The sequence below is a fragment of the Falco rusticolus genome, chromosome 3, assembly GCF_015220075.1.
Source record: "Falco rusticolus isolate bFalRus1 chromosome 3, bFalRus1.pri, whole genome shotgun sequence".
NCBI classification, from domain to species: domain Eukaryota; kingdom Metazoa; phylum Chordata; class Aves; order Falconiformes; family Falconidae; genus Falco; species Falco rusticolus.
This window is the reverse complement of record NC_051189.1, coordinates 19,568,777-20,145,492: the sequence shown is the minus strand read 5'-3', so window position 1 is coordinate 20,145,492 and position 576,716 is coordinate 19,568,777. Positions and strand designations below refer to the sequence as shown.

At 43.1% G+C, this 576,716-nt stretch overlaps 3 protein-coding genes and 3 long non-coding RNA genes across 11 annotated transcripts; 2 read left to right on the top strand and 4 right to left on the bottom strand.

Moving 5' to 3' along the window:
- The first annotated feature begins 5,019 nt into the window (after positions 1-5,019).
- Positions 5,020-24,001, top strand: MED30 (mediator complex subunit 30). 2 transcript variants are annotated; one of them, XM_037380842.1, is made up of 5 exons: positions 5,020-5,113; positions 5,852-6,057; positions 7,078-7,236; positions 10,316-10,426; positions 20,054-24,001. In XM_037380842.1, exons 2-5 carry the CDS (start codon positions 5,884-5,886, stop codon positions 20,147-20,149), a joined length of 540 nt encoding a protein of 179 aa, XP_037236739.1. In that variant the 5' UTR covers positions 5,020-5,113; positions 5,852-5,883; the 3' UTR covers positions 20,150-24,001. The 2 variants fall into 2 exon arrangements, with proteins under 2 accessions (XP_037236739.1, XP_037236740.1); XM_037380843.1 differs by lacking the exon at positions 5,020-5,113 and adding an exon at positions 5,462-5,585.
- A 39,712-nt stretch (positions 24,002-63,713) lies between these two features.
- Positions 63,714-67,459, bottom strand: LOC119145001. The gene is made up of 2 exons (XR_005103270.1): positions 67,405-67,459; positions 63,714-64,389 (listed from the first exon to the last, which is right to left on the bottom strand). It is a non-coding gene; the product is annotated as an uncharacterized LOC119145001 (long non-coding RNA).
- Positions 67,460-109,881: 42,422 nt separating this feature from the next.
- EXT1 (exostosin glycosyltransferase 1) lies at positions 109,882-291,653 on the bottom strand. 2 transcript variants are annotated; one of them, XM_037379986.1, is made up of 11 exons: positions 290,386-291,649; positions 136,095-136,188; positions 131,839-131,946; positions 128,253-128,372; positions 123,113-123,245; positions 121,659-121,777; positions 120,854-120,949; positions 118,052-118,141; positions 114,167-114,327; positions 113,027-113,198; positions 109,882-110,482 (listed from the first exon to the last, which is right to left on the bottom strand). In XM_037379986.1, exons 1-11 carry the CDS (start codon positions 291,336-291,338, stop codon positions 110,297-110,299), a joined length of 2,232 nt encoding a protein of 743 aa, XP_037235883.1. In that variant the 5' UTR covers positions 291,339-291,649; the 3' UTR covers positions 109,882-110,296. The 2 variants fall into 2 exon arrangements, with proteins under 2 accessions (XP_037235883.1, XP_037235884.1); XM_037379987.1 differs by lacking the exon at positions 120,854-120,949 and having other exon boundaries at positions 110,075-110,482; positions 290,386-291,653.
- Positions 258,258-262,414, bottom strand: LOC119144502. Its single transcript, XR_005103153.1, has 2 exons — positions 260,502-262,414; positions 258,258-259,793 (listed from the first exon to the last, which is right to left on the bottom strand). It is a non-coding gene; the product is annotated as an uncharacterized LOC119144502 (long non-coding RNA).
- Positions 291,654-292,525: 872 nt separating the features above from the next.
- LOC119145528 lies at positions 292,526-306,487 on the top strand. The gene is made up of 3 exons (XR_005103442.1): positions 292,526-295,497; positions 300,907-301,213; positions 304,028-306,487. It is a non-coding gene; the product is annotated as an uncharacterized LOC119145528 (long non-coding RNA).
- Positions 306,488-315,394: 8,907 nt separating this feature from the next.
- Positions 315,395-495,881, bottom strand: SAMD12 (sterile alpha motif domain containing 12). 4 transcript variants are annotated; one of them, XM_037379505.1, is made up of 6 exons: positions 495,751-495,878; positions 475,874-476,049; positions 448,804-448,933; positions 409,817-409,957; positions 399,386-399,457; positions 315,395-324,715 (listed from the first exon to the last, which is right to left on the bottom strand). In XM_037379505.1, exons 1-6 carry the CDS (start codon positions 495,761-495,763, stop codon positions 324,693-324,695), a joined length of 555 nt encoding a protein of 184 aa, XP_037235402.1. In that variant the 5' UTR covers positions 495,764-495,878; the 3' UTR covers positions 315,395-324,692. The 4 variants fall into 4 exon arrangements, with proteins under 4 accessions (XP_037235402.1, XP_037235405.1, XP_037235403.1 ...); XM_037379504.1 differs by lacking the exon at positions 315,395-324,715 and adding an exon at positions 377,546-379,796 and having other exon boundaries at positions 495,751-495,881; XM_037379508.1 differs by lacking the exon at positions 399,386-399,457 and having other exon boundaries at positions 495,751-495,880.
- Positions 495,882-576,716: the final 80,835 nt, after the last annotated feature.

Below are 576,716 nucleotides of genomic sequence, written 5' to 3'. Positions count from 1 at the left end.
TTTGCAGTCAGCTGACAGCTGGCCAGTGCCCCTCCAATGAGAGCAGTGGGATTCTTCCTTTAAAGTCAAAATTTTCATCAGCTACTAGGGATTTATAGTTAGAGAGAGAAATAAAACATTAATAGAGGCAGATGAAGAGAGAAACCCCAGGCTGCTGTGCCTTTCAGGATCAGGATCTAGGACAAAACCCCACATACTACAGAGCACAGCATGGATCCCCTCACACAACTACGACATGTTTTGGAAAAGAGCACAGGACATCTCTCTCTCTCCCCTACTATAGAGTGAGTCACAGGAATATCATCTGTCAACACCTTAATGAGAACTGTGTCTCCAACTGTGGATCAACAGTGAGAAACTGCATACCAGCATTGACCCCTGAAGGGAAAACCCACCCTTGCACTCTTGCTTATAATGCTAATAGCACATAAGCAGGCAAACCACAGGGCAGACTAGCTTTTCTCCAGTATTAACTACTGTGCTGTCCACCATAAAGTCATTTATCACCAACATACTTCCAGCACCGGTATAACAGCTGCAAAAATATAATTAGTCCCTCCATCTCTGTCCCACCGGCTAGCAGTCGCTGCTTCGGTGGTCTCTTTGGATATGCTTCTGTCCTCTACTGGCCAGAGGTCAAGTTTTCCAGAAGCTAGTTGCCTGTATAAATTACAGTGCACATATTTTACATCTCATTGTAATGCTTTCTTTTGCCAGCATCCGCTTCCTTGCAAATGTTCCATTTCCAAGCCATTTTTGTGCAAGCCCCAGGAGAAGCCATCAGACAAGCACGCTGAAAATTTATCCACAGGCATCATTAACGCACATCTGTCTGATGAAGACGTATAGTTCATGTAAACTGCAGTGTGGAATGCCTCCTCTTCCAAAGAGCTAGTCCCACAAGATACCATTTGCTCAGGAAAAACAGGACCAGGGGAAATATCTGAATGTCCAGTACAACAAGTCACAGACTGCCCACAGCTATTTTGGGGTAAGAAGAAAAACTTGGTGCTGTTGTGTTTGAATAATTTTCAGTGTCAGCATTTGGAACACAGTACAGTGGGACGCTGCAGGAGAGGGACTGGATAGCGAGAGACCAAAAGGAAACACGATACCTCTGCTTGTGGGCTTGGGTCTAATGTCACAGTGTTGAGATTATGTTGGGACTCCCAGATGTCTCTTTGGAGACAAGAAACTGAATGACTGCAAAAGCAGAAAGATTATAAGGATAAGACTTCTGCATTTGGACACCCTAGTAGAAGTCTGGGGACTCGTTATTTCTTCCTTTTTCTTCTGTAACAGTTACAGTGAGAGCACCAACTGCTGGGCATAATGGCCCATCATGCAAAACGTGAGGAAGGACATTTCAAGCAATCTTTATGCCAGAAAGCAGTGAAACTAGTTCTTTGGCATTTAAAGGAACACAAAATGGGCCAAGTACAACATTTCTGAGCTGAAGGTCAAGAAGCAAACTTTAGAGAAGTAGAGAACTGATGATGTAAAAAAGCTGTCAAGATCAAGAAATGGGTACATAGAACCCACTTCAAAACAAGAAATGAAAAGCTACAACACGCTTTAAGCCCCCCAAATGTACACTGAACTACCTCCCTATCATCTGTTAATGCTTGTTTTCATATTATGGGAAATGGATGTGACTCAGCATGAATAACATGCCTCCACGTTAGGCAGGCAACGCAGGTCCCAACAGTACCTATACTGTAAGAAGACACTTGTTCCAGTGCCCTTTGAATCAGTCTATGGCAGGACTGTGCTTCCACATGCAGCCTTTGCTTTCTTTCATTAAACTGCTTTTATCTCAACCCATGAGTTTTCCATCATATTTTCTCCCCCTGTCCTGCTGAGGAGGGGGGGTGAGGGAGTGCCTTGGTGGGCACCTGGCAGCCACCCCACCAGATAAGGCCTTTCTGAAATTAGTTGTACAGATTATTTTTTCTGACTACTCTGTGAACATTCAGAGGCTGGGCTATGGTAAACCACTGCAGCTGGTTACTACCTGCTTAGCCTGCCCCTCTGTGCCCCAGCAGAAGCTGTCAGTAACACACAGCAAGTACAGACAAGTTTGCTTATGGGTATATAGAGGATGAAGGAGAAAAGCAGCAAGGTGGAAAGCTGAACCTCTTCTGTCTTGCTCTCTTGCTGTCCTTCTACCTGCAGCACCAAAGGGCTGTGCAAGACAATCATGTAATGACAGAGAGGTTATAATTGCTCAACCCCAGCTTCCTCTTGGTCCAGAAAACAGCTGTATCCATCCTTAGCCGAGCAAAGGCATGGAGTACTGCCCTCTGCTCTGATGCTTTGGGCTCCAATCCTATCTAACTTATAACATTTTATCTAGCATTACTATGGATGATCCTGCTTGCCTTTAAATGGCTGCCTTCATAGTTCATGAAAATACCTGTCCGGATGGGGAAAACACTCACAAAAAAACCACACCGCAGAAAAAAACCCAAACCCACAATCTGCCTCACCTAAACACAGTCATTAACTGTTTCCTCTGGCCTATAAATGTAATCTCTGCTGAATTAAACTCCACCCAGCTTAACTGTCTGTGTTGGCCACATACTAAAAAAGTTACCTGCTGTGCTGTTATCTATCACAGCTTGGTAACAGTAAAATTGTGCCTTGTCTGTTTATTGTTGGCAGAGGTTCCACCAAGTCCCATTATTTCTCCTTGAATCCACACATAAACACTGAATGGGACAGGACTGAGAATGAAAGTCCTTTCCTGGTTAACGCATTTCCCCTAAGCCCATCTGTTACCCTCCGAGCAGTATCAAAGCATCGCTGCTAAGGAATAGCCTGAGGAGGCTTGGGAGGGAGTACGTTCTTCTATTCAAGGAAAACAGAGGGCGATTCAGGAATTCCACCAGTTGTTTATTTTTAAATACAATGATTCATATTGCCTTGCAAGCATATCAACCGATTTACAGAAAATTGTTTAAACAAAAGTAACAATTATCCTCTTGCCTCACTTCTGAGGATTTTTGCTTTCCTGATAGAGGATAGCCATACCATCTTTGGAGCTGCTCAGCATATATGAGTGAGAACTTCTCGAAATACAAAATAAATCACATAAAAATCACAATAATCATTATTACTGTGAAAATTATAATCATTGAAGTAGCTACTCAGTCCCGATTTCCAATCTGGGTTACAGTTGATTGGACTAGAATACTACGTGTAGACACAGGCTTTGTTAGTTTTTTGGTAGCTTCTCTACAACCCAGCAACAAAGGCTGCAGCATCCTATCACACTGCTTGAACTGATGCCACAGAAATTGAAATGGATGTGAGAGATGAACTCTGATTTGGACACCTTCCAGATGAAAGCACTTGGCCCAAACTGAAGTCAGACAATGGCTGCTTAACGGATTGCTTTTAAAAAGCAAAACCTATATTCATCATTTTCCCATTCAACCAAGAAAACATTCCTTATCTAAAAAGAGGAGATTCCTTTGTCTAGGAGCAAAAAATCAGATTTAGATGGTTCCACAGATTGGCAATGAATAACATCAGGCCTCCTAGCAACATTCTTCAGCACCCTTCACATGCAGACTTGGCTCTGTATTTCAACTGCCTACTGTACGCGGCAGTCATACACTTCAGGATATGACTGTATATGGAGTCCGTGTCTGGCAGCCCTGAACAGTATGTGGTCTGAATCACTCATTACTCTCAAGTCATCAGATTTGGGGCAGCAAGTCAAGCAGTGTGAACACAGCTCATGGGCATGCAATCAGAAAAGGAAAACGTTATCCTTTGTGTTCAACTCTTGAACAGTTGCATCATTTCCTTAATGAACAGTGAACCAAGATGTAAGCCTTCAAAAAAGCCCTTAGAAAATCTTTGGGAGCTTTTATTCCCAAGCTTTCTCTAGCCAGACACCATGGGATGTTCTTTTATGGTCTGAAAATATCCCTCTCTTGCTTTCATAAACACTTTTTTCTATCTGTTTAAGTATAAAAGATACAAAAGTGGTTTCTAAGGTCTTTGTTAAAACGTAATTATTTACCCTGCGCCTTGGCAAAAGCAGCCTGCTAGAGAGAATTCAGCCAGTTAGCAAAAAGCTTCAATTTAGGTAAAGGGGTGGTTTCCCCTCATTAATCTCAAGTAAAAAATGTTTTCTACAGCATGATGCCTCTGACAGCAAGTTTGTATGGTTCTGAATGTTCCTTGACTGCTTTCTTCTTTAATAAAGGCTGTATACGATGTGTCAAACTTCTGATTTATTTTTACAGCATTACAAACGCGACGCATTTTGTACAAAAGATGAGTTTTAATACAGCACAACTACCTGAAGACCGTACTTCCTAAGAATGCGTAAGAAGCTGCAAGTATATAAATGTCCTCTTCTGTATTTTCAGGTACTTAATTGTCAAAATCACTCACAGTACACCACCAACTGGAAAAATTTTTTTTTTTAGTTTTTGCATATGAATATTTTTTTCTTTATACAGCCAGCCAGTAAGCACAAACTATCGTACAGTCTGTTATCTATCAGCCCTCACAGACGCTGTGTGGTTTCTTTCTGAGGATATTCCGTCTCCATCACACAGGAGGCCTTCTCTGTACTTCGGAACAGCACCAGCTGAATGGTGTTAGCACAAGCACTCGGGGTGGGGAACACCAAAGCGCTTCAAACCCACGCCAGTCCAGTGATATCGGAAGGCCAAAGCGGAAGGCTCGTCTATACTGGCAAAAATGCTTCTATGCAATCAGTAGCCGTAGTAGTAGTACACCTATAAAGCTATAAAATTAATATAGGCGTGCATGTGTGCACGCACACCCGAAAACAGATACTCAGCAATTTATCAGCATGATCTAAAAAAAAAAATAAATTACAAAACTGGTATGTCTCAATCCCCACCTTCATTACGGGGGGGTGTCACTTCGCAGACACCTGCTGCGACTCTGCCCTGACTGCTCAACCTACACATACCCATGCGGCCCGCGGCGCTAACCCCTACCGCCGCCGCCGCTCCCGGCGCCTCCCGTGACGTCCCTTCCGCCGCCGGGGCGCCCGCCTTCCGCCCGGGAAGCCCGAGCGCTTCCGCCTGCGCGTTTCCAGGGCGACGCGGCGCCCCGGTGCCCCGTGAGTACCGGCCGCCGCCCGCGGGGGAGGCCTGGGGGTGCTTCGCCCTCCCCCCGGGGGGTCTCGCTGCCTCCCGTGCTCCCGTTACCAGCCGGGCGTCCCCGGGGAGGGGCTGCGGAGCGCGGGGCGGCCCCCGGCAGGCGAAGGACGGGTCGCGCCCCGTCCCGGCAGCGCGGCGCGGCTCCTCGGGCGGCCGCGCTAAGTGGGGAGGTAGCGGGGGGCCTGCTCGTCTGGGGGCCCCGCAGCCCCGGAGCGGGCCGGCGGGGCCGTGGGGGCCGGCCTGCGGGGTCCCGGGACACCGCCTGTGCCCTGGCCCCTCCCGGCCTGCGGGGCGGGCGAGCGGCGCCTCGGGCCGTGCCCGGCAGCGGAGGGAGGAGCGCTGGGCAGGTGCTGGGCCCGGAGCTCGGGAGCGGGGATGCGATTTTCCGTGCTGGAGCCGGGCAAAAGAGCTTCTCGTGTCCCCTTACGACAGGTCGGGGCAGGGGCCCTCCTGGTGGGCGCTGTGAGGGGAGGGGTGCGAGAAGCACCCCCTGTTCAGCTGCCCAGCGAAGCTGCAGTGGTTACGGGACTGGTGTCCAAACCAAAGGGTGATGCGCTGAGCAATCTTCTCATCAGTCGAACAGTTTTATCTTGGATAGGGCCACGTAGGGGGAAAAGGGATGGTATAACCGCCGTATGGAAGTTGTTATGATACACGCAAACAAGTACTTAATCATTCATCTTAACTTCTTTGTGCAGCTTGACTCAGTGGGACCAGTTAATGTCAAGGGATGTCAACTCCCCCTCTCGCTGGGACAGGAATGCCGCCTGGTGCCTTCTCAGGGGCACAGGCTCAAGCAGCTCGGGAGGTAAATACAGCTTCACTCTGTCGTATTGGCCAAGAGACTGTGCAGGATATTGTGTTTCGAACGATGGAAATCTTCCAGTTACTGAGGAACATGCAGGTGAGAAATAACTTCTTTTTATGGTCCTCAACTTGCCATGTTTTTGCCAATATATATATGGGCACGGGAGATATAGGAGCTTAGGACATTTAAATACATAACTTGATCAAACGGCTTTGAAAAGAGGGATTGACTGGAGAAGTGAATACTACTCTTAATATGTTTGATTACTCCTGTATATTAAGTGAAGATGGGAAAAATTAAAGAATGCTGATTTGTTATTGCCCCCACAATAAATATACTCTAAATACACTTAGTATCTGTGTTTTCCTTTACGAATAGTGAGGTCTGTTTAAATGCTGGTTATGTTTCTCTGGTTTTGATAGCATCTGGGTCATAATTTCAGAGAAATTTTCATTGATCTTTTCCTTATATATTTTCAGTCTAGGACTTTTTGACATTTCTTTTTGTTAATAAAGCAGACATAATCCTTATTTGTGTCTACTTACTGAGAAAATGTACAAACTTTTGTTGTGTTTCTCTGTTGAGAGCAGAAAATAAATCATCACTTCCATTTCCTCTGTGTTTTCATGGCTCTGACAGTTTCCTTCTGTAGTTATCTTAGGTGTGTGTACATATACATATATATATATACACACATATATATATATGTAGTTAGAGTTTGCCAATTCACGCTGAGTGAATTCACTTTGTGTCTGAATTGTGACCTGCAGTTGAGACACAAAGTCTGGAAGTATAATACTCAGATAACAACAGAACCATGCTTAAGCACTTTGAAGACATTAACTGAAAAGAGTTACAGAAGGATTGAGAATGACTGAAGCGTTGAATACATGAAGCTGTTTGACAGAAGTGATTTGGCACATCAGATGAGCAGATAAAATACAGAATTTTGCTGATAAAAAAGATAGAAGTTTCAGTGATTTCTGTGGGGATAGTGTGATTGTCTTATTTTTAAATGTACACACACCCCCTCAGATTTATTTTAGTTAATTTATTTTGTGTGACAGAAACTTGAACATAATATTCTTAATGTTTTGGGGTTTTGGTTCTCTTAAGTTACCGAATGGTGTTACTTACCATACTGGAACGTATCAAGACAGACTGGGAAAGCTGCAGGAACATCTCCGTCAGCTATCAATACTCTTCAGAAAACTGAGATTAGTTTATGACAAATGCAATGAAAACTGTGCTGGGCTTGATCCTGTTCCCATAGAAGTAAGTATCTTTATTCATATATAAATTACAAATCAGAATAACTGAACTCTCCTTAGCATATCATCCACTCTCCTGAGTTGTCAGAGACTGATAACAAGTTTTAAATGAAACTAGAATTATTTGGTGGACTTCATTCTGTTTATTATGTGGAGCTGGTTGAAAGATTTTGAAATTTTCGCACTAATATCAACAATTCTTACCAGCTGGGAGGGATCCAGTTTTGAAATCAAACTTCATCTAAAATTTTAGCCTTTTTCCTGAGGCTTCTTGGCACATTCACCGATTTGTTTCCCCTAGGGAAAAAAGGGTCAGGGCAAGTTTTTTTAAAAAAGCAGTTACAGTGGGTAAAAGTCTGCTTTAAGCTCTCACCTTCCAGCCTGGCTCCCTGAGTAATAATGCTTTATTCTGTTGCTCTGGCCATCAGTCTGTGCCTCCATGGTTCCCTCAGTCAGCTACTCGTAACCTGCTTAGCCAGGATGAACCAAACCTGAACATGCAGTGGTGATGGAAAAGTTAGCGGTGTAGGACTTCCAGGAGGGAGGATCGTCCAAAGTTTTTGCCTAATAAAAATGCTATTCCTAGTAAAGTCAAAAGTTTATTTTCCCCCCACATAAGCTGTTTCTAATTCCTAGTAATACCCTTAAAGCCTGTTTTGTGTTATGGTTTGAGTTATTACTGTTCTATATTAACCAGAACTATGAAGTTCTTTAAATACTGCCTCTGAGGCAACTCCATTAATGAACTTCTGATTGTCCATTGAGTTTTAATAATATAAGCATTATCTTTTGTATTTGAGTCTCTTCACTGAGTAGTTGAAAATAAAGAAATTAAGAAGTCTTTTCTGTATAGTCCGTTCTAAACTACTAATCTACTTCTGACAGCAGTCACTGCCGTGTATTTCAGAGAAAGGTACCTGGAAACCTTACAGCAGGCAAGGGAGTAAGGGAACTTTCCCTTTAAAAAAAATAAAACTTTTTGCATGGTTTGTTGAGTTGTTTGCAGTAGTTGAATACTTGTGTCCCCTTTAAAAGCTTTTGATGTGTCTGGTTTTCCCATAGGGTTGGGATGAGGTAGCGTTGGTAGTTTTTTTTTTTTTTCTTTTTTCACTTTTCACAGTTTTTTTCTTGTTATCAGGATGAAAAAAGAATTTCCATAGAGAAAGGAGTAGTCACTTTAAGCTTTTTTTTTTTTTAACTCAGTGTCTCACTGATACCTAAAGGACAGCATAATTTTGTATCGATAGTTGGAATTCTTTTTCTTTCATTTACTTAGTCTTTTCTTCTCTGAAGTTAATAGAATGCCTGCCTTCTCATGTTTTATTGGTTAGAGTGAATGAGAGTGGCACACCATTCCTTTTGGATCAGTTATCTTAAATACTTATTTCAGCTTTTCAGGAATATTCTCAGACATTTAATGACTGAACATTCTAACCATATCTTTAAAGAATATCAATTATTATTTTTACACAGTCAAGAGAAGTCAGTATCTACTAAAATTCCCTAGCCTATCATTATTGATACAAATGTTTTCATATTTTTTCGTTAATGTGTACTAGCAATGTAATAGGTATTCTTACCAACTTTCTGTTAAGCAACGTATCAAGGCCTGAGATAATTGTGAAGCAGATCTGGCTACAGAGTTCTCTAACTGATTGAATTTCCTACTTCATTTATGTGTTAGGTTTAGTTCTTTGCTTTTTTTTTTTTTATTTTTCTACTAGCTTTTCTGAAAGATGGGAGGTTTCAAAAGGAAATGTTCTGCTTTGAGTGGTACTTGATTTTTCCATCAGAGAGGAGTTCTTTCCAAGAGTATTTAGCAGCCACACTACTGCGTCTTTATGGTATGCAAATGTAGTAAGTTGTTAACCTTTACTATGTTTTCATGGAAGAGTTTAGTGTGGTAGTTTTTGTCCATTTTGATAAGCTTAATAAGAATGACCTATGGAAGTTTTCGTATAGAAGGAAATTAAATTTTCAGGGGGTTAAACCGAAGTAAGTTTTCCATCAAAATGCTGAAGAATGCTGCTGCATGCTTCATAAGATCATACCCCAAGCTAAGTAACAAGTTAACATGCATTCGATGAACAACTTGCTCCAAGACTTTTAATGTCTTCTTGCTCAATTACATCAATTACTATATGCTCATTTGTCTGTAATGTGTATGTGAACAAGTATGTAATTTTGCTGTCAGCTTTAGCTTTTCTCAGTTCGGACAGAAAAATCTACAACAGACTATTGTAGACTTTCTGGATACACATGTATAAAATGCTACAGCTTATAATTATTTTTTAATAAGATGCTAGTAGCTTGGGAATATTCTGACACAGAAGCAAATATTTGTTTTGTATGTAGTATTACTGATGCTTTTTAATTTTTTTTTTTTTTTAGGAAGGGAACACGCATTAGTATTCGTTTAGAAATCAAAGATTTTTGGTTTTGTAGAAGCTTACAGGGAAGGAGTACCCTATGATCTTTTCCAACGAAAACAAATCTATGATTCTGTGTCCCTGAGGAGATCACAGTGGGAAATTTTTACGGAAGAACTCCTATTAGGTAACTGTGGGCCTGACTGTAAGAACAGCCAATCAGAGGCTCACTACCATAGTCATAATTAGGGTATTAACCAAGTAGCTATATAAAGCCAGTCATAATTGTGTTTCACATATCACTGAAATACTTTATAATAATAACTTCATGTTTGTGGTATTTCACAGTGTGGAATAGTAAATTTTAAAATCGCAATCTGCAGAATTCAAGAATAAAAGGATTATCTATGATAAACATCTTATAATGTAAAGACCGGGTTCTGCCCACAGTTGTGAAATTGCTTAGGTCTGGGCATGGTAATATGTGGGGTTGTGTCTTTTTGAAGCACACTGTTTTCCTGGAGAACTGACTGAGATCATTCCAAGGTCTTTGGGTTGAGGTGACAAAGTAATCTTGTCTCCACTTCCTCTTGGGAAGTTTGAACCTTCGGAGAAAATGGTAGCACCGTATGTATCTCCTGGTTTTGTTTTCTTTTTTTTTCTCCCCCCCCCCTTTTATTCCCCACCCCAAGCTAATGTTTCTTGTCTTCACAGCAACTTATTCCATATGTTGAAGAGGACAGCTCCAAGCATGATGATCGTGGTGCTGCAAGTCAGCTCCGTTTTGCTAGTGAAGAGAGAAGGGAAATCATGGAAGTAAATAAGGTAACAAAGTTGAAATTAATTTGCCTAAAACTGAGACTGTCACTTTGTCATTACAAAGCTTAAATTTCTAGATTGCTGTACTAAATGCAGTATGTGTGATGACTACCATCAAACCTGGTAATAAATACTTCTCGCATGTAACTATTTCAGAGTTTTAGTAAGCAGGGTCTTTTTAGCTGTACCTCTGGTACAGTAGAGTTTAGGTTTCCTGACAATTTAAACTTGTTCCTCTTTTTAAACCAACACATATTCTTCTGAATATGGTGTATTATGTTTATGCTTAACCCACTAGATATTGGCAGCACAGGTTGAGGTAAGGTGCCTGTTGGAACTTACTTCTCTTCAAAACTTACCTTCAGGGTGTTAAAAAAATGGATATTCAACATCAAATTTGTAAATATTATTGCAGTAATGTAGTTGGTAAGGGATTTCCAGAGCTACCTTCTGTATTTTGACAGTTTGAGGAAGACCGTTCCATTTGTTAAGTGTAGCATTTAGCGAATCTTGACACATTCAGAAAAAATATACTATGTATGATAAAGGTGCTGTTAAATTTTCAGTTTGAGTGGCAGTATGCAATTGAGTACAATTACTAAAGATGGATTCAAATTTTAAAATAAATGTGCTGTAGTAAATGCTAATATAATGAGATTAAAAATACGTAGTTTTACCAGACCACAGTTTTGAATATTGTTTCTTCAATCTGTAAAGTGCAAAGATAGGATTAATTAAATATTTCTGTTGCTGTAATTTCTGTAAATGCTTAGCAAAAAGGAGGCACGATCTACAAAAATAACTGAACAAAGGAAATAAATGAGTAAAATATTTCTTTATGGAGAGAATAATTGGTGGATTTTCAGCTTTTAAATACTTCCGATATTTTAGTTTGTCTTCAACAATCAGGTGTACTGAATTTTTCATAACCCATTTATTTAGAAAAATGCATGCATATTTTACAGGAGAAAATTAGGACTCTGTGAATTTAGAAAAAAGCACTTGCCAGCTTTCCTGTTATATCTTTCTGTTCAGTGCTGATGTGGCACGGTTGTATATATTATATTATATGTAATGCTATACTGTGAATTTATGCACATTTATTTCCAGTCTTTAAGTGTTAATAAGCTTAACTGTCCGTATTTGCTGTGTTTTTAATAGTTCTATGACATGTTTTTGCCCTTGTTGTTGTACTAGTATGCTAATATGTTTTTAAACATCCTTGGTGTGATCTTGTGAGAAGAATTTCATAAATGTTTATGATGAGTTCTGAACCTTAAAAAGGTTGATGGTGTTACAGGAACATTGGTAGCAAACTGGTAATTAAGAATGTGTTAAAACCTTCACTTAAATCTGGTCTGAAATCCTGTATTTACACTTAAATGCCTAGAGCAAATTTCCAGATTTTCCACAGTAAATCTTCACAAGGTAGTTGAACTTTCTCTAGTATTCTGTGGACAAATACTTAGTAACTGCTGCAAAAGAAATTTAAACTTCTTGTATCCGAAAAAATTCTGAAAAATTTTTTTTCTTTTGTTTCCCTCCAGCTGTATAAGCACACCCACTACCACTTTCAGAGTGCAAATTTTAATACATTGCAGAATAGGAAATGCTTTGGGTTTTATGACTAGAAATAAATAAATCCTTATTTTTGCAAAGAAAAAAACACAGATTAATTGGTCTAATTTCTGACAGTGGCTGCTGGGCTCAAATAGCCCTCTATGGTTCTACAGCTTTTCAATCCTCTGTAGTATGTAATGTCCGCCTCCCAACTCGGTTTTGCTTAATTTAGTTTAGCAAAATTTCAGTAATACAAAATGTTGACAAAAATGCTGTGACAGTGAAGCCAACATGACAGATTAAGATTCTTGACCCACTATCTTTTCTTCCTTCAGCTGATTGTCCTTCTCTCACCTAGTCCTTTTTGCTGTGATAGGCAGTATTTTTTCAGTCTTGCATGTTACTGGTGCCAAAAAAGCAGTATTGCGATAACCCAATACTTTGACGCTGTTGAGACATTTGGATTCTTAGACCTTTCATGGGTCTCTTAATTTCGCCCTTCTTGCTGTGATACCCAGCCAGTCTGACCTCTTCGGTGGCTCTGAATGTATGTGAAAAACACTAACTGCCCTGCCATGTGGAGCACAGCCGAAGCTAGTAGATCATATAAACCTTGTGGATCATATATTCTCAGAGAAAAGCACCCCTCCTTCCAGAAGCCGCTGATTTCAATACATAGCAACTCTGCTTTGCTACCACAGTTGTCTGGGAAGGGAGCATCCTCAGTGGAGGAGTGTCACATCACGTACTTCTGATACTCACCATGTCACTCATGGGGCAGGAGAACCTGTTGATGTAGCAGAGTTCCCAAATACCAGTAGGCTTTGATGTCAGTTTACACTACAGTGACGTCTTCTGGTCTTATTTATTTATTTATTCTGCTATATTAGACTTATCTTCTAGGTCAGAAAGTTTAATGTGCTCACCTTGGTTAAGAAGTACTTACCCATTAATTTAAAACACAGATCAGTTCATGAGGTAATGAATTTATGTTCTAGCAATTCAGTAATGTTTAGCAATTGTAAGTTTAAGTGAAACCTATTAAGCTTAAAAACAAAAGGGATTTTTGCCAGCACTAAGAAGAGTGCATTCTTACTATGACATAACCAAACAAACCATTTATTGAGCACTGACTACTTCTACCTTCCATACCAAACAATCCTCTCCTGCAGTTCCAAAAAATGTTGCTTATTGCTTTTATCTCTATTTGTTTTCTGCGGTGGTAAATTGTTGAAGTGGTAACTCTTTCTCTGGGATAAATAATTTACTGTTCCAGAATCAGTTTAGCATTTGCATTAGTCTACTAATACAAGTTCCGATACAGTTTCCACTGAACATAATTACTATTTGCAACACTTGGAAGCCATTACCAAAATTTACTCGCTTGTCTTCATGTTTTTTGAGTCTTTTAATATTCTGTCTACAGGCTTTTTACCTTCTAAATATAGCATCATCTGTAGTATTTTCAAGATGTCAGGCTCACCTTGGGCCCATGGTGACAGAACTTACAACAGAACATATAAAATCACAAACTGAGAACACTTTAATCTTGTGTTGCTGCCATATCAGCAGTTTTCTTTACCACTTGTTTTTAGAAATGGAGCAAGTACAGCTTTGGTTTTTCAGTTGCTGTAGGTCTCATTTCAAATGAGGCACTTAGGAAAATCATCACATAATTAGCCATCTCAGCTCATTTGGGTGAAAATGAAACTATGTGAAATAGCATTAGGACGTTCCAGGTGACTCTTTAGAAAACAATCATGTTTGATATTCTTAATTAATCTTTGCTAACTGGTTAACAGTAATCTTGCTAAGAGAGGAAAAGGCAATCTACATGACAGGCTTTTAAGTTAAGCTGTTTAGTTTTAAGAGTTTAGCTCTGGGCTTTTTTGATAGCAAAAGCATTGTGCACTGCAGCTGGTGTTGTTTAGTGAAGTAGTCCTTAAAATGACAGCAATTTGCAATTAGTCTTTCTCTTTAGGGAAATTCACCTGAAAACTACTTTTGACAATGCTGAAAACCTAAATTCCTTTTAAACTGTTTTTCAAACTATTTGCACGTATTTTTAATTTGTTTTCTATTTGTAGAGTCCTTTTTCACCTAAACTATGAATTTGCACCAAAGAACACTTTAACAAGAGGGGAGGAGTTTTTGATTTGGACACATTCTAAGCAAATTAATCTGCACTGGGAGCAGTTCTATCCTGTTTTGGGTACCAAAACTGGGTGTCTGCAATGATAGAATCATAGAGGAATTTAGGCTCAGTGGCAGGTCTGGAGATTATCTGATTCAACCCCCAGCTCAAAGCAGGGCCGATGAGCAAAGTTAGATCCAGTTGCTCAGGCTTATGTCCAGTAGCATTTTGAATTAACTGTAAGGATGGAAATGTCACCCTTTCTGAGCCCTTCTTAAATGTCAGCTTTCACTATGAAAGTTTTCCTTATGTTACATTGGAATTTTCTTTGTTGTAACTCACGTCAGCTGCCCCTCATCCTTTTGCTGTGTACATTCAAGGGAAGTCCAGCTTTGTCTTTTCTATGATCTTCATCAGGTAACTGAAGACAGCATCATGATCCTGCCTTAGCCTTCTCTGCCTGAGACCGAACAAATACAGCTTTAATCATCTTGGTGGCCTTCCACTAGACGTTCTCTAGTATGTTAGTGTTTTCTGTTGAGCCTCAAATTGGACAATCGTTCTCCAGAGCCAAATAGAGGAGAATAATAATTTCACTTGACCTGATAGGCATGCTCTTACTAATATAGCACAATGTGCAGTTTGTCTTCATTGTTGGAAAAAGGTCCACTGCTGACTCACATTCAACTTGTCAGAAAGTTTCAAAAAGGATCTCAGGTCCTTTTCTGCAAATCTACTTTCTGTTCAGTCAGCCCTCTGCTTGTGCTGTTGTGTGAGTTTATTCTGGTTTCAGTTGTAGGATGTTGCTTTAATTGAAGTTCCTGGGATAGGTTTTGGCCTGCCTTTCCCACCTGTTGAGGCCCCTCTGAGTTGGACATCCTACCACTGAGTATATCGACCACTTCCCCCCATTTGATAATGTCAACAAATTTGATACTTCGATACAGTGAATAGGTCATTAAGTATGGATAAGTCATTAATGAGGATATTAAGAATATTGACCTGAGAAACATCAAGAGTGACCAGCTGCCGCTTGGTCTTGATGCTGATGATCACAACATTTAGAATCCAATAGTCTGGTCAGCTTTCCATCAACCCTGCAACTGTGTCAAAAGCCTATGTCAAAAGCCTGACTAACATGAAAGTAAAGAAAATGCCCTGCTCTCCCCTTGGCCACAGAGCCAGTCATTTCTTGATAGAAGGCTGTCATGTTGGTCAAGCACAACACATCTTTGATAAATCAGAGATGACTGTTCCCAGTCACCTTATCATTCATGTGTCTGGACATGACTTGCAGAAGGATTTGGTATATAGTCTTTCTGGGGTCAGGGGTTAGGCTGACCAGCCTGTAATTTCTATATCTTTCTGGATCCCGCTCCTTGCCTTTCTTGAAGATGAGTTCAGATGTTTCTTTTTTCATCAGGAGCCTCTTCCCATCTTCAATAGAAAATTACGTAGAGTGGTCTTGTAATGTCATTAGCCAGCTCTCTCAGCACTCAGATGCATTTTATTCTATATAATGAAATAATTCCTTTCAGTTTCATATAACATGTTGCATGCAAAGTTTTCCTGTTGCTTCTTGTATCAAAACAGTATCATGGTTACAAAGTTGAGAAATGTTAGGGAGCACTGACTTAAAGCTGTCCATGCTACCCCAATTGTCCCCTTTTGTCCTTGTATAAATGCATATTATACAACCTTTATTACATTATCACATTCACATTTGGTTCCTCTTCCTCCCATCTCCTCCTCCTTTCTTTTCTGGAAGAGTCCTTGAGCTATTCTGCTTTTGTTGCAGATAAGCACTCTTTATGTTGAATCAGTATTACGATAAGTAAAATTATAAGAATCCTGGTTTATGTGTCGTGTAACTTGCATGAAGGTATTGAATAAGAACAGAATTTGGGAATGAGAAGGAGGGATTTAATGGGAGTAGGGAGAAAGTAACTGAAAGCTGCTCTTGAGAACTGGATTTTTATGCTTGTCTTTGCCACAAAATGTCTGTGGTGGTTGTTTATTCTTCCCCTTATGGCTTGTGATAGCTGTCCTTTCAGTATGTGGGCAGCTATTAATTTGCGAAGTTTAGGGGTGGGCTTGAATCTTAGATATCTCTGAACAAAGTTGGTAGGCATTCTGGTTTTATCCCTAGTGTTCCTGTGACTTAGTTTGCCATCTGTAACTGAGGATCATACATGTGTGATTTTCATGTTAAGAATGGGGATGTAACACTGAGGAGTCTGGTGGAGAAGCACCTTGGGGAACGGATAATGCCATTACAAGCTACATAGCATAGAGGATGCGCAGTAAATATGACCTCAGACTTCATTGTTGAATGGTATATAAGCGGTATGAAGCAAACATCCATCTATTTTAATGAACGTGCTTATTCTCTTTGAACAAAAGAGCAGTGGATACGTGCAATTGCTGTCTGGTTCAGTGTGTGAAAAGTATTGAGCGTGCAGTGGAGCACAGGCTGTCGCTGGTGTCTCTGCTTGTTTCAGGAACAAGCAGTTACGTACGCAGAAGGAGCAGGTTTTCTTTCAGCTGTCAGGTGAGGAGGGTGGCAGAAAACTCATAAAATCTCAGAGTAAGGGGTAGAACAGTTATGCATGTGAAGGACATCAGGAAAACCTATAGTTACTGAACAGTAAGTCTGTTAATGTTCAATTGCACAGCAGTTAATGTATTAGTGATGAATACTTTTTATCAATTTGAAAAAATATTATAAATAGATGGATGTGTGAATTTACTATGACAAAAGTTGTGCATTGGTATCAATTGAGTAGCCATAAGTTAGAACATCACCTGGCATTTTTCCTAAATTTTTTTTTCCTGCTGTGTGCATGTAATGTTGTAAGTCCTTTGACTGTAAAACTGAAGGAGGAAAAAGGGATTTTCTACCTTCTTACTTCAGAGATTTCATTATGAAGGACTTACTTTAAAAAAGAACAGTATAAATTGCCGGGGCAGGCTTGAATTTTTCTTGCCTATCACAAGCATTGTGTTTCTGTAGAAATGTCTTGAGTGTCGACATAGGCAAGTACTCTGGATGGTTTTACAGGCATCAGTTGGAATGTAATCTTACTCTTCCACAGGATTTACACTATTACCTTTGCCTGAAGAAGGGACTTTTAATAAATGGATTGAATGCAGGATAATGACTCATAGTCATGTTTTGATTTTAAAATGTGAAAGATAGATGGGCTTAAGATGAGGAGAGAGATGGGAGCAGCATGCAAAGTAAAGTTCTTACACGTTTCTGATAGAAAGTTGTGGATTGGTCTAGACAGCACTGACTTCAAATGAAATGAAAGTGAACCAAAAATGAGTTTAGGTAAAAAATTGCTTTCAGTCAAAGTTGAAGTTACTGTGTCCTACTGAACCCAAATCTGTATGAAACATGTCAAGTTCTTTATGGGACGTTCCTTGGAACACAGCTGTTTTCTGGATATATGTTATGGTTCTCCCACTCTGTTTCATTTATGCAGGTTTTGTACTTCTGTACATGTTTTTATAAATGTCCTACCTGACCTAAGCCTGCTAAGGTCTCTGTTACTGGAAGGTGCAGTCCTTGCTGACTCCATCATGCTGGTCATAGTACTTGCAGTGTCAGGCAAAATGGATAGTTAATCACATTGAAAATTAATATCACCAAAGACCCCTTGGGATTGGTCTTCAGTCAGAACATTTTTCTGACAAAGAGGGACTAACAGAAACATGCCTGTCACATCTAAGGTGAATTTAGGTCTCTTAAATTCATTATAAACTGCCTCATATAAGATAATTTTCCTGTGCTGTCATAGAACAGATAGTCAGAAACTGTAGCATATATGTAGGTTGAAGTACCTTTTCTTGTTTCACACAACTGTCAATCCTGAGAAGCAGTCCAGAGTTCAACCAAGTCATTTCAGTAAAAGGAGGAAAGAGTGGGAGACGACTTGCAAGCAATCTGTTCAAATGAAAATTTGTTGTTGCTGCAGAAGCTGCTTACAGAACTTGCCCGTTTCCCAAGAAGACCATTTCACTTACCTTTCCAAGGTTAGACCTGAGTTGAGATGTTCTTACTGGCTCAGCAAAGTCTTAAGGAGAGGCCAGCACTGCCAGTGATGCAGAACATATTAATTATGTAGTACTTTGTGGTGTGGACCACTGCCTGTCAAAGATTGGTAACAGAGATCACTATATGCATTTCAATTAGGAGACCATGCTCTCTGAAGTGGGTATTTTCCCCCTCTCTTTATTCTTTTTTCAGCCTAGCAATCCAGAGATAGTACTTAGATGTTTTTTCTGTCTCTAGAAAAAGTAGAATAGAAGAGCTAAGAAAATAGCTCTTCACTGAAGACAAGGATCTAAAATTATCTTCAGATAAAGTAACAATCGTATACTACTTGTCTTTACAGATGCATGTGAACTGTCCTACATCTGTTTTTCCATCCTTCTCAGGAGTCTGGAATTGAGTGTTGTCTCTGCTTCAGGGAATGTGTCCACCAAAGTCTGTGTTCAGGAGTATTTCCCTTACTCAAAATACTATGCTCCCATGTAATGTAAGCCTAATTACCATTTTACTTCAGACCATTTTTTCGGGTCTGAAGTGAACAGGCTTTCCTCTGGACTCCTTTCCCCGCTGACCAGCTAGACAAAAATGTTGGTGTGTTGTTGGCATCAAAACTCAGAAGACTGATTTTTAGGATATTGCTGCTTTTGTTGCTTGCTTTTATCACTGTTCCAGTTACTTTGGTCATGTTACTGATCTGAGTCACTTTTTAAATGTATTGCCATTTGTGTAGTGCAAATAACAAAGTTATGTCAAACCTGAAACATTTTGAATAATTTGTCCTCTTTTGATGGTAGTAAGTCTTCCCTGTGCTTTCACCTTACTTGGAACTCTGGACTTGCCTAACGAATAAGTAGTTTGATCTCTTAATGTGAGAAGATGGACATCTTATCAAATCGGAAGGACGTAGGTTGCTGCTAACAATACACAGTAACTTTAGTTTTTGACAGCTTTGATTTGAGCAGGAAAATGAATTAATTAGACAATAAGTACATGTATTATTCTGAAACATGGAAGATTAGGAAGATTGTGTAACGTCTTAACACAGGGGTCCTCAAACTTTTTAACCAGGGGGCCAGCGCGCGGATGCAGTGGCAAGCAGTCATCTGCGGCTGCTTGGTTTCTCCCCCCCAACCCCAGCCAGGTGTGTGTGTGTCTGTAAATACTGGGGGCCGGATTGAGGACCCTGGGGTGCCATATCCGGCCCACGGGCTGCAGTTTGAGGACCCCTGTCTTAACACGCTGAACTTTCTTCTCTAAAGACATAGTCTTCGTTTGGTTATGCACCCAAATGAAAGTGAGCTTGCTATTCTGTTCCTTCAAATGCTTCTGCAGTTCACAAAAACAAATACATAATTGCAAAGAATACAGCGTGCTTGGGATTATCTGTTTCAAGATGGGACCCCTTAGCCCATCAGGGTTGACCTGAAGGGCTGGATTGGCTTCACCTGTACCTTGTGCTTTGTTCAAATTTCTGCTGTTAATCCCTCATTTTTCTGTGCATCCAAGTTATACAACATATATTCACATAAATTTACCTGTTCCCTGAATTCTTTCTTCCTATTTAGAGTGCTATATTTTGGACTTGGGAAAGAGAGGACCAATCCTCACAAGCCTCTGTTTTTTGAGGGGATCACTTTTTTGATAGAAAGACTGCTGTGAAAAGAAACACACACACACAGAGCAATGATCCATAATTTTTGAGGCTTTCTTGTATTTTTAGAGTGTGCTTTAAAGAGGATGTATTATCCTACTAATACTGCTTACAGGTGACTGAGAAAAAGATTGATCTAGCATTTGATAACACTGTAACTTTAGTTGAATTTCTGAGTGCACTATTTGAACCAATTTTTTAAAAAAATCTTACAATAAACTCTTCCCACAGAAACTGAAACAGAAGAATCAGCAGCTGAAGCAGATCATGGATCAGTTACGGAATCTTATCTGGGACATAAATGCCATGTTGGCAATGCGGAACTGAACAAGGAAAATCAAACCTTGTAGCTGGAAAAGACACAAAATTGTTTGGATATACTTAATTTCTAAGAAATAACATGCTTTCCCACAACCCCATTGTAATAATGTTTTAAAACTCTTCAAGATTAAAATGTTAGGTTTTTTGTAATAATGTAAATGGTGTTGGCTGTGTTCTTATAGAAGATTCATCCTACAGGTTTTACCTGAGTGACTTGCTTAGCCTAAATATAATACAGGCTAAGTATCTTACAGTAATAATTGGCTTTGCTATGCAAATGGGGGTTTTTATAAGTGAAGTCTTTCTGGATTATGATTTTTTTTTATAATACAGTTAACACCATGTTAGAAATAAGTATTTTCATCTGATTCTGCAGTGCAAAACAGCTCTACAGGCTGGAAAAGTTGCAATAAGGAAAAGTCACTCTAGTAAGCTGCAGGACTGAAATAAGTGATCACGTATTACAATGCAGTGTTTGCCCATTGTGGGAATATATACTACAGGCTACTGTGCCATGTAAGTTCATCTTATTCCATATTGTACCTCTGGATATATGTTATATTAGATAAATTGGAGCAAAATTCAAAATGTGCATTAAATTACTCCTATATCCCTATGGACATAGTTAAGTATTTTTTAAGTGAAGACTGCATACATTTATCCTCAACATAACCTTGTCCTGTAACTATGCGTTATAATTTCTTGAGTACTGCTGCAGCTATTGTATGGTGTAGTATTGCTGTAGCATTGTGTGTGGTTGGAATACTTTGGTTTTGTTTGCCAGAATGCACTGAATAAATGCCTCATTAATTTTTTCCCTATGACTGTCAGTCCTAGAAAACTTCAGAGTATGCAAGCAGTTCATTATTTTGAGTTAATCATCGACCTTAATCTTTCTTTGTTCTACCTCTGGTATTCCTCGCAATTTTTATTAGCTCTGAAAGTAGTCTTAATAATTTTTGTTATCCACAGAAGCTGCCAGTTGACTATGTGTACCTTTTTCCAGATGAAAGAATATGTAAAATAACACTGTTTCAGTACAAATCCCTAGGGCACTCTACTGTCAATATTTGTCAAGTTGAAAACTGACCATGCTCACGATCTGCTTCTTGGGTATTACTTTTAACTTTCGTCCCATGCCCAGTCAGATTCCTTAATAGTTCTGTGTGAAAGATTTGCTCAGAACCTTCTGAAGAGTCCAGTTAAATGGTATCCTTTTAAAAGATACCTTTTTTACAATATAGGGGTTTGATACTGAATGCTTATGGATTTGAGATACGCGGTTTAAAAAATGTTACACTGGTTTTGTTGTTCTGTCAGTCTGTTTTATTTTGGTTTTTAATAATTTCAATCCATTTGTCTACTCCTTGAGGCAAAAATCACTGGTATGTAATAGATCTGATCACACCTGGTTAACAATATATGACTTTCCCCAGAGTTAGGTACAATATAATGGTCTTGTATTACTCCTTTTGAAGGTTTTAAACCTTAACAGATGAAGGGATGCCCAATCTTATAATTGCAAATAAACAGAGAACATTCATTTTTATTAGTTTACACAGTGTTGAAAGTCATATGGAACTATGACAATACCTCAATATGAGTAGATGTCAAAACACCTTACAAATGAAGTTGGACTCTTTTTCTGCCATGTTACAAATGGCTGGTTTACTCAGTGGTAAAGCTAGCAGCAGAACTGTTTGTTTCCCATTTAGATTGACCACTATGGCAGACTTGTTAGTCAGAAATAATGGTCTGTTTCTGCAGCTGTGAGAGAGATACCTTTTATTTACAAAGCTTTTGAAAAAGGAGATGAAGACTACAAGTAGGGTTTTTCTTTTGTTGTTTGTTTGAAATGCAGGTGCATTTTTGTATTTGCAAGGTGTAGTGGCAGCTTTCTGTTTAGTGTATGTATAAGCATGGATCTAACCAAGAAGTATTTTAAGTGGATTTTGAAATGGCACCAACATCTTAATTGTGAGCGTAAAATTCTCAGTACTTACTATTTTGTTTTATTTTTGGAACAATTATAGAACATGGAGATAAGTCTAGACTTTGCTTTACTGCCTGTATATTATCTATGTAATCTTACTAAATGTCTTCAAAGTTTTTTGACTTTTTAATTGCATATAAACAGTACAAAAGTAACCTGAAATGTGAATAAGAGTGCAAATATTGCAAGTAGATAACTGACTGATACAATATTCAGCTTACTCTGTGCAGCTGCTAGCAGTAGCCAAGGTTTATTCTACAATTTTTCATCTAGGAGAGCGGAGAAAACGCTTCAAACCACTACCAGAGTAGATGGCGCGGTAGCTAAATTGCAAAGTGCAGAAACTGACAGAATTGTAAATTATCACAGTAAATACCGTCAAAACAGGAACTTTGCAAGATGTTGGACCAAAACCATACACTTTGACTTACACAGATGAAAGCAGGGGTAGTGAACATAATTCATATGCTACCAGATCCATGAATAAGTATAGGATTTAGCCAAGAAGATGACAGTTTTAAGAAAAGCGGCAATTCCTCAGCTGTGAAACACTTTTAGAGGAATTACTGGGCATCAGCATGTGCTGAAATTTAGTATTTTAGTTAATGCTAACAGAACTTTAACTGCTGGTTAATGCAATGGCACCAAATTAAGTATTTACAAATATGCAAAGCAGTACCAACAGAGATGTTTAAATGTTTCGTTTATATATCATTGACTATTTCTGTATTTATTATTAGGCAGAAGCTGGATAAAAATACAGACATTCCCAGCAGCTGATACCAGAACCTAGGATGGTTCCATTTTTGGAATATAAAAATATTTGAGGGGTTTTGGGTTCTCGGGGCTCTATTTTGCCTGGAAAGGACTTGCGGCAGTGGAGCTGGGATACTGAATACTTTGTAGCATGCTTGTGGGGGCACCCCAAGTTAACACCCGTTCTCAAAATGAAACCATTAATCCAACACCTTTGTGGACAATGTAACAGATACTGAATGTTTGCAGTGTCACAACGCTGGAGATGCCTGCTAGTCAGTATGCAAAGGTCCAAGGTTTTTTATATTGACAAGAGCGGGGAGCAGATTCTAGGTCTTCTCTAAGTAAGGAGGAAAGACACAAGGAGTTTACCTTTCCTCGTCACCCATAGAGGCAGCAAGGCTACATCATGAGTGCTGTAATAAACCGTGACCGTTTTTGTTGTCCTGAAGAAAAAAACCTGCTCCAATTATAGTATTTCTTACTGTTGGAGAAACTGGAACTTGTGCACAAGTGCTACTTAAATTAATCACTGTAAAGAATGGATTTAGGTGCAGTCGGACAAGGATTCTGGTCTCATAGGAAGCAAGATTTCATCGGTGTGCAAGATGGCTGCACAAACCAAAAAGACCACAGCTGAAGAATGACTGACAACTGCTGTGGAAAACAGTAAACTGCAGATGTAGGTCTGAAGGTCTGAAATCAAAAACAAGATGCAATGACACCCAAGGACGCTGTGAGTCAACTGAGGTTTAGAGAGGATGGATTAGTTTAATTACTTCTTGCTAACAAAGGACATGGGGAATTATAAAGGAATTACAAATACATCAGTGCAGAAAAAAAATATTTGGGGAAGAAGATGAGTAGTTTGCTCACTTCCCTTATTTAATAGTAAAGAAGACTGATATGGTGGAGCATCAGGGCTTTAAAAGAGGACATTTTTTGCTGAGATGGAAGGTTACTGTATACCTAAAATAACAAGCTGGCTGATATGTATTGCAGGTTACTAATGAAAGTGACAAAAAATATGTACCAATGCCAGGTTTTGCGTAAGAAAATGTAAATGGGTAACTGGAACATAAGAGGTAAATAAATGCAATATAGTGAAACTTTTGGCTTGTTAAATCTAACTTCTGTGTATATTTTAAGGATTTTTCTTACTGGCATTGCACAAGGGATGCATTCTAGCATCTGTTACACTACACAACAAATAACACTACTAAAAGCCAGGAATAGTGTTTGTGTAGATGTGAATGTAGTCATAGAATCATAGGAGTTCTTTTCAAGTCATTTCAAGTTGGAAGGGACCCATAAGAACCATTGATTCCAACTCCCTGCTTCTCAGGAGAGCCTAAAATGAAATCATGTGACTAAGAGCATTGTCCAGACGGTCCTTGTACTCTGACAGGGTTGGTGCTGTGACCACTGCCCAGGGGAGCCTGTTCCAGTGACTGACCACCCTCTCAGCAAAGAGCCTTTTCCTAATGTCTAATGTGAACTTCCCCTCACACAACTTCGTTCCATTTCCACGTGTCCTATTGCTGGTCACCAGGCAGAGGAGATCAGCACCTCTGGCTCTGCTGCTCCCCTTGAAGAAGCTGTGGACTATCATGAGGGCACCTCTCAGCCTTCTGTTCTCCAGGCTGAACAAACTGAGTGACCTCAGCCCCTCCTCGTAAGTCTTGCCCTGGAGACCTTTCACCATCTTGGTTGCCCTCCTCTGGACACACTCGAATAAACGTAAATGAAAAATGTAGGTAAGTCATCTTTCAAGTTGCTACAGGGACTCAAAATAAGTGGTGTTTAATAGGAATAAACAAATGATTGAAGTAACGGCCATAGGCAGAAAAGCAGATATGAAGAAAAGCTGGAGATCTGGATTCTGATATTCAGACCACGTTTTAATATACAGCTGCAGAATACATGGTTTACAGCACTTCTTACTGGACTATGCCCAGTAAAGACCATAGGCGTATTTGAGGCAAATAAGCAGAGGCACATTTTCAAGCCTGCGCTTAATCTGGAAGCATCTTGGCTCGTATTTGTTCATGTTCAACTTGTAAGCTACCTAATTACTTAGAGTTCTGCTTCTGCACATGTTCCCAGCAGCTGATGGTATCTGATAATCACTGCTGAGGTATAAACTCTGTGATTTTTCTGTCCAAGTCCTATATAAGGCCTGAGCTGCTATGCCCTCTTTGGCCTCTCGTTTTCTCACTTTCCCTTCTTAGCTGACTGCCCCTGCTACAAAGCTGTGGAGCAATGTTCTGGAATAGAATTGAAAATGAGTGTCTGAAAGGAATTAACTAAATACACATCTGTGATAAAATCCTTTCCTAGGTCTGCATGTGCTTTCTCATGAAGTCTTGCTTGAAAAATAAATCCAGATTTGCCTAAATAGGAAGAAAGATATGTGATTTTAAAGTTGTCTGAGTAGCAATTGACAGCAATGCAGTTGTTTTTATAGCCATGTAGATATTTTAGTGGTATTTACAGTCCTGGAGAGGGAGGAAGACGGTCATGAAGACAGTCCATTACTGAAATACATTGTTGAAGTGGGAAGACTTTCAAACAGTAAGGGGAAAATACAAAGAAATACAACAGCAACAATCAAAACTTCATTGAGCATGAACTGGCCATAAGATAGAGGCAAGGAAAGACGATTTGGGAAAACACATTTTAAACATGCATTAAAGAGATAATTGGGATGCAGTGAAGGAAAAAAAGGCACTGCAGTTTTGGGGTGCACAACCAAATACTGCATAGTAGGGAGTACAAGTGTGAGAGCTCTTGCTCCAAGAGCAGTAATTCTGATACAGTAATTCTGCATGAAATACTGCATTAGTTTTGGCTTCAGCATGTTGCTAACACAGTGAAAGAGAAGAATACTGATGTGCTACCATATGAATAATCATTAGGATAACTTGTGAAAGCAAAGATGAGTCTTAAATGTAGAAATTCTTGGGCAGATGCACCAGGAAGGTAACTAGAGTGATTTGAAGTGGCTGTAGTACAGGACCGTGAAAGAAGGTAAGCAAGAACTTATTTCACAGAACAGCAATGAAGAGGGGTGTGGGCAGAGGAAACCTCTTAATGTTAAGATACGAAATGCTAACTTCCCTAGCGGTTTAGATGTCTCTTGGGTTACTTGGAAAATTTAAAACTAAACAGCATGAAAAGGCTAGGCGAATGCATTGGGAAAAGGCAAAAATTAATCCTATCTTGCATTAGTGGACCAAGAGGTGGACTAAACTGCCTTGACTGTTTTCCACCTTTAGATTTTATGGTTGTAAAGCATCTGTTTATCAGATGACTATTTGTCAGATAATGAGCTCCTGAGAGCACCTGGACTAGATGCCACCTGCAAGTATTAAGCAGGTTTCATGGTTTCTGATTATTTGCTGCTGAAATTCCTTTTCAGGTTAATATGCCTTCATGGAATTTCTATCAGAGGAATCGGAGCAGAAAAGGAAATGAAGCAGTTTGTTTTTTCTCCCTCCCTGCCTCCCCACTCCACAGTCCCCAGCCTCCTACCCTTAGTTTTGGTTCATTTCCTAGTGAAGAGCTGCTCTGTGATCTTGCTCTGTGATCTTGCTGCAAAGCTGAACTACTGGCTGATACCTGATTACTGTCTGTTGACTCAGTAGAATTTAGGAAGCCTTTTACTAATGGGAAACGTGATGCTATTTATCCATCCTTCCCCAGCTGATACTAAAACCAACCGCAGTGCTTGCATGCCTTGCAGCATGAGCTCATGTCACAGTCTGCACTGAGGGAGCATGTTTGTTCCAGCATAGACACAGAGGGATGATCTAAGTATGGAAAACTTGGTAGTATTTTGCCTCGGATATAAAGTAGCATTAAAAATTATTATGTAAACTCCACGCTACTTTTATTGCATTTGCATATATTACATATATTTTTGTTCAGTGTGGGAGTTTTTAATTACTTTCTAGGGAATGTGAACTTTTTTAAAGGTCTTGAATAGTCTGAGCAACCACATCTAAAATGCCCTCCAGCAATCACAGAAGGAAGGAATGGAAATAGAACATAGACATTGCATTTTCTCACAGAGAAGAAAATAGGTTTTTACGTGTGTTTAATTACTATCGCCACAGTCCCAATTTCTCATCATAATCATTTGGTAGCTTAGATTTTATAAAAACTATGAGCCTCCCTGTACCACTTTGAAAGTAATAAGCAGATTCACGGTAGTTAAGCCAAATACAATTAGATTTATTTATTTTACAGCTTTGTGAAGTTGCAGACCACTGTAATTTAAATTAGCTTTACAAAGCCAGGGTGGAGTTGGAATTAATTCATGCAAAGAGTATATGGCCTTCAGATTTGAGCTTTTGAACTCGAACAATTCAGCTAGTTTTCCTGCTGGACACAAAACCAAGCAGAGAAACAATAAATCCTTCAGTTGTGCAAACCCTTGTCACAGGCAGGAGTAAGGAAAACAGGTGGAAATGTCAGCCCGCTGATATTCTGCATTACAGTTATGGAGCAGATTATGGAATGTGCTACTACCATTTTGCTATACTTTAGTATGACACCTACCAAAAAAAGGTTGTTACAGGGGCAGCCCAAACTGATGGCACAAGGCCAGCAACATTCACCCTCACCCACATGCGCTGGCTGCGTTCAGCTTTGAGGCACAAGTGTTTATTTATTCCTGAAATTGATTACTTCTGTGTGCCATGTGTGTAATATTTCTGAAGCCCTTTGTGTTATGGCTTGTGTACTTTTAAAGGCCTTTCACTGACACATAGTGAAGTCGAGTCTCTGGTGATCAACCCTATATGGATACGCCAATAAAGATCTCTGTTTGTATGGGTGAAGATGTACAAAACCAATGGGGATCTCTGTGCCTGAAGTGCTGGCTAGATAAACAGGAGGGAGTAATGACAGAAATAGAAGAGCAAAGGGTTCCTTCCCCAAGGACTGAAAACTTTGTTTTCCCTTTGTTTCACATTTTTTTGTTTGTCAGTTTTTTATTGAATATGTGAAAAACTGTCTCCTTTCAGTGCATGCAGGTTTCCATTTCCAGCTCCAAGACCATTTGCATTTCAAGTTTGGGTTCAGGCTGTTGAAAGGCAGGAATTATCTGCAGTGTGCAAATGTGAATGTGGAGTGCAACTGCCCAGGAGACTGGTGATACATCATCTCCAGAGGTTTTGTCGAGGTCTTATATTTTAACAGTGTCAGCCTTCTCAGTCTGTTGCAAGCACAATTTACACCCCTTCTGTCTCCTAAGAGGGAAAGAAATAGAGGCAACAGAGATGTTCCCATAGGAGTGACTAATCTTTACCCTTCAGGAGTGTTCAAGGATAGCCACCTCTACTAATCATTAAATAGTTGTTTTTAAAACAAAAAAAAAATATTGCAAAGCAGTAAATCCCATTTCCCAAATGTTCTGCAATGTACATCATTATCTATTCAGCTTCTTATAGTCATTACCAGAGAGAAATTAGGTCTAGCAATGAATGGTCAGTATGATGCTGTCAGTGACACACACTTCAATTTTAAATTTAAAATGGAGTCTCTTGTCTGCCTATATCAGCTATTAACTTTACTGTCATTGTCACAAAGCCATCAATTCAGTCTGTCCCAAACCCATTTTCTGTGTAGAGTCAGCCCGTCTTCCTTATTTCCTACACGTGCAGATTTTAAATCATCTTGTAAACCTTGTACTGCACCAAAGGTTTAAGGCTGCAAGACTTGGCAAGCTGTTTTTTGTTGGTTTTTTTTGTCTTCCCTGCCCACTCCTCGCCACCCCACCCAACCCCCTTCAGTGTCTACTACCATATGACAGATTGCAGCTGCTCTCTGGACTGGATTATACCAGAAATGGGAAACCAGAAAAGAAACCCTAAAGCTGATAGGAAATGGGTGAAAGGCTGGTTCCACTGAAGCTGATGGAAAATGCAGTAGAACTTAATTACCAAATATTTACTATAAAGAATTGTTTCAGAGAGGCTGTGCAAAGTGGCCTTTGTAAGCTGAATCTTGTACATTTTAGACATGATCTGCTTGTGGCATCAAAGCACCTGAGAGCATCAGGAATGCCCTGGTTAGTTGCCTTCTAGTTTAATATGGGGGAGTTTGTTACTAGAACACTTTAAGTGTTTAATTGAAATAGTCTTCTGTTCCAGATTTTGCCTCCCTCCTGGGTCTAACAATGTCTAAGAACATCGACTTTTAAGGCCCATAAATTTCCTCAAAATTTCTAGAAGGGCACAGCTTAGGGAGCATATATATGATTTATAAAGGATAGCTGTGATAGGAAGAGTTCCTTGACTAGAGGGCATGTTCTGATCTTCATTTTACTCTATAAACATTAATCCTTCATGGAAGAGCCTTCTTTACTAGCTACAGAGAAGTCTCTGCCTCTTGGGTCCATGAAAGAAAGTTGCTTCATTAACCTGCATCTCACTGGAGAAACTGTAAAGGGACCAGTTTATTAAATACAGTAACTGTGATGTGATGTTGTGCTGCATCAGTACATAACACAGCAAGTAATGAAGCCTGGGTAATTCTGGCTATTTACACGTGCAGTTACTTAGTTGTTAAACTGTTGGGTACTTGGAACCCTGAGTACTCAAAGAGCTATTGCTGCTTTGAGTGCTGTGTCCTGTAACTAAGGTGACACTGGTACTTGTTGCAAATCTTGTGTTCAAATCCCATCTCAACCTGTAGAGGTCTGTATTACTGTAATGAAGCCTAGGTTTTGCTTACAGGAAATCACAGGCTTTTTAAGCCTTGATGCATCTCAGCTGCTGTGATCCCTAGATAGCATCTAAGTGTTGGCAAAACTCCCATACTGACCCTTTCATCACTTCTCACTCTTGAGGGCTGGGGCTAGTAGGCATTTTGTAAGTGAGGCACAAGGGACTACACAAGGAGATGCAACACCCATCCCACTGGTGATTAAAGCACTTCCTTCAAAGTCCCAAATTCAGGTCTTCAACCTTTGGTAGAACATCAGACTCAGCACCATGAGTCGGGCCTGAAAGGAGCCAACTTTATGTCTCTCTCGTATGCAACTCTTTGTTGCAACAAGGTGCTCTCTCGTATGCAAGTCTTTTGTTGCATACATAGAAGCCTCACTGCAGAAAGAGAAAGCAAACGTATTTCATGGAAACAGAGATGACACAGAGTACATACATAACTTACATTTGTTGGAAGATGGAGCTCCTGAGTACAAATCAAACAGCTGCGTTCAGAAAAGGGATGAGTGAAAAATATTACTGTATTGGGTTTGTGGCAAGATTTTGGTATCAGTGGGCAGTACAGGGGTGGTTTCTGTGAGAGGCTGCTAGAAGCGTCCCTGATTCCAACTAAGCCAATGCCAGCCGGCTCCAGGCCGGACCCACCACTGGCCAAGGCCAAGCCCGTCAGTGACGGTGGTGGCCAAGGCCAAGCCCGTCAGTGACGGTGGTAGCACCTTTGTGGTAACATATTTAAGAAGGGGGAAAAAGCCCTGCACAACTGCAGCTGGAGAGAGGAGTGAGGCTGTGTGAGAGGCACAGCCCTGCCGACCGCCGGGTCAGCGCAGGAGGCAGGAGGTGCCCCAGGCGCCGGAGCAGAGGTTCCCCCCCAGCCCGTGGTGCAGCCCCCGCTGAGGCAGGCTGTGCCCCTCAGCCCATGGAGGGTGGCGGGGGAGCAGATCCCCACCTGCAGCCCGTGCAGGGCCCCACGCCGGGGCAGTCTGTGAAGAACTGCAGCCCCTGGGCAGGGCTCCCGTTGGAGAAGCCCACGGGGGACCGTGTCCCGTGGGAGGGACCCCAGGCGGGAGCGGGGCAGGGTGTGAGGAGCCTCCCCCTGAGGGGCAGGGGCGGCAGAGGCAGCGTCAGGGACCGGCCCAGCCCCGTTCCTGTCCCCTGTGTCACTGGCGGGAGCGGGGAGAGAAAATGGGGAGTGACGTTGTGCGCGGGAAGAAGGGAGAGGTGGGGGGAAGGAGGTTGCAAGATTTAGCTTTATTTCTCATTATCCTACTCTGATTCGATCGGAAATAAATTAAACTGTTTTCCCCAAGCCAGGTCTGTTCTGCCCACGGCAGCAGCTGGTGAGTGATCTCTCCCTGCCCTCACCCCGACCCATGCGCCTCCCGTTATACATTCTCTCCCGCTGCCCAGCTGAGGAGGGCAGTGATGGAGCGGCCTTGGTGGGCGCCTGGCACCCAGCCGTGGTCAGCCCACAATGAGAACCAAGCACATACTCCCCTTAGCTACAGCAACAAAGGATGAAGGATGAAGAGCGTGGCAGTATTGTGTAAGGAGGCCCACTGAAGCAAGGTGCACGTGGTATTGTTGCCATCAGGTTATGTCTCCAGCTACAGCAAACTGCTTCCCTGGTCAAGGAATGGTTCAGATGTGTTGGCCCTTAAACATATGTTACAGCTCAAGCAGCAGCAGGGGCTTTTCCTGCAGTCTTTGGAAATCCATTAGCATTGCATTTAATCCTTTAATGCTGCTTCTGTGATAACAGTGTATTTGCAGTTATGGGCTTGAATGTGAGACACGGTTGCAATACCTTCTCACCAGATCTTTGCAAAATTGCAAGGTAATACTCCATTAGAGAAAATGCATAATACACCCTCTTCCTTATGCTCTCTTCACGCACTTGTAAATGGTACATAAGAAAGAGTCCCGTAATTCTTCTCACTACAAACACACCTGTAAACCACCAGCTGCACACATAAAATTGCAAACCTAAGCTCCCATTATTCCCATTTTTATGGAAATAAATTCCTTTTCTGATGGCAATAAGATTTCTTGGCTAAGCCACTAGATCTGAAAAGCTTCTCACCTGACGGCACTCCAGTAGCCAGGTGAGATCCCACACCACTCTTTGGAACGGTGAGCCTGCAGTGCTACTTCTAGGTCTTCTCTAAGTAAGGAGGATGATAGTTAGGACTGAATATGAGAAGGCACTTTATGGCAGGAGAACAGAAGTGTCCTGGGCTTAGCCTCAGCCAGCCAGTTAAGGATAGAGGAGTTCTCAGGAAACCCGGATCTTCACTCTGACTTTTTTTGTACCTGCGAAGGGGCTGTAATTTGAAAAATGTAACTCCTCTCTACCTGTAAAATGACTAGGGTAATAAAACTTAGTTGCAGGCCTCTTAGCTTTATTAGTTATTGATGTCTAGAAGAAGGTTGGCACTGTGCAAGGCATGACAAATGCTACTGCCTCCAGGGGCTTTTAACCAATGAGTTATAAACACAAGCCTGGAGCTCATCAGTGGCCAAAGTGTGATAACCTCCATAACATTGGCAATGCTTGGCCTTGTCTGAATGGCAATGTTGTATTGGAGCAGGGAGGGCTGTAGGAGCACTGATCATCAGAGGAAGGTGTGCCTTGAGAAATGATGTATGGAAACAGAGGTGCATTCCTATCTAAATTGCATAAAAGAAGCTTTCAGTTGTTGAGGGTGGTCTGGAGCATGGAGGAGATGAAAAAGGCATCACCAAGGTGTGATGTACTGGATGAGTGGGAACAGGAGCAGAAAATATTGCAGCTGATGCTGTAGGTGGGAGCAGTGTTCTGGGGAGCCTTGAAAGGAAGCACAAGTAGTTGAAATTTAATGCAGGAGGCCAAAGGAAAATGATGGAAGAATTCAGAGGTGCTGCTGTTGAGGCAGATGATTTACTGAAGCATTTGGAGTACATTGCAAAGGAAAAAGATGAAAATGAAGAGGAGGCTCTAGTAGTCTTGAGGAGAAATGATCAGGGCATGACCACAATTTTTGTTGCATGGCTGACAAGGGTGACCTTTAGAGAAGTTGCACATGGTGAAATGGGGTAATTTGGCAAATCTTTGGCTCTTGTGTCAGACTGGGAGAGATGAGTCTCAGGAGGTTTAATTAACATGCAGGACTCCCTGTAGGAAATTGCTAAGTGTTGCTATGCCCAGAAGTTTCTCAAGAAATAGAAAGCAAAATGAATGATGATCACGATTCCCTGATTTCAAAAAGAAATTCTGCAAGAGTGGTAATCTGTGCTTGCTGTCCAGGTGATGAATATTCAGATCTGTTGTCTCCCTATGGATAGAAAGCTCTAGAAAGATCAAGTCCTTGTTTCTTGGGCCTCCAGAGGGTTTGCTCTGAATGATGTCTGAAACATAGCTCAATAAACCTTTACGAAGAGATAAAATATAAATTCTATCTTGATTTCATATTGACTTGCTATAGACAACCAACTGTTCCAGAAATGTTTTCACATATTCATTATCTCCCTTTAGAGAATGCAGTGCGCCAGTTTCTGAAAGAGAACAAAATTATCGTGGATTATTTTTAGATGCAAGCAATTTGTGGTTAATGTTTCTCTGCCAAAACAGGGTACCAAACTCCCGGTTTCAGAACCAGGCAAGTTTATTGGATAGCTATAAAACTCAGTGTGAAGGAAAGAGGAGAAATTTTCACCTAACTCAAATAATCTGACATGTACTGCCAGCCTACAAATAAGACTGAAGCTGGAGTAGTTCAGCAAGAGAAGATGAAGAATATTAATGTACTGAAATGTCTATACATGGATGCAAGGAGCATGGAAAATAAGCAGCAGGCACTAGAAGAGATACTAAAGAATGAAGTTTATGAACTAGTGGGCACAGCTGAGGCAAGGTGGGCTGATTCCTGTTGATGCTTTGAATGTCAATAAAGAGGGAGGCAGTTTGCACAAACAGGCAGAGGCACAATGGCAGAATGCAGCTGTGTTTTCTCACTGGTGTGATGCATGCAATGGGCTCAAATGATGTTCTGTTTTCTTGAAGAAACTTAAAATCGGTGGATTAGAAGAAATAATGAACATGATAGATCCAATGCACCTTTTTTGGGGGGGTGGTGGTGGTTGTTGTTCACGAGCTCTTGAAAATCCACAAAGTCCTAAACCAACTGGATGTTTGTGATAAAAGACAGGTCAAGCATTTTTAGTTAAATTAACACTCAAAATTCCTTAGTAAAGCTACAAAACACTGGATGCTCTATTTGAATGTTGGATGTATTCTTATGAAGCTTCCTAATTGCAATAATTAGTACCAGCCTCATGACAGGCCACCCATTTCTCTTTCCCACTTAGATGTCAGCTGCTGAAAGAAAGAATGCACAGAAGCTGGACTGTAAACACAAACACTTACTGAAGGTCTTTGGCCTCAGTATCATAGCCCTGAGTCACTGTTGTAGGTTGAACAGCTCAAACATATAAGAAAAAACTATCCTATGAAATATGAAGCCATGAATAAGACACTGTAGCCAGCCCCCAGGCAGAGGTAGTTTGACCATTAGTTGGTTTGCCCTTTTCTTTCACACACGGGGTGTTGATCGCTGAAGTCCTGCATCCATGAGCTGAACTCCAGTGCTCAGAGCTGGCTGGCTTTAGGTGAAGCAGGCTCAGCTCTGGGGAAAGGGATATTCCTCACTGTATAATGCATGCCATGCTCAGGAATAACAGCTGGGTAGAGGAAGAAGACAGTGGAGTTTCAGCTTCCAAGGCGGCCATTGCTCAGCTGCTCTGCCTGTGGGAGAGTGTGAGTGATCTCCTTTGTCCCACTTGGTTTTTTCTCTCTTTCCCTCACCTGTTAAACTATCTTTATTTCAACTCATGAGTTTTCTCGCTTTTGTTCTACTTGTTTTCCCCTAGTGGAGCTGGAAAGTTCACGGAAAAGGGTAGTCTTGTGAGCATATCACTGTGAATACAGCATCATGGGCCATTATGCTAACTACAAGGTTAATGCCAGGGCTATTTCTGAAGCACAAAAATTGAGACTGACACCTTTAGCCTGCTTTGGGACCTGCTTTCCCAGTCCTGGAGGGATGAGATACCTCAAGAGCCTGTGTAAATTATGGAGTAAGAGGTTAGGTACCCAGGATGCACATTCTGCTGGAAGTGTGACCCGCAGGTCCCTTTCCAGTCAGCTTCCCACAGACGTATGTGCACTACTAAATAGCTATCTAAGGATAGTTCATTCAGAGACACTTTTCTGCAGGCAGTGTGGACAAGATTCCCTGAAGTTTAGATCTGTCCATCATCCATTCATTACCACTGTCCCAGAAAGCCTTGAAGCTTCCCTTCTCCTCAAGCCACAGACCACACCATACCAAAACAGCACTGTGAAAAACAGTCTCACATCAGTTCAAAATGTTTGGGATGAAAACCACCAAAAACCATTATGCATTAGATACTCCACGGGGAGCCTGGGGGAAACTGAGGCTGTATGCTAGACTTATGGATTGCCAGATGCCTGCAGGACAAGCCCTGAGCTGTTGGGCTGTAGTCCACACCATGCCACTGGCCAGGTTGTGTGTTCCCTGTTGCAAATGCCTGTAGGCAGGTAGGTGCAGCCTAAGCCTAGTTTAAAACATGATGGGGAAAGGCCGGTATCTACTGCAGAATAGCTGCAAGGGGAGGGCACACACCTCCAAACGGGCAGTTGCTGGGGTGCGAGGTCTGGATCTGAATGAGGTAGTGATGGGAGCTGAAACATTATCCTCTGATGCCTACTCTGATCAGCAACCTGACTCCCTAGTCTTCTTTCCTCCTCAAGATTTTGGTTTCATGGCTGGTTGCTGTCGGGGAAAAGAGGTTGTGAAACCATCATATTTCATGGTGGCTGGACAGTGTGCTAAAACACATGGAGGAAGATTTCTGGGCTGGCAGGGACAAGCAGAAAGAACCTCTCAGGCTACTTACCCAAAAGTAGCTTTACTGAAGGTCTTTGCAGCCAGCTTCCATCCCCAGGCAGGGCATCCTGGCTTTGGGGCAGCACTGCTGCTCACAGGTGGCAGGGCTCTTCATATCCAGGATGTTACTGTGGTCCTTTCCCAGCACTTTTTGTGGCATGCACACACAGCCCAAAGCTGACAGGATGTAACCACATGCACACTTGGTGCTTTAGACGTTTCAGACACACGTCCTGGTTTTTGCTCTGGTGGGGCTCACTGCTGCCCATGTGCAGCTGCTTCCTACTGCCTCCCCATCACTCCAAAAGCTGATGCCCCTGCTCCTCTCCCAGCAGCCCTGCACCTGTTAAGCCTCCCTCCCAGACTCCTTTAGATTAGCCTAAATGCTTTTGGGCAGTAGATGCTTCCTTGCTTAAATCAGTCGGAAGACGGGGAATGCTTGTTTCACTAAGCTACCCCTTAATCCTTTAACAGGAAGCTTTTATCTGGCATAACCGGGGAGTGAAACACACAGGACAAAGGCTTGTTAGCAGAAAATATTGCACCGTTGTGTTTTCTTTGGCAGCTCAGCGGCAGACTGCAACACTTTATAGACATGCGTATGTCAAAGCAAGCCATGCCGCGAGGCTGGATGCAGCCTGCTGGGAGTAGGGAAGGGAGGGAAACTGGAGATGGATCTGGGCTGAGATGTTGCAATCTGCAACTGCCCCACATGCATTATTAAATCTGCACTTTTAGATATAAAAACAGTGTGGGACTGTCAACACTGAAGATGTCAGTCACAGGTAGAAATTGCCTGGCGTCCTGCAGTTCTTATTTGCATGAAATCAAATACAGTAGGAGGAAATCTGCCTGCAGCAGACTTTCAATTTACGTCAGTCTGCCAAACTCTTCAGCAAAAGCAAGCCGCTGTGTGAACACTTAGTCATCGCCTTCATTTAACATCCAGTGGGTGTAATGTTTGGCAGCCTAGTCCTCTGAAAAGACAGCCCTGGCATCTCATTTTAGCACATTATGCCATTATATTGTGTGCTGTAGTTTCCCGGTGTAAGGAAAGCAAGGAAAACACATAACTGTATGTGCACAAGGGGCACACAGGCAAAGCTGGCTTGTCTGAGGCAAGCAGAGGGCCTCTGATTAAAAAGCTGGAGGGTGGGACATACAGCAGGTAAAGCCAGGGTAGAGCTGGGACTGCCTGAGCGGGCTCGGGCTCAGAGACTAACACCCCCTCCAGCTGAGGAGCCTGTTTCCAACCCTGATCCTGGAAGGAAGCAAAAAAGACTGTCCACATGGCTTGATCAGAGAAAGAAATACGAGCGGCATTGCTCTGCTGCACTCAGCACAACTTGGAAAGTTGTTCTTCATTCTTGCTTGTTTTGGTGCTCTGTGTCTTCTCTCCTTGGTGGTGTTCAGACCATTGGTGCTGCAGCTACAGGGAGCACGGCCAGTCCCTTGGGCTTTGCTGGCCCTCCCCAGGGGCGCTGGCTGAGCCACACCATGGCTCACAAACGGTCTGACTGGTGGAGACTGGAGGTTGCCCAGTGCCTGAGCTGGAGGATCTTGGGAATGTCCTCAGAATGGACTTAGATATCTTTTCAGACACCAAAACTCATTCCAAATCTGATCCTACTGGGAACCAAAGACGGGTTTTCAAGGATACCTGGGTAGATGTATGACACCAAGTGCAAGTTTAGAAAGTACCAAAGTGCGCAGCATTGATGTTTGCTAAATCTTCATCAGCAATTTTTCAATAAATGCTGTGATGTTGCATTTATATCTGCAAGTGCTAAATATCTGTTTAGGTCCTTAGGTGCTTAATATCTGTGCAATCTAAAATCCAAGGCCCAGATGGATCTTCAAGGGTGCCAAGCTTTCAGTGATATTCATGTATTTGCCAGTTAAGAGCAAGACTCATGCAACGACAACTGAGGCACCACAACACCTAGCTTTTAGACCTCCCTGGTGCAGAACCCAAAATAAGAGCGGGAATACAGAGATCACAGCCATCCTGGTAAATTAAACATACCCAGAAGCATGCTGGCACAAGGGCTGGCTGGCACTGAAGCTTTCGCAGAGGCAGGAAGCCACATGCAGACTGCCTCATCGGAGAGGCTCTGGACCATTCCTGCTCCCAGGTTGTGACTAGATGCACTTTGGCAGACCAAGAGGTGGCACGAGCCAAAAAAGTTTCCAGGAAACATTTGGATGATTTAAAAGTGCACACAACTGAATTACAGTTTCCCTAGAGGATCCCTGGCACTCCGTAGTCGACCAGCACAGAGAGAGTATTGGACCATCTTTACAGCCCTTGGCAGGGACCAACAGTGGTGGGAAGAAGAGACCTTTCATCCACCTTCACTAGGTGCCCTGACTGCTAGGCTGCAGCACAGCATACTTACTTGTGTTGCCTTCTCAAGGCCTCAGGAACCTCGTTTTTTTTTGTGCATGCAGCTGCTTTCTTGCTATTCTTTTCAACCTCAGGCAGCTCCCTGCTTTGCTGGCCAGCCACTGTCTGTCTTAGATGTTTATCTGCCTCTGGGCAGTTTATGTGGAACCTGAATAGCACAGAATATGAGGCGGAAAATCCTGTGAGATCTTCTCTGTTGTGTGCTCAGCTAAGAGACAGCAAAATCCCTCGCTTACGTTTTGGCCATTTAAAATGTTATCCCTAGAAAAACTGGATGAAGCTAATGTGATGTCTATGAAACCTTATAATGGCCTGTGATGACATGAGCATCCCTGAAATTTCACTAGTGCTGAGGGTGAGGAGGTGGCCGTTTTTATTTACAGCTAGCCGGTGACCTGATCCTGTGAAAGTATGCTTGTTAATAGGCTTGATATGAGTGGGATTATTCTCATTACTCCAGTAAAGAGAGCCCACCAACCGAATAAACATTGGCAGGATCAAGTAGCAGATGAGTCATCTTTTCCAAACACAAAAAGCCAGTGAGCCAGTAAATAAACATGTTAGTCAAATTAACTATCACACACAAATGCCGTATATATTTAAAACAAACTTGGGATAGCCACCACCGCATACTAAAATACTGTTTAGATCTCTGTCCTAACGCAAGTGTCTCCAGCTAACACCGTCCCAACGCACAGCAATCCCCCGTCCACAGCTGTCCCCAGCCAGGGGAACGCTCCTCCTAATCCAAACCATGTGCCATCTGAGCGCCAGCAGATAAACTAATGGAGTCCAGCAAGACAAACATCTGTGGGGTTAACTTCTGCTCTCCTTTGCATCCTCTACAACCTGTTTGAAGTCTGTGGGGCCATACTAAGTAAATTAGAGGGGAATCGTGTTCACAATGTCTCTGCTGTAAAAATAACACTACCATATTTCCCCATGGACATTTCAAATAACTTTCAAGAATCAGTAAATCATTAAATTAATAAAATAATGTTTAAGCCGGTAACTCTTCCCTGAGGGTTTAAAACCTTTTTGTTTTAAAAAATAAAACCTAAAATTAAGTAGGTGAACATCTCCTGAGTAACTTCCAGAGGACCAAACAGGAACTGTCTGATAAGGTCATGCCACAGTTAATTAGACCTCACCTATGGGAAAGTTTTACCAACATTCAGTCCACATTTTTCTTGCTAGATTTTACCCTACAGCTCCTTGCTGGCTCCATCGCTGGCATCCTTTACAGTAAGGAACTGATCACATCAAGAGTCTTTGAAGGCCTGATTCAGTGCCCACTGGAGCAGTGGGAGCACTCCCAGTTACTACAACATGGTTACTGGTCTGGGTATCCTGGCCCTGCCCTCTAGTCAAAGCAGAAAGATGTGTTGTCACAGGTAGGTACGAGGTCTAGTCCTCCAGCAGGAAGCTGGTGGACTTATGTCCAAGAACTTTGATTTAGGATCATTCTGGGCAACAGCTAGTGCCTGTTTTTCAGTGAGGCTGAGAAAGTCAATATGTGTAACGTGCTCATTGTCTGTAAAAGTCAGACACATGTAGGGATAAACACATGCTCAGCACTGGGGAAAACAGAGCTGTTTGGGCAGTTTTGATGAATATGCATACCATCACTCCATATGGATATCGTGCCTTCCAAAAGAGAGCGCTGTGTGGTTTGTATGGACTTCTGTCGCCAGAGCTTCTAAATCATAATGAATCGTCAACTTCTAAATCATAATGAATCAATTTTTTGGGGTTTTTTTTTCCTCTCATCACTGGCTTAATCCACTAAGACAAATTTTTCACATTGTATTTCATTCTTAGAAGAAAACTGCAGGTAACAATGATGCTTGTTGAGATTCCTTTATCTCAAACCTTATTTTGACAGCACTGTAAATTAATTACAGGACCGGGCTTGGCTGTACTGTTAGCCATTGGTCCCATTTTCATGGTGATTTTGACACTATCTCTAGTACCGTCTTCAAAGCTCCGTATGGGCTGGATGCCATGTGGTTTAACAGTGAGCTTTCTCATTGAAATCCATACAAGTCTAGCACATGGGCAATTTCACAGCATGGAAATGATGTTTCCAAAAATGTACAGTGTCGATATCTTTTCCTTGGGCATGGGGCCCACTCGCTGCCTTCTGAGCTGAAAAACACTCCAGTTGTAGCAGTGGCTTTGCGCAACTTATTTAAGGAGCAGTCTCAGCTGCTGCAGACTTAATAGATCCACTGATTTCTGTTTCCACCTGATAAAATTACAGCTCGTTTGTTTGCTTGTTGGTTTCATTTAAGGTTTGAATTGTGCTGATGATCCTCACAAGATCCATTTCCTTCTGCATCTTTCATTGAGACATCGGTGCTGAATTGGGTTGAGCTGCGATGCGGGAACTCTTCTTCTTAAAACAAACGTTGGGTGAAATTGTGATGCAGGCTCTGGCAAGGAGAGGAGGGTGATGGCCTTTGGTGGGGCTCCAGCTCTGAGACCTGGTCATTTGTCCCTCAGCCCTCTTACCTGTGCCACAGGAGAGCTGACAAGATAATGAAATTTTTTGATCTGGGAATAAAATCGCAGTATTGGAACCCAACACAGTCACAGCACTGAATTCTTCCTGATCATTTAGTAAGGCAAAACACACCAGAACAAAGCAAATGTAAAATGTTACTGTTCTTACTTTGTAGAGCTACTTCGTAGCTGTATAGAATTTTTCTCCACATGGTTTGATTTCAGCAGTCCAAGGGCACAGCATGCATGGCAATGGAGTATCAGACTGTGTCATTTTAATATGGAGTTTTAGCTGTGTTTCATTTCAGTAATATTTCACAGGAGGCTTCTATGACTGACAGGTACCATATAAATAAAATATATGATCATTTCAAAAGCATAACCCGTGGGTTGCTCTCTTGTGCTGACTACAACATTTGCTACTAACATTCTTCCTCAGCCATAAATACAATGAATCAATGAAGCTGCTGGACAAGGTGGGTTTTAAACCAGTCTATAAACTAAACATGTAAAAGAAGTATATAAACCATAAGGTAGAGTACATATATATATGCACCAGTTACTCACTCACTGTCACTTATTCACATGGTGCAAGATACCAAGTTCTTCCTTCTCAATCATATACTTTTAACAAATGTAAAAATAAATCACCAGTAAAAATAAATCAAGTGACTCAGTTGCCCACATACTGTGAACTGTGATATGCTCTACTTGTCAGTAGGTGTCATGCAACACCACAGTTTTTAAACCCCAGGCTTGCATAAATATGTTCCTTAAACTGGATATTCATCTCCAAATGGGTTTTGCTCTTTTTTTAAGGTCATAAATATTCTCATCTGGGTGATGAACAAGTGTAAAGTGAGTATCCAGTAATGACGAACTTCAATTAATTCCCCTCTTTTTGGTTATGCAGTTGGTTGTGTTTGGAAAGGCAGCAGTAGCCAACACAGCAGTGAGCTGTGTAGGCAGGGTAGCAGAGAAGAAGGGAGCCCTTGTTGGAGAGACTAAGCACGAAGGCACAAAGCCTAATACCTTCTCACCTTTGTATTACCTTTTCTTTCCCCTTTTCTTTCCATGCCCCCAATAGTCCAATAAAAAATTTTTCTCTCATAGCTGCAAACACAACTCAATAATGTCATCATACAGATTAGCCAGCTCAATTTTTCTCTAATCCAATCAATAAAATGACCATGCTGTCTCCCTGCTCCAATTTAAGATCGAGGGTGATAACCTGAAAGAAGTAAATCCCAGCCCACTGCTGATCAGACCTTAGGGTATCATTTTGTTTGGTTGCTGCTTCCACAGCTAGGTCGTATGCACATCAAACCTACAAACACAGCAATGAAGCTAAATGGGGGGTGGGAATAAAAGTTGATTTTTACAGATTTTAGGCTGATTGGAGCCCTCAAAAAGCTCATCAGATGCCCCATGGTTAGGAAGGAGGAGGGTTCAGTCACATGCCCAACATTACATGTGCAAGTGACATGACAGATCACAGTGATTTATGTTTCTGTGCCCCAAAACCTAGGTCAGTCCACAGCCCTGAGAGGTTCAGACTGCCCTGAGACAAGGCGTTAGATACAGCAGTTGAGATCAGTCTGGCATTTCCATTCCAGTTCCCTCTGGCTTATTCCTGATAACACTTTGAATGTCTATTGATCAAACAGAAGTTTTTCTATTTGCTCCTGCAATCGAAATCTCATTTGATTTGTTGGCATGAAGCCATCACCAGTCTTTATTATGAAGAAAAAATTTGTTTCCAACATCTATAAAGAAGAAAATTGTTGCAACTTTTTTTTTTTTTTTTTTTTTTTTTTTTTTAAAAAGCTTTAATGCCAAAGCAGCTGGGGGAAGCAAGTCTGAATTTGTCAGACAGATAGATAGCCCTCATTGTAGAGAAGTGTCTTGGAGTGTTCCGGTTAAAATTGGTTTTGATTTGCCAGAGTTAAGAGCTGTTGAGAATTGCACATGCAGTAAATGTTTTAACACTGATAATGCTGAGTTGGGAACTGGCAGAAGCTCGCTGCTGCCGTAGCTGCGGTCTGGCCAAGTTTGCTGAGGCATAGGATGTAGGAGGCCCCCAGAGGCTATAAACCAAAGGGGCCAGGTGGAGGGATCCTGACCACTAAATGAAGTGAACAGGAGCCAAAAAAGTGCCAAAGCCCCCAGGGGGATCTGACCTCTCAGACCTCTATTAAATCCAGCCCTAAGACAGGCTGATTTTTTTTTTTTTTTCTCCTGCATAGAGTCACACTCTCTAGGGAAGATGTCATGCTGGTGTCGCCAGTAAGGCAGCAAAGCACTCTGACAGCATATTGATTTTGTGCAATGTAAGATACTTCATGGAAAGAGAAAGATTTACCATGTGACTGATAGACAGAAAGGCAGGTAGCTGTGTAATCAGAGAAAATGGAGTCTACTAGAAGCATCTTATTTATGGTTGTTTATTGTGAAAACACAGAGCACCCAAGAAGGACTGTTATTTTGTCTTTAAAAGCTCTTGGAACAGCTTCCCAGCACCGCATGCAGTATTGCAGTTAGTGAACTATTGGACTAAGTAACTTGGACCAATGTTTTGTTAACAGATATGTATTACTAGTAGCATATTTATTGATCTATCACTTGAACTGTGGCCAAATCTTGATTCCAGTCAGAACATCTGGGGTAGCTATAAGCTGTACAATGTACAGCACCAGTACAGCATCACCCTCTTCCCCAAAGAGCACATCACCACCTATTTATGTCATTGTTTCTGCATCCTGTATATGGCTACAGGATACCCCTCTATAGGTCCAACACTGGTTGGACCTCCAACATGCTGGTGAGGAGAGAGAAGACATGGATGGTGGTAACATAGTTGTCTGTAAGTTTGTCAGTAAAATCTATAGATTGAGAAAAGGATGTAAAAGTGGAGCATTCAAACAACTGAAATATACAGAGATGCAGAAATATGGAGACTGAAAGACAGAACTTCATTCATGAGATGTATTCAAATGAATGTCTGCAGATACACAATTTCCAGACACATTACAAGGCAGCAGAAAGAGGAGGGTGGATATGCATTTGCAGAGATATCCAGTTCTCTAAGCATGAGAAATATGTAAATATAACAAATAGCTCAGAGCAGCAGAACTAATGCAGGCCGCTTTCTTATGGATTTGTGTCCTTGCTTGACTATACAGCATATAATAACGTGTGAGCTCCAAATGACTGTTGCCCATGTCTAGGAACCTGACAGTGTTTTCTAGCATCTGACAAAGGGTTAGACAAAGCTTGTGCTGCAACCTTTCCTTCAGTGGAGATGACAGCACAGCTCTTTCCTCTACTTGGATGCCAATTTACAATAAATCTGTAGGGATACAGTACCTCTGAGATTGTCAAATATGGTTGAAATTAGTCCAGAGGTTGAAAATTTATTAGTAACACATATACATATATACATACACACGTGCAGTGTGTGCTTGCAGAAGCATGGGCTCATAGGAAGACAAACTAAGAGGTCTCTGATCTCGAAGCTTCTCATTCCCAGTGTGAAGCAAAACAGCAGAATGTAGTTTACTAAAATATTCATCAGTGCCTTCTTAATTTTAAATCTGGTTCTTTCTATAGGAGAAAAAAAGAGGTGCCCCTCTCAAGAGCTGAACAAGAGTCAAATGTGCAACTGATCATAGATTTGAAAGCTGGAGGACAATTACACTCCTGTAGTCCCATGTCCTGTATCACTCATGACAAAGAGTGTACAGGTGAGGTAGTTCCCACATGCATAAAGCACAGTTAGTGCCGTAAGCTGAATAAGACTTTGGCAAGACTATATCTGGGAGTCCCACACCCAGTTCTACTGTCATGTGATAACGAAGAAGGATTCAACCTGGAACAGGGTAGAGCAGGCCTCATAGGATGCTCAGGGATTTTGACATTTATTTTTTGAGAGGAGACTTGTTCTTAGCAAAATAGAGGTTGAGAGACAATATGGTAATTCTCCATAAAAATATCAGAGAGGTAAGTGTGAGCACAGCAGAAGTACTGGTTAAATGTAGAGATTGTTGCTAGCGTTAGACGTCACAGTTGTAAGATAATCTTCCAAAATTAGACTAAAAGTGGAAAGAAGCTACTTAGTGAGCAGAAAAGTCAATTCCTGGATCTGCATTTTAACACAAGTAGAAGTAAACAACAAACTCAGGTTAAGATGTAGCTTAATAACAGATTTTCAGGAGGGTGTTTGACACAGTGATATATGACGAGTAAAACCTGCAACCCAAGATGTTCTCGATCATCATGAGGTTCTAAAGGACTTCATTCTCCAGTTCAGAGGATGGAAATTTGGAGTTGAGCTTTACATTATGTTGGAAAAACAATGTGACATAGGGTAGCTCTGCAGTGCAAAGTCACATTCAGCATTGAAGGAAGATTGGGATCTACCCAGGAATGAAGGGGAATTTAGGCCCCTTCCCCTACACACCACACCACACCAAGTGGCATACCACGCAAGCTTCCAAGTGATGTGGTTGCAGCCCTATCACTGCCCCCACTTAGCCTAGCACCATGTCAGCTCCTGTTAAAGGCTATCCCATTAGCAAGAAGCACAGTGCTCTAACCTGTTTCATTACTCTATCCTTGTGTTTGCTCATGCCCCTTTACTGGGTTTGTAAAATGTGTATAGGCTACGAGTGGCAGAAAGAGTTTGACTAAAAATATAATTAAGAGAATTCTGTACAAAGCAGATACGATTACCGTCGAAGGCCATAATGACAATGCTGTTGGACACGCATAATTGAATGTCACTAAGCCACCCAACAGCATTCCATGTTATGTGGGTTTGATTTCTTTTTCCTGGATACTGCTGAACAGATTGGTGGGAGTTTGAGGGGAAGAAAAGAGAAAGAATTATATTCTGACTTGCACCCTAGATGCTAAGCCCCACCTTTCAACAGCTTTCTACCCTGAGATTGTTTCTCCTGGTGTGTAGTTGTAGGAGAAACCTCATTCCTAGTGTGGCATATAGGCTGTATTTTGGTCTCTCTTTGTGTTTATCAGTAACATAAATCTCTCTTCTTACAGTGCAGAACATCTCTCGGAGGCAGGAACTCATTGACCACATGCTGCAGCAGTTGGAGAGGCATGCCTACTAATTACTGGCACTCTGCAGCACTTACATCAACATTTGCTGTTGCAAGTAATAATAATGAGCTACAGCATGGTTTGGATCACACAACCAATAGCCTCCTTCCTACTTCTTGGTTTTCACCCTAGTTTGTTCCTTTTACTTTCCACCCTGATCACCTCCCTCATCGCTGGGCCATGAACAGGCTCCAGGTCTGACAAAGCTTCCAAGTTGGAATGAAGGAAAATAAAGGCACTAACCCTGTCTGGAAATTTGTCTGAGATGGAGATTTCCCCTGAGCCACTATCGCTTATTTCAAAAAGTATGTTCAGGTTAATGTTTCTCCAAGGTATGGCAACCCTGGCTGTGACAGCATGGGCTGGTCTTACAGAACAGTTTTCCTATATCAAGTGAGCAGGAAGCCTTTGTAGATCATAGGCAGAGAAAACTTGTTTTATGTCCATCCAGTTCTGAGGTGTTTGCCATCTTCATTCAGACTAAAAAGGTGTCATGGGAGCTGATGGTGCACTGAGTTACCGGAGTGAATCAGCAAGGTCTGTTTAAATGAATGGAGATCTAATGCTTTAAAATACATGTGAATGTTAGGAGAATGGAGATTTTATATGGTTAGCTCTTCATGGTGGCCTTTTCATCTTGGCGGGTTCCTCATAAGCATGTAGTATTAGCAAAAGCTGAACGACTTACAGACAGCTGTGGTGGATACTTCAGGACACCGCAGCAGCCTTGACTGTCCTTGTAACAGACATTTACTTCCAGGTGCTTCATAGGTTATTTCACACAAACTGATGTCTGTAGTCTGAGAGCTACTGCTAATGTGCTGGACTCACTCGTGTGTTGCTCTGGTTTGTGACAACGCCACCCTGCCTGAAACAGGACACTGCACCAGCAAGAAGAGCAGAGCATGGTGGGTGCCTTCCTCCTTTTCTGTCCCTGGTCACCTTTCCACCCAAGTGATCTTGGAGAAGTCAGCTTTCTATGCATGCCAGTGGGAGCAATTGCCAATCCATCTGAGGCAAAGCCCAGCTAGCATCAGCTCAGGAACTCCCCACCTTTTCCTGCAGTACATCAAGAAATTAGATGTAACATCAGCAACTCCAGGTCACATTGTCTTCTCAGGCTGGGCTACACAAAGGATGACTCCCAAAAGATGCCTAAGCCCTCACCCCAGATCGCCCCTCACCAGAAAGTTACTTCCTTATTGCTTTTCTACCTGGTAGACCAAATCACCTTCTTCTTTCTATCCACAGGCCCCCTTAGTCCCTCTTTAGTCAAATTAAAGTACACTAGCAGTCTGGAGACTCACAGAGAGAATTTCAGCAACATGTGCTTGGCTCCTACGACAAGTCCATGCAGGGCACTCACATGCAGCTACACAAAGTGAAGCAAAGTATGTCCTATGCAGCATGTGAAGCCTAAAGTTTAGCACTTTATTTTCTATTCTCTTTTCTTTCTTATTTTGATTAATACTTAAAAAACCCACTTCCAGACTGAAATAATTGCCAGTATCTTGACTGGCAACTTATATTTTCAGGTTTAAGAAGCTAATGTTAATCATAACAGCAGTCCAAAGGGGCGTGTTGCCCAATATCCTATTTCTGAGAAAAAGCAAGGGAAGAGCACAGCCACATGTACTGGTACTGCCACAAAATAACCTCCCTGCCTCCAGCAGCTTGGGGACTACACAGGATGTGCAGGCAGGTTTTGTATGAATGATAATGTGATATATGCTCTTTATTTTTAGTCAGCCAGCACATATAAGAAGCTTCTAGGATTTTAGTTTACTCAAGTAGGAGGCAAAAAGATTTTCAGACATTATTTATTTCTATATATAAAGAGAAAAGTACTGTTTATTTCCCCCAATGAATTCCTATTTTCCTCTTATTCTTAAGGCTCTCCATGCTGGAAAAGCAAATATACCTGTAAGTTAAACACATGTCTTTAGTTGAAACTGATATGATAAAGACTTACTGGGAGGAAAGAAAAAAAAGAAGAGGTAAAATGCTGTCTCAGTTGAGCCTGATTTTTCCGAAATAAAAATCCGTACTGACAAATACTTGTTGAATCAGAAGATGAATGTTTAAACAGCCAGGTAAGCAGGGTTAGTTTGCTAGCTGTTTGCCCAAATCAGACCCAAGATTTTTAATTGTGCCAAAGGTGAGTGTTCATAGGTACGAAAGAACGTCTGTACAATGCATAACAGGAAATTTTAGTGGTCCTACCAAGTCTAGAAATTATGCCACATTCTCTGAGTGTCCTTTCTTGGCACTTGTATATTGATCTGCTACATACATATGTGCTATAACATAGTTAAGTTTCCTAATTTGAAATATTACTGAGTCTTCAGCTCCCACTGATCTCAGTGTTTAGGTTTCTGGGGAAAAAAAACAACAAAACAAAACAAGAAAAAGATTTGGCTGTCTTTTCAGGAGTCTAGATATGGAGACAGAAAAATGGATACTCAAATCCTGGCACCAGATGTCTGATGGCATGTTTGGAGAATTAGTAAGACTGGATAGACAGGAAAAATCGAGAGAAAGGCTTCACCCAGTATAATAGGAATGTATCTGCAAGCAATTATTATGTCATTATAATTTCACAAACAATACGTATTAACCAGTACGCAAATCTCAGTAAGTGCTAAATGAAATGTTAACCGTTATATTCCAAATGCTTTATCACATGAGACGTTTTGTGACATCAGAAACTAGTTTTCCTTCCACTCAATTATCTCTATTAACTGGTAATGTATACTGAATCCCTGCCATGCGTTTTGTAATGCTGATCCTCATTAACTGAGTAAACAGAAATACAGCCTCATTGGCAAGGCGACTCAAGTGACCAGAAAGCAGAGATCACTCTGGCCAGAGATCATCCATCATCCGTCCCTGTGCCAGGGTATGAAGTTAGCATGTAATTAATAGGCACTTAGGGAGAGCTGGACTACAGATGGAGTCCAGAGCAAGCACAACACTTCCACAAAAGCCCACAGCTATGGCAGGGTGCAAGACTTTGCTTTATAGGAAGCATTTGACAATATCAGGTGATTTCAATCCCCCCAAAATCTGAAGCAATTTGTAAAGCAAAATGACATAAAACCAAAAAGCACAGAGCACACAAACGCGTAACTCGCTTTTGTTTTCTCCTAGTCTCCCAGCAATACAAAATTGGACAATTATCCTTCTCTTGAGATATTTGAATTATAAATGACATTTCTAGATCTCTGTAAATGTGTAATTCTCACACTGTCATGTAGCAGGCCTGATGCTTATTAACTTTGACCTCATATATAAAATTCTATCAAACCAAGGACCTGCTTCAGCAAAACATTTAAACACGTGCTTAAGCTTAAGTGCTGCAATGAAGTTGGTGGGAGTAAAGCTCATATTTAAATACTTTGCAAAGTGGGGTGTCATTATGAGTTGAAAAGCAGTCCTGGACTGCAACTGCTCTGACTCCAGAGTGTCTGCGTCTGCTTTGTCTCACTCTGGAGTGTTTTGAATGACCAAGCAGGGAGCACAGCTGTGCAGAAACAGCCCCTGCCCCAAAATCCACCAACTTCAGTTCTGCTGGCCTCTCCCCTTCGTTCAGTATAATTGCATGAGCACAGCTTGATTCTCTTCTCACTTCTGTAAGTGTAAATCACAAGTAAATCCTCTGAGGAGAGGACTGCATAGTGGAAACAGGGAGAGACTGAGGCCAGCTCTTCTGTCTGTAGGTACTCAGTAAAATCTCACCAGCGCTGGAAAAACAATCCCTAGAAAAAAAAGAAAAAAGGAAAAAGGTTTCTGTAAAACTGTCACGCACAACAGCTCAAGATTTCCTACTGTGCTTCTGTCATCACCTTCTGATCACCCTTTAACTTTGTAGCTTATCTAATTCTTCCTGAGTTTGCTGAGCCTGCTTGTCCCCTGACAACACTTTAGTGTAAATCCACCGACTGCAGTTACACACAATTTACACCAGCAGGAGCGGGTGAGTGGAGAAACGGCCCTGGTGGCTCTTACCTTCCCACCACTGAGCATTTTTAACACACAAAGACTAAGGATCACACCCGGCAGCTTGTCCCTTGTGGGTTGGGTTGTACAGGCATGGAGTCCATTATGGGATTTATTAACGGAGAAGGTGGTGATGGCAGTGCTGTTCTTCCTGAAATTTGCATAAAATCTGTGCAGAAAGAGGGAGAAAAATTGTGAACATCTGGCTATACCCATAGCAGGTACAGAATTCCATTATCGTGTTGGCACAAGCCTGTGAGCATGGCACTGCTAAATAATTCATTAAATTAGCAGAAGTTGCACGCGGAAGATGTACACTAACGCAGAGGAACACTGTTCTCTATGGCAGAACAAGCTTTACAAGAATGAGGTATTTACCACCTGATGTCGAACCAAAGCCTAGAAGGATGTTGCTCTTCTTCCAGTGTATTTAGTAAGTGATAGAAGCTCGGAGGATACTCATTGCCCAGTCCTGTCGAGGTTCATTCTGCATCATGGGGAAGAAGGATGGCTGCTTTCCCTTCCCATGGCAGTTGTGTTACTGGGCTACAGAGAGACCCTGCCCAAGCACCAGCAAGACAGAAGGTGTGATACAGTCAGGACTGACACTGTGTCACTCACTTGGCATAGCAGCTCTCCCAGCATCACTCTCTAGATGAGGCTGATGAACAGCTCTCAGCTAGGCAAGACACGTGGCTTCTGCCCACCTTGAATTCTTCCATTGTGTGGGTGTTGCGCCTCCCAGTCTCTGGACAAGAACGACAAGGCCAGCATGGTGAAACTTGAGCATGAGGCTCAGTATGGAGCACAGAGTTCCCCAGGGCCAGATCCAGAACACAAGAGCGCAGGCTGAGGTTCTTCATGGTCACAGAAGAGCTGTGAGCAAGTTCCGGGGCCAGAACTTCTGCTGCAGTTCAATACATCTCCCCGCGCAGGAGAAGCCTTTCCTCTCTCTGTGTAATGAGATGTCTTGATGTCTTTGGTGTCTGCAAGCAGTTCAGGTACTCACAGGATTAAGCCGTAGAAGAATCTGCTTAAACAGCAACAAGAGCATAACCAGAAAACAGCATCAGCTGGAGAACCCAGACAGAAGCACAATGTTGGCCATTTATTCATGATTAATTCAACCATCTCTAATTTGCCTAACATACAGAATTTGCATTTACTCTGAATTTGCTATATTAGCTTTCATGCAGCATGATGTCTGCTCCATGCAAAACCCATTTCTCATCTCTTCATAATCTAAGTATTTCCAGCCTTTTTCTTTCCTTTTTTTTTCTGTCTCTCTTTATTTTTAAGGCAATGAAATCAAGTACAGTTCCTCTCTATTGTTTCGCAAACAACTGTTGAGTAAAAGAGCAAAACCGTGTCAGATCTCCATATCACCTGAATGAATGCCATTCTCAGAAAGGACAGCGCTTTCATCTTAATTGCTAGCTAGCAACAAAAGTGTTGGAGTTCAGCACTTCAATATAAATCAATGATGGAAAAAAATCATAACCATTTACTAGAAAAGAGAGTATCTTTTATTGTGGGTATTTTATAATGCTGCAAAGAAGGGAGAATTACACAGCCTACTTGCTCTGCTAACACAGTATTTATAAATCCCTATTATGCCAGTTTCCAGAATTTAAAATTTTTTTTCTATTCTTGAGCAATTTTCAAAGTGGTATGTGTTCTGATAAACACTTGAAATGCAGATACCTTGCAATACCCAGCACTTGTGAGTTTACAAATGAGCTGTACAAAGCACTTGTAATTTAAATCTTATTTTTTAAAAAACATACGCAGCTCTGAGACTGCAGAGCTATAAAATAGCAGTCTGAATAGGCATGTGACTCACTGAAATGCATTTAATGTCAGGGCTTTCATTATTTAACATGAAACCTGGCCAGCATGGCTGGCCCAACTCCAGTGGGCACTACAATTCCCAAAATGAACCCCCCATAATCATGTAGCCTGATCTAGTGGTTGCTTAGCCTGGTGTAGTGGTTGCAACGCTAAAAAGGGGACTAGTGATCTGAAATATCCTGCCTTACCTGAGAGCTTCACCTCAGAGATGGGGGAAGCAACTAAAAGTCTATTGAGTATCCAGAAGCAGAGGTGCCTAAGACCACGGACACCAGTGGGTATCACCCTTCCCAAGAGAGAACTTTCTATCAGAGAACATTAAACTGACATTTGCTTTTAAAAAGACCAGTCTCTAATTAAATAGGATTAGTATATCTTGTGATTCAAGATTAATCTTTCTGGCTAAAATGCCAAGACTTTATTATAAACAAAACCAGGCTTTTCCATATGTCTGTGGTGATCTTCACTATGAGGGTGTTGAAGCAGTGGCACAGGCTGCCCAGAGAAGCTGTGGATGCCCCATCCCTAGAAGTGTTCAGAGCCAGGCTGGATGGGGCTTTGAGCAACCTGGTCTGGTGGAAGGTGTCCCTGCCCATGGCAGGGGGGTTGGAACTAGGTGATCTTTAAGGTCCCCTCCAACCCAAACCATTCTATGATTCTATGTATGTTTTATATACATATATACACCTATAAAAGTGTTTTAAATGTGTACCCACAAGCCAGTGTGAACCACTTTCCTTAGTATTTGAAGTTGATATCCAAACTTCTCCAGCAGCTGGTCTCTGTATCCAATTAGTTTTCTTGACAGGACCTGAATATTAAGTTGTTGTGGGTTTTAATTAAATATTGAAGAATTATGGTGACATGGCATGACAGCCTACTGCAAAATAATTTACAATATCCTGTTACATTGTTATTTTAAAACAATTTTCCTAGCATGTTTAATCTTCTTAAAACCTGCTGCTAAATGAAATTACTGTATTTTGCTATATATCAAATAATGATAAATGGCATCTTGCATTTACTTGTGCCTTCCATATCTAAGAAGCAGAGTACTCACTCCTTACCTGCCTCCCTCCTTCTCTTAAAAAGAAAAACATTGCTTTCAGATCAGTACAGATCCTCAAGGGTGTCACTTATATTTTAAAAACCAGGCTTACACTGAATATGTGCTATTACTGTCAAAGGCAGAGAGGTCAAAATGGATATTACAAATCTGTACAAACGTTCTTTTGTCTAGCAGGTCGGGCCAAAAAGTGCCCATTCATGTGTCTGACATTTTGATGCAGTTTGTGCATTGGCTGATAAATGAATCACAAAATCCACCATTCAACAACAATTAGGTGTGTAATAAAATGGGTTGGATCCTGTCCTCCCTTTCAGCTGCAAACCCCACAGAGCATGATGAAATTCCTTGGGTAAGTGCAACCCAGAGAAGGATTTACCTGGTGAGTACCAGTATCTGCAGTTACTGTGTCAACCTAGTTGGAAATATATAGAGAGCTGGGCTGATGTTTCTTTTCAGGTTTTTTTGCAGTGTGCATCCCCTCATTAGCCAAGCAGTGATCCACTGTGCTTATCCTTCCACACATCCTGAGATCCTGTGTTTAAAATAGACCTTCATGATACCAGTATTTGAGTATCACTGGCCACCTGAATGATGCTAGAATTGAATTTTTTGATCAGCTTTGTTTGAACTAAACCAGAAGAGGAACATTAGATCTCTGAGCACACAGCATATTTTTCAAAGGTTAGAATGATCTTTTTTCCTGCACAAGCAGGAAAAAAATGCAGAGTTAATTTTGACAGCGCAGACACTGCTGCCATTGTGCAGGCAGAAACTCGAACTTCCCAGCTGTCTTGCTGGCTCAACACTCCATTAGATGTTTGAAAGGGAAGAATACATGCTGGAAATTTTGTTGGGAGGAATAGCTCAAGGGCAGAATGTTAGACTGCTTTCACAAACAGCATTCTGGAAGCCACATTACTACTACTACTACTACTACTACGACGACTACTAAGATGACGACGACGACAATGACGACAACTACTACCGTTATTATTATTATTGTTACTGTTATTGTCATAATTTCTGTTTGCCCCTTTATAATCTCCAGCTTCCAGGGACATGATGACACACTGCTATTTCTCAAAACCATAACCGTAAGCATGGCAAATGAAACTTGTGCCAGCATCATCAACAGAAGCAGCTAAAAGCATGCAGCACTGGTGTCGTTTTTTAGCTTTATGAGGGCTATAGCATACGGATGGTTCGGCTCGCTCCCTCCTCCTCAGACCACAAGGAGCAGGGACTGCCCAGGCAATGTCAGCCTGCTCCACCTCTGGAGGAAAAACATCTCAGCAACAAATGCAGGGCGGGCAGGAACTATTTGTGGGCACTGTGATCTTCTCTTCCCCACCTGCAACCCCCCATTCAATCTCTACAGTGATATTTTGTGCCTGCCTCGGTAGATGATTTCCACAGCTCATGTGCTGCCCACAGAGCTGGGGACGCACGAATCCATATCTAGTGCCTGGCTGACACCCTCCTCCCAGCTGGTGTCGTCTCAGGCATGGACTTGAGCAGAGCTCTGGTACTTCTAAGGAGATCCCCATAGAGTGCCATACCTTTGTGCAACCCTACCATCACACAGTGTTTGGCCAGGCTGTCCATAGACAAGTCCAAAAGTTTCCTCTCCAGAAGGTACCCCCAGCTCAGTTTTTGGGACTAAGTAGTGATGTGGATAATATGAAGGCAAGCTATCTGCAGGTTTTAATAGCTTTGCTGAGCACACAGGTCATGAAGAGTGTCAGAATTCAATTTACTGTATAATTTTGGATTATCAAGACAGATGTTGCTTGCTACAGCAAGAAATGCCAAACCGAGCGATGCCATGCTAACCTGCAGCTGGAAAACAGGCAAGGTAGAGGTGCCTGTGAGCCAGCCTGCACGTCACTGCAGAAATCCTGCTCAGTGTCAGTCTTATCTGGTACGATGTAAGGGGCATCTGTCTTCTAAAGCCAAAATAGTCAGCAAACTGAATTATTTCAATCCAGCTGCAAACACAGCAACAGAGAGAAGGATCAGGAAACAACGGCATGGATTAAACATCTTCCCACAACGGGGCTGTTTCTCCATGGCACTGCATGGCCCTGCAGAGAGGCGATCCATGCTAATGGCAGCCCTGCGCACAGCACAGGTGACATCTTCGTGCTGGAACAGAGGAAAGAAGTTTTACTCTCCCTACTTTCCCCTTAATGTATACTCATCTTTCAAACTAAGTGACTCGGATTGGTGCCATGGAAGTGCTTTGGGGAGCCCATGTGACGAAAGCTTTAAAAGCATAAAGGGAACTATTAGTTTTTATGAATCCCAAAAGGCTATTCTGAGAGTTGCCCAAAGGGAACACATGAGTAATACTTGAGAAGAAGAAATATTATTTTTCAATAAGGTAAAAAATATTTACTATCTGCCAGTGATGGGCACTGAATGATTTGTGGATATCGCTTTGACAGCACAGTATTTAAGGATGCATTTCACCCTACGTAGGCAATCATCAGAGCAGTATATCAAAACCTAAAAATCTCCTGCTGGTATAGATATTGACTGCATCTGAAAACAAATACATGTATAACTCACCATATATAACTTACCTTAAATCTGTGTGATTTTTAAGTATGTGCATACATATTGTTGGACAAAACTCACAGCTGATATGTTTTGTTTCTCAAGAAAGAAAAATCAAGGCTCTACTTCACATCAGATGCGGAAAATTTAGATGCCTTTCTCATTATTTACTTAGGTAGGGTGGCTGTACTCTATCCTGCCAACCGATGAATAAAAGCTTCCTCCATAGTCAGAGCAGAGCAAAAGGTAGCCCTAGGGATAATTCATCTTTTCTATCTTAGATCTTGTTTTCGGATGGGAGGGGTTGCTCTCTGGAGGTGCCTACCTCTCACCACTTGATGCTGATGAGTTGCTTAGCCCAGAGACCACAGAAGGGAAGTAAAAATAATGTCTACTGGTAAAACAGATGTATTAATATTTTGCATTTATTTAAAAAATATTTTCTCAATGTTCTGGAGCAGCATCCTTATAGCTTGTAGATCTGTGCAAAACGCCCATGAACAGTTTTTTCCTCCACTGGTTTTAATCCACTTACACCCCAGCCCAGTGGACTGCATTTCTAATTCTGGCTTCCACTGAACTCAAACTGATCAGGAAGGCTGTGGCTATCACTTTTCAGTATACAAGAGTATTCAAAGCCCCAAGTTTTTAATGGTTCCACAGCAAGCAACTTAAATCCCTTCAGTTCCTCACTTTTTTTCCCCCAAATGTTACGTTTCTTTTCAAATTGGTTTGAAATAGCAAATTTAAACAAAGACTTCACATTTGCAGCAAAGATGTTGTGTAGATGTGCATGTAAAACTCTAGGCCACTTGAGCGATGTTATTCTTCTGAGTGCATTGCCCGGTAGTAGCACTGGACCTCTGGAAACCTAATTACACACTTCTGGATTATTCACAGGAGTGAAGCCTAGAAGATCAGTCTCCCCTAATGAGAGATTGCTTCACCCAAACCTGACATGTAGCCACTTCTGATATGGATTGTGGTAGCATTTAATAGTGCACAGGAAGATAACCCAACTAAATTAGGACAAGAAGTGGAAAAAGAATAATGCTGCCAACAGGAACTCCAGGGAGACTGTAAGGCAGATTGCAGCTACCCAAGCTGTAATGGGGCCAAGGGGCCAGGGGGACTGCTGTCGGTAGCACAATAGTGGCTGCACTGTTACAGTGACCTGAAGGTACTAAAACCTGGTTTATCTCTTACACCTTGTATGAAACTGCACCCCCCCTTTATAACTGGCACAGGTGGGAGTCAAGAGCAATACCTCTGAGTCAGTTCTCTAGTTTGCAAAAGGGCCAGTGTATGCTGCTGCCTGGGTGCATCCTATGCAGCAGGTGACCCAGCTGACCTTGTCTGGCTGTGTGCTCAGAAGGGAGGACTTCAAGCTCTAGGAAGTAATCTGCAGCTATTACATTTGCTATTACTTTTCCAGTGCTTGCTTGCTTTATGGAGCTGTCTGGGGCCATTAGGAAGTTTCTGGATTGTACGAGACTTTTAAACTCTTTGGGTACCTATGAATAAACTGAGCCACATGAAATCATAGCCTAAAGGAAATTAAGAGTCAGAGTCTAATACTGCATGCATGCCTGAAAAAATCTGTGAGTACACCAGCAAGCTTAGATGCCCTCTCTTCATACCAAATTCCTAGTGAGCCCTTGGTTGCTTTTATCATTTTCTGTTGCTCAGCTTCAACCTGAGAGTATTTAAAATGACCACAGCACAGGCACCTGAGCTGGCAGGGCTAGAAAGCATCAGTTTCAGCCTCTTAAATATGAAAAGACTTCAAGCTCTTCTGAAATAAGCCTTTTGTTGGCTGCTCAGAGCAACACAGAAAGTGCTAGCAGGAACATGAAGTTGGCTCCTTAACACCAGGAATGCAATTGTTCAGGCATCCCATGACACACCAGAATACAAATTAATATTAATGAGAAAGCTCCCTCTGCTGAACTTCTCTTCAGCATTAATTTCTCAGCCATGTTCTGTGAGCCTGAAACCACAAGTGGAGTCCATGCAAAGAGAAAGTCTGGCATCTCACAGGGGTGAGAAGCTTGGAGCCCAAATCCGCCCCCGCTGGGAGGGTCCCCTTGCTCTTTGTTGATGGAACAGTTATTCCCTGTCAATGCTAACTTGTTGCATGAGGACTTGCATATGGTTTCTGCAGTTGTCTGAGATGTGCTGCATGCCTAGCAGTGACCCACTTCACTTATTTACTCCTTCACCAGTAGTGTGATACATCTGGTTTAAGGCATTTGAATTGTAGCCCAGAGGTTCATACAGTGCTTCAAATAATAGAGCTGACCGTGAGAAAACAGATTTTTTTCTCCAGGTCTGGGGCTGGCTTCCCAAAGACTACCAAACAAAGTTCACAATGTGATGGATCATTCAAATGATTCACATCTTTGGCCCAAAAATATCTTAATAACTGCTTAAAGCCCTCAATAAAATATGTACTCAGTAACTGTGCTCTTCTGCTGGAACTGGACCTCTCTAAAACTAGGGCAAAGCTTATCTGTGGAGGAGACAGAGCTGGTCAGTCTGCGACTGTGGAATGAGCTCCCTCAAGACTTAAGGTCCCCATTTCTCTAACCTTGCCTTCTCTAAAATAAATACAGAGCAATGTGTGCATTTTTCAAAGAAAACAAAGCCAAACAAAACCAAACCAATTAAGCTGTACCTAAATAAGACATTCCAGGGCACACACTTCCCTCCAGAGGAGGGGAGAAGAGTGAACATCACATGAAAGATATTAATCTCATCACTTAAGGCACCAGTGCAAGGCATTCAGATACTGTCAAGATGAACATATGCATATTCAAAATCTGAGCTATTCAGCCAATTTTTTGAATGGTCAGCTGTGATACTTTAACTTCTCCCTTAAAACCACTTTGGAACTGGAAAACTGAAATGTCCTCGCTTTCGGTAGGGGAGATCAAGGGAGCTATTGACATCTAAAACTGACACAAATTAGTAGGAACTGCAGTAAAAATAGAAAAAGGTGATGCCTGAATACCTATGATGTATTTTTTGGAAGTCAGCACAGCTTTTATAAAGGTAAGTCCTGCCTTAGAATTCCATGATAGGCCTTTGAACAAGGTGGAAATAGGTGGGTGAAGGGGCTGCAGTCAATAAAAGCTTTTCCTTTGCCAAAGGGTTTTGTGCATGTAATTTTTCTGGACGGTTTCACTGAACACCCAAGAAGTTAACGGGAGGGAAAGTAATAATAATGTCTTGTACAGAAAACCTCTGAACTGAAAACAGTTGAAAGCTGTTCTCAGTATCGTGTATGTTTGTCTTATTCTTACATCTTCATTATACAAGCATCTTCGCTCTTTCTTACACATACAAGGGTACCAAACTACTTAAGCCTTTGATTTGACTGTTTGCCATTTTATTGGGCTATTGATCATTTCAGCACCTTTCATGAATTGGCAATAAAGGATCATCATCAGAGTAAGAAACGAAGTTGGGAATTAGGTTGTGAATGAGTTTGAATCTCTCTTTTCCCAATTTTCTTCCCACTGGACTTTAAATGGCAGTCACTCTACTTCCCTACTTCAATGATGTGATGTGAAAGACTGAGAGGTGCCTTGACTTTGCAGTAATGAGCAACAGTAGACACCCTATTTATAGAGAAGGCAGGAAAAAATGCATTGTAGGAATACAGACATGGTCTGTCCTTGGTTTTATGAAAGATAAAGAACAGAATTTACTTCAGCAGAGTGTTTTAATGACTCCCAGGTTGAAAGCAGGGTAAAGAAATGCTACCTGGAAGCATAGCAGTGCGCAATAACACAGTGACAATGAATCTCTTTCTTTTAATACGATCATCTGTGGTTCTGTTGACATAGCCCTGTAAGCCATGTTCCTGTGAAGTAATGGAAGAAAACCCTGGGTTACAATTTCCAGGCTCTCAGAGAAATCCAGTTATAGCTTGATATGACTTCTATCATGCCCCTACTAGCATTAGTAGCCTGCAAGAAAAAAAAACTAGAGCCCTTCAAAAAGCTATTTAAGAGAGATCTGCAGTGAAAACAAACCCATGTGAGCCGTAGTCTAGGTTAAGGACTATCTCTGTTAGCAGGGGTTAAACAATTTTCTTCAGAAGTATAAGGTAGACAAATCCTGCTGCAATTCCTTTAGCTGCAAATAGACATCTACTATCTTTGAGATGTTTTTGGGTACCCAGGACAACCACATGAGACTGCCAGATGAGACTCCAAGTTTCCAAGGGGCCCATCACTTTCGAAGGGTCGGCCACGGAGAAAGGTGTACCGAGGGCATCTGCAGTGGCTCAATGAACTTACTTTGTTTTTTACAGCCACAGAATGATTCAAGCTAGATTGAGCTGCTTTGGGTTTTGACTCCTGAGGACCAGAATGAGAGCAGAGGCCTGCCCCACCAGTCAGTATAGATAGGAGCTCTGGCCTTTGCAGTGATAGAAGAGAGCTGTTCTGCTAGCTGTGAATCACTGCCCACTGACAAGGCCCTTCAGCTTCACGAAGCTGATGATCTTTTCTTCTCAAAGCTGTGCTGTGAGCCACTCTTCTATGCAGTAAATCAGATGCCTTTTATCTCAAGCCCAGTGCCTGTGTGAAAAAGTAACAATATACATGGCTCTACTTTGGGCTACAGCAACCGTGAGATGCAGCCACATTGCAAGGAGCAGGTTCCAGAAACTAAGGCAGAATCAATGTCAAGCCTTCAGCGCTGATTCGATTTTCTTCTATTTTTACCTGATTTATTGTGGTTTTATGTAAAGGGCTCAGAAAATCACTAGTAGATAAGTGCCCTGGAAATACAAATATAAAAATATACTTATGTTCCTATTTTTCAAATCACTTCTTAGAAGCCAAGTCTTGTGGCCACAAGAAAGGTACATTGCACATGTTAGTAAGTGCGTACGGGAGACACTGAAGTGAAGCTGGGGTCTGCTAAGGAAAGCCCATGATAAAAAGAGAAAGGCTAAGAACCTCTGGGAAAGCTTTAAATATAATTAAAACATGGAAAGGAGAATGTCAAATGGATTAAGGTTAATGGTTCATGAACTGTCACAGCTTGTTCATGAAGAGCATTAATGGTTTTATCAGAAAAGAGTGGAAAAGGGGAGTGTGCAGCAATCTCTTCTGAGGCAATCTGCAGAGTGCTAGCTACTGACCTCAAAGGCATTTCTTGACCAGGTCAAGAATGGCCACCTAAAGACTACAGTATATTAAGATGAGGAGGAAAAAAGTCTTAGAAACATGGTTATGCATCCTGAAATCTGATTGAACCTCACTTGGCTTTCAGTTTGATCCAAAAGAAACTGTAGCTGGAAGCTTGGACAGACTTGAAATATTATCTCAGAGCATCTCTTTCAGCTCCCTCCTGCATTATTTGACACTGTCTTTTGATACCACTGTTCTTGTCTCAGTGATTTCAGACACAGCTGGTTTCCTCCAGGCAAATGCTGGCTGGGGAGCTGGGGGAGAGGCCACTGAGGCCTCTGAGGAAAAGCCCTTGTTGTACATTCTGTGCATGGAGAGGAAATCCTAACGGTGTCCACATCATGTGGAGGGGTGGGAAAGAGGGTGCAGGGGCCACACTGGGGAGCCAGATAAGAAATGGAAATCCCAAATCTGGCATAAAATGTGAAATAAAACCCCAAAACAGTAATATGTTAAGAAATTATTCAGAAACGTAAAGGTTCTGGTTTCTTCAGGGAATTAGTAACACAAAAGTCAGCCTGATTTTGCTTAGCAGAAGAGAAACAATACCTAGCTGACAAGATAGCTCCAAGTACAGGAGATGACTAGTTAGATTACTCTGAACAAAGGCGCTGTGGTGACAGCAAAGTTTCCTTTCCTGTGTCTCAGGGTCTTAACAGATGTTTACTGAGAGCACTTTTTTTCCACTTGGTCTTTTCAAAAATTTAGTTCAAAGGAGTCAGGAATTCACGACCATCAACATAACAAAAGAAGCAATAAACTTATGCATATCAAGGCTGATGTGTCAAAAGCTCCAAAGACCCAAGCAAGCAATACAGTGATGTGCTATGATACAAATAAGATGCTGTAATCCATCTCAATAAATAGTCAGTGTCTCCAAAAAACACACCTTCTGAAGTGAAAGCTTCTCTAATAGAGAAAGGTTTCCCTTATGAAAAGATGTATCTGTTTTACAGGTATTCCAAGTGCTCTTTGTTAATTGGACTTTTTTGCATTAGCAATACCATTCCTATCCTAGTTTCATTTGCCATGGTGTCATTTCTGTCATAATAATTAAGCAGACTGGGGTTTGTTTGTTTGTTTGTTTGTTTATTTATTTATTTATTTATTTATTTACTTATTAGCACTCAGATGTAGAACCACCCTGTAAATACAGGCAGGCCCTTTCATCTTGACTTTTCAGTTGTGGAAACAGAGACACCTTCACCTTCATGGAGATAAGACCAATATTTTCAAAGTGATCACTACTAGTCCACATCGCTCGCTGATAGGAATTCATTGAGCTTGTTTATTTCGGTTTCCACATTTTGGCCTAATTTAGCTGCTTTACTATCACAGACTAGCTTCACATTAAAGACAGCAGCAAAGCGTGTGCTTCCTGATGTGTTACCCTCCAAAAATGTTCTCTATTTTTAAAGAAGGAGTGGGATCAAGCAAAGACAGGAGTTACAGTAAGGGTAGGGTGAATATGTTTGAAGATGCATTGTGCTATAATGAGCCAGAGCTGCCACTGCACACTTTAAAACCTGAACAGCAATTAGTAAGAATGTCGTCCACGTGTGACAGCTGCAGAGCCTAGTGAGGGTCACAGATTTCCTCAGGTTTGGTATGAGAAATGAAATTATTTTTATAGATTTACTGTTGCACTGGGAGCTGTTTATGGCAGTCATTGGGTGAAACAGAAGACCCCATATTTTTGGTGAATTATTATAAAAAATGACAATTGTATTTCAAGAAAAGAAGTAATCCCTCTGGTACTGTCATCCAAGCTTTTGAATTCAGTCTACAAGCTCATGGGCAAGCAATGCAACTTTTGTCTGTGCTACAAGCGTAACAATTGCCATAGCCAGTAGTGTTCTGCATCATGGACTTGCTTCAACTTCTGAAACATCACAAGGCTAATGCCAAGGAACCACCTGAGAGGTACAGTTGTGAGGCAGCCAGAATATCATTAAAGCAAGGTCCACAATCATAAGAAAGAAGATGCTTCTCTCATCATATTTCACAGAAAAACATATTAGTTGGACAGCAGCCACTTATGTCCAGTAAGGGCCATCTGCCTCATTACCCAATATCACACACCAGCTGCTGTGCCTACAACTTGAGCAAAAAAGGGTAAAATCGGCCTCTCCCTCTTCAGTGCTCTGTAAAAGAGACATGATCGTGTCCGTTGGTATACCCTCATAGCAAGAGGCGAGGATGATTTGACCCAGCCTTCTTACATGGATTTTAGTGTTAAAGCAGTGAAGCTAATCTCCAGCAGAGTTCTTCCATCCATCCAGACACTAAGGTACTTAACTGACTCTAGTTGCCATGATTAGTTTAGCTGTGAACACTAAGGCATGCAGACAGAAATATGATACTACCGAGACTTTGGACTTAGGCCAGTCAGTCATAAAGGCAGGGGAGTTAGAAAGTATTTTCCAAGCGAGGAGGCACACATACATCTGGGTAAGTTAGTGCAAGCAGTAAAGGATGGGCAGATAGCCACAACTTCTGAGGCACACATGTATTATTTTAAAACAGTTTTCCTTCAGTATGTCTGTCACACCCAAATTTATTATCTTCACATAAAACTCATTCCTTTCACAGAACTGGCTTCTAGTCATCTCTTTCTAAATTATATGGGTTTCTCTAGCACAGTTTTGCTGTTTGGGAGAGGCACTGTAATCATCTGGAGTTACAAGGCCAATTCACACAGAAATAATTCTTGCAGAAGCTCAGTATTAGGGTGGTAATATGCCTTAGGCTCAGTATTCCTACGTCTGGAAGATTCTGAATTTCACTGGAGAGGCGTACTCTCAAGAGCTAAAGAAATGTCTGTCTCTATGGGAGGTTCACTTGCCACGAACTTGGTAAGTTATGGCCCGTCTGTGCTACTGGTCTTGTGCCATGCTGTTATCAGCAAACAGCGTTTATCCACCTTTGTGCCTGCTTTGAGATCTCAGGATACAAACCGGTGATCATAGAAGAAAATCAAAAAGGCAATTCAATATCATCGTGAACAGGGCTGTTAAATTCCTCTGGGCGGTGGCCTCTCTCGGCACAGACTAAGTTCTTGCACATTGTTTGAGTATGATCCATGTCTGTTTTGGTCCAAATGCCTGAAATATTACATGAGAAGGAGAAACAGGGGATAAAAGGCTAAAGGAAAAGCTCATGAGAATAGAAGATCTCTTTTAGTATTGCAGCTGCTTAGCTAGAGACCCTTCTCAGCTGGCCACCCTCTCCCAGGGTGCCACCAGACATGTCCTGTGGGTCCAGAGTCATAGTAGTGACCCACAGCCTGTCTGAAGAGGCACAGCCCAGGCTCAGCTTCTGGAATACTTGTCCTGTGTTGCCTTCACAGGCACACGGTGACCTGGTTCAGGAACGGCACGGCGGCCGACCCCTGGCCCCGCGGTCCATTAGCTCACAGACACCGATGTGGTGGATGGCAAATGGTGTTTATTGCTGAACGACGTGACACTATATAGCCTAGGTTTACAATGTCACTTCCGTCTGCTTACATCATAAACTAAAAGCTGTTGGCTACCTGGAGGGGGGCCCTATGTTTCCGTACAGCGCGAGATCTTCCGGGCGCCAGGCCCTACCTAGCAACATTCCCCCCCCCCCCCCCCCCCCCCCCCCCGCTTAACTAAACAAGCTAAAATAGTAAAAATATTTCTAAAAAAGAGTACAAAGATAAGGCACACTGAGCAATTGGCACTTGAGAAACGACTGGGGGTAATGGAGTGTAGCTTGGGATATTTGGGGAGAGCCAGGGAGAATCAGAGGAAATACTGATCAAGTACATTTTTAAAGCAGTTGCTGGTGTTCTACAAACATGATGTTGACCCTTTCTAGCCGGCTCTGGACCCCCCTGCGGGGGCTGTATCACCGTTGTCTGGACTCCGCCGGTGCAGAGCCCTCAGATGCGGACAGGCCGCTTGCCGACTCGTCGTCTTCTCTTGTCACCAGGGTATACGGGTTATGGGGGTGTCCGATGATCCGGTCCTGCAGATAAAACCTCACAGTTTTCATTAGTTTTATTCTGAAGGTCTGGCTCGATAGACTTAAGTGGACACCATTTGATTCTGTTATCTTTTCTGACCGCAGCAGTCCTGAGAGGAAGATAACAGTTTAATGTGACAAACTGGCTCTGGAGACCCCCGTTTCCCTCCTCTGCCTGTACATGAACCCCTTTCCCTCCAGCTCTCTTAAAGGTAACCCAAGCCAGTACTTCCAGCTTGCTTTTCCACTTACTTTTTGAGTTGCCCTTGACTGAACCAACTACAAATGTAGAGAAATGTCAGGTTTGATACTGCTGAACACTTCTTCATGGGTTATGGAAACCTGCTGAACCAACTAGAGGCCAAATTGTCCTGTTAACATATGGGCCTCTTGTGCTTCAGGCGGGTGAGTAATCACTTCGGGCATGTTTCTGTCACTTGGAAAGAGCAGCGTGCCCAGCAGCCGGGACCGTGCTGGGCCTGGCCTCCCACCCTGCCACCAGCACCTGGAAGAAGGCAGCTCTCCCAGTGCCTGCCACCCCGCCGCCGGCACCTGGAGGAAAGATTCTCTCCTGATGCCTCAGCGAGAGGCCCCAGCGCTGCCTCAGCCTGCGCTTGCAGGCGCACGAGGAGTGGGGCTGGCAGCGAGGCCGCGCTGGGCCACCACTAGCCCACAGAGCGGGCAGTGCCACTAGCCAGCCAGCCCGCTGGCTTCCCGGCTCCGACACGCTTCGGAGAGTACAGCTGGAAAGTAAGGACTAGCAGAACAACTGCCAACAGTTTTTAGCTTGTTGTGAGCATGCTGTGTTCTCCTCTGGTTTGGAAATCACGTCAAATCAAGCTATCTTTCATGAAGCTCGTATGTGTGCCAGAACGGTGTACCTGCAGATGCTCTCTGCAGCAGGTGCAGCCCCCGTATGGCATTTGAAATTGCGGAGTGAAATAATGGGAAGGCAAAGCTCCTGTTCTGATCTTTCCTAGCAAACCCAGAAGACAAAGGGATAACTAGCAATAAAATCCCAAGCTTCCCTCTGACGGTCTTAACAACAGAGGAAAATGCCTGTATTGAAACACCCGAGGAGAGCCGAAGGGAGGAGGAAAGTTGTGCTGGAACAGGCAGCAAAGAGTCCCAGAGCAGCTCCTAGCACCCGTCTGGGCTGCACTGGGCTCACCAGCCATGCTCAGAGCCTTCACCCCCAGCACAGCTATGCCACTGCATCCAGCTTCCTACTTTTTGTCCCTGGCAAATAAGTTGAGGAAGCATTGTATTCAGTCTCATCATGGGGCAAGCAAAAGGGTTAATCCATCACTGCCACGCAGTATCACCAGCTTTCTGATGTTGCCTTGTTTTAAAACAGGACTTTAAACATTTCTGACCCAGACCATCAATTATTACCATGTGCTGCTCAGTGGCCTTCCTCAAACATTTCTGCAGCACTGCAGCACCTGTAGATGGTTTCGATATACCGCAGCCACTACTTAGCCACAGGTTAACTCAGATGGTCTCCTTCCCTCTTTGCAGTCAGTTTGCTTGCTTTCCAAATGGTAGCTCAGCAATTGCATTTTTTCCCCTTTGACTTAACAACCCCTGTCCTTTCCCACCTAGTAGATCTGTGTGCTTGTCTGAGGGTTTCGGTAATAAGAATAGTAGGAATCCTAACCAGCCCTAAACATTCTCTCAAGCCATACAATTTGTAAAGCTCTCAGCTCCTTCACTGAGAAGCTTTCATGGTCAATTAAAGCAAGGATTGTCAAGACGTCTGCTTTCAAAGTCCAGAAAATTCTTTGGTTTGGCACTTTTTAAAGAATATGATTTTTAGAAAGACTACAGTTGCTGAACAGCCAAAAAAGTTGACTCTCTTCAGATTTACTCATAACGATAGGGAACTTGGTTTTCTGTCACATTGTTCTCTATTCAGACAATTGGTGGATATTTATGATAACTCCCAAGTTTCATACATTGTGGGAGGGATGGCTATCCATCTGAGAACACCCACTGAGTGTGTATTTTCTGCAGTTATTATTTGAATTGTCCAAGCTCCTTACAACCCCCAGTACGTCTATATAAACCAGATAGGGGCTGCCAGAGAAGGCTGCTTCTGATTTATCAGATGGCTATCTCTGCAATCTGGAAGACTACATAAACTCAGAGAATTGCAGTGATTTCCCAAGATCATTTATAGCATGTGTAGTAAAAGCTCCTTTTGACGCCCAGCCCAGTACCCTAATGAGAGAAATCAAAGCATTTCTTGGTTTAGGTGGTGGGGGAATGTTGGTTACTAATATTCAGTGTTCATCTTTTCAATCAACAGAAATAATATCTTGAGATAGAGATGACCAACAATTTTCAAAGTAATAGAGAAGTGTAGATATCATCAATAGATGAGATTAGAGAGATGTTGTCTGTATTGCATTTATAACTGGCCTGCATTACAATGAACATATGCAGTTTAATGCAGTTAAAGATAATCTGTATCGCTTGCTAAACACATTCCATCAGTTTTACATTTATGCAGCTAAAGGCAAATGTTTAAACATTTGGTTAATGCACCATATGTCTAAAATGTTTTAGTTCCATCTGACATTTAAAAAATATTTTTATTTCAGTGGTAGCTCACTGAGTAAATTCATTTTTTCTAAAGCCGAGTATCCCATACTCCCTTTTGCCACAGCATTCCTGGACCTGTCCGCCATGATGTCTTAATTTTTTGGCTCACTAATCTAATTCAATCTAATGTAATTGGTTTGGCAGCTCTATTAACTTTTTTTTTTTTTTTTTTTTTTTGCATGTAGGTGCTAAATGAGGCAGAATGTGTGCATGGTATGTGAAGCTGCCTTTTTCCACTTGCCCATTTTAAAGCATGATTGCAATTTTATGGACAGGGGCAAGAAAAGTGGGACAACACAGCCCCTCTGTGCAACCCACCTGGCAGCAAATGAAGCATCCTTCATGGTAGATTAGCAGTGAAGCCTGCTGGCAAGCAATGGCACAGTGCAGATCAGGATCAACTTGGTGCAGGCTGCTCAGGGTGACTAATGTGCATGAAAACTGGACCTCAATAAGACGACGTTATGCAGGCAAATATAGAGACAAGAGAGACAATGCAGAGCAAGAGACCATCTTACCTCATCCAAGGGAATTGAGATAATGGCTGGGAACCTTCATGACTGCAGGCTGTGCTTCGGACTCCTCATAAAAACATTAGGCAAAAATATCCAAGCAGGTATTATTAGTTCAGTGTTTTCATTTGATGACTGCTTTTTCGCACGTAACTAACATTCTACTTCCCAAAAAGCTGTAGCTCTCTGAGAAGTGCTATACTGAGGGCAACAGTGCAACGAGTTTTTCACTAGGACACCAAAGCCATTATAACAAATATCAAAACAGCAAGTCAGCCTAAACGTTTAATGAAGCGAGATTCAAACATAGCTTAATAGATTTTCTTCAAAACTTCACAGAAACATCCTTCTTGGTTCTGAAAGAAAATCTTCTAGTTTTCTGTCTGGATCAATTTTGTAAATTAAAATTTACTGCTGAAACCTCATCACGCAACATTGCAAGGAAGATTTATTAGTGTGGTACTAAAATCAGAGTTGGTGCTCTGACTGCAGCGATAGCAAAACAAACTCTCTGCTAATGTTACTTAGTTTAGATCCTGGGTGCCATGCAGAAAGGATACTTCACCTGACGCCACAATCAGGCTGCTCCAAGAGGTAGATTAATTTAGATTCAATGGATTTATGCCATGAGAGAATTTAGCCCAATATTCCTCACTCTGGCTTCTACCTAGGGAAATATTCTAAGATTAATTTTAAGTGGGTTTTGACTGATTTTATTTATTAAATTTCAATAGAAGACCTTGCTGGAGAAAGGAGGAGATCAGCTTTTCTCAGCACAATCCAATTTAGATGATTGTCAGAACAACAGCAGGTGGGTTTGAAAAAAAAAAAAAAAGGTAAATATTTTTCAGAACTTAGGGACAATTTCTTCTTCACAGATAGCAAGGCACCGCTTGGTCATGATGGAGTGCAATTTCCACAGGTATGTCTTTGCCTCTGTGGACATCAACATTGGTTTCCCCAACGTCAGTGGAAGGAGGCATTAAGCAAGAAGTTTGCACGGCTGCAGGTTCAAGCCACAAAGGATGAGCAGGACTTTAAGAACAATTTACACAAATGCTTGACAGAGAAGGCAAACGGTGGGTTTAATCAGATCTGCCTTGGACTCAGGGAGAGACTGGGCAACTTCTTGGTTTCAGCTCCCCTGCCGACCTCTGTGCAGCACAGGCTGCTTTGCTGTCACCTCCTCTCATACAGATCCTGCCCTCCTGGCAAAGGAGTAAAGTCCCTCTGCAAGACACTGCTTTATACAAATGCTGGCAAGTGAATCCTGATAAAGTAATCAATCAGTTTAACAGAATGAAAGCCCTGTGTACTAAAAGGTGATGTGAAATTATTGCCTAACCTATTAAAGGAATAAGCCTGCTGTAGCCCAATTACACCTTCACTATATACAATGAAATAGCTTTCAAGCAATTCCTCAACAAAGGAATAAACCTGTCATGAAAGAAAAATTTATTGTTCATCAAGGCTATGTATTCAGGAAGTAAGACTTCCCTCAGGGTCATGTTGGTAGTAACTCAGCATGAGATTAAAGGAAATTAGAGGGAGTCTTCATTGCATTTTACATTTTCCCTTTGTGAGCTATGAAATGTCTATCTGAATCCCTAAATTCCAACCAGCAAATGATTATTCAGTGGAAAACAAAAGTTTAAATTGATAAATACGAAGAAAAAAGTTTATATATGTACAATTTTTTACTTTGTAAGAACCTGCTTCCTAAAAATAATCTTCTTAATAGTTACAGCAGCTAAAAAACTGAAGTAACTACACTGACTTTTGAAAAAATATTTTCCTGATTTGCACTGGTGTAGCTGAGAGTTTAGTCTGTTCTGTTTTCAATATGAAGTTTTCAGACTCCAGGTTCCTGTAGCCATCTATAATTCTGTTTGTAGCCTAACAAAGAAATTGTGAGGTGAAATAGTTCTAATGATTTTCAGCATTAAGTATAATTCCTCTATCAATCTGTGCAAAAAAAGATATACTAAAATAGAAAGGGTCATATCACAGGCTCTTGGTTAGCTGAGCAGCATCTAAAAGTCACAGGTAGAAAAGGTTGTGAAATAGGCTTAAGTACTGATTGGATGCCTGGTCTCATTCCGAAAAGTTTAAACTGTATATTCCCCGTGAGCTTCAATCGCTAAAATCTTTTCTAACAGCTTTTCCAGTCTATGCAGGCAACTGTATCTCTCACTAACTGCTTATCTAATCAAGTTGTAATTAGCATGGTTTTCTTTAGAGAAAAATAAAAAATGACCCAATGCTATGTTATAGAAGATGCACATTTGGCGAAAGGAAGAAATGCAAGAGATTTGAGAACTGTCATTTACCAAATGAGTGATGCTTTTCCCATCATGGGTTTTTGTGAAGATCAGTGGAACAATTGCTCCAGATAAATATGATTCCTGAATCATTTAACAATCATTTTAAGGAGAGCAGGTTCTGCTTCTGAGCAATTAGAGGTATGATTAGAAATCACAGAGCTGCTGAGCAGGGAAAGTGAAGCTAGTTATAATTCTGCTCTTCCACAATGGGGTGAAGAATTGCCATATAATTAAGCTTCTTCGAGCTTTTATGGAAATATTTATGAAATTAGAACATCTTTTAAATAAATTACTGGCCTATTTATTATTCAAAAAATGTCGCATTGACAAAATATTCACCCTGGCTTGATTGTTAAACTTGTTCGTGAGTCAGGCTCAGCAAACAGTCAGAAGCTAAAATGCTGAACGTTACAACCACAGGACATTTTCAGTCTGTGCTGACTACATGACCCTATCAACTCAGGCAGAAGAGACAAAACATACTGGGATCACAGCAAGTGGAATGGGGAAAATGTGCCTCCCCAGCATTGTCTTCCCTTACCCTGACTACACAAAGGCTGTCAAACAAACACTATGTGAATTACGGGTCCCCTTAGTTCAGAGAGAATATTGCAGAGCTGCAGGGCTACAGGAAAGCAAGGCAGGTCAATAGACACAATAAAAGTACTTGAAACATTCTCCTAGGAGAAGATATTGCAATGATTGGAGTTATTTATCTGAAAGTCCCAGTTCATGAATAGGAACCAGTTAGCTTAGGATGGCTGAAGTGGTTCAGACCTCCAGACATTGGCTCTGCCTTCTTGGAAGACGTATTTGTGTAGCAGTACTATCAGAGAAGTTTGTAGAGCTACTGCTGAGCACCATGGTGCAGGTCAGCTGGAGTGGGGACCACTAGGGCCAGCTCCCTTCTGGGCTGTGACATAAAGACCTTAGAGAAGGCAGAAAGGACATTTGTGTTCTTTCTGTCTCAAGGCACAAGCTGTAGGCAGGATTGGAGGTGGTAGGAAGGCAAACACTGAAACAACTCAAATACAAGAGCAAATTTCTTCCTGACAAGTGCACGTGTGCTACAGAGCACCATTGAAAGTGAGAAGGTGAAAGAATTAGGTGTGAATACTGCTCTGTTAAAGATAGGGTCAGTGAAAATTACTACAGCTTTGACTTTCACTAAAACCAGTAATAATCTTTCTTATGCTTACTTTGCAGTCTTACTTCATTGCTGGAGCCAATCTGTAATGAATAGCAGGCAGACAACTCCTAAAGCAGTAGCTCTCATACATGGAAGTCTTCTGGCACCTTCCTTTAAAAGGAGGATGATGGGACACTTCCAGATGTCCTGTCAGAGCTGGCCGACTGTACTGCCCCTTGTGCCCATTGCCAGCCCCAGCAGGCTGCAGCCCCAGGATGGTCTGCAGAGCCCCTCTGCTCAGGGTCACAGTGAAAGGACGAGGCAATGGTCACAGGTTGCAGCAAGAGAAACTCCAACCCAGCACAAGGAAAGAAGATCTCGTAGCAGGAGCAGGGACCTAGAGGCACAGTGCCACCTCCCTCTTTGGAGGTATTCAAAACCAGCCTGGACAGGGCTTTGAGCAACCTGGAGTAAGTTAGTCCAGCTTTGAGCAGGAGACTAGAGCAGCTGGTTCCTCCTGTCACATACTCGCACATACTTTACCACAGATCCAGATTAAACATTGATACCTCAATATTAGCGAGACTTCTCCTGTGAGATGCTGGAAGGAAAGATGGAAGATTGACTCAACACAGGAATGACAGTGTGGACTAGTCCTGGACTCTACAAGGTTTTAGGTGTGGGAGAAGAGCTGACGCTGGACACCACCTGCTCTATAGACTGTGGATGGAGGGGAAGGAAAGCAATGTGTGACAGCACTGCAGGTGTCTATCATGATAGCTTGATTCTTGATTTGCTAATGGATCTACTTTAGAGAGAAGGGAGTTAAATAAAGATTAATCTTTGTATTCTTAGGGAACCGAGAAAGAAATGTAGAACAACCTTTTGCCAATTCACTGATACACTTTCCTCACTATGTCTGGTAAAAGGCAATAATAATCACCCTACAGAGACTCAAGGAAAGTCATCAGTGTGCATTGTTCCCATTTGATTTTTCATCATTTCTGTCTATCTCCTGCCACAAATCATCTGAAATTGTCTCCATTCATTAGAAAAGAATATAATTAGGGATCATATGAAAACATTTCTTTTTATAAAGAGCACTAACTCTGCAAATGTCTGGTAGATCAAGAACATTTTCCAGATTCCCAGGCCCCACTGGAATGAAACTGAACCTGAATTATTTTTCAGAGATCCACAAACCTCCAACATTTTCATTTTATTTCAGTATTTTTTTGCTGTCCCTACTGATCTCAGAAACTCATGCCCCCAAAGCATGGAACAATCAACTTTTCTGTTATTATTTGAAGAGAGATATATGTTCCATATTTTTAAATAGCAATGTGATAATAAGGCGGAGGTTTATTTGACTCACAGATAGCAGAAGCTGCAGTTCCCCTCAGCAGAATAACCACAGCTTCCCAGGCTGCAAAGTTTACATGACATCCTTGCACATCGTATGCAGATTTATGGGCAAGGCCATCTGCAAGACTATTTTAGAAAAATGATTGTGTAATTCTAGAAATCGGGGCTCCCAAAAAGCAATCTAGTATGTATTAGAAAAAAAAAAATACTGAAAGAGTTTATGCTCTGAAAAAAGATTAAAATTCATCTGATCACAAGGAGCTTGTCTTAACAGTGTCTGTGTGAGTACTCACATGGCTTGTGTAGTGCACAAGACATTACAATGGCTTCATGCACTGGTGCTAAACGCAGGCAGACTTGACTGTTGTTTATCACTCCACTGCTTTCATTCAAGTCTCCAAACATGCAGCAGTCATACTTGGATGCAGCATTTCTTTATATCTTTTTGGCCACTTACTCAGTCTCCTTTTAAAAACACCATCACATCCTCAGCAGATGCAGTTCTTTGCTCTTCCCTGTAGTTTCATGATATACTACCAAAGTGTAAGCCCTTGGCTTTTCAGACTATTAAAACTCCCCTTTATATTCTGTGGGCATCAGGCGTTCAGTGTGAATGAGATCAGGACACCTACACGTTACGCAAGCACAAATACAAAGTGCAGCACAGTTATTTTCTGACTTAAGAACTGTAGTGTAGCCACTGACTTTTTCTCCCTCCATTCCCATTACTGTTGTTAGCAGCATATGAAGGCACTAGTTCTGCATATACTCCAGTGAAGACAGCAGGATATCTTTTTCTCCTTTGACTTCAGTAAGGATGAGATTTCTTCCATGAAATCTAAATGATTTTGAGAAAAAAATATTAATTTTAAAGATAGCTGCATAAATCTGATCAACAGCAAATTTCAGATCAATCTATTTTAAAATGTCCCATTTCTGACTGAGTCTCATAGTCCAGAGCTGCTCATCCAGGGTTGTTTACCACTGTTGATGTCAGCAAAACTTGCCATTTTACACCAATTAAGGATCTGTGTCAATTTACAAAGCAAAATCATATAAAAGTGATTCTCATTTATTCTGTGACCTTCCCTTACAAAATTAGTCACCCAGTGTGAGTAATTTCCATTTAATACGTTTTCCCCATTATGATCAATAATAGAAGCAGAGAGCAGATGAGAAGATATTGTAGCTATACTGGCAAATTTTCCCAAGAGATTTGAACGACTGGTTTATTTCTCACAAATACTACATTTTTAAAGCAGTCTTACATGTTTTAACTGTGATGGGTAACGCAGCTCGCTAGACCATCACTGCAAAGCAGAGCCTGAAGCTCTAAAACTTTGAAACTAATGATCTAAAATTTCACAGAGAGAACCACAGGCTACATAGTGGGTCTGTGTTTCTGTTACAGTAAAATATTTTTATGTAAACCAAAATGACACATATAATTTCATGAATAGATCATAGACCACGGGAAAAGCGGTGTAGCCAGTATGTATTTATACAAAACATCTCTTGCAAGATGCAGTGTGACTGCTGGGAGTCTATCTTTCCCTGTCATGTCAGTCTAAGTGTATGCATCACATTGGATGGGCTAAATTCATTTTACTTATTTTCTCATCCCAGGAAATTCAGCCTGATGATGAAAAAAAAAATGTCCTTTTTGTTTTCATACCAATTCTTATAAACATTTGATAATTTTTTGTTATTGTTTTTAAATGTCTTCACTGACTTTTGACAGGCTAGAAAGGTCACCAAACAGTTTCAAAAGAGTTGTCTGATGATTTTCCTATTGTGTTGGTGAGCAACATCTTTATTTTGAATTCATGAACAGCAAAACATGTTTTATTTTTCTTTCCCCACAGGCAGCCTCAACACCATGAGTACTTGGGATTTCTGTTTCACATTGGAAACTTAAGTAAATCATTTCAAGCTCACTATTTACACCTTTTACTCTGCTTCAGAAATGAAATAGAAGTTTACTGAGCTGGTCACAATGTTCCTTCATATAAAAATAGTTAAGGGTTTTACGTTAAGGAAGTACAGGCTGGGATAACAGTTATGACACAGACCAGCAACAGCGTACAGCTGGTCATCCAAAGCTTCTGGCCAAAAGTCCACTGGGGCAACATTTCTAGTGGTAGAATAAGGATAAGTTCTGGGTTTGGTTCTGCATCTTGTAACATGCACGCTAGGGATGTGCAAGGGATGTCTCTGCCCAGTGTAGGCTGTGGCGGGATGGGATAACTCCCTCCCTGAAACTCACCAACACCCATTTACATTGCTTAGTGCAAAAGCAGACTCCATCCCAGACTAAACCAGTACACCTGGCTAGAGGCAGGAGACAGGCTACTCTCAAAAAATCTCACGTGAGCATGAATTTGGAAGCAAAAATGCTTGCAGCTGGAGTGAGGAAGGGGACATCTGTCCTGCTTACTGCATGCTGCTGAAGAGGCCACCCACCTGGGAGATTGAGCTCATCAGCCATGTGGCCCATGCACTAGTAGCTCTGCCAGCAGGTATCACCAGCACATGCTGTCCTTCAACCCCTGGCTGGACCCCAATACCTACAAAGTAGTTGTGTCACCTCGTACGGCCACCCAAATTACACTGCAAGCAATGCACAGTGAGGGAGCCAGAGTCACAGCATGGGCAGGCATGAGGCGTGCCAGGCTTGGGCATCTTCTCACAGCTGCCCATTGACTGCTGTGGAGCCACAGACAAAAATCTCCACTGTCTGAGTGGCAGACAATGTCCTTCACTGGAGGCTTTATTCTGTGATCTTCATGGGTGGTAAAGAGATGGAGAGGGAAATGCTTGTCACCCGCCAGGAATTATTAATGCTTTCCTTTATGAAATGAGAAAGGCATGTATGAGCAATCACTAAACACAAACTAGATGGCTAGATCAAGGGGCTGCTGGTCTGGCAAGGTGCCATTTCCTATTTTGCTATGAGTTTTCAAGGGGGGCCTCCAACAGTTCCATGAATCCTCAGATTTTCTTCCCCAGTTAGCACGGGCCATCTGGGTAAGGGCAGCAACTGCCCCTCTTACAAGCTATGAGCTCTTCCAAGCAGTGAAGAAGTAGCTACTGACACTTTGCTTTTCCAGAAATCATGTCAAGTACAGGGATATGGAGCTGAGGTTAAAGTCATCAGCCTGCTTTTAGAAAACTGGATCTCTGTAAATATTATATGTACATATTATACATATTACATGCATGTATCCATTTGCAAAAAGAATAAAGATGCACAATAAAGTAACAGTCTGGAATACTTAAAGCTGTTTTGCCTTATTTTTTAATCACTATTCTTCTCTAGAGAAAACCAAACTGGGAAGGGTGGGGGGAGCTCTTCAAAGAGAACAAGAGGCAAACTAGATATCCAAAGGCAGGATAGGTTTCTGATTAGACTGCGAGAAGGAGCAGGTTACAGCTGTGTCTTTAATTTATGACTAGGTACTTTTTTTTTTTTTTAACACTCTGTCCAATTATCCTGATATTTTTAAAAAAAACCTATAAATCCACAGGTATTCAGTAAAATATTCCATGAAATATGGGGGTGTTGGGGGGTTATAAAATGCTTTGAAATACTCCAACAGGGAAAATTTCTGTGCTGAAGCAAAGGAGCAGCCTTCTACACTGTAACCAGAACTTCTAAGAATGAAAGTCCTGACTGAAACAAACATCACACAGAGCTGAGACCCTAAATAACTTAAGTGCAAGTATTAAGGAAGTGAAAAGCATACCAGAAATTTCTTTAAAAAAACAACAAGCAAGAAACAAACGCAAGAGCAAATCTGTCTGTGATTCTTCTCTAGGAAAGGCATTGTACTTTATACTTGAAAATCCCATGTAAAATTCAAGGAAACAAGACTACTCCCACCCTTTAAAAAAATGTGCACCAGCTCTTCTGGACATCTATAACCCAGGAGTGACAACTGGCCTTTGTTTTGCCAGTTGTTCAATTCTGGCAAGTACTTCATTGTATATGATCTAAGATTTTGTTATGGGAAGAAACCAGTGGATTCAGGAACATTGTGCAACCCCCAAAAGAGCCAGTCAGTATGGTTCTATGATTCTGTGTCTCCCATGGCCTAGATATGTTATTTAGCCTTCTCTTCCTCAGACCCTTGCTTGTGAAATGGGTGAAAGGATGCTGTCCTCCTCAAAGAGCTTTTGTGTGAGAAAGACATTGAACAGATAGTACCACACCCATGCTTTTTGGTAACTCAGATACTACTATATGCATACAACATGAATAGCAAAGCTGCACAGCAGGGAAGTTGTGGATGCAGCCCGCGTGGCAGAAGGACTTCTGGGTTCCTCCATTGCTCCTATATTCCCCAAACAGATGAGAGGAGCAGGATTTAAAAGAAAATGGAGTCTTGGGTATTTGCAGGTTTCCTAGCATGGGTATCAGACTTCCAGTAGTCAGCATTTTAGAGAACAGTAATATTAGAAAGCAATTTAGGAAAGAAAAAAAGAAAAGGAGAATGTGATACTAGAAATAACAAAGAAGTCAAATGTTCTTGTGCTCCTGCTAGATGAAATGCAGCAAATTCAGATTTAACAAAAAGTAATCAAAGATAAGACTATAAGTCATAAAACCCAGCAGGTACTGTACTAAGACAGACACAAATCTTGCTGCATGGGGTGGCTGCTGTAACAAAAGAAAACCACACCAAAGAGGAAAAAGCCAAGGAAAGGGTGAAATTAAGAGTACACAAGAACTTGAGGTAAACAATAGAACTTTTTTCAAATATATAAAGAAGAGGACAGCAAAGGAATCATTAGGGCCTCCCAGAGACAGAAGAGCAGAGACCAGATGCCAGAAGAGGTAAGCATTACAGAAAAATTAAATGAACTTTCTGATTCCCTGTTCATGAGGGAGGAGAATGAACTGTTACCAAAGAGAGCAACGCACTTTCCCAAGTGAGAAAAATGAAACGCAAAAAAAAGAACTCAAGGTCAAAGAATAAAAAGTGATAAAGCAATTGATTCTGAGAATGTTTCTGAGACTCTGAGGCTGAACAGGTCCCATTCCACTCATTGGGAAGAGCACAGCAAGGAGTCCCTTAAACTGAGTTAGCCTGGATTTACGAAGGTATATAACTCCTGATCAAACTGATTGCTTTCTATGACAAAATAACTGGATTCGCGGACAAGGAGAGATCAGTGGACATCACTTATGTCAACATTATCAAGGCTTTTGGCAGTGTCTCCAACAATATTCTTGTAGGAGTTGGGAGCTATGGTCTGGGTGGGTGGACAACCAGATGGGTAAAAATTGTTGGGAGGGTTAGACTCAGAGGAGAGTGGTTAATGGGTTGTACTCTACTCAGAGTCACGCTGGGGCTCGCTGGCTTTACTGCAGAAGCTCTGGAGAGTCCTGGTGGACATCATGCTGCCCATGCATCAGGAGCGTGCCCTGGCAGCAAAGGCAGCTAATGGCATCCTGGGCTGTGCTACGGGGACCATAGCCAGGAACCTGAAGGAAGTTCCTGTTCAGCACCTGTTGGACCACATCTAGACACTGTGTTCTTTTGAGCCCCCTCAGTACAAGAAAGGCATTAAAAAACTGGAGAACAAATTCTCAGGAGCTGGAGCACTAGGTTTGTTCAGCCTGGAGAAGAGGTGGCTTCAGGTAGACCTGACAGGAGGACCTGTGAGAATATCATCAAGAAGATCAGCAAGCTCTTCACAGCAATGCATGGTGGGCAGATGGGAGACACCAGGCATAAATTAGAACAAGAAAGGTTGAAATTGGGTATTAGGAAAAACCTTTTCCCCATGAGGACAATCAGGTATTGGAGCAGGTTACCCAGAGAACTTGTGTAGTCTCCCTCCTGGCAAGTTTTCAAGCCTAAACCAGATAAAGCCCTGAGCAACCTGATCTGATCTTACATGTGGCCTTTCTTTGAGCTGAGTTTGAACCCGAGACCTCTTGAGGTCCCTTTCAGTCTGAATTACCCTGTCATCCTATGACCTGTGGGGTTCAAAGAGGAGCCAGCTGAGAAAAGAGCAATGGAAGGCCCCATTAGACCTTGGAAACTCAGACGTGAGAAATAGCATCAGTGCCAATTAAAGACAAGATTAGGAACAGAGATTAACCAGCAAGATAGGAAAAAAGGAGCATATAGGATCAAGGGTAGAGTCTACAGTTCAAGGCAGAAAAGTTGTTTCTATGAGACTGTCCTTGGCTTGTGGAGATATGGAGAAGTCTCAGCGAAAGTTCTCCCCTGTGGTTAAAACCATACTATTCCCTGCCCAGCTGCTGTAAAAACACGGACAACCAACAACCCAGCAACAAGGGTGCTTACCAAAGCAGGGGCAGCCTTCTAGGAGCTAAGGGCATGATGATGGCGACTGTGTTGAAGATATACAGATAAGTCCATGTGCATGTTCTCTCCAGCAAACACCTGTGGTCCAGGCCTGGACCTGTCTGAGACAAATTTTCTACCTCTGGCGAAACCACCCACCAGAGAAGCTCACCAGCTGGAGCAGCCACCACAGCAGGAACCACGCAGAAACCTTCCACCATTTTTACCAGTTTTCTTCATCGTGAGTTAAATGCCTACTTGCCATGGTGGGCTAGTAAACGCAAACACACTGATTCTGCCTGGAGAAATCCCTGGGAAACCCCAGCTGCTAAAGGCTGGAAAAGTATCCTAAAGTATTGCTGCTGTTCTGTCCTATTCCTATGAGGGACTGGGCTGGGTAGACCTTTTTCCTGTTATCTTTTGTAATCTTTTGTCCCAGGTGATTTTGATTTCTATCCATAATACCGGGGGGGCGCGGAAATTATTCCAGTAATGCAGGGACTTTGTCACACTATATTCACAGTAATAAGGGGCTGTTAGATCTTCAGAAAAATGCAGATCACAAAAAACCATGTGTTTTTAAGCTTGTAAATAATTACATTTTAAAATGCCATAAAGAGAAGTCAATAAACCCATTCCCAGGAGATCAGCAAAGAGCATTGTCCAAAGATTATAACCCAAGACTGGGGTCATTCTCAATAGATAGCTGTCTCATTTCCCTTTCAAAGAAGCAGACGTATATCACACTGCAACTCGTCGCAGAAGTGTAATAAACAATACACATTCATTAACCTGCAGAAAAGAAATGAGAAGGGATAAAGCATGCTGATGAAACAAAAATAAGTCAGCCTAGCCAAGACAGGAGGTTGTAAGGAGCTCCAAATGGACTAAACCAAACTAGGTAATTGAACAGTAGCATACTAGATGAAACTCAGCCTAGACATGTGGTTTGCGGGAAACAGTTTAAAACTACTTGTAAACATTTATGTTCTCTGAATTAGTTGTAACCTCCAAGGAAAAAGATAAACGCATTATTGTGGGCAGCTTAATGAAGACATGTATTCAATGTGCAGCAGCAGCAATCAAAAAAAAAAAAAAAAAAAGAGTAAAAAGCTAGGGGATATTGAGCTGGAACAGACAGAGAATAATACAGAGAACACTGGAATCAATGAGACATCCTCAGCCTTGCCAAGTCAATAGACATTTGTTTTGTATGCCACCTCTCCTGAAATCCACAGCCCAAAGCAACCTAATTGCAGAATTAAATAATAACAAGGGGAGATAAATTTGATTCTCTGTTCACAAATTGAGTAAAGAGCAAAGGGTTGAAGTGAAGTCTGGATGAGGGCTGCAGTCCTTCACAACTGATGGACAATTTCTGCCTAGAGATGATCAGAGACAGAGGAACAGATAAGCAAGGAAGCAAAGAAAAATACAGTCCTGCTCTGACTGTTGAGTGGGAAGCAGTGTGAGTAGATGGCTAGGTTGGTTTGTGGGTATGTATTCCCATACATAGTAAAAAAAAAATATATATATATAATGGATTATCAGAGGTGAACCCCAAGGGAATCATAGTCACTGGTTTAGTAGTTGCAGTGGTGGACCTCAAGCGAGGCAGCCAGGGTTGAAAGTCAGCTGTTTCAACTTTCTGTGCCCATTCATCATATCCCCTTTTTTGCCTGTTTTTTCCCCTTTGGCTATATATTTTGTAGGTTACAAACTACTTCTTTATGTTTTCTGTATGTTTGTGCAGAATGGGAAAAACACAGGGTATTAACCATGAAACAAATACACAGAACAATGCTGACAGGCTCAGAGCAAGACAGCTGAACATCTGATCTGTCAAGGCCACGTCATATATGTGCAGTTTTACAGTGGTAGTAATAAGGTAGATGTGCAGACTCAAAAGGAGGAAAAAAAAATGCAAGGATACTACCGAGTTAACAAACAGTAAAACTAATGGGAAGCCTGAGTTAAGGAGGCTTCATGAAACCTAGGTAATAGTAGGTAAACCTCAGATGAATGCAAAGTCGAAGGCAAAGTAATGATGCTGAATTCTACTCGAGTGGTTCACATTCACACTTTTAAAGGTGGAAAGGAATCGCTATCCTCATGGTACAGATGAGAAAAATAAGAAAGCAGTTAAAGATCATCCACAAAGTCATAGAGTCAGGCATTAGTACATAGGGGAATGAAACAGCTTTGCAGTGACCTACCAACAGACTACACTGCAGAAAAGTCACTGAAATGTTCTATTATGAGAAACACCATTAATGTGCTCAGAAAAATTCCAGTTAGAGGTGAGCTACAAAAAGTGAAAAGGTGAATAAGGGAAAAAAAAAAAAAAAAAAAAAGTGTCCTGAAAATGGCACTAACTTGGGTCACCTCATTTCAAGAGCGATGTAGCAGAAACAGAACTGATCAAGAAAGAATAAAGAGGCTGAATTGGCACTGCTCAGCTTTTGCGTTGTAACCCCAAGAAAGGGTACGAAAGTCAACGCAAGAGGGCAAGCTGAAGGAGGACTGGCAGCATAATACGCTGCGAGTTTAACTTCAGTCTAAGGCAATCTCACTCGCCCTTTGCCTACACATCCCACCTTTGGCGTCAACCTTGCACAGCACACACTTGGGTCCACTGTATAAGTTTGGCATTAGTATCACGGATATATATTTTATTCTTACATGCAGAGTAAATTTAAATGTTTCAGGAACTTTTATTTTTCTATTCTAAGTAAAGGAATTTAAATCTGAAAAGGCTGCATGGAATTAAATTAGAGAAAAGATCAGCACGGGCAGATATTTGGAAGGAAAAATAAATCAGATATTGAAGGTGGATCTATTTTGTACCTGTTTGTAACTGAAAATATACAGAAAAATAAAAAGGAAAATCTTACTAAGATAAAAAAATATTTTAAATTTGGAACTGGATCAAAAAAACCCCTACAGTTTTTATTTACTAAAATTCTCTTTTGAAAGAGTGGAAGAAGGGGGGGGGAAGGAGGAGAAGAAAGACGTTGGAAAGAAGAATGAACATTATTTCTTAAAGAAAGTTAAAGAAAGAAGCTCCAGTTTAAATTTGACTTTGTCTAATACAGAGATGATGACCTTCTCTCTTTTGAAGAGGTGAACAAGTTAAAAAGGAAAATTCAAAAGTGGTCCTCTTAAAGTAAACACTTAATATTGTTTGCTTCTATCTGCTTTCCTGTCAAAAGGGAGAAAAGGAAAAGGGTAGAAACTGAAGTAAGATTAATTCTTTTTCTTCTCACTTAAAAAAAGGCAACTTTACAATCTAATTTTGAAAATAAAAATGACAAAATAATTTGAGGAGATCCTATGTGATCAAAGAGAAAGTGTCACCTTGGTCACAGCCACGCAGGTCACTGTCTGGGGTAAGAGTTGAGGAAAGACACATAGGATCTTTTCCTACAGTCATAATCCCATTTGTACAATGAAGTGGTAAAGCATTATGTAGTAGAAATCCAGAAATTTCAGAAAACTGAAATGGAAACCATATCCCCTGTTGCAGCACTCTCCAAACTATCAAACTGCAACAAGGTCTTTTACCATCTCATACCAGCACACTCTTCATGCCAGTCCCTCTGCTGCCTTCTCCTCATCTCACCTCATCCAGGACACATATCCTGTCTTCTCTTGCTTGTTCCTCTCTCTCTTCTTCCTTGGCTGCCTAACATCGTAACAAAACAGCCACAGCTGCACCTTATCTACATCAGCCAACCCACCGCCCCTGAAGCCAGCCCACAGCTGTGTGTTATCAATATTAATTAACTCAGCTTCATTCCTCTACAGTTCTCCCTGCAGGACCTACTGCTTCCATGTTTAAACCTATTCCCTCCTTTCAGTGCTGTCTTGGCTTCCATCTCAGTGCTCCCTCCTCCTAGCACTTCTCAAAGTAAAACTGTTGATTAATTTAACCTGAAACTGTCATCCAACTATAAAATCTATATTATTCCCAAGGTGGTAAGTTCTTTTCATTCACTGTCCTAATGGTACTTGAGGACAAGAGTGAATCTGGATTGTAATAAACATAAAATATTCCCAAACCCTTTTTTCCATACACAGCTGTCCTGAATACACACCACATCCAGGTCTTACATGACAGAGAAGTGCTTGAGCAGTCATGGCCTCTGACCACCTGCACGTCAGTTTGACTTGCTGAGCAACTGAAAGACCTTTGCTTGTGCTGTTGATGTTGAATGGCTCTTTCTTGTTTGCTAAAAGATACTAAAGTCAAGAAGCTTCTGCAAAACTCCACCATCATCCTCTGTTGTCTGAAGGCACTATCCTCACTGCTGCTGGTACCGTTTAAATACAGTGGTTTTAGCTTTTTTTCCACTTTTCTTCCACATCACTGTCTGTGATCTCCTGTTATATCATATTGTTGGGACAAATTTGTTCATTGACTCCTCCTTGATGGTCTTACTTTTTCATCTAAAAAACCCTTTTTAGATGTGTTTCTCTAAAATATTGGGAGATTGAGGAAATTCCTTTCTGCCTTAGTCAGGTAAGTAAAAAAGCCACGGCTATGCTAACGGAAGGAAGACACAGCAGCTCTCCTCAAATTGACATTCACCTCCCACAATGAAGTGACCTTGCAAGAGGCTCCATCCATCTGGGCAGAGCAGAGTGCTGAGCCCTCCATGCAGACTGTCCACAGGGCAGAAATGGGGCAGTCAACAGCAGCAAAGGCAGGCAGGACACTTGGGACATACTGCACTTCTTTAGCAACGTGACTGCTGACTTCCTGATCCAGCAGTGCAAAGCTGTTGCAGGCTCCCAGGTCACTATATCCACCCTCTGGAGCACACCAGCCAGGTCCACCTTCCATACTGGTTGAACACCAGCAAGATCCACACCTCCTTCGAGTCCCATGCAATGCACCTTAGACCCTAAGACAGAATTAGTATTTTTGGTTTTGTCTCAGAGACACACAGTGGGGCCTGTGCTGCAGCCACCAAAGCTCCACTTCATAGTGTGAAAAAGAAGGCACGTGTTGCCTCTGCTGCACCATGGCACGAGAGCACCTGGTATGTTTTTGGGTGAAGACTCCATTATCCAGCTTAATATATGTCAGTAACTATCGTCATGGGTGACTTGCCATCTTCCACACTGAGAGAAGTGAGTCAGTCCCAGAAAGAGCACCCAGTTCCCCCACTTAGTTTTCAAAATAAGTTTCAGGCAACTGAACTCCTTTAGATGCTATGGACTGACAATATCTATCTTACCTTCATATTGAAAATGCCACATCTGGTCCCAAGCCTTCCCTAAACAGTTGCCTCATATTAGCTGTAACACATTTCTTGGTTAAAAAGAAGAAATAAAAGAATAGTTTTTTAGCCTTGTTAGTCAATTGAGCAAGGGATTTGGAGTCTGTAATACACTATTGCCCAAGAGTCTTTTCAGAAACTAGAAATATAAAACTGAAGCATAAACCAAACCCAACCCTTAGAACCATGTGTCCTAATGTTTCCTGGTGCTGTGTTTTCATAATGTCTGTGTATCGTAGCCAGGACAAACAATATGTCATCGCAGTTTCTTTCTCCCTCTCTGCCCTGTTGTTTTTCAGTGGAAGATGCCCTGCCCTACATTTACACTGCTCCAGCAGTTGTTCAGTTATAACTTGCTGCAGGAAGCATCCTGGCAAGATGCTCATCCCCAAGAGAAGGGGATGTTCCTTCTCTGAAGCACCTAGAAATTAATCGGCTGCTCTGAGTATGCCTGTGCAGGCAGGATGAGCAAATCAAGTCCCTTTTGCTCTTGTCTGGGCTTGTATTATATATTTTATCCCTCAGGGACTCATGTAAAGGATACAGACAATAAATGGATGACTTTTAAGCAGATTCCAGACCAGAGGGAGTTAATGCAACTGTACATAGCTGCCCCCAGTCAAGAAGACATCCTCCTGGGAGAGGAATGCACTCCTGGTACAGCAGCTTATCATTACTGTTCCTGGAATATATACACTCCTCTTGTATCAGTTCTTGGTAGCTTCCTTCTATTGTACTCCACACCCATTTCAGAAATGGAATAGCACTCCAAAGAACTGATTGCTTAGGATCATCATAGAAGTAAGAAATATTTCTGGAAATCAGTTTCCCCTGATTTTGATTTTGATGCAGAAGTCTGGGTTTGGTAAAGTCTTGCTGCTTCTCAATTATGCAGTAAAGCGGTACTAAACACAAGGAGGTTGAAAGAATGCCCAAGGTCACAACGGGAATCAGTATCTCAGGTTGAGTGAAGTGTACAAACATGTGAGCTCTGATTTTCGTCATCTAGCTATTGGACAACACTTTATTTCCAGCTACTATTGATTTACACCCTTCTACCCTCAGAATCCATCTGGCATTTTGTTAATTCAATACCCAATAGCTCATAATGATCCTGCTAAAGATAGACTGCTACGGGGCAGTCAAATTCCATGAAATGATTGTGTAGAAGTGTGATCAGGAAGTCATTTTTCTTACATAGTCTGATATATAATTCCTCAGCCCAAAGAAACTTTTTGCTCAGCTAAGTTTTATGTTGAGCTGGTAAAAAAAAAATTCAGTGGAAGAGCTTTCTGGCAGAAATAGCTGACTACATTCAAACAGAATGGTTTTCAGGAAAGATTTTTTTACTTTTTTTTTTTTTTAATTTTCAGTAGGATCCTGTTGAGATTTTCCATTTTGATAAGATGGATTTTTTTTTCCCTAAAATGGGAAAGAAAGAAGGAAAGAAGGAAGAAAAGAAAAAAAAAAAGAAAGAGAGAAAGAGAGAAAGAGAGAAAGGAAGAGAGAAAGAGAGAAAGAGAGAAAGAGAGAAAAAGAAAGAAAGAAAGAAAGAAGGAAAAAGAGAGAGGGAGAGACGGGGAGAGAGAGAAAGAAGGAAGGAAGGAAGGAAAGAAAGAAAGAAAGAAGGAAAGAAAGAAAGAAAGAAAAAGGGAGAGAAAGAAGGAAGGAAAGAAAGAAAAAGGAAGAAAGAGAGAGAACGAGAAAGAAGGAAAGAAAGAAAGAGAAAGAGAGAAAGAGAGAGAGGGAGAGACAGGGAGAGAGAAAGAAGGAAGGAAGGAAAGAAAGAAAGAAAGAAGGAAAGAAAGAAAGAAAAAGGGAGGGAAAGAAGGAAGGAAAGAAAGAAAAAGAAAGAAAGACAGAGAACGAGAAAGAAAGAAGGAAGGAAAGAAAGAAGGAAAGAAGCAAAGAAGGAAGGAAGAAAGGAAAAAAAGAAGGAAGGAAGCAAAGAAGCAAACAAACTGCTCAAGAGGCATGACTATTGGGAAGATATCCTTAAAAGAGATGCTGATCAAAAAAAAGATGGAATTTTATCACACTGTTCATTTTCCAGGTTCCTTGAATGACACAACATGTCAACCAGCACCACTCACATCATTTGCCACGACAGACCCAGCCTGACGCAGTGAATCACAGTCACCCAGGGCATGTGACTGGCAGTCATTAATATAGCGGGGCTGGTAAATCACTGGTTTTCATTTACACCGACATACCGTGCACAGGCAAAAGCTGGGGTTGCACACGCAGCCAGCTGCTCTTGGTTTGTTTGCAGATTCAGAGAGCGCAATAGCAAGGGACAGAGAGCCCCTTTCAGCACTCCTATTTCTTTCCAATTCTCCATGCAAAATGACTAGAGATTTCCATTAAAACATCAAAATATCTTTCTGGGTGTAAGACCAACTCTGCATAAGATAAAGAAATAAGAACTGTATAAACAGTCTTAGCATTCAAAAGCCTTTCCAAGCCAATTGCAGTATAATGAATTCAGTGCAAATTTGTGCTGACCTTGGATACAAAATGATCTCTTTCTGCCAATAATTTGCATAGTGGATATTGCTTTTGAGTCAGGAATACTGTAAATTGCAGTGTGAAGGTTTTAAAGGATGAAAAGAAAGCAGAGACTGAGTCTCAGCTCAGAGAGACCTACATGAGCAGGAGGGACACCAACAGAATCAGCAGAATTTTCTTCCTCAAGTGAGGAGAGAATTGCATTGTTTTTGAGGAGCAAATGCCTTTGTGTTTATTCATGTATGTTAATCCATCTGCATGATCTGGCTGGAAGATCATAAAGTAAATTGTACATAGCACAGAGAAGACAGAAAATGGCTGTTCTAGCTACACCTGCTGTGCTGACAGCCAAATGCTTTCTCATCAACCTGGGTGCACCTTTGTGCTTAGGGCAGGGGCTGGTGTGGATCTGGGCATCTCATTCCACACACTTGTGATCCAGCTGGATCCAGAACCAGCCTGCATGAAAGCAGAATGGAAAGGAGAAGGAGTATGTAGAGCATAAATTGTGGTTGCTATTTCTCTGTCTCTTTTAAACACATATAACTGTTCAGAGAGCTATTCACACTACATGATCTTAATCTAGTTCAGTCATAATAAACATCATCTCGTGTTTGTAGAACACCTTTGTCCCATAGGATCTGAAAGTACTTAACAGAATTGTACTGTTTTCCTGGATAGATTCATTTTTATTCAATAACATCATAATAAGCCTTGTACAGCCAGAGACTTTTTAAGTGAATCTTTAGATGTGTCAGCCCTTGCCCAAGAGAATTTCACTAAATATGCCTGGATCATTGATTCATGCAATTCTGGACCTCTTCCACTTTATTCTGAAAAGTCAATATTTTTGAAGGGTTTGGTATAGGAATGTTAGAACAGTATGTTGGTAAAGACAGCTCTTCTGAGGGGATATGAATGCTAGCACCAGCATAACACTGTAAATATTAGGAGGCTATTGCTCATGACAGAGGGGTAGATGACGTAAAATGAGGGCCTGACTAAGCACATGCATTGTTTAATGGGTGGGCACTTCTAACAGCAAGGAAGGGTTTCCTGCTACATGGCATGACACAAGAGATGTCAACAAACACAACGTGGTTTACAAACCATGCTTGACTGGCTGCCTGAAGGCATATTCCACCACCTTCCCCAAATCCTGAGTGACGAAAGCATGGGAGCACACAGCACTGTGGAGCACCACAGGGGAAAGGATTGGGTGAGGTTTCAGAGGAGACATGGCAATGGAGCCCCACCTCTGTCCATGGCATGTGGCACTGTGGATGTCACAGAGGCCAATGGGACCCCTCATACTTGATGGTGCTTTTGTCACCCTGTAGGCTCAGAAAGGAGCCACGTTCAGATGTCTAGCGCCTCTACTGCCAAGGGCTTTCCCTGTCATCCCTGTCCTCCTCATCTGCACAGTGGCGAAAAAACACCCTGCTTACTATGGTGACATGATGGGCTTTGAGATGATGCGGTGCAAAGCACTGGGTAAATGTAAATGACAGCCAGGTCACCAAGAGTAAAGAGCATTTGACCTTTCTTCCTCTGTTTGCACAGGGGAGGGAAGAGAAGGGGGCTGGCTTCAAAATAGAGATGAGCTATTTCTGTTTATATTATTGGTGCTGATGATTTTTCCAGATGAGCTGAGAACAAAGGACTCAGACATACACTTCTGCCCAAACTATAGCAATAGGTCACTTCACAATGTCTTTGCAGTCACAGAACAGTGGCCAAGTGACACCCTGCCTTCTGACGCCTTGGCCTTTAACTGATACTGGCAGTGTAGGCAGACTGCAGACACTTTGCCTTTGAATAGTCTAGGCAGTATAGACAGGCTGCCAACACCCTGCCCCTGCCTGACATCAGTAGTGTAGGCAGGATAGTGCCCACATGATTCACGTTAGGTACGCTTCTCTCAGGTTGCACTGCATCACTGGCTGCTGCTGACGCACAAGAGCCATGGCATTGCCTACAACCCTGTGTTTGATATCAGTGATTGGTTGAATCACTGTATTGGTGCGCTGTTGCTCATCTTTCCTACTACCTCAATAGAGCTTTGTTTTATAAAGTGTTGTCAGGCTCCAGTACTGTTTGGACCACACCAAGTTAGGTGGAAACAGTTAGCAATCTTAGAGCACAGCAAGGGTTTTGAATGAAGATGCAAAAACAAGGGTTAGAAGGTTTATGTGCAAGGAAGATTTAATAATTCCAAGCACCTAATCAATATTGCAAAATTATCTCAGCAACATGTGTTAGGCTCATGACAGGGTCAGAATGGTTCAGCTTCCTTCCATAGTTTAAAAACAAGCAAACAAACAAACAAAAGCCCCTTTCTCTAGTACCCCGCAGCCTCATTCTTCAAAATATCCCTGGAAAGTGGGACCCTAGAGCTGTCCCTAGACAGAATAAATCCTACAGTGCATCTCGCAACAGGGGACATTTATTGGGAAGTCCCTGGACCTGAACTTTCTAATCCTGCAGCATGTGATCCTCATAACTTGTTGGGCCTGAGAAAATGTTCTCTAAGTTAGTTGGATTTCCCTAATTGATTGCAGTGGAGTTTGCAGGTTGCTTTTACTGGGAACTCCTTGGAAATCCTTAGAGAACAAAAGGCTTTAAGCCCTCGGTGGTAGAAAGGAAGGATGACTTTTGGGGGTGCTTGTGAATGCCAAGCTCCAAAAGAAACAAGTTTTGAGGTAGGTCGTGGGGGAGACCAGACACAACCATTCAAACCCACATACTTTCTAACAGAAAACATCTTCATTTATTTCACCTAAGGACAGAACAAAAGAGAAAAGCAAAGGGAGATAGAGACTCACACAGATCTGCTACAGGACTGCCAAGTTCTTGAGCAAGACCAGTGAGCCCTCTGGCCTCTTTCTTGCATATTCTTTCTCCCAGTCATACAAGATGGATAACTACACATGCTGCAGGGTAGGTGCTGAAAGGAGAACTACACAAGTCTTTGTTCTGTGTTTTGGAGCCAAAATCTGTGCTACAAATGGCGGAGATTAATATTATTAATTCCAAGATAAAGTCCTGTATGGAGCTAATAGAACTATTTTTTATCAGGACACTCTTTCCTCTAACCCCAAGGTTACTGCTGAAAGCTTTCTATTTTTTTCATTTCTTGCTGGCGTACAGCAGTGGAGAAGGAAAATTACTGCTATACACATAGGTGGTCTGAAAGTTCAGAGAGCAGAGGTAGATGGTCAGGGATGTTAAATAAACATGGTATCTTGCAAGCAGATGGCCAAATTTGTAAGATAGAAGCAGTCACCGTAAGAGCCACACAGTCTTGGTCCAATGTCACTCGCAGCGTGCCTTCATCAATAGCTGAGAAAGGGCTGCTTGTCCAACACCCTGATGCCATCCCATCCGACACCACAGGCTGGTTAACTAACAGCACGTTGCAGTGGGTGATGTGGAGCAGCAAAAGGAAGCAGCTGCAATACGGGATGTGCAAACTAGGCCAGAACTTGCTGAGTATGAGGTTATTTGCTCCTAGCCTCCTAGAGAAAAAGTAATAGTTGCCCGATACAACCACATGGGTTGGATGAACTGGGACAGCTACCAGGAACCAGATGAAACTCCCATGCTGGGCAAGAAGCTGACCCAACCTGACAATTTTTGTGTTGCAACCACCATGCCAGGCTTGAAAGGGGTGATTTTTCAATCAGATTCATCTCTGAAGACCTTTCTAAGCTTAATTTTACTGCTTTTGCCTAAGGGAGGGTAACAAACATGACTGCTGAAATTTCTGCCTTCTGAAGGCTAAAAATATAGGTGAAAGAAAACTTCATTTCAAACACTTAAAGCTGCTCTGTTCTCAGAAAGGAATCCAAGTATTCATGTTCCTACCATGGTGTGCACGGAATAAATTAAGCACTCATGCTCACTTCTTGCTCTCAGTGCTTAGAGGAGAACTCAGGTACTAAACCTATTAGTAAATGGAGAGGAGGACAAAAGACAGTGAACCCACATTTGACAGTGCTAAAGCTGAAAGTACTGCTGCTAGTCATTGCAGCCAAAAATCACATTTTACGGATGAGTGTTACCAGACTCCTGTTCAGCAGTGCCCGGTGATTCGGCACACCGTGTCCATGCTGCTGGCTAGACCACTGCGCAGCACAAGTGGGACTTACAGTGAGGGTGAAAAGACCTGAAAGCTGCTTGCTTGAAACAGCCCCTGTGATGCCGACATTGCAGCTAGTTAATTGCTTACCTTCAACGTTACTATTGATGGCAGACTGACAAGAAGCCTGGGAACAGCCTAGGATGGAGTCTTCTCTTGTTAGCCCCCATGCCACCCACAAAAAGGGATGTTCTTCAGCTGCACAAGCATTCTGGTTTGCCTTCGTGGCCAGACAATTAGGAGGGCTGGCCATAAGCAACAGCGTGCCCAGGGCCAGAGATCAGCAGGGCTGCTTGAGGGAGAGGAATGCTGATGAAAAGAGATGTCACTTGGCCACTGAGTGATCTTTGTCAGCCTGAGCTTAGCAGGAAGGTTGTTGCTTCTCTTTAAGACCAGAGAGAGGGCTTGAATAGCTGAGAACTTGCCTGCTTTCTTCTAGATATATTGATTGGTCTGATAGAAAAACACCTCTCCCTATGACCTTCATCTCATGCAGAATGTAAACAACCCTTAACATAAACAGCAAACTCCATCTACATGATGATTATTTAGTATTAAGTGAAAATGGAATATGCTGCTTTATATTAGCTGCACAGGAAGGCAATGACAGCTATTAATGGTCTACACAGACTCAACACGGAACAATACCGGCAGACACAAAACCATGGTGGAGCTGGCCTTATGGACACGTGGCTTCAGTTCCCAGTCACGCGCAGGCAAATTCCTCACTCCTGGATGTAAAATAGGGGTAACATTGCTTCTCACATCCCAGGAGTTTCAAGGAGACCAATGGCCTGATGCTTGCAGAGTCTTCAGCAGCCACAGGCATAGAACTTTTGCTGCTGCTGGTCTGTATTTTTGAAAGCAGCAGACACAGGGACATTTCAGAGAACCTGTATTGAGCTGGTGCACATGTGTCACAGCACTCTCCAAACTATCAAGCTGCAACAAGGTCTTTTACCATCTCATACCAGCACACTCTTCATGCCAGTCCCTCTGCTGCCTTTGCCTCATCCAAGGCCCGCTCTCTCTTCTCTTGCTTCTTCCTCTCTCTCTTCTTCCTCAGCTGCTCTCTTCATTGACTGCCCAACCACTTCACAGAACAGCCACAGCTGCACCTTATCTACATCAGCCAACCCACCGCCCCTGAAGCCAGCCCACAGCTGTGTATTATCAATGTTAATTAACCCAGCTTCATTCCTCTACACACATGGAGTGGTTCTCTGTTCAGATGTCTGGAGACTGGGGCTTCAGATGGTCCATCTCACAGGAGTGAGCACCAGGGTGTCCCTTGCACTCACCATTGGGGAAGGCTACCAGGAGCGATGGGTCAAGGCACCAGCTTCTGTCATCCCCAGGCACTGGCTTTGAGGCAGGTCTGGAGTGGACCCACAGCTGCTGGCCACCTGCACCACATGCAATAGCAACCTGGAACTGCTGTCAGCACAAGCTGAACCCAAATTCAGCAAACATCTACTTATCTCAGTCCTTGCACGCCCTCTTTATCACAGTCTAGAGGTAAAGAAACTGTATACTTGAGATAAGGAGGGTATCCACCGCTGGGACCCAGGAGGTCAAGAGTTTCACTGTGGTAGGTGCCAACCAGGAATTCCCCTGCCTGATGAACTTCCTGACAGGGCAGCACCAAAGGAGAGCTGGCAGCTACTAAGGTCAGAGAGAGCACAAACCAAGTATTCCCAACCATAAATAATAACTTTATTCTTGTTCTTTGCACAACATCAATAAAATTGTATGAACCTACTCTTTGCACATAGCAATAGCTGATCAACAGTAAAAGCAACCTCTTACCACAAGCAGGCATTTTTATGGCACCAGTTAAAGTGCAAGATGAACTAAAAGGGGACACCCCCACAATAATTTCAGCATGTTTGTATGTTTAAAAGCTGAGTGGTACTCTTTGTTTCTAGTCTTGATCTTCAGAGCCACACCACAAGCACTGGAGCCTGAGAAGCCTCCTGCCACCCTGCATGCAGCACCAGGCTGCGTGGAAACATCCACCTATTCACCCTGGTGCCAGCCCTGCCTTCCCGAGCATGCTCCCTGTGTGGCTGCATCCGACGAGCAAGGAAGGGGTGATGCCAGGTAGGCAGAGCTGGCTGCTGGGATAAACAAGCCCCATGATGAACATGGCAAAGGAGCTCAGGAAACTATTTCAAAGCAGAGGCTTCATGGAGTAAGTGGTAAGGGACTTCATCCCCTCCTCAGGCCATCAGCAGCAGCTGAATTTGGGAGAACAATGCATCCAGAGCAAGGGCTTTGGCTCAGCACTCACTTTCCTTCTTGGCTGGAGAGAGCCCTTTTCCATCGACTGTCATGGATCCGGGCAGTCTTTACTCAGGTTTCCACAGATGGCAACAAGTCAAGGGGCCCAGGCAGAGAAAGTAATTAACTTTTCCATGCAAGCTGGATCTACCATTTATGGAGCCGACTGGTGCGCTCAATGTATATCACAGGCCTGGCCTTTGGAGGGATTTCAGGAAGGCAGAGGGACATATTTTATCCATCAGTCTTCTGATTTCTGTGCTGGTACAGCCAGAGTTGCAGCAGTAGATCTGCAGGCTTTAAGGCCAGTGGGATTGTTACGGTCGTCTCATCTGCCCGCCTGTGCAAGGGAGCCCATCAGTTTTCCCTGGCGATGCCCTCATCCAGCCCAACGCCGTGCAGTTTGGTGAGACTACACTCCTTGGAAAGACAGCCAGGCCTGATTTACAGGCTCTGAGTGATGGAGATTCCCTCCCATCCCTGGGTAACCTGTTCCAATAATGAATTATGAGAAGGAAGGGAGCCATTTAGTCGATGGTATTTGTGTACGATGATTTTACATGTTGCAACAGTGCCCACTGCAGTAAGTAAATTGCCCCCTGGCTTTCATAAACATCATCTGTACACAAACATTATCCAGAGCAACTGTATGGCAGAGAAATTCTCCAGTGTAAGATAATGTCATCTCCACAGCAATAAGAAAGGTAAAACAGTACATACCAGCTGGGAAAGAGGGAGAGGCGACAAACAGCAGCCAGCTGTAAAATGACCGTGTCAGGGCTACAGCTGCTTGGGTCTGCCTGATTTAAAGCACCAGCCCTGCAAAGGCATGCTGAGGAAACTAATTCTGTAAGAGAGTAAATTCATACCCAGAAAAATTACGAGGCACCCGGAGGTCAAGCTTGTTCTGTGGGGTGCCTTTATAAGACAGCCACCAGCAGAAAAAATGTCAGAAATTAAGTTCTACCTAATCAGATGGAATTGGCAATAAAGCCAGGACTGCTCCATTTATTTATTTATTACATTAGGTCCAAGGCAACAAGAGCCCTTTTTCTTTCTAAATTTGGATGTATTTATAGCCTGTTCTTCATTAGTGCTTTCTAACCTCCATCTTGGAGCGCTTTGCAGAGGAAGCTGATGGCATCGTTCCGGTTTTACTGGCGGAGAAACTGATGCTCAGAAATTGAGAAGTGATTTTGCCAAATTCTTGCAACATCCCAGTAATAGATCATAGAAGGGAACATGGCCCCACTGCATCATATCCCTTCCTTGTGTCCTCTCAAGCTGTGCCCAGCAGGAGAAAAGCCCTGTCATTTCAGCATAAATCTATCACTACAAACCAGGCACAGTCAGACTGAATGGTCCATTTTGACCATAGCCAACTCCTGCCTACATCTCTGAAGACTGCAACACCCTTCTCCACCAGACAATGAAGGGGATCAATATTTTTGCTCATGCAATGTAGACTGATCTAATCGTGCTGTAGGAAGTTATGCAGCGCTCAAGCGTCTCTAGGTTAGGTTATGTGATCTCAGTTGAGAGATGGGACAGAACTGCTTTAGGCCGTTTAGTCATTTCTCTAGTCATTGAATGTTACTTTCCAGGACAGAAAAACTTGTCATTTTGTGGCTGAGAGCAGGGCACCAGGTCGGACTGCTTCCAGACCTCAGCATCCACCCCACCACCCTACTCTGACCAAGGGAATACTGCTTCCAGCAGCCACACTTTTCCACTGAAAAGCAAAAAAGGGAAATAAATAAATCCTCAGTCTGCAAGCCAAGATTTCATAACCACTAGTAGTAAGGGCTTTTAAAACACCGAGTTGCTGAGGCACCATAGGCCCTTGCCCTCAGGTGCCCAGCTGTGAGCCTGTCCCTGGACAGGCAGGACATTAGCCAAAGCAGACCTCAAGGCAGAGCAGGCGGCAAGACTGCGGCAAGGCTGCCCTTCGCTTCCAGAGGTTTTTCCAGCTGCCCATTAGCCAGCCGAACTGGAACATCTGTTCTCAGCAGCCCAGCTCTTGGAACTTCTGCTTTTATTACCCTGACAGGAAACTGCCCAGGAGAAAATTTTAATCTGCCTTTAAAACATAAATGGGTCTGTCCTACGTGGACTTCTGACTTCTTCAGATATGTTTAAAAATTAACACTTCTTCCTCCAGCATACACCCATTAACACAGAGCAAAATGAGAATTTCATTTCTACCTGATGGTGTCAACAGAGCAAGCAGCCTCGTCATGCACCAGGAGAGAGCAGGAATCTGAAGCCTTTATCTTCCATCAGCATCTTCAGCTTCCAAAGAAAACACTAAGCAAATTGCTATCAGTTCCTCCAAGGTGGGGACTAAAGAGTTAATTTTAGATGAATCATCAGGGCATAAGCCCAACACCAATCCTTGTGGTACTAGGCAAAGCATAAAATAAACAACAGTTATTGCTCCCAAGGGCTTACAAATGGCTGGATCTTTCTGAACAGTTCAGCATGGCTTTTTTTTTTTTTTCCCTTTTTTAAAAAAAAAAATATCTATGATTAAGTGTCCCAGGGGAGGCAGCTGCCTGATGAGCACTTCAGGAAATTTGGCCCTTATCTGCAGGTGCTTAAATGGGAGCTGAGCCCTGGGGAAAAATCATGCCTCTGAATAGCCCAGTAAGTGGCAGTGAGGATGGCAGGGAGCTTATTCCCTTGCCAGGAGAGCATGGATGTGATTCAGTCTGGACCAAGGCAGGAGCAGGGAGAGCAGCCTAACCTCGTGGAGCACTCCCCAGCCCAGGAGCTGAGACGATACAGGCAGCCAGAAATGAGTGGGAGGAGAAGGAAGGGCAAGGATCCAACAGCCCCAGTACCACACCAGCACCCCTCTGCCTGCAGGCACGGACACGCTGCTTGATCTCGGCCAATGTCAACACACACACACAATGCAAAAGCAGGATCTACCAAATTAAAGCACTGCACTAAGCTGCCTGAAGGATGTGTGCTCTGTTTTGGTGGATCTTCTGGCTGTTTGAGCCTGTCAGGCAGCACCAAGCACTGGTTTTGTATTGTAGGTCCCCCTCCTGGGTCCATGAGCAGCTTGGTAGTATTTCTGCAAGTAAATACAGCGGGGCCAGGGCACCCAGCTGCCTGTGCTGTTCCCCATAAACACACCTCCTGGTGCAGTTTTGGCTTGTGCCACCTTCTTGTCTCCCAGACATCTCCCATGCACCATTTTGGGGATGGCACAGGCTGGGGACTGTCCCTACCAGTATCTGACCATATTCACATTGGATTTGAAGGCAGAAAGAGAGCGAAGGGAAAAACCCAAGGTGAGTGGATGCAAGTCAGGCCATGACACAGCTCCAGGGCTGCAGAACAGACCCTGTGCTGTTTTAGCTGCATAGTTGGAGCCACTTTCCAGCCTTTCCCCATTTCCAGTCCATGGGTGTCAGCAAGCTCTCCCCTGCTCTCTCCTGTACCCTCTGTCCCCTTTCTTTACACCAAAGTCACAGGTCTGGGTCTAGCACGCCTTACTGCAGCAGCAGGACTTGATGCCTTCATTAACATGTTACAGAACATTGACAGTGGAAGCCACACAAGCCAGTCAAATTTCTGTGCCTCAGAGACAGCTCTCATCTTCTGTTTCTGTTCTTTTTGCTAAACAATCATTTTCCAATACAACTCGGCTCAGGCTTCCAGCCAGCCATTTTTCTCCCACTCTTCAAATCCTCAGCTTGTTCCATCTCACTTTTGTCTCCAGGGATCGCTTGCAAAAGAAACTAGGGAAATAACATGTGAGCTTCTCCCTCTGCTCACTTCATTCTCACCTCCTTCTCCCTTGTACCAGCAGGTCACAGCTTTGTCTCCCTCTAGTTGCTGAAGTCCCCCAGGACAAAACACCCTCTGTTCTCTCACGGCTATACAAACACAATCTTGATGCTTTTGCTCTTTACAAAAAATCTGGCCCAGTCTTATCTTCCCCTTCCTTGTCAGTCTGGAAACCTTTGCCACTACCCCTGGTTGCTCTGGTATCTTTTTAATGGCTCCTCTGGGATTTTCTTCACCTTCTTTACAACTTTCAGGGAGAAATTATATGGATCTCTGCTCCCACTTGTTCTATCTTCCTTTTCCAAAGTTTATTCCCAGCCTATTCTGCTCATAAACTGACAGTTCCTGGATCTCGCTTCTCACTTCACATTTGCAGGGACCAAGCACATTGTATTCCTCCATATATTCTACCACATCTTTCTGTTTGCTTGCTCTCTAGCCAAACTAATTGTTAATTAGTCATAAAAAGTGAACATTTCCAAAGGAAGGAGGCAAAGAAATAGGCTCTGCAGCAGAGCAAGGAGGGTGGTCATGGGGGGCCAAACCCTGGAAAACTCCTTTCCCTTAGCTCTTACCTCTGGAAGCATCCAAGCTACTGACAGCTCCCTGGAAAGGGAACAGCCTTTGTCACTCCCCTTTTCCTCCTCCTCTGTGGAAATGGCTGCACAGAAATCTCCCCTGAAGATGCTGGGAAGCAGGTTTGGCTTCCCAAAATGCACAACACCTGTGAGCCTGCCAGTGCCCCGTCACACTCCATTGCCAAGGGGATGGTCCAGGTTGGCCTCGTCTTGCATCCCAGACTCCCTCCCCAGCCAGTGCCGGGGCATTCCTCACTCTTCTGCTGGTCAGTGGCAGGTTTATGTTTTTATTAGTACCTTCAGCATAATCTGGTTGTCCCCTTCTTTCCCTTAAGTATTTTTAAATATACTAGACACCTAGCGAGGAGCAGGCAAATCCCACTCCTGTCAATAGCAAAAGCAGCAGTGTATCGCTGCCCCTAATGGGTTGTTTCCAGATGCCTTCATTGAATATACGGTCACAACATCTATAGATGAAAGACTTGTGCTATACGTCTTGCAAGGGCAAGCTCTATACCCCAGACAGAGGACATATACTAGATATTAAACATTGAGGACCCCATTTTCTGCTATGCTGCAGCTGCTGAGAGCCACTCTCATGCAGCAGAGTAAACATAAACCCAGTTAAACTGGGTTTACAGCTGCTATGTGCCAGTTTACTGGCACAAGGCAGCTGGAGTTTGCCAGGAGAACCGGCCCCTACAATATTCTTGAGGCCATGTCAGACCTCATTTTATCAGCACACTTCAGATGGCATGGGTGGGAAGTGTAGATCATGAACGGAAATACAATTAAATCAGTTAAAGACAATGATGCACTCTCTCTGTAAAATTACACCATAGCAAGTATTTTGTAGGAAACCCTTCGAAGTCGGCTGCTTTGGAGCACAGAGGAGAGAACTGAGGCTCCCAGAAGCAGCAGTGCTTCAATGATCTTACCCAGCATCCTCTTCCTCACTCCTCAACCCATGTTTGAATGTTGAAATTAGTTGTGCTGGGGGGTGAAGAAAAGCTGATGCATTGCCTACTTCTAAGTATTCATATAGTAACTTTCTGCCATGGAGTCAAAGAGATTCTTTTAGCCTGGAGTTACGTGAGGAAAGGTCATTGTTCACACAAGGTTTGCAAAACCCCTTAATGTGATGTGATTTAAAATTGAAGTAGTATAAATTTGTAACCAGATAAAAAGGGGTAATTGCAAAAAAGGGCAAGGCAGAGCACACTTAAACCAGCGTTTTGGAAATTTGAAGTAAAAAAATGAAAGACTCAGCACTCTTTAGCAAAGAAGAAGGTTGTGTAAGCACTCGAGAGGAAAAATGGAAGAAAGAAAAAGCTTTTTTCTACATGGAGAATTAATCTGGGCACTGTCCTTCAACCTGCTCTGGCACTTACACAGTGGTACAAGGGGAAATGCGGACATAGTGCAAATGACATAAACAAATTCCTGCAGAGGAAACTCTTCTGATGAAAACATCCATTCTCCAGGCTCCAACCCACCATGCTAATACACTTGCTTCTTGCACTGCGCACAGCTCCTGCTCTGCTGATGGAAAACCTCCCGCACAAAGTGTAGCTTGCAAGTGAAAAAAAAATCAGTGCAGGCAGGTTTGAATTTCTCAAGAGCAAGAGCTGCCATGCTTTGGCAGTGAGAAAAGCCTTTGGCTTTGCAGGCTCACCTAGCCCACGCTGAGCCCGAGCGGGTTGCCAGCCTGGAACATCTACAGCCCCCTGATCTATTGCATTGCTTGAGGCAGGACTGATGACAGTGGGCTTGGGTTATCAGCTAGACTGAGTTACGCTGTCGGGTAAGAAAATGGATGCTATTGCCTGCTCGGCAGTAAAAAGAAAAGGGAAAAGGCAATAAGGGATAGAGACAGTTATAAGTTTGACTAGGGACAGAATTAAATTGATGCAGTAAATGGCACTTAATGCACTTTAGTGACCCAGTGCATTTACTTCATCATACTGTGCCGTGCGGCTGATCACATTTGATGCATAGCGTATGAAAAGCACTAGAGGCCATTGCTGGAAAATCTCAGGATGCAAAATGAATTGTCTGGGCACCTCAGGTTTTCAGCATTTCTGCGTGCACAGGCACAGTCTCTCTTGTGTGGCACAATGGATTTGATAGCACCTTTCAGAGGTCATCTTGGCACCGACTTCACACTGCCACTGAGTTTGCCTTGTTGGGATCAGCAGTCAGGGCTCCAGCCCTGCATAAATTCTGACAGTTTCCCTGGTTTTGTTTGATTGAAATAGCATAGCTGCATTTTTTTTGTTTGTTTGTTTTCAGACCAAAAATCCAAGAAAACTTGGTACAATCTTGGAAAATTAAATAAGCAGTCAAGTTTTCCAGCTGCAGAATACAGTGGAACTTCACTCATTCGCATGGCATTGGTCCATACACACAAACCAGGCAGGCTGTCCTCACAGAGTTCAGCTCTGAGGGCTACCTGAAAGCTCAGATTTCTTCATTTACATGACACCCTGGGGAATATCCGATGCCAGAGCAGTGGAGATGTAAGAAAAGCAACACAGTCCTAGGAAGATGCTGGATTCTTGTCTGGGCATTGATTTGCCTTTTTTTTTTTTTTTTTTCTTTTTCTTCTCTGTTGCCACCTTAGTCAGGGAAGTTGCTAAAGACTCTTTGAGACCCTCTGAATCTCCTTGAGACACAACACTGGGCACCCCAGCAGCTCCCCCCTGCCCAAATCTGCAAATTCCTGTACCATGAACCAGGCAGCGGGGAGGTTTCTCTGCTACTCTGCACCCAGCTCCAGAGCTGAAGTTGTGAGCGTCTCTAGCCTGGCTTGCTATCAGTGAATTGGGTTAGGAAGAACCCCCATGGGTGCTTTGGTCAGGAGGTCTGCACTGCAGGGTTCCACAAACTCTGTGCATGCATGCTGTGGACTTGCCCACTGCTACTTCCACCCCCATAGTCATTCTCCTTCGGGACAGCATGCTGAGAGTCTGCAAGCAGATGGAGAAATAGCACATGAAAGCCAGACATCTCCTAAATTGATGCTGAGGACACAGGTAACCTCCACAGCAGCTGGAGCTTCAGACAATGTATATCGATAATTGTGACGAACTGGGACTCAACAGGTTGAGGTAGCCATGCCTTACAAGACTGGACCTCAAAAGTCTGTCCCCCGGTTATACAAGGATAATGATTTTGAACCATTCTTGTAAGTGCTTGTGACTGTGGTATTGTTATTGCTGTGTGTCACCATAAATCATTATGGTTTTCCAAGCCTTCTCTTCATTTAGAAGTTAAATAGAATAAATGAGTGGAGACTGCAACCCATTACACATGCAACAAAATGAGGGGTTGGAAGCAGCCACCTCCAGCACTCCCACCTACTCGTATCAGTTCCAGAGCTTCTTCCACATGATGTAATAAAAATTTACTTTAAAACCCAGTGCTTCACCTGAGGACCAGAAAGCACTGGCATGAATCCCTAAAGCTCATATTCTTCCTTACAAAATGAGGGTGTTTATGAATATCCACTTGCTGTTTAGGAACAGTGAGGGGCAGAGAGGTTAAATGGGTTTTTACCTCAGAATAAATCATTAGAAGAATTTGGAACAGGACCAAGAATCCTATCGGCGAGTCCTCGGTCTCATTACAGGAAAGCTGTCTTCCTGGGCACTTTACTGAGTCCTGACATTATTCCTCTAAATGTATCTGGCTTGACTTCTGTTACTAGGGTCATAAAAAGCAATTCAGGGAGGCTAAGCCCCATCCCCGCCCTATCCAACACGTCCCACATTTGGACTTGTATTGCACAGCAGCGCAAAGCGCCGAGCAAAGCCACCGCTCCCCCTCAAGGGACTTGGAGGGGAAGAGTCAGTCCCAAGGTGACCTCAGGCCATGCTCACCCCCGGACCACACAGCTAAGGAAGCTCACTGATATCCCGTGGGACCACAGCTTGGGGCTCAGGGGAAGCGTGAGGAAGACTGCAATAACTCTGCATTTACTCCAGTGTTGTTGAGAGCAGAATTTGGCCCTGCTCTATGAGAGGGAGAGAAAAATATATATTGGATTTATTTGCCTTTGGAGTGAACTAGACAGATTTCAATACTTAAGGGGATTGCATTTAAATCATCTGTGGATTTTGAAAACAACATTATTGCTTGGTATCACAAGCAATTCCCAATTTTTAGATCTTCCTGAGCTAGATTCAGTTTTAGTCCTAATAGCAACAATTCTATTACTGCTGCAAGGGAAATGGAATTGCAATGAACTGGTATACATTTTCCTTAAAAATTATAAAGTGACAAATGTTTTATTTCAACTTCTTTTGAGGATTTGCTGGATATTAAAAATAATCTTAATGTAGTCACTGGTTGGCGTTAACACAGTACTCTAACTGTCTGTTTCAGGGAAAGCAGAGGATTGTGTGTTTTCTCAGCAGACTCTCACAAGGTGCTGCTCACATTATAAATGCGCTTTGTTATCTATCAGCATCAAGACATCAATGAATAAAATCGTATTGTAACTTCATGTTTTGAAAGTCTAATTCCACCCTTTTTCAGGCTCAGAACAATCCATTGTCTTTACCACAAACAAGAAGGAAAATCCATTTCCTCTTGCCGTATTGCCCTTCATTGCTGTGTTTTAAATTCTTGGTTTCCAAACCCAATTTCAGCTATTCTTAACTTGTCCATTTTCATATTGTCTTCCCAGCTCCCTGATGCCCCATCAGTGGTAGCAATAGCATGTACATGGCAATCAGGCCACTGGTACATTATCTACTGCATCACGCAACTCCACGGCAGGTGGTGAGATGGTAAGATGGGGCAGATTTTCAGAAAAAACCCTGGTATTCATATAGCAAATCATGGCAGAACTAAAAACCGAACATTTTTAATGTCTGACTAGTCCATTTCAGACTTATATTTTCTAAAGAACAGAGTTGCTGCAGATGCCTCTGTTTCTCCATCTCCCAGTCAAGATGCTATAAAAAGTCCTAAACTCTTCCTGAAAATGTAGGACCTTCTCAGTCTTCTAAGGGGCTACTGAATGAAAACCCCATTGGGGCTGCCACAGACCTCAGGGTGCTTAATACTAGCAGGAACTGAATGTGGATCCCTTTTAGAAAAAAACAAACCCCGAAATGTATCCCTGTTGCCACCAGGTGGTCTGCCTTCTGGCTGTTTTGTGACCCTGAATAGGAGCTGCTTCTAACCAGAGGGGAAGGGAGAAATTTGAGGAAAAATATTTTACAGACTCAAAATTCTTGTTTCTGCTGCAAGTTCAAGAGTGTTGTATTGCTTTTTTGGCAGTCACTGCCTCAGCAGTTATCATTAGTGTTACATCTTTCTTCTTGTGAAATCTCAGGGATGGCTTTATCTTATGTTTTCTGGAAAGAAAACCAGCTCTTTCTTCATTTGCTTCAGCACCACCAGCAAAACAATAGTTAATTACAGAAAGGAAACGGGGAGGAGCCCAAGCTGCACAGAGGAGCCACTGCAGCATGGAGCACCCATCCATCCTTAATGCGCAATAGAAATGCAGGTAATGTGCAAAACGAGCTACCCAGCGCCAGCAGTACCTGGAGCAGGCAGCTCATAAAATCCGCATACAGCCCTGAATGCCACGGAGAGGAACGCAAGTGTGGAAGAAAGCGTATGGTGCAGCTCCTAGACTGTCACCATCATACTGCTCAAAATCTTGAGCAGAATCTGTTTCTCCCTGATAACATTGTAGGTACAATTAGCAAACAGCTTTAGAAAGGGAAAGCAGAAGCTTGTTTCTTTTCTTTCTGCTAATCATGTAAAAGAGAAAATAAAATAAGAGTTGATCAGTGCCAACTCTTATCTATCTCCATTCAACTGATAGCACAATGAGTTTCAGTGAGATTTTCAGAAAAGTCCTCAAAAGGGCATTTAACATTGACCTGATTATTAAATATTTTGGGTCAGATCCTCTGTTCATGTAAGCAAGGTCCCAAGGACTTCACGGACCTGGCTTTGGTTTATTCCAGCTAAGAGCTGGTGTCTGTTCCCAGTGTGGCAGATGAGCAAGCAAAACTGACGCTCGGTGTGGGATTCCCCTGACCTAACAGCAGCACACAGAGATCTCCGATGGAGCTGGTTCCTCCTTTACAGACCGCTGTTCTATACAACAGAGGGGCAGCAGGCACAAGTCTCAGAGGACAACATCCATCTGATTTATTCTGGATTTGATCTCCACTGGCAACAGAGGCTGTGAGGGCTGCACAGCGACAGCAGTGGTTTGGTTCAGCCCAGCCCGGCACTTCTGAGGTGACCATCCCGACTTTCCCCACTTACCTCATTTTGATTCACACCATAGCACAGCGCTGGAGCACACAAACTGGATCTTTTCCAGATGAACTGAGCTGGCAGGTGCAGATGTAGATGTGGTGCACTACATCCCCACATCCAAGTCACCCCCTCCAAGATGTGTCTAGCACCAAAGGTCTCACGCTACAGCTCCACACCAGCTAGCCCACGCTAACTGCTAATGTCCACAACAGCCTTCTGGTACCTCCTGCAGGTGTAGCTATCTGCATTTAATCGAATGAATTCCACCTCAAGTTGTTTTGCACGAATAACATGGCAACAACCCAAGAATTCAGGTGTTGAAGGAGTAGGAACACTGTTCTCAGATAGTTTTCAGAGTAAAATTTTTTGTTCATTTTCTGGCAGAAAGAAGCCCGTAGCCAAGATCAAACACCAACAGCTGCTGGGATGCTCTCTTTTGGAGGAACCTGCAGCAAACCTCAGAAAACCATGAGCAGAGCAGGCTCGGCCACATCTGTCAGCCTCTTCCCAAGATACAGCAGTCTTCTATGACTGGCAGATCAGATGGGATGCTGATATAAGGACCTCTGAATCCCAGAAGGGATGAAGCCAGTCTGGACATCTCCAATGGGAACAAACCCGTGGCTAATCCCTCAAATTTACAGGCCATGACTCAAGCCCTTTGGTGTCATCAGGAACTTTCCCAGCGTGAGATACATCTGAGCAGATGTTGGTATCTATGCTGCAGGACCTGCAATCGGCGTGCTTGTACTGCCAGCAGGGAGAAACCAGCACACTTGAGGTGCAATTTACCTCGTGCTAAAGCCTATGTGTGAAACAGGAGAGGAGGATGATCCCCAGCAGAACTTTGCTCTGTCCATTGACAACGCAGGGAGACAGTGAGGTCTGGCTCTGACAGGAGTGCTTTGTAAGCACCTAGAGATAGGTGGGATGAACGTGACCCCCCATGACTGCGACAGGCTTCCGATAACCCCCTAACAATAATTATGGGTCAATAAATGACTATATTCTCAGCCTGCAGGGATGAGCCCTCACGGCTTTCCAGGCTGCTGAGCGATCATTTTGGCACACGCACATTTACAGCGACTCCTACAAGTCACCATTCCCTACCAATGACCACGTCACAACACAGGGACACTGTCCTGCCGCACACAAGTGACACAGACTGAATGTATTTTCTGCCCTCAGTAAGACAGTAAATACCTGTCAGTGTCGCTGGACTAGTCACCACTGTGCATAGATGCTATACCACATGTATTACCTATGTAACAGAGCCCGAGGATATATATCTAGCCATTGCTCAGGTCAAGCTGAGGAGAAAGCAGATAAAGAGCCATTCATTTAATGACCCTGAACTACCCATGGCAATCATGCTCCCAAGTTTGCGTTATTCTACCTTAAAAATAAAAAACACACTGCAACAGAAATGTATGTCCTTTATTAACAACTTTTCAAAATAAATCTGAAGAAAAAAAGTCTTTGGTGACACTATCTATAAAAACAACCTATCTTAGATGGTAAACCTATGATGTTATACAGGTTAATGAAGTAAACCAAATTATATGGCTTTTAAATTTCTCATTCTCTCTTTTTCTCTCACTCACACACTTGCTTTAGGTTTAATTGCACCATGTTGTCAATAGTCAAACAAAGAGGGAGAAACACTTTAAAAAAGATGTGGCAGCACTATGAAAACATTGGTAATGCATTAGAAAATTTTTCTCAAAAATGTACATTTTATACAAAATAAGATTGTATTTTTGTTTGCTTTTTTGCTTTACATTTGCCCACCTAAGAATTCCCATTTCAGGTTTCCATTCTCATCATCCAAACACTATACATATTTTCTCTCAAAATAAATATACAGAATTATGTACAAGGTTGCAAGGCCCGTTGGATCATCACTAATCCACTGTGAAATAGTCACTAAAAACATCATGGAAGAGTGGGAGGGAGCATCTCAAAGCATCTGATGAGTCCCATACCTCCCCCACCCCACCCCGCCCCCACAATTTAACTCCTCCTAATTTAACTCCCAACTTAAAAAACGTGTGTGAAGACAGTTAAAATGGTATAAAGGCCAGCTTGACTTAGTTTTAAACAAGGGTGAGATGTACAATATTTTGGAAGATGCAGTTTTATTTCCAGCAGACAACGGCTAAGACCCTGCGTGGGGCAGGTCCCTTCTTGGAAGACCAGAGGCCCATCCCCGTGGACTCCCGCTAAAGCCCAGGGAAATGGCTCTGTCAGGCTGACACCCTTGAAGGGCACATTTCTGCAACAGACAGCAGAGCCAGCCTGGAAAAAAAAAACAAAGGAGCAGACCACCAACCCACCCCTTGCTGCAAGAGGATGTTTAACTGGAGGAATTAATCAAGCTGTTGTCAATCAATACAGCGTTATGACAAACACTGAGTAGTCTAGTTTCAGTATGGGGGGAGTGAGAAAGAGGGGGACACAGCATTTTACACTGGGAATGTAACGATTTTAAAAAAAACCCTAGTCTATGTCTAGCTCTTTCATTGCTTCAGTGTCAAATGACGACTTCCATTCTCCAAATGACATCTTTTGGTAAATGAGCTTTTTTAAAAGGCGCTCATTGGTGAAAGATTAATTTCTTTGTCAAAGTTGGCTCTAAAAAATAAATTGCAATCTGAAATTGATCAACTCCATGATGTCTTCCAATGGAAAAGATCAAAGCGCTCAATAGCCATGCATTAGCACACCAGTGTGTTCACTATGGAGCTGTTAAAAAGCTTAAACATTCACATCTAGAAAAAGTTATGGTAACAATTAGTGTTTTCACAAAATAGGAAGAGGGCAAATAAAATCTTCTACAGGCCCAAGGGACTGCAAGGAGAGCCAGGCACTTTCTATCTTGGAAGTCTGCCCCTATTTTTGTGTCATGTTTTTCTCCTGAAACCCTCCTCCAGCAATAGATCTTATTCAAATTGTAACTGGGAAGGGTTTCTTTCCCTATTTTCCCCCCCCTTTAATAAATTCGATTAAAAATTCATCAGTTCTCCCAAACTCTAATCCCTACTTTTATTCTGTTTTAATGGCATGGATCTATTCACATTCATCCATCCATCTCACCCCTGATTAAATTAAGGTCAGTAACCTTTACAAAAGGCCACATGCGTAACACTCAGTCAAGTCATCAGGCATTCAAGTACCTGTAAAGTAAAGGCTAACATAGCCTGCTGTTAATGAAAAATAATAAAAAAAAATCAACCTACAAAAGGAGCAACAAGGAGTGAACCTTGTTTCAGCACCATCTGATTTAAGGAGGGGGGAGGGGAGAAAAAAAAAAAAAAGAAGAACCATTAACTCATACATAGGACACGACAAAAGGGTGATTTCATTCATTAAGGAAACAACACAGCTCTATCCAACAGGGATACACCCGGGAGGCTCGGAAGCATGCCTGCTGTCCTTAGGAGCACTGGCTGGTAACATCTGCATTGAGCGTAACACACCAAATGTCTAAGCTGGATCTGCATCCCGCTCTTCCCCTGGATCCCTGGCCGTGGACACGGAGACCGAGGGCCATTCTTGGGACTGGCTGCTAGGCACATTCTTTCCTAGAGAGACGGCTATGCCCCGGTAACTTGCTGCAAAGGGAAACGCTCCTACCTATCCACATCCCTTCTGGAGCTAAGCCTTTCATTGTTACTTGTTTAATTAGCGATCTGTAAACAGAAAGGGCCTCGAATCACATTGAGAGCGAGCTTCAGCACAGTCTCTTTCAGCCACCCCTAAAAGTGATGGCAACAGAATGTCAAACAGCTTAAAAGTTTGGCCTCGCTTGCTGTACTCCAAAAATGGTTAGCTACTCCCTATTTTACTAAAAACCCAACCCACGTGCCCCAAAATGGCATTAACTAAAATCTAAGCAGAATTTTAATTCTTGTTTTTGTAGGGTCCCCTCTTTCCCTCTCCCTGGCCCCTCTTCCTGGCTACGGACCATTAACTGCTTCCCAGAGCTGCAGATGCTCTTTGTGGACACATTCACACACATGCCTGCAAACCAGGACACGAGCAAAGTGTGAGCCCTGCCAACCTCATCCAGGGTTTCGACACATTGTCCAAAACCCGAGACCTAGGAGAAGGTCTATTCCAGTCCCTGAAAGAGCTGCCTGATCTCCCAGAGGCAAAAGTGGCACGAGAGCCCCTGAGGCATTCACTCTGAAAAATCAAACCACCAGACTTCACCTTCGCCTGCAGATCAGCAAGCGCAGACCCAAGAACACAAGGAAGTGAGGTTCAGGTTTTTATGGGATGTGGGGAGCTGAATTAGCAGCTCACCCTACAAAGGCAGGATCATATCCCGCTCCCCTTCCCTCCCTGGCCCTGCCTACCTACTCTTGCCTCTTTATACGTCTCTCCACATGCTGATTTAACTCTCTAAAATAGCATTTAAAAAATCCAATAAATCACCAGACACTCTTGTGCAATTTTAGAGCTGAACGGGCTCACAGAAGCATCTGGTGGGCACCAGCGTGGCAGAAGGTGACAGGCAAGGCTACGTGGCCAGGGGCTGGGAGACCAATGGGAGTGGAGGGAAAAGTGGCACCTCCTTCTCTCACCAACTCACTAGCTGCAGTCTCACACATGTTTTGGCAGATTCCTTTACAGATTTGGTTCAGATTTACAAGGGCGTGTAAATAGGGCAAGGGGTAATGGCTTTAAACTGAAAGAGCATCTATGTAGATTAGATGTAAGGAAGAAATTCTTCACTGTGAGAGTGGTGAGACACTGGTAGAGGTTGCCCAGAGAAGCTGTGGATGCCCCATCCCTGGCCGTGTTCAAGGCCAGGCTGGATGGGGCTTTGAGCAACCTGGTCTGGTGGGAGGTGTCCCTGCCCATGGCAGGGGGGTTGGAACTACATGAACTTTAAGGTCCCTTCCAACCCAAACCATTCTATGATTCCATGATTTTAACACAAAATGTCAGGAACCTGATGTTCCTGCCCTAACTCGCTGTGCTCTGTTCAAATATTGCAATACATACACAAAGCAAAGCATTCTTTGCAAGTCTTTACATGTCAGGTTGCACACAAACATTTAGCAATATGTACTTCGCACTTTTAAAGCAACTTTCCATTTAGGGATTCTGATCTTACCAGCATAAGAAATTATTTAGGCTTCACAGCATTCCCTCTACAACCAGTAACTATTACTTTTACAAATGAGGAAACTGAGGCATGCCTCAGTTGTGGGAGTTGCTTAAAGCTGCATAATAAATCAGTGCCTGAGCCTGAATTAAACTGGTGATAATGCTGGTCCACCCTTCCTAGCACTCCAGCTACTCTTCAAACCTGCTACCGGACCGCCTGTTTACAAAGGAATGAGGTATAGAAAGGCTTGCTGGTCTTCTGGGCATCGGCAGCAAACCCTCTCGCTGTGACCTTAACAGAGCTCTTGAGGGTGATGATTGTTACAGAGCACCCCAAATGCACCTCATCAAATGTGAGAGTTCAAAACAGTTTTAAAGTGCTTATTTTCTTAGCAAATTGGAACGGCATCTTCTGGCCCAAATCACTGCTTTTGTTTTCATTCTTCAATGTAAAGAAACACATAAATAAGCAAAGCACTACAGAGAAATAAACAACTTGAATATTTCAATTTAAAAATACTTCCATTTGAAATGCTAAAACCATTTTGGAGCAACACCAGTACTTCAGGGGAAGGTTTTTTTGTCCAAGTTATACTGCCTCAAGTATGCCTGGGAGCACCCACTGCCGCCAGTACCCGGTGTCTGACCACACACTTTACTTCAGGTGTCAGACCTCCAGGAGGGAATTTCTCCACCTATTTGCACTTCCAAAAAAAAAAAAAAAAAAAGAAAGAAAGAAAAGGAAAAAAAAAAGAGAAGCCCGTGCTTTGATTTCAAATAAACCAATTTGTTACAGGCCAAATTCCTGTGTTGCAAGCACTAACATGCTTTCTTTTTTTGCCAACACCCCTCCTGCCCTCAGGACAAAGTTGTTTCTAGAAATCTAGCTGCTGTGCGTGGCTAAGCAGCACCGCTGCCCCTGGGCAGCAGGGACTTACTCAGGCTTTGCTGGCCGTGCTGACTGCCCCTGTGGCGCTCACCCAGGGGCAGGGCCATTCGGGATGCACCTCTCCTACCAGAACACACAACTGGCACGGCATCCCTGCTGTGCATGGAGCCCTCCCTGTGCTCCACGTCACTGGTTTGCTCCTCTCTCCCTTCAAGGCAAGGCTGATGGCCTTTACAAATGGTTTCCCCAACAAGAAGGATCTACACTCCCGTCTGGCTTGTTGGGGGTTCTCCAGTTTTCCATTCGTCCCAAGGAGTTTTGCCACAGTGGCTGCTACTGGCGTGGGGAAAACAGGAAAAAAATATTAAAAAGTCAGCAGTAATTGAGAAACGTTAATACTTCGGTTCTGTCCTGTTTGTGCTCAGTTTGTTTCTGAACCTGCTGCATTTTCTCCCCATGAGATTCAAGTGTTTAACTTTGCATGGGAAAATGAATGAAAATTGCATTGACAATCAAATGCATGAAAGAAAGAAACGGCAGCTTTGAAATATTCACAACCAACACAATTTTGATTAAAGAAAGAACTCTGTTTTTAATAGGTTTTTTTTTTGATCATTAAAAAAGTTTAAACCTGCATAGCAATCATTTCAAAAATAATTATTTAATGTTCCATAATGAAACTGTACACGACCTAGTCTTGAGCGACAGAAGCCTGCCGGGTGGTGGGGCGCAGTCTGGGCCAGGGCAGCCCCGGCGCTGGGACGCTGCTCGCCGGGTCGGGCGCTTGCCGGTGGCGGCACAGTCTGGCTCCCCGTGCCGGTGGCCGCGCAGGGCCGGGGGCGGCTTGGCCCCCTGGGCAGCGCTCCTCAGAGTCGTTCAATGTCTCGGTACTTCTTCCTCAGGATGGAGACCTGGTCTTTAAAGAGGACAGGGTCGAGCCTCATCTGAGAGTGGATCAGCGGCATATAGCCAAACCAGCTGGCAAAAGTGTTCATGCAGCTCTGCCGCTGGGCGAAGTGGTCGGGGTCGGCCCAGCGCGAGGCCCGGGATGTCTGTGCGGAGAGGAGAGCAGAAATCAGACGTCAGTGTGGCACAGCAGAACGGCAGGACAGGGCCGGCGCCGCGGCTGGGCTGACGCCATGCTGCACAGCAGCCCCAGGGCTTGACAGCGGTGTGGCCCCCAGTAGCTGTGTGAGGGGTTTCAAACCCAGGGGAAGACGCCGGGCCCGCGGCAGGAGCTGGCGATGGCGAGCTGGCCACCCTGACTTTGCAAACAGTGCTGAGGGCAGTCTGGTGTGGTGACCCCGTGTGTGACCATAAGCCAGCCTGACCCTGAGCATGACACCTGTGAGCAGACCCCAAAAAGCTTCCCAGCAACTATTTCACCCCAGCTCACACTATTTTTTTTTTTCCTCCCCTGAAACCCTCAAGCTACTCCAGAGATAGAACAAATCCCTAAAAAAAGACCAGGAAAGACAAGGCCATGGCCTTCCCTTAGAGGTGCACATCCAAGCACGGGCCAGCTGCTGCCCATGGCCTTCAGCCATAGAAGGAAACCACGTTACAATTATTACAGTTTCACAGGTGAAAAATGCACTTTTGCAGTCCAGATCTGCAGAAATTTATACACAAGCAATTTCAGCTGGCTTGTAACTGAGCTCAGAAGTTCTTATGTGCTTGGCATTACTCATGCGTGTAGATGTCCTGCCGGGAAAAGCAGGGTGCTTCCAGGAATCCCATCAGCTGAGGCAAGTGCCTAAGACAATGCTGTCTTATGGATAGAGAAAATTAACGGAAGTTCCACATTAGATCACAATGCACGCTGACCCAAGGAAAAGACCATGGTCTTTGCATGCATACATGCAAAATACTGTGGCCCGATTTTCCAAAATTTTGGGCAGCTGTAATTTCTATGGAAGTCAGTATCTCTGGATAAGGCTCTAACAGCTCTGAATATATAATTACAAACTACCTTTATAAACATAATAAAACTATTCTTTAAGATAAAGTATGAATGCTGAGAACCTACAGGAATTTTTTGTGCCACTGCTCACGCAAATCTCTTCTTTCCTTATGTTTCCACTACACTTTAAAAACCAAATACAAATTCCTAAACTCCAAGTATGTTAATTAAAACATGAAGAAACTGATAAAGTCAGGGGCATGCCAAATGAATGTGGAATCAGACTTGATGTCTGTCCAAGGCCTGTCCAGTTTAGCTCAAGTGGTAGGTTATAATGTGCATTGATTACAGATCCTTGATTATTACTGAGCTGCTAAAGACCAAGCAAAAGCTTGTTGCTAGAGGATTATAGCAGACATTCTGACCATTAACAGTGAATTTCCATATGACTATTAATCTCTGTCACACACTGAGGTTATGTTAATTTTTTATTTGTCTTTCAAGGAATTATGAACATGGTCCATTACATTTCCCAAAGCTGCGGGAACAACTTGTCTTTTGAAGAGAGTTATAGTTCATGGCTGACTCTAGTCACCCGTGCTACAAGAAGAAAAATGAATGTTTAGACTTTGCCAAACAGCCAAAGCACAGCCCTGTGGAGAGGTGAAGTGCAAATTGGAAGCAATAGGTACTTTCTGGATGGCACCTTCTTGTCCCTGTGTCTTCTGGGTACCCAGATGAGTCAGAACTGCTGAATGCTACCCACACCTCAGGTGAAAGTGCAGTGGCGTACAGATAAAGGAGTCTACCAACTGGCATTGCCACTCCCCAGTCAAAGATCCAAGTGATGCTAATAGGAGAAAATGTGAGGGGAAAATAGAGGGCCCCTTCATTCTCCTGCCCCCTTGTAATCACGGCACTGTTTGTAGTGAGGATCACAGACACTGTGGCAGCACAGATGGGAGGTTATTTAGGACTTGCAGGTCTTGCAGGACTTGCTGTTCCTCCCATGGCTCTCTCACACAGGGCAGGAGGAAAAGTGCCCCCAGGCTACCATGTATCCCTGTTACTAGAAGGTATATCCATTTCTGCAATAACGAGTGCTTATCCAGTAGCTGGAAGGGGATCTAAGGCAAGTATTTCATGGCTGCTAGTGAGTGATGTCATCACTGTGGGACAAAATGTTCCTCACTGGGGAAAACGCTTGGACATCACAAATTACCTCTGTTGTGACAGTCCAATGTCAGTGCTCGAATCACACTATAGACTTCAAAATATCACAGGGATAGCCTGGTACATTATATTAATTAATAATAATTAAAAATAGAAAACCTTTCTAGAATTTACTTCTGTTTCTAGCATTCCACGACTAGGTCTTAGTTCTAGAATATTTAATTAGAAGACTAGAGTTTAACTGAAATTTGGTCACCACAATCATTAATTCCGTAAGTTTGGGATCACCGTGAGAGAAAACTAGGAAGAGAAGCTGTCATCCACAGTAAATGTTTGCCATTTCACCCTTTCCTTCATTAAAATAAGCATATCTAAATCTATTTACATTCCTGATAAACTAAAAACTGAAAAAAAAAAAAAAAGACAGACAGAAGTGTATCATTCTGTAAGCCTAACCTAGAAATAAAACTGCCATATTATCAGTACATCCAAACTGGTAAAACGTGCTGTGGATACATACCTGTCCCATCATGGTCTCCTTATACTGTTTTTTCTGTGTTACTTTGATTGGAGGCAATTTTGTCACAGCTGACACCAAAAAATTCATTAGAATGTCCTCACAATTAGCCAGTTGGTCCACCATATTCTTTAGGCTGGCAGGCAGGTAATGAGTGTACAGGTAGTGATAATATCTGGAAATCAACAGCAGCATTATTAATACAAGTCACTGGGCTTTCAGGGACTTCTGAGACTTCAGGAAATTTCTGCCTCAGCTGAGAAACAAGTTCTGTACTCAACTCTGGATATACCACTTCTTTTCTTTGGTCTCATCCTCCAAAAGGAAGGGAGAGCAAATGAGCATCTCATCAAGACAGTAAACAGCGCAAATGGAGAAACAAAACATACGTCTTTTTTGTAACTGCATTGAAAGAAATAATGCGGATCTAAGTATCAAGATAATGGAGTAGCAGGAAAGAGAGCACTACGCTGCTGTAATGTGATAGACAACACTGATGAATCCATCCTCCCCCTCTTCTTTCAAAACTGTTCAGCTGGAGAGAATTCTATTAAACTGGCCTACTCCTGTGCTTAGATTATCCTTACATATCCCTTTTTGGGGATGTGGATTAGATACTCCAGAATTTGCTGACCTTCTCCTAAGATCTAGAGAGGTCTTTGGTCTGCTGAAGTCCTAACAACAAGGGTTTTCTCCGACGTGCTGCAATATGTTGATCTGTGACATGTCCACTGTGCTACATTTCTAGAGTAGCAGGAAGACTGCAGTTTGCAGCTGTCAGCCAACACATACCCAGAGCTGGTCTGGAAGTAACCTCCTTTCTGCTATGCTACAGGCCATTCAGCCAAGCAGCTTAATGAATTCGGGAACTCTTTGAAGTGTGTAATTCCTGATGTTAAAAAGAGCAGTCCGACTGCCTCAAAATACAAGTGACTTCAAAGAGACCCAACAAGCGCAATAATGATTACCAGATCCCCAGAGCTAAACCAAGAACTTAAATTATTACCCCATAAAAATAAACCCATTTATTATCTTTCCATTTTTTCCCCTCCCCGGAAGAATGTTCTTCACACACACACCCCCACCCCCATTTACTATTTTGCTTCATACAGAAGGAGGACAACAGATGCTCTAGGTTCTTACTTGTGGTAAATAGCAGCTCCTGTCAATACCATGGAATAGTCATTAGTCCATTTGGAGGTATACCCCCACCTCTCCTTAGTGTTGTCCCAGAAGTGACTGCGAGCAGGGTACCCTACAATCCTCTCTGGAAAACTCTGCCAAACTGTAAAGGCAAAATCCACCTGCAGACAAAGGCACAGGCCAAATGAACACCGAAACTGTTTCAACAAATGTCAACAAAACAAAATATTACCTTGCCAGTAATTCGTAATTCAAAATCTTGGAACTGTTGCAAAACATTAATTCTATGTATTCATCAGTAAATTAAGCTGACTGCTTGACATTTTGCCCTATAATTATGCACATTTTAATGGTTCCTGTTAAAGGGAGTCTAGAGCATCACAGCATTACATTAACATTTTCAAGCTTGCCCTTTACATATCAGACCTCTTCCAGTTACAGAAAGAATGGGTGTAGGTGCACGTATTTATACTTAGATGCAACATAGAGTGGAAATAGCTTTGCAATAAACTGAAACGCTGGCACATCTTTGTGCATCTCACCTATGATTTCAGTACTCTTAAAACTTGGAAAATCAGGAGTCAAATGCCTGAAATTACAAGGGTGACTCAGCGAGATTAAAACAGGCAATCAGTGCAGAGTCCTTTTATATCTTCCATCCACTCTGTGCCTTTGAGGACCACGCAGGTCATATTTTTAAGACTGTCTATACATCCAAGAGGGTTAAACATATAGCTTAATAAAGAGGAAGGTAAGATTCCCATGTAGTTAAATGGCTTTAGGAGCCTATACTTTAAGAAAAAATGACTGATAGTGAATGAGCCACAAGAAGATGTCAAATGCTGCTGAGTGTTTTTTTATTTTACTGTCTTGCCATAACTATTTTAATAACTCAGATCTCTGAGAATTGAAAAGGTGACAGGACATTGCTTCCCCAGGATCCCACCAAATTCCTGGTGACACTAGTAAAGGGAAGATTGTGGTTGTCTGCAGAAGGCTTCTCAGCACTAGATTTGAAAGGAGTATGGTAAAAATATGTATGGAAAGATTTTTAGTGCTGTAAATTTCATTGGCAGTCCCTCCACTTCAACTTAGATTTTGGAGCTCAAGCTAGACCAACATTTTAGAAAGAGCTAAAGACAAGTGTAGTTGTCCTGGTCAGACCCAAAAAAAGGAGCACTTTGTTTCTGCACTACACACCAAGTTCCTTCCAGGACCAGAGGGACCTAAATATGTGTTCAAAAATGCTTGAAAAACCTTCCAAGCACCTACCCAAAGTCAAGGGTGTAGAGGTTAGATAAAGAATAGCTGCTCTGAGAACAGTCACATTTGGTGTGATTACTGTCAGACTTCTCGCATTTACAAGTGTTTTTATGAAACAGAAGAGTCGCACATGTACTGGAACACAAAGTTAGGGACTGGTTATTTTCTTTCAAGTTGTTTCAAGGAATCTGAGGCCAACTAGAAAGACAATATGCACAAGCCAGTTACCGTTGTGATAGTTCTGATCTCATCCAAATCAATACCACATGAAAGAACTAAAGGGTTTTTTCCCCCGTAAAGGCCTTTCCCATAAAACGTGACATCTGTTTTCTTTAGAGAAGTCTGAGAATCTCAAACTAAATAAATAATAAAGCAGCTGCACTCAGTGCCCTCACTTACGCTTTCAAGTATCTCCCCTTGCACCAGGGAGATACGCTAAAGCAACTACCCTAAAAGAAAACTCTCTTTATTACCCTCCCCCCCGCCCCTCCCCTGCCCCAGCCCTCATCCTGTATAAATTCCAGCAGCATTACCACTCAGCTGATCAGCAGGAAAAGCCAACCAGGCTGCCAGTCTCTTAAACCCCTGTATCACTTCTGACCCGAGCTGATTTCTAATTACTTCCCACGCAAACATCCCTCTGCGCATGTGAAACAGCTCCTCTCAAAAGAGCAATGATGTGCTGTTCTGTTGTGAACAGAAAATCTTTTACTACTTTAAGAGCCGGACAGTGCAGAGGATGTGCCTGGTGACTGCTCCTCTCAACAGGAACGTGATCGTGTTTGACCACATTTCTAAATTGCCTTTTCTGGGCCCTGAGGCTTTGCCACAACGACCACCCATGTGCAGCTAGTTTCAAGGGAAGCTTCACACCACACGCTCCATGTCAGTGTTTCAACACGCTGCTCCTTTGCGTAAGTTGTATGATGGGGGAAGTGAAGCAACAGAAAGGCCACAGTTCTTCACAGAGAGCCACCAAAGAGAGCTGCTGACTCTGGCACCCCAGCAGAGACATGCCGAAGCTGCGAGGCAGATGCTAGGAGGAGCTGGACAGCTGGTTCTCTCTGCAGCACTGGGGCCATGGGTCTCGTAGAGCTTATACCCACCACACAAACATGCAGTATCAGCTGCAAGCTGCTCACAGGAGGGAAGAAGCCAGAAAAAAATGTGTATGTTGTCTCACACAACAACAAATATTTGCATTTCAGAATCTTTGGGGTAAAACATGGCCAAGCTGAATGAGAAACACTTTATTTCATATGCGTTCCAGAGAAGCCTGAATGACTCCAAAGTTTGGATGATGACTAAATACCAGTCAAAACAAAACAAAGCCCCTAATCCTCATGGAATCCACAGGCTGGATTGCTGTAAATAGCACCTCAGTGCAATGAAGTCCCTGAGACATCTTACCATGGCCCCCAGGGCAGCTGAGACAGGACCCTTCATCCTGAGCCACAACCTGCTTAGGAACTCCAGCTCTAGGATAAATGCCTTTTATTGGTTTTGGGGCAGTCTGGCTATGCAGGGCTTTGCACACATGTGCTTTGGCAGCAGCTGTAATTCCTCCTCATCTAGCAGAAACTACCAAGGTATAATCTTTGGATCAAATAGGTTCAATGCCAACTACTTATTCCATCTGTGCAGGAAAAGAGGGCTATCGTGGCTCCTTCTGGAGCAGTCTGACTCCATACTGAGGAGAAGAGCAGTTGCAATCTCATCCATTTAGAAGAAATTCAGTGACGTCTTAGGGTATATAGCAGTGACTGGTGACTAATGTTAGGCATTTCTTCACTGACACATAAGCAGTGGTAGCATCAGTGAAAGATCCCCACCGCTGACAAAAAGACATTTTTATAAAGGTGAAGTGGGGAGAAGGGAATGGCCATGAACATGGGGAAAAAAAGGGAAAAAGAAAAGAAAAATCGAGTTTTTCAAGCTGTTCCCTGGACATCATTAATAATGTATTTCCCAAATATTGCACTCTATATAAACTGTCATCTGTTTCCCCTGTGATTCTCAGGAAGAGGTTCCAGAAATCAATACTCATCCCAGTTGTAAAAATTGGTTTTCTACAGTATTTTTCTTTTCTTAGAGCTATCTTGCTCTTGGCACAAACACTCCAACACCTAAACTAGCAAAGACCTCCAATTTTATGGGGCAACACAATGGTGAAAGAGCATTCCTCAGTGAAATCCTGCATTAGGGTGATAATGCTGTCTTTTGGAGCGACAGCAGTCCCCTGCTACTGACACCCCTCCCTTCCCCACCTACACCCTACTGATAATGTGGAGGGAAAAAACCTACCCCAATCAGAAAAGTGAGAACAGAGTATTAAAGCTGACTGCTCTTGGCTGCCTACACCCGCCTGCAGCTATGTTACTAAAATAATAAGGAATGGAAGAACCATATGCTAATGATGAGCCAATTAACCAGGGCGAAAAGCTCCTCTGATGGCAGGCAGTGGCAGGGTTGCTGAAACAAGTGCAACACATTAAATCTGAGGAGCATAGCAGAAAATCTTATAACATTTGCTCACTGGCAAAGCCATGAGAAGAGCCTGTCTGCTATGCTCAGGCTGAGCTGAGGAACCAAGCAAAGCCCCAGGCCGACAGGGACCCTTACCTCAGTGGTTGAAAGCACGGTGTCCTCATCCAGGCTTAGCACTGCATCTGTCACTATGTTGTCGTAGGGTAGGAAGCGACTGCTCATAACCTGTGGGTATCCAAGGCAGGAAAGGGAGGAAAAAAAATCACTTGAAGGACTCTTTCCAAGGGAAATACTTTATTTCATTCCTCACTCTTATTTCCTTTTGTCTGAGGTACACTGCATATCTCTGTCTGATGGAAAGGACACTTCAGCTCAAGAGTGAAAGACTGTCATTTTTGTCATCCCAGCAGTCAGCCTACAAGTTCTACCTGAGGAGTAATTTCTGAACAGACCTCCCTCTTTGGAGCAGGCTGCTTTCCTTTTGCAACAAACTGCAATGGTCTGTACTGAGAATTACATATACCTACAGCTTCTTCAGGGACGACACTTTCCTGGTAGCTAGGACTGTCCCTCTGCTCTCCTACAGAGTGTGAGGATCAAAGATAATGAATGCTGAGAAGGACTTTGCAGCATTCATAAGGGTACACAGCTGGGAAGCCAAGCAGTCCAGGCTGTGTGTGAAGGACGTTATGCTGCCAGGATGGTTCTCCTGTAAAGTGGTACAGCTCCATCTCTGTGCATTGCTGTTGTATCCATAGGGAGCTGCTGCCAAATGGTGCAACATTCTCTATCAGGAAAGGAGAATATGATAAAGAACATGTGTATCGGTTGAGCTTCACATGCATCAAGGATTATATTGGTATTGTAGCATTTTAGAATGTCACATTCTTAAGTGATATAGCTATATAAAAAAATCTGTATGGAGAATAAGCTTTTAAAAACTATGGCAGCACAGTTCTCAAAGTAAAAGGAAATAGATGGGAAAGCAGGATCAAAAAGATAACAACAGCAAGAAATGAGAATCCATATGGTTTCTTTAGCAGACTAATTAGCACCTCTTGAGAACTGATGAACAGTAACAAGGACACAACACAATTTGTTTCCCTCATTTTCTAGGAAAATAGCCTGGCTAGTTAATAGACTTATTTTCCAATTTATTATGGCAAGAAAACACTACAAAGATCAGGCCCAGTAGGAGGAAATCACTGTATGGAAACAGGGACATGGAGAAGTTTTACACATCCCTCATAATGGACATGGTCACTTTTGAGTCCCCTGAAATCAGTTTGGAAGCAACTCTTTGGAATCTACACCTTGATTCAGGGAAAGCTCTGCCTCCATAATCACGATGTTCACGGTGCCTGTCTGGAGAGCATCCCTTCATTGCTACGATGGCCTCGGTCCAGGGAGGCAGGGGCTGTGAGGAAGAGGTAATCTGGCAGCGGCTGATCGTTTTGCTTTGCTTACACTAAGGCAAAGCAGAGCAAGTCGTCAGCGGGAGACCCAAATTCTCACCCCAGCTCTTTTACAGACCGTGTGAAATTGTCAAATAGTACAACAGTCGGGAATACCCATGCATTTGTTTTCGTAGCTAAAGCTCCCTTTTGTAAAATGGGTGTGACAATGTATCGTGATTTCAGGGGAAGAGTGAAGGTTAGGTAAAGGCAGACCTCTGTGATCACCTGCACGGAGTAACTGCCTGCCAGTACGCTTCAGTTAAGTCTGAAGATGAAAAGGAGTCCCTCTGTGCAGCCTTTGAATTGCACTGCTCTGGCTCTGCAAGCTTTGTCCAAACAAACAGCTTTTCCGTGCAAGAAACCATTTGGCCTATGTTGGGATATTAGAGGTAAGAGACTGTCCACTATAAACACACCTTTGTGTACTCAGGAGACTCATTTGTAATCTAAACAGTGCCTGGGGCCAATTTCTACAAACACTGTAGAACTGGTCAGAGATTTTCTCCCCTATCTCACCTCTGAAAGTTTTCCAAAAAGAAAAAAAAACAACCCCCACAATGTTCAAAAGACTCAGAAATCACCACAGCCTTCCTTGGCCCTGCAGCAACTCTCCTGATACTGTTTACATGGCTAGCTAACGCAAGAACCGTTAGCTGCCAACTTCACAGGGCTCTCACCTTCCCCTTGTTAAGGTGACCGGGGGAAAAGACCAAAGACGGGACTATAAATGCAAAACAGCACTGTACAGCCAAAGCAACTAAAAGTTCCCTTTGCAAATGCAGAGCTTGGTCTAGAGCTCGATCAAATGCAAGGCCTGCGTTTGGAAAGGAATCATCTACTTCAGCATGGATTTTAAAAAAAAACCACCTCTTTTCTTATCTGGGTGGTGTCTGTTTCAGCTTTGTGGAAGTACAAACAAAGTGTTGCACAGCAAGAGATGACACAATGACTTTGTTCTCAGGCAAGTGTCCCTTGCCTCTTCTTTTTTTTTGGTGGTGGGATCCCATCACCAGCAGCAGTACCCTACAAGGCCATGAGAGAAGGTACTTTTCAAAGGGAAGTTAACACCATTAATTCTCATCTCTTCCTCTGCTTTTGAGTCCACAGCTGACCCCCAAGTCTTGCATCTGACTGCTCAGACTCAATGAATCCAGCTGCATCACTGCTTTCATGCACCTGCAGACAGAAATCTCCAAAGACGCGGTCAGCGCTACCTACTCTCGGGGCCACATTTCAAAACTAGGTCCCACCTGTGAATCTCAGATTCATGGCATTATTTGCCATGCTGATGATTTCTGAGAACATGGGCCTCATGCATGAAACACAGATCCGTGACCAAGCTGGTACAAAAGGCCAAGGAATAGAAAGGAGCTATCATACTGCTGGGAACTACAAAGCTTTCACCAAAGCGGCTAGAAAAATAAATTCTGGTCCCATTGGAGAATACAGGCAATCTTTCACCATGCTTCTCTCCACCTACCTTGCTCTCTCCTTCAATGACTATGACAGGCACAGAAGTGGCAGGCCAGCGGTGTTTGGCTGGGAGGGGTTTATCACAATTCCATAAAACAATAATCTGAAAGACAGTATCGGACCATGATCAGAGACCTTTGTGGCAATGCAGTTCAAACCCTAAGGATCTCCAGACAGAAATGTTAAATTCCAGTTAGGAATTTCAAAATCAACAGCTAAGAATAACACTTCCTACAGTAATTTCACCCATCCTGACTATTTACAATATACATCCTCACAGGCAAGTATAGGCTGGACAGGAACTCAGGAAGTCTATCTCAGCCAGGTCATACGGTTGTCACTGATTTACTTTGGCTCTCATTAAAGGCTAAACCACTTGTAACACTTCACTGCAAGAGGGTGCTCCTCCTGAACTCTCCAGGGTTTCTTTTAGACAAGCCAAAATTCTGGCACTGCTGAGACAAAGAGCCACCGGCAGCAGGAAGGAAGATCACATCGGGGCTCTTAAGGCACAGACATCCTTTTGCAATTTGCAGCGCACACAATCCTGATCTTTAAAGTGCATTCATTGTTCAACCTGCTTTGTGAAACAAAGGGGTTTAATTACTGTCTCTATTCCACTCCCACTACACTCAGAATTTTTGTTTGCCGTGCATGCAGGTCACAGACAGTAGAAATCTCAGAGAAAAGAAACATCAGAATTGAAAACAGGGTTAAAACAGGACTGAGAAGATTCGACATCAGTAGGCTCTTCACTCCTGGGTTAATAGTTTTGTCTCCCTTGTGACTGACAGTCAAACAGCGCTGCTTACCTGTGCACAGTACTGGGACTTGGCTACAGCAACCAGGAGTTTCAGCACAGGCTGAGACTGGGAAACCAGGGGAGTTACTGCGTGGATAACGGCAGTGAATGTGGAAAGAGGCTTCAAACCTGAAGTGAAGAGATATGTGTTCAGTAAAGACAAAATTGCCCCGGTTAGTACAGATTAAAGGACTCTGGAGATGGAAAAATAATCTGCGCTTAATGCAAACCTTGCCATGTTTTTTTAGACCACCTCCTTTCGTCTCAGATAGTAGGATACCAGATGCTTCAGAGGAGATCACACTTCCCTTTAACTCCCATGCCCTCTGAAATCCCTGACTCCAACACAATTACTGCCTTTTCTTACTCAGTATTTCCACAGATGTCCTGCAATCTCTTTCTTTCATTCAGTTTGTCCCACAGATCATATTGATATCTCGTTTGTTCAACTAAATGTGTTTCTTGACGCGGGCTCTGTTTTGCTGCCTGGCTCTGGATGCTTGATGTTTTCTACAGATTATCTCTACAGCTTCCAGAAGCTTGTTCGGTTTCTTCAGTTCCATTACAGACTCAGATTTTTGCTCTTTCTGGGTTGATCCCTGTCCACATGCGTCTTCAATTACCTCCTGAGCTGTTAATTCTGCTTGCATCCTCGCCTTCCATTCTGACGTTTTTGTCTCACTACGATTTCCTTTTCTGCCTGAAGTAACAGATCCTACTGCCATCTACCCTTCATTACTGCTCTCAATCTCATCTAAATTCATCTGTGTGGGGTCACAGTCATTTTTCATCAAAATTCCCACAAAAAACTTCTCCTCCCTTTTTAACATGGCAACTGTGCATTTTTAGCAGGTAAGCAGTACAGATCCACACAAGTGGGATGGCACAGGCTGAGCCAAAAGTAGCAGCAGTCTGGTAAGCAGGATCACTTCAGCATGCAGGCACACTCCCCTGCAGAAGTCATTGTTTAAGTTCCACTTCAGGAAAAAGCCACGGACCTAAGCCCTATTCATTCCTGCTAGTGGGATCCATATGAAGACACATAGTATGGAGAATAAATCCATACCAGCTATGCACTCCAATAACAAGTGTCATGGCTAAATTACCAGTTTTCCAATTTGCCAAGCACAAATAAACAAAGAAAGCAAAAAGCTATTCCTCTTATGTCCCCTTGGGCCATGAATGGGTCAGCAACTCAGACATTAATTACTGGCAACTGAAAAGTATGAAAAGACATAGATTTTTTTAAAACAATCTTTGCAAGTGAGAGGCACGTGATGCATGTTGATGAGTCAGAGACATTCCAGTCTACAGTGGGCAGGCAAGATTGAGACAGGATAAACAAAAGGCACCATTAACTAGAAATGAATGGTAAGTCACTTGGCCCAAGCTACTCAAATATCAAATTCCAAATTTCCGCTAGACATTCCAAATACCTCTAGATTATAGCAAGGATTCACTCACCAAGATTAGCATAGTAGTAAGGAAAATCTCCCAGATATGAGGAATACTGTGGCAGTACAAATAACCCTCCAGGATGTTTGTTCCATATTAAGCTGTTACGTGATATGTGCTTAAATATTCTGTCCTGAATAATCTGGAAAACAAGAGAGGTAATGATTTTTAAATAGACTGTAATAGTCACCGGTAGAAGCTTCAGGGACTCCAGCTGACTGGAATCATCACCCATTCTGCAAAAAGCTGAGGCACACAAATTACTAGACATTCCTGCTTAATCTCTCTTAAAATGACACCGAACTTGCACACTTTGACACCACTTCAGCACCTCAGGCTTTGTGCAATAGGTTTCAGAACACCTCGTTAGCCTCTCTGGACATGGGGACCTTGCAATTCATTGCATTTTGTATTTCAAGTCAAATATTTTGTCTATTAGAGTATCTTAGCAGTTGTAAGCCTGATTAGTTCAATGTCAGTTTTACTATCCAGAACTAACAGAAGATAATTATTTGAGGATAGCATTACAAAGCTAGGTATTATTTTGAGATAATGAGAGCATTCAAAACCACAAAGACTTTCAGCAAATCAGGCTGCACTAATTATTCATTTTTGCTTAATTATAAAGGGATATTAGCATTCAGATACATCATCTCAGTTCTATAACAGCTCCTTGTTGAATGAAACAGAAAAAGATCTTTTGGCAACTACTGTTTCTGTAGAGGGCTGCAAACGCAGATTTCTAGATTTCTAAAGGTCAAAACGGATTGCTAAGTCATCTACTTTACCACCTAGAATACCACAAGCCACAAAAAAAGTTAGAAAGCTATACAATTGATATGTGTTTTACAAACTAATGATGGTTAATTCACATCAGATGCCTGTACGCAAGAGCCATAGTGGTTCTTATACCAATGGGAGCTTTTTCAAACTTGCTGCAAAGACATAACAAGACTCAGTAACTGGACAAATTCAGCCTCCAAATAAGATGCAGCTTTCTAAGTGCAATACGCTGTTGGACATATGTTCTTATAGATTTGCCTTCCCTCAGAGCATCAGAGGTTGGCAGGTCTGGAGATGGGACATTGCAAAGGGCCAGAGGGTGGTGAGGAAAGAACTTTGCCTACGTCAGCTAAGCAGGATCACCTTGCCGCCTTCTGCAGCTCATGTTCTGTCATCAGCTAAGGAGATTTCACATAAATGGCGGTTCATGTATTGCACAGGGCTCAAGTGCCAAGAACACGTTGGCTCTCCTAACCTAATGTCTCTGGCCTTAACACAAGCATATCTGGGTGAAAATCTAAGGCTCTGAAGTTGGACTAAGTCTGATCCCTTGTCATTCATTCTGGCCTTAAAATCTATGCAACTAAAGAACGTATATACCCACAGCACAGGAAAACTAAAAGCAAGCAAAAAGACCCAACACAAGCTGAACAGAAGCAGCTGTTGGAGTCTAAACAAGCTAAAATCTCTGTAAGCAGCTGAGTTCAGGGACATTTGGTCAATACAGAACATGAATAAGTGTTGCCACAAGCAGTGGTTGTCCTGTAATTTTTGATTGCCATGACAAAAAAACATTATAACACCAGTTACATTGTGCTAGACAATCCACTGCTGGTGGCAACACATATACTGCTAAACAGGGGCAAATGTTAGGTGTTTGCATGCTTGTCTACAATTTAATTTTGCCTACAGCCAATTACCATAAATAATATGCAATAATTCACTCACAGGAGTAAGCAAATGTAACTTTTTTTTTTTTTTTCTGAGTGCATCTGAATTTTTCTGTTTGGAAAATTAGGTGCATCAGTTGTCAGATCTTGTGCATGGTGGTGGGGAGAGGAAAAAAAGATGCTGACTGCGGTTTCTCCACCTGCAATTTATGCCACTAAACAAAGACAGAACCTAGAAAGTATGTATTTTTGAGTGTTTACCACAACGCCTAAATATTACAGCTCCTTCATCCTGCTTTCTCAGAACTGGGGCATAATCAGATAAGGAGAAGTCTGCAAATTTACATGGTCAGGGGGTTTTCACAGATGATGGAGTTTTCCACCGTGCTGGTAGCCAGCAAGGCTGCAGGGGAAACACATGGCTCGCATTCAACGCTGCCTCGGTGCACCCAGAGCTAGCGCAGCTCTAACACAGAGCAGGCCCCGGGTGCCACACAGCCTTCAGTGCATGTCAGGCACACAGATCTCACCAGCACAGTTCCGCACCAGGCTGGGGAGCTGGCCTCGGTGATTTATCACAGTTAACAAACGGAAGATTAATTTATCACACTCCTGGTCTACATAAGAAATCTAGCTGTCCATCATGATAGAGAGGAGAAAAGACCACTTGGCAGAAAGAGAACAGAAAAGTACACAAAAAGATAACATGGAGGACCAATCAATTAAAATGCAGAGTGTATAGTGTTGCACATATTGCAGAGACAGACAGCAGCTACACGGCCTCTCCAATGATGAGGCATGAGAGGAAGTTTAATAAGAGAAGGAAGGGGTTAGGATCTCTGGCAAGATCTCCCTTTTCTTTTTGGAATTCATTACTAGTCCAATATTTTTGTCCACCTCATCCTCACACTTCAAGAAGTTCACATATTGCCTTAATCATTGATGCTTCTCAACATGCCTCAGCCAAGAAGCAAACATTTCTTGTCTGTACTTTATGCCGCCCCTCTCCCCTCCTCTTCCCAAGCAGTGGACTGAGCATGCTTCACAGAGATTTAGGGAAGTTTTAGGTTTGTTTTCAGAGAAGACCAAGCTAAAAAAGTGCAGATACACTGCAGCATGCATCTGGATGGTGTTTGCAGCAGTTCACTGCTGCGCTGCCAGCGTTCCCACTCACCAGCCTGCAGCAGACACTCGTGAACAGTTTCCTGACCCACACGATAGCCACGGCACAGGGCACTTCCTCTGTGCCTGCAGTAAGCGCTGATGGCCAAGTGATACAAACCTCTTATTTTGGCTATGAGCTGTCTGGCTTAGGCCACCAGATGCCGTGAGAAGATCGAGGACCTTAAAACGTGACTTGATGCTTTCAGAGGTGTGCAGGATAAAGGGCAGAGAGAGCTGTGATGTCCTTGCAGACATCTGAGTGGGTGAATACTTTTTCTATACCGATATCCTCATATGTGGACATGTACCAGCACTGCAGTCAGCAGGCAAGTGATTATCTTGATGATACCTAGCATCATCAGAGCATTCTGACACAACAGTGTCACAACAGAATACGGATAACATCCACCAGAAAAAAATAATCGTGCTAGGAATTTATTTGCAGGCATCAGATTTTAAGAAGAGATTATCTGCTTGTAGATTTCAGACACTAAAAATCACGCTCAACTGTTTTTTTTTATTTTCTGTCTATTTTTATTTCTGTAACTGTTTATTACTTTCCTAAGGAAAGTTAACTCAGGACTTTACTCAGGCAAGTTGAAACGTTCATAAATCTGTTCATAAAACCAGAATCCCTCTTAGCTGTCTCAAAAATTTCTGAGAGTCCTGTATTAAAAAATAAACAAAAAACACCTCAAACCAAAACCACCCCCGCAAACAAATGAAAAATCCCAGAACATAACTTCAACACCAGGCATGCATTACTCAGTTTCATTAAATTAAACCTTCTAGGAAGATTTTTGTTTTCACTTTAGTTTTTCCCCTCCAAGCAGAAACTCCAGATCGCTGGTTGCTCAGCTGCTTCAGCTTTATTAAGGGTTTTGCTGTCCCCTGTGCACCTGTGGCCACATGGGCCAACGTGTCCCAAAGCAGCACTGAAGACACATCTGTGAGCGCTGGAGCTTGATGTGATGGACACCAAGGCTGTGGGGACTGCAGGTTATGTCCCCTCAAGATCAGCCCCAGCACAGGCAGGAGAGGTGCAGTGAGGAGAGCCGTGCATCTCTCTCCTTTTAGCAATCCCTCGCAATAGCAGGGTGCATGCAGGGAAGGGGCAGATGGTCCAAGAGGCACCCTGACTGTCCCTGGGAATACGGGTAAATAAGGCTGTGAGCAATGGCACACGGTCTTCCAGCTTTGTGAGTTTGATCCTGGCATGGGCCGTGATAATTATAACCATCTCATCAGCACTTATGGGGAGTTTTGAGGATGCAGAGCAGTTCCCAACAGGCAGCACAGATGAAGACAAGCTCCTCCAAGGGCAAGGAGAGCATTGCGAGGATAGCTACGCCAGGAGCTCTGAGAATGTTCCCTGGTTGGTTTTCTTTACTGGCACAGAAAAGCCTAAGGGACTGTCCTGCAGCAGCTGGAGTTAGATCCGCCACAGGCAACCTGTACTGCAGGCAGCAGCACTCATTTGCAGTTTTCAGGGGAAAGCAGGCACAGCGAAGAATGTGGAGCCTTACTACTGTGCACAAGAAAGGATGCAATTGCAGAAGCATTAGCATAAAACAAATGCATTCGCACCTACAAAGTGAACCACTTCCAGTGGTAAAAGTGTGTCAAAAATTTATGTGCAAAATTGCAAAACAATTAGAAGAGAAATCTGCTTTTGAAACTGTAGCCTGGGCCCTACTTCTAAAGAGCCTTTCATCTCTCCTCTATCTCTGAATTCAGAAAGGATTCTCTCCACACTTGAGATCATCTGTCTCCCTGTTTAACAGCAGTCTAATTATGATTATTTATTAATATTTTATATGGATGATCAGGCCCATCCCTTATCCTGTGTGTGAAGATAGGACACAGTGATTTACAAGCCCCCGCTTTTCCTTGAGCCAGACCAACAACCCCATCACAAGGCATCAAAATGCTAAGGGATGGTCAAGGAAGAGCACTACTGTAGCGTTTTTACCAAAATGAATTCCAGCAAGGTTTCTTAAAGAAACACATTCACTACCAATGACAAGGATAGTGATTCATAAGCCACAAAGCTTTGCGAAGGCAAGATCACACATGACAGCTTTTTCACGTGTTGTAGCTCCCATTTTTCACTGTGTCAGTTTTCTCATGTGGATTCTGATAATGAAGAAAGTATTTCCTTAGGGGAGAAAATTTATCTAGATGACAAACTTTTTTCCCATTGACCAACTGTGCGTCATGAAAACCAAGGTCCGAAGCCAGCAAGGACAGGAGCAACTGGACAGGTATGGAAACCTCGCTGTTCAGCAAGGTCCCAGACAATTTTTACTTACCTCTAGTGTAGTCAATACAATCTTCTCAACTGAAGAAAAATAAGCCTCCCACAAGAACTGTGTCTGCTGTCTAAGTGCTAGGATTTTATCCTGATGGATAGACCTGATTGTAGAAGGAATCTGTAATACAAGATGTAATATAGTCAGAAGCTTCAGAAAACAACGGAGTCTCATCAAATTAATATGCTGCTGACAAGCCCTCTCCTCTATTAGCAAGCTGCGCAGCTTCAGCACTCCTGTCTGACAGAGATGCGTGTGTCAACAGTTAAAGCTTCGATGTAAAACGAATGAGACACAACCCTTTATAACCTTTGGTACTGAATATATGAATTTTCTTTTTTATCTGTTTTCTTTTAGGTTTTGGTTGTTTTATGGAAACAAAAGCTCCCTCTCCCCAGGCAGCACTGTGCCATGGCACAGCAAGGAGCTCCTTCTTACATCCCTCATGCACAAAGCTTTTCATGGATTAGTATTTTAACAAACTAGTACCTGCAGGTCTTGAGAGTCCAACAATAATCGCCACTTTCAAAGTGTATTAAAAGGATCTGGAACTGCATTTACCTCAGCATGGTAACACTAAGTGCCCTAAGGAAAACATAGCAATGTCTTAAGCAAGACTCCACTTTTTGGGAGCCTGTGGATCAAATTGCGTTTTACTAATTGCTGGGGGTCAAAAGAATAACGCCTCCCACAACACCTGTTATTCACAAGGGAAAACACTGCTTCTTTTTCCCTCCTTTTCATTAAATCAACACATTAATTCTGGTATAAGTTGCCTTGCAAATAAAACCCAAATTGCCCTGCTGCAATGCTTTCCCATCAAAAAATTTAACTGCACACTGGATCTGATGGGCAGGGTTCACTTCTACATCTTTCCCCATTCCCATGTCCCTCATCCAGACTGGAAGGAAACTAACATATGTACATGTCGTTAACTTAGGACATTGACCAAGGCCTCCAGTACACTGGTTTGACAATGTAAACTGACATTATCAAGGGAATGTAATTGCAGTTTTCTTCAATTACAAGGGCTACTCACAGCACCAGAAAGGCATCTATGATGTTGCTGATTTATGTTCATTTTTAGTACGAATGAAGAGTTGTGTTTTTGCACCTACCTTTTTGTGATTTCAAATTAGGCCACCTTGTTCTCAGACACTCGTTTCTCATAAATTTTTTACCTAAGTCGTTAGTTGTAAAGGCATATACCTGAGCAGTGTGTTGCTTTTTGCAGATCCCAGCTTATTCTGAGTTTGCTTGCATCCCACTACATCCTGCCCTTTCCTGACCAGAACACACGTTGCTTATTCCTAAAGTATTCTGAGAGGTTGCAGTGATCATTATTTGCTTTCACATGCTCCCAAAACAAGTTTTCCTGAAACATTTTCCTGAAGAAAATTAGAGATTTTAAGAATTGATACAAAAACAAATTTCCACGAGCATCATCAAATTCCCTGTAAAACTAGTAAGAAAGATAGAAGCTAAAAACATGTATTAATACATGTTTTTCTAATCAATTACATTACTATTCATGACATGAGGCAGTAAATAACTCCATCAGATTTCATCTTTTGGGGTGAACTTTCTTTGTTTTCATTACTTATCCAGTAAGTTCCAATAAGCAGAAGGATAATGAACATTATCTGTACTGGCTGTACATAAATGTGTATTAATCATCTTATCTTTATCAGCAGCAAATGAAAGATCAAAGTCACTTCACAGTGTTGATATTGCATTTTTTCTATAAACGTAAAAATTTCATTGCGTTATGTGCAACCTTGCGCCTGTGTGCGTACGTGTGTGAGCACCTAATAAAAGCAATACTCATTGCCAACTACACTTTTAGAAAGGGAAGGCTGCTCTGACTGTGAAGGTTTACTGAAAGAAGTTATGATTTTACAGCGCACACCATGCTTGTGAGTGCCTGCAAACACAGTGCCAAGGCTAAAAAGCAGCCTTGGCGCCTCCTCCGTTACAACAACCAGAAAGAAAAATCAGAGACTCCTTTTTAACTGCATTTGCCTTTTAGTTATTAATCGACCTGTCCAGAAAGACAGGTGGGAAAAATGATGTATTAATACTAATCTGACAGAATTACACTGGAATTATTAGAATGGGTGACGTCTTAATAAAAGGTCATTTCAGTAATAAGTAGGGGGAAGGGAAAAACCACCCTGCACAAATAAATGCAGGAAGGCTGGATTAAGCTCTCCTAGCACTGTGACGAGGAGAATATGCAAATAAAAACATCCAAGCTGCTCTCAAACAGGAAATGAAAAACTGTAACATAACAAAAACATTTCCCAGAGCAGACATTCAGGCCCTCTGCCAGCTCTTTAAAAACACTGTTAATAACGGTGCAGTAGCTGTTCAATATGGAAGCAGCTGTGAAGAGAACGAACAGCATGTTACCGGAAAGCACGAAGATCAGCACATTATTATTATTTAAAGAGAGAAATAATTTTGCTCAGAAAAATGTGCTGTCCACCGAAGCAAAAATCAAATGGCCCTTTTATATTTGCAGCTTATATCACATTAAGGAGAACAGGCAGCACTTTGCAAGGCTTGCTAGGCCAGCTCTTCACAAATATTTACATCTTCCAACATGTAAATAGGCATCTAACAAGATTTTCAAAGGTACTTCATTTTTGGGGTGCCAAGACACCTGTACTTTTGAAGGCTTCTCTCTGTGGATGACTATAGCTTGCCACTTTGGAAATTAGTTAAATTTAACCATAAAAAACCACCCGCTTAGTGGCTACTTAGTGCCTACGCCAGATCTCGTGGATCTCAGCTTCATGCTGGGCAATGGCATTTTATCAAATGCTGTTTTGGGGAAATGAATTTTTCAAGAGTTTTTCCTAACATCAACTTCTTCACATACTTTACAGAATGTTTTTATACTATAAAACCCACTAGGAAAACAGAAAAAAAAAATCTAGTGAATTTAAAACCAAGGTAGATGCTGAAGGTGGCATGGAATTTCTAACTTCTCAACTTGCTTTTGTTCCATGACCTCAAGGAGATTAACAATAAGTGACATGAACGCTGCTTCAGAAAGCCATGTGACACAGTCTAGACAACTGAAAAGGGACAGATGATGCTTCCCACAAAACTGTTAGGTGGTAACTCCTGCCTGAGAAAGTACCTGCTTTTCTGAGGAATCCCTTCAGTACCTGCCAGCCAGAGACACAACGCTGGTGGGACAGATGCCTGAGGATAAACTATTTCTGAAGGACTAGAGCAGACGCTGCCTTCAAGTGTTTTCTCTCATCAAAGCACACAGTCCAGGAGAGCTCTGCTTCAGAGAGGCATCCAGGTGCTCCACACCAGAAGAGATTTCATGCTTTTAGGAAAAATCAGAGTCTCATGCACTTAAGAATGTGGCCTGGTGGCTGCAATGACCTTCAGGTCAAAAAATGAATGATGTCATATTAAATGAGTTCATAGCCGATGTGACACAGACAATCCCTTCATGATAAAAATTCTTATACAGCCCTGACCTTTTGGATTCATCTTCCCCGTCCATTTAGATGGCAGCAGCAATAATCAACTGATCCGCTGAAGGCTGCGGTCTTTTCCTTACCTGTAATAACAATCTCTCATCGCCTATGACGGCAGCTTGGTTCCAATCAATCACTTCCGAGAATGGCAACTCCCATCCGTTGCTGAGCATAACCGGGACACAGGCAGCCTGCACGCACACAGAGGCATCACAGTTGTCAGCGGTACCCGATGGTTAGGGCAAGCTTTGAGGTTTGCACCAACACCATGATCACTGTTTTCTGTACAAGCTCAGGAAAGGCAACAGGGCAAAGAATAGCAGAAGCTAGAGGCCACAGGAGGGTAGCCCAAATGTTGATGGTTTTCCATTTTGTACTTATGCACGTTCACTGAAAGGTGGGGTTTGCATGGAAAGTGGCATTTGAAATCTGGTGCTTATGCTGCCAGATGAGGGCTGGACTGTTAAAATGCTGCAGATGTAACACCAGAGAATTTAATAAGAAATGATGGCCACGTCTGCTGCTTTGTGAACCATTCAGAAAGGAGGTAACTCCCTCAGTTTTTATACATTGCAAGACAACCCTACCGAAAATATAGATCATATTTAATTCCAGAGCACTTTTCCCACAGAGTGAATTCCCTATCCTGTTTGATATGAACTCTCCAAACACAGGTAAATGCACAAACACAACTCATCTGTCATCACCTGTCTACAAAAATAAGAATCGTTTTCTGTCTTAAAACAAACAAAAAGCATACACATTTAGTATCTCTTTCATACCAGTATGATCTGTCTACATTATTTAATCTTTTACGAGTTGCACATGTTCCTTTGCACAGCAGCAAGTTTGGGAATATTCAGTAAATAGGGCAGTATTTCTGTAAACAAATGATCACCACTACGTTCCAGTCAGCTGGATCACAACATAAGAACCAAACAAAAAAACCTCCTGATGTGATGAAAGAACCTATTACCAGAGAATATGCAATGAGCCTGTACTCTGGTTCAGTCTCCTTTGCATCAAGTCAAGCTTAAGTGCTCTGAATTTGGTTCCGACTAGAGTTTGGATCTCCCCACACCTCCAAAACGATGGTATAAAGGGGATCCTTTCAGACTGCTGTACCTTCCTTGGTAACATGTATGACACACAGGATCTTAGACTGGTCAAGTCTCTGCATTATAGCAGTGCTTATAATGTCTAAAGAACTGTGATCTTTCATAAGGAAATTACATTAGTGCATGAAAAAAGCCAACCAGAAAACACTTAGCAATGTGTTTTATGTTTAAAATATTCCACTAATGTGGATTATGTCTTTCAACATACCCTGGAGCCAGGCAGAAATTGGGAATTCATCATAATTGGTGAATTCTACTACCAGGCTGCTAAGAAAAAACTCAGTGCCTGTATTTTATCATCATCAGCCTGGAGCCTCCAAGTTCTGTACAGTGAGGTACACTCCCTGCTTTCTTTTTCTGAGATGATGTATCTAACAGAAGCTGCGTGACTTGTGTCCCAGATAAGAGAATAGCTAAGCAGTGTTCTTCAGAAGGATCTGAAGTGACTCCTCATCCTAAATAAGCCAGTCTCACTTCTTCCTCTGAAGAGGCTGGAGAGGGAACAGCACTTTGCAGGCTATCAATCTGAGTAGGAGCACAGAGGTAAGCGACTGTCCAGAACCTGGATCTCAAATCTGACAGCAGGTGTGGGGTTCAGTTGTTAAACCTAAGTGTCCAGCACATTTGGGATTCTCTAGGCTATCCAAGAAACCCATCAAAGGCTGGTGGACATGACACAGGATCTCCTGGAGGCCTTCTGGAAAAGCAGCAGGAAGCCAGAAAGGCACCCCTGGGCTTCTAAAATGACATTTATTATACACCTGCACTTATGTACCTGAATTCTGTTCTGCGCAAAACAATACTCTTTAATAGTGGCTGGGACATTTTACGGTTGATGAAGAAAAGTGATGCAATGATATTCATTAACAGCTTTACTGCCAGTGCTGGAATGCTTCCCAAATGGCAAAAGGACAGCAGGAGGCAGGACTCAGTGAGGTGTTCTCATTTGCCATCTTACTGACACTAAGAAGCACCTCAGCCTCCCCTTCACTCCAGCCCCCACGGAAATCCAGATGCCAGTCCTAGAGAGGAGCTGCAGCCTCTCTCAGGATGCTCTGTACACCTGACTGAACATCCAGGACCCCAGGGCTGAGCTGATGCTTGCCAAAAAACAAAGTCATGTTGGCTGCAGCCAGAGTAGGTCAGTGTCAGGCTCCATCACTGCGCTGCCAAACCCTGCTGCCACAGTGACTCAGGAGCCCCTCTGCGTTGCCCTCTGCTGCTGGCCAACAGCCCTGGCTAACCAGGGAGGTCCCAGAGACAAGAGGTTAGCCGATGCGATGCCCATCTACAAGAAGGGCAGGAAGGAGGATCTGGGGAACTACAGGCCTGTCAGCCTGACCTCGGTGCTGGGGAAGGTTACGGAGCAGGTCATCCTCAGTGCCATCACAGGGCATGTGCAGGAAAGCTGGGGATCAGGCCCAGCCAGCGTGGGTTTATGAAAGAGAGGTCCTGCTTGATGAACCTGATCTCCTATGACAAGGTGATCTGCTTAGTGGATGAGGGAAAGGCTGTTGTCTGCCTAGACTTTAGTATAGCATTTGACACCATTTCCCACAGCATTCTCCTGGAGAAACTGGCTGCTCATGGCTTGGACAGGTCTACTCTTCACTGGGTAAAAAACTGGCTGGATGATCAAGCCCAAAGAGTTGTGGCGACTGGAGTTAGATCCAGCTGGTGGCTGGTCACAAGTGGTGTTCCCCAGAGTGTGGTACCGGGGCCAGTCCTTTTTCATACCTTTATTGATGATCTGGATGAGGGGATCTAATGCACCTTTAGTAAGTTTGCAGATGACACCAAGTTGGGCAGGAATGTTGATCTGCTTGAGGGTAGGAGGCTCTGCAGAGGGATCTGGGCAGGTTGGGACCGATGGGCCGAGGCCAATTGTGTGAGGTTCAACAAGGAGAAGTGCCGGGTCCTGCCCTTGGGTCACACCAGCCCCACACAGCGCTACAGGCTTGGGCAGAGCGGCTGGAAAGCTGCCTGGGGGGAAAGGGCCTGGGGGTGCTGGTTGACAGCCGGCTGGGCATGAGCCAGCAGTGTGCCCAGGTGGCCCAGAAGGCCAACAGCATCCTGGCCTGTATCAGCAATCGTGTGGCCAGCAGGACAAGGGCAGTGACCATCCCCCTGCACTGGGCACTGGTGAGGCGGCACCTGGAACCCTGTGTTCAGTGTCGGGCCCCTCACTGCAGGGGGGACACGGAGGGGCTGGAGCGTGTCCAGAGACGGGCAACGGGGCTGGGGAAGGGGCTGGGGCACAAGTCTGATGGGGAGCGGCTGAGGGAGCTGGGGGTGTTCAGCCTGGAGGAAAGGAGGCTGAGGGGGGACCTTGTCGCTCTCTGCAGCTCCCTGACAGGGGGCTGTAGGCAGGGGGGGGTCGGTCTCTTCTCCCAAATAACAAGCAACAAGACAAGAGGAAATAGCCTCAAGTTGTGCCAGGGGAGGTTTAGATTGGATATCAGGAAAAATTTCTTCACTGATGGGGTGGTCAAGCATTGAAACAGGCTGCCTGGGGAAGTGGTGGAACCACCATTCCTGGAAGTGTTTAAAACACGTGTAGATATGCTGCTCAGGGATGTGCTTTATTGGTGAACTTGGCAGTCCTGGGTTAATGGTTGGACTTGATGATCTTAAAGGTCTTTTCCAACCTAAATGTTTCTATGATTCTATGAAAAAAGGGAGATCATTAACCAAAGTTTAAGGGGATTCAGGTGCTGTCCCAAACACACTGTGAGCTCCCTGAGATTAGCCTATATCCACCTTCATGTGAAGCTTCCATCTGGGGCTTTACAGCCTCCAGGCCACCTTCTGCATGTTCAGCAAGCACCACCTCAAGATAGGCAAGGCATAAGCAGGTCTGTTTTGGCTAAATAAAAATAAAAAACTATTTTTACTGCCCCGGGACTTACTTGTAGTAGAGGCCAGTGTCTCATGGAAAGTCTTGCAGCTTGATAAAATACTGCTCTAAACCGGTCCAAGCCTCACCTCACCCAGGGAGACCCTCTTCCTGGAGGTAATGCAATTCAACCTTCCAATGAGCTCAGTGCTCAACCCCTCCTGGGAAGAAGCTGCCAATTGCTCCAGAAGTATGAATAGAGGCTTTCGCAAAGTGGATTACTGTCCACTAGGGAAATGAAACACATTTCCCTCCTCCCCACCTCCTTGCTATTGCATGCTGAATTGCAGCCAGCATAGCCAATGCTTTAAACTGCAGCTCTTACCTGCAAGGCTTCCAGAAACCTGAAAGAGCCAAGCCTGCGGCCACGGGGAACCAGACAGAAAGTGGCATTGTGCAGCATTTCACGGTAATCATACCTAACAAGAACAGGGGAGAAAAGAGAAAATTCAATTAGCGGTGAGTCCTAGAGTAACTGGGCGTGAAAATGCAAACAGCTGCTGAGACACATCTGGATAAAATCACCCCCAACCAAGACTGCTCACCACCAGGTTAACTAGCTCCCTCCCTGCACACGTGTGCTAGCCATCTCCCTGGCTCCTTTTTGTTCATCCTTAGGAGCAACCACCATGGGAGAGAGCTGGGGAGGGTGGCAATGAAACTGAGAAGGAAATAATTTTGCCTTTGCAATCATCGGCCATTTCTAAATAAACAGGTATGCATGAGTTCTAACAACTGTGGTTGTTAGAAGTGGTACTTCTGTGACCCTCATTTCCATTCAGATTTAGTCAAAGTCATGCACAACTGTGTTCATTTCTGTGCAAGAGGTTTGTACAAAGAAAAAAAGCATTCAAGCTATGCCAAAGAAACCTTCCCTTATCAAGCAGGCACTCAAAAAGGGACAGAGGGGTTACAATGACTCACTTGGTGGTTATTGTCAAGTGTGGCGAGAGGGATAACTGCCAAATTTTGGCAATTAACTACATAGCTGCAATGGCCCCTGCTACTCCGAATTAAAATTTTAAGCACCTACAGACACTCCTGAGCTTTATTCTGATTCCATCAATCACCTCAAAAACACACATGCAAAAATCCTCACAGTTTCCAGCCTCTTATTAGCTAATTGTACTTCTGGCAAACCCATGAACTGTGAATGGCATCAACCTTGACTGAGACAAAAGGATCCAGATTAAACACCCTCTGTTCTCCAGAGTGTCCTGGACTCTGCAGACAATTGTTATTTTCACAGTAACTTGTGGCATTTACATTTTCTAGAAATAATAATCAAATTTAACTGTAACCTGCAGGCAGAGCAATTTTTTTGTATGTGTGTTTACATGTATGTATATACATACATATATGATTATATTTTATATACAAAAAAGTCCGGATCTACGTTTTTATTCTCAAACAGGCCAGACAGATGGGAGTAAGCCAATTTTCAATTATAAGCTCTGTCTTTAGGAAGAGACATCTTGCAAAGGCCCATTTGCTTAAACAAGCGTGTACAGCTAATTTGCACAAGAAAAGGTCACTGTGAATGGATTAAGATTATCTCCACAGAGAGTAAAATAAAAAGCCTCGTTGCATTAATTAAAACTACAAAACAGACTTCAAAGTACTTTTTTTTTTTTAAACCGTATCTCAACTTTGGTTGAAATACATATATACATATTCCATTTAAGTGGCAGCCATTTCTTTTTCTCCATGTGGGATATTGATTGGCAGCCATGTCCCAGCTCACCAGCCAGCAGTGACACAACACACAGGGGAAAACGTCAGGAAACTGGAATACAAAAAAATAATAATAAAAAAAATCTGCCATTTTTAAGCATTCCGTTTTTTACATATTGAGAGGTCTGAGGCTCACCACTTCTGCTGTATATGACAGAAAATGTTAATAAATACCAAAAATAGAATACCCCGTAGGGCTAGAATACGCCAGTCAGAAGTCCCCCATCATTAGCTAGCTAAAAATGTAAAATCCTGTTAATACCCCAGAATGTAACAATATCCACAAAACACCGGTGGCAGAACCAGAACACAAAGACAATCAGAGAACAAGGCCAGCACAAGTGACTTCTCCATATGCCAGTGATATCTCACACTGGGCACCTTTTCTTTTGTAACTGATTTGTTGATATTAGGATAGATGTACAAAGGAATAAAAAAAAGGATTTTGTTGACCATTTCCCACCTGGAAACCACTTAGCGTCTTCCTCCCATTTGTGTGTTTTAAAGCCTAACGTGTGATTTATTGCTGAGCTCTGGAATAGCATGGTTCATGGTCATCAAGCAATTTATCTACATAATACAGACACAGAAACCTCACCCTAACCTTGATGTATGGCCACAAAATTTCCACTCACTTCAGGGAGAACGTGCAAATACAACAGGAGCAGATCCAGAGTAAAGTAATATCCATTGAGAGCTGCTGCAGAGAATGACATGCAGCAGAGATTCTTCTCATGAACAAATTTCTTTACGATTTCAACCCAAGTGTTTTCAGGTGACTCAACAAGATCTTTGAGCTCAGTGCTAAGGGGCTGATTTCCAGTTTAATACCCCTCAGCGACCACTCTAGGATCCAGCATTTATTTGAAATCCTTAAATACAAGGTGCTAATTTTACTCCTACTGGTTCGTGGGTAGCATGCAAAGCAACAGAGGCACCCTGCCTTAGCTGAAAGACAGAAGATAGCCCAGTATGTTTAAATACAAAATTGGAAACGCTTTTCACACAACACATGTAGCCAGCCACAAATACATAAACATCTCTGTCAAACTGCAAGCATAGCTTTGTAATTTGAAGCATCACTTATGGAGGAAATTGTTTACATGTACTTCAGTCAGCCTGCAGCAGAGGCCGTTTCACTTTTTTTTTCAGGCTGCCAGGCAGCATTTGGAGGAGATCTTGGCCACAAAACATCACCTGGTGAATGAAGCTCCAGTCCACAGGCCATGGTGGGGGACAGAAGGTGTCAGAGCAAGCCCCAGTTTCAGATTCCTTCCCATTCAGCCGTGTAGGAATCACACATGCAGTAGGAGGTTTGAGCTTTGCCAGTGTTTTGTCAGGGCAAGAAAATAACTTCTGTATCATTGGCATTTTTTTCCACATAGAAAGCATACACACATCTCACCTGAAAGCATCTCTGCATTTCCCTTAACTCTGACTTGAAATACTTCCAGTGAAGTCAGTGAGATAACCTCTATGATTAAAGGTAGGTATCTGAGTTAAATCTTTGCTGTACTTGAAATTTCTCCTTCACTTTTTCAGGAGAGAAACCGAAGCTGGCACAGACATCCAGGAACACTCTCTCAGCCAGAGCAGGACACTTGTACATTAAGTACTGATCTGGCACCTACTGCAAATACCAGTATAGCATCAATGACGGGCTTGATTTCCCCACCACCTTCACTGACTAATCTCAACAAGACCTCAGGGAGGCAATGAAGTATTATAATCCCGCTCACAACTGGCAGAGGGGCCTTAAGTTACAGAGAAGCAAGTCAAGTGCTTAGAAGAGGTTCTTCCAGAGCCTCCTCTTCTTCTCCCCTGGCAATGGGGGTTATATCTGTTTTCAGAACTACTTATTGCCATTAGGCGGTAATGGCTGAAGATGGCAGGGAGATTTGTTACGGTCTTCCATCGCTGTGGTTTCTGCAAACCTGGAACTGCCGGCTTGTGGGGACAGCTCTGCATTACCTGCCTATCCGGATGCACTGGTTTTACCCGGCTGCAGAGGTTTTTCAGGCTTCACTTGCAGCTGAGGAATTGGAGCTCAGACCAGCGTCGTGGGGCACCACGCAGGCGGCTGGCCAGGCACTTCTTCCTTACTTGTGCTGCTTCGGTGTCGCACTCCTTCTGGTGCTTTCCTTTACTGCTGGCAGTTAATCTTTCCGAGTATTTACTGTAAGAAAGCTTTAAGAGGAGTCCTCTGCTTTGCTTGGAGGGTATTTATTTCCAGAATAATCCTGGTTTCTGTGTTAGAAGACTGCTGGGAGAGGGGGCACATGCTTATTGCTCATATTCCCATACTCCTTCATTCTGCACGCTTGCATGGAGGTAACATTTTACTGCCAATTTTAGGGTCGGCTTGGCCTGGGCCTCAGCTGCATCATTCAAAGATGTTAAAATCCAAAATGCATATGCTTTTAAAATGACAGTTGGGGCTTTAGAACTAAAATAGCTACAGATTTAACCCAAAGCTGGCATCCCTCTGTAAGGATCAGCAGTGTGTTTTATTAACTTTCATGCTTCCTTCTGTAATGATTAAGTGCACCTTGTTCACAGCTAATACCTTTTTAGGCAGCATAAACAAATAGCTCTATTTGTAATCAATTCTAATTTATTCACACTTTAATTGAAATATCCCCTCCCTGCTACCACCCATAGCTGAGAAAACATGTTCGGCCCCATCTATCACGCAGGTGTAAACACTGCAACGCCATGCGGGCAATTATATGAAGGAGAAACGCTGCTCAGCCAAATGCTCTTACCATCTTAACTTCTTGATCCAACACATTGCTTCTGTCTTTCTCCACCACCCTCCCCCCCACCTTTTTTTTCCTTCTGATGTGCCGACCTTGTCAATCAGCAAACGGATTAGAGGGCTGCTTGGGATTCCTGGTTCACCATTATCCCAAGGAGCCCAGGCAGGCTGCAGAGGCTCTGCAGTAACTAATCAGCCATGCCATACATTCCTTCTTGCAGCTTAAGCATTTCCCCATGTCACTACACTTAAGAGATTATAAACTAGCCTGGGAAACATTTTCACTACCAATTTTAACATAAACTATTTTTTGCCCAAGCCACATTGTCATCACTATTGATTGAAGAGAGGTCTAAAAAGACGTTGGCTGTTTAGATCAGCAGATATGTCCAGCTACCCAGATGTGATGATATCATACTTTATCCAGCTATATGTCACCTGTCACGCAGGACATCATAAAGCAGTGTACATATTTTCTTATCTAATCCTTTCAACACTGATATGGGACACCATCACCATTCCCATTTCGTAGACAGAAAACCTGAGATACAGATGACTGGTGGCTTCTACCGCAGCTAGACAGACCTTGGGAATGCTAACCCCGGCGTCCTCATCTGCCTCCTTCCTCTCTGGTGATAACAGCACTCACCGAAAAGCAGCTGTATGTTATGGCTATCAAAATTCAGATGGAGATACAGGAGCAGAAACCAAACCAAATACGATGGGTTTAACCCAGGAGTACATATTTTAATAGCGCCACATATAATCCATCTTTTGGAAGATGCTGGAGCTCATCTTTGGCAGGAAGTATCAGCACGTAATGCCATAGATATCAGATGGGACTAGAGCTGTTTTTTTCCTTTCCCAAGCCAAAAATTGCGATGGCACTTAATCAACTATGTCCAGGGCTCCCTCCCTGAATCTACACACTACATCTACCAGAAATCTCTGCATCAGTTCAAGTGCTACAACAAAGACAGATATAAGACATGTGTAACACAAGGCTAAGCGGTGGAGTGTTTCCCAGTTTTCCAGTATATTCAGTTTCAGCTACTAACCGGCCAGTTTTCTATGCATGAATGCTTAATGCAGATGGCTCTGAACTAGTGGCTGGAGAGCCTGAAAAGAAACCCACTCTGTCACACAGAGCATCTTGTTGCTTGGCTTCCATTAAGGTATGTTGGCTTTTAAATAAACTGTCAAGTAAAACTTGGCATTGAAAACACCAAGTGAGTAACTGTCTTTGTAGAAAAGCGGACGGCTCAGCTGTGCATCAAATAGATAGCTGCCCAAGACTGAGCTCGAAAGACTAACGCATCCTACTTGGAAGGGTGCCGTCGCTGCAAACTGCTTGCTTTTGGATTTACGGCTGCACAATGCTTTGGGGTGATCTTAATGCCGGTTAACAGGCTACTGGCTGGCAGTTCATCTCCCTCTCTGCAAGCACTGGTTCTGGAATTAGAAAGTTTGGAGGTGCAAAAACATAATTGGAAAACTTTTTTTTTTCCTGCTTAAAGGGCTAATTGATTTCACAGGTGTTTAATTATCATTTGCTGTGAGATAATACCTTGTAGTGCCATAAAAAATGGATTTAATTTTCGAGTGCTTGCAAAACCACTGCCAAAGCCAAGTTAGAGCTAAAGCTAGATAATTGTTCTATAAATCAAACACACTGCCTCCTTTCTTTGAAATTTTTAATACTTGGCTATAATGATATCTGACGACCTTGAAACTAACATAAAAAGGATTTTCTTGCCAAGTGCTGAAAGGCAGCCATTGGAGTATTTCTTTCAGCCTGGTTCATTACTGCAGCCGCCACAGACATGTGCCCTGGCTGCAGGACTCCAAGGGATGCTATGGTGTAAGTACAGCAGCAGCATGCGTGAAAAGTGATTTCAGCACAAGGTAACAGCGAAGTACAGGTATGAGCATGAGCACAATCTGAAAATACTCCTAAATTAATGAAAATACTGCAGTTCTAGATATGGCAATGGAAATTAAACTCAGCAAACATTCAGCAAATAATGTCAAGGTACAACTGTTTCCTCCTTTCCATGCCAGCATCTTCTTCTAGTTCAGAAGGTTGGAATAATAAAGAAAACCTGGGAAGCAGAGTTTTCACTTTAATGTACTGCTAAAGCAACTTTGTCACAGTTAAGATGGACAGTAAGCATTGAGATTTAAATAATATTTAAAATCTTCAGTGACATCACAGTTGGATTCAGTTCGCTTTGGTATTACACACAGAAACATTTCGATACGCAAGTCATTAAAGTCAATATACATTCTAACAAATAAAAAGGCTCTAATGACTTTTGTCTAACTATTTACACAGAATGCCCTGTAAACCTATATGGTGCATATAAAGCACACAGAATATCTGCACTGCCAAATACTATCCAGCTGGCTCCCAGCATGGCGGTTACACCATCTATAATAAGTAGTCTTATACAGTAGCAGATGTGGTCCCACCAACCCAATTTGATATTTAAAGATAACCGCTTATTTAACAAATGCACCACAGAGGGTTCCTAAGCAGTGTGTCAGAGCTAAGCCTTGCTGAGGTGCCTCTCTAGGCAGTGTTAAGCCCCAGCTACCAGCAACCTGCTAATAGCATGGTGTAGCTTTTCTTCTAAAACCAAATGCCATCTCCTAGGCTTTGAAGTCCTCTAAGAGTGCCTGTTTCACAACAGCACCTTGCTGTGCTGGCAGAAAGAAAACTCAAAACATGCCTGAATAAGAAAAGTCCATGAGGAAGCAAATGTTCTGCTTGCTTGTATCTTCCAAGGAATGTAAATGCAGCACCACATATTGTGAATTCAATACCCCCTAGGTCGGTGGAAAAGCAGTGAAGATGCTGATGCTTACATGCGTGGATGCATGCACAGGAACACACACAGAGCCACAGCGTAAGACTATGGACCCACCTCCCCTGTCAGCCCCTCTCAAGTGACATGGATGTGTATGAATCCTCTTTGCCTGAAACACGCCCATCTAGCAATTACTGCCTGTCAAGCTGCTGAACCCTTACAAGGTAAAGACAAGACCAACCTGTTAAGATGATCCAGTGGTGCAAGCAGGCTCTTTCTGACAGGATTCTTCTAACAATAAATTATGCCAACACTTTGCATCATTATGGTACCTCTACCTTGCCATTATCTGGAGATCACAGACTCCTTTTTGAATATTTTAATATAAAGAACCCCAGCCTGCCAGCAGGAGAACAAAGCAGCATCTCCATTTCACTGATGGGGAAACCACCACACAGCCTGAACTTGGGCTTGATCTACTCAGCCTTGTTCCCCAGTACTCTGTACAGAAAAATATGAGTAAGTTGAAAGTAGCATCTAACTCTTGACAGTATGCTTTGGCATTTCGACAGAGAACTAATATCCTGGGCTGCATCAAAAGAAGCCTGGCCAGCAGGCTGAGGGAGGTGATGCTCCCTTTCAGCTCCGCTCTTGCGAGACGCCACCTGCAGTGCTGCATCCAGCTCTATAGCCCCCAACACAAGAAAGACAGGGACCTGTTGGAGTGAGTCCAGAGGAGGGCTATGAGAATGCTCAGAAGGCAGGAGTACCTTTCTGATGAAGAAAGGCTGAGAGAGTTGGATACAAGGCTCCAGGCAGACCTTATAGCAGCCTTCCAATATATAAAGGGGGCTTATAAGAAAGATGGAAAGAGACTTTTTATCAAGGCCTGTAATGACAGGACAAGAGTAATGGTTTTAAAACTAAAAAAGGGTAGATTTAGATTAGACATAAGGAAGAATTTTTTTACAATGAGAATGGTGAGGCACTGGCACAGGTTGCCTAGAGAAGCTGTGGATGTCCCATCACTGGAAGTGTTCAAGGCCAGGCTGGATGAGGCTTTGAGCAACCTGGTCTATTGGAAGATGACCCTGCCCGTGGCAGGGGGGTTGGAACCAGACGATCTTTAAGGGTCTCTCCCAATCCAAATCATTCTATGACTCTGTGTGTCTAGTTTTTAAAATTGGGGATATTATATTGTGTCCTTCACAGAGTGACTTTGTTTGGATTTTAGCCTTTTCCTAGCAGTGAGGCAGTGTCAAACACTTGTCCTAAATAGCCCAATCTGGTCCCATTAACCAGCCTCGTATGCTGTGATGGTCCAGCTGTGAACATCTTTGGGGCAATTTCCCACTGCAAAGCCCGTTTCCTTATTCATAGAACCATAGAATCAGAATGGTTCGGGTTAGAAGGGTCCTTAAAGATCATCTAGTTCCAACCCCCCTGCCATGGGCAGGGACACATTCTACCAAACCAGGTTGCTCAAAGCCCCATCCAGCCTGGCCTTGAATACCTGCAGGGACGGGGAATCCACAGCTTCTTTGGGTAACCTGTGCCAGTATATCACCACTCTCACAGTAAAGAATTTCTTCCCTCTATCTAATCTAAATCTACCCCTGTTTAGTTTAAAACCATCACTCCTATTGCTACAGACCCTACTAAAAAGTCTGTACCCATCTTTCTTATAAGCCCCCTTTAAGGACTGAAAGGCTGCTATAAGGTCTCCCCGGAACTTCTTGAGGCTGAACAACCCCGACTCTCCCAGCCTGTCACAGGAGAGGTGCTCCAGCCCTCTGATCATCTTCACAACCCTCCTCTGGACCCGCTCCAACAGGTCCGCGTCTTTCTTATGTTGGGGGCCGCAGAGCTGGACACAGCATTCCAGGTGGGGTCTCACCAGAGCCGAGTACAGGGGCAGAATCACCTCCCTTGACCTGCTGGCCATCCTTTTTTTCAGAGAATAGATCTATTAATTTATTCTCTAACTTTAAAGAAGTAAAAAAAAAAAAAAAAAAAAAAAAAAAGCCTACTATTGGAATTTCAGTTATTAAAGCATCAGTTTGAATTAAAGACCCAAACAAAGAAAAATCCATACTGCATTTTCTGAACAAAGAAACAAATTCTAGCTCATCTGCCACACACTCTAATTCTGAGATTACAGGGCATACCTGAAAGCCTCAGAGTGCAGAGAAATAAAAGACTTATTGTGAGATCTCTCACCTGTCAGCACCTGCTGGCTCTGAATCTGGCGATTCCCTCTTGAGGGTCAAAAAAAAAAAAAAAAAGGGCTCCAAATTTTTCCTAATAGCTCTTTATTGAAAACCTGAGGTTAAAAAATGCTGAAGAGGAAAAGTTTTCTAGGGTTTCATGCTTCAGTATCTTGGCCTACTGAATGTTTTAACTAACCTAGAAAGAGAAGTGGTTGATTACAAGCCCTGGATAGTAAAACATGAATAAAGCATCTGTTTATGCTACAGTCCAGTAACTGGACCCAGCAGAGTCCAGAGGACGCTGGTGTAAAGAACACTGGCCTCTCCATTAAGCTGCCCGTAGGACTGGGACTTCAGCAGGACAGTAGAGAAAGCACAAACCCCTGCAGATTGAATTAGAAGGGGTTATCATTTCTATTCTTGCTTTGAATGTCTGGCTGAGCTCTTTACCAAACGATTTAGAATAGTCATTATGAAGCTTATCATTTTCTATTCAGCTCCACAGATTTTCCCATTACGGCTATCGAGCTCCTAAGTGGCTTGTTGGCATCTTTAAAAGTTATAGTCCTCCAGACGCAACATCTAAAAATGGAAAGCAAAGATGATGTGCAATACTGGCTCTAATTATGCAGGAGTTCATTTCTATGAATGACTGGATTTGTTTCCAAGGAAAAAAGAGGGACTTTACACAGGAACTGCTGGCAGAGCCCCATGTTGTCTAGGCACGCTGACCCAAAATGTGACCATTCTTGGAGGAAAAATTAGTTCAGCAAATGCATGGAACAACTTTGAATGAAATAGAGAAGTGATTTATTTTTACTCATAAGAAGTCAGCTGCAGCTTAGTCCCCAGGAGGCGTAACACCACAAGATACCTAGATACTTCAATATTTTGATTCTTTATTAGTTCTCATATTTGCTTTCATCTGTGGATCTCAAAGTATTTTCTTTCTGCCTTCTATAAATGAGATAAAGCTACCTCAAAAATAGGAGTAGGACACAAAGCAGGGGAAAAATAAAAAGAACCCTAATTCAGTGTATTTTGATCTTGTAGCACTGAACTTTAGGGTGAAACCCCAGCGCTGTCAGTCCAGGGCAGGCTTCCACTGACAGCGGGTGCTGATATTCTGGACCTAATGAGGACTAACTAACTTCTGCAACAAAGCAGTGCAGGAGCATGAACTGTGGAAGGGCAGGAAACCGCAGATTTTTTCCCTATTGCAGTGAACAGTGAGCATTCAATTAATTTTCATCTAAGCGAGAAAAGAGGAGACAGCAGGAAGAAATATAAAAATGCACTGATAATTGTTTTTCAGTGACACCTCCCATTCCTGTCCTCAGTTTTGTTAACAGAAAGCTAAATCAGGCCACTTCATGTAAGACTGTGCTTCAGAGTGGCCTGATAAAAAGGGATCTGTCACTCAAAGATCTGCTCCTTCTCTGTGCTTGCTCACTTCTGCTGACTACAGTAAAATAAAAGTTTTCTATTATTTGCTTTTCTCAGAAAAAAAGGCAGCTAGAAAAAAAGTATGACTCTTCTGCATCTCTGCATCACCAAGTCCCCTTCGGAACTGGACTCTCTTCTCCTCTTGAGCCAGAGGAAAACATGAGCTGCACACCGTTAAGTGCAAGCTTAGAATTGTAGCTTGCTTTTTTTTAGCCAGTTTGTACCTTTTCTAGGGTTGTTTAGGCAACTCCAGCGGTCTTCAGCTGACATTACACCAGAACAGGGTGACTGAGCTGGAGAGTGTCTTATCTTACACACTTTCAACAGGACAAGAGGTAATGGTTTCAAACCAAGAGGGTAAGTTTAGATTGGATACTAGGAAGAAATATTTTATGTTGAGGGTGGTGAGACACTGGAAGAGGTTGCCCAGAGACGTTCTGGATGGCCCATCATTGGAAGCATTCAAGGTCAGGTTGGTTTGGGCTCAGAGTGACCTTATATATTGAAAGATGTCCCTGCCCATAGCAGGGGGGGGGTTGGACTAGATGATATTTGAAGGCCCCTTCCAATCCAAAACTTTCTATGGTTCTACGATTGCCCATGGTGGCACATGGGACTTTTAGGTCCCAGCTTGAGCCATGCAAAACTGCTGTCTAAAAAACCCCACAAGCACGTCTGCATCCATGCATACTTAGACATACACACTTCCACACTATTTAAAAAGGACTTCCATCTGGAAACCACTGATGCATGCGCATATCCTTCTTCTCTTGGCTGACCCTGCCCTGACACACAAAGAATGTCACACATGATTTTTGCAAAATTACTTTTTTGAAAATTCAAGGCCCATTTTGAGAACAAAGTTAGAGGAATAGCCAACCAAAGCAAACTGAAACCTCGTTTTGAAGGAGACGTCTTCTCAAGCATTCAAAGCAAGTCTTTTGAAAACCAGTCTGCAAACATGAGTGCCAAACACTATCTAAACCAGACCATATCGTAATTCTGAGAGCTGCTTATCGTTCTGCTCCTAAGAGTCCCAGGGAAACCACATACCTGCTGATGGTGAATGCCTGACTGCTCGCATCTGTAGCCCTAATGCATCACTGCAGTGTCAGGCACCTGAGCTACGTTGGGACCAATCCTAAGAGATGCAGACAGTGTTTCTCGGTCCCTATTGATGCCCACTCTCACTCATGGTGTTCAGCACCACATAGAATCGTCTGTTTCACTTTTTTTAGCATTCCTGCCCTGCTGGGCAGTGTCTGCCTGGAACATGCTATGTCTGTTTGTGAGCTAATACATTATTTACACAAACTATTCAGGCATAGAAGCAAGGATATAAAACATTTATCAACAAAGGGACCTGTTTGTCATTTTAAAATAATTATGTTTCTTTAAAGAAACCAACAAATTCAGTTGTCTCAGAATTATTTATTAGGTTGCACAGGCTTGAAAGGACTCTCTCCTTCGGGGGGAGGAGCCTCCACTCCACATAAAGCTTTAACCATAAGAAATTTTATACCTCAGCAATGAAATCTCAAGCTTGCAAGTTTTGTAAGTCAGAACTCTAATGAGAAGCACAGGTCAGGTTAGGTGTATAGCGGCACCTTCTCCTGTAACCTGCCAGACACTGAAACACCTGAAATGAACTGTGGGGTTGCAGGGCAAGGAATTCCCGAGGGTATTTACAATTCTGCTCTACTGTCAGTAGCTGGAACACACCTACACTACACTTATACCTAGAAGCAGCTCTATCAGCCCCAGCCCTAGTGGGATACAGCCAGGCATCTCCTCCAGCCCCGCTGAGAAGTGTGTGGGGCCACCCTGGCACTGCCTGGCAAAAAAGCCCTTTGCTCTCTACCTGCTCCAGGCCCTGCCCTGCCTTTTTATACCTCCTCCAGCAATTCAGGCGCAAGGACAAATGGAAAGGGAAAGGCATAGTCATGTAAGTGTTCAGATCTGAGAGGGATCTGTGATCTGGTGTGCTTTGCAGATTGCTAAGGAAAACATGACTGTCCATACAAAAGGGCTTATGAGGGGATGCCAGCAGTGATCACATTGGTTGGAGGAACAACAGCTCTTTGACCAAGAGCTAACAGCCAACAGATGGAGGGGAATGATGTTCACTGTAAGAGAGGCCATGTGATGACACACTGCAACATGCAACTGGACTGTTTTTTTATACAGGTGTGTTAATTTTGATACTAATTTTAAAGTACTTAATGTTATTTTTTAACCTTCCAGTGATAAGCACACAGCAGGTACAAAGACATCCCTAAAGGAGTTTTCTGCATCAGAGTAACTTCAGCTTCCTACCTCTTATAAACTATAACCGCAGCACCCTGCGCTGGCAGGAGAACAGGCTGCACCGTTTCCAGCTGAGTCTGGGTTTTGTGTGCTGTGTCCCCACGGGGCATACATGAGACCATGAGCTCTCCCTGCAAACTTCCAAGCAGCTTTTCTCCCTGAGTTCCTCCCCTCAGATTCCAGATGGGCTGCAATACAGGCATTTTCATACAGCAGCGCCTCAAATCATGTGTTAGACATGTCAGCAGTTTTTGCCAACATTGGAGGCTAAAAAGGTGCAGACCTCGAGCAGGTTTTCTGGAGCATCCTCATGCAGCACAGACATCTTTTACATACTGTTTAAGAGACTATAAAATGCAAACCAAAATCCTCTGTAATGCTTGGTATCTGAAACAAGACTTTTTACCTCTGAAAGGAGCAACTCTGTAAAGGATTAGAGGGTCACTGTGGACAAGCAGCTCAAGGCTGTTACGAGGCAAATGAATCCTTTGACACATCAACCACACTGTACACACAAAGAGGAAACAGCCCCTAGGTACCCAGAGCTGGTGTGGCAGACACCAGAAAATATCCAGTGCTAATACCTCCACATTTTAGAAAGATGCTGAATAACTCAAGACAGAGAAAAGGGACAGGAAAGTTATTTAAGGGACTGTAGTAAATACCCTTCTGATAGAGGTTTAAAGAGCTCAGTGTATTCAGCTTATCAGAGAGAAGAGGAAGAAGTGGCTTGATTACGGCACGTAAGTGGCTCCACAGGGACAAAAAGAAAAGGAACTGAGAGTTCTTTAAGCTGCTGAAAAAGGACACAACAAGAATCAAGAGGTGGAAGTTAAAAGTGAAACAAACATCAATAGAAATCTGTACTAACGCCCCGGCACCAAAGGTATTTTAACCACTGAACCAAACTGTCATGAAGGATGGTCGCTCCTCCATTAAGCCATCTCTGGAAATCAGAAGCAAGTGCTTTGCTGGAGGATACGCTTTAACTCATCATGGTTCACTGCAGCACAGGGGTAAAGCCGGTGACACAGAATGGGCTGCAGCGTGCAGGAGATCAGACGGAGTAATCTCCTGGTCCATCTGGCCTTCCGTTTTCTGAAAAACCTACTAGTTCTGGTGCTTTCTGATAGTCCTGAGCATAAAACCTCTATCTCCAATACGCTGTCATGCAAACTTCATCCAATTAGATTTGTATTGAAATGCAGGGGGACATGAAAAGGGATGGTATCTTCCGATAAGCAACCCATAGCACTACTTAGATCACTTTACGATACAATAAATTCTGTAAGACTGAACAATAACAGACTACACTTAATAACAAATAACCTTCAGGATTTTTGCTACTTCAGACCAACATATTCAACTTACTCGAGAATCATTTATTTGATGAATGGGGCAGTTTAAAAAGTACCTATCGTTGTACAGAGATCAGTATTGTATTTCTGTAGATCTCAATTGGTTTCATTCCTATAAAACTCTTAAGACTTTTCCATAAGGATGATCATTCCAATCAAAGCACCAAGTGAAAAGGTTCACTCTTTGATTATCATTCGGGTAAACTTAATAGAGGCATCCATAAATTAGTAGGGAAGAAGGAAGGGAAAAAACCCAAATCAACAAATGATTATGCCTGGGTGGAAATTTTTAAATCTTTTTCAATGGATTACTGAAACCCTCCCGAGTTCATCTGCAGATACTGGAAACATGAATGGATAAAACTGGAAGCCTAGGGATTAGCAAAGTCATTACCATAATCACATTTTCCTTATGTGAAATATTTTGCTTTCTCCTCCCTCCACCTTTCAAAGGTTTATGATCTCTGTCTAGTAATGCAGTCAGTTTTTCCATGAAATGTACCAAGTCCTCTGTAATTTAGCTGGGAACATCGGTGTTTACTATCTTTTGCAGTGAGCAGTCCTGTTTAAAACCAGTTTCTCGTCACACATTAATATTCTGGTGTGGGAGGTTTGCAGACATGGAGAAGGAACAATAAATAAGTTTGAAGGCAGCTCCTTGCCTGTTTTATCGTCTCACAGGTTAGTCTGCGTTCAGAGGGGAGGAAGGTCTGCGTACTGCAGTCACACCTCACAAATACAGTTTTCTTGGTTTATACCATCCTCTGCTTTGAGTTTTCTCGCTCTGCTGAGTAAATACATCTTTGGCAGAAGCCCAATGAGGCGAGGAGACATGTGGTTTGTGCCTTGCCCACACCTCAGCATCTCGAGATGGCTGTGGTTTCCACAGGTGTCTCCCAGCTCCGCTCAGCTGCTCAGCTGGCACCAAGAGCAGCATCGGACCTCGCCTTGCTCACAGCGTCTCTCACCCCCTTCTCCCTTTTCAGCCTGACAGGTTCAGTGTGGTTCTGCAGCGACCTTTTCCATGGAGTTTTGAAGGATAACGTAATTGCTGCCTCAGCATATTCCCCAAGAAATTCATGAGAGAGCTTTCAGCTCCAGTTTTGTGAAGAATTTGGAAAAAAATTAAGCCTTTAAAGTGACACACGACCTTACTGTCTGTCCCAGCGCTGCCACAAATGTCAAAAGCCTCAGCAAACACTGCTTGAATGAGAGATCTGACAAAAGCCCCATAGAGAAGTTATGGCAGATAATGTTAACCCGTTACTCTGTGAATTTTATTATAGGCGCTGATTTTTGGGCTTCTCCTCAACCCCCAAACTCCTGATGAATGTGTAAATTAGTTTTGCCTAAGGACACCAGCACACAGTTACTGAATCGCTGTGTGTTTAGACGAATGCTGCAGGGAAATGTCCATGTACATCCTGTAGCTGTTTATATTCATCACAGCTGCGAACTAGCAGTCTCTTGGCCTTGGGTCCTAATGCACCTACAGTCTCACTCATTTGCAGGAACGTAACTCATCTGCATGTGCTGCACGTGGAGGGAAGGGCGGCTTTAGCTGGACTGCAGGTTATGGTGCTCCACAGCATCCCAGGTGCAGTGGTGCAGTGCTGCTTCTCCAGTAATACAAACCAGATTCCACTAAAAGCCGGTACCCGTCTCATCCAATTTAATTTCCAAGCAGCAGAGAACTCAGTAACCCCTGCTGCACAGACCAGGTCAGAAGGGAGCAGGCTCAGGAGACAGTCAAATGCTGCGTGGGAGCAGGAGCCGCCTGCCTGCAAAAGGAGAGCTGGGATCTGGGGTTAACCAGGACTGAAAGGCCAAGCACCCAGCAGAGACATCCCCGCAGGCTGGCTGGGACCCAGCAGTGGCTGGGTCCCCAAAGGAGAGGACAGAGCCTGCAGGCATGATTCTACTGCAAAAGGCTCTTACCCACGTACTGCCAAGACATGCTGCCCGCAGGGGACAGCCCAGACGCTCTCATAAATTAGTGCATCGAGGTCACCACAGCCAGGTTTTCACACGTCCTGGGCTGCAACAGCCCCACTAAAAGCTGTGCTCCTTTCCCAAAGTCACGAGGCTGCTGACAGCAGTCCTGGGCCAAGGACAGATGGTGCCTGTGCCCACGTGGCCCCATGGGCTGCTTCAGTGCCATCTGCCTGGGGACACGGTGCAGCAGTAGGCATCCTCTGTAACCTCATCCCCTGAACTTCAGCCTCTGGAGTTTGAAAATCTGGCTGTAGTTCTCATACATTGACAGCAACACAGCCTTTACTTTGCTCTGTCCGCTGCTTAGAAAAACACACCAAGGTCAAAGAAAGAACATGACTTGAAGGCTCCTCCCAGCAGCATCAGGGTCTTGGTGCCTAACAGAGGTTACACCATCAGGAAAAATGCTTCTGCCTCTGACGTCTGTATTGTGACCCCGAACAGCCAGTACCGGGTGATTTTTATGCTTAGCCCGAGGAATGTTTGCAAAATGATCAATGACGCACACAAATGGGCTCTTGTTTGCCTTACTGTACACTGCAAATACTGTTGTTGATGAGGAGGTTTTTGCCAAATGGTTCTGAACACACCCAAAATGGGATCCCAGAGATAAAACTGCAAAAGCAAAGTAATGTGATCACCAGCTGTCTTCTAAAAGGGACGGACTAGTGTCTTCTGATTTGGGCTTAGCCTGCAGGACTGTTTCAGCAGAAGTGAAAACAGACGCAAGTAATGTCACCTACTCACCTCTGCTGCTCTTAGGACCAGCCTGGATTGCAGGGAGCTGTTGTACTGCTTTTAAGCTGAAAATCCTTTCCCACTCAGCTTCTGGAGCAACTCTACTCTTTAAAATTTGAATTCCCTCAATTTCCAAGCAACACTTAATCGGAACTTGTTTCTGAAGGGGTCTAAACTGGGGGCTGGAACGAGATGATCTTTAAGGTGCCTTCCAACCCAAACCATTCTTTGATTCTAAGTTAATAACAACTATACAAGTGCAGGTTTTGGTAGCAGAATCTCTAATTACTTTTACCAATCATTAAAAGTAAATAGGTGGTTACTGTATGATTGCACCATGTCCCCAAACCAAGTAAAATTGAATTCACACCTCTCTGAAAATCAGATGTGAAAGGCTTGTAAGAGGAAGGTAAGCAAGCTATTCCCCATCCGAGCCCTCTCCTGAGGTCAGGTGGATGATGTTGGTCAGATTCTGCTCTCAGTTACTCTGGTGTGAATCTCAGTGGAGTTGCTCTGGATTTACACCGATGTAGCTGAGAAAAAAACCTGCCCTGTCAGTTTTCCTTCTTCGGTGACCATTCTTCTAAATCTTGGGCTCCATCTTAGATCTGCTTCTTCTTACGAGTTGCCTGACTTCACCATGATGCCAGCTGGCATCGCTCTGCTGATCTGCCTGTATTTAGTTCAGAGGATTTCCAGACGGCTTCACGGATACTTTTAGTTGTTAGAAAAACCCCAGCAGCTCAAGAGGTACCTCTCCTATTCTGAGTGCAGTCATTCGGCTAACAGGTCCAAATGGCTCTGCCCGTGCCCCAGAAAAAAAATAAGCAGCACCACAGAAACTGGAGTTTAATGTTCTGCATTTAAAGCTGAGGGTTTTTTAATCTTTGGCACCCATGAAAGGCTGTTTTTCACAAAACTGAGTGATAAAACCCTACAAGAAACACTCATCCTCAAACTATCTGTGTGGCTTTAGCACACATCTGTTTCTCTCCTGTCCTCAAGAGATGTCTAAAATCTAATTAACCAATTAATTTGCAAATATATTCTAATTTATTCAAGGCAGATTTTCTTAGTGTTAAATTATCTGACAGTGAACCATACGCTGTACACAGGAACAGGACTTCATTAAAATACCAAAGGTTACACAAATGGAATAAAAATTATATTCGTACTACAGTCAGCACATACTTATATCCCCTAATGAGAAAATGTGTTTGTATTTCCCTATTTCTAATTTGTTTTTTCATGTTTGGTGTAAACCTGCAGTTAATACATTTGCAACACCAAACTACTACACCTAGTATGGAAACACAAATACCCTGAGAGGTTTCCACCTCCATCTAACTTGCAACAGAATTTAAATACACCAATAATCCACCATCAGCACTGGTAAAACTCTTCTCTAAGCCCAAGCAATGCCACAGCTCATTTGTTATTGAGAATTAGATCCAAGTCCCCAGCCAGCCCCACTCCTCCTGCCTCCCTCTGCAGGTAGCACTGTTGGCTGGGAAATCTCAAGTTCTAATTGACGGCACTTGTGCAAAGCCAATCTAAAGGGAAAAGCTGATGCCTTGTTCTTGATTGTTGCATTGAACTGCTTGCTTCCCTCCCACCACCACCCCCGCCCTCCCAGCTCAATAGCTGTGTGGGTACAAAATATGACAGCTGGTTTCAATTCTGCCAGCTACTGGAGAGATTTTATCATTCACCATCATGTAGCATCAGTCACAGCTCCGCTCGACTTTCTCGAAAGCACAGGAGGTGCACTGTTGTGCTCAGTAAAAACCACCCAACAACATCAACAAACACCCCCCACCCCCACCCCAGTTACTAACTCTCCAAGTGTGTTATTATACAGTGTTAGCACAAACAAAAATACTTTGTCTGTATACACTGGGCACAGAATTATTTCTTGAAGACATTAATACCGAACAGTTGTTTTCTTTGCTTCACAAGCAACTTAGTATTTTTATTATAGTTCATCACATTCCACTTGCGCCACGGTCAATTAAGACAAGTTACAGTTCTAGGTGCATGTAGGCTCCTATACTGAAAGGCAGTCTATCATTAATGCATTAAAAAATAAGGGACTTCCCCCACATCACACACCAGATCAGTGGCTCAGCTAGGAACGGCAGCCAGACCTCTCTGCGCTGCAAACCCCGGGCTGTCGAGATGCACCCAAGCCTGTTTTCGTGCCACCAGGGCTACGTGCTCACAGCAGGCTCCCTAAATCAAGCGCTGCTCCTGGCCGCGGGTGCCGGAGCTGCAGGAATCCATCAGTGGCAGTGCCGAGCCCCCACGAAAAGGGCCGGGGGCTGTGGGGGGCACAGCAGCTCCCGCGGGGTTTGACAGCCCAGTGGGATGGTCTCAGCAGCAACTGAAAGCGCTGGCAGCACTTCTCTTGATTAAAGAAAAGGTGTAGGACCAGCTAGCTATTCTGGGGGTGGGTGAATTAGGTTGGAAGACCGGTAAAGCTGGGGGGAGAGTGAAACTCCTACCTTCTGGGGCCCACTAGCGATTTTAAAATTACACTTCTCACATTTTTCTCCACTTACTTTTAGCAGCAATATTTAAGGCAAGTACATAAGAAGGAAGAAGTGCCCTACCTGCCCCTAACTCCTTATATTTAATTTTTAAAGTGTTTTCTTTGAGCAGGCACTGACCTGGAAGAGGAGATGACCTGCAAAGCAACTGACTCTGCAGGTGACTAGATGTATAGCTAGATGTATAGCAACTGTCAGAAGGGCAAGAAAAATATGAAAGCAATGGAATGAAGGAGGAGGAAAGGCCCATTAGAGCACAGTGGTAGGATATGAACGGCACTGCTCAGGCAGCCCTGAATGCTCCCACAAGAACATCTGGTCTGAGTCCAAAGATGGTTAATGAGAGAAAACAGAAACAGTTTCCTAAAAAGAAAGCAAGTGTTTAAGTTCAGGGAGGAGACCAGAGCCAGATCGACAGGGAATGCAAAACAACGAGCAATACAAAGCAGGGAGACTTGGCACTCCCATTTGTTTTTAGCTGTACAATAAGAACAGCCAATAAAAAGAAGATGGATTTAAAGCGCTACAACATCTTATTTTTTTTAAAGCCACAATTTATAATTAAGACGTGGAACTAATTGTCTCTAAATATAATTGAGGCCAGGAACTTCTGGGAGAGGAGAGAAAGGACGAGCAATAGATAACATGACTACCACGTCTGTGTTCTATTCCATGTCAAATGGGTGAGGGATGCTTAAACTCCACAGATCTGTGGTGCACCCTGGACCGGAGGTGAGGCAGACGCCAAACCTTGGGGGAGTTATTTTATAATTTTCCCTTAGGGACTGTAGCATCTTCCTCACACATCAGTACTGACCTCAGCCATAGGCTGGAGGACACTGCCCACAGATGCCAGCTGGCAAGGGAACAGCCCCATCAGGAGAACAGCTTCAGGAGAAGCAGGAGAGACTCCCTCCGATGCCCCCAGGAGAAGAAGGGATAAGGAGGAGAATGGATTGAAAACAAGTTCTGGATGACTGAGGAGCAGAGACAGGGTCTGAAACTAGTTTTAACTCCTTTTCATATGCTTCCTTTACAGCTGTAGGTGAAGTGTGGAGAACGCAAACACCCAGGTACAGGGCCAGGAGCACAAGGGGCAACTTTGGTAGTGAGGTGAACTGTTTTGAGTTTCTTATCGTGGCCCATGATGTCAGGAGGAGTTGTCCACATGGCTTGATGTGGATGATCGTTCCTCCAAAAACCTTTCAAATTCATTTATGTTTGCTCATATCCGAACTGAAGGATTAAGTAGCTATTTGCTTACTGCAGTGGTCGCTGACAGAGCTACCTAACAACCACTGAGGTCTGAAAACAAAGATCTTACAACTTCACAAATAAACCACAAAAATAATCTCATAGATGCTCTCAATTATTTCTAACCTTTGACTTGAAACCCCGCCCGTTCCAGCTCCTGCTGACTGAATCATGAAATGCAGACAGCCACACACCAGTGCCTCGGTAAGTGTGTGTGGGGGCACTGGGTTCATGTTGGTTGCCTTGTGGGTCAGTGTGGTTGTCAGTGTACATGGGTGCAATCTTGTTCCCTTATGGAAAATTGATCAAATTTAAGTATCTGAGAATCTTTCCCGCTTGTGCTGCTCCTGACCCTTTTTCTGCCCTCAGCCTTTGGTTGAAGACCTTCAAATCCTTGAGTAACAACAGGGTATTGCCTCCTTTCCCCCACTTTGAAGTCTTCTTGTCCTACAGGCTATACATCTTTACATACTTAGCTATAATGTACCACTTCGAAACTGTGCAATCAGACAACACTTTAGTTATTAAGACATTATATTATACATACATATGTACATTAATACAACTGCTTGTTATTAATAAAATGCAGATGCATCCACCACTGACCAAAGAAACGAAGGTTGTGAAACATGAGAAAGGTTGACCAAAACCCAGCTCCTGTTTTAGTGACAGCTTAAGCTATTAAAAAATACTCAGTATCATTTGCCTTAATGTCAACCATAGTAAATACTACTGTTCTGATACAGAGCATTGCTGGAGCAAGAGCACATTTTCTTCTACATTTCTCATATGAAGCAGATGACACTTTTTACCTTGCTCAAGCAAGGTCTGCTACCACTGACAATATATTTCGTATGCATACTGCTTTTGGCTTACATCTGAAATGGCAGTATATGCTCTCAGATCTTCCCAACAAGCTTCAGCTTATTTAAGACCCACTCAATATTTTCATTTCAGCTGTTGGGAGAGGAAAATAAGGTGGGGAAATGTCTGAAATTGTCACACCACCAAAGGGCATTGCCTATAATCACGCAGCTGTGATTTAAAGCTAAGTGACAGTCTATAATTGAATTGTCTGGGGCTGCCGATGGTTTACTTACTGAAATCAGATGTACTGCGGGGGGCCAGGGGGAGGGGGGGCCGGGGAAGAGCACAGCTCTTTACTTATTCCTAGTGAAAGCAAGAGGGGGGCCCTGGCGATCCAGGTACATCTGGTGTTGAGGAGCCTTCTACATGTGTTGTGGCTTTTACACCAGCTTCAGCAGAGCAGCAGCAAAACATTGCCATGTTGAGCAGAGGGGAAATGCACCCATCAGCATGGGACTTCTCACCCGAGGAGAGGATGCAATTCCTTGCAGAAAACTGCTTAAGTCTCTCTAGACAAGGGCTTCATCAGGCTGAGAGGACAGAGACATTTTTCAAGCTCTCACCTCCACACCCTCCTTTTCTCCTGGGTCTTTCTTGCATGGGTCTCAAGGTGGCCTTCTGGAAGCAGGCACAACTCCTTCTTTAGCATACTTAGAGGTATCACCAGGGTAAAACCAAACAGCTGTGATAAAGCATCCAGATGAACCCCTCCTGCTGTCCCAGCATGGGGCTGCACAAGGCTGCAGGATTCATGCTAGCCCAGGCTCCCAGCAGTACAGTCTTGTTTGCAACAGCCTCCAAACCCAAGTGGATGAATGAATGGACATGGTGGAAGTGAAAGACTGCTGATGCCTTCGCTGCAGGGAGCTGATGCTCCAGCCCTGACCCCAGCCTCTCCATCAGGGCTACCAAGAACAATGTGGACATCTGTCCGTGGAAAAATAGGAAAACAGGTTCTGAACCACCAACACATTTAACACCGAAGAGCTAGCACAGTCTGTTAATCTGCACCACCACGATGTGTTAACCATCAGCCCCTGCCAGCTAAGGTCTCTGCTTCTCAGGAATCACAGACTAAAAGAACCACAACAGGTACCGCACGTTTGTCCCAGCGAGCATGCACTGATACTTTGGATATCTCTGCAATACTTACACTCAAAACTACAGACATACAGAAACACTTCTGCAAATCTATGGGAATGGCTTTCGTATGCTTTGCCACGTGAGCTTTTAGGGACACCCTGTTGTGCGCCCTGTTTGCCCTACCAGTGAGTTAACAGCACGCAGGTGTAAGGAGGGACAAGAAGATCTCCCCTCATCCCAACTAAAGGAGTAGGTAAGGAGAATCAACATACATATACACGCACCCACAAACACACTCAGATCCAGCCTACTCCCTTCAACTTCAAACTGGCCTCGGGTCCACTTGTGGCTGAGAAGCCCCATCCCTTCCTGGCATGGCAGATGTACTGCGCTGTTTGCTAGGAAAGAAGATGGGAGTGACACTGTGGTTTAGGCTATTCTGCCTGGGTAAGTCCTTGCCACTAGCAAAAAGCTTTTCAGAGCCTTTGACAACACTGTCCTTACATTTCTGCGCACTTTAGCTAACTCTAAAACAATCTGATCACATACTGGACATTCCCCAATGCTGATCTAATGAGTGCTTTGAAACCCCGTATGTTAACTATAGCATTTCTCTTGCCACTTTTTCAGTTAAGGACACTTTACCTTTGCACAGTATAGATATTCAGACTCATTGTACTAACCTGGGGCCATCCAGCTGAACCAGCTGACATTTCCTGGTGAAATGAAGGGTGTAGAATTAATGGGGTGATCAACTCTGGGACTTTTGGGATGGCATTCTCTACTCTGATTCTCTGCTCTCTAAGCCCTAAGGAGTAGAAGGAGAACACCAGGTTGTAAGTGGATGAAGCCCAAGTGTTATGGATCTGCTGTTAACACTGTGGCAAAACTATGGCTGTGACTGAGAAAAAATAATTAGGTCCCAAATCTGCGTTAAAACATTTTTGCAGAATTTTGCTCTTCAAGTGGAAAACTGTATCCATGACGTCTATTTTTAGGTATTTTATATTAAAGAGATTGGAAAAAGTCTTCAAGTTTCAATTTCTCAGTGGGAAGTTTTAACAGCGAAGATACTTGGAACCAAGATAGTGGTGACAGAAGAGGGGAATGGGTGAAGACCGTTGCCTCTGAAAATAGAAACGAACGTCTGGAGCCAGTGCAGGGGTGGTGAGGGACACGCTCGTGTCAGTTGCTCTAGCAGCCAGTGTGCACCCTCATTAGCCACAGCTCATTCGCACCTTATGATTACTTGCAGAATAATTTCATGTATATTGCTATAATAAACCACCCAAAGTACTGCTTATCCATTTCATTCCCACAGCGTAAGACCCAGCACCAATTCCTTTGACCCAGCTTCATTGAGACAAGCATCATGCTTTCGAGCCAAAGTCCAGAGCAGGGTCGGGGATGTCCCCACACACTGAACAGGATGCGCCGGTCCCTCCAGCACTGCAAGGTGGGGAGAGCAGAGGGTGAGGAGAAAAGAAATACCAGGCTTCAGAGAGTGAGGAGGCTTGAACAGAGAAAGGGATGAGGGAGGGCTTTTTTTGCCTTTGAGATTGAAAACAAGGCAGGAGCTGCTCCAACCGCTTTGTGAAGCTAGCAGAAGGATTTTCTGCATCAGTCCCTTGGTAGCAGATGCTTGATTTTTTTTTTTTTTTTAAATTGCTTTTGAACAGACTGCAAGGTCACATTCCAGCAGAGCCTCAGCACCCTGGATACAGCTCTCGGGCCAATGCCCAAAACTCTGAGATTTTGGTTTCTTACAAGCATGTTTTGTGAATCCCCCTGAGTCCAGCATTGCACATCCACTGCACATCTCCCTGGGAGGAAATTATCTGTCAGTACAAGAAGCAGCTTCTGCAGTATCCACCGCATGTTTCCCCTTTCACACAGAAGGAAAATCTCATCCTAATTCTTTCCAACCCACCCAAAACCATGTCTTCAGCCCTGCAAATTCACATCCTGCATGTTCCCACACACCAACAGGCAGAAAATCCCCGCCTTTGAAAATGTGCTCTTCAGTGCCTAGCCGACTGCACTTTGCTTGCGACTTGATGGCTCTTTGGAGACACACGTGACATTTCGTCCAGCTTAGGGGGTGATGAGCTCCCATGGTAACTACTGAGACAAGATGCCTCCCAATGCCATGCAAATCTAGGCATGAGGGACTTGCTTCCATGCCGCTGGCTGGAAAACACCAGAATATCATCTGACATCCACCTATTTGCTTAACACAATGGGATTTAAAGGCCTAATCCTGAGAACCGCTTACCAAAACCAGTGTTTCCCATTACATTAAAGAACAGGGAGAGCCCAAGTGAGGTGGAAAGCTGTATGTTCACTTAATTCCTGTCAAAATAAATATGCAAATGGTGCCTATGCGCTCACGCATATCTAGCCTGGAGTGTCTGTTCAGCTGTGGGACATGGACACTGAGAGCACTGGAAAGGGGTTGCATCCCTCTAGATCCCCAGGGAGAACGAAGCCATTATGAGCATTTGCGGTACGGCCCTGAGCCGTCTCTTGCCTCGCTGCCGTCACTCACCTCTGTGCCATGTCTGCCTCAAACCTCAGAATTCAGGTATTTTACCACACAAAAGGTGTGGGAGGGAGGGTGTAAGCAAACATGGTGCTGAGAAATGAACCAAAGCAGCAACTTTTTTCATGTTGACACAGTCTGCTGCAAGTAATGGGAAAACTTTTTATTTATTTGGACTTTGGAAGGTAAGTAAATTGGACACAAAGGGTGCTATGGATGGTGTATCACATGTCCTGTTTCAGGCAGGAACCTCTGAATTAGCTCACCTGACAGCATCTGACAGCCACAAGCACTGCTATGGGGCAGTCTCGCATGCGCAGGAGTCTTGTGCCCCCAGCCATGGCCATTTCACATTGCTATGGGGGTAGATGGGACAGACAGCAGCCATAACAGTCACCTTGAGTCGGTCACCTTGAACTGGTCCAGGGAGACCTTTGGCACAAGTGTCCACCTGGGTGAGAGGAGATCCATTCATCTTCTGCAGCCCTCTGGTCCAGGGCAGTGCTGGACATGGACACGACACTAACCTGACCAGAGCTTCCACACAGCTCTCTCTTCTCAGAAAGGAAACACAAAGCCTGAAACCCGTTAAATAAGAACTTAACATCACCCCTTATAATAAAGAGATACAAACAATAAATTTCTGACATCATCCAGTTAGAGCATTGCATCTTGTCCAATTTTAGATTTAGTGCTCCTAATTATTTAGGCTCCAGAGCTTCCAGATTAACATCGGAGCATGCAGTCACTGCTGCACGCCAGCATCTCTCTCTGCAAGACCAGTCCCACTGCGATCCCAGGGAGCCGCTTCACAAGCGCACAGCCAACTGTCTGGCTCCAGGCTCCAGGCAATAACCAGCAGCAGACACGAGGCATGTCGTTGCATTCATGCAATGCTTATGGTTATTCTAGGAGTAAATAAGAGGCTCTGTCATGTCACCAATCACTTGAAGCAGCTCCTGATGATTTGAGCAGTTTTCTCTATAAAGATGAGGACATTGTGCAACTCAAGAGCAGAAGTAACAAATGCCTGAAGGACCAAAGCAAATCCTGGCCCAGGCTAATTTTTAAACCGGCCAATTTTTGAAAGGTTATTTGGCAGGGTTTGCTGTGTGTTCAGAGACCTGGGCTTTCTTCTATTGTGCTGATGAACTCCACTTTTGAATTTTCTGTGCTTTAAGCCATTGCCCATTACCACTCATTATGTTACAGATTTTCAAACACTGCCAGAAAATAAACCTGTATTTCAAGCAGGTTGCTGGAAAACAGAAAGCAAAGGGGAAGGAAGGTTGTGCGAATGGGAGCCGCACTCCTTGGCTAAGCCCTGTTACAGGCTGGATGATGATCTACCTGGTTTGGTACCCCGTTAGCCAACAACCCGTACTGCACAGCGATGTCCCCCTGTGAAACAGCTGACCCTCAACTGCTCATCCAAAGCACTGGGGCAACAGAGCTGGATTTTGTTTCTGCAGTGCAGGGAGCAGAAACCAAACACAAAGGAAGTATAATGACATGTCTCTTTAGGGACTATGAATCAACCAGAGACACGAGTCAACCAGAGACACAAGTCAACCACAGCCCCAAGCCAACCAAGAGCTTTTGATCAGCTTTAGGTGACAGGCTATAGTCCAGAAACATTCCCCAGGTTTCACATGGGCAGGTTTTGGTTTTCTGCCTAAATCGTTTTCCTTCCCGTCACTTCTGCCATGGAAGCACCTGAAGCACTCTGCTTGGGAGGGCAAAAATTTGCAGCAGGGAGTGGAGACTCCAAAGGAGTCATTTTTCTTTCAGAAATATGCTTCTCTCTCATTTTGTGTCAAGCTTGAAAACAGCATCTCAGTAGGCTTCTGCTTACTCGAATAGAGGTTAATAAATTACTCTGCTTGAAAAATGTCCATATGTTTCAGACAGTGAGCTTCTGCTCAGAAGTTTCTTTAAAATCTGTTTTCACGCTGACAGAATAAACCCAACTATTTTTCAACTTCCCCCCACCCCCACCCCCCCATGGCAACACCTCTCAGACACCAAATAAGCACCCAAACCCAAACATGGGTGCAGGTTCACTTTGGGTGAAGCCCTCAGGGCAGTGGGCATGTTTCCACCGCGGCACATGCCCAGCAAAAGGATGCAAGAGTGCTCGGAGCACCGTGTCCTGTGTCCCGCTCCTGCTACCTGCTCCTGGCATGGCCACCCACTGTCCCCTGCTGTGCTCTGGGTGTAGTTATGGAGATGAGCATCCCTGGGCTGATTAGAAGGAAATATGTCTTACATTCACTAAAAACGTGTTCCACAGCTGAAAGTAAAAGCAAGGAGAAAGTCTTCGTTAAAGATGATTATGAAAAAAATCACCCTTCATTGATTAATTCCTTTTCAGCAAGCAATGCCCACTCACGGAAATCAACATTTTTAGTTAAAACTTGATTTAACATTTTTTAATGCAAAATCAAATTATCATTATATTTGGTGTTGGTATTTTAAGTAGTGGAACAAGTCTCGATTTCTGTTTAAAAACACTTTTGATTTAAAAATGAAATGAAGTTTAAAAGAAAAGCAAGAGCTTAAAATCCGTATGAGGCCAATTCTCCTTTCATTTCCTGTTTTCTTCCATTTGAATTTTATCTCTGTCTCAGACTCTTCCCATATTTTCATGATTTCATAACCATATTTTCCCATTAAAAATAAGTTTCTTGTTACTGGAAGAACATCCTCAAAATCACAAGAGAGCAAATTACTGCCAAACGTTACTGGAAAAATAATTATCCTGACTACCCAAGGCACTGTCACACAGAGTCAAGGTGAAACTCCTTCCCATGAAGAGGTTCAACAGAAGATTTAGGGAATTCATCGACTTAATAAAATAGAAAAAATACTTTTGCTACTTTTCCTCCTAATCTTTCTCTTAACCTATGTGTCGGTTGTACCGCGCCTTTGTAAAATACTGTGAGGCTTCAACTGCATGTCCCTACAAGTTTTCGTTTCTGAAACTGAAGAGTCAGAGTCCTTTAAAAGAATTATATGCTGAAGATAATGCACAAAGCATGTGACTTATGTGCAAACCATCATGGACCAAAAAGGAGATACTGCTGCTAATAATCAGTAAATAAAGGGAAAGTGGCTTTTTCGATTTCCCAATTAAGCAAGATAATACTTTCATCAATTATATATTTGTGTGACATATTCCCAATATGGATATAATAAATGGTATTATGACTCTTGGTTAACAGCTCAAAGAAAATCCATTTAATTGTCCCTGCCCTTGCAGAAAGTAGCACCCGTTGCCTGTAAACCACTGTCTAACTCATACACACGACTGGTGCATTTCTGGAAGCCCAGCTCAGCTTTACATACCATTACTCACTAATTAGCAACTTCTAAATCCCAGTCTGACACCATTCCATTGCTCAGAGAATATTCTTCCCTCCAAAGCAAAGGCAGGATTATCCCAGTCCCATGGAAGTCCCCAGGGAAGACAGACCCTTTGCGGTCCCTGTGCCAGCAGCCCTGGGATTGCTGACTGACGTTCACGAGGCTGCCGTGAACGAGAGTCATCAGGTCTTGGCTGGTTTCCCCCTGGGAGAGCTCCAGTGCCACGTGGAGAAGCAGCAGGGAGAGGGTTGGTGAGGTTCACCCTTTGGGGACAGTTGATGGTGGTTTGGGTAAAACAGGGTAGAAAAGACAAAGTGCTGCTGCTGAAGGGCTGCAGTGGGATCCAAGCATCTCATGCACAGTAACTAAATAAATGTAGGTGATTTATGGGAAGGCCAGCACAAAACACTGCCCCAGCTCAACTGAAAACTTCAACTGCAGAGGAGAAAAGCAGAAATGAAGAAGATCCTGCCCTGCCAGCCCCTCTCAAGGGCGGAAGAGGAGAAAGGTCTGTCCACTTGTGGCTATAGCCTCAGCTGAGGCCTCCTCCTCATCCTTCACTCTGTTTCAGGGCATCACAGCAGAAACACATTCGTCACATATTTTTCCCAGAGCCGTTTGTCTTCCAGTCACTCATTCTGTTCTGTGTAAGCAACATGGTTTATGGACTCAGCGCTTAGCAGCTATTTGTAGAGCTTCCCCATATGTCATGAAACACTTTATCCCTAAATTTCATCCTGCATATACCTATTTCATTTAGGTTGCTGCTTTGCATCAAAGCATGTAGTAGTGGCAGGCAGCGAGCTGCAACCTCACCCATCTCCCCCACCTGTGCTCTGAGCACGTTGGCTGAACACGCTCGTGCGTTTGATGATTATACCTTTATTTTACTGCAGGATGAATGGACTGAATATCCCAGTTAGACTCCAAATCCTTGAGAAAATTCTGTTAAATTTTTCTGAAGCCAGGTGTTTATGTAGCCTGGCCAGGAGAGCTGCTGAGCTTTTGGATGCTCCACTGAATGGCTGCATGTCCAGCCAACAGCAGCAAGGCATCTCAGCACATACCCCACCACAGGCCAAGTGTCCCAAGGGAGCAGGTGGTCACCACCAGCCAGCTTGTAAGACCTGTAAAGCCCCTGCTAAAAGACTGTGGATGCTGCTGAGGATCCCACCGCCTGCTTTCAGACCTCACAGCTGTAATCTCATCAGTTAAAAACCCACGAAACATGATGAGATAAAATCTTGGTAGTTTCTTCATTCTTCTCCAACAGTGATGTCTGAAGACCAAATGTGATGGGAGCTGGGACTGCGCTAGAGGCTACACTGTTTGACTGCAGACACCTCCTCAAGAACACCACCACTGCCTGATGCTTTAAAGCCCAGCAGGCAACTATTTCCCCCCATGTGGAATATACTGTGCCAGGCTTATGGAAAATAAGCCAACGCTTACTTGTCTCTAGGTCTTAATTTCAATTGGGTGGGCGGTGAGATAATGGCTTAGAAACAGAGCCAAGCCACAGAGTCACCAACAACTTCTATTACTCAAAGCTTTGTGAAGGGGTAAAAAAAGAAAAAAAAATAATCTATTATTTCCAAGGCAGGTTGCTTCCCCTAATTAGTGAGTCAGCTCCACTAATAAAGATTACAACAGGGCATGAAAGCAGTGCTGAAGATGGGAGTATTTATGCAGGTCAGTGGGGGTTTTCCTAAACATTTTGATTACAACTTTAACTGCACTAAAACACATGCAAAAACCCTATCATTAAATTTAAACAGCCTGATGATATGCGGTACCAGACTATGAGAACTGCAAATAAATTGTTGTAATCTGCCATACTGTCACTTACTCCTGTTCCTCAGCAGCCATAACTGACTAATAGGATAATAAGGTGGCAGCTACGAATCTGAAGGCTCGACTCCGTTGTTTTAAATGCCCTTGAGGAGAAAATACTCCAAGTCAAGAAGACAAAGTGGCCTGATTACAATCATCTCCCTTGATTCAACATATTTAAATGTTCATCTGGACTCCTCAATTACTCGATGTAAAATGTGATGCCATCCTGGTCTGTTCTGCAGGGTGACAAATGTCCAAGCAATGCCCTTGTTCCACTGAGCCCCCAGCTTCCTCCCTGCCCTTCGCTGCACAAGCCTGTGAAGCAACAGCAAGAAGGATGCTCTTGGGCTGAGGAGCTCAGCAAGAGACCCCAAGCTTGTGCAGTCCTACTCTGCTGCAACCTGGAGAAAATGTCCTTTTACCCCCAGAGGCCAGCTTCATGTGCCTGTGGGACCAGAGTACCAGCAGCTATCCCATCCCATGCAAGGGCTACTGAGGAGCCACCTCATACCCTTTCAAGCAAGTGGACCATCACCATGTGAAAATGGTCCTGGTGAGCTAGGACATGGTGTATCAATGACTGGGGCAGATCAGAAGGATCTACTCTTCAGTGCTGTTTACACAATATTTAAGGGACTAAGATCAAACAAGGGATTTTCCAAGCAGAGCAGAGGCCAATCTGGGTTAAATGTTATCAGAGCACTCCAACCCATTCTGTAGCCATCCTATGGCTGGACTCAAAGCCCACACACAGACCTCCTACTATGTGTGTGTACACACACAGGAGAGCTGGACCACAGGAAACATCCTCACTAGCACTCAAATCCTTAGAGACTAAATCCTGGGGCAAGATAAGCCGATGTGATATGGCTACATGGGTACCAGAGCAACCCCTCACGCCAGCGAAGTCTTTCAGAGAGATGAACTGCTCCTTGGTATAAATGGAAAGTCAGCGATGAGAAATGAATAAGCAAACTGACCTCCAGGGTGGATCAGCATCTGTACTTCTGCAGTCATATGTGCTCCTCAATGCAGCTCAGCGAGGAGGGAAGGCTGGAATCGGTGCCAGCCCTCCAACTCCCACATCTTGCCTCCCCACTGCTGCAGCCTGCATCCCAGACAAATGCTTTATTGCTTTTTCCCCTGCCCTTTGCCTTTCTCAGACATCAACAACTCGTTCTTCCTCTTCCTTACTGGGAATAAAAAGGAACAGCAGGGCTGCTCTGCTGTGCTTTCCCACTGCCAGCCCGCACAGTGCTGTGGGGTGGCCGCTGCCACCACTTTGTTTCACCCTGAACCCATGTCACTTTGACCGTCCTCTGACTGGGTAAGAAAACCACAACAGAAAACTCTCCGATCTTCTCACAGTAATTTCTTTTAAAAATCTGAGGCACTGCTACCAGTTTTGGGAATCAGTCTCACAGACCCCCATTGCCTCCCACCCTTTGCCCTCAGCAGCTACAGGGCTCCTACTGCGACCCAGAGCATCACTTCTCCATGGAGAGCACCCAGCTTGCTCCAGCTCTTTCCGGCAGAGCAAGTTTTCCAGCAGTGCCAGAGGAGAGGAGAGCCCTGCTCCATCAGGGCATCCCCAGCCCATCAAAGAGAGGAAGTCACAGGGTCTGTGCAACAATGGATTTTCAGAAAAAGGCAAAAAGGCATGGCAAGCCTCAAAGCAGCAATGTGGGTCCATGATCAACAGGGATAGAGACAAACCCGCATGACAGAAATAAACAGCCAGAAATACGATTCCAGAATCGGGGACGGGATTGCTCTAGAAGCACTCAGGGCTAAAAATTTGGATTAAGAACTACTAAACGGGCTTTTTTTCTTTTAAGGACTTAGATTTAAGAATAAGGATTAACTCTTAATTTGAGCCAGGGCCTTTAACCCTACCTAAGGACAGAGCTGGAAAGACTGCTGTTTATCCCTGATTCAGTCTGTTTACAGCACAGAGTGTTAAAGCAATTAAGGGTCCTTAAAGATAAAATACTCCTGAACAGTACACCATTAAGTCCATTTGAGCATGCAGTGTCAGCAAGCAAAACAGTATCTTTGACTCAGTGCTCTAAGAAAGTTTGAGCCTGGGTAATAACTTTTCTTTAATAATGCAAATTACAGAAAATAATGAGAACATTTGCATGCTTCCTCGACAAAGAGGGGCATTTCAAAGTCTCGGGGAACAGCCTAGGCAATAAGAAATGTTCTTGTTCTCATGTGTCAAACTGCTTTGCTTTTCCTCTTTCCTGCTGACCGAAGGGTTTCATGCTGGAAATGCTAATCACGCTTGCATTTGCCATAGCTCACCCTCTTGTTCTTATTGTCTATAGAAACCTGCAATTCAACCAAATCACCGTCAACTGTGGTATTCACTACAGCACATCTATATGCCCACACATGCTTTACTCAGGAACCCCTCTGCACATCCACATGCATGAATCATCGCAGAATTCAAGGCGACAGGCAAAGGCTGAAACCTCCTAAGTGTTAAGCTAAAGAAGATGAATCCTCTCATTTTTCTCTCTGCTGCCAAGTTCCTAGCTTTATGCTCCCATCCAATCATAAGATTACAAAGCTTGGTTTCCACAAACTTTGAAATTGAGCTTATTTGAGAGTCAGAAGATTAGAAGCCAAGGGTGCCTTCTGCTGAGGCACAGGCACTGCTTGGACAAGCTAGACAGTCATTTAGAAAACTTGAAAACAAAGAAGCAAAATATTTTCCAAGGCCTCGACAGGAATGTAAAACAACTGGAATAATAATATGTAAGTAAGAGATTTAGGGGCCCCAAACCAGTCCAACAATACTGCTCTGGGCTAGCACAAGCCATTTGAAACAAAGCTTTTTCAACTAGCATATACAGGAAAATCAAGGTGCAAGACGCAAAGTTGTACTACAAAATAAAATCCGGCATAAGTTTTCCCAGTACCATAACCCACACTCCACGCCCATACACCATGAAGGTCCCACTCAGCGCACATTCAAATTTGCTCAAAAAATTTCTAATAGGCCAAGTTTGACTGGCATAGACCCCAGGAGAGCAACTCATACATCCAAATGCAGATGTCTGCTAGGTTTTCAGGTGTCCCAGGGTCTTCTGCCCAGCCTCCAGCTCCCGCTTCAATAGGGTGCAGATGTCCATTGTGTCCTGAACCACATCTGCCTGGGCAGATGCCTTTGATGCATCTCAGCTGCTTGGGATGCTTGGATCCCTCCCTGTCCTGGGGTCCTCACGGTGCTGATAAGGAAGCAAGACAGTGCAGGAACCTTCCAACCCAGCTGGTGCTGTGCTTTGGCTGTCCAGAGGGTAAGGGCTCAGCCGTGATTGACACATGATACCCTCACTAAAACAGCACAGGGCCTCTGAGATACCTTCCCTTTCAATTATATTTGTGGAAACCAGAATGATGTTGGGATGCTGAATGCCTGAAGAAAACAAATCTGGGATCATTTTCAAGTCCCAACACCCCACCACTGTCTCAGGTTTTACAAGCCAGGTAGTTCATTCACACTTACACTACTTACGTGCAACAAGACCTTTAAAAAATTACTGTTTGTTTTTCAGCCATCTCGCTGTACTTTTCCCTGTGACTCTTCTGACAAGGTTGGATGTGAGGCTTCTTGAAAGTGCTGTTGAAAAACTTAAAATTTCATTTGTAAACTGAAAAGAAGCAAACAAGTAAAAAATAAAGACTCCAGTTTTTCCATTTCACCTGTGCTATTTATTTCCAATAGAAAGCTCTGAATTACCTGCTAACTCTGGCTGTATCACAGGGAAGAAAAAATGAATGAATAGCAGTTTCTAGACCTAAGGTAATGACAGTGATCAGCTCAGAAGACAGTGTGGGAAATGACTTCTAGGCAAAGTCCTGATTTGCTTTGTTACATGGGGAAAAAAACCACTGAAAACCTAAAACTCTATTACATTTTCCCTAATCTACACAAAACTTTATGATGAATAATAGGGTCTTCAAAATGATCCTAAACCATCTTTTGAATGAAAGGTCACTTGTCTGTATACAGAGTTATCTGAATGCATTTATGCTGATGTAATATGCACTCTCCCACTACAGAGGGAAGGTTGCATTCAGGGAAAGCACTTATCAAGATTAAATTTACATTTTCTGAGATTGTCAAAAAGTGCTTTTCATGAAGAACAACTGCAGAAGCCATGCTCACATTTAGAAATGCTGCAAAAAGCACTTTCTGAAATAGGCTTTACTACTACAGAACCTGATGGACGGAGCTAGAAAACCCACAAAGGGGCTGATTTATTGTTTTTAAAGAAATGTGTGGATGTCTCAGAGATTAAAACCAATATCAAAATTAATTCCTAAATATAACTTAAATGAGAGCTTCATAGACTGAACTGCATGCTTAGCTACATCTCTGACTCAGGACCTTTATATGCACTTTTACATATATCAGCATGCACAAAACACCTTTATTGTATTTATGTAGGTATCAACCCAGTAAAAATATATTTCATGTATGTGAGCCTGCTCTTTCACATTAGAAATGTGTGCATTTTATACACTGGGGACACACATGCAAGAAATTCCTGAGACTGTGGGAAAAAGGGTTTCCAAGTTACATGAACAACAGTTTTCTCTTAGCACAAAGGACCAAAAAACAAACCAATTCCAGCAAGGCTCAGCACCCAATCTCTGCTGTTTCAAGAATCTGCACTTTGAACTAGAAGCAAACCCCATGAAGCCTGATAAACCGACAGCCCTGAACGATTTAACGCATCAACAGCTCTGCTCCTCTCTCCATCAGCACACACATCTGTGATGAGGGTTATGTTCTCATTTCTACTACTGGGGAAATCCATATCTACAGCAGCACTCATCAACAAAAAAAATACACTCTCAAGTTTAACAAGTGAAGCTGGATTTTGCAGACAACATTAGCAAAGTCATTTGCCAAATGGGTTGCTGCAGCTCAGAATTCCTGACCACATGAAAAGAGTTATTGGAGAAATTAATCCTTCCTGGTCTGTGCTCTGAAATATCAACAATTTTTCTGAGTTACTGTCTGCATTGAACCCTTTCCGGTGTCCTATGAGAAATGAGTCTGGTATGTTTAGTCCAGTTGCCAGAGAGCTAATATTTTTGCACCACAAAAATTATAACCTCAGTTATTGTTCCCCTCGCTGGCAATTCTCAACAGAAACCTCAAAGGCTGAATATGCCTCAAAACAGAAATGACTAAATGCTGGAAACAGCTTATTTTCAATCACAGGGAGCACTGCTGTTGCCATCAAAAGACCCAAGATTTTTTTTTATCCAAGAGGAGGAACCCCACGCTCAAGTCAAAAGACTGAAGAAGTTTGCTGTATTACTGCTACCTGTTCTGGGACTACTTCTGCTTCCTAGAAATGTCAATAATTACCTATTATTGAAAAGAAGAAGCTAAAATACGTGACTTAAAAACATTCTCATTTTGATTAATTTTTGCCACTTGTGGGCAGTTACTCGTTGAACACTCAGACTTGAAATCGGTAATTTGGGGAGATCAGTAACACATTTGCAGAGGCCCAACAAGCAAAGAGCTGCTTCATTTTTAGTAGATACTTTTCCTCTGATTTCTGAATGCATTGAAGATATTCTCCTGTGTCACTTCAAGAATTACATCACTTCAGTGCCAAAACCAACAGTAATAAACCAAGCTTGTGTATTTTTTTCTATGCATATGCATGTGTGTGTATATCTCTCTCTCTTTCAAGCAAGAATATAGCACAGCATTCTCATCAGATAGTTCCCTTTAGCTCTAAAAAAAATGAAACCCCAAACACTCTTTCTTGGCCAGATTTGATTTACCTTGATGTATATTGTATAATGGTGTTGGTTTCCCCCCCCTCCCCCTTTCCTCTCAAGGCAGAAAAGAATCAAAGTAATTAAAAAACAAGAATAGCCTCCTCCTGACTCACAGTAAAAGCTGATCATTCCCACAAGCTTTCCTACTCGCAAACAGCATGTTGCTCTTTCTAGCTCGTGTGAAACTCTACCTTCTTTTTCAGGAACCAACAGCGACCTCCAGTAACAGTTGGTGGATTGTAACACTTGAAAGCAATGGAAGAGGAAAGGAGAGCATTAGTAAGGAAGAAGATGAAACCTACTGCACTTGGTGGCCCAGGGCTGGAAGCATGTGTTGGAGTACGGATGCCGAGGCTGCTTTTATAGCCCTGGGACCATATCACTGCAGCATCACCTGGTAGCAAGGCTGCCTGTGAACTTGCAACAGCTACCTCCTGAGCACTTCTACTGCTCAGCTACTAACACAGCTAGAAGGTATTTAAGATCAACCATATTGTTGTGCAGCTATCAGCTATTTAATACCATTGCCTTGCTGAAATCTGGCAGGGGTATTCTGTGCAAAGGGTGATAACATCTGCTCCTTTCCATGGTGGTCTGACCTCTCCAGATGATAAATCTGACTCCTCGTCTTCCTTCTTCCTCGAAGAGCCAGCATGCCACAGAAATCAAGGCTGACCAGCTCAGGTTTATTCTGCTATTAATCAAATAAAACCTTTATCAGCGTCCAAAACGATAGTAAATTCAGGAAGGACAGAAGTGGTATTTTCTCAAAAGTTGCTCATCTGGTGAGCACATACAAAAACAAACGAGGAAAAAAACAGCGCTTGTGGGACAGTGCTGTATCCTTCCTCCAGGGTTACGACTACACACTGTGGAAGCAACTCAAACTCATACCCAGACGATGTTTGATGCCAAACTCATACCAAGATGATGTCTGGTGCCAAACACTGACTACTACAGACCCGCTCATCATCCAAAACTGCTTGCACACATGACCTTCTCAGAATATAGTCTATCTTGTATTAGTATCATCTTGCCTTTGCATAAACACAGAAAATAAAGGGTCCCAGCATACTGCACAAGCCTGAAAACAGTTAGTAATTCCAGGAAGAATTATCCTCATTAACATTCATAACTATGGAAGAGGAGAAATGTAAAGACTGAGCCTGACCAATTTAACTGCTCTGCAGGCTGCAACACTGCATGGAGCCAAGAAGTCAGACCCTAAACCTCTGCCACAAATTCAAAATAAAAATTCTTTCCCTGTTATGGAAATAATGATTGATCTATAGCAAGAGAAAATAAAGTTGGCAGGTTTAGCAACCCATCCACAGTTGCCAAGAATCAGTGGCTGGTCAGGAACTGGCTGGTGGAACCCAAACCTCTCCCTGCTCCGAGTCAACAATGAGTTCATCTACGCTGGTGAGCACACACAGGACTAGAAAGGCTGTTCTCCCAAAGCCAGCTAGTTATATCATTTTCCCCTCTAAGAAAAAAATAATATACACATTTTGGACAATTTCTGATGACAAACTCCTTCCCACAAGCTCAGTATGATAACTGCAAAAGAGCAAAAGCTGGGGGGAAAAAAACCCTCCCCAAAACCAGTGTTAAAGATGAAGGCTGGTACACTTAATCCCAGGATGTTTTAAAGCTTATATGTGTGGACCTACGACGATTTCCAAAAGAAATTTGGAAACACTCTTGGCAAAGGGCAATTCCCTTGTCTCTTATTTGTGCCCATCCAAAAGAACGAGACAGAAAATAATAGCTGCCTCCCTGCAAATAAGTGCTGCTGGAAGTGCTGGAAAGAGCCAGTGACCAGAGGTTAATTTTTTATTAATTACAGCACAAAGCATCCTGACTTGTCCCTCATTAGGGCATCTCCAGGCAGTTTGGCTTGGCTAAACAGAGAGCTGAGGGAGGCGGCAGGCACCCTGCGACAAGGCTGTTGTGGGGAAAGCTGATCGCTCCCGCTCCAGGAAAGGTTCTTCAACCGGGACATGGCAAGTCTGATCAACAACAGTTTCTCAGGCTGAATAAAGGCAATCCCAGGGCATTGCTGGCTCTGGTTGCCTGACAAGGATCCTGAAATCTGAGCCTGCAGCAACAAACCCCGTCCTTTTTAGCCAGGCTGGGTTTTTTAAATAGTTGGGGAGGGAGAGAGCGCGCCAGGGATGGCTGGCAGGGAAAATCATCAGAAAAGTAAGCAAAGGGAGAAGAAAAGAGAGTGAGAGTGGGTATTACAGATTCATATATTTAAATATAACCCTACTACATCTGATATGCCAGCACACAGGGTCTCAATATGAAGATTAAAAATAGCTCAGACCGAGGAAATTAACCTCATGGGGGAAGCATGTCTTGAAATACATAGCACCAGGAGTGACCAAACTTGATTATTTTTTTTTCTTGCTGCAAAACAGACTTCCAGCATTGAAAATTTAACTCCTGTAGATCATCCCCAAATCCTGGGAAGTCAGCTGAACATCTCCAGACGTGACTGAGAAGAGAAAGAACATACAGTGCCTGTAAAAACATCGCTATGTATTCTTTCCCTACATCAGTATGTATCCTTTCGCTGCAGATAAGGAAGGCTGCTTTCCCCAGGACAAGCTGTGAGGAGGTGTGTGTCCATCCCCACACGCACGCTCATGCGCCTGAATTTCCTCTTTTTTCATTTCTTCTTCTCATTTTTCATTTCTTGTTCTCCTGGGAAGACAGCTCAGACAGTGTCTGGCCTTACCCGGAGATAAACCTCCTTGTTCTTGTCAAAAGCGGTGCTGGAAGAATGGCAGCACAGGCAGCACAGTATTTTAACTCTTCCTTTTAAAAAAGGATTAAAGAATGGCAGCATAGCATTAGTCCTGGCACAGGTTACACATAACTCAGTGACAATATCCATGTCTTACCAAATCATCTGGTATTTCATTTAAGTGTCAGCTGAAACATTCTTATTTGCAGTTCCTAACAGGAGAATATCAAACAATAATTGCAACGTGGTAACACATTGCATCAAATTAAGGAAAGTTTAAAAATTAAAATTAATCACCAATTTTAAATTGACTCCTTGGTAAGCCCAATGCTGCTGCCTATTGCTGTTTCTGCCAGGCAAAGGCAGCTTCGTTCCTCAGCTGTCCCTTTTAAATACCATGTTTTAGATTCAGCTGCATTGCATCTGCCTGAAGATCAAAACATGCTTTTCAAAAAATTACAAAACCCTGAATTAAGTAAATAAATGCATCAGCTGAGGCTAGAAGTAGCTAGGAAATATACCCCAGAGTGAAGTTAACAAGCAGCAGAATTAGAAATAAAGCTGATCTCTAGATTCAGATTTCTTCTAAATTGGAAGTATTTTCAAAGTTGTGAAGACGCTGAGCCACTGGGATGCAAACCCAAGTATCTATTTCTTTAAATGACTTTAAAAGGTAACTTTATACATCAGAGCCCATGACTGTTCAAGTATTTTCAGAAAATTTGCTGAAAACTCATCAGTATGCTTTTTATACACTGTACTGTAGCCCAATACGGAGGCAATAGCCATAGGTACCACATTTGCATTTTTATGCAGACATTTACATGAATAAATGGAGTGTTTTGTACGTCTGGATTCCCATTTAGACACAAATCCCTGTTTCCGAGAGCACATTTTCAGGAGCATGCTGAAAACAGAGCCCTTAAACAATGTCTTGCTGCAGCAGCCTTCCCCCCATGTGGCAGTGAGCTTGCAATTTTAAACTCATTTTCCCTCTGTATCTCTGGAGCTGTGCAAGACCCTTTGGGTATTTTAAGCCCCTATGAGTGTGCCTGTTTACCCATGGCAACACTACAGCTTACAGCAAATTCATTCCTTGCAAATGATCCTCTTGGCACCATGTTTTAGAATTTGCTTCACCATCATTTCCAGAAAAGGTACAGAGAGACCTAAAGATGCATCTATGCACGTGCATCCTGTGCCTTTTTAGCTCACTGGCAACCCAAACAATGGAAATGGGGAAAAAGCACCCTGGACCATGGGGGGAAAAAAGTGATTAACCAAAATACTCAGATTCCCTGCAGGAAGGCTCACTTCAGCCGCAGCTTTTCCCAGATAGTTGGTGATGAAGAATTGCCAGGGACTTCACGCCCTAATCAGTCTCTGAGGAAGCCTGCTCCAACAGCGACAGACAAGGGCTCTGGTCCTGGGTCTGCTCTGAATTTCCTGTGGGACTGGGAGAGTTATTTAAAACTTGTAGTGCTTCAGCATTTCATTAATTCATCAGTGGGTCAAATCACAGTTTAACACCAGTTCCAGTTTCTAAAAGGAATGTATTCGGTTCAGAAGTCAGTTGTATGCGCTCTACTTGCTAAGAGACAAAAGAAAAAAGAAATCCCCCATGCCATTATCTAAAAAAAAAAAATATCCAAACTGTCCCTTGCTGCAGCACTGCCTTTTGCTAAATCCTGTGAAATGCTATGACGAGCTATTCGTTTCCATCCCCAAAGAATTCCCCTTAAAACCTCAACATCCCAGTTGCAAAGTCTTTATTTCAAGCCTTCAGAAAGCTGGATTTTCTGAAGGACACTGCAACCTTCGCTCCCCTTGAGTCCTGCAGTACACACGCACCTGGGAAGCATGGCAGGGGGAGCACGGGACTGGAACCCATGAAAGCCAAGCATGGCTTGGAAAGAACCCCCAAACTCCACAATTCCCTTAGCACGCATGTTTTTATCTTCAAGTCGAATTCCCTGCTTGCTGCCTCTGAGGCTAAAGCTAAAAAAAAACCTATAAAGTGTCTAAGTTATCCATTTTTTTTAAAGGCTCAGACATTAAACTATTTGGTGAACAACTGGTTTTAGGCATAAGAACAGCAAATGAATCATTATTTTTATCAAGTTCTGTATTTAAGGCAAAAATCCTCTATCAGAAAAGAAGACTGCAGAGAGCCTGGCTTTGCAAACACAGCAGTAGACAGTAATACTACTTCTCTGCCATGAAAATACACCAAAAAATACTTAAGACATATATCTTAAAATCCTTCTCTGTGATAGCTCCTTACCTGAAGACAGTGCTTGAGGTGTGCTGGACCACTCTGAATCTATGATAAACACCGTGCTGCCCTGATATCAGTTAAAAACTTGCTGGATCATCTGCCAGCCCCACCAACCCTCCTTTCTCCTTACAGCCACCACCACAGAGCACGTACCAAAAGGTCCTGCTCTACCACTGGAGCTTAGAGCCCCCCATAAAATAAGCCAAAGGTGAAGTTTCCCAAATTGTTCAATGTCTAAGGCCTTGTTTTTTCCCCCAAAGAGACTGGTAGGATGCTTCACCTCCAGCCTGGTCTGCTTGCAGCTCATTGTTAGCTTTTTCTTTTTTTCTTCCTCTCACTGTGCTCTGAGCTGGACAGAGGCTAATTGAAAAAACAGTCCACACATTGCTTGCATGGTACAACGCTATCATCAAAACATCACACCTCCTCTGTCAGGTATGGCAGAGCACACCTTCAAGCTCAGCCTCAGATGGTGCGATGAAGGACAAGCTGCCAATGGCCCCCAACAGGCTCCAGTGCTGTAACAGCAGAAACAGACAGGACCACGTCCCTGCAGCGATGAAGGGAGCATTTTCAGTCTAGTTAGTATGTTAAGCTCAATGAAAATGAAAAACATGCCTTTTGTCCATTCAGAGAAAGGCATCGGATCAGCCACTGTCTCATCTATTTTAGCTATTTTTCTTAGTACGTGTGTACATTAAGTCTGGACTCCTTTCTTTACACCCTCAGTGTCTACATCTGGTACCTGAAGCACCTTTCTTTTTGCTGTCTTTCAAGTGGGCAGGGGACCCTGCCCTCACTTTTCTGGGCCATGATGCAATTCAGCTGCTGTTTGCAACATGCGATGAATTTCTGGAGGAACGCAGTGCTTTCGTTAACTGCTCTGTAACTGAAAGCTGCCTGACTCGAAAGCTGTTTTCCTGCTTGGCTCTTCCATGGAGTGGAAATTTCTACAACAAAGGTAAAATCATCAAGCATACCAGGAGCTACTGTAACAGTGAGACTCATGCTCTGGCTTTTCAAGTCTGTAATTCCACTGGGCTTTGCGCAGGGTGCCAGGACAAAATCAGCGTGGCAGGGAGAGAGACCCAGAACGGCAGACAGGAGCCTGTGACCCTGCACCCACTGCCTTCCAGTCTGCTTCATGCCTGGTCTATGCAAAAAGGCTGAGACTCTTACTTCCCTGCAAAGTACCTGGAAGAAACATCAGAGTTGTGTGCACACCCACCCGAGGCAGCAGGGATGTGGGTTTCCCAGCCAGAGAAGTCCACGTGAGCAGCTCACATTTTTCCCCAAAGACTGGATGGAGTGTTTCACCTGGCTAAAGACTACGGTTGGTACAAGGTTGCGCAGCACTACACTGCTAACGCAAAAAATACTGCTGCTATTAAACATGCCAGTAGTGTGTCGATGTGCTGGAAAACAACTAAGGCTGCCAAAATGCTCCAACGGAGAAGGACGATGGGGTTTGCAGGTCCAGTAACGCCAAGCACTTTTAAGCTCTTGCTTAAAAAACACCTCCTCTCACACAGTCAAAAAAGAAAAAGTGCCTCCAGATATTTGGTGTTAGCCACCAGGAGGCAGGCAAATCTAAACAAGTTCACGTAGATGCAAAATCGAACCTGACAGCCGTACTGCTCCTTGGCAGGCAAACAATATGACCAAAGGGAAGCGGCAAAACGGTCCCTCGTTTGTAAGGCCAAGCTTAATTGTAAGCAAAAATCCTTCCCTAAAAAAGGTATTGAGAACTGATGGAAACCGATGACATGGCCTGTCACCCTGGGGGGCATCATGTGCTTTGCCTAATGCTTCTGCTCCTTGGGCAGTTTGTGGCTGGTGGCCCTTGGACCCTGCATGAACTTGCTGAGCAAAGCCCCAGCAGCTGAGGACACACCGGCTCCGCTGTCCCAGCCCAGCCTGGAAAGCAGAGGAGGAAGATGCCAGCCTGCCCCTTGTCCTCCAGGTCCTCCTGCAGAAAGGGGCTACCACTAAGGACTGACCTGCAAGCGTGAACACCCAAAAAATCCTTTAAAATGTCTGTATGTAATGAGGAAAATGCTGTGAACTACAGTGCATAACTCACAGGTATCTATAGACTGTGAGAAGGCATTTCAAGGTAGCTGAATTATCTTGACACAAAGGAGTTATTTATACATAAATTACAGTAACTTTAGCCATGCTAACAAGGCTGTCATCCCCCCCTGTGATTTACCATGATCTTGTAATGGAAAAGCTTCATTCCCTGACACAGAGTGGTAATGGGACCGGTAATTCCTGCACTGTAAGTGTTTCCCAGAGGCGGTGGCAAATCCCGGGTGCGTTTGCAGGTCAGGGGGGGTCCCGCTGGCTGTCCCCAGCCCGGGGGGGCCATCCCCACACGCCTGCATCGGGCCCCGACCCACGGGCTGCTGGGGCAGTCACAGCTGGAGGATGCCTGCCCTTGCCTAGCAACCGGCTCAGAGAAAATGGCATCAATATATGAGTAATTAAAATGAGAGAGACCAGGTTGAAAGCTGAAAGCTGAGCAGGAAAATTAAAATGAGGCTGAAGTGAAATCTTTCCCAATAAAGGCATGAAGAATTAGCCTCGTTAGGGCATTTGCTTTAATAAACAAGGTGCGTTTTTATCCACCCTCTAGATCAGTCATGACCCACAGGCTCTCCCACCAGGCTGGCTCTGGCTGCAAACTGGGGCTGCCCATGGCGGCAGCCCCCAAGCTAAGCAAGGGGAGGGTTGGCGAGAAGTCCCCATCACAGGGCACAGCTCAGCGATGATTCAGAGGTGCAACCACAGCTCCAGGCCTGAGAGGGGGTCTCCAGTAGGTACCCTTCCTTTCATCCCTGCAAAAACATTCAAGCTTTCCTTTCCAGACCAGCTCCTACTCAAGACATGAATGTGCACGAATGCGACCTTGGTCATTCTGCTTCCCGCCCCGCCGCCCCCCCCCCCCCCCCCCCCCCCCATTTATGAGGCAGTAAAAAGATATTTATCTCAATTCCAAAGCAGCAGTCATCCTGTGCGAGCCTAAAATTTCCAACGTGGCAATGTGCTGGCCCTTGGTGAAGGGTACACAGCCAAAATGACGGGAATCTGTGTGAAGTCTGCATTTATGCTAAACTGGAACTCAAACTTGCTTAATTAAAATACCTGATGGCAACGTACTGGGACCAAGTAACAGCAATTAGTCGAAGTACTGAGTTTTTTGCAGCTAGACTTTGACACAGAGCAAAACTTGGCCAAAGGATTGCAATAATCTAATTATGCACTTGCAGCTAAAGACCAGCCTCACACTTGCCCAGCCTGGGTCACCCCTCCGCCAACACTGTGACCCTATCTACCTCACTTAGCACTGACAGACACAGATCTGGGGGAGCCCGGATCCATCCCACAGTGCAGGATTGGCTCCAACAGCAGCAGCCCTTTTGGGAGAGAAGGCTACAGCATCTGTGGCCACCATGCTGCTCAGCCAGCAGCCCCCGCTGGGTGAAGGCCACCCATTCAGCAGCAAAACAAGGAGCAAACCCCCCCAGAATCAAAGACTTTTCTCGAATCTGTGGAAATAAAGCACACAGTGCCTCCCTAACCATCTATGTAAACTCTTCAGTTTCCAATCTTTCCCCATATTTAATACAAAAAATAGTTTGCTGCTATATTGGCAATTAAAAAGGTCCCTTAACTCTCTGTAAGAACAGAAAATGCTCCCTCATGCTCAGCAGGGCTGTCCTGCAGAAGAAGATAATCCGTTTAGTTATGACTGTAACTGTTCTTGGAAAGAAAACAGAAATCTCCTTCAGAGACTTCAACCTCATTCTCAGAACTCCTAAGTTTTAGCAACAAGGCTGCTACCCCTCCTCTTTGCAGCAGGACCCAGGAATCTTGCTTTACAATTAAGAAAAAGGAGAGGGAAATGCAAAGTGAAAAAACTGCCCCTCCTCCAGTTTGAAAAGAACTACTAATTTTGATTTTCTGTGAATGAGTGTAAGAAAAACCAGGAAAACTATTTTGCATTTTTTTATTTATTCGAACCATGACCAGGCAGTGGAAATGCTAAGGCCAGCTACTAGCAACAAATGTGGACGTGAAAAAGGAGTAATTTTCCCTAAGAAGGCTGGCTGGTTTTCTAGTGATACTTAGGAAGCCACTCTTGACCAGAAGCTCACCAGGGTATTTCTTGGCTGGCAAGGCTGCTGCAAAGTGAACTGGAATAATGCTAAATGAGGGGGAATCCCTTTGGTTGCATTGCTAACAGAAGCTAAAAGAAAATTGTCTATTTACACCTTCGCGAAACGTCCTCTCAAATCATCTGAGCACAAAGGTAATCAGCATTTGCCAGTGATTGCTGCGTTGCATGGCTCATGGCAACCTCACGTTGGCCTCATGGGTCATATCATACGCTTCAGAGAAAAAATAATTATCACCACAAGCCTAAACAAGCTGAATAAATAGGAGATCTGACCAAGTGGCTGCAGTGCTGTCCAGCAGGTTTATGAAAACGAGTAATTGCTACTGCCATACCTTGAAGACATAGAAGAAGAGGACAAAAACACAGAGGTAATTTGGTGCACGAGATTTCATACGCAAAGTTGAGTGACCATGAGTGACTCAAAAGCAAACTGCAAACCACACATTTTCCTATTTTGCTGATTTGCACCCTTTTTTGAGCTATTGTGACAAGAACTTCTCAGAGCTGGCTCTCCAAAGCAAAAAGTGTGGCAGGAAGCCTACATGAATCTGGGACTAACACTTATCTTTCTGATGGATGCATCATATCTACATGGCTGCAGAAACAAGAACTCCTATCCCACAGCACTAAAGCGCTTGAGAGACAAGAATTAATGGGGAAATAATGCAAAGAAGTGGGCCAGATAAGAGGCTAGAAGAGCACAGCACACATTTCATGCCACAGAGCAGGCACAGGATAGGGCAAGAGCACCGGACTGCTTGGCTCCTTTCCAGCTCTGCCCTTCCAGCTCACTTTGGGGTGGTGAAAAGCCCAGCAGCTAGCTTCCACAACCAGAAAATAGAAACAGGAGTACTCATCTCCTTTGTAAAACTCCTCAAACTTTATGTCTAAAAAGTATTCTGTAAGGTTTTACTACGCCATGCATATGCGCACTTTACAAAGGATTTTCTGAAATGAACTGTTCCTGTTGTTATTAATACACTCCATGTGGGATGGGGAGCGACTAATTAGATTACAGCTTTCAGAAAAGGACCTGGTGATTACAGTGAATCACAAATAGAGCATAAGCCAGGATATATCCTCCTGTTGAAAAAAAACAACAACCCAACAACAAAAAGAGAACCCTAAACGCTGCCCAGCCTGGAAAGCAGAGACAGAAGCACAGGCTGCAAGACACATGAAGTCATCTTTCCACTGCTGTCAACAGTCCATGCGGCCCCAGCTGACAAGAGCAGAGGTGACGTGCCTTCAGAAATATGTAGGGCAATTGAGTTTCTAGAGAAAGCCCAAGTGAGGCCACGCTGTACACCAGGGGAACAGGAAAAGTCCTTGAACCGGAGAGCCCTGCTGCTCCATGCTGCCAGGCTGGCTGCGGGTTTTACCACTGAGGTGGCCAAGAGGCTGCGGTTGGGATTAGCCAGTCCAGTGTACTGCTGCACAACTGACACGGAGGACGTTTAGCTGTCCCTGTGGTGCACAGCCAGGGAAACACCTGATGCTACAGATAGCAGCCCAAGACAGCCACCATAGGTCTGGAAATAAAGCTGTGTGCTGGGGATGGCACGCTCCTGCTGGGCACCACAGCAGCTGCGATAGCAAGAAGAAGGAACCGTGAAAGGCAAGGCCGTGAGCTCTCTCCTACCCCTTCACATCTCCTGCTTGGCCCTAGCACGGATCCCATTTCCAGCAAGTTAATAGAGCAGCCTTGAAGGCTCTGCAGGTAAAACACTCTGGGTCAAAACACTTCCCTCCCCTTCTAGGAGGCCTGCTGTATAATGCAGTGAAGAGAAGATCACAGAACCGCAGCATCATACAGGGACACCTTCCACTAGACCAGGCTGCTCAAAGCCCCATCCAGCCTGGCCTTGAGCACTGCCAGGGTTGGGGCATCCACAGCTGCTCTGGGCAACCTGTGCCAGTGCCTCACTGCTCTCATGGTGAATAATTTCTTCCTAGCACCTAATCTAAATCTACCCTCTTCCAGTTTAAGAATGTGGTTTGAGTTTAAGATGTGGTCCTCTCTCCTCCTTCCTTCTCTAACTTGGTCTGTGCTTCAGCCTCTTCCCTCCCCTGCTCCCAGCAGCATTTCCTTGGGCTCAGCTGGAAGGGTTGTAAACAGAAACGGGTCAGGATATGCAAGCTATCCAATATTTGCACCAAAAGAGGTCAGGTGCCTAGGGAACCAAAAAGCCCATTTTCTTCCCAGACAAGAAGCATTAGCACTTTCTTAACAGGACTGTACCCAGTTAAATTTAGCGACTCGGCACACACGTTGCACAAGGTCAAACTGGCTTTTCAGAAGCCTATCTAGCTTTGAGATCGTCGCACCTCATTTCTTTTTCGTATATTTGCGATAAACCAATTTGTCATTCATGCTTGAACATCTATCCTCTGAGTCATGTCTAGGCACAAGGGTTTTTTAAGACCAGCGTCTGGGGGCATGAACAAAAAGGCCATTAATGGCAGTGGAGGCTACAGACAGTCAGAGGTTTAATTCACCCAGTTTATGAAAGTAATTTGTATTCAGGTTATTGGTGATGATGGTAGATATCAGATTCACATTGCAAATATGAAGAAAGAAAAAAATCAGAGACTCAAGAACCAGGCTAAAAACAAAGCTGCAAATGAATAACTGAGGAAAACATTACTGGAAAATATTATATATTCTCTTTCCTAGAACAGATAAACCTGTGAAAAAGCGGCAAGATCTGGAGACTGGTTCCCCTACAGTCTCTTTTTCTCATTTCCCCATTGTTTCTTAATACTTCATATTCACCAAGTGCAATATTAGATTATGACTGGCATTTCTCTATGTGGCTTACATTAGAGAGGGGCCCAAGCAAGCGCCAGCTGGAAGGAAAAAGGGAAAACCTTTCCCAAAATTTTTCATTAAAGAAGTATCTGCTGTGAAATCCACATCTGGATTTTGCTGCTGAGACTTATCTCTACCTTACTTATTTCAATCTCTTTATAATTTTTGCATATCTGTTATTGAGTTTTCCCTATGCATATACCATTACGTATACTCGTGCATAATCTTGCAGCCAATAAAATCCTTTTCCATCTAAAATCAAATTACTGTCCCCAGTCACCTCCAGTCCCGCTCTGGGTATAATGCCTACCCAGTTTTCAAGTCATAATTAAGTTGGATACTGCATTACACTCTGCTTGGGTTTTCTAAGTTGAATGATGCCTTTCCATACATTGTTAAGCAGATAACCTGTTTCTTAGAGACTGTAATTTTACTAACAAGCAAAAAGATATAAAACATGTTTGTATACAAGTTTAATCTCTTCCCAAATTTCAAGGTCCTTTATATTAGGTTACATAACCTAACACTTGAGAATGGAAGGTACTGTATGAGCCATTACTCATACACACGAGAATAATATGTATACGTACACACTTATATATAAATATATTATTTATGCGGGCATAAATATCTCAAATGAAATTAATGACTTTCAGTACTATCACTTAAACAATATTACCAGTTATTTGTGCATTTTTTTCCTTTGAATTTTCCATGAGACTCACAGTGATTGAAAACAACTGCACTACCAAGGTCTCCTTGTTAATGGATGTGTCAAAATCCCAGAGGTAAAAGTAGTGACCGCAGCTCTGCACATTACACTGCATTTCTCATCCATTTCACAGCACAGACCTGAAGTTATTTTTTAAGCCATATGGTTTTGCTATACTTGCAACCTACAGCTAATACTATACTTTTAAGTGCATGAGTAGGCATTTACATACAGACAGAATACAAAACTCAAACCCCCAGTACTCATTTACATATATATCTTTGCACACACATGCAAGATTTATGTAAATGGATGCACTTAAGAAGCCCCTTCTGATCCTTAAGGTATTGCCACCTCCAGTAATATGCTCCATGTTTAAGTGGAGGCAGGTACCTCTCCATTCCCTACTCCTTCCACATACTACTGGAAGGCATAAACCGGTCTCTATAAGCATTATGTATTTATAATATATGGTATATTTATACCCAGAGAAGTACTCCCCATGTATCCATTTTGAGCAACCTGTGCACAGATTGCTGCATACATCACTGGTGCAATCTCATAAATCAGTCACCCCTAAATTGAATCTCCACTGCCACAAGCGTATCTTGTATGAAGATGCTATAACTCAGCAACAGTACAATAACCACCTCTCATGACCTACTAAAAATTGCATGCCCCCATTTGTGACCCTTCTGCCTTAAAAGTCAATGGTGCACAAAGTTGCTGTGCTCATTTGTATGCTTATGTTTGGAGATGAGCAGCAACCAAAACTAGCCTATGCTCAGACACAGTCAGCACCGGCATCTCCCTGGATGATCTTCCATTACATGAGGAACAAAACCCATGGAAATCTCCAGCCATCTTAGCCAGGGGGCTGAGCTGGGGGCTGCCCTCGCTACCCACTGATGTGGCTGCTGCCTCCATCCCCGTTCCTGCACGCTGCCTGACGCTTATGCTTGGCACTTGATGAAGAGGAAACAAGGCTTTGAAGCCACTGTGGATTCCATCAAGAGAAAGCCAAGCAAGGCTTCTCAGCTGCTCCACATCACACATTGCCCAGTGCACTTTTATTTGTTCCATACGAGCCAGGGACAAACAGAAAGATAAATAAATAATGAGAGCTAGTGAGATGCTACCTTTTATTCAGATTGTTCATTCGCAAGGATAAAATATCATTGCCTCTACAGACCAGTTCAGCTCTCCTGAGTTACAGCAATACAATCAGCAAGAAAAATTATGAGGGGACCCTTCCCAAGACTAAGTGCTATGCAGACAGGGCATGGACGATGGGTTTGAGTTTGGCTGGGCATTTGTCTTCAGCAGGCCAGGGAGTAGGGTCACGCCGCACTGATGTATACAGAGAATATAAACTGGGGAGGAGAATTTACAAGGCTGTAAAACACATTGTGGGGTCCAGCCAGCACCACATAAACTAGGATAACGGAGCTCAAAGGGTTTGCAATGCCAAAGGAATGCTGTGAAGTGTTTACCACCGCAGTCAATGTCACTGTCACTTCTCTTTTGTACAGTCCTGTTATTCAGATGCTGCAACATGGGCCATTTTTACATTTCACGGCTTTTGTGAGACTTATTCCTATTTCACCACCTTTTCCCTGAACTACATCAACATGAATTTCAGCATTAATTCCCACCCATTACCTGATCTACAGACATTTATGCACACAAATATTTGTGCATGCCAATCATGTTGATTCAAGAGAATTACTCAAATATATACAGATGAGCAGAAAGGTAACAGCAAACAGGATAATAGCAAATAACAAAAGATGTATCGCATTCAATGTTCTTTAAAAAAGAAATACATGTAAAAAGATAGTGTCAGAAACATTCTTGAGATTATTAACGAAGTATGATGCTGCATGATATTTTATTTCTTACTGTTACTTACCTGACTTAATTAAGGGAATAAGTTAATTAAATAAATGAGTGGCACACAAAAAAATTATTAAAAGCCTGAGGTACTGGTGTTCATATCTTGCCTCCAATGTCATCCATAAAACTACTTCCCTGCGAGTCCTCCTCGAACACCTTGAGGCTAATTTGCCTATAAAGCCAAGGAGACTTATTTTCCCCATGAGAAAGAGTAATTTCATTCTGGAAGCAATGTGCTACACAATCAAGCCCAGGACCAGACGATGGAGAGGCCGTACATGTATGTGGGGTGGGAGCACAGATGCTGCAGAGGTCAAGGAGATGAGGCAGCCACTGCTGCTTCCCTCCAAACACCGAAGTCTGAGCAAGATATAACTGGAGGCCTCTGTCAGCAGACAACTCGCATCATTTGACAGGCATGCCAGCACTTCAAACAATTATGCCCCAGCACCTAGAGCCCAAAAACAGAATCTGGGCCAGAAAACATATTTATTGTGTTTTTAAAACATGCATGGATGCAAGGAGGCACTGCAATGAAAGATAGGGGAGAGTTTTCCTTCTGCCACCCATCACTCCCAAAATAACGTGAAGAGCTGTAGAACTACAAAAAAGAGGGGGGAGAAAGTGGTGGTGTCAGTAAGGTCTACTGGCATGGCACAGGCAGGCAGTGTAAGGGCAGCACAGAGACAGCCATCCGCCTCAGCTGAGCACAGCCCTGTGTGGTAAAAGGCTCTGCACAGTCTGGGATATACTGGCCCAGGCAGGAGTGAGTGGGTAAAATCTGTTTAAGGATGCAACCTTTTCCATGCCTAGCATGCAGCTCAGAAATTAGGTTCCTTTTTTTTTTTTTTTTTTTTTAAGAGTAATTCTAGCTGACTCCATGGGAGTGATTCCTGTTGCAAATGAAAGGCTGAGGAAGGAGGGAAAAGGTTTAACATGTATATTAAATTTAAATACAGACATTTGACATTTGTAAAAAATTAATCTGCAGTATTTAACCGCAGAGCTGTACAAATTGGTGCTTTCTGGTTACATAGGAGGTTTATGCAGTCAATTCTCATAGTTCAGTGGATACTGTATTTTAGCTTTTAACTCTGTTAAGCTTATTTTTCTGTGACAGAGCAGAGGGGTCCAGGGTGCATGGTGTAGATTACACTCAGAGAAGATATCCTATGAACACATCTGGAATGGTTTAACAAACTCTTAAACTGACAGCCAGGACGTGATAGCTTTCACGGAGAAAGGGCTGGAATTAAAAAAAAAAAAAAGAAGAAGAAGGAAACAAAAAAGGTCATTTTAAGAACATTTTTGTGCCTCCCAGACGATAAGCTGTTGCAGAGCTGCTGGCTAAACTGGGGTTGCTTCACAAGCGAAGGACTCAGGAGCCACACACCCCCTCATCCCACCGGCTGGTTCCGACACCAGCAGGACCTCCAGAAGCAGCTTTGCGCCACCCAGCACAGAGCCCAGGCAGGGGACAGACAGATGCTGCCCCTGACCCACTGCCCTGTGCTGGCCCTGCAGGAGCCCAACCCAGTCCCACAGAAGGAGTGAGCAGAGTCTGTCTGCTCATTCAGATTTAAAACAAAAGAAAGAAGAGACGTAACTCTCAACAATCAAGAAACAAACCCTGATTTTGCCTTCCTTGCTCTGTAACCGAAGGCAGATTATCTATATGCTGGCGGAAACAGAAAGGCAGCTGCATGCCCCGTATCTCCCAAACAACAGCGCAGGGTGTCATTTATTGCCGGTCCTGCACGATGATCAATCAAGCCCTGTTTTGGCTGCTTATAAATTTACCTCTGTAGATAACGTACTGTGTAAGAGAGAGATGAAGGGAGGGAAGGAGAGGGAAAGAAAGCAAAACAACACTACCACCACTTATCCCCAAGGCAATCTTAACAGCTTTTGGCAATCTGATACAAATTGGATTTTAAAACCTCAACAAGCATCTCAAAAAAATTGAGATGGCAACATATAAAGGTATTAATGTGCTGAAGATTCATGTCCCTTCTCCTTTTCCTTAAATAAATAAAAGTTGGAATGCTAACATCTAAACCCCCCAAACTTGTCCTGTGAAACACTCGTTTCAAGGAGGTGCTCAATAATACCCTGCAAACAACCAGGCTTGCACAGTACTGATGTCAAGTTGTCAGATGCACAGATCTCCACCATCAGTCAGGCTGATTAATATTTGAATAAAGCCCCTATCTCTACGTACACACGAAAATATGTGCAAATGAGATACAGCAATGTAAGGGAGATTAAGAATCCAGTACAACATGAGATTAAAGATACTGCTTCTGCCTGGGGTCTGAGGTCAACATCATTTGCTCTTCCTGAGATGCGAAAGCATCTCTTTCAACAGTACACTAAGGGCCCTCCAAGGCTTTTTGGTCAACTTCAGTTGCAGGAGGAAGGTGACACAGGTCCCTTGGTCTGGTGGTGGGTGCATTTGGATTTCCTTTGGCTCTTATCCAATGCAAGCCAAATACCAGATGAAGATGAGATGCTTGAGTACCCTCCTGCTGGGAAATGCAAGGTCTGGAGAAAGGTGCCAAGGAGCCTGGGGCAGGGCTGCGCGTCCCAGCACCTGCATGGGGACTACACCAGTCAGCAGTGCTCAAGGGGCACTGGGACACACTCTTCAGATCCGATACCTCCATGATGTGGCTTCATGATCTCAATGTAGACGGGGTTCTCATCTCTAAGATTACACGTGGCGCTTGTTCACAGCTGCCTGTGAAACACTGAGAGGCTGCCAACGCATGTGCCAGCCCTGCTGTAGGTGGCGAAGGAGCGAGACAGCCCAAAATGGCCTGGAGCCATCCAGTAGCCAACAGCTGGCAGCAGCTCTGGGTCACTGTCAAGCCCCAGGACTGCCAGGGAAGTGCTTCTATTGATTGACCTTTCTAATCCTGCTGCATCTTATACACACTATGGTGGACTGAGCCAAAGTGCTAAAGTTAGGCTTGTGAGTCCCGTTCCTCGAAAGCCTTATCCCTCTGACACAGATCATCATCTAAAAAAGAGATTTTCTTAGTCAACTGGATCTGCTCTGAGTGCCTCTCTCTGAAAGAAGGCCAAGAGCAGGGATTCAGGGGAGATGAGGCCAAATACCCTGCCCTTCATGCCAAAACCCATCAGCTACTGGTATTAGGTGCTGGTGCCAGCTGTTCACAGGACAAGAGCTGAAGCTCATCAGCCCAGATGAGTGGATCTGGATGTGCAGCCACAGCAGTCAGAAGCAGTTTGGTGGCACAAAACCAGGCAGTGGCAGCCCTGCAGAGAGCCATGGCACTCCCCAAGGCGGGCAGCGTGGCTGAAGCTGGGGCACCGGGTGTGGGTCCGGCCAGGGGCAGCAGTGGTACGCCAGCACTGCTGCTTCCCTTTCCCTCCCTGCCTGTTCAGGCGAAGTGCTGGCATGCCTGCTTTGTAACAGAAAGGGTTTTAAAACAACAAAAAACCCCAGACAGCTCTGCTTTCTGCCGCTTTGTTAATGACACGCTGGCCTCTAGTCAATATGTCAATACAATAAGATCCAAAGGAGGATACAAAGGTCACGTTAGGAGAACACAAGTCCCCCAACTTCAAGAGAAATGCAAAACCACTGGCAGCAGATTATGCCTTAAGATTGCCTGTAGGTCTTCGGGTGACACTTAGCACTCACATCCCTGTATGGACCTGGCCCCTGCACACAAGTCAGCATTGCCACTCTGCTCTGCAGCTCCCTTCTGTCATTCTTCCAGTGCCTATCTATCCATAAAGATATTTTTTTTCTTTCTGTGTCTTGTTTTTGTTTTTGTTTTTTTTTTTTAATTTAATTGCTTTCATTTACTGGCATATGCTGTGCATCTGACATACAAGAACCTTTCCAGACCAAGAAGGAACCATCTTGCCTGTTTCCTGACATGAACAAGCTCATGGAAACATCCAAGGTCAGGCTGGACAGGGCTCTGAGCAGCCTGATCTAATTGAAGATTCCCTGCTTATTGCAGGGGGGGTGGACTAGATGATCATTAAAAGTCCCTTCCAATCCAACTATTCTGTGATTCTTTGATTTAAAACAAAATATACACTTGAGGCAGGGCAACCTGTGCTGAAGGGCTGAGGCACAGCAATCATTTCCTTCCTGAAGAAAGCAGCAAAGATTAAAACCACTCTGACATCAAACTGTCTGACAAGGACCCTGTTTGTTCCAACACATGAACAATCAGGCACACATGCATTCATGCCTACTGCAGCTGTAAACCATGTCACAGCCATGACTGGCAAATAAAAAGCAATCAAAACCAGGTCATTATCAGCACGGATAATGGCCTCATATAGCTAATCATACAGAAAAAGTCAATTTTCAATTATTTTGCATGCAAACTATTTATCACGCTCAATTCCAGTGAGTAATTGATGAGTAATGGATGCAAAACAAAATTCTGAAAGCACTGAAATGTCTGGCAAGCCACCTCAACCCCACTGACTTCAGTGAGACCTAAGCCAATTCCGTCACACCTAAATACACCTTAAAATACTTTTTACATAGTCTCAAAACTGTACTTTAAGTGGAAGCACAGTCCCATAGTTTGAACACTGGCTGTCAGTCCTGAACTGCCCCTGACAGCAACTCTACAGAAGGGCTTTAGCAATTCACTTTGCTTCTCTGCCTGTAAATTTTGCCTATGTGCAGAGGATAATAATAACAGGGTTTTACTGAGTATAAAGGGGTTCTGTTGGGATTAACATTTAAGAAGCACAGTGCGATCTAAGTGTTACGTTTGATTAGGAGCAAGGCTCAAACTCTGACACGGAGAATATCTAAGAAAATATAAAAATCACCATATGAAAAGCAGCTATGTAACACAGGAATCATTCTACCCTGCCCTGCAAGACCATCCCGACTGGAAACCTTTAAGCTATGATCTGGCATTTCTACATAAGATTTTCTCCTCTCTCTCTCTTCCCCCCCCACCCCCATGTGATTAACAGCTTTATTAATTTAACAGCTCCTTACTTAAGAGGATTCCACCAGCTTACTGGTAGGATCCTGGATAGACAACGCAGACTGCACTGTATACAGGAAGGCAATATAAGCTCATCCCAATGTAACAACTTCACATAATACTTCATATAATCAAAGACACACAAGAAAAGTATTCTTCCTAAACTACTCAAACCATTAAAATGTCAGCTTCAGCCCTGATGCATGATGTATTGTGTTCAACTGGTGGGGAGACAATTTGAACAGCATCTCTCTGAATCTCCCTGATTTATTGAGTCTGACCACCATGCTTCCCCTCCGTACCCCTCCTCGGCTTTCAGCGCTGCCTGTCCGTGTAAAGCCTGAGCAAGCAGATACCCTGGCGCACCGCCAGGCACCGAAGCACAAAGATGAGGCTTCTCAAACCCTTCCCCTGTGGGGCTCTCGCAAACACTAGTAACAATAGTTGCAAAGGAAAAATTAATAAAATAATCCACCTCAGGATGCAACATGCTTTGGTGTGCTTTGCTCCAAGCCACTGCTCATCAAACCAAACCATAAATAAATACAACGAAAAAACTAAAGAAAACAACCCATACATAACATGCGGCGAAGCGGGAATGGGCTGGGGTGTGCCAGCAAAGCAGCACATACCACAAGTCGGATACAGACTGATTACTCAGCAAGCAGGAAGCCGGTGTCATGATCTGACTCACATTTCTGAAGTCACTCTGTGATGACTACAGTATCCACAGCCAGAGATGGCTCAGATTGCTCCTAAAGAGGTAATGCCAAAACTATGAAAAGCTAGTTTACAAGTTCATGGGAATTGTGTGACTTTTTTTTTTTTTTTTACTTGAAAAACATTCAGTCTAACTCAGACAGCAACCTTCTTACCCCCTCTGAAAAATGCTCATCTCTCCCAGAGCCAGCTCCAAGGACACTGCACCCAATGTGACACAGAGGTTAGTTGCTACAGGCCCTGTGAATGCTTTTCTTGGTAATTGCATTCACACAATACAAAGTTTTTGTATTTTCTTCAAAGCAAGGTTTTCATATAACTTTCGTGCTTTTTTAAAGCATTAATGGTATTTCTAGTATCTGTTCCTCTTCCCTCCGTTCTGTTTTTTTCTGCAATGCTGTATTACCTTCTAGCACAAGCAGTGAACGTGGCACAAGACAAGGTATCCAAGAGCCCAGCTCGTGCCCCAGCCCCTACATCCCCAGCTCCTCCACACTCCTCAGGCAGGGCTGGTCTCACCCACTGCCTACGACAGTCCATTTTATCCATCCTCCCCTAACACACAATTAATTCACAGCTCTCCTCCAGCCCAGTTTCAACAGTACAGACACAGGGAGTACAACCGTTGAGCTTGCAAGAGCCTTCTCCCCACTTTTTAGAATTAAGAAGGAGCAAAGCTCAAGGGTAGGCTTCCCGGTGGCTCGGCTTTCCACCCCCTCATGCCAAAAGAGTTGGCTGACGTCCGCTCTGCTCTCCCTTAGGGCTGCAGCCCAATGTGCAATGTGCAATACTGCATCTGGCTGGGAGCACAGACACGCTCACACGGTCCAGGGAGGTCCCTCCTGGACCACAAAGGATGTCAGCCATCACGCCAAGAAGAAAACTCCCAAACTTCCCATTCCCTGGAGAAGCTGTGGGGAGGAAATGAATGCACTTCTCTTACCATAAAATACAGAGGAAACAGGGTAGAGTAACATCTTTTCAATGCATACTAGTGAGGGCAGCTCATACCAGAAGTCTCCCATGGTCTGTGCGTGTATCTCTGTTTTGTCCCTTTCTGGGGGTCTGGTCTATCAGGCTTCACCTTCCCTGTAAGTCTTTCTCTGTACTTTGCGTCTGAGTCTCAGCATCATGGTACTCCCCTCCAGGGTGTACATCCTCACCCAGACCCCCTTAGCCCTCCAGACACGCTAGCTGGTGTCACAGTTTAACCCCAGCTGGCAACTAAGTACCACTAAGAACCACTGATACATCCTGGACTGGCTCATTGTCCTGCTGCAGAAATTTTTTATTTCCCTGGTCCAATTTCCATAGCAATGCTCCTGCAGCCAGAGCTTCCAGCCTCAGTGCCACACATTTATTCTGGTGACAGTGATCCTTCCTGCACCCACCAGCCCCTGAATGCTCAGCCTTCTGCAGGAAGCTCTGAAATAGGCTCTCACATACAGCAGTCTCCTCCAGATTTTACTCTTTCCTTCTTGGGACAGCACTGGCCTGTAATGATCCTTCCTTTGTCCTTACAACTCTTCTAGCATTATTCACACGCAAGCTGAAGGACACCTACAACCTCTACCACATAAGCATCCTGCAGTCCTTGTGTAACAGTTTCCTCCTATCAATTTTAACCACAATGATTTCTTGCTCCTGAGGAAGTGTGAATTTATAAAGAACATACCAGAATGTCTCCCTGGGGTATAATTTTGCTTATTAACTAGCTAAGGGTTAGAAATAGCACCAATGAGGTTCAACTGAAATCTCCCTGTCCTGTAACGGGAAATCCTCCCCTGGCTGATGGCTGAAGCTATTGCTGAAGTCAGATAAGATGGTATCACTCTTTTCTGCTCCTCTTGGTAGGAACTGATATAAAGATGTGAGCAAAAGGATCCTTTTCCCATGTGCAGCAAGACAAATATGCTACATACTCTGAAGAAGTATTTGGTGAAGGTGTTTATGGAGTAAACTGTTCACCTACTTGCAAGCAGAAAGGACTCGAGGGATGTTCCCATTGCCCACCATATCCCCAGGGAAAATCTTCCTTTTCCACCCTATTCCTTATTTGAAAAGATACACAGAGTGGAAGTTGCCAGATGGGAAAACACAAGGGAAACACAAGGCATACAATAGCACGTAAGACTAATGAATAGGAGAAAGAAAACACATTTTTTCCATGGTATGGTGTGATCTTGGCCAAATAAACATAGCAGGATTTGTGCAGGTTCATAACCTGCTTCAATAAACAACATACTTTGCTCCAGAAGATAAAATGTCCCTAATAATTAACTTTCAAGTTGCTCTGTGGGATTTTCTGATGATCCCTTGCTGCCATTTGGCATCTCTGCATGGGACTTTCTGGGCCTGACTCACATCTCATTATACACTGTTTCCTTATGCCACTATAATTTAATCAACTCCAATAAACTTACTCATGATTTACATCACCCCCAGCAAGAAAAGAGTTGAACCCTCCATCAGTTCCTCATTCTTAAGCAAAGCTTATTTTTTAATTTGGCTAAATTGTGCTCAGCACAGTTTCTCTGTTAGAAACTTAGACATAAGGAAAGCTAACACAAAGTTGTTTGGTTTTTTTTATTATTTATTTTAGGGAAAGGAACAGGTTGACTCAAGACATTTATAGGATGTCCTCTGCAATATGAACACCTCCAACACTATACAAGAGAGACATGCACAAATCCAGGTCAGAAATTATCTACATACATGCACAAAAACCTGCATTTCCACACCTACAGAACCTTCCAAAGCCTTCTGTGCTTTTTATGGTACAATGTAACCTTAAATATCCTGTTCTCCTTTATTTTTAACCCAGGGTTCACATAAAACTGTTTTTCTCCTTCTTGTATTTAACACTTTTTTTAAAAGAAGCTAAAACCCAAAGAAGATAATTTAAAAGAAAGCCTTGACCTTTCTGCAGTGTAAGGGAGAACAGCAGGAATGCCGCAACAGCACTAGCAGGCAGAGATGCTCTGTCCGCTCCACAGCATGTCTGCACACCCTCACGGTAACAGTCTCTCCAGCTAGGCAGGACCCTTCCCTAAGTGTCATTCCCCATCCCAGATTTCCCTGGGAAGGGGCCAGCCAAGCTCGCACTGAGCTGGGGGGCTGCAGACCCAGCAGTGTGACCTATGCCTGAAGCTGGCCCAGCAGGGACTCCGCGCCTCCAGTCCCTCCGGAGCACAGCTCCTCCTGCCTCGGGAGGATTAAAATCCTAAAGACTGCCAAGTATTCAGAAAAACGTGCATTCAGTCTCCAGAAGACCAGGTGCTCATTTCTGCTACAAATTTGACCTGACCTCTGAGAAGACAGCTACTGAGCGGCGCTGCCACGTGGCCCCCAACGACAGCTTCCCTCAGGGGGCAGGCACCCTCCGCGAATTAGATTTAAACTTGTTCGGTTTTGCAGCAATCAGACTTGAATTTAAACCAAGAGACTGAGAACAAGCTCCCTGATTTTCTCCCTGGCTCAGTTGTTTATGCATTTTCTGCCTCGTGTCTCCAAAAAGAATAACCAACTTCAAGTGCACTTGCACAGGCATTATGAATAGGAATAACGCCTTAAGCAGCTGTTAGTCATTCAATTCTTCGAGGATTATGAGACTCGCTTCAGTGATCTCTGCTTTAACCTACCCATATAAACCAGCTGTGCGTTAGCCTTCCCCATTTATGGTCACTGACACTTCTCGGGTAGTGTTTAGATCTAAACCCAGGTTGTATAAACAGCACAAGGCAAGGCTGCATTGTGATTTCTTTCAGGCACACAAGCCCTGGCTTCTTTCTTTTTTTAATTAAAAAAAAGGCCCTCCATTATTTGGTCCTTATTTGCTTTTCAAATAAGAAGGCAAGGCGCTTTAAATAAGGAGATCTGCACTCGAAAAGATTAAGAGGGATAATTACAAAAGCACAAAGGCCACTTATGCACCCAAGGCCCACGGTAAGGGGACAACAGTGGGGAGAGGAAGAAACCAGGAAAATTCAGGAGCTGAATTTTCCTTAATTTTCAGGAGCTTAAAGCTGCTGCTGCTGGTCCTGCCTCCCTCCATCTCAGCTGCTGTTCCCCTTCACTGCATCTGCTGAAACAGCACTTGAGAGCCGTCTGATGCAAGTATTGCAGCCTGCATTCAAGCCCATTGTCCTCCCGCGGCAGAGCTCAATCCACTGCTGGGGACCTCCCAGAGTCTTCTTTTTAGCTTGAGAAATAGAAACCAGTAGTTTGCAGCTGAAAATTTTGGATTCTCTAGCTATTTTGGTTATGATGTTCCCAACAGTTTATCCTCTAGTGTACTTTGAAGCTCGACAATGTCCTCCAAAAGGCTCAGATAAACAAATGTTTAAGGGCATGACATGGTGCCATACTGGGATGGTGAACATTGCCATTTATTTTTGGGTCCTTAGTTTTGGCCTAAGATTCCCTCCTTCTGTCCTATTAGTTTAGAGTGCTCCAGCCCAGAAGCATCTGCTTCTCAGGAAGGTTGGATGTGAAGTGCTCTTAAGTCTTCTCTATTATAGTCTGACATACAAGTATTAAGCAATGACAAAAACGTAAAAAAAAACCAAAACAAAACATACCCAAAGAGAACAAAGCTCCGGAACACACAAAAAGCTCTATTAAAAAAAAACCAAAAAACCCAACAAAAAAACAAACACAACCAGCAAACTACAATCTGAAAAATGGTGTCAGGTGCATGTTTCTGAAAGCCACGTGGCTGAAGAGGCATGAAACCGCAAGCCTTACAAAGTGACTGCCAGGCTCTCACAGCTAACTTCAGGAAGGAATTCATGTCCTGCTCTGCTTGGACAGAAAGAGCCAGCAATAATTTTATACTAAAGAATGCAGCCTCATCTTACACTCCTCAGGAAAAAAAAAAACAACCACCAACTCTAAACCAAACCAAAACAGAACATGCCTAAAATGCTTCTGCTCCTGTCTAGACTTAGGCAGCAGAAGGGATTAATCAGCTCCTTTTGCCCAAGCTGTGAACCATCCCGGCCAGCCAAGCGATGCTGATGGTGGAGGGTGATGCAGAGCCCACAGACGTATGGTCCCCACAGGGGCAAGAGCCCTGTTCAGAGCAGCGAATGCTGCTGCATGGCTTTGTATCTGCTCTCTGAGGACATTCAGCAAGCCTTCCTTCCTCACTGCTATAATTCTTTCCTTGGCACGAAACTACAGCAGCGGTGCTTTGGTACAGAAAAAGTCAAAACTGGCACTAAGAGAAGCAAGCTGGCCATCCCTCCTGGCAGGGTCCACGCATCTCATTTGATCAGGGCAAATCCCCACCCCAATTCCACATAATCTTCAGAGCTGCTGGCTTCCTCTCCAGCTTAAGTGGCTCCCGCACTCTCAGGGGATGGCGAGGGGCAGGGAACCACTGGCCATTTCCATGCTGACCCCAAGAAGGTTCCCACTCAGGGCCTAAAGCATCTGAGCTGTTTAACACGCTTAACCACCTTTTCATTGAAACGTGTTTCGTTATAATTGCAAACTGGTCTCAGTAAAATAAGGCTATTGGGATTAGATTACCAAAGTGATCTTATCCATTTAACCAGCTATTAGCAACGGCTTTACGGAAGGCACTGCCAGGAACCAGACAGGCCAGCCCAGAGCACAGCAGCCTCTCCATCAGACCTCACCATCCACAGCGACAGCCCCAAAATGGCTATTCCTGCAGATGCTTGTCCCCTTCCAGCATGGCACACTGAGTGGTGAGAATTCATTGGGGCAGAAGGGGAAAGCACACATGTAAAGAAAAGCCCTTACTATAAAATCTTACCAGTAACTTTTTCAATAGGTATCGAGAGCTCTCAAGCTTGTTTTAAGATCTAGGAAGCAGTGGGCGAGGAGGGGGGTTGGGGAAGCTCAGCAGCATATTACAAAGCTTCTGTATGAAAGCCTCTTGGAGGGTGGCTGGGGATTTTTTATGATTTTACAAGAATCCCTTGTAAACAGGAAAACTCAGAATGATTCAGATACCTGACTTATGAAATTGTGTTAGCTTCAGCCCATAATGGAAATTTCTGTTCAGGAAAACATCTGTGTTGGTTTAGGTATCACTGAAACTGAACGTGTTCTCTAAGTAGTGGCACTCCAGTAACAAAAACCACAAAAAAGGGCAAAAAAAGCTCCTGTCACCTTGTACGGGATTCGGATCTCAGTTGCACAGACACAAATGTAGAGGAAACATTGTGACTTCAAGGGGAACACCACTCCAGATTTACACTGGGCTCACAGATTAGCACCTGCCCTTTTACCTCCAGCCCAATGTGCAAGCAAAACGTGAAAAAGAAAGCTCCAGTCCCAGAGGGTGCCCAGCTAGTTGTAAGCCAGTAGGGCAGCTGTAGATGGACAGGAGATGGAGTAGCACAGTTAGCAGAGCCAAGTGTGATGCGGAAATGGCCAAGCCTGCTGTCCTCACCAAAGCCTTTTCTCCTGATGCCTGTACTCTGCTGCACCTGAAATATCAGCTCCCATACTTGACAAATTTTAAGCATGGCACATCAAACATTTCAGATCCAGTCCAATCGTCCTCCCAGTCGGTAAATGTCCAACATGAAACTACACCGTTCAATTAATTAAATAACCTGAAGGAAGTTTCTAAGAGACTGTCATGCATATTCAGTCAAAGCAGCAGAGGAACTTGAAAGGCTAATATCCCTGATCATTTGATGCTTAGGTTAACATTCCCAACTTTTTGCTCATTAAAAATTGGCTGTTCCCAACAAAAAGATCTTTTATAGATGGGTACAATTCAAACACCACAAATGCCAGGCAGTAAAGGATACATTAGGAAGTTTCAGGAGCGTCGAGTATTGAAGACTCAAAGCTAAGTTTTAATATCAAGCATATCAAAAGGATAATACTCACTCCTTACACAATGCTAATGGGGAGGGAAACAAAGAGAAACCTCCACAGAAGGGACAGGGCTCCTCACTGGGCTCAGCAGAAGCCATCTCCAAGTTCACGTGCTGAGAAGCCTATCTCAGCACGGCTAAAACTGTGACTTGAATTTGAAATGAAAAAAATTTAATTAAAATGGTCTCTCTCAGCTGACAGCTGTAGACAGCCACCTTCCTGATGTGACAGCCTCTGTGACAGCAACAGTCCAGAAGCCAAGAGCAAGACGGAGAAGAGCAGTATATAAAAGTAACAGTAATTATATAACACTCTCTGGTGAAAAAAAAAAAAAAAAGCTTTTTGTGATCAATCATTAATCCTGGAAGAGAAGGGAGGGTTGTTGTATCTGTGTGCTAAACAAAGGGGTCAGATAGAGATCTGACTCTGATTAGAGATCTGACTCTGATCTCAGCTACTCTGAGGTAAACCGACATCACTTCTGGAGGTTTTGGCCAAGTCAAGCCCAAGTCACAGTAGAAATGTGGTAACACACCCAGAAGTCCATGCAGGGATGCACAGGGATTCTGAACTGGGAGTTTCTGGCCCTGATATTTAGTACATTAGCTCACGCTGCACCCCTGTGTCATGGAGCTGCACAGAGTCACTCTCCACTTCAGATGGCACATCTCTCATTGGGTACCTGGAGGTTAACCAGTGCAGGGATGGAAATATTTCCAGCTGCCCCCCATGAAGGATGCCAGCTTCCTCACGGGTGAGCCACCGCTGGACTCTGGCCACACACAACATTTCCCCAGGCAAGACCAGCAGCAGCAGCTCGGCAAACTGATGATGACCATGCTGATGGTGATCATGATGATGAGCAGCAGACTCCCCTAAGGGCCCAGACAATCAAATACAGAGGACGTCTGCTGTGTCATAAGACCTCTGAGTTGTGAACAAGCTCAGTCCTTTGCCCTCTTCCCCTTCTCCTCCTCACTTAGCAGTTACCAAGCATTTTCTACACGCTGCTTTCATCACTAAAGGTATCGTAGGGCGCTTTTTCCATGCGTTGCAGTTTACAACAGCAGCCAAAGTGACTTTGGACTATTTGCATACTAATTTATAATTAAAAATGGAAAAATATTCCCGACAGGGTAATTTTAGATTCCGGCAATCTTTTCCCCCCTGTAAATTTAACAGGTAATGCTATAAATCCTCATTTCCTTTTACACTGATGAGCAATGACAGAGCCTTGCTCTGCGTAACAGGAGTGTCTGGAAATCAGTTCATTTCCTGTCCGCATCCCCCCAGAATAAGCATGGGGGCTGGCAACACCTCTCTTCTGCATCAGCAATCCAGCAAAAAGTGTCCTTGAGCCCAGCAGCCACCGGCACACAACGGAGAGCACAAGGAGCTATGCATCATGTCTGGCTGGTTGTGGATCTCCAGCCAGGCTGACACTTTTACAGCTAGGTCAGCCCAGAAGGCAAAAGGGCAGGGGGAGAGGAGGCAGTGTTCAAAGCAAGCCCCCAGTGAGCCTCAAACTCCTGCCTCCAGATGCAAAGTTGCCTTCAAGATGTAAACAGAAGGAATTGCTGTCGTGTCTGGCTTGCCTGGTGATTTAGATGCATTATTTGACTTCAGAGCATTGCAACAGCATTGTCTGGCAACAGGTAAATCTTATTCACCATGGGAAAGTCTGAAAAACTGAAAAGGCGGGGGGTGGTGGTGGGGGGGGGAGTGTGTGTGTGGAGGGGGTGTGGGGGAGTGTTAACATTTGCTGCCGCTGTTAATAACACAAGGGTGCTTTAAAATTCCTGACTTAACTACTCTCTTCTTGTGTTTGCATCAGAAACTCTGCAAAGACAGACACTAATTAGCTTTGACTAATTAATGAAGAAAAAAGCTAATTAGCAATCCTCCAAACTTTGGATGACCTCCCTCCCTGACGCTTGCTGTTGCAGCCCATGAGTACTCACAAATTCTCTCCTCGCTGCAGAGCGAAAGGATGAAGGGTAAGAAAAGGGTAAATAGCAATGGCGGCTAAGGGTCAAAACTCAAGCTTTGTTTGGTAGCCCTCCACCACCAGCATAAAAAGGCAAAGACTGGTTGAAAACCCAGGAAGTAAGGTACCAGATTCCCGAACACTGGCTCCTGCTCCATCCCCTCCAACCTGAAGCCAGCCAGCCCTACGTGCCGTACTTACAAACCTTTTACACCACAGCCCACCTCCAGCAACGGCTCTGCCAAGCCCATGAAGGGCTACCAGCTGCCAATGGTTGTGGGTCACTGTGTGTCCTCTTACATCTTGCTAAACCTTGGGCTTAGCCCACTGCCTCGGGTGGGTAGATAAAAAGGAATTAAGACTAGGCAAGTAAAAGCTCACACTCAAGATGTCCTGCTCTCCTCCTGCCAGGGTGGGGAGAGGCGCTGGGTTCATTCTGCTTTGTAAAGCAGGATCCTTTCTGGTGGGACCTCAGAAAGACAAATGCTCCCAAACACAAGCACTCCACCCCACCTGATGGCCGTACAAGGTTTGCATTTTGAGAGGAGAGTTCAACAGTTTGATAGCAGCACCTATGAGCAGCACAAACATTCTCATTACAAATTTAGGATAAAGTGAAACATTTACCTTGGCCTGAAAGCCTGAGCTATTCTTTCCTAAAATTTTCCCAGTAAAAGGAATTTATTTGCATTACAGGACGTTTGAAGAGCTTACATTGGCCAATAACACTGACACTGCAGTATCAGACAGTGCAAACTGAGGGCTTACCATCCATTTGATGAATTCCAAACATTTGGACTGGAATCAGCTCATCCCACCCCAATTTTTCCCTTTCCAATAAAATATTAGCAATCCACTTTAACTCCCCATTTCCCAGCTGAATTAAAACCCCCTGAGAAATGCGTATGTTTACAAGGCTTCAGCTTCGTGATTCCCAGTTAAAATAAATTTGAAGACACGATTAACATTGAATGCATTGATCTATCTATTTATCCAGTAAGATGATGTTTTAATATACCCAGGACAAACGGTAATTCATGTGCAAACATATTTGAATTGAAAAATGAAAGTCAACCATGAATTATTCCACTATCCATCATATTTGCAAAAGCTGCTATGGTCATTTCTAGCTGGCTAAATCATAACATCATCCCTAGAAATACTAAGCAATCTATCTAATATTTCCTTCTATCTTTTTGTGGCTCATTTTTTACTTCTTTTTTAAAAATGTGTTCTCTCAATTTACCCTTCATTTCTTTAGAATTCTGTTTCCCCTGCCATTCCTGTGAATGTAGTTAGTTACCACCACTGAAAAAGAAAAATAATTTTCTCTTTTTTCACCTTGTTTATTTTGTATATTCTCAGCTTCTCCATTTCTTCTGAATATCTGGCAGTTTCTCTGTTTTTTGTGTGTTGTCTCTCACATAGCAACAGAAGAATGAGCAAGAATAAAGGGGGAAAATAAACCTTCACACGGGAAAATATGAGCTCCTTTATAATCCAAAGAACTTAGTACACTCAGAAGACCTAATTAACAAACTAAATAATATACTTTGGAAGCAAACACTGACGCACAAATGCAAAACAAGGAATGAGAATCTGAGGGTCATGGCAAATCACAACATAAACATGAGTCAACAAAGTAACGCTGTTACAAAAAAACACAAAATCTTGATTTTTAGGAAGAGGAGTGGCATACATAAGAAATGAGAGATAATTGCTCTGTTTGTTCAGCCCTTGTGAGACCTAAGCCACATTCCTGTGTCCAGGCTCAGACAATGCACTTTAAGACAGATAGAGCAGCAGACGAATTTAAAACAGCCCAGCCCTTGAATAGAGGAACACAAGTCAAAGAGGTTTAAGAAATGCAACCAATGACTAAAGGGTAATAGAACTAGATGTACAAAGTCTGAAATAAAAGAGGATTATAAAGTAAAAACTTGAACAGTGAAACTGGAAAAAAATTTGAATTTAAAATATAAAAGATACAGTTGAAGATGATTATGTCCAATGGCAGATGGATCAAAAAATCTCCAGTTGCAACAAAATACTTTTTAGTTGGGTACCAAATGAAAAAAAAAAAACAACAAATCAATATTAAGGATCGTTAAACACTGGAACAAAGGCTTCCTAAACCTGCTGTGATACTAACTTCATGGAAGTTTTCAACAGCAGCTTAGACACATGAGATCAGGGCAAAACTTCTTCTTGTCCCAGTGCCAGAAACTAGATCATTTCTTGCAAATGTGTCATTGCTTCAGGATTCTTATGGAGTCCTGATCCATTCCTGAGGCTGAGGATGGAAGGGTAATACAGGTAGTAACGACCTAGGTCAGGACAAACAAACAAACAGAAATTATTCACAACCATCCAGCACCTCTTCAGATCACAGGAAGGCTAATAGTTTGACAACAGACATTCACTGCCTCTGCATTTCACTGACATCAGTGCCAAGATCCTTGATGTTCATCTGTCCAGCACAGAAATGTATTCATATATTTAACTAAACATCCAACCCTGACAAATGAATGTTTCATCAGCAATATTGATTAGCGAGGATGGAAGAGTACAGATCTCCACTGCAGTTACATTCCTGTTCCCGAGAAGTTTCCCCCACCACACCCAGGCTTTCTTTATGGACCAGAAGCAAAGTCACAGGTTCCCACCCTGGCCGCACCGTGCTGCCAGCGAGCAGCACTGGACCCACAGGCACGGGCTCGGAGCGCTGCTTCACTGGTGCCTTATATCACTTCTGGCTACACCTGATTCCCCCATGCAGCCCATATGAAATACCCAATCCATTATGTCCACTCCATTCCCGGAGGTGACTGAAATAAAAAGCTGTTCTGGCAGAAAAGCTTAGGAAATGAAACACGAGAGAGATGGGGAAAGAGAAGGAGAAAAATAGAAATCAAGAATAGAAAAAAGCACTCAACCAGGTGGATGGAATGAGTCCAGAATTACTTACAGCTCTAGAGCTGAAAGAAAAAGAAGAAAATGAACACCTGGGCACACTGTGAGATTAAAAGTGTATTTAGTATGTGTGTCCCAAAAAGGGCAAGTCATAGATCTGAACCATGGGCTGAGAAAAGAAACTCTTTCCCACAAAGATGGAATCTCAGTATTTAAGTTCAGGAAAGAAGTATTTATTCAGAGATAGTTTTCTCCTTTCCTGCCAGAAGTAATGAAAATCATACACAAAATCTACCACCTGCACATGATTACCAGTTATTTAACCACAATCAAAATATTTTAAAAAATGTAAATGAAGTACGCTGATGGACAAGAATGCCAGTTGCAGCCAAACTTCCCCATGAAATTCCTTCCGTAAAGCTGGAATTGCCATGGGCTATAATTAAAAAAAAGGTCAATGTCTGAGGTCCCAAGTATTTTCTCACAGAAAATCCACAGAGAGATCCAAGATTTGTATGCTCTGTGGCAAACATTAGCATAGGCACCAGCACTGGGAAGGTACAACTTGGGAATAGCAAAATGGAGGCTGGTTCCTCGGTACTTCTTGTAGTATTTCAGCACCTCTCGTTCTTATTCTGTTTCTCCTTTGTCCTCTTTTGTTCATGAAGGAGAAGTATTCAAGACTACTGATCCTACGTGGTTAATTTGAACAGCAAAATAGCAAACTACACCTAAACTGAATTTACTAAATCGAGTCAAGTCTCTTCCTCTCCCTGTCTATTGGGAGACCTTCTGCTGCAACTCATGTTGACTTACTGTAACGCTTTAACCCTTACAGAATGCCTTCCGGTTTTCAAAGGGAAAAAACCCCACACAACCACAAGGCATTCATTCTGGTGCTCCACACAGGCAGGTAGAAAAGCCTAGCCACACCAAAACACCAGGGCACTGCCTCCCAAGGTCTCCAACCCAAAAGCTTTTCCACATGGCTGCGCTTCAGCTCTGCAGCCAGCACCCAGCAGGTGGGTTTGTGGGTCCTCCCGGGCTGCATGCACCAGCTCGCATGCAACCTGACATGGAGACCACTGAGCCACCCCAAGGAGCACGATACATGCTCTTCTGCACCACCTTTCACTGAGGAGGGATTTTGTGCCAGTTCGTGGCGGTTATGTTATAAAAGGAGTTTGGAGTGATTTGGTTTAGACAGTTAGATACGGGTGGTTGCAGAGGTAAATGGGCCACTCCCTCATCTAAGCCAGGAACTTGAAAACACCTCTTAAAAAGAGTATAATCTGTTATTAATAAATCTTCAAAGGCCTGCTGACATGCCCAAACACACACAGAAAATGAGGTTTTGCAAATGACACAGCATTCAAGGCTAGTGCCTGCTTACCATCCAGTCAAGAACCAATACAGAGAGCAACAGAGGATGGCTCTTGTACAAATACAGACACTGGAAACCTTAAAATCTCGCTAGTGTCCCCTGCCCACTCATTAGCTACCCTGCCTGGTTTTTTGCTGTTTTAACACCACATTTTCCTATTTTTACGAACCTGTTTCCTGTAGCTATAGGAAAGTGCCATGCAAACAACAAGGGGAAGCTGACGACACAGGGGAAAAGAGTGAAGTTGCCTAACAAATGTGAAATAAATCATCTGGAAAACCCCAATCTCTTTCCTCTAAACTCACGTAGTTACAACAAATTCCTGTAAAAGGAACAGAGAAAAACAGATTTCATGCAAAATAACACAAGGGCTTTTTTTTATTCCCCTCCTTTGTTAGGTTGGCAGGGCTCCTTGAAAAATGTATTCCTTCCATGACGGCAGCCTTAATCTCAGTCTTCAGAAAGGGTGCTGGCAAAGTTAAAACATGTTTCATTCAAAACCAAAACAAACTTCTCTTTCTGGCTTGCAAATATTACATCACTGAGGTAAGGGACTGGCAATACTATTAATCAACTAGTGCATTTAAGGTTCTTTAATCCTGGAGGCTGCTTGCATGTAAGCTTGGCGATGGTCCTCAAGGGACAACTCACCATGGTAGCTTATTCCAAGCTGATATTCCTCGGTATATCCTTTATGCCAACTATTACAAACCACACTTGTACCAGAGTCCAGGACTAGTACCAACTAGCGACAGTCATACTGGGGAGAGACAGTTTAGACTGCATGTGCTTTGGTGTTGGAACTGCTCTTTTGGAGAGGCTGCCCTCTGCCAGGACAAGGGACCAACTAATGGAGTTACTGTTTGACAGGAATTGGCTAGTCTGGCGGCCCCATGACAGCAAAGCCTGCTATCATCATGAAAATTATGAAAAATCAAGCTGGTCCCATTCACCGTGGGTGGTCCAGGGCAGGAGCTGGGCCATGGTCAAGGGAATCTATAGGTGCGACTTCACTGTTGGTAGACACCTTTAGGCACAGTGATGCTGTTTGAAACACTTCCTTTTTTCTCCCAGATCTCTCAGCAGGGTTCATGGAAGGATTATTTATAAAGCCCTCTCTGGTGCACTGTTTTAATCAGATATAGTTTGAATATCCCAAGATATATTAATTACCATTGCCGCACAAGTGCAACTGAAGAAGCAAAATGTTTTTCATTTGCACGGGCTGAGTATTTGTTTAAAATGCTCTTGGTATCATTAGGATCTAATCAAAACAGAGTGCATGATAGTTATGCAGGAAATACAAAAAAAAATTACCTGCTGCTTAAGTATCCAGTTTTCTAATAATATTGCAATAATGTCTTGACAGATAATTGGCTTCCCAGTTATAATGGAATTGCTTATCTAAGTTGGTAAAATTACCTATTGGTATTTTCAAAAGACAAGGGAAGGTTGGGAAGGAAATGATAATTCTCTCCAGTATGGAGAGATTTAATCAGAAAGATAAGTAAAGATATATCACCTGACTTCTTTTGAAAAATAAAAATAAAAATGATTGAAGTAAGTTTTACAAAGGCTCCAACCCTTTTGGAAAATTATGCAAGTGCAATTTTAAATTAAAATTTAGAATAAATTGTTTCATAACTGCTGGGTTGTTTTTAATGACCTGTTCGAAGGTCCCTGCAGGTAGAATACCTGATTTGAATTTTAAGAATAGACATAGGAAAAGTACAAAATATTTAAAATAGTTTTACTTCAAACTGTTACTAATTGTGACTTCTCCTTTCCTGTCTACCATAACAAATGGATAAAGGGCTACATTTTCACGTACTTTATGACTGCCTTTTTTATTTTTGGTTGTCACAATTCCAGGGAAGTTTAAAGTGACTCTTTTTCCCAAATCCTGCAAACACAACTTTAGAAAAGCAAAATCTTTTAAAACTTCCCAAAGTAGTCTTCCAAGAATCGTAATGCTGCTTTTGAATTCAAAGAAAAGGATTTTAGGAACTATCAAATGTTCTCAAACTGTGAAAAACACAAAAATCTGAAAGCTTTCATTCATTCAGCCCGCACTGCTGTGGACATCCTCTCATGCAAACCCACCTTTCCAGCCTTTGCAGCTTCAGTTCTGCAGCAACTCCTGCAGCCTTTGATTCCAGTTTGTCAGTTCACATGCAGAAGTGTATCACTGAAATCATGAGCTGGACTGCAAGTTATTTTCAAGAAGATCTTAGTCTTCATAGTGTGTCCTGTGAATTACAATTGCCTAGGAATACAGCTAAAAGATGTTGCCCCTAACTAACTGAATACCCTAAGCTAGATTTCCCCAGGCTTTTAAAAAAAGTTTTTTCAAAGCTTTGGGGGTTTAATAAACCAATATATCACTTTTTTTTGGTTTAGGCAAAGAACTTCTTTAAATGATAGCTCTTTTAATATTATGACATTAATACTTTAATACTAAAGCTAAGCCATGATTTTAACATCTATCATTAAAAGTGCATCAAATTCTGCACGCCTTTTTCCAAAAGTGTTCAGGCCTTCCTCTCCAATCTTTTCTTGACTGTTCTGCATTTTACCTTAGCTGGGACATTAACATCTCAGAAGCATGAGTATCTGTTGATAAAACGTCTTTCTGAGGAGGCATCCCTCAGTAAGGTCTTATTTTTCCTAACGGTTAGCAAAGTATGAGAAAGCATAGAGCAAACATAAAGCAGACACTTTAATGTGACCGTAAGAGGGGCTGGAGGTGTGGGGTGGGTAGACAACAAACCTACAGTGTTAGCATTTCTAGATAATACTCTCTGTACTACGAGTCAGCTAAAACCACTAGCTACTAGCAGTACAGATGGTATCAATAGAAAGTACATCATTTACTAGTTGTGAGAGTTGTGCCCTTTTGCAGAAAGAAAACTAAAAGAGACATGCAGAGATGGTAATTTCTAAGCAGTGGAATTTGTTTAACGCTCTTTATCATGCTTTGATAGTTCTTATGCTTTGACAGAAACAGGTTCTAGCCACAAAATCTCATGTCCTATCTGGGCTCTGATGTCAGGCTCCAAAATGAAGTTTTTTTAATCGCTGTGCAGCTGACAATAACATCCAAAATTCCACTTCAGATCTAAGTTTGGATAGAGAAAACAGCCACTCTTTGTCCCACAGGTGAATACTTGAGGGTTTGAATCCAAATGTCTCGTTCAGGTCTATTCTCCTCACAAAGAGGATAAACCAAGTATGTCTCAATAGAGTATGTATTTGCAAGGGATCTAAGAAAAAAACCCCACAACTTAGCTATTCAGTACTGTACAAACTTCTAACAACTCAGTATTTATTCTTCTGGAGGACTTCCTATCTGATGACTTCTGGGTACTTTATTAACACTCAAGTTTCAGAACATGTATGAGGCTTTATCTTCATTTTGCAGATAAGAAACAGAGATATTTATTCAGATAAGGCACAGAAAGGTGGAGTGACTTGCCTGAGGTCACATGAAGGTTTCTGGCAGAGGCATGATCTTTCCAAATCTTCTGAACTCTAGGCCTCTGCTTTAAATTACGAGACTTCATCAGGTTTATAGCATCTCACCCTCCCCTCCCACCAATCGTTTGCAGTGCTGAATTTGCTCTGAGCAAAATGCATTCATTGATGAACTCTATTACTTGTTCCTAAACATTACTTATGGACTGCAACTTCAAATGAAAATCTCTGCACCACAGTCATATTTTACCTACATGGTTATTCTAATCGAGTATTGAGCAAAGTGGCTAATTAGAAGTCTTCAAGGGATTGTTTGTTTAATTTTGTTTTGGAATGTGTGCTTGCAAAATGCCATACATGAAAAAGTCTGGAGGCCACAGTCATCTGCAATGTAAAAATATTTCAGTTTCTGTGAAGTTTTCCCTCCCCCAAGGGTTCTAATTCATCTCTACTAGTTGATAAATCAAGTCAGAAACACCCTCCCCCCCTCGCTTTGGTGTCTAGCAGAAATATGACCCTTTTCTTGTCCAGGCATGCAGACAAGTGATGAATCAGACTTTCCCCAAGAAAATGCTGCAGCTCTTTTCCTAAGGCACATTGCTGCCTGAATAACTCAGGTTTTCCTACAGTGGGCCTGCTTTAACAGCCTTTATTTACATGAACGAAGAGAACACAAGCAGTACGGTCTGGGTCTGGTCTGGAGAAGGTTATCAAGTGCCACCCAGACAATGCCTACAGAAAACCAAAAGGTCTTTCACAACACACTGCTTCAGTGCCTGCCCTGGTCCTGTGTGACTGCTGAGATAGTGCCAGAGGTTTCAGTTGCTCGCAGCAATCCCAGCTTATTCTCTACCATTAACGAAGGAGCATTTAGGCACTCTGGGCACACCAAAAATACCCATGAAGACTGTCAAACACAACCTACCACTACCTGCAACACATACAAATAACCCTACCTCCTTAAAGCATTAAAAGAAGTTTTAACTTGAAACATTAGTTGCATCATTATGATCTAAATCACAAGTATTTCAGACTATTTTCAACTCATTAGAGCCTACGGCAAGTGGATTTCCCCAGAAAAGTGTTTCTTCCCCTTCAAAGTGGAACAGGGCCAATTTCTTTTCTGCCCTATAGAGAAAAGATAGAAGCTGATCCAAAGAACAGAAGAGATGCAGGCTATTTAGAAATGTGAAAGTATGTCTACTATAACTTCAAGTATGCAGCTGCTCCCCTGATTATCCAGGCTTTCTATTTATCCACTGGCTTAGCCCATCCTCTTTCTTAGCATCACATTCAACATTGTGGTTAATGAAACTTTTGCTCACATTGTTAGGCACCAACATGACTGAATCAAGAAAATACAAGTTTGGTCAATGTTCAGGCAATAATGAATTAATTTGTCCTCACAGTACTCATGCAACATTTATGAACGCTCCTATTTTACAGAAGAAGGAAAAAAAAGACTGCTGTAGAAAGACAAAGGGTAGTGCCTCATTTGCTACAGGTCAAAAACAGACCAGGTCAGAATTTTGGGGTCTGCTAACTTTTATTTCTTGTACCCTGGAGCATACAACTAAGTGCAGTGATTCAGGTTTCCCTACCCATGTTCATCTCTGTAATCTTTAACTGCAGAGACAAACATGGCTCTACTGAAATCACCAGCAACTTTCACAGTATTATTTAATCAGGCCAGGATCTCACCTTATCTTATATGATGAGCCACTGGTCACAGGGAAAGAGAAGCACTTGCTCACAACAAACCCAACAGCCAGTATACGGCATGGCAAGGACTCAGTCCAGCTAGGAAGGAGCTGAAAGTCAAACACAGCTCAAGCAGTGTATTATTCTTCTTGCACTAAAAGCAGAGAGAACACTGGTGGTCATCTTTCATCTTCCAATTACTGTTAGTTAGGGGGTTCTTTTATTTTTTGTTTTACTTAGGAATAACCTACAAATTGGCAAATGTGCCAACTACTTGGAAGTGTAAGGAGAAAGCAAAGCATAGAGAACCCGTTCCTGTCCATACTGCCTTGCAAGTACTTTGCCCTTTGCCTGCAGCATATGGTTTGCTACAGTATACGCTCTATAGCATACTAAAACCAGAAGGGGAGCAAGAGGGTAAAAGTAAAAAAAAGTCTTCCCGAGGCAATAAGCTTGTGTATGTTGGACCCTCCTGTAAGTGCTTTCAATTGTTCCCAAATCTCTCCTTACCTGATCACATGTATTTGGATATGTGTGTTTTTACAAACAGCTTTAAAATACTGTCCTTTAAGAACAGGTAAAAGTAAAGTGCATCCCATGGCTTTACAGTTGGTAATTGCTAATCAGCTGTGTATGGGCACTAGTATTTAAGAAATTTTGTATCAAATTTGGCAAGCCACTGTAACATGAAACAGACTCCCAGTCTTGAATGTTTTTTCCACAGCCCTGCTCCCATTTCTTCCCTTTGAGTAGATACTAAACAGACTTTTTTCATCTCCCAGGAGCTGTGCAATAGAAAGAAAGTGCTGCAGGATGTACACATCCAAATGATTGTTTATTTGGATCACTATAAGCCAGACCGATTTACAGAAGAAGAAGGGTCCCTATTTAAGTGAGCTTGTTTCATTTCATTCCTACTGCACACTTACACAAGGACTCCCCAAGCCCCACGAGTTAACACAGATGTTTGAGAGATTAATCGGGAACAGAGACTTAATATAAAGTTTGCAGACACCAAGCAAAAAGAAGCACAGCTGTAATGCACAGACCCCCACTGTGCAAATGACTCCAGCTTCCTCTCTAAAATAGCTCCAAGTATTTTATTATTTCAGAGAAGGTCAGACTTACACATCAACATCCATTAGTTTCAAGATGGTCTATGTTGCATGTTGTGAGATCTCTGGGTACAGTAACTAGCTATTCAGATACCTGTTTGAGGAATGAATACCCTCCACATGGCCGAGACCAGAATTCAATTCCTCAAAAGATAAACTGAGCCTGCACAACACAATGAACTGAAAGCTTTTGGTAAAGGCAGGGAGCTCACATTTAGGATGCTCACTGGGAAAGATCAGCTTTAAACTAGGAAGTGTATGTGAGCAGTGCGTTACCTCACCTCTGTGAGTCTTCTGTCACCTCTATTCTCAAACTGCTGCTCCATAACCTTGGGAATCATATACTCCACACAATTTCAGGGAGATGACTGAACTTGTGCATTCACTGTGCCACTCTGAACACAGCACAGACAGTGTGACCAAAGCTGTGCTCTACAGACTCCCCCCCCCCCGCCAGCATCAGGGTGTAAAAACTCCATGACACTCATGGATTTGGGCATTCATGCTGCTTCTAAGTGCTATGCCCCACACATGATGGGACTGCGCCTCGCAGCTCAGGGATTTACACTGTCCTGTATTGTATGGGGTGAGTGCAAATGACTGGAAAGACCAAGATCCAAAGTGCTTATTAAAGTTGTTGAGTTAATGAAATAACACTGATTGTGCTGAGCTTCACCCTCTCTCTGCTAACTGAGCCAGGCTGACAGAGGAGGTCTAGGGGGATGTTAAACTTCCTACCTACTTAATACCAACTAACTTGCAAAATTAATCAAGGAAATTCACATTAATACAACTGACAGGCAAATGTAATTACAGTGTGCATAACATTTAATTCAATATGGTTACTGAGCCTAAAAAGCACATTACTTTCTTTATGAGATTGCTTTGCTATTTATTAGGGAAAAGGTCTTTGTAAAATGACTCTTTATCCAGCTGCTGGGAAGAAAGAGAGATCTGGGAGCTACTCCCATGGCATGGAAATTGCTTTATTCACTTCAGCTAGATTTGCTTTTTAAAAATGAGACACAAATCAAGGCCAGAATTGAATTGCTGGTCTTCCACTTCTTTAGAGCAACTTCTGGGTGACCACTGTGGAAATCCAGGTTGAGCTGCAGCCCTCCTATTCCTCTGACCCTTCACACAGCTCCTACAAATACACAGCTCCTACAAATGTTCCAATAAGACAACTTTTTTTTTTTTTTTTTTCTTGCCCAATAAATGTCCTGTTCAATTCTAGGTTTCAAAGCTGTATCAGATGGCAGTTTTATCAGTTTAGCTTTCTTGCTTCTTGGGAAAGGAATGAGTAGCAGTGGTGACAGAAGAGTCACCTACTTGTAGACCTCAGCAGAACACACTAATTCCTTTTAAATTAATTTGAAAGGCTGTCTTGGCAAAGAAAGGCCAGACCTTCCTCTTTTTAATTAAAACTTAAAATAAAAAAAAAGCAGGGTGAATTTATGCCTTAATCTCCCTCTCTGGTCAAACAACGCAGTTTCACTCACCGCTAGCAAGTGGACTCTTTTTTTTTTTTTCCCCCAAGCCCTGCCCTTCACTCATAAACAAAACCAGCCAGAGTTCCATCTCATTATAGCCTGCACAGACACATGGTCCTGCTGCGAGGGCAGCCCCATGCAGCGAGGCGCACAACGGCAGAAGGAGCAGTTGTCTGCTAGTTTCTTATTATAACAGAGCCGCCGTTCATGCAGCGCTGGGGCTGTTTAGAAATTCCATTTTAAGCCCTGTTCTAAGGGTTTGCAAACCTGGATGGGAAAATTCGTTACGGATTGAATCACCACACGCCAGCCCTGCTTGTGCTGCAACATGTGGTCCCCTGTCAAGGGATGCTTACGGATCCAGGGTGCTGGCTCCCTGAGCCCCATCCCCTCTGACCTCTCACCTCTGCTCTCATACAAACTGACTTTTGGTCACCAGCTGCAACAGCAAACTGTGGTGTTCATATTTATGTGTTACAAGAAATATGGCATGAGGAAACAGTGGAAGTGTAGATTTTCTCATTTGCTCTTCAATTTTGGGTTTGGGCAAAACGTGCCAAATTTGGCAAGCACTGTGAACAGAAAGAGATACATTGGTAAATAAATCCATTTCTTTTGCGAGCCCAAGCAGTGCTAGCCATAGCTACACTTTTACAGCTGTCTTAATGAAGTTTACAACTGTCTCAATACAACTAAAAGAAGCAGCATTTTTGAACCCTGCAGTAACAATTATAAAATTAATGTAATCCTGACAGATATGCCAAAACATGCACCAGGACAAGCATGATTTCTTGATCCACATATCAAATGTTACAGCAGGCTTGTCAGTCAGCTACCGATGAGCGCAACAGCCCTGAGGTTTGTACGGCAGTGAAGACAGATTAATAACTGGAATAAAATCATGGATTGCTAATACCTAGAACAAGGGAGGTGCTCAGCACATGTGCTGGTTTTGCTGATGGCCCCTGCGCTCCTGTGGCTGGGATGTAGGCAGGGATGGGGGCAGTGGCACGGGCAGGCAATCTGCCTGGGTGCAGGCAGCACCCCAGTGCCTCCAAATGTCAGCGCTTACGGTGAGGGGCCATCTGCCTGAACACCGCTCCACACGCCAGCTGCTGACCACCAGCAAAAGCCACATACGTTTTAAACCCAATCCCCTGGATTGCCCCAACCTTACCAGCTGGCGGCTCCTCCCATCTGATGGCTAGGAGAGAAACATGGGCTTCCTTCCTCTCTCCTTCCTTCAGATGCACATGCACGCACTGTCTGGCTTTGCCGCCGCCGCTCCGCCATGCCCGCTCCTCGCCCGCACCGCCTGGCTTTGCCGCCGCCGCTCCGCCATGCCCGCTCCTCGCCCGCCCCGGGCAGCGCTCAGCAGGCTGTGCCCCGGGGTGCGTGGCCGGGCCTGGCAGCCAGCTGCTCGCCCGCAGCCGGACCAGGCTCTCCACCCTGGCAACGGCGGGCTCCAGTGGCCCTCCGTGACAGATCTGTGTCATCGATTATCAACAAGAAGCTGTAAAAAACAAGAGCCAGGCGAAGGACGACCAAGACACCCCTTGTTTTCCAGGGCTGGGGGGTGTCGCCTGCCCACAGCAAGGGGCCTTCTGGCCTTCCCCTCGCCTGGAGGCCACACTCCTGCATTCATCCCATACGGCTCCATTGTAGCACCAGACTTCTCTTAGAATTGCCTTTGTCAGGCAGAGCAGCCCAGGGAATCATGGCAGCAGGAGGCGGCCACCAGCCCCGAGCGAGAGCAGGGAGGGAAGGCCGCTGGACACAGACACGGCACTGCCCGGCTGCTTGGCCACAGCCCGGCCGCCGCCAGGAGCCAAAGGCATGCGGTGGGCAGGCGCTGCTCACAACGTGATACTGATACACGAGTATTTGGTAACCTACAGATATAACCAGCAGGGTCTGTATTTGGGAAATACAAAGTGACCCAACTTTCAGAAAATAGAAAAAAACAAACAAACTAAAAATCTACTGTAAGTAGAAGCCTTTCGCTTCCACACTCCAGGCCATTTTTCAGATAGCTGTCACTTTTCACTTCAAAGGTTATTCCTTAAAGCTAAATAAAATATTTATGTTATCCAGTACCAGGCATGAAAAATTTCCGTTTTGCTCATTTCTGCACATGGATTTGAAACCTGCCTACAATTTCCTTTCTGTTGTTTGCAGGTTTAGCTGTGAATATTAAGTGCTCATCATTACTAAAACTGAAAAATCAACAACTAATCCCAAGGTCAAACCCGAATATTAAGTGCTGGGTCATTTCCTGCCTCACTGACAGACCTTCCCCAAAACGCTTGCTATCACATCAAATCAATTAGATTTTTTTCTCTCTGTATCAGAGGTTATCAAGAGCTTATTTAATCAGTTGGCACAAAGTGGACTTCAGCCCCGCAGGGAACCTTGCACAGGTTATAGACAGCCAGACCCCTACTTACACGCGTGCAGTAGATGTAAATACCATTGCTCAACTTATCAAACAGATTTGGTTTTATTTATTTATATCAATACATCAAACACAACCAATTTTATTTTCTTCAACCAACTTGGTTAACAGCTCACTGCATATACTGTGCAAATAAATCTCATAGTATTGCCACTGCATTTTCGTTTGTTTGTTTAAACCCCCAGCTTCAGAGCTAGCAGCTCGCAAATCACAAATAAAAGAACAGGTTTAGTCAACCCTGAACAAATTTAACTCCTGCTAGATTCAATGTTATTTTGTTACTAATTTCATTTAGGGTAAGAGAAAGTCCAAGTCTTTCTATGTACCAAGTTAAATACTAAAACTATAGTTTTCACCAAACATTGGAAGTGAAAAGCACCATAAAAATGATAGTTGTCCACCTACTCCCTGTACATTTGCTAGCAAAAACTAACCTTTGTAAAGGCCAACTTTTCCTGTTTTGCATGAGTAAATCTAATGCTGTTCTACTGACCTCACTCCTATTTTTATGTCGTAACTCAGCTTAGGCAGGTTTGAGTCGTGTGGACAAGAGCACGGTATCTTCAGAGACACAGGATTTACTTTTTGCAAACACTGGCCTTATCAGAGTAGGTGCTAGAATCCACCATTGAAGAGGTTTTACTAAAGCATTACAAATATTAAAAAAATAAAGATTAATGAAGCACTTCATTACCTTCAGTATAAAGGGCCACAACACACCTCCAATCTGTATTGGGTGAGAGGGAAATCCCTCCCTGTACACGGGAATTGTCATCCCTGCCAAAGCAAGCATGAAAGTAAGATGCTTATCAAAGCAGAAGAACCAATCTAACCTACAAAGGAAAATGAAACGTCCATTTTGAGGGAGCGTAATCAAATATACCTCAGATGCAACACACAACATTAGGAAGCCAACTTAAAGATGAAGGCTGCATTCACAGGAGCTATGGCCACAAGGTGTGCCTGTGTCTTCTCAGATCCTATGAACACAAATGAGTTTCACTGCAGGCACAGAGACCCATCCATCCAAACGCATCTGGGAGCATCCTCCGGAGCTGACATACACCATCATGTTAAAAATAACCCACTTGGTGTGATGATACATGTGTGTGGCCATCATTGCTTAACACTTGCCCAACAGGCAGAAGAATAGCCCCATCTAAAGAAAACTTTGAAAAGAGGGCCTGTTGTCACAAACCATGAAAAAAAGTTGTCCTCATCTTGACAGCATAAGAAACACAAATGAAGAATAATCCAGTAAGTAAACTGTTACCACTTGGGGGATTCATGTATTAGAAAGAAGCTACTTAAAGCCAATTGGGAGATCAAATATTAAATAATAATGTATTAGAACTAATAAATTAAAGATGAAACGTGCTTTACAATTTGAGTCAGAAGTACCACTGGCTTTAATCTGAAAAAATGCAACACAACTAAGAAGAACTGAGACAGCACTAATCTCTGAATTCAGCACTGTGACGGGGAAAAATAAAACGAAGGACTTTAATTCCACATGAGGTTTTATCTTGCACTGTTTTGATCTGGCAAACTTACTTTGAGGTTTGCTTGTTTTCACAGCACTTACTAGATAATGACGACAAGGGGCCAAGGTCCCCTCTTCAGCCAAAGCTTCCCAGTAGCCACCAGTCCTGCCATCCCTGCTCTGCAGATGAAGTGGTACAGTGTCCAAGCTCTGCTGGCTGCACCTCCATATTAGAAGATAAGCATGCCTGCAATCTGTTCCACTTCATGCTAATTACAGACAAATCCTGTTTAGACTACTCATGAAAGTAAATTGATTTGCATGGGATTATTTACAGGGGTAAACGGGATCTAGACTGGCCCTAAGGATTTGGGGCTTTTGGATGAGATATCAATGAAGTCTCCAGTTGGATGAATTTTGAGTGTCTTTTACATTGTGTTAATACAGGTCACCAAATGTGATAGAGAGATATCCTCCTTCCACCAGCCCTACACAATAAAACTATTTTTTTTTTAAATAACAGCGTTGGTTTACTATTGTAAATCTTAAGCATTGCTTTGAATAGCCAAAGGTCTGGTAATAGTAGATAAATCTAATTTTTTAAAAAAATTTTTTTAAGGTATTCCCAAAGGGACTACCTTCTTCGGACCAGTTTGCATTTTTGAAGGAGACAAATAAAGCAATACAAAACCTTGGCCCAAACCTTCGCTTTGCCCAGTTTACTCCAGTCCTCAGGGCCCTACGTATCCTTTTTAAACAAGGCATAGCTTATACGCCTCACACATTATTAGCACAGCATTTCTCCCCAGGCTTTCCAAGCTCTCAGCTCCCTGCACAATCACTGTTGACACTTCACATGCACCTGCTTTGTAGACCCTTTGACTTAAGACATGATAATCAGCAAGGCAGCTAACTATAACGTTCTTCCATGTAGTGCCTAGGGTGGCTTTAGCACAGAGTAGTCTACCTTCAACAGCAACAAGACTGAAGGTGACATCAGGAGAGACAGCTACAGACCTCCAATCTCTGAATTTCAACTTTCTGGAATTCCCCCATAACATGACAGCACCAGCACTGGCAGAGAGGGGAAGGGGGAAAGCCTCTCTCCTGTCATGCTGTGAAGCTCAAAACTTCACATCTACAGCAGCTTCATCTTTCAGCAACTGCTGCATTGGCTGGGGGTGAGCGCACCACAGCTTGTTGGATCCTTGCATACATACATACCTACATACGTAAGTGCACTTGCTGTCTTGACAGCAAAATCTTTCATGCCTGGGTGGGTCTTCCAGTGCCTGAGGTCTCCCAGGTCCAGCTCTAGGGCTCTTCCATCACAAAACAGGTGTCACGGATTAAACTGTTCCCCCAAAGACCACTGTGTTTCTGCACTGACTGTAGTAGATTCATGGATATTAACATGGATGTTTCTCTCTTGGATACCTAAACTGAGGCGAGATTAGCCTGGTCTTGCTGTGACCCACCATCTCCCTCAGGCCAGGCCAGGCCAGGCCAGGAGTACACCACTTTCTGGCCTTACTGCCAGACAGAACCAAGGTCACCTTACTGCATCCAACAGAATGGGTGGGATTTTTTTAAACCGTTTGCAGGTTGGCAACATTTTAAAATGTCCTAAATGTTGCACCAGGTCAAAAAAAACTTCTCTTTGCTCCAGCTCTCATAGCTGGGTGGCTCCATGAGTAGGCTGTTTTGGTTTTTTTTTTTTTCCAAGAGGCAGATAACCTTCCCCTTTAAAGCTCAGCAAATGTCAGGTATTCACAGTGTCATTGCTCCTCTCAGGTTTCTAAAGCCTCTCTGATACAGATACTCAACCATAATCAGGGCTTGTACACAAGAAGGTTGCTTTTTTTTTTTTCCTCCTAGTTTGCCTGCCCTAACAGCACTTCAAAGCTTTTTAAGCAGTAAATTCTAAGTCAGCTACAGGACAAGAGACAGAATTGCCTTAACCTAGCTCCTCTGCTCTCCCTGTGATCCTTGCTCACTCTTCCCATCAGCGACCTCATGTTAACATGACAGTTTGCCCGGTTTACTGCTTGTATCCACCGCAGCCACTCCTCTGCTGCTTAGGACAGCAGCATCTCTTTGGTTAACAATTGCAGGGAAGCAGAAGGGCAAACCCCAACTCCCTGCAAGACCCCAGGTCTGATAACACACAAAAGCAGCAGCTGCAGGGCAACATCCTACAGTCCAGATATGTGCACGGTTCCCACTCCTGGGAATCAGCTGGCACTATGAAGAATTATATATGACCCTACAATAAACCCAGCAGGCACCCCGGCCTTCAGCAGCTTAGGCATGGCAGGCGGTCAGTCACAGATCTCCCTGCGCATACCCGTGGGCAGTTTATCTGCAAACCAGCAAGCCTTCAGGTGATGAGCCAGACCCTCTGTCAGTCATGCAACATGTTCCTGACTCAACAGCAGCTCAGTTCATGACAGCTCGGGATTTGGCCCAGGAAACAAGCTCGGTCAGTCATTTCATCCAGCATCCCCCACTTTCAGAGAGGCTTATCTTCACTGGTTCAGTCTAGCTAAGAAATACCACAAGAGGTTTGGCTCTGTTTAATGGAGGGTGTATCTAGAACTGATATCACAGACAGCAATGACAATAAAAGCCTGCAACTCCCAAACTTAACTAATTAGAAGAATAAGGCAAATTCAGACTGGATAAGGAGATCTCCTCTGCTAACTCAGTTTATTGTCTTATTGACCGGCACAATCTGGCCAAATCCCCAGTGCAAACAAGCAGTTTTAGCCAATATCATCACAAAGCCAAAAAGTCTTAATTTGCTACAGGAAATGCTCATTTTACTGTATCTTGTACATCTGGCAATGGCTAAAATGCATCTAACTTAGTCAACAGTCAGATGTGATGAATCACAGCCAGCATTTTTCCACTGGTATAACGCAGAGCTCAGCAGACAAGCTGAATCCAAAATTTGAACACCACTGAACATCAGATGTTTCTACATTCATTTTCAATTAAATGTTTTTTTGCAGGGCTCAGAGAGAGAGGCTGTCTAGAAATACACTATATGACAGAACATACATAAAGGAAAAATAAATAGAAGCACCTACACGATGTGCAAGCCTGTGCCAGCAGCACGGCAGAGATCTCTTCGTCGTCTTGCACATAAGGTTTTCTCCCCATCTACTGAAAGCTGCTTTATTTTTTAAAGTTCACAGAGGGTTGGGGTGCTATTTTTTGACAGTTGCCCAATAGTAATAATTAAGTTCAACAGTTCATTCCCATCTGAAGCATACTTAAGCCTTCTGACCCACATTAGATCAAATTCCCAATATTTGTTTTGCATTTGGGCAACATTTTATAATGTTAATATATATTATATATAATAATATATATGTTATAACACAGTTTCCTTCTAGCCCTTTGGTCAGAAGGGAGCATCATCTCTCTAGATGTCAGTGCCCCCTATGAAAAGATGCAGCAGCGGATTCTCCCGTCCACCTTCTCCTGCTCCTCCCTCCAAACACACACACTCTCCACACTGATTTCACGTTTTCCAGGATGGAAAACTGCTCCACACAGTTGCATAGAGTCACGGGGAGCAGACTGGGAAAATTTTCCTCCACTGCTGGAAAACATGACTAACCAGCATCTGAGATAGCTCCAAAACTGACTTGTCCTCCCAGCAGAACACAGGCATTAGTTGCCAATGTGGAAAGCCCAAACTCCCAGCAATTATGCTTAATTTCTGACTCATTCCTGTTGGCATAACTTGTTTCTCCCTCTCCCCTTTGATTTGATCTTCCTGCAACCCCCACCTTTCGAAAAAGTAATGCCGTAGCAATTGCATTATATCTTACATTCACTTTTGAGAAATGGTCTGTATTTTCCTTATTGATCAAACGGAAAGAGGAGGTGATGATCTCCACACCTGAAAGTAACAGTTTGAGGATAATTCACTGATTACACCAGTTTAGAAATACTTAAAACTTTGATACCAATTGGCTGGGTGGACTTTGTTTATCTGAAGTAGCACTTCCCTTCTCTTCGACCTGTTTCTCCTAGAACAGCAGATAGAACAACAACCACAACAGAAACATCCCCCACTTAATTCTTTGTTATTTGTAGTTTTCCATTGCACTAAAGCCATGTTTAATACCAAAGCACTGCAGTTCATAAGAAGAAATATATTACTGCAAATGAGAGAAAGTACAGTCAAAAAATTAAGTCACTTGATCAACAGCACAGACATTCATGGCCAGAGCAGGGGCAAGAAACTGGGTCTCCAGTGAAAGCTGACATCTATTGCCCTCCAAGCAAGCTAAGCTTCATATGGAAGTCGGGGGATTTCTTGCTCGCTCCCTTCTTCATGCTATCACTCACTTTGGGAGTCTTTATTTTGGTCTGACACTTTTAACAGGGTTGGGATCAGCTCTGAGATTTGCCAGTTTTCTTGTGGGAGGGATCTGTTTGGTTTAAGAGGGAGTGGGAGAAGAAGTGTTAGATTTTGCAAAGAAAACCTGCACACAAAGATATTTTTATTCCCTTGCCTTCCTATCAAAAGGTCTAGGCTCAATACCACTAAGCAAAAGGTGGATTTAAAATAGTGAGATTAAACTGAAGGCTGCAGGTGGGAGGACCTTCAGTTTTCAGTGGGGGGTTTAATCCTACCACCCCCGATTGCTTTGCTACCAGCCAGGGAATCAGACAGACACCCTGGATGTAGTGCGTTTTAATCCTGCTACACTGCTGCTGGCATCCTAGGAGCTTGGTCTGATTTTTTCTGTCATTTTTACCTGTCAGGCAGCAGCTGGAGTTAAGAGACAAGCAGTGAGTGTGGAGAAGTCAGGGCGTCCCTTCCTAGGGCTTCCAGAGGGGATCCTCACGGTCCAGCCGCTCATCCCTCCAGAAGCCAGGCAGCTGAACAGGGATGGCCATCAGCTGGGACCAAGGTAGCTGGGGCTTGGTCCCAACTCTCGTCCTGCACTTGTCCAGCAGCACACAGCACAAAATAATCTTTCCAAATCATGTTTTTTCATCTCTAAAGGCACAGCCCGTCTAATGCTGAAAGCATCCCAACCTCCTCTCCCCCCTGCCTGGGGGAGGGAGCCGTAAGTCTCTTGCACTCAGTGACTGGAACGCAGGACCCCCTCCCAAAACCTCCAGGGAGAGACAAAACAAGCTTATCCCAGGGCTTAACAAAAGGAGGTTTCCTGTCAGCCTCCTCTAATGAGATGCATCACATGGGCATTTTGCATTAAATCAGAGCAAGTCTTTACTGCTGTTTCCCACCCCCTCACCAGCAGAACTCTTCGGCCCTGCAAAGCCCCGCACCTCTCATGGGCTCACTCAATGGCGCCAAACACCCTTTGGCTGCTCGCACGGCAGGAGCACCCCAAAGTAGCTGCCCAAATGAGCTTCAGCTGCCCAAGGTCTCCAAAACACCAGGCCACCTTTCTTTGGCCTCCACAAGTGCGTTGCAGAGCAGGGCTATTTGCTAAAATTATGCAAATAAGTCAAAAAACTCGAAAACCAGTGCTAAAGATGAAGTACAAATGGGATTAACTGCCAAACCTGCAGACCATTGGAGTGCTACTGAAGTCAGCAGCAGCATCTAAAAGTATTCATCACATTTGAAGAATCCATCAATAACCCGATGGATTTTTATTATTTTTTTCTGTGTGGAAATGTTACTTTAATGTGATTTCCCTAGTGTATTCAAAAAGACAGGATGTGTATCTTTCTTCTGATCCAAAGTAAAAATATTTTTTTATATCTCAGTCAGCTATAAATACCTATAACCTGTGAATGCAAAAAATCCCTAGGAAACAGATGTAAAATCTCCCTATCTCTATATTCACTTTTTTTCATGCAACAGATCAGGACGGACAGAGTGTTCTGGAGATGGAACAGGTTTTTGACTGTGGCAAAAAATGTGACAATTCTTCACCACACATAGGAGAATCCAAAACATCAAGCTTTTTTTTTGCCTGCTTCTAGTGCTCCACACATAGCGCTCTCCTTTCAAGCAGTCTTAGGAGTGAGCTGTGAAGGAGCATCTGTTGTTTCATGGTACAATAAAAGTTTCAGTTGTTTAATTAATGCCCCCCCACCAACTGAAAAAAAACCCACAAAAAAACCCACCAAAAACAAAGATGGAGGAGGGAGAATGGGACAGACCCACATTCGTATCTGGAGGGAAGAAAGCCAAAAGCATTCCTCATTAAATTCCAGTTAAACATTCCCTGTGTAAAATGGTTACATGCTGCAAGAAAGCAGCAAGATAAGCTTCATTTCCAGGGAAAAGAAATACCTGGTTTGAAAAAGTAGTTGAAATGAACTGGTGTAGATCATGTGAATGTAATCCTCAAAGCTATTTCCAGTTAGGCAACAGTAATGAGAAAAACTCTTCAGCTGAAGAAGTGGGTTATTTTCAAGCTGCATTCCTTTCCCTCTGGATTTACCCCCTTCTCCTCTTCCCCAAAATACACTATACTTACGGAGCAAAGTTGTAGAAGCTGGAGTTTTTTGTTTCATTTTGTGGGTTTTTTTGTTTCAGAGCAACCATTTCATAACCAAAATATTCACAAGCACTGTTTGCTTTTCAGACAGATGTTAAATTACAATTCTGTCCAAATGAGTTGGTTTGGGTTTTTTTGTTTGATTAGGGAGCAAAGCTGATAAGAGCAAAACCACTGGGGCTACACGAAATTTGTAGAGTTTCAATGAATTAACTTGAGAGATTGCCTGAAAGCAACAAGACTGACCACTTGCACTTCCAAGATAAATTCATCAACAGCTGCTTTCTATGTCCCTCCCTAGTATGTATCTCAAAAGAAGCCTCAGGCAGAACCTCTCTCCTAATCCATCAGAGGGCTGAAGTCTAACAAGCTCCTGGGGATGGAGGTGAGAAGAGAGGAGCAGGACACGGGGATGTGCACACGCACAGGCAGAAGGGCACTGCATAAGCCCTCTCCCCGCGAGCCCACACTCATCCAGATTGTGCAAAACCAGACCAAGGTGGCAGAACGTTGCAAAAGGACCTAAAAGCACAGCCTGAAATGAGGCTTGTTAAAGAAGAGATAAGGGAAAAAAACCCACCCACACATGCCAGCGGAAAATGATGGCCCCAGAAGGTCAAATACTGCACAAAGGAAAAAAAATGTTGGCTATTATGCAATATGAGATAAATTAATCAAGGCCAGAGAAACAGCAGCTGCTATGCAGATGGCACTTTCCACATCTTGACTGCCAAACCGGACAACTCAGGACTCTCTATTTCCGTTAATCTTCTTGGGCAATGACAGGCCAGAGCAAGCAATTTAAACAGTCACGTCCAAGCATCCTAAGAGTCTATGGAGAGCCTGTGGAAAACGATGGCTCTGGGGTTAACCAAGCCACGATTCTGATGAAAAGCAGATGCCATTTAATTATTAGGGGGGGCTTCCACTAATTATAACCCGTGGAAGTATATTTTATAGTACACCAAAGATCAGAATTAACAAGAGCCCAAGGCTACTGGTACACACAGTTCCTCCCATGCCATTAAAATTGTATGTGTGGGAAGAGCAATGGGCCACTGCAACAAAAAGAGCGATCTCTTCTGTTGTTACAGGGAGTCCTGCATCTAAAGAGCAGTACAGACTTAGTTCAGGCTCCTGTCCTACTTGTTTGAGAGACTTCCTTTGGCAAAAAGAAAATTATAAATTACATCTGTGTTAATTCAAAGGTTTCTTCCCTAGCCTTCACCTTCGCCAACAGAGTACCATTCATGACTAAACTACAATAGTCTTTGGCAGCTGACTATTTTTCTTTAACACACTGTTTTACATTTTCTGTATGTAGGAGCCCCGAATTATGCAACAGGATCTTGGTCAAAAACTAAGACACATTTTTTCTCGCCTGTCTGCATGGTGTGGTGATTGTAAAGGCATCTAAACCATGAGGTCTTTTAAGCTGTGAGTTCCCATTCTGCTATGTTTGGAAGAAAATGCTTTCTATGAAGAGTGAGGTAGGAGGCTGTGGCAAATATCCAGATAAATTCCTCGCTTTGGTGCATATGCAATCATTTCTCAGTACAAAGAAATCCTAATGACCTCAATTTTTGTGCCTAAGGTTCACTTTTCACAGTATTTTAAACACTCCACCACCCCAAATGCTCTTCAGATCTAATACATGCAACAATCCCAGGAAATTCCTTTTGGTTTACCCTTTACTTACAAAGAAAGCCTCACAGATGAAATTCATTTCTCTTAAATTCTTTAAACAATATGCAAGCAGCATGGGCTTTGAATACAGTGCTAATTATGGGTAGCAGACATTTTCTATTTAAATGGTCAGGTTAAAATTTATGGTGTGGTTTACAGACTACGAAAATTCCTGGTTTAGTAGGTAATGTTTGTAGTCCTTCCTCATGAGGATCCTATCTACAAGCAGGGGAACGTAACAGCATTAAAATGTACATCAAGACAAAAAGAGCAGTATTTTACATCATGTGTAGCAAAGACTAAGGTAATCTCACCTCTACGTTAAAAAATGCCATGGGCACAATTCTCCCAGTGTTTTTATTTTCACACAGAGGGTTTACTACATGAAAGCTATACATAGGTATCAAAGAGGAAGGAGGTACAGAAACAAGACGTTTGTGTAGAAAGGTGACTTGCCATCCTTCATTGGAAGAAAAGTCAGCCTGACTCCTTCAGCATCAGCCCATGGCAGAAACTCACAACTTCCCAGGTTAGTGGTGGCTTACACATCCCTTACAGTATTCAACACATCTTTCTAGTCAAGGGAAAAAAGCCTGGAGAATGCCTGTACAAGTCCCTTGCCACAAAGAACTCTCCCTTTGGGGTCAGGCAAGAAACGACACCATTTCACATTTACAGCTGAAACTACACTCCTTCATTGCCTCTGCACCTTTAACTTCGCCCAAGATGCTGCTTTTCTGCTATTCCATAAAGACATCAAGCCTTGCGTTTCCTTACATTTCAGCACTGCTCCTCTGGCAGGCAGGAGATGCCAGCAGACAGCAAGTGTAAGGCTGGAGGAGCAGACTGCGTGCCTGCTTTCCTGCAGACCCTCATCCCCAGCAGCAAGTAGCCTGGAGACCATCCCGTTAATTTTAAATCCCCCAGGAAAGACAAAATCGGATGTGCCAGGTTGCAAAGAAAGCTTTTTTTTTGTACCACAGCTTCCTCACTTTGCATGGTTAGGGCTTACTTAAAAGGACTGGAGGGCTGGTTTGAATTCTTAGACCACTTCTCCCCCTTCCTGAGGAAGCTCTGGCATTCTGACCAGATGCTGGGAGCAATTCCAGCTCCATCTGTTTGAGAGTTTTGAGTTGTGCAACATAAATTTTACTTTAATGTGTGGTAATAATGACCTCCAAAACCCCATCTTGCCTCATTCAAATGTGCTAGCTGAAAGCCAGTTTTCATATATGTTAACACATTAAGTATTGCAGGGTGCGTGTTAATGCTGTTTATGAAGATTAAGGCACACAAATTCCCATTAGTGCTAATGGCGGTTTCATGACCTAATCCCCGAGAAACACAAAAAACATTGTATCTTTGAGAAGCTCAAATCTCACCCCTATACTCCCTACCCGTGCTTGTCTGATCACTCCCACGTTTAAACATCCTATGTGCATCCATTCTCATTAGGTCTCACAAGCTCCACAGGTTCAGGATAGGTCAAGCCTTCAGACTGAAAAGGCTTTCACAGAAGTTACAAAGTGCTACAGGAAACTGCACCCCTGCTTCATTAAAGAGCATTTTCCCTCCTAAGGTAATATCAAATCAGTGCTAGGGTTTGTCAGAAAGTTTGAAAATCTTCAACTTTGCTGAGAGTTAGTCTTTTGGCATTCTTGCGCAGACATCTGCACAGGCTGTTTTAACAAACCAGAAACAAACGCTGGCTGTGCTCCGTTTCTGTAGTTCTGCTTTTTCACAGCCAACCTATCCCATTTCACCTACTTTTTCAACGGCAAAATGAAGACACAAAAGCTGATGAACCGAATGTTTTCAAATGTAAATCTCAAATCTCTTGTGAAATGGCAGAAGGCACTGTATTTTCCTCCCACAGGATGCTCCCCCTAATCTTTGTGTTGCTTCACTTTAATTCACGTCCTAGGAGATACAGAGAAGCACTGAAGTGTTGCTTTCTGGGTGATGTATTTTTATCATAATATATGTTATTTGTGTTCACCAGCACATACTTAGAGAGAGAGAAAAAAACTATCTGTTCTTTTCCAGGTGGCACATGTTATTCAACACTTTTGCAAGCAAGCAAACATCCAGCTTTGGCAAGAATCAGCATGATGGTTATTTCTTTTCATTCTGCAAAAATCTTTGCAGAGGTGAAGGTCACAGAAGAAGGAGCTGTGCAAGCAGCAACTTTTGTCAGAAACCAAGGAGGGGGCACAGTCAGGTTTTGAGGCAGGTTCACGCTCAAACAGCCTGAGTTGGGATTCCCAAAGGAGCAAGTCTCCTCTTCATGCTCTCTGACCTCCTCTGTCCCAAGACAGATATTGAAATCAGCCAGTTCCTTCCTCTCCCCACTTCAACCCCCCTTACTCTCACAGCACCCTTAAACCTGATGGCTGGATCTTCCACAGCTGTTTGCTCTGCACTGCCAGGCACAAAGCAGCTCGGGGCTCCATCTCAGTGGATGCAGGACTCTCACCTAGAGACTGAGATAACAACGTGTTCATACCATTCATTCTCTTTTCACAAACTAGGGTCAAGGCAGTAAGCTACACACCAGACAACAGAGTAAAGCAATGATAAGCATCATTTAGCAAAATTATTCAGCTCTTAAGATCGCAATAGTGTCTGTGTATCTTGTTACCACAGAAAAATGTTGTCCCAAGGCACACAGAATGAAGTCACACATTTGGCCTTTGAGCTAAAGGGATTTTTTGTGTGAACTGTCACTGGTAATAGATTAACAACAAAGTGGTCATTTACTCTTTGTTGATGATACTACATAACACTGGGTTATATGCACTGCACCAAAGCTTGCCTTTTAGTTTAATCTAAATGGCAGTGAAGAAGACTAATAGATAGAGAGACTTCAAATGCATGCTCTCCTGAAAAAGAATCAAAGGAACTGATGTTAAAAAAAAACTGTCGTAATTACGTGAAACACAATTCTGTGCATACTGAAACCTAAACAAATTTATCAATTAACTTGTCTTGCATTCAGCAAACAGGCACAAACATTTGTCTGCGCTGAAACCACTCTCAGCAGCGAGTGGTTTTTTGATGGACACAAAATCCTACATCTGCAGTGGACCCAAAAGATTACCATACTTCTGATTTCATGTTGTCTATAATTATTGTTCCTAGCATCTTACAATAACAACAAAGGAGGCAAAAATTCAAATGAAAAAATAGGAGATTCTTGCCTAAGTAACCTACAAAGACAGAAGTTCAAGAGGAACTAAGCAAGTAGGGAAATTGGATGAACTTTGATACAGAGCAGCAGATAATATACATTGAAATAAGCCCTAAGCCACGTTTGCAAAGCTCCAGTTGGATGCAGTGAAAGAGGAGAACCAACAGCCAGGACAGATTTGAATGCCTGCGATGAATAAAGGACAACAGAGATAAGGCCAAAACATGATGAAATCACAATTTATTTTGTTTAGGGCGAGGAGCCCAGCCTTTTCCCACTGGCCCTTTTCTAAAATAAATAGGAAAAACTAATAGTCACTAACTACAGAAAGTTCAACAAGCAAAAGGATTTAGCCATGGGTTCCAGACAACAAATTCTAATAGCTGGCACTGGCATCCTTCATCGTGTTCTGGCTTGCCTTTCACCAATATTTCAGTGCTCTAAACAGTCAAAGAGCATCATATTTGGGGCTGAAGAGTTTTGGAGCAGGGGAGAATCCCGACCCTCTCTTCCTTCCCACATAATGTAACAAAAAGACTTAATCTAGTTTCCTCAGTAGGGCTCACTGCCAAAATACTTAGTCACTTTTAGTCTGTTTGCTTTTGATACAGTTATACGTTTCTGGTTTGTCATACCCTTATCTGATTCAGTTTGATATTTGTTCAACAAGAGTGTTTGGGAATGGGGTACACAGTTTGTGTGCACATTCACATACACCTTTGACCATCATTCTCTGAAACACACACATGCAGGGACTGTCCCACGCTCCCACACACAAATATGGGCAGATTTAGTTAATTGCCATATGGAAAAACAAATATGCTCAAGACATCCCGTGAAAGAAAACAAGGAGATTGGTAAACTCCCAAGCAGTACATAAAGAGGGGTTTCAAGGCTTTCATTTGAGGAAGAGATCAGATCATCTAGCATTCTGTTTTGGCGAATTTGTGTCAAATTGACATTCCAATTTCGGCAGCATACATAACACTGCACAATTATTTAGCACTGTACAGATTTTACATAACTCTTGAAGTTACTGACTAGATTCATTTTCCTTCTGACTATAAGACAGATTAATCTGAAATGAATTAAGACAGGCAACCAGAAGTAATGTTACTATAGCTGGTAAACATTCTTTAAACTGCTATATCAGTAAGCCGCTTAAAAGCCTCACTATCACTGTATGCTACATCTGCTTGATAATTACTACCTCTCAGACCAAAGCTTATGACTACATACTGCATTATTGCAACACAACAGGCGAAGCAGTACAGGTAGCCAGCAATCCCAAAAGTAGAATTTGGTGAAGTACTTAATTATTCACACACAAAATGTTAGGCCCTGGAAAATCAGGCAGTGCAGTGCCCACTCCCTCATACAGGCAGATGCTCTAAGCCTTGAAATGAGAAATCCTGTCTCACCTTAAAAAAAAATCAAAATCAAGCCACCATGTGCTTCATTATACGAGGCAGAAATAATTCAGAGAAAGACATAAAACCTGCATTATTACGGGCAGGAGAGTATACTGTAATTATACCTTAGAAAGGTTAACAGAAAAAAAACCACCAAAACCCCAGCACCCAGACCAGGGTGAAGGAGGAAGGAAAGATTCCTCTCAATAAATAAAAGGCTTTAAATTTTGAGACTGAGACAAGTAGCACTTTGGGAAAAGATCTGTTAATTCCTATAGGACTGTGGTTCTGTGGTGGTTTAGTCCTTTACACCTAAAGGAAATGCAAGTGTTTAACAACTCCACAACTCCAGACAAGTCCAGGATAAAACATAACCTCCGCCCACAAGCACTTCCATATAGAAAAGGTTTCAGATTGCACACAAAATGTGGCAATTGTGCACTTAAAAGAGTTTGGGCTGGTAGAAAGGAAATCATCACCACTGAGTGTGAAGCACTTGCTAAATAAGGCCGGATTCTGGTTGTACGCAAAACTGGTATTACACAGCTGCAGTAGCTGCATGAACTGCAAAAATAAAAATACCCTCAAAACAAAAATCATGCTGTTCAAAAGACAGGCATAGACCACAGTGTGGAATAAGAATAAAGAGAAATATGTATAATGTTTCAGTTGTACGTTTAAAATTAATTTCTCTAAACTTGCCAAAGAAATATTTATCTCAGTGATCTTAATTCAGTGATGTCTCGGTCTACACAGTGAGACACAGAAAAGAATCAAAGGAAGAATTAATTGGCAATGCAACAGTTTCCAGTCTTGATTTGGTTTGTCTCCTCCAACAGTATCTTGCACATACATGTTCTAATACCTGACATTGGAGGCATCTGAATTTTGCTCTCAATCCCCAAGAATGCAAGAACACAAGAAAATAGCTGTCTTCCACCTGGGCACTTGTTTATGCTCTGCTTATCAGATTTTTTTCCTTTAAAAGTGAAAAAAAAATCAGTTTAGTTATTCACACAGAAATTTTAATTACTGCAGCTAACTCCTAGGCTACTGGGAAGTTTTCAATCTCTTGTCAGAACTGATTAAGCAAAATTCATCCAAATACCCAAAGATACTTAAGTTTAGAGGGAAACAGAGCTGTACTGTTAACTCTTTAGTTTCAGGATGTTCGGTAGCACATGGAGCCTCTCCTCACTGAAAGGCTTTTGAACACAAATGTCACGGAGTTAAAATTTAGGTAGAACCAGAAATGTGTTTAAACTGTAGTTCTGGAAGAAACTCAAAAGAAACACAGAGAACACAATCCTACAAGCTGCTTTCTTTCAAAGCCATCATGTACAATTTAATATCAAGTAACATTATGGCTGGCTAGCGCAGCTTTCCTGAACGGGTGTGCTTCATAGGACTTCAAATGTGCTATTTAACAAATCAAAAGCAATGGACCATGCAAATGTTTCAACAAAATAGGATCAATGCTTGATATAAAGTTACTTAGACAGTGCTGAAAGTAAAAGAAAATTACACTCTACAATGAGAATATTTAAGATTATGATAACTCCTATATAAAATAAGCCCTGTCTTACTCTTGCCCCTTCTTTCACATCAAGAATTAATTTGGGCTAGAGGACAAAACAATGCAAGGACTCCCATGTGTCATTACCCACTATAAAGGGTATCTATTAAATTCAAGCCTGGAAATAGTTCAGCCTCAAGCTTTTGATCAAGTCCTCTAGCATATTTACACCCTCACTTCTGCTACATGGCTTAAAAATTTTCAAAAAGAGGACCAGCATGGAAACGGAGGGATCAACTCAAAGGGCAGCTAAGGAAATTACCCAGTTACTATTTCCAGGCTGTTTTCTGTCCCAGTCGCGTGCCCCTGTGTAGTCAAAAGGGAAGACACCAAGTCCAGAGGGCCAAATTCTGCAGCATGCAGAGACAGTCCAACAGGATCTAAATTGTTCAGGGATCATGCAACCACCCTGGGGCCAGAGCTGGTCAGTGACCACCAGCTGGTCCGACATGCTCCTGCCAGCCGGCTGCTGCGTGCCCAAACTCTCCCGGGGACACAAACGAGGATTTAAGCATCTAAATGCTTAATTATCAAAACCACACAGGGGACCCACACGGGTGTCCGTGGGTGTTACACTCACTAGCAGTGCTGCAATACTGATGCTCTGAACAGAAACACCTGCACAGGCTCCCCAGCTACACACCCCTGCTCCATATTGTACAAAACACACAGGAAGCATTTGTAAAAGCTGAGAATAAGCACCCACTGGCAGTTCTAACAGCAGCTCCTCCTATACTGATAACCTTACCCATCTGCCCACGTCTGTTTTGGAAAAAATAATTACCCCTACCATCCCCAGAACCCGGCTTTGCAGGCGCATATCCTCCAACCCAGTAATCCGTTTTACGTATGTAAATGGAGTTTGCGTGGTCACTCCTGATGGCTTGCTATCTACTGGTCCAACAGTTAGGAGACTGGTGCTGGTTTTCTACCCGAGAGAGCACCGGCTGATTGCTCTACTGCATGCCAGCCTTATTATTTCAGGGTGACATATCTCTCTGTGACAAAAGGGATGAGGACTTCAAATGACCTGGTGGGGGGAAGCTTCTCCTTTATCTGTGTTTCATTAGGAAACACTATGGTTCCAAAATCCAGTAAGAAAATTTCAGTGTATTATCTGAGCAGGCAGAAAATGCGAACCTTTTTTTTTAAATCTATAACTGCAAAGCATTAGACAAAAGACAAGTAACTAATCTTTGTTTAAAATAGCTTGCTTTGTTTAAAATATAACATATGCCCCCTGGCATTAACTACTTCACATCTCAGGGGCTTGAGGTTATTTCAGGATTCAGTAACTAATGGAATAATTATATTACTAGGGGGTTAAGCAACAATGTCTACATAGTTTAAATATCTTCTTGTAACTGCTTGGTGATAAACTACATTACACATCCTCCAGAAGGCAATATATTCTGAATGCTCAGACAGTATTTATGAGTTTGTTTCAAAGGTTTCTGATTTTATTTAGAGTGTTCAAAGTGTGTAGGCATAGTCAAAGCAATACATTTTAAACCCTGCCATAAATCATTCACTGTGCAAAAGCAAACTTTCATTAAAAAGAAAGCCCTTAATTGGTGAGAACTTCCTGAATGTAAACCGTCACTCTGGATACCACCTCTTGAGCCTTTCTTGTAGCAGATGGTCATTAACTTGCGGCAGGATGGGCACACAGCCTGCCCAAATCATCCGGCCCTGCTGTCCCGCCTCGGCGATCCTTGACGGGCCAGAGCCCCCCAGCCGGCTCCCGATCCAGCAGCGCAGACCGCCTCACCACCCAGGGGACCCAGCCCGTGGCTGTAGCTCCCAGCCTGAAATTCAGCATTTCAGCACTTGAAGACATGGCCGTGAGCTGAACCACCAAATAAGCATCAGCAGAGAGACCCCAAGTCCTCTTTTGCCATTATTTAGATTTTTCTCTAGTGCAAGTTCTTCAGATCATACATTTAGCTTGGTGATGTTAATAGGCATTTATTAAGCTTATGGATGTTAACGATGGTCTGTTAAGATTTCAACTGTCTTCATGTTACACAAGATCCAAGAGAGATTTCTAAAAGGCACATGCAGACAATGCTACAAAATGTGAAACCAAATTACCATTTCCTTCCCTGCCAGTACTTCTAAAGGCCATTTCACACCAGGATGACACCATTCACATGTTTATGTGTGTGCTTTGACTTCACTGAGGGATGTTGATTTGCCTCTGCTTTCGAGGCTGCTCCACCTGGAGAAGTCCTAAGGCACACTGACACTGCCCAGCAAGGGACCCAGCAAGGATCCTTTCACATGCAAGGATCCCCGGGCCATATCCAGGTGACACCATCCGGTTAGCCAGGAGGAGTTCCCAAGTGAGAGTCAAAAGACGGAGGTGTTGAAAACCACATGGAAGGCCAGAATTCAGAACTTGTTCTGAAGACAAGACAATGTCACTTTAACAGACCTCATCAACATATGCAGGAATGAAAAAAAAAAAAACCAACAAAAAAACAAACCTTTAGTGAAAAAGAAATCCAAAAGATTCCTTCAAGCCAGGTGAACAAAAAACAGGAGAGCAAAATATTACTTTCTGAACCCAACAGTTGTTCAAAATATAGACACTGAGTTGTGTGCATCACAGCTTTTACATCAGCCCTCTACCCCTGCACACAGGTAACTCAGAGACCACAGAAGGTGAGGGAAGGAGAGGAACTATAATTATCGATAAAACCTTGATATCATTTACAAGCGTTCTTAGAAGAAGGTACCTCACCCCTTCAAGCTTGGCTCCCAGCAAAGAATGCAACAATGTCACACAGAAGAGCACAGCACCAGTCTCTTAGTCTCTTATCCTTCTTCACATCCCACCTCTGATCACATCCCTTAACTGGAGGTGTTGGTGCCATGGCCCAGTCACAGCTGCTCTAATTACCGGGAAAATGGAGCAAGTCTCCTATGCAATGCCGATTAATAGCATTTAGGAAGCTGATTTTGTAAGCATTAGAAAAATCAAATTAATTTCATTTACATGACAAAAATCTGATTTATTTCTTTCTAAGCACTAACTGGCTTTGCTCATCCAGATTTTCCAGCAACAAACCTTGCTCTTAAAAGCTGATCACTGACTTCTTTGTGATCGACATTCTTCTTGTACTGGCCTGAAATTTCACTTCACTTTAATCTCACTTTGTATCACATAATTGAGAAAAAGAACATTCTGTAACAGCCCTACCCTTCACAATGCTATCATCTTCACAAAATTTTACACAGTGTGTTAATGATGGGCAAAAAAAAAAAGCTGTGTGAGGGTTTTATCAGCCGCTGCGGTGGTCGTGACAGGCAAAACCATGCTCCAGGGCCAACTTCACCATTATAAATGTTCAGGGAAACTTCCAGCTTCCCGTATGGTCACGGCACATAATGCAACGCTTGCCAACGTAAAGCACATAGATATTTTAATACACACTGCAATTCACGTAATACAAAATCAAACTCAGTAAGGAATGGCAGTAGAACAGGGACAGCCTAGCGGAGTAACAGCTGTAGATTAAACACCATCCACAGCGCTTTGCTGAAGGGAGGACAATAAATAGACACAGAACTGCTGATCTCAGCTCAGCCCTTAAGGAGCTGTAAGGTCCAGGCCACAGAACAGGTACCAGCATAAAAATGCAAAAGCTACACAGACAAATTTGGTAATGTCTGTTCAAGACAGAAATCTAGGCTTGAGCACAGAAGGATCACAGATGTGTCACTGCTGAGAAGGAAAACCCAGTCAGGTAAAAAGATTTAGGTCACCTGCCTAGCAGGACTAGGAAAATCCACACTGTCTGTCTGCCCTGCATGTGACCCACCAGAGAAAAGGCTCCAATTTACCCTCCAGACAGACAGTTCTGTACAAAGGAAACTGGAGACTAAGACTCCACTGGAAATTACCACTTCGGTGATTTAATATGTGCACACACATACGTGCACACACACAAACGCATCGGAAAGGCACTGCCGGCAACACGGCTGAAGCAGGTGGAAATGCAGCACGGAGAGCAGAGCGGGCAGGCTGCTTCAGGCTGTGGGGTTTAATGCAGCCGTAAATATTACCAGTCTCAGCTATTCCAGCTCGACGCAAGCGTCGCTCGTCAATATTACTGTCAGCTCTGCGTTAGCAACAAGCCACATGACAGCCACGGGTCACCCGTTCCCCCCGGCCAGGAGAGAGCGGCTGCAGACAAGCTCAGCGTGCCCGCAGCCCTGGACACCTTCACGCAGGGGCAGAAAGAAGCAATGCAGATGGGAACCCAACACAGGGTGTCACTCAGGAATTCGCTTGAGAGCAGCTCTGTGATCAATTGCTCAGGGCAGTGGGCTTTTTAGGACTTACCCAGGAATGCAGAGGCAACCAGAAAGCTCCCTCTGAAGTTTCGCTGCAGCGAGTGACCTGCCTAAATGCCAAGGTGACAGATGCCTGTGTCAGGCAGCCTGTCCTTGCCTCCTGGCCTTGGGGGGGCTCACAGGCAGGGAAGAACAGAAAAGCTTTGATGCAGTGCATGGGTATGCATGTCAGTGGGTGTCTATTGATGGTTACAGAGCTGTCAGACCACTTCGTTAATGCAGCCAAGCCTTTAAATAGAAAAATGAGAAAATATCTTTAATTTTATTCTTTTAATTTTATTTCAAATTCTTCTCAAACCACTTCTGATGCTGAACTCACCTACAGGGAGGGGGCTTTGCTTCTTCCTTTGCTAAAATGACAGCTTTTAAAATGGCATCTGCAGTAAGGTGCATCAAAAGCAAGGTTCAGTCTATGGGTTTTTAGAAAACTTTTACTATTTGTTCATTAGTATTTGCTTTGCATTCCTTAAAAAACTCCCCATTCCTCTTCACTTTTACATTATGTCTCCTATAATGTCGTATCTACAACTGGGTCAGTTTTCAGAAGGAGCCAGCTCCGGCACAAAATCATCCCTGCTTAAACCGACAGTAAAAATATCAAAGCCTTTGATCAGCAGTCATCTAGTAACAGCAGTGCTGAGGAACTTCCACTATGAACATTAATTTTCAAATTTCACAGAATCACAGAATGGTCAGGGCTGGAAGGGACCTCTGGAGATCATCTAGTCCAAACCCAGGTTCACCTAGAACAGGTTGTAGAGAGACACATCCAGGCAGGTTCTGAATGTCTATAGAGGAGACCCCACAGCCTCTCTGGGCAGCTTGTTCCAGTGTTCTGTCACCCTCAGGGTAAAGAAGTTCTTCCTCATACTCTTGTGTTGCAGTTTGTGCCCGTTGTCCCTTGTCCTGTCGCTGGGCACTACTGAAAAGTGCCTGGCCCTATCCTTCATTCTAAGTATTGCATTCTGAGTATTCATTTTCAAAGTTTTAAAAACATTTTAGTGCCCCTTCTCCACAAAGCAAGCAACTTTGCCACAAGATTGATGGGCTTTGGTGGGTCTAGACTTCAAAGGTGCCAACATCCAGTGTTCTTTGGGGAAAAAGATGCTGAGAAGCAGGTTAAACTTTGCAGAGAGGGAGAACTAATGGAGACGCCCAGTAGAAGAAATATTTTCTCTCCTTCAGAAAAGGTTTTAATGTGTCTCACCATTGCAACCTTCCTGCAAATGGACTGGCATAATTACACACTGGCCTTTGCATGGGCCAGGGGGAAAGCCTGGAAGACTATACCACATCAGATATACTGAGCTGCGACACTTTGAAGAGACAAGAAAATGAGCTTTCTAGTTATTTATGTAAGCAATTCAGAAAGCACATCCACCGGTTTCTCATCTCAGAGAGATTTTATTTTTGTGGGGACTTCTCAAGGACAAAGGCTTCAATTCCAAAACTTTATTCAGGAAAAGAAAAAGCAGAAGAGATGAAAACCCCATAGCACTACTTGAGTGACAAGCAATGCTGCACCAATTGCTAACATCAGTAACGTCTTGGCATCCCTGGCACATACAAAGGCCCAGGTCAAACACGTTAGGACGGCAGCATTTACTGCTCGGTCTCACTTCCACAGCACTCCTGATGGATGCTGCACTGCCTGCGCTGCGTGGCATCCTCCCCCCAGCACCCAGAGCTGCTGCCTCCAGAAGATAAAACGCTCCTGCTGCAACAAGGAGTTAATAATGAGATACAAAAATAGTGGACTCTCATTTCCTTCAGGCAAATTAAAGGGAGGATTCAAGTTCACAGAAAGGTTTGAAATGGAAGGTAGGATGGAAAAAGACTGATAAAATACACCCCAGAGCATTACAGGGTGCAGTCTATGTATTCTCCCCTCAAACACAAGTCGTGTATCAAACAGGGATCTCTAAATATCTGCCCGTAGGAGCTCTGAGTGACAACCTGGTTAAGGCACAGCAGATGTCAGAGCCAGGCAGAGGGGCATGATGGCCCCTGCTCACTCAGCACCGGGGAGGGACACCCAGGGCTACCCGGCAGGCACGCCTGGACAGCCCTGGGGACAAAGCAGATAAACTGGATCCCTCTGCCTTTTGGGGGGTATTCCAGCATTCTCAGAAGGGGCTTAGCTTAAGAAATAGACATGGAGGTTTCTAGACCTCTGAGCAAAGGCGGGAGTGCGCCCTGCACTGCTGGCACCAGCCGGGGCTCTCCTCTCCCTGGAGCTGGCCAGGCCAACCCTGCTGTGCCCTCTCTGCACTGCCCCAGAGTGCGGGAGACCCAAAGCAGGGCCGCAAGGCTCCTTCGCATTTTCCCTTCTTTCCCGGTTTCCTGCGCTGCAATTACCGCTGGCCACAGCAGACATCTAAGTGGCAGGGGGGAGCGAGAGCAGCAGTGAGGTGCTGGCCCTGCTGCCTGTAATGGTGGGGTCCTTCCCTGGCTCCGTGCTGTGCGGGCAGAGGTTGGCCATTATGGGCCTCATCAGTCATGAAGCCAGAAATTACGGAATTGCAGATTTTAAAGAATAATAAAAGGCACCATAAACAACTCCATCTCTCTGGTGACAGGAAGGACGTACTTGACCAGTCTCTACAGCATCCACACTAATGATGGGGACAGCAAGGCAATGAGATGCACACTGACCCAGGAGGACAAGGGCATCTGAAAGGGTTGTGCGTAGGGGAAAGAAACCACTTTTATCCGCATTTCTCCAGAAAGCCCAAATGATAGAACACGGGATGGAAAATACCAGTGTGACATTCTCAGCAGCACAGTGTCTCACTACCAAAACCGTCCCGTTAAGTACAACTGGAGCATTCCTGCAATAAGGTATTACCGCCCCCAACTCAAGAACAGCACAGCTGTTCGCTAAAGAACAGGCAAACAATGCATGAATCTGGGATAGAATTAACCCAAGCAAAACGAGAGGTTTGCAAAAGGCTACTAGATGCAGTAAATCAAAGAGAACTGAAAAAATGAGTGGCTGTAGAGAAAAACTGGGAGGTAGAGCTGACTTCCCCTTCTCAATATTTCTAAGGAATACCAGTGCAAAGTTTTGACAATTACAAAGCACATTAGCTAATCATGAAAATTCATCAAATATGTCATAAGTGACAAGGCAAGAGTACTTGACTGCTAAAATTGGATGAGCCACAAAACCTCCTGACAATCACTTACATAAATCACAGGAACATATCCATCATTTGACACAGAAGGTGTTTCCAGAGAGTAATATTTTCATGCCAAGAACAAGAAAGTTTGTATACCTCATTTGGAATCACACCATATTTTGATCATTACCATATCAAAGCATTTCAGTGTACAAAATGGGGTTTGCTTTTGTGGTTTAAAACTGAAATATTTGCAACTGAAGCTGAGGACCTTCCCATCCACACCAAGGCAGCATGATCAAGGCAGAGCTGCATGCCAGCACCTCAGGACTGCCACTTCCATGTAAGTAATGGGGACTGAACAGTAAATGCACATGTACACTACGCCATGACACTTCGATTCGGAAGTAGCACCAGATTACAAATGTTAATCCTAAATGGTTTGTGACACCACTGGAACAAAAGAAACAAAGAAGAAGGTTTGTTCCATTTCGTTTCAAGTACTGTACACATGGCATTACAATGTATCAAAAGTTAAGAGCATTTAAGCGAGCGCAATTGTGATTCTTTTTTTTTCCAAATCTTAGGTTCTGGGTTTCCATCTGTAACTACAAGTGTCCTAGTTCATTTTGTTGTTGTTTTTTTAACTTGTTTCTTCCCCACCCTCCCATCCCAAGTATTCCAAATATGAATTTATAATGTCATTAATATGAAATTTCACTGCTACTTAGTACAAATACAAATCCAAGGAAATAACCTGCAATTGACTTGATGATAAAGTGTTCTTTGCTTTTTTTTTTTTTTAAAGGAAGCCCTGCTCACGCCCTGTACACTCTTCAGAGCTGATCTAGTCATCAGCCAGAACTGCTCTGCTCTTTAGACATTTGGTTGCATTCACCCCACACTGGGTACTCTCTGCATGCTTCCTATTACAGCAATGAATGCCTTCTTTTTCCATAAATCCCAAGTGTAGATCAGGAAACAGCACATGGACTTACATGGGTTAGCAGCTTACCGGCTTTAGCAACTGAGCTTCACAGAAGGCATGGGTTTCCCTTCAGGAAGGGGTAACAGACAAAATACAGTATGTAGTTCTGCATGCAAAGTAAGAAGAGGATGCAAAGAGCAGCAATGAAATATATATTTCTTGACACATTATTCCCAGAAGAAATAACCTGCCATCCACAACTTCTTACCTTCCTTCTGCAATTTTTTTTTTCTTATTCTGAGTCTCGATAGTAGCTCTCAATATCCAACCATGGAATTTTATATAATATTATGCATCGTCAACATCCTATAGACTTTGAAGATGTCAATGATAGCTTAAAAAATAGCACACTTGTTCTGTTCTCTACCATACTTGAAATGCTGTCAAGAGATATATTGATAATTAAATCTCTGTGTACATCAAAAGACACTGCTCAGCCAGGTAAAATGCATCCAATCCAGCAGTACAATTAGTCTGACAGGACATTCTAGATTTTCTAGCTAACAAGGTCAAAAGAGAAAAGATGGGAAATAACACCTATTCAACTGCAATCATTACTGGCATATGCCTGTGAATACATTTGCTGTACTCCTTTTTTAAATTTAAAACTTGTCTTGCTAGCAAAAGGAGAAAAAAGATCGATTTTATAGTCCATACACTAAAATACAGCATGCTGAAAAACAGATTTTAGAACAATGTTCCACACACCCCAGCAAGACCAGTAATTGTACAGAGGTGCTCAACTTCTTCATGTAAAAATTTCTGCACAGTTGCCACCTATTTGACAATGAAATAAAAAGTAGTTTGTCAATAAAAATAAGGCATCTCCATAAAATAGCATGGGCAAGATACCTTGGCTACCAGAATCACAGGCAGGTGGACAGTTGAAAAACAATTCATCTTCAATTACTTTAAAACAATATTTGCCACCAAATGTACTCAACTAAATTACTGACAGTATATCTGTGCTTGAGCATGCGGAAACATGGTAAGCAGCTATAACTCTCTGACAACCACAGCACTGGTTATGGCCACACAAAGGAAACAAAGAAGTCACTGATATTTGTACTTTACTCTGTTTATGTGACATTATTCCACAAAAGTGGATAAATCTGAAACCTCAGTTCTTTAGATGACCTGCAGGGTATGCAATATAATACAGCTCAGTAATTTTGCTCTTTACCTCTCCACGGAAAGAGAATTACATTTCTCTGCACATGCTGTGATTTATAGCGTTCTGTTTTGTTTGTGCTCATAAATTCCTATTAAGACCATTAAATCATATAGCCACTGATGGACCTCAATTAGCACTGAAAACACACAAGAAAAGCTTTGTTACAAATAGTTAGCTGACAAAAGACATCTTTGAATCCAAGTTTTCTCATACAACAAAACAAATAACCTGATGATACAAAATACAATAGGAAACTAGTTGCAACCTCAACTATGGAGAAACACCCCACCAGTCCATAATGAGCACGGAACTGTCATTTATCCTGAAGCTCAGAATAAGGCTTTGTTCATCCGCTCCACCAGTTCTTTGTTACTATCCCCATGATTGTTTGCAAGCATATTCCATCCAATTAACAGCTTTTAGGAACAAGTATCTGGCCCTTGCTAGGATCTGGCCCTTGCTAGGAAATGTAACAAACCCTTTGGAGAGAAATCGGAACCTCTCACTGAATTCCTTCCCATTGCACAAGGAGTCCAGGCTCCTTCCCACCCCCAGCCCCAGAGGATGGATTTTGTCACGGTCACTTCACTCAGGGCTGAACCCTCAGAAAGCCAGAAGACTCAAATGGATGGCCTACAAAAATTTATGTTCCAGAAGTTCATTTGAAACAAGGATATATGGCACAGTTTGAGTAATAAATTCAAATTCATCAAGGGCTAAGGGGTGACAAGAACGTTAAACTTCCATCAACTTTGGCATTTGGCACCACTGTAATCAGAAAACCAAACGAGCCACAGAGCAAAAAAAATTATCCAGTCCTATTTAACAGCCTATCTGCAATCTACTGCCAATACTATAAAATTGGGTGTTTTTTTAAAAATGTATCAAAATGGTACATTAAAATCCATTTAAACGTACCAACAGAAGATAAAGAATTAAGGTTAAATTAATGACCATGAAAACAAGTTAAAAGGTGGAGAAAACAAGTTAAAAGTCTCTGGTGGAAAACCCTCATTACCGTCTTTATTTTCTAGAAGATGTGGAACAAGAAAAATTCCTTTCCAGCATCTCCAAACAGATTATCTCACAGGTTAACATCTTCACTGGTCACACTTCTGGCTAATAATTACAATAGACTAATCTTTTGTAGCAAGACAAACCAAGATTTTTTTTCTTTAAAAAAAAAACAACTTGAGAATGTCCAGTGAAAATTATGAGAGGATGAAAAAAAACCAACAACAAAAGAACAGTTCCTTTTTACCCATTTTACTTCCTGAAAACAGCTGAAAATCATTTTTCAAAATATTCAATTTAAAAAAGCTTGCATCAGTTGGCTTGGTCTGAACCTGTGTAATATGTTCTTAATTAGCATAAGAGAAATTCTTCATGTGTTTTTAAGAATAATAGAGGGATTCAAATAGTAAAATATGAAGTGCAATAACGTACAAAAAGAACTGTCAAACCTTTGCACTGACAGCAAAGTACCAACCCTATAAACCCTAACCACTGAGCACAGCACTTTCACTCTTTGTGCAGCCCTGGAAGGAATGGCTACTTAATGTTTTAAGCAACGCATCCCAAATCAGACAATACTGGTCCTTAAGAGGTCATGGGAAATTTGTAACACAGCTAAGGACCATATAACATGAACACCTTTAATAGCAAGAACATCCTTAATAGCGGGCTACTTTCTGAACAGCAGGCAGTGGGAGGAAGGAACATTGCGGAATGCCAAGGAATTAAATTTGCCTGTTGGCAAGAATGCACCAATTTTTGCTTTAGACGTAGGGGTAAAAATAGAGTGAGAGAATGTAGCCAGACCACGGCCCCTGGTCCACAGCTTATAAAGAGCAAGCTAAAGACTGTAAGTTTTCTTTTCCCTTCTGATCTGATGAAGCCATGTCCAGTTTAGGCCTTGGGGGAAAAACGAAAACTCCAGTACAACGCAGATAAATTCTTAACTGCAGGAAGAGTCAATCCTGCAGTTATCCTGGTGATCCAGGGATTTATAATTAGTGGCAAAGAGCTATGAAGAAGGAAAAACTATAGATATATTTGCACTGAACTAGCCATGGGGAACTTTTACAGAAGAGGCTCTGCATTTTCTAATATAAAAGGAAAAGCAAAACAATAAGCATTCTAATTGGAATCATCTCTTATAAATTAAATATCCAGCCTCTCTCTGACTGAAAGCAATGATCCGCATTCCATTCACAAACACTTGCAAGCTTGTGAATCTTTTAATTTCCAATTTTCTCCACCTGACTTCTGGCATTCATCAAAAGTAACACAAGTTTCTACAAAGGGAACTGGCATGCATCACATCGCCTTGTAAAAATACAATCAGGAATCAGGAAAGAACAATACTTGACTCAGAACTGCCATCTTGTTGCAGGGAGATGGCCATGCCTTCTTTCATAAGTATGCACTTTAACAAATTTCTGTAGTTCAAATAAACCAACTGACCTAATTAGCAGACCACAAACCACAGGACAAACAAGGGAAAAGTCTCCTCGGCAAGTGTGTTTGCCTTTCCATCAGTGTCTAGGACCATACTAGGTTTATTCCTTCAAAAATATTCTACACAGACCATACTTCGACTTAGTGTCTAGAAATACAACTATTCCCTTTCTGGGGACTTTAACAACGTTTTAGGGGTGGTAATGAAAACGGTTCTGATGGCAGCTTTTTGAAGAGGAAAGGATCTGGGTGAGACACTGTCAGTGGCAGGTAGGCTCCCGCGCCTTCCTCCTACTTCTTTCCACCGATTTAGCACATCCACATTAGCAGATGGAAAGACGACAAAGATTTATTTGCTCATAAACACCTCTCAAGTCAGCAGCAGACAGCTGCCCTCTATCTCCGGGAGAAGACTGACAGGTACATCAAATGCATTTGTCAATATATATTTGGGCATATTGATACCCGCTGCCTCTCATCCCCAAGCATCACCTCTTCCCCACTCCATGCCATGTGACATGGAATTTGACTTCTCCTCAGGAGAAAATGAAGAACACGTACACTCACATACATACATGCGTTTGATCCATATAAGCTCAAGACACAATGGTTTCACCTGACATTTGACAGCTGCAGAAGACAGCCCAGCCACTCCAAAGTGAGATCAATCTCGAACAAGTCAACAACACTGGAGGAAAAAAGACAGACACGCTTTCAAATAAGCAAAACACCTTGATCAGATGTGTGCCCAGACTCATGTAATTTCAGAGGTGCAAGAGATCTGGTTCTGAATTTCGCAATTTGGAGCTCACGCCAGGCCACCTCTTCCATCTTCTTCCACCAGCTGTAGCCTTCAATCGAGGCTGACTACAGCTAACAAAGTCATACAATTTAGCTGATCCAATAAAATAATCCAGATGGGAAAGATCCTTCCTCAAATGCCTTGTTATCTTAATTAGATAATAGAGTTTTAAAAGTTCTTTTGTTCGGGCTGCTAGGAGGCAGACACATACACATGACTCATAGAAATTATCATCTGGGCAAAGTTCAGCTATCTCCTTGCACCTGCATCTGATTTAGCATGACTGTTTCTGGCTTCTTTGCTACCTGCTCCATCAGCTCCTTGAGATTCTGCAATTTCCCAAAGCGGGGCAAAACTGTCTCACACGATTTCTTCGTGAAACTGATCTTTGGAAAAGGTCTCCTTTGCCTTCTCTGGAATAAGCCTTTTCTTTCAGCCCCCATGCTTTTCACTCCAAATAAAAGAGGCTACACATACTAACCAAGCCAAGAAATGAAAAAAGGTCCAGATGGTTTAGTAAGGAGTCTGACATGATTACAAGAAGTTTCCAAAAACTAATAACTTTCATGGGCTAAGCTGTGTCCTACATTAGCAGAATGATTTGTTTTCCATGATCTCCTTTGGCCTTTTGAAACCTCCCAAAAGCTGCACATTTCAGATTGTAATTTGCTTTGGGTCCATTAATTTCTGCTACGTTCTTCACAGAAAATGCTTCTCCTCCCCTTCACAACAGACGTTTCAGGAATCTCCTTCTGTTTGTTTTCTGAGAAGCTCCACACGTTCTAGATGTGCTTCTCTAAGAAAAGCTCTGCTGAACAGGGCAACCACATGTAGACACAACTAGGCTGGGCAAGAGGAATGGTACTTAAAACTGCCTCAAAATAAAACACAGTAACAACCACAATATCCACAGCTTATACATGAAAATAATGTGATGAGAGAGAAATTTGTTAATTAAAGTTCTGGAACTTTATTAGGCATCCACTGATGGAATGAGAGGTTTAGGATGGGTCTCCTTTTTATCTGAAAGCCAGGCACTGTAGGTCAGCTATACAGGCTGAGTCAAGAGAAAGGGATGTGTTTCCCCAAAAGCCAGTTCATTCCATCTGTCCATGGCCACAGTGACATGGGTGTAAACCACGTGGATACCACCAACCTGAGCACAACCAGCCCCTGGCACTGCCCTCACTTTTCACTGCCTAGAACAGGACCCTGATTGCCCATCCTGGACAAGGTGTTCATGTTTCAGAAGACTAATTCAGAGCAATACAAACTCTCTTTAATAGCAGGTACTTTATACATCTCAGAGATGCTATGCACTTTCATGTACAGATCTCAGCAGGTGTTGTATACAGATACTGAAAGACATTACTGATGGAAGGAGCACACACCAGGGCAGCCTACTTTTGTGATGTGCCAGTGGCACACAACCAACACTCACCCAGGTCTGTCGGTCAGATGCAACAGCCTTAAGACTACTTTATGCACCAGAACAGGCACATATGGGCATGTTCTATAACATTCTGTACAGCTCACCCCTGCGCTGTTTGGCACATCTGAACACAGACTGTATAAGCAAAACAGGAGCTATCTAGTGATAGAAGTGTAGTAGCAGGAAACAGAAACACTGAAAGCCACTTCTTTAAGCACAGAAAGACACCTCCCAAAGCGAGTAATTCACTTTCTTCTTCACAGAGCAAAAATTATGTGGCAGTCATGTATGAGTAAAAGGGAGAGGAAATAACACCGAAAGAACTGAGCACAGCCTAAAGCCCATTGTGCAAACCATGGACTTTCAAGTTGAGTGCTGTCTTGAAGAACTACTGCCACTGGGCCAACTAAAGCTGAAACAACCTGTTGTTTCCAGTCCTCAAGGTGACATCTCACAATAAATGGCTCTAAAGTATTATGAAACAAGATTAGCCGCACACACCGTGCATGTAAAATCCAACATGCAACATCAGGTCTCCTCTTCTGCAAAGGAACAGCAGTAAGACAGAGTGCCTGAATTTACTCAGAATATAATCACTCATTTTATTCATCAATCTAGGGCATGCAAATCTTAAGGCACTATGCGAACAGCCTACAACAACAATTTATGACCCACAATGATATTTTAATACATGCTCAAAAGCTAGATATCCATGTCCTCCCAAGTGGAACTGAAATATATAAGGCCCTTATGCAAATACTGAAGCAGTGTTATTAATCTAGAGATCCCAGCACAACTACTGTAGGCACTCAAAAAAAACAAACCCAAAACCAGCCCTGGCATAAATCAGATCAAAACTAAAGTTTAGTAAGATAAACAATATCTGGATATAACCAAACAGGGAAAATACAGAAGGTTGCTTCAAAGTTAAGGCTGTCTGGATCTAGATAACACTGGGTCCATTCTGTGCTTCAAGATATTGTCATTATTATTTTAGCCTTTGAATTTTTTGTAGCTACAAATAAGGATCAAGCTCAAGCATGTCTTCCATCCAGTGACCCAAACACTTTCTGTCCTTGCTGCCTGCCATACTCCAGCTGCAGATCAAGTCCATACCCACCCATCACATTGCTTAGGAAGAGCTCAGTCCGATCACCTGAGCTGCTCAGAAAGGCTGCAGCTTGCTCCATCTTACTTCTGACCCCATGAAGACCTACAAGGCAGCTGGACCTCTTTTTCTAGGAGCTTCAGAGCTGAGCCAAACTCCATGCCTGAACACGTGAGCACTCCCAGCAGAAAGGAGGGCGTGCTATGCCTTAGCCTCTCCATCCTACTGTCTGGATTTGTGGGCAAACCTATTTTCACTGTCAGGTTACGCTAATATTTAGGGCAATAACCCAGAAGCTCAGCTGACATCCAGGTGCACACAAGGGGTTCACCAGCTCTACTACAAGCCAATCTTCCAGCAGAGCTATAAACAGCTGACAGCAGTAGCATCTTAAAAGGCTGCAACAAGATGCACGAAGTCTCAGTGGCACACAAAAGCCAAACGAGGGAGGAAATTCTAACCTCCAGCATGCCTTCAGCCAGACAGAACCAATGATAAACCACAAGAGAAGCCAGATTTTGCAGACATTAACCTGCCAGATCGCATTAAGGTTTGTGAACACAGGTGCCAACAGCTAGAAATTCAGCTCAATAGCCTGACTTCTGAAGGTCTGTAGATAAGGTGAACAGAACTGTCAGAGCAATGCAAGGAGCTAGAGGGAAAGGGTCACTGGTGGCCGTGACAGTGGATCATTGCTGCCTCTGTGTGGGACTCGGAACTGTTCCCAAATTTCCTCTTTGCAGGGGATGGGAAGGAAGGTAAGGGCTGCTGCTTTGGTTTGGATGGCCAAAAAGCTGTGCACTGAAAAGGATAAACCAATATAAAGATGCTGATTTTACAATGCTCAAGGATGCCTGTTAATCTGAGCACCCTCATTACAAAGGGGAGCACTCAAGGGAGAGCTGAAAAACAGAAGGCATCCATTGAGGCTGCCCACCTCTGCCAGAGCCTTTCTGAATGATGTCCTTACGCTTACTGTGGCTGTTCAGAAGCATTATGTGAAAGTGCAGTTACTGTAAAAGAGAAGTCAAGGCAAGAAGGGAAATCTCTCTTACCCACTGCTACATGGTTTTGACAACTTTCATATTCAAATTTCCACAGCGTAAAAGACTTCAGCTTAAAAGCTTCCCTTCACATCACCAGGGAGAATGAGCTTGCGCTTGCAAACACCCAAGTCAGAACTCAACCACAAAGCAAGACTAGAGCAAACCCATGCCCCGGGTGTCCCACCGACATCGTGTGGCTGCAGCCCTTTAAACCAACGCTTCCCTTCAGAGCTGTCCCCACCGCAGAGGCACCACGTCTTTGTAGGTGTGACCAGTCTTCCACGCCACTCCATGCTTTGCCTTTGCCCCTCTGAATGGTTTCTTGTCCACATAACCCATGCAGGTGACAACTGCTCTGGGACACTCCCAGGTAAAAATGATGCGTGCTTTTCTAAGCTGTCTTATGAGAGAGGTTGGTGGGAAGGGAGGAAGCATTATAGGGAATTTAATAAAAAGATGAACACACAGGGGCAAAGTTAATGCCATCTGAAATCGTTGGGTTTGCCTTTCAGGTAATAATCTTAAAAAAAAACAACCAATATACTAGAGATATCAAGACAAACAGACACAGAGAGTCAGAGGAAACGACAAAACAAACACATAAACAGAGCAATTTTGGAAAGGGAATTAGCTCTCATAAAACGTTAAGCATGCTAAACTTTAACATGTTGATTTTCTAATACAAATGTAAATTTTACTTAAAACTTAATTTTCTTTGCGTTTTTCCAACACACACATTACAAGCAAGTTGTTGCTGGTGGGCTTACTCAGCTATGAACACTACACTACTGCTATCACTAAGATCAATCATGCACTAAATTGCTACTGAAAATATACTCTCTCTTCTCGCTTTATTTCTCCACATGGTTAAGCTGCTATTTTCCGCTGTACATTTTTTATGCAGGGAGTAACTGCATTTTGAAGTTGCCTGCAACTTAACCACTAGTTTTGCACGAGGGTCAATATGAAATACTTTTTTCCTATACTCTGATGATACCAAAAGCCGTGGCCAATATAAACACAGGTTGTGGCCAGGTTTTGTTTGGGACTGTGCTGGTTAACCAAGGAGTTAGCAGGCTCTTAAAGGGACCTGCATCCACTTTCGTTGGTTTTCACTGGCAGATGAAACCACGGTATTTTCCCTCTTCTCTTCAGAACAGGCAGATTTCACCTACTTCTCTCATGAAGAAACTAATCAAACAACGATTACACTTAAAAAAAAAAAATCGGCAAAAACTATCAACCATCTAGCATCACCACTCAAAAATTAAAAGATGCTTAAACAGAAGGTTCACAAAGCCTCTGCTTGACTTTGATTTATCAACAGCGAAAACTCCAGGAGGAACCTGGGCACCCTTTAAAGGTTTCCAGCCTGTTAAGCAGATACGCATGAGTGAATGGGGGGCTGTAGGGTCAGGGGTAACCCTGTGTCAGGTGCTTCTGATGCTAAAAACACCGGTGGACCTAATGACCACCTTAAGGATATCTGGAAAGGAGGTTTATTTTTCTAACAATTGTTTGGTTGTTTGGTTTGGGGTTTTTCTTCCCAATAGATTGCTTATACTTCTCTGCTCTTTTAGGAGATTTAAAATAGGCCTGGAAGACTGAGGAGGTAGGGAAGCAGTGCTGGGTTTCTCAGTTAACTTTTACATTACTGTAGTGCTCTAAGACATACGAAATCTGGTTTTCCCCTGTGGGATACTGAAATGTGAGTTGTAAAGACACCTTCGTTTTAAGGTTTTGAAGGCTTTGAGGCGTTACATTTCTTCGGGCTCACTCCTTGTGAAAATTCATTAGATGCTGAATTTAAATCGGCTTCAAGAAAGCTTAGACACTCTCATTCAATTGTTTCTATCCTCCCACAGTTTACACTTGTGGTAACAAGTCTGGTCCACCGGTTTGTGCTTGGCCCATTGTAAACATGTTCTCCGCTGCATCTCCCAACATTGCCATGGACTTCAAGGACTTGTACCCATGACACTGTCAGCATGCAGATACCTGCCACTGCTGTGTCTTAACACCGTAGCTGTTCTGCTATACAGAAAACACTGCATAACAGAAAAAGAGGAAACAAAGACTGCAGCATTGTATTGAAAACTGAAGTACAAGCAAGGATGCTAGTCATCCCTTTGGGTTTGGTTCAGCACTGGGTTAGCAAGTCTAGGTTTTGTAACACACAGCACATAGGATTTTGTTCTCTGTGGTCTTGAAGACACCTGATTCAGAAAGTAAAGCCTCAGTACCTCTTCTAATTCTCCAGCTCTTTGAAAACACTTATTCTAATGCTGACCCAGCCCTTATGGGTTGGGTTTGGTAGTGTGAAATACATTAAACCTCACGCTCAGACAGAGTAAGGAATACCAAAGAGTGGGTTCGGGTTTGTAACTGGATATGCACATGGCTGTATCATCCTGAGCATGCCAGTCCACCTCCTCATGCTTCATTCGCCACCCGAAAAGCTGGGATAATGCTCCAAAAGTCTACTACGAGGCTTATAAATTAGCACCTGGGCCTTGGCTCAAACTTACTGAAATGACCAAAATAGTCGCTTGGTTCCTCTGAAGCTGGGGGTGAGAAGGGGAGGTCTTTTACACTGTACAGGCGTCTGAAAGCATTGACACTGATTGGTAACAACAGCTGCCTTAAGGGAGAGTTTTTTCTCCTTAAGAAAAACAAAGTGGTTATCTCAGCCAGGACATGAAAGCGAGCAGGACAACCTGTCATGCACAACTGCAACCCCAGATCCTGAGTATCTGCATAGGTGGGTACTAGCACTGTACCATACCAGGGGGGCACGCAAGCACCTCGTCTTTACTCTGAACAGTTCTCAGAGGACAGACTGTATTATCTTCTCTGTGTAAAAAGAAATTACAATGGCACAAACTGACAGGTCTAAGTTGACAAAAATTCTCCAGCAGAGCTGGGATTTGAACCCGCTTCCAGTCCAGGGCCTTATCTATTAGGCAAAGCTGCCCAAAAAGATAAACTCTGTTTCCACGTCCTTGCTAACGAAGATTTTCTGTGTGGTTTTTTCCCCCCAATGACGTAACTCATTCTCACTACTGTTTCCCTTGGAAACAAAAATGGTTTTTGCAGTTTCCTTTGCAGTGCCTTTTTTTGTTTTTTGAGAATAATAGCTCCTAAAATTAAGGAATTCTTTTTTGTTTACTCAGTTCTATATGGCTCTTTCTGATAAATGCAGAATGAAAGGCAAATGGAGTTCAACAACCATGTTACTGAACAAACTTGATTTATGGATCCCATCACCACTCTGTACAGACCTGACCCAGTAGCTGAGAAATCTTGGCTTTGTGCTTGGGCAAGGTGGCTCCTAGACCAGCAGCATGTTGGGGTGGTTTTCAGGCTTTCCGAGCTACACTTTTACTCTTTTTCCTCACACTAAGGAAATATTTCCAAAATATGGCAAGTAAAATGGACAGCATACTATCTCCTAGACATCAGTCAATAGCCCCATGTCTCTGCCAGTAAAGAGTGCATCTTTGTATTTGTGCTGATGTCCTTATTTTGGTGAGCAAATTATGATACATTATATCAGAAGAAAACACTTTTTTTTTTTTTTTAGAAAATATCCACAATAACTGTTTTGTCAACTGGCTTAAAGTCCCAGAGTCATCTAGTTTGGCAATGCAAAGGCCTGGCCACGCTGCATGAGACACCTTACCTGTATGACAGGACCAGATGTAAAATCTCAGGTAGTTTCCGACAAGGAAAACTTTTGATGAACACAGATACACAGAGCAGAGTATACGTTCTGTTTGTCTGAGAACAGCACACTTAACGCTTACCCACAAAGGGACCTTTTTTGTAGGGTGAGCTTCACCTCTGTCTGAAGGACCCTGTGACCTTATTAGTGCAAGGGTTCTCTGCTATCGCTTCTCTCATCAGAACTGTGGCTGGCCCTTGCATCTCCACTGTAAGGTCAAAAGTTATTCAGAGGTGAACATCAATAAAGAAAAAAGATTCAAAATTTAAGAATCAAATGTGCTACACAAGCATGTCTTCAATACTTGGTTACCAAATACAGCAAAAGAGGGCAGTGGAAAACCAACAATCAACTCTGCAAAACCAGCAGAGGTAAAAGGAGAAAATGAAAACCCAGCTGACTCTGAATATACAGCTCCTAAACTATAGCTTTAGGTTTACAGAGCAGGTAAGGTGGTGTTCCATGACCACCGAGCTTACCTGCTAAGTTCACAGTAGAAAATATTAATATTCTTGACTGTTCGCCTCTTCATAAGCAATTACAACACGAATACAGTATGGTCACAAGCAGATGAGGAATTAGGAATGGCCTATGGCAAAGTTTTGTTCAGACTGCAGCATCTGTGAAAAGTACATCTTGCAGTATTGCTTATCTTCTGCCAAAAGTCATAGAGCAGATCCTGTTATGCCTCACTCAAGTTTATTTCTTTTTGGAACCACTAACAGTTACAAAGCCATTTATAAAATTCAGTAAGAAACAGTCAATTATCTTCCTTTCTTTTTTAAAATTATATTAAAAATAGAATGTGATAAAAGTCTAATTTCACTATGTCAAGAGTGCTACTCAAAATCAAGTGCTAAATTATTATTCACTTTCAATTCATCACTTTTGCACAATTTACATACATCAAAATCTCAATAAAAACAACCTCACAAGGGTTGTAGACAAGGAGAGACATGAGACCTGGACAAGTCTGAAAAATAAAACATGACCATCCAAGCCAAGCTTCTACCTTTTTCAGGCTGTAAACCTGAGTCCTAGCACCTCAAACCAAAACTGAAAAGTGGAAAAGTAAATATAAAAAATTTCATCAGTTGCAATGAACTGCAGGAGCAAATGTTTTCCATTCTGTAAGCTTAAGTTCTTTTGAATTAATTTTTACTCATATGCCCCTAAATAGCTAGGAAGCCAAAATTTATTTCAGCATACATTACCCTGCTCTTCTTGGAGGTGAAGAAAAGAAAGAAGGGATTGGCAAGACACATTTAAACTCTAAAATAATCCTTTAAAATGACATTTTGCCAGGACATTCCTTTCAGTGTAACACAAAAGAATTAATGCAAATAGACCGTACTTGTAAAGAGAATTGAAACATTCCTATTTTCTCTCTGGTGCTAAAACCTTTTAGCAGAACCACTGTAAAATAGTTTCATTCAGGAACGTGACCACAATACACCAGACTCCTTCTTTTCTCATTTCAGAGATACTGAAGCCCTTATTGCTCTAATCCTCCCGCAAGCGTCGCACCACTCGTAGCCCACCCCATTCCAAACAGGGATGACACAGACACGCTGGCCTGCCTCCCTCTCCCACCCCACTCCCCTGTTCACAGCCCTCTCCTCTCCCACACCCAAACTTTCCCCAAAATGAAACTCCTGCAGCTGGTTTCAAATCACTTCTGCAGACCCTTTTCAAGCAGATGGGCACCTTGAGCCTGCTTCCTCAACAGAGAGCCAAGAGGAGACACATGCCCGGGGTTGCTGCGACGTGCCCACGTGCCAGCTATGCCACCCAGGCTCGGGAGAGCCATCCCGTCCCCGGCAGAGCACTCCCGTCCCTGGCAGAGCCGTCCTGTCCGCGGCAGAGCACTCCCGTCCCTGGCAGAGCCGTCCTGTCCGCGGCAGAGGTCTGTGCGTGCGGCCAGCTGCAGGCTCCACGCCATGCTTGCTGAGCAAACCCCGGCTCCATACCCAACTGCTCACACCTCGCGTCACCCCGCTGCCCCCCAGCTACTTTGGGCCATCCTGCCCAAGGGGGTTTAGCTCCTGTCACACAGAAAAGATGGAGAGTAATGGGTACAAGTTACTCCTGGGAAGGTTCTGATTGAATACAAGAGGGAAATTTTTCAGAATGAGAACAATCAGCCGTTGGAATAATCTCCCCAGGGAAGTGGTAGATTCCCCACCATGGGACACCTGGAAGATTCCAGCTGGACACGGTGCTGGGCTAGCTTGAGCAGACCATGCTTTTGCCAAGAAAGGTTGGACCAGATGATCCTTGAGGTCCCTTCCAACCTGGTATTCTATGACTCCATGATTCCTACACACACAGGCTCTACATGGGACCAGCCTGTGAGACACCAGCTGAAAACTGATTTTTTTTTTATTTTTTTTTTTTACCTGATCTATGGCAGAGACCTGGAAAAAAGATGCTACTGAAAGACAAGTGACTGATCAATTGAAATGAAGACCCTTAACATTTCTGCTCCCTCAGGTTTTCTTTGTGATGTTTCCAGGGAGCAAACCCTCCCTAGCACAGGGGGTCACCGCAAAGCCAAGATGCTACTTTGATCCACCTATGAAGTAATTTGGCAGATACATGGGATTTAAGTGACATCTAGGTCTCACACAACACGGGGGAAATCCAGCTTCCCACAGATTAAAACCTTTATTGGATGTTTCTCTGCATGGCCCAGAAGCATTGCTCTCCAAAATGAAGACCTGTATCTGTCTGACAAGACTTGGCTACTGAACAACACACCACAGTTCATCCTTAAGGCTCTGCAATATTACTCCCATTAAACGGCATTGTTTTCCAAGCAGCCTATACAGCCACAAGAAGCTACAATTTTCTCTGGGTCTGTCAGCAAGATACTTTCTAAAATCTGTAGCCCAATGCAGGAGGGCTGCACTGGGGACCACGATAAGGTTCCCATGTTCATCCTTTTCATCAGGTTTCAGAATCCAAAGGAACCTTGCAGAGAAGAAACATAGAAAAGAGCATGCTAATAACTGCCTCTTCCCATGCCCTCTTCAAGATTTTTTTCTTTAAGCTGTCCTGATTTTCTAAGCTTTAAGATTCCTCTTTAAGCTGCCCTGTTTTGGGGGGGTTTAATTATTGTTATTTACTTATATATTTAGATTTCGCAATCCCTGCTCTGTGTAGTTTGGAGCTGGCTCCCGGGCAGTCTATCAGCCATGGCCCAGAGCAATCAGCAAAATCAGTGTTCACCACTGCCTCGAGAAGAATAATGAGCGACACACTACAGAAACCAACAGTGAAAACCACCACTCTGTAGTAAAATCCTCAAAGACAAGAGTTTCACCCAATTTGTCTGCTTCTCTTTTTCTGTAAAAAAGAAACCTTGCTTGCCAACCAATCACTTGATAAAACCTCCCCCTTATTTTAGCTGTTCTATCTATTTGTAATATTTGAAGTGCTAGAGAGGTGAAGGAAAAGGGTAACAGATATTGCACTTCTTTAAAAAGTGAAAGAAAGACAGCCAAATTCTGTTTTCATAGTAAACTGGCATAAGTAGAATAATGTGGAATAAACCCCACTTTTGAATTTTGTGTATTCTGGTTTTACTGAAAACACAATCTGCACGTTTACATGGCAGTCATGTGCAATATCTATACTGTCTATAAGATTCAGAAGTTAGAGGCCCACTGGAAAAAATAAATAGATGGTGATTGTTTGATTCAGTGACAGCACTAACTATGCATTTACATTTTAACTCATTTCTGTCTGAAAGGTGAAAGAGGAGATCTGTGTTTGTATCAGTTCACAAAAAAAAAGGGGGACAAAAATGCTTCATTTCCTTCTTCCCACTTGACAGTGTTGGGAGTTTATGGACTTTTGAACTCCTCAGGTAAAAAGCTGCCAAAGTTTTCCAAAACCCTGCACGCAGCTGCAGCAGCCTCTGAACAGCTGGGTCAGCCCATCAGTCCCTCTCCAAACTGCGCATCTCTATGAGGAGCACATGGACACCCATAAAATATCAGCTTACAAAGTCAGGTATGTATGCAAAAGCTCATAGGCACTGCCTTGCACAGAAAAGGGGCTTTTAATAAGCACTTTCAGTATTAAAGCAGGGCAGTCACATTACAGTTATCCTAACTAACTCTGGTGCACACTTTGGTGGTACCTGAACCCATGTACAACAGCACAAAGCGCAATTCTTTCCTCTTCTTGGGAAGATAGAGGAGGGAAGTGGGACCAAAGGCTCTGCTCAGCAATCTGGATATTGGGGGCAAACGAGATTAAAAGAAGACCTGGCTTATGAAAAGATTTCCTCCTCCTATCTCCAGTTACCGTAGCATAGATCTTCCACACAGCATTCAAACCCTACTAAAAAAAGGCAGACTCATTTCATAAGCTGTAATTTCATGGGTCCTGTACTGTACTCCTCACTGTGGACCACAAGCACTGCTCGTAACAGTATGCAGTACACAACCACAGTGATCAGCAATTTTTAGAGATCAGCTCTGCAAATCAACATGCTCACAGAACCTGTGACTTACAACAGATTGATGGCCCCACTCTTATTCCTATAGACCATCTGCCACAAAACCAAGGGCACCAGGAAAATTCTAAGGGAGATGGGAAACAGGGGATCAGTTCTACATGCCAATGGGTATGCTTGCCTGCCTGCGAGGGTAGGACAAAGGCAAAAACACTGGGGGAAATTTCTGATGCCAAAAGAACACAGAATGGCACCTCTGAACTTTGTCCCTGTACAACATCCAAAAAAAGCAATGGGGAAAGCTGTTCATTTTCCAGATAAATTCAGCATGTAGCTTTTCCACAGGTATTGGAAATAGAAATATTTGTTCTGCCATGAAAGCACCACCTCTGCTTAGGCTGGGTTTAAGCACAAACCCAAACCCATATTCATCTAATCCAGGTACAAGTAACTACAACCTGAGCTAGCAGTCACCTAGTCTCTCTGCAGAGGTCATGGTCAAGCTTTAGGGCCTGAGTCATCTGACCTATTTTTTAATGCCACATCAGGACGAAAAGACTTGCACTCTGGAGTGCACTTTTCTCTCCAGCAACTATCACACAAATCCAGACAACCCACCTTGAACAAAACACATCCATATTTCATGTGTCCAGTTTATTTAGTCTGCAGAACTAATACTCAAAAGGCCATAATTCCAACCATGCTAAGCCTTAACACTGGTCACAGTAAATACCAACTTGGGGTATGACTGGTAGGGATATAACTGGCATCATCCCCTGCCTGGCATCAGTCCCTCAGACACACTAGTCCTGCACCCCCCTCTCAGTGCTCTGGGAAGGGGCTGGCAGGATAGCTGAGCTCTGATGGGCTGCAGACAGTGTGAATACGCCACACTCAATGCACAGCTGTCCCAGGGCTACCTCAAGGCATGCACACAGGATGGATTACCAAGAACATCATACTTTTGCATGTTTCCTCACTTGTAGACACTGAGAAGGGCTTCGTTGGGGCAGAAGATAACCCCTTTCCTCTGCCTCCACTTTGCTGGATTAGATAGATTCACTCGCACACCAGTTACATCTTCAAGTTCAAGAGAGATTTCCCTTTCTCTTGACTGTTTCTTGTTACAGGAGATTGAGGGAGCAGGACACCTGGGGATCAGATCTAATGGATTCCAGCACAGAATCAGAGCCTCAAAACCAAATCCCGCTGTCGCTGAAGTGTTGCTAGGTGTCTTTGTTATTCTTTCCACTATCTGTTTCCCTGTTTTGATGCTGTCAGAATGATCGAGTCCCTTAGCATGCGAATGCCCCAGGTGCCACTGTTACCACGCTCTGAGAGCTCATGTGGCATTTCCAGCGGCTAGGATGTAACAGGGATTACTGCAGCACGTGCTCCTGCCTAGAAACTTGCAGGGTACAAGGACTAAACAGCGAAATAAAGCAATAGGTAAATTGCGACAGTAATTAGATTATACAGTCATCATGAATATAAAAGTGTTTGGTTGCGGCCTGCATTCATTAAAAGAAGCATAACCAGACAACTGTTTAAGAAAGATTTTTTTATTAGCATGCACATATGTTTTGCTATTAGCAACAGCACAAAGATTACTGGTGATTGCACCTGCGCGTTCCAGGGACTCATTAGCTCTAGCTATTGATCCACAAACTAAATGTATTTTTCTGGGAACGTCTGGACAGAAATGTCCATACTGACCCAAACTACTACAAATTTAAGAGGTCGCTTGCAGGCTGTAACAACGCTCTCCGTGTTCATCAGGTTCATGCTTCCAAACACATTATTACCCACCAGTCTCTACCACTAAGCAGCAAACTGCTGGGATTTGATTCTCTCTTTGTTTGAGGGTACTGATTTGGAGGGGGTGATGGGCTACTAACATCAGGGTTTAACTCAAGTACACAAAAGCCAGGAAATTCACAGCTAGGGGTGAAAATGTGTGCTGACACAGCAGCATTATCTCCTGCCATTAAGCCTTTTCTGGATCTTTTGGCACAACTGCCTGGGTTAAAGCCTGCGTCTCAGCAGAGATCTTTCAGGCTTCGCCACAAATTTCTTTGCTTAAGTCAAGCTGCTAACATCACTCGGATATATTCTTCTTAACATTTTATGAACACCTCATGAAAATGAAGCACATGTGTGCACACACCCCCACACCCTGTGCCTTCCCAAGTGCGGTTTCACCTTCGCTCTCCCACGGCATGAACCAACTTGCAAAATCCCAGCTGTTGTTCCAAAGTGGACACAAAGGGGGATTAAGCAGCACTGAATAGTGCTGACAAACAGACCTGGCTAACCGTAGCAATTGGTATTTCAGAGCAGCCTCACATCCCAAGGATTCAGCTTTGGTCGTCGTCGCCCCCCCATTCCCACCCTGAACCCAGGAAGGTGGGTGGCAGGACAACCCTGGGGATTAGCCACGGTATAGCTCTCCTCGGGGGGGGGAGAGATGCCAAAAACGGAGCAAGGGGAACTGAGTCTTAGCTCTTTCAGCCTCCTCACTGAATTTAGTTGCTCTTTAAATAGGAGAGTGAGGATAGGAAGCTTTGAGGCAGTTTACTGGGAAGTGACTTCCCAGAAAGAGGAAAATCTCCATGCGGATGGCAGCTTTGGCTGCTGCCCTTCCCTCTCTCCCTTGCTGTCCCAGCCCCTTGAGGGACTTCTCTGACCTAAAAATACCACAGGGCAGGGGAAAAAAAAAAACCAGAGCAATAAAGAGTGAGGTTTTCACCCATTTCTGCTTGTGTGACTAGCAAATACACAATGACGGGTGGTTTAAATCGAGTTAAATAGTGAAACAGCCCTAGTAGGTGAGGCCACTTTTCTGCAGGATGGCTCACCTGGGCGCAGGCGTGACAGGCAGCACTAGGGCTCTTCCCCTCCCTGGCTTCGCTGCGTCTCCCACTGCAGAGAGCGTATGCCCAGCACTGGGAATTACAGCTCCGGTGTGTCCCCAGGGCCTGGCACACCAATCACACACACACACGGGCACCACGCATGCACAGCTTGCGCCAGGACCTGCTGTCTCGGAAGTGCTGAAGCAGGTGAACTCTGGTCATGCCAGCTGGAAAAGAGAAAAGGGGACCTGGGTGGAAGCGGGGAGCTGGAGGAGGCTGCCCAGGTTAAACAGGTGACAGCGTGGCAGCTCTGAACTAAAAGCTGCTTCTTTCCACACGACTTAAATGTCCTGTCAAGCAATGCCAGCTACAGCTGCCCTTGGGCCCGAGAGCCGGGAAGGGGTCTGGTACAGCCCACACCCGCACTTTCTCCATCCACTTTTAAAATCCAGACCAAGGCTCTTTGCAAATTTAAGAAATGACTTAAATGTCAGTGAATAAACAAGAGATCCTATCTCATCAGAAACAAAACTTGCTAACTTGGCTTTCTAAACAGGCACTTTAGAAATTACAAACTCATCTAATTAGAGACTTTATCTTATCAGTTAACAAGGCACTTGTTATAGATTTACCAATAAATTAGAAAAATGGGAGATTACTTACACTCGCCCCAAATTTACCAGCTTTATACAAAGGAGTTGTCAGAATGACTCAACATCAAATAAAAGGGCAGGGTTGGATTTTACAGTTTTAAAGACATGTAGTTAATATAATCTATAAATAACCGAAATTGTGTTTCTGAGTGAAAGGGCCATTGTTCATTTTTATCACAGGTATGAAGGGAAGTGCCATGGGGAATGCAAAGGAGGCTTTCCAAAGGAATGTTATAGATAGATTTTATTAAAAAAAACCAACCCAACAATACAGAACGATACCTTTGGGGCAGCAGTTTCAGGTGTGCTTCAGTACAGGGGCAGGAGCTTTGACAATATGGATGCCAAAGGGATGAACCTAACCAACACACACTGGAAAAAGAAAGGAGACACCGGTGACAGATAAATTTGCGTTTTATTGGGACTCTAAAAACCTACAGAATTAAAGTTACTGTTAATATAATATAGCTACTTAGGAGGATTTTTGCAGATGAATGTGAGCCATTTTGGACAACGGCACTTAAGCAGTTTCCTAGTCATGCAAAGCCTAAACCTAAACCAGTCCTTACTTTTAAACCAGACCAGTTCCCAGTTCTGGTTCACTGGGCAACCATAGAAACATTTGTCTTACCACAGGGGAGGCAGAGGTACAGTCAGAGGCAGATGCGCTCCTTCTGATGGCAGTGACATCATTTTGACGTTAAAGCAACAGTAAAAATTTGGCAGGTGATAAATTCCTCTCCGACAATGCCACTGCAACAGTAATAGCTGTCAGGAGCATGCCATGTCTTGGGCTGGAGAGTCTTAACCGAGCCTGCATCTTTGCCCATTAATCTGACTGGAAACCAGCAAGTCCCATCCTGCTTCCCATGGGGTCCATGCAGAATCCACAGCACTGTCAATTGTTGAGGAGAGCAGAGCTCCCCAGATTGATGGGGCTGGCAGGAGAGCAGGAGCCCGCCCAATTAGTCTGCCCCGCAAGGCTGGCCAGCTGATGTTAGCCCTGCAGGGGAACCAACCCCTGGCTCCAAACACACAAGGGATTAAAAACCTCAGGTCGAGAGCACTAAGTCTTCCTTGCAATTAACTGAAATAAAAAGATGAACATCAGGGTGGAGGGGGTTGCTTAAAGGAGGCAGCCTTAAAGCCGTGTAGTAAACAGGAAAACAAGCTACAAAAAAAAAAAAAAAAGCAAAGCCATGCTACATCACCCTTCCCCCCATACATATTTTATTCCATCAATGACAGAGGACTGAGTCAGTCAAGATCTGCAAATTGGTAGGCAGTACATTCTGTGCTGTCTGTCAGTATTACACATCCTAAAGGGCTGAATAAATAATTGAAGAATAAATAATTGTGCCAGGGCTTTGTCTCATGGGCCATTTTTATAGATTGCTGTCTAATGATAGCACCATCTGCGACACTCTGCATTAATACGGGATAAAATTACACAGTGCTTTGTTTGCTCTGACACTGTGATGTTATGATGTCTCTTAATATTATCTTGAATAAAAGGCTAGAGCAATGATGGAAGTGTCCCAGTTGCTTGTAAACTTTCGTTTAGGGAAAACCAAGTTGAAGCAGTCGGAGATGTTTTTCCGTCAGGGATAGGACAGGGAAAAGTGGGGAAGCCTCACTGTTTCCAGTGCATGTCATATCAAGGCAATTAAAAAGAGAGGAGCTTGTTAGTACATTTTTGTTATGCATGTCCAATTCAGAGACTGCAGGTTAAAACCCCAGTGCTGGCAAGGAGGCAGCCAGGCTCACCTCCAGCAAAACCACACCCCAGCTCCAACCCCTTCCTCAGCACCGAGGGAGACAGAGATCAATCGCAGATTCTCACTCCCTAAATCCAAAGGAAATAAAACAATAAAACGAGTTACACCAGTTTAATCTGGCACAGAAGCACACCATGGGTGATGGGGGCGTTCCTGCAAGGAGACAAAGGCTTTTTGCATGGGAAAGCCAGCAAGCTTTAGCTCTATGATACAACCACCGCTTGCTTTCCAGTAACGCTTAACACTTCTTAACAATTCTCCACACAAGAAACATTTTCTTCCTTATTCTTAGAAAAAAAAACACCTGAAGCGATGATTAAATATTCACCAACAATACAGCTTACACTCCTTCGTCTTCTGTGCGCTTCTCCATGCCTGCAGGACACCAGCAGCATTTCCCTTCCCTCCAAAAGCGTCTTGTGGACACTGTCCCTCCCTCCCTCCCCAGCCAAAGGTGCAGGGGGCACGCCAGGAGCCCGTTTCCTCACTCCTACCCGTCTGCAGCTGCTGCAATGAGCAGCTACTGGCCTGGTAGGTCTTGCACAGACAGGAGCTAATTTGGATCCCAGGGAGTTAGAACAAATGCATTTTCTGCCTCGTAGCTATTACCTACTTGTGGAGCAAATGGTGAAATTTTAAGAAGGTTTCGCAGAGACCTGTCTCGCTGCCATGATGATCCAGCATCACCCCAGGGAGGCTGCGATAAGACGAGCTTTGGCCTCTCAAGCCCCAGCCCTCTGCCCTCAACCCCCAACCACCACTTGACACCTGCATCCAGAACTGAAAATAACAATTTTCACATCCCAGAAAAGCAGCCCGGGAGAGACACTGGGCAGATGAGGCCCCCGCAGTTATAATACCCGTAATGCCATGACTGCAATTCGCAGGCTTCGGGAACCAATTTGCAAAGCAAGAGTTTTCAGACTCTCCATGGATCAGGTTGAGCTTGGCCTCAGAAGTACAAGGACCAAAGGAAGCGGGTTTGCAGAAGGCATTGGACAACAAAGCACCGCAGCTACTCCAGTCACGGGAATGATGGTGAAGGAAAAGCCTCTTGCCTCCAAATCTTCCTCCTACCATCAGATAAATATTCTTCACTCACCCGATCCCACCGTAACACTAACAGCTGACATACAAACCAGCCCAGCACATACGGTTATAACTTGGCTGACCAGAGGCCAAATTACACCTACATTAACAATTAGAAAGAGAGACCTGCTGATACAATCCCCACCAGGAAGATGCCTTCAACCAGCACAAGGCTTCTGCAGACAATGGGTGCAGCATCCTACTTGTGTTCTCACCAGCGTGGACCACGGCTGAGATAACTCCATGTACTCATTGGTTACAGTGTGCAGTCTGTTTTCTCTCAAACCTCAAAAACCCAAACACATGACAGGCTCCTAAAGCACACCAGCACAGCACCACAGTGGTGGGAACCGGCTTCTGCAAAAAGAGCTCGTGGAAGTTTTCAGACAGATTTGGCCACCTACACATTAACCAGCAGCAGCCCACACGCAGCCAGAAATCAATTAATCAGTGACCACGGTTCACATAAAATGAACTCAAGGGCTTCACCCCCAAAACTTGCATTAAAGGAAATATGCACCAGGGGCCAAAACCAACGGTGGCAGTTTTGCTTTTCGTCTGTAGCAGTACACAGCTTTGCTCTGTTTCCAGGGCTCTCTGTCACAGGCTGCTCGCACTCGAGGCACCACATATGCTCAACAATGAAGCTGCCTGATTTAGGGGAGGTGGTACCTCCGTCTACGAATCACTTAAGCTCAAACACAACAAGATACAACTGAGCTGTGTGTTCACCACAAATAATGCATTGATAAGTTTCCACTTTATTAGTTGTAGAGGTTCTGCCTAAAAAGCCCTCCTAAAACAGTTTTAACTCTGGGGGCATACTCTTCTTGATGGCTGATGGCAACTTAAAACCAGGAAAAACTCCATGAGTGGTATTAGAAGCAACTAAAAACCTGAAAGTGAAGCCATTTGGGGAAAACTAAAAGGGGAACAGACGATCAATGATCCCGCCACTGCAAAGGAAACATTCGTAACTTCGGGTAGAACAGGCATTGACTTCAATTGAGCTTACGTGTGTTTTGGTATGGTTTTGTTTTTCAGGTAGAAATGCCACCAAATAAGAACAAGTAGGTCTCCCACAAGCTGTACAGATCATTACTGCTCCTCTCTCCAGAGGAGGACACAGCAGTAGCTTTCTGAAGCAGTCAGCACAGACGTGGAAAACTGAAACCAACAGATGACTTTTTGGCATGACTGGGCGCAACACCAGCAGAAATCCCTGGTCTGCAGCTCATCCTGCCAGTGGTCACGAGCCCCATTCAAAGGCAACACCTGGGAAAAGCACATGTTGGATGGCCGCTGAGGAGCTCCACGTCCGGTCTTCAGCTCTGACACAGAGATGTCGTGCAGTTCGGACAAGTTCCATCATCTATCCTTCAACAACATCTGGCCAGCAGGGAATGTAAATCCCTACCCTACAGCAACGGCAGGCCTGCTCTGCATTAGTGATAAGGCATATTCAAGCATACCCACGCAAGCCTACAAACAATTTAGCAAAACTTATTCTAATGCTCAACCATCACCACCTTTGCCCCATGCAGCTGGTTATCCTGGGCATGCCTTCTTCTTCCTCCTGGAAGAAGTCAGAGTCTTCCTTAAAAGCAAAAGGTGGAACACAACCTGTGGGTGTGCGCAAGTAGGGGACAGGAGGCAACGCAGACACCAAAAAATGACAAGGGAAAAAATATTTATCAAATATATTACCAACAAAGAGCACTTGGGCTACAAATTGGAAAAACGGGTTTTCTACAGCAAAGAAATAAAATGCTCAGGGTGTGCCCCAGACATGGCACATCTGCATGCGCCCTCAGAACTGGCTCTGCCTTGCAGGCATTCCTCCATTTCTGCTGCAGGTAAAGAGGGGCCAGAGGCCCATGAAGCATGAGGAATTCATTCCACAGCACCCAGGCGCAGCACGGACAGCCACTGTGCTCCAGTGAAGCTCATCTGCACATCTTATCCGAAACGACACCACTCCCTGGGGGTTGCAGAGGAGGGCCAGGAGGAGGAGGAGGAGGAGACGTTTAGGCCCTTGCCAAACTGCAGATAAAAAGCTGGGGCGGGCGGAGGGGGCGGAAATAAAAAAAAGTATCAAGGCCACTGGCATTAGGGCAAACTTTCTCATAGCTACAGCTGAAAAAAGGGAGAGGGTGAAGAGGAAGGTGCAAGTAGGGTGTGCAGGGCATGCTGGCCACCGCCTGGTCTAGAGGGTGAACATCCACTTTTTTTGAAGCAGAGCAGCCAAAAAAAGAATAATAGTAATAAAAAGTACTGCGCTTGACATGAAATATTCATGGCAACAGCTACAGCGTGGCTAATGGAAAGTGTCCGTAAAACCTTTAAGAAGTTTGTTAATGCACAGAGACCGGCAGAGGTCACAGCACACTTGGCACAAATGGGGAGCAATCTAACAAAAATAGTTTGTCTCTTTTCAAACCAGCACTAAAAAGGTGTCCATTTATTGCACCAAAACCACTGAAGGCACCAGGAAGGATCATAAACACTCATTAAGACTGTTCCTGGTAGTTGGCCGCTCAGCTGCACAGCCATTAAAACCTCCCTCGCAAACCTGACAGCAGGTTTTGGTCACTGGCAGAGAGGAGGCTCCCAGACCCAAGGACAGTGCTGCACACCCAGTGCCACCTTCCCTTGTCCCATGCTAAGAAGTAAGGGCCAAAATCCACATAGTCCAATAGTCTCCACCCTGCAGTGAGGCTCAGATGTGGTTAGTGAGCAACACATGTCTACAGAAACACCATGCAGGCCACTTTGCTATCTCAATTCCGTAAAAAAACCACATACAGACTTCGACACCCCTGTGCTTTTAGGAGAGAGAACACAACATCTGATGCTCCAAGGCCAGATCAGCACAACTGCAATTTGCCAGAGCACCCAGTTCTGTTCTTTGCCCTCGTACTCCAATAAATCAGTTACCCCAAATCGATAGTCACAAACTCAGATTTTTGCAGTTTCCATCACTATTTTATTCTGAACAGCAAAGAAGTTCCCTTTCCCATCCCACCCCACCCGAGGCCATGCAGAGGGATATTTGGGCTTCCTGGGCAGAGCAGGAGCTGCAGCAGTGCCAGCGAAGCTCCAGCTTCTTCCATCACACACCCGACGCTCCGCCAGCAGCACAGGCGGAGGCAGCGGGTATTTCCAGACAACTGATCTTGGTAGTATGGTTCACTCCCTGTTGACGACCCAGGAGAGCACCATTTAAAACCACCTCGGGCTATTTTAATGGAGAGGTCCTGCAGGATTATGGCAGCCAGAATAAAGAGCACCAGTTTTAAACACCGCACATTGACTCTTGCCTCTCTTTTTTCCAAGCAGAACCACAGATGCAGGTGATGACAGCAGTTTTCTGCTAGGAGCCCCACCTTGTACCATCTATATACATCCACGAGCCCCAGCACAACAGCGTTTCAAGTTCTGATGCCAGTCTTCCAGCATTAATGCCATGCAAATAGGAAGTATGATAAATCACAGAGCCCTGTCACCAATTCAGACATAAAAGCAATTAAAAACCTGTAACATGTACGTGATGAATACTAACTGCATGGACAACTTCAAGGCTGCCAGGTAAGTGCTGCCTGCAGAAGGTCACCAGACACATAACCGCTTGCAGCCTAAAGATCACACAGACAAGCATGCCCAGCTGTTTTAAATGTTGGAAGACGTTAAAGTATAAAAAAAATGCCCAGATCTCTCTTGGTCCCTGTTTGCCTATAATTCTAATCCATATGCAGCTTTGCTACAATCAGCATTGCACTTCTAATACCACTCCTAATGGCAAAGATCAAGACACCAGTTGCTTTGTTTTATTCTGGACTTCAGAAAGCATAGTGCCCATGTAAAACTGATTACAATGCAAGAGTAGATTACATTAGGAAACCAACATATTAGTCGTATTAATACATTTTTGTCAAGGATCTGAAGGCACAAGTATCTGTCACTTCTATTGCTTGGTTCAGTTAATCCGTGCAGGTTTATTTATCTCCTATGGCTTGCTCAGCTTTACCACCACTTGTTTAAAAAGGTTTCCTGTCTTTTACTTTTTAATTAAAAACAGAGTGGAAAAAAAAATAAATTGTGATTCACTCCCAGGACACAGAAAAATCCATTTGTGATGGAAAAGAAACCACCAACATATGCAAACATTTCCTAGAAAGCCAACAACTGCTAGTGGGCCTTTAGGTTAATACCCACAGTATTCCTTGGCTTTATTTTACATAGAAAAGGTTGCCATTAATCTCATTTTCCTCCTGAACATTATTAATGCTTCATATTCTGCAGGTCCAAACACTATAGACTTTCACCATGGCAGAGCTTTCCAACGTATCATGGTCATTTATGAACCACAAGCTCTCCTGTGGAGCATGAGTGCTGGCTAAACCCTGCCCAGCACAGAAAGGGAAGCAGGACTCTCAGCTTGGGCAGCGCTGCTCTTCTCACTGCTATGGCTAGGTCTGATGAACAGATTTATAAAATGGTTGTGAACAAAGCCTGCAAAACCCACCGTGTTCCATGTGCTGGGCTTTCCGTTTGTGGAACCTGTGCTCTGTAAAGCCAACTCTTTGATCTCTGTGGATAGGTTTGGTTTTCACACCTAACGTATGTGGGGAATGTTATTTCAGAGAGTTTGCTGTGGCCAAATTGTAAAGATGATTAAATGCGAAGAAAGGAGGGTGAGTTGGTGGGATGGCAACAAGTGAAACAGAGTAAGTCACAGCGCATTCAATTCCATGAAAAATGTGTGTATGCATGTGCATAAATGAAAAACATTGTCTATACATCAGTTCTGAACATGCACAGAGACACCCACACCACACACACCTCCATAATGGAGCAAAATCTGGGCAACACCAGACATAACATGCTCAACAGACTCAGAGCATTCCTATTCCCGCAGAGAACACAGTTTTGCAAATTTAACTTTCATGCAAGAAATTTCAGTTTGAGTGAAAGCTTTTATTTTTAAAAGCATTTGTTTTTAAGAGCATCCATTTAGCTTTCTGAAGCGATGCCCACTCAAGGTGAGAAAGGCACACCAGAAGACCATGTAGCTTTACGCTCATATTACATCAACATGCACCCCTCACCCATTCCATGTGTGCTCCCAGTCATCGTTTGGCCACCAATTTCCTTCCTGTTTTTTTCATGTTTAGATTATCTCCCAACAAACTACTAATGTATTTACACACACTTCCCATATACAAACACTGCATAGATACTAAATAGCAGAACCTTTCACACGGCAAGCGTTGAGCCTGGTGTTAAACCAGGGAAAAAAGAGAGAGCAGGTGAACTAATCAAAGCCACAAACACAGCACAGAGAATTTGTATTCAAGACCTTCCCGGATTCAGGTTCAGCATATTAGATCACTCTTTCCTGCAATAGTGTTTTTCTTTATCTAGACTTTGCCACAACAACAAATCAAACCCATCCAAAGCCAGAAAGCATCAGAGATGCCATTATCTACAATAGACTTACATCAGGGATGAACATGACTTGCAGTACCCAGAGGAAAGAAAGTAAAGCGCTGAAAATAAGATATTAAGAGCCAAATTAATTGGTGACATAAGCAGGTACAAGTACATCGAGTGAAATGGAGTAGCTTATGCCTGCAATGAATATAACCGTAAGCATTTAGCAGGTTCTTCCTCGAGTCTTTGTTTAAACAGATCTGAATTTATTAGCCTGCTGCTGAATAGATATGATAAATTCTTGTTGAAATTATCCTCTGGTGAGCAGCAATAAATACTAGGCAATATTCTTTCAAGTGATCCATTATTTTAATCTGGCTAAGAGCAACTCCAGGTTTTCTGCATGGACAGACAGAAGTTATCTTCAATACAATAAGTGAGTGTAAAATAGTGTGATGCTTCGAGTTTTGGGAGGAACAGGGAAAGGTTCCCAAGCTTGGTACCAAATCGAGCAACTCTGACACCCCATCTCCGTGGAGTTCATGCGGTAACAATACAGAACATTTCCATACATAATTTACAAGCTACTATGAAATGCTAGAGGTCAAAACTTCCAGGGCATAATTTAACAGGGAAAACGTGCACGGCATGTCAGATCAGCTTTTGTGATGTCACCAAAAAAAAAAAGTGGAGTAAAAACGTAGGCAGCGTTTGCGATTAGAAAGAAAAAAGTCATCGTTTGTCAGATGTGGCATCCATTTGTTTCAGTAACAAGTACTTACACACACACACACTGGCCCCAGAAAGGGAAGGAGAAGAAAAAAAAAGACCATTTATAAAGCATCCTATTTATGCTCCATTACCCAAACGCACACTCAGGGTCACCTCAGCTCTTCCCAGTGCCCCCCAGTTGCAGCATTTAACAAACTGTGGTGTTGCAAGACACTTCCAAGCACTGCATTTCAATACCATAGAAGATGACATCCTTTGGATGCTTCAGTCTCCAGAAGCTGAAGCTCAGGCTGCTGCCTGACTTGATGCCTTGCACAGGGACCAAAAGCAGGCAACGCCTCATCTTTTACATCTGTTCCTCCAAGATCTCATTTATAGCAAAGCTTCCACCACCACTCAACTTGGTGCAGCAGCGCTGAGCGGTGCACTGAGGACCTCCCCCAGACAGGCTACAAAAGCCCCCAGCAGCGACCCTGCCCATCAGGGGCACCCTGCCGCCACTGGCACCAGCTCTGTCCCCACTCCGCAGCTTGCTGCCGGCATTCTCCCACCCCACGTAGCAGCAAAGCATCTCAAATGCCACTGCCACACCTGCTTCCCAATGCAACCATGCCTGAGCCTTTGTACAGAAAAGATCCTAATACATGTAAGCACATAATATAAAATTTGCGTTAACGGGAGAGAGACAGCAAATAAAACAATTTGATGTCAGTGAGTACATAGACAAGAACTCTTTGCCAAAGTGACACGAGGCAAACATACTCTATTTAAAAACACACCTCACACACCACTGTTACCACATTCAAAGGAAAATCACGCTCTTTAAGCCAGAGTCATTTACTAAAGTTCGGGGCCCTCTCAGCCCCGGGCTTTCCCCAAGGCCTGGCTGCAATGCCCAGGAGCCTGCGGTGGTGAAGGCATCTCTGTCAGCTGCAGCACCTGGTTTCACACCAGTTTCAGGTGAAACGGCACCTGATCTGAGGTAGGATACCCCGGTGAATAGCTAGCTCAGCAGAGACCCTGCCAGATCTACATCACATCATCACACTTTGGTGTTTTGTTTTGGATTCTAAGGAAATTTGGATGTGGAATGAGTTCGCATCAGGTTTATGCTTTGAAATCACATGCTTGTGGTGCACCATCCGGCACTGGCAGCTCTCAGATTTGGTTTGTTTTTGAACCAAGGTGCCAGACACGAATGCCCTCGCACGAGAAGCCCTGCAGGTCAGCATGGATGTGTTTCAAGCCATAGTGAGTATCTCTGCTGCAGGTGTTTGTTTCAACTGCGTGGTTGCCCATGTGGCTTACATTTTATATCTCACATTAAAAATTGAGAGTAACCTTTTCACCTCCTCACTACCCAAACCAGAACAGTGTAACCCTACTTCTATCAAATACAGGAAGAACAGTGCTGAGAGAGAAGAAAAAGCTGTTACACTGAAAGATGCAGTGCTGCTTTGCAAATTCTTAATTCTCCCCCTCCTTCCATCCTTGGGCTTTCACAAACTATGCTTATCTCCTTGAATTTCTTGATGCCCAGCAGATGTCCCATCCAGTACACATCCAGCCCTGGAGTTGAGCCAGCCTTGCAGGGCAGAGGCCATCTCATACATCCCAGCACAGCTCAACCAGAGACACTTTTTTTTTTTACAGTTGGAACCGTAGACCTTCACATCTTTGGTCATGAATATACACCCTACTACAGGGGTGTATTTTACTGTTTAAAAGAAAATGTGTGTTGGGTTTTTTTTCTAAGCCACTCCTGCTACCATTTTCTAACAGCAGGCTGCTTTAGGGTCTTATTATCTTCCCCTAACCCCCAAAATTTCAAGATCCAGTAACAGACAAATTCCTAACAAAGATACTGATAATCATAAACAGAAATGGGTTGGACAACAGCTCTGTCTATCCTTCAGGAAATATTGCAGCACCTGCAGCCTACAACTCTTCACTTTGGCTTTCCTTTGAAAGCCCAAAGATGGCATCTTTGTCTATGCATTTTTCTACCTCAAATGCCCCTGCAGTTTACTGCTATTTGCCTGTGAAAACACCAGCAACTGACACTATCCTCTGCCAAAGGACACCCATTGCCTTGATGCAGTCCCTTTGCACAGAAGCCTCCACCTGACAGAAGTAATTCCATCCTTTCCTGCATTTCTTTCCAACCCACCAAATAAGATGCACAGAAACACCATCTACATTGATATGTTCCATCAGCAGTACATTGCTCTGACAGGGAACTGCCAGGTTTCCATAAAACCCATCTGGGAAATGGCTGCATTTCAGATGACTCAGGGAACAGAGGATTAAAGAAAGCCACTGCATCTGCACCAGAGCTTCAAAGTCTTCTTTCCTCCTCCCTTGTTCCCACTGGTCTTAATTCCCTGAGTATCTTCACCCAGTAGTTGTAAGGGAAAGCAGATACAAGAATACATCATTGCTATTAATGAATTGGCTCCATCATGCCGTTAACAGTCCCACTTAATTGTACAGTAGTATTCGCCAGGCAGCTTCTCCCACCGTAATGTAACACAACAACCCACCGCACTGTCCCAAGTGAACTACCAGGGCTCAGTTTACCATGTCGCTTTATTCTCCGCACCAGCTACCCGAAATGCTATCTGCTTGACTCCTCCTGCCCTGTAATTAAGAATATAGTCAAAATCAGAGTAGTCAATATCCACTGCAGCTTTCATGACTAACTGTGCTGGGTTTGGCTGGGATACAGATAATTTTCTTTACAGTAGCTGGTATGGGGCTATGTTTTAGATTTGTGCTGGAAACAGTGTTGATAATTCAGGGATGTTTCAGTTACTGCTGAGCAGCGCTTAGCAGAGCCAAGGCCCTTCCTGCTTCTCCCACCACCGCACCAGTGGGTAGCTGGGGCTGCACAAGAAGCTGGGAGGGGACACAGCCAGGACAGCAGACCCCAACTGACCAAAGGGACATTCCATACCATATGACAATGTGCTCAGCATATCAGGCTGGGGGAAGAAGGAAGAGGCGGCAACATTTGGAGCAATGGCATTCATCTTCCCAAGTAACCAATACGCATGATGGAGCCCCGCTTTCCTGGCAATGGCTGAACACCTGCCTGCCCATGGAATGTGGTGAATGAATTCCTTGTTTTGCTTTGCTTGCGTGCGTGGCTTTTGCTTTACCTATTAAACCGTCTTTATCTCAACCCATGAGTTTTCTCACTTTTACTTTTCCAATTGCCTCCTGCCTCCCACTGTGCGGGTGTGAGCGAGCAGCTGTGTGGGGCTTACTTGCCGGCTGGGGTTAAACCACAACACCAACCCACAGACATGAGGTCAAATGAAGAAATATCACTGCATGGGGATACTTACCAGCAGCATCCTCATTACAGACAAATCTGTCATTAATCATTAGGTCCAAGATGGTGGTTTTAGCTTTTTGTAGTAGAGAAATGAAGTCAAGATTATATATACAGCTGAACTATCAATAATAAGACAAAAAAACAACAATGCAAATCAACTTCTGGCTACAAACATAATTGTCTTGCCTTGTGACAGGAAGCTTTCATTTACCGCCCAAAGCATTCAAACACAGTAATCTGGTTTCTTCCTCCCCACACTTTAATTATTTGTCTAGGCCATTCCCAGCTTTTCCCTTTCAGCATTCCCTAAGAAACGGTAACAGGCATGGCCTCTCTATCTAAAAGCAATAGCAATGCTTTCTCTTGCAACGGGTTTGGCCCAAAGATTCAAAGTAAAAAACTTTAAGTGAAACTAAATTAATTGCAATTCATTGATCATAAGGTATGCAGGCAATTATCCTGGCTGCACCTGCTCATCGACACTAAGGCTAATTTTTCCTAAAACCTCCCCTCTACTGCTAGAGACCAAGGTCCAGCTCTGCTACACCTGCATGACAGACCCACAACAGCCTTAACTGGCCTCTGTTGCAGATACCCAGGTAATGTCCCCTGTCCTCCACAACTGCCCCATCCAAGCATTCCCACCTCCTTCCTTGCACTCGCTGGTGTTCATCCAGACACATCACCCCATGCCAGTGAGCCAGCTGAGCTTATGGACCTGGCACAACATCCCAGCAGTGGGATCGAAGCAGTATCAGTGACAGTGCAAGAGGGACAGTAACTGTCCCCCCACACCAAAGGTCAGGGACATGTCTTGCCCCATTCCCAAGGGATAAATGAGATAACCAAGTCCACTGCTGTCGAACCACAGCTGAACAGGGTTAAGCAAAAAAGTATGAGTTTTCTGATCAAGCCACAGGCCAACTACACTGACCTACACCACCGATGTGCTACTTAATACCATGCACATGGTGCTGATCATCTGGCAGCCCCAGTTCAATTAGTATTAAGCACAAGGACCCAAATCATATTTCTGCCAAACTAGCTGGAGCATGTGGTGTGGTGTTTACACTGGTATTGCCTCCCGCCTGAAGGATGCTTGCTTGATCTAACAAAGCCAGAACTGCTCTAAGAGATGACACCTAGCTTGCCACGAAGTCTGGGGCCACATCACTCCCTGTGTAGCATATCAGAGTAGTTTTGGCTTCAGAGACCAATTCTCAACCAGAGATCATACTGTTGCAGTAGTGATGCCTGCTCCATCTGATCTGTTGGTGGGTCATGGTCACACCTAACCCCACAGAACCGCCTTTATTCAAAGAATCTCCTCTGAGTCATCTTTATTTCTTCTTTGGGGGGTGGGAGTTGAAAGCAGATTAACAGAGCAATGGTGGCTTCCTCTTCAAGTCTATCAAGCCTCCCATGCAGCTTATTTTCTGGGAAGCAAAGCTGAACTCAAAAGCTTTCTGAACACACATACCTCCCAGGGCTGCAGCTGAAGACATTTTGGAGCACCCATCCTCCTGAGCCTGGAGTGGAGAACCACACAAGGAAGTCCACCACTTGGTGCTGGACCGTAGAAGCCCTGAAATCCCCCTTTCCTGGCAGCTCTACTGTCAGCTCCAGCAGAGCCAGGAGATACTCCACCTGCTCAAGCTCAAAGGAAAAACATAGAACAGTTTGAAGTAGAGGGTTTAAGCATATGGGAACAGAGATCTCCAGTGTATTGTACTTCCTACAAAGAGTCTCACAAGTGACTCAAGCTGCCCAAAGTGAGTTCAAGCCACCTCTTTCTTCCCTCCCTTTATCACCCTACTTCTCTTCACAGGACCACGCTCATAATGATGGAAGAGTTTGAGTTAAAAGTGTCATCTACATAAAGGTTGCCTAGATACTTTGAAGATGAGTACCACAGAATGTGTGCAAATAACAGGATTTCACTTTATGTCACATTTAAAAGAAAATGCACCCAATGCCACCACTCTACACACAACGGGAAAGAGAACAAATAACGAGTCCACATCACACTGATAGTGTGACTGAAGCTAATGGCTTGGAGGTGGTTATTTCCCCCCCTACATTTACCTGGTAAAATGAAACCCATTTATTCTGGCAAAACAAGAAGTCTGAATCAGAAGCTACCCAAACTTTTAATTACAGTTCTGTTGTTGTGAATGCAAAGCAACACTGGTCTCGGAACATTTTCCAGACATTAATTAATTAAGGACCAGTAGACTTTCCAGGGAGATATCTCCCAACTCCACATGAGAGAAGCAATACCCCAGAAAACAAAAAATAAAGATGCATTCCAGAGCTTGCATTAAAAACTAGAGGGAACATGACATAGTGTATGGGGGTGTCAAACATCTTGGATCACTTGACTTGTAGCTGGACTCTGCAGCCTCTGACATACATAACACATTTAGCTCATGTGTGTCATGAGACTCTGCTGCAAAAGGACATGTTTACACATCAGCCTGCAATTTGGTACCTGCCCTCTGCTTCTCTGGAGGACAGCAGGCTTCTATTTGAATAGATCAAAGACTTCTGGCCACGGAAAGTAATCTAAGTTCACACAAGGCAACTGGTTGCTCCTAACACCTTACCTGCTGCTGTTGGCCATCCTCTGGCTAAAGACCCAGAGCAGCCACAACAGAACCATTAAATAACTAAAGCCAGCAATGGGCAGGTTACACTAGTACCCCCAGACAAGGTGACAAGAAAAGCGTATTTCAAGGGAAATGTATGTCGAGGAGATGACTCCAACACAGGGCAGCTCAGCACAAGGCTGTGCCTGGGCACCGCTGCCGCCCAGGGAACAGCACCTCCCAGCCCCAGCAGCAGGTTGCTGTGCCCTGGGCTGCATCATCGCAGCCTCTTTGCAGAGTTAAAGATGCAGGGAGCAAGGTGTTTCAAGAGAGGGAGATTTCTTTCTCTGCAAGGGTATCATTTAGCAATTTGTTATGTGCTCCCAACCCCATTGTTTCTGAGACTCACGGAAGAACAAAAGCAGCTGCTAATCAAGATTCAAAATTACAAGGCTCACCCTGCAGAGAGAAAGAAATACCTAACTCATAACTGCTTTTGAGGCTACGATTCACACAGAAGCTGAGCAAAGTTGCATTTCCTTTTCTGTCATTTTAATTAATTCTGCAAAGAACGGGGTCGAAGCAAACATTCCAAAGCACACTGCAGTTGAAGGTGCCTTGCAGACCCGCAGCTTTTAGTTTCATTACAAAAAAAAGTGGAATTTTGCTTATTGCTACTTTAAAGAAAAATAAACAGGCTTAGAATGAGTTTTCTAAAAGGATTTGGTTTTCACGCTTCACCTTTCGAACAGCCATAAGCCACTCACACATCTCACTTTAATATCTAATTGGTTTAAATGATCTAGTTTCACTTTTTACCAGAAAAAAAACCATGTGGTGGCGGGAAGGGCTTTTGCAGGGTTACAGCAAGCCGAAGGAAGCAAAACTGCATACTGCCCTACAAACAAATAGCAAACAGTAAATCTAAGGTGAAATGAGTATCATTAGCTCTTCAAAACTGCTGAATCCTGTGCTGGGTGTCCTGACAATCGGACTGGAAGTGGATCAAGCCAGCAATGCTCCAAAGAGACAAAGATACTGCAGCAGTTGAGGGCTGTCAGAAAAGCAACAAGGGCCAAATCAGAGGCCTCTCATACACCCAAGCATGAGCACGGAAGCACGTCACTGTCCTTCACGCTGCCAAGGATAAGCCACATGCAGAAAGGGCTCAAACCCAGCTTTAAGTCCTGCAGCTCAGAAACACTGGCCTTGTTCGTGTAGCCCACAGATTCTCCTCCCTCTTAACTTTACCAAAGCTTTAACATAAAACCCATTGTTTGGAAGGGAAAATTTTCCAAAAGTCTCTTCCCCATCCCTAGAGATCCACCAGTGCCATCCTGTGTGTACCCTCACAGTACCTTACACACCAGGGTTTAAAACACCGTAATAACTTACTCTCTATTAATCTGGAGAGGGGCTGAAACCATACAAAGGCATCCTTTATCTTACAAAAAGACCAAAACAAGGCAGCAACAAGCTCATTCTTAGGCTTATAAAACAAGCCTTTACAGATAATTATGTTTTATTACTCTTCATTTTATGAGGATTGTGTTATACAAAACAAATACCAGATGCCTGTTTGTTGAGTTGGGCGGGGGGGCAGGGAGGAGAAGGAATCTTTGTGAGCACTGCTGTAAGCAGCCCTGCTTTTAACTAAACACAATAAATGCATAAAAATTAATACTGTTTGAAACCAGCAGGTAGGAAGCAAATGCATCAACTGTAGCTGTTGCTAGACCTCTCCATCCGAGCTCCTGCTGCAAGAGCACTCATAAGCCTATTCCTCAGGGATGGTGCTCTCTGAGCAAGGCTCCTCACATATGCATTTCCCTGAAAAATTATTATGAAACTTTGCAGATAACCAAAAGCTTAGAAAAAAGGTGGGGAGGTGGCAGGATTTAATGCTACGTCTGTTACAGAGATACACATAGACTCAGCCAGGAAATCCTGTAATTAACAGTCACAGCTTAAAGATGGGGGGAAAAGGGGAGAGAAGACAAGAAGGTGTAAAGGATGTTTTGGCAACCTTGAGATAAAGCAACCACCCAAAATGGGCCAGATCCTTCAACTGCTAACTTGCCAGACTCACACAACATGCTCCCAAATGGCCTGAGAGTGTGCAGGACCAGCCCCCATGCCTGAGCCAAGGGACACACATCTGAAACACAGGGACACAGACAGAGGGAGGCACGCAAAGCATGCCTGATACAACAGCAAAAGTGGGACAAGGTTCCTCAATGACAGTAAAACACAGCCAGCCATCCACCCCGCCAAGAGGCACCATGAGGAAATCTATTTCCCATTTTCAATGGTGGTTTCCTTTTCATTTTAATTGCATTAAAATCCAATCACAGGGTGACAACAGACACTTCTTACTTAAGGCTGATACTAGCCCTATATTGTAAATCCAGGTTTCAACATCATGCCTGATAATGCTTTAATGTTCTGCAAATGAGACTGAAATTCTGTACACCGGATCTCGTTGCAGTGGGGAGCCTTCTTCTAGACAGAGTTTTTTTAAAAGGCACAGTGCAGCAGCAAATGCAAGGTAAGCAGCAGTGGGATGGTTTCCACACCTTGCTGTTCATTTCCAGGTTTCCATCTGTTGTAATTGTTGAAACTGAGGACGGGTCTCATCTATTATCCTCCACCAGCACATACTCTCAACCTACTTCCTAATGAAGTTTGTTTACAAATATTCATTAGATTCCATGCTTTATTAGCCCAGTCAGTTAATTGTAAGACCACTGTACCACAAAATGCAATTACAGTAATCAGTGCATTGATTATTGTGAAACACTGTTACCCTGAGACTAAAGCTAAAGGAAGAAAGAACTATTGCTATATCTAGTAACCACACCAACAGGGCAACCTGGGATCACACCAGCATCTCTAAACCCTTAGATCTCCAGTTTTATACCCAAACAACACAGACAACCTCACCGTTAATTATCTTACTATGACCTGTGTCAGAAAGATTTTTCATTAAAAATGAAAGAAGAGCAAAAAACCTTTTTTTGCTAGAAAATACTATTACAGGCCACCAGAAACAACTAACAGAACAAAAGCTAAGAAGCAGATTTCACTGCAGTTCACTGATGTTTCAGTGCACAAAGCCAAGAGACACACGTCCTAATGGCTCCACTGGTTCTTCTGGCTCTCAGCAGCTGACTGGGGGCAGTGAAGAAGAGTCCTGCAGAAGATGGCAGGTGCAAAGTGCAATGACTTTTTGATACCTTCAGAGAAATGTTAAGACAAGGACCAGGATCCCCTTGCCCAAAACACAGAGCAAGAATCCGTCCAGACTGTGCGGTGCTCAGCCTCCGATGGCACAGCAAAGAGAAAGCAGGGTTTGGAGAGAGGGCAAGGCAGGCAGAGGTGGCAGCTGAGAAAATGGCCAGCCCCATGGTTAGCTCCACATCAGGAGACATGCACAGAGGGTTTAGAGTTGAGCGAGGACTGGAGGCTCCCCCTGAGCTGAGGGCACCTGAAGCCCTCACGCTGGATGCAGAGCCTGTGGAGCAGCACCTGCACGCGGCTGGGCCAGGGGAGGCTGCTTGGGCAGGCCATGGGTGCTCAGGCCAGAACAGGACACACAGGGACGCTGCCCATGACAGGCCCAGCCACAGGCAACCAGGCGCTGCTTAGATCTTCTGGTTCTCCTCAACCTACCTACAGCAAGCTAAAAACAGCACTGACGGGCAGAGGGGACAATAAGGTGCTGGGCTGTTCTTAGCTGAAGGTGAACAATCACCATCAACAACGCATCAAGCCATCTTCCAAGGAACAAAGCTAAGAATTTATTGCCATTCTCTGCAATTACATTTTGGAAAAGGTGTAGAAAAGCAATTGCATTTGTGTACATGTGAGCTCACCAATTAAGCCCGGCAACTCTGTTTACAGCAGGAGGATCATTTATGAGGAGAGAGCAGCAAGCGCCTGTACCAACCAGCTTTGATGTGTCACCCACCTGCCTTCACACAGCTCCAGCCGCGTGCACACTTTGATTATCCGAGCTTTCGCCTCCACTGCTTCACTCAGTTGCTTTAATCTTGCCACAACAACAGCACCGTGAAAAGAAAGGGGGAGAGGGAAGAGGACGAGAAGGAGAAATAAAGAGAAAGACAGAAAAGAGATTTGCGGCTGGAAAAGTCAACCTGATGGAGGAATCTGGAAAGAAAGAATGGGCCATCAGCCAGAGATGAAAGCACTAGAAATAAGGGATGTGTCACATGTTTATTAAAATGGTGGCATGATTCGCATAAGGAAAGCACATCTTTGACACTTGCTCAAATCCATTCCCATGACAGAGCCACCCAGCAATCTAGGACTGCTAAATTTAGCACCGGTTTTATCTTCTGTCAAATATGCATAAAAGCTCCTCAAGACACACATCCAATCCAAAACTAAAACAAAATATATTTTAAAATCTTGCTTAAACTGATCCACATGCCAGACCGACCATCAAGACAGAGACAATGCCAAGCAGTGAAGGGAAACCTAACATCAGTTTGAATTAAAACCTGCAGAGCTATAGTTAAAAAAAACAGGCAGGGAAAGAGGGGAGAGAGTTACGAAAATGCATGATCACTTAAAATATTTCCCCACATTCAAAAAATGTCGCCTTGAAATTCCTACCTGCTTCATTCACCTTGCTGCTAACAGATTTTTTTATTACCCTCACTTTTGAGAATTTCTCTGGCACTTAGTATGCAGGAGTGGTGCTCAGGAATAGATCCCACTGCCATAGATAATGCGGTTCTAAGGGAAACCCATCAATTGTTAATGGCCATGCAAATTGTTGAAACTAGAGAGTTATTCACAGTTATCTCGCTGTGATTTGGTAAGTGTCCATGCCTGATGTGATCACTCACTTGATATATTATTCCATTACAATTCAAGAAGTAGCCTTACCTTTTGGGTTTAGGAAAAAAAGCATGAGAGAGCGTGGGAGGGTGAAGGGATGTTATTTTGTTTTAAATTATTTTCAACAGTCATACATACCTTCTCGTGCGAAGGTTTTACAGTACAATAAATCCCTCCCTGTGACTACAGTCATGCCTTACTGAAACGTTTAAATCCCTCCGATCAGAAACTAAAGGGGTTTAGCATACAATTTCAGACCCCGATCTTGCAAAGCACTTTCTTAGGTTTCAACCGTACACATGGTTCCCATATCCTTTGTGGCACTGGATCTTCAAAACTTAGGTTGCACTGTTTTACATTTTCTGATCAGGGTTCTCTACTGCTTATGCTAAAATTTGCTGACATTTAATAAGCTATAGGCATCTCCTCAAATCCATAATGCATTCACTCTCTTCCAGCACCAACTTACTGATCATTAATTTTCAGCTTTATTGCAGCGCCAGCATATCAGATGCTTTTTTTTTCTCTGAGATTTATTATATTTAGCAAAGTGTACTTTGTTTTTTTTATTTTGTTTGCTCGTTTTTAAACAGCCCTTAAGGGGGAAATGTTACTCTTCTTTATAAAGTAGTTCTGAAATCACAGTATTGAAAAATAAATCCTATAATTATGTTTCCCATTAGGATTAGATAAATTATATTTAATTGAAAGAAAAATCTGCTAGCACCCAGCACAATGGTTGGTGGCAAATCAAGGAGATGAAACATTTATGTGTTTATCTTCCTGAAGGCAGCTGATTGAGTCTATGAGCAGACACACCCAAACAAGCCTTCAGAGGTACAAATTCAGATATTATAAACAAAGATTTGTCCTTCCCTTCAGATAAAGGTTCTGATTTTTAAAAGCAGAGTGATTTTATTTTTTGCAGACTACAGCAACTACAGTTTTGATAGGCTTTCTGGCAGTTATACACTGAACTACCTGATTGCACCAGGAATCCCAGTATTGCGATAAAACGTCTGCAATTATTCACCGGGCAAGAAGCAGTATCAGAAGTCAAGATCTTCCGGGAGAATGAAGAAAATCAGGATTCCTAACCAAACTCTGCCACGCTCACCCCTCTCCCACACCACTGTTGGGCAGGTGATGTTCCCCATCAGCCTGACAGCTGTAGAGGTCATGACACATACTGCAGTTGCAGGAAACTATTTATATCATGTTCCTTTTTACAGCCCCGGAGAACTAATTATTAACAGGACTGGGTCCCCCACGTACACTTTGCAAACATTATAGTATGCATTTTCCATTTAGGAATCACTGCCAGTATTGCTACGCGCAGCCCGTCAGCATCGCACTCTCAATTTTGTTTAGGAGCTAAAGAATGATTGATCTTATTGATTTGTGTCAACGGTCTGACATGGCCATATCGACTGGCGGTAATTTTGTGGGAGGAGCTGGGAGGAGAACGGGAGATAGCATTTTCTGTAACACACCAGCCTGCCTGAAGAGAAAATGTTGTTAGAGATGCTGGTACAGCCATCAACAGGACCGCACTGGGACTCGAACCTGACAAGACCAAGCAACGAAACATTTCCCATGACCGTGTTTACAGCAAATCCACTGCTGAACACCCGACTGTATAATTATAATCTATTACAATTATGCAAAGAAGTAACATTTCAGAAAGGCCTTCTCATTTCCCATTCTTAGCATTGAATACTTTTGTTTTGCAGCCAATCAACTAAATTAGCCCTAATTCTGTTTCATTCACAAACACAAAGAGTTTATTAGAGGGAAAAAAGTGAACGAAGGGGAAATTCACTTTGAAACCCAGGAATTATTTCATTTTCATGTATTCCCGGACTAGAAACCATCATGGGGAAAAAAGTCAACTTAAGGCAGAAATGCTTTACTAAATTTGCTAACTGTGTTGCGAGAGCCCTTGGAGGAACGATCAGAAACAGCAGTGCCTCCCTTAGCGCCTGGAACAGCAGTAGCCTCTGGTAGCATCTGAGTGAAGCAAGGAGGGTTAAAAGGCTCATATACCAAACCTGACCGCGTACCCTGACCTAGGACAAGTGTCAAACCCCCAAAAAACTTTTGTGGGGGCTTCTGCCACCATACACCCACAAGAAGAGCTGCTTTATGCTGCTTCTGATGGCCACCACCTTTTATCAGAAAGTCACAATTTAGACCTACACTCACTGATGCTTCCTGAGAAGAGGATACAGAAAATATCAGTGAATAGTATTTCAGCTTTACATAGCACTTTCTCTAAAACATTATAAAGCACTAAAAAAAGTATCCCTATGCATTTTGGGGGGTAAGCAAAGCATTCCTCCCTATTTTAAAGGCATATGGAAACGTAACCATGGTGGTCAGCAGCAATCCCAGCCATCGGACTGCAGTCCTGAGACCACATGTGCTACAGGCAGGAGAAGGCAGGAGCTCCTGTGACAGCCCTGCCAGCACCACACTCCACCCAGGGACTGCAGGAGCACGGAGAAGTCTGCCTTACTGGAATATGAAATGGGAGCCTGATTGAGCCAACACAAACAAGGCAATTCTTACCACCTTTCAGGGAACACCCACTTAGATCCTATCTGCATCCTTGCTGGGGAGACAGCACTACACCACCTGAAACACTGAGGCAAAATCTCTGCAAGAGGCGGTGGGAGAGACAAGCAGGGAAAAAAGATACTTAAAGAAAATTACATCTTCCTCCTCTTGTTATTGAGGAGACCTAACCCTCCTGACTGGCTTAAAGTTGCATTTTCTTATTCTAAGAAACGGTAACATTTTAGGAAGTCAGATTGCATTTGGAAAGCCATCAGCCTGGCAACACTCACACCAGCTCTTTCCCAGCAAAGCAGTTAGGCACAACGTTTTGCTGAGATAGGGCCTTTATTTCTTAAAACATTACTTCCCTCTTCTCATGTGAAACAAATCTCTTCTCTTTTGTTCTCATTCGGAATTCATTCTTTAAACTAGTTTCTCCTGCACCACCACAGCATGCTGATCTCCCACCTCTCTGCTTCCAAACCACCTCCCCGGCCCACACTGCAACAATCAGGACAGGGGCTGCTCTAAGCACGCTTTTCGGTTTCTCCCAGTGCATGGGCGTCAATTATAATTTGCTCCGTAAGTGGAAAAAACTGACTCCCACCATCCTCTGGCCTCGATCTTTAATCGCCCCTGTGCACAGCTGGTGCCACAGGCCCCTCCTGCCCAAGCTCCCTCCCTGCCTGCTCCAGGGATGCAGGGATGAGTTGTATCAGCATTACGTAGCATTGATGCTACCTCCAGTTGACTGAGGAGGCTCCTAAATTAAGAGCAAGACAGGGATGATAAATGTCCTGTTTCCTCCTGAAATTTGGATGAAAAAAAGAGCAACACAAAGCTTTATGCAAAAGCACGGCATAGCTGGATGAACAGAAGAGAAGGAACAAACCTTGCTGCTCAGTGTAAACCACGAGAAGGTTTTGAAACCTGTATGTCCCAAAATACTCTGCAATGTGGAAAGCCACAGAACCTTAAATATAACCTGAAGTTATACTCACACATTGTCACATGCTGAACTAATCTCCATACGACATAGGACAGGAGTATATATCTTCCATCATCATCTAGATATAGCCAAATCCTTGAGAACTTCAGTCACCTTGGCAGTACGGAACACAGCATTTAACTCCCTTCACAGGCCAGACAGTTATCTACGTACCTACCGATTATTTTTCTCTGGTTAGCAAAATGGTTTGTTTACTCAAGACCACAAAACTCTGTGGATTTTCTGAAAGAAACCCTGCAGAGAGAAAGGGAAAACAATCACAGATAATACTCCAGAAATCATCAGATTACAGCACATTCTCTTGACTCACATCTGTTGAGTAAATAAGTGCTTCATGCCGACCAGTTTCATTTACCTCCCTCTCCCACAAGCGGCTGTCGGTTTACTTTCCAATGGGCTGTTCCAGGCTGTATGTGGGGCAAAAGGATTATTTCCAGCAGAATGAAACCAGTAGCCTTTTTCACTCGGGTTTGTCTTCAGCTGAAACTCACTCTCATTCAATCTCATCCTCCTAGGGAGATGCACCGCTTCAGAGCTGCACGGATGCAAAGAGGTCCACAGCTGGGAACAGCCTGAATGCAGCAGGGGAGCAGCAGGCAGCAGCATGCAAGCCTCCAAGAGAACCCCAAATTTGGCCACCCCTCTCCCTTAGGAGCAGTTTCAGCGAAGCTCACCTTAGGCTGGTACAAAAAGTCCTGCACAAGTCAGGGTTTGCTCTGTGAAACACCCAGCCAGGGAGGGCGAGAAGGTAGGGGCACCATGGGATGCTCTGCAGCACCTTCTAGCTGAGGGCACCTCGCTGGGGACTTGGCAGGGCTTTGTCTTGCCCAAATAGGTAGCTGGAAACACTACTTTTAGCTCAATTCTGATCTGGGTTCAACAAACCTTTCAAACTACGAATTTCAGGATTCATTCTGCTCAATATTAATATTAAAATGATGACATATCATTTTTTGGTCTGAATTCTGTTCTATTGCCAAGTGTCTTTTCAGTGATAATTAGTTGCCAATAAATTATCCTCGATCAATTCTCCTAGGCAGGAAAAAAAATATCTGAGCCCCTCCAGCCACGAAAGCAGTGTTTACCTACGTTTCTGCATACAGAAAAATGCCTGCTCCGGACCAGATCAGCCATCTACTGTAATGCTTTGTCACCACAGAGCCTCATATAAGATGCTTCACAAAAAGATGCAGAAAAGCCTGAGGCAAGCAATTATAATAATAACTTGCCCCACAAGAAAACTTAATTACTTGGGGTTAGGAGGGTGCCTGGTTTAAGGCCCACGGGCAGGGTGGGCTCCTCGGCTCTGCTAGTGCCTGACCCTACACACCCGGCCACACAAGCTGCAGTGCTCAGCACCGCTCACACAAGGAAACAGGCTCATGCACACCCATCCAGCCTCTTCCATCCATTTTCCGAGAGGGAGGAGCCTGGTGCAAACAATGAGGCTGAGGATTGCACCACCAGCCATGAGCTCAGGGATGCTCCTGTCACCCCTGCTTCCAGCTCCTGCCAGGGCATCAGCCCAGAGCCTCCCAGGTGGAAGTTCCAACATCCCCCTGAACACTAGTTGCATTAAATCTGCATCGACAGGCACATAAGGACACTCTGCAAAACATACAGAGAGCAGAGGAGGAACACGACAGAGAAAATCTCATATTTCTCAGACATACGTTAAAGCTTTGTTATTTACCTGCTTACTGCATTTTGGAATAAACACATTGTAAAACAGGCAGATCTCCAGTTTCTTGAAAATTGATATTAAAATAAAAAAGCAGTCTGGTGGGGATAGGTCTCTGCAGGAGCCAAGATACTCTGGGAAAATGCCCAAGCTCTCTCAGTAGTTTTTGAGTTTCATCCAAGCTCCCGAAGAAGCCTGGTAATATACAAGATGCATGGGCTGGTTCCCATCTCGGTTCAGATGCCCCAGACAACAGCCACCCTGGACCTGGGCAATTTCTCAGCCCTGTCCTAAATAGCTGCAAGGGAGCTGACTTGTAAAGACCTTTAAGCAATTCCAAAAATAATCCAGTAAGTGATTAAGTATAGCATTTATATTTGTATTTTAATACAATACACTGAGGCTCAGTACGTTGAAAATGCAAGAATTTCACCTTTGCTCGAAACGTGCACACACATGCGTATGCAGCATCTAGATTATCATCACATGTTGGACGGGCATGCCTAAGCCTTACTGCACATTTTCATGCGGTCTTGTGAGTGGCAAAGTCATTCCCGGTGTCTATTTTTTTTTTAATGTATATTTTATTCCTAGTGGGAAGGAAACTAAACTAAAAGTTGCTTTTCTTCCCATTCAGTGCTTATTGCATGACTGTAACCTTTGCTCAGGGCAGCATTTTTATGGGCAGGAGGTTCAGCCATGACTGACACACTTTCCACCAGCAGAGTGCACACCAGGTAAACCTACAGAGTACCAGGGATCAATGAATATGTTCAGCTGGCTATTTTCACCTGTAAAAGTACATACACAACCCTGCTCAGCGCCATCATGTGCCCTGCAGAGATGTCTCACAGGCACAAGCAGCTGGTGCGCTGTTGCTGTCTCCCTCTTCTGCCGGCACACAGCAGCCCCAGGTAGATCTCTGCACAGCTCATTCTGTAGGCTCCTCCTCAACCACATGCCTCCAACCTCCTCTTGCAGAACTAGTCCCACCTCGTGAGGTCCTGCGTGTTTTGTCTGCCTTTCTCAGTTCAGTCTTGATCACATTGGCTTTGTGAGCACTGGCTAGTCGAAAAACTAGCTAAGTCTATGAAGAACACCTCACCACACTAGTTGTCCTCAACCGTAAGTTTGCATTTCTCCAAAAATACATTTTTCGCTCACTTTCCCTTCTCCATCCTACTGTCATCAACCCTGCTTATTGTTCAGTTTCTCCCCTTTGTTTCATTACCACCACTAACTTCAGCTGACCTGCACAGATATGAGGAAAAATCCTCCTCAAACAAGCTTTTGATGAGACCTTACGGTTTTGGATACCATCACTGCTACTCTTCTCCGTCTTCCAAGGGCAGAGTTGTTGCAGATCAGGGGATACACCACAGACATTATTTACTTTCCTAGAAAGATCCCCATTTTGCTGCAGATCTCCTCTGCATTTGGCTTTACTAGAATAGAACATCACATTCCTCCATTTCTTTTGGTACTCACAGTCATTTATATTACCTTCCAAAAAGTAATTATTTGGAACCAGTTAAGCCTGTACATGAATTCTGCCTTTGTTTAAAACACATTGTACATATGTATATATTTAGACTGTCATTAAATATTTAAGAGGCTGTCTTCAAACTTCAGCAGCAGCACTGTTTATTCGCTTAACCCTTTGTGAAACAGAAAGCTTTTGATGCCGAAGTCTTAACCATGGAGGAATTCAGAAAGCCCAGCTGCCCTAGCACTGGGTGACAAAGGCCAACTTTTAACAGGCAAGGACATTGTAAAGAAACCAGGAGTTTTCTTTGTTTTCCTTTATATCCTGTTTGATAGTAATCCAATCATAATAAGGCAATTCAGTTTAGCCCGCATCGGTTTTATCTGCTGAGATGCATAACTGGGATGCAAATTAATTAGCTGTAACATCAGGCAGATCTTTCAATACAATTCAGGGAGACAGAGTCAAATACGCACATGCCTGTCTCTGCTTCCCCCAGATGAAATAAGACACTTTACGCATTCTTCCACAGGTCAAGAAGTCACCTTTGTTGGCTTTTTCAGTCCCCTAGAGAGGAAACAACGCATTGGGTTGACAGGTGGACCTCGATCAAACCCAACACAGAATGTTGCACCACAGATGAAACCTCATCGCAAGTAACTTGCAACACGCACCAAGCACCAAGTGCAACACAACATAACGCTTCCACCCTGCTGACATGAGATTACCATGTTTTAAAGTCTGGTCACCCAATTTACCCAGTTTGGCAAGGGCTCTACCTAGAGCCAACCATTCGTATTTCACCCTGGCAAGGACCGCTCTCTTGGGGCCAGCTCTCCATGGCCTGGGTAGCCACGCTCCCGTCCTTCACACAGAGTGACACAGCACAGGATGGGAAAACGGACACAGAAGAGCGCATTATGTGACTTTCTCAACTCTATATGGATACACAAGTATATGTATCCTGGAAAATATGTTTTTCTTCTTTTTGATTAAAACCCTGAGGAGGCATTGTTAAATCCAAGCCCTAAAAGCCCCACAAGAGCAGCTCTGCATGCAGTTTTCAAGGCCCAGCTGTATTTAGAGACGTTTTTACTGAGCTGTAAAGCTCAGCTTATGCCACAGCCCTGTTCGTGATCAGATGCTGCTTTAGGTGGGGTGAATAGCGGAGTCCCTCCTACACCTTTCACACCCAGGTTACACATCGGCACAGAAGCATCTCAACCAGCTGACTGCTGTTACGCTACCCGGGGGACATGACCTTGTCAGATTTTATAAAGGGAGCAGAGCGCCAGGCGTGGTCCCTATTTGCATGGAGAGACAGAACGCAGGCCACCGCAGGACGCAGTGCTGGGAGATCAGCAGATGGCATACTTTGCTGTGAATCAGCACCGAAGCAGGAGTGTGAAGGGGCAGCAGCAGGCTCCGGCAGGTGCGTTCGCTCAGATAAGGTGCTGGGTTAAAGAGCTTCAGCATTTGCAGTTGTTCACCAGAGCGAGCCTGTCCATCTCAGTGGCCCAACCACAGATTCAGCCTGCCTCAGTTCTTGGGAGTAATCTTATTCTCTGGTAATCATCTTTTTTTACTTACTGTCTTTCCAACGGCAGCGTTGCTACAAACATTGACAGTCCCCATACGCCACGCCAGATATGGCCACCTTTCAGCAGCAAGCACAGGTTTCGTGTGAAAGCATGGTGTAACAGTTAGGTTCGTGCTTCCATATCCCCGAGCGTTGTTACGTACACCCCTTGCTATAAAAAGTAAGTGGCAAAGACACTTTAGAAGGAGCAGAACTTATGGAGGAAAGGTCTACCTTTTATTAGACTAAATGGCATAACTGTAAAAAACCTGAGCATGGCCTTACTCACATCGAACCACAAGCGGGTGTGTTTGTGTTTATGACAAGTCAACAGCACACATGCTCTAGAACGCAGCAAATAACCAGGACTTCTCCTATCCGTAAATTAGCTCCAAATGCTGAGATCTATGCCAAAAATCAGCACAGCCCACAAGGCTACAGTTGTCAGGTATCCCTTTCCCCCACCCCCCAAAAAAATATTCCCTAAAGGAGGTCGCAAGCCAAAGGGACTCCCAGGTTACGAATAACACGAGCTTAGCTTAGTGTCTCTCCACTGCTCACTCGGTACTGCCGCTGCATCGCTTCCACGTGTGCACCATCTCACCACTCGCCCGCTGGTTTTCTGAAAGCGCACGGGATTAAAAGTCCACCAAGTATTTGCACTGCTGCTTCCACCCCCTCTGCGGCAGATTTACACTAACTGGAGGGTGAGCAGAGTTCACCCAGGCACACGTAGGCTTCCCGGCGCTGCGGTGGTGACCTTCCCAGTCTCTCCCAACCCCCTGCGGACAGTTTCGGTGGAGAAACGGGCAGCCAGCTGGAAATTTTGATCGGCATTAATGCCACCGTAGTTTCTTCCTGACTGCTCTCCAGGAGTATTTTTCCACCCACGTTCCTCTGTGCATCGCAAACCCCTCCAGCCGTTGGCAGCTCTCCGTGCTGCTCCGCTGCACGCTACTCAGCGCTATACGGCTGGTCTGTTTAAACTCTGTGTCTAATTCCTGCTACACGGGAACATTCTCATGCGAAAAACTTCACATACAGACACCTACTCTGCAGCAAATGTAGAGGTGATCGGCATTTAAATGAACTAATCAGTCGCAAATGCCTTAGTCAGCATCGCAGTCCTGGAGGTAGTTCCCAGGAACCGATTTTCCCGGCAGCTATATACACAAACCTGAAAAGCAGACTGGAAGGCAAGGGCAGCACCACAGCGACACAAAACCTGACTACACGGTGACATTCCCCAACGAATAAAAATAAAAACTAGGGAAAGCCAAAAAACCAAGCATTCACAGAACGCACAATGCTGTGCTTGCGCTGCCGGCCTGTCCTCTCACATAGAAAAATCAGAAACTCGGACAGGACGTGAACACAGCGTTCCTTTTTCCTCCTCCTCCTTTCTTTACTGATGCTGTGCCGGTTTGAACCGAAAGGAGAAGGACGGCAAGGTAAGTTACTGCCTCGTCTGAGGCGATAGGCAGGCACCCGCCAGACACCAGGCAGTGCTTTTTGGAGAAAGCATCCCAGCAGTCACCCTCAGCGACCCAACCACCGCCGGAGCCAGGCTCACACACACACACACACAGAGAAGAGGGCTGAGGACTTGCACAAACTTTGTCTCGGGGCGAGGAAGGCAAGGGGCACCGGTCCTGGGAGGCGCTGGGGGGGCGCTGGGCGGGCGCTGGGCAGCGCCAAACGCCAGAGCATCCTCCAGCAGCACCTTCGCCGCTGGCCGCGTTGGCAAAGGCGAAGGTCCCCGGGCAAGCGACGCTGCGGCTGCGGGACGCCGCGCCGCCCTCCAGTGCCTCCCTGCCGGCTCCCCCGGCCACGGCAGCGCCGAGGCAGCCCGGCGGGAGGCAGGAGCGCCCGACCCGCCCAGAGGAGAGACCGGGGCTTTCCTCAGCGCGCATCGGCACACATCTGCTCACATCTGGCCGGCGGCCGGGGCCGCCTGCGGTGGGGCATGCCCCTGGCGACGCGCGCAGGGGAAGGGGACGGGGAAGACGGGGCACCGCTCACTTACTTTTCGTATTCGGCGTTGTCTCGATCGCAGCGCGAATCCTTGTGCTTTTGCCAGTCTTTGCCATGCTTGCAGGTGGTCAGGAGGACAACATCCTCTCCGTTATGGACGTGATATAAGGCATTCCTGGTGTCTGACCCTATCCCCGTCAGGTACCTTTTCCCCTTGAATACCAACATGTACTTCCTGAGAGGAGGGATGGTGTTAAACCTCAAAAATCCCTTCTCCCCTCCTGTCCTAGGATGATCCTTAGAAAAGAGCGGGATAGAAACGTCAAAGTTGGGTCTGAAGTTTTCAGTACTGATGCTGGCTTTGGCCAGCATGGCCTGGCCGATGTCGAACCCCACATCCTCGGTGTAGTCGGGCCAGGTGCCGGAGTATAAATTAAAAATCAGGTGGTTTCTGCCGTTGTTCCACAGGTGGAGGCTCTGCACCTTGGAGCGGAGGTTGTGCACGTACTGGGGGGACAGCTGGTCCCGGTCCAGCGTGTCCAAGCTGAGGACGAAGAGGCAGGCCTGCCCGGGGTCGGAGGTGTAGAAGCGGGAGCCCTCGATGGCGGCCAGGACGTTCTGGTAGCTCTCGGCGATCTTCTCCCCCTTCTGCTGCGGGTAGACGTAGACCTTGAAGCCGTTTTTCCGGCACTGGGCGAAGTCGAAGCAGGACTCCATGCGGCAGCGGCGCCCGCGGTAGAGGCCGGCGCTGGCGTCCCGCCGCTGCCGGGGGGAGACGCGCCCGCCGCCGCCCTCGGGGCCCGGCCGCTCGGCAGGCGCGAAGGGCCGCAGGGCGTCGGGGAAGCGGGGCCAGGGCCGCTCGGCGCCGGGGCGCGGGGGCGGGCCATGCCGGCTACCGGGCGGCGAGTGCCGGGCCGCCCGCAGCCGCACGCCTCCCAGGTAGAGCAGCAGGGCGAGACAGGTGCCGGCGGAGAGCAGCGTCAGGTAGCGTTTTTTGGCCTGCATGTGTCCGGCGGGGGTCCGGGGGGCTGCGGAGGAAGGCGGGGGCGGCCCGAGCTCGCCGGGCGCCGCTCTCAGCTCCGCTCCGCCATCTTCCCGCCGGCGAGCGCTTCAAACTCTCTTCGCCCACCTCCGCTCGGCGCCGTTCCCCAAGCCGCCGGCCGGGGCCGCGCATGTGGGCGACCGCCGCAACTTTCTCCCCGCCGGTCTCTCAGGGGCGGCGGGTGGCGGCGGGCCGGCGGCGGCCCGGCGGGGCGCCCCGCATGCACTCAGGGGCCGGCCCCCCGCGCGGGGCGGGCACCGGGGCAGCCCCGCTCCCGCCTTCCCGCCGCTGCCTGCCCTCTCCTCCGCCACGCTCCCGCCCGCCCCTCCCCGCCCCGCGCCGCCAGCCCAGCCCAGCCCGGCCCGGCCCGGCCCAGCCCAGCCCAGCCCGGCCCGGCCCCGCCGGCTCACAGCCCGCGGCCGCCGCGCCGCAGCCTGACGAAGCCCTGCATCGCCCGGCGCCCCCCGCTCGGCCCCGGCGCCGCTCGCTCCTCGCCGCGCTCCCACTGAATGGCCCCCGGGACGGAGCGGCGGCGGCGGCGGCGAGGACCCTCCTCCCTCTCCTTCTCCTCCTCCCCCTTCTCCTCCTCCTCCTCGCCCCTCCCCCCTTCCCCGCCTCCCCCGGGCCGGCGGCGGCAGCGGCCGGCGAGCCGCAGAGCCCCGCGCGCTGCCCTGCCCTGCCCGCCCGCGGGCTGCAACCCCCGCCTCACCCGGCCCCCCGCGCGCCGCCCCCGCCCCGGCACCGCCGCGCTGACCTCATCCAGCCACGCAGCCCCGCGCCCCCATTGGCAGGGCGTCACGTCCGGGGGGCGGGGCTTCCGCTGCACCCATTCATAACCCGGCGGGCGGAGGACGGCGCCGCTGCCGCACGGCGGGGAGGGGGTGGGTGGTCGGTCGGTGGCGGCACGGCCGCCGCTACCCAAGGGCTCTGTGAGGCGGCACCATTACTCCACCGTACTCCTCCGGCCCGAGAGCTAGTGGTGCCCGGTCCGGCGCCTGGGATACACCTCCGCCCCAGGTTCGCCCCTCCTCCTGCCGCCGGTGCAGCCCCCGGCCGCGGGCAGCCCGGTTCGGCCTGGCCCGGCTTTCTGTCGCCGCCGCTGCTGCCCCCTGTCGAGCGCGCTGGAGCCGGCCCGGTGCGCTGCGGGGCTGGGAGCGTGGCGGTGGAGCGGAGCCGGGCACCCCAGAATGGGGGTGAGACCCCAAAAAGCGCTGTTCCGAGAGGCGTGGGGGTGCGCGCAGGCCCGGGGGCTGGGGCCGTCCTGCCGCCCCGCCGACGGGGAGGGACAGTCCTGTTCCGGGGCGCCCGGCGCTCCGGCCGGCGCGGTAGGGCTGGCAGCCCTGGGGAGCAGGCCCTGCGTGGCGCAGGGGTGGGCGCTGGCGGCTGGCACACACCAAAATAAAAAGAAAATAATGCTGCTCCATGGAGTAGCCTGCAGGGAGTTGCCGGAGCACCTCGCTGTCCCTGCGGCTACGCGTTTGTGCAGCAGCCCGGCTTACCGGGGAGAGCCCAGCCCTCCCCTCCCGGGAGGCGCCGGACCGGGTGGTGGGAGCCCCGGCTTGCTCCGGCACGTGTGGCACTGGAAAGGGTAATGGCACTGGGAATGGGTGTACGTGGTTCCGTCCTGCCAGGTCAGCAGGTAATAGCGGGGAAATTGAATGGGACAGGCTTCCAGCTGGTTGCACAAGACTCTGGATGGTGAGAAGTTATCCCGTGCGAAAGCCTGTGCCAACATGCTTTCCCTGCCACTTGTATCCAGCGTGAAAGCTGTAACGGATTTCCCTTCCCTTCCCTGGGCTGCGATCCCACCTCCCACCCTCCTGCTGCCTGATCCAGAGGTGTCTCATACCAGCTGAGGGACAGAAACTGTGTCTTAGCCAAAAGCTTGCCCATCCAGCAAATGAGGTAGGGCTCCTGTCGTGCCTTTCCTCTTCTCCCTCCGCTCCTGCAGGCTTGAGGAGGAGAATGTGGGTCCCTTCCAACTCGAGATGTTCTGTGATAACATGTGTGAAGATGGTGTGCCTCCTCAGGAAGAGGTGAGAGCCTACCATGGAAGGGTGCATTACTGAGAGCAAATGAGGTTCGACCTCCCAGCTGGAGCCAAGAGATGGCAATTCCTTTCCAAAATAATTTAATTGTAGGGAGGACTGTTGAAGGAAGGCCAGGGCTTGAGGCAGAATGAAGGAGCTGAGAATGATAATAAGAAAAGGTCAGATTCTGAGAAGAAAGTCATATTTATGGCTGGTGTAGATTTGGGTCCAGGGGGCAGAAATTTTGGCCAATGACCCGATGGGGGGTGAGGTGGGGAAGTGGAATGAAATATTAATGTGTTAATTAACCCTGTAATCCTTTCCTGAAACATTTGTCACAGCCCACATACCAAAACTGGGATGCTGTTCAAGAAAAAAATGGGTCAGCTTCTTGAAAGGTGAACCAAGGCTGCTCGCAGAGGCACCTTCTGTCAGGTGCAGGAAGGTTGAATCCCATTACTGTCTGCAAATTAAGCCTCTGGGGACCGGTTTCAAACAGAAAACGAAGCCTGTGCTGCCTGTGCCAGGGATGGTAGCTGTTGCATGTACGTTTTTGAGGATGGGGTGCTGGTGAGCCCATGGCACAAAAGTGCTGCTCACCACAACAGAGAAGTGTGGGAGGGAAGTGAAAGCTGTTGGGTTTCCAGCTGAACTGCCCCTGTGCCTGAGGTACCCACACTGTTGCCCATTTCTCTGCAGCAGTGAATATTTAAACTTTAAAATATTTGGATCTGTACAAAGGTAGTCAGGGAAGTAATTCTGGAGCACAGAGAATTAGATAAACCTCTGCAGATCACTGCCAGAAGGCTTTATCCATAGGATTCCTGAGTTGCGTTACAACTGCTCCGGGCAGATCTGGATCCCTTTGTGCCAGGAAAGACTGACTTAGGGAGATGTGTGTGTGCCCCTAACTGGGGTAGATAGGTTCTGTTTTTGAAGACCACCTTTCTAAACCAGCTGTCGCCCACTGTTTGTAATTTTCTGATGTGGCAGAATGAAATCAGCCTGCCTGCAGCCCGTTCATTGCAGCTGCTTGGGCCCTGTGGGCAACGTGGTAGCTGACAGGAATCGTGCAGCCTGCCTTTGGCTCCTCGGCCAGAAAGTTATCTGCAGCCCCGGCAGGCACTGGAGGCAGAGCGCTCCAGAAATGGAAGCCTACCTTTCTCTGCGGTAATAAATCTGCCTACATTTGCTACCCCGCAGGTGGATGGTGGCGTACAAACCAGTGTGTAACAGAAATCCCGCCTGGAGAAAAGGAAGAATCTGTGGTGAAATGGTATTTCAATGTATCCCTGTGGCAAATGCACAAGTCACAAGCCCCAGGTTTGCTCTGGCCACCCATGCCTGCTAAGGGTCTGCAAGCTTGCAGGTGCCTTTTGACCCTGGTCCGTTACCCTTTGCACTCTTCCAAATAATTTATATCTTCGTATGGCTGGCAGTTGTCTGGGAATCTGTCCAAGCCCTCAAATGAAAGGCCAGGAGAGGGAATCGGTTTTCTATTTCTGGCTTTGCAACTTAACACCTGCCCAATCTGTGGTGAGTCACTCGGGGCCAGATTCTTAAATGTGGATTAGTGTGCATCCTTGTTTTGGGTATTTCTGTTGGTGCCCAGCTGTAGCTTTAGATGCCTCCAATATTTAATTCCTCAGAGTTCCTGCTCAGCTGCTGCCTGACTTTGGAGGAACATGAAGTTCATGGTAGCTTCCACTTTTTATATGTGAGAAATTTCCTACTGCTTTGCACACTTGGATGCACCTTAGTTTTGATGCTGTTGAGTAGGGTTCTTGACTGATCAACCCTCTGGGTGTCAGATGTTCTTCTAACTACTTTTCCTGCTGCGTTCAAGCCTGAACCTCAAAATGTGTTTCTCAAATTGAAATCCACACAAAACATAAGAAAAAATGCTGTCACGTGTTCACCTGTCCCTAAACTACCCAACTTTGCACACGCACCCTTTTTTTTTTTCAATCCAGTAACTCTGCTTTATGTGTTTGCCCAGGTAGGAGATGTGGAATCACCCTCATGACTTCAGGAGAGCATCTTCCCAGAGTGGGTGGAGTGGGACTCTCCTCCTGAGATTGATTTGTTACAGGTAACTGCCTGGGGTAATCACTCTATTAGTTTACCTGTGGGCCTCAGATTTCCAGCTAAATAGGGTTGACGATGCTTTCCTGGCTAATAGGACAGCACTAGAGCTGATTTATCACCATTGTCAAGTGTGTCATGATCCTAGGGAGAAAACCAGCATCAAAGCGCAGTGCAGCTAAGATGTTTGGAAGGGCTTGGTGACAGGCACATGTGCAGTTAAAAAATGTTACCCTGTTGCTTCATTAGCTCAAACTGCCATTCTTTGTGCTGCGGACATGTTTTTCCATGGCTAAGTGGAGCAAGGGTTTCCAAAGAATTAAGCAAAACCTTGCAGAGCCAGCAGCCTGGATCTCCAGGCTTGGCTCTATATTTACAAGCCTAAGTGAATGCAGTCCGGTTTCCACAGATGCCACTTTGATTTGAGTGATTATACACAGGTCGAACAGCAAAGCTTTTAGCAAAAGTCCTCACCTGAAGGCTGCAGGAGAGGAACCAACACCTGTGTGATGTTTGCCTACCTTCTGGTGGGAGCCAAGAAGGTCACTGGGAGGCAAAGTCAATGCTCTCCTTTTATTCAGTAGTCAAAAGCACCGAGTTAAACTTTGGAAAGCATTTTTTGAAGTCCACTCCCCAGTCTAGAAAGACTGATAGCTGGCTCACAAACAATCTCAGCCTTCAACTAGCCATTGCCCAGGGCTGTGTTGCTTTATGAAAAACAAAAGGAAGAGGGAAAACAGAGGGAAAGATAGAACAGACTTTCAAATAGTTGTTTGTGGGATGGTAATACTCTGTTAAAATTATTCATCAGCTTGGAGCAAATTAGTGATCTTTGCTCCACAAATTAATACTAACACTATGTTTTTTTATGATGTCTTGGTAATATCCCATGGGAATAAAAATATCAACTCCTATCCGTGCAAATAGCAGAGTTGTAACTGCTTGAGCTTCGGCATTGCAACAGCTGTTTCTCATGTCCTCGGAAATAATTGGTTGTTACAGAGGCTGTTTAAATGTGAGAAAATCACTGTGGTTTTATAATTAGTTTATTTTTAAAGAAAAAACATAACTGTCCTTTGCTAAGAAGGTGAAGACTTCAGGTGGGAAGGAGGGATAGCAGTGTAGGCACCTGATTTACCATGACATTAAACAGATAGTAAAACCAGGAACTTGTAAATATTAAGATCTTAATCTTACAGCAGAGCTTGGCTGGGGGAAAACCAGAAATGAATGAGGCTTTGCCTGAAGCTCACTGTAGGGTCGGGGCCCCGGTGTGCTGTGTTACAGAGCCTGATGACTGTGCTGAGGGGGTATAAATACGGGCAGCTGGCTCTGACAGTAGAATTGTATGAGATTCATTAGAGGACTTAGGCACTCTGTGGCTATTTTTAGTGCATAAATTCATAAAAGTCTCTCTTTGGGTGCAGCCTAATTCGGAAACACCTTAAATCCACAAACACGTAAAGTGGTGGGATTGGGAAAGCTCCCTGGCTGCCTGAATGTCTGCTCTCAGGCGTGACCGGTGTTGCAGAAGGCTTGGGCAGGACCAGCTGCAAGCTCCCTAGCTCACACCTGGCTCCCCATGCCCAAACCTGGTGGCCCACTTTTTCACCTGAATTTAACTTTTCCCTCAATACCCCCCAGGAAGAGGCTTGGCCAGCAGCTGCTCTGGGGAAGGGCCTCCACTAGTTTGCATGGGCCAGCTGGGCAGGAGGGTTAATTAGCAAAGAGGGATTGTGATGTGGGCAGCTGAGAGTGTGGCCAGGTGGAGGGCAGCATCCTGCCAGAAGCCCTGCAGAGGTGCTGTGCCGTGGGGTAAAATCTCCACTGCCAGCATTGGGAAAGAGCTGGCAAATGCTGCTCACTTTACAAGTGAGCCAGGAATCCCCAAGGAGGGGAAAGGGAGGCATTTAGCGACTGCACACAGCACAACTCTGTCCCCAGTACTCTGTAAGGGCTTTTTTCATTAGAGCTCTGCCTATTGCTTTGCCTTGCATGTCCTTGGGTTTTGCTGGCCATTCCACCCCGTCCTGTGCTGGATGGGGAGCGCGTGGTGGCCTCTGCAGCCTGTGAGCCATCTGCATGTAGCCAGCTGGGCTTTGGCCCGTAGTTTCACTGGGACAAAGAGTCAGCTCAAAGGGCTCCTCAGACACAAGCCACCGGGCTCTTTCCTGCGGCATGTGCTTTCTCTGCAGGCTGCCTAATAAAAACTGTTTCATGGCAAAGGCGGGCTGGTGGACGGAGCCGTAGCTCTTAGGTGGGTGCTATCCCCAAGAGCACCAGCAGTCTTAGCAGAGCCTGTTTATTGGTGCTTCTTCCTTCGAGGAGTAATAACTTCCAGATTTACTCCCTTTATAACTGAGCATCTTTCAAAGTGGGTGTAGAACTATTTAAATAGCTTCTGTGGAGGTGGGATGAGAAATTGCTCTTATTCCGTAGTCTGCAATCAGCACCAAACAAGCACTTTTCTCCACTGCACACACAAACAGGCAAGCATCTGCCAGCAGCCTCAGCACTTTAGATCTGATTTTCTGCTTGCTGGTGTAAGACACGAGGAATTCCACTAACATCAACAGAATTTCAGCAGTGTAGTTTTTATTTTATTTTATTTTTAATCCGGTTAAATCTCCGTAATTTTTCTTACCCTGGGGACTCCCCAGTGACTGTGCTTCAGGAGGCAAACCCCTGCTGCGGTGCACGGGCAGTGTGGGCCCCTTGCAGCCCTTGCTGGCCACCATTGCTGAGCCATGGCGTGGCTCTGCACAGCCCTTTGCCTGGGCTTTGGAAGGGTCAAGGAACAGTTCTGACCCACTTCTTCCCAGACAGCCAAACACATCTTTCTGTACCAGAGAGAGGAGGCTGCAGCATCCCTGGAGGAGGTAGAGGCTGTGGGTGTCCTGGGGTGCTTTTGTGGGACATCCAAAGTTGGGATCTTTGTTTACCAGGTCACCTGTGGGGAGAGCCTCAAATCCAAGCACTGATCATTGTGGCAGAACGGACCCAGTGAAGGGTATATGTAAAGAATGCAAGGCCTCAAACTCATCCCTGCTTGGATGGAGCAGAAATGTTGTGGGGAGCAAAGAGTACGAAGAAGCCCCAGGCCTTCAGAGGTGGTGGAGTCAGAAGAGAGAGCACATCTCTGGTGGCTTCCTGAGGGAGCCCCTGTCTGTACCAAATGGAGGTGTAGCCACTCACCCTGGCAAACCCCAACAAAAGTTTGGGTCCTTGCTGAGTCAGTTCTGTAGCTGGCAGTGTGGTATTTTCATGCACTGATATTTTTTTTTTTCTTTTGGTGCAAACATGGGTGGCAATCTGATTAGCTTATGATTCACAAATTGGCTAATGTCCCTACTTCCCCCAGTCCCCACCTGTTCAAATAACTACTACTGTAATGTAGGCTGTTAACTTGAAATAACTTTTCCAACCCCTTTTGTAAATGAGTTCTGGAAGCTGCTTTTAAGTCTCGTCCATAGGCAGAAGTTGTAATAATTTAACTTAAATGCTTTTAAAACCAACTCAACATGGTGCAAAAATCTACATGGGCATTTAGGAAGAAACAAATCCACTTTGAGCTGTTCCTAATTAACTAACACTGTGACCAGACATGCTGTTCTGGGAGAGCCTGGTTTCCAGCCCCTGCTGCTCAGTGCTACTTGCCAAAGGCCATCTATCCCTCCCAGCTCTGCTGCGCAGTGATACTGCTACTCACCCAGTTCTGACAGCAGGAGCCAGGTGAGGGAACCCTCCTGTTCAAGGAGTTGCAGCTGATCTGGAATATTGTGCTGGAGCAGGGTGAGGAGAGGCTGCTCCATGCCGTTCGACTGCCAGACCTGAGCAGAGCAGAGGGAAAGCCTGCACAAGCAGCTGTGGTGGGTTGCGGCTGGTGACTTGAGCCAGCTCAGCTACTGTCACATCAGCGAGCCTGCAACTGCACCTTTGGTCACCCATTCTGTGCCCACTGCTCACTATTGCAGTTAAACCAACCTGAGTGAGTAACATCAGTGGCTCCATATACCATTTGCACCAATGTAAACAAGTCAATCAGGCGCAGGGCAAGTTCCCAAAACACCTAAATTATGTAAGCAATACAGTGCAATAAAAAAAAGGAAATACTGGTACTGAACTCACCAGAGGACTTATTTATTTTATCCCCCAAGAATCTGTAATATTTGCAAGATATTGCAACAGAAAGGTTAGATAATTTTGATGCACACATGCGTTGCAGCCTCTGTGCTTGCACCCTTGTGAAGACCATTAGACAACTCCTGACCTCTGACCATGCATTCCTCTGCATTCACCTGCCTCATTCCCTGCACAACCCCCAGCTGCTGGTTTGGTGCTTTGTAGTTGTAGTGTGTTTAGCTCTTGCTTCCTCCATTGCAACAGATGTTTGATCCTTCACCCTTCAGCAGTGCCAAGTTGGGGTTTGCATACAGTGCCCCACACCATGGGCAGGATGCAGAGCCCCTGGACCTCCAAAAAACAGCACAAAGGCAGTGAGGAGAGGAGCAGTTGCATGACCATGCTGCTGCAGTTAGGATCCAGGTTTTGCACCAGGGGAGGTAGATGCATTGCCTATGGGTAAAAGCAGTACGTTCACCAAGGAAGTGCCTCTCCATAGGTGGTGTACTAATTTCACCCCTGGCAAACAGCATTAATATAATACATCAAAGCTGGCTGCATTAATAGCAAACCAAGGGAAAGAATTTGCTATACATGCTAGCTACTTTTCAAATGCAAATGTCTGTTTTAAATCAGATTAAGACAGAAGGAAGCCTAGAGAATGACAATAATTAATACATGATAAAGGAATAAACATCCAGGGCATCAAAAGGTAAAATACAATCACAAAGATGAAAGTAATCCATCTTCTCCACGCAGCCTGCTCTGCTGCGTGGAGTAGGTAGGTGTGAGTCCCCATTCCTATTTCCATAGGTAGGTGGTGAGTGTAAACCCAAAGCAGCTGCTGAGGAAATAAGAAGAATCCTTAGGTTCAGCTGGGGAATGGAGAATCCCTTGGCTGGGCTGTGCTCGGCTCTCAAGACTCCCCAGATTTCATGAGCCATGCTACTGTGGAGAGGGAGCCTTTAGTCGTCACTTCTGTTCATTGGCGTGACCTCGGTGCCTTCAGGGTGTACACATCCAGCTTCTGTGGCTTTAAACCAGTGAGAAAGGTGGTGTTTGGGATCTCCACTGAGCCACGAGTGGACCTTAGCAATATTTTTCCCTGTCTTCTCTGCATCCTTTTCCACATGTGAAAAGCAGACCAGCCTCTCCCCTCACTCCCCCAGATCTTTGTGTTGAGTTACAGCTGAGGCTATATCAACCTTGAATATTAAAAAGAGAGAAATAGGAAACCTGAGGGAAAATGTTAACAGACTCTATGCCCCTTACATATTTCTTACCATTCACACAGTGCTGGCATCGGACCCCCAGCAGAGCCCTGTGGTTTTACTTCCTTCTTCAGCTGATACTGAATCCAGCTTTACTAAGCTTGCATAAGGCACCAAACTGTAGCAGGCCTTGCATATCAATTGTATCAAGTGATAAGCAGGCCTGACTCACACACCGTCCATGCATGTGGGAAGCAAGCTTCTCTGAAGGCAGATAAACATCGCTGTTTATGTTTGAAAGCTGCTGCTCAGCTGTGAGCTCCCTCAGAGAAGCCCTGTGGGCTGCTGGTTTCCCTGACTGGTCTACATCCTGGTCCCTGGATTTGGAAGGTACGTATCTCACCAAGTGGTTCTTTATTTTCAGCCCCAGATACCAGAAAAGAAGCATAAGTTTCTTTCCAGACTTCTTAGGAGTTGTTGTTGCTGACTTAAAGGTTCATGAGGTGCCCCCAAATTAGAACATAGGGCTTAAAAGTCAAATCATACAACCACAGAAATGTTAGGGTTGGAAGGGACCTTCAAAGATCATCTAGTCCAACCCTCTGTCATAGGCAAGGATATCTTGCACTAGATCAGGTTGCTTAGAAGGTCAAAGCCCCATCCAAACTGACCTTGAACATTTCCAGGGATGGGGCATCTGTAACTTCTCTGGGCAACCTGTTCCAGTGCCTCACCACTCTCACGGTGAAGAATTTCTTCCTTATACCTAATCTACATCTACCCTCATTTAGTTTAAAACCATTGCCCCTTGTCCTGTCACTATACACCCTGGTAAAAAGTCTGTCCCCATCCTTCTTATAAGCGCCCTTTAAATATTGAAAGGCTGCTATACGTTCTCCCCGGAGCTTCTCTTCTCCAGGGTGAGCAACCCCAGCTCTCTCAGCCTGTCTTCATAGGAGAGGTGCTCCAGCCGCCTGGCCATTCTCATGGCCGTCCTCTGGACCCACTCCAACAGGTCCTTGTCTTTCCTGTACTGGGGGCTCCAGAGCTGGATGCAGTACTCCAGGTGGGGTCTGATGGGAGCAGAGTAGGAGAGCATCACCTCCTGGCCACACTTCTTATGCAGCCCAGGATACAACTGGCTTTGGTGCACTTTGCCAGCTCATCGTTATTGCAAATTATTACAAACTGAACAGTAAGGATCCTCTGGGATTCTCTCTCCTGATTTATTGTTGTCTTCATACAGACAAAACCTTCTTGCTGGCCCTTGGAAGCCTAGGAATACATTCTTTTAAAAATAAACTGGAAAAAACCCCATATGGTTTGCACAAGCCTCTTTTACATTTATCTTTCTTTCTGATCTTCATTCAAACCCCAAATTGGGCTGAAGGGAGCCCCAGGCTCAGCCACGGTGTGGACAGATGGACAGTGTGGGCAGCCAGCCCTTCCCACCTGACACAGTAGGGATGGAGGTTACTACTGCTGTCACCTGCTGATAAATCTGTGCTTGCTGCTGGCAGAAGCAAAGGCAGTTCCAGTCATTCTGGGAGAAAAGCCCACTGCAGCCCAGAGTGGCCAGCTATCTAGAATCATAGGATCTTTTAGGTTGGAAGAGACCTTTAAGATTACCAAGTCACAGTTAGCCCAGTACTGCCAAGGCCACCGCTAATCCATGTCCCTAAGTGCCACACCTACACACCTTTTAAACACCTCCAGGGACAATGACTCAACCAGTTCCCTGGGCAGCCTGTTCTGATGCTCGACCACCCTTTTAGAGAAGAAAGTTTTCCTGACATCCAATCCAAACCTTCTGTGGTGCAATTTGAGGCCATTTCCTTTTGTTCTGTCACTTGTTCCCTGGGAGAAGAGACCGACCCCCACCTGGCTACAGCCCCCTGCCAGGGAGCTGCAGAGAGCGACAAGGTCCCCCCTCAGCCTCCTTTTCTCCAGGCTAAATGCTGCAGCACACAAACTAGTAGACTGCAACAAGGCTTTACCATTGGTCAGATTCTACTGTCTGTGCTGTATCTCCTTCCTCCAGAGGCCAGACCACACTGCTCCTCTCTATCCAACCCCCTCTCCCACCATCCTCAGGGCTATTTAACCACTTAGCAGAACGAGCTACACCTGCACATTGTCCATGTCAATCAACCCACTGCCTCTGAGGCCAGGCTACAGCTGCATGTTATCAATGCTAATCAACCCGCTGCCTTCATTCCTCTACAGCTGAACATCCCCAGCTCCCTCAGCCGCTCCCCATCAGACTTGTGCCCCAGCCCCTTCCCCAGCCCCGTTGCCCGTCTCTGGACACGCTCCAGCCCCTCCGTGTCCCCCCTGCAGTGAGGGGCCCGACACTGAACACAGGGTTCCAGGTGCCGCCTCACCAGTGCCCAGTGCAGGGGGATGGTCACTGCCCTTGTCCTGCTGGCCACACGATTGCTGATACAGGCCAGGATGCTGTAGGCCTTCTGGGCCACCTGGGCACACTGCTGGCTCATGCCCAGCCAGCTGTCAACCAGCACCCCCAGGTTCTTTTCCGCCAGGCAGCTTTCCAGCCCTTCTTGCCCCAGCCTGTAGCGCTGCATGGGTTTGTTGTGACTCAAGTGCATCACCACACTGCTGAAAGCCCGTGTTCTCCTGCACCAGGTGTATGTCACCATTATCCTTCCTCAGAGCATTTGTACCATTGCATCATGCTGCAACTGGAAAGCCTGACAGCATAGGCTGGGCCTCTCACAGGGGTGGAAGGGGCAGGCTGCTGAAGATGAGGTCTCTTACTGACTGGACTTTACATTCAACTCCCTAAGTACAGGTATCGTTGCTGGCATAAAGATCACGGAACAGTTGAGGTGGGAAGGGAACTCTGGAGGGCATCTGGTCTAACCCTCCTGCTCAAGCAGTGTCACCTAGAGATGATAAAATAAGAGAGATGCAGTCTGTGGCTGTGCTGGTTGGGATCTTAATGACACATAATGACAAAAATTCAGCAAAGCCTCCCTGGCTGATACTCTTCCACCCAGCCAAGTGGGATCAATCAGAGGGATCAAACAACAACCAGCCAGTCCTTGTCCAGCCCTTCTTCACTGCGGAGGACACTGACAAGTGTGCAGATCCAGATGTAATGGTTCCATCTGTGCTGTCCAGATTACATGAAGAGGAGATACCAGTGACACCAGCAGCATTAACATATTCCTTCCTTCCCAGCACCTATGGGTCTGCAGAGGTCATTGCAGCAGCCAGCAATGCCTGCAATCAGCAGTTATCCTTCAGAAAACAAGCTGGACCAGCAGAAAGGACAGTCCTCTCGATCTTCTGAGCGAGGAGTATGTATCCCCTCCACCAGTGGTTATTTAGGCTCGACCATACCCCTGTGGACAATATCAAAGACTTCCAGCAGATTGTAGGAGCATGGACTCTGATCTTTGGTTGCTGCTCAGAGAAAATTATTAATCAGTTCAAAAAGCACTGTCCTAAACAAGTCTAAACAATTTGTACTCCAGCATTCAGGATTTCATGAAATATCAAAGTTATGAAAGTTCTGAATTTCTGTCTTGTCCTTGGGACCCATATGGTTTGGTCCTACTAATTAATGTAATCACCTCGGTCAGGGGGATGCCTGAGATGGGAATTATCCAGGGGCAATGTTGAAGCAAACACTGCTTCGCACCAGTTACTTTATGTATGAACCGGAGGAGTGTCGCATCCTCAAAAGATGCAGGTTATTGCCATGTGCTGGACTAGATTACATGCAAAGCTTTACATATGTATGTGTTGGAGAAAATGTCTTTTTGAGGTACATTGCAATTCTGCTTTTGCTGTCACCAGGACTAAAATTCCACTTGGGCAAATCCCATCAAGGTGGGCTGCTATAAGGAACAGCCAAGCCCACTCCCTACTAGCCTTGCTGTTGAAGCCTGTTTGGTTTCACAAGATAGTCTAGTCTTTAAAAAAACAGCACTAATTAGTTGTAATTCTATTAAGAAAGTAGGGCTTTCACTGGGGAAAGAAACCAGCAGATTCTGGTGGATTTGGGATTCGACTTCACAAGGAGTTCACTTTTGCTGTATTTTTCTGTAATTTTCACAACCAGAGGGAGCAAGCTGAGCTTCACAACAGTTCAGATTCTGGCTGGGCTTCCATCAACAGACAAGGGTGACTTTGGCAGGTTGTCTCTTGTGTATCTTAGTGGCACATCTCCCAGCAGCTTCAACTAGGAAAGAGTTTTGTCTGCGATGTCTTTCACTGGCAGGGGTTTTGTTGCCATGATCCAGTCAATAACCTTCCTGTTCACCTCCGTCCCTGCAGTGTGATGTGGGACAGCATCCTTGCTCCTCTGTGGCCACAGCTTTTCTCCCTCTCATAAACAAACCCTTGCTTTTGGTTGATTTCTGCCCTAAACAATATTTCTTCTTATAACTTCATTTCTATTTATTGTCTAAAATGCTAGATTAAATGCCATCTCCTAGCAACTGGTATATTTTTGTCCCTAGTCTGCTAACTTTCAGTGCTTGGATATTGCTCTTCATTCATTTTGCTGTCTCAGACACAAAAGAAAACACTAGTTTCCAGATACCTAGTAGTATTTACATTTGTTTGTTTAATTTCTAAACAGCAGAGTCAAACAGCTAACTTTGTATCCACCTGTTTGTTGCCTCTATATATATGCTCCAGAGGCAAAAAAAAAAAATACACAGTGTAGTCCTCCTGTTTGTGGCCTCTTCAGGAGAGTGAGACCTGGGACAGGAGCTGCCTCAGCAGGGGCACCGCACCTGAGGTGTTTTGGGATGGGGCTCTTCTTCCCACTGTGCACTCTTGACATTTCTTGACATGTCAAAGAAATATCAAGAAACATGGTTACTACCTCTGGCAGACTAAACCATGTGTGTCCTCCCAGCAAGCCATGGCAAAAGCACATTATGTATCATGGCTGAGTTATGCCCACCGTGAACCTTTTACGGCAGCAGATGCCTGTCCTGTGAAATGGGTGCAGGAAAGACCTCATATTAAAAAAAAGCCATTTCTTTTTGGCTGTTCAGCTCAGATTCTGCAAGACTTTCAAACATATATGTAGAGAGGTATTTGCAGCTTTTATCTTCACAGGTAGCACTGCAGGAGCTCAGCGTACTGCGAAGAAGAGCTCATGCGTCGAACTAGGCATCTCATCTGAAATTCTCAAAATTATTAGGGACTTGTCTTTGGATTTGGCTTCAAGGAGCATTAGCAAGCAGAGTTCATCTCACCTAACTTTAGTAAACCACAGTCTTTATCCGAGCTTCCTCTGATGGTCAACAGAGGGAAAGGCAGCTTTTAGGGTGCGCTTGTCAGTGCGGCTGCCTATTTTAGCCTGGGATGGAGAATCCCCAGGTAAAGCCCATGAACAGACATTGCAGATGTTTACTGTTAGTCAGGTAGATCCCACTAAAAAAACAGGGAATAATCCATCTTTAGCCTCACAATTTCTTGTTCTTGAAGCTGTGTCACTTTTCTATCCATGCAAACTTGACTTTAGCTATTTTTTCTCTTTGCAATGGTTATAAATCGAATTTACGGTAATAAAAGATGCTGTCCAAAAGCATAAAAGAACAACTGATGATTCATGACTTTTATTTCTGTAACTTCTCACTTCCAGAATATCTATTTGACAAACTGTGAATCATATACATTGGCTTGGATGGATATACTTAGCTCTGATTTGTACAGTGAGATGTAAATAATCGGTTAATTAAATGAAAATTTTCTCTGTGAATTACTGCCATCCCTCTCTCCTGTTTCCCCTCCCTTCTTTCTGCTTTAACTCACCACTGTTGAAAGCCGTGATCCTCTTGCCTGACAACCTGAAATCATGCCACACACCTATTCCAGCAGCAGCATTTCATTCAGGACTGTTGGCAGGTATGAAGACTGAAGCTGCCCATGACTTCTGGCAAAAACAACACGGTACCAGGACTACTTACAAGCAATGGGGTATTTAATTTTACATCACTGCTAAAAAAAAGTACTTTCCACCCCATGCTTCAGCTGTGCTGGCTCAGAGAGAAGGATGCTTGTGACATTCTTTCATGCCACTTTGTTTTCCTTCACAAGCCCCTGCAAGGTACTGGCCAAAGCTCTGCTTTGACAGATGAGCTTGAAAGGGCAGATTTGCATCCTGCTAACTCTAAAATTCATAACATGTGTAAGGAAGGATGTGTGCAAGTGATCCCCTGATGGCTGAGTGCAACTGTAGATAGCTGTGATCACCTGATGAGAACATGAATTTTGTCTGATCTTGCTGAGTTGGTTGGGTCTTGCCTGCTACATGCTACGGTCTCATTAACACCTACTGACAGATGTTTTCCTCTCAGTTTGGCCAGAGGTGCCTGCTTGTCAATATGCAATGCTGAGTGGAGACGTATGTCAGCTTTTGGCAACTTTATGCAGTTTGGCTCCAGAAGGATTAAACTCTGCTTGTAACACAAAGTAAGGTAAACGTTGTGAATTCAGATGGAGACCCATTGTGCAGTTGTGTATAGGAGTACTAAGCTAACATATTCTGAGCGCCAAGGCTTTGTAAAAGGGGAAAGCAGAAGCAGTGAAGGCAGTAGATTGCTTCCGTGCATCTTTTCTCCTCTCTTCCCTGTCACCTCAGAGCACTGCTCACATGCAGAAGGCAAGCAGCCCTTCTGTAGAAGGTAAAGTATGGAATGGGCTTTTCCATGGTCTGACTTTTCCTTCTGTGCAGCCCACTCCCCCACTGTGGGACCTCCTGTTCCTTACCTCAGTTTCCCCTTATTTACAAAGAGAGTCCTGTGGTACTGGTCGCCTGCACACCAGCTCGTGAAGCTGGGTTCACTTAGAAAGATGAAGAGCTTTAAAGTACAGGCTTTGTCTAGATGCAAACTGTACCATGCTGTTGTACGTCTTGGAATGGTATACAGGTATTTACTAATTCACATGAATGACCAGACCAGACCAGACAGAATTCACATGACAGACCAGAATCCAGGTCTGTCACAGACACATCATACTGGGTTTCTGTGGAAAGGTTTTGGTAGTGGGAGGGCTATAGGTGTGGCTTCTGTGAGAAGATCCTGGAAGCTTCCCTGATGTCTGACAGAGCCAATGCCAGACGGCTCCAGGCCGGACCCACCACTGGCCAAGGCCAAGCCCGTCAGTGATGGTGGTAGCACCTTTGTGGTAACATATTTAAGAAGCGGGAAAAAGCCCTGCACAACTGCAGATGGAAGAGAGGAGTGAGGCTGTGTGAGAGGAACAGCCCTGCCGACCGCCGGGTCAGCGCAGGAGGCAGGAGGTGCCCCAGGCGCCGGAGCAGAGGTTCCCCCCCAGCCCGTGGTGCAGCCCCCGCTGAGGCAGGCTGTGCCCCTCAGCCCATGGAGGGTGGCGGGGGAGCAGATCCCCACCTGCAGCCCGTGCAGGGCCCCACGCCGGGGCAGTCTGTGAAGAACTGCAGCCCCTGGGCAGGGCTCCCGTTGGAGAAGCCCACGGGGGACCGTGTCCCGTGGGAGGGACCCCAGGCGGGAGCGGGGCAGGGTGTGAGGAGCCTCCCCCTGAGGGGCAGGGGCGGCAGAGGCAGCGCGTGAGGGACAGTTTTATATTGTCATTACCCTACTCTGATTTGATTGGTAATAAATTAATTTCCCCAAGCCAGGTCTGTTCTGCCCATGAAGGCAGTTGGTGAGTGATCTCTCCCTGCCCTCACCCCGACCCATGCGTCTTCTGTTACATTCTCTCCCCCCGCCCAGCTGAGGAGGACAATGACAACAGCTCTGGAGGGTGCCTGGCACCCAGCTGGGGTCAGCCCACCACACACAGCTTGGCAGCAGTCCCTCTATCTTGATGCACCAGTCCAAGATTTGGTCACAAACAGCTGAAGGCTGGAGGTGATGTCCCTGCTGTAAATTGGAGAAGTGCAAATAAATGTCTCACTTGTCTATGGCTCTATCACTTTTTAATGCTCTGTCTCCCTAGGATTTACCTTTGCACTCATAAATCCTGCAGTGGTCTTGAAGACCAAACCAAGCTGCCAGGAAGACATGATATGCCACAATCTCCCCTCCTAATTCCTCTCTCTCCTCCCAAAAGGCGGATTTTCTGGACATATTTTTCCTGCCATAAGCCTTTAGCCATAGAGCAAGGGCCACAAAATGGTCACACATTAGAAGCACGTGTAGCTGAACCTAGCCTTATGGGTGCAGATACTCCCAGGATCTTCTCATTTAGCAGCATGGATGTGTCTTAGGGGCCCTCCCCAGGGACTGGTGCTATAGGACATCAGACTTGTTAAGAAAAAAATAAGGGTATTAAAAAAAAAAAAGTAAAATAAGTGAGCAAAGTGGGCCATGAGAGGCAGGAGTGAGCTGGTACCAAATGCAACGAAAAATCAGAGGTAAGGACCAGGCTGTGAGGGGCAGGAGATGTGTTGATGGAAAGGCAGAAGGGAGAGCCAGCGAGGCAGGCAAGGAGACACAGGAATGGCAAATGATCTTTACAGCAGCAATCTGAATGGACATGTGCCAGGAAAGATTTCATTTGTCAGAGGCAGAAGGAAGGATGTTGTGGTGAGATGTGAGATGATGTGAAGTTCAGCTGTGTGGATGGAGGGGAAAGGCTGTATTTTGGTATGAAGGAAGAGTCTGGAAGGCTTCAGCATAGCCTGGAAGTAATTGAGGTATGCCCTGTGGTCTCTGTCATGCACAAGGTCAGATTAGATAATCACAGTGGTCCCTTCTGAGCTTGTCATCTATACATCTGAGAAATAGGAAGTTTAAACCACAACAAAGGGCTGAGTCCTTGCAGCATGACATGGAAAGCCTGGAGTATCAGAGTATCCTGAGATATTGGCCTTTAATACTGGAATTTGGGGGTATAGGATATCTATTTCAGAAGATTTTTTTTTGCTTTAAGGTTTACTTCACCTACCTGGTTTTACAGGCAGAGTCTATAAAAAAAAAAAAGAAAAAAAACTCTAATAAAATATTTAAAGACCTTTAAATATCCCTAAAAGAGTCTTTTCATAACATGTGTTTCATAAACAAGCTAGATGCTGCTGGGATGTGATATGGAGACATCATCGCTTTGATAGTTTCATAGATTTCACAGCCAGAAGGCACCACTATGGTGGTTTCCTCTGCCCTCCTGCATAATGCAGACCATGGAGCTTTGCCCAGCAATTCCCACACCGATACATGAGCTACATCATGTAGAAAGACATCCATGTTTAATTTAAATGTCTTTTTGGGTGATGGAGAACCTACTGTATCCTATGTCAGCTCCTCCAGTGGTTAATTACAAGGCCATTAAGGAGAAAAATGTGCCTCGTTTTCAACTTGATTTTTTTTTTTTTAGCTCCAATCTTCCTGGTTTATATGCCTTTGTCTGCTAGATTAAGTAATCCTCTGATACTGCAGTCCTCCTCCATGTACAGATACTTATAGATCTTGATCAATTAATCTCTTATACCCCTCTTTGATAATACAAATGGATCGTGCTCCTTTGGGCCATTGTAAGATACGCTTTCAATCAGTCTTAGCTCTACTCCCAACCTTTCTCAGTTTTTCAATGCCATTTTTAAGTGTTGACAGCTGAACTGGACTATTTTTGTCTCATTAATGTCAGGTACAGAGCTAATACGTTTCCCCTACCACTCAATATTTCCATTTATACATCCTAGGGTCATATTAGCCCCTTTAGCAGGAGCATCACATGGGGAACTTGTATTCAATTGTTTATCCATTGTGACCTCTGAAGTAAACAGCCAAGAACAGCTTCCTGAATATTCCCTCTATAAAAACTCCCATGGGATCACTCTTCATTTGCAACTCCTCTTCGGAGACCTGCCATTTAACTGTCTCGTAATCCATTTAAAATGTGCCGTATTGATTTTTTTACAGTGCTACTGCTCAAAACTAAATGAAAGGCAAAACACAACCCCCAGAACTGCTCAGATGCTTCCCAAGAACCTATTTCCATGGAGATGCATGCCCACATTTTCTGTTTCACCACACTGTAACCCAGGCAGCTCTGCGCCTTGGCGGAGAGCAAGTAAACATGCAGGCTCCCCAGCTCCCGTTCCAGATGAAGGTCTGCTGCTTCTTCAAGTCTTTAATGGGAAGCACAGGAAACTGGAGCAAAAGTACCAGCCATGAGCTCTGAAAAAACTAGAGAGGGTAAAACTGGTTTACAGCTAACACTTTCAGAGATGGTAGAGCCATTTATTTTGGTGCTTGGATACCAGTGCCTCTTGATGGCTTTCAGGGAATATTTTGAGACAATATCCTACACTCAGGGGGTCCCAAACTGGCCTGTGGAGAAGTATCAGTCTGAAAAGCCCATAAAAATGCCTTGCTGCTAATGCTTGAAACCACACTGCTTTTAGCGTGGTTTTAATTTAAGTTTAACGGGGAGGGGTGTGTGACTGGTGACCCAAGAGAAATGCTGAAGGCTGAGGGTGGTCCTCGGTCCAACGCATTTGGGTAATATGCCAGACAATTTTGGTTTTCCTGTTGGTTGCCACGTCCCTCACGGGATTAGCGGAACACTATCCAAAGGGTCTGTATTTTGGGATTAAGAGGCAGCCTGTCATGGGACTAATAACACAGAGAAAGAGGGGAAGCATGAAGAATTTCCCTACCTAATATTGTACAATTCAGGGAACTGGAGCATGGGGGGAGATGGCAGGAGGTGGGGTGGGGGAAGAAGAGCTACTTTCCCAAAGTGAAACGAGCAGCTGTTGTCTCCAGGTGGAATTAGGCAGTGGGGGCCCAGGCTCCCGCAGTTCCTCGTGTTCCTGACAAAGTTTTACCTGCCAAGAATTGCCAAAACAAGGCCATGTCTGGGACAGGAGGGGCATGTACAAACCCAGTTAGCACAGCAATATCCTTCATGCTCTGAGTTAAAGCTTAAGCAAAGGCAGAAATAACCCTGCATTTTCCCCAAAGTACTAACACCTCTTGCCGTGACGATGACAGGCAGGGCCTTATCTGGCTTTTCTGCATGTGGCAGCGTTTTCATTGTGCAAATGCTTGCAGCTGCACTTTTCATGTGGGGCAACTTTTGCAGCTAAATAAAATTGTTAAAATGAGTTAATCAGCTTAGTACAATGGTTCCCAACTTTTTCCATTAAACAATCTGCCTCCCATGTAGTCTGCATCTCTGTCCCATTTCGCAGCACGGAGGAGAGCCAGAGCACCCCCTGCGCTGAGCATCCGGCACTCAGCACTGGCCGTGCTCTTCCATTTCACTCTGGAAAGTGCCCGAGCAGAGTGTTCAAGATGAGACTTATGATGTGCTTCGTTTCTCTGCAATAAAACTCCCCAGTGAAGGAAAAACATTTTTCCTAATCAGCCTACAGCTTTTGGTGGAGGCTGGGGATGACTGCATGCACCCTCTCAGCCTGCCTTCTGCAATGGATGGCTGAAGCTCTCAAGGTTTTGGCCAGCTGGCTATAAAATGTTGCCTCTCTTCAGCTTTTAAGTGGGCTCAACATATTTTGTTTTTCCTTTTTTTACCTTTTTTAACCCACTCATTCCAAGACTTTTATCCACCTATCCTTAATATCTTGATGGTGCCCAGTAAAGACCAGATGAAAGCCTGGATGCTGGTGGTGGGCTGAAGCGTGATCCTCACCCTGACTCTGAAGAGTGCCACTCATTTTCCAGTCCTAGTCTCACTAATTGCTGCTATTTGTTGCCATATAGCACAGGAACTGGACTCTCGACAAGCATGGTAATTTTGGGTGGGAAGGTGGGCCCGGTCCCTGCTGTCACCCTGGGCTCTGCCTCTGCCCCTGGACTGGCAGTGGCAGCGGACGTGTCCCGGTTTCTCAGCTGACAGCCTGACATATTGACTTAAATGAGCCTGGAATTACTCATAGCTACATAGTAGTAGCTTTTTACCTCAAAGAGGTAGAAAAAGAAGAGCTAAATTCAGTTCCAGTTGAAACATAAAGTAGTGATAATTAACAAAGCTAACTCTTTGCTTCCCATTCAAGTCTTACCTGCAGAAAAACTGGACTGAAAGAGGTTTTGGTAGACAACTTGGTCCATCCTCCTGCCCTACCGCAGGCTCAGGATGCTTGTCAAAGTTGTTCTCCGTTTCTTTAAGCAGTTGCTACGGCTTCAGCATCCCTGTTCCTAGAAAGCTTTTCCTAGTGTCCAGTGTGCATTCTTCTTGCTGCCATTTCAGCCTGTCACTCCAACATAGACATGAAGAAATCAATCCCCATATCACCCTAGAACAAAACTATAGCAATTTGTCCTCTGCTTTATCTCCTCCCAAGGCCAGTGCCTTGGTGCCATTTAGTTAAAGCAAAACTGCTTCACTTGGAAGTGTGTTCCTCACATGCAGTAATAGTGTATTTCCCACTTGATGTTAATAGCAGCAGAAGCCAAGAAAATATGTCAGGTGCAGAAAAGCAAGGAGAAGGCAATGACAAGGGAGTGGCATGAATGAGAGGAAGGATGCACAGAAGAGGCATAAACCTTCCACAAAACCAAGTCCAGGCTGATACGACGCCTCACCCATGAAACTGGCACGCCATGCACTGAGACTGACAGATCGGCACCTGGGTGCAGTCAGTGGAACGTCAAGTAAACACGAGCCATGGATGGCAACTTCTTTTCTCCCAAACTGTTTCTTTGGTACCAAGATGCCTGGTCTGTTCAAATCAATCCCACTTGTAATACAGTCTTCTTGGGAAATTTACAGTTTCTCTGTTGAATTTCAGCGTTTAACAGTGCCAGGTAAATGTAGTTCCCATTTTACAGATAACGAGGTGGGGCATGAAGAGATGACGTGAGGGAACTTATTCTTTCACCTCCAGCAGGTCAGCGCTGGCATTGGGAACGTGACTTGTGTTTCCAGGGTTGTGCTTCATTTACTGGACTTCATTATGGACTAAGGACATTTGCTCCCATTGTAAGGCTTTGCTCACACGTACACAGATCTGCTCAACTAGTATGGTCTTAGTTCAGGAATCCAATTTTTGGACATGGCATTGGAGCCCCAAGGTCCAAGCAGCATGACCTGGGTCTGTAATGTGTGATAGCTGCTCAGGGTAAGGTAAGCTTTGATGGACCCGTGGGACATACACGGATGTAACATAAGATCATGCAAGTTGCATCAAGGACTCACTGTCACTGGAGGGAAAACAACCAAAAAACCAAACTGCACAACCAGTTGCTCCACCGATGACTTCTGAGTAACAAACTGTGAATGAAGAAACTGCAACTCCATTGGTGAGATTTATAACGTAAAACCCGTAAGAGCACACAGGGAAACTCCTTGTTCCACAGCATCAGCAGCTATTTTCTTTGTCTCCAGGGAAGAGTATTTCATTATCATGGTAGCTGCTGTTTCATTATAAAGCAGATATGATTTAGGTGGCATATTCTTTGTAATGGAAATAATCTTAGTGTGCAGCACCCAGAGTAGTAATAATACAGTGCCACTGTAACCCCCTATGGAGACCCCAATGGTGAAGAGGATATGTGACACAGAAACAGTTTTCTTTACTTGTATGATTGCTCTAATTTCCTTCAGCTGGAGATGTAACATGCACAGATCTGTAGGAAAACAGAGCTTTCCCTGTTAACATATTCTTCTCACTGACAAAGTTTATGGAGTAGAAAGCTTTTTAAAGATATAAACAGAATTTAGTAAATTGCAGCCCCATCACGAGATGTTACAATAAAAACCATGATTTATGATTTTTTTAGCAGACAATTTATCTTGACTTTGTCAGTTATACTGCACACTATATAATTTTGCTCTTTTATTTTGTATTAGGCCCAGTATTTTGTGTTTGACCAAAACATGTCATCAGTCCCTACCTTGCAAATGCAAGAACATTCAGAATTATGGCTGAAAAGAAAAAAAAAACAAAACCACATCTATGAGAGAGCATAATATCATGCTGGAATTTCAGCATTAATTTTTCTGAAAACAGCCTTATCTACTTACTTACTGACTTTTAAAGTACTCTTATGCCATAAATGCTGGGAATAAATGGGGGGTGGGATGGGAGTGAAATGCCACTAGACCATAAACAGTCTAGTAGCTGCTCCTTTTGTGGTTTGGTCCTCTTAAGAGGATGCTTCCCTGCTTACATGGGCATCCCCCAAGCTTGAGAAATAAAGGCAATGAAAGCAGAATTCTTCCTCGTAGTGTGCAGTGTCTGCTTGCAGTCGCACAGCACTAAATCCGGATTAGATTGAGCCAAGTCAGCGGAGTCAGGCTGGATTTACACCCAAACCCTGCCAAGAACAGAGCCCTCTGCTCAGTTAACCCCTTCTGTGACATCTTTGAATGTGTTGCATTTATGTAGCACCTGTACCCCATACAGCAAACCACTGCAGGGACCCAAAGTACTGCAGCTGGGGAAGGACACGGGGTGGGGAGGTGGTGGACAAAAAACTTTGCCCACCTTCGGGTGCTGGACCCTCTGTGACTGAGGCTGGTGTGAGTGTCAGGTGAGAGCTGGACGCTGGCAAAAATCTCTGTTTCTTTTCCCCTTCTGTTCATGTCATGGATCAAGACCTGACCTTGTTTAAATCAAACAAAATACTTTTACTGTATAATAAAAATTCCATGTTTTAATACATCGCCATGCACAAATGAAGTCAAACAATGCAGAGTACAAAATTGTCAAATATACAAAATGATAAAGCAGATATCCAAAGCTTCCAGAGATCATGCCCAAAGATACCAAAAACTTGATATTGATTTTAATTTCGTCATTTAAAAGAATTCCTCCCTCCCACCCGGGTTTTATTTTTTGTCGAGTTTTGCAAACAGAAGGAATTAAAGAGTAAATATAAAAACTGTAGGGTGGAATTAACAGTGATGGCCACTTTGTATATTAAACATTAGATTGCATGATAATTTCTGTTTGGGGAAAAAAGCACTGCTGTACAGATGAACACCTTGGACACCTGGGGAAATGCAGTGTACATCAAACAAAAAGGCACACTTTTGTCTTATGCCACCTCATTTGCCTCAGTCTTTATAAAGTGCAGCCACAGACGACCAGGAATAACAGTGCACTGCTTTTTAACCATTAGAGTGCTGGCATTTTGATTTCAACCAAGTTAACATTAAAAGGCTTGGAGCATTTCCTTTGTGAGCATAAACCAGGACTGATTCCAAAGGCAGCTGGACTAGACACGATTTGCCAGCTTGAGGAGACTGGTTTGACCATACAGCATGGCCATGGGCTTGCACTCCGCCTTTCTGCACCAGATTTCCCAGGACCTTGATGACAGCCTCCCTCTCTCCCTGCAGCTCGCGCCCATCATCGGCTGCCAGTGCTGACACACCAGCGCAGCCTGGCATCTGGTTCTGTCTGTGGGCTACTGATTTGGGGACAACCTTTGGAGACAACTCATGTGCGGCTCTAATTCCAGCTGTCAGTTGTCTGCTCTCCTCAAGGTCAGGTTCAATCAACCTTAAATTCAACTCCCCGAAATGGAGGAGCCCAGATTTAGAGCACCCTTTGCTGGTTTATGCTGTGCAGAGCCAGGCAGGCATTACTCCCATGTTACCCCCACTTGTGAAAAAGAAATAATAATTGTGAGGCAGGTCCAGATAGCTACAGTCTTTACAAGAAACTGAAAGCAAAGCCCGGCACATCCCAAAGTATGTCCCTGACACTTTCATATTCTGCAATAATTGTGAGAAATTTAAAAATACGCCTCTTAGGCTCACCAGGCATCCCAGCAGCTTAGTGCAAGGAGTCTTTTCAGAGCATGCAGCGTTTTTTGGGGAAATGCCAGTCATTCCCATTGCCAGAACATCGCCCCGTGCAGTTTAGCTGTATTTTAGGGCAAGCCCAGCAGACAGCAGCAACCCCAGCCGGTGCCCTGAAACACAGGGTCCCATTCCGCAAGGCGCTGTGTCTCCTGTAACAGCTTCAAGAGAGCACTCAGCATGGCACAGGACACCAGGCTTCGCTTGCGGGTTAGCCCAGCACAGCCCCGTTCCTCCCCGTGGTCAGTGGCATTGGACTCAGGAGGAGAAGGCTGAGATCTGGCTGTCATGCTGAGAAGCTTTGCATAGGCTGGAAGCTCATGTCCCTCCGTGCTCTCTCCATTGCCGCTTAATCTGTTTTCTACCTTTCTCAGAAGAAGAGCAGCAAAGAAGCCTCTTGCATACAAGGGGTGCAGATGAAGCAGTAAGGACTCCGAACATTTCTTTATCTGCTCTGGTCTTGAGAGCAGAGCCTGGCTCAGTAGGGAAAACCTCTGTCTACATCTAAACCTGTGCTCTCAGTAAACAAAACCAACCAACCAACCAAGTCCCCGTAGCATCTGATGGGGCTGACTGTGTTTGCTTTTTTTTTTTTTTTTTCTCTCCTCTGTGCAGCTTCTTATTGCTTACATGCAGTTCTCCTGCAATATCGATCTCCCCGCTTTAAAAAACCCCTGTGTATCACTATTCAATTTGGTGACTTATGATATTAAAATAGATGAATTCAAGGCAAGTGCTTAATAGAAGTAACATGATTAGAGATGTAACAACAGCTACAGAGGATTTTTTTTTTCCTGAAAAAGTACTTAGATATATTTGGAATTAAAATCAGAAAGGAGCTTTTAATCTAATTCTCAGACTAAGCCTTGCCATGTTGCAATAATGCTGGCAAACCTGCTTTTACGGCAGCAGCAGACATTATACAGGCATCTGCAAGACCAGCTTCTTCTCCACCCAGCCTGACCCCAGATGTGCCTGTTAAGGACATCCAGAGCGAAAAGGTGTCCCAGCAGCGTGAGGACACTTGTAAGCCATCACGCACCGAAGCCAGTGACTCCGCAGAATTTATTTGACAGGCAGTGAGCATGTACCAATGTTCTTTAAACAATAAATCTAGACCAAACTCATTTTCTTAGGATTTCACACTGGATTAGAGCAAGAATCCCCAAAGATCTTTATCTTCTTAGCCACGGCTGTAGCTAGCTCCCTTCTTGTTTCAGCTTCTTGATGTTGATTCAATACCAATTTGCAGTAAGTATTACTTTTATAGTTTCTCTTGTTTGCGTGAACTGTTTACTCTTTGAACCGCGCATTCTAGCTGGTGCTGCTCCCCACCGCCCGGTGAGGCACGGCAGAAGGTGGCTCTGGCGGTTCACACTTGCCTCGCCCCTACCGACAAGCGGGTTTGTGACACCTGAATCAGGCGCCGAGCGGGCGCTCCTTTCTTTATTTCTAAGGTACCACGTTCAAAACAGCCAGCGGTAGGTAATAGGGCCCAGTCTTACAGCAACCCACTGCTGGGAGCGGCTGTCGCTACTCTGGGTAGGCCACTGAAGTCATTCCACTTCTAGGGCTTTATTAACCAGCTCCGGTGGGACTCATCACGATAGCAGGAACAGTCTGCTGTCTTTCAAGCAAGGAACTTGTGTACCGTTTTCAGCTGCGCAGCTGTACAATATAACTCTCAATCGGCAACACAGCTTCTCTGCCCGTTGGTGAAGGCTGGAAAATCTGCTTCTTGCCAGCAACAGGCCACCTCCTTACTTAAGAGGCAAACCCACAGCTGTTATTCCTTGCTCCGACTACATATCCACTTGGCCCCATCATTTGAGTGCGGCATTTTGTCCCAGGCTGTTATTAAGGAAAGACAACAGACTTGCTCTGGATGTCCAAGGGTTTTTGTTCTTTCTTGTCCAGTTCTCTTCCTTTATTTACGTGCAGAACAACCTCACAACTGTGAGCAGACCTACGATGCTCACACCAAAGCACAGCTCTGTTCATACAAGCTGTTTAAATTAAGACCGTTTTGCGTGAAAAAGTGGATATAGGTTGCCCTGCCTTCCTATAATATCAGAAACTTTTAATAGATTGTTAATTTGTAAGTTTACATCTGATGATCTAGTCTAATCCTTGCATAACACACACCTAATAACTTCATCCAGTAATTGCCGCACTGAGCCTGGATTTCAGTTTGAGGTAGAGCTTATTGACTTAGAAAAATACTCTGCATACATTTAGAGACTTTATGTGATGGAGAACATGCCAGGTAACTAAGTAAGTTGTCTCCATGGGTAATTATCCTCCCTGTTGAGCATTTGCACTTAATTTCTAGCCTGAAATCAGTTTCCAACCAGTAGAGCACATCATTCCCTTTTCTTCTAAATAAAAGAGCTACCTGCCTTGAGACAGCACTCCCCTGCCCAGGTAGAAGATTGTAATTGCAGACGGAGATCAAGTCACCTCTTCAAATTGCCTCTGATAAATTAATAGCTTGAGCTTCATTAGTCTGACACTATAATAAGACCTGTTCTCCTGCCCTTGAATGACACTGGGAGCTATTGAAAATAATTTTTCCAAGTTGTCGATATCCTTTTTGAAAGACGGGCAGCAACCGAACAAACTGGAACAGCATCACTGTTGCCAGGTCCTACATCCCAGCTGGCAAGAGCATCTCTGGGGCTGATTTTGAATGGACTATTTATCACACCTTCACAGCCACTGTATTACTCCAGATGTACTCCCCATGCCTCTAAGTTGAACTTGCTGCCATCACTTCTGCATTCCTGACTTTGCCAAGGAACCTCCAGGTTACTCCCTACCACTGACCTGCTCCATATTATTATTTACCGTGCCCGTTTTTGTCATCTCTGGCTGTTGCCAACAGTATTTTTCTCTTTCCCTGGCAGGAATATTGAAAATAGAGCATACCTTGGGAGGAGCTCATTAGGAACAGTCTCCTTGATGATAAATTCATATTTACAGTTATTTTTTTGTCATCTAGGCTGTAATCAGTTTTAATCCACTTAATTTGGGTGATATTGATTTGCATTGTGCTATTTTGTTCTTTATCAAAATCAAATGTTCTATAGAAAGCTAAGTATAGTATGCCAGAATAGTTTCTTTTATCAACAAGCCTTTGATATCACAAAACATGAAAGCAAGTTTATTTGGCATGATACATTTCTATAAAAATCATTTGGAGGGTTTTATAAATTTTTAATTGCTTTAAGGATTGTGCCGCATCAATCTTTCCATGATTTTGCCTAAGAGTGATAGGAAGCTAATGAGCCTATAGCCTTCTGGGTGAAATCACTCATTCGTTTGAATTATTGGGGTTTTGATGTCATTTGAAGCTTTTTTTATGCTTTCTGGTTCTGAGGATTCCTAGGCAAGTTCTCTTTTGCTTTTGGATTCAGTTAATGGTTCTACAAATTTAGAAGTGTGTTTGGATAGTTGATGCTTAGTATTACCCGTAATTACTGATGGAGTAGGAGGTCTTACATTTTAATGTGCAATCTGATTCCCTCCTTCTACTGCTTTCACATACAAAACACGAATATTTGTTGGGTTTTGCACGTACTGTGAGTAATCGCTGTGCTGTGCCTGTGTAACATTAGACTTACCTACGCTACGACAGTATTTATTAGGATATATGTAAAGCCTTTGGTCTAACCAACCCTAACCTATTGGCCACTGAATTCCCATGTTTTTTGGCTTCCCTCGTTAAACAACTACTTCTCTTAATGCTGATTTATCCTCATGAGCCTGCCTAATCACCCATATGTTATGTTGGTGGGGTTTTTTGCATTCCAGGTAACTCTCCTGAATTTTACTGTAGGAGGTTGCAGGTAATGCTGGTAGTACTTTCCCCTCTACCCATCAGTTGTAATTATATTAGAGGACCTTTTCTTCTTAAATTAAAATCTTACTGACCACAGTCTATATATACGAGGGTCTATTGCGGCACAGTCCTGCAGCGGGGTCATTCAAGGAGACTCTGATGGCAGAGATGTTAATTGTCAAAAGGAGACCAATGTGAAAGATTCAGGGTTTTACTTTGCTCGCTCAAGACAATTTTGAATGACTGAGATCTTGTGGCTTTGTGGCAGGTGGAGGGAGGTTAGTTTTAGTGGTGACAAAAACCCCATTCCAGGCCTGGCTCCATGGCTGGGGCTAATCAACACATCACCAGAGACTTTGATGCAGCGGCACCAATGTAAGTCTGTCAGGGGTCTGGCCTGGGGTCTTTCAAAAATTCAGGGCAAAACAAAACCAGAATTTTGTAATTTTTAATGGTTTGATTTCCTCAGTGATGCTGCATCTGCTGTCAAGTGACAACACTTACCCTAAGGAGCAGACAGGGAGGGATGAAGTCACCGGTAGTTCATCACTATCCAGCTGGGTGGGCAAAATGAAAAAGCTCATGGAGCTTTGTCAAGCTCCCCTCCTGGAAGGCTGCATTTGCCTTAACAGAATAAATGGTGGGGTTTTCAAGCACAGAAATCCATGCAGATTAAAAAAAAAAACACAAGGAAAAAGCAGTGCAAAAGATGCTTTCAGCTGCAGCGTGTTTTCTGGGGTGAGCAATTCCTTCAGGTTTCTAGTGCAGGACTTCTCATGGGTTGAAGCACTTGGAATGGCTGAGCCTCTGTCAGCGTTTCTTAGTGGCGCCTGATACTACAGCCTTTCTTGACACAAAAAACCAGGCGAGCGTGGCAGCAGGGAGATGCACCGAGCAGGAGGAAGGCTGCAGGTCTGCACATGGGGAACAGTGTCCCGATAGCAATACTGTTTAGTTTCAGAGATAATAACTAGTGATCAATGTAATGGCAGCACTGGCCTTTCAGAATTTATCTATCTCCACAGGGCTGATAATTGCTGTTTTATGAAAACAGCATTAGTCTCCTACTCTTTTGCACCGAACTAATGGCTCTGAGCATATTTTAATTCACTTCCTTTGCTGGAATAAGTTATTCGCTCCCTTTCATGTTGACTTGGTCTTTGGCACTCTCAACATAAATGATTTATTGACTAGAGATAAAGCATTCTTTCCCCTGAACTGTTCCTGCGACCCAGGCAAAAGCGGATGTGCCTGCTATTAATAAGGTGTTCGGCATAAAAAATGCAATAGACTTGATTGTCTGCACTCAATAGCCTTTCCGAGAACACAGTACCTGCCCCCATTCATAATAACAAAAATCTCTCCCACATGTTTATTTATATTAAAAAGTTTTCAGAAGAATACACTGGGATCCAGATAGCCGTTCAGGAGATGGTAGAACAATTTCATAAATATCCCTGAGGAAGCATGGCCTACTTCGGGAGAATAACAGTGATTAAAAAATCCAAACACGATGAATAGTTAAATACAAGCCAAAAAGTACAGTTATTTCCTTATGGCTCCAGCAGACAGTTACACACGTGAGAAGTGTCACGGGGCTCAGGGGAACTATGTTTGCAGTTATCCACATGCACAGGCTGGCTGTAGGCTGGAGACCCACACCGGCTTCAAAGGAGGTTTGTCCGATAGGCACCTACAGCAGACTTCTCACCGAGTCTAGCTACACAAGGGTCTGGACTTGATTTTCACATTTCTCAGGGCTTATAACACTGCTTTTCTAGGTCAGTCGTAGCTAAAATCCTGGGAAGCTTTTAAAACAAACTGTTTTAACAGGAGAAGTGCACACATCTAAATTCATGCCCATATACTGGAAGATGTTCAAAACTAACATTGATACAAAAAAATGCTCCTAGTGGCTCTCTGCCTAACTCAACTTCTTCTTGTACGCCCTTTTAAGATAACACTCTCTGATAAACTCTTCTTTTATAATTCAAATTATTCCAGATTTTTTCACTGGGTAGTAAAATAAGACAATTCCTACTATAGAAGTATAGCATTCTCCTTCTTTTTAAAATAACTTACATCAAAGTGTGTGTGGGGTTAATTGCTGTACCAATGTGAAAATTGATGTCAGTTGCCAGAGCGCATTTTTAAAACCTGTAGCAGAAAGAGCTGTAAAATTTGCTGAAGCTTACAGTGGACCTGTGCCATCTGCATGGCCGGGTCTCTTGGTATCAGATTCCACCCTGCAATCCTAAGAAAATCTAAAAGTGCAAATGTTGCCATTGGCGAAGATTCTTATTTCTTAAGGAGAATTTTTACACCAACTAATTTAAAATTAGGGACCAGGGTTTTCAGAAAGAGAATGCAGAAGCTTACTGCTTTGTAATTCTTGGGAGCTTCATTTCAGAACCCATGGAAAGACCCAAACCATTAGAAATCACTAGCGACTTCTGAAAATCTTGGTCATCAGTAGAAATAATTTGCTTTTGGATAGAATACTGTAGAAGTGTCCAACATGCTGAATCTGAGATGGGTGGAGAGCTGAAACCTAAACCCATATCCATCTGAAAAAGAATTAAGCCCTAAAGATATTTATCTGTGTGTTGTACGGGCACCCTTGGTGGTTGACCTTCAATTCTATAGTAATGAACTGTATAATAGTTTTTTAAAAATTGTAACACAGGAGCTTCCTCTAAAAAGGTCCTTTTGACTTGATGTAGGTGTATGTTCTCTCACACACTGCATCTTCACACAGTATGGCATCTCATCCACAGTTTGGCTTAGATGCTAACAGCGACTCTACAGTACCTGTCTGTCAGGCTGGAGAGAGTAACTGTCTTTAAATACACGGAAAAAGCTACCTTTGATTTTAAAGAAAGAAGGAACAAAGAGGTAAGTCCCCCCCGGTATGTTGATGGCATCAGTTCATTATAAAGAGCATATCAAGAAGGTCCTGATGTGAGGGACAGACACTAATTCCACTGAGTCCCCATGGAAGAAACAGTACCACAGCCAGCTGTGATACAACCAGTGATGAGGCCAGCCATTCAGAGACTGAACAAAAAACAATGTTCAGGTTGAATGCAACAGTCTTGAGCCTGCTACTGTATGTTGAAAGGCTTATTGGAACCATTTGCTTATTCCCGGTTCCTACCAAAATACTTTTTTGGAAAGAAAGTGGAAAAAGTTAATGAAGAAGCCTGCCCTCTCCAAAGGGAGCGTCTTGCTCCTTAGAAGTATAGCCTTACACTTTACTTTGTTCAGACAGTTTGGTTTGGACTGTGATTCCCCAGCCCTGCCCAAAACATAAATGGTGCCCAGCATGAAGAACCTGAATTTTTCCAGTTTATTCTGGTTTTATCATAGACCGAACCCAGTGTCACACACATCTCTGAGAAAGGCTCTCTCCCTTGCCTCTCCCTTGCCGAGTAAGAAAACATATTGGCACACTAGAAACAAGAACCTTTGATATTTGGTGGATGAGAGGGATAGCAGACAGTGTCCTACAGTTCATTCAACCTACCCTGTTGTTGGCTACCTCTGTGACAGCTCTTCTCTAAGTCTCGATAAAAGAAGTCACATCTCTTCCACGTGCAAATCTATCTACACGATCTACTGTGAATCAGTGAAGGTATGCTTAGTAGTGGACTTCAGTTTGGATGCGGTCTCAGCCCAATACTGAAACGTATCCACAGTATTTTAAAAAAAGACCGTTATATATATATCTATATGGACTGTGCTAGTTCTGTGTGGAAAGCACATATGAAGTGCTGATATTGTTTAACAGAATGCCATTAGACTGCAAAACTAACATATACAAGACGTTTACATTCCTATTGGGGTGTAATATTGTGGACGTATCCACTGAGATTTGAGAATTGCTGTTTTTCCTAAAACATCATGCCATCTGCATACATAATAAAAGAGTCCAGTAGTTGCCATGCTAAAACAGGACTTCTAGTGAAGGGCATAGACAGTCCCCTAAAGGGAACTCAAAAGTTATGCACAGTGATGAAAACTGGAAGAAACTTTCCAGCTAAAGGTCTGTCAATGACCATTTTCAACAAATTAGCACTGGATATTATGCACCACGTTTTCACTCCACAGCAAACCAGGTCTTCCCAGAATGCATCATCTTGAGTGGGCTGATTTTACTTCAAGTTTGTCTTCAATCCTCCATGGTCACCTTCTGGCAGTGCCATTTATTATGGTTTTTTTTCACGAAGGAAAGTTTACTTTCATATCAAGTGGCAGGACAGCAGCTTTAGAGGCTGGAAATGTTTATGGAGAGCTCTCTGCCGGGGCTGTAAGAAACAAAACAGAAAACCAAAACCAGACAGTGAGTATAGAAGACCGCAAAGGATTTACCACATTTCAACTAAAATAAAAAAGAAAAAAAGGTCAGGTTTGAGCTAAATAAATGTATTTCTGCTGTAAAGACAAACTACTCATAGAATATACATTGTGAACCTGATACTTTTAAAATCAATTTCACTCATCAATCAAAACTTCAGTGCTTAATTTACTCCTTAGATACAGTACAGACCAGCAATCATTTGTATGATTTAACAACTCCTACTTTACTTTTATTGCCTCATGGGAAAGTGGTGCTTACTCTTCCTCTAGTCTGAGTCCCAGAGAGCAGGCTCTTTTGTTGGGTTGGGCTTGGAGTAACCACTGAAGGCTTGATCGTCAAATGCTGGGAAGGCTCCACCAAATGCCAAAGTAGGAACTGATGTTCCCTCACCACTTCTGCTGGCCAGCATGGCAAGAGTTGGCCATTGCTGCGTAGCAGATGTGAAAACAGCTCACCCACCTCCTCCCCTGCTTCAGACCCCATAAGATAATTAGGAGGTTGCAGAGAGTTTCTCTTTCCCTACTAGAAGCAATAAAGCACACCCAGTTTGGGTGGCTGCTACTCCTTGTCTGAAAGCCCTTGCAAAGCTGTAAGGTGATCACACCATAAAGGAGGAATACGTGGAGGTTACTTGGAACGTCTTCCCCCTCCACCCAAACTCTTCCTTGAGATGCACAGCAAAAGGACAAGAAGGTAACGGACACAAGATGCAACAAGAGACATGACAGCTAAATACGAGGAAAAAAAATTCTCCCTGGTGAGGGTGGTCACATTTTGGTAGAAGTTACCTGACCAGGCTGTGTGATGTCCACCCGCGGGGATATCCGCAACTCAACCGGACAAGGCCATGAACAACCTAACTTGTCCTTGCTTCAAGCACAGTTGAGCAGAAAGATCTCCAGAGGTCTCTTGCAACCTAAATTATGTTAACACTCTGCATGTTGTGATGGGGATTTGCTCCAGAGATGAATGCCCGCGTGGGGCTGCTCACACTGAAGGGCAGTTTTTGTTCAGCATGTAGCCACAAAAATGCACGTAAGCCCGTCACAGGCTTACGCTAGCCTCTGGAGCCAAGAAGCCATGCCGAGGCAAGTTCACCGTGTTATTTCAATGTGTTTGCACACAGCTTTGTTTATCACAGAGCCCTCACCCACCAGCAGTTTTACCGACCAGATCTGTGACCAGGGCAGTGCTGGGATGGGACTCGTTGTGATGGGCTTTGCACCCTTTCCAGCTGATGTCCTGCTTCTTGCATGAATGTGTGTGTCTGTATGTGTGGGAAGAGCTGGATTGTCGGCTTTTTTGGGCCAGATTCCAAATTGTGAAGTTAATGGGATGCTGATGCTGCCAAGGCAGCATTCGCATCAGCTGAAACTCAGGCTGGCAGTGGATTTCTGCTTTTCACCCCATCAAAATCATGCCTGGTGGGGTCTTCTCTGTGGGGTGCGGGATGACTGGCTCTGCCAAGCTGTCAGTTTGCCCATATTTGCCTCCCCCAGCCCTGAACTCTTGTAGCAATGGACATGAAAGTCTGATCGAGTGGGGAAAGGATGGGATGTTAAATCAGTAGGTGCTGGAAGAATGCTGAATAAGATTAAAAAAACCCACCACAACCTGCCATGAGCACTTTACCCCTCAGTGTGAATTGTCCTATGAAACAGGAAAAATAAAAAAAGTCTCCTTAACTATTTCCCTCCTTATGTAGGCATATTCATCTGATTATGGTGCTACTTTCGATTTCAGTTTTTACAGCTGCCTTGCTTTTATTCTCAACATTCTGTGGTGTGATGATCTCCCCACCACCTACCATCATCTACCACATGAGATACCCACATAAGCAGTGGCCTGAGAAAGATGCACATTTGGGACTCAGCAACTGTTTCATTCCGTGGGAGAACATGTGGGAATTTTTTGAGCCTTCAGTTGGTCTAGACAGATAATTGACCACATCCCCTGGGACAGAAAAGCAAGCAATGGTGACATTAAGCAGGTCTGAAGATAAAGGGGACATCTAGGGCAGGAGGTTTTAAACTTGGAGAGAGGCAAACTGATACCTCACCTCAAAAGTGTTTGATTGCAGGTGAACTGGAGGATATCTCCCATCTGTGTAGCAGCCACAGAGACAGGCCTGCCTCACGAAGGAGAAATAGGACTTTTTTTGAGGTTAAATAGTTCATCTGCTGCAAAGAAGGGAAAATTTGAAAGGCTCTCCCAAGCAATGGAAAATACCTTGCCTAGCCAACAGAGTTGCAGGACTACAATCAAATGGGTAAACTGGCTAATTATATCAGGTCTGGCCTCAGAACTGCACCCATGCTGAAACTCCCCTGACACCCGCATTGTCTCAGCCACAGGCTCGTACTCATGCTTCAGAAAAAAGCCTGTGAATGCGGAGAAATGGGGACTGATCCCACCCTGGGCTTTGTCCACACCGCAGAGGGAGCACAACCACTTTGAGCCATGCAGGGCACCTAGCAGAGCCAGTCTGGACACAACCAGCAACACTGGCCAAGGAAACACTAGCAATTCTGTTTGGCTCTGCATTTAGAGCAAGCAAACTGAAGCCTTAGTGGTCATCTAGCCCATTCCTTCTCTTCTCACTTTGCCTTTTGAGGACAGCATTTTAGAAGCATTTATTCTTCCTCATTACCTATATAATTTTTGGTGCCCAGCTGCAGACTCCTCTAAGGACCCTGATTTTCTGACCGTATGTACCCAGCTCTTTTGGAAAATAAGATCTTTTTAAAAGGTATCACAAATAAGCAGTTGTCTTTGAAAACCTTGCCTGAGACTGTAAGTTCTTGGAACAAAGACCGCCCTTTGCAGGGGGTTTGTACGCTTACCAACACAACGGCATGCAGATCTAATCTCACATGACATTTTCAAGAAGCTGCTGTAGAAAGACAACATTAATGTCAAAGCCAGAGATGCATTTCATTTTTTGAGTACCTGTGCTGTGTGGTTTTTTTTTCTAACTGGGAAAGGGACATATTTTTCACTCATTTTAAACACGTTAATTCAGCTCAACCTAGCAGTATTACCCATTTGTCACATTTTCATAATTGAGGGTTTCTGATAAAGAAAACAAGCATATATTAGCTTTGCTAGGTTTCTTCTCCTGGAACTGATTTTATACTATATTTCTAAGGTTAGGACATTTCAGAAGTGATTATTATGAAAAGTGCCTATTTCCAATATACATCTACCAACCGTTCCTTGGGAGTCTGGTGAAAAACTGCATTCAGCCACATTTATTAGTTATTTTCCTGTGTCAGAAAGGCCACAGACATCTCACTTCATGCTTTTCATGCCACTTGAGGCATTATAATAAGCTGTACATTATTGCAGACTTGCTGCATCTTGCTACTTGCTAATTAGAAATATCACTACCTTTGAAGAATTTTGTACACCGACAAAAGGAAACGGCTGGCCACCCATTCCTACATTTACCCTTTTCTTTATTGCACATTGAATTCTTATCACTGAGGTGTGAGAGCGTGACGTGTCTCTGTGAGGCTCATGGTAGTTAATGTAAAAACAAAACAACTGCTTGGGAAGCTGCTGATCCCGGTCAGTCACCATGGTGGAAGGTGGAAGGAGGATTAGCGGGGGCTGGGAAATGGTGCCACGGGGCGGCCTTGGCAGGGGCAGGAACCATTTGCCCCAGATCAGATGAGACTGAAATCGTACCAGAGTTTGGTTTCATTTTATCACAAAACCATCCCATTACTGTTCTGGGTGGAGAACAGCGGCAGTTCTCTTAACCTCTAGGTAAATGCAGCTATTGCTGCACATCCTTATTACCTAACAGGTCGCTGATAACCAAAGTCAACAGTGCCAGAGATCCAAGGTTACCTCAAACATCTGCACACTTGGAGCTAGCTGGAGCCAGCACGGAGGAGGTGGCAAAGCAATGCTCCCCAGCCTGCTCCGTCCACTTCCCAGTCACCTCCTCTGGTCAGAGCAGCCCCGGCTGGTGTAGGCAGCAAGTCAAACCTCAGGGCTGCACAGAGGCAACACCAGCTGCCTTGCTGCAAGTGTCACAGCCCGTGTTAAGCAGTGACACAATGATCAATGGACTGAACGCAATACTCAGTAGCCGAGAGAGAAAACAGAGATGTGGATGGGTTTTGATAAGACTGCCAATTTCGTTTTGATTCCCAACAAGTCGTGTCTTGGTCTGGCTCGCCAGATTCTCCCCTCATTACTAAGACCTGGTAGCTGATACAGAATTGAAGGTTATCTAATGTTTGTCCAACGCAGTGTCAATGTGGCAGAAATATACTGAGGGGGAAAGGAAGGAAGTCTCTTCTTTCTTTTGATTTTTGATTTTGCTTGCCAAGCAGGAAATCAAGACATTAGTTTTGGAGCAGCTTGACAGAAAAGGTGATCTATGAGTACAACATCTAAAGCATCAAACACAGTAATCCTAATCCCAAGTGCTCAGCATTCATTAATGAGGCCATGAAAATAATCACAAAAGCTGAAAATACATGGAATTAAAAATAAATGTTGCTTTTCCTTCACCCCTATTTTTTTAGGATACAGCTAGGGCATATTTGTCATGAACTGTGAAACACAATCATGAAACAACATTTTTTGTTCAAATGATCAGGGAAATTGATGTATCAACACAAGACTCGCGGAGCAGAATCTTTAAAACAAACAGCAGCTGACATCTGAACTGCTATTTCTGCGAGGATGAATTCAGGGTTTTTTTTTTTGAAACCACCACTTCTTCTGGACAACTTGCTCCTATAACCAACTACTCTTAATCCTCCTGGATATAGTTTTAATATCTGTTGATATCATCACCATATATACGCTACTGAACAAATATTCCCCTATGAAACCTGTGGAAGAGAATGACTTTCTAAGCAATAAACTCTTTGGCGTTATTTATGTACTGCCACACTGCTCACTCGGAGTGGCCTCAGGTCCACGCAAGGGCTTTGAGGCAGCAGCTGGCATACAGCTTGCGCACAGCCTGCTCGGGCACGGTGCTGTGCGTGGCGCTGCCTGGCGCAGTGTGAAAGCCCTAATAAGACATCAGGAGTATATGGGTATGCGGGATCCTGGCTCGCTGGCAGATTCGCTGCCTGCATCAACGGCAAATCTTGTCTCCAGGAAGGCTTCAGGGTGGCCTTCAAAAGGTGGTTTAGACGGGACGCTCAGGCCTTCAAGACAGATGATGAACATTCAACAAGGTCGGGCAGATCCTTTCCCCTATATTCTGACTCAAGAGAAAACTCACATCTTGCCTGTAATGCTGGGCTCTGTAGCCGGCATCAGGCAATTCTGAGATGAAACATTTCTGGGAGAATGGATGTCATGGCAGATGCTCTCAGCAGGTAACCTTCCGAAAAGCCAATTAGTCAGAGGTTATCGCAGCTGCTCTGCGGAACACAGTTGGTTCACACAGAATGGGTTGGAAATGTAGTTGTCCAAAATGTGTTTCACTAAGCTATTCAATGCCCTCAAATACTCAGATTAGCCAAGAGTCTCTTCATGAGTCACACACAGCTCCAGCTTCCCTACCAAAGCAAAACTCTCAGCAACTCGACTAGGTTAAACAAAATAAGGACATACATTGATTCAAGGCATTTTGGTTCCTTGCCCCTTCCTTCAAAAATCAGAGTTCATGGTGGACATCTCTCTAAGGGGCTTGAGCTCACACTACAGCCTTGTTCTGAAAAATATCTTAAAAGCCTTTTAGCATCTCCTGAGCTTGATTTTACAGTGTTAATCTGGAAACCTTAGAACAAAAACGTGTCCCAAGAAATTATGTCCTTTTTATGTCTGAGCCTAACCAGCATGTGAAAATTTCCCGAGCTTAAAAGTCTGGTTCAAAAATCAGCCAAAATACTGGGACAGACTCTTTTCTTTCAGTGTTCATTCCTCTCTTCTCAAGATGCTTCCTACACCCCAGCACCTACCTGCTGCTGCAAATATACAAAGAAAAAAGAAAAAAACACTTTTGCATTCAACAGATCACAATGATTTCCTTGAACTAACAAGCAGTTAAAATATTTTGAAAAAGTGCATGCAACCACTTCCTTAGTGTTTATAGCTTCTTTCAAAGACTTCTCTTGATCTGCTGCATGCTTACCCATCACTGTGAACAGTGAATTGGCTGTCCACCAGCATCTTCTCTAGAGACTCAAATTATAGCAAAGATTTAAAGGATTGTGATGCTAAGGAGTCTGATGGTCTCAGCTGAAAATGCGTATGAGATATTACTGACTTTATGCCTTATCACGCGCATCTCTCACTGCCTGCCTGTAATCAGTTCTTGATCTCACAAGTCCTTGTGGGCTGCTCTGCAGGAAGTGAAAAAGGTTGTCACATATGAATAGTCTTCCACAGTCTGTGGCTCTAAATAGCCATCTGCACCACATCGTGAGCCTTTGCATATCCATTGCTCTCATCTCGAGAGGCTGGGTTTTAATATGAAGCACCAGGAATGGTGCAAACCCAGTGAAATTGGAAAAGGTGTAGCCTTAAGTGGTATCTTCAGCATGCACATAAGGTGCTTAACCACATGGTCCCTGGTGGCCTGCAGTGGGTTGGTGGCTGCTCTGATCTCAACACCTTGCATTTCTTCTGCAGATTCTGCAGGACACTTTTGAGCCTTCCCATTCAGAAGTGTGCAGCAGATTTGGGAATTAGTTCTGTCCATTGCATCTTCCTATCACTTGCTTTAGGATCTTCAGTGAAATATGCATTAAGTTAAGAAACATAATCACATGAAACCAAAGATTTCACTAGAAAAATTGAAGTTTTATAGCAAAAGGGTTTGGAAACTCTCTGGAGCTACAACTCCCTCACTGTTTATGCAGAGCTTATGCAGGATTAATAGGTGGAACAAACTGTCCACCTTTAGGGAGATATTCACTGTGAGGTTCTCTGCAATGAAAGCTTCCATTCTGTGAAATGATTAACCAAGCGAAAGGGGAAAATTATACCTACTGAAACCACCTAAAAGACTGCACGCATGCATTTACCACAAAACAAAACAAAAACACATCATGAAGCCTACAAAATCAGCCCACCCAGCCCACCCTCCCACCCCCCACCCCCCAATTAGTTGAACAAGGCACTTTAGGTTAGCCTTTTGAAGGAATTAATTAATACATCCCTTTTACCCGTATTACGACATTGCGTTATCACTGTGTTTTTCCCAGGACCCTTGCACTGCTCTGAGCACCAGACAGACAGAACACAGAGAAAGGGGATCTCAGTGCCACTCAGTACTTGCTTTATCCCTGGAGTTCAGCATGTGCCCCACCACCTCATTTAATGCACAATGTCAAACCTCCACCTGGAAGATAACTGCTGCTATCCTCGTGGACACAGCGTCCAACCATTTCACCAAAAAAAAGTGCCTCAATTTCAAAATCCATCAGTGACAAGACATGCCTTATTTTAGGGTTACTAGTTAGGCACAAAGAGAGCTACAAGGTTGCACTGGTGCTGTCTGTCCAGCTCCTGGCTCCAGCACCAAGAGCTTCAGGCTGTCAGAGCTATGTGGGGCTCCTGAGTTAGGTGAAAACCCTATGGAGGAGAGATGGGGGTTTGAGGAATCCTCTGGAATATGTACTCTGGGCCTGGAAGCTGCAGCTCCAGGGAGGGGTACAAGCAGGACTCTAAAGATGGCAAAGTCTGGCTTTGATCATCTATGCAGACTTCTCAATATGCTTTTTGATGATGCCCTCTCCTCATCTGCCCCAAAGTCTGATTTTATCTGGAAAATGCTGCTTATTGATTGCTGAACCATCAATGTTACAGTCCAGCATGGCCCTCCACAGCCACTGGGTTGTCTAGGAAAAAAGCAGTCACCATTTTATCCTTATCAAACTGGCTGTGACCAGAACAAGGAACTCTTCCAGGAATTCTCATAAACGTCTACAGAAAAAGTATCATGGTGTATACACAACTACTGTTTTAAAAATCAAACCAAATCAAATCATAGGCCCCTGGTCAAATTATCCCAGCTGCAGGATGAAACTCACGGAGAGTGGTGCAGCGAGCGGAGGTCCTGTCTGAGGCACAGGTCCCTTCCACCTTGCAACTGATGCTGTGACAAGGCAGGCAGCAGAGAGTGCTTGACACTCTGCAAATCAAGCTTCATGCCTCTCTTTGGGCAGCTGGAAAACGAACTACAGAGATCAAAATGAGTTACCACCTTTGAAGAGCTCCCTAGGTGATTATTAAGACTGTATCTTGATGTATATCCACCAGAGACCCTAGCTAACAGTAATGCTGCCTCTGCAGAAGGCCTTAATAATGAAGGATGGGCTGGTTGTATCAAAGAGGTTCTTAAGTAAGGCATGAAGTCCAAGGCCTGAAATTATGTGGGCTATCTCGACCACAGAGCCAAGCAAAGAAGTCATTCATGAAAACATGACAGGTATGAAACAAAGAATATCTAGCTAGTGCTCAGAAGGCATGAGATGTTCAGTCATTCAGGGGTTTTTTTTTTGGAGTAATAATTAGCTCAGCAGAGGAACTCTCTGATCGGTTGCAAATTCTGCTTTGCCCCTTTCCTATTATCTTAGTTTGGAGGCTCTCCAAAGCACCTGCATATTTTTCTGTCTCTTTTTGCATTACGCACATTTTCCTGAAAATAGGATTGCACAGAAATGTATACAAATGGTTTCAGATCACAGTGGCTGTTCAGTGCCGTGGAGATGATGTGGCAGTCAGTTGCTGCGATCCCAAGTGAAATGTTGTGTGATGTCCCCCTTCACCCAAACCAAGTGGATTCTATGCTTTCTTTGCCCAGACCCCATGGACTCCAACAGCAACCACTAATGTGTCGCAGGTGGGTCCTGTGGGGCAGATTACAGGACCTGCTGGAGTCCTCCACACCGCCCCAGCTGCCTGCAGAACCAGTCTTCCTTCCGAGGGAAGCCCATACCTAGGAAGAAGGTACACTCCCCATCCTCACCCTCACACACAGTCATCACTGACCAGCTGGGCATCCAGCGCTCAGGGCTGGGACATGTTCTCAGGTGCCGCAGTGGAGGCATACCCAGTGTAAATCAAGGATGGGACCAATGTACTTAGTGGCAGAAAATAATTCAATACCAGGTAGAAACTGACCTTTAAAAGTCAGACAGAAGGGCATTGCCACACTTTAAACAGAGAGGTTCGGGGCTAATGACGTATTGGGAAAAATACATTAATTTATCATTTGGATTCTTTGCTTGCAGAACATACCAGTATGGACTGATGGATGCAAGAAAGTGAAATATGCAGCCCAGCAGCAACTCAGTGGTTAAGGTGAAGGCCTCATCTGCCATATCACAAACCGCTAGACTTGCCTTTGCTGTCTAGTGAAATAAATACATAATTGTTCTGCATGAAGTGGAGCAGCATAAAAAAAAGATATATAGCCTACCTCCTTCCCACCTGGAAGCTTATCTTTAAGGTTAGAGATGTAAATAAATAAGCTTGCATGTACTTCTGAGATGATTCAGTTGAACTTCTACAGGTAGCTTGATTAAAGTTAGCTGGGTATTTCCACGCAGAACTGCAGACTGCAACCCCAGACAAATGCAAATCACAGACAGAAGTGGAACAGGAGAATCCACCCCTGCCTGGGCTGAGCTATGAGAATATCTCATTGCTCGTATCTCCCTCCACAGAGTACAGCTCGCTTGGCTCTGAAGTTTACATGGTGGTTGCACAGACAAACTTATTTCACCCATCCTAGACAGGCAGGCAGCCTACAGTGGTCATCTGGGCTTCTTAACCAACCGTGGAGAAATACAGAGCCCTTAGAAGGGTGACCCACCTTCTTACTTGTCATATTGGATAAAAAACTCTTTGCCAGCTTCCTCTCTTCACTGATTATCAAGAAAGCTGAATGACGGGCTCGGAGTAGATATCCAGCAATTAAATGGCAAACAAGAGGTGACAGGAACTGAAACTTTACGCCTTATTTGATTGCTACAAATTCCAATTAGCATGTGAAATGTAGGTACCACAATGTTTAGGATTAGCATGTTTAATGCTTACATTTCTACTGATATCAAGAATGATATAGATTCCAGTGAGGGATAAGACCCTAAATTCCTTTGAGGCTTTGGATATTGGAATTTGACAAGGGAATTACACACTAAATAATCTTCTTAGAAATTCATACACACAACTGAGATAATGAGTTGCTTCCTGCAAACAATCCACAAAGTACTAAATTTTTTTAGAGGAATTATTTATTTAGCACTATTGGTATCATTTTGCAGCTGGATAATTTATTGTGTCCATGCTGCCAAACGGTTTCCATTTGCCACTGATTTGCTTTTAATTTCCACTTGCAGTATACAAATAAATGGACATCACAGTCAAGGAATTCACATGGGTAAGTAAAATAAGAGTAAACAAAAATAATGCTTTGTTTATTATTAAACACCTTTCATATTTCAGCTATGTAGGCAATTAGGTTGGTAGGAATTTGTAACTGGAGAAGTTCTACCATTTTATCTCAGGCCAAAGAGTTTATTGCAATTCATGCGCAGACAAACTTCTGTGCTTCAAAAATCAGGGGAAAATATCTAATGGGATGTGGTATTTCTCTTCCAGTGCCAGAAAAGTATGGATCCCAATTAAATTTTTGCTTCAAGGAAGGAAGGAAGGAAGAATTTCTGCCACTGGAGCATGAAACAGATTTTGGCTAGAAAGAAGATGGACAAGATTTTCAAAAAAACCCAAGTGATTTGCACACCAAAGTCTCATAAGAAGTCAACAAGACTTTGATTTCCAAGTTACCTGTGAAAATTTCCTCTGATGATTTCTACAAGTCTTTTAATAATTAGCCTAAACAAGTGCTGACACATCATTCGAAAGCAGATGTGGGGCTGCAACAAGTTCTGGTAACCCCTCAAGACATTTCTAAAGCCTCACCCACAAAAGATTTGAAACTTCTGGCATGTCCATATGTCTGAAATCTTCAGTCTGCATCATGCATTTGTCTATTCAGAATAATTAAGGGTATGCTTCCGTGAACACATTACTGCCAGGTAACTGGCGTCTGGATTTACAGCAGAACAGATGTTCTACTCTAACTGTCCACGTGTGTGCCCTTACCATGGTAAACGCAAGGCAGCTCGGTGCACGGTCATTGAAGAAGAGCATGCAACACACGCTCAGCATTCACACTCAATCTTCCAGTTGACTCACTGTAACTTGCTCAGGGAGCCACATCATCAGGTTTATTTTACAAGCCCAGCCACTATCACAGACTGCCCAAGAATAAACACATGCAGAACATCTTTTGCTAAGCCATTTTTTGCCCTCTTCACTGTCACCTCCAACCCACCCTTCAAGGATTCTGTATTTGGTGCTCATCCCTGCTTAGGCTGCACCAGGCTGGGTGCATCATGAAGAAATGGATGCTGGCAGTGGTTAGCTAGGAGGTTAGCCAGGCAGATCTGTGCCCTAGGTTCCTGGAGAGGCTCTGTTTAAACAGTGTACTGATAAAATGCCTAAATGGAAAAAAAAAACTAAGCTATGATGTTGCAGAGACTGCAAAACTAAACAGCAGCCTTGTCAGAAAAGCAGTGTGAGATGTTCAGGAACTGCCACTTAGTTTGCCCCACTAATGAAGGGTTTTTCCTCTGGAAGAGTCCCAGATTTCAGGATTCTGGAGTTTGGCCCCAACGGGTGTGGGAACTGAGAGTGCTATAAATGTGTTAAATACCCACTTCTTAATGACACTGTCATTCACCTCCTACTTTCAATTCTGAGATTACAAAGAGAAATGATCTCACCTCGCTAGGGTGTAACAACATGCTGCTACAGCTCAGGCCTCCCCATTTTTTCCAACTTCCCCTGGTTAGAGGCTCCCAGGAGATTAATCTATCTGCGTCCCTAATGGAGCATCCCAGAGACATCTCTGTGATCACCGGAGCATTGCCCGCCAACAACAACTTTTGTCTCTAACCTCTTGGCCCAGATTCCAGATGAGAAATTAATTATAATGTCTCAGGAAATTACATCTTCTGATAGAGTTTTTCTTCAATGTTTCTTCACTGAAGGTGTTTCAATGCACATGGATATTGTTCATTGCTATTACCCAGATCAGGCCACTCCCATAGGCACTTCTACATCCACTGCTATAAATCCACCCCAGGTTTTCATTTTGCAGATACTAATGGGTTATGAAGAAAGAAAAAAAAAACCCGCTTTTTAAAAAAGTCTTTTTGCTTCTGATTCAAAGCCTCAAGAAGTTAACCAGCAAACAAACTGTGATATCTCTCTTGAACTGGGGAGCCCCAAACTGGGCACAGAACTCCAGGTGCTTCCTCACCACAGCGCTGAGTAGAGCAGGAGGATCACCTCCCTCGACCTGCTGGCCACACTTCTCCTAATGCACCCCAGGATGCCACTGGCCGCCTTGGCCCCAGGGGCACCCTGCTGGCTTATGGGCAACCTGCTGCCCACCAGCACTTCCAGGTCCTTCTCCGCAGAGCTGCCTGGGCTGGTGTGTGGGGTTGTCCCTCCCCAGGTGAGGACCCTACACTTGCCTTTGCTGAACTTCATGAGGTTCCTCCCTCCCAGCCCTCCAGCCCGTCCAGGTCTGGCTGAATGGCAGCGCAGCCTCCGGTGTGTCACCCACTCCTCCCAGTTTTGTATCGTCACCAAACTTGCTGAGGGTACGCTCTGTCCCTCCTTCCAGGTTGTTGATGAATATTTTGAACAGGACTGGACCCAGCACGGACCCCTGGGGAACACCACGAGCTACAGGCCTCCAGCCAGACTCTGCACCACTGATCAGAACTCCCTGAGCTCTGCCATTCAGCCAGTTCTCAGTCTACCTCACTGTCCGCTCCTCTAGTCCACACTTCCTGAGTTTACATATGAGGATTTTATGGGAGAGAGTGTCAAAAGCCTTGCTGAGGTCAAGGTAGACAACATCTGCTGCTCTCCCCTTGTCTACCCAGCCAGTCATTCCATCACAGAAGCTATCAGGTTGGTCAGGCATGATTTCCTCTTGGAGAAGCCACGCTGACTGCTCCTGATAACCTTCTTTTTCTCGACATGCTTTGAGATGACCTCCAGGATGAGCTGTTCCATCACCTTGCCAGAGATGGAGGTGAGGCTGACCGGCCTGTAATTTCCTCCTTCCTGCCCTTTCTGAAGACTGGACTGACAATGCCTTTCCTCCAGTCCTCAGGCACCTCTCCTGTTCTCCATGACAGATGATGAAAGTGGCTTGGCAAGAACATCTGCCAGCTCCCTCAGCACTCGGGAGTGCATCCCACTGGGGCCCATGGATTTGTGGGTGTAGGTTTGCTTAAGTGATCTCTTATCCTGATCCTCCTCGACTGAAGGGAAGTCTTCCTTTCTCCAGACTTTCTTGCTTGCCTCCAGGTCCTGGGATTTGTGATGGCTTGGAGGTAAAGACTGAAGCAAAGAAGGCATTCAGTTACTCTGCCTTCTTTGTGTCCTTTGTCACCAGGACAGCAAGCCCACACTTTCCCTAGTCATCCTTTTCTAGCTGACGTACTTGGGGAAGCTCTTGTTGTATTTGATATTCCTCACCAGATTCAGTTGCAAACGGACCTTAGCCTTGCTGCATCACTGAATGTTCTCACAAGGTTCCTATATTCCTCCCAAGTGGCCTGTCCCCTTTTCCACATTCTGTGAACTTTGTTCTTCTCTTTGAGGCTTACCAGAAGCTCCTTGCTCATCCATCAGGCCTCCTGCCCCCTTTGCTTGATTTCTTACTCAGGGTGGCACTGATCTTGAGCTTGGAGGAAGTGATGCTTGAATATCAGCCAGCTCTCTTGGACCTCACTACTTTCTAGAGCCCTACCCCCTGGGATTCCTCCAAGCAGGTCCACAAAGAGGCCAAAAGTAGCTCTCCTGAAGTCCAGAGTTGCAATCCTACTTATTGCCCTTCTTCCACGCAGGATCCTAATTCCACCTCATGGTCATTGCAGCCAAGGCTGCCTCCAACCTTCACATCCCCAACCTGTCCTTTGTTAGTACAAAGTCCAGCAGCACACCTCACCTCGTTGGTTCCTCCACCACCTGCATCACATAGTTATCATGGATGCTCTGCAGGAACCTCCTGGACTGTGTGTGCCTAGCTGAGTTGTCTTTCCAGCAGGTATCAAGGTGGTTGAAGTCCCCCATGATAACCAGGGCTTGTGATCGTGAGGCTACCTCCAACTGTCTGTAGAAGCCCTCACTGACTTCCACCTCCTGATCAGGTGGCCTGTAGTAAGCACCCACAACAGCTTTAAACCAATTCATTTCCCAGATCTGCTTTAAAGCTCCACCACAGCTAGAACGGTCCTGGCAGGGAGCGGGGAGGAATGGTCATGGGCAGCAGCAGGAGCCTCTTCAGCCAGCTCCACAACTGAGGTATTCATAATGTAGAGTCATATCTGGTGTCTCCCTGAATGCTGACTATGGTCTCCCAAAGAACATTGATGCTTAACTCGATTTAGAAAGGCAATAAAGAATGAAGCCAGCAGCCTGCAAATGGATAGACTGTGCTGCAGATAACAGGCACAGCTAATTCTGGTTTTAAATAACAATAGGGACAGCAGACCCACTGGCAACAGCCAGAGCATTTCTTCAAATTATGCATTCTCCAACTTTTCTTTTGCTACTGGAGGGCCCAACTCTGCAAACTATTTTTAGTAGTGTTACTTTGTCAGTGCCCAGCCATGAATCAGGGTCCCACTGTGCTATTCAAACACTTAACTAAAGGCTGGTTTCTGCCCAAAGACTTTGAAATCCAACTTACAAAAATCCCATAGGTTTAAATGGCATAAAGAACTACATTAACAGTACTCTTTTATTGTCTTTTATTACTTACTTTACTAAATATTATTTACTTCATTTGTGGCAACCAAGAACAGAATGATGAAAAAAAATGTTTCCAAGCAAAAGACTGGAAGAACTCTGCAGTAATGCTGGTGAAATAAGAAAGCATTTCAATGAAAGAAACTATAAGCATTGAACAGCCCAAAATGGCTTCTGCAGAGCCACAGCAGTATTATATGCAAATATATAATTTAGTTGTTTTTATGTAAGCTGACTATTTTGTAATCAGAGAAGTAGGGATTAGACAAATGGGGTATATGCCTTTTGTAAAGAAACTGCACGGGAAAAATATGCACTGCAGTTATAGTCCTGCTATTTCAATTCAGATACTCAATAAACACATTGTCAGCTAACAGCAAATTACTCAGTTTCATTAATGATACTGATCTGGAGTTAAAGCAGAAGATACAGAAATGGAAGTCTATGTACGTACACGATCTTTTAAAACAAATTTTAATGAACGGTGATTATCTTGCTTTTACCGAGCGCTGTTCATCCAAGCGTAATTTACAAACCAACTGCACAATCGCATACTCATTTACCCACGAACAAAGGAGTTCATCGTGTCTATCAGTAGACAGACATCACCTCTGATACGACAACGAGGTGCTCATAGGCGTGCACAACACTTTGAAAACACTTTGCACAATAAATGCAAAATATAGGCTGGTTCTGTGTCTAGAATCTAGACAGGCTGTGTGTCCACAATAACTAGCTAAAATGAGAGACATACATATCTCACAAAATCTATCAATCGTGACTATATATATAAAATAATCACAAGTGATTATGACTAAATACCTACATTCTGCAGATCCAGCAACTCATCCATACCACCATGCTGAGATATCATTTGCAACGACCTTTAAAGAAAATGACCCCTATTCCCAGAGAGCAGACTGCCTGCAGGACAAGTGTCTAGGATACGAGCTCATGATTGAGTGGCTAATATCTTTACACAACTGCAGTTCACCTGATCTAACATGAAAAACGGTTTTGAGACCACATTTTTTGCCCCGTCTTTCGAGATTCTGCTTCCAAAACCTTTGTAGCAGCCTCTAAGAGGTTTCTGGAAAGCTTGATAACCTTCTCCATTAAAGCCAAAGTGAAGACACAGCATTCTGTGCTTCTCACAGCCAAAGCTTAATTGGATCTCTCCAAATGGTCTTTAAAATCTCTGGTAAGGATTTGGATCCATTCTGAAACCACACTGAGTCATCTACCAAAGACCAGGGCAAAAGTACCACTGAAGGAGACAGCAGCTAATTGCTTAAAATACCCATTCCCCATCACACCACAGGAGCTACTTACATTATATAGCACATTCATCCCAAAATCTACCTACCACGCTTGGTATTTTCGGGCTGCTGTACCAGCAAAGGTCTTTCAAATGAAAGCGTGTCCCAGATTCATCCAACTATTTTTAGACACCTACTGCTGTTACCTATATTACATCTGCAGACTGTCTACACAGCCAGCGCAGAGCCAGTCACCTGCCTCCCGTCCCCAGCCCCAGACCTGATCGCTCCCAGGAGATCCAGCGGGAACACAGGGAAGCCTGGGAGGTACCTGCAGGTAGATGGGACCTCAACGTTTGGTTTAGTAACACAAGAGCAAGGTTTTCATTGATAGGTCAGCTGGAAGGGACCTACAGTGATCATACAGTCCAGCTGCCCAACCTGTCCAGCTGTTAACCTCAGCTAACAAGTGAGAAAATGAACCGTGAGTGGTGCTGCATCTAATGGGGGGGGGGGGGAGCAACAAAACTATTTTAGTTAAGCATGGCTGAACGCATGGATCTGAATACACACAGGGAACAGATTTTTTTTTAGTAAGGCGGTGCCATTTTTACATACTGATGAGTAATAACACACTCTAAAAATGTTTTATAGGATTTGATTGTGAGAGACAGAATTAGTTTGGGAACTTTGCCTTTTGAAGACCATGGCAACCACTAGAAAGGTGAAAAACAGTCTCCCTGAGTAACTTCTATGGAGGTTTCCGATAATGGCTTGGCTGGTGCTCACTTCTCTGCATGGCAGCAGAATTACAGACTTTGCTGGGAACAGCCAAGACTTGCTTAATACCAAGTTATGATAAATCACTGTTAATTCTAGTGCTGGCTATAAATTGCTTTAAAATCTTAATTCCAGATTTTAAGGACCAGACAAAGGTTTTGGAGGACTATAATGGAAGTTGTGCCCTGTTGACCAGTTTCCCTGTTAATTCCATTGTCCTGGTTTCAGCTGAGATAGAGTTAATTTTCTTCTCAGTAGCTGGTGCAGTGCTGTGTTTTGGATTTAGTATGAGAATAATGTTGATAACACACTGGTGGGTTTAGTTGTTGCCATGTAATGTTTATACTAAGTCAAGGACTTTTCAGTTTCTCAGGCCCTGCCAGCGAGAGGGCTGGAGGGGCACAAGAAATTGGGAGGGGATGCAGCCAGGACAACTGACCCAAACTAGCCAAAGGGATATTCCATACCATAGAATGTCATGCTGAGTATACACACAGGGGGGAGTTGGCCGGGGCTGCCGACTGCTGCTGGGGGATCTGGCTGGGCATCGGTCAGTGGGTGGTGAACATTTGTAATGTATATCACTTGGTTTTTTCCATTTTGGGTTTTATTCCACACACACTCCCCCTGCCCCCTCCCCCTTCGTTTTAATTGTTATTATTACTTTCATTATTATATTTTATTTTACTTCAGTTGTTAAATTGTTCATATCTCAACCCACGAGTTTTACCTTTTTCCCAATTCTCCTCCCCATCCTGCTGGGATGGGGAGGGGAACCCAGTGAGTGAGCAGCTGCGTGGTACTTAGTTGCCAGCTGGGGTTAAACCATGACATCTACACAGATTCCTTGATTCTTGGACTTCTCTTTTCTCTAAATAAAAATCTGTGAATGTCTGATACCAGCTATCTGCCCGCTGTTAAATGTCCTATGACTGCACAGTGAACCACCTCAGTCTATTCTGACTGTCACTAATGGAGCTCTCATCACCCAGAAGCACATCCACCCTAAATGGAGAGTAGCTCCCAATCCTTTAGTTTTTGGGACTTTGTGGCCTTGCCTCCCCACCCCATAGCAGTTGCTTAGTGCAAGAACTGGCCAAAACTTATGCACAGAAATGTGTGTGCGTGCATATACATACCCTATGAATGACAAATTCTCCAGCACCTACCTGGGGACCCTAAAAGCATCAGCTGTAACCCTGCTGCGTCAGGGGTTACAATAGCTGGTTTCTAGTGTCATCAGACACTCTCTCCCCAAGTTACATTTCTGGGACAGTCTTCAAACTTTCAGCCTTTTAATAGCGAATGTGAAAGCAAATTGTATAAACAGCCAGTTTCTCACTCCAGTAGAAACACCAAATTCAATTTCAAAGTAGGGCACTGAGATTGGGAAAGATCCCATTTGTACTTCTAAATGAAAGGCTTGTTTTTGAGGTTTATTCCCCAAAACAAAAGCCTTTTTAATGCTGATGATTTGCCCTGATTTAAGTCACAGGTGACCAAGATGAAGGGGCCAGAACCAGCACAAAAATACCTCAGCCCTTTTGAAGATGGTATCTGGGCCTATGGAATGAACATGGTCACTTGTATAGACAGTCAAATCTGCCCCATGGGGATGAATCTGGAAAACACCCCTTATTGACATCTACCTACCCATCTATCTATCTATCTATCTATCTATCTATCTATCTATCTATCTATCTATCTATCTATCTATCTATCAATCTATCTATCTATCTACCTACCTACCTACCTAACCTACCTACCTATCTCTCTCTCTCTCTCTCTCTATCTATCTATCCATCCATCTACCTACCTATCTCTTTATATGGATATCAGGTTTTTGTCTTGTCTCTCTGTGTTGGCACTGATTACTGCATACACCCACAGTGTCAGCAGCTCCAAACAAAAATATTTTTCACTATTCCAGTCCACCCTTGGTGTGTCACAATGCATGCCAGACTTACCCCTAAAAGTCTGCATTTAAGTGTTTCTGGTTTGTTTCTCCTTATTCTGAGTAACACTTACGGGAAATTTGCTCCTTGATTTCAAGGTAAGACCAAAATGCATGCACGGTGATACTTAACCAGGGATGACTTATTTAAAAACATACTGTCATCTCCACAACTAGTCCATGCAAGCCAAATGCTTTAAAAAATACTTTGGTTATTGCTAGTGTACCTGAAGCCTACTGCCAATTTTTGTGGGTTTTCTGCTATGTTTTTTCTCTTTAAATAATCCCGGCACAAAACAAAACAAAACATCACAGGCACCCGCAGGCCGGTAGGGAAAAATGACTTCACTTCTGATTTGCAGAGATGCTGAACTGTGGCAGCCTCCCTTAGCTTCAGGAGAAAGGAAGTGAAAAAAACAATCCTGGGTAACTACAAAGGAGAACAAGCATAGATGTATATATTTATATATTAAAACCCCAGACCAAACGACAACAGAGTTCTAGCATTTAAGCTATAACCTAAACACAAGCAAGCAGATGTACGTTCTGTGTATACATTACTGGTGGTATTACACCTCTAAAAAATAACTTCCCATTATGTGCTCCTTAGGCAGCTATAAATTTTGTTGGCACTTGCATGCCAATGGAAGGACTGAAGCAGCCAGTGATATGAATTGTTGTTAAATTCTATTTAAAACAGTTATATCTTTATGCTATCTGAAATTCTTTACTGTCCATAATCAGCTTTCAGCTCTAAAATCCAAGTCACCAGGATACATACATAACTTACATTACACTGTAAGACTGTGGCTGTAAAAGAACATTAAGGAGGAACCCTTGCCAAAATAATACTAAATAATTCCTTTCTAGTTAAGATTAAAATTATGGCTAAGAGAGTAGAGGCTTGCTAATTCACTTTAATGATTGGGAGATCCACTGCAAATTACTGAATTTTGCAACTAAGTGAGAAACACATTAAAAAAGCAAGAGTAATTTATCACAAAATGCACTTTGCTCATTTATTTTGACAACTGTTGTTTAAATTATTTATGCCCTTCCATCATGTACTAGTAAACGTACTGTAGTCTGTTTTGTAAAAATAGTTATCAGTAGGATTAGAGCAACATAACATCCGCTCTTACCCTTTGCTTGGAGGTGAGTAGAAATCAGCATTTTGTGCCTTGCCAATGCAAAACAGGGTTTCAGAAAAGGGCTGTGTTGGTGGTTCTTGGGTTTTGGTTTTTTGTTTAAACAATGCTGAACCTGCAGCAGCTCCCAACCGTCTCAGACATCTGTATTGAAATCTGAGTGAAGGGAGCTGAGTGCTGTTACCTTGAAAGTGGGGCCACTTATTTAAGTGCCTTATTTAAAGGCTTAAAAATGTGGTATTAGGATTCCCTCTTGGAATTCTCCATCAGTGCCCATGAACGAGGTTCTGAACCTGAACTCAAGGTCCGTAGGAGCTTTGCTTGAACAGACTGGTGAATATTATTGAGTAACTACTGCTTTGAACTGATGCATCTTAAAGGAAGTGAAATTTTGCTTTCTCCCTGTTCCTATTTCAGGTCTATTTGGAGGAACAAAGGAGGAAGCCCCACCTTCCTCTCCTGGGCTGTGGTTTAACTTTACAGACTTGGATCACGGGCACGAAATTGAGGTGAGTAAGTGCAAATGAGGAAGAAGAGAAGTTAAAGCAGATTTGGCTCTAGTCACTCCTGGAATCAAGTTATGTCAAGACTATGAAACGCTCAGGGTGTTGGCCGGAGTTGCATCACAGTCAGCCTACGCTGATGAACACCACGTACTCAGGAAACGAGGCAGTTGGGCATCCCATGAGGATTAGCGCTGCAGGCTTGCCAGTGCATGTGCTTCCATCCATTCTATCAAGTATTGCAACTCTGAAGAAGGAAAAAAAAAACAACCCACAAACCAAAATCCAGCTCCCTACCTACCCAGTAAAAGATTAGATACTGTGAAAGATGCTGGACTGACAGCCTGAACTACAGATGCGAGGGGTTTTGGCATCAGTGCCCGAGCAAGGTCCATTATGGGAGATCTTTGGGAGAGAGCTGGAGGACTTGTGGAGACCTCTTTCCTCCGTTACGTATAGAAATCGTATCAGCTAGAGTCTCTGACCTTATAACTGCATTCACCCCACCTAATTTAGACCTTAATTAATGATGATGATTAACTACCCTTAATTGCATTAGATCCCTGCATTAATGATGGTGCTTCTCAATTAAAAGTGTGGTTATCCTTGGTATTCGGTGCCTCAGTGGATGCTATGAATCCAGGCCCTACAGCATTACCTCCTCACTTACATACTCATGACCGAAGGTACCGGAAAGGGTAAAAAAATGGCCTTGAAAATGCTTATTGTGAAATCAAAGTTATTCTGCCCTGAACCTACTAATTAACAAGTGAGCTTTAACATGTGTTCAGGGCTTTAAAATCCAGCCCCCAGCCCACGGGCACATGGCTCTGTGTCTCGGCAGCTGCAGCGGGAAAGATCCCAGCTCTCTGCAGGACAGAGGGAACAGAGGGAAATTTCGGGCTCCAGGAAAACGGCGAGCTTTTTACTTCATTCATGGGGTGTTTTTTTAAAAAAGTAGAGTCATTAAACTGTAATTTAGGGGAAGAGGGGGAGAGGAAAGTGGGAAAAAAGATTTACTGATAATCTCACCAGTCATGTGTATTAGCTTCCTGCATGCTGACTCACCCTTAGCTGTTTAAACACGTTTCCTTTGACTTTTTCCCTTGGGTTTTTGTTTTTGGGTTTGGGTTTTCTTTTTTTGGTTTTGGTTTGGTTGGGTTTGTGTTTTGTGGTGTTTTTGTTTTGTTTTTTGTTTTTTTTTTTAATGGTATGAACTTTTCTTTACTTAATATGGTAAAATGTAGTCAAAGACACTCAGGCCTTCATCCTGCTCATTTTTTCTTCCGTCTCCCTGGATCTATGGAAACTTCACCAGGGAGTTTCCTCTCGGATGTTGCCTGTCTGAAGGGCACCCACAGGCAGACAAAGCAACACAAGCAACACACTGCAAGTGTTACAGCTCATCCCGCACGATCTTTTTGTCTGGAAAGGCACTTTCAGATCAGCAGGTTTTCAAGCAGAAGAGTTAAATTTAATGGCATGGTGTGCCCATGGCTGGAGGATGGATGCAGGAAAGCCCATGGTACACCCCAGTCAGATTTCCACACCAAGCTGAGGGCAGCCTCATAAATGTGCAGCTCAGATATGAGCCACATTTCTGTGCCATTTACAGCAAAAAACACAACAGTTAATCTTTCCCCTGCCTCTTTCTCTGCTTTCTTCAGATGCACAAATAAATGCAATTCAGTGACTACTTTTTGGATAACATACACCTCTTTTGGATGGGGTGAGCCAGCCGTGGATGTCTTGGAGCTGTTTGCTTCCCCAGGTGGGACTCCTCCGTAGCAGCAGGAGGACCTGCACTGAGACCGAGTCTTCTTGAAACACGGCTGAAGGCAGGGTTGTGAATAGTGGGAGCATTTGGACCACACTATCAGATGAACCTTGTGCTGTGGACTGATGTTTTCCTCCAGATTTAGCTGGAAGCTCCAAAACACAAGCAGTTTTTCAGCCTGTGTGGGGTTGTAGCCCTTTCAGAACACCTACCCTTTAGAGGTGTGGGTCCTGGACTGCTGACCACAGTCAGTCTTGTCTTGGTTACCTCTCAGAAGCCCCTCACAACAACCCTTCGCTCCCCGAGGCTGGCCACTTTCCAAATCCTGGCTTTGAACAATAAAACAACCACATTGACATTTCTGGAGCGTGCGTGTGTGTGTGGAGAGGGTATTGCTCATTTAACTCCCGGCTGGATCTCATTAAGATCAGGGTAAGATCTCACTACAGCGTCTCTAAAACAGCCCAGGAGAAAACCCAAAAATACTGTCAACTACCATTAGCTAAAGAGGGATTGTAGTGGTAGTTTTGTGCACATAACACAGCAAATTATTAAACACACTTCAACTATAAATAATAATAAACTCAAAGAAGCAAATCTTCTTAAGGTCTGCAAAACTCAATCTTAAAATTTTAGGTGCAGTTCTCTAGTTAAATTACAAAGCACTAAACCTAAAATTAACTTGCTCTGGGCAATCTTAAAATAGTAGATTGCTGGATCTAAGCTTATGGGTGTTCTCAGTTAACTGCTTCTGAAGAAATATAAAAGTGGTTTATTACATCTATAATTACAGCAAAACTTTGCCCTGTACTTTTCTCTCCTGGCTGCAGGAGATGAGTTTGGATGTATCCTGTGAAACCCAGCAGGATTCCTAACTGTGTGTGAGCTATCAAAGCTCCTGAGATAAAACTGATACAGCCTTATGCAGGATCATGCAGGTTTGTCTCTTCAGCAAGACCACTTATAGGTGTGTACAAACACACATGCATATATATATGTGTTTATATGTACACACACAATTACATATATACAGATAAATAATCCTGCAGAAAAGGAAGTTTTAGGGCACATTTAAGATAGATGCTCTTTCACTCACACACAATTACTTCTCAAAGTATTCTCCATTTTATGTATTTCTACCCTCATTTTGTCTATCAATAGTTTTATTTTTATATAAGATGTGAGACCCTGATCTTGCCAGTAAAATATACTGCCAGAGATCACAGAATATTGACAATATTGTTACTCCTGGCAGAAAACGAGAGTCAGAATCCCCTCCACAAAACCATGAGGCTGGGTGAAAAATCAATACGAGAGATTGATCTGCTTTCTGATTTTTCAGTTGTTAGAGTCACATTTCCAAGCTGTTCTCTCCGGACCATGAAGGGACAGAAACTTCTTTTTTATTGCTTAATGAAAGCTGAAAACTCACAATTTCACTTGACTTCAGAAGCAGCAGCTTGTAGACCAACACCAAATATTGTCACAGTCATGATAAACTAAACTATTGGCCACAGTTTTAGGATTTTGAGGGTTGAAATAATACCTACGTTTGGCAGCAAGTCATGCAGACAAGCAAGGCATGAATTGTAAAAAAATCTGGAATTTTTTTTTTTTATAAGAGAAAAGAATATTGCTATTCTATAAAGAACTCCAATACAGCGTAGATATTTTGTAAACTTTTCTGCAGAGATTGCAGCAATCAGTATTTTGAAATTAATCTGCTTTAACCCAGTATATGTAGAAATATCTTCAGGTATAAGACTTCTCTTTTAGGAAGCAATGCCTCTTGATATCCCGTGCTTTTCCATGAAATCAGATGTAGTTCCTGGTTCTTGATTGCATTTGCTACTGTATTGCAACATTTTATGATTAGGTCAGTAAACTTAAACAATATTTAAACTGCTGTTCTGATTAAAGCTTAAAATATGTGGAGAGTAGTGGGGTTACTTTCAAAAGCACTTAGCTTCATTTTTCTTCCTCTGTATTAAATGAAAATGACTGATTCAGAGAAGTGTCATAGCAATACTGGGTATTTAGATCTAAAAAAATTCAAACCCTCCTATAATTCTACTTGCCCTCTAGTGCTTTTTCTGCTGTTATCCAGCCTACTGCTTTTCTTGAACTTTTTCAAATTTCCTCTCATAAATTGACAACTTGTACAAAAGTTTTGCAATATGAGACTAGAAAAAGCCATTCCCACAATGATTTACTAAAAATGTCAATACTTTTCAAAGATCAGCAGGCGCTTCTGTTAACAGAAGTTACTTTTATGGTCAATACTGACAACTGGCCAATTCTGGAAAAGGTAGTACCGTGTTTCTCTTACAGACTATTTTAATTTAAAAGGCAAATCTCAAAATATTAAAAAGGAAGTAAAACAACAACAAGAGAGACATGTAAAGACTCCCCTTTCAAACTCTAATCTAGAGAATGAGTCATATGTTCATTTACAGCTAAGCTTGGATCAAACTGCTAGCAGTAAATCTGAAAGCAGAAAAATAAAAACAGAACTATTGTCCAAAGATGAACTTCCCATGTCAGAGAAAAAACAAAAGGATTTAACTATATATCTCCTAGGGTTTGTTCTGGTAAGCAAACTGAAATAAGAATAGAAAATGATGAAGTTTTAGAAAATGTGAACAATCTAAGTATTAAAAATTCTTTGCTAAAACCTATTTTATGACAATGCAAAGGCGCTCTGTTCCCTGCAATGCACCAGCTGCTTTTCATTATTTTACATGCAAAAAAATGCATTCAATCACTAGTTCTACAAACTGCAGTTTCGGGGACAGTGAAAGACCAAAAAGCATTCAGTGCACACGTTCAGACCCACTCAGTTCTCCACAGCCTGTACTAGGTCTGGCCAAAAAGGTCCAGCAATGTCTGAATCATATTGATCTCAACCTAAGATAAATCTAAATCATTCCCCACTTCTCAGTGACTGAAAATGAAGTTAAACAAAATGTATACTAAAACCCATACAATTTCAAAACCTAAAGAAAATACACAGTTGCTTTTGCCTAGGGATTGTATAACTCATTTAATCAAAAACTTGTGGGGTAAGAAGAGCTTGATCTAAATATGTGGCTGCACATTTGCACAAGAATATACTTTTTATAGTATCAAGATATTTTCCTTTTTCTCATTATCCTTTGACAAAATGACACCGGGCAGCATTTTACAGGCACTGCAGGTGACATTATAACCTGTTTGCCGAACCCACTTGCACAAACTGCTCCCGGGGTTTCTTGTTTTCTCCAGATGGTGTTCGGGTGTGATTGCTGGTGAGCACCAAACCTGCCTATTTCTGTGCTGATTCCTTCTGAAAGATTTGCTGACAGCAACATGCGAAAAGCAGAGCTGTGAAGTCGTGCCTCCTGTGCGTGAACTTGGTTATTCACAGCGTCAGTCAACTGTCTGGGAAAGATAGCCATCCCCCGTATGCTCCCCGTCTCCTTCCCTGAGCCCCTTCCAAACAGTTAAAAACAAGTCCCGACTTCAGCCAACATTTTTTGAATATACATTATCATGCCAAGAAATCTCGATTCTTTAGGCTTTGCATTGCATTTCAAAATAATATACAGAAACACCGGTCCTAGGACAGTCAACAGCGCATACATTTTTAAATTTACAGTAGTCTTGATACATAAAGCTTTATCATGGATTTTGTTTAACGGAGATCCAACAAAAAACACTACTGGCTTGTCAGCACTGTGATGGACTTGGTGTGTAATTTTGGGGGGGTTTACAAACAGAAGGTGACATAAGAAGGAAATCTGATTTTAACTGAAATTACTTGGGACAGGCAAAAGTAAACGCTTTGGTGCATCGTATTCCTCCATCATCCTAAGCTAACTTTGAACTAAGATGAAGGCATACTGGGACCATGGGTGATTTTGAGCCATTTTATCATGAGAGCTTCCTCAGGTAACAGGATTCATTACATTTCAGGTTACAAACTACAGAGTGCATTTGGATGGTCTGCAAAAGGGATCTCTTTTAGCCCTGCAAACAGTCTCCTTGGAGAGCAGATATTCTCAGAAAAACATTTGGCCCTACTACTATCTAACATCAGTATTTAAATCTTTAGTAGCACACAATGTCTGTGTATCTTAATATCTTTAACAGTAATGATCTTAAATCTTTAGCAGATGCTTATTCATAACCCTTTTGACTCCTTTTCTCTCTTTATTTTTTTTTTTTTTTAGTCTCCTCCTCTACACTGCTATTTGGTTCATCCATTTTCAAACTCCACTTAAGCTGAAAACACACAAATGAAAACTTGCCTGCACTTGCTCAATACTATTTCACAGCTAAGGTTAAGAACAATGAGAGGTCTTTCATTGTATGCACAACAGCTTCACTTGGACTGAACATGTCAGACTGCCTTCGAGCACTGGCTGTGAATGCCAGGAAAGCTGGATCATCGAGATTGCAGGTTTTGGAAAAGCTGCACTACATTTGGGCTTATCTGGGTACGAACGTGTATCAGCCAAGAAGTGTTCTTTGAGCTTTTAGAAAGAAAAAGCTTGCAGAAAAAAAGAGGCGAAAATTAGGTACCCAACCACATGTTTTTTTGCATCTAGAAATGACCCAACATGAACAAGGATGGATCACTCCCACATTCCACCTCATGAAATAGCACCCACAGACTTCCAGCACTTCCAGGCTTAAGCTTCTTAATTAGAAACTCGCATCTGATTGTGGGAGCCAAACATCAGCAGTTCATCAAACCAGCCTCTGCTCTGCCAGTCTAGAGTACAACAAAGTTTAACCATGTCATGGGGAACAAGTGGATCCTTTCATTTAACTTAACATTCCATGTACCGTGTCCACTTTTTCTCGGGAAACAAACTTGAGCTCCAGTCAGTCTCACAGCCTGTTGTTTCAATGTTGTTGTTCTCATGAACTTCAGCAAAGGGAAGCACAAAGTGCTGCCCCCAGGGCGGAATAACCCCAGGCACCGGTGCGCGCCTCAGCTGAACATCGGCAAAGCAGCTTCACAGAAAAGGCCCTAGGGGTCCTGGTGGCCACCGAGCTGACCACGAGCCAGCAAAGGTGGCTAGCAGCCTCCTGGGCTACAGCAGCCCAGCACTCTGAGGGAGGTGATCCTTCCCTCTGCTCAGTGCCGGTGGGACACGTTGGGGTGGTGTGTCCAGTGCCGGGCTCCCCAGTACAAGAGGCGTGGACTTGCTGCAGCAAGTCCAGCAAAGGGCCACAAAGATGATCAAGGGACTGCAGCTTCTGTCATACAAGGACAGGCTGAAAGCTGGGAATGTTCAGCTCTGGAGAAGGCTCAGGGGGATCTTGTGCATGTCTATAAATACGTGATGGGAGAAGTAGAGAAGATGGGGCCAGGCTCTTTTAAGCAGTGCCCAGTGACAGGTCAAGAGGCAATGGGCATGAATTTGACAGATAGAAATTTCCATTTAAACATAAAAAAGAGACCTTTTTACTGTGATGGTGGTAAAACACTGGAACAGGCTGCCTGAAGTGGCTATAGAGCCTGTATACTTGGAGATATCAAAAACTTGACTGGGCATGGCCCTGAACAGCGTGCTCTAGAGGATACTGCTTTGAGCAGGGGGCTGGGACTACACAAACTCAAGCGGTCCCTTGCAACCTCAGCTATTCTCTTCTGTGACTGATTCTTCCAGCAATGGCAATTAATTTAAGATTTGTAGCTGTGCTTTACTCAAAACCCTCTAATTTTCTAAGCAGGATAGTGTACCACTTTAGGAATAAAGCAGAAGTGTGTTTAATGCTAACTCAACTCATAATGTACCCTATTGCATACTTATGGCTGGTGAGTTTTCTCAGATCCTTATTATTTACGTAACATCCTTCAACTTCATCATCTAGGGTGTGCCGGCATCCAATTCAGCGTCTTGTCCTCAATCTACAGATTTGAAACTCTTTAGCAGTATCCTCAGAAAAACTTCAGAAACAGAACTTAAGGACTCTATGAGACCCATAGGAGGTTTAGGATGAGACCTGATGGTCTGAGAGAAAAGATGTCCTAAAGTCAGCATGCAAAGTGACTACAGGCCAGCCCCAGCCCCTGCAAAATCTGTGCTTACAAATTTGTCTTTGTCATTACCACACAGAGATATTGGCAAAAATTACAGTTGTTTGGCGGGGTTTTTTTTTCATGTGTGTATATAGATCCTCACTCTTCTGCAGCATTATTGCTGTGCGCTCCAGGACCACCAAGTTTTGAAACAGCCTGCAACTGGGAAAATCAATGAAATCCCACCTTGACCAGTGCATTTAAACATCTTTTTATCTACAGCAGAAGTGTGCTTTGGCTTAAATTCTGAGTGAACGCTCAATAAATGAATTTTTTTTTTGAGCCCTGCCCTATGATTACTCAGGAAAAAGCATTTTTCATTTATAAATGCTTTTTTCTAATTCGCTTGCTTTAAACAGTGAGCAAGCCATTTTGTATTTTTAATATAAACTCCCAAAGCCACAGATCTTTACAGCAGCACTGAAAGCAACTTAACATAATTAAGTCCATCACAAACTTAACTCATATTTAGAAATTTTTTCTTTATGTGAAATCATACTTAAACAGACAAATGACTAAATTCCTACTGATTCAAGTGTTCAAATATCTGCTGAAAAACTGACTTTAAAGAAGTAACCTTAGTCCTAGTATTTGTGGTTAAAATAAAAAACTTTTACTCTACAAGTTAATGAATGTGGCTGAACAGCTGCTACAGCCACTGCTGGAGGAAAAGCAGCAATTTAATAAAGAGTAAAGTGATAATTATCCAGCATCCTGATTCATTTTGAGATACGGCATCTTCAAGCACCAGAACACACATACTCCCTTTAATTGATAACCGAAAACATTTCCTTGGGCTAACAAAATATCTAGTTGACTGAATTTTCATTTTAAAAAAAATTGTGATATGATCCCCTGGGGAGAATGTTCTTCAATTATAAACACCCATGTTTCATTTTACATTCTCCTCTCATACCTTCCTGAGAAGCCCACATTAAGCTCATGCCATGAATCTCTTCGGAAGCAGACAATATTTACTATTATGCATACTTTCTCCAGATCAAAATAAATAAGGCGGCATTCTCCACATCTGGACAGCATTGCACGCTATGTACTCCAGCACTACTAAAGCACAAAGCTACCCTCAACGATTTTCCTCCACAAATTGTACCAGCCACATTTCATACTCCTCCACAATGAACATAGTTGCTCTTCACCTTCTGAAAAGCTGGTAGAGGGAATGCTCCCAGGAGATGACCTCCTGTTATGGGAAGAGATAGCTGGGCCAAGAGAGAAGGATTTATGGCAAATTAGGGCCATCGTTCTTCTGGCCTCATCCCTCAGGATTTCTTCCTGGGCGTAGAGGGAATGTAGCAGAGGCGGAGGGACTAAGCTGAGTGGTCTCTCCCAGCCTCACGTTACCTGTGTGTGCTGCTTTGCCAGTGCCTTCCACTGCTGCCTCTCTTTTTAAATTCCCGTTCAGCTGTGCAGCTCTCCTAGTGACACTGTTTAGTCTCAGCTTTATCAATGCAGATCTATAGATCTGCATCTAGATTACTGGATCCTGCTGATCTATTAATCCATATGCTGTCAACACTTTGAAATTTATCCTCTCATCTCCGACCACATCACATTTTTTGCCTGCCACCTGCTCCTCTTCCACTCTTGCTGCTCAGCAGTTCCCTACTGCACTCAAAACGCTGCTGTGGGGGCCATCATCTTCACATGCTCTGACAGGTCCACCCTGTACCCTGAGCGTCTCATCCCACCTCCGACTTTCTCATGTGGAGGTGCCCTTCTGATCTCTGAAATTTGCCTAGAAGAGATCTTTCAGCTTAGACACACTCCCTTTATCCTGGTTTCCTTGTTCCCCAGCGAGAGACTCACGGTCTGAATGGAGAGAGCTCCTACAATTACCCAGCTTCAGGTCTTTTTTTAGCATTAGCCATAACACCTATTGATCGTTCCCGTTTGATAGCGCCTAGGCAGGCAGGAGCTGCAGTTTCTCTGCCTGCTGCTTCTGAGTCGGTCCCTGCATGTGGCAGCTGCACACCCAGAGCATCACTCTCCTTTCCCCACCCCTCACCCACCTGCTCCCTTCCAGGCTGCAGACTCTCTTCAGCTGCCATTTACTACTGATTTGTCAGTCGCTGAAGATGGGAGCCCCTGGTCTGGTGCTGCAAACACCTGCGTGGCAGCTAACCCTACTGAAGAAGGGAAAGGACAGCTGATGGATACGACACTCCTACACTGCAGGGAGAACTGGAGGTAGAGGAGAAAGACGCAGTATGGACCAGTTCAGCAGAGGGACGAGAAATGTGAAGGTGAAGAAAGTAATGCAGGAAGAAAATCTATCATAGTCCTATACGATAACAAAATCTTTGCTGATTTGTTACATAAACCTTTGAACAATGGACTTCGGGAGCAAAGCCAAGCATTAAACTTGTAATACCCTCTGCGTTGATCTATGCCTGAGGTGAACTGTATCACCACGGCTCAGTTTATAATGTAGGGCATGCTATAAAATGCACCTGACACAATTATCCTGTGTTCAGTGTTGGGCCCCTCACTGCAGGGGGGACACGGAGGGGCTGGAGCGTGTCCAGAGACGGGCAACGGGGCTGGGGAAGGGGCTGGGGCACAAGTCTGATGGGGAGCGGCTGAGGGAGCTGGGGGTGTTCAGCCTGGAGGAAAGGAGGCTGAGGGGGGACCTTGTCGCTCTCTGCAGCTCCCTGACAGGGGGCTGTAGGCAGGGGGGGTCGGTCTCTTCTCCCAGGGAACAAGTAACAGGACAAGAGGAAACAGCCTCAAGTAGCACCAGGGGACGTTTAGATTGGATATTGGGAAAAATTTCTTCACTTAAAAGGTGATCAAGCATTGGAACAGGCTGCCCAGGGAGGTGGCTGAGTCACCATCCCAGGTGGTTTATAAAAGAAGTGTAGGAGTGGCACTTGGAGACATGGTTTAGTGGTGGACTTGGCAGTGCTAGATTGGGCTCGATGATTTTAAAGGTCTTTTCCAACCTAAATGGTTCTATAGTTCTGTAATAATTCCCTCTGATGGCGATGTCAGGGGCCCACTGGAGCATCCTGTGATGCTCTGCTACTTGGGCTTTCTCTATCTAAACTGAGGTGTTAGGGTCTATTGAGAGGAGGGAACATGTGGATCTTCCACCACTGTGCAGTTGAGAAGTAGCCAGACCCAATTGCTGGGAAGCAGTACTGGATCCCACAGTATGGACACAACCAACATTATTAGTGGACAGAGAGGTTCATATCAATGGATCACATAGCAGTAAAGTAAGCAAAATGGTAATTAACAGACAACCACTGTCTATTCCAAGCTGCTTGTGGTGTTTTCAGATGTGCTTTTGGGGATGGACTTGATTAAAAAAATCAGCCAAAATAAACCCACTAATATTTGCAAATCACATATTCAAACCATAAAACCATTTAAAATCTAACACTAGCTTTTGTTCTGCCCATACACTTTGATATTCAGATGCTTTAATCTCTGTTTTGAAGCCTCCTAGGACATCCCCTTACACATTTAATTTAAATACCATGAGCACAGTTATTTACTAAATGTTTTCAGGCCATCATTCAATACCCCTTAGGATAGGTTTCACCTAGCCAACAGCAGATTTCTACAGAGAAGAACAGCCAAGAGGTTGATGGCAACCCTCCTTTCTTCCACAACGGAGAGCAACAGACATTTCTGGTGTGCAGCTCATCTCATCTCACCTGCAGATAGACATTTAAATTAGGCAAGATGTAGGTCACATCATTAGGTCTACAGTTAGGAGAGAAGAGCCCAAACTTCCTTTTCATCAGATGCAAGCTCAACATCAATTCATCAGATGCAAGATCCTTCCCTTTCCCTTGGCCAAACTGGGTGCCTCAGAAACCATCTACTAGGACATACAGTGCGTGCAGAAGAATTTAGGGTGGGCTTTTAAAGCGTAACACATCACTAACCATGTAACACAAAAACTGTAATAAACCACAATCTCTTCAGCAAGTTTTTTGTCAGAAATGTAGTGGCATTGCTGCAAACATTACAGTCACTGATGCTTTGTAAAAGGAAAAAAAAAAATTCTTTTTAACAAGATCCCGGAGCTACCAAATACCCTCCTGTCATCTGTTTTGCATCACCCAACTGCAGAGGTGTGATGGAGGAAAAAAGATGTCTTTGGAACACAAGAGCAGATCCTTTAGGACACAGAATATCCTTCATTTGGCAGAGGTACTGCTGCCACTCAGAGCTGCCGGTTCAGCCCCGCTGCCCCACAGCAGCTCGTACTCGGAGCCCCAAGGGAGTTGCAGCAAGTCTGCCACCAGCACAGGGGAGTGTGGGGTGCCTGCCCTCACCCTCCTGCTCCAATAGAATCCATCACAGTCCGGTCATGCTGCCTATCCCTTCTCCAAAGGTTTTTCTGAGTGTGGGGAAGGAAGTTCTTTGTCCTGGACATTGCCATTAATTTATATGCTGTAGGTGACTATTTTTACTATTAATCTTCCGCACCTGTGCCCAGCATGTTGGATGGGTGAATTTTAAATAAATTAACTTTTGCATACTCACTCCCTTTGTGATTTTATTATGCAAATAATGTTCATCTTTTCACCTCTGAAACCATCCACATACCACAATTCCAAAGTCAGACTCATTTATAAAAATGCTGAGAAAGGCAGATCTTTTTGAAGGACTCCTTACAATAAGAACTGATTTCTGTTCCTTTGTAATCTGGAAGGTAAATGGGACAGCCCATTGTTTTCACATGGTTTTTCTTTTTTTTTGAAAATAGAAGTTTAGTTGTAATTTTTATCTATGGTTATATTCTGTTGTCTCCAGATTTCTGCAGGTCATCTGAAATCACGCCTGTTCAATCGGCTGCGGGTATTTTATAATTTTCTGTGTCACAGACTGCAACCCTGAAAGCAAAAAACCACAATAATTTCTTGAGGTGGTTGGGGATGGATGAATTCCCAAGGTAAGGGAGGACAGGCGGGGGAGCGGGAGAGGCAGGACGACGTGGAGGACAACAAGAGGGAGAGCTGGCAGCTTTTGGAGCATTCAGATTGCTCTCCGGAGGCTTCCCTGGAAATCGGCACAGTTCACAGCAGGATGTATTGAAAAGATATTGAGCACATAATCCTCAGCTCCTTCATAAATGCTGATCCACAGCTGGGTCACATCAGCTGCTGCAGAGCAGGAGCAGTAGTAACAGATGCTACCAATACAGAAACACGTTGCCTTTGTTAAGCCTCGGGTTTTACAGAGACAGATGCAGGCTGGTCCCACATGTCGCACCCGTTTTTGACTCTCTGTGAGGTTAGGGTGGGGAGGGGCTCCCTTCAGCACCCATTTTATCTACTGGTTCAAACAGCAGAACCAGTTTTCTCAGCATTTGGGGCCATATTGCCTAACTGCAGGCATCTATTAAAAGCTCTCAGTGTATATGTACCGATCATTTACCACTTGGAGCAAGGGTCGGTCATTGTTGGCTAGAAAATTATGAATATTGTTCAGTGCTTTCTTGACCTTAGTCTCAAAGATTAAGCTAGTCAGCTGTCTTGGTGGACTGAATACAGCCCTGCTCTACTGGAGTTGGTCCAGAAACTCTTGGAGGACACTTTTCTATTTTATTAGTTCCACATACTTTTCCCTTTGACCCTCTCTTTTCAGCCTAACTAGGAAACCCAGTAGTCAACATTTCTGGTTAGTAGTTCTTTCTTCATTATTGTCTTCAATTAATATTTTGTCTTATTTACATTAATGAGTGTCCTGTCACCTCTGTATTACGCAAGACTTCTTTGGTGCATCCAAACCAATCAGTAACTACCAACCCCAAAGACACCCAACTCTAATGATGAATGCAACAGATCAGATAGATAGAGAAATAATTCAAAGGAATCATTACCAATCTTAGCTTGCACAAGGAAAAAAATGAAACACAATAAAAAGTGTACTTATTTGATCTGTTCACATTTAGCATCAATTACAGAGATAGTATAAAGTTGACAGATCTCAAATTTTAATTACCTCGAAATTTGCATAGTGGTTTACTAAATGCCTTTTTGTTTAAGTCTGTTTAATATAGTATTTAATTAAATCTCATTCTAGGTCAAAGTAATATAATTAAAAAAACTTATTGCCTGTAGGTCGTACATAAAGAGTGTTGAGCACACCTTGTGCTTGAAGATTGTATGATCACCAACAAAGTTGCTTCCTTGCTCAGGGACAAGCCGATTACTTAAAAAAACTCTATTACTGGAAATGGGAGAACAGAGAAATGCTTTGCAACTGGTAAAGCCCAACACAGAATGCAGCCATCCCACAGGACAGCACTACTGTACAGAGGGGCCGTTGTGATGCAAGTGGGATCCTGTACAGCAAGCCCAGCGCACACCCTTCTCTGAGTGGGAACAGGAGTGATGGGATAGTGTTTTAAGTTACGCTCCAAAGGATTTTACTATAAAACACTGAAAAGAATCCCAAACCCACACATTCCTCTCCTGCCAGCACACACCTAACACGAAACTAGTAGCTTTAAGATATCTTTAGGTACCTGGCCCAAACCATGTAAAATGTGATGCTCAACAACCAGTTTAAAATTCGACAGTACAGCCAGTGCTCCACCAAGGACCTGGGCAATATTGCACAGATTAAAACCTTATTTAAGTCTTGGTAGTATTTCCCTCTTACCCTTCTAAGATTTTTCATTTCCAAATGAAACTTTGTCCAAACTCGTGACTATCTTGAGAGCCCAGGTCTGTCAGCTGTGGGTTGTAACACTTCACAGACTCTCCCAGCCCTGTTTCCCCTCCATTCAAAATGCTGCCATGAAGTCGATTTTCCGTTTGCTTGCTTTGATGATAATGGGTTCATATTTGGAATGGCATACTCAGAAATGCCTGGAGACTTTCAAGATCCCTCCCAGCAGAGCCTATCTTTACCCATAATTTCTTATTTCTTACTGAGCTATTTATTGATCCTAACTCTGCCAGGGACACCAGCCTCTGCTACCCAGTCAAAAAACTCTCCAAAGACAATTAGATTTTCTCCCAAGGGGCTCCCACTTCTGGGTAGAGTTTTTTCAAAACACCTGCAAGGCCACACCTTACTGTCTTCTTGAAAAATCTTAGAAGAAACCTAGAAAGATTTTCCTTTAGCATGACATTTACAAAAATCTGACAGATTTGTTGGGATTGTGGCTTATTTTAAGAGAACTACTGTCTTATTTTTCTCCAATATTTATTTATTGCATTTACCCGCTGCTTTCTGACATATTTAGCATGCAGTCTTTTGCAGTCTCTGTAGTCCGTATTCATAAAGCACCGAGTGCAGCAAGGTGCTGGCCCACAAGGAGGGCTTCTGAAATGCTGTCATAATACAGATAAGCACGAAGGAGTAACAACAGCATGTGGAAAGGATTAATTTTAACCTCTGCTTTTCATCAGCAAGAAAAAGAGGACTCTAATATCCAGACAGAAAGTAACCAGCGCATATTGCAGAAAAGACTACACGTACCAGTTAATATGCAAAGTGATTTCATGGGATGCCTCGTGATTACCTTCCCAGGGAATCAATCTGCATATCTGCAGATGGGTTTCATTCTTCATGATGACACCGTGAAAGAGAGTCCACGCTGAAGCACAATTAGGTACCTTCACACCTGACTTGAATCGTTCTCAGCTTCTTCACTGCCGTTCCCTCTGCTGGGGGTGGGCACACAGGTCTCCCATAAGGCCACCCAGCTCCACATCTGGATTCACATTCTCCAGTTCAAGACTGTTTAGCCGCATATGCCAAGGTTATTTTCATGAAGTAGCATGCACTATCACCCAAACGATCTCTCTTCTTTGTTTATCCAATTCTAAAACTACTTAAAATGCATTACAGAAGGGAAAATATGCACTTGATAAGGCAGAATAGGAAGTTTTGAAGCAGCATGATCGCTGCTTGATTTTCAGAGGTGTGAAGCCCCCAGAAGATCTATGCAGGCCTTGGCTCTCTCAAAATAAACCCTGAAATATTTAATACAGATTTTTTGACGCCTGTGGGTACCTTGTAAAAATCAGGCTATACCAGGGAACACGTGTTCAAAAGCAGTCACTTCTTTTGTAGGCTATGTGGCCATGCGCCACTGCTTATTTAAGGCAAGCTTTGAACTCTGAATGAGATGCACAGATAGAAAATGTTGCAGTGCTGTGGCAAATTATGTAAATATCACACACAAGGAAGCACCCTCAGACAGTGATCTTGTTTGTGTTCTCTCTAAATTTTCATCAACAGGGATCTTAACTAAACAAACACCGTTCTTGTGTTATTATTTGGAGAGAGAACCCAGTGGGAACTCTACTTCTTCTCTGAACCATGCCCTAGATCTTTCTAGCTTAAAACCTCCACCACCAACATCCCTGGACATTTCCACTTTCACCTGAAAAAATTAACCCCTAATTCTGCTGTATCTTTCCAGATCTCAAGGCAATTGGTTACTAGGCAACCACCCCCTATTTTCCCCAGCTGGTGAGTTTAATTGAAGCCTGTGCTACATAATAACACCAAAGAGTGAAAGGCACTCGCACTCTCTAGCAGTGAATAGTTATTACCAAAGTCATGGGGTAGAGCTTTGGTACAAGGGGGATGGGTACAGGGAAGCAGTTCCCTCCCTAAATTATCCTCTCATCACCAATGAACAATTGCTAAATACACAAAGATAGACCTTTCGCCTACGTGCCCTCTAAGCTTGCAGCAGACCCACATGAAGGCTGGGTCTGGTGGCTGCCCCAGGGAGCGCTCGCTCTTCCATCTGCTCATCTCTCATCCACGCTGCCTGGCGCAGCCCTCCATGGATGGCGGGAGCCACTGAACTGCCCGACCTTCCTCTGGGAAGAGACTTAGACCTGTTTCTCCACAGTCAGGACCTGTGGTTGATCTACCCTGTCTGCTTTGGGAACAACCAGAGGTACAGGGCACCTTTGGAGAGCAAACTGAATTGGCAGCACTCTCCGTGTGCAGGGCAGGGAGGGGTAAGTAACTCCACCACCACCTGAGTCTGGTCCACCAGACCCAAAATGAAGTCAGTCCCACAGCAAATATTTTGGTGCAGACTTTCAAGGGGGCCCAATCCAGCACACACCATTCCTGCACCAACATCCCCCACATGTAGCAGGTAGGTCTGGGAACAGAGCTGGAATTTTTGCACCCATTCCTGAAAGCTCAGATACAACAGGTGCTACCTTTCAAAAAGTACAGGCCCTTCTGCTTTATGCAGTACTCAGAGGAAGGTGGAAACACAGACCAGAAATTCAGATCTTAGCAACATGCTGCTGTTCCATACCCCAATTGGAACATGGACGAACGCGTGTGCTTGTGTGCATGGAAAAGGTGCATGATGCACACTACCCGCATGATGCAAAGAGTGCTCATGTGAGCAATGAATGTCTCAGTGCACAAACCCTCTAATGCTTTGGTAGTTGTCAGTCATTAAAGTGACTGGTTTCTGGCTAGACCAACTCAGTAGATCAGTTCTCCACACTGCTGTACGCATCTCAGGAGAAGAGTTAAGAACTTGCAAGAAGCTGGGGAGGAGAAGCTGCAGCAGCCTCCACCCAAATGACATCAAACTGCTACAGAAACATCTCAAAACTGGAGCCTATCTACTAAATATTCCCCTCACTGTGTTAGGCAGAAAGCTGTGATGGGCATCTCACTGCTGCCATAGACATGTCTACAGCACTAGGTGCAGAGCACTTGGAAGCTGCTGCTTACTAGACCTGCTCCAAAGCCTGGCCTTGCAGATGAATTTATGTAACATTCACAGCAAAGGGAACAAAAAATAAATCTGTCTGTTTTTATTTAATGAATGGGGAATGAATGATGTAACCGATTCTTAGGAAGAGTGTTTAACCAGAGAAATGACTGACCTACGTCTCAGGCGAATGAGCAGCGGTATCAAACATTTTCATAAAGCGAGAGCTGTGGAGCAAGGATTTGTAAAGAGAGCTCTGCCTGGCTCCTCCACATAACTCTTCGCTTCCTGAAAGCCAAATTCTTGCCAAGCAAATTCTTCCAGGCTGCAGAGCGAGACCTTATAGGCTGGCTCCATCCCACCAAATTGAAAGCACTTAAATAAATGCCTTCATAAGCTTAGAACCCGATTACTTTATATTCAGAGGAGGAAGAATACTGCCTCAAATTTGAACTGTCCTCTGGAAGCCTATCTGAATTGGTGGCCTGAAAGGGGCTTCTCATCTCTCAACCCCAAGTGTGTAATGCAAGTTCAGTGGGAAAAACCCACTATGTCATGGCTGCACACTTCCAGCACTGAGGAAAGAAACTCTTCTCCATTGTGCCTCATTTTCTCCTCTGTGGCAAGAGAGGTTTTCCTAAGAGATAAGAATGAAATTTCACTCAAGATCTTCAAGAACTCAGAATTAGTTCATGATACCTGAAATAGCACTACTGATACACTTGCTTTATAACTCATCCTGACTCGTAACACATATCTTCAAGATACCCCCTGTCAGCCAGCTGATAAGACTTCATCTAGAAGCTCCAAGTGACTAATTGGTAAGAAAATATCTGAAAGACAATGCTTTTAATTATGTGTGTTTGACATCTTTATATATGTTTTGTGAGATGATAAATACATTGTCTCCAGGTTTCATTGATGCCATATGGCAGCTCACAAAAAGCTGAACAAATTAGGTGTAATGAGGCTCATTAAAAGAAAAAAAAAAGAAAGATCTGCTATTAAAATGACTTTTAGAATTTGGAAGATTATTTTCAGGTGGAGAAAATATCCTGTACCTTGCTCCTCTGGTATTTCTGGTAGATGGTCAGAAATGCCTCTGTTCCTGTCAGAGGTACCAGTGGACTGGTGAAGAGAAGCAGTCCTGGGAACACTGGGAATAACAATAGAAGGCAGAACAGGAACACCTTTCACAAAATCAGATGCAAGCTGAACGTGGGGTATGTGAATGAGGTGCTAGCTAATGGATGTGCTAATACTGACTTAGAATCAGGTAACAGCTTCAGATGGACAGAGGACTAGTAAGCCAAAGGTACCAGGCCAGAAGTCCAGCTCCCATAGTAGCATGAAAGAGCTACAGGCAAGAAATGGGAAAAAGGTCCTACTCCTACCATGGTTTCAGATGGAATAGTCACTGCCTGTCCCCTTTTCCCTTGAGAGGGAAGGGTGGGTCAGAATATGTCCTGGTCCAACAGAAAAAAACCCCAAACTACTGTGGATCGGTATTTGAGATTCACAAAGGGATCACCAGGCTCAGGGCAGTGAAAGAAGCAACAGCAACAGTCCCTTGAAGAGGTTCTTCAGGGCTGGTTGGCACTCCACCAAACATGCAGCCACCTCACTGCCAGACTGCACGCATCTCAGAGGGCAGGGGAGAGGGGGAATCTCTGAAAAGGAGGTCATCCTCTGCCATAACAGTTGTTTCCCAGTTCAGTCCGGCAGTGTCACTGGGTAACCTCTGAAAACTGAAAGGGCAGCCACTGAAGACTACCAGAACTGCAGCAGCGCCTAAAAATGTCACATGATCCCTGCCAACACCTTCTGACGCATGCAAACAACTAGACAATGTTGTACCCCTTCCATCAGGAATGTCTATTTACAGTAGCACTAAGGGTGCTTTTGTGTGACCCCAGAAGTTATAACACAGACACAAACACCTCCAGTTTCATTTGTACTGGGGCCACTCTCAGAGAAGAGCATCTCAAGCTAATCCTGCAGGGAAAATCTGTTTAGAGCCTTGGAGAACCCCCCAGCTGCTATTGCTGTGGGACACATCCACAGCTTCACTACCGTTAGAGCTGTGGCTCAGAAAGATTAGGTGGTTTATTACAGTTGCTGCCAGAACCAGCCTTCCTCCCCCTGCTTTCCACATGCGAGTGCACGCTCCTTCTCTGATCTGGCTGGAGGACCAGCTCAACGACAGCAACTCACCTGCTTAAATTAAGCTGAATTAAGAGCAGGGTGGGTTTAATTTAATTTTCTTTTTTATATGGTAAGATTATTCAAGAAAAGAGACCAAAATGGATCAGCAGATCAAAGGCAAGGACTCTGTTGCCAATTATTCCAAGGTAGTCTACCACATTGAACCTAACCCTACCCTTATCAATACGATAGTACAATCTGGTACCATTACGGCATTTAGACTTTCTTCATGTCTTTACATTTCCACTTCCCTCTAGTTTTAACAGATTTGCCAGTAAGAACCATTATTGCATCTCTAACTTCTGGCCATTTCCTAAAGCTTAGTGCCTCCACCTAAACCCATCACTCTGCAAGACTCCTCCGTAGGATCCTTGTTTTAGACATTAATGTCTAAAATAACATCTTCAATAGAAGCAGCAGATGCACAAGGCAGAAATAAAGACATACAGAGCAGGAAAGAGGGAGGACAGCACTGATTAAGTTTTGCTGTGTTACAGCTTGTTCTTCCAGAAAGGCTTGCCGTCAGCTGTTCCCTAGCACTGTGCATGTGTCTCTTCTGGCTGGAAAGCACTGCATTGTGTGTCAGATGCAGCACAATTTCTCCTGGCTATTGCTCGCTAATTGCAGACCCACTTCAGGGTCATTCTGCCTCTCTGCTCAACAGGATGCTGCATTTCACCTTTATAAAAAAATCCTTCCTGGGGCATATTACACAAAAGACCCTATAGTGAGAGACACGATATACTAATTAAGTTATAGCTGCTGTATGTTTTCTCTCTTCCCACATAAAAGAGTGTTGCACTTCTTTAAAACCTCTAAGGATACAGAGCAAAGTATCTAAGCAGTGGGGAAAAAATGGGGCCCCATCTCTTCTGGCCGTATGTCCTCAAAAGGTCCTTTCACAAGGAAGGCAGTTAGGCTGGGAAATGGAAATAAAGCACATCGGCTCTGTCTGCTCGTAAATGAGCAGACAGTAAGGAATAAATGTATCAGAAATCATCAAAACTGGGAAAAAAGACAATTTTAGTACTTATTTACACCCTGTTCAAATATCCAGAGGGAACGTGTGTAGCCCTTTTTTTAAATTCCCCAAGCTGGGGAGGCGTTTATAAGATTTCACTGCCTCGATTGTATTTACCTTATTTTATGTTACCACAAAGAGGACTTAAAGCTGATAAAATACACTTCCAAAGAGCACATTAGTCTCCTTTTGGAATGATGAGTTTCCATTAAGACTGACAGGTATTTTCCATAATTTCCCATGGGAGACTATCCCCAGACTCCTCTAAAAGGTTTTCAAACCCCACTGCTGCTGCCATTCACAAGGCACAAGCAAAACACCCTGCTCCTGCTGTCCAATTCCAAGCGCTCTTCAAAAACAAATGACAAATTCTCCAACAAATTGCTACTGAATACAATTTGCCTGCCCTCCTTGATTTTGCTTGTAAGGAAGAGTGTTTTGTTCACATTACTCTTCCTGCCAGAAGCATATTATCACAAGCTAAAGGAGGAAATTACTTTGCGGGAGCCTTTAATTAAAAGAGGGTTGCATTTCATTGCCTTTTTTCTCTGTGATAGGCATCACTATCCCTCCTCTCTCCTTTCTCCATCTCCCAAAAACCAATTTGGGACAGGCTGGCACAATGTTTTTTTACCAAATCTACACCATCACTGAAATTCTCTCCTTTTATACACTGGCAGAATGCAGCACTGCATAATGCTGTAAGTAACTGTCTCAGTCATCGAGGCACTGGCTATCACACTGCTCTTTCTAGCACTGTGTAATAATTACAACTTACAATTTTCTCACCAGTGTGTTTATTTAGCATTAAGAAATAATTGCAAGGAGCACAGTATCACAGTCTGCCTTTTTTTTTAATTATTATTTTCTTGACCCATTAATTGTGTCTAGGTTGTTCAAATTTTAATGTGTTGTTAAGGGCAAAAATTAATTAAGAGCATCTTTTTCTATATTGTTAAATTTGCTCTGGACTAGGAAACTAGTTTTTCATGCCTGCTGTGACTCTAAGTGAACTGCTATGTTCATTTTTTCTTGGATGAGAGATAGTGTATGTGCGAGTGTGTGTTTTTTGGATGATTAGACTCTTTACCTCTGCTTCACTTCTATCTTCACTTCTATCTAGCTGACTGAAATATCAGTCAGAAGCCTGCACCAGACATACCAGTGCTATCTGTGATCAGATATTTTTCCGGAATTTGCCGCCTGGCAGACCACTGCGAGATTTTAAGACCTTCTGCAGTAACTTCATTTTTTCCTGGAAACAGAATTTTCCTCTCTAAATGGATTCCCTCTTCCTTTTGGGGCCGATACACATCTATGAAGCGTATCTTGCTTTCATTGCTTAAAAACTCGTGGATCAGCAGAAGTATGTGCAACAGTAGGTGTTAAGGGTTTCTCTGACAGCATGAGGCATTTGGATGGTACACTCCTAAGCTCATTTTAAAAGAAATGACCGGGCTTTTATTTTCACTGTTATATAGCCCAAATTTATCACAATTGGAATAAAACACTTAGCAAAAAAACCCATAAGCACCTCCTTGTCAAGAAACCATTATCTAAATAGCCTCCGAGATGTATCACAAGCACAAACCCACATTTTTCCTTCAGGAGATGCCTTTCAAAGCCAAGAGGTACAAAAGTCAGGATAAAATGCAGGTTCAAAAAAGATGACCCAAGGTCTACACACTATAATTCAGCATACATGAGCTCCAATCCAAAACATGGAAACACTGAGGAAATTTAAGGTAAACCACCCTAAAGAATGAAGTGACTGTGTAGGAGGTTGTGTCCCTTAAACCTACAAGTGGATGCTTTCATTTAAACATAAAGCAGTCATAACTCACATCATTGTAATTCTCCTTGGAGTATTTTATGTGCTTTATCACAGATGCATTGACTTAAAGCATTAGCAGATTTGGCTTATCTTTCCCCTATGTATTTGTGTATATATGGCCCTGCTCACGACAACTGATTGGGAAGCTGAGCTCAGATTTAACATGGCCATTTGCTCTATCGCTATAAATCTCTCACCCAAAAATAACTGCAGGAGGGGTGAGGAAAAGAGGAAAGTTCTGAGCACAGCCAGGGCTATATAAAAGTATCTCCTGAACTCCACTTTGAACTGCATTTTAGAAATACTTGAGGCACCTGAAGCTTTTTTTAAGTCCACACCAAGTCCCTCAGGTATTTCTGAACATGCCAGGTTACAGCCAGAGCGCTGTGCCATCTGGGTCCTCTTGGTAGGACAGAACCACCATTACAGGACAACAGAAGCCAAGACTGTTTAAGAAACAGCATTATAAAAGGCATTTTAAGAATCCGAGTTATAAAAGCTGTGGTTCTAGTCTAAAGAATGAGTCCATTAAAGAAAGTGTCACTAGATGCTTCCAAGTTTATTATGTGCTAGTAACTCTGGGCTGAATGTGCTCAATTTGTGAGTACAAAGACATTTTTCTTCTAACCGCCAATCTTAAAAACTCAAGCTGGGATCTAAGAGGTGGGGTGGGTTTTCCATTCTCATACCTCATTACCAGTAAACATCAATTAATATATACTTGATTATGTAGCTGTAACTGATCCTTACTATTCTATTTTTTAATCTTGAAACCCGTTCAAATACAAGAGCCAAAAACTGCAAACCAGGCTACGGAGTTTACACAGCGATGACCCAGCGCCTATACACCGTAACTCAGCATAGGTGAGCACAAATCCAAAACATCTGACTAAAGCCACAAATGTTGCAAAACTAATAACCCAGATAAACGGTGAAGATATCACAGTTTAGAGGCAAACCCTCCGCAGACGACTGCATGGGTTGTTACCGTCCTCTGAACCCCTGCCAGCATCTTTTCAAGGAAGGAGGTGCTCGGGGCTCCATGTATTATCCTAGACACAGTCACAAAAAGCCAGATAGGAAGGCTATTACCTCCCTATATTATCATATAGTATCTCTGTCATCACTTCCCTGGTGGCAAGCATACAGTATTGTGAATTTATATTTAACCTATGGCTTAAACGCTAGAAGGGCAGGAGTTTATCAAAATGGCTTTGAGCAACAATGTGTACTCCACCCACATATGCTACAAGCCACCAGACCGGCTTAGATGAACCCAACTTGGAGCTGCCGCCTCTCCCTGGGATCAAGGCGGAAAGCAGTTTAAGTCAATAGCCATTCTGTAACGAAATGAGATTTTTAGAAGACTATCCTAAATTACAATTAGTTCACAATAATTAGCAAGGAACAACAACAACAAAAATAGCATTCATTCACTTAAAATGATTTTTAATGTTATAATGACTGGTACATAATTATACCAGAGAAGGGCTATTTAAAAGAAAGGAAAAAAGATAACTTCAAAAGAAGAGAATTCATTTGGTGTTTATTTGCTTCAGGGTTCTAATTACTCTGGAAACTAGCAACCCTCCTGATAGGATTACTGACACGAACGCAACTGCAGCTGCAAGGAACGCTGAGCGCATCAGTTTTTTAGCACCATTAAAACAGTCCTCTATAAATACCAGATGCATCTATCTATCTATTACTCTCCCTTCTCAGCACTTACTAGCCGAGCAGTCACACAGCATATCACAAAAATTAAATGTGTAGCTGTGGCAGAACTGGCGCAGTAGAGCAAGTAATTTGTATCAGGCTGTGTAAGAGTTTAAGTTTTATTATTAAGAATATGTCACAGATATACAGGCACCAGTTCATCTTTTTTCCCCTTATAGTTCAGATTTATACATTTATTAATAAAATCCAGATGGTCATTTCAACACCCCCATTTAGCAGAATAAGCTGGTCAAATCTGGTCAGAGTCGCATGGACTTCATGTGGGAAAGCAGAGAGCCCTGGCAACTTTAATTGTTGCCGTCTAGCGGAGATTTATGATGCTATCCATCCTGGTCCTAGCTAATAAATCACATCTTCCACCAGTCTTCCGTGGACAAGTTGGATGGAAAAGGCTGGTAGGGTCTCATTAGTGCTCCCAAAAGTGGTGCAGAGGTAGGAAGGGAGCCATGAGGCTTGGCATTGCTTTCACTTTTGCTCACATGGATTCTCAGAGAATTGCTTTACCCGACGGTGTTTTGAAAACCATCAAGAGAAGGATTTTTCCTCGGGAACACAGGATGGAGGAGCTTCGAGCTGGCATTCAGTTCTGGTCCCACCACAGATCTCGCATGCTCTTCTCATCAGGGTCTGGCAGGTACAACAGCCATACAAAACAATAGCTAAAAGAGCTGGAAAATATCTTCAAATGTCAAGGTTTTGCATTCTGTCCATCCCCCTTGCTTTTCTAGCAAGCTTGTAGGAAAAATAAATGTTGCAGGGCAGTTAGGCATTTCTTAGGTCCAATCTGAACAGCATCAAGAAGAAAAAAGTAGAAATGTTCTCTAAAATAATACATTTATCAAAACACAGGGACATGCCAAACTGGCAGTTTGACCTCTAACGGTCATTGTGTGGCGACATCAGTGGAGAAATTAAAAATCTTACGTTATACACTTAATAACTGTATTATTGTAAGACTTGCAAGAGAGGCAGGGAGCCTGCACTTACAACTACACCGTAAGTGTCCTGATGCCTGGCAAGACAAATCAGACTGGGCACAAGTAGCACACCGGTGAAGAAAAGGTGAGTTCCGATATTTAATATCTTCATAAGTGATCTGGATGATGGGATCAAGTGTACCCTGATGGAGTTTGCTCATGATACCAAAGTGAGTGGGGAAGTGGACACTTCAGAAGGGAGAGCCACCCTGCAGGAAGACCTGGATAGGCTGGAAGAGTGGGCTAACAAAAACCTTAGGAAGTTCAACAAGGACAAGAGTAAGGTCTTGAGCCTGTGAAAATATAATCCAGGACTGCAGCACAGTCTGGGATGTACCTGGCTGGGGAGCAGCTCTGTGGAAAGGGACCCATGGGTGCTGGTAGGTGGCAACCTTAATGTGCACAAACAGTGTGCTGCTGCGGCAAAGAAAGCCGACAGGATGCTGGGCTTTATCAACAAGGGCATCACCAGCAGAGACAAAGTTGTCATTATCCCACTCTACTCAGTGCTTGTCAAGCTACACCTGGAATACTGCTCAGTTTTGGTCCCTGCTGTACAAAAATGATGTGGACAGGCTGGAGAGGGTCCAGAAAAGGGCCACGAAGATGGTCAAGGACTGGGATGCCTGCCATATGAGGAAGGGCTGAGAGAACTGGGTTTGTTCAGCCTTGAGAAAAGGCGGCTTAGGGGGAGACCTTATCACCATGTTCCAGTTTTTAAAGGGTGTCTACAAAGAAGATGAAGACTCCCTTTTTACAAGGAGTCACATGGAAAAGATGAGGGATAACGGGTCCTACTGCGGAGATGCTAACTAGACATAAGAGCAAAATTTTTCAGAATGAGAACCATCAGCCATTGGAATCATCTCCCCAGGGAAGTGGTGGATTCCCCACCATTGGACACTTTTAAGGTTTAGCTGGACAGGGTGCTGGGCCATCCTGTCTAGACCACACTTTTGCCAAGAAAGGTTGGATGAGATGATCCCTGAGGTCCCTTCCAACCTTGTATGGTCTATGATCTTTGCTGTCATCATTGGGCAGCTCTGGAATGTATACAAAAATATTGTTTGTCTAATTCATGTGAAAACATATTTACCTATCAGTAATGAAAACATTCCCCTACTCCTCATGCCAAGTGCATTCCCAACATAACACGAAAAGAAAGTCTGTGTGCTAGAGCATAATGTACGGTACAGTGATCCAAGTTTAAATTACCTGGCTCAAGAAAAGGTGCTACGGTAGCAGAGCACAAAGCTTTTCCTCACACAGGTAGGCTCCTCCGAGCTCCCTGGCTGGATTATGTTTCTCCACAACACACTGCAGAAGGCAGTGCAGACGTACCCAAAGACAAGGCGAACACAGCGGATGCAGAGACACCAGGAAACAGCGAGACATTGGTCAGCAAGACAGCAAGCAGTCAGCACATTTCAGAGCTCAAATGCTCGCAGACTTGCAGCCAGCAAGGTGTACAGTCATCAGGTAGGATCTGAAGGAGACCATAGGGCGACTTTGTGGTAGCTCTCAGGGAGCATTTCCCAAGGAATAGCGGAGGTGATACCATAGACATGGGTGATGGGAGGTGGAATTGCAGCAATGGGGAATGACCTTGCTAGCCCATAAAAGCTGCCAGGGAGGGAGGGAACCTAAGAAGGGCTGGAACGAAAGAGAAGCAGCTTAGATTTCATATGCACACAAGAGCCAGGCCTGAAAAGCATTCCTGATTACCTTGTGAGGGGCAGTTTCCCAAAGACTGCAGAAGCTCGCCTTGCTTCTGCTTGCAGGCATCACAGAGGCAGGTTCACAAAGACAGTAATGCTGGCCTGGAAATACCTGAAGTCTTCACTTATTTTTGTTGCATATGTAGCAGGAGGAAAAGACTGTATCATATCTTTGTTAATGACCTCCTTAATGAAAACAGAATGAGACAGTACTGCAAGCCCTAATTGCTGGCTAATGCTTAAAACAGCAAATAGTACCTATTTCTTGAGCAATCCGTTACATTAAGCACCACGCTTACTTCTTCCTCACATTTCTGAGATGATGTTCAGCTTTCAAAGGGTAAGAAAGGGAATGAGAATGCTGCCTGCAGTCTCATAATAGCTTCAGTGGTGAAAAAGACACAGCTTCATGATTTCCAAAGTTGCTATTTTTGTACATGCTTGAAGAAAGCACAGTTTAACAAAACTTCACAATCAGCGATCCTCACAAAATGTTTGGCATGTATTTGCCAGTTTTTTACTAAGCTAATTCATTTATTTTAAAAGCAGCTTAGCAGAGATAACCACTTAGATTTATATTTGCATTCTTCTGTATGATATTCTTCAGTAGAAATGAAATACTTTGGAGATAAAAACAATCATATTGTTTCATTAGCCTGAAATATTTCAGATAGAGACAGCAATAAAAATAGATAGCTTTTAGATATGAGCACAGCAGAAAAACTGTTTCATAGTGAGAGTTCAGAATGACTCCAGCAAATAACCTACTCTTCTAACAGAAAAAGTCCAAGTGAGGTCAGGTCAGCCCGGACCGACTCATTCAACTGATGAAGGTCTTATAGCTCTTTGAGCTCTGTGTGTTCTGCATCCTAATACACCAAGTTTCAGCGCTTCCCAGTGCTTGCTTTATCTCATAGGGAAAAGCAAACACAGGGGTAAATGTTTCCATAAACTTGAAAGACAGAGCCAACCTTATGATCTACATACATTATTTTCCCTGAAGGCAAGTCAAGTAGGATGCCATTCACGTGTAGATGTCTCAGTGTTCTTCCTCCTTCAGACTCCTGATGAGACATCACTCCTGACAGGAAACGTTTATGAATGTCCCTTTCTCCAAGTCATCACAAGATTTAAGGAAGTTTGTGGAAGTCAGTGTGAGCCCCAAATCAGATTTTAATCAATGCTTGACTGACCTCCTAATGCATTCATTTCATTGCAGAAAAGCTAAAACAGGCATTCTAGAACCAAAGCACTATCACATAAAGCAAGCAAGAAAACTCCAGACAAAATACTTATTTCCTTTTCATCCTGGAAAGTTACTAAGACTTCACTAGAATATTACACCACAACCTGGTAAAGCTTTTCAGTATGACCAGCACAGTACCCTGTGGCAGTCTATAATTCCGGCTTGTTGGTATTAACAAACAGGAGACAACTTAGAACTGAAAAAAGAACTAAACCAAAATAAATGATACACTGAACTTCAACAGCCTTTCAGATTCGAATGTTATTGGTGTGTATCACTGAGATTTAATTTTTAAACTTCTGAGGTACATCAGAAGTTATTTTGGGAACTTAAGCTATGAGGCACAGGCTGACATTTTGAGGTATCATCGGAAAGATTACAATGAAATGTTAAAGAGAAGAACTATTCCCTCTAGGCCAACTGAAACAGGAATGGTGCATTCTCATCTCTCCAAGTCCACCACAAGCCCTAAATTGTACAACAGCACACTTCAATTATTCCCCTGCTTTCACTGTGCTAAAAATAAGACTGACATCATAAGCCAATTTTAACTAATATTATAAAGCTAAGTGCATGCCAATGTCAGTAAATGAAACGTAAAATTAATTGTGCTGCAGAAGAAAAAAGCCTTGTGAAAGAATTCACTGTAGTAGTAAACGGTGAGCGCTTTGTATGCCCTCAAGCTTCACTGAAGTCATTACTACTTAGATGTCATGAAGGCTAGTTTCACAAAGTCTTTTTCAACATGATGTTCATAATTTATTATCAGAAAGACACAAAAAGACAGCTAGCCAAACCCCGGGACTCACCGGGAGTTAGCTTCTCATGATTTCAAGGGGCAGTATTTGGCCTCAGACTTGCAGATGGAAGGATGTTTATAACTGAAGTTTTGACAGAACACAACATTGTCTACTCTAGAGAGACAAAAGGTATCATTTTCTGAAATAAATACAAATGTCATGTTCTCAAAATGGGCCATCATTAACCTAGAGAGCTGAAACCTGAACATGAAAGTAAACAGATCAGAGGAACTTTTGATAACTGGCACTCAGCATATCGGCTTTCTACACAGTCTCAAATCACTACTGCTCACTTCCCTGGCCGAACAAGATTTGACTGCTGATAGCAATATACTCCCAGGGCAACTATGGATGGGTCAACTGACTCCTGTATGTTACCTTTATGCTTTAATTACAATTTCAGGTAGAGTAAGTCTCTTCTGGTGGTGATTGCATTAAGAAACAGGAGGCAGGCAGGTAAGGTTTGCAGGACGGCACAGCGAGGGAGCAAAAATACTAACTTGCAAAACCTTTTTTTTTTAAAAAAAACCCACAACCCCCCCCCAAAAAAAACCCCAAAAAACCAAACCAAACCAAACCAAAAAAGCAAAAAACCTAATAACTTGTAAAACCAAGAGAAAACCAAGATGATGTTGAAATCCATAGGAGAGACCAGATCCTTTTAGACTTCTTCCTCTCTTAAAAAGTCACTTTTTTCTCACAACTGCAGTTTTAAGTGGTTAATCAAGCAATAAGGGAGAATTGAATTCGATGCACAACAGTTTTAGGACCAGAAGCTGAAAGTGCAGCGATAACTTGTTCCATGCTTCCCGAGGGTGTGCAAAATGCAGGTCTGAGTGAGTCACCGGACAGGCAGGGGAGTTCTGGGACACAAATGGCCAATTTAACAAGCATACTAATGTCCACTGAAGGGAATGACAATTAGAAGTGCAAGCTGTGTCTTAGGGGTGAGATGAAGACACAATGAGGAGATGCAGCTGTTTGGAAGGAAATGTGTTGAGCTGGGATCACTTTGTATCTTTTATCTGTGCTCTACCACAGAGATCCTGACTCTGCTACAAAAATATTGACCATACTTTTGTTGAAGATGGTTTCAAACCGATCTAGGTATCACATGAATACATTCTTATGTATAAAACATGGCCTTTGAACTCCCTGTGTCTTGGTCCTATACTGTAGAGGGGATTTTTGCCTACTACACAGGGATGAACACTATGAAGTGTTAGCAAAATGCTGTGACTAGCTGGTGCTGGAGAACGAAGAAGCATTAACAATCAGCCTTGTTCCCAACGCTGCTCTTGATCAAAAGAGGTTACACTAAACATCTATAACTATAGCAGAGTTATAATTAGTAAGTGTAATAATAATAATTTTCAGAACATCTGTGGCCTTGCTAAGACCACCAGTTTGTCAAACGCTTAAGACAGCCAGTAACGTTGCTCTGTAAGCTTGTAGCCTGTGGTGCTTACATGCCAAGGTTTTTGCATATGTGCTCACGTTTGAAGAACTGGTTCCCAACACTGTGGCCACAGAACTCCATCACCATACATAATTTAACATGGCCACGTGAAATTTAGTTTAATATGCAAAGCAAAGATCACATGAAGTGATAAACCTTTAATGTCAGCGGAGTTGAAGGTGACACACTACCATAAACCAAAAACACATAAAGCAGTATTTGTTCTTCCTGTCATCCTCTGCTAGACGACTTGATAACAAAATGACACACATGTATTTCCAGACTTAATCTGGATGCACAACAAAGCCTAAAACTTAAACTAACAGGCCTCAAGGATCTGGATCCAAGAATAGACTGTGCCAAGAGAAAACAGTGAAATCTGATGATTACACTTTTCAAAAGAATGATCCCTCAAATGTGTCATGCCAAGATTATAAATGTAACTGAATATCCACAGAACCTACAGGCAAAATTTAAAATAGAAACCAGCCTTTAAATACAAGAATTTCAACCTGAGCCAAAGCTGAGTGTATTCTTCTTTAAAAACAACTTTTGCTAGTTGCTTATTTTCAGTGTATTAGTCATTAATATTGACACTGACCAGTAGCTTCTTCTTGCTTACACCCAATTTAAAAGAAATAATAATAATAATAATAATTAAAAAGTCTTATACCTACCGGAAAACCAACTTTCTTTCCCTACCAATTTTGACCTTTTCTGTTTGGAAGACATTGATTTTTTTTTTTTACCGCCTGTTTCTAATGGAGCTTGAAATTAACACGGCTTTTTGTTTACCTCCTAATTTGTGCACCACCATCATCAGCGCTGTCAGCACAGCTCTGGGAATAGGGCTTGTTTACTGCTTCTGCATAACCAGCAGAAGGAGCATAGGAGCAGAAAATAGGTTTGGTTTAGAGTTTTGTCTTTATTTATTTTTTTTGACCAGATCCTTTCATAAGTTATATATTAATGACTTGAGAGATAATGTGGCCCATTTTGTCAATATTTCTTAAATGGAACATAGAAAGACTTGAGCTAGCTCGGGGATATGTTGAATTCCTCTGGCACATATATCATAAAAAGTTGGTGGTATTGTTGTGCCAGTCCGAAGCATCTGTCAGCCATACGCACAGTGGGAGTTTCAGTGAGACCTTGCACCACCTGGAATAGCAGCTACAGAAGTCCCACAGCAACTCATTCTCCAAGGAGCTGCTTTGTCCTAATCTCTGCATTAAGACAGGCTCCAATATCAGAGCCCCTGAAGTGGTGCAGGAACAACGTGATCTCCTCTTCACAGAGATGGATCAAATACTCAGGACCAGTATGCAGGCTTGTATTCTTGAAGACGTGCAGCCTTACCATCTCTGTAAGAATAAGCTTATTTATCTTGGTCACTGCTGAAGTGCATGGGCCAGGGTCTGGTGACACATAAATCAATTTGAGTAAGTTACCATCCCATTATCCTGTCCATCAGCAGCTGTATGGATGCTACATTATATGTCCAATTAGTATTATAATAGGTCATTGTATAGCTGACATTTGTGATACACTATCAAACCATTAATATTGCCAACTAAAAATAACTCCATCCATTTTCCATATAAATTATATGGACTATAAATTCTACGTACTGATGTTGTTTCAGTGAAAAGGGATGGACTACATGATCTGTGAAACCTGGTTCATCTGTTTTCCATTACTATTCGACCTAGATTTTTTCCCTAAGAACCTTTCTGATCCAAGGCAAGAGAGAACAATTCTATTCCCAAACATCCCCATGCTGTGACACCATCCACTCTTGTACGAATGCTGGCATAATCTGTACAAGTAAGAAAACTATTCATTTATAAAAATATTCTAAACAGTTGCTTTATTTTGTTTTTCAAACCAGATCCACCTCTAAAGTATTATACCCACAAAAACATACAAGTCTGACCACCTGCCTCAGGAACGTGTTTCTTGTTGCTCCTGTCAGAAACATACCCTTTTCCCCAAATACAGTACAACTTCCTACTTTGCTCCCCAGTTTCCTCCTGCTTATCATATACCATTTGATTACTCAAAATTTAGCACTGTGTTTATTCAATGCCTTTGATGATGTGCAACATATCTAATCATTAGGTATTCCTTAATAAAAATCCGATTTCATTCCTTGTGAAGGATCAAGAGCTGTGTTTTAAATACAGCAATGCGGTATGCTGAAAACCATGCCTTACTTGCTCTGTCAACTGTGCTTCTATGTTAAAAAAGTACCTTTTAGTAAACTCAAACATACAGCCTATTCCAGTTGTTTCTTTTTCTGTACTCTCTCCACTCCCCAGATGACAGTCTTGTTGATTTCTGATTGTATCTTCATGCCTAAAGCCTTTTTCCCCTACAGAAGGTCATTAAATTTCAGAGGGGTTTTTTTCTGCATGATGCTACCAAAATTAGTTTGTCTCTCAGCACCGCCCTGTTAGCATCCCAGAGACTAAACAATTTTGCTTCCTCTGGAGACAGAAACTCAGAAAGGTCATCTCTTGACCCAACCAGACTGTGCATATGCACTTTGTATCCCCTAGCTTGTCTATGGGCTCTGTATAAATCATTATCAAGCAGTTGAAAGATGAAAGCTAATCTGATTCTTAATACACATCTGGGGAAAAAACTCAACAAAAGCAACACCAGAAACCAAAACATCACAACAAAACAAAGCCTGGGGACTTACTTATTCTTCAGCTGAAAAAAACCTGTAAGGTATGAGCAAAAAAGAAACCTTAAAAAATGCAACTCCGGGCCTCCTAAATTGACCCTAGGAGGAAGCATCAAATCCAAGGAGGAGGAGAGGTTGACTAGCCTTGGAAAGCGAGTCACTTGGCCTTTTGAGGAGAGTGGATGCCCTGGTGACAGGTTTGTGATGGGGAGACTTCTCCATTAGTGGGCATGTTAGAAAAGCATATTCATTTCCTAAGCCATCCAATCTGATTTCAATCATCTGTTTACTTCTGGCCTCAGCTACATGGAAGAAATAACAACAGAGACTGCTAGGAGTCTCCTGAGCAATCCAGACTCAGTGGATTTTCTCAAAAATGGTTTAAATAAAAGATACTTGGACCACACCACAAGCACAGTAGGTCAATTTGGGACCTAACGGTGTCTCAGAAGAGAAATTTGCCTGCAGAACGTTAGAACAGGATTCTGTCCTCTTCCTCTGTAATCATATAGCGGGAACCATTAATAGTAAACATTTGTCATCTCTCTGCAAATAAAATAGAAGGACATCTCCTATTCTAACGACTCTGTGGTTAATACAGATGCCTGGAGCGATGGGATGTGGTGCTCTTCATTGTCATTGTTGTAGCATTGTACATCTGGTTAACCAGCTCATTCAGGCCACTGCCAAAGGCTGAATGTTAGTCTAAATGGACTATGGTCTGATTGGGAAAACCAATCTCACATGTAGCTTATCCCTGAAGTTCAAAAGCAGATCTCAAAGCAGATTCCTGGTCTTATGCTCATAGGATTCAGATTAAGTTAGAAGTATGCTGGAAGGACTTCCATAAGCATTTAGTAAAGGTTTACTAAACTAAGTTGGTTTGCAACAGCATGTGAGTATCTACAAAATCAAAAGATCTCAAAGGCATAAGCTTAAAATAATGAAAATTATTCAAGTTTGTATTCTTATCCACTGCTCTTAGAATAATTGTCTTATAAACAGATTCATGCATTTGTCTGTTTTCATTTCAATTTTTGTCAAAGACTGATGTACCAGAATGTTAATGTTATATAATTATATATTCTGTAAATTAAAGCAGCATGGCGTACTGGTTGGGAATAGCACATTTCACACTTCATTACTTCTGCTGCAACTCAACCAATGTTAAGTTCTGAATCTTCTGTTTCCAGTAGTCAGGGTTTCTTCAGTTGTTACTTTTTTTAAAAAGTATTTCTGTTCCACAGTTCTTTGCTGCTTATCCACAAGCTATACTGTCCTCAGCAACGGACACGTGGATGGCAAAGATGGAAGTCTGATGATTTCCTCTAGCAACAAACAGAGAAAACAATGGAAGTGAATGGTAGGTTTAGGAAATGTATATGTGTATCACAACGTATCATAGCAGAGGGGACAGAACTGCCACCAGTGGTGCAAAGTTCAGACTACCATGGAAATGTTACAGCAAATGGACCCAAGAGCCCGACTATTGTATTTTTAAACCACAGCGTGTGTCCCAAATTCACCAGTTAACATAAATACCATGTTGCGAGATTTCTAGCAGGTCACGAAACTGTAAGGTGAATTTTTAAATACAGAAGATGATTCAAACTGATCTGCAGAAACATACACAAAGAGTATGCTTGGTAACTTAAGAGTCCTGAAATACTAATAACAACTACCTCCAACTCTGACACCTCCGAAAAATGTAATTTCTACTGGCCCTTCAAACACACAATAACCACCCAGGAATGTGCATTTTTGCTAACACAGCTATAAAAAGATTAAACCAAGATGCCACTGAAATCCACACCTTTCTTTACCTCTTAGCACATTTCTATGTTCATCTGGAGACAGTTTTGATACTAGCAGTGAGAAAAGGAGAGAGTAACTTTGATTTATTTTGATTTGTCCTCCAGAAGGAAGTCACAGTGCATTATAAACTTTTCATTTGTCTCACAAAAGCCAGATTTGCTGAGTGCAAATCAGTAATGTTGTCAGAGTGGCTGAGGTATTCACCTGTAAACGTGTTTAGAGTTGTGGGTCACCTTTAAAAGACAAAAATATTTGGATTTATTCACATGGGTTTAAAAATTTATGAATGATGGAACTGTAAGACACCACGTCTAACCATATCACAAATGGGACCGTTGGTACGTTGCAATGCAAAGCTTAAAGCTGCACATATGGATTTTCCAAGCAGCAGGAGTGCCCTACGCTCCCACCAGTCACACCCTGCAGCCTGTGAGCTTCTATTACGTGTCACAGCAGAAGCACCCTCTCAGATGTGAAACCTGCCCTCATCCAGATCACAGACAGCTCAGCACAGAGTCTTTGGTTTTGGTTTGGCTTCTAACTATCAAGCACAGACAGCTCAGCACAGAGTCTTTGGTTTTGGTTTGGCTTCTAACTATCAAGCAGATAGTATGTAACAACATCTGCTGCTTTCAAAGTCACATGTGACATGCAGGGACAGCATTAGCAGGCTGACCATAAGGTCCTTCTCTGTGAGGTTCTGTGAAGCACTCTTTTTCACTTTACATTTTAAGTCATTCTGAAGTAGGACCCCTTACTGAAGCTGAAGGTTACACTATGCTAACAACACAACAATTACCCAGGGATGCAGTTAAACACTTTTTCCCATATTTCAAAGCAGATGAACTCTTTTTCAATGGAATAAACAAAAAAAACCTGCCATCACTGCAATGCCACAGCAGCTTCTATTTAAGTAACTCCTATCATCTCCTTGTGCTTACAAGCACTATGAAATACCGAGACTCACAATACCATCAGATTTTATATATGGACTACCAAGGCAAATAAGGGTTAAGTTTCCAGTATGGTATGGCCCAGGAAGCCCAGAGCAGAAATAGAGCCAAGATGTCCTGAATGGCAGTCCTACACTGTAACCCCAAGCACATCCTTCCATAAAGGTACTTTATTTCAAGATGCACATTTTTCTTTCCAACTTGGCAGTTCGGCTTCTTTTTGAGACCTTTAATTATAGCTCAAATTATGTCCAATTTATTTTTCCATGTCTGTTTTTTTTCCTGTCTAGGGCTCCACTGTGTTTTCCTCTCTCCAGAAACACTAAATGCTTTAAAATCTCTTTTGTTGTTAGCAAGCAGGAAAAGAGGAGAATTTCTTGAGAATGTGTTTCTCTCCACTGAGAAAACAAAACAGATGTTGTGCTCTCCTCAGGGAGAAGGAGGGGGAGGAGAACATCAATTCATCCCACTCCTACCAGTGTGATGCCAGCAATAGATGCCCAGAGCCTGGGGAGGGATCACAGGTCAGCAGGAGAGCACCTGAAGAGCAGCACAAGGGAATTCCAGCCACTCCAGCCAGTAAGTCAGCTTCACTGGGGGCCCAGCTTAAATGCCTCAGTGTTAACACACATAGCATGGGGAATAAACAAGAGGAGTTAGGGACATGCGGATGCCAGCTGGGCTATGACCTTACTGGCATCATGAAGATGTGGTGGGATGGCTCTTATGAGTGTTGGAATGGAAGGATACAGGCTCTTTAGGAAGGACAGGCAGGGGACACGAGGAGGGCGTGTAACCCTCTCTGTTAATGACCAGCTGGAGTGCATGGAGCTCTGCATGAGGACAGGTGACATTACAGTGGGGACCTGCTACAGGCCACCCAACCAGGAAGACAATGCAGAGGAGGCCTTCTGTGGGCAGATAGGGCAGCCTCATGTTCACAAGCCCCTGGTCCTCATGGGGGACTGCAGTCACCCCGATATCTGTTGGAAGGACAACACAGCAGGGCATAAGCAATCCAGGAGGTTCCTGGAATACATTAACGATAAAGTCCTTCTCCAAGTGATAGAGGAGACAATGAGGAGAGGTGCCATGCTGGATCTTGTTCCCACCAACAAGGAGGGGCTGCTGGGGAATGTGAAGCTCAAGGGCAGACTTGGCTGCAGTGACCATGACATGGTGGAGTTCAAGACCCTTAGGGCAGTGAGGAGGGCTTACAGCAAGATCACTGCCCTGCACTTCAGGAGAGCAGACTTTGGCCTCTTCACGTATCTGCTTGGTAGAGAACCATGGGATAAAGCCCTGCAGGGAAGAGGGGCCCAAGATGGCCACAGACATCAAGGGCAACAAGAAAAGCTTCTACATGTGCACTGGTGATAAAAGGAAGACTAGGGAAAATGTGGGCCTTCTCTGGAAGGAAACAGGAGACCTGGTTACCTGGGATATAGAGAAACCTGAGGTACTCAATGACTTTTTTGCCTCAGTCTTCACCAGCAAGTGCTCCAGCCACACCACCCAAGCCACAGAAGGCAAAGACAGGGACTTGGAGAATGAAGAACTGCCCGCTGTAGGAGAAGATCAGGTTTGAGATGATCTAAAGAACCTGAAGGTGCACAAGTCCATGGGATCTGATGAGATGGGTCCTGAGGGAACTGGTGGATGAAGTGGCTAAGCCACTGTCCATCATATTTGAGAAGTTGTGGTAGTCTGGTCAAGTTCCCCCTGACTGGGAAGGGGGAAGCATAACCCCCATTTTTAAAAAGGGAAGAAAGGAAGACTTGGGGAACTACAGGCCAGTCAGTCTCATCTCCATGCCCAGCAAGACCATGGAGCAGATTCTCCTGGAAACTATGCTATGGCACATGGGAAATAAGGAGGTGATTGGTGACACTAAGGGTACATTGTGCTTGACAAATCTGATGGCCTTCCATGATGGGGTTACAGCGCTGGTGGATAAGGGAAGAGCAACTGACATCATCTACCTGGACTTGCACAAAGCGCTTGACACGGTCCCACACGACATCCTTGTCTCTAAATTGGAGAGACATGGATTTGATGGGTGGACCATTCAGTGGTTAAGGAACTGGCTGGATGGCTGCACTCAAAGAGTTGCAGTCAGCCTACAACAAACCTGGAGAGGGACTTTTTACAAGGGCATGTAGTGATAGGACAAGGGGGAATGGCTTTAGGCTGAAAGGGAGTAGATTTAGATTAGATATTAGGAAGAAATTCTTCACTGTCAGGGTGGTGAAGCGCTGGCATAGGTTGCCCACAGTAGCTGTGGATGTCCCATCCCTGGCAGTGCTCAAGGCCAGGCTGGATGGGGCTTTGAGCAACCTGGTCTGGTGGAAGGTGTCCCTGCCCCTGGCACGAGGGGTGGAATCAGATGATCTTTAATGTCCCCTCCAACCCAAACCATTCTATGATTCACAGCAGGTGTGAGCAAAGGCTGCTTTGTATGTGGAGAGGAAAAGAACAGCATTAAAGCAGCACCAATGGCAAATCCATTTGGTTTTTGAGCAAGAAAGAGAAGTTCATCCACCTAAAGAAAAGAAAGGATATGGGAAAAGCAGTAGGGAAAATAACACCCTGCTTCGCATTGGCAAGAGGAGTAAGGGCTACTGCCAACTTTCCCAATATTAATCTAGCATTTCCCTTAAAGCAACAGATCCACAAACTAGGGAGTGGCATGAAAACGTCTGCTTTGGTTTTTTAAAAGGTTTAATGCTTCAGCCTGAAACCACGAATAGTCTAAACACTCATATTCCCAAAACATCCAGGGCAAAATATGGGTTCCTTTAAACCTCATTATTTCTGAAGGGGGTCACACTGGACTTTTTAATACTTTAGGCTGACATTACTGGGTAACTTTCACAACCTGAAAGATTTCCTAAGCCCTTCACTGCGACTTCAAAAGACAATTTTAAAAAATCCAGAGCATAATAAGAAACAATTACTGAAATATAATTTCACCTTTTGAAACACTTCCTTTGTGTACATGTGAATACACAGTTAATAAATAATCACATTCGTCTTAACAGCAGTAAATCGTAGACAACTCGGAGTCACTGTATAAGTATTTGCAGAAAACAGCCCATTGCATATGGCAATAATTACGCAGAAACTGGCACAGTTAGTTCCAACCATTGATTTGATACTGGCCTCACTTAAGATGAAACAGTCACACTCAGTCTGTATCACACAGGGAAAGAAAGGTCAGAGCAGCTTCCTCCATCCCTGTGAAGACTGGTCTACTAACATAAAGAAAAGAAAAATGGTTTCCTTTGGAGTTTTATGGAGTTTTATTTTTTGTACTCTCACAGATCAAAAAGTATCTTTTCCTGCGTGAACTAAGTCATGTTTGCATAAATGTCAGCTCACTTTTAAGGACAGCCTTGCACTACAGGCAGCCAGTCTTATCTGCAGAGCTTAATTTAAAAAACAGGGGACATCAAATGAGCTGGTCCCAACGCTGCTTCCAAGATAAAATTTAAGAAGGGACAGGTGTTCACAGGCATCATTTATACTCAAACGCAGGCCCAGATGTATCCCTAGAATCTCCAAACTCCTTCTGTCACCCTCTCCTGGCATCTTCTTTCTTTTATGTGGGAATAACGCTACAGCAAACAAACCCCTGTCCACTTGGGAACGAAGTGCTATGGTATTTAGGTACAATTTTACTTGTTTAATTCACCTGTTTAATTTTGATAGATGCATTTTGACAAGTTCTCAGTGAGCAAAACTGGCTGTTCACACAGGGGGTCAGGGGTGCTGGAGAACAGGCAAGATTGCTGTACACCCACATTTATAAAGAGGCAACAGGCAAACGCTGCTCAGAATTGCTGAGAAGCGTTACCATATTGCATCATGAAACATCATAGCTGTATAAATGTGTGATATCACCACTAAGTGCAGCAGGGAATCAGTGGAGTCCAGCACCAGAGGCACAGGAGGAGAAAACCAAGCCAAAGTTACAGCAGCAGGCCTCTTCAGAGACACATGCTCCCAGGGACAGTATGCCTTGGAGATGACACCACAGGATGGTAATCCAGCAGATTGTATACTGATGCACAACAGAGTGCTGACTTCTGTTCTTTGGGTTAATTATGGCAGAGCTGCACTGGAACAACTCAGGCAGGGCACGGTTATATCTGCACAAACTTTTTACCGCAAATAATGGTGTCAGAGTATTGCAAACAAACCCCTCCTCCTCTGAGGACTGGGAAAAATTAAAAGATAATTCTCTTTGTTTTGAGTTGCTTTTGGCTGAGCAGTGAGGCCAGCCAGAGTCTGGAAGTGGAAATGTTGCCCTGAATAACTACCAGCAATATTCTAAGAATCCAATTCAGTTTTTCATAGGAACACTATTCTAAAGCAATGGAAAATTAAAATCCTGATCGTTTTCATTTTGTGCAATCAGCTTCTAACTGCAAATAGCCATTGTGGCCCCAGTGGCACCTTTCTGACCCAGTGTGTGCTGTGTCAGTACTGCTGCTCTGCAGTGGCCAGGAGGGCACTGGCTCAGTCTCCTTATGTCAGTGGCAGGCCATGAAATCTCAGGGAAGCAGGCAACTTAATCAGATCCTATTGACATATGCTTGGTAAGAATAGCAAAAAGGACCCCAAGTCCACTTCACCTTTTTACTCTCTTTCCAGTGAAATGAAAACTGTTCTGCTGCATGCATGAACCTCTGAAAATACTGAAGAACCATGCTAAGTTTGTCTCCATTACCCAAATGCACTCTGTTTTTTCTACTCTTGAGAAATAAACAGATTAATAAGTTTGGTCCATCAAACAATAAATAATTTGTGTGCACAAACAGATTTGATTCGCAACAGTCCAATGGTGCATGCTACCAATGCGGCAAGCTGCCTGCTGTAAATGCAATACGTTCTCCAGCTATAGGAAAGCAAAGGGGTACAGCTGCTGAAGGGTGATGTGAAATTAAAGAGGGAATGAAACGTGTGATCTTATTTAATCACACCTGGTGCTTCAATTTTTCAGTAACAGCACCCTGCTAGACTGTGTCAAATCAGTTCTACAAAGAAAAAAATTATGGATGGAAAATGAATTAACTCTTTCATCCCTGCTGTTAATACATTATAGCAGTGAGAGACATCTTTAGCAGTGGCTGTTAAGAATCCTTTTTTCTCAGATGAAAGGTGCTTGGCACCTGGCTAAATGGAGCTCAGTGGATGACAGCACTTCTGTGCCAGCAGGTGAGCATGTGCCCTCCACACTAACAGAAGCACAAATTTGAGTGTCTGTATAACCTATTATTATACACAAGAAACCTTCCCAATCAGAATCAACTTGAGGGATTGAAGTGCCAGACTGGGACCAGTCGTTTCTATTTGTTTCCTTAGGTGGGTTGCACATATGTGCAGAGAGGCAGACACAGGAAGCAGGACAGCCGGGGACAGCAGAATGTGAAAGGGCAGAAAGCAGCGCTTCCCTTCCCTTGGATGCCTTGCTCAGCACAGATTTCCTGTAAGAGGAAAATTTATTCCAGCATTTACCTGGTTTCACCTTACTTTTGGGCTTCCCTTTTTGAAGATTTTTGTTTGTTTGTTTGAAGTCTTATTTTGCAGTTTGGGTAAATATTAAACATCAAACAGAATTTGATTCTGCAGGCATTGCATTATGTGATTACTATGTCCCATTGGCTAGTCAGACACTTTCCCAGTGTGCCCTATGTACTAATAAATCACTTGTGGTAATAGATAGCAAGGTGCTCTAATCTAATGTACAAAATGGTAATTGTGGTCAAATGTTCCATTCTTCAGGGAAAAGGGAAAAAATAATCCTTCTATATGATTTCACTCAGCAGCAGAAAATAAAAAGCTGAGGTATAATTAGCTTCACATAACCATCTTTATATTAGTTTCACAGAGAAGAAAATCAAACATGAAAAATAACTAACAGGCTCCCATTCCGGTCTCCTCATTGAATTAATGTCACCAGTACAGCCCTGGATAAAGTAAGATATACAAGGCTACCGTCTGGATGAGCTGCGTGCTTGGCGAGTAGTTCATTTTTAGAGAGGGGAAATTTCTTTATGCAAGTGTTACCTATTTAAGAAATTGGTATTTATTAGGACAATATTGTCTCAAGAGATGTCTAGTTTTTACAACATGAATTCAGCCAATTTACTGAAAAACTAAGGCATTAAAGCAACTACCTCAGAACAGTTTTAAGAACATCTTAGCCTCTTCATCATTACTTGTATAACTCATACTCAAGGAGATTATCACACCAAGGAGCATTTTTTTTTTTTAATAAATAAAAAGGTATTGTAAAAGACCTCCATAAATAGAAGATGCTAACACTGCAACATAAGGGATTAATTTAAACCAGGGTTATTTAAAATGCTGAATATAATCACAGTTCAAATTAACAAAAAGGAACCCTTGGTTTAAATCATTTTTATTCTTGTTTTGCATTTTTAATTTGTGTTTTCCTTTGGTGGGCAGAACCATAGAGAGAACTGAAGTGGATTTCAGAAAGACTGTCTAGTCTACCCCTCCTTGAGGCAAAGACAAACATCCTCACAGTTGCCTCTTACCTATTCCTCACACCTACAGCCCTCCTTCTACTCTCATTCCCCCTAAATACTTCACTGTAATATGCTTACGCTAAGTTTCTAATACACAAACTAAACCTCCTTAGGTGCAAACTGAACTAATTACTTTCCCTTTTACCTTTGGGTAGGTAGAAAGGGCATAGGTAAACACCACTATGATTTTATATTACAAATCCTTCAATATACCTGAAAGATTTTGCCTCTTTCCAACTTTGTCCTTGCATCCCGGACCTAACTCTTTCAATATTTCCTCACTGGTCTTTTCTAAATCTCTGCTCACTCCTACAGCTCTCTTCTTGGCTGTCTCCAGTTTGTCTATACTGTCTCATGGTGTGAAGCCGGCTCTGGACACTATCCCAGCAAAGCGACAGAGCCAACACAAAAGAGTTAAGAATTTCCTATGGCTTACATGCAAGACTCCCACTTATAGTGAAGTCTGGTCTCTTCCCCATTTTCTCCCCAGCCGTATCAGACTGCTGACTCATATCCAGCTTGTGATATCCCAACACCATGTGCTCTCTCACATTACTGTTACTTACTCAGATATCCCTCATCTGCACACATACACTTGTTTTCCTTTCCTCACCGCAGACCTTCTTACTCACATTTGCTGAATTCCCACCTTACCCATTTTAACCATTTCTGCATCTTATCAAGATCACTTTGGACTCTAAACCTGCCCTCCACAACATCCAGAGCTTACTGGAGCTTATAGTCCCTCACACACTGCACTCTCCAGTCCATCATCCACGACTTCCGAAAACCGTGAGCAGCACATGCCCTGGGGCAGAACGAAGGGCACTGCACTTCAGGCTCCCTCCCCATCTGCTGAGCAAACAGTAACTATTCCTTGAACACAGTATTTCAGCCAGTCCTTCACCTGCATCACACTAATTTAACCTAGACAATTTTTTCCCTGTTTACTTGTAAGAATGACACATGGCTTTCCGCAACACTGCCAAAAGCCTTACTAAGGACATACCTACTACTTCTATCTCTTGCACCTCTTACTCCATTCAGAAAGGAAACTAGAGAGGTTTGACACATATCTTTTTTTAACAAGTCGACACTGGCTGGTTTTCTATCAGCTTATTATCCTCTGGGTGTTTACAAATTGACTTATAATTTTCTGGAGCATTTCATCATGTATCAAAGTTAAGCTGACAGGCTTCCTCATTTTAATGTTTAGGTTTGCCCTTCCTCATCCTTCACAAGTTCTTAAAGATAAAAGCTAAAGTCCAGGAGTGGTCTCATCTGTCTCACAGGTACTCAGGGTCCAGTTTCAAGAGACCCTGATGACTTGACTGTGTTCAGCTTCCCTCCCCATATTTCACCTCTGTCTGCTATCCCAGCTTGTGTTCTTTTCCTTCTATTTAAGCGTTCCAAATACCCTGTCATGATCAGCCTGTTTGGGAAAACTGAATCCAAGAAAGGCTGGTGTTCATCCTCCTCTTTGTGACCAGCTTTCACCTCCTTATCCACAAAGTAACAGAAGTCTAATTTCCTTCATCCTTCCCTTATTTCTACAGTCTTGAAAAAACTGAATTTTAATACCCCTTGTAGTTGCAACTCGTTAAACTAGGTGCTGGTGCTACTTTTTAAATTTTTCCCTCAGCAATGCACTCCCCTGTTCCCATCAGTTGTAGTATGCCTGATTTTCAAATAATTGCAGAGAGCCTGAAGTACTTGTGATATTTTATGTCTTCCTCCTTCAATAGGACAGTCTGCTGCCACGTCTGCAGTATCTTGTCTTCAAAAAAACGCTGTCAGTTCCCTTGAACTTTCTTTTCCTACCCTTTCCAGCCTTTACCTATCTATTCCAAAGTTCAAATAAACCAGTTGTTTTAAAGTCCTTTGACATTATTCAGCTGCTTTTACTCATTCCTTCCTCTCCTTCAGATCAGAAGCTCTTTTGTGATCATTTCCACTCACATTGCCTTCAGTCTGCAAATTCTCAACCGCTTCCTTCTGATGACTCAGAATAAAGCATAAATTCCTTCACTAACTTCCTTTGCCCTCAGAAACAAAAGTAACTCTCTTTAGATTTTAACTCTTATCAAACACCCTAGACAATATTCACTTGACCAAAGGTAGGCATCTATTTAGCTTGTCACTCCAGAGAAGAGATCAGGATCTCCCGGAGTGAGATTCAACTTAAAACACAGTCAATGCCTAAAGCAAATCACATCACATAAAACATCTCCAACGGTTCCTGTTTTTCCTAGAGTGACCCACAAAGGGAAGCTCTGGCAATAAGCTCAGACTCTGGCATCTATCAATCACAGAACCCCGTGTGGGATGGAAGGCACCTCTGGAGGTCTCTAGTCCAATCTCCTACTCTGAGCAGGATTAGTGTAAAGTCAGGTTGCCCCGGGCTGTGTCCAGTTGAGTTTGGAATATCTATAAGGATAGAGATTAACACCTTCTCTGTGCCCGTTCCACTGTCTGACCACCCTTCTTCCCACCGCTTATATTTAGTTAGACTTCTCTGTATTACAGCTTGTGCTGGTTGCCTCTCATTCTGGCCCCGTGCACATCTGAGAAGAATCTGGTTCTCTCTTTTCTGCACCCTCTCAACAGGCAACTGCAAACAGCCATAAGACTCTCCGAACCTTGTCTTCAGACTGAACAAACCCAGCCCTCATCCTCTTTTCCTACACCATGTGCTCCAGCCCCTGACCACCTTGGTGACCTATCCATTGACCCATTCGGATTTGTCAATGTCTTTCTTGTGCACAAAACTGCTCCGACTGCTCAAAATGTCATCTGACTCATGCCAAATGCAAGGGAACAATTAGTTCCCTTGACCTGCTGGCTACACTGCTGCTTGTACAGCCCAGTATGTTGTTGTCCTCCTCTGCAGCAGGGGCTTGTTCATATTTAAATCGTTGTTTATCAAGACCCCATGGTGGTTTTTTCGGCACAGTGCTCCCCAGCCAGATACCCCCAGCCTGTAATGGCGCAAAGGGTTATTCCATCACAGATGCAGGACTCTGTTTGTTGAACTTCCAAAGGTCTCTGTCAGCCCACTTCTCCAGTCCATCCAGATCCCTCTGAGCGCCAGTGTTGCCCTCCAGCACATCAAGCACTGTCCCCAACTTGGTATCATCCCACAAATTTGCTGAGGGTGCACCCTGTCTCATCATCATGGTCACTAACAGATATTTGGACAGTGTTGTCCCCTATATCTATTCCTTAGGGATGCCACTAGGTTCTTCATCCTTTTCTTGTCTCCTTACCCATTCCATAAATCAGCAATTTGGCTACAAGGACACTGGGGGAGACCATATCAAAGGTGTTTGTAAAGTCAAGGCATACAACATGCACTGCTCCTCCCTTGTCCACACAGCCAGTTCTCTCATCACAGAAAGAAATCAGGCTGTTTTGTCCTTCGCAAATCCATGTTTGCTCCTCCCAGGTACCTTCTGGTCCTTTGTGTGCCTGGACCTCTAAACCAGAGAAGATTATTTGCTCCGTGTCCTCCATGCAACACCTTTTAACAGTTCTTGACAGTTAAAATGCTCCTTACCCCTTGGACCTTTCCTATCAATACTTCTGTTAGATCCTAAAAATGTAGAAAAAACTACTTGTCCTAAGCTTGTGGGCAGTAAACTCCCGATGTAATATTGAACTTGTCAGCCTGTTTACACAGATTTAAATATAGCACGTATCAATAAATATGGTATTTCTTTTTCAGTTAACACAACCTACACATTTATTTACATGATTAGCACTTTTATACACAACTCTTGATCGATTTTTATTCCTTACATTCTCATATTTGGCCATGAGTAATGACAGACTATGCCAGGCAATTGGTTTTTTATTTGGGATTGATGTTAAGTTCTAGTTATAAAATAGGTCTTAGTGTGTAAATGTGAAATGCAGTAAAAATGTTGAAGAGCAGTATTTTCCAAATCAAGGCAAAAATAAGCTCATCATTACACTTTTAAGTAATGGGTCTCATTAAGCAAGGAAGCATTACCTTGATGAACTGAATGTCAGTTCTGGTTGCCATATTTCTCAAGATCACGGAACTGGTAGATCTTATCCTCTACTGCACAGATTTTGTTTATAGATTAAAAGACGAAAACAAGCTTTTCAGCTTTTTTTTTCTCCCAAATGCTTTCTTACTTTTGAATGAACTACTCACTGAATTGAAATAGCTGAACAAACATGAAAAAGATATTATCTCTGCACCTGCAGAAGTAAAAAAAAGAGTTTAGCTCTTCAACAACAGGTGTTTAACCAGTGACTGTCACCAATTCTGTTGTCTGACTTCCTTTGCATTTCAGCAGCAAATAGACACTGCGATACATTAAAAAGAATTTAAATAATTACAAGAACCTGTAAGATCTAACTTTACTCTGCCTGAAGTTCAAATAAACCCAATGTACTTTTCTTTAAAAAAGTAAATACGTAGCACAGTTTTAATTTAAAATCACATTAAATATTTCATACCCATTCTGCACTGCACGGTTTGCAACTGTTGGAAACACTGCAGTATGTTAACACAATTCTTAGCTCTTTGATTTTTTTGAAGAGGAAAAAACCCCAACCACGACAGAGACCTTGCTGTGAAAAAAGACACAGAAGCACTTGCTGCCTCATCCCCCATAGAATCCAAGTGTGCTTGGAGGAAGAAACAGGAATGGGGTAGATGTGAATAAAATTAGCTTTCGATATTCAGAACTGTATTGCAAAAACTTTTGAGCAAATATGTCTCTGGCTTCAAAAAGCTTTTGCAATTGTAACACACGCTTTAAAATTTCAAGCTATTCAAGCTGTAACATGTACAAAATCTTCTTCACTACTGCCACTATGCTTCAACCTGGCCTCTTTGCATTGACATTTTTCCTATCTCAGACAGCTCTGAACCAAAAAGCTAGAAGATGCCAAGCAATGCTTTTAGAGCTCACAAGATCAGTTTGCATTTGTAACAGTTTATTTGTCTCTGTCTTCCCTTAATTTTAAATGAAAATACCTCCTCATTTAGTTCTAAATAGGAGCTAGAGATGCTATAACCATACAACTGGGCATGGATGAATTTTCTTTTCTGTTTACAACATCTGTCAAGCACCTAGCTCTGACGTGCTGATAAAACAAGACAGCTTAAGGCAATAAACATGTCAGATCCATCTGTTCTTCAGGACATCGAGAAGAAAAGGAATTGCTCCCTGCGGTATTCTGTACACTTGAGACCACTCTGGAGAGGTTTCCCTCTGCTGCTGACAGCAACTCAGCTCTACCAGCCTAAGCCAGAGGGTTTCCAACCTTTTCCCTGTCTTCTACCTGAGCACATTGTGTACCCTTGGCTTCCTCTCCCTTCTCTCCATGGTCTGAGAACTGGTGGCTGGGACAGGGATGCAACTATATGGGAAAGGCTTTGACAAAGTCAGGAATCACCGCATAGGAAGCAAGAGTGAAGCTCATACCGAGTCCACTTAATCCAGGATCCTGGCTCCAGCAGTGGCTCTCAGCAGCTGCAGCACCCCACTCTGCATCTCAGACTTGGTTCACACCCATTATGTCCTCCACTTTCTTAAAGCTACACCATCCCTTCTCATATTATTCCCCTGCTTCATCGAGAAACTCCCACTGTGAATACTTCAATCAGGGCAGCCTTCATATTCTTTAAAACACAAGTCAGTGGTCTAAGCAGCTGAAGGCAACCCTGAACAGACACCAGCCACTCCAGTTATTTGCCACTCATTTGTCCAGCTCCCCAAAGCGCGGCTACAGCCATTGTTCAACAATGCTAGCAGCTACCAAAGAGCCACCCACTGTATAGCTCCAAATACGGACCACACCAGTTGGAGCAGAATAAGCACGGAAAACAGTTGACAAGGCTGAGGTGTTCATGACAGAAATCACCTTCCAGCTGTGTTTTAACGAACTCTGCATTTGAGCCACCTGCAGCCACATTCAAGGAGTTTGGCAGCCATTCAAGAGATGCGCTGCTTTCTCACAGGAAGGGAGAATTAGAGTAAAGTCCTTTTTACAGGATATATACAACCCATTGATACTGGGCTGTCTATAGATCTTTAACTCAAGTAACACTCATTCAATTTCTTGCTTTTGACTGACAGGAGAAAAAAGAGAAGGAGGACCCCAGCCTAAATGAACACAGGAGACCCAGATAACAAGCACAAATTCAGCTGCTTTCTGGAATGAGGAGCACTCAGCTTTGGCCATACGAAGGCAGGAAACAAATACACAAAAGCTCCTGTGTACCACATACTGGTCACATATCCATACTACTCAACCCACCTGAAAAGCAAACATCCAAGAAGACAGAGCTCAATGGAAAAGATCCTGCTTTGCTCAGCCCTTCCCGACTGGTCCCCATTTTGAGCAGTCTTTAACCTTGTTTCAACTTAATATTTAAAACTAACATTGAGCTGCCGGTGCTGAATCCAGTTGTAACAGTTCTACTGAGAATCGCTTGCCCTAGCTTCAAACCACACCGACTCTAATGAAGCAAGATGGCCAAACATCTTGTCCTCCAATACACAGGACTCCACGTGCAGGGGACACAAGACAGTAGGGCATAAAAGTTATGAGATGGAAAGGGACCATGGAGCTGGGTGACACCCTCTCCAGAAACCGCAGCCTCTGCCATGCAGTGCCAGATGGAGCTGGTCTGCAGATCACAGGTGTGCCTGTGTGGATGTGGCACTTGGATGAGCAGGTGAATATGTATAAAAAAGCTTTGCCCTTCAGCTTATCATGCAGCACATATGTAAAGCAAGGCGGCTCACAGAATGGATACGGGCTCTGGTGAAAAGAAAATGGAGAAAAAGGAGATGGGGGGCAAATTGTAGAAGTCTCACAATGCATGAGATGGGACAAATCTGGATCAGACCCATACTGTCTCATTCTGCTAAGCACTAGAGGCAAAGGATTAAGCATATTGCCCACTACAGTTCAAGAAAGTCATGTATATTATCCGTTACTTAGACTGGCAAAAAATGTGAAGGAACAAAACAAGCAATCAGAGCTGAGGGTCTGATTACTGGAAACCAGAAATATCCTTTTGGAAAGCTGGCCTTATTTGCTGCAAATCAGTTTCAGCAGCCAATTTGAAGCTATCACACCAGCATGCTGTTATATGTAAGTTAATAAGTACTTACTATTGATGGCTTCTGCAGTGGCTGTTTAATTTTTAATCATATCCTTAATTTACTGTTTACGTTTTTATCCAACTAGAGTGTGTGCATGTGTGTGTAACTGTGTGACAGTGAGAACATGGAAAACTGTGCTAATTCACAAGTACAATGCTTTGCTTTCTAAATGAGAAGACACGTGTGTCTCCCGCTTGAAATTTTTTCACACAGCCCTCTTATTTTTCAGGAGAATGTCATCTCAGGCTGCTGTGTTATGTTGCACCATTCTGCTGTTAGAAATGGGCACCACTGACCTCTCTGTGCAATGCTGTACCTGAAGTTTGGAACTGAATGTCATTAAAATATCCAGTGCCAAGAAATAGGCCATTTTACCAGCACTTTCATGAATAGAAATCCCAGCATCCCTTTTCATCTGTAGATCAGATATTTAGGTAACACCTGGGACACCCTCATCCTCCTCATCCCCATTTCAACCTTTCATTAGATCCCTATAGTCATAAAAGCTAGATGCACTGAAGGGATGGAAGATGGATCGTTTATTTTTAAGCACTAACAATTTTTCATGGCGATCAACAATAAAATTCTCAATTACAGAGCGAGAGCAAATAAACCAAAGGATAGAGCTTCGAAAAGAGCTGGGTGATGACGGAAGGATAGAGATTAGAACACTTCAGAGTCCAAGAGATGAGCTAATCACAAACAAAATACTATTACAATCCTATTACTACCTGACATGCTGGTTGGTGTAATGCCAGTGATTAAAAAAATAAAACATCAAAAAAGTAAAGCCAGAAATGCACTCAGCGGAGGCATAATGTGTTGATATGGATCCTGGCAGAGCTCTCAGGAGGTGATCTGACACCCAGCACAACTCCCTGTGCCCGTGCCCTTCACGTTCAGACTGCCTCCAGTCACAGGCTCAGCTGCACAGTGAATCAGGACAGCCAGTAACAGGACTGCGTGCTCCTCAGACAGACTGCTCTCACTCCCAGCAGGCAGAAGGGAGAAGGCAGGACCCTTTGTTTCCCCCATGTAGCATCTACTTTGAGGAGAGATGACAGCAGGTACCTGAAGAGCTTCACAGCAAAGGTTTAAATGGAGGTGCCTGACCAGGACTCATAGCCTCCTCCTGCTGTGTTCATGGCTCAGCATCTGGGTACTCACATCCCACTGTATTCCCTGCATCCTTCAGAGCTGTGTTGAAAAACCCAGGCTGGCAGCTACTTTATATTGCTCTCAGGAAGAAACAAAAAAGATGCTGTTCTATTCTTCTACAAATGAAACAACTCCAATTTCACTTTTTCTTTACAGCACAAGAAAGGTAAAGACAGGAAAGTGGTATGTTCGCAGAAAAAATAAACATCTAAAAGTTCCCATAAAAGGAAGAAACTAAAGGGCTACAGCTATAGATGTCTGAACAGTGGCAGAACAGGTTGGATTAATGTGCTGAGGTAAAAGACTAACAAATAGAGAGGAATATACTGCATTTAGAATAAATGCTATAGGCTACAGCACTCCTTTTCAGCAGCCCTTTGCACTCTGTAGCCAAAGCACGGGGCAGTTGCGTGCACCTTCAGACAGGAACCATTCCTAAAAACACCCACCCCAGGGAATGCTGCTGCTGAGTACGCCTAGCCCTGCACTCCAGGAACCGGACTCCCATGTTCAAAACAAAAGCCATCTGCATCAGCCAGGCAGCTCAAAGAGGCAGCTTCAGCTCTTGTTTTCTTCTTTGCCCCTGGGAGCAGGAACCAGCAGCAAGGAAGGAGGAGACTGTGTAATAAAAAGGAGACAGGAAGGTCTCCAGTAGGCTCTGAGTCCTAAAGATAGCAATGAAACTAGCACGAAGGGAAGGAGGAAACCACCCTCCCACATAAGAGGAAACCCCAAAATAAAACCTTTTGGCAGATGGTAAAAGGCTTTAGTATTCAATAAAATGAACGAGCTGCATAAGAATGCAAGAGAACTTGAAGGGAGACACAGAAAGCCCAAACAAAAGACATGTGAAGAAGCTTGGGTTTTCAGTCACCCCTCTGTGTTTTTATTTCAGATCATTTTTGGATAGGTTTTACCAGCTCTTCTATTTAATTGCAACTATGCAGTTCATGGTTTTCCAGAGATTTACACCTTCATTGCCTGTACTGATTAATTGTATGAAGGGAAGAAGTTTTCAGTAAGTTTTTCGAATTATAAAGCAGAAGTTCAGTCCCCAGTGAGCACAGCTCTCAACCTGGTCCTGGCATTCCTCTGTAAGACTGGACCCAGCTCCACAGAGGCAACAAAAGGCACAATCATAAACTAATAATGGTTTCATGTTTGTATCAGGCTCAACCACAGGCAGATGAAAGGAAGAACTCAGAGGACCAGGATCTGTCTAACAGCAGTTATTAAAGCATTCATGTCTGAGAAAAATTGCGAGAGCAAAGGTAAGTTATAACCTTATCCCAGGACAATATATAAAATAAGTCCTTGTCTTCTTCAGACTAAAGGACCATTTAAATTACAAGTAAGAAAACAACCACAAAACCCCTGAACCTAGAACTTGTAACTCATTAATTTTAGCCTTTTTGGTTCATGCTTTAATTCTGCTACCAGTGAGCAGAAGGTAGCTCAGTTAAAAAAATGCTCATAGAAAGTAATAGAATATAAAAGACGATATTATCAATTAAAAAAAAGGCAATTTAAAGTCATAGCATAACCAAATTTTGCTAACAGGTACAGTTAAAGACGATAAAATTAATATACTAAGTAGTGGAAGATTGGTGTCAAATTAAAAGTGCGTAACATCACTTGTTACATGCTTCATACTGAGATGTAAAAAATGGGAAAAGCTCCTGCCTACTTTTCCTGTATTTAATTGTAGTTATCCCAGACTAGATGGTGAGTTCTCCAGCTGACAGAAGCAGGAACCTCCAGAGGGCAATGCTTTGCACCTATTATGGACATCTGTTTTAGAAGGGCACAGATTATCTTAGGACGTGGCTGTTGTTCTTCATTGATTATTTGAGGAATGTGAGCGATGAGTTCAACCAGACACCTAACTTCTAGCTGGCTAATGCAAGATGCAACAAAGACACTTCAAACTGCCAAAGCTAAAAGACAGTATACTTGTTTTTACCTTTGATTATGCCATTTTCGTAAAGAATATGAATAGAAAGAGTACGATAAAAGCAAGTTTTGTGGGTCTCATTTTCAACACTGATTATGAAATTAGGATTACAAATAACACAGGCAGTGCACATCATCAAAAGAGATTTTGAGACCAAGTGAAAAATAGGCTTTATATAGTTAAGAAAAAAGTTCTAGAGAATAAAATATCAAAACTGTATTTCTGATACAAGAAAATTGGCAAGGGATCATATCTTTCAATTTTAGGAAGACCTATGCTGACTTAGAGAACAGAACACTTATGTTTCTGTATTTGTGGTTTTAATTAAGTTACTAAAAAGGTTTATGGATTTGATCCAAAGGTCAGCAAAGTCATTGGTACCCTTCATTGATTTGAATGGGCTTTATAGTCTCAGGCTGTAGAGGAAAAATGGGGTTGATCCTGTTCTCATTTTAACTAGTTTCACATTTTGCTGAAATCAATGGAGCATTACTCCTTCATTTGCCCTCACAGAACCAAGAGAAAAGTTGAGGTCTCAGATTTTCCAGGGGACATAACAGCGATAAAACCAATGTGTAGCTGGTGGTAGACATAAATTTACATTCCTCTTAGTAGAGTGGCTACTTGCTCACTGTGCTAGAATTGATACAGAATGTGTGCATGAAAAGTATATATCTAGTTTTTAGTAAACTAAAGACTTTCCCAAAGCCTACCCAAATTAATTATAAGCAGCAGAAACTTTAACAAGACACTAGCTTTGAGTGCTCCTAATTCCTAGAGACATCCTTGATAAAAGGATTCCTCTCTTGCGGTCCCAGAGTCTGTTTACATTCCTTACCTAAATAGCCTAGGTTCTGATCATTTGGATCAAAAGAAAACACTGAAGAAATCCGTAAACATATATTCTCATACCAAAAATATCAAGTGATCAGCTAAGCAATGTACAGTAAAATTCCCACAGTGACATGCCCAGTACTAGATGGAACAAAAGAAATCTCAAGAATAGCAGTAATGGTATAATAAAGGAAAACATGAGTTGCTGACAAAGCAATGGTCACACGTTTTAGTGCTTATCACAGCAGCTGATATTTAAGGAAGGAGAAAGAAAATTTATCAACAGACAATTCTAGCAAGCAAGTATCAGTAAAAAATAATAACTCGCTCAGAAAGAGATTATTAGGATTAGAAGAAAATAAAACACTATTTTCATGACAATAGCTGAAAAAACCCACTAGACCTAAAGGAAACATTTATAGAAAAAGACAAAAAAAAAAGCTCATAGATGTCTCATTTTATGAAGATACATCCCAGGAAAAAGACATTCATTACCTTGATGGGCTGTAAGGGCTGGCTGCTTTTCTATGACCCTCAAAAAACCATGCTCCAGGTTTAAGTAGAGATCTACAAAAGTCAACAATATTAGCGGTTAGTGTCACAGTCAACAGCTGTAACAGAATGGATGGCAGCTGCGCTGCTGGACACATCAAAGCAAACCCTGAGTCTAGAGAAAGATGCATTCAGAAACTACTCAGGTGACAACTGATCTGTTGGTGTAGCTGTAGTGGTAGGACTATCCCTCCCTTCCCCTTTCCTGTCCCCTTCATCTGAAATATAATTTGTTTATTTCAAAGGGTTTAAAGTTTGGACCAAGAATTATAACTGCTGTGACACCATGGTAGTGATCAGTGTAAGGAATTTTCACATCTGCATCCTTAATTGCCTGACATTTTTAAAAGCTGGCCCATTGTCTAAGACGATGCTGATCGCTCCTTCCAGCATCCAAGATTCTTTAAATACGGCTGGACCATCTTCACACCTTAAGACAGAAAACCACAAGGAATGGCTGAAAAGTTTTTCACGTAGTTACACTCCGTGGAACAAGCTAAAGAAATTCCTCACCAGACAATTGTAGTCTAATCAGCCATTTAAACAGTCAGGCTAACAAAAGAAAACCAGAGCAGGAGATACTAATCTCTTGGCCCAACTTAAACAACAGTCCTCAGTTAAAAACTCGAGAGTTTTTAAAGGAATGAAAGACAAAAAGAAACAGAGTAAGAAAGTTTTCCGCTATTTCTTAAGAAGACTGGAATGACCTAAGACTTTAAAGAAAGAAGGAAATGTGATTACCATTCCCTCTGCATCTCTGCCTCTGACACATGCCAAAGAGGAAAGAAAACAAAAAACATACAGCTTAGTGGACTTTGCACAGTAAAATTTAACAACAGAAGCTTTGCATTACTGCTCCCTGAACAAAGGCACAATCAGTTAGCAAAACCCCCTTTTTTCGCTGTGAAAGAGTTTTTGGGGTTTTTTCCAGGTCTTTCTCTCAAAACCCAGCTCCTGAAAGTCCTCCACAACAGCGTGCTCTCAACACAAAAAAACCCCAATAACTGAACTTCAGAGTCTGTGGCTGACGGTACTGGCAGTGAGCCTCCCAACTGGTCTGAGTGAAGAATGAAAGAATATGGCAAAATCACTTGTTTCAAGGCCCAGGTGCTGGAATTGCTTCAGCACCGTTTCTCATCAAATGCCAGCTGATAGCAGCTGGGTGTCCCAGATGAACTGACTGGGAAGATCTGAATCCTATTTCTAGTGGAGAGGACTCAAAACTCTAAGACCATGTCAATGTATATGCCTTCAGACCACGCTTAGGCTTGAAGGGGAACCTTGACGTGTCTTTTTGTTCACATACAAAAGTCTCTTAACTCACTTATCCCTACATTCCTCAGGATGAGAGCTCCAGCCCTCCTGTATAGCTGAATGAGTACGCCAAGTCACAGTCCTGGCATTTTATACCAGGCTGTCTGGTTACAGAATGCTGTGTGTATTCCTGAGCCTGGCTATTTTCTAGGCATGTTGTCTTCAGGTGGAAGTCACAGTATGAGGCAAATGTATGTCAACCAACTACTTTTCCATCGGTGTGGATAAGCTTAATTGAGCATAAGCTCTAGGATGTGGATGAAACCTTAGTGTGGTCGAGGAGCTTCAGAACTGTGTGGTATTGCCATGTACGTGGCTGCCTAAAACCCAACTTGTCACTCTGTCACTGAGAAAAAACAAAGACTGACTCAATGCCCTTCAGGTGATACCTTTGGAAAAACACTGAAGTTCTTAACAGAGCTGCTCACCCCAGATTTTCCCAAGGTATGCTTTCTTCATACAGGTAACTTCTAATAATTCAGGGGACTGGGAGGTATTTTTACAGACAAATACTTCAAAGATAACATTATGCACAACAGTATATATTTAAATTTTAGGATCACACAGTACAGCTGTAGCTGAACTGCAAACAGAAAAATACATTTTTAAAAAAACAACGGCCTGCCTCATTTCCATTCACATTCACGTTGCAAATTAAGGCCGCTCTTTTTATGCTTCTAATGGAATTAGCACTTAAAAAAATTAGAGGTGCTTTATGACTACTTAGGCTGCATAGAGGAAAATCAGGTATTTTTTTGAAAACTGTTCAGAATTTTGTTAGAACTCGGAACTCCTTAACATCAAAGACCACAAGATCATTGTTAATACACTTCAATTTATTATTTTATAGGGAATCAATTTCAATTAAAATCCATTCAACTAGTGACTGGGAAAATTCTATATTATTGATCGTAAGGGGGAACTGGCATAGTTAAAATTATTAATCATACTTGAGCATGTCATAAACCACTGGGCTAGTACCCATGCTTTATGATCATGTCAAATAAAGAGTTTTTAAAATCCCATCCTTCCCTTGGTGGAAGATGCCAGACATCTGCATACTGCTTAGTAATAAAGAAAGAGTTCATAACACTGCTGACTGCCTATGTATAACTAAGTAAATGAAGGTGCTCTATCATATGAAGCATAAAAGCCATTAAGAGTAAACTTTAATTTGAATAGAAGCACATTCATTTAAAAAATTACATTACAGAAAGGCTTTTAAAGAATGTGAATGAAAAAAAAAAGCCTTTAAATAAAACAGGTTCTTTTTACACAACTTAGAAAAGCAACTTTACAAAGGCATAAAAAGGAGAGGGTTTTTCTCCTCCCTCCCTTGAATCTTTTCAGTAATTATAAATCTTTATTGCACAGGCCATAAATGCTAGTAACAACAGGAAGAAAAATGTTTTTGAACTATTTGGCAACGTTCACCTTAAGGGATTCAAAACAACAGAACTTTATTTTAGGCTTTCAAAAAGGCTTTAAGTGACTTTCATGTTTGTTAAAAGTGCCAATACAGTGAAATGCTTTGCAAACAGAATGTATTCATGCTGGCGTCAGCAACCGTGGTTTCATAAAATCAGAAAGATGGTGTTACCAAAACTCATCTGAGTTAAAAGGGCAACTCATCCAGCTTTCAGACCAACTTTTTTCAGCATAGGAGTTTACATCTGGGCCTAGCGAGCAGGAACTCATCTCAACCCAGTTTAGCCATCTACCACGTAGACAAATACATCTGGCAGCCATCCTGAGCTTCTGTAATAACCAATGGAGAGCAACAGGTACAATTCATCTGATGTGTCTCAGGAGTGACTGGTATATCTGAAATACAGAGGATGTGTAGCTACTACTGCTCACAGATGATAGCAGGGTTGCTTACAGTCTCTGTGGAAGGGAGAACATATCCAACTGAAGGCATGTCAAGTTAGGCTTTGCTGCTTCCAGCATCACTGAGGCTGCCAGTGACTATATTCTAGTTTGTAAAAAAACCTTGTTGTGAACACCTTGTTTCATGAGAGTGAGAGATACTCAATGGATACTAAAAGAATTAGGCAGGAAAGTACTTTTTCTGGTGCAGCAATTCTGGACGCTGGGGAGCCCAGGGGGATGGGACCACAGAGAGGGGCCAGGGTTCTGGGCTCTGCCTAAACAGCATCTGCTTCTGTCAGAGGTGGAGTACTGGGACAGAGGGATACTGGATCTGACCAAGAATGGCATTTCTTACCTTCTTATTTCCAACACTATCCACTCAGTTTGATCATAAAGGTGTTAGCTGATGAAGACAGCCAGGTTTTGAACCAGAAGCCTAGCAACAAAAATATCTATGTACTCTCTAAGGGGTCAGAGTTACAGTTAGGGCTCCGATTTCCTCAACTCTTTTATAAACCAACTATCAACCAATTTTATTCCATGTCTGACTTCTGCAAAAAAAAATACCATTAGAAATGACAAATATGTTACATTGTAAATGGCACCATCTTACAATATGCAGACTTGATTTATTTAAACTCCGTGTGAAAGACTGTACCTATTCCTGGAATCCCTTTTACCAGCCTGTTCTTTTCGGCTGGGTGAAAACAAGTGATTTCTACTGGCACTGATCACAAACAGCTGTTGTTAAATCACAGCCTCTGACTGCTCAAAACTTTCCTATTTAGTTGAAAGTTTTTCATGACTGGTTGCAGCACAAACAGCAATATTTTATTTTTTTTTCTCAAACCTTGAGCAGAATTGTTTTCTCTCTTTCCAATTTACACAAGTGGGGAAATACGTACATACAGGGTGTGTGTGTCCGTGTGTGTATATATATATATGTAATATCTATTCATCAAACATGTAAGACAGTTTTGGGTACGCATTAGCTCAGAAGGCCTAAACTTTCCAGACCAAATTTTCCAGTAGACTGACTGACTACTGAGACATTTGAAAAGCACGAATGAAAAAAAATCAACATTAATAAAATAATAAGAAAACCAGACAACTGCAATCATGTCCTTGCAATCATACAAAACAGCTAATACTACATTCCCAGTAGACTGAGTTGCAATATTATTTATAGAAACACATAAAAATGCAAGCACATCATAATATTATACAGCTAAAATACTGCCGCAGAAGTTCATCAATATAAATTTCATAGTTGCATACATGTTTCCTGATTCACACTCCAAACTAATATACTACACATATTGAAGGACAAGGCTCTGCTAAACCTATCCAGAGTGCATTACAATGTATTGTCCAGTGTATTGGAACTTATTTCACCTGTCAGCTGAATCACTCAGTTATTTGATATAAATATGTATTAGCAACACAGCAATAGCTAAAAAGTAACTAACAGAACCGTAGTAATTCAATGGTCTACCAGGGACCATTGATTGCGCTGCAAAGTATATTCTTCAGGTTAGAAACCAGCCACATGAAATTCAAATAACTGATGCCATAGATGGAATTTGATATTTATCGTCACTGATGCGTGTATTTTAAACATTTTATCTGCGCTCAGATATACACTCCACATACGATATTCTGCTTCAGCTAAAACAAATGAAAACTATAGAGAACCCCTCAGTGCATACTTGTAACCTGAAAAAATTGATTTTCAGAAGTCTTAAGAGTGCCTAAAGTCTGAAAAACCTCTCAGGAACAACCACGATTTCTGAGTCCAAAGCCCACGTCCTCTGTAAGTGCTGAATATGCCCTTGACTGGGAGTGGGAAAAATACAACAAAGATTGCTCTTTTGTAGTCTAACGGATGGGTAGCAAAGTTGTTTTACAGTCTCGGAAGAGCAGTGTTAAGCACAAGTGCTATGATTCCTACAGTGGTACAGGAAAAAAGGACATGCAATGGAAAGGAGTAAAAGGGATATAGATGTCTAGTGAAAATAAACCCACACTGAGAAGAAGGTTAAGGTTTCTTTACCTATAACCAGGCAATTTAGTATGTTGAGTCCTGGAACATGGTTTTGATGCAATGACAAGGGATAAACAACTACTTCTGGGTAATTTCTGACAGTGTTTCCATGCTACACTTTGTGTTCAGCTCACAAGGTCTCTCAGAGATTTTGGAGCATAACAGGAGCACAGAGCGAAGGAAATCAGCTGGGAATTAAATTTGTTGGAGCTCTTCTGAAATATCAAGTGGTTTTTTCTGCGCCTTGGATAGGTGCCATGTATGCAGCATATGACAGAAACATTTGCATAGTAATTTGTGCTATAAGAAGAAAGGCCCTTCCTGACTAGCTGGAAGCTTCAGGGTTAGGGAACAGAAAAAGGTGAGATGAAGACAATGAAAACAAAAGAAGGGGTGCCTGGTAAGAGGAGAGTCAACATTTCAAATGCCGCACGCCTCTGAATACCACCACAGGGACATGAAACCGAGATTCCTCAAGTGTTACATACTTCCCCCGCCAGCTGCCTGGGAAGGCGAACACACTGCCTACCTGGAGTGTTCGCAAAGGCAACATCTGCTGTTTTCTACAGAAAAGAAAAAAGAGTATTTCTGGCGGAAGGAACTCACAATTCCTCAGGTGCCAAAACCTTGAGTCCAGAACGTACCCAGGAAAGAAAACAGTACATCCTGGAAGTGCAACAGGATGACCCTCTATCACAAACCTCAGTTTTTCAGACTTCTTTACAGGGATGACAAAGAAATGTGCTGATCTCAAGGGACACGATGGATAGTAGGCAACAGCAGTTCAGATACCACAGTATCCATACAGCCTATGCAGCAGGGGGACAGCAAGCTGCAGTCATCCTCTGTTAACTCCAAATGACCTTCCACAGTTCTGCACTTAGCAAGGTCCCATGTTCTCAAATCTTCTGCCCACCCAAGTTCCTTTTTAGGCAGGTGTGCAACTCCCAATATTTGATGCTGTGTACTGGAGCCACCGCAGCAGGGAGAATCTTCATATGTGGGAATTCAAAGGTGGGAGGGAGTCTAGTACTTTAAGGCTTTGATTATGGAAAATGACAGCAAGTCTCCTTACAGGTGGTGATGCGAACTGGAACAGCACTGCTTAGGTGCCTGCCCACCTTCAACATTCACAAGGAAGAAACAGATAAAGTGAAGGGAAACTAGCATCGTGTCTGACAGCCTGGGAGGGTTCAGTGCCAAACAACTCAAATTTTGATCAAGCCTGCCTTTACTCTAGTGTTAAGAGGTTGATAATGCTGTACAAATCCTTGTAACATGTTTCAGCTAGGGGGAGTTTCATGATCCAGGTTTACTCACCACATGGACCCTGAAAGGCAATGTTTCTGCTACAGGGTTCGTCTAAAACAGTGAATGATCCATCGCTAAAATACATGGCTCTTACTTCATCTTTCCTCAGAAGATGAGATGCATCTTTGAAGGCCCTCTAGTTCCCTTCCTGGAAGAACACAGTGCTAGGGTACTATTAACAGGTTTTGAATAGGAGTAGTTTGGAAATTGAAAGAAGGAAAACAAATTGGTCTTTTTCTAATTATCGTTGAGCACATATGGTTTTCAGTAGCTGAGCACCAGGGGCAGGATGAGCACAGAACTTACTGAGGAAGTAATTTCAACAGGTATCAACAGCTGTGATGATTTTCAATGAAGCATAAAGCCTTATTCTAACACATTTTGATAGCAGGAGAATATTATTATTTTAAAGAAAATTTGGCACATTCTGTGGCCTAGCAGTATATTCAGGTAGCACTTTGCCCTATATGAAACTCACAGAGGAGCTCAGGAGGGGGCCAAAAGTAATCTCAAATGCAGGTATCCTTTAATCCAAATCCAAAAATGCTTCTCAAGCTCAGCCCTATTAGCAGATTGCTGTCTATGGATACTTTGCTTAGAATCACACATAGCACTGTTCTATCATTTTGAGGACAGTCTCTTCTATGCTAGCCAAATGCAGGACTCACATTGAAAAAACTCAAAATAACTCCTTCCTTCTCTGTGTAGTTATGTAAGGCATTTTTTTAAAAAAATGATCTTTCAACTCAGGCTTACAGTGATAACAGTACAATAATGGTGTTTCCAACAGCGTGCAGCTCTCCCCAAGAGACACTGGAAGATATTTTGTCAAATTAGTTCCTCAACATCACTAAGTCTGGAAAAAAAGCACAAATCAGTAGTTGGGTCTGTGCCCTTCTATCCTAGTGGAGGTTGGAATAGCGTTTCTGCTGATAATAGCCTCAATCAGGCAGTTCTTAGTCCAAAGAAAAGTCTTCCTAAAACTCAAGACAAGCCTTCAATTACACAATCACGTACTCTTGTGGCTTTAAGATCCCCAGAACAGACTAGATGGTGTGTCCTGAATGAAGAAGAATGAAACAGTTTTAAGTCATTTTCTGAAAGAATGCTACTTCTCTACTGAGTTTTTAAAATGAGGTTAACTTTCTCTGCGGACAACAGAACACAAAACGACTTAAAATATCTGTTAAGTATTACATAATTCCCTTTTTAAACTTCTCCCCTTTGCTCCAGCTTCTATTGGGGTACGAACTAAAGTCAGTGGAAAGCCTTTTTGCTGACATCAATGTATTCTGAATGAGGACTTCATTGCTTGCAACCCAGCTTGTGTGCTACATTAATTCAGAAAGAGGTTTTAACAGCTTCTTTCACCTAACAATCTCCTGAGCCGTGTGCTGAGACAGAGGGCTTTTTTTCACCTCTTTTTGGAGGACATTTTGGAGGACAGCAAAGCAAAGTGTAGCAATAGCTACACTGTGACCTGCATTTTGCAAGTGGAATTTCCAAAAGGCAGAAACTGCTGGCATGCAAATGCATTACTTTTCAGAGAAAAAATGTTCTCTATATGTTCTCTGAAACAGAAAAGCACTTACAGAAAGCTATTCCGGTAACAACCTGGATTAGGAACGTATAAAACATAATAGGAATACGAGTGGACACAGTTTGAAGAAACTGGGCAAGGGGAACAGAACTAGTATTGGAGAACAACTGACATACACACAGCTTTACAGACTGTAGTTCAGAAATTACACCTTAACCTTAGTACCTGCAAATAAGCAGTTTCAACAGACACACACTCCGACTTGGTGTAAATGAGGTGATAGGAATAGGAATACTGCTGTCATCCTATCACTCACTGTCCCCCCTCTCTGGGATCACACAACTAACACAGTTCTGCTGCACAAGGGCACGTTTTATGGACTGTTGTGCTGCCCCAGAACTCCAGCTCTATTTAAGAAGGTTGCAGCTGAGCTGAAGTGCAATGCAATGGCCAGCACCACTGTGGGGGAAGAGAGCAGGAGCCGCAGACCACCAGCTTTTTGTAAGCTTGTGCTGGCTTTCATAAAGCATATGATGGCATGCCTTTTATAGGATCAAACTAAATAACAACATTCTCTCTACATGGCAGAGAGAGTGCGTTAAACACACATCCATGTATCTATCACTACTCTGTCCTTCATAGTCCAGCAACGTGTTTATTCATCCTTCTATCAAAGTCCAAAATTGTATCCTTAGCTGTATCGACAAGGAATAAATCTCAAAGGATGCTGCCCTGAATTCCTTGAAATGGCAGTTGCCACTGTTTGTCTGATAACGACTCATACACCAGTTGATGTGTCCAGAAGGGATCCAGAGAGAAACAATAAAGCAGAAGCCCGGAAACACAGTGCTCTCAATGCCAAACACAGGTTGATGGAGAAATCTTTCTGGACTGTGGTGATCAACTGAACCAAATTTATATCTAGTGGGTCTTCATTGTCCCTTATCAATAAAATCCCAAGTTCCATAAGCAGGCCTAAAAGAGCAATGGTTGGTGACCAGAACTTCACAGTCCAGCAAACTCTCAAGTAACACTCCAGATGCAGGGGAAAAGAGAACCTGGCCAAGACTGAAGAAAAGGACACAGGAATAATGGATGAAAGGATGAATGGATAAAGGGAAGAGGAACAGTTCTAAACATCTGGGGAAGACACTGATGCTTCAGCACGTGCACTGCCTTTGACGTGACGCAAGATGAGGGTATCTCATATTCACAGATCATAGAAAAATGAAGGAGCCTTAAAGCTCTTCATCACAATCCACACAGCACCAAGCCTGAAGGAACAATTCAGTTGAGACATCAGCTCTTTCAGATAAAATGCAGCTTACTCAACTAATCAGAGAGTTTTTCCCCAAACACAAGTGAGCAAAGCTTAATCAGGAACATAATGCCATGTGTGAAGGACATTTTGTTAAAAATACACTGCATGTACTGAAGAACTCTATTTTTTTCATATGATGTGACATATAACAGGCACTGAACCAAAACACCACAGAAGTATGTAGTTTATGTTATCTCGCTGGACTACCAAACATTTAACATTGAGAAAGTATTGCAGGTATATAGCAGAGGATTTCTAAATATTCCTTTACACTATTGCCACCATGACTGCTTTTCTTCCATGTTACCACAGCTGTTAAAAAGCTTTAATAGAGAGCTAATAACACAAGTCATCATAAACCACCTTAACCTCATTTGGAAAATATGTATAAGCTTTTTTGTTACTCCTTCTTCCCCGTCTTCTAATCAAGATCTCCATATTGAGCCCAGTTTGCCCAGTTTTGTGTTTTCTTAGCAGTATAAATTAGAAACAACTCTATTCAAGTCAATAAAATTACTCCAACATGAAAAAGGAATCATCCATCTGCAAAAAACAGTCTAACAGGTAATTTTCCACTGACAGCTCTTACCATAAAACACGTTACAGAGATTACTCTTTTATCTGACGCTGAAAGTAAACAATTAATGCAAAATGCACAATATCTGTAAAGGCACTATGTTCACTACTCGTGCCCTTTATATGTAATTATTTTCATCTTAGTAAGCAGACATTTAAGTAAGACTACCGTCAAGCTGTAGATGGAGCTTATTCATCATGCAAAACAGACAGCTGAACATGTCTATTTATTTATGCATTATTTTACCTTTTGTTCCCACCTTGGAAAGCATGTGGAATCTATGAGACATTTTCACGCATGATTTCTTGCAGAACATCAAGTCACCTTTTATGCCCTCAGGCAAACTTCTCCTACCTGATCTCAATAACTGTCCATATCAAAATTATTTTTCATACCTTGTGTAAGCAGCTGGAGGTTTCGGACTTCTTCTCTCACCTTCAGCTGAAGGACTTGCTGCAGAATGTGCTGTCGCAGGCTTTCCTGGGCAATGCCCATTCGTTCAAGCTTTTTGTCAGTAAGTCTCAGCAAAGCACGGCCTAGATGCAAAAGGTAAAAGGAAAAATCACTTAAGGATTTCCATTAATGCAATATTCTCACTCTGACAGGACTGTTTGCTACAGAAAAACCTCTCAGCCCTGAAATACCTCAGTCTGAAAGGTTACTGTTTCACCAGTTACGCACTTTGTTACTCTCAGAGACCTGTGTTCCACTCCTCCCTTCTCTTTTTGATTTTCTGTATTGCTTTGGTGCTTTGTGAGACATTTAAGCATGTAAAATAGGTATCTTGTGGCGTTTCAGGCAACAAATTGTTCTTAAGTGCCAGCTGGTCTCCCACAGGTAGGATGTCCCCTGTAAGTCTACAATTAGTCCAGGTGCCTAAATAAACCCTCACCTATTTTCAAGCATCTACATTACTGACAAGACACCACAAGTGAAAGTGAATTTTACCAATTTAATAAATTTAAGATATACTGAGGATGAATATTGTTGCAATTCCGATATGTCTATAGTGTAATAACACATTTCTCTGAAGGGCCCTGTATTTTGTGTTCCAGCCTTCCAAATCCCTCTCAACAGTAACTTATCACAGCAAAACTGAAAAAAAGAGCCAGAGATTTCCTTTCACGCTACCGGTTATACCTAAATCATTTCTGAAAAAAAGTGTTTGCCCCAAAATAAAAACACATTTGCCCAACTATAAGGAGCCTATGGTCTTTGCAGGCAATCACTCCTGGTTTGTGACTTATCTTCACCATTAGGGTAATGTTGAGCCACAATCCTACTCAGATTGTAGATGTTAAAAAAATGAAACAATCCACACTCCCCAGATCCTGCTAGTGGAACTCTGACTCCATCTTTTGGGCATCACTATGCTATAACTAAAGAGGAGGAAGGTGGCATGCTGGCTAAGCCAACACTAAGGAAGTTTTTGGACCAAGCAAAGAACCAAAGCATCAAGCAGAGCTTTACCTTAAGAAGAAACCCAAAACTTTTTTTAGTCTTCATCACTGCTGTGAGCTAGTGCAGGGAGGAGTGCCCTGCAGCCTTCTACTGACCCTTGATTGCCAGTATATGCATTTGCTATCCAAAGCTGCTCTGGCCAATACCACCAAATCCTACTGGAGCTACACTGATACTACCTTGGAAAATGACATGTTGTTTGGTTCACTTTTTTAAACACACTCAAATCTTTTTAATTATTAAAATTCTCTCCTATGATTTCTCAGGCTTTATTCTGAAACCAGAAGAAGAGAGTGAAGAGCAAGTTACTCCCTCTGCAACACAGCAGCCTCTGTGCTACCATTACTGTGGCCTCTGGATGAATGGTACAATTTAGCTCATTATAAATGGCTACTCAACATGGCAAGATAAGGCCCTTATTCCATCTCTTTCCTTGCAAAACAGCAATGAGCACAGAATTTTCATGATTATTTTAATTAAAAAATTTAAGATTAATGCCAAGAATTTAAAGGGGCACATAATACTTGCCCCAAACCAAGCAGTTAGTGGTATACCCTTCACTAACTGCTAGATTTCTCTCCCAAGCAGTTCTGTGAAGTGGTTAGTGGGTACAATGTCATGTAAAATACTGTGATATTGCTATTAATAAAGCTAGATGTTATTGATCAGATAAAAAATTACAGGATTCATACACTTTCTGCCCTTCTATGTCTCTCAAGCACTACACACTAAGGAAGATGCCCTTTTGATTAAAAAAAAATCTTTCTTTGAAATCATAAACAAGAAGAATTCTATGGGTTAATGTAATAACAAAATATGGAAATCAGTCTCTTACAGATCAATGCCAGCTGTCCAGTTCCCCTGGTGAAACAGACAGTAATAATGACTTCAATTTTTATATCATCTTATCACACTAGAACATCTTAAAGCAATTTATAAAGGATGTACAGCAGTCCAAGAGTATGGTCTGTAATGTCAATCTAACAACTGAAAGCAAAGAAAAAATAAACAAGTCATCAGTTTAAAGAATGCCAACATGCATGTCATCTCAGGGCAGGGAGTCAGCAACAGTAATATGAAAGGACAGACAGAGGCTATGCATCTCATCCAGCACCCTCCATCTCTTTTGGCCATGGATATAGTAATTACTCTTTACTTCCTCTGGGCAACTCTTTATTTCACATTCAAACTGGTTTTCTACCCCAGTCACTGCCTTCGGAAGCTGAGTATGCACAAAAAAGAGATGTCTCTTTTGAGCTCCTGGCATGCCATTTCTTCTGTGACTTAGGCTTAAAGCACAATGGCATTGGGGAAAAATGGTCTTTGACTCATACTATCTGCAGCAGCTTGCACAAGTTGCCTTAAATTAACTCTCTCTTGAACCAAATCCAAGGTGGCATGATGAGGCAGTGATGGGGTAAGAAGGCAAACATCCAAATATGGCATTTCAAGGATGCAGTAAGTGACTTGAACTAAGAAAATTCAATCCTCCCCATACTTTCTTTTCCCTCAACACTCAGAACAACAACATCCAAGTCAGAACTGAAATATCTTTTTTTTTTTTATTCTGGTACTAAGTCCAGCCTTTGAAATGGTATCAGTAATGCCTGGATCAGGCACTGAAGCCAATTAGTTACTACGGTCAAGGTCCTGACAATCAGCTAATGATTCTGGATGCTTCCATGTTTTGCTTCCTGTACTATACATATCTGAAAGAGTTTTCATTTGGTGCTAAGAATTCTGTAAGAATTATTGAACATTGAAACCAGTTGTCCAGAGAGATCGTGGAGTTTCCATCTTTGGAAACATTCAAAACCTGACCAGCAAGGTCCCTAAGCAACCTGCTATAGTTGCCTCTGCTTTGAGTAGGCAGTTGGGCTAGATGATCACCAGAAATGCCTTCCAACATCAGCTGTTCTGTGATTTTTTGAAACAACCTGTATGAAGGTTTGGCAAGCATCATGGTTAAAACAGCGAGACAGCTATACAGTAAAAATTGTGGATACATTTTTACTTTTCAGAGAGTCTGGACAAAACATCTTATCAAGAGCAGAACATGTAACAAATGTAACATTCCCTAAGAATGTATACTGATCTTTGCTTTGGACACAAGTAAAGGAACTTCACCTACACATCAGGAAAAATTCCCAGAATAACAGAACTGGCACTACCTCTTAGATGTAGCAGCTACATCTATAAAGGAGACCAGCAGATATTTTTTTAAGAGTACATTGACAAACAGAGTCATAAAGATCATAGTCACAAACACCTAGGCCTTGGTTCTAGCTAATTGAAGGCTGGAAACCAAATGCTTTAAAAAAACCCACAACGCCCTCAGTATCTGTAGGTATCTTTTAGCACCTAAACCCCAGCCCTCATACTCGGGACAGATCAGCCGTGGAATGTTCTGAGACACCCCAAGGGCAGCCACAAAACATAAAATACTTTCCAGCTTAATAATGGATTGACGGCCTAATTTTTTCTAATATGACTTAGCTGCTGCAGATCTCATTTGATCAAGCTGGGATTAGATGAAAATTTGAATGGAAGGAGAAACATTGCATGCCACAGAACATTACTATGAGTATAAGCATTGGTCCAATGAGGTTGTCATTGGCCCTAGAGCGAGGAATGTTGCAGTCTGCTGTACCTAATCCGAACCCCTCATACCTCCCTGCACTGGTGCAGCCTACTGCTCTTCCCTCTGAGCCTGTGAAGCTGCACCAACTGCCAGTTCACAGATGTCTAGAGGGACACCATGCGAGAAGCCTTGAAAGTACACTTGTAATGAAGGTGAATGAATAGGTAAGAAAGGACTTATTAAACATGTAGAAATGAGAGCAGATAGTTAATAAGAGGCTGGTCTCACTGACCAAAGCAAAACCCTGAAGAAAACTATGACTAATTTAAAGTTAATGAAAATCATAAACCACTAGTGGGAACAAATGATGTGTGTGAAATATGGCCAAGAAAGGTCATCTTGTCTCCTGATATGACAGGTATACCTGATTATCAAGACAAAAGATATTTAGTTTACTTACCATGGGACACAGAATCTAGGAAAGAAAGAACAGGGTGGAGAACAGAAAGACATTAAAAAATGCCCTAATGCCAGACCAACAGCTCACCCAGCCCTGTATTCAGAGTAGAAGTAGGAGATATATTTCAGGAGAGCTATTGGGAAGATACTTTCTGAAGTCATTCCCTTTGTACCGTGCCAGCATCCAGAACTGTTATACTAGGGTTATTAGAGAGTATGGCATTTTTAGCACCTACTTATTGTCCTGATGTCTATAAATTTATCTGATCTTCCTGATACTGTCTGCCTCTGCAGCCTCCTGGGCCAGAAAATTCCAGAAGCTCACTGCCCATTTTTCACTGTTTTATATTGATTTCTTACTAATTGCTTCAAGTGTTCTCTAGTTGTATTGCAGTATTTGGTTAACAGTTCAACGTTCAGCTTATCTGTTGCTTGCGTGATTTGTAAACTTCAGTCATGAATTTTGACTATACTTCTCGATAGATCCAGCTGACAAAGCTAGAAAAACAGGAACATGGGATTCACTAAACCCCTATATTATGCAAGTTGAAAATTTTTTCAAGTTTATACTTAAATTCTGCAAATATCATTTTAAATTGTTGACACAACAGGATATTCTTTCTTAATTAATAATAATGTGCTTCTCTAGTTTTGTGGTAGAACAATTTCAAGCATATTGCTTTTGTATTTACCTCTTTAGTTCCACAAACATTCTTAATTCTAGTTCACTGGGGTTTTCTACTTGAAATAGCTTGATCACAGCTTTCTTCTTGCTTATATAGGCTGACTGTTGGCTACACTTCATTGCTTAAAAACAAGCCTCCTAGGACTTACCAAGTAGGACATTTCATGACAGAGACGCAAACATTAATATCATTGTTCAGAGGCGGCTGAGACACAAGTATAAAATTCTCATCATAGACTCAGGAAAGAAGAATTCAAACAAGCACAGGCAGAGAAAGGCTATGACTTCAAAGTGTGGAATGGTGAAATTATGAGACAAGCTAAGACAAAGTATAGTCACCTACAGAACTAAAATGACCTCACGATGGCAGTGGAGGGAGTTGAACATCAGGCAAAGAGGAGTATTAAACTAAGGAACTAAGCTGAAAAGAGAACAAATGGAGAATACAATTAAGGACAATGAGTTCAGAAACATCTTGTAAAAGAAGCACAAACCATAAATCAATCAAATCTTCAGAGCAAACTTGATGTGACTTCATGACATTGTTCTTCATAACCCATCAGATCTTCTACAGTTCTAGATTTTCTGCATTCTGCGTGAGAATTTAAGAGCACATCCCTCCTTCTCATGCCAGTCTCACTACTAGGCAACCAGACGCATCAGCCACTTTGTCATCAATGTCTTGTGGCAAATCTATAGTTTTTCTTGCAAAACCATTAGATCTGGCTCATCTTAGTAATAATTTTAACCCCAATACTGGTACAAAGTCTTGGAAAACTGCAGTTTGCATTACCACCCTCTCGGGCCCACTTCAGCTATCTAATATCTCATTAATCAGGGAAGACTCCCTTGCTCAAAAAGTAAAAGCGGATTCATTTTTCATCAGACACACCATAGCAACAAACGCATTGTTGATCTACCTTCTAGCCTAATGGCAGGTGCCAGCCTAGACAAAGAAGAAGAATTAGATCCCAAAATTGTTATTGGTAGCTGCCAGGTACTTCTGACATGACAAACAACTCTCAACTGGGGACCAGCTTAGACAGATAGGAGACACAAGGGATACTGCTGTGGAAATAAAGCAGAGAGGACAATAGTTTCTAATGACAGGGACCAGAAGGAGCAAAGAAGACTATTTAACCTTGAGGAATGTCAGAGATCTCCAACTGAGACAGTTCTCCAACATCAGAGCCTGCGTTCTTGTGTTTTCTCATACTGTTAAACAAATGCAACAAACCTCTGTGGAGCTGTAGGAATTACTTTCTGGTAAGCCACAGGAACAGGAGAGGCCTGTATGTCTCCAGTGGAAGTGCAGGAAAGCACAGGAAGGTATTTACTTGTGTATCAAATTAGCTTTGGACACACTTACATTCATTATTATCAGAGAAGAATAAAATGATTTTATGGCTTTTTCTCATTCATTATTTTCTGGATCTGGATGAGGCCAGCTCTACAGTAAAGTTTCTCAAAGAAAACACTGTCATACTAGTCAATTAATGAATGATCAAACTCAGAAAAGCAGCTATGTAAACAAAGGCACTTTCTGAATATTATCTGCATCCTTTGTTTTCAAATCATGTCTGTTTATAGTTCTGACAAGAGGAAGTGGTGACTATTGTTACTGCTGCCACTAAATCTACAATAAAACCTGTTTATTTCCATAAACCTCTCTCAGGTCACAGTCCTTTTGCACCATTCTGCCCTTCCTCCATACTTCTGAACCACAAGCATGAACAGGATATGAAACAAAATGAACTCAACACAGGCTTTAACTTAGTTGCATTTTCAAATACAAAATTAGCAACAACTGCGACATTACTTTGTTTCTAAATCTGTTTGTTTCTGACAAACTTTACTAAGTGGTCAGTAATACAGCTGTGAAGCTATTTAACCCCAGTTAGTTTGGTGTAACTTCCTCTCACTTTAGCACTGCCTTTCCTAATTCCCTCTATACTCCATCAAATAACGCCATTATTTTCTCTTCTCTTAATTCTGACACAATCCTTTGAGCTATGTATTTCCTGCTCAACAATGGTCTCCAAAAATGCACCAAGTTAGAGGTTGCCTTCCTGGCACTTGGTTCTTCCTTGGCTCGTTCCGAAGACCTCTCCCAGCTAGCTACCCCAGCTGCTTCTCCCCACTCACAACCACCTTTGGGGCTCCTATGCCCTGCTACACAGGCTCAAGCATGTCCATCTGCTCAGTCACAACGAAGTTGAATTTATGCTAATAAATGAAAACAACAAACCTGCAGTACAGGTGAAGTCATGTAAAAATACTGACAGACAGTGGGGACTGCATTTTAAAAGTTCCCATACTCTCTCCCTGGTAGATACTTTCTTCCAGCCAAGCAGCTCAAAACACGCCACGTGTCTTGAAAAGTTATGCTAAAGACAAAAATTGCTCTCCAGAAGTGAGTCTCCTGACTCCTAACTCCTCCTATAAATACAGCAAGCAATTCCTGCTCCTTGACTCATCCACACATTTTCAAGAAAGTATTTAATTGTACACTTTAATTGTGTGGGAGCAACCACACATCCTTATATCGCACAATCGTTTAGGTTGGAAAAGATCTTTAAGATCACCAAGTCCAACCGTTAATGCAGCACTGCCAAGTCCGCCACTAAACCATGTTCCTAAACCCCATGTAAAAAAGCATCTTGTAAAAAACTCCAGGGATGGTGACTCCACCGCTTCCCTGGGCAGCCTGTTCTAATGCTTGACAACTCCATCAGTGAAGAAATTTTTCCTAATATCCAATCTAAACCTCCCCTGGTGCACCTTGAGGCCATTTCCTTTCATCCCATCACTTGTTATTTGGGAGAAGAGACCGACCCCCCCCTGCCTACAGCCCCCTGTCAGGGAGCTGCAGAGAGCGACAAGGTCCCCCCTCAGCCTCCTTTTCTCCAGGCTGAACACCCCCAGCTCCCTCAGCCGCTCCCCATCAGACTTGTGCCCCAGCCCCTTCCCCAGCCCCGTTGCCCGTCTCTGGACACGCTCCAGCCCCTCCGTGTCCCCCCTGCAGTGAGGGGCCCGACACTGAACACAGGGTTCCAGGTGCCGCCTCACCAGTGCCCAGTGCAGGGGGACGGTCACTGCCCTTGCCCTGCTGGCCACACGATTGCTGATACAGGCCAGGATGCTGTTGGCCTTCTGGGCCACCTGGGCACACTGCTGGCTCATGTTCAGCTGGCTGTCACCCAGCACCCCCAGGCCCTTTCCCACCAGGCAGCTTTCCAGCCGCTCTGCCCCAGCCTGTAGCGCTGTGTGGGGCTGGTGTGACCCAGGTGCAGGACCCGGCACTGAGCCTGGTTGAACCTCATACAATTGGCCTTGATCCATCGATCCAGCATGTCCAGATCCCTCTGCAGAGCCTTCCTGTCCCCAAGCTGATCAACACTCCCTCCAGCTTGGTGTCCTCTGCAAACTTCCTGAGGGTGCACTTGATACCCTCATCCAGATCATTGATAAAGATAGTAAACAGAACTGTTACAGATACGTAACAGCCTTAGTTATCAAATTTTGAATCAATTACCCTAGTGTCTAATGATTTACAGATATATTACAAAATAACTTTATTCTAAGACAATAATCGTTCTATACAGAGAAGGGAAGGGGTTGATGAGAAATTGAGCATCATGATTACTGGAAGTGGTTCAGTAAGTAATTTACTGTACTGATGGGAACTATATTGATTCCTTACAAGTCTTGAGTAAAAGACTGTTAGACAGTCCTGGTTTTCAGCTGAACATATTCAGGACCTGATGATTTTAATAGGAGGAAATAGTAATAACTTGAATTCCCCTCTGAAATATAAATTCAGACACAAATCATATTACACCACTTTTTAAATGTACTGTAAAATGTGAGACAACCATTTTTAGTGCTCTCAGGAAGGACCCAATAGGACCCACAAAGTAAATTAAGGATAAATGTAAACCTTTAGCAGGCAGTCTATAAATCCCCATTGTGTGTTGTATATACGTTTGCCAACCTACTTCCTGGCCGTACAAAATTATATATTATCTACAGCTATAAATAAAGATATAAAGACACATAATAATGGAGTTCTATTAAATTGCACATCATATTTTTTAAGAAATAAAATCCAGGACTATTGTTTTCTGGTATCTCTGTGCTAGATTTATGCCCCCCCTATTCAAATAAACAACCTCAAGGTCTTTTTTGTTTGTGATGGAGCCAGTGAATATGTCAACGCCTTTGATTTTGTCCACCATCAGCAGGACACACAGTTCTTCAATACCTAGTTAATCTATTGTCGCTCAGTGTGCAACCCATTACATATCCCATTTCTTTATTAATTAAAAAAAATCACATTAGATCATGCCTGCTGGCAAAACTCCTGTTAATTTATTCAGGGGTAAACACAGATTCATCTGTTATAATGCACAGCTTCTACAGAGAGATTAAGAAAGGAAAAGCAAATTTGGAAACCATTAGAATCAACTGAACTCTTTACAGCAAACTCAAACAAGAGCCTTTCCTGTAACTCCTAATGGTGGACCTTACAAAAATAAGTTTTCTTCCAGAAAAAAAAAAAAGATCATTTATTACCCCAAGAAAAATAACCACACACACGGGCACACAAAAAAACCAAACACTCATTCTTGGAAGTGGCCAGCCCGACTGGAAATGGGAAATCCTTGAAATCGCACAGAAGACTGTTTACCTTCTGACATTTCTAAAGCAAAAGGGGTTCTGCAGTTCTGCCTAGAAATAGAACAGGTGTGTGCATCCAGCAAAGGAGGCAAGCCCTGTGAAGTACAGGTGAATTAAAAAAAAAAGCTGCCATTTAATTCAGTGAGGAAGAACACCTGCTCCTATCACAGACAAATGTACCCACTGAGCAATTGGAACTGCACTAGTAGGAAATATGTGGCTAAAGACCAGGCTCTGGGAGTGTCCTTCCCCCATCCAAGGGACAGAAATTGTCAGTAAATATTGCTGCTTGCTCTAATTTGCTACTAATCAATCCAGTCAATAACCCAAAGGTGCTACACCACAAAATACACACCAAGGACACAATTCTTCAGCATGCAATATACGGAAGGATGAGGAAAGACAATCTGTTCATAAGCAATATCTTCCATGTTTTCGTGATGCCTCGAAAGGTGATCTTGTGGGCCATTTCACTCATTCTGTGATGCTGGGGAAAGCTGTCCATTCTTCCTCCTGATTGCTCTAACCTCTGTACAACACGCAGGCAAAAGCCTACACAAAGAAGCAGTATTTGGAACATATTTAATTCATTTTCTGAGTTTATTTTAATTCCTAACTTGTGGGAAGCAAGGAGGACCTACATAATGTAACCAGACAGCTTACTGTACTGGACTACAAAAGCTCTGTGGCACATCATAGGTTCCAGTGGACCAGAATTTGAGAAGGCTTCCAATCACTGCTTTGTTAAAAAAAAAAAAAGAACAAAATTAAAATTTTATTAAATATCAAAATAAGCTTTCATATCCCATTGCTTAAGTACATTCAGTGTTACATTTCCGAATCTGTACCCCGGCTCCCTCCTGCCCATGTTGTTATCTCCAAGCAGCTTTCGGTGGTGCTTTCTTCCATGCCTGTACCAGCTTTACGTTTCATTTTTTGATTAAAAAAAAGAGAATGAGGAAGGTTTTGTGTTAATAATTCATGTTAGTAAAAATGGAAAATTAAAAGCAGCATGCTTGTAGGTTAAGCATTGTAGACTGTTTCAGCTCTCCTAACCTGAAGGAAGAATCAGCCACATCTCTCCTGATGCACTTTTGGTTCTACCGTTTCTCCTCGGGTGCTTGAACTAGAAGCCTGGCACTTGTCAAGCTGCACACACCACCTCTGATGAACCCTTAACTTACAGTTAACTTACAGTTACACTGGCAGTTTTATAACTTAGGGGAAGGTAATCTTTCTATTGTAAGAGTTACCTCTACTCAAGTATATGCAGTCTTACAGACACTAGTCTGTTGCTTCATTGCTGGTACAACAAACTTTGCTGAGCTCCTTTGCATTTTTTCCAGCCTTTATTACTGTGAGAATAATCAGGACATAAGGATTTTATTCTGCGGGCCTATTCCTCCTATTTAATACTTACACTCAGTCTGTAGAAGACTGTGAGACCACGGTCATTTTGGATCATAAATAAAACAGATACCTAAGCAATGACTTGCTGTACCTACTTTGTAAGCTGCTCCCTGTAGCAGAATCCAGACCTTGTTGTTTGAAATTCTGCCTTCTCTTACTCCATGCATTTATGACTTAACAAGGCTTCACCATGCATACAGAAGCAGGAATAATAATAATAATAACAACAACAACAATGTAACACTAATGTACAGGAACCTTACCAAAGGCTGCAGCCTGGCACTGTGGTCCAAAGCATGCAGCCTAGACCCCAGCTCTGGCTTGGGTCTCACTCTCCCAAGGAAAAATAAAAGCTCATTTTCCCCTACAAGGTGCCGGAGGGCAGGAAGACGTGTTACCTTTTTTATACAAATAACTACAACAGCTAGGAGCAAATGAACTCTCCCAAAAAGAGGGAGATGCCCCATCTCCAAACTCTCAGGGGAATGTGCTGAAGCCCAGCTTCTCCTCCAAGCCAGGAGCCTCAAGACTCCCGAGGAAATGCTGCGCTGACCTTGCTGCAACGCACTCAGGAACCTGTACTCGAGATGCAAGGGGGCAAACCTCTGCCAGCTCCCAGCCTGTTTCCCAGACCAGACACAGAGAACCCACTCCAGCCCCTGGGGAAGTGTCCTGGCAGCAGCATTACACAACCCTCCCCTCCCTGTGCACCAGGGGAAGCACCAACTGCCCAAGCAGGTGGTTAGCTTGGAGGCAGAATCTAAAAGCCCTCCAGCTGAGCGCGGAAGCCAGACTTACTTTCCCTTCTACTTTTCTGCTCAGAGTGGGACAATTTTGGGTGTGCATAAGGAAGCAACTCCAGGCACTGGGGTAAACTCATGGCTAAAATAAAAAGGTAACTAGAATGTTCAGACGCCTCCAGGCTTTTTCAGCAACCACACAAGGGACTGTTCTGGGTGAGCGTGCAGGAGTTCAGTTTGCAATCCAGGGCGTCGCACCAAGATCCTGTATTAGTCATAATGCGATCTGTGCATGTCACTCACTGCCTGGCTGCTCAGCAGCCGATGCCTAGAAAGGAGCATGGCAGCAAAGCAAGAATATAACAACACTTCTCCAAAATACTCTCTCAGCCTCCAAAAGCTTGTAGTTTAGGGACTAATTAACAAAGCTAGAGTTGGCTAATTTGAGCTACAGCTGAGCCTTTAGGTCAGTGGATGTTTTCTAGTGACTACAGCAACACTTAGAGCTGCTTGTGAGAGGGATCTCACCAATATCTTAAAATGGCAGAACAATTCTCCCATTCCCAATGTGATTTGATCTAGCAGGAAGAGGCAAAACAAGAAATAAGTGCTGCAAGGTAAAGCTAAACTAATTAAAATGAGAAAACAGTTCAATAATGATGCTGATTCACATCTAGCAGTGAAATGGGTGAGTCTCAGGTCCTTGCAGTCTTCAAGTGAAGTTTTTGGAAGAGACAGTTCAGAGAAGTTCAGGTTATTGGGGTCTGTACAAGAGGGAAGCAGTAGTACCAGGGGGCTGTTTACCTCTGCGTGAGAGCCAGCATTCCAAAAGGCCTTGGAAAAAAGTGTGGGAAAGAGGAAGAGGAAGAAAAAGAAAATTATATAAACCGAACAAGTACTAGTAAACTCCCAAACTTCAGGAAATCGTGGTGTGGTTTGTTTTTTTTTTTAACTTTATACTAAATTGTCTTTCTGACACCTTCAGTGGGTTTTCTTTCTATTATAATTTTTTTTTCTGTTTCAGAGTCTGCATCACTTCAGAACAGCAAACGTTAAAGCACTGTATTATGTATGAATCTTTATTTACATGTTGTTTTTAAGAAAGAGTATATGGAAAGGACACATTTGAACACATGACATGATCCACCTTTAAGTCTTTTTGTTAGAGGCACTGAGTTGCACAAACACTAATCAACCAATAAAACCAGATTAGAGAAAAGCAACAACTGTGGCTTGTGAATGTACTATAACACTTACCCACAATTTGCATATAATAATTTATACAGAGGAAGAAGACTGGAAACTATCATCACAGAAATTTCCTATGGTAATACTGAAGACTAGTTCTCTAAGCGGACCAAGAGAGCAGATGACACACTGTTTAAGCACAGTGCTTTCACTTACAGGATATGCACTAGGTATCAGGGACACACTGGTTAGGTCTAGGGACAGATACCTTCCTGGTGCAAAAAGTGACTATTCTGACATGTTCACTGAAGATGCCTCCACTCGTGACACAGCTCAGGCACAAATATACTGGTTTACATGCACACAGAGGACAGAGAAAAGAAATACATCATTTTCAGCCTGGCAAAACTTTCCTAAATGATCAGAGTCTACAAAATGTTTTCTGAGTACTAACACTGAGCCACAAATTTAATCCTTAGTCAAGTACTAAATTGTTTATCTTCATCCCCATTCATTAGCTTGCAATCAGTCTTCAATACAAAAGCCAAATCATTTAAGGATTAGTTTCAAATGTAGATTTGGTTATGCATGCAATACAGTTTCTTGTTTCTACATAATAAACATTTAGGCTTAACACTTATTCCTGGGATGTAGACACGTGTCTTGTGAAACTTGCAGAAGTAACAATATTCACGTAGCTAGCTCTGACTAGCAGCAATACAAACCCAAAAAGCAACAACAGATACTAAGAAATTATTTACTTAATTTTCCAGTGTATAATTAAAATTTTAAACCAAATATCCTGATCTGTAAATACTCCTTGCTCAATTCACTTGTATATCTTCTGTTACGTTCTCTGAGTCCTCTTTGCAATACACATTGTGCTTGGTTCTCCTGATCAGTGTTTTTCTGTCTTCTTCCCATTGGAATAAGTTATTTTCTGCAGTTTTCTCAGACTGCAAAGCTTCCCTGGTTAAGGAATATGTTGCACACCACACGAACACTGACAGTGTGAAATCCGGTTGATACCCCAGAAGTAAATCAGCTGGATGGTAAGTAGGACCACAGCTGTCTATAGATTGAAGTATCAACTACAAATCCTTCAGCACAGTTGCATGAGCTGATCTAAATCAAGTTATTTCTAGTCTGTTCCCAAGCAATTTTCTGCTGATCTTTGAAGGTGAGCAGGACAAGATTCTTTCTGCAACATACGGAGAGTCATGGGCACTCCCAGTCACGTCTTCAAGACCTTGTATCTGCCCTCAGCAGCCAGGTGCTACTTAAACGATAAGGAGATCACATAAAGTCCATTCATAGTAGTGTAGGAAACATTTTTGTTATTCAGAGAGCAAGAAAAGGACCGGGGGGTACCAAGCTGAACATAAGCCAGCGGCCTGTCCTTGCAACAAAGAAGGGCAACAGCGGGTCAAGGGAGGTGATCCTTCCCCTTTACTTGACCCTGGTGAGACCACAGCTGAAGTACTGTGTCCAGTTCTGGGATCCTCAGTACAAGAGAGACATGGACATACCACAGCAAGTCTAGCAAAGGGCCAAGAAGATAGTTAATGGATTGGTGTATCTGTCAGATAAGGAAAGGCTGAGAGCGCTGAGGCTGCTCAGCCAGTAGAAGAGGAGGCTCAAGGTGGAGCTTTTCAAAATGTGCAAATACCTGATGGGAGGAGTAAAGACAGAATGGCCACAAACCAAACCACAGCAAGTTCCATTTAAACTTAAAGAACCTTTTTTATCATGAGTGTGTTTGAATGCTATAACACGTGTTCAGAAATGTGGCACAGTTTCCATTCTTGGAGATACTAAAAGCTGACAGGACACAGCTCTGGACAACCTGCCCTAGCTGACCCTGCTTTGAGCAGGGCTGCCCTGGTTTCGGCTGGGATACTTATTTTTCTTCTCAGTGGCTAGTGCAGTGCTGTGTTCTGGATTTGGTGTGGGAACAGTATGGTCGGGGACTTTTGGATTTCTCAGGCCTTGCTGGCAGGAGGGCTGGAGGAGCACGGGAAGCTGGGAGGGGACACAGCCAGGTCAGCTGGCCTGAACTAGCCAAAGAGGTATCCCACACCATGGCACGTCATGCTCAGTATATAAACTGGGGGGGGGGGGCGGGTAGGTGTTGGCCAGGGCTGCCGATCATTGCCTGGGGACTCGCTGGGCATCGGTCAGTGGGCGGTGAGCAGCTGTATTGTGCGTCACCAGTTTTCTCCCTTCCCTTTGGATTTCATTCCTCTCCCCTTCTCCCTCCCGTTCATTATAACTGTTATTGTTATTATTGTTCTTTTGCTTTTATTTTATCTCAATTGTTGAACTGTTCTTATCTCAACCCTCGAGTTTTACATTCCTTTCTGATTTTCCTCCCCAGCCCTCTGGGTGAGAAGAGAGTGAGCGAGCAGCTGCATGGCACTTAATACCAGCTGGGGTTAAACCACGACAAAAGGGCTGGACAAGATGACCTCCAGACTGCCTTCCAAGCTCAATGACTCTTGATCCTATTCCACGAAGGTACAAAGCAGCAAATTGGCTGCCTGAACTTCAATAGAGTCAGAGAGGTCACAATTAGCAACTACTGAATACAAGAGTCTTACATAATTTGTATATCAATATATTCAATTGAAATGTGCACACCAAGGAGACAGGTGAAAAAATACCTAGCTACCTGGCACCTCCCTTGAAATTGTTTATATACTAGTGTATACCACCTGCAGTATCCCTCAGTAGAAGCATCCAGACATTGGACTTCTCTAAAGGAAATGTTGTAACAAGAAATTTTATAAAGGCAGAAGGATGGGAGCTATTAAGCATGTAGAACATAGAGGTTTTCAGCCCTTTGAAGTTCCCCTGATCTTGCATACTCTGAAAACAGGGCTGTGGCTAGTTTCAAAAATCTGCATTCTCAGCCACTGTCCATTCCAGTAAATTAAAGAGTGTCGCTGTTGCCTAGGCACTGGAACTGTCATTTGTACTATCAAATCACCCCAACGATTCCTGGGATGTTTCTGGCCTGGATCACTTAACATTCCCCCAGAAACTCCCAGGTATACCTCAGGAATGAGGACAGACTGGGTCATTCCCCATAGACGGTGTGAACACAGACATCTTGTCCTGAAGAGTAAAAGCCTTTAGCAGCATGAGCACAAGACAGGCCTTACTAAGATGTTTGAGAAAGCATCACTGACATCAATACGGCAACATTACAGAACCACAAGTTCTGCTGGCAAAACCCAACCAAGCTCTAGTGAAATAGTACACGTGCTACATCAGGGTGTGTTCAGTCTTAAACAAAGAGGACTTCAGGATTTGTTGTCTCTTCCTGAGAAGTAAAAGCATAAGCTGGTTTCTCAGAAATCAGAGGTTCAACGGTGAGACAAAATTATTTCCTCCCTTGTGAATCCTGTGTATCCATTGGCACAAGTCAGAGCAGCTGGAAAGAATTTCTTCCACTGTTCCTTACCTGTTGTAAACAAATAACTTAGTTCTCTCAACAGTGGAAATGAGGAAAAGCAATAGGAAAGAGATGTTTGCTTCAGTTTTTAACGACTATGGCAATTTATTTAGATTTAATTTTCACTTCTAGGCATTTGAAGGATTCTGCTGTTTTCAGACCTATCTCAGCTCTTACTTATGCCACAAGAGAAAGGTGTTCCAACATTTCCGAACACTGGAAATAGGGAGGAGAAAAAGAAGAGGTGTAAATGACTGGGATACTGTGTTTGAGGAAAGCAACAACACATTTCCTCAAGAAATGCTGTTTCTGTGAAGTTCTGTAAGAGACAACGTGTGAAAAAGAGCCCAAAAAGCAAGTCCAATTTTGGATTACCTCCAAAGGTCAATGTGCTGCATACCACATTGTGGAAGTCAGAGGAGCTGTCAAGGATTTTTACACATACGTTCTGCCTGATTCATATAACCATTAATTATAGTTGTAGGGGTATGCCTGTGCCAGTTCATTTGCATTTCTTGGGCACACCCTTAATGTGTTCTGCAATTCTGACCTCTTAAGCCAGTACCGCTTCTGAAACACTATCCGGTCACATAGAAAAAATGCTAACAAATACTGGTCTCCTCCCACCTGCAAGCACAATTAGACTGCCCAGACTCCACAGGAACAGCTTTAAAGCAAGGGCAATAAGAGCATCTGAGAAAGAAAGGAAGACTAACAAAAATCTGGTACTTCTAAAGATAGTTACCAGGTTTGGGCCTTTACCTAAGAACAATAATTAATGGGATAAGATATCATTCCAGACTGGCAATAAACACCATGTGATAAAAGTAAATCACCTTTCTGCAACTGTGCAGGCTGACCACCTTTTGCAAAGTAACTTCCCCAGTATGGGATAGCACCTTCTTGTTGCTAGACAAGAGCCTCCTGCTGTTGCAGACTGGCTGCATAGTAGCAGAGAGCTACGGGGCTGCTGTAACAGAAACATGCACAGATATCAAGAAAACTACTCTGCTGTCACAGAGGTGGTCAATATGAAGACAGTTACTAATAGTTTGTACTGTTAGGGCTCCTGATTGGTACAAAGCTGTTAATAAGAAACATTCTTATTGCCACTTCCCACTCTAAGTTTTGAGATTCACCGCAGATATTTTCATCAGGCTTTAAAGTAAAATATACTGACACTATAAGAGGTTTACCTGGAGAGATGATGGAAGAGGTTAGATACAACCACAATGCCAAGATTTTAGAAAGGTCCTGACTTACATCCACACACATGCTGACAACAGGAACATTTGCATCTATAGACACTGGAGGATCTCCAGAGATGAGTCCTGACTTGCAGCATTTTACAATTGCCAGCCATTCAATGCACTCCCCAAGCTTGCAAAACCTTTCACTAAACACTTGCCTAGAAAAGAGAATCAACTCAAGTCTGCCTTAAGAAGTCCCAGAATGATTGAGGGAAATGGCTTCTAGAGAGCTGAAGAATAGATCAGTGCCCAGCTAACCAGGCTCTTAAAATGGAAATGTTTCTTGCTACGATTGACTTCTGCAATGCAATGCAAGAGTTTTCTGAAAGCAAGACAGACCTGCACTTCAATATGGAGTATCAGATAATCTCAGTTATGTGAAACAGCCTCTATGAAATGAAGCAATTTGAAAGAGAGAGACTCTTATTTCAAATCCAGGAACAGTTTGTGGGAAAACCATGTGCTTAGATAAGAAATTTTACTTGTGTGTTAAAGCAAAATATTGCCCATATACATTTACCTGCTTCAGGGTGATCTCATAAGTGAGGCATTCACAGTCTTATTCATAATTTCTATCTTCAGTTTTAATAAACTCTTTATTACAAAGTTATTTTCACATAGCCCTTGTTCTGAATTTGTTGTAAGACCTGCTTGGATGTTATGGCAGTAGTGCTTCAAAACAGGAAGAGAAGAGTATAAAGCCATCCAATGACAAATGCAATGAAATTTAAGGATATTATTTATTATTTTTAATAATAAAAACTCAACAGTATACCAAGATGAAAGTTGTTCACATTAACGTATTTTTATTGTAGAGTCATAAGGCTGTGCAAAGCTAGAACAGCATTTGCTTAAGGAGGCTAAATTGCTTCTCTACCAGCTAAGTTTCTCTCTGCCTTCTCACACTGATACTACAATGAAAATAAAGCAGACAAGTTACCTCTGGTGCCTTTCTTAAAGCTCTTTCAGTCAGGTGATATTGTTATTTCTTACCTTTTATTATTATTTTTAGATTGTGTTAAAAACCCACACAAGTGGATAGACAAATAAGTATAATTTTTCCTGAGCTTTCTTATCACCCTTAGAGAGGAATAAAGAATTTGCATCATCTCCAACTGCTACATTCAGTCTGGCGGTGATGTGGCAGGAAGGCTGTAAGCACATTATTTCTCCTTCCATTAAGTTCTATTTCTACCATAGCCTTAAATACTTACAGGAATTGGAAACATGATCGGTTGAGGTAGAGATCTATGGTCCAGATTTCTCTTGTTCTAACTTGTACTCATTGAAGATTTCTATGACTCCACCTGGTTCAGTGGGTTAGCAGCACATGGGTTTGGATACGAGTTATTACTTCATACCACCTCAAGTTTTGAAAGCAATGCGGCACATCTAACAAGATATGCAGAAGATTTTTAAGTTACAGCATCACGTCTCTCATCATATTTTTGAGATGCAATAGTCGATTCAATATAGTTCGACCACAGCTATTCCATTTTATAAAGGCACTGGAGAGAGTCCTGGTTGTCCCCTTACTTGGAACCTGCCTCAACCGCTGCTTTTATAGCTCTCTGAAGCTACTGCCTGACAGCTGGCAAAGATAAAGTTCCCCCCTCCAGGGGTTGATTACACTGAGCATTTCCAGTACATGACCACAACGCAGTTGCCTGAGGCATGACTGGGGAGTAATCAGGACAAAGACGTGATCTCCCCACAAACTAAAATTGCACAGGATGGTAAGAGCCACACACCAATATTTAAAACTAGAGATTAAGTGCTGCCTGGATGCCCCTGGAGCAGGGGAGAACACATCACTCCACAAAGAGATACAACTCATACAACCAGTAAAGCAGTAAGAAAGTACTTGGGAAAACCTGGTATGCTTGCAAGAATGCAAAAGGACACAAGGGCATCCATGCCTACTTTGTTGAGGGCAAATCCAACCCTCAATCAGATGACATACAAAGTTTATGGACACAAGGCATGTCAGTGCAAAAGGATTTGAAGTTGAGTCAAACTAATTTGTTGTCCATGTTGGGCCACTGCAGTTGCAATCAGTTTCAGTGCTTTTCAATAACCTCCTGCAGAGGACAATTACATGACTGGTCACTGTGGTTTACATTAAAAAAGTTCAATATTCCAGCTAAGATTCTAGCCCAAGGTCAGATTTGGCAACTTTACTTTTCTGCACTCAGAGAAAGCCATTAATTATTGAAAAACAGCAAGCTGCATGTTTTGTTTTTTTTAAAAAACTCACATAGCAATCTAGAGCTAGCGAGTCCTCAAATTCTTTGGGAAGGCTGTTTAATCATCTTGATATATTTTTGAAAGACACTATCAAAAAATACTGCTTCCCACAGTCTCTCGCTACCAATTACAATTTCAGGTTTGTACAAGTGAGCGTTTCAGACTACCATTGTTTATACCATTCTTTTACTGTGGGTAGTTCATTGACGTACAGAATGGATCCAGCACATCAGAGCTTTTGCCATTCAAAAGTGTTAACGGCACTGCAGTTTACAGCATTTTTTTTCTGCCAGATGGATGATCATATTGGCCTAACAGTTCCCAGCAATTTTTGCAAGTCAGCAATAGACTGTGCAAGATTTAGTGGATGTTGTTTAGCTAGAGCTTGCTTACATAAAGAATATGCAAATACATGCTTCCTACTGAAGGATTCACTCAGATAAGATGTAAAAAACCCCATATTCTACTTTGCCTTAAATTTTCAAGACTACTATGACTAAGAAGAGATGAAGTTTCCATCTTTTCCTGTAAGTTGTATTCTGACAGCTGGCATTCCGGAACAAGTAATAAATGCTCAGATACTGTAATTGTTATTTTACTGACAACTAACCAGCTCTCTAATAAAGGGGAAAAACAAACAAACAAACAAAGTCAGTCCTGAAGCACACCTGGTGAAAATAAACAGTCTGCCAGGGAAATGAAAGCCAGGCATCATTCATCAAACTCAACAAAATAAAAAGGCTCTGCGAGTTCTTCAGAAGTGGTGTCTCTGAAGGTCAGAAATGTATTGCAGCAGTAGAAATCTGGAAGTAAATACTGCAAGTTTTTCAAAACAGACTTCCATCATTGTTGACAGAAACATCTCAGACTGGGGTTATTCAGCCTGGAGAAGAGAAGGCTCCGGGGAGACCTCACTGCAGCCTTTCAATACTTGAAGGGGACCTATAAGAGTGATGGGGTCAAACTATTTAGTAGAGCCTGTTGCAATAGGGCAAGGGGTGATGGTTTTAAACTAAACGAGGGTAGATTCAGACTAGATATAAGGAAGAATATTTTTTATTATGAGGGTGGTAAAACACTGGAACAAGTTGTCCAGGGACATGGTACATGCCCCATCTCAGGAAACATTCAAGGTCAGGTTGGACGGGGCTCTGAGGAACATGATCTAGTTGAAGATGTCCCTGTTCACTCCAGGGGGGTTGGGCTAGATGATCTTTAAAGGTCCCTTCCAACCCAAACTATGCTATGATTCTATGAATCAAATGCCACAAGTCTGGATCATGTACAAAAACTGAAACAGACTCATATGGGCATATACTGTGCTCATTTAGGTTTCATTTTCTGAATGTAAAAGTATTTGTGCTACCAAATAACCCAGAAAATCATTTTTTTAAAACTAAAATATTAACTAATTATCAGTAAAAACTAGAAGCTTAAGAGGCACACAGTTTTCTACTTCATCAGCCTGGTGTTCAGTGGGGTTTTTAAATACCCTTATTACTCCCTCACATCTTAAAATGTTCATCTCTTCTAGTACAAAACACTACTCCATCACTGTGCACATGAAAAGTCAATATTAAAGGTGCATGCTCAGATCTCAGAAATCAGGAAATGTCAGCTCTCAGGTTGCATGAGCACTTCTATGTCTGTCCTTTACTCATACACATTACCCCAGAGACTTCAGCTGTGTGTTCATATAGTGGCTGCTCAAACAGATGAGCTATTGTACCTTGTGAAGACTGCAAACAACAAACTGTTGGAAGGCAGGGGGGTGTTAGGAGGAAATACGCTTGTTCTGTACTCATACTCCTCCCTAAGCACTACTTTTGGACAAAGGGAGGATTTCTAGGCTAGAATCATCTTCGGCCTGATTAGCACACTCATAACCACAGCTACCTCACTACTTTAAAGATGCATATACAATGTATTTAAAAACCACGTGTACTGAGGTTTCAGAGATAATCCATGAAAATTACTACAACACATGTAAACTGCATATACAAGATATCATTTGTAAGAAATTAAACTTATTGACAATTATTCTCTGTATATGGAATGACAGTGTATTTCTATTTTGAAAAAATATTTTTTAAATAAAGCAGTAAGAGAAGAAAATTAAAGCTTCCATAAAAGTATACTGTTGATTCACAGAATAGCAGCAGCCCCTCTAAACAGACATTCCCTTTACACAGAGAAACATCCAATGCAGCCAACAGAAAGACTCATAACAATTAGGCATTGCATATATTCCTAACAAAGGGGATCAAATACATGTTTAGGTACACACATACAGCACAGGTGTTGATGACTATGATTATAGCCACTTGACACCTTTCACAATCATCAAGTGTTGCTGAAGCACAACCACTGAGGCTGAAAATTTCCATGTCAGTTATTTTTGCATCAGACTGATTTTTGGTAGGCTTAATTGCTATTGCCAAAATTTCAATGGTTTTCAATAAAAGGTCAGGGAAAATACTTGCAGTTCAGTTGAAAGAATTAAATAACTGTTGGGAGGAAGAAAAAAAACCCACAGTTTCTAGTTTGAAAGCACAACTTGAAAGTAAGCCTTTATGGCAACATGCTGTCTTCCTGAAGACCAACCTAAATTTGTTTGTGTTAGAACCTTTAAAGCATTTCACAGTCAGCAACCACTTCACAGACCCACTCAGAAAGTCATTTCAAGAAACTGTGCATGCTCCCACCCCAGGCTAAGAGACAGAGTCATCCAAGCCAGGCAGTGCCTCTGTGGAGCCAAATACAGTAAGAGAAGAAAACCGTCCCTCCTGTACTTCTAAAGGTTTCCACTACTGGGAAAGAAGATTGTTAACAGAAGGACCAAAAATCTCAAAACAAACAAACAAAAAAATTAAAAAGACTAAGACAAGAAAATGATGGAAGGTCCCAGTTAGACATGACCAAAACAGAGCCTAAATTTGCAGTCTCTTGAATGGACATTAACCAGTACCTGAAACAAAAGACTCTCAAGATTTCCTCTACTGTCAGCCAGTTGCTATGAAATTCACTGGTAAAATGAAGTCCTCATTGTCCTCCAGCGACTGATCCCTGTAGATTAGAAACCAAACCATCACACAAACCCGTAGTTGCCATAAGCAGCCAGGGACAGCTCTACTGAATTCAGCTCTGGTGATGAGCGATGTGGGAATCAATGTAATTCAGTGTGGTGAGCTAGTTGCAGTTTGTGGGTTCGTATGCATTGAAATACCATTCCTCCATTGCAGTATCACAGAGCATCCCCTCACAAGGCTCTGCCTTGCTCGCAGCCCAGAGAGGAGACTGCTCATGAACACTCCATATGATCCTTCATCTAGCCTGAGAGCTGTGCTCAGGCAAAGCTGTGTCATGCTGCAACAGTGCAGATCTATGAACTATGACAGTGATGTTAAAGGTGCAGGAAATTAGAATTGGACAATCCACTGTCAGCGTTTCTCCTTGAATTACGCTTACTGTAGTTTAACATTTAACCTTTTTTTTTTTTAAAAAAAAAAAAAAAGCCTTATACAGTTCTACGACCAATGTATTCTTTCAACCTGAGTAGGTAACTCTTCTGCTTTTGTTAAAGAAAATTCATGCACCAAGATAAAATCTCCTGGAAGCCTACAGTCCTTGAATTACTTTTCTGAATGGACACCAGAGAACACCTGAACTTCACAACCTGAATACCCCAAGAGCTTTTGCAAAATCTCAAACCCTGAGATTAGGTAATTATTTAAACCCAAAGAAGCCATAAGCACAGAAAAAAAGTAGTAATTATATTCACACAAGTAGAATATATTCTTGCCTAAAAATGGGACAAACACAGCCAGTGTGAACCCTGCTTTCTTTTAGATTGATTTGTTGTCTACACTTTGCAGCTCTAAGTCCCATCCCAACAATACATCATTAGATCAGGAAACCTTATGGCACTACTTTATGTAGCATATGGAGGCCAAAGATAGCACCACGGTTAAAATCCTATTGATCTGGTCCAGGCTAATCAGTCGATTGCCACACATTTCTGAATTGGAAAAAATACTTGAAGTGTTATGCCTTCAGAATAAACAATCTTCAAATAGTTATTTTCATTATCAATTTCATAACAGCGCAAGAGCCACTTCTGATGTTGCAAATCATCATATAAGGAAAGGAAATATAAGGAAATGCATAGCATGACAGAAAGATTAGATATCTGCCCTACAGTGCTTTTCACAGCAATTCCTAGGCAACAGCTCTAGAAGTCAGGGTCTCCTACCAGGCTGTAGATTCTGGTACCAGTCCCAGCAACACAGCATTACATGCAGCTTCAACAACAAATGTTTATCTCATCTAGAAAGAATGTGTAAATAGACATGGAAAACAGATGCTATTAATAAGCTATGTGCAGAATCTTACATAGAAATTACACCTAAGAAGAGAATTAAAGGAACAGCAGGTATGTGAGCATGTATCAGCATCCCAGTGGACTGATGAGAAACATGTAATAGATCGTTTACAAACGTCATCTTTGCATATGTCACATTTGGTACATTTGCAAAATTCAGGTCTCTGGGGAATTCTAAAAGAAGACAGATGAGGACTTTAAATCTCAGAGTTAGACTTTCTGTATTACATGCAGACAGTCCAACGTGCTCTCTGGTCAAACACAGGAAAATGTAATAGATTCAAACCCTAGAAGAGCTGTCGGGAAAACACACAGTGCGCATAAAAATTACTAACTGGTTTTACCACGTAGCTTCCTAAGTACAAGTACTTACCCCAAATGTGCTGTTTACAACAGGGGTACATCTAGTAGCACTCAGGACTGCTCACAATAGCTTGAACTGGGAATACAAAGATAAATTGCCCTTATATCAAAACTTTTATCCTAGACCTAGTCTGACATAACAATTGAACTAGTAGGAAAAACCATGCGTAGAGCACAGGAAGAACAGCTGGGTAACTGACAGATTATTTCAGCTGTAGCTTTGCTAATTAGTATCTCCCACTATGTGGGGTGCCTAGTTCAAGGCTCATTTGAACTTCCCAGGGGCCTTTGCTTCTGAAGGCCTAGACTCTCAAGATGTAGAAAAACAAAACTGCAAATACAGATTGCTCCCTACCCAAATCCACACAACGAGGTTACAGAGAATACTGGAATCTAGAGATTGCAGATATTTCTGCTTAAAGGACCACTGTGACCATGGAGCCTGGGTGCTGCATGCATGCTTGCTCACCCTGTATTTTTCCACCCACCTTTCTCACCTTTTAAAAACTTGATTTTGCCAGTGCCTACCCTTTTTCCTAGTAAGCACTTTCACTGCTGAATGACCTGCAAAGCCAGGATTCATTTTCTGATTACTGAATCACTTGAGCTTCCAATTTCAGCTTTTGAATACACGCTGTTGTCCTGCTACGTCCCTATACCCAGTTATCAAGTCACCTATCAACCCTCCTTTCAGTAGTTTCATCTCCTGTAACATGACAACACAAGGCTCATCTTCCAGGCTTGAGAAAAGGCTGGGCTCCACCTTCCATCTACTGCTACACAATTCTTAGAATTAAAACATCACAACCGGACACATTATCCTAGTAGGAGACTTCAGCAACCCAGCCCGCATATGTCACAACAGTCCCTGCTATTCAATACAGCTGTTACAACAAGCGAGTACATTAGTCCTATTAGCTTTGCGTTTAGAGTACGTGTAACATGGCTACCTACAATAACCCCCACCTCACTTCTTTGAAGCCTGCATTCCTAGGGAGAACAGGCCATACCTGTGGGGTGAAGGGATTTCTCATATATTGCACGACATTTGGCTGCAAGAAAACAAATTCTGTTGGAACCATTTAGTTAGGTTATTTATACCACACTTGTACCATTAACCTGTCCTGCTAATTGTTTTCTACCACCTCAACTGCAACACTTAGATGACCTGAAGTCTGAACAATGCTGTGCAACCAGTTAAACCGGGGGACACCAATAAAGGCCCTTTTCATTAGTGTCTCCCTGCTGTGTATGGGCATCTGTCAATGAACCTGCCTGACTGCAGCATGCAGCATACGGAATTAAAAGGCACATGTTTAATTAAGATGTCATGTGATCCTAGGCTGGATGCTTAGGGGGCAAAAAAAAGATACTGTATTCCACGTGGTAGCAGTTAACTACCAAACTTGTACCCTTGCCAATGGAAAACAAGAAAGAAATAAAAAAGTACCGGGTTAGTTTGACAGGCCAGGCATCAAGATGACTGGTATTAACTATACAATGCAATTCTTTGTTGATAGAAGCCCAAATTAACTGTTCCATTATTTTGGCAGAATTGGCAAGAGGCTAACAGGTCTGCAGCTACTTGTGTTGAGTTTAATAAAAAGAAAAAAAAAGCCCAGATCAGCATTTTTTAACAGAAAGAAGCTTTCTCCATGAGACAGCCTTGGAATGAGTCAGTACGATATGAGTCTTCATATGGCTTAATGTAACATAAAAATGGACTGTACACATCTGTGAATGGCAAATTCAGAAGTAGATTAGCTTAGGATAATGGTCACAGGTGACATTCATCACAGTCAAGCTCTCTTTTGTTTGTTTTTGATAAGGCAATATATGACAAGCTTTATCTACATCCGTATAACATCCATAAACCAATGGACACAAGCATTTTAGCACTGCAATTTAACTAGTGCTTGACAGCTGATTGGATTGCATTACTTCATAGGTTTGATATGCTCATAACAGATTGTCACATTCCTGGCATTTCTCCAGACAGTGTTTATACTTAACAACAGCAACAAAAAATTAGAACACGTAACAAACATTTCCTTATAGGCCATTTGGGATTATTCCACGTTTGGCACTGTTTTTTGAATAACCGTATTAATCCATCTTGAGGTTTTGAGCTGTTATATTTAGATCAAGAACATGTACTGCAAGATAAAATCTACATAACCTATGCAAAACAAACGTTAAAAAGTATACATTCAAAAGGATAGTCAAGGAAAACTTTAGCTAAATAGAACACCTGTACCGACATTCAAAACCCAACTGGACACACTCCTGGACAGTCTGTTCTAGCTGACCCTGCATGTACAGGGGGGTTGGACTAGATTACCTCAAAAGGACCCTTGCAACCTAAATAACACCAGAATTTGGTGATTTTGACCTGCAAACAGCTAAGTATTCGCAATACTGCAATTCACTGCACCCAACAGAACCTGCAGAGAAACAGACCGGGGTTTATACACATAAACGTCTTTGGGTGGATCAAATACTTCTGTAAAAGACCTCCCTCTAATCACAGCACAATGTCACCAGGCCCAGTGCAATGCAGGTGCCCTGTCAGTACGGTTGACAGGACTGGGATTACATTGACAGCTTGTCTCAAATACATGGCACACTGACAAAAGATACACATTTCCTCAAGGGTATCATTGTTCGGCATTTCACAAAAACAGAACAAACCCTCAAATTCCCCTTGGGGGAGCATTTAAGTTTTTTAGTCAGTGATTAAGAAGGAACATTTTTGTCTGTGGAGCTTGGAGGCTTCTCTTACTAACCTAGCGGGCAGGAATTCCATTGTGCTTCAAGCAGAGCTATTGGAGAACAGGGCAAGGTCTGCACAGCATGATGGGTTGCAGGCTCTTGCAGTTCTGAAAACTTTTGTGGGATAGCTCATGTCCTGACATGGTTTTTTGATTTCTTCTGGGGTTTTTTTTGGGGGGGGGTTTCATCCCTTAACCCTGCTTCTGCTGTAAATATGCAGCAATGCAGTCCTGAAAGACTAAAATCCACAGCAGACTGTAATAGCAGCCACTGAAGTTCAGTAAGAACGGAGCACCCGATTTTCAGCAGCAACACAGCCCTCAAATGTATGCATTCACATATTGGATTATGATAGATAGTAGTTATATTTAATAATAAGTCATTAGAACAGGAGTCCCCCAAGTTTTATCTGGGATTAACCACTTAACATTGATTGCTATATAAAAGAGCTTGCTTCCGACAAGTACTTCGTGGTTCAGTAAGGTTAATGAAACCTCAGGGGAGGGAAGACTGGTTTTTGCTGGTTTTTTTTTTTAAGGAGTCATGGCTTTAGTACACCTTGTTAAGAAGGTTCATGGATTAATCTACATGTCTGTGTTTCAGACCAAAATGGCTTATTAAGATCCTACTTTTGTGTGTCAATGCTCACATTTGTAAGCGTAGGGTTTTTCTTCATAGATAACAAAATCAATTAAGAGATGGAAGTTTCTCACAGTGGATTCCTCTTTTCCGGTAGCAAGCAATTCTTCTGGCTGCACACAGGAGGACCAAAAGCCTTCTCCTGCATCAGTTAAGTGCCAATCACCACTAGGGTCTGAGGAATCAGATAAACCCTTCCCAGGGTGTGCAGATCCTTGTTGGGTGAAGGGCTGAAAATCAGTTCCTGAATGCAGTAAGGGACTGGACAGAATCCAGCCTTTTTGTTTCTTTTTGTTCCATGAGCAACGTCCACTGAATTCAGAGGAAAATGTTGGAGCTGGATCCTTCCATCTTTGCTAAAAGAGCCAGGTATCGTGACCTGCCTCCACTGCACATTCTACAATAACAAGGATAAAACTCAGCGCCATGCGCACTGTATCAGGCCCTGTCAGACTTTCAGCCTGTTCAATTAACTATATCAAATTAAAAAATAATTTTCCCTGGAGTATTGGGAGGCACTCCTTTTTTACTGAAGACTGCTCCCTTGACAAATCTGGACTTTCAAAAGCCAGGTGCTTCAGCACCTGAGTGGTTAAAAAAACCCAAAAAGGCAGCTTTAGGTTTTATTTTATTATAATATGAGGAAGAGAGAAGTGCTTTTTCCTCCAGTCCCTTGCTCTCTGTAAAAGGCTCAGCTGGCTGAGCTGATACTTCCAAACCCAGCACCATTTTCAAAGAGGGACACGAAAAAACTCAGGAATTGACAAGGTATTTAGAAAAGACTGAAAGTTAGGGGTAAGGACTGGCTTGCTTCATATCCTCCTGAGTACAGCTGTCACTGAAGACACAAGCTTACACACACGCTGATGTTCTGGGAGGATAACGCCTGCGGGAGGTACCGGGGCTGCCGCAAGGCTGGCGGCGGGCTCGCGCTCCGGGGCGGCGGGGCGAGCCTTAGCCTGGCTGCTGGCGCCCCCCCGAGGCGCCCGGCGGTACTGCGCCCCGCGCCCCCGGCAGCGACCGGCGCTCGGCAATGGGAAGAGGTGTAAAAAGAAAAAAAAAAAGTTTTCCCAAACGCGTTTTCTTTTTTTTTCTAAACACCAACCCGAAGACGTCTGGGAAGTACTGATGACTGCAGGCGGCTGTTTGCTCTGCACCAGCGGGGGAACTCAGGGCCCACCGCTTGTCGGCAATGCCCTGATCCTGGCCAGGGGTCCGGGGGCAGAGAAAGCAGAGTGAGAACGGGGCGGGCCACCACAGAGGGAATATTTAGGACATGAGCTAATCCATTTCTCAGAGACCTGGTGCAAGAGTGGATCTGTTGTCTGCATATATATTTAAAAACAAACAAAAAAAAAATCAACCGTGAAGAATCTGAAATGACAGCATAACCGACAGTGGGCATCTGGCTTGGGAAGAGTCACAGGGATTAGACACCGGTGGGAGTCGGAGGTGAGAAGGAACACCATGGATTGCAGACCAATCGGATGGGAGAGATTAAATACACACTTGTTTGTGCCACAAAGCAGAAGTCAAACTCACAGCCATGACTTCCTCCAGGTTCAGGTTTCAGGAGAACTTCCCTCTGCATTTAGGTTAGCTGTGTTATTAGCCTGGGGAATGCTGCCAGATAATTATAAGATTACACTAAGACTAAATCCCCATATCATGAATAGCACACGCTGGCAAGTAACAAGCTGAAATAAAAAGAATCAGCTCTAGCTGCTCACTGATATCACAGGCACGCACTCACTAAGCAGCAAATTAATTCGTTTCTCCAAAGTGAAGGATTGCAAGGTCCTCTAACAACTCCTCCACTTCATCATCAAAGTTTTCCCCATCTAAGTTTCCTTACCTACAACTGAGCCTTAAAACTGACTTTGTGTCTGCACAGCAAAGACAACAAATGCTCCTTCCCAGACAACAGTATGAGTAATCTGAAGGGAGACACTCCAATACATCCCATTTTTGTCCTGGTTCCCACCAGAATGGGAACCAGAACTCCTGAAGCATTGCTGGAAAGCTTGACTTGGTGGGAAATGAAAGCCCAGCAGTACTAACCAGCAGTCTGAGCTAAAAAAACCCCAAGTTTCAGCCTCCATATAGCACAAGTTTTAAAAAAGCAACACAGAATTACAGTTTAATGAGACTTTGGTCAGGGCACAATACTTGGAATCAGCACAATTCATAGGAAGGCCTAAATATTCCATGGCCAGTTCTAAACTAAGGGCCCTGTCCTTTGAGTGGAAAGCCTCCAGGCTGTTGCACACCATACTATAGTAGTACATCAGTATTAATTAAATGGGGAAATAAAAGAAAGGAAACAAAGGACTGCCATCAGGGTTAACAGTGCTACATCCCATGGTTTCAAGCTGTTCCTTGGAGGTCTCCAAGTAATAAGAGCACTTCACCCTACCTAGCTTCTAGATCATGGGATCACACAGCCTAGTGATTGATCAAGGAACATGGTAAAGTAATAATGTAATCACTAACGGTTGGTGATGATTCCAAAAACCTGTAGAAAAAGAATGTCTTTAGAAATGAGAAGGTAGAGCTTCAGTATTTGGTAAAGTGTTAGAACTATTCATAAGGTAATCAACACCCCTGTAAAGCAGCCAAAGAAAAAAACAGTTGATAAAAAGCATGTTTCATCAAGAACACATGAAGGGTCACAAAAGAATGAGGACAAAGGAAACAGGGTGAACATAAAAGGGCTGTTTTCCTAACATCTTTTAGCTTAAAGTCCACTAAATTCATCTGTTTGGAGGCATCCCTCATCCCCTTCATTGATAATTTCAGCAATTTCCTCTATCACCCTTGGTCTTATGAATCCCGCTGAAGTAGGATGCCTGAGTCACCTAACATAGACAGGGTAAGCACCCAAGTCTAAACTCAGTATCTCCTAAGCTTCTTGGCTGTCAGTGGATCACGATCAGTGTACCGTGCTTCTTGCAGATATGCTGTGCAGCCTTATCAGCAAACTAGGAAATACCGCAAAGCTTTACAATATGGTTTGAAAAATCCTGAAATAGGCTTTGCTAAGACATTTGATACAGTTTTCCATATCTTACCCTAATTCACATTTTTAGCTCCCCTCTGAGTAAGAAACAGAAATTGATTTTGAAACTGGTTGCCACAATGAGAGGTTCTGGGGGTGAGTTTTACACGACACTGATGTGAATCAGTGTTTTATATAGACAATAGAGTAGGTCAGGTTTGCAAAGACTGTACAACAAAGATCTTTTCAAGGAGGAAGGTAGAAGATTATATGATCACTAGTTAGTAAAAGTTGACTAAAATAAATAGAACAAGACTAAATTAAAAATGCAAAAAATCCTGGCGTTAGAGGGAAGGAATAATCTAATTATCATTGCCTGTAATTATGAAACATTACTTCCCCAGCATCTGACAGCACTTGAGGAGTAAGTACTGAGGAGCAAGTAAACACTGCTTCAAATGAAAAAATATACCTTTTTCTCCTTTCACCTAAATACTCACACTCCAAGGATACTGAAGAATTTACCTAAGCTAAATTGACAGGGAATTTCAAATCTGAAGCTAAAGGACAGGAATTATACTTTCAGTTCAAAGATGATTTGGATTCTGTGTTATACATTAGGTAGGAGTAAAAGCTACGGCACATCTGGCTACCATGACTCTTACTGAATTCTTATATAGTGACAGAGTAAAGAAAAAGAGGCAGCTAGAGTGCAATTCACTTTCGAGTGTACTGCAGAGCAATCGTTTGTTGAAACCATGAGAGATCTTCCCAGGTAGTTACAAGAGCAGAGAGCATACCAAGGAAAAGCAACCAGACCCAAGAAATCCCCAATAAGACAGGAAGTGGTGTAAAACATTCATCAGCTACTTGCACAGCAGATCTCACAGCTGGTAAGAGAGCAGGAGCATGGAAACTTAATTTTGAATTTAGTAGACATAGAAGCAATAACATTAAGATATCATTGGCAAGCACGGACAAAACTGCCTCCATCACCCTTCAGCCAGTTCCCTTTCCTATTAAACTGAACAGATGATACTATCACTTCTTCCATGCAGGATTTTATGTAACAAATAATGGCATTAGACACTCCACGTTGGTTTGTGCATGGAAGAGAAAACAGCTCCACTTCATAACTAATTGACTCCATTTCTTACAGATGTAGGGCCCAGCTCCCCTATGCACAAGCAGAAAGTCGGTTTAGCAATGAAGACTTTGTCAAGGCAGCTAGTTGGAAAACACTCTCCTGTTCCAGACTAAAAGAAAAAAAACTCATAAAAAAGATTACTTTCTGCCATAATACTCCACAGATTGTTTTTCACAGAAGAGCCAATTTATCAGAAAATAACCAACTATGTTAATATTTAAGTTACAACTTCAATGAAATGTTCAAGTGCCTCACTGTCCCCTTCTCAACTGCAGGTGAGCCTTTCCTGGTCATACCAGATCTCTTATGAGCCATTACAGTCTTGCCTCCTGTTATGGGAGTTCACTGTATATTGCATGAGCTATAATCTGGCTGAAAAACCATTCTATGATTCTGTGAAAAGCCAGACCCAGGAACCATTGCTGAGACATGAGAGAAGATTACTTTCATGCAAAATTTTCTTTATCATTAAGAGGCTGAATAATGAAAACAATAATTTTGACTTTGCAACTATTTGGCTCATCCAACTTCTCTCGTTCCTATGCTATAGAAACACAATTACATTAATATATTTCTGACATTATTGCCCATGCAAAAAGAACAGTTGCCACATATTATGCAAACAGGAGCCTTATCCCAACACCCATCTCACTCTTTGATGTGTTCCACATGTTAAAAGTTTGAAGCAGCCAAGTATGAAACAAGGAAAACTCTTTAGCCCCACACATTTTCCAACATGAGTATCACAGCTCCACAAAGCATACTGCAAAAAAGTCTGACCTTATCCAGGCAGCAGAATAAAAGCTCTCTCCAGGGTGAAACAGTGATTTGATTTTATTTTTCAAACTGCAGATGGATGTAGTCAGGATTGATCTGACAGCCCACCAGCCAACACTGCTGTTAAGACCTCACAAGAGCGAGCAGGGAAAAGTGGCATAAATAAGGACCGTGGGCAAGGCTGGCTGAAGCTTTGCACTGCAGAGAAGAGGAGGGCTTCACAGAGATGGCTGGAGATGGAAGTTGCTTCTACAACACCACTATCAGATGAACACTGCTTCAGAGGAGAGATCTATTGTGCTGAAGAGCACTATCACATGCAAAACAAGGAAGATGACTAATATTTTACCAGAAATACCCTCCACTTGGACACAATGAAGGTCCTTTTCGCTTCTACTAAAAAACCTCTTTTCTTCTGTGAATAAGCTAGATGCTTTCTGAGATATACGACAGTGCTGCAGAATGCTCAAAACTTGCTACAGGTTTGGGACAAAAAGGAGAAAAATGTGGTAAGCAAAACTTTAATAAAGCTTTTAAAGAGGCTAAAGTACTTCCTACACAACCTTGCCCTGACCCAGGACCTTCTTCACTTGGTACCAGTCCTACACCTGATCATAAAAAAAGTCCTCTACCAATAACCACCTAGAGGGTAGGTTTGACCAGTTTATAAGGCACAGTAAGACAATGTCCAATAAAATAAGCCAAGAAAAGGTGCCAGTTTATGTAGTCTTCTGTACTGTAACTACTGTAACTACATCGGGATTTATGAGAAGACTCTGGAGGGCCAGGTGTCAGGTAAGACAGACAGGCAAGCACTGGGATGAACACTTACTGAGGTCACCTTACAGAAGACCTGATCTTGCTTCTTGCATCACATGTCAATTAGGTGTGCTGTGTCACTGGCACGAGAGGTATGTTGGGTCAATGTGATACTCATCAACACTGCAAGGATGAAGGATAACAAAGCTGGAATCACTTGCAAAGGGAGGGATCACGAAATGAGCAGAAGTTGTTCCAAATGAAGCTAACCTGTTAATAGGAAGATTCAGCTGACACAAACACTGTCTTTTATACACATATCACAACATCGGTATCTTTATCTCTGTTGTACAGATGCCAAAACATATACAAGGAAGATGAACATGCCCAGGAGGACACAACACGGTGACTAAAGCCACCTGGGTTTGGTCACCCTTCCTGCCCCAGAGGTAGGAACAAAACCCAGGCCTCCTGTGCTCCACTGCACACCTTTCATCCCCAAGTCACTGCACTGGTTGCAGCACAAAACTCAGCCAAGTTCAACAAAACAAAGGGCATAGTTAAACTAGATACGCTCTGGAAATTGAAAAGATATCTGCAGTACTTTGATAAGAAAAAGAAGCCCTTTCTCTGTATGGACAGAGTAACTTAGACCCTGAAGATTCAGTGTGCTTCCTAAGAATACCACGGTAACCTGAAACAGAGCCAAGATTTCTTCACATTCCAGAGTAGCATCTTGAAGCACAAGACCATTCCTTCACGTGAGCATTTCAGCTGATACGAAAAAACCCTAAGATTTGCAAAGATATTACTGAAGCGAAAAAAATTAATCAATTCAGGTTTTAAAAGCAAGGTTTTATATGAATTTTATAAAAATATGTCAATATAGCTGATTTAATGCAAGCATCTTTAAAGTTTATAGAATTAGCCAGATTTTAAGCCTATTTCCATTAAGTTTTCAGTGGCAGTTCATGTTTCATTTTTCTAGGTGCCATTTGGTGTTTCATGAATATTCATAAGTTCTGGTACCTTCTAAAACCAAAAAGAGGTTTTCTCTAGTCCTGTTCCTTTCCTCCTTAAAAGTTTAATTTAAAAAGGCTTGAGTCCTTTCAAGCACCTTCTATTAAATTCCTTCACTTGGACCAAGGTGCCTCTTGGGTATTACTTTGACAGAATGAGGTTTGTTTAATGATCATAGCATTAAAATCTCATGCTCTGAAGAAATGCATTAGCACACTGGGGAACATGGTGTAGAAACAAGAGGTGAAGCAGGGTTTCTTTCCTTCCTTCCTTTCTTTCAACAAGTCCCACATCAATAATTAGTTACTTTGACATCTTCTTCATTTACTTTGTCAATGGACCGTTTTCCCCAAAATTATTATTTCTTAGTCATTCTATGCTCAGTCTTGCCCCTGTTAATGCTGAGACATTGCAAAAAAGGCACACAAAGAACAACTCATCTCTCAATAACTCCCTAATCATTTAAAAATCCTACTGCCTGGCAAATTCAGAGCCACAAATGTACACTGAAAGCAAGGTCTATTTCTCAGGTCTGCCTCCTGGATTATACTGGTATAAAATGACTATAAAAATCTGGCCAGTCAGAGCAACTTTTTATGTCCCCTGACACCGATGTAAATGCCAACATCAGCAGTAGAGCCTCTGGTGACATGGCCCTACCACTACATTGTTTTCTTGGTTGCACAGGCCACTGTCTTCCTTTTCTTCTCTCTTTCTATTGTCTTATTTTCCTACCAGTGCCAATTCCTACCAGGTGCCCTTAGACCTCACTCAGTATTAGTCCTTCAGGTTCTTCAGTTCTGGCTCTGCACCCAACACCATGAAAATGGACCTGTTGCTGAGTAAGTCAACCTAACCAAATGCTCCACTCCCTGAACTCAACAATTTTGTGTATAAAAGAAGTCTCTGAATTTCCTGTTAGGCCTTTCCATATTTAATTCTCCCTAGCTGGCTCCAAAATGCATTTCACTAGTTCTGTGGTACTAAGTACTCGGCAAATTATAGGACCACCAAAGAATTCAGGCTGAAAGGGAACCCAGCAGATTTCTGGCCCAATCCCTTGCCCAAAGCAGGGTCAGCTATGAGATCAGATAAGGTTTTTCAAAGTTTTATCTAGCTGGGGCTTGAAACCATCCCAGGACAAAGACCGTGCAACCTGTCTGAGAAACGTGTTCCAATACCCAACTGTCCTCACAGGGAAAAAGCTTCTCCTTATGCTCAGCCTCTTGTTTCAACTCAAGTCTGGTGTCTCTCATACATCACTGTGAAGGATCTCGCTCCATCTTTTTGACAACATCCTTCTACACACTGGGGGCTGCTGCTAGTCCCCCCATCCCACCCCCAACAAGCTGCCTCTTCCCCAGGCTGCCTCTTGGCCCAGCTCCCTCAATCCCCTTGTCACAGGGTAAGTGCTCCAGCCCTGAGCATCTTGGTGGCCCTGGAGTGCAAGTTCCAGCACTGTGGATCCAAGAACTGGAGTGTAAAAAGTGCAAAGTAAAGCGGAACAATGACTATCCTTGATCAGCTTGCTATGCTCCTATTAATACTGATCATGATTCTGTTTGCATTTTTTTGCTGCCAAGGCACAACACTGGTTCATTTATTGTTCCTGACTATCAAGACCACAGGTCCTCTCCATCAAAGCCAGACAGCCAGCCCACCCCAGGCTGAATGGGGTGCAAGGGGCTTGGCCTTCCCAGCTGAATTTCATAAGGCTCCTGCTGACTCATTCCTCCAGCCTATGTCTGGTTCCTGGTCCCTACGAATGGCAGCCCTACTCTTGAGTCTATTGACTGTTACCCCCAAGTTGGTGTCATCTGCAAATCTGATGAGAATACACTCTGTCCCACGACATCCTGAACATCACTGTTAACATGAAGAACTTTTTCCTTACTAGGTAAAACACCAAATTAAGTATTTTTTTCTTATACATTTGCAGCTGCTCTTTATTAGGAGTAGTAAAAAGGTATAAAACCCCCACAAAAAAAAAGGACATTTTGGGTTGCTTTTTTGCCCCCAACTCTATTAATAAACTGTAATCAGCAACTAATAGTCCCAAGTAAAATGCCACACTTTTCAACCCCTACAGTTAACAACTGTTAGATATGCTTGCACAAGACCATTTTCCTGGCTTATGACCATGCCTCAGATTTTATCTTCAAATAAAGTTTAAATATCCTTTTCATGTCACTTTCCTCAAGTTCTTTTCCATCATATTTTTCCATATCAAAGCAGCCTGTAAAGTCACTTTAATTCCTGAGAAATTTTCAACAATCACATTCACTTTTCCATAGCCATATCTGGAAACAGTTACACTACCTTGGCTTAATCTTCACATTAGTTTCCATGCTCCTTTTATATTCTACTTTTTTTGGAGCCACAAATCCACTCTTATATCCCCTTATTAGATTTCAAGTAATCAGAGTCACAGGGACCAACAGCACTGGAAATATCCTCCCAAGTTATTGATTTCACTCATAATATTATCACAATATACTTTTTATAATATCTGTACAAACATTGATTGCATTTCTTCTTTTCTTTGGCAGGTACTGAAATTGTTTCCTTTCCTGCAGATGTATTTTCTAACACTCATACTAGTATTTTCCTTGTACCTCTTTTGGGTAAAGTAAGAAAGATTGATCTTGATTCTTCTTTTTCATAGAGGTCTATAAAGTTCAAAAAGTTTTGCACATCTACAGTGAAACTACAAGGTTTCCATCTATGTTTATGTTGAAATGAAAACAACTTCTTCCTTTCAACTTAATTTCACAGTGCCTTATTCCAAAAGGAGACAATGTAACAGTAAAACAGTACGAGAAAAAATTAAGAAATAGTTTCAATTTTTTTCTGGTAGCGCTCTGGATGCAGTCATCTGTACACATGGGTTGGGAACACAGACTACATTCCCATAGACTGCATTCAACAGATGGTGACTTAAAGGAAATGGGCACAGTAGTTACATACTAAAAGTCAACACTTAAAGCAATACAAACCACTTCTCATATGTAAGTGTGTATGTGTGTTCATGGCTACATAGTAAACAAACATTGGTAGTTTTGTTTGCCATGTTTGCAATCATTCACATATTATCAGAAAGGAAAGAATAGCAACAGGAATCAATGTAAAATTTGAAACGCCACAAGTACGCATACATGAAAAGACACTAATTGAAACATACATTAGTTAACAATACGTTATTGTTAAGACTGAGTATGTGAAACTAAAATCTCTGCTTGATACTATGTGGCTGAATGCCAGTCCCCAGTTTTGTACACCACCATTTCAGAGAACAAATTCTGTTCCACATTAAACTTTTTACAGATTAATTACTGTCTGGGATATGAGCAAAAATGCTATTTAACTCCCAAGTTATATCCGTATTTATTTTAACCCAGTTACTCTGCTAAACTGATTGTTAGCTCAAAGTGGTCAGCTAAAATACCAACACAGAAAACTGAGCAGGAGCTAACAAGTCGAGCACATCAACAAAATCAACATCAGCTTCTAAAATAAATAGGAAAATAAAATATAATGATGCTTTTTAATATATTCTTTTAAGACAACACACTGAGCGTTGAAGTTTAGAGGTTCTGTGGGTATTTGGGAGTCAAACCGTGATAGAACAAACATGTATGTTTTAGACTAGACAAAGAAAATATGTGCAAGTGGGAAGCCCCCATCCAGTAAAGAAAAGGCTGCAAGAAAGAACGATTGAATGTACTTGAGCTACACTTGGGACAGAAACCAGTTTCATTGGCTGGAAATAATCGTTTAGATTATTAGTAGGAAAATACCAACATTAAGGACCATAAAATACTGGAATGGAGAGATGTAAAAATCTCCTCCATTGCAAGTTTTCCAGAACAAAGTTAAGACAAATATTGGTCAGAAATGAACTTGCTGTATTGATCTTGCTTCATCCCTAGGGAGGGGCTCGGCTGGACTTATTTCACATTCTACATTTTAAGAACTCTAATACTAAAAAATAAAAATAAAAAAAAAAAATGAACTCAAGGTGAAACACCTCAATGAAAAAAAACTCATTTACATTTTTCCTCATAGGACATTTCTTAATGTTTGGAGTGAGAGGGGTGTTATTTATTTGGAATGAACAGGGTGTATCCTTTACCCACATACAGACTGGCTTGTTTCCTCATTATATTAACCCTGAATAATCTGAAAGAGACAGGGAAATCACTTACCACATCCTATGAAAACCAGTGTATTCTCCCTGCTCTAAACCTTGCAACTGTCTGGTCATACAATCAACAAAAAGCCCTCAGTCCATGGTTACAATCTATTAACAAGAAAGTAAAATAACGTGCCACATTTTAAATAAAATATTTCTGATAGTGCATACTTTACCAGTTATGTCATGCTGTTTGAATGACTCACTGTAGATTTGATACTGATTAGGGCAATGTTTCTTCAGCCATTTGCAGACATCCTGCTGGGTCCATAATGCCACAGGCTTGGTCAGCTTCACAGTCCCGGACTAGAAACACAGAATGAAGAATAAAAATATGTTTAGTCCGCACACAAGTTTCAGAAATATTTATCTGTGACGTCCATATACAATATTAAAATAACACATGCAAGATAGGAGCGGCTCTGGCTGGCAGATACCCAATAATCACCCGCATGGTACACAAGACCCAGCTATTCAAACACATCACACAGGAATCACACACAGTGAAAGGTTCTTTATTTTGCATTGCACACATGTTCCTTGCATCAAAGAAATACATTGCACCATGTCTTACTTCAGTAACAGTTAAAAGAGTGACCAACTCTGACTGCACCCAAAGGGCAATAGGTGCTGCCTTTGAAGCCTTCAAATTCACAGAGGTTTGTATGTCTGTGTACCAGTTTGTGTATAACCATAGAAGACCGGGCGTACCCTCAGGCCAGGCATGTTTCTCAACTACAGTTAGAAAAGAGCTTGCAACAAAGCTCTTTAGTGCAAACAAGCTTAAAAGACTAGTTGTCCCAGGAAAAGAAGACTACACACCAATGAAGCTAAAACTAGTGATACTGGTTCATACTGAGCATTTCAGCTGACATCCCTAGTTTGTGATGTTTACAAGCAGTTTTAGTTTTTCTGCTTCCTTTTTACCTTTAACCCTCCTACAATCACCATTATGTGAAATAAGTAGGCCTCCTGCTTAAAATAGTTGCTTCTTTATAAATAAGACCACTGTTCTATATTTTCTTGAAAATTCAGTTTTATAATAATCTAAACAAATAGCATAACAGTTTATACATAAAATATTCATAAATCAATTGCATTATCATATGTATAAACTCACGTTTCATTTAATCAAACAATTCACTTTTGCACACACACTCTTTTAACCATATAAAAATGCTGAGTTATAGATGACCCAAACTGCAGGGATTTAAAGCCTCTTGTCAAAGTAGGCAAAACAACAACAAAAATATATATTCAAAGTTGGGGGCTTGGGGGTTTTTTTGTGGTTTGTGTGTTTGGTTTTTTGGGGGGTTTTTTTTGTTTGGTTGGTTGTTTGGTTTTTTTTGCAACATGGTCTTTCCAGAAGACTGAAAAAAATCTTAAATAGATAGGCAGTTATTACTAACAACAAATGTTTAACATTAGACATTGCTGATGTAAGTGGGTGTGAACACCAGTGTATCTATTTACTTCATGATTTTGGCAAAAAACTGAGCCTATGGAATCAAATCAAAGTAGCTTTGTTCCCATGCTGTGCATGCAGAATGCCTGTCCTCCATCCAGCTCCTTGGTGGTAAAGAAAGTTCAAGAGAATGTTTTCTGCCCAAATCTGAGGTGAAAGGGAATGTCATCTCAGCCATTTTTTTCCATTGGGAGTCATGGTGGATTGCCTCAACATGTCCAACCAGGGTTTCTCTCAGCATTTACGCAGATGTACTTTGTCAGACAGACTTTTTTTCAAAGTTGCTTTGAAATTTTTCGTTACTAAAAGCCCAAAGGACCAAGCAGTTTTAAGCTAGTGCTTTGCATGTCCTATTAAGTCCATAAAGTATATCATGCAGAGATATTAAGTTAGGGCCAGGGAATAGGGCAGAGTTAAAATTCCAATAGGCAGACATGTCTTTAATTTCTCATGTCCAATTTTCCCTATCTCTTTTTCCTTGCCTGGGTAGAAATTAAACAAACAGCAGGAAAATTATAGTTGAATATATAATACAATGCACATCCCTTAGCTCAGCTTTTTTTGTTTTGAACAGAAATACATTCACCAGAAACATGAATCCCATTTCAAATGCATGAATAGGCACCATCCACATTTAGAGATATCACAATGATGCACAAAACCACTCCAAATAATTGATTCTCATCTTTTGCTGCCATCTACCAACCTGTAGCAGGCAGAAGCCTGAGTGACAGACTTGGCGTCCACAAAAAGAAACGTCCAGAGGTGGCTGACAGTGTTCTATAACCAGGACATTGCTTGCTCTCCTACCATCCTTTCCAAGAAACGTATCAGTCTTCTGCACGTACAGAAACCCACCCTGGACACTGCGTAAGTCTGGAGAAGGGGCAAGCTCTGTACGGAGAGCAAGTACCCTGCAACTGTTCCTCATGCAACTAGGAAGATCAAAGGCTCCTCTTTGAACTTCTCTAGCCTACTTGTTACTGCGATTTGAGTCAAAGAAGAAACTGAATTTCAATGAAGAGCCCAATATTATGGTGTCAGTTAGATGATTTTCATTACATACATATATAAATGCGTGTCCTTCACAAATACATCAAAGGAAGAAAAAAAAAGTCAAAATAGCCATAACACACAAGCAGTTTCTCTGATTCCATAGAAATCCAAGAACAACAGGGTCAAAACTTTGACGTATATCTTTATATGAGTTTCTGCTTGAATGTGAAGATTTTTCTTGAGCATTAGAATCTTTGAAGACTAGAGGAATGTATGTCAGCCCTTGAACAGTAAATTGTTAATGGCTTTTCTTGTACATCATAAAAATACTTAATTACAAATACTTGTATACAACTATATATAGCTAGCTGTATATTTACAAGCTATTTATTCCTAGCTGAAAGTACACAAATAGTGCCAATGTTTGTTTTAACTAAGAGGTTGCTCTTTTCAGTTCAGCCACCATTCTTCTTTTAAAAGGTTTAACCACCATCATGTTAAATACCTGAAAAACAGGTTTATCAGCAATTACAGTAGAAATTTAACATTTCCCTCTGTGCCCATAGAACAGAAAGAAGGATTCAAATGTCGCTGTTATGCCATGCAATATAAGTATCACTGCGCAAACACATGCTGATTTTTTACTGTCCAATGTTCAGAATTGTGATTGAAACATGTTTGACTTAAACTGCAGTCCAAAGAGGATATTTTTACATTGACACCATCAAGCATTACGTTTAATTTTCTAATTCATAAGGACTTTATGAGTGAAAGGAATACAGTTTTTTTAAAGCAACGGTTATTATAAGTATATTGGTTTTGCTTTCATCTTTGGAACACCATACCTGAAATATTGTTCAACCAGACGCGCAAAATGAAAGGCTATTAAAAAACATGCTTCCCTCCCACAAAATTAATGTGTTCGGTTCTTCCTGCTCTAAAGCTAGATCTTATACTAAAAAATTCCCCGTAAACCAAGGAAAATAACCCTTACCAAATGAATCTCCTCCCATTAACTATATACAAGTACCTAGGCAGGTGGAAAACATTATGTTTTACTTTATTGCTGTTTACCAGCTCAAACGGTAGACCCAAACTGATTAAAACAACGTATTAAAAAAAAAAAAAAGTTTATTTAGTTCAGCCTTCCCTTTCATTTTCCTGACACAACTCATCCTAAGATCACCCTTTGCTGGCAACACTTTAATAGCTTTTATCCTGCCGAATGCCATGCCAACTCATGTGCCAGGTATAGATCTAATGAGAATAAAAGTCTGCAGTATTCTGATCTTTCCTTTTATATTTGAAGGAAAACCTGTTTTTTCAGGATTTTGTGTCAAACTTTCTTCTAAATTGCCTAACCCCATTTTTTGCTATGTTTCTCAAACTATAAAAATTAATCCAAAGGAGAAAAAATTAAGATATTTAAGTTGTGACATAATTTCATGCTCTCTTTGCTCCATAGCACAGAGAAAGAGAAGACAGTACTTAAAAGCACCAACTCAAGAGTAAATAAACAAATCAAGCTTACAGCCTGCGCACTACTAGTGAGTGTATTTCACTGTTCAAAATAGCATTAGCAAGGAAGACCTGCTCTTCCTAAGCAATTACATACAAGTTATCTCTTCAGCCTTCCACGTGCAGTTTACCAAGCCTGCCAATTCTGAAAGTCAATTTATGCACCAGAATTTTTTTGTCTTTATTTATCGTATTTTACTCCAAAAGAAAGGTTTATGTATTTTTGAGTGATGGCAGATTCACTCTTGTTATTAAAAATACTTTACACTACAAGCCCAGTTATTTAAAAGAGCTTCTCCGACCCAAACATTTTGTGCATTTATAGATCTGCTCAGATTACAAAATCCAGGGACTGTGGAGATCAGAGTCCTCAGTCAAACAGGGCTGCAGGGCTCCTGGAAGAAGGCTGTCCAATACCATTTGTAACATCTAATTTGCCCACATACTGATTCTGACTTAGAAGCAGAGTCAACGCATATTTACATTCAAATTTATCCAAAGTCAGACCCTACAGTTTCTGCCTAAAAACATTTTGTATGAAACAAAGATGGATAAAAGAGCGCTGCTCGAAGCACCTTTCTCAAAAGCAGATGCTGCTCCAACACACATCACGAGAGATTCTGCTCTAGAGTTTATGGTTTAACTAGAAAAAGACAAAGCAGGACCACTTGTGCTCTAGCTGCATTGGTCAAAGAACACAAGCAAGGCAAGGCTACAAGGAGAAGCGCTATCATTTATTAGACCAGCAGTGTGGAGCTCTGCCAGCTGTGTTTCAGACATGAAGAAATCTTCACACAGAATAAGATGTGGAGTACAGCTGCTCAATGTTAACCATTATGTTAACCCAGTTAAGCAGTTCAAGAGAAAAGGGGGCTGATAGCTGTGAAGGGAGGTATAGGAAGAGCAAAGGAAAGAAGTAATAAGGTCACTGCCACCTAATAGGGACAGAGAGAGTGCGGTGGGTGGCTGTCACCCCTAGAACAACACAGAGTCAGCTGGGGCAGGAAACAAGAAAATGTGTCAGAAAACCATTGATGTGTCTGTGATCTGAGAGAAAGAGACTGGGAGGAAAGGAATGGAATCATTTCATGCATGAAGTTGAGAAGGAAATATTTGTTAAATCAAAACATAATGTCTTCTGCAAGCAAACTATAAAGGGGCAATGATATATTTAAGAACTACAAAAATAAAATTTTATGTCGCCTGCTATAGATACATATAGCTGAGAACTTAAATGACACAGCTCCAAAAGCTGTCCAAGTTATTGTCAAATCTTCCAGGCTGCTCTGGAAACAAGACTAACAGCATCATCTTCATCGTTTATGACAAGAAGCAGCAGGAGCAGCAATGCCCAGTAAGAATTTCTAAAGCATGTGGGGTTTTTTAACATGCTTGGGTTATATTTCTAAAACTGAGAAAATAAGAATCTTTTTCATATATTCCAAATTACTTCTCCAACATTAAACTGCCTATATAGGATTCAGAATCAATGACTAACATAAAAGCCAGTTTCAATTCTGGAAAGAACAGAAGAAGTGAGCCAGGCTTGTGAATGTGTCTTTATACGATGTCTTAAAATGTTGACAAATCTGGAAAGGACACATTTTGGTTTAGAAATACACTTTCTCAGATAGTCAGATAGTCATACTTACAGTTTTTTTTCCCAGCAAAGACTAAAAAAGGTAACAGCAATAAGCAGACACCCCATAAAACCACTGAAACCTCTGTTGTGTTGGGTTCCCATCTGTGTTACTGAGAATTTTAATACTAAGAAGAGATGAAAACAACAAACCAAAGGAAATGTGTGTATTTAAATAGAAACAAAACAAACAAGGAAAATATTGTAAGACATCTTCCCTTTTATGTTGACAAAAGACTGAATTGTATTTTTAATTGCATCAGAAATTCAGTCACATTCTAATTTATTAAGTCACTGTGGAAAATAAGAAATACGTATGGCAAATAAAATATTTTTTTTTAAAAAAGCCCACGTTGTAATTTAGTTTAAAGCACAATTTAAAGGCCAACTTTGCACAACTTTGGCTTAGCCAAGACCTAAAACCTAATGCCACCCAGGAAGGGTTAAAACAGAGACACTACAGCAGCTATCATGCAAGTCATACACCCACGACTGATCAACACACAATGCCCACTTTGAATGAAAACTGTAGACATGGGAGACCTACCAAGACCCCCAGACTGTGCTAGAAGCATGGTCAGCTCGTGTCTTGCATTCCCCAAGTCGCAAGCTTGTGTCTTACATTTTCAGACCCAAACTTACTTGCTCCACGTGGCAATATGCAAAATGTAACTGGTTGGCCTAATTATGACCCCCTGGGCATGGCAGAGTGTCATATAATGATGCCACGCGCAGGACTTGGAGGCTCTGCAGCTCCCAGGGTGCTCACATCCATTAACACAGCCTGATGTGTTAATATGCCACTAGAAGTGGTACCCAGCCCACACCTCAGCCCTTTCCTCATCACTCCCATGCATGTTGTCCTACATGTAGTCCCTCCTTCCCTGGTCTGGTCTGCCGGCACATGGCCACACCATGCTGCCTGACATCAGGGGCCATGTACAGGATCCCAGAAACGACAAGATCAGTTACAAGTACACACAACAGGGAGTTATTTCCCACCACTGGTCAGCAAAAGGATCAGAGTAGAGCCATAATACCTTCTGGTTCAACTAAACCCATATTCTCAGAATATATTGGGTTTTTAAGAGAAGCAATTCAGTACAGCCAGCTCACTGTGCCTTGTAGCAGCACAAACGAAGTCCAGCCAAGGTACCTGAGGCTTGAGGAGAACCACATCTTCACTGACACTGAGCTAGTTCAAACCCACCTGAAGTCCAACAGACTGGATCCACTGACAGATCACTGACCCCTCGATCCAGCCACTGAACAGAGAGTGACAGTCCACTGACATCATGGAGGAAAGAGGAGAGAACAGAATTAAAGAAGGAGATGAGGACATCTGAGCGGCACCAGCTCAGGGCTCTGAGCACAAGGTGAACAGGGCTGGGTCAGCCCTTTCCAGGATGGACCAGGTAGGGGAAAGACTGGAGACTGGCAGAGAAGCCATGGAAGAGGCACAAGTCAAAAAGGTCCTATAAATTAGATTTACTATTTCCATTCTCCCACTTTCTGGAGAAAAGGGAAAGGAACAAATTCCACCTTCTACAAGGGCCTCCCTCCTATGCAGCAGTTGTCCACAGCCTCCAGTCTCTCTCATTTACAGTGTCTCTTCACCTTTTCACAACCACAAGGGCCAAGTCTAGCCTCTGGCTTCTTTTTGTTGCCTCCAATGACTGCTGTAAATTGCTTCCCTACCAAGGGACTGCCCTGGCAGTGCTTAAAGCCCGCTCTGCACAAGCAGAAACTTCTAACCCAGGGTCCTAAACCAACGTAGCACCACCACTTGTCCAAAGACCAATGAATGAAGAAAGAGGTTTTCATAGAATCCCAGAATCATTTAGGTTGGAAAAGACCTTTAGGATCATAGAGTACAACTGTTAACCCGACACTGCCAAATCCACCACTAAACCATGTTTTACCTGGCATTCACGCAACACTGGGACTGACCCAATCCAGTACCTCCTGTACCAGTGCCACAAGCTTAGGTGTACTACAAACAGACTGCAAAGGGGCAGGAGAGAGAAATTATGAAAAATAATGAAACTGACCTGGAAAGTAAGAAGCTGTTAGAGGGAGTTAAATCCCTCTTTAAGGCTATAACCATCAACAGGAAAGGATAAAGTGCCCCCATCTCGCCTCCCCCCAAAACAAACACACATAAAAAAACCCCACCACTGAGAACTATCCTGATCAGGATAAAGACAGCATTGAAAGAAGCAAAGGTAAGTAAGGTGACACATTTCCCGTAAGAGTACTCTCTTTCAATGAGATATCGCACTCTGAAAGCGAGAATCATGACTGACAGATGCTGATGTTGATATAAATGGCAGTGGCACTATCAGCAAACTGTGAAGAACTGAAGTGTCAGGATGAGAAAGGAGAAGACAAAGGACTCGTCAGCACTGCCTCACATCTTTATAATTGCTATCAAAAATCCTGAAAGCCACAACTGGGACAGACAGGCCAACAATGCTTAAAATAAAATCACAATCAGGACCAGAAGCACAATCAATTTTAGGTTTTGACAGCCAAATCCAAATCAAAGAATGTAATGTTTTAAAATTCACTTTATCTAAAAACACTGCATTTTTAATCTTTCCAAACTAAAGATCCATTTGACTCAATGCAGAAGATTTCTTTCAGTCCAATAATTAAACATTTGCTTTTGGATATCTGCAGCAAAAATGCAGAGAGGGAAAGTTCTCTGTCAGGGTGAGGGTTCCTTCCCTGACAAAATCACTCAAAAATCAATTGTTTCATACTTTTTCACTGATGTGGTTTTGATTCCCCTTCTTTACTAGAGACAATTCAAAGCTGTCCAAGCCTGGGCTCTAACCATCACAATCTTACATCACAGATTACAGTCTTCACAAGTAAATACAAAGGCTCCTGCTTTTACAAAAGAACTCTGTACCCTGCATAGATCTGGAGAATGGACAGTTTCTGTTCACACAGCAGGTGCCCTAGTAGCATACCTTGTATAGCTATGAAGATAAAAGGTTCCTCCTCGAACTTCCCTAGCCTGCTTGTTACCACTATTGAGTCAAAGAAGAAACAGAATTCATTCCAGTTAACAGCCCTGTATTAACAGCAATGTAATTAACTAAACTTTATTATAATCACATGTCCTTTATTGCACTTAACCATGCACTACAGCAAGAATAAAAATTTGAAGCATTCACCCTCAAGTGGCACACATAACTTGCAGGTTAGCTCATCTTTTATCCTGTCTGAAGGACTAAGTACTACATCCACTGTGAAGAGGATTTACGGCATGAGTGTTCATCACAGAACAATCCGTTCAGTCTGGTAGTAGGCACAGGAGAGTGGCCCATCTTGGTGAAACCTGTAAGTTCAAATCCATTCAGGTACACACAGGAAAGCAAACAGGAATAGCTAAGACAGTGATGAAATTAGTTCCCCAGTTTTCCAACAGTTTATCCTGAACTCAGAAAAGCTGTCAGAGCAACTGAATTTCCGCTTTTGAGGACATTTAGTATTTGTCAAAAATATTTTCTCCAGGTCTAGATTAACATAAAAATAAAAAAATAACACACCCAAAACCTACCTACACTACAAAATTGACAGAAAAAGCAGTCTCCATTCCCACTTCTTGTGTTTAAACCAATCGTGGCACCTCTGCAAGTTGCATCTTGGGCAGTTACATCTACAATTGAACTAAACAAAGACTGCTTACCAGGAATTGCATTCAAATAAACACAAACCAGGTGTATAAGTAGGTTCACTGATTTTCTTGGAATTTCTCACACACTTAAAGATGGTCATATAGAAGAATTTAGCTAAAATGCAGCTTATAGCAGCAACAAAATCCACTGGCCAAGCTAGACTGGAAAGATGTTTAATTTGCATGAAAATATCAATAATACACTGAAATCTTGTTACTCTTTAATTACAGAACAATAAAGAGCAGAAAACAAGAGCTAAAAATGTAAAGATCTAAAGGACAGCATAAGGTTTTGATTTTATACTTGTGAATTCAGTAAGAGTTGAAGGAAGTTGGTCACACTATTTGTTTAGTGGATCACGGGAACGATTCTGACTCATAAGCACATATATTTGGTGATGCCTTATCTGCAATTTTTCAGTCACTTAATTGCATTCTTTCAAAAACAGCTTAATTAGTAATAAGAATCACAGAAAAGGCTGCCTTGAAATGAGAAGCACTAGATAGGACCATGACTATTTAAAATGTACCTGTTTCATATTCACATTATCCATACTAACATGGATATGAACAGAAATGTGTCAATTAAGAATTATTAAATTAAGAATTATTATGTGTAGCTTAATGGTAGAATTTTCTAAAACTTAAAAAAACAATTTATTTACTAGGAATACTACTATAATACAAATAGGTCTTTATTTAAGGGGGGGGGGGGGGGGGGGGGGAGGTTTTATAGAGCAGTACCCTCGTCTTTCCAGAGATTTCAGAACACTAGAAAATTTCACTAAATAGAAATTTTCAGAACACTAGAAAATTTCAGAACACTAGAAAATATAAATGTATATGTAAAATCGCAAGTCCTTCTCCTTTCAAATTATATTTTACATTATATTTAAAAGGAAAAAAAACCACCCAACCCTTCCCTATGCTTCTTAATATTCAGAATTTTCTAGTAAAAAGGTTATTCAATTTTTTTTTTATTCTTGGGATTTACTGGTGGAGTTACTCTGACATAAATCTGTCCAGCACAGACCACACTTCAATCTTTCCGTTTCTAATTACAGAATTCTGTCCAGAAGATATTTGACATGTCACAACCTAGGGTTTGAGAAGTAGCTGTTTTTTTAAATAGCTACTGTATGTCAGAGGGGAAGGGTACAGTCTATTTTTTGACCTTAAAGACACAGACAGCGAAATATTTATATATGAGAAGAGCTATAAAAAAACCCATTACTTCAGCGTTAGCAGGTAGCGAGGTTAATTCTGCCATTAGCTCAACAACAGTACATTTGTACAAGGAGAACATCTAACATCCTGAGAGGATCTTAATCCCTATTAAATAATGACAGGTTGCTTTCTTACAAGGTTTACTCCTTCGGAGTGAATCACATTTTTGGCACCTTTGTTTCCAGCAGATGTGCCAATTAAGAGGCTTGTACTGTGAGAAGTAGTATAACCTTTCCATGCCAACTTTCAGTCTTTACGGATAGGCTCATTCATATGCAGACGACAAGTACAGCAGCCAAGGCATTTTATACCCCAACAGCAATCAAAGTTTTCTAGATATCGCTGCCAGCTGACTCTTAACTATGTTCTCTTGAGCCAAATACATTTTGAGGAGAACAACTTTATAGGCCAAACATGTACATAAGTATGAATAAGAAAAGTCCTCTAAGTCTCAGCTGACAGGTCAACCTCTTGCTTCCCAATAAGACATTGCTTCCACTTCCAGCAAAGGCAGAAGAAAAAAGGCAAATGTTGATAGAGGAGGCAGATTAGCCCAGCCATCTGATTCATGCAATAGCATTGCAATGCCTGTATAGAAGGCTGTAATGGATTTCTCAACTTAAATAAATAGCTGGAAGGCAGATAGACTACTTGTTTTTTTCAAAAACAAGCCGGGCACTTCTGACATCAATGTAATTTCTTGCTAATTATTTTTGAGAAATGAGTCTTCTCTCCTAATAAGGGAAGCCCTGTATTCTTTTATCATGCCTGTGAAGTCCTATATTCATAAAAAGAGCTTAAGCGCTACAATGTCCTTTTATCCCCTTTATTAAAGAAAGCAAAAAAGCTCAAACTGAGATTTGTCAAGGCCAGCCCCTCCTGGCTAGGAAGCAGCCTAAGTTAGCCAACAAGAAGACACAGAAAAAGCCAGAGCACAAGCCTCACATTCACATCAAGGCCATCCCAGGGCGATCTCTTCTCACTCACAGGAAGCATCTCTTCTTGTAGTGCTGCAAATACACTCAAAATCACAAGAAAGGTCAGAAGTTTGTCTTTGTTTTAAAAGGAAACAGAAGGATGTGGCAGCACCACCATCTCTGCTCAAAAACCTGAAGATTTGAAGCTATATTAAGCCCACATAGATTGGACACAGCAAACCATATTCAAGGCAGAGGGTGGAGGGAAGGAAGGCAGAGGTTAACACTGTTGCCATGCTCTAAACCTATCTCCTAGATCAGGCCATTCATGGGAAAATGGGACTTCCCCAGGAATATCCCAGCAGGCACCACAGGGATGCTAAGGAGGGCAAGAATGCCAGTCAGTGAAGATTTGCATCTTCAGTTCCAGGTACCATTTATAAATCCAGCCCAAAATGTCCCAGCAACATCTTTCTGGGGAAGGCATCTGTGAGATGTCCCTACAAATGTGGAGTTGATCTGCAACAAAAATACTACGCCCACCTAACCTCAATATAAGGAACATGGGATGCAGAGAGATGAATGTGAAAGAAGGGCAGAGAAGCTAAATTAAGCATTGTGAGGAACAATATTAACCTGCTGTAATGTGTTGAGTACATACAAAATATATACTTTCTGGAGAGGTATCTGTGAAGGTATATCTAAATCAATGTGCTGGGGAAACAAACTGACCTTGAGTAAGAACTAGAAATATTTTAATTACATTTCTGAAAGGAACTCTGTTCCCTTTTCTTTCTTGGATCATTTGCTTGCAGTTTAAGATTACATGAAAAAAATCACACTAATCCTTCAGTTTCTGTTGCAGAAAGACCAGTAGTGTCAGGCAGTGAACAGCAGGCACTTCTCAGGATTCCCTCCAGGGGCAAATTCATCTCACAAGCCAAAATTTAACTCTTGGTTAAGTAGCTGATGTTCTATACACAGCCCACTGCATAAAGACACATGTAACTTTAAGCATCTCAAATTCCCCATCAGGTCTGCCATGCTGTTCTGCTGCCCAGATCAGGGCTTTTGTCTCAACAGCAGCCTTTGGCAAGTGATATTTTTACACAATTAACACATTTAACTTTCTTCCTCCAGAGCTGGCATATTTTCTGAATAATAAAAAATGCAGGCAGGTCTAATAATACTTCAATCACATTAGTAAGGAAATCTTCATTTTTATGCAGCTTTTTATATCCATCCCACTATCAGTTGAATAAATGACTCCAGGTAAAACTCAAAATTGCATTGATTCATTTAAGCCCTTCCTAAGAAGCATTACATTTAAAAATAAACTAATTTTTTATCTATCCACAAACAGCAGGTAAAATTGCAAAGTTAATATGGAAAAGGAAACTTTAGAACCACAAATGACTTGTTAGTTTACACCACGTTACTGCAGTGTCTTACAGGTCAGTTGCCAAACTGAATTAGTCTGCTATATATTCTCCAATCCACAATGTTTATTCAAGGTTTTTATGATGGAAGCTTCTGAATTTGCCCAAGTTCAACACAATACATGTTCACAAGCAAAAGAAGCTGTTGAAAAAAATCAAGGATGGAGGATGTTTCAAAGGAACCTAGTCAACGCTGCTTTTTTTTTTTTTTTTTTTTGGCAGTCCCTCAAAAGCCTCGATTTTCTAATCTCCCAAACATCAGAATTCAGAGAAATGAACTGTTAAGGAATGTTACCAGACCTTTTACATAAAAACACAGCCAAACACAGGGAGCATGAGTAAATAGCTGATATAAAGAGCACCATCTACTGACAAGCAGCATTTTGACAGACCCAGAACAGTTTTGCAAGGCGCTCCATGTGGCTTCCAGATAATCCAGCTTCTAAGGAATTCAGCTTGCCCTTGGACATGTGTAGTACTTTTCACATTTTCTTTCTCACCTGCCCCGTCTCTTCTATGCCATTTAAGCTGTTCTCCTGCTCGTGGATCATGAGACAGCCCACTCACTCCAAGACGCAGCAGCACCACCATTCTAGCAACTAGCCCCCAACCCCAACTTCCCCTTTCTCTCTGTCATTGAAGCTTCCCACATGGAGCTACTCGCCCCCTGTACATAGCTACTATACCACCATTTTAAACTAACATTTTAATACCAGCTGTTTGAGGACGTGTTTCCAAAACCTCCTTAGTCAACAAGGTTTTTCCACTGAAGTCAAACATTTTTGAACTGTCTCCAAACAAGCTGCAATCACCTTGTGATTACTGAAAGCTTCAAGGTTTACTTCATAAGATGAAATCTCTTTATATGTTCTCATGGAAGAGATTACATGGAGGTGGAGGTTTCTTCCTCACTTTTATCCTACTGCGGTTTTATTTCTTTGAACACAGTACTCTAACCTTTTATTATTTTACTACACAGAATTACTAGCCAATGCACATAAAGAAAACGCTGTGTCATGACAGACAAGAAAATATTACCAATATCCTCAAATGGTCCTGATGCTATGCTCTTGGCTAGTATAAACAGAAATAACATTTAGGAATGCTATTTAACATCTTGATCACTTTTAAACCCAGGCATAATACACAGTCAAAATGCACTGAGCTATTACGGCACATTGTTTGAAAGTACTTGCTAGCACTACTGCAATTAATTACTGTGTAAAATTCGTGTTGCAACACTGTAAGACCTAGATTATTTTTTAATGTATGTTTGGAGGGAATAAAAATAGTAAATTAGAATAACTTTTCTAACAAATTAGTCAAAACTCATTGGTCCCAAAGACCTTAACTAACAAACATAAAACCCATTTGCGACAATCTGGACAGTGAAAGTAGAAAATAAATATTCACACAAGGTTTTTGTTTTGTGTTGCTTCACTGATTAAAATATCAATAACACATCTAAAGCTCATCACTTACATTTTTGTATTTCATGCAGATTCCAAGGGTCAACGAAACTCAATTTACTGTTTTTATACAATAACCCTTGTAAATCTATCTAGACCAGGATTAAAAGAAAAACAACCGATACGAGCTTTGCCAAGGGAGAGGTTGTAGTCAACCTGTTTATACATGTAGCAGGTTAATACCCATTAATAAAATTATGAGAGGAACTTTCTAATAGGTGGGGAAGTTTCAAGTTCTACCTTGTTTTATAGCTCTAGTTGCTTGTGTCAGCACAGCAGTTTCATTCTTCTACTGTATTTGCATGCAGCAGCAACAATTTTCTGTTTTTACCTCTTCCTCAATTCTAAGATTTATATAGTGGGATATTCTGACTCATCCTAGAAATTATTTTTTCTTTACACTACATTTCATCCTCTGCAGTCAAATTCCCTTTTGCTTCACGTACTCTATTTACCTGATCTCCATCATCCACCTAACTATCCCTGCAGCCCATGCCTTCCTCAGCTTTTTCTTTCGATCCTTTGAGCTCAGCCATATATCCCAGGCTACAAGATGGATAATTTCACTGCTCCCCACTCAATTGTTCATGTAATTATAGCAATGGATACTGAGGGTTCCCACACTTCTCTGAACAAAAAATGTTTGCAATCTCCTGTTTCACCGTAAATTCACCCAGTTCTCCTCTCTTACACATGAGGAGAAACTGAAGCATCAGGTAAAGCTGAAGTGGTGTAAAATCAAAACACATTTGCTTAAGGTAACTACTCCTTTAGATTCATATCTCCTGCTCCTTCTCCTAATCCGATTCATTCTCCCCTTAGCTCTACTTAAGATTGCACTTCCACAGAGCTTTCTCTCAGCAGCAAAAGCAGCAAAACAATACTCTTAACTACTGCCAGCATGGCAAAATTATTAAAATAAGCCAAATTAACAAGGAAATGCTGCCAAAGGGGACAGTTCTCACTAGTTGCTCTTGACCAACTGATACAGAGTAGTCTATCACTAATAAAAGCCAGAATGAGATAATTCAGGTGGACAATAAATTGATCATCAACTCATTGAAGTCAAAGAACTGAACAGTCAACTCAATACAGTGAGAGAAAGTAGGGGTTGGGGACTGAAATGTGCTGGAGGAAATACAGCACTACATGGAGTGTTCCATCATCAGCTCAGTTCAGCTAGGACACACTTGCACTTCCACTCCATCCTGCTCCCTCTCCAACCTAGTAGAGGTCTTTGTAAGATCTTGAAGGGAACCAGGTGTGTCAAAAAAAAAAAAAAAAAAGGGGGGGGGGGGTGGAGGGTGGCGGGGACAGGACAACCCACAAACCCAGAACAAAAACCTAACCGTGGGAGAAAGAAGGTGATGAACATGCAAGAAAAAGTAACAATTTCTTTCATCAACAATGACCTGGTTTTCTTTGCCATCATTGTGCCATGTATAGAGGAACTAATTTAATTTTCGAGTTCAGTTTCATCTGTTCAGCTTATTTTGTGTGTTTAGACTCCCTTGCAATTTGCATAAAATATTTTACAGCACAACAATAGTATGCACTCTGGTGTGGTTTTTTTCCCCCAAATGTCAGGCCTGTCCATGTAACCTGACTACATTCTACAGTATTATTTTTGGAATTAAAAGCTGGGATGATTTCCTTTCCAATTATTCTTCTGTTTGGCTTTTATCAGCACTTTTGTTGGAACCTGGAAACCAGGATGGTGAGGGAGAAGTCAACAGGGGAAAAAAAATAAATTACTAAATTCAAACAGTTTATCCTTTATACTGTTCTCCTCCCCGAAAAAAGGCAGAAGGGGCAATATGCAGTAATGGACACATACAGCTAATTGAATTTAATCTGAATTTGAGAGTTTAAGCAACATGTTGAACACTTACCTGATCTGAGCATTTAATTTTGCAATGTTTTTTTTTTCTGCCCTTCAAAAATACTGTTTAAAAATTAAACCCTTCCAATACTAAATTATTTCAACAGAGAGTAAGGGAACACAAAACAACAACTATTGAAAACAAAGCTGATAATTATTCAGGCAAAAAAAACCTTCTTTAAAACAATCTGCTACTAGTTACTATGCACAATTATCTATAGTTTGTAAGCCATAAAGTAGCCATCCCTACAAAGAAAGAAAACATTAGAGCCAGTTTAATGAGCATGAATCTTAAACAGTTCAGATTCTTATTCTACAGGTCAATAATAAAGATTTCAGGAAAGCTTAGTACACGGAATAACACACTCAGTTTTCCTCATCAACGTCACAAATCACCGCCTAATGCTGAAATGTTGACAATTAAGCTATTTGTTCTTTAGGACAAACCTGAAAAAAAGGCAAAAATTCTGAGTCATCAAGAGAGAAGTAAGTTTGAGACAGTCTTATATCTGAAGGAGAACATATGTCTGTGATAGGAAAACTTTTTCTGTAGATAGACTATTTAATCAGCAAAGATATTATTTAAAAACATGTCTTCAAAACTATACACAAGCTTTATTTAGATAAAAGACTGTGTTATCAGAATGGGTATGCTGAAGTTCAGTCACATCTACCTTTCCACAATGAAAATACATTCACAAAATCCTTCTGCAATCTAAAGTGTACTGCTAAGACGGAAAGCAATCAGCCTTGAATGAAAGATAAATTAACAGCAGTTCTAAAACCATTAGATACAGACTCTATTGTCATGCTTTTGTTTAAGGCAAGGAAAAAAGGCAAAAAAAAAGTAGAGGGTGTCTAGGTCAGCAAAGTCATCAGTGGTTGATGGATGCACTTACAGACATTAAAGAAAAAAGGAAAATAGGCAGAACATAATACCCACTTATGAGATTCTCTACCTTAAAGGATAGAAAAAAGGCCTCAAGATAGGCAGTAACTCCACCTTGTTCAGATCTGAAGGTTTTCTATTTTTAGATATACATTTCAAGGACACATTTAACCCTAGAAGTGCAGTTTGATGCATCATCACAATATTCATTCCTAAACATTGGTAAAATTAGAAATACTCATTCTACCAAGTACATCTTCTGAGAACAGCCTCTACCAGTAACAGCTACAACCTCTGGGTGAGGAACTGGGAGGTAAGGGAGACTGAGCAATTGATGCCCCAGAACATGTCGATGACTGCTAGCAGTTGTGTGGTGACCTCCAGGTAGGCAGGAAATGCAATGTTTATGTTGTAAGAAATGTCCAATATAACAGCTTCCTATAACCCAAGACAATGGCCTTGCTCCTTCTCCCTAAAGGCCCAGGCTGCACACTCTAGGTGCTTCTACTGTTGCAGCTCTTGAGGTTGCAAGAAGGGTCACATCTGTGAGCTGCTGTGGGATGCAAGATAGGCACAGCTGCCTCCTGAAACCCATGTTGAGCTCCTCCTGCTGTACACACACATGGGAAGCTGATTCTGCTGGTTATTAAATCTGAATCGGGTATAGGTAGGTTTTAGTAGCACTGCACCACAGGGACAAGGATCAGCATCTCCCATTTCAGGCAACAGTTTGCAAAGCAAGATTGAATACTACATCAGTCTTAACTGGTTGTAGCCAATTCCGACTCTAATGAACTCATTGATCTCCATAGGGGTGTAGATGAAGAGAAAAGATACAGGCTCCAGGGGTAACAAGATCAGTTTGGCAAGTGAGGTGAAAACGGAACCAGTGGGCACAAAATGGCTATTTGTCAGTCTGTAGGGGCCAGCAGACTGAAGATGACAGCTGGTATACTTAGAGAATAACAAAGTATCACAAGTTTGCATGAACGTAATGAGAGACAGTGCAAAAGTTGAAATAAGTAAATAGCTTAAAAAACAGAAGATAATATTTTCTCTTCTTGAACTGTGGATTTGTTGAAGGAATTGGATTCATGTTTCCTAATCTCTTAAAGGGAAATTACTTGTGATGCTTGATACCACTGCCACCAACAGCATTTGTCTTTCCCAAGTGCTAAAAGCCTCAGCTTCACATTAACATCGACATCTCCTAAATTCAAAGAAACATACTGTTGTACTGCTTCTTTCCTCCCTCCCTCTGCTCTCCCATTGCAAACTTACAACATTTCTTCTGGTTTAAGAGCCCGTCATACTTGGGTATCATTCTTAGTTTTGAACCAACCCTGCAAATGTCCAGAGTGGTTAATGACAATATAAAAGCACCCCATCAACATAACTAGAAACACAGAATTACTAGAAGTAGGACACAGGCACTTAAAGCTATCCCCAGGCTGACTCGCTGTAACCAAGTTTCACTTAATGGCATTGCAGCCAAGGAAACCCCATGCTACTTAGAAATCAGTTTGCCAAAAAAATTAAAGAGAGAAAGGGAAGAATTCTTTCTCATTAAACATGACCTTCTCCTTACCCCACTGGTAATACACAGCATCATAGAAAATGTCTGCTTTAAATATTTGGGAGTCGTTTCCCTGCTCCCTGCAGTGGCGCATCAGCCACACAGTAATCTGTAGCTGACTGCAGAAAACAGATAAAACAGAAACACGTCTGACTGAAGTCCATATGCAGAAACAGCTAAATTGAACCAGTATTTACAAAGTGTGAAATGAAAGCATACTGAGAAGCATCCGTGATTTCAGAGGTCATTATTGTTGGCATTTCTGCAGTGCCTAGAGGCCCCAAATGAGACAAGCTATCCCTTCATGCCAAACACCACAGACACTCTAGTCCTCATCCACCAAATACTTCCAATCAAAATCAGAAGCAAGACACAGACAAAGCACCAGCAGAGGCCTTCACCACTACCCACCATGGAAAACAGCTGGAGAATCTGTCCCATGAAATGGAACAGGCAGCAAACATGCTGCTGTATTTGTTATTCTCAGGCAGCCTGACCAAGCCAATGTTTTCCAGTTTTCAGGGACACATTGCAGAGCTTTTGGGCAATCAATTTTACAAACAGACACAAGCAAAAGACAAAATTTTGGTAGCAAGTTTACTGCAAATCTCAGTTTTCTACTGATACAACAGTTTTAACTGATCCTAATTATTGTCACACTTTTACAGCTGGAAAAGCTGAGCCACAGAGCAAGAACTTCACTTCCAGTGAAAAGCAACAGGCTTCTGAGGTCCAGGACCAATTAAAAGAAAATGGAAAAAATGAAACATGCACACACCCCCCAATAATTTCCTTTTAATCCAAAAGACTTGTTTTCAGATTAAGCAGTATTTGCTTGCCAGAAGATCATCTTGAACATAACCGCATACATGGGACTAGTCTATCCTAAGTGTTCAAAGTATGATTTTTGAGGTAAATGCAGCTTCTGAAATACAGTCTCCTAACACACCTCTATCAGACATTAATAACCATTTCAACACCAAACATAGCGAGGCTGGTTAGCTAGCAAGCCAGAGGACAGAACTGAGTTTGAGATCTGAATACCTAACCTCAATTGTCAATGCAGCCCCCAAAGCGCAGACAAATTGAGCTGAACTGTGCTCACACCTCAGAGGGAGCCTGATCCCTCTCTAGACTCCCCTCAGCACGCTGACTAGACCTCCAACAAATGTTCACGGCAGTTTAGATGCCCAGCTTACATCTAGACAATTTAAGCTGCCCTCATCAGCATGCTCAATTCCACCCAGGGTAACTGAGCAGAAGACAGACTCCGCTGTGCCCTGTGCCCCAGCCACCCTCTCCAAACTCTCCTAACGAAATCCCTTCCCTCCTTAGTGCACCGCTGCACTGAGGGAAAGCTTGATAGGCTGATATCACAAGAAATGTCCTTCAGACCTTATCAAGGCTATTCCAGTCCCACACCCCTTTTGCGATTGTAACACATTTCACTCCCAGCACTCAGCAATTACACTATTTCTCAAAAATGGAAAAGACTTCCCACTTGTAGACAGAAAGGTGCACTACAACTGCTGATTGGTTTTGTCAGAAGTCCAGCAAGCACATGTGGCAGATTAATGAAATTATTGTTGTAACTCAGATGAGACACACTATTTGCGGAACCTGCAGTGCCAGCAGTGGAGCATTAAACTGCTTTCCCATTTTAAATGCTAAATTGGTTCTACAACACATTTTGTAATCCCTCTAATCACAATACTATTATTTTCTTTACCAGGCAATTCTATACTTTTCCTTCTCCAAGAAGGCAGCTACGTCATTAAAATACTGCTTTATTTTTGAAGTAATCTCTATGAAGCCCTTAAAGTAGCTTCAGTGCAAGAGCAGAGGGTTTGCATGGCTTTGTGGAGCAGCTTCACAATGAGGCAAGCAGCAGAACTGGCACTCTCCAAGTACATTATGCATCCACATGCTGTATGGAATTGCTTTCTCCTGTAAAAGCTGCTCCATCTTTTTATCTATGTTTCTTTTTCCCTGAAGAGAAGTTCTTTTAAATAATGTGCCCGCGTCTACACGTGTCTATAGTATTAGACATCCCACTTATTTCTAGAGTACTACCATGCTTTTTTACTGCTTATGTTTGCTAATACGTACTGCAATTGCTGCTCGTTTTCACATAGCGTAATGGGAAAGAATACAAATTTCACATTGATAATTTTCACAGGACAACAGGAGCCAGATCAGACTACATTTCCCTCCTTATGCTCCCTCAGCTGCCTCTTTGTAACCATCTGCTCTTGCCTGCCCTACACAAGGACGGCATTCGCTCCCTACAGCAGAAACCACCACTTCGCTGTGCATTTGTGCAGCCCCAAGCACACCGCAGGGTCACAGACTGCACCATTTCCCATGGGCCAACACCTTGCCATCCTTCACATGCATGCCCTGTGTGCACGCAATCACTGAAAATGTTTTCATCGTCGATACTTTGGTGAAAGTCCAACTGTAAAAAACCTGACAAACAGAAATTTCTCTTCCTATTATCACCTGATGGACTGAAGTCATAGATAGAGCATGCTTCTACAGCTGAATTTCATGAAGGATCCCTTCAAACAGTTTGGAAGGTCAAAGTGATCTTCGTGAGTAAACTTCATCTGTTCTACTTATAGCCAACTAAAGAGCTAAGTATTAGCCTGAGCTAATTATTTTTACTTCCTATGGGGAGGAAGAAGAAAAGCAATAGGGAAATTATCCCACTCAGTGAGGAGGGGTGAAGGAGAAGGACATGAATGGTCCTTTGCAGATGCTCTTCTTTTGCCCTCACTGTCCTGGGCAGAGCACAACTCACTCAGGCAAGATCTCCCGCTTACATGCAGCTGCTGTCAGGGTAGTTGATGTTTCAGAATCCACAGGCACACAGCGCGAACAGGATGAACAGGGGAAGTCAGATCTGTTATGCTGAATGTAGGAACCTTGCTGCAAAAATGCGGGCCTTCCATATTACACTATTTATAACAGCAACCGATGATATAGCAATGAGGAAAAACACACTACAGCAAGAATACACTTGGATTCTCAATCAGGCATTTGCCCTCCTATAAACTGGCTTACAGGACCCCAACAGAGAGAGATGTTTCTGTTTTCCTGGCTTGTGACAATGTAAATTCTGAACCAAACAGCTATACTATCCTCTGCATTACAGGTAGGGTTAACTCCAGCACTTCACACCAGTAGAACACCTCAGAGGAGTGATAAACATCAGCCTCAGCTGCTTGAAATGTGCAGGGACACCCAGCACTCCTGTTTCACTGCTCAGGATAGAAGGTTTGTTCACTGCATGGTTCAGAAACTTCAGACCAGCCAGAGGTCACAACCATGAATGACAGGCTGAGAGAGGATGAGACACATACACATCAAACATCCCCAGTTTAGACACCCGAAACATGCATACTTCTAACTATGCAACACACAAAAGAAAGTCTATTGAACATGAAGACAGAAGTGAGCACATTGTGTATTACTAATAATCACAGAATGAGACATTAGAAAGGCACATTGCCCTGAAGTGTAATTATTTCAGCTGATTTTTTATTTTCATTTACCACGTATCCACTTCAGACTACTTGACACTCAGATTCTGTGCCTACTTTTGCTAGTCATAAAGAAAGACCCAATGCAGTAAGTGCTGTTTTGTCACTACTGCAGTCAAAGAGTGCAGAGAGGAAAAAAAAGAAAAAATCATCACATTCACACTATATCTTTTGGCTTTCATTGTGGTGATCTGATGTGGACATTGTTAATCTCTTAACTACTTCTCCACAAAAAATCAATTAAGAAAAATAAACTTTCTGTCAATGCAGTAACATTTTACCATGTCTGCACCTCCACTGGGATACATGTAGAGATCTGCAAGCCAAACACCTTCCCACCCTACCACACAATTTTAAAGTAAAGCATGGAGGGGTGGACGAGCCCAGCTGGGCATTATGCTGAACCTTCTAACTGTAGTCACTCCCATCTGGGTTCTTGGTCACATGTCATGGGGCCACCAAAAGTTTCACAAGAGGGGGACAGTTGGAAGACAAAGAAACATGATAAAACCTCACTGCCCCAGTTCAGTGGCCACTGGTGTTTCTCAACCAATTGCAAACAAATAAAAAAAAAAAAAAAAGGGGGGGGGGGAGGGCGGGGCGAGGGGGGAAATACCAAGCAGCTATGCTGATGAATGTATGTCTGTTCCATCCATCATATTCATTCACCAGGACCACCGCTCTGTTTTCCTCATCCAGCACATTTTATAAGCTTGACCAAAACGATAAACACTGAAGTAGAAGCCACTAGTTAAAAAACCTGGAGAATTCTTCTAGAAAATTACTTTTTCTATTCTCTCACTAGAGAACACTACCAGGATTAGTTATATATTTATTTTATTATTATTTTCTTTTACATAACGGACAAAACATTTTTATATTTCTAAGAAGACTTCTAGAACACCCTTATTATTCAGAAACCTCACTCTTTTGTGCTTGGACTTTTTATCACACACTTGCCACACAAGACCCCAAACACTTCCTGAGCAGAGCAGAATTCCCCAGGAAGCCAGAGAAGCTGCTTCTACCTCAATTAGTCCTGAACTGGGCCCAGTAAGCCAAGATAAATTCTCACCCTCCTGTTACAGAGTTCAGTCAGCCTTTCACTGCTGTTCAATGTCATTTTGAGAAAAGGATTTGTTTTTAAGAAAGCAAAAGCAACCAAAAGAATTAATGCACTCACTACAACCAAAAAATATAGTCTAGTGGTGGCTATATAGCACTTATCAACGGAAGGCAAGATTAAAAAAAGCTTCTCACTTCTTTTACCAGTTTCTTTTCATAGTTTTCATGCACATTTTAAAGGACTGATAATTTGTCTCCGAGTCAGATAAAAATCTGCCATTGCCAACAAAAGATAAAAAGGTCTAACTGTAGTGGTTGCTATTAAAAAGCCTTTATTATTTGCTACTGCTGCTACCACATAATGAGACAAAGCGTGTCACCAGATATACACACCTTACCTACAAATCAAAACTCCATGAACAAATAATCTTCTTCCAATAAGTGACAGACCAGATTTGGGTCTCATGCTCACAATGAACAGCACTTTATGAGTGCAACATGTGGGAAGCCTTGATAAAATTTAATACTTCTGTGAGAGATCATTTTCTGAATAGTGTTGGGAAAGTCACCTTCTATTAAAGAAGTGTCAGAAGTACAGTAAAACTTTCAAACAAAATTTCTACTAGAACTCTACTCTGTAACTCCAAATGTCCTTACTCATTGTGTTTATCTAGAGATAACTATGATATTAAAACCAAACAGACCAGACATGAGTGGTAAGTAGCATTAAAAAAAAAAAAAAAAATATCATGAAAATACACACAAGAGAGGTTAGATGTAGAATAGATGTTAAAGAACATTTTAAAATTTATATTAAAAACCATCCTTGCTTTCTCCAATGAAGTTTTCTGCTCTTTAATTGTCCAGTTAACTGCTTGAATTTTTTTTATGAATACTGAAAAATCAATTACTGACCAGGAAAGCGTATAGATATCCATCAATACACACTTTAAAACAAATATATAAAACAAAAAAGTAAGTATTTCTACACTTCATATAATTTTCTTAATTGGTATGACATCCAGTACATTATCAGGGTCTCACTGGATCATGCACATCAATTTAGATATGAATAATCTTGGCCTTTTCTGAACTTGCTTACATTTGTAACAAGGTGATGCCTTAGGGAACCAGCTAAGGGAGATGAAGATCATTGTTCCATTTTCTGCTAAAATTCTACCTCGATGATACTATAAAAATTAGATTCCATACTCATCAGGAATTTCTAAATAAGCAATCCTTCACTCAGACTATTCTGTCTGCATCCGAAACACAGAAAAAAACCACTTGTACTCCCCTGTTTACATTACAGTAGCTGCATAAATAGGAATTTTATCTGTAGTCCAGGAGTTACTACTACTGCTATGCAAGTCCATAGCTGAGGACAGAAAAAGAAGGACACACTTCATTAGAAAGGAGATTTTATTTTATTCTTTGGACAGCAAAACCTTAAAAGCAGCCAGGAGTTTAAAGTGCTGGAATTGGTCCCAATGAAGACAAATTAGAAAGCTGAAAGCAGAGAAGATGGTCTATAAGGTATCTTAAAATCCACTCAATACATTGCATTGCTTTGTGCAATGTATGTCTCACTGTGGATATGTGTTAGTATTATTTTAATACATAGGATTGCAAAGAAACCTTTTTAAAAGCAACTAAGCAATGAGGAAATATAAAACAAATGGATCTGCCCACAGTATTTTATTTTTTAAATTTGTTAGAGTATTTTGCTCTATTCCCACTCATCTTTCCAGTGTACAGATACGATTGCCTGGATAAGCTTCATAATAACAGCTTAATTCAACTCTTAAAGCCACACAAACTCAACTCTATATTCATATTTTAGAGAATAAAGCAACATGATTTTTAAATTTAAGGCAGAGCAAGCCAGAAAAAGACAGGCCACCTCAGGCTATAGCATATGAATCCAGATGAAAAACATCACTAAGTTAATACAACACATAAAAGTTACTAACAATGCAGAAATACATTCAGAAAAGAGAGTCCACTTCACTAGCTTGATACTACTATACCAAGCTTATTCCACCAAGCAAAATTTTCAGTTTTGTTTGGTGGTTTGTTTGTTTTTAAATCTGAACCATGCCCAGCTTTGTAAATAAAGCTATGGCAATCAGACATAAGAAACCAATAGCTGACTTTACTACTCTGAGAGCACTACACTTGCCCTTTTCCCCAGAAATCTCCAGCAGGGACAGCTTTGGAAATGGTTTTCTATTCATCAATTCAACAAGTCTAGCTCAGACAGCAAAAACAGGCTCCATTACATTAAATCACTGATATAATACACACTGATTTTCTGTTAGGATGGGTCTTTTGTAAACAACCAGCTTGATCTGCCTGTGTTCCATGTCAATGACGCGAGTGCATTCTCAATTGGAAGCCCCATTGCGTCATTTAACTACTTCATATGCAAGCCTGTAAGGTCTTCTCTGAACTTAACATACCTACTTAGCTTTCAACACAGGCCAGATTTTCATCTAGTGATGATGAAACACAGGCAGGTTTAGCCTGCCTTTGTCCACAAAAAGCTGGGTAAATGTATTATTAGCTGAGTTTTGTCTCAAAGCCCATCCAAAATTTGGTAGTCTTGTTACCAAATGGATGATTCAAAGCAATAAGCACAAATCTGTTCTCCAAGGGCTCAAGAGAAATCAGCAATGTATTTGCTTGGTAATTGACCACAGAACAGACTGCAAGTTAGCGGTGACTTTGATCAATGCAAACCTGTCCAGTATCTAGTTCAATGACTTAAGACAGAAAGAAATGAGTTTAAATTGTACTCATTTTAAACTAGTTATTTTAGATAAAAATCAGAATGGAGAATTCATACCAAGCTTCTATTGTCAAGGCTACTACTCAAAACGTTTAATGCTATTTTATTTTTAAAATTAAATACATCACAACTGTATGTGTATTATTTGTTATGCTTATTGTACTGTTGACAAAAGGAAATATTTACACAGTCATTGAATTAATTGTTACTGCCTTTTTTGGACCTTGGGGAAAAAAAAAGGGGGGGGGGGGGGGGGGGAAGGACACATTTTATTTGCTCTATTAACTCCCAAAGTGTCAGATTCAGTAAAAACTCATTTTTCAACTCTGAAGAAACCATCCCCAAACCCCTGGGTTTAGGCCTTTGAAGATCAAAAAGGCCAATAAAGCTTTTAAAGAATCTCTCCCAATTTTTTCAAAAAACATTCTCTCATTTTTCATTTTAGTTAAAAGCCTATCTAATATGACAAATCATTGTCCTATACCCAAAGTACAGTGTTTGGAGCACACATATTCACCTACACTTGGTAATCATGTGTGCTGCACACAAACAAGAAACAGCAGCTTATGAATGAGAAGAGACACTTCATTTGTCTTCAGGAATTCACCTCTGAAGTACATTTATTCACCAACATACCAGACTTGGAAGAATTGACCTGGTATTTTACCTAAAATTAGTTAACATTTTATTAAAATCAATCATCCATGTAAAAATCCATATATTCATATATCCATAGAACCTTTTCCTTCCTTTACCTGCCCCCTGGGAGGGGAACCAACAAAAAAACACAAAAACAAGCAAACAAAAAACACTCCAAAAAAACGTAACTATTCCCATTCTGTTTGTTACCCAAGTCATTTGGAAAAAAAAAGTCTCCACTGTGCCTGAAAAAGAGAGATTCCACTATTTTAATTATCTTCATCTAGAGATAAATAAAATAGCACGATGTCCAAGATGTGTGTGGGCTAAAACTGCCACAATATCTTGCTTCTGTAACACCCACTTCGTCAGACACTTACTTTTGCACCTTTGTATGTCTTTTAACAGGATGATAAATGCTTTTTAAGCAGTAGCCAGAACTTCAAGAAGCCTGGATTATTTAAGACTCACCAACATAAATAAGAACCCAGTCCTACCTACCTTAGATATTTCTGGCTCCACTTGTCTCTTAGGTGTCTCTTTTGACTCCGACCCTTTTGGAGTACTACTGTTCTTTACAGAGGGCGATTCAACTCCTTCACCTTCAAGTTGCAGATTAATACCTTCTGTGGGGACAGGGTGATCAATACCATTTGGATTCAGATTGCAGTGAATAGCTGGGGAAAAAAATATGAGAAAGAAAACACTGCTCAGGAAAGAAGAACCCAGTGTTACAAACATTTATCAAAGAACTAAGAAGTGCCATGTGGTAACCAGAGCTATGTCAGATCATGGCAAAAGAACTGTCTGTACCTTAACATGGATTCAGGGTGAGATATTTGAGAAAGAAAATGAGAGGCAACGCAGTGCTGTATAATGCTATTTAGTACAGGCTACTGTGTTGAACTGTGCTTCACTACTGAGGGTTGAAGACCCTCAACTTACAGCTTTTACTAGGATAGGACAATATATCCCACATATTCATCATTCAATCATGCCTTTATTTCCTTTTCTAGACAAGCAATTTATAGTTTTTATATTACATTTTCAATTACTACAAAATTCTAGGTCCTAAACGATGTAGGATAAGTAAGCTGGGGAGAGCAAGTCAGCAAGTTGGTCTCTGCACAGAATAATGACTTACCGAGCTGATTATCTCTCCTTCAGCACTTTGTACCGCTGCAAATTACCACCTACACCATCCTAACAAGCAAGAGGGATGTACTGAGTATAGAATGAGGTGTGGACTAATGACAGCAGAATAAGGAAAGCAGCTGGAGGAAAAAATAAAACAAATGCAAACCCCACCACAGAATGCACTTTTAGAAACTATGGTAGTAGTTTAATTGTTTTCTGTCTGAAATTTCAGTTTCACCACTCACATAGAGAGTAGCCTTAACAACTTTCTTGGCATGTGTAGTGATTTTAAAACCTGTGAATCTTGAGGCAACTTCCCCTTCATGCAACTATTTGACTTTTGCATTCGTGTTCCTGGGTATCGGCACTACCTGTGCTACCCATAATTAATGGTCCCAACCTCCCCTGTACACAAGAGAACTTCGCTCAGATACTGCGGTGCAATATTTGACAGACCTGAATAGCAACCTAAAACACAACTTAGAGCCAAAATAAAATCTGCCTTTTCACTCTTGCTTGGCTTAGAAGCAAAGGGTGGGGAGCAGAGGAAGGATTCCGAATGGCCAGTTTCTCCCAGCTACATATCAGCCCTTGAAAGCCTCTCACAGAACAGGCTCAAGCTGCCAGAAAAGGCACAGGGTCCTTCAACTACAGCACCTTCATGAAAAACCATTCCCAAAGTCTTAATTGAGAACTTTGAGCCTAAATTACAGCAATTCCTTGGTGCAGAACTAAAGTAGAAGCCAAAAAGAACTAAAGTAGAAGCCAAGAAGTTGGCCTTTTCTCCTTGGGATTTTTAAAAACATCCCAAGAATTCTGAAAGGTAAGTGATCTGTGCAAGCACCACAATACCTACGTCTGCAAGCTAGGGATGGAAACATCTCCTGTCTTTAAGTCAAAAGACTACTATAAGGGACAATTCATTCCAACACTGAGTGATGGAAAGCAGTAAATAATTACAACATGTTTTATTACAAATTGCAGCCACTTTGTGCAGACAAATAGAAAAATATGTCATTGGCCCACAGAAAACTAGTAAATGAAACTAAAACCAGGAAGGGCACTAAATTTCAGTCTCACTGTGAGCAGCTGTAGAGGATTAGTCCTGGACATCTTTTACAGGTATATAGAAGACAGAGATCCCTCTCCAATAGTCAATTCTTTAGCAGACAGCATGAGAGGAAGAGAAGGAGGAATCACTAGACTACACCACGTCCAGAGCTGAGCTCTGCTGAGATCTTCTGGGTAAGGAAACAGAAGAGGCGAACAATGCAGAGCGTCTGGAGGTGAGGCACAGTTTCTACTGGCCACACCAGGGACCACCACAGAAGAAGGATTTTTAGCTAAAAAACCCTTCTTTCTCAAAAGGAATCCTCCACCTGCTTAGGCCTTGCATACAGAGTTGTGTTTTTAATTTGGAAACACTGAAAACCCTCTGAGAGTTTTTTTTGGGAACTCCTGGGTTTCACCTTCAGGCACCAGTTTTCCAAAAACAAGAGCATTTTTATTTCAATAGGGAAAAACGCACATAACAAAAAGGGGTCTGCAGCAGTCTCTGTAGCTGTTGTTCCTACCTGTCATCTTTCAGTCTCATTTTAGTAGGGCAGGCATCTGCAATTTCTTCCTGATACCTCAAGAGCTGCTACAGAGCCTTGTTTCCCAAGCCAACTCTAAGGAGCTTTCCCCTAAGTCTAGCTGCAACTCTTCTTGCAAGTCTTCCCTCGTTCAAACCAATTCTGTAGGTTGGCAGAATGCAACGTAAACCCAAATCCCATCATTCTGGCACTGCCTCTCACTGGTGAGAAGAGAAAAAACAGATTAATGTCTTCAAGTCAATCCTTTCCTTTTACTGGTTTTCCCAGCCATACCACCGAGTCATCCAAAACGTAAATACTTAAACCTTAACAACGTTAGCAGAGGAGTCTCTTAACTTTTGAGTCCTTATTTCTAGGTGCACTCCGTATGCACCCCTTCCTGGATTTTGTGTCGTGGCTACAAAGCTATACTGAAACTGAACTTGAACACAGCTGCCGCTTGATTTTTCCCTTGCAGGACCTCTTTCTGTGTCAGTGAAAATGCAAAATCTTTTTTACTTCTGCAGTGAAGCTAACGGGCTTCACCCCTCTGGCTGTATGGCCATTATGGGGAGCTATCCAGAGCCTGCCAAGCTGTTATGATGAAGGGAGTCTTTGGGGCTTTTCAGCTCCCATAGGAGGTTTCAAAGCGATATGATTTTGTGGTTTATGTTTACATCAGTGTATCTTAATACACCAAGACATTCTCTCTTCCCTTGATCATATCCACCTACCATTATCTATCTCCTCTAGATCATATTTACCTACCTGAAAGAAACAAGTAATTACTAATGACTACTTTGCTTATCCTCCAGACCACAGAAAAGATGGATGCGATCCACCAAGACAGGAATTTTTTCACAGCCCAAAGAGGATGGAAATTAGTTAGTAGCCAAACTAATCCCTCCTTCACAAAAAGTGGGAGATGAAGACACCCTAACCAACCTGTAAAAGTACTTCCAGCACACCCTGATCCAGCAAGGGACTGGAAATTAGCAGCAAGACACTTGGTATGGAATGCAGTCCACAAAAATCTCTCCATATGCCTTCTGCGAGGATCCTGCCTAGCTGAATAGGAAGACTCCTGCACATGCCTTTGAAATGCTAACACACCTCAGCAGCAATCCTTCCCAGTGCCCCCAAACAACACAGATTAGGGAGAAGGATGGTAGGGGATGGCCAAGGAGAGCTTTCTGGGTTACAGCATTGACTTACCATGCATTACAGGGAACAAGTGATCCAGATTTCTGATAACATGGTAGCATAATAACTAACATGATCTCCTTCTGTGACAAGGCAACCGACCTGCTTAGTGGATGAGGGAAAAGCTGTTGTCTGCCTAGACTTTAGTATAGCACTTGACACCATTTCCCACAGCATTCTCCTGGAGAAACTGGTTGCTTATAGCTTGGACAGGTCTACTCTTCACTAGGTAAGAAGCTGGCTGGATGGCTGAGCCCAGAGTGATGGTGAATGGAGTTACATCCAGTTGGTGGCCGGTCACAAGTGGTGTTCCCCCCCGGGGCTCAGTGTTGAGGCCAGTCCTGTTTCATACCTTTATCAATGGTCTGGACAAGAAGATTGAGTGCACCCTTAGTAAGTTTGCAGATGACACCAAGTTGGGCAGGAATGTTGATCTGCTGGAGGGCAGGAAGGCTCTGCAGAGGGATCTGGGCAGGCTGGATCGATGGATCAAGGCCAGTTGTATGAGGTTACAAAAGGAGAAGTGCCGGGTCCTGCACTTGGGTCACAACAAACCCACACAGTGCTACAGGCTTGGGGAAGAGGGGATGGAAAGCTGTCTAGCAGGAAAGGACCTGGGCAGAGTGGTCAATTGCCAGCTGAACATGAGCCAGCAGTGTGCCCAGGTGGCCCAGAAGGCCAACAGCATCCTGGCCTGTATCAGCAATCGTGTGGCCAGCAGGGCAAGGGCAGTGACCGTCCCCCTGCACTGGGCACTGGTGAGGCGGCACCTGGAACCCTGTGTTCAGTGTTGGGCCCCTCACTGCAGGGGGGACACGGAGGGGCTGGAGCGTGTCCAGAGACGGGCAACGGGGCTGGGGAAGGGGCTGGGGCACAAGTCTGATGGGGAGCGGCTGAGGGAGCTGGGGGTGTTCAGCCTGGAGAAAAGGAGGCTGAGGGGGGACCTTGTTGCTCTCTGCAGCTCCCTGACAGGGGGCTGTAGCCAGGTGGAAGTCGGTGTCTTCTCCCAAGTAACAAGTGATGGGGCAAGAGGAAATGGCCTCAAGGTGCACCAGGGGAGGTTTAGATTGGATATTGGGAATAATTTCTTCACTGAAAGGGTGGTCAAGCATTGGAACAGGCTGCCCAGGGAAGCGGTGGAGTCGCCATCCCTGGAGCTATTTAAAAGACGTGTAGATGTAGCGCTTAGGGACATGGTTTAGTGGCAGACTTGGCAGTGCTAGGTTAACATCTGGACTCGATGACCTTAAAGGTCTTTTCCAACCTAAACAATTCTATGATTCTATAAGCATTACCTGGATGGCTTAAAAAAAAAGAAATAAATCACATGGCAAGATGTTACTTAGCTCTTAGCCCATCATTCTTTCAAGAGTAATGAATGTTAGTTAGCATTTCAGCAATGCTTTACATTGGGCTTTTTCAGGATACAAAAGAGAGAAGAAATCGGAGAGGCCTGTTACCTTTTTCTTGAAAAGAGGTGACTGGTTAAAAGAAACACAGGCTGCCTCAGGCATGACTTTCCCCAAGTTGCTGATATTGGGCAGGGGGATGGACACAACACAACTTTTTTTATTTCCTAGGGGCAGAAAGAAAAGGAAGGAGTTCATCTCTCTCCTTCACCCCATCACGGCCTCGTCTTCCCATACACCTGGACCGAATCTGTTACTTAAGGAAGGCACACCTAGAAGAGCCTCAGCATGGGGAGAAAGCAGACTGAAGGGCAGGAGGAGGAAAAGAAAAAAAAAAAAAAAAAAAAAAGCAGAGGTGAAGATAAGTATCTCAGTTACTCGGCAAAGCTAATCTCTTTGTCATGAGCCACCTTCAGGTAGCCAGCTCTATTGTTTTCCTCTCGTGTTGCCTCCAACTCTCGGCAACACAGGGGGTAAGAAGGAAAGCATATTTGCTTGCATGGGTCTGTTATTTCCTTTACCACACAGAAATACATACATACATACATCTCAGACAGAGGTGGAGCTCTTGCCTTCTCTTAAATGTCAATACAAACCGTAATTGCTTCCCTTCAAGACTTGTTAAAAGCAGGGAAAGAGGTCAACGTTTGGTCAGTAACAACATATTCTCTTCTTAAATCAGCATCTTATATAATTTTAGCTAGTTAAGGCCAGCTCTAAACTCAGGATCAAGTATGCAAAACTAAAGGGGGTGGAGGGCTGACAGCACCCAGGGTTACAGTCCTGTGGAACAGAGTCTATGCAGCTCTTACAGAAAAAAAACTTTACCACAACCCAGTGTTTGTGACCCTCTTTGCTGACTCTTCTTAAATCTCTTTCAGAACTTTATGGCATTCGTCTGAAAAATATTCTACTTACAAAGTAGTTTCTTGCTAAAATACTTGTCCACGCTCTTACTTTTCATTACCCTGGTATTAGCTAACACTAGCTCACTCCACCCTCTGCATTCAGACCATTTTCCCACACCACTACTTTGACAATATCCCTACTGTCTCAGCACCTCTTCACTCTACCAAATTAAATGCACCTCACTGTTCCCAGACTTCAAAATTCCATCAAGACACCAAACCCTACCTCCAAATCAGCCGATAGTATCAGCCTAATACCACTAGATACCAACAGTATCATTAGTTTGAAACAGAACCTCTTCCAATATTCTTCCATACAATCTCAATATTCATATATCATCCATATGTCTCAGTAATACAACCCTTCCTTCAGCTTCTGAGTGCTTACTTTCTCCCTTCCCTGCTAAAACCCCCAACCAACAGTTGATTAATGCCATGTTTCTCTTTATGCTCCCCAACAATTGCCACCTAACTTGGACTGAAAGCTTTCTGTGGTGGGAACTTGTTTTCTTTTGGGGCGGGAGGGTAGATGTTCTGCACAGCTCTGACTGCACAGCAACAACCACATGACTAATGGTACAGGCAGACAAAACATCATAGATCCATAGATTACATTTACGAAACAAACTATTATTTAAAACAAAGGTACTTAAGTGCTCTTGTACTCCTAGCTCAATAGTTGAGCTGAATCTACAGGAAAAATATCCACTCTTCCAGAACATTAAAGAAAGGACTGTTGAGATCTGCCAGGTTATGAGAGTCAAAAACTTTTGAGAAAATAGTAAGCAGAGCACCCAAAATGGAAAAATGACCACGTCTGTCCTAAAAAAGCAGGGAAAGAACAAAATTAATGTAATGCACAGTGTATTTTTTCCACATGCTAGAACACAAACCCAAGCCCTTTCCACCTGTACAGAGCAAGCGAATTTGTTGCCCTGCAGAAGCTCATACATGTGAGCCAAGCTCTCTGCCCATGCAGATTCCTTACAGCATGCATACAGCATGTGTGCAGTTTGAAAGGAGAGCTCGCAGGGCAACGTGAATGCTCCACTCCCCTTTCTATCTCCCTCCCATGCAGGCCTGCCTCCCAGATGGCAAGCAGCCAAGAGACAGCTTGTCTATGCACGCTTGATGGTACACAAAAGTCACTGAGAGCCATAGTAAGTTACTAGCATATGGGGGCAAGTCCTGCCTTTTACTAGAGGGTACTCTATGAATACTGTCTTGAGAAAAGCCTGAAGGCACTCTTCAAAACACAGCCTTGATATCTCCAAAGTTTTGCACAGACAGATGGAAAGTCTTTGTCTCTCCATCTGTAGGCTCAAGGCTTAGCAAATCAAATCTATAATCAATCACTACCTTCATGCACTCTACTGCCTACCACATCAAACATTTCATAACTACTTGTTTCAGTGGGAATACTGTTAGCTGCTTAAAATTTTAAGCAGATCAATTAAGGCTACATTAACGCGTATTTGGCAAGTACAATTGCTCTATTCTAAAAAGTGATAGAGTAAAAATAGCATCTTCTTACTCATGTGCCCTGTTCTGTGTGCATCACAGTCATATGCTAGCTTTTGCTATTTGGAGATTAAAAGCAGGCATGGGAGATACCCATCCAACCTCTAACAATCCTTAGAAAACTTTCACATGTCAAATACTGGCAAACATGCAAGCTACATTTTATGTATTCATGCCACAGGCTTAGCTGCACAATGCTAAGAGGTAAGTCTATACAATCCACCTGCTACTCCCACCATATAATGCCATGTTGTTGAAAAAAACAGAAGTTAGTCTGTACAGCTGGAACATTAACAAACTCAAGTTGGACATAGCAGGGATCTTATAAAAAGGATCCAAATATCTTTACAGTCATTTCAAGTCCACAAAGGTCATGAGGATTAAAGTTATTTCCAGGACAAGGAGATCCTACAAAACCTCTGGACAGCAGCTCTCATTGGACCTGTTCCTTCCAGCTCTGCCCAGTTCTTTGTCAAAAGCAAATCAAATCCGTAACCACATCAAATTTTGCAGTCAGTGCTTTCAGTCAGACTTCTATACACTTCTAGATGCTACATTTCAATACTGAGTAGTCAAACAACACCCCTGGGGCTTTTTGCTTGCCATCATTCACAACCCCCTTTAACTGCGTTGATCAGAAAGAAGACATTCACATTGAGAATACCCAGATCTTGTTCCAGATTGAGATGGCTGCTCACACTGACCAAATGAGCAAGGAGGATCCGCACAAGCAAAACCGCTCCATATTTCCGAAAGCTTGTACTTCATTAGAAACTCTGAAAATCCCTAGAAAATATGAGATTATTTCAAAGATTGTCTGACCTGAACAGTTGGTACCACTTTGTACCATAAAATTTAGGATTATTTTGACTACTTTATTGGGCAGAAAGTTTTTCCACAGTAAAGCAAAAAGGCTGAAGTCCCAAAGTACTTAGCTGAAGTAATATTGGTGTCTAGCTATCTGCTTCTGTTGGTCAGCACCAAAAATCAACATTAAGCAATTACAAATAGGCTGTGCCAAAGCTAGGCCAGTACTGAGCTGTAGGGTATTTGTAAACTGCTGCTACTGATGAGCTGTACCTGTAGGTTTGAGTTCAAAGCTCAGACATAGACAGCAAGGCTTGGCAGACACCGCCACACACTGCTGCTGTACCTTCAGGTCCCTCCAGCGAGTTGCTTGTCTTTCTAGCCTTTCTTTATCATGACTATTAATTACCTAATTGCAATATACGAATTTTACAACAAGGAGTTTGTTTAAGCAGTGGGACATGGCCTCCAGCTGGGTGGTACCTTGACAGGCAAGAGAAGAGACAGCTCTGCAGCAAGGAAGTGGACATTGAACCAGGTCAAGATGGGCAGAGAGGGCAGAGCAAAGGGGAGACAGGTGTAGGAAGAGGATAGAGGCAGAAGGGAATAAAGTGTTCAGAGAAGGGGTGTTCGTTTTAGTTTGTAACTGTAAATTACAGGGCTTTTCCCTCTTTTTTTCCCTTTAGAATTATCATCAGTGTGACAAAATTTAAAGTAACTGCACTCCTGATGCAACTATCCCCCAACATCTCTAGCTGGGCAGCTGAGCAGTCATCCCACGGTACCAAGCCAATCACTTCTACAAGCTGTTCCCTGTCTCCAGAAACACTGAAAAAGTGCCCTGAACTGAAGCCAAATAGACTCATGCTTCTTCTCTTTGTGTAGCTACTACACTACACACACACCTCTTGCACACACCTCAGCTGCAAGAAGTAGCTAATGCTAGAGTCTTGTACAGCATCAGAAATATATCAAGAAACCAGAATGAGTAACTTAGCAGCTTCATCTGGAATCAAACTGAACAAAATTTGATTGAAGGCCATGCACATCTTGAGTATACAGAGAGAAGAAAGACTCCTTAACTCTCTACAGAACAAGAAAGGGGAACAACCTTAGTGGGAAGAGGATTAAGACCCTTATCCCACCAGGACATATATGTATATTTAAGTTTACTCAGCTAAGAAATTTACTTGCGCATTTTTGACAATTCTCCTACTGGAAACTCTTTATTTTATGTACAGTGATATCCATTTGCCATCTCTTACCTCACTGACTTTAGCAAATGCTCTAAACATAAAAGACAATTTCTGTTACACCTGCTCTTCAGGAACCAGCCTGCATATTATTGCTGTGCTAGACAGACCTTGGAGCCTCAGCTATGCAAGTTCTGCCTTTGAAACAGCAATAGGATTTCATGATAAAGAGCAGACACAATGACCAGGCAGCCAAATTATTTCTGAAGCATTTCCTCCTTCCATTTTAATAAAGGTACAGTTGGTACAAGCAGCTCTTGAATTCACACTAGCAACAGAGAGGATCATTGAAAAATGGACAAATTCAATGAATAAGTAAGGCAAGTCTACCACTAGTCCTGTACAGGTAGAAATGAAGAGGAGAATACTGGCAAAGAAGAGTACTAGTGAGCTATGCAGTTACCTCAGAGAAAAAGGGATCTTAGTGAACAAAGTAGTAACAGTCAGTAAGTAACATGTATCACGTGTACACAGGAACATTATTTGAGCAGTGGGTTATAGTACAAAATAGTTGATAATTTGTTTTGCAAACTAATCTCATCCTCTGTTACAAAAAGGCTTGTGTGAGCATTTACAAAGCATCTTCTGAAAAGTGAAGCAACTCCTCTGGATTTAAAGTTTGTGAGATGTACAGACTTGCAAACAAAGAGGGTGCTACAGGAGATAAGTCTAAGTAGCAGGGAGGGGGGAAGTCACTGCGCAGATAGAGAGGAAGAAACCTAACATAATGCTCTCTATGAAGGAAAAGTATCCACCATACATTGCAACTGTCAGTTAACATTTGACTTCGGCAAACTCCAGGCTAAGTACCACTGTTGCCCTCTGAGGATTTCACAGTGACTATGGAGAGGAAGTAGACAGAAATGATAAAGAACACACCTGGGTAAGAAACAGGTCTTCATTAGTTCCACTATTACTGCAAGACACTTGTCTTGCAATCACTGCTTAGGAGATTAGCTCGTCACGCTCCACTGAAAATTATATTTCTAAGAATGCCTCATCTCAAGTCCTAATAGCACTACTATTCAATTCTATAATCAGCTGGCATTACATCAGAAACTTTTTCTAAACACTAGTGAGCCTATCCAGCATACAAAGAACAGCTCAGACACACACAGATTGAGTCTTTATTACGGCATCAGAGGTGTGCTATCCCACACTTGCAGCACAGACCTCTGCCTCTGCCTACTCATGAAAGCTGGCGTCTGCTCAACATGTGGCACAGAAATGGCTGCAATTCAGCTGTGGATCCAGCTTTATTTCTTGTCACATGAGTGATGCACTAAGTCATCAAAATGCAAGGAAAATATATTTATTCATTCTCACTAGCATAACTAGTTTGCAATCTGGTAGCTGACTTCTGTTCTCATCCCTGGCTTTCTCTCAACTGCCTAAAAGTTACCTCCTTTATCATTGTTCAAGTCTACCCCTTCCCTTGCACATTTAACTGAAGAGCCTGGAAATGCCCTCTTTCCTTCCCCCAGTAGAATTCTTCACCTCCTACTGCTTCACTGTATCCTACTCACTCTAGTATCCCAGCTGATTTGTGTAGCAACAAAATGTTAGCTGAGAGCATGCAGAGGGAAACTAAGGAAAAAGCTTCTATTTACACACATTACAATTCTTTATGTTTCTGAAATGGCATTATTAAAAGTCTCTCTTGCTTTTACTAGTTGATTTGCTTCTCTGCAAATAACCTCAACTAAAATCCCCTTGGGGGTGGGGGGGAGAAAAAACAGGTCAGAGGAGCACAAATCAGTGGGGGAATTGAAAGTAGTAGTGATCTGAATGTTCAGCTGAAGAGCACGAGCTAGCAAGGTTCCACATTACATAGAGATGGATAGGACTGCACTGAAACAGGCTACAATCCACATCAAATGTCATCCTCATGCTCTTTTCCTGTTCAGTCACATATTCCTTGCAAGCATACTAGATTTTGTAATTGAATGCAGAGCTCACTTCAGCCCAAGTTCAGTCCCCTTGCCCACCTGCTTGCTTCATGCAGAAGTAGCACATACTAGGGTGAACTCTTGCTGTTCTGAGTAATGAACCTGCTCTTTAATGCCAGGTTTAGCTCACACTGCACAAAGAACATGCAGATACTGACAGCAACTCCTTCATTGTTCTCTTTGTAGTCCTTCTGCCACCAGACACTTCTGGAGAGAGAAAGAGGACCCTATGCAAAGGTGAGGGAACATACAACCTACCCAAGGCAGAAGCCAGTCAGGGTGACATCTGTAGATCTCATCTGCTTCAGGCGCTCCTGAGGGTCTCAGACATTTCACCTCATTTATATAGGTCAGTATGGCAGTTTCCAACCCTGCCTGCTGTGGGGAACTGGTATTTGCCAGGATGGGATTTCTACAGCTGCAGCCTAATGCAGCACCCCTCCTTACCCCCAGTCCCATAGCAGACAGTTCCTCTTACAGAGCAGTATCAGTTCTTATATATAGGGAAAAAGAGCGTTACATACCTTACATATCATAATCCTGTCAATGTTCTTATAGCTCAGCGCCAAATTCCCCATCTTCTCTGTGTTTCTGGGTTGTTCTGGCTGAATGCTCCTCTAAGTTACTTGATGCAAATCAAGCTCTTGTGGCAAATGAAATTGTTCTGGATACGCACAAGATTATCTAGACTGTCATAAAAGTGATCAAGCTGGGTCAGACTAAAAGTCTAGTCCTTTATGCCACTGCTTAAGAAAACAGCATGAGAGCAAGGTACACATTAACTGATCCTTCCTTGGCAGGTCAGGAATGACCTGAGGTTGAAAACTGCACTGGGGAACCGTGTGTTACAGGAAAAACTATTTCCTTTTATTTTAAGCACAAAACCCTACAGCTTCATTGCTCAGCGGTGTGACCTAAGGTTTTTTTCCACCATCTCTCTGACCAGCTGACTGCTCTTTTCTGTATTGGTTCCAGTCCTGTCCCTTTTTTGGGGTGTGGCAAGCAAAACTCCATGGAACATTCAAAATACAAGAGCAATATGCAATGATACAAAACCAAAGAACTTTCTTGCCTTATTCTGAGCTCTTCCTCATAGTTCCTGAAATCCTATTTGCTATTTTGACCACCACCAACCAGACAGTTTCAGAAGACTTCAAAATTACTCCATTTTCTAGCAGTTTTCTCCACTTTTGCCTTTGGCATCTTCCAGAACTACTACTTCCATGTTCTCTGCATGTTTTGTGCAAACATAGGAATGTATACCTGTGTCCATTCAAAGGCAACAGCTTTCATTAGAAATAACCCACAATAGGATTGCTCGGTCCCAACCTCTGAGTATCTCTTGTGCACAGAAAGAGGAGTCCTGGCATCAGAAATCATACAGTTTGGACAAAAAGAGAGAAACCAGAGAGATAAGCATAAAAGGGTAAAGCTGTCTCAGCCAAGGCAGCACAAAGTTGGCACCAGAACCAGACACAGTATCCCTAAGAAACCCAGAAACTCAATACTTTGCACTGAAAGGTTGCCCTCCAACAGCTCTACTACCTCTGCAAACTAGCTGTAGCACTTTTGCAGTCCAAAGGGCAAAACAGAAACTTATGGTGCTACCTAGATAGCTAGATCCGCACTCATTAGCTAAGCCTGCACGGACGATGTTTTGGATAGAAACATCTCCAGGGTTATCAGATGAACAACCTGCTCCAATCTGCATCTCCAACACCACCTGGCTACAGCGCCTCATTCTGAGCTTCTCACTGCTGCTATACTGCCATAACCCTGGTGACAGAGTAATACTGGGTAGCACAAGAGACTGGCTCTAAACAGCTTGCCCTGGCCTCATACACTGAGCTGTAAAACAGAGGAACAAAGCTACACAACCTCCTTGGATGTTACTCACCACACTTGGACATCTCAGTGCGGAAAAAAAAACAACACACAAACCAAAAAAAAAAAACCAAAAAACAAAAAACAAACTCTCAAAAGGAATTCTATTTTATAATTTTAATTTAATTTAATCAGTAAACAAGGGATCTTACAACATCACTACAGACTTTGTCAATACTTTCCAGTAGTATGTTAGGAAATGTATCTAATGTCTAACTCTTGTCATTTGCTTGCTTGCCTTCTCTTCTTGGTGGAGAAAGCAAGTGAACTTTCAAAGCACCGTTCCTTCCCTTTGCTCATACATCACCACCACCCAACAATTTTGATCCTTGTGATAGGATTTGATTGCATTGGAACAGCCAGTTTTTACTAATCAGTGTCCTCCTTGAGCTTTGGAGTCTTCAAAGTATTTTAAAGGGTAAGGCCAAACACTCACAGAATTGTATCTAAGTTGGTTGACCTGAAAGCAGTTCTGAGTTTCCAGGTACACTCTCACCCTACAACCAAGTTTCATCCAAGGGAAATGCAGTGACACACCAAGCCTATACTGTATCTTGCTAACTGCCCAGTACAAGTTCATGCCTAAAAGCAGGGAAGGGAAAATGACCACATGACCTGCAGTCACATCCACTCCCCACTCAGTCTGAACACACCCAAAAAAACTTCAGTGCAGTGACATTCTTTGTTGCAACAGCTTTATTTCTGAGCCTCCAGTTCCCACAGTGGAACACACCTTCTGAAGGTCAGCTCACAGCCTCCCGGTAAGATGCCCGAGGAACGGAGTGTACCCATTCAAATGAGAACCTGCAGTCCAAAACAGACTCCTGGCCTTCGATAGCTACATTGTTCCTTTGGAGAGGGATCAGTAACAAGCTATCTTGTTAAAGACAGGTGCAATCAACTGCTTTTTCAAATGCAGCAACCTAGACAGAAAAGCTTTACTAAGCAGAGGAACACACGCTGCCACCCAGCTGTATGCACACTGTGGGGTGCTCGGAGGGTGGGGGCAGCATGTCAAGAAGGGAAGCTCCATCTTCAAAAGTTGTGCTCTTGCTGAGAAATTAAGAAGGATATAGATGTTACAGTCCAACAAGAAGGCTGCCACATGAGCATGGATAGAAGATCTATGTTCCAGTCTGGAATCCCATAACTGCTGATTCCTTTTTGCAGTAAGTGGTCACTGCATGACATCCTAACATACAGAACTGCTACCAAGACCAAAGGCTGGAGTTCAGGTCTTACTCTTCTCTGTCCTGTATGCAACCCCACCACTAGCGTTATCCATCTACTCTGCTATGACCCAACGTGACAGTTTCAGCTGGAGAGGTAGATGCGTATCTCAGCCCTGCTTCCAACTGGCAACTCTTTCCAAGCCATGCGTCTGAGTCCCTCAAGCTAAGGAGTGGTTGGAAACTTGAAGAAAACAAGTGCACTGATGGAAGCACATGCTCTTTTTGAATGACAGGGTTTGTTACTTCTTTGCTCCACAAGTAATGTGTGCTGAAAACTCATCTACTACCTCACGTTCCCTGGAAACTTAGATGTGGAGACATCTAGTCTGAGCCTGGAGTGGGTGTAGGAATGAGACAAAATTGAATAACTGAATACCTGTCAAAAGAGTTCACTTTTGGGCACACCCTGGAACAGCATGAAAAGTACCTACACTGAAACCTGCTTCAAAGCTGTCTTTTGGACGGTCGTGAACTTGCTTTAACATTCCTGGCAGAGTTGGCATAGCACATCTAAAAACTCACTGTTACCTCATCTCTGAGGAGACACACGTCAGCATTCAATATCCATTGGAGCTGGCTAGGCACTGAAGGCTTTCCACCCAGGTATACCACATTGCTGATACTCAGAGGATCACGTTGACAGAAGTTCATTACAGGCTGCAAATAACTTCAGTCTTGCAGTGGTTTAACCTTGATACCACAGCCCAGAATGCCCTAACATCCTTTAAGTCCCTTATGCCCTTGAGGATTATCAAGGGAAAAGGCCAGAGTCACTATCATTTTATGTCAGCAAGGCTCCACTTAGCAAAAAAATATTCTCCTGTAGTTAGATCCAGGGTATCAATAGCACAAGCCCACTACAGAAGAGCCATAGGATGGTAGAAGTTCATATAAACTTTTCAGGAGACCAGCAACAAACGTATGTATGCACCTTCCAAAGCCTATACACAGCAAGAAAGGAGTTAGACCAAACTGCATTAAACAGTTACTATGAAAGAACTCCAACATATAATTAGCACTTTTTTGCTCAGGAACCTCAAAGACACCACAGGTAAGACCTGCAGGGGATCCAACAGAACTGCATGCATACATTATCTGGTGGGTGCTATCAGTCTCTCACTTCCCTGTGCAATAAACACTGGGGGAAGGGGGGAGAAATCATCATTTCTCTCTTCCCCTTTAACTCTGCGGCACAAGAGCAAAAAGGAAAAAAATAAAAATTGAGAACACTGTTGCAGAGATCAAAAGCCTTTTTCTACTGGCTCTGACCTAGTTATTTCATTCTTACTAGAGGGAAAAAAAGTACTTAAAGGAACATTGTCAAAACTGTTAGGTCTAAAAATAGACTTACCTTGGCAGTGCTCCCATCTAGATGGGCTCACATTAAGGATTGCAAACTCCCTCTCCCCATACACACACCAATCCTTTCATCAACCAGAAAGCATTGGTACTACGCAGCCCAAAGGACCTCCCTGTATACATAGTCTCTTTTGGGGCATCCAGGTATGTATTACATGGCAAGGAACTGAACTATCCTCCAAATTCCTATTTCATATTTGCAAATCCACTGCTGTCAGCTATCCCAGTAAAAAATTCGGGATATTTTCCTTAAGTAAACCACTGGATTTGTTGCCATAACTAAGCTCCAGCACTCCATGTTAAGACAGCATTAAAATAATCAAATTAAAGGAAGATTTCAACAGCTGATAGATAAAATGAAATCACAATTTTTCAAAGATTCTCCACTAACTAGAAGATACAAAATATTTTCACTGCAGCCACACAGAGCATTTCTGAAAGCAGGAAAAAAAAAGTCTCTAGTTTCATGGCTGAAACTGAGAAGTTTTCACAGAACAGCACTAGAGCTGGTAGACCCGGTGGGGCAGCAGATGTTGGCTCCAGCCAGGAACTCCCATGCTCCAGAATCCATGGTTCCCTTGTGCCCCAGGGACCTCTCCACTCCCTGCCAGTTGCATCCCAGAGCCAGCCAACTTGTGAGTTTGCACAAGAAGCCAGTTGGCCCAGCCATAGAAAAGCTATAAAAAAGTCTGAAGACCCAGGAAGCCCATCCTAGCTAAGCTCTCAGATGACCACCACAGAGACTGGAAGGCCCAACAACCTCAGCTTAAAACCGTTTTTCAGGGCTTTCCTTACTGTCAAGCTTTAAGAGCCGATGTACAGCAGGTACAGATCCCGAGCAGCACACTAGGAAAATGTTCTTCCAATGAAAACAAACAAATCAAACAACCTGGGGCGGGGGGGGGGGGGGGGGGGGGGGGAGGCAGCCTGTGTTTCCCAAGTCTAAGACATCTTGAGTTCAGCAAATAGGCATTTTTCTACAAAACTAACAATTTAGAAGATTTGACAGCAACTTTACTTTTGACTAGAGTAGGACCTGCACACTGCAGTGATCAGAGCCATGAGGGACAAGTAACCTCTCAGCTTCCCAACCAGAAGCTGTAATGCCATGTTACTCACCAAAAGTCACAGTTCATTAAAAGAACACGGCTCAAACCCACTGCTCCAATACAGCATGCGAACCTCACGAAGTTCAACAAGGCCAAGTACAAGGCCCTGCACCTGGGTCAGGGCAATCCCAAGCACAAATACAGGCTGGGCAAAGAATAGATTGAGGGCAGCCCTGAGGACAAGGACTTGGGGGTGTTGGTTGACAAGAAACTTAACATGACCCAGCAACGTGCCGCCATTCATATCCTGGGCTGCATCAAAAGAAGCGTGGCCAGCAGGTCAAGAGAGGTGATGCTTCCCCTCTACTCCGTTCTCATGAGACCCCCACCTACAGTACTGCATTCAGCTCTGGGCCCCCCAACACAAGACGACCATGGACGTGTTGGACCGAGTCCACAGGAGGGACACGAAGATGATCAGAGGGCTGGAGCACCTCTCCTGTGAGGACAGGCTGGGAGAGTCGGGGTTGTTCAGCCTGGAGAAGAGACGGCTCCAAGGAGACCTTATAGCAGCCTTTCAATATCTAAAGGGGGCCTACAAGAAAGCTGGAGAGGGACTTTTACAAGGCCATGTAGTGATAGGGGAATGGCTTTAAGATGAAAGAGGGTAGATTTAGATTAGATAAGGAAGAAATTCTTTACTGTGAGAATGGTGAGGCACTGGCACAGGTTGCCCAGAGAAGCTGTGGATGCCCCATCCCTGGAAGTGTTCAAGGCCAGGCTGGATGGGGCTCTGAGCAACCTGGTCTAGTAGAAAATGTCCCTGCCCATGGCAGGGGGGTTGGAACCAGGTGATCTTCAAGGTCCCTTCCAACCCAAACTGTTCTGTGATGCTAAGATGCATTAAGATAAAAGCATGCTTTTAAGCACAGTAACATAAAGAGGTATAGTTCCAACAGAAAATGATGGATAAGAAAAGGCCTTAGATGTGGCATGCGATACATGCACACAAAGTAACCACAGCCACATGGCTACTTGTGCTGAAGAAGTAAGAAGTCATCTTGCTGTGCAAGTGTAAGGGTAATACAATTATGCAAGGGCAAAAAAGTTGAGGCAGAAAACCCCAAAATGTGAGGGAAGCAGAACATACAGACAAAAAAGCTCTGTTTTGAGAGACCACAGCAGCAATGTGTCCTGGGGGAAGGAAATGGGAAGAAGGAGTTAAAGAAAAAAAATCCCATCTCAGGAGAAGGGAAAGGCACTGCTTCCCAAAGCTTTAGCAGAGCTTTCTTTCATTAATATTTACAAAGCTTTTAGAGATTCTCAGATGGAAGGCACTGCAGATATGACAGGAATTATTACAGACCCGAAAAGAACTAGCAAACAGACTGAGAAGGACTTCAAGTGAATAAAGGAAGATGACATTAGAGAGCACACTGAAACAGGGGTTGCTGCTGGCATATGAACCATCTGGTGCATGGCAGTCCATTTCATTTACTTACTTACCCACTACCAGGCACGCATGCCCAGTTCACATTTCTAAGTTTTTGCCACCAAAGCAGCAATGCTTTTATTCAGGACCACTACCTTCCTTCCTAACATCATTACAGTCTTCAAAACTGCCATTCAATAAAGGAGCCTGTGCATAAATCTGTTTAACTCATGAAGAGGCTTATGGCTAAACATGGACAACTTTGGATGTACACAGACACCCTTTGAGACATATTGGTTTTGCTTACCTTTATTTGAGTTTGCCTAAGCAGCTGGTTTTCAGGGATACTAAGCTGTCCACTGCCTTTAGTAAGCCCAAGTTTTTGCTAGACTGCATCTGCACTGCTCACTTGGGTACTCGGCAATAGACAGCTTCGCTAGGATTTTCAGCAATAAAGTGGTCTGTGATGGAACTGTAGGTCTCAGCGTACCTGAGAGACAAAGCTCAAGGTGGTCTTCAAGATAAGCACGCCAAATAAACCAGCATACCCCAAATTAGTTGCTGGAGAGGGGTCAGACAGCTGGTTTTCACACTGTGGACTTCTGAAACTTCCCCAAGGGCACAGAAGAAAGCAAGGCAGGACACGAATCCCAGGATTCTCAATGCCTGGGTCTAAAGCAGTAGAAAAGCAAGTGAATTTTGGAAGCAGAGAGCAGGCAAGTGGATTTGCCTTTTCCCATACACCTAGTCACATCGCTCCTCCAACTTCCCGAAAGTCCCATAGAAAGGCAACACGCAGCAACATCAGCCTGCCGCAGGAGCCCAGCATCTATTGGAAGACCTTCGCAAAGCGTCCACCTTTCCAGCTCTTGGTAGGCACCACCTCCGTTACCGGGCGCCTCCCCAGGAACCGGGCACCTCACGTACACCTCACAGCTCCCGTTCCCCCGGAGCTGAGCACCTCAGCCCGGCCCTTGGGCTTCTGCATCTCCTGCGGGGGGGAAGGGGGGCCGAGCCCACTCCGGCGCCCGCAGCCCTGCACCCAGGCAGGGGGGCGGCCAGGGGCTGCTCGAGCTCCGCGGGTGTCACGGCCTCAGGGCAACCCGGGGACAGGGGCTGCACGGAGGGACGGCGGCGGCCGGGCTCCTGCGGGAGACGGGCGGCGGGGCAGGGAAGGCGCCCGGCGGGCCGAGCGCGGCCACTTCGGAGGGAGGCGGCGCAGGTCCGCCGCCCCCGCCGGGAGAGGCGGCACCTCCGGCCCCGCCGGGAAGTTGCCGGACCGAAGCCTCCGGTTGCCGCAGGCTGTGCCGACAGCCCCCGCCGCCTCCCCCGCCGCCGCCGCCGGCCCTCACGGGCGGGCGCCCCTCCCGCGGGCCGCTGCGGCCCGACCTCACGCCACCTGGCTCAGGGGCAGCCGCGGCGCCGGGGGCCGTCAGGCCGGGGGCGGGGGGGGGGGCGCGGGAGGCGGCCAGGCGGGTCCGGGGGCAAGGCCGGCGCGGCGGGCGAGAGAGCGGCCCCACCGCCACCGCCTCAGGCCCCGCCGGCGGGCACGGTCCCCCTCCCGAGCCGGGCCGGCCCCGCCGCGGCGCAGGTGAGTGCCCGGGGGAGGAGACAGGGGAGGGACCCCGGGGGCGGCGGGCAGCGGGACGCGCAGCCCTTACCTTCCACCGCCATCCTCCCGGCCTCGCATAGTGCGCCGGCCGCCGGCCCGGCCCCGGAGGCGCTGCCCCCCCGCCCGCGCGCGGGCTCCGCTCATCTGCAGCCGCGGCGATCAACCTGCAGCGCTCCCGCTGACAGGCGGGCGGGACCGCGCCCGCCCCGCCGCTCCCTGGGAAATGTAGGCCCGGGCCCGGGCCCGCCGGCTGCCCCCGCCGCCGCAGGGACACCCCGCGCCTCCCCGCGGGGCTCTGCGGGGCTTGGCGGCGGCGGTCGCCTCCGCGTTTACCTGCCGAGCAGGGAGAGCGGTGCGGGGGCAGGCGGCGGCTGGGCTGCCAGGGCTGGAGCGCCGGCCGCCGAGCGGTGCGGGGAGAAGGGGCTGCGCGGGCACCCCGCCGGGAGAAAGCGGCGTTTCGGGGCGCACCGGCGTGTATCTGCCGCGGTATTTCGGTCACCGCGAGTTGCGAGTGGGGCAGCCAGCCCGGGCCCGCCGCCCTGCCCGGTGCGGCCGGGGGAGCCTTTCGGCGGGGAAGGGGAAGGGCGCACCGGGAGCACCGGCAGCACCCGGGACCAGGCCCCCCGGCTTTCTCCATCTGTATCCTGGCCAGCTCTGACAGCTCATCCAAAAAAATCCAGAAAACGAAGGAGACCGGGGGCGCGGTAACAGAGCCTTTATGCCAGGTCCTCACAAATGTCATGCCAAACCACCGGGCATCCCTTGAGATCCATCCTGAAATGCTGGCTGTCTGGAAAAAAAAACAGCCTGGGGTTTGTGCCCTTTTCAGTCTCATTTTGAGGTATCACAAAGGTGTTGAAGATCTTTCTCCTGCAAAAATACCCTCTTTTTAATTTTCATTTTAAGTGTATCAACAAATATTAACCCACCCAAAAAGTCTTCCCTCACCAAAGTTATGTCATTCCTAAAATCAAGAGGACAACAGCAGGGGCACTGAGTATACAAGGGCGAAAATACAGGTAGGGCATGAAAATATTTATCACATGTTCTTTTTGTTCGTTAGCAGCAGCTATGGTGTTTAGTAAGCATTACTCATGACAGGTTCTTTTTGCAAAACAAACCTCCATGAGTTCAAATTAGAGAACATACTATGTGCAAATGAACGAAGTCTTCATGAACCCCAGGAATTTTGATGTTCTTGAAATATCTAAAGTGATTGAAATAAAATTGGGTCTTCATTATTTGTTTTATGAATGAAAACCACAGCCTATACAGAACGGCCTTAAAGCCCAACTCTTCCCTGAAGCTTTCTATTACCAACTTTGCCCTGAAGACCTCACTTGTTCTTTGCTCTCATATGCATTTCAACTATTAGCTTTTGTGTTGTATATGAGTCAAGATACAAGCTTCCTGGAGCAGCAGCCTTGTCTTTCACATGTTTGCAAAGTGGTAGGCATACTCACAGCACGTTGTAAGTAATGAGGATGGAGAGCATGTGCTGGTATTCCCGAGTGCAATACAGTCACACACCTGATCCCATACGCTGGGAGAAATGGGCTGATATTCACATACTTTCTGTTAAGAAAAAGACAATTTCCTAGATTTCGCAGTTTTCAAATGTATGTAATACACACATACAACCTGCAGCAGTTTCTTCTCCACACCACTACATAAGCTTTTGTGATTTTGGTGAAATTTGGTGTTAAGCTTATGTATTGAATTAATCATTAATCCTTTATTTAATCATGACAGTATTTTGAGGTGTGTTAATTACCTGGCTAATGCATACATGAAGCAGTGCTTTCTTGGTTAGAATCAGTCTGTGGAAGCCACAGACTGAATAGGTCAAGGCTCAGAGTTCAAGTGGCATGGATGTGGAGAGCTGGACTCCTATCCCCATTAATATGCTGAATTTCTGACTGGTAATTACATTTCAGCTGTGGGCCCTGAGGACGTCCCTAGTGAGTACAATTTTGCTGAGGCCTTTAAACAGCCCTGTAGTTTTTAATTACAACTTTATGCCTGCTGAAGAACAGCAAAATTATGGCTGTGACTAGATAGCAAATAGGCCATAACAGATGTTAAAAGGTGTTGTGTTTGATACCTAATGTTACATGATAGCTAATGAAACCTAGTATTTAACAGTATCTGGAAACATCAGAGACTTCTCAAATTCTGGTCAAGACTAGGCAAATTGTAATTCAATGTACATCACTCATTAGAGAAAAGAGGCTGTAAATTGATTCAATTAATCTTGGTAAAGTAAAATCTGTTTTGAGCAGAGCTTTCAAAAACATCAGTGAGAGCAAGCTAACTTTCTAAAAACACCCTGCTAAATTATAGAGTAGAAAAAGACCAGCTTTCTCTGCTCAGAAAGAGCTGTCTCTTCATGCTTCCTTGCTTTTTTGCTTCTCTCTTTACCTTGCCTCTCTCCAGACAGGTTTCTTCTAAACTTTCTTTTAAAAGTGCAGCAAACTCCCTTTAAACAGACTTGGTTTGTCACAGCCAAAGTGAATTTGCTGTGTACTTTGCCCTAGGTCACCAGATGAAATAAGCAATACTGACCAGAGGCTCCTTAGCCATTTGAATTATTTGTAGGTAGGACTTCTGCCAGCTAACATTAGATGACAGTACATCCATCAACAGCATTGCTCTACTAGAAGAGTTCTGAAGTCTAAACAAGATGTTAGGCTTGTATACTTCACTACACTATCATCCATCATCATTTTTCCCTTTTTATTCCACTTTCACCTTAGAGAAATTCAACAATCATTGAGTTTTAAGTGTCCCTTTGTGCTCTTAAGTCCTTTCTGTGAAATTCATAAAATCATAGAATGGTTTGGGTTGAAAGAGACCTTAAAAGATCATCTAATTCCAGCCCCCCTGCCAGGGGCAGGGACACCTTCCACTAGACCAAGTTGCTCAAAGTCACATCCAACCTCAACTTCTGTCACTTATCTTCGTCTGATGATATTGCTAGTGAGGAATTTCTGCCATATCACTGTGACCCAAGATTTTCAAACATGATTAATTATTTTGGGTGCCCAAACACATGCACAGAGCCATCTTTCAGGGACAGCCAAAGAAACGTCTGAAAATCATGGACCTCAAGTTAAGTACCAGTGTCTCTCGTTTAAGCATAAATTCAGAAGCAGTGAACAACATCACAGCCATGCATGAACATTTTTGGCTGTGATTTGCTTAGCTGAATGGGCCTAAACTGTGATGGTGAAATTAAAACCATTCAAAGTTTGTCATCAAACTCAAGTGTGACAGAAATAGCCCTGTCACAGGACCATCCCACCTGCCTAACAACTCAGTATCTGGACTCATACGTTGCCTTGTGTATTGCTGGGAAAGGGGACACAGACATGGGTGTTTTTTCAGAGGTAACTGATGATTAATGCATTTAGAATGGGGGAAGGTGTGGGAGGAACATGCACGGAACTATACAGATTTGATATTGTTGAGGAAGAAGGGAGGTTTTCCCCTTCAGTACCTCTGCCAGTACTGAGCGTTGGAAGAGGAAGAGGGAAGGGCTGTGCTGTGGTTCAAGCACACTCTCAGCACACACCCTAAGCTGCAAGATACACTCATTTGGTAATTAAAAACAAGGAAGTTTCAACAAGAAATTTTATTGACACTACAGTGTAGGAGGTAGCTGGAAATTCAGGTGTGGAAGCGGTAAGCAGAGAATTCCCTTCTCTTTGTCAGAGGCAGCTACATGGCTGGAAAAACAGCCTGAGGGATACTGGGTGCCAGATCTGGAGTGAGAGGAGGAGGGTGGGGAGCTTCTATGCATTCTCTTTTTTGCTGTAGGAACTGGCATTTCCTGAGAAGACCTGATGAGTCTCATGCAAATCCCTGAAAGGCACAGGGAGAAAATGTTAGGCGCATTGCTGTTTTTTTAATCAATATGCAACTTTATGTTATTACCATTCTGCAGGGTTTTGATTTGAAAAGAAAAAGGGGGTCTATAACTCAACTAAGCATATGCTGAGAAAAGGGGAGAAACCAAGTTTAGGTTTTAAGTCCCATGGTCTGATCCATGGAAACAGATTCTTGTGCATGTGCAGATCCAGTCTTACCATCATAAAATTAATCAAAGTATGCAGTGTGTTAAAGTGTAAGCACTACTATTTAGAAGCAGTTTTCTGGGGTCTGAGAATGACTTCAGAAGAGCTATTAGGCAGGGAGGTTGCTGTCTGCCCAAAAATAGAATAAGCATGTTTATATTAATTTTAACAGTGTCGTTAAGGCATGCAAAGGAGGTTTTAATAGTGTAGTAGTGTAATTGCATAATTAATATTATTTGTCTATACTGTTGTTGAAATATGCTTGGACTATTGTTTATCTTACACACCTATATTCCCTTATTGTCAAAAATATTTTAATGGTAATCCATAATACTATGGGAAGTGCATATGGGGGTCTGTATGTTACTCGGAAAAGATCATAGGATGTCTTCAAAGTGTATTTTATCATTACTGTTGCAATATCTGGTGTTCTCTATTTTTTTCTTGTCAGTAATGGATTTATTTTAAAATAAAAAGTTATATTCTTAAACATCCACTGTCCTCTGCTCTTTGTTGCAAGGAAATAAAATGGAATTTTAGTGTTAAAATACTCAGAAGATCCACAGAATTTATTACTGTTTATTTCATATGATAGAAAACTGGGGAAGGGAAGCGGATGGGTTAATGTGATCGGTGCATGTCTGAGGCAGACAGCAGTATATGCAAATGTCTATCCTGATAGAAGTGTGAGGTTAATTCCACTCTCCAGTAACACCTATGTCTTAAGTCATGCACAGAGAGCAGTACTGTGTTTTGCCGTCATCAAATGATCTTATGAGTTGTTTATTTCATTCATTGCTTTGTGGTAAACTAAAGAGAAATTTTATGGAAATGTGGAAATGTGCCACACGTTTTCCTCCCAAAGCAAGTTTGTGACAGCTTGCCTAGCAGAACAATCCAAAATCAGCAGTGGGGCTGCATGCATAGGCCACAGCCGTGGCTGCCTTGGACAGCAGCTTTTTGAGTTAGGCTTTTCATAGTTTGTGCATAGTAGGAGGTTGGGAGAAATCAGACATAGACTGAAAAAAGAGAGGTTCAGGCTGGTTGTAAGGAAAATGTTTTTCACCAGGTGGACAGTAATGGAATGGTGGAGGTTTGTTGCTCAGAGAGGTTTCATGGTCACCACCCTTGGTGATTTCCAAGCCTCAACTGGATAAAGCCCTGAGCAACCTGCTCTGTTTTCATACCTGACACTGCTTGGAGCAGGAGGTTGGGCTAGAGACCTCCTAAGGTCCTGTCTACCCTGAATCATCCTGTGACCTTTTAGCTGCCCTGGGGTAGCACTGCTATCTGAAGCAGTGGTTTGCCTTTCTGCTCTCTACTGCTATTGTTAGCCTCAGACAGCCTTCCTTTTTACTGAAAACCAACTTGGCACAAAGCCTGTTGAGTGTTACCCCCATCAGTTAGCTGCTCTCATTCACTGATCACTGCCCAAACACATGTGGTAGGACAAGGAATTGAGGTGGGAAGAAGAGAGGAAAGCGTCACCAATGTAGAACGTGGCTGTTTTAAGTTATAGCCTCAGATGGGTTTGTACTGGAGATCTGAGAGCAGTGAGTGAGATTTATGGGTTCCTGAAAAATGCTTGGGTCCCTTTTCTGCAGTGAGAAGTAAAACACCGAGTGCCCTCCTTGCTCTGGATTGGAGAGTGTGAAACTCTGAGCCATAAAGCATAAGCATTCCTCATAGAAAACGAAAAGAACCATACCTAATAGCGGATGTATATGTAAACAGATCTAGAGGAACAGTCTACCATAGCAGGTCCATGTGACCAGTTGGCAAATAGTTGGGTAACTTGTTTAAACAATCCTGACTTCTGCTATTATTTGCTGAACTGCAACTTGATGTAGGCTGGAGCAATTCAATGCTCTCAGTAACCTGCAGTCACAGAATCACAGAGTCATTGGGGCTGGAAGGCAGCTCTAGGGATTATCTAGTCCAACCCCTTGCTCAGAGCCAGGGCAACTAGAGCAGGTTGCTTAAGGTCATGGCTATTCAGCTTTGAGTATTGCCAAAGGTGGAGACTCCACAGCCTTTCTGAGCAATTTGCTCCAGTGTTGATCACTCCTCAGTTTCTTTTTCCATCTAAATGGAATTGTCTGTGTTTTAGTTTTTTGGCCATCGCCTCGTTTCTTTTCACTGGACACTGTGGAGGAGAGTCTGGTTTCCCCCCACCCTCAGGTATTTATACACATTGATGACACACCCCCAAGCCTTTTCTTCTACAAGCTGAACAGGCCCAGCTCTCTTAGCCTCTCCTTGTATGAGAGATACTCCGATCCCTAAATTATCTTTGTGGCCCTTCAATGGACACACTCCAGTATGTCCATGTTCGCCAGCCTGTCCAGGTTCCTCTGAATGGCAGCACAACCAGCCAGCCTACCAGCCACTCCTCCCAGGTTTGTATTACCAGCACACTTGGTGAGGGTGCATACTGTCCCATCATCCCAGCAGGTCATTAATGAAGATGGCAGAACAGTACTGGCCCCAGTATTGACCCCTGGGATATACCACTAGTGTCTGGATTCCAAATGGACTTTGTCCTGCTGATCACCACCCTTTGAGCCCAGCATATCAGCCATTTTTCAGTCTACCTCACCAACCACTTATCTAGTCTGTGCTTCATCAGTTTTTCTAAGAAGGTGTTACGGGACACAGTGCTGAAAACCAGTCATTTCATCATAGAAGGCTATTGGTCAGGCTCAGTTTCCCCTGTGTATATCCATTTTGACCGTGGATTCCCTTCCAGTGGCACTGCTATCCTAAATATGGGAAATGGTTTCTAGGATTAGTTGCTCCAACTCCTTCACAGGGATCAAGGTGAGGTTGACTGACCTGTAGTTCTCCAGATCTTCCTTGCCCTTCTTGAAGGCAGGAGTAACATTTGTTCTGTTCCAGTCATCAGGAATCTCCCCAGATTATCATGATCTTTCAAAGGTAATTGAGCACCATCTTGCAATGGTGACAGCCAGCTCCCTCAGTGCTTGTTGAGTCCTGTGGGTTTATATACATGCTGTTGGTTTAAATGTTCCCTAACCTGTTCCTCATCCACCAAGGGTAAGTCTTCCATGCTCCAAATTTTCCCTCTGCTCTCAGAGGCCTGGGGTTCCTGAAGGCTGGTCCTACAAGTACTGATGAAGTGAAGAAAGCACTGAGTACCTTGGTGTTCCATTTTCTTTGTCACGAGGCCCCTGCCCCATTCAGCAGCAGGCCCACATTTTCCCTAAACATCCTATTGGCATAGATGTAGAAGCTCTTCTTGTTGCCCTTCACGTCCCTCCCCAGATATATCCCCAGGTGGGCTTTGGCTTTCCTAACACCATCTCTGCATGCTTGGGCAGTGTCTCTTTATTCCTCCTGGTTACATTTTTCTCCTCTTCTGTTATGAGGGTCCTGGACCAGGTCTGCTGTGGAGCTAAGTCAAATCTGCTTATATAAGGTCTTAATTTTGGTAAATATTTTTACTTTTTTACTGGCTGAGCATTCGAACCACTCCTGCTACACTGACACGTTAGACGTTGACTGGTGTGTGCACAGATATTCGTATTGCGGAGCCTCACTGTGCTCAGATTTGGGTAACATGCATGCAGCTCTTCCTGATGGGCAGCTATAAACATTTGCATTTACACAAAATAGATGTTAAATTCATATTTGTAGCTTCTGTTACAGGGGTAAATAACTTCTGAGAAATATCGTTTCTGTTCTGTATCTCCCCAGAGAGAAATACATGAACCTGTGTAGTGTGGGACATGTGTACCTGCACAGAACCTGTCTGGAACGTGATCTGTGTCTGCACAGTAGGGCTGCTACATCCTGAGCATAATGCATTTACAAACAGAACATTTAATTTTGGAGTCACAGTGTCCTAATCACATTTGGGCAAAATTACCGGGCAAATGGAAAAAGAAGGATATATCTAGGGAATTCTGGATGCACAGAAGCTCCAGCAATGGGGAATCTGGAACACAGAGCTTGGGATATGACCTTTAACAACAGTAATGATTGTTACTTACTTCACTGCTAGTAGGATGAAGCTATAAGTAATAATCAATATCATGTAGACTTCAGTGTAATGACCTACTACCTAGTGTGATCCTCTGAAGGTCAGAGCTAAAAAAAAAAATAATTGTCTCCTTCTTTAAAATTCTTTTATGTGCTAGATTTGGATGGAAGCAGTTGTGTTATTGCAGATAATAATAACTTGATAATGATCAGAGTTGATAATGTCTTAGCATGGTGACCTTTACCTGCTTATGGATGACTCAGAGCAGTGTTGAAAAATTCAAGTGGTTGGCGGTGATTTGTGAGCATTTATTAAGGCAAATCAGATAATTGCATTTAACATCACAGATGGCTTATATTTTCTAAAGTGCTTTTATTTCAGTGCAATAAGATGACTCAGAAACTCAGTGGGATATTATGACCCTGATTTTTCATTGCCTCACACCTCATATAGTGCAATTCTCAGTGCAGTGGAGGCATAGGCCAGTACTGAAGGATTTAACACTTTTACTATGCAAACATGAACTGTTATCAGCAATGCAAAGAAAGCATTACAGCCCTATCCCCTTTCTCATGCTACTTTTCCTCATCAGTGTTATATTTTGAGATCGTTCATACAGCGTTACTTTATGTTTGCCCTTTGTACTTCACATGCCTTTACTACCCAGAAGGACAAGGGAGTTTATAGGGACCCAACAGAACATTAAATTGTCACTGGCATCCAGGAAAGAACACCTATTCCACATTCCTAAAAGTCTTCCACTTATTTCAGAGGGGGCTGGTTTGTTTTGCTTTTTAATAGAAAGGGAATTCCACATGTATTCCAAGCACAAGAATCCAGAGCGCTGCTCCATATGGGTGAACATAACTTCTGCTATTTCTTGGCAGAGGAGCAGCAGCAGCATAGGTCTGCTTCCTTTTGGCAGGGAGCAGGAAGGGTAGGATTCATCTCACTGAACTTTATCTATCAAAGCATCAAGCACTCAATAAGACTACATTTCCTAGAAGTCACCAAAGGGAGGAAGAGCAGCATTTGTTGAAGCTGCTTGACATCCTCTCTCCTGATGGCAGCAGTAGCCCAAAGGACCAAGGAGCTTAAACATGTATCATAGGGAACTAGGTATACAAAGAGAAATCCTACTGTCACTGCCTACTTGCTTTATTTTCATTTGTCCTTGAACACAAATGTTCACAAACAGCAAGTGGGCACATAGTTGTCTGGAACCTCAGCCTTAAAACTAGGGTTATTTCCTAGGAAGCTTTTTTTGCCACGATTGAAACTCAGGAGAGCTTAAGAGACAGTGAAAACTATGGTTGTTTGCAACAGCATCACAAAACTATAGTATTTCTGCGATGAGGCACTATTGTATGCCAAGAAACACCACTCCAGAAAGCATTACCCAGAAAATCTGAAATACATCTCTGCTGGAATTATGACAAAGAACCAATAGTTTCTCTCTGACATTTTCAGCACCATGCAATGATCTCCAGTACAGGCTTAACAACAGAGCTTACAGCTAGTACTGACCTCTGCTATGTAAACTAAGGGACTAGAAGCACTGACAGGAGGCAAGGTTGTGAATTACAAAGAAACAGGATATAAGCATGCACAGGTTTTACCTATGCAAACGCATAGCTGGAGCTGTTGGTGCAGTGGGGATACACCGGCTGAAAGGACAAGTAATTAACAGTTCTGTCCAGCCACTCTGCTAATCTAATCACTCAGCACTGCTAATCAAATCACTGCAGTAGCTGGAGTGGTGTTTCCCAAATGCTAGGGCTTGCTAAAACTAAGCTAAGCACAAATTAAGTCATTCAGGTGCATTAACTTAAACTAATGGTTGCAAATGAAGACAAGCTTTGGGAGTGGCAAGTCCTTAATTCCTACTTTCTCACACCTACAAAGCATCATTCCAGGCAAGTGAATAGAGTTGGTTTAGATTAGGTTGGAATAGAACAAGGGGAGGATCTGACTGCAATATCTAGCATGATTCAGTTGACCCACAGCTCAGGAGAATAGGAATCTCTGTTCATACTGGCTGAAGTGGGTGCATGTGGGACTTGCTGTCAGGGCCAAGGGTAGGTAACAGGCTTCTGGGAGTAGGTAAGTAACGTACATGATGCCTTGTGATACTTATTCGCCTGTCCTAGCAGGAGAAAAGACCAGTTTGGAGAACAGCACATAGCTACATGCTCATCTTAGGCACTACTGCTGCCCAGGCAGGAATAGGGATGCGAGAAGTGTTGGTTTCAGGGGGAGGACGGGCGCCTTTCCCACTGTCACCTGACAGCAGAAGCAGCAAGCTCAGCTCACTGAGGCTCTTCAGAGCTGTTACTCCTGCTCTCTGGCCCCTTTCCGTGCTTCCCTGTGACCAAAGAAGCCTGCTTTCTTCTGTGTACCTATGGTTATGTGGAGGTGAACATGCTCTATTTGGGGACAGGAGGAAGAGGTTTCTTCAGTGTAGAATTGATAGTCAGATGGAGGAATGCCAGTGAGAGAAGACCATGAAATTCTTCCATTTCCATGTGTATGACTGTAAACCCTCCCACAATCCCTTGACATTTTGCTTCCTTAACCTAGCATTTTACAGTAACCCCAAACCCCCATTCCATTGCAAAGTTGGATTTTGCTACCCCAAAGATAAGCACGAAGTAAGTTGTAAATTATTTTGTGCTCATCCTTGCAAGTGACTTTGCCTGAGCTGCTGAGAAGCCTTGGGGAAAAGAAGGAAATTACAGAAGACAGCAGTGCCAGACAGTGTTGCGGGCTGAGTATGTTACTTAAGTGCCTTTGCGGACATTATGCAGCTGTACCATACTGGGTGAAGGTGTCCCCAAGTGCCCTGCTCTGACACATTGCAATCGAGAAGCTCTGAAACGTGCAGTAAGCTCAGAAATGCAAGTGGTGGTTGTGACTCTGGTACGTAGATGTTCCAGCATCATTTCAGCTGTCTAAACACAAGTGTCTGGTGCCCTTTAAGATTCTTTCAGTGACATCTCTGACAGCCCTTGTGGTGGACTTTTCCATCACAGTCTGGCTTCCTACCTAGCAGCAGGAGCTGGTGTGACTGTCCTCATGGGCCCTGGGGTTGAGGCTACACCCAGCAGTTCTGTACTTGCTATTTGTTGTCCCAGCTGCGTGGAAATGCCTGCCAGGAATAATAGAGACCAGGGAATGGCTCAGCTCTCTCCTCCTCACACTGTGTGGAAGGTGCTGGTAGCCTTCAGCCTGCACTCCACCCCACGTACGTTGCAGAGGAGCTGGAGGCCATACCCATTCCCAGCATCGGCCAGTGTGATGCAGTCAGTGCAGTCGTGGAACGGCAAAGCCTGCTGGAGGTCACGGTGCATGTGGGCATGGTCCTGGCCCGCACTCAGCCTGATAAATATGCCCTGAGCACAGATGTGCAGGCCAGGAATGAGCTGCGGTTAGCCATGGAGATGCTGCTGCTTCAACCCACACAACTGAAAGAATTGTAGCCTGAACTAGTGTGAGTGGCATGGCTTCTGAGGGCAGTATGCAAGCGTGCTCTGAGCCTAATGGCTTTCATAGTGTTATTTCTTCAAGATAACAGGCAAAAGCAGTCTTTTACTTTCTAAGAAAGTACACTGTAAGAAATCCGTGCTTCCTCCTAAGTTTCTTACGTAGGTTATTTTTAAGAATGTAAGTTGTAATGAGTTCATTATTTTTAACACAAAGGAATAAAGCAAAGCACAATCTTGTCATTATGCTTTATTTTTTCACTTTATTCTCCTTTTTCTACTACTTTGAACACAACTGTTTTGCAATCTGAGTTATTATGTGACAGAACTACAGATTCCAAATAGGACTTTTTCACCCTTTTTCCAAACGGCAGTGAGAAGAAAAGATTTTGTAAATACACAACAGCCTTGTGAGGTTTTAATGCTTCTCCTTTTTCCTCTCTACTGCTCCAAAAGGTCTTTTCAGAGAGTTTTCTTTTAACTGAGTCTGGAAACCATCCACTTTTAACGAGAACTTACTGATACCTAATTGCTATCTGCCTCCTTCAGTTTCTCTCATAAGACTGCTTCATTTTTCCTTTGTGCTCTGAACTGCTCCTCTGTTGCTGCTGCTGTTTGTACTCCAAGTGAATTCTTAAGTCTTCTTAGCATAAGTTTTAAGGCCTTTATTCTGTGTTTCACCTCTGCCTATTCCAGAACTATGCTAAAAAGCCTTTAGAGCTAAATACTTATTAGCTGCGGAATGTAGACGCAAGCTTCCTACCGCAAAATGGATGATGCTTGCTGGTGCATCTGTTTTACAACAGTGTCTTTTCTTATCTGATGACACCACATCAGAAAGGCAAAGCAGTACACAGCAATACAGTGCGAGAAAAGTACTGCAGGTTTTGTGAACGAGGAAATACATGGTATCTTCCATGAAACTAAATTTACCCTGCTGTTGAGAGGCTGTGCAAGGACGTGCCTTTCAGAAGGCCTCCAAACGAGCTATCAATACTGCTTTGTGGTAGCCTTCTGTCCCGTGGCGAGTTCACCCCATGTCAGAAGTAAGGAATCTTTCCCTGACTGAGGACTGAATAGGTCTTTCAAAAATGTTTGGCAAGCCACATCTTAACATGCCTCTTACTGTAATGCCATAGAAGGGTTTATAGAAAGCCTCCAGTGAAGATTTTCCTGCTTTCTTTCAGTTAACAGGTTTTTCAAAAATTCTGCTGACATTTTCAGGTTCTCTGGTTTGCCTGAAGGTAAGCTTCCAGTGATGTCCCTGCATCGCACTTTTGTCCCTTAAGAAGAAGCTGAAATCCTAAAATGGTGAATTGTGATCCTTGGTCAGATACTGATTTTCTGAGATTTTCTCCCTGGCTGAAAACAGTGGAAAGAAGTGAGCTATAGTAGCAGGTGCGACTTGTGACGTTAGTGCTATTTCTGGGCGTTTCCCACCAGGAGGAGAGCAGAGCAGCAGTTAAATGTGCATCAGCTCATGGGGCCATCATGACAACCATGCCGTGCTGAACCATTTAAGTCAGGCTGGAAGGGTGGCGTATCAGTCACCGTTATCTTCTTAGGCATTCTGTAAGTAAATAAATATTTCATATTAATTTGAACTAGAGCACCCAATACACACTCTACTGTCAGGTTTTTCTTCTGCAATTGAGTTGAGGTTTAGCATGAGCCAATTGTGTATATATATTTGCATGTCATTTTAACAGAGTAACAAGATGGTGAGTAACATACACCACACGACTGCATTTGGGGAAGATGAATCTGTAATCTCAGATTAAGGTATTTAGGATTATTAGGCCATCTTGTTGGCCAGAAACCCATTTAACTTCTGTTGAATCAGAGATGATGGGGAATCTCTTTCAAAGAGTTGACTTCACCATTCCAGTACTCCCAGCAATTACTTGTCATTGTGCAGACACCTAGTGAAGATAAGGACTGGTCAGACTGCTGTCCTGTGTTCAGTTTCTGATGAGCTTTCTTATGTCAGTGAAATCTGAATTTATGCCTGTAAATTCAAGTTATCTTACTGACCATTAGGCATTTTATATCTCTGCTCATTTGAATCCTTCTGTTGTTCATAGAAGAAAGTAATCTGTATGCTGTTTGCATCTATGGCTTGAAGGGTAGTTTCTCTATTTTTATGTACAAGAGTCTTTCAACAGCAATATACTGTTTCTCAGTTTTATTGAGTGTTCTTGCCTCAAATATAGTGGCCTTACTATTATCCCAAAGGACTTAAGTAAGCAAAGCCCTGACTTCATAATCTGAGGTATCGGGAATCAGAGCTGCAGTAGCACAAGATGAAATAAGGTAGGTGTTGTCCTACTTATGATCCAGAATTTCACTGTTTCTATGTGTTTCTGCAAGGTCTGCCCAGGGCCGGCTTGAGATTCTCTGAAGTGGTGCTGATCTACACCTCAAGCAGAGATAAGGGTAAAGTTTCTTTAACAGCATGCAAGAAATAAGCCTATGAAATAAATAGTATGCCTGTCATTTTCCTGGCAATTCTAAACTTTGATACCTACAAGCTATTTCTTTGTAATGTCAAGATTACATTCCTGTTCTGCTGGAAAAATTCTATTCCTAAGAAAAGATGACTCTCCATCTGAGGTGTCATCTAGCAAAGTTCAACTTCTGTATTCTTTTTGAGTAAAGAAATGAAATAAAATGCAAATCATGCAAGCAATACTGAATTTTGGACTATTTATTATAATATACAACACCATTTCTGAGAAGCATTCAAACAATTGTCCAAAAAGGCTGTGCAAACAGTTAGATTTGAAATCTTGTCTATGGACAAAGAGGAAACACACCTTTTATGTAAAGTCAAGAATTTATTTGTTTTACAATTGAAATCTTAGTAGATTCATCCAAGAATCACTATCAGCCTAGAATTAAGTATTGCAGAAAAAGAAAAAAAGAAGAATAAAAAATAAATATTTTATACAGAAAGGAAGTGTCAATAATAATGATGATGATGATGTTTACATTGCTAATACACGTTTCCCAGTGCTTACCCCTTTTCATGGTGTTACGCTCACCCTCCCACTGTCCCTCTGGGTCCTCAGATCCCTGGATTCAGTCTGGTGCTTGTTGGGGTGTTATGGTGAAGCATCAGCATCTGGAGTCCTTTGCTTTTAACACTATTACATCTTGGTGTTGCTCATTCGATCTGGAGTATGTTTTTGTACCATAGAGTTTCACAAATACCTCTCCTAGCCTTGATGGCTCTACAGACTTGTACCCTGTTGGTGACAAAGGTGTCATCTGGTGCTCTATAAATTTGTTGTCATTATAGATCATGTTTTGTCGTTCACAAGATTCAGTTTCTCCTAAAACATCACACAAGTTTCTGTGATTGATCATCTCTTGCTGTAAATGATAGCTGAAGTAACTTCCATTACATGGGATCAGATTAAGCTGAATTTTAACTCTGTGAACAAATCCTTTGGCAGATTCTCCTTCGTCAGTGACTCTCATAATAAATGACTGGCCTCTGCACTGCATTAACAGCTGGTGGTAATGAAGCCCAGTTCCCATCATGTATTTGCATATTTATCGTAGCAGTACTGGACCTGTGTGCTTTTCTGGTAGAGAATTCAGCAGGTATACAAATCGTACCCATAGACACATCCTCATGCAAACAATTTCATCTTCAGGTAACAAACTACACGTAAGCTGGGCAAGTCTTAGGACACTGCAAGTAAACAGTCTTACGTTATGGAAAGTAAATAATCTACATCCAACATTAGTTAAATATACTTCTTGTCTCCCTGATGACACAACAGAAACACTGATAGCCAACAGTGTTGTGTCTTCATTGTATTTGAAGTTGCTTCTGTCCAAATGCCAAACAGTAACTGACATGTGTCACCCAATTTTTTGCAGTGTTCCCATCAAACTTTCCTTACAAGAATGAGGAGTCATATAAAGAGGATTCTGTGGGATGCCAGCAGCATCCTGGTTCCTGCTGTGCCTCTGCCTTTCCCAGAGCTTGGGGGTTGTGTCTGCAGTACCGTCTGTAATTTTCTCTTGGCCATAGTTTAAACCATGTGTGTACTGCTCCTACAGCTTGAACAGCATGAGCTGTGCATCACCTGCTCACTTCTGCTGTCACCAGCTCGGTGCAAATGGCAATGACTCTACCCTTCTTTACTGTCAGATCTTGTTCAAGCCATATGAGCTCTCTGCAGCAAGGTTTAAATGTTCTTCTACAAGCAGGTCTTTCAGTGTTTCACCTCCCATGTTTGCAAACGCGCCTGTGACCACCACTTGCCCTAAAGCAGCAATGCAGAAAGCAGCAGCTTCTCTAATGGCAGCAATGCAGTGTCACATTTATCGGGCTTGGAGCCTCTTTCTTGCATTCCAGTTTAGTGCATAATCAGAATGGGTCTTTTTCTCTGTCAAAAGATTAATTATCTATTGTAAGTATCTATTCTTCAAATGTTCAAGAATTGAAAGTTTTCTCAGCCTTTGGAGAAATGGTGCATATGGATTTAAGATTTGCAATTATGTTCTTTTTACTAAATCATTGGGCATCTTGACAGAAGGTAAATCCAGGTTTTACAGTGCTTATTCTAGATGCATAGAAGTACTGACATAACGTGGCTACAGCAGCTGCACAACAGAAAGAGTCTGACTCCAAGCACATGGAGGGAGGGCAGCCAGGAGAAAAGGGTCTGTACTTCCCTCCCTGCTCAGGAGTGCCCGATCAGTGCCCTCCACAGCAGGGTAACACCAACTGCACCTTTTTGAGGGATGCTAGATGAGCATCTTTCACCACATATAACTGAAACTGCTTGTTCCAGATAATCTTCTCCTTGTAGATTATCTAATTTATATGTCTGGTGGCAGCTGTTAGAAAGCTACAGTAAAACATGAAGTTACATAGGCTTTGATGCTCCTGCAAGAGGAGACTAGGCTCTCTGCAAGAGACAACATTTTCTTCCATCCTTTTGATCTGAAGGATGCTGCTTGTTAGTGAAGACAGCTTATCCTAATCACAGTGAAGGGCTGTTCTTTCACATTCACACTTTTCCTCCAGAAAGGAGGAGAGGATGGAAATACAAGGAGCGCAGAACTGCAAAGCACTTACTGGGCTGCAGTATCTGTGGGAGGCATTTGCCAACAGAGGTGATAGAGCATCTTTTCTTCTTGCTGCTTGAAGAATTAGGGGGAAGTGGAAAAGGGGGAAGCATTTCTGTGAGTCTCTTTGAACAGCGGTACAGGAGGTTGCAGACATTTCTTACTCATTGCTTAGCAGAGAGGTGACACGAGTCAAGAAATGCAGAGGTAGGACTCCAGAATTTGAGAGCAGGTGTGGTTGACTGGACAAGATTGACTGGGGAACAGGAAAATATAAATCCCCTGTTTGACCTCTGGCAATTCGTTTTGCTAATGTCTATGTTTACATTTACTGCTGAATTTTCACCAGTCCCTCAGTGAGTTGCCATCAAGGAGCTGCATGACATCACTCTGCATCAATATATGGTATTTTTAGTATGATGGGATATAGTTCACTTTTTCAGCTATGCACCAAAAATCTAAGCCTGTTGGCCTTATCTGGAAATGACAGAGTTGGGTTTTTTTGTCTTGTTTTTTAGAGACAGCCATCTGTCTATCTCAAGCCTATTCAGAGTTCCCACAGGCAAAGTATTTTTAACTATTTCAATTATAGTTGTATCAACTGTTTTGTAATTATTGCCTTGTAGCTCTTCCCTGCTGTAACAACATTCCCTTTTCTAGTCTCTTTTTAGAGAAATCATGATCTTATTCCTGTCACCCAGAGAAAGAACTCTCCATATATTACTTGCTGAGGAGCAAAACTAAGTGGCTGTAAAGCTGTATTTTCAAGTGGTGCTTCTACACACTGTTGCCTAAATATCCTGTCCAAGTAAAAGGTATAAGCACAGTTCTTCCTTAGCAAACTCTCCTTTGTTATAACTCAGTGAAAAGCATACATTTTTTATTCACAGTCCCTGTGAATCTATTTAATTCATTCTTGTTTTCCCTGAACATTTAAATTAAGAAAATAAAATGTAAATGTATTAAAGGTAAGTCAGGCTGCTGCTGACTGCCCTGATTCCACATAATAAAGTATTCTCAGTTAGGGAAGTAACCTGAGGATTTTATTCAGTGTTCATCACTTTTTACGTCTATATTTCTTTGTATCCTACACAATGTTTTCCACAAATGTTTAATAACTACATTTAATACCATATAATTGCACTCTGAAGTCATATGTGATTAAGTCTTCCATCTCTGCCTCAGCAAATACTACGTTTTCCTACCTAGACCATATAAATCTGAAGACTGAAAGTCATCTGACACAATCTAGCATCTAATTTCCACTCCTCTTTCACTCAAGGCAATGCATACACTATCTTATTCAAGATAACACAGTTTTCACAAAGGCTAATATCTCTTTCTCTAACTCTGAATAAAAATTGCATTGGGAATACTCCATGGCAACATTTGTAATGAGAAGTGAATTTTTGGAGTAGAAATAATTTTAATTACATTTGCTTTTCTCCAGAGACTCAGATTGTCCTGTCTTTGAAATAATCTAATATATTTTGCACCATAGGGCTCTGAATATATTTCACTATGTTATTAAGATCATTATTTAGTTTAATACTGCAGTAACTATAAGCTGGATTGGCCCATTTCCTGCAGAAGCTAATGAGATACAGAACCAGGCAAGTATTGCAAAGTTGCTTTCATAGACCTCTCTGTAAATCTCCTCCTTTAGGCTTATGGATTTACATGAATATGGGATTGGCAGAGCGTATGACCTCCTGCTGATAAAAGGAATGTGAGATTCAGAGGAACTCTGCTCCTGAATTCTCCAGCAAAAATGTGCGTGGATTCCTAGGGAAACAGAAGTTCACCTCCCACTACCGTGAGTAGAAAAAGACCTATTCTATAGAATAGATATTTGTAAAACCTAAGCATTCATTTACGGGAATAAATATTTATGAGTATAAAATATTACAGGAGGGCAAAGATACTGAATTTTGTCCAGCTGGTTGGTCCTGAAATACTGCCAACACATATTAGCAATTTCTAAGATAAGTAGGACTGGGACATCTGTCCTCTCAATTGTCCACCTCAATAGTAATGCCATGAGCATTGTGACCAGTTTTGTTGACCTTTCTAATGTTGCTTCTCTCACTAATCATACCAGCAAGTATCTGCATGGATATAGCCTACAGTAGCAATTAAAACTGTGAAGCTGCTTGGCATGCAACTACCTTAACTGGTACCCATCTCACAGCACCCATCTGGCATATGACTGTGGGGTTCATGCTAAGAGCATTTATAATTACAAGTTTGGGGACAAAGAACCGCTGGAGTGTATCCAGAAATACAGAATGGAAGGTGCCTACTGTGGCAAGCACTTCTACTAGATCTTATGATGCACTATAATCTTCTTCAGCTATTCTTTGTAACCTTGTAGCATAGCAAAGGTTGACTTCCATCCACCAAGAAAAACTTGGGCATCAAAGGATCAGTGGCTTTCCAGGATACACAAGCCATCTGCATGATTTTAGGAGGCTGACCAGCCTGTTCTTTCTTCATGTTCCAGTAACAGAGGAGCTCGAATGCAGTATCTGAGCTGCTTATTTTGTCGCATCTGGTTTGTTCTGAGAATCGGGAGCTACTACAACTTTAGGATGTATTTTTTATCCTATAGATTCTCCAAGTCCAGAGGAGAGAACATGAGGCCTGACAAATCCAAATTTAATGGCATTTCTACAATCCAGCACTTCCACACAGGGAATGCTTCTAAAAAAACCCCACAGTCTTGCCATTACTAGTTCCTGTTATCCCCCACAAAAAGACATGTACCAATAATATCTATACATTTATTTGTGACATATATAGGAGTGGATGTGGATTGCGCTTTTTTTAAGGAAAGAGGCTTTTTCTGTCAATAAACAGTTTTTCCATGCTGCCTATGGTGCTTGTCTGGGGAATTGTCCTGGTTTTGGCTGGGATAGTTAATTTTCTTCCTAGTAGCTGGTGTAGTACCACAGTTTGGATTTAGGATGAGAATAATGTTGGTAACACCCTGATGTTTCAGTTGCTGCTGAGCAGTGCTCACACTCAGTCAAGGACTTTTCAGCTTCTCATGCTGCTCTGCCAGCGAGGAGGCTGGAGAGTCACAAGGAGCTGGAAAGGGGGCACAGCCAGGACAGTTGACCCAAACTGGCCAAGGGGATGTTCCATACTATATGATGTCATGCTCAGCATATAAACTCGGGGGGAAGAGGGGGAAGCTGACTGGGGGGGCACTGCTTGGGAACAGGCTGGGAATCGGTTGGTGGCGAGCAATTGTTTTTCATTTGCATCACTTGTTTTCCTCAGGTTTTATTTCTTGTTATTTTCCTTTCCATTACAAATTATTATTATTACTACTACTACTACTACTACTACTACATTTATATTATTAAATTGTTCTCATCTCAACCTACAAGTTTTCTTACTTTTGCCCTTCCGATTCTCTCCCCCGTCCCACTGGGGGGTAACTGAGCAAACAGCTGTGTGGTGCTTGGTTGCCAGCTGGGGTTAAACCCACCACAGGAATCTTCAGAAAGATGGACCCTCCCTAAAGGCTGCCTTGGTTTGTGGGCTCAGTCATGTTCTGAGCACAGGGCATGTACCAAATGTCTTTCATACAATATCTTTAGAAACCGTAACTGTCGAATGGCTCGAACATACTTACATGGAAAGGTGTTACAGGAACACAACTCAAGCTATTTCTGGGATGGCAGCCAGCTCACCCACCCATTCCCCTTGCTACTGACTGGACTTTTGTACAATTGCAGAAGTGTGTGACAAGGAAATAATGAAGACCTACATGGGTCACTCAGTTCTGTTTCGTCCATTTGGGGTTTATTACAATAAACATGCACCAGCTGTTAATTTGTAAAGATTCTAATCTACACCAGGCTATACTCCAAAGTATAAGAATGCATCCCAGCATCTTAAAACAAACTTCAAGTCTGTATTAGATGAATGAAAAGTTCTATTGTAATAGGCTATAGGAAAAATAGAAGAATTCAAGGACCTCATCAATGTCACTGGAAGGAAAATATTAAATAAATCTCTTACATTAAGCTAGGAAGCGATCTGCTACCTCGTGTTACAGAGGGAACAGAAGAAAGAGTAATACTTCGGTTTCCCCAGACCACCAGTGTGACCCCAAATCTGACAGTTATTTCACCATTGAGCATGGGAACACAATATACCAGTCTATCCCCTAAGAATTTAGTCATGCTAGAACTACCGCTGTCTTCCGTTTATGTTCTCTTACTTTGTTCAACACCCAGAGTTTCATAAAACTATGAAAAATTCTTCTTTCTCACTCATTCCACCTCAGAAGTTGAATTATATTTATCAAGGATAACAACATTTTCCTTTCTCCTACTGAGAATGATCCTCATAAATAAATCCAAATATGATATATAGAATATCATGTATGTCATGTACATACAATGCAAATGAACAGCAACTCATCCTTCGGTGTCTTGAACGTACCAAAATACCAAGTACCAAAGACTAATATCACAGACTTCATTTTCCATCTTGAGGCATTTTAAGTTGCCAAACAGAAGTTCCTTGAACTTAGTAGATTCTGTTTTAAAATAAGTTCAGACTCCAAATCTCGTAACCTGTTTTTGCAAAACTCTTCCTGAATTTAATTTCTGGATCTTAAGTCATCTTCTAAATGTCTAGGCTAATAAATATTCATTATTGGTTTATAGCATTTGATCTTAGGCCAGCATTATTATTTCACCTAAAGGGTTCTTCTCCCTTTGTAAAAATTTCCTCTGAATATAAAGAACTGTCAATCCCCTTTATTTGCCTAAGCTAAATAAACCTTGGTCTTTTCATTTTTCCTGATAGAATGGATAGTCCATTTTCCAAACCCTTCTGTATTCTGATTCCAATTTTTTTTTCTTGAACGTGAACAGAACAGAACATAATATTCCAAAGTATTTTAGTGTCTTGTGCAAAAAGTTTTTCTTATGGTGACTCTGCTTTCTTGGTGTTGATAATATCTGTCACCTGTAAATTTCCTTAGCAAATAATTTAATTCTGCCTGCCTGACACTAATATATTAATCAGAATAGGCCCCAATACTGATCATTGAGGCGGTAACATTGGTCATCCTCATAACTCTTCTTAAAATATGATTTAAGCAATTTGTTTCATTTAACAGCTTTCTGTCTCCTTCACGTTAATCCTTACTATCTCCAACTTAAATACTGATTTCCTATAGTGTTGTAAGAAATGCTTAACTATCTATCTAGATTTTATCTCCTACATTACCCTTATGTAGGAAATAATTGAGTTGATGAAAAAAAGTAAAATTAGTTTAGTCTATGAGCTATCTTTGACAAAACTATGCTGCAATTTGGTCTACTTCCTATTGCCTCTCTCCTCTTATTTATACATTCCTCCAGAATCTGTTCTAAAATTTTGCAGGGTCAAAGTCACATTAAAAGGCTTAGTGTTGCTCAGAATCATGTTTTCCTCCTTCTCTGAAGCTAGGTACTGCATTTACAACCTTCCACACAACATTTACCATTTCACTAAGTTCCTCCTACTGGACTTGCCATTTCACATTCCAGTTCTTTTAATGGTCTGGGATAAGTTTCCTATGTTCTGCATTTTTATACATTACATGGTCTAAGTTTTGTTCCAATCTCAAAAATTGGAAGCCCTAATGCTCTAACTTAATTACAGATTTGCATTTGTTCATATTGCAATTTAACATGAAGAACTCAACCTATCCATAGTTACTTTTACAGCCATTTTTTCTGCAAGAGCTTCACACCCACTGAAACAGGATCCAAATCACTACTGCTTTCTGGATTGATTGACTGTTTAGTAAAGAAATCGTTATTCCACCCTGTTCAGATCTTTACTGCTAGCAGTTTCCAATCAACTGATGTTGGGAAGTTCAAGAATTATATGATCATATACAATTTGTACTATTAGTTATTTCACCTGTTGTATTGTAAAGAGTATAATCCACATTGCTATCAAAAGATGCATTTTCATAAGAAGTCAGTTATACTACACATGTAGTGCTTCCTTTACCTTAACAATTTTTCCCAAACCATTCTGGTTTAACCATAGCATTGCACATTTATTTTTTTAAAGTCAAATTTTCACTGATTTTACAGAACTTTCCTAGCCCTGCAGCTGCTACAAGCCTGTTTTAGGCTGTTGTGCATAGTCTGTCTTTAATTTAATTTTGTAGCACATGTGATTAAAGGAAACTGGGCACTGATTGCTTGCTAAGTCCTCATTTTCTCAGGCTTTGACATACGTGTTGGGTTTTGTTTGGCATAAAATGCTATCATCTAGGATTTTTTATGATAAAATATCATGTATTTTCTACTAGAATTTTCCTAGAAGTTTTATAAACTCTATTCATTATTCATTCTCACACAGCATTTTTTTTTTCTGATTTGGGATGTGTAACTTTTTCTAGTAGTCATTATAATTTTTACTCATGGAGCTCTGAGCAAATCAAAGGATCAACTTTGATCGTGGGTTTTGTGATATAAATACCAACCTAATAAAAAAGCACCTGACCCCTTCTCATGTTTCCTGCACGTCGGCAGTGGGTCCTTACACAGGGAGGACAATTAGCCACATTCTCATCTAGCATGAACTTAGGTGCATAATGAAGATTTCAGAGGAAAACTTTATTTCAAGCACTCAACAAAGGAAATTTATTTTCAGAAGGGCTTCGCTCTCGCAGCTCACCAAAGGGTGCAGCAGCGAGGGTCTTCACTCATGACCTCCGCCTTCTCAGATCTTCTTTTCAGGTGTTCAATAACTTTCATTAGCTTAAACCTCATTAAAGAATGCATTAATAAAACCCCAAAGGTAGAAATGATTCAGCCTCTCCTTGCGAGCAGTGACAGTGGTTTTCGATATGTGACAGCTATCAATAGTTGTCTGATCTCTCCGCATTTTTAACTCCCTCTGCTGTCCTAAATGTGCCTGCCATTGAGTCTTTCCACACAAGAGTGGGAAATGTGATTTCAGGTGTTACTCAACTTCCACAGCAATTCCTTCAGCCCTCAGTTTTTCCCCTTTGCCATCTCTTTGCCTACCTGAATGCTGACCTCTGCATCACATTCAGTCATCCAGCTGCAAAACACCCTGCACCTCCTGGCCTCTCCATCACATACCTGGCGTGTCTCCCTTGGGGAAACAGGGAACGACAATATTGACCTCTGGAAGCACGGGAATTGCACAAAGGCTGGAACTGCTGATCACAAGATTAGCTTTAGCCTAAAACTACATCATCCAGTGCATTTGGTATTCCTGATGATGCCTCATGGTGTGGACATCTGCACTTTCCCGAATTCCTGCAGCTGTCAATATTGAATCTTCATTCAACTAAAGTAACTATTGTATTTAATTAGAGCTCGCCAGAAAATTATTTTTCTCCAAATGAAAATACTGACCTTACAGAAAGAAAAAAGAAAAGGGATAACACAAATGCCTTTGGCCAAGCATCACTTTTCAACTCCAAATTCTTTAAGGAAAAACAACCGAGTATGGACATGAAAATACAGTGAGCCAAGGATCTACATTCTAGATGCCTTCTTTCTGATGCCTCCCTGTGAACCAGACCCCTTGATTGAACCTTGCCTCTCCAGCAATGGTGTCCTTCCCGCTGAGACCATCTGTACCTACCAGGAGACCAGCAGGCTGGAGTGCTCAGCCCAGGGTGGCCCAGGGTGGCCCCGAGCTGCTCAGCCTGTCTCCAGGGACAACTCCAAATCCAGCCTGAGTGTTGGGTCACAAACAAAAAGTTTTTCAGGTTAGGATGCAGGAGCGTGTATGTGTGTGTCTAAATTTGATTATTTTGTTGTTGTGTTCATTATTTTTCAGCTGAGTATTAGAAATACTCGGGATTCATTTATCTGTGATTGGAGCAAGTTTTAAATTACTTCTCATTATTAAACAATGTTGCTGGATGTCCACAAGAATCCTATATTGTCTATCTTTCCTGCATAAATAATAATAGCTATTTTCTCTGGCTATGAATATTACATGTCAAGGCTAATCTTCAATCCCCTTTGCTTATTTTTTCAATATTTTGTGCCGCTCCTTTAAAATAATATCGAAATGCTTTTCAGCATGCTAAGTGTTTGCTACCTCTTGCAGGCAGAGTTAATGTCTCCTTGGTGTTTTCCATTAATCCCACAGTAGTAGAGTTTCATTCCTTTTATTTGTAAAATTTTCTTTCTTTCTGCATAACTATGCAAACAGTCTGCATTGCAAATCGTTATTTCTGAATTATGCATCTTCTGTTGTAAGAAATGATCTTCTGCAAGTGTTTTTCTAGTGGCTGGTTTGTTCAAAAATATTTTGTGAGCTTTTCCCTCCAATTCCCACATCATCCTCAATCAGAAATATCTCAGAAAGGTGCACGGATATTAGCCAAAGGGAAAATCCCTTTTATCATTAACTATAATAGCCACATGGCCAAGAGATTCAACAACAGGAGCCTGGCTTTTGGGGCACAGGCTCTCATGAAGAGCATCACATAAGCATCCCTGCAGCTGCACATTGCTCTTATTTGCAGCACTTGTAAGAGCCAGACCACTCTGACCATGGCTCTGCAATGAGCACACCCTTCAAAACAGGGGAAGGCTTCATCCTAGCCTTTTGGTTTGTCATTCTATAGTCAACTACAGGATCAGGAAACTATATTAGCGTCTAAGTATGATTTTAGGATTTCTTAAAAATTAGCCTTAATTTCATATGGCTTAAAAAAAAAAAAATCGGGGCACTATCTTCAATAGCAGTGGCATAGCTAGAATCGGGACCCATTAATGCCATCCCAAATTGACACATCCTACTGAAAAAGTGTTAAAAAAGCAAGTATAGTCAAAAAGAAGAAAAAAAAAAAAATGTATTACTTTCCCTTGAGAGAATAAGCAAGTGACAAAACCTCTAGTCTATTTTAATGGGCGTGTGTTGTCATTGCTATTGAGCCAGTGTGACATATGCACTGAGCTGATGACAAGCCACAGAATCAGAGTACAGTTGTCTTAGACACCATGAGAGAAGAGCTGAGTATGCCCACGCATCTTCCCATGCGATGTCTTAGTTCATGATCTCACTCCGTCAGAGCTCAGTGACATTTTTGACAAGCAGGAATGGGCAAAAATGTCCTAATGGCTTATCAGAACCATTAAGAAAATTGGATAGGAGGAACCAATGCCTCAGAGCAAAATGATATGTCACTGTATGACTCCTGAAACTGCCACTACTACTCATTTATTAAAGATACAGCACGCCTGTTACAGCACATGAAGCACTTGCTAGCACTGTCCATTTCAGGCAAATCATCGCTAAATTCCTTAATTCTCATTCTATTCTGCTAAGGAGGATCTTGTGTGTTTCTGCATCTGGGGTCTCTAATTAATCAAGCACTTAAACCACCTAAGGGCAAATTATTTTCTTTGAGAGGGGAAGATGCAATCAAGGACAAAAAGGTACAATCATTTTGACTATCTTCTTCTTGAAGTGTTAATAGAAAAGAAAACAGTATATAAATGCAATGTCATTTTGCTTTAATTAAAAAAATTAAAATAATCTAGTATTCTTTTTCCACTTGTGACACCTTGTTGGATGCTTAAAGTACAATTAAACTGAGGTCAGACAATTTCAGAAGTGAAGATTCTTGGTGCTTCTGCTGAAGAGAAGACAATTGTCTATAATAGTGATCATCTGATATTCCATTTACAATCTTTGCATTCTGTACTTGTTCACTGCTTTTTCTTTTTTTGGCTTGAATATGTACATATTTATCCCATTTTTAATTCTCAGTTAACATTCATGTAGTTTTCTTTTTTTTTTCTCCCTCTTTTTCCCTTATTTTCTATAGACCACTTTCCTTCTTTGCCTGTTCCACCTCTCTTTTTGCCTGTCTCACAAGACCACTGGGGAGACCTTGTGAATAATCAGGTCTGATTTTCATAAAAATATGTGGATGCAATGTTAGGTGGTGGTGGATAATGATCACCCTCTTTTTTTTTGCATGGCCTTTGGAAGACATCAAGCAATGCAAAAGGTTTGACCTTGACCTTGCTACCTGAATGGTAATGGTTACATATAGATATCTCTTGTTCTAAGAGTAATGCAAAATACATGTGCCAAACTACATTCTCACACACTGTTCAGTAGCTGTTTGGGTATAATTTATTCTTGAGAGGACAGAATGCAGTTTACAACTTGTATCCTGTATACCTAATGAGACAATTATTCCAGGACAGTCTCAGCTATTCAGCAAAAATGACAGAGAGCAAGCAGAAAGACTCTGCTGGAAATGAAAACCAAGTGTGTTTAACCTGATGGGCTCCTGGTTAGGCTGTCATTTGCTTACACATAACTTCCACTGGTGGAAAATGAGGTCTCACAGATTTGCCCTGCAAGATGATTCAAGCCAAGTTTCCCAAGGCTGTTTACAAAATGTTTGGACTTTCAGAAGATGTTGTTCTTCTCTGAATGTTAACTATGAAAGGAATAGTGAGTAAACTGGGAAGGGGTGGGGGGAGAGGGATGGGTCTTTCCAACTGGCACAGCGAGAGTGCTGTCTACCAAAGGAAGGAGGCAGCCAAGAGACTAAATTCAAGTTGTAAGCAGAGATGGCTCGATGTCTTCCAGAGCACTGTAATATAGTACGTATATTTAACACATTATTTTTAGTTTACAAATGTTTGTTGACAGGATTGACAAACATAATGTGCATATGGGAGTGAGGAGCAGGAATGAAACATTCTGTCTCCACTTGAAATAGTCTACTTGTAATCCAAACAAACACACACCTGCAAATTCCTTGTGAGTCAGCTAGCTGAAGCTCAGAAGATGACTCACGTTGCACTTGGCTGGAACACTTGCTAAGGTAGACCTGTGTGGACATGGTGTTTTGTGCAATGCCATGTGATGTTGAATAGCTGAGAGCAGTGATGTTGCAATGCAGCAATTTTAAGCAAGGACTTTCTTCTTTCCAAGCAACTGAAAAAGATCTACCAGCAGTTATTTTTAAAAGAAGGATGAACACAGTTCAACATGGGCTGGGGAGGAGGGAGAACTTAAACACGACTGCGGGTCTGGCTGTGATGGTTACTGCTTCCACTGATCTTCTCCAGGTCTCTTCATAATGCTGTGGGTCAAATTCCATGTGGCAGCCCTTAATCAGGAAACCCTCCTGATGAGTTCAACACAGGTTTTGACCATAAAGCACAAGTATCATGTGTCAATAATATCAAATAATGTGTATCAGCCTTTAGACAGCCAGCTTCCAAGATGTGCCTGGCTGGCATTTCTGCATGGAAGGGGGACTGGAGGAGAAACCACAATATATGATAGCACAAGTCGCTATTGGGTGCAGAACCCAATGCGTGTGGAAATGTCTAGCTCAAAAACATAGCAGTAAAAATTAAGAAAGGGTTCATAGCTCTGAATCTTTGTCCTTTTTTGTTATAATTTGAATATACTTACTTAGTTTCAAAGGATAATAGTAGTCAGTAATTATTCCTAAAAATGACATATATTTTTAGTAGGTTTGAATAATTCAGAACCTCAGAAGGGTTTGAGGACACGTTGTTCACTGAGCAGGCATGTGAGCGCTGGGCGTTTGGGTAAGAGCAGGGTGGGAAGTGCCTTTGCCACTGCTCTCTGTGGGATGCAGAGCCGGACCAGGAAGAGTGGGCATATACTGGTAGAGCAGGAACTAACATCACTCTGTCACTGAGACTTCAGAAGGGCCACGAAATCCTGGCCATCATGAGTCTGGCCCTCTGACTGGTAGTTCTGTGTGGATGGCTGGCAGTCATGAAATACTTACTTCATGTCTGAGTGTTGGAGAGCATGTTGAACCTGCATCTTACTAAAAAGATTTAAACCCATGTCAATTTTTGCATTGACTCAATGAGGACCAGGATTTTACCATGCTTTTTATCAGAAGGACACTATGTAGACCAGGACACAGTCATTACCTTCTCAAATATGTTCTTTGATATCTTTGGGGGTGTTCTGCTCTTCAAAGAAAAGTAGGAGGAAAGATGGTGTTGTCATTGATACTTTTTGCTGGAAATGAACTGGAGCCTAGGCTGAAGTTTGGAGCTGGTGCTCTGCTTGGTCCTTCTTTTTCTTCAGAATCATATAGAAGATTAGAAAATGGGGTTTTCCTTTTGCTTTCCTGATGTTTAGTTTGGTTCCCATGGTGACAGGTACTGTGTAAATATCTGAGAGAGATGCTCTGTGCTGTGAGGAGAAATAGTTTCAAAATGCACAAGATTCAGAAAGGAGTCCTGCTCTTTTTGTCCCTTCTGCCCAGACAAAATATATCCCAGAAACTGAGTCCAAGGTAATAAAGAACATATACATGTCAATCTTAATTGCATTTTCTGTGTTAGCTTTGGCTGGATCTGAAAGTCCTCATCAGAGGATTGTATTAAAGAAAACAAGATCTAGCTAAGCAAAATTGAGGCTCCAAATTTGACCTTGTCTGCATGGTGGGGGAAAAAAGATAATAAAAAACAAAAACAAAAAAAAGGATAACATGCTAACAAAAAAGAAATCCAGTCTCATTTCCCTAAATGGAATATTGTTCTATCTGTATTTTGGAACTGGAATAAAAATGTCATCCTTCACTTCTGTCTCTGCAATGAGGGTGCACAGGACGTGGGGACAAAGAGCAAATCCGCTCCAGTTGTCTAATTGGACAGAATTGTTGCTGAATGCCAGCCTGACCTAAATGGAATTGAAGGATTTTCACCAACCTTTCATCCTTTTGTATTTCCTAAGGTTAATCTTCCTTCCTTTGTGTTTCTCTCACTAGGCTGCAGCTGAGAGAACAAGAGGTGCAGCTGAACCCGGAGCATGTTTCCATGTCCAGCTGATAAGGAGGTGGTTTGCCTGAGGCTAGAGGTAAATGACCTATTCATAATAAATGTTTTTCAATTAATTTAATCTTTTCTCTTGCATGTCAGTTTGTCATGAAGAGACCAGTTTTTATAAATACATTTCTTGTCTAATGTAATTTGATGAATCCTTCAAGAGAAAATAAAGTATCTGCCTTTGTATTGCTTGAAAACTGGCACTTTAAGGCTGTTTGCTACTTGTCATGGCATCACTGCTGCAAATAAGAATAAGCAAATGGGCTTGTTAGGACCACTCTGAAGTTGTCCCCTGGAAGGGACTGAGCAGCGAGTAACATCTACTTTGGAAGTAAGCTTTTGAGTTTCCATCATGACAGCCAAGTTGGTTCAAATTTTTTCTACGGTTCCTAACTAGTAATGGACAACACAACCACCCTGTTGTATTTCACATGTATTTGGTAGCAAGCAATACATCTAGAGCAAAAGTTAGAGCAGGGCTGTGTTTTGCCTATTCCTTTTGCTGGGATGACCGCCCTTCTCCCTTTTCCCTACAAATTCCCAAAGTGGAGGTGTTACAGGTGTAAGTTGGAGGGATAAAATGCTCTAGATTGTGTCCCAGCCAGCCACTACAACCAGATCTGCTGCAGAGAGGCAGGTCATCAAGGGGTCTGAGGATGTTCAACCCTCATCCAGAAGCATTGTGTGGGACACAAAACTTTGATGGAGGGGGCTGCAACATTCACAAAATATCCAGAGTATCATTTAACAGCAGGCTTGACTTACATGCAATAGTTTGTTTTATACTAGTTAAACAGATGTAATAACAAATAGAAACAGGAAAGCAAAAAACCTGAAAACACAACACAGCAAGTCGTGTTCTGCTGTGCCGGGCCATGGATTTCCCTCGTTATCCACTCAGTTCCGCAGACGAGAGGTTTTGCTGCTTCCACTCATCACTCCTCAGATAAAAGCCTGAGCTCTGTGACATATGGCTGCTCAATCACAGTGGATCGCTGGGCTTGTTTCCAATGCACTATAACTCCAATTTACCAGAATGGCACTTATAGATGTCCAGTTAAAATGTCCTGGTTTTTCAGCAAAAATGCTTTCCCAGTGGTACTGTTTGCTACTGAATAGAATTCAAGGAACATTTTGTCTGTTATGACTTTTATTTTCATAAAGAATGCAGACATGAAATACTTAATGCAATGTCCTAATTAATGCAAATATGCCAAAAACTTTTATTTTCCAGAGAAAATTATATTACACTGGTACATTTCCACATTTCGTGGCTGCATATTTTATATACTGTAACCATGGTTACTGTGTCATTAAAGTCTATTCAGAGGGAGTTGGGCATAGCATAGAGCTATCACAGAGAATGATTGCTTTTGTAAATTTAAAAGAAGCTCTGCAGCTAATTAGTGTGAGTTTGCGTAAATTGGACCAATGGAGAGCATGAAATTTGGAACAAATTATTGAAGAGTCTGAAGCAAATGGAGAACATTTTCATTTGATTTAAGAACTTGCCTTCTGTATCACAAGCTTCTCAAACTTTTAATTGTGTAAGGCTGAAGCCACACACTGGCGTGCTGCTGATAGCAGGGATGCAGACAGCCCTGGCTGAGAATGGAGGCGAACGGTCTTAAATGGTAAGTACTGGTGATGTGATGGGCAGAAAGATGTGGAAAGGGCAGAGTATGCCTGGGCTGTTCTGATTTCACAGCGCTTGGAAATTTTAAAAGCAAATTCAGCTGCTTGGGAATTTTTCAAGCTGTCTCTTGCGTACAAACTAAGTATATGTTTCCTCCGTGTGGTGCACTGTGTATTTGAAGAGTGGGGAGCTCTCTTCTCTCCTTTGCAGCCCAGCACTGTAGTAGCAGATACAAAGTAGGATCTTGCAGTCACACATTTCCTTAATCTTTCTTCAAATACTGATATCCTCATCAGAAAACAGCATATCCACTGCCATGTAGAACCTGGCAGGCTTTATATTGTATGGCAAGCTGAATAAAACAGCTGAATATCCTCCTGCTTTGGATGCTGCCAATCACTTTTCCAGCATGTCTCCCGACTATTCAATAGTTATGTGATTTCTGACATCCTTATATGTCAGTAAGAATTTCCCCTTCATCCCTGTACCTCTGTGCTGAGCAAATACAGAGGTGTGTTTTGTTTCACCAGCCTTTGAAACATTTGCATGGGGCACCGCTGGCAGCAGGTTTGAGTGACTGCACAGCAGTGAGGGTACATGGGGTGACGACTTCCAACAGTGAAGCCATGAATGACCTATCCTTGTCCTGTCTCTGCCCCCGTACTGCCACACACCCTCTGTCTGCCCACAGCCAGGGAGAGCAATTGACAACTCTGCTTTTGACAATTTTTCTGTGTTTCTGCTCCCATCATATTTGGCATATATTAACAACTAAGAGCTAGCTGCTTCCCACTGAGTCAGAAAACCTAACACAGCCCTGATGGGAGCTGATGCTTGCTTTGTATTGTGATGCTCATGTAACACTGGGATACAGCAGGCATTTTTCCTTCTCTGGGATCTCAGAGAATAAGCAGAATATCAACAGCATCTTCTCCAGATCCTGGCAAGCACAAGCAGTGTAATGCCCAGCAAAAACCTGCTGTCCCAGTCACTCACCTTCCCCAACCTTTGAACTCTAACAGAGGAGCTGTGGAAGGGATCACTGGCCCCAGCAGCTTGAGGGAACGCACTTCCACAGATGAACGAGGCAAAAAACTTAGTATAAAGTCTTCAGAAGTCATCAATGATCCCGATCTCTTCACCATTATCCAATTTGATCCCTAAAAGCAGCTCTGCACAGCCTGGCTATCAGTACCGAGCATGGCAGCCTCGGCCAGAGGAGATGCAAGATCCAGGTTTCCCACCAGCCGCTGCCTGTCTGGCTAGTCACAGGCTGCTGCAAGCAGCTAAAGCAGGGAGGGAGAAAACCTACCAGCTCTAAAAACCACTTAGTTTTGCACAGTCTTTTTGTACAAATACGTCTATAACAAATAATTAGGCTGTGTGATTGCAGGACTGTTAATTGAATAAATAAGGCCAGTAACATGGCACAGGACTGTGTGCGTGAGGCTGTCCTCCCTGACCCGATCACTGACAGAGATGCAGTTTTGAGCTTCAGGCTCTCTACCAACCTTTTCTCCATGAAATGTTCCTGCTTGCCTTTTTTTTTTTCTTTATTCTTTTTTCTTTTTCCTTTTTTCATTATTATTATATTTTTTTTCTACATCTGTTCACTTATCAGGTTTACCTGCAGGATACCTGAACCTAGCTAGATACCTAGGATAATACCCCGTCAGAAGGTAGGTAATGGCATGGTGTAGTATAACATTGTTATGTAAAGATGCTACAATGAAATACCTAGGCAGCATGTCAGCAACATTGCATTTATCTTTCCATGGTATTTTTGCATCATTCTGGGGAAAGGCCAAGTATGTCTTTGATGATGTGATGTTATCAGAGAACATTTCAGCACCTATTTTGCACTCAGAGAGTTAACACTGGGAGAGACAAGTATTGTAACTCCAACATCACCATCCTGCACCTCCTCGTTTGCCATAGGTCAGCAAAAACAGCCTTTAACCTCGTTTAGAAAGTGTGGGCATCACCCGTACACTGAGGCTGAGCTCTCTTTCCCTTTCTTGTGTCACGGCCTGGCAGAGTATTAACTGCTCACTGGTAATTCAGTGTGGAAACACACTCCATCTCAGTTAAAAGCCTTAGAAGCATACACAAGGCACACATTTATGTGGGGAAAAAGAGAAAAACTGCCCTCCTGGCAAATGCAGTAAGCACATAATCCTCCACATGATGGTGGCTTGCAGCAAGCACAATGCAACAAAACTCTGGAGCACTCCACTTGCTGCCTCAGTCTGCTGCTTTTGTTCATGGCTTCTGCTAAATCCACGTCACATTTCCCATTAAGTTAGTAAATGCTCATTTCAGAGAAGCCCTTGCATTTTTTTTAACATTTCCAAAAATAAAGCATAACCAGAGGGCTCCTGTTACGTAACATAAATATTTTATTATCTTCCACATTACTGACTTGCAAAAAAAATTAGACACACTTTTGGCCTCATTCATTAGATAGCCTTGAAAAATATGATGCCATATTGCACAAGTTGTCCTTCTGCATAACCATGGAATATTGTGTTACATATACCTAAACCTTTGCCAAGCTGACACTTGAAAAGACAGGAAAAATTAAAGTCTACTTCTTATAACAACTCCTATTGCTTTTTATCTAAAAATAATTGTGGCTGGAAATGTATTCTTTCTGCATCGCAGGCACTATTTTTTTGATATTTCAACAATACAAAATTGTAATTTTTGCTAGATTCATCATTCCATACCATAGGGCTGTAAAACTTAAATTACAAATCCTGTGGGTCTTTGTCTACCCAGGCAAAGTGCTGTGCCATGGAGAGCTCTGCTGGGGTTTGCCACACTGCTGCACACAGGTAGCTGCCTGCGTGGGACTCCCAGTGTTTGAGTGTATGCAATTAGCTACGTTGCCACAGTCACTGGACTAACGAGCAGAGTGAGCATCTTCATGCTTTTATTAGTTTGATGGTTCTTAGTTCCAGACTGTGCTGGGTTTGGCTGGGATAGAGTTAATTTTCTTTACAGTAGCTGGTATGGGGCTATGTTTTGGATGTGTACAGGAAACAGTGTTGATAATTCAGGGATGTTTCAGTTACTGCTGAGCAGCGCTTACACGGCGCCAAGGGCTGTCCTTCTCCCACCACCCCACCAGTGAGCAGCTGGGGCTGCACAAGAAGTTGGGAGGGGACACGGCTGGGACAGCTGACCCCAACTGACTACAGGGATGTTCCATACCATAGGACGGCATGCTCAGCATATCAAGCTGGGGGAAGAAGGAAGGGGGGATGTTCAAAGCGATGGCACTTGTCTCCCCAAGTAAGCGTGTTGGAGCCCCACTTTCCTAGCGATGGCTGAACACCTGCCTGCCCATGGGAAGTGGTGAATGAATTCCTTGGTTTGCTTTGTTTGCATGCACGGTTTTTGCTTTACCTATTAAATTGTCTTTATCTCAACCCACGAGTTTTCTCACTCCTACCTTTCTGATTCCCACCCATCTCCCACTGGGGGGGAGTGGGGGAGTGGCTGTGTGGGGCTTGGTTGCCGGCTGGGGTTAAACCACGACAGACTCACCATGTAATTTGTGTAGGAGCATGCTTGTGCTTAAGACAAGGACATAGGCTAATCTGGGAGGGCTGAGGGGAGGAGGAGGAACCCAGGCACCCACAGTGCCTTAGCATGGACCCAAACTCTTGTTCGTGCAGTTCAGAGAGTTCTGGGACTGATGAAGGCATACACATCACAGCCCACCCTGCCAGCAGCCATCAGTTTTTTCTGGTTTTCCGTGCCACCGCATGGAAGATGTGGGAAGCAGCTGCCAAACAGTGTTTTGCAGCTTGTTGTTGACGTCAGGCTAGAGAAATGACCTGTGCATTAATGGGCAAACTGCCATCTTTGCAAACACACCAGGCTTAACCAACACAAGCAAAAGTAACAAGGAGGACACCCTTACCTTTGGTTGCAAGAGACATATTTTCCAGGAATCAGGAACAGGTAAGGCTACTGGATAGTCAGCTTCTCCCAGAATCATCTTCCTCAAATCTCTGAGTGTACTTTGGGCAACTGCTTTATTTCTATAGGAGTTCCAGTTGTGTGGTAGTCCTTTCCTGAGTGTCTGCGGATCTACCTGTGCGTTGAGCAGTTGCACAAAATGCTCCCACACCAGGTCGGAGATGTCCATCAAGGGCCACCACACATCCAGAAATCCTCAGTGCATCCACAGCATCAGCATTCAGCACATGCGCTGCTAGGTTGACCTTCTCCAAAAGGCACAGGAGCTTTGGCACGTGTGCTGTTTGGTCATATGCAAAAGGCTCAGGAGATCATAAACCTCAGGGACCTAACTAGGGAGCACCTAACTAGGTTACAGAGCAGTCCAGTCTGGAGCTTGCTGCAGAAAGAGGGGAGGGGGTTATCGTTGCTGTGTCAGCAATATCAAAGAAAAAGTGCCAAGTTGTATAAGAAAGCATGCCTCTTATTAAAACACTTTACGGACGTAACAGGGAATCACCCAACACAGTCCTTGTTGTTCAAGCACTACTTGAGGTCATGTCAGCCTGGCATAATGAAGCTCTCCATTTAGCAGATATCAGGACTATTTAAGGTTTGTGATAAAATTTACAGTTGACTTAATCTTTATTCGAATTATGTGCCAGAGACACCAGTAATATTTTGGTATTCTTGCCAAAGAAAAGCTTTTAATATTTACAGACAGACTTCGAACATGCCAGCTGGCTGATGCTAAGAGTTTGAGTTCTTTTCAAACCCAAATTATTACAATCATTTACGTAAGTCTCATTGACAGTTTACTTTAGCTTTTATTTACAAGACATCAGCATCAACATCTGTGATTTATTTTCCATTCTTCTTGTGGGGAAAAGGAAAGCCCTGACTTCTGTATTCATATTAACATTTATATAAATCAACCAGTAATCACTTGGATCTGAAAGCTGCGTGCCACATTTTTAAACAAGATGCAGTTGAAGTCCCAGGCACAAAGCCAGTAGATTGGGCCATCCAGGAAATGCACACGATAAGCCACCAACTGCAAGCCAATACTCCAAAAAGTTTTGGTCCATGGATTAAGCAACACTAGGTGCCATGAAACTTCTTAATTGGGAAATCTCATCTGTTGATGTTAGATCCTTGCTTCTTTTCAAAGGATTAAGTGATATGGCATAGATTCTTTTCTCCTGCTCCTTTTCTCCAGCTTTCAGCCCCAAATCTTGCTCCTTCTTTAGGCTTCTCACAAAAGCAAACATTTGATCTTGGTTCTGTGCCTGGGTTTCCTAGCCTGTGCTCTGTCACTTTGTGCTTTTTTTCTCCTACTCCTCACTTAAGACAATTCTCCTGCAAAATCACCAACACTCATATTGTTGTTCATATTTTGAGTGGACCTTGGTTTTGAATGGTGACGCGAGCTCGTGTGGGTTCTTCTGATGATGGCCAAAAATCCTGTCCATCATTTAAGACAGCTTTAAGAAAGGAAACTGCTGTTTTGTTCTACCTGCAATACTGTCGTCTTCAACACAATTGTTACAAATTTGAATGAAAAAATTATTTGGCTTATTTGTTTGCAAACGGTCATGTATGCTGGTTTAAGAAGGCAGTCATGGGCAGGCAGGAGCAAGGTGGTCATTCTTTGTGCCTGGCAGTTGCCCAGAGGTGAAGTCAACCCTCCATAATGGGGAGATGGTATCTTCATGGGTCATGATGGATGTGGTCCAGTGGGAGAAGCCTCCAAACCACATGGTCTTTTGGTGGATTTCCATCTCTGGATCTTCACAGTACTCTAAATGACTATCTCTAGCTGTAGTCCTGCAGCAGGACTACAAAATATATTTTGCACAGCAAACATAGTGCCATGAGGTCCAGCCAACCCCACAAGACTTTGGCTGAGTGCTCTCTCCCAGCTGGGACCCCATTCATGCCGCCAGCTGGGCTGTGGTGTCCACACTGCCATTAGGAACAGCTGGGCTGTGGTGTCCACATTGCCATTAGGAGCTGCTCAGCTGCAGCTGGGTGTAAGGAGGCTTTAACTCCTTTTTCACCAGGAAGTGAAGGATTGTGTAAGAGGTTGGTTAAGCTCACACTTAGGATGACAGTGCTGCCTTCAACAGAGCACAAACAACTGACCCCGCCACCATGAACAACGCAGTGATGTAGGCAAGTGTCATCTTTCTTGGGGGTTGTGAGGAGGCTGAGTAGCCCAGAAGCAGCACTAAGTCACGTCTGTCCCACAGCCTATGTATAACCCTTTCCAGGTTTCAACATAACCGGGACACGTTTGTACAACAACCACCTCTGGACTCTGGTGTACAACACCACAGCCTCTCCTCCTTGGGCTCCTGCAAAGTTGGATTTGAGCTGGCAGACCTCCAGTCTTCAGAATGGGGAGAAACTCCTCAATCTCCATGGTGGATATTGCATCTTTAGAGATGGGAAGGCTGTTGGTGGACAAAGTAATACAAAGAGAAGGGAACAATTACACAGACAGAGGTAGAACAAGTCTTAGAAGAACCACATGCTTCGCGTCTCAGAGCCCACAGCCTACCCAGTCCCACTGATGACCACCTGTAACGGGCACAGGACATTCTCAGCTCTGGTACCAAAAAGCACATTAGTCCTTTGGGCTCTCTGGTGCATGCAGACCATTTTGAGTTACAACCCTTTTCTGAACAGCCACACTACAGTGGAGTCCTAGCTATTTCTGAAGATCCCTTGCATGCCCACACAGACAGGACCTCTGAGAGCTGCTGTCATTCTGATGACCTTTCTCTACAAAGAGTACTTCTTATTCTGTGTATTTTGCTGAAAGTTCAGGGCACTGTGTACCTTAATAGCACTGCTGAAAAATCAGATCTCTTCAAATACAAAGGCATATATTTAGGGCATTAATTCCTGTTTCTTCATTCTGGTTTGCACTGGCAACTCCTAAAAAGAAATGCTGGTAGCACCCTGACTTAGTGAGTGAATAAAGTAGTTGTGTTCCTTTAGCATCAAAAAATCTTTTGCGTGTTGTGTGTGTAGAATGACTTGTAAACACTCTAAACAGAGTTTCTTCACCACATAGCAACTACTGTTGCTGATGCCTTGTGGAAATATCTGGAAATAATATTAAAGGAAGAAAAGTAAAGGCGGAGGAGGAAGCTGTATGAGAAAACATTCTTTCCCTGATCCATATCTGAATGTTCCCCGTCAACAAGCTCTCAAGTCTGCACTTGAACTGTGCATCAAAAGAAGCAGCCAATGTGTATTCTCTTGTCAAGCTCATTCCAAACTGATGCATAACAGCCGTGTACTAGCCAAGGTCATTTCAAAGGTGTTTACTTTGACTGCAAACTAAATTCATCTCTCTTCAGTCAGAGATAAAGTCAGTAATATGTGTAAACCAAACATTGTAAGGCAAAGGTCTGACTTGAACCTGATGCTCATGTTGGAGATGGGAGCATGAAACAGCTGTGTAACAGTGATATTTCCCTGGAGATGCTGCCCATGACTATACAACAAAGGCCAAGTTCAGAGACAAGGCCTTGGGAAATGTCTCTGGTGCAAGCTAGTGATACCTCCCAGCTCCCAGGGCAATACTAGAGCCTCTTCAAGGGCTGCCTTGCCTGCCCATGGGTGGCACTCAGTGCCTGGCCTTATGACCTCACCTGTCTTTTCTGGCCTGGCTTCACGTCGCTGCCCATGAGCAGACCCATCGATGTCCCCTTCCTGGAACAGCCCTGACACAGCCTGTTGCCAAGGCAAATGAGATCTGAAGCAGCCTGAAATCAGTCTTGAACATAATCTTTCTTAAGCTGGATCTGAGGATGCCCTCAGCTTTGGCAGCCCCTGAGAGCAGCCAGCTTCATTCCAGCAGGTCCTAGCTAGGGCACCTCAGTTTCTTAGGAGGTGCAGACTTGTTCTGTGCTTCTGATGCACTGTTTGCAAAATGTCTCTCACAATCCATGGTGGATAGTAGGTGGTCAAAGAATATGCACCATGCCCCTACAGGCTCAAAAGACTCAGGGGTATGAAAATGAGAGGGTGCAGAGACTGGCACAGGCAGCTGGCTGGACAGGAGGCCAATTTCTGCCAGTGCCAGTGCATATTATGCAACTAATCAGGGGCAAACACGGCACTGCTCTTTTATCTGAACCTGCCTTGGTCCTGTGTATTTGCTTTATTTTCTTTTGTCCTTGTGTGCCACGTAATATGAATTTTACTTAGTCCAATCCTGTTGAATTTTTAGCATGCGTTTATAGTGTTGCCAGGACAGTGTGCATGGATCCTTTAGCAGGCAAATATTTTTCCAAATTGCTTGAACTTTCATCTACTGTTTCTGTGATGATAGTGATAATGATTTAACAACAGAGTAGCACAACCTGTATAAATAAGGACAGTCATCTTCAAATCATCACACATGTCCCACATTATAACATTTTTATGTTTTGCAACATGAATACGAAAGAGCATCTAACTTACCTTAATGCTGCTAATGGAAGACAAAATGAGTTCTTCGTAGCTAACTATCAGGTTCTTGACATTTCTGACCAAATACAGTACTGGACTTCATTTCCACTGTGGTTCTGCAGCCGCTAACATTTGCCTGTGTCTAATCAAGCAAGAAGTTAACCTTGAATACCGAACACAAATTCTATAAACTAAGAGCTAGAACTAACTCGATTCCCTGAAGGTCACAGAATTTAAATAGAATGGAGCAAACCCGTCTGAAAATAAAACATTCTGCATTATTGCAGGCATATAGCCATCTGTCTTTGATACAGGATTTTCAAACTGCCAATTAACCCTTTCCAGAAAACCATTTTAAGTAGTAAAAGCTTTGAGTCAAATCTGGCTGTGCTTATTCAGGGTTTAAGCAAGCCAGGCCAGCACCCTGTGGCAAGGATGTCATTGGACCTGTGCAGCAGGGAAGAAGGGAGATGAGAGCCTTTCCTCCTCCCCTGCATGAGCACAGAGGTTAACATAATCCAATTCCTTGTGCTCCAGTAAATGGCAAAGAGGAGGCAGACCAGAGCCAGCTCTGCAGCACGGGGAGGTGAGAGCAGATTCCCCTTGACCGAAGGGAGCACAGAGGCGCAGCGCGCCGTGCTGACGCGGTGCCATGCTTACTGGGTTTGCTCCGCGCCCGTGGGAAGAGCTCACCTCTCCTCCTTCCCACTCTGCCCACAGTGGTACTTACAGCCACAGTCCATCACCCCATGCATGGCAGTGGGAATTCTGCCTGAGAAAAGACTGCTGACTCAGTCTTCTGAGATTCACAGGGTAAGATTCAAAGGATATATTTAGCCACACTGTCATTTCTTTTTCCAGAACCTCATTTACAGACCAAATATTTACTGTTCCTCTTCATAAGAATTTGAGGACATTTCAGATCCTGCACTCTGGTTTGCAAGGACTTGCTATGTTACCAGCATATATCCTTTAATTACAGAGCAGTTAACACGCAGCCACTGATAACACGTTACAGGGCCCAGGTTCAGCTCAGAACAATAACATCTGCCTCTAAATTTAGGTGTCTGAGCTGCCATTTCAGTCAGTGGAGCCCTAGGGCTCAGTCCAGGTGCCCGAACATCAGGGCCCAGGGTGTTCAGTGGCGCATCTGAGACATCTGCATGGGGCTGGTGGATGTGACCCAAAACCTGCACCCCCTGAAGAGGCAGCCAGCTTTTCTCCGGGCTTCAGAAATGGCTCTGGACACTGCAGCAAGCCTTCTGCTGCCTGCCTCGCAGGCAGTGCCGGAGGCTCCCGGGAAAAGCAGAGTCTGTGTTAGGCAGCCGCTTCAGTCTCCCACCCCTGCCATGCTGAATGGGAGAGGGGAATTTCTCTCTTAACCCACTTAGCAATCAATGTAACACCCTCAAATATAATGTTTTGTGGCCCATTGAATTTTCTCCTTGGAGACATAACTTTTATTCTCACACGGAGTGTCTCATCTTTCAATGAAGCTTCCCGTGCCACTTGTTGCAATTTCATCTCCCAGGCAGCTCCACAGTGAGCCTTGTGCTAGAATTGTAATCCCTGGGATTTATTATGATGCTGTTATCATAGGGGAAATATGAAACTAGCATCCAAGTTAATTAGAAGCGTGGATAGGAGCCTGGGCATTGGCGAGAGTTGTATCCATGTGTGAAGTCAACGGATCAACAGTTACAAATGAGACCAGGTCTCACAGACCGACACGGTGCCTCCTATTCAGCATGATCTTCTGTTCGGAGCCGTCATCACTGGCCCCTCTACTTGGGAGCAGAACTGTACACAGAGCTAATGGAGCTATTTCACTGGAATTTTCCGTTTTACAATTGGTTTCATTTTTTATACCTGAGGATACTCTGTTTTGGTCAATTATTCTGGTTTTTGGAAGATGCTTTCAACAAAAACACGACTTTATTTATTTAGGCTGTTTTCATCTTCTCCCTGTGCCACCCTTTGTTGGAGTCCGCCTCCGCACAGTTCTTTCTGTATGTAAAATTCCAGAGATAATTGCTTTAATTCTTATTCTCATAGAAAGAAATCATATTTTATGACAATCTGGAGCAGAACATTGTGTTTTCTGATGACCTCAGATTTCTTATCAGTGAAAGTAGAAGAAGCTAAAGAACTATTTGTCTCTGTGTGTGCCAGTTAATGACCCAGAGACCTGAATACTCTGTCCCTCTACCTGTGCCAGACCCATACAGGCAAGACCCCCTGCACTGCTTGTCCCACCCCCTACCAGCGGTTGCCCACCTAGTTTGACCCTTTCCAGAATAAAATGGCAACTTTTCGGACAAAGCGGGCCATGCAAGAGTTGGAGGTAATTTCCCAGTCAGGCTTGAGACAGTCTTTTTCATTTAAAGTCACCGTCATTTTGATGGGCATCTCTTTGGGTGATATCCTTCCGAGAAGTACACTGGAATCAGGTGCATGCTGGTGGATCGGCATGGTTATTGCCTGGGGGAGTTTGTTACTGGCAGAGGGAGGGAGCACCAGGAAACCCAGCGGTGAACACTTACAGCATAACCTGCCAAGGGGAAAATTCACCTTATTATTAATTAGGAATTGTCTGTGCCTGCAGCAGTGATGTTGCATATTCCTGCAATCTTTTTCCACCCCATTTGATTTAGTATTATCCCTATAATATGTAATCTTTCTTTTAATGCTGCTAAACTCTTGACCTCAATATTTTGTAAAAATGAGTTTCACAGCTTAATTATACATTGTGAAAGACAAGACATTCATTTTTACTCTTTTTGTTTTGGTTAAGAGTGTTCCTTGCTGGCCTGAGTGTGCATGAGCATTAGAAAATAATCTCTTGAGCGACCATTTCTCAAAATTTATGCCAACACTTGTTACTTGCTATGCTCCAAATTTCACCTCTGTGTTCATTAGAAAGTGTTCAGACACTGTAGTATTGCAGCAGAGACAACGTACCTCCTCCCCACGTAGCATCACTTCGCATCTGCTAAGATTTGTGAAAATTATATCTTTAGCCAGCCTTGACTGAAGTGTTAATTGCTCAGACCCAGACTTCTTCAAATTTAGTTAAAATTATTCTTCCTCTAACCTTCCCACAACTGTTGTAACATTTATTCAGATTTTTAAAAAGAGGTTTGAGCAAAGATAAGAAATCAAATCAAACCCAAAGAATAAAACTGACGCATTGGGTTGTCAGTGGTACTTTCTTTCCTTTACCATCTGAGAGCCACGTGGTTTGTGGCATAAACAAATTTTAATTGAGTGACAGATTGTTGTTCAGTACTGAATATTCCTTTCCCAATTTGGGAGAGAAAATGCTCTGGTAATTCTTATTAAAATCAGTCTACAAACCATCAAGGCCAGAGGCCTTTTTTGATTGCATTTTTTAGAATAGCCATCTGGACTTCCTCTGGAGATTTGAGCTTGAGCATCGTCTCCATTTTTTTTAGTCGCTTAGCAGAAGCACACCTTGTCCAGAAAATCCAAGACCTCAGGTGCAGCTGAGCTAATGAATTACATGCAGTGATGTGCTTTGAGGGGTCTCTTAGGAACCCCCTGTTAAAATTCTACTACCAGCCCAGAGGCAGGAGGGATAGTATTCCTCCTCTACTAAGGTCCACTGGTTTCCTGCTAAATCAGCCCTGCTCGTGTTGACTTATCCCTCATGCTACTAAAAACCATCTGAAGAAGAAATTCTTTTCCTCTGTAATTACTTGCTCTACTTAGACTGGACCTGGAGCTTCCCACGTGCAAATATCATTTATTTATTTTGTAATAAGTCTGTTATTGACCGGTGACATACATCACGTTAGCATCTGAAGCAGTCTCTCATCCCAGTGATTTTGTATTTGGAATAGAAAGATAATAAGTATTTTGGCAAGGGGATAATTAACCAGAAAGTGGCCTCTTTTGTCATGACAAGACTGATCCTGAGGACCGTTCACAAGGAAAAAAAAATCCCACGGGGTCTCAAGGCCTGGACCAGGTGCCTGTAGACGCTCTGGAAAACAGCAAGTGCACCCATGGAAATGGCATGCGATGGGGTAATGCACTCTGTGTCATCCTCATCACAGCAGCTGCGTGTGCATTTTAACCCGTCACAAATGCAAAGCAATTGGAATTGGGTTAGCCTCAGTGCGGAGGCTTAAACTAGCTTGAATTTTACACATTTGCTGCAGGCTGAGAATCCATGTGCTGACAGTAGTTTTGGGTATGAGATATTATTTTGGCAACAGTGACTTTGTGTGAGCCCAGAAAGATATTCAGAAACCTCTCCAAAGTCTTCATAAACTGGGGATTCTCAAACTGATTACAGAAGTGCACATCCACAAGACCAAGCCTCACCACAGTAGGATGCGTCTCACCATTTTACAAGTTGGAAGGTTAAACCCGTACTATTTTTTTTTAATTTCGATTTTCATGTCATGGTATCGAAGCCCCTATGAAACCACTGATTCTCTCCTGTTTTTCCATCTTTTTCTCCCTTGTATTTTCAAGAGACATTTTAGTTCTCAGTCTTTCCCTTTCTGCTGCTCTCAGCTCTGTCCTCAAGAGTCTTCTGTCCCCTAAGTTCTAACAGGCTGAACCCCAGCTTCAGTTCCCCAGGCACTAGTGTTGCTAGCTTGGCTGCCTCCATTGCGTACTGATGACCTGGAAGCGTGTGCATACAGAGGACGAAGCTTTCCAATGGTACAAAGCTGGCCCCAGGACCACTGGTACAACTGAGGAGATAATCATGCCCAGAAGGTGGTGAATGGAGTACCAGCCACAGGGAGCGCAGAAGTACAAGCAGGAAATTGAGCAAGAGGAAAAATGATAGGTTAAAACCTGGGGTAAGTAAACAGGGTGGAAAGATCGGGAGATTTGGGTGCGGGCTGGCAAGGAAAGCCCCATTCGGAGGGAGGAATTCAGAAACCCAAGGGAGTCGCTTGGGCACGGGACACTTGGGCTGGGAAGAGCCCAGCAGCCCAGAATAGGATTGACAGCATCGAAAAGAGGAGGAAGAAGGTGGAGAGACCACAAGCTAGCCAACAGGAACAACAGCGAGAACACCATGTCCGACACCGCGCTTCCTCTGTGGAATTAGACACCTCCCTTCGGCCCTGGGACAGAGCGCTGGCATCTGCGGCAGAACCGCTGCCTGCACATCGGCGGCTGTGGGTCCTGGGCACTGGAACACGCTGTTGGTTAACAAAACAACATTGTCCAAGCCAACCTGAAACCCAATATTTCATTTTCATTTTTGCTCAAGTAGAAAAACAATTCTGTTTTTTAAGGAAGTTGATATTTTCACCATAAAATACTTCTATTTTGCCAAGAATATATTTGTTACTAGATCATTCCAAGTGGAAGTTTCCACCCTGCTAGAGCCTAAGTTGTTATAATAAACTTCTATCTGCCATGTTATAGATTTGTTAGGTCACAGCTACAAATAAAAACAGATTTCAACTCAGTATCTTTCTGGAGAATCAAATCCTCTAACACAGTCCTTTCCTACAGCGTTTGGCAATGTATACAGGTTTCAGGTGGAAGATAAGAGTGAGTCATAACTCAGCTCTAGCTTGCATGACAGATAACTAGTTTTGAATATCTAGGTTAACCTAGATTAGGATGGACAACAAAGTACAACGTATATTAATGTAACCTGGCTGGCTTTGCATCCCTTGAGTGTCCAGGTGTGTTATCTGTTGAGACATACTAGGATTTTCCCAGTGAGCTGAGGACTTCTATATTAATATATTACCAGGTTCATCTTTGTGGTAAATCCATCTTGAATTAAAGCATATCCAAACTGGGGTCAGCAGGTTTTGTATGCTTGGCTGGAGAAAATTAATGGCTGAGGCCAGCACAGTTGAGAACCTGGATTCAGTGCGCAGCGAAGAGTGTGCATGAGCAGACTCATGGGTGTGAGGCATGTTTCAAGAAATCTATATCCTGAATTTCATCATACTAAAGGAACATTAGATCTAGTTGCATGAGTCTTTACAGTGAAATGTTGCAATATTAATTGTTGTAATATAACTGCCGGTCACAGTTATTTTTCAGGTCTGTGGTTGGACATAGTGCTGCACAGCTCAGGGGGGCTCTGTGCACATTGTAGTTCACTGTGTTTCCTTGGGCCTTAGTTGCTGCTGCTGTTTTCAATCAGTGCCCCCCATGCTTGGTTGATGTGTCACACTGTATATACTGATTTAGAGGTATGTCATATCAAATAAAGGACAAATAACTTGTTCAAGATTATATTTAATCAAACAAAAGAGATTAGCTATATGTTAGCTTTTTTGGATAGGTAGTAACATCGCTGATTTTTTTTCCTTCACTATGGACATTAAAAGGAATTCTATTTTAAAATAATTTCCTCCAAACTGCTGCATTCATTATTGATTTTCTTTCTACAGTTGTTTAAACATCAATATTTTTCTAACCAACTACTTCATGAAAATGCAGTTTACCAGAAGTTATTTTTATCTTATTATTCTTAAGTAATTTATTTTATATCTCAATTGCACAGAAAGGAAAAGAGTTCTGGGAGGAAAAAAGGCAAATATCTGTGTTCTTGAATGCCTAACCTTTAAGATTTGAATTAGTTAAGATGTCTTTTGCCTCTCTCTTTCATTTTCTCTAACACAGACTCAGATTTACTGCAGGAATTTTCAAAATGAAGACCAAATAATGAGTCTTTGTTCAAGAGAAGACAATGTCCGAAATTCATTCTCCAGCAGCCAAATGTTAACAAAGGTATTTCTAAAATGGTCAGTTCCTGCCCTTCCACTGGCTCCAGACTACCCTTTGGCATAAATGTTTTGCTGTGTGTTCTTCTGTATGGTGAAGACATTATTCCTGAAGAGCTTTTTCCTCTGTGCTCTGCAGTTACATATTGACATTTAGACTCACAAGTCCTAATTAGCGCGACTGATTTTCCTCTGGGAGTTAATATAAATGATAGTAGCAAAAGAAAAAGTGCTGCTGCATCTCAGCTTTGCAGTTGCTCTGTCACACAGCTATCTTAGTAAACCTGTTAATTATGGACAAGCTGTCAGGTTGCTTAATGCTTCCAAGTAGTCAAAAATGCAGAGCGTTCAGCATCAGGATGGCTCCTTCCTCCTGGATCACCCCTTCACCCTGCCAGGAGTTACCACCCGAGGCTGCCCCACCTCTAGCAGCTCCAGGCATGGTCCACAACAGATTGTGGTCAGCTTGATCAAAAGGTATTGAAAGATGTAATACATCCAGTTTAGCTTAAGCTCTTTGGGTCAATGTATGGGCTATGTGCATACAGGAACTCCTGGGAATCAGGATTAAGGCGATTAGAAAGGTTCAAACACTACTGTTTATAGCCATTCACAGTAAACTTGGTAGACTACCTCAATGCACACACAAAAGTGAAGAAGGCGAAGACACAGAAAAGTGATTTCTAAAGGAAAAATGCAACCAGGACGTAACGCAGAGATATCCTTGTCCCCACAGGACAGTATTGAAAGGTCCTCAGTAATGAAGAAATTTTAATTAGCTGATGTCACCAATGCAGAGAAAAAAGAAGACCCGGTTTCCTGGAGGTCAGTGGCTGTTTTGTTACTTTCCTAAGTAGAGCGGCATTTTCTCCTCAACACTGGTCTCACTGCAGAGCTTCCTTGTGCCTGGCAATGATGTCTGGGTGCACTCAACAGAAGCAAGCAATGTATTGCTGCCCCTGCGCTCACCTATGCCCACAGCCTGGGGCTGACGGGAGCAAAGGTGACAAAAGTGACAAGCAGCTGGACAAATGTAACCAGAAATTCTGTCTGTAACAAGAAATAATTGATCTAGTTCTCTCCAAGGAGAAAGTCTAGGTTAATTCACCCTGCTTATCATTTGGATAATGCCTTCTCTATAAGGCTTCAGAATGACACATTTTGAAAGAGAAGAATAACCTTTTGGCTTCCATCTTTTTACACCTATTTGGAAAGTGGGCAAAGAGGAAACAAAGCACTTAGTAACACTGTTCATAGTCTGCCAAGCCTCGCTTATTATTGTGTTAGCTGTACCAATAATGGCTAAATATTTAGTTATTTCTTAAAAACAAAACAAACAGAAAAAAAAAAAAAAGAAAGAAAAAAAAACCACACCAAAGACAAGCTTTTACATGCCAGCTTTAATTTCTGTTACTGGGAAGGAATGTCCTACTAAGGTGAGCACCACAGCGTATCTTTTGCTCCAAGATCTGAGTTTCACCTCTGCTGCCTTATTTTATTTACAAGTGATTTGCAACACACTTTTATCTCAAAGTATGGTGGAAGGATGTGTATTGGGACTCTGATGAAGAGCAAGGTCATTACAGATGGTCTGAAACCACCATTCATATATTTTCCGAGAGGTGTTTGGAGGGAACGTTAATAAGAAGAGGGGATTGGAAGTGGAGGTTTGGGTACTTGTCTTCTGTATGGAGAAGGATCTGTAGGGTAAGGTCTCAGCAGTGAGTAGTTAAGCGGTTTTAAGATAGCGGTTAATCATTGTTAAGAGTCTTTAAAATCTCAGTGGGATGTTTTAGCACTCATTTACACATTTTTTTGTGTGCAGCTTTAATTTATCTGAAAGCAACCTAGTTAAAAGATTGCAGTTCCCAGGCGTGCGCACCATTATTCCAACACAGTGAATCACCTCTGCTGGCATAAGACAGTTTCATATACCCCTCTTGGAAATAGTTAAACTTTGTCACAAATATTCACTGTGTAAATAACTAGAGAAAACTGCCTCAAAAAGCAGAAGCAGCCCCAGCAGACAGCATAGATTCGAAAAGCAAAATCTCTGGCCACAACAGAGAGATTGCCTCTGCCTAGATAACAGGAGTTATCGGCAGACCTGACACAAAAATGGCCAAAGAGTACCCGATTCGCTTCTCTTGAAATGTGGGTGTGGATATTATTCAAATCTTCTTTTTCACCTCTTTTCAAAAATATTTTCTCTCTATTTTTCAAAACTCTTGTGCTGTTTAGTTATTTCACATCGGTGGTTCCAGAGAAAATACAGTCCTGGAGATGTGCTAAGGGAGGAGCTTCTGCGACCACATGCCAAACTCAGGACTCGGTAAGTAAGTGACTTCTCACGGGTTAAGGAATTATGGAATGATTTCCCTGTGGTTTAAAAGTACACGTGCAGAGCGATGTGCACGTCTTCTACTTGGGTTTAAGTTGAAATGCTTTATCTCATGTTTCCTATGGGCTAAGAGCATGCACACAGCCAGTCCTGAAAACGTACCATGTCGTAGATTGTTAAGACCACTGCTGTGTCTCAGCTCTCAGCCTTTGACAATGAGGACAGAAAATATATTCAGGTCTACCTGGAATGTACACATACTGACTTCCCATATTACCACTGCAAATCTCAGAGAGTAGCTGTCACTGGGAATTATCATCAGACGGGGTCCTTCCTGTGGTAAAAAATAATGTTTATAGGGCAAAAAAGGTCATTTCTTAAGCCGCATCCTTTCCGATCTCTTGACTTTTATTAAAATCGAGTGAAAGCAGCATGTCAATAAGAAAAAATGTAGACAATGGATGCAGAAAAATCAGCAGGAGTGCTGGAAAGCAGGAAAAGAGAGAAGTCTAAACTTTCTGTTCAAATCCTCAAGAAAAGGGTGAATATGGCCATATGTCCAGATATGTTAACACGGGAGTCATGGGCCTTGGGATTTTCCTCTGTTTGTAGCCTTCCTGATCAGACTGAAAACGGAATATACTTGTACAAATCAACTCTTCACATTTCAGAGTGGATGTTGAAAAACTGGAGAAGATATTGGAAAGAATAAAAATTGCCAAAGCCCTAGACAGTGACAGCTGTAATAGGCTCAGCCAGTTTAGCTAATCAAAAAAAAAAAAAAAAGGGACTGAGAAAATATGTGAGTTTCTACCAACTAGAAAAGAAGAAAACAAACAAAAAAAGACAGAACTGTGGACAAAGCCAGACAAATGCAAATTAGAAATCAGTAATTAAAATGTAACTGAGAGGAAAGTTAGTCCTTGGAACAAATTGGCAAGGAAAGTTATGGACTCTTCACCTCTCGATCCTTCTTGAAGGGCTTCTTTGTCTTGGTGAGCTCAGCTTGAAAATAATGGTGACATGCATCAGAAAATTATCTGAATCTTTATTAACATGTGGTGCAGAGAAGCTGAGACTGTGAGCCAAAGACAAGCGTTCACAGCAAAGCAGTTCACACCAGGCCACTGGCACTAGAACAGCGGTGTTATTTCTCCAACAGTTTTCCAGTGCGAACAAACAGCCGAGATTATCTCATGCTGCTCCATCCCCTCCAACGATCCACTCTCACCTTGGCCAGCCACCTGGGTCCCAGATGCTGATTGCTTTCCGGCAGTATATTTATGCCCCACAGAAGGAGCTTTGTGGGGCTGGTGGGAGACTGCGTGCTCTCAGCCAAGGCACAGGGATTGTTGGATGACCGAACGCTGAATGAGCCCCCTGATTGCTTCTGGAGCGGAGGCTTCGGCTTTTGGAAAAACTTGTCTGCCTGCCAAAGATGATGAACCCAACAGAGAGCAAGGGATGCTTCCTGCAGGGAGAGGCAAACTGCAGTGTCCACTAGGGATGTCTTGGTCAAGTCTAAACTACTGGTGCTTAAGACACTGCAGGTTTGCAGGCAAAGCCCTGAAATCAGCTTGAAGGCACCTTCAAGATCTGGCGGTGGTGGGTGTGAAGATGGGACTAGGCTCAACTTGAGGGCACTGGCAGAGAGACCAGTGTGGCTCATGTGGCAGAGGACTCACGACATTGTCTCAGCACCTTGCAGGGACTGGAGCTGGGATACTGGAAAGGGCTGTGCCGATGTCATGCTTGGGGCGAGATCTCTGCTGCTGTTGTCCCTCAGGATGAAGTGCGGTTCCCACCAGGGAGAGGCCTGCCACTCTGCTCCCATAGGCCATGCTGGTGGCGGGCAGCCGGCATTGCGGGTGGGCAGGTGTGGGTCTGCTGCCCACCCACGGCGCGGGAGGTGTGGGGCCATGGTGGGCAGTCGCAGGTGGTAGCAGACACACATTATGGGGCAATGGTGGGCAATGGCAAAGACAGGTTATGGGGCGCTGGTGGGCGATAGCAGACGTTATGGTGTGCTGGTGGGCGATGGGTGATGGCAGACACACATTACGGTGTGATGGTGGGCAATGGCAGATGTTATGGGATGATGGTGGGTGATGGCAGACATGTTACGGGGCAATGGTGAGCAACGGCAGACATTGTGGGGCGATGATGCATGCTGACAGACACACATTACAGGGTGATGGCAGGCAATGGCAGACGTTATGGGGCAATGGTGGGTGATGGCAGACACGATGGGGGGTGATGGCAAGCAATGGCAGATCTGTTACGGGGTGCTGGTGGGCTCTGGTAGAGACAGGTTATGAGGTGATGGTGGACGATGGCAGACACGTTACGGGGTGATGTGGGCAATGACAGACATGTTATGGGGCGATGGCAGGCAAGTTACAGAGTGCTGGTGGGTGATGGGCAGACATGTTATGGGGTGCTGGCAGGCGCTGGTGAGCGATGGCAGGTATTATGGGGGGGTGGTGGGCAATGGCAGACACATACTATGGGGCAATGGTGGGCAATGACAGACACGTTACGGGGTGCGGGCGGGCGCTGGTGGGCACTGGCAGACATGTTACGGAGTGGTGATGGGCACTGGCAGACACACATTACGGGGTGGGCGCGGGTGCTGGCAGACACACGTTACGGAGCGGTGGCGGGTGCCAGCAGCGGCAGGTTGCAGGGTGCAGCCGGGCGCTGACAGACCCACGTTATGGGGCGCTGGCGGGCGCGGGCTGACACACGTCACAGAGCAGTGGTGGGCGCCGGCAGAGGCCGGTGACGGGGCGGCGGCGGGCGCTGGCTGACACCGGTGACGGGGCGGCGGCGGCGGGGGGGGGCGGCGCGGTGCGGCCCGGCGGCGTCTGCCGGCCCAGCAGGGGGCGCTCACAGCGCGCGCTCCCGCCGGCGCCGCCCTGCCCTGCCCGCGCGCGGCCCGCCCCGCCGGCCGCCCTGCCGGGCCCGTGTCCGCCGCCGCGCTGGGCGCCCGGGGCTGCCTGCAGCCGCAGCGGGACGGCCGCCTTTCCGCAGGGCGCCCCGGCTCCCGCAGCAGCTGCGGCCGCCGCTGGCTGCGCTCGGAGCGGTGCGGCTCTACACAGCTGTGAGCATAGCTGTTACCCCCGGGACACCCGGCTGCACCGGCTCCGGGTCGATGGCTTCAAGGGACGCCCCCTCCGTCCGGGGTGGGACCGTGCGTTTCTCCCGGTGTTGTGCAATCCTCCTGCTGGGAAAGGGGAACAAACCCCGCGGGCTGGGGCACCCGGCCGCTCACAGCCCCCGAGGCTGCAGCCGCCTCCCGCCTTGCAGAGGGGGGAGGCTGCAGAGCGGTGCTGAGGGTCGTGGAGGGCTGCAGGCTTTGAAATCAAGCTGGTGAGGCCACTCCTATCCCAACACCCACAAGACACGCCACCACCCCCACCACCCCACCCCCCTTTAATTAGAGCTATCTGGGAGTTTTATTTTACCTCCAGCTAATCTTCCTGGGGGACAAAGAAATAGGGTCTTCAGAAAATCGTCACCCTTCCCACGCACACAGCAGCGAAGCAGGCGGTCTGTGTTCCCTCCTTTTTGTGGCGACAGGAAGGTGAAGGAAAAGGGGAATAATGGCCATTAATGGTTGTTAAGTCCTACCTCCCCTCTATACCCAGAGATGGGCACACGTGGCAATCCCAGGAATGAGGGTAAACTCCTGGGTGCTGTCCTTGGCTCTGGCTTGCCTTCCAGGCTGCTCTCCCTCTGCTTGGTGGCCCTTTCTCACTGCTGGATGTCATCTGCCCAGGGGTCATGGCAAAGCTGATTAGTTTCACTTAAATTCCTCCATGCTTCTTCCTGTCATGACCCTGTGCCTCTGCAAGTATCTGCAAAACTGCCTCATTGTCCTCTGACCAAGCCTCATTTTCCTTAAAAGCTCTTATCTTTCTGCACATCTATGAAAAACTTGACGGTCCATAGGCTGACGGTACCCTGAGATGATTTGTCAGTCACACTAAATCATATTTTCTTACTGTTTCCTTGTGCTGCCTATGTGTCTGGATCTATCTGTTTTCTGTTGTTCTAAAATTTGATTTATAAGCTCTTTGGGACCCAGTGTTGTAGACATATCCCTGTTCCGTGTTTGTACACATTTAACACAGTCAAGTTGTGGTCCCTGAGCAGCATTTTGGGGGCTACAGTAATAAAAATGGTTGTTACTGATACTATGCTACCAAATACTATAAATTTGCCTGATGCTTCTAATTATAAATCCCTGTTCTGGGTATTTATAACTTTGTGAATTTTTATGCTGGGTGTCTGCCTCTGCTTAAATTTTTTTTGGAAAGTTTCAGCAAAAATGGTTATGCTATTTCCCAGAAAAAAGATTAGGAAAAAAGACATTGTTTTGCCAATGTTAATGAATTGGTTGTAAGAATTCTTTTTTGGAAATGCTAGCTCCTCCATGCTTTGACTTGAAGGTTGGCAGGCTGGAGGCATCCTGGTGCCAGACACATAAGTATTTGCCCATATTTGGCTGGATTTAAACCCCTATTCATTAGTAATATGGTAGTCTGGCAGATAAATTCCTCAAAATTCCTGTCTGTCCTGAGCATGTGCTACCTTTTGCATGCCAGCTGCTTTATCTCCACTGACTGATTTGAGCCTCTGCATCCCAGGATTTCCTTGCAGATGCTTTTAGAAGTAGCAGCAAGCTGGCGCATGACTTGTGCCTTCTGTGCCCACACACTGCCAGATCAAGAGACAGCAAGTAGCCACCATCTAACTTGAGTCTAGGCAAGAGGAGACCAAGGTCTCAGATATGGGGCCAGAGAGGGCCAAGAAGCTGAGTTGGAAAAGCATGGGAGCTGATGAGGTTTTCCAAAAAGAAAATAAAAGGAGAAACTGGTTGCACAAGGATGTTGTAATGTAAAACCAGGAAGGAAGAGCAGGGACAGTATGAAAAACTGCGAGACTGGCAAGATCAGAACAGAACAAAGGCAGGGATGAAGAAACTCATGCTCGCTAGATGAAAAGCCACAAGGAGGGATGAGTATAAGGACACAGGTCACCTCTAGACACTGTTGGGATGAGGAGGTAGTTACAAAGGAGAGCAGATCAGATGAGAAACCAGGCTGGGTGAAGAGAGATTGAGGAGGGAGAGATGACTGAGCAGCCTAAGGAGGGAGTTAGGAATGGGAATTAGTGAGAGCTGATTGGAAGGAAGGGAAGGTTCAAACAAAGACCTGAAGTGGGAAAGATGATGGGAACCAGGCTCACTAGATACAGAACTCGTTTGGAGAGTCTGAGCGTGGAGCCAGGATTATGTACGTGGAAGAAAAGAAGAACAAGGAAATAGGGGGCAAAAAGCAGAAACAGGAGAGACTGTGGATGGGAACAGAAAGTTCAGTGTTATGTTCAGTAACGTTTGAGGATGGGACTTCCTATGTAGACAGACAGGAAAGAGAAGCTTTGAGATAAGAAAGGGCTAGAGGGAATAAAGCAAAAAAGGTTAGGAATGTGTCAAGGGAGAAAAGAAAAATCAGAAAAGAAAGACTTGTAAATCAGCACACGTAATCTACGACCATCAAGACTTGAAATTATACCCAGTTGCTGAGACTTGCTGTTTGTCTGCATCTAAAAAGTATCTGTGAAGTTCACTTTCAGACTGTGTCTCATGTTCCTTTAGAAAGCTGGTCCACCCAGAAGGTGACAGCCCAGTCTCACTTTCTTTGGGTATAAGTTGCAGCCCTGTCAATGACCCCTCTGTCCTGTCAATACAATTCCATGTAGGGGAATTGCTAAGAGGATTTTGTTGGCTTTTCAAAGAAACTTAAAAATTGCAAACAAAATTCCCTTCATATAAAGAAAGCTAGCTGCAATACAGGCTCTTAGATGTTAAGGAGCATCGATACTACAGATACCAACTGTAATCTTAATTTAATGTCCTTCTGCGTAGCTGCACGCAGAATGGCTCTATTTGGAATTCACTTTCTTACTTTCATTTCCAACACTCTCGACCAGATATAGATGTGTACGTAACAGCTCATCATGAATTTTGAACTATAGATAATTACAAAGTGAATAAGCATGATGGAGTAATTTTACCGAGCACGGGTGTATACTGTCCATCATAGAACATAGTGTGGGGCATTGTACCTGTATTTAAAAGTTCACATAGAAGTACTGCATCTATCTGTAAGAGTGAGGAAATCTTAGGAAAGTACCTGTGATAACCATTTGCAGTTCCGGTGTTTCTTTTGGGAGAGGAAGGTAACAGGGATCTATAGTCTAGAATCAATGTGTATTTCCCTGTTAATATATATCCCCTTGATTCTGGCTTAGCTTTTGTATGAAGGCACCGGAAAGATTAGGGAGGAACACTGACTTTGGTGCATCCAAGTCACTGATGACTTTCAGCCTCTACGTCACTGTCATTTCTGACACGGATGATGAGTTATGGACCACTTTGACGAGCTTAAGCCATGGCTGAGATCTCACCACTCATGCTAGATGGGATGAATTCCATAAGGAAGGCAGAAAGAAGAGCTGGCAGAATTTATACCAGTGCTCCTCCTTGAGAAAGCATGACTGACACTTGTAGGATGGCGTAACACAGCATTCAGCACATTCCAGTTGTGTACCTGGACTCTACAGGAGCAACTCTGGCCAAAAGCAACTTTTATGCTTATGTCAAGGCAAATATGACCTTTTCTGCCAGATGGAAACCTGTCACAATAATCAACATTTTGGCCACCCAAAATGAGGTTTCTGTAATACTCCTCTGATGTGGAATCATGAATAAGCTGAAGGTTACGAAGAATGCTGAGGCCTTTTGAAAGGAGCTATGTATTGAAAGCTTATGAACTAACTGCTGAACCAGAGTTAGGTCCAACCTTAACTGTGTTTCTCTAGACTCTGCATTTTTCTTGCTTTTTCTTCCTACATCCTCCATTTACAGACTTTTCCCATGACTCTTCCAAGCTGAGGGACTCTACAGATGCCTTAGTGAGGGACCAGGACGTGCACACGGATCTGCTTGCTTCTTAGATTCATGGATACAAACCTCTTTTATGTTCTGAGACGTTTCTTTCATCACAGACACCTTTATTCACCTGCTGTTTGTTCTCAAAAAAGGCATTTCAGAACGGGAGAAAGGAGGATCTAACCCAGGCCTTCCTTCTAACAATGATAACACATTCTTCATTACAGTGTAGGAAGAAATATTTCTGGTTTCTCACTGGATGTGAAAGCAAACCACACAGCCTCATCTTGCTCTGTTGGCCTTCCTGAAAGATCTGAGGATTCTTGTCCTAAAAGAGGCAGGAATGATCTGTGTAGTAGGGAGATAAGCTTTGTGAGCAACCATGTGGTAGAAGGGAAATTTAAGAAGCCTGTAACCATGATGTGGAAAAGTGGTGGAGATGTGGGCTAAGGGTTTCAAGCGCTATGTGGAAACACGATCTGCAGACTCAGCTTGCTCAGCAAAAGCTGGCCCTGCTTTTGCTTTGCCGTATGGGGACCAGGTCAGACAGCTATCAGAGCTCCAGGAAACCTCCCCGATTTCTCTTCTTCTGGCGTTCGCAAGAGCTCCACAGCCTGGATGCAGGGGATGCCATCCATATGTGTGCTCGGTGTATGGGAGGGGTTGTGGCAGCATCCTGGAGCCAGAAGCGTGCTGCTCGGTGGGCACAGCATCACTGGAGGCAGCAGAGCCAGCAGCTGCTGGGCAGCACTGCCACCACCTCACTGCTCCCTGCATGCCCCTGCATGCTGCTCCATGGCTTATAGACCCACAGACCACCAGCAGCTGGTGACACCTGGAAGAAGCTTCATCTCCTTATCTTGCATCTCCGGCTGCTGTGTCTCCAGCAGTGAGACTGGCTGTGCATCTGAGGTTAGAGTTTATTTTCAAATGCACCCCAGTGACAAACTTGATATTTTGGTCCCAGAGCAAAAAACTGTTAAGATAACTGATGTAAAAGAAGTAATTCCACTCAAAGTGGTTTGCAAGAGAACTTATGTAAAAGAAGCCATCCCAGTCAAAGTGCTTTCCAATACAGAATACATGAAACAATAAAATTTGATAATTTTGGTGGTGTAACAAGAAGTTACAAAAAGGATGGTGACAGGAGATGTAGTAGAAGGTACCTGTCCTTTTTGACCTCCTTGGGATGTGATGATTGCTTGGATCCCAGCCACCACAAGTCATGCAACCTCATCCCCACCAGCATTTTTGGTCATTCCACCAGAAGATGGTGATTGATTGTTTTCTTCACATGTGGACTTTGTAATAATGATCTGTCTTTTTCCTTGGAAAGCTGGATTACTCGTTTGAGATTCTTTAGAGCCACCCTGAAAGGCCCATATACTTGTCTGAGGGACCATGGGATGTCCTAGCGAGACAGAACAGAGAAGGGTCCTTAAGGGGACAAATGGGGATCAGACAACAAGCACCAGCAGCATCTGGACAGTTTTAGACATTTAAAAATTAAAATAAAAATTAAAAGGTGGTTCAGCTGATGAAAACTAGCCTGCCAGTAATCACAAACTCTTTTCCCCCTGTATTTCAGTGGCAAACAATGTCATCAGACCACAGGAAATCAGAGCGTTTGAAATGCAAGAGTTAAAAGCGGATACAATTGACAGAAGACTTATGTTTACCTGGTGCAAGACAATATTAATGCATCATGGGTGTTGAGGTAACTCTCTGTCCACGAAAAATACAGGAGGCCAGTAGCCTTTATGTTTTTATGGGAGGGTACAGACCTATTCGTTATGCAACTTAGACCTAGGAAGTGGTATGGGGTTGGTTTTGGCTTCTTTGACATGGTTTTGGATAAGATTTTGGTATGTGGGCTTAAACAAAGCTCAGATTGCAAGCTTCAAGAATTCATCATTTTTAGTGGCTTGCGAAAGTGGTCCAAAAATGAAATCCTGTGGGACAACTGATGTTTGAAGAAACGCCACAATTAAAAATGAAATAGGGAACATGAAGTAGCTATTGGAAAATGTGGTTCATTTTATAATACGATTGAATAATAGAACAAACACTTATGAACCCGCAACTAAGCCTGAAAGTGTGGGACATGGTTTTAGATAGAAATAATATGCAGCCAACTGTTTCAGAAATAAGTGAGGTGCTGTAATTGGTGAGGTCCTGAAATGTGTGTGCTGCCAGTTTTTAAATGCACCAGGCAAACCTGAATTTCTATTTGTTTTGACTCAATCCCCTGAAATAAATTTGGATCAGATATTTAAAATCCAATTATGCTATCTGCCATATTTCAAATGCTAAAATAAGCCCCCCAAAAGGAAATAAGGTCTCCTTACTGCTTTCAAGTGGGTATTAGTGCTGGGAACAACCAAAGAACACTATCATCTTGGTATCCTCTCGGTTAACACGATGGTTTCACTTCACTTTTGACTCCCACTAAAGCAATGGTATATTGGAAAAAAAACACAGGAACTTCTTTCTCCCCAGTAAAAATATACATGATGCTCATTAAAACCCAAACAGGTTGCCAACGCACCCACATGCTTTATGGTTTATGTTGTGTTTTTTGAGTGAAAACTTCTCAAGCATATGAAATTGAGAAAAAAACAAATTCCAATTTTTTATATTTTTTTGGTAGCGGAACTCAAGGAAAAACAAAGGACTGGGGCAAATTTTCCACAGTAAACCTATTGTCCCCTAGCTTGAAGTAGAATAAAATTTATCATGTACATTACTTCTTTGGGACCGGGGGTTTTCACATACTTTGATAATATTGGAAGTAGAAAAACATGGAAAACAAAAAGTAGGTGTTTCCTTTTTTTTTTTTTTTTCCCCAGCTTTGCTCTCAGAGGAATTTTGTGGTGGTCCTCAGGAGCTTTTGACGGTAGATGTGAAGAGGACAGTAGGGAATGCACGCTAAAAACAGCCGGATACACACTGAAGTTCAGCTCCCAGAGGAGTGTCATATCCTTTGCACACTGCTGGCTTAGCAGGGAGGCCTGGGAGAGCTCTGGGGTATGAGACAATGAGCTATTCTGTGTATCCTTCCCACTGTACTTGGCAGTATTTTCCTGTCACGTGAGCATTTATCTCGTACAAAAATCCCATATGAACAATCATGGTCCTTGTGATGAAAAAAATGCTGATGGCTAATTCCGTGCATGAATTGAAGAACTTTCAACCAGACTAAGAGGTGCTCCTGATATTGTACTGCATTGGATTGATTGTTTCAGCTTTCCCCAATTTCTGTACTGTGAGGAGAACAAAGCATTTTTTTTAAAAAAATAATTGCTATTTCCCTTTAACTTGGGCTTAGCAAGAGTATCATCTTGTAGCAGCAATTTGCCAGTTAGCACAATCCTCTCTATTGATGGAAGTCTGGAAAAATGTGGAGTATCTCTGGATTTAAGCACTTTTATCAGATTTGGACCCGTCTGGGCTCCTTCTGCTGCTGTTTGCTTTCCCCGCTTGGCTTTCTGGTGACCTTCCCATGGACGAAGCCCCAGGCTGAGAGCACCCTGCTTGGTCGAGGTCCTACCCCACCCTCTACGTAAATAATGATCTCACCCCAAGGTCTCCTATGATTTATTTGGCGGGGGTGAAATTCTCCCACCTTCTTTGGACTAACAGTTTGAAATGTTTTTTTTTCACGTATCCACTTGCACTGACAAATTCGTCCCTAGCTCCTGCATCCTGCCTGCTCCAGCCTGGCCTGCGTCCGCAACCATGCTCTATGTCTAGGCTGTAAAATTTCCTTTCTTTCCTGGCATCTCTAATCAGGCTCTTCCTCAGCTCCGAGAAATCCACTTACTGTGTCCCAGGCTTGAAGAGACCACTGGCCCTGCTTCCCTTTGGCTGCCAATCTTGCTGCTGCAGCTTTTTCTGCTTTCCTCTTTTTTTTTTGCCCCTATGACCTGTTGGGCTTTTAAGTCTTGTACTATTCAGGTGGGGGTCTTAGATGCCAAACAAGAGACCATTGTTCATATTGTTTCATTCCTGAAACAACATCATACATTTTATTTGCCCCATTCTGGGTACTGTGAGCTGTAGCGTGGAGGGCAAATACCTTTCCTAGTATTTCTAAAGGTTGAAATAAATAATGAACACAAAATTGGAGAGGTTGTCATCGTCTCCCAGACTTTCCACTCTGGAATGATTAATTGTTTCTTCTGTTTAACTCCATAAGAAATCCGAGCAGAGATTTTCTGCAGCCTTCTTCCAACACCTTGCAATCAAATGCTTGAACCATGTCACCTAAGATCTGTGTCACCCGCACCACCATCCCAGCTGCCCCAACACTGCTTTCATGTCATCAGCATCCCTACCAGCAGTTTCCCTCCTAAAGAAATGCAAACTTGGTGTTAGTGCCACTGAAACCCCGTGACTCCAGAATTACATTTATTTGAACCCTTTGTACGTGCATAAAGATCAGCCTGATGACATTTTTTTGCTACGTTTTTTTAGTTCTGAATAGACGTGCAACAAAAACACTGCACCAGTGCTGGCAGCCTGTAGTCCCAGATAGCCCCTTTACGTTACCACTTCCTTCCAGATTTTTGTCATTGTTGGACGCAAGCGCGAGGGGCGGGTTTGTCTCATCCTTTGACCTTCCACATCTCCTGTGACAGTAATTTTCATCTGACCGACATCTAAACATGTGGGTTGGCATCCAGCTAATTTTATGCAAAATTTGAAAATTCCTCAAAGTAATTTCATTTCCTTTGGCGCTGAGCCAATGAAGCCTCTCCCTCTGTTTGTCATGCTTGTCTTGAGGGCTCAGACTATTTTCTTGCCATTTCCGGAATGGGAAGAGGGAGGGAGGGAGGAAGGAAGGAAGAAAGAAAGCAAGGATGGAAGGAAGGAAGGAAAGAGGGAGGGAATGGAAGAAAGAAGGAAGAAAGAGGGTTTGATCAAACTGCACAGTAACACGATGCAAGCAATAATTCTTCAGGATATTGATCCATTTCCAACTATTTTTACTAAGCAACAGTCAGACCCTGCTAGACAGCTGCACTCAGACGTTTTGAGGTAATGTTTGAACTCTCACAGGTTGAAACCTTTTAGAAGGGTGATGGAGTTTTCTACAGTGACTTCACCGAGCTTGTCTGCCCAGACGGTGTTGAGTGAAAGTGCCTCTTTTTAAAGATAAGGCTTAAGTGGTCATGGATTTAAGAACCTCACAGTTTTAGTGAAGCTTGCAGTGTAGAAGTACCTATGCTGTACACAGCTCTATCTCAGCTGAAACCAAGACAACATGTATTCCATACTTCTATATTTTTGAAACTTACTTTGATTCAAATACCTAGAAGGAACAATTCTTAAATTCTGAAACTTATCTTAATATTGATACTATTTTTTACCCAGGTAAAAGTGAAAGCTCTTTTGGATCATTAATAAGAATAAAAAATATTGGCACACAGTTAAAAGCCTAAAAGCTTCCAAGTGATATTACATCACACTTTTAACAAACTTGTGATTCCTCCTAGCTGACTTCATTATTTGAGGACTACTTTACCTGAGCCATTAACCAGAAGCATTATTAAAAAAATCAGAGTTCCTGCAATTCTCACTCAACTTTTTCTGAAGTTCTTAGGACAAGCCAGAAATGTGAACTTCCACAACGGTATCACATCATCACCTGGGCATTTTATTGCATCCATTTTCACATAAGGGCACTGACACAGAGCACGGGGATGTGACTTGTCTAGTAACAGCGAAGTCTTTTTTGGGGGAGGTAGCATGAGTACAATTAATTTTTTCCACTGTCAGTAAAAGAATTAATCACATTCTTTATCTTAAAGTCATTTCTGAATTTAAAGAGACTACTTTTATCTTTGCGCTTGGGTTGTTAGCAGAATCAGGCTTCCACAGTACAAACCCCTTAGGAGAGGGTCCTATAGCTTTCTTGCCTTGCACTCGCTTGCCATGGCAGAAAAAATAACTGGGCCCCAGCCAAAGGCTCCTGACTTCCCATTTTTGACGGTGTGTGAGACCTCACCCTTTCCACAGAGACCGGGAATACTATGGAAGTGAGCAGCGAGGGATCTATCAGGAATGCTGTGCCTTGTAAACACAGCCAGCCCTCCCAGCAGGGCTCCCGGCCCTCATTCTAGGGATTGAAACAAAATATTTCTTCATCACTTCTGAATTTTAGAGCAAATACAGAACGAGCACATGGTCTCTCCAAACCTCAGACAATTTACTTTGGCTACCAATACACCCACAGAAAGAGTTTTGCGATTTATATATTTATCCTTTCCTTACTTAGTATTGATTCTAAATAAAGAAGAAACCATGCTTGACGGGAAACCTATGAGTAAGGACATGTGAATTAAAGAGTTTGTTTTATCTACCCACTTTCCTTTTACTGCTGCCAAAGAAAAAGTTTTCTTCTTTGTAGTAAAAGTAATGGTACTCTGCATATAATCACTATGATATAGATTAAGTAGAAGCTTAGTTTTCAGGTATTGAGTACTGAGAAACTATTAAATGATTATTCCTACTCCATTATTCATATTTCATTAATCTTATCAAATCTTCCGAACAAGTAACATATGCTGACAAGCATTCATAAAATTCAGCTTTCTTATTTGCCTATCACTACAATCTGTCATTTTATACATCTAATATATTTAGTTTAAATTTATCAGATTTTATGTCTGCAGCAGAAGCAAAAAGGAGATACTTCTGTGACAGCAAGTGTCATGGAGGAAATTCATCTGAACAGACAACGCTCTTATGTTTCTAAAGTTCTAATAATTTTATTTTACATCCGTATGCTTCTATCAGTGGTAAAGTCCAGCCATTTTTCCTCAATGGATAAGTTTAAAATAATATTTTTGTTATGTCTGTGGAGAACTATAATAACCTTGAACCAGCACTCCAGATGCAGGTTGCACTATATAATTAGGTACTCTAGATAAACATTACTGCAGAAGTTAGAACTGAATGAACTTTTAAGGCATGGAAAGAAAGGGAATTATGATCCAGTGGTAAGAATACACTTCGGGCAATGGTCATGTAACGATGTTTTCCTGATGATAGTTTTACCCATTTGTTTTAGTAAATAAGGCTTGGAAAAAGAATTAGGACTGTTTTTTTAATGCATGCTCACTCCTTGTTTTCAAATTTCAACACGATACATATTACTGCAAGGTAGGAAGAAAAAGCAGCTTGGCCCCTAAGGACTTGTACGCACCCAGTTTGCAGCTTCCTTAGAAACTGCACAGTTTAGTTTCACTGATGTAACGTCAACATTTGCCAGTATTTTACTTTATAGAAACGGCCATCAGATGTATGTGGGACCTGATGATACGGCTGATGGGAAGAAAAGTAAAAATATTTCACAGAGAAAACAAAACCCCACAGGAAGATGCTAGTGGGATGCAGAACCAGCAATACTCTTTATATGTGCCTGGTTACCTGTTCTCCACCCAGGGGTGTGAAATACGGGCAGCTGCTTCTGTGCCACCGTGGCTTTCGAGTCCAGGTGATAAACTCGCTCATCTAAGCAACAGAGGTGAATATAGTGTGATATTGCTCCATGCAAGTAAAAAGGGCTACAGCTATTGCTGTGGCATTGCCAGTTGCATGGGCACACTTGCGCTGAGGCCAAACACCCTGCTGAAGTCATTCCTGCTGATTTCCAAAGGTTTTGGAGGTGGCCTTGTGGTTAAACAATGCTCCGTGAGAGATCTGTACTACACAGGTGAATGGTCTGCCCATATGCCTGGCCCAAATAAATACAAAGGTGATTTTTTACTCCTTGGTGTGAGTCTATAACGTTGAAACTCAATTTGAAAAATTCTGGATGATTTCCTCCTATGCCAAAATCAAACTGCCTTAATGGAAGCTCTGAATTGGTTCGTCATGTTGATAATAAGGCTTCACTGGTAGTAACAGAGGGCATCTACTCCTCACCAGTGCTCATACTCTGCATACCATTTTCCTTACTCATGCCTTGATTTTAGTTCTGGGAAAGTGTCCCATGCCTAAATTAGAAATGAAGGAAATGGGTGCCTGCAAGCAAAATAGGACTGTAAAAGGAGAGAAACTTGAATGTTTAAAAAAAAAAAAAAAAAAAAAAAAAGGAAAAAGGACAATGCTTGTCGATTGGACAGTGCTAGGGGTATTCTCACTGAACTTGAACAGCAAATATAAAAAGATTTCTGAAGTGGATGTGAAACATCCAGTTTAGCTTCTGTGAACTGTCAGGGGCAAGCTGATCCATGGCATAAGCCTATGAGCAACACATACTCAGTTCAGTTTTGGTGGATGTTGAAGGACAGATGTCCAAGTCAGTTGACTCCAGTGTATTAACATGTACTGCTTTAACCGAGACATGGAATGGCCTGTAAACTGCCTCAGGTCCCCAAATGAATGAAATGAGAAGGATATGTTTATGTTTGAGTGTCATTTCAAGATCTTTTTCCAGGAGAAGAGCAGTGAAACTAGGAATGCAGCACACAGCTGGGTGCGACCACCTGCCTGTCACAAAAAACTGAGTAACTTACCCAGCCAACGTCAAATAGACACACACAAAAGCAGGTACTTCAGCTATAGAAATTACTACAGCAATCACCAAAGATGCACTGTTGCTTTCCCCTTCTTGTACAGTGAGTAGCCTAGATAAACTATCATCTCCCAGGTGCCTTACAGTGCTGTCTTTCTTGCTTTCTTTTTTTACCCCTTTTCCTGTTTTTTCCAGTCAGATTACTTGGAAATGGATCCCTGAACCTCGATGTATATGGTCCTTGCTTGGTGATCTTTCTGAAGTGATCTCTTCTTTTTTTTCTCTTGGAGCAGCAATTGTCATCCATCAGGGCCCAGATTTGCTTTACATCCTATCACACCAACTCCAGGAGAAACAGAAAAAAAAATAAAATCATAGGTCTGGAGTCCCTGAAAATTTTTTTGGAGTCTTGCTGCAGTGACAGGAGCCTTTAATGTTCGTTACACCCTTAACCCTGTGTCTCTCTGAGTCATGATTCCCTTCAAAGGAGGTGATAAAAAAAAAAGAAGTCTAGAAATTGCCTTTAGATCAAAAAGCAACTTGAGACTCTTTATTTCTCCTGTGGGAAATCCTTCATTTTCAAGACAGGCTCATCTATCAAAATAAACTATGGTGGCATTTAAATACTCTTCCTTAGTAATTATGTTTCACTTTACAGTTTTGTAATTAGTTGTTATTTCTAATATGCAGTGGCTGCAAAGCTCTACGTGCTCATAACTCATGGTTGAGGTCTTGAGACAGGACGTTTCTTTGTGTGGAAGGGAATCACAAGTGCCTCTGTCTTTCTAAATCATAGGTTTGGTGAGCGGGGAGCAGCCGCTTTGTCAGTGACTTGGAATAGCATGCCTGAAGGTGAGCTGCAGAAAAGGTGATCTGGAAAATGCAATTTACATTAGCATTCAAAAAAGCCCTTCATAATTTTTTAATATCCAAACATCCACAGTGCAAATGGTTGGAGTATAAGTAACCATAGGGAAGAAGCAAAGTCTTGGCAAAGACTTAGAAATGGTTACACAAGGGGAAGTTTGTTCCTTAGCACTGAAAATAAATGAATCGCGGTGTAAAGCCAGGGATCTTTTCTGGGACCAGGGGTATCGCAGGCACTGACGCTCTGCGGGAGGAAGCAGGCAGCCAGCTAATTAAAGTCTGCTGATGATTAAGTTGTTTTCAGTAATAAAAAGTATGGAGGCTTGTGAGATGTTAGATGGATTTATATACACTGGACATTTCCCACATGATTAACGTGTGTAAATATATTGATGTCAATGTGCTTTAAACAGAAACACCTTCTCCAGCACATACAGGACCTGGAAACTGCCAGGAATTTTTATGGGAAAGCTCAAGGACATTGTGACATCCTCCTTGATGATCTGGACACCTGTGCCTTTACAGGTGCAGATCAAAACCCAAGACGAGAGTCCATGTGCCTGAAAGAGCGGGAGCACACCTGGGCATCTTGCACAAGAGTGCGTCCCCACCTGCAGAGCTGGAGGGAGATGCCTGGTGGGGCAGAGGGATACCCTGCATGGGTGGCTGCCGGCATGCACCGCACCGCCCGGGCTTACCCACAGTGGCACCAAAAGCGGAATCATTGTGGCAAACAGAGAAACCCAAAGAGCCACAGTGTTTGCCTGCAACTCCACTGTGCGAGTTCTGACACCACAGTAAGGTCAAGCAACCTGGACATCCCTCTGGCTGTCTGCCTGCTCACCCAGGTAGAGACCCATCACCTCAGCCTCAAACTTCAATACCACATTTAGCTGGTGTCAACGGGAAACAGCCTCTGACAGTGAGGTGGCGTTGCAGAAGGAGGCTATATATAGGTATGTACTCAGAAATGGTGTGTACTTCTGGAGGTTGAGTTCAAGGAACCAGGGTAAGTTTCCACCAGGCTAGGAGGAAATGGGGAAGCCTGCAAATCAGTCTGAGTCAGGCCTTCAGGGAAGCCTTGGGGATGCAGCCCATCTTGACACTCGCCTTGCTTTTCTCGCTCCTTTGTTGTTGTCAGAAGAAGGTTTTTCTCCACAAGAGGTGGCTTCGCAGCAGATAGCTCTGCCTGAGCCCTGGCAGGGCCACTCCTGCTGGTGGGGTGGCCGGGGCAGCCGCGGGGCTCTGCTGCCCGTGGTGTCCCCCAAGTCCCGCTTCCAGTGCCCCTCCTTTCCCAGTAGCCCTTCGACTACCAACCCTTTCGGTACGACCACCCATCTCCTTTCCACCGCTCAGTGATCTGTTTCACAGGGGTTTCTGTTTCACAGATTTCCAGTTTGTATTGTGTCTCTGGTATCTGGAGTATCACTCAACTGGCAATGCCACCCGTGCAGGGTGCTTATTAAAGGAACCTTTACTAACTCCTTCCCTGCTGTTCTCATGAAAAATAGCAGAATGTGAAATACAAACCCCTGTTTAGCCTTCATAAATATAATGCTTAAGCAGTGGTAAAGCATCGAGAACATCTGAAATCACTGAAGAGGCTAACGAAAACAGAAGTTGTATACGTAGATACCAATACATTTTCATTTACTTCTTTCTATTAACTGGGTTTCCTTGACTGTGTCCACAGCGATCTCAATTGTAATTATGTAGCAGTTAACCTGTTCCCCATGCCTAACATAACCCATAATTAGTTGTCTCGTGTCCACAGTTTATGACTCAACTCCGTGTGGTTTTTCTATATCAAAGGCTTGGTTACCAGATTTTTTTTTTCTTCACCACAGTACTTGTGCCTGCACTGGCAGAGGGCAGCAAAACCTGAGCACATCTGTTTTGTTTGAGGACAAAACCACCAGAAACCCAGACAGTTTTATGATTTTACTTGGGTGCTTTCCAAATACTACACAATCTTGTAGGAGAAACTGTTTTCTTGAGGAACGACCCATATAATAGTATATTCAAGTCATCGGTTGAACCTAGAAGTAAAACCTTCTCAACCCAAATGCTATCTTTGTGCCTTATCTGGAGACAAAGGTGACAGAAATGTACATCTTGGGATGGGGATGAGCTATTCTTCTCCATTGACAGGCAAGAATTTTCTATAATGAATTCATAAACCTCTACGTTAATTATGTTTCACTATCTCTTAGGGCTCCTCATGTGGATGGATAAGATCATTCCGCATGAGATAATAGATTACTTTGATAAATAGATAGCTTTGCTGAATAAGATGAACATTTTAATAAGGGTTTAGGCGAGTTTTCCGTTTGATTAATTTTGCAGTGACAAATGGGCAGAAGAGGTGTGCATAAACCAAACGGGCCATTTCGAGTAATATAAGAATACAACCAACCTCTGTTCAAGAGTGGTTGGAGGAGAACCGTTAAACGAACTGGCCTAGACGCTACCCTAGAGGCAAGCTTTCTGACCACCCTGGACACTGGGTGCTCAGCTCTGCTGCTGCACCCGAGGGGTGGCTGCAGCAGAAGAGTGGTGTCATCAGCGCTGAACTATGTCCTCTCCACCAGACTGGAACTGATACTGCTGGGAAAGTTTCAGGTTGTTTATTTTTGCAGGAGGGATGTATTTTCCCTCCTTAAATCACTGCTGGGGACAATTATGTCAAAGTTGTGATGTAGCCATCGCCAAGTAGCCCTCATTAATGAGTCTTGTGGTTAAAGGAATAGAGCAGTTACAAAGGTCTTGTATCAGATAAGAAAGAAAAATTCCCTGGGAAGGACTTCTGTTTTTTTCCAAATGCAGTGGCAGTTTTATATGAGATTTGTTTGTTGAAGTCTGCCATTTTCCCATCAAGGCTGTGTGGTTTTGTTCAAGGAAGTGATAAGCAAAGTCTGATGTATGCCGTCGATGCTTTTGCAGAGTGGGCAGTCTGTCTTTCCCTGATTTTCCATTTCTTGAGTATAGTTCTTCTGGCAACAGAGCAATGAATACAAAATCTCTTGTATAATTTTCCTGGCAGGAAGGAATAAATGATGTACTAATGCTTTGGCTCTTGAAGGATTATTAATTAACACACATGAATAACTGAATTGTGCTTCAGTAGAAGGGGAAAATACCATGGCAGATGATTCAGTTAATATGGCCCAAATTATCTTACACCAAAATATTTATAAAATTAACCCTGATGAACTTTATGTGAGATTAACCAGATCAGAGCCAGGACCATTGACCTCCAATTCTTCCAGCTTCTAGCTACACTTCAGTAGGACCCACTCAGAAGCGGTGGCCCAGAGGGGAGGAGTTACTCAAGTGCAAAATCTACTGCACATTTCAGATCCCTTTGCAACGAGGGAGCAAGGGAGATAGTAAGCTGACCCGACTTTCATCAAAGTTAATAGTAACCAGAAGGACAGACCCTTTGAGTCTGACCTGTGGCCAGGTTCTGACAGAAACCTCTGGGCAAACTCCTGAGAGCTGCAAGTAACAGAATGAGCAACACTGAAATTAGCCATGATTCTAATTTCTCTTGAAGAAGGTACTGCTATTTTTCAGTCAGTTTTAGTATCTGTATTAATAATACCATGCAGTTGTTTTGCTATTTAAGGTTTGAAGTGATGGATTGCTGATGCTGCAGCTTTTCCCATCTCAGCAAAAAGGGATGTTTACTGTCATCCTTTCTCATGATAGAGCAATGCAAGGCACCCATATATGCGTAAAGGACAGTGTACCTTTTCACAAATAAAAGTAGACATTTTGCAGCTGTGGCTTTTAAAGAAGTATCTAGTTCTGCCTGTTTCCTGGTTAGCAAAACTGAAAGTAGGACTTTCTATTAAAGTAATGACAGCAGGAATTCAAATGTCATTATCATATAGTTTTAGATCAGCCCACTAATATCTACTGGCTTAAGTAAATGTTATTTATATTTGGGGGAAAACCTATGAAAAATTGGACGTGACGTCTTTCCAAGGGAAGATTTTTCTTGTAAGGTTTTCTGTTTGTTAGATCATCAGATATTTTACAAACAAAACAAAACCAAACAAAAAACAGGACCCGTAATTTTTCAACTGGAAAAGGCTAAGAAATCAAACCAGCCAAGAAATGGTAAGAAAACATTTCAGACATAAAGGCAACCAGAAAGCAGAAATTACTGGTAGTTCATGGACTTTTACGTAGAGGAACGTGAATAAGATTAATAAACTACAAATTAAAAAGACACATTAACATGAGACATTGTGGGTGGTAGAACTTAGGTCTCTAGGAATCATCTTTTCACTAAAATAGAGTTTCATGTGAGTTCGGAGAATGTATTTTAGCAGTTGTGCTTGCAGCCTTTTGAAGATGGCATTTGACCACGGGTGTTCATTTTATTCCTTTGCAGTCCTGGAAACGAAGGACAAGGTACAACTTGAGTTCATAAGTATGTGTTGCATACCTAACCTAAGTCACCTTGTCCCTTTTCTGTGGGTCAGTTTGTTTATGGGGAAATGGAAATAATGTTCTCATTCTTCACAGGAGTGTGGTGCTTCTTTCTATATAAAACCACCTTCATACAGGCGGCACTTGAGAGTAAAATTGTACAGAGAAAGAGAAACATTTAGGGGTTGGATCCAGCTCACTGAACTTAGGCAGCTAACTTGTGGATAAACTTTGGAATCTAATACCTTTTAGCTGACAACACTGTACAGTACAGTGTACAGTACAGTTCACTGTACAGTAAACGGAGAGAAGCAGGTTTCTGAAGACCCCTGGGATGGATATCTTCCTTGCTTAACAAAATGCATCTATGTTAAGCAAGGAAGAATTTTCTTCTGCAAGCCTTCTGAGGCATCTCCTTTCTTCATGGACAACTTAGGCACTTAAGGAATAACTTTTTTTAGGTGCTAAAACTATAGCACAAATCCAAGGTTTCCTGGTTGAGCAGGATGGATCCTACCTAGTGTTTTCGCACTTACAAAGAGACCTGCTAAGTCTCTGAATGTTTGTCTGTGAGCTGGGTTGATTACAGCAGAGAAATGACAAGAAATGACACCTGGGGTATTTTTTTCTGGATTCGAAGCCCCAAAGTGAAAACATTTCATTTGAATATTCAAGGAAAGGATTGAAAAAAGAGCAGCCTGTTCTATTTGATTATCGAACTCTTCATTTCATAAGTGGTTGCTGCAATAAGCAAACTTTCCCTGTAATTGTGGTAGCGCACAGCCACCGCTCTCTCTAGCTGGTTGGCCCATTTGAGATGAGAGTCAAAGCATGCTGCCTGTTTTAGCATTTAATCCCAACAGTTTAGAACAACCACAGCCTTATAAGTATATAATTCATCTCAGTTCCCTGTGAAAGTTTTCAGGATTCTCATGGTCATCCCAGTTTTTAAAGATGGACTTTTCAGGCCACCAGAAGCTTATATGAACACCCCTTTGTACATCTCCTCTCCATATTTTCCACCTCCCAGATTAGATACTGTCTGCTGTGTTGCTTGTTGTAGAGGTCGATACAATCCAGCTTCTCACTTAGACCTCTATTTAGAGGTCTATGTTGGCCAGTCTGGCTTTCAGCAGTGACGCAACTTTATTATAATAATAATGCATTTTAATTTATGGGCATCCACGCCTAAAGGATACTGGGCATCTTAGCAAAACCAACTAAAAACTAAATGACAATAAACAAAGGCAAAAGGCCTATAAAAAGAGAGCTTGGAAGCCAAGAGCTTAAAATCTCTGCACAACAAAACAAGAAAGGAAATGAGAAAGTCAGAAGCCTTGCCTGCAAATGTGTTCTGGCATATGCGGGAGGCAGCGTTCCTGAGGCCAAGGAGGAGACCAGCTTTACTGACCTTCCAAGTGGAACGGACAATGACCAACACCATCAGCCTGAACTGCCGAGAAAGACACAGAGCTGCTGGAAGCGGCTTCCTCTTACTTTGGAACAAGGAACTTCATTGAAAAAGCCACGCTGTTCTTGAAGTTACATTGCCTCTTTTCACTTCCCTAAAAGGGTCCACTGAAAAAGCATCTTCCCCTCTGGGTTTCCTTCCATTCGTCTGAAAAGACGGCACCTGTTCTCTCACATGGCTGCAATGGTCCTACAGCATTTGAGCTCAAATTGGCTAATTTTGATGAAAAACTCACTATAATTGCATACATGTAACTACGCTACACATATATAGCTAACTAGTCTGTATATACACTAACTACATCAGAACGCAAAGTAGTAGCTTGGAGAAAAATGCAGAAGGCATGTTAACTTAGGTTCGGGTTTGTCCCTTCAGCAGCTTTTATTTCTGTGCCTCGAGTGGCTGATCTGTGAAGTGAGGATACTGATCTGGATCGGTGGAAAATACCATAGACATGCTAAGTCTCCTCTTGGTCACTTACCTCTGCTGGCAGCAAACCCCAGTCTCAGCATGGGTGTCTGCATTGAGGCACACTAACCCCTTCTGCTCTGCCAGCCCCCCCCTCCCCCCCCCCCAGCATCTTTTGGGGTACATTGCTTTTACCTGGGTCTATTCATACTTGAACAAAGCCCCTGACTGGAGGTTTTGTCCTCTCTTTGGAGGAGCTAATAGCAATTAAAAAACAAGTCTGCTGAAACAACTTTAAAAAATGGGGCTTTGGGTTTTTCAGCCTGTAATTACAGCATCAGTTCCCTTTTATGCTTCTAAATTACATAGAAGCAAGCTGCCCTGTTTTCTGATGTTTTATTATTTTAAATTACCCAGTGGCTTTGTGGGGAAAGAGTAAGGGAGTATTTTTGGTGGTGTTACACATGCGACGCCTTCCCCATTAGCTCTTGTGATTCTTCCTCACTCCCTAAGGTTCGCTTCAGGAGGAATGGAAATTAATTTGCTTCAAGAGAAAGGGTAATAAAGAATGTCCCCTTTGCATGATTTAGTCAGCTTGAAACAAACTCTTAAATCATGCACATCATTTTTAACAGAGGCTTTGCGTTAACCAGGATTAAGCAGGCTCTGTTCTTGCTTCAAAACAAAATTTTCCGGGTAGTCTTGCAGCACAATTGGCATGGGCCTTGGCACAAGGAATGAAATGGGGCCCTTGGGCCAGCCAGCCACAAATGTCACCCCCACCTACCCCTACGGCTCATCCCAGCTTGGCACCCACGCGCCCCTGCACACGGGCCTGGGTCCAGCTGCGTCACTCATGCAGGCGCTGTGGACTCCGCTGGATCCAGCTGTAGCCTGGAGCAACACGTTGGCGTGTTTTTGGAGGGATCACTGATCCATCTTTCAACAAAGGTCAGCTACGTCTCAGCTTTCCCTGGAGCTCTTGCCTTCTGCTACAATTTTCCCTCCATCCCTCCAGTTTGAGAGCATGTGTCTTTCAGGTTTTCCCCCTTACACTAAGGACGCGGGTTTCAGCTGACTGCCCATGGCAGACTGTCTCACAGTTTGCACCAGCACTTGTCTCCCCAGGTAGTTGCACCACCACAGAAGGACTGGGTGGGGGTTGGCAATGAGATAGTGAAAAAAAATTCACGGTGCCTTTGTGTTTAAATACTTAAATCACTGCATCCAGAAAATGTTCCACCTGGGGATCTGCAGGCTTTTGGTAGAGCACATGGTGGGTTCCCTGAGCATCCATCCCACCAGTTCACCACACTGGGTACAATAGAACAGAATAGAATGGAATAGGCTGTTCCAGTTGGGAGGGATCTACAATGATCATCTAGTCCAACTGCCTGACCAATTCAGGGCTGACCAAGTAAACCCTGTTATTAAGAGCATTGTCCAAATGCTTCTTAAACACTGACAGGCTTGAGGTGCTGACCACCTCACTAGGAAGGGAGTTCCTGTGTTTGACCATCCTCTTGGTACAGAAATGCTTCCCATGTCCAGTTTAAACCTCCCCTGGCACAGCTTTGAACCATTCCTATATGTCCCATCACTGGATACCAGGGGGAAGAGATCAGCACCTCCCTCTCCATGTCCCCTCTCAGGAAGCTGTAGAGAGCAATGAGGTCGCCCCTGAGCCTCCTTTTCTCCAAACTAGACAAGCCCAAAGTCCTTAGCTGCTCCTCACAGGACATTTCTTCCAGACCTTTCAACCAGCTTTGTTGCCCTCCTTTGGATGCATTCAGGGACTTTCACATCCTTCTTAAATGGTGGGGCCCAGAACTGCCCACGGCACTCGAGGTGAGGCCGCACCAACACTGAATACAGCGGGATAACCACCCCTTTTGACAGCTGGTTATGCCATGTTCGATGCCCCCAAGGATGCGGGTGGCCCTCCTGGCCACCCAGGCACACTGCTGGGTCACGCTGAGCCTGCTGTCACCCAGCACCCCCTGGTCCCTTCCTGCCGGGCTCCTCTTCAGCCGCTCCTCACAATTTATACTTGTCCTTGTGTTGTTCCATCTTAGGTGCAGAATCCGGTATTGAGACTTGCTGAATTTCATCCCATTAATCACAGCCTGGTGCTCCAAGCTATCTAGATCTCCTCGCAAGGCAACTTGTTCCTCAGGAGGGCCAACAGCACCTCCCAGTTTGGTATCACCAGGAAACTTGCTACTGGTGCCTTCAGCTGGGCTAATGTGCATTCTACTGGGCTAATGGTGCATTCTGCTGGGCTAATGGTGCATTCAACCAGGCTAATGGTGCATAGAACTGGGCACTAAACATGAATCTGCTCCAACATGTGCTCATGCTGTCTGCCCATCTTCTTGAACCATGACTTCCCGCCATGCGTTTCCTGATTTTTAAAGCCAGTTCTTTACAGGCCTTTGTAACCAACAGGTTGTATATGACGTTGCTCAGATGCAATCATGGGCCCATAGCCATGAAATCGTGCCTATTCATGATTTCTTTGCCAGCACGGGAAATGAGCAGCGTAGGCCTGTCAAGTAAAGAGTCCTCTCAATTTACTGCTTGGTTCAAAGAAAACATGAAGCATTTTGGGGATTCTAATTTCTAAAGAATTTCTACAATAACTTGTGGATTAATATTTATTTATGGGTCTGTAACCGCTTTGATTCATTTCTGCTGTTTTGTACCCAGGGTGTTCTGTTGTACCTGGAAGATGGTCCAGCCAGACCACTGACTTTAATAAGGTCTAGGATTGTCTTTGGACCCCGGACTTGCCAGATGGCAAAAATAAACACTTTCCACCACTTTCATATTTTAATTTTCTTGGGCTATAACACACATTTGAATTTACAAAACCTACTAACTCGCTGATTCATGGGTAGACCTCTTTATTTTGTTAATTTTTTTTTATTCTAAATTTACTTTTCTTTAGTTTATTGTACTCAGTTTGCAACAATAAGTGTAGATATAGAGTCACATATTCTTAAGTCTTGCTTCCTCACACAACTAGCTTAATGTTGTTTTGTTTCAGCCTCATAGAAACAATGCTGGATGAGAACTAATCCAATCTTTGTTACACACAGGTTGGGAAAATCTCATAGACTGTGCAATTCCATTTTTTATGGGATTATTAGAGTTGTATTATGAATGATATTGCACTGTGTTGAATCATATATTATTTGTAATGTGCTTTTGATTGCCTTTGTATGACTAGATATGTGGTTGGGCTAGTTTCATATATTTTGTTGTTGTGGAGTGGAGCAATAAAATGTGAAAGAAGCAATCATTCTCTACGGTATGTTTAAAAAAATCTGATTTTTTCTTTGAGATCCTCAAGGAAAAATTACTATTCTCTGCCCATCTGGTTTGCTACAGCAAAGAACAAATCCAAAACACCTTCAGGTCATTATGGTCCATTGTTGCAACACGGGGATTAAATATTGGCCCAAACATTAATTTTTCAGTCCCTTGTAGAAAACGAGAAATCAGAGAGAGGTTTCACAGCTGTAGGTAGAAAGAACATTTGAATTTTGGCCTACAGAGTTTGTAGAGGTGAGCTTCCCCCCAGGGTGGCCAGTGCCTCCATAACCCCTGCTCTGCAGAAAAGGGTGATTTTGGCTGCCCAGCCCAAATGTCCATTCACACCGTGCCTGCATTCACCCTGATCTCACATTTCCATACCCTGGCACATCCCTAATGTGGGCATGGTGGGATGTAAACCTGCTGCACACCAGGGAGAGCAGACACAAGCAAGGCCAAACAGCGGTCCAGTCCTGTGGTGGCTCCACCAAGCATGGTGCTCACTGAGCACCTCAGGACTATTTTGGCTGAGCTGAGAATTTCATGTTGAAAAGGCTGTTTTTTGGGTAGTACTTGACTAGTCTTCCTCATACTGATCCCAGGGGAGGTGGCACATGTGGGCAGGTTCTCTAGTGGCGATGCATAGTGCAGCCCTCTCTCTCTGGTGCAGGTTGATGGCCAATGTTAGAGAGGAGGCAGCTGGGAGATAAGAAATGTGGAAAGACAGATTTTCTGGGGAAATTTGGGTTAGTTTATCTGATTTACCACCGTTACCACAAATTCAGATTAGTTTATTCAGATTGTTGGGCCCAGGGATTTGATTGAAAACTAGTGTTTTGGGAAGGAAAAATGAAGGAGGTGAGAGGGGTGAGGTGTAGGGGGTTCCTCTGGACTTGGGGATGGGCTCTGCGACAAAGTACCTGGGCTATGGGCCAGGCAGGCAGAACGAACAGTGTGCTGGTGGGATGGGGTGAATGGGAAAATGAAGGGCCTGGCCAAGGCACCGGCAACACAAAGCACCCTCAGGCTGTGCAGGGAAATTCCTAGGGCTTGGACATCAGTATGTGGTGGTTCCCACAGCTCATGGTGTCCCCAGCATGGGGTTAACCAGAGCCAGATGACACCAGCCCAGCTGAGGCTGAGGCACAGCTTGGAGACTACCACTGCCAGACACCATGCCTGTATGGAGCTGGGACACACGTCAACACCTGCCTGGTGAAGCCCGGGGGCTGCAGCTGTGCCACTGGCAGTGGCGATAGCAGGAGGGCTGAGTACAGCCCATAAGGGCAGCGTATGGACTTTGATGTTTGAGTGTGCATGCTTCATTGTTCTGGATGTTTTCATGGCTTCTGCTTTTCCTCTCACCTTTTGCTGCTGAATTTGTGTCAAAGGACGCTGGAATGAAGAGGACACGTGGCAAGCCTGGCAGAGAAAAATGCCTCCGAAGAACAGCCATGCTTCTGGGGTCTGATGTGGAGCCACGTCTGCCTCTACTGCTGCCTGGAAATGTACATTATCTGGCAAAAAATAAGCATCTTTAGTGATCTTCCTTGAACTCACAGAAAAAAGGAACCCTGCCGTTCCCTCGTGATGCCCTGGACAATGAATTCTCCTCCATTTAAGAGGTGATCTCTCCTTCTGTCCACACAAATATTTTAACTGTTTAGCTTTGTTAGACTTGAATAGTTCTAGTTTTGACGCAGGGACTCTACAAGATTCTTCTCTTCTGGTGTCTCTACAGGGTGGTGACACCTGCGTGGGTGTTGATGGGATTCTTGCCATTTTTCCCACTTGAGTTAGGAACCAAACAATTCAAGTAGGACATCATGGTAGGAATCAGGACAGAAATTATGAAGATCCTTTACTTCATATCTCTGTAGCTTTAATCTGGCTTGGCCAGGTCCAGGCATCGCAGTTGGAAGCAGCAGCTGTGGTCTCACCTTCAATTTAGCTTCTTAAAACTGCATTACCAGCTGGATTATGTGATTCTTCAGGACTGACGCAGGTAGCCCCAGGCATAGCTGGGCAGCAATTGCTCGATACCAGCCATAGGTTAGACACCATTTCCCTAGAAGTTAAAAAGTTGTGGAACTGATGAGAAACTGAATGGGATGTGGAAAGGAAAGAAACTGTATCTGTGAGAGGGCATTTGTCTAATGGGGATTCATACAATTGGGAGGTGGGGTGGGTGGGTGGGAGAGGGCAGAAAGCCAGCTGCCAAAGATGCTGGAGGATAGGAATGTACAAAACATTAGCAGAAATATTTTTATCCCCACTCTCTTGTCCCATATTAATTCTGGGTTCCTTTTCCTCCTCGATAGCATTCCTTCTGTTTATAGGTAGGCTTAGAGCTTGTGAGGGGGGAAGTGTAGCTGGTTATAGTGGCTGGGGAAAATAACTAATTTTTCCATGCATCTGGGTGGAGTTTTAGGGTGTTTGTTCATTTTAATGGAAACCCCTTGGTATTTGCACCTGTCTATGGTTATTGACAACAGGCTGAACACATAAAAGTCATGAGAGATGTTCTGTTCCTTCAGCCTCTCTGGTAGAGAAAGGAAGTGTGGAGCTCGGAGCTGTGCTATGCTGCCACCTGCAACATGAAAAACCATGCAAATAACTTCCCTTTCTGGGGTATTTTACTCCATCAGTTGCATTCAGAGTTACTGTATAACGCATGCATATGTCTTTGAACATTCCTTAGTTAATAGGCAAGCTGAGTAACTCGGCTTCAATGTCAGTCTCACATTAGGTTCAGTAAGGTTAAAAGCTTGCCATATCCTCTTCCACCATGGTTAAGTGCAGGCATCATGCAATGCAAGAAAAGGAAATTATATGAGTAGGAGATGATGCTATTACAGGTGTTTTAATCTAAAAAGGAGGGCTTTCTGAAAAAAAGGATGAGGCAGGTCAGATACATTATTAACACAACACCTCTTCCTCTTCCTTTAGGGTCTTACTGCAATGATTTCAGTAGCACTACTGGTGACTTACAGTGAAAGCATAACTAAGCCCATTTGTATTTCAGGACATACTGTGAAAGAGGGTATTTATTCATGTTTTGGGGATGCAGCTTCAAATAGCAGTCTTCTTGCAATATGAAAATCAATCATAGTTGCATATGATGTGCCACCGAGAAAACCAGCATTACTCTCCGTTATAGTTCTGAAATACAGTCTAAATTGATGTGCAGACCAGTATCTCATTGCTGATGGAAGCCATGGAGTGGGAGAAATTGTTGCCTGGTGCCAGGAACATCTCTTGATTCCAGTGTGGTCCAAGTGTTCCCAGAAAGATGCACCTTCTGTATCTTTCCAATGAGAAGATTTGGGCATGCTATGCAATCGAGAGAATCAGATGGATGAAATACATACTTTCTTCCTGGCAGAACAGATATTTGTTTTGCAGGATGGCTCAAACCATGACTTTGTCATCGCACCTTCATGCAGTAGTAATTTGCATAGTCTGTATAGACTATGTCCACCAGTTTTGACTATCAAGAGGACGAAGGAGAAATATGTGGATAGCTTGATTTTTCCAGGCTTACAGAAGTAACAGAGCTGTCAGCAGCTCACAAAATGGTTTTATTGGTTTCCTTCTTGCTGTAGCAATTCTGTTCTTTCAAAGATTCAGACAAAATGGATGAGATAAACAGAAGTCACAAAGGGAGGATCAGACAAATGAGTGAAAGCAGGAAATTGCCAAAGACTCCAAGTCATTGTTTTGAATCTTCTCAGGAAACAAATCTTTATGTCTACCTTCAGCTTAACAGCTGGCTGCAGGACCCACTTGCTTCTCTGTGTGTTCAGGTATGGATATTTTAAGGAGATAATGCAGTGGGCAATATGGTGGAATCAGCAGATTGTGTAGCCCTTCGTGCTAAAGGAAAATTTTGTGGTGGTGAGCAGATGGATTATCATTTGCATGTGAAGAAAATGTAATAAGTTTCTGTTTTGCTGTTGTAATAAACAGCTCTGCAACAAGCTATTTGTGCTCTGGGCAGGCATGTGGTGCTTGACAACAGGAATGAGTACTGTACTTGGAGCTGAGTACAGTAGTAAAAGTGTGAAAGGTAGCATCATGGACTCAGGATGGTTTGGTTGTTGGAAGAGCTGACTGAATTATCTTTTGGAAGGAGCTAAGAAGTGTGCACACACAACCAACTCAGACTGAGACGGGCACAATAAATCAAGCCATGCTACGCTTCTTGAGGTCATCTCAATGAACATCACTATTAATTGGCAGCTATGCCATTAAGTTCAATTAGATTTAAATAAGTTCTTTGTGAAACATGATGTTTAAGGACTTCCTGACTAAAAATGAAATGTTAGTAACATCAAGACTGACATAAAAGTTTTGTTGTCACGAATACACCTAGCCCTTGGCTCTCAGAGTATCCTGTTTCTGAAGTCTTGCGTTCTTGGGCAGGAGTAATTTCAGCTGTAGTCTTTTGGTTGCTCGCTTGAGTTCTATTCTTGCTTAGAAAAGACATTAAATTCCAAAGTGGTAAGTGCATGGTGGGCACCATCAAGGAATATTGCGGAAGGCTATATTGGTAGTATAGAGATGTGTTAATACCATCACTTTGCACAGCTGAGACATTATGTTGCGTGCTAGCCATGCCCACAGCGGTCTGTTAATCCAGAATTATAGGAGGTGCTGAATTTTTTTTAATGTTCTTTACTGAAATGGACTAACATAATTCAACACCTTGGAACCTAAGGAACACCTGTGAGATGTGGCAGACTGCAGTGAAGTCTGCATTTTGTATTCTGACCATGGACATGAAGCTTGTTCTTCCCCATTGTAAGTGCCTTCGTGCCACGTTATTGTCTTTCTTCAGTTAGGGCTTTTTCAATCTCTCCTTTTGGAGCTATTTTGCTTTATACCATCAGTGGCATCTTTCCTGGACTCAAGAACTTGACTCTGGATCTCTCACACCCCAGGTATGTGCCTTGACAAACAGGCTGTCGTGGAGACTGAGCAGGCTGTTTTCACTGGAAATTCTAGGTAGGCACTGCAAAATTCTTTCTGGGGAAGGTGGCATGTCTGCTCCCACTGAAATAGGCTGGTTTTGACAAAAAGTTTCTAACAAAATGGAAAATTCCGTGCTGGTCCTGTACTTGCAGAGATGCTGCTTAAGTGCAGTTTGCTTGAGTAGACAGTACAGTAGTGCCCAGCACCTCAAGAAAACGAGAAGAAAAAAAAAATCTCCCAACCCAACCCCAAAAAAGCCAAAATGAAAGTGTGGTGCAGACAGCATCCATAACATGCAGAACCAAGAGCATTGTGGTCAACCAGCAAGGTAAAGTGACAAGTCACGCTTCTGTCTGAACTTCATGCTCATTTCTGGTGAACAAAATGACATACAGTGTTGGTCTGTTCCCACCTTTTATTTTTTCCAGGGATCCCTTTACAACTGTTTGGTAACCAGATCCTTGGATACTTCTGCACCAGGCAGGCAGCAGATCTTGCTCCTCTCCCTTTTTGTTTTCCCAGTTTTCCAGATTCTAATCCCATTTTCTTTGCTCTGCCTCTCTGCCCCTCTCACCAGAGGCTACCTGCTGCTCAGGTTGGGAGACATGAATGCACAGACACCTGGGAAAAAAAACAATTATGTCAAAAAAACCGTAAGAGGACAAAGAGTTTCAATGGGCAGTCTCAGCCCTTCTCCTCCATACCTCAGCTGTGTCCAGTCCATTTTCCTCTCCTCTTGCCTGGCTCTGCTGCCCTAAGCTGCAAATGATCTTCATGGGCTATGTAAAGCACTACAGCAAATAATCAGAGGAGTGTTTAATTTGGAAACAAATAAGAACGGTCAGGTAAAGGACACCTTATTTGCTTTCTTGCAAGAACAAGGAGATATTCAATCATTTTTAAAGCAGTGTAGTGTAAATCTTGCCAAGGGAAATGATTTTATATTATGCAGAAGCACTAATGCACAACCACAGGATTTAAGTGAAGCCAAGGTCAATAGGAATAATGAGGGGAATTCAACATTTGTGTAAGTAGTAAGACCATAAAATTATGTCTGATGGGAATTTGTGTTTTCTTAAAGAAACATTAAAACAGCATGTTTTTAAAAAACATCCAGGGGTGTTATTAAATACAACTCATAGAGAGAGCTGGTGAGAAATGGAGGAAAGACTAATATACAGAGGGGAAGGGGGAAGTGATCTAATTCTTTTCCAGTATCCAAACCTGTAGGCAGGATGGTAGAGAGCTCCGGACTCCTCACATCCTCCTGGTCTGCGTGTGCCAACTGAAGAGTTGGCACGAGCCGTGTGGTCATGTGGCACTGTCCCACAGACGTTGCGGAGGGAGGCTGGTCAAGGTCACACTTGTCACAGCTGGCTGAGTGGGGGAAATC

Coding starts and splice junctions, on each gene's coding strand:
- MED30 (XM_037380842.1), top strand. CDS start 5,884: ATGTCAACTCCCCCTCTCGCTGGGACAGGAATGCCGCCTGGTGCCTTC. Junction 6,058..7,077: donor AGTTACTGAGGAACATGCAG/GTGAGAAATAAC, acceptor GGTTCTCTTAAG/TTACCGAATGGTGTTACTTA. Junction 10,427..20,053: donor AAATCATGGAAGTAAATAAG/GTAACAAAGTTG, acceptor CTCTTCCCACAG/AAACTGAAACAGAAGAATCA.
- EXT1 (XM_037379986.1), bottom strand. CDS start 291,338: ATGCAGGCCAAAAAACGCTACCTGACGCTGCTCTCCGCCGGCACCTGT. Junction 123,246..128,252: donor TTGTATTGACTACACTAGAG/GTAAGTAAAAAT, acceptor CTTGTTTTCCAG/ATTATTCAGGACAGAATATT. Junction 114,328..118,051: donor CCGTGCTTTCAACCACTGAG/GTAAGGGTCCCT, acceptor CTTTGTCTGCAG/GTGGATTTTGCCTTTACAGT.
- SAMD12 (XM_037379504.1), bottom strand. Junction 409,958..448,803: donor CAAACAGCATGACATAACTG/GTAAAGTATGCA, acceptor TTTTGCATCTAG/GCCGTGCTTTGCTGAGACTT. Junction 379,797..399,385: donor AGCCCTTACAGCCCATCAAG/GTAATGAATGTC, acceptor GTTTGTTGCTAG/AGGAAATCATCAGACTTCCA.